We start from the raw sequence: 536,587 nt of genomic DNA, 5'->3' as shown, positions 1-536,587 counted from the left end.
TTTATGATCTGAGTGGTTAATGCTGCTCTGTCTGATTTTGACTTGACCCCAAATTGTTACCTCTCATGTCAGCTACTTACTTGAACATGACCACCCAAACCCAAGACAGTCTAATTTAGGTCCTCACTATCTCTTGCCTCTATGCTACTGCCTCCAGTGTGTCTCATGCTGATGTAACAACATTATGATCAGATAACCTCCCCTTCTCAAAAGCATGAACTGAGTCCCTAGTGCAGAGGTCAATAAGCTATGGCCCAGCTGCCTGTTTTTGTATGGTTTGTGAACTAAGAATGGTTTTCACACGTGTATTCACGCATTCGGGCTTCCCAGGTGGCATTAGCGATAAATGCAGGAGATGTAAGAGACTTGAGTTAGATCTCTGGGTCGGGAAGATCCCCTGGATGAACGCATGGGAACTCACTTCAGTATTCTTGCCTGGAGAATCCTCGTGAACAGAGGAACCTGGCGGGCTACAGTCCATAAGGTTGCAAAGAGTCGGACGCAACTGAGCATGCATGCATTCCTGCATTCGTTCATAGGGCATGCTCACTTTGAACCTCAATGCAGTAAAATGTGATCCCCCCACAAAGAATTTCATATGGCAGGCCTATATACAAAAAAAATAATAACAATTTTTGTTATAATTTGAACTTCATTATGCAAATTTGATTTCTCTCTTCTTGTGTAAGTTCATGCCTTATATCTATGATTTGCCCTTGACCTACTGAAACATTTGCTATCTGGATCTTTACAGACAAAATTTGCTGACCTAGGCCTTAAGCACATTCAGAGTCACTCAAATCTGTAGCCTAGGGCACAAGAACGGGCAAGACCATCCCTTAGTCTCTTTATAGTCTCACCCTGGATCCCATCACTTACTTTCATCAACCTACTTATTGTTGTCTATTTTCCTGCCTGTTTCCCTTGTGCTGTTCTCTTCTCCTGGAATGTACATCACCTTCCATCCCTTGATATTAAAGTCTTCCCCCTTCTATGAGGTCTTTCAAGATTTCCACTGATTATATATTCTCCTTGTCTATTCTCCTCTTGCACAATATATGTAAGTATAATCAGCCCTCAGCTATTTAGGGTAACAGAACTAGATGTGTGTTGGGGGCAAGGAGTACAGTCTATAGTAGTCAAAATACAGTTTGAAGTGGAGTTAGTATAAACATATTTGGTTATGATTACATCTTGTGTGCAGAGAGCACATTTATTACTTGCCTCTCCAGCAGTCATTCACCCAACTTCTAACCACAGTCTCATTTCCAGCCTTGGGTCACATGATCAGAGAACAGCTCTACCCTCTTAGAGTCTTAAGGAAAGTATGTATGACTTTGGCTTAAACCAGTCGGAACATTATATTTCCTTTGCCAAAGTGGTCAGCATGGACATGTGACTTCAGCGGATACAGAGTGGATCTTGGGACCTTTGCTTGGCATTTGTGGAAATTTGAAGTAGACATAGGCAGCCCCAGGCAACCATCTTGTAACTAGGATGGAAGAATCTTCTGAGAATGAAGTCAGGAAAAAGGAAACAGAGTTTGAGTTGGAGAGAGAAAATTGAAAAGCTGATAATATTTTTTGGACCCTATATCCAGCCACTCCTGTATTCTTACCTGGAGAATCCCATAGACAGAGGAGCCTGGCGGGCTACACTCCATAGGGCTGCAAAGAGTCGGACACGACTGAAGCGACTTAGCATGCACACACACATCCAGCCACATCTGAAACTAGACCTTAAGTTTAGCTAGCCATGCAAGACTTTGTTTGTTTAACTAGTTTGCGTGGGGATTTCTGTCACTAAGAACCACAATATCCTGAGAAAAGAATACATTTATCAGTCTGTAAATATCATTCAAAAATATGGCAAGAGGAACTTCCCTGGTGGTCCAGTGGCTAAGACTCCACCCTCCCAATGCAGGCATCTGGGTTTGATCCCTGGTCAAGGAACTATTAATAGATCCCACATGTCACAACTAAAAATCCTACATGCTACAACTAAGGCCCGGCACAGCCAAATAAATAAATAAATATTTTAAAAATTTTCGCAAGGATCCAAACCCAGTTGTCTGGATGAGAACATACTATTAAGTACATCATGCAGGGTACTGGCTGTGGTGCTCAGTGCTTCCACTCTTCCATTACTAACGTTCTCTTCTCCACTAAACAAACCTGCAGTCTCATGCAAGAGGTTACAAAAGAAATCCATTTAAAAAAAAATCTAAAAACAAAGTCATCGTCTGACCCCCATTCCATATGAAATTCAGAATAACATTTATCTACGTGTGAACTGGGAAGGGATAGATTGCTGCTAAGTTGACATAACGCGGCAAGCATTGTAATTCATAACCATATGAAGAGATTTTCACAGATTCATCTTTATTTTTATGCCTTTTAACTATAAACACACACATCTATTGAGTATGTATATGTCTGTCTACTATGCAAAACTGGATTAATCCACTGCTGACTTATTGAGAATTAATTCTATAACATGGAACTGGCCATAGGTAGAGGGCATATGGGAATAATTTTCAAAACCCCTAAAACTAGAACTTGTGGACTTCCCTAGTGGTCCAATGGTTAAGAATCCACCTGCTAACGCAGAGGACTTGGGTTCTATTCTGGTCTGGGAAGATACCACATGCCATGGGTCAACTAAGCCCATGCAAGAGAAGTCACCGCAATGAGAAGCCCACTCACAGCAATGAAGATCCAGTGCAACCAAAAATAAATAATTAATTAAAAACCAAACAGACCAAAAAACCTAAAACTTGTTTTTCTGCTCATAATAGAAAAATAGAGATGAGATTAACCCCCCCACTTTAAAGAACTAGGAAATTGTTTAAAATATATAAAACAGTGTGTCTCCAGACACTGGACAACAGGCAGCACAGGGCAGAAGTCCCTGGGATAAAACAACAGGTGAATTGAAAGCCCAGTGATTAACCCCACCCTAACAACAGGCCGTAATGCAGGGAGGAGGAAGACACATCAAGCCCAGTAGTGTCCTTGGGTTGAAGAGCCAGAGCTGAGAACTGGAAGACAGAGCAACTGAAACCAACAGGGCAAAGCTGCGGAGGAGAGAGCTATACAGAGAGAGGCCATGGCTGTCAGAGATGTGGACAGGCCCTCTCGAATTTAAGGCCAAAGATAAGAGAACTAATGAGACTGAGGAAAGAGCCACAGGGAAGGGGTAGGAGGAAAAATCCCGAGAGGATTATCCACCCATGGCTAAGAGCGGTTCACGTTCCCATCAGTGCCGGGTCACATCCCCAGACGGTCACTGTCTTCAGTAGTGAGGTCAGCTTTAGCCCTAGACTCAAGGCTGTTCTGACAAAGCAGATCAATGAGCATCTGAGGCAGGGGGTGGGAGAGCGAGATTTATTGCAAATGGGCACACAATTACATTTTTTGGAGTGATGCTAATTTTCGAAAACTAGATTGTGGTGATGACTGCACAACTTTGTTAATTTAATGTGCGTGTTGAGTGGGCGTGTTTTATCCCATATACACCATATCTCAATAAAGGTATTAACAAACAACCAAAAGACAACCAAACAACCAAAAGACCGCATACACACTCTGTAGACACCCCTATATCCCTGAGGTCATATTCAAATATCTTATAATTTGTGCTATGATTTTGGTATTGCTATGATTTTGGAATAGCAATAGAAATAGAAACATCTATTTCTGCTTTATTGACTATGCCAAAGCCTTTGACTGTGTGGATCACAATAAACTGTGGAAAATTCTGAAAGAGACGGGAATACCAGACCATCTGACCTGTCTCCTGAGAAATCTGTATGCAGGTCAGGAAGCAACAGTTAGAACTGGACATGGAACAACAGACTGGTTCCAAATAGGAAAAGCAGTATGTCAAGAGGAACCTACATATTTAATTTATATGCAGAGTACATCATGAGAAATGTTAGGCTGGAAGAGACACAAGCTGGAATCAAGATTGCCAGGAGAAATATCAATAACCTCAGATATGCAGATGGCACCACCCTTATGGCAGAAAGTGAAGAAGAACTAAAGAGCCTCTTGATGAAGGTGAAAGAGGAGAATGAAAAAGTTGGCTTAAAGCTCAACGTTCAGAAAACTGAATGTTTCTAGTTAAGATCATGGCATCTGGTCCCATCACTTCATGGCAATTAGACGGGGAAACAGTGGAAACAGTGGCTGACTATTTTTCTGGGCTCCAAAATCACTGCAGATGGTGACTGCAGCTATGGAATTAAAAGACGCTTACTCCTTGGAAGGAAAGTTATGACCAACCTAGACAGCATATTAAAAAGCAGAGACAGTACTTTGCCAAGAAAGGTCCATCTAGTCAAGGCTATGGTTTTTCCAGTAGTCTTGTATGGATGTGGAGAAGGCAATGGCAACCCGCTCCAGTACTCTTGCCTGGAAAATCCCATGGACAGAGGAGCCTGGTAGGCTTCAGTCCATGGGGTCGCACAGAGTCGAGCACGACTGACACGACTTAGCAGTAGCAGCAGCAGCATGTATGGATGTGAGAGTTGGACTATAAAGAAAGCTGAGTGCTGAAGAATTGATGCTTTTGAACTGTGGTGTTGGAGAAGACTTTTGAGAGACGCTTGGACTGCAAGGAGATTCAACCAGTCCATCCTAAAGGAGATCAGTCCTGAGTGTTCATTGGAAGGACTGATGTTGAAGCTGAAACTCCAATACTTTGGCCACCTGATGCGAAGGCTGACTCATTGGAAAAGACCCTGATGCTGGGAAAGATTGAAGGCAGGAGGAGAAGGGGACGACAGAGGATGAGATGGTTGGATGGCATCACTGACTCAAAGGACATGAGTTTGGGTAGACTCCAGGAGTTGGTGATAGACAGGGAGGCCTGGTGTGCTGTGGTCCATGGGGTTGCAGAGTTGGACACGACTGAGTAACTGAACTGACTGATGATTTTGGTATGGAAGTTCATCAAAGATACGGACTGCATTTTACAGACTTTTGTAATTTCACCAGTGGTCAGCAGGGTTCCCAAACATAAAAAATGTTCAAAAAAATTGGTTGAGAGCTTTATGGCATATTTCTTGCTTCCTAAATCTCTACATTTGGCTTTTCCTTGGTAACCCAACTTTACTGTATTTCATATTCTACCATCACAAATACTAGAAATATAAAACCTATTATTATTATTTGCCCTTGAATACATTTTTTACAGTGTTCTATTATTAGAGGCCATGGGGCAGCAGGGTCTGAAGAGGCAGACAAATTAAGAGAAAATGACTGATTGGTGTTTTTCATTGCATCAGAAGTTATTTAGCTGTGCAAAAGGGGAGGAGAATAAAGGATGATGGTTTTCTAAAACTTACTGTCATATTCACTCAGACTTTCTTCCCTTTTTCCATAAGATATTTTCACTCTAAAAGAAAAAATGTAAGGGGACCTATTTAACCATCTGATTTATGGCATGAAAAAGAAAAAAATTATTTCCAGAAACCAGAAAGTCTACAGAAGGACACACCTTGTCCCAATCAGATATCAAAACAAACATAAAGAAATTCACAAAAACCACTTCAAATATGGTATTGTTCTGAACTGAAATTCTTAGGGAAAAAATAAAATCAAGAAAATATGACTGTTCTATGTAAACTAAATATAAAAATAAGGCATGATTGAAAGCAAATTCCTTTGAAATGGGTGGAAATAGTGCTACCACCCAAATAAACAAAGCTTGTCCTGAAGTAGTAAACAGATGTATCTCATATGCTGACATCATTTAAAATTTATGTAGAATACCAATCTGCAATCTTGATTATCATAGTCATAAACTCTTTGATAGTCATCTTTCTCTTCTGTTTTAACTTAGAACAACTGCTGATACATCACTTTTTTCTCTCCCCTCTTCCTTGCCTCATCCAAGGATAAACAAACTGGCCTTATTAAAAGAATTATCAGAACTTTGAAAATGTTTTCACTTAATAAAGTTGGAGAGAACAATTGAAAGAAGGTTGATAAAAGAAAATTTGAGGACCTATTTCATGGAAATTGACCCGAAAGGATTAATTTTTAGTAATGTTACCTATGACTGAGCCACTGGGGAAGCCAGTAAAGAATCTATCTGCAATATAGAAGGTTGCCTGTAATGCAGGAGACCTGGGTCAGGAAGCTCCCCTGGAGGAGGAAATGACAACCTACTCCAGTATTCTTGCCTGGGAATTCCCATGGAAACAGGAGCCTGGCAGGCTACAGTCCATGGAATTGCAAAGAGTCAGACATGACTCAGCGACTAAACCAGACCACCACTACCACTACCACCACCGATGCTACCTATTGGACCCAAAATGTACCAGGAATCTTGCTCCTAGCATCTCCATATTGGTGTCCTCAGATTCCAGACTCAGCACATTTATTACCAATCTCTTACCGTCCAGCAGAATAGATATGGCTGACATTAGATTCTTTGCCTTATTCTATCCTGTGCATTTCTGGGTCTATTTCTCCCCTGTGTTTTTTAAAGGGAAGAATCCATGGTGAAGGTCTTCCAGTTTTGGCAGAATCCAGATTGAAATTAAAGGGGAAAAAATGAGATAACTGGGACTATTCTAGTCTATTTTAATAAGGTTAGTTTGAATTATATTTTCCTTATTAGGACTTAATCAACTTTCCTATTTATTTACAAAGATTTTATACTATGGACTGGGACTTAAAATTATGAGATTACAAATATATTATAATTCATTTTCACATAAGCTTGCCTTTATGCCATCTTTTTTGGTTATCTCTCTCACTCCATAGAATTATTAATTAAATGAAGTTTTGCTACAAATTTTGCATACTATAGATATCAAAACTATCTATCTAGATATCATACTTTAGATTTTTTGAGAAAAAACCTAAAGGTATCAGTTTTTTAAAAAACAAAAGCTAGAACCCAAGTTTAAAATAAAATTGTTCTTTGTTGATTTCAATGTATGTAGCAACGTCCCCTCTTTGTTCAAATATAAGTTGTATATTTTGATGTCAATGATCCAATGATCCAACGTCAATGATCCAATAACCTACAACCAAGGACTTCTTTGGCACATCCAAGATCAGACTATATCCGTATCAGACTCAACAGCCAGGAATCATCTTATACACAGATAGGAGACCCTCCTTCATGGTGTGTCTGAGGGATTCCAGGGAATGTAGCCCTTTTGAGTACCTTCCCCTTCTGTTGGTGGATGCCTACAATCCCACTACATTAAATGCAAGCAGTGGTGGTGGTAGTGACCACATACGAAACAACTACTGAGTGGTAGACTCTGATGCATGCTTTTTATGTGTTATATAATTTTTGTGAGGCAGGAATGATTTATCCCCAATTTAGAAATAAGGAGTTAAGCTCAGTGACTTTAAATAATTTGCTCTCACTTACTGTGGGAGATAAAGCTGGTATTTCAATAGGCATGGGGGCACTCCAATCTCTTTCCACTGGTCCATGTAGCCTTTCGAAGGTTTGAACATCTTCCTGCAGTCCACATATACAAACAGGTAGCCCACAGATAAATGCAGCTGTCAGGTGTGTTAAGTTTAGCCCTCAAACAGTAGAAGTCTGAAATTTTTTAAACTGGGGGTTTCCACAAAAATCTTAACTGTAAATGAAATGTCAGAAGATGTGGGAAGGCTAGAGCCCACAAACCCATTTGGCAAAAGAGTGTGGGAGCTGGAGGCCATCTTTGCCAGAGGCGAGTGATCTTCTCTGTCTGGGTCACCCCTTCCTGCTTTCCTTAACTGCTACATGCTTTGCTTATTTACATCACCTGCCCAGCCCCAGTGACTTGTGATTCAACTACACTGCTTTTGCTTTAGGCTTTGATCTTGGTAATTACCTCTGGGAAGAAACAGATGAAGCCATGTTAGCCATTTGTATTTCACTGGGAAAATATCTGATATGTTCCTGAGAACAGAAAGGAAGTGACTGTTGGAATGAATAAGCAGGAGGGAGGGGGAGATTCTTGATGTCAAGTAGACACGGTCTCCTTCACAAATCTGCCTGGAGCTGTTTCTTTGTGAGGACCAGCATTCTCTCATGAAAGACAGATGAAACCTCTTGCAGGTGAGCACCCACACTGCTTCTGATGCAGCTGCGCCTCCAATTCCTCACTCTTCTACTATTTGTATTAGTGCGTGTGTTCATGCTAAGTTGCTTGAGTCGTGTCCAACTCTGTGCAACTCTGTGGACTGTAGCCCGCCAGTCTCCTCTGTCCTTGGGATTCTCCAGGCAAGAATACTGGAGTGGGTTGCCATGCCCTCCTCCAGGGGAAATCTTCCCGGCCCAGGGATCGAACCCACATCTCTTACCTCTCCTGGATTGGCAGGAGGGCTCTTTACCACTAGCGCCACCTGAGAAGCCCCATTATTCGCGTTAGTAATAATCTTGAAATCTTACATTAGTGATCATGCCTTACATTTATTTTATTTTTATTTTTTGCTTTTTAAAAATTTATTTACCCTATCTTAGCGATTCTGATATCAGGGCTGGGATTTTGCTCTCCTTCCTCCTCCCCAGGCCTAGGTTACAGTAATTTTTTTTTTTAATGCCTTGTTGTTGTTCAGTTACTAAGTGGTGTCCGACTCTTTGTGACCCCATGGACTGCAGCACTCCAGGCTTCCCTGTCCTTCACCATCTCCTGCAGCTTGCTCAAACTCACGTCCATTGAGTCAGTGATACCATCCAACCATCTCATCCTCTGTCATTCCCTTATTCTCCTGTCCTCAATCTTTCCCAGCATCAGGGGCTTTTTCAATGAGTTGGCTCTTTGCATTGGGTGGCCAAAGTATTGGATATTCAGCTTCAGCCCTTCAGTGGTCCAAAATTTCTATACCACTTTTCCACAACACAACATTTTTAAAACCTCAGCCATGAGACATCTTTCTCAGCGTGGTGCTATATTTCTCAGGTCATCATCCAAAAGATGAAAAGCATTTATATTAAATGAAAAGCTTTTGTGTTAAGTTTTGGGGACTGCTTGTCTACACATCCTCAATAAGATTTGGCCAAATTATTTCTGGCCTTACAAAAATTCTGCAAGGTGAATGCACTGTTTAAAAGTTGGAAGTCTGTTCTTTTTCTTGTTTCAAAACTCGTCTATCTTCCCAGGAAGATTTTTATTTGTATTCACATGGAAAAGAGGGAAATACATTGGCAACATAACATATCATGCCAAAGCGCTTCTGAATACAAGCCACATGAAAGCAGTTTAATTTCCTTCTGGGTCTTGTATGGGAGAGTAAGTCAATATAATTTTCTCTTTGAGGCTTTGATTCCATTCCACATGACAGCCTCCTCAACACACCAGAAAGATGATCTGAGCTATGTTATCACCACGGAGGGGTGGCTCAGGCATTAATAATCAAAGCATATGAGCTTGTGTTAGAAGGAAAGGAAACATATTTTTTCACAGAACATTAGGTGCCTTGAGTATGTAATAAAAGTATTAAGATAACGTTAGAGTATATTACCAGGAATCCTATCTTAATTCCTTCAGTTTGAGAGTTTATAATTTAGGAGGAATGAGGAGAAACTTAAAAGTATGGGGGGAAAAGTAAAGGCTAAAAAAAATAATATTTAGAAGGAAGCTGCGGGTTGGAATGTTAAGAAGATCAAAGGGCAACAGAGATGAATTCAAAATAAATGAAGAGTCACTATAATTAGGAGTCGTCTTCACAAACAATTCCTAACTTGAGATATTCGGTCTGTGAATTTCATGACAGTAGAAGTGACTGACTACATCACATTAAAACAATATTTAAACAGAGTTTTAGAAGTCATGATGCCAGATACCAGTCATGGATCAAACTCAGGATCTATAATTTAGGGGCCGCTACCAGTGATATGTGGTGGAAGACTGCTTCCAAGACTCAAAAGAAACAGTTTATTTACTTACTATGCTTTGACTCATAATGAAGTCCAGCTCAAATTTTAATAAAAGATCTGCTTTTTAAATCTGAGAAAAGCTATATAACTGGAGAAGATCAAGAATCCTACATTGCAGCCCACTGGAGTTAAAATTACTTCTGTCTTGAAATTTCCTTGAGGTTAGCTGCACTCTGTGTGTGATATCACAGCCACCATCATCTCCTTTTCTTTCCTTTCCATTGTCTTGCTTGACTTAGTAGTTGCATTCTCACCTATGTGGGTGGTAGTTATGTACAAGGGTCGGACAGAACATTTTGCAATACCAGCATTGCATGAACTACTTATTTGACAGGTGGAAATGAAAAATAGTAAAGGCGATATCCAGTAACTGCATGTGAATATGTGGCTTGTTCTTTCTTGACACAGAAATTACAACCTTATTGGGTTAGGCACTGTTTGAGTTTAGTATAATGGAAATACATTAATAATCTAGTTTATCTAATTCATAAAGAAAAATTTTATTCTGTAGAGAAATGTAATTTGTAAGGTAAATAGGCTCAAGTTGATAAAAACTCACACATAAAGTAATTTAACAATAGAACGTCCTTGCCAACAGACACTAATTCAAAACAATCTGTCTTTGTTTGTAGGATATGATTGAATCCCCAGCAGAAGATAGAATTTACTGGTCCATTATACCAACACAAAGGCTGTTAGAATGTGCATGCCTGGTGAGTATTAAGCACGGGCATTCAGGGGTCAGGTGGTTTTTTTCTAAACGCGGTCTTTATTACAGAAGCAATAACAAATACTTTCACAGAAATAATCAATGTAGTCATCATACCACAGAGAGTTCATATGATTCTAATCTGAATGGCCACATTTTAAAAATAAAATGTATTTTCTATAGAAGATAATAATGAAATGTTCAATTTGAAAGCATAGCAAGTGATAATTGATTCAGGAACACTTACAGGAAATAGTCATATATTCATTTACAGATGAAGAAAGCAGGGCACAGAAATGCTAAGTAAGTTTCTCAAGGTCACATCAGTAAAAAGTGGCAAAGTGCAAGCTGGTACCAAAGTGTTTGGCTTTAAATCCAAGCATATTCAGCTTTAAACCCATTGCACCATGCTGCCTGCATCTTTTCAAGACGTGCACTGGAGATTCAAAGTCATATGAATTGAAGAGATCATAAAGACCTCATGTCTGTTGATTTAGAGTCCAGTATTTCAAATCCTAAAAGATGATGCTGTGAAAGTGCTGCACTCAGTATGCCAGCACATTTGGAAAACTCAGCAGTGGCCACAGTACTGGAAAAGTTCAGTTTTCATTCCAAACTCAGAGAAAGGCAATGCCCAAGAATGCTCAAACTACCGCACAATTGTACTTATCTCACACGCTAGCAAAGTAATGCTCAAAATTCTCCCAGCCAGGCTTCAACAGTACGTGATCCGTGAAATTCCAGATGTTCAAGCTGGATTTAGAAAAGGCAGAGGAACCAGAGATCAAATTACCAATATCCATTGGATCATTGAAAAAGCAAGAGTTCCAGAAAAACACTTACTTCTGCTTTATTGACTATGCCAAAGCCTTTGACTGTGTCGATCACAACAAACTGTGGAAAATTCTTAAAGAGATGAGAATACCAGACCACCTGACCTGCCTCCTGAGAAATCTGTATGCAGGTCAAGAAGCAACAGTTAGAACTGGACATGGAACAACAGACTGGTTCCAAATCAGGAAAGGAGTACGTCAAGGCTGTATATGGTCACCCTGCTTATTTAACTTATATGCAGAGTACATCATGAGAAATGCTGGGCTGGAGGAAGCACAAGCTGGAATCAAGATCATCGGGAGAAATATCAATAACCTCAGATATGCAGATGACACCACGCTTATGGCAGAAAGTGAAGAGGAACTAAAGAGCCTCTTGATGAAAGTGAAAGAGGAGAGTGAAAAAACTGGCTTAAAACTCAACATTCAAAAAACTAAGATCATGGCATCTGGTGTCATCTCATGGCAAATAGATGGGGAAACAATGGAAACAGTGACAGACTTTATTTTGGGGGGCTCCAAAATCACTGCAGATGGTGATTGCAGCCATGAAATTAAAAGACACTTGCTCCTTGGAAGAAAAGTTATGACCAACTTAGACAGCATATTAAAAAGCAGAGACATTACTTTGCCAACAAAGGTCCATATAGTCAAAGCTATGGTTTTTCCATTAGTCATGTATGGATGTGACAGTTGGACTATAAAGAAAGCTGAGCACTGAAGAATTGATGCTCTTGAACTGTGGTGTTGGAGAAGACTCTTGAGAGTCCCTTAGACAGCAAGGAGATCCAACCAGTCCATCCTAAAGGAAGTCAGCCCTGAATATTCATTGGAAGGACTGATGCTAAAGCTCAAGTTCCAATTCTTTGGCCACCTGATGCAAAGAACTGACTCATTTGAAAAGACCCTGACGCTGAGAAAGATTGAAGATGAGAGGAGAAGGGGGCGACAGAGGATGAGATGGTTGGATGGCATCACTGATTCAGTGGACATGAGTTTGAATAAACTCCGGGAGTTGGTGATGGACAGGGAGGCCTGGCGTGCTGTAGTCCATGGGGTCACAAAGAGTCGGACACGAATGAGCGATTGAACTAAACTGAACTGATCATCTAACTTAATGATATGAGGTGCCAGAGTAAAGGAGAAGTCCCCACATTTGAGTTTCACAGACACGTCTTCCAAACCTCATGGACTGAATCAGGCATCTTCTCCTCCTTGGTTTGTAGTGACACTGCTCCCAGACACTCAGAAGTGAGCAATAGAGGCTTAAAGGGAGTGGTTTAGTCTTGTAGAAAGTTATTCCTCCTGGCTTTTTAGGCTGGCTACAATCATACCAGCTTTCATAGCACATATGCTAATTTACTGAGTATTTACTGTGGCCAGTCAATGTACCAAATATTTTTATACATTTTATCTCATTTTATCCTCACAATGTGTGCTTGGTCAGACATGTTCAAGTCTTTGCGACCCCATGGACTGTAGCCCTCTAGGCTCCTCTGTCCATGGGGATTCTCCAGGCAAGAATACTGGAGTGGGTTGCTATGCCCTCCTCCAGAGGATCTTCCCAACCCAGGGATCAAACCCAGGTCTCCCAAATTGCAGGCAGATTCTTTACCCTCTGAGTGACCAAGAGAGGCCAGTAATTCAGGGAAACACGTACCATTCTTATCATATGATTTTACAGATGAGTAAACTATAACTTAAGGGATGTTAAGCAATTTGCTCCAGATCAAGAGAAAGCAAGAGTTGGATGCAGAATTCAACTCCAGAGAGTAAAGCTGCAGAATCCAGGCTGTTTACTCTCTTGCCTCTGAACGTGGGCATCGTTGAGGTTGTTCCGTGACGGGTTCCCACCTCCATGGCTTCAATCACTGGGCCGAGCAGTCACGACCTCTGAAAGGTTTTGTACAGTTTCAGACTGATAGCTTGCAAAACAAACAGCAAAAGTAAAATATACATTTTGGACCTCAAAAAAGTATCTAAGGTTTAACATGATAATAGACTATCACTCAGCAATATAGATAAAGAACACATGTGAATTCTGTGTGTAAAAAGCATTATGCTAAGTGAAAGAAACTAGATTTAGAAGATCCCATATTGTATAATTCTATTTATATGATTTTCTGGAAAAGATAAAACAATAAGAAACCTCCCCCCACCCCCAAAAAAAGAACCCACCAAAACCCATCAGTGGTTAACAGGGATTAGGGATGGAGGGACGAGTTAACTGCAAAAGAGAGCAGGGAACTTTGAGGGGAGATGCAAATATTCTGTAAATATTTGTCAAAAATTCTTATTATGTGCACCTAAAAAGGTGAATTTACTTTGCACAAATTATAATTCAGTAAACCGACCTTTAAACAATAAATGAATAGATACAGTCTTGAATGAAACTTTCAAATGTCCTCTGGTGAGATATAACCCATCAGTGAATTGTGGACTCAGTTTTGAGGCTGTGGCTGGCATTTTATAAAAGTGAGATAGAATAGGAAATATCAGAACCAATGCACAAGGTATCAAAAAAAGGAAAACTGTTAAAAAAAACCATTTGCTTCAGGAAATTAATGTATCAGAAAAACAGAAACCATTGTCAGGGGCTTCCCTGATGAGGAATTGCCTGCCCATGCAGGGGATCCAGTTTCGATCCCTGGTCTGGGAAGATCCCACATGCCCTAGAGCAATTAAGCCCATGCGCCATAAGTATTGAGCCTGTGCTCTAGAGTCTGGGAGCCACAACTACTGAAGCCCACGTGCTCCAAGGCCCATGCTCTGCAATAAGAGAAGCCATTGCAATAAGAAGCCCTCACACCACGACTCGAGAGTAGCCCCCAACCCTCTGCAACTAGAGAAAAGCCCGCAGAGCAACCATGACCCAGCACAGCCAAAGATAGCTAAATTAATAAAATTATATATATATAAACCATTGTTAAAATAGAGGGAATTTAATACAAGAAACAGGTTACACAAGTGACGAAAAAAATTGAGAAGCAAAACAGAAGAAGGTGAGGCAACTCAAAGAGCAGCAATGGCAGAAACTCCCCATAATACTCGGGGATCCAGGGAGGAGGCAGTGTTGATAGATCCTGGAGCTGGGATTATCCAGAAGAAGCTGAAGCCACAGGAGGCTGATTTCGCCGGAACTGGAACATCTGTCAAAGATACACTACAGGCAGAGGAAGATGGGGAGAATCTTCTTTGCTTTTCCATTCCTCCCACCCTCCAGTGTCATAGCAGGACTGCCCATGGATTGGACCCAGCCAGAAGTACGTACATAACCTGGGAGCCTCAGAAACATAGCCTGTTGGGATTAGCATCCCTGAGACACAGCAGAGGAAGAACAGGAAACGGATTTGAGGGGGGAAAGGCCAGGGATTGGCACAGCTGTGTAATAAAACGTATTTCTGATTGAAAGTCAGCTTTTAATAAGTTTAAAGCCCATTGTTTTAGAAGGCAAAAGTGAAAGTGAAGTCACTCAGTTGTGTCTGACTCTTTGCGACCCATGGACTGTAGCCTACCACGCTCCTCTGTCCATGGGATTTTCCAGTCAAGAGTATTGGAGTGGGCTGCCATTTCCTTCTCCAGAGGATCTTCCTGACCCAGGGATTGAACCCAGGTCTCCCGCATTGTAGGCAGATACTTTACCATCTCAGCCACCAGGCAAAGCTATTCTCTAATTTATGCTATTCTCTCTATATCAAAGAACAAAATAAATGCAAAATAAAATCAGTTTGGACCACTGGAAGATGCCAAATGCTTCCCTTTTTGGTGTGTTTGAAAAAGGCAGTTTGAACTATGGAAGTTGAATTGGGAGACTCACCTACTTCTCACATTAGTTTTGGAGTAGTTACACAAAGTAAGACTTAGTAGAGAAGAGAAATCTGCCAGATGTAGGTGAGGTTTAGGCTAGTAAAAACAGGGCTGGAATGAAGTATACAAGTGGCAAATATGTAAGCAAAGGAATCTCTTTGATAGTGTGCAAGAAAAATATGTGTGTTCAGTTGCTCAATTGTGTCCTTTTTGTGATCACAAGGACTATAGCCCACCAGGCTCCTCTGTTCATGGAATTTTCCTGGCATGAATACTGGAGTGGGTTGCCATTTCCTTCTCCACGGGATCTTCCAATCCAAAGATTGAACCTGTGTCTCCTGCATTGCAGGTAGATTCTTTACCTCTGAACCACTGGGGAAGCTAGTGCAAGAAAAATATTAACAGTTAAATATTGGTAAACTTGGTACCAAACTGCCTTTGTCAGCAATTAAAAGGGTGACACTTTTATAAAATTGCCTGGGTTCACAAATAACAGTGGCCAAATCTCATCAACACCACCTTATCCTGACTCTGATCATGATTTGCTTCCTCTGGTTCCAAAGCTTTGACCTTGAATTATTTGGGGTTTCTGAATGCAAGAAATGGCTCTCAAGGCTCCCTCCTTGAGTCAAATCTAATGCTTGACCCCTTGTGCTTTAAAACATCCAGTGCTTACATTTTGATTTATTCCTCTGTACCAATTGTGCAGGAACTCTGTACTTCAATCTGTTCCTTTTCTATCTGGTCTCCTTCAATCTGTCAACCAATTAATCAACCAGTTATTTGGTTATTTTAAAATATGGTTCTCGTAATAGTGTTTTAAACTCAACTGTGTCTGTATCAAGCGATTTACATATTTTTGGCCGTGGCTGTGGGATCTTAGTTCCTGGACCAGGGGTGAACCCATACTCCCTGAAGTAGAGGCACAGAGTCTTAACCGCTGGACTGCCAGGGAAGTTCCATCAGGAGTTGTTTTTAAAGGCAGTGAATATTTTTAGGATGAATGGATGGTTGGGTGGATGGATGGACAGATGGGTGGGTGAATAAAGCCAGCATGAGTCTCAGTTCTAAGTTTCAGCCAGGCTGAGGGGAGTCTTCAAACCCCTCTCCTGGTTGAGACAGACGTGCGGTTTAAAGACCATCAAAGCCACTGCACTGCCATCTAGTGGCGGTGTGACCCATATGCAGGAAAAGTACTTGCAGAAAAACAGGCTTGAACGCAACATGATGGCGAATATCACAATTTTTTTTTTCTGGTTCCAGCTACTTAAAACTGCCTCTTTTCACTTGGCTATCTCTGATACTAGCAGAACTTTCACCTTGATTATTTAACACTTGTGCAAAGAACATGAGCAGGATTATATCAATATGTCACTGGCTCAGGCCACATGGGATGGGGTAGGTCTTCCTTGGTGTAATAAATACCAAAGGTCTGTGTGCATTTTGAAACAGTCAAAATTGGTCCGTTTTTTTTTTTTAATTATAATAAGCTTTTTTCACAGAAAATCATGATAATAATTTTAATGCTTTTGGACTTCAGCTTCATTTTGATGATTCTCTTTAAGGAACACACCTCTTTTTTTTTTTTCTTTCGGTACAAACACTAGCATCTTAATTGGTAAACAAACCATTTATCTTAGAATATAATTATGTAAAAATAAAATGGTTTCAAAGTTTAGGAAACCAGGAGTATAAAACGCCATGTTATGATTGTATTTTATAATAAGCTATCTTGGCTGAAGGGAGTTGAAATTTCTCAATTTCCTAGTCCTTCTCAGGGCTAGCCTGAGATGTTAGGAAACACCTTCCTCAAGGATCTTGTTATGTTTGCCCTCTTTTTTTTTTGGCTGCTCTGCTTGTGGGATCTTCGTTCCCAGACCAGGGATTGAATCCAGCCCCGTGGCAATGAAAGTGTCAAGTCCCAGCCACTAGACTGCCAGGGAACTCCCTTATGGCTTCCTCAGGGGATGTTTGAGGACTCTCACCCATATGCCCAGAGATATTTCAACATTTGAATGAGTCTGAAGAGTCCTGTGGGAAAGGAGTTGAACTCTCTTCACAATTGAATGTACTCATTCAAGTTTGATGGACTCAAGGGTGGAGCAAAAAATATCCCAGGAGCCAGACCATGGAGAAGACTCTTAAGAGTCTTGGATGGCAAGGAGATCAAACCAGTCCATCCTAAAGGAAATCAGTCCTGAATATTCATTGGAAGGACTGATGCTGAAGCTGAAGTTCCAATACTTTGGCTACCTGATGCAAACAGCTGACTCATTGGAAAAGACCCTGATGCTGGGAAAGATTGAGGGCAGGAGGAGAAGGGGACAACAGAGGATAAAATGGTTGGATGGCATCACCGACTTGATGGACATGAGCTTGAGCAAGCTCTGGGAATTGGTGAAGGACAGGGAAGTCTGGCATGCTACAGTCCTTGGGGTTGCAAAGAGTTGGACATGACTGAGTGACTGAACTGAACTGAGACCATGAAGAAAGTAAAAGCCTGAGGGGAATCCTCATGAGTATTGAAGAAGTCTGCCGGGTGGGCCAGGCAGCGCCTCAATTTAGTAAGGCCTTCAACTGATTGGACAAGGCCCACCCCAATTATGGAAGGCAATCCGCTTTACTTCAAACCCACTGATTTAAATGTTAATCTCATCCAAAATACCCTCACAGAAACTCCCAGAATAATGTTTGACAGAATATCCTGTTTGGGTATCTGACCCATCCAGGTTGACACAACAAAATGACTCATCACCTGAACCCTGGAGCAGGCCTATTTTTGTCCATTGCGCTGTGCTCTCAATGGGCTCTTTTCACCTGCAGATTCACATGGTTGAGTCCTGAGAAATCTTATTGAATCTTTTCTCTGAATACTTTCTTATATATTTCCTTTGTTCTGTATTTATGAAACTACTATTATTAGGGTTTTAGACCTTCTCGTTGGGCCTCTAATATTTCTATTTGCTTTTCCTATTTTTCATCTGTTTGTCTTTTACCTTATTTTCTGGAAGACTTCCTTAATTTTCTTCTTTCAATATTTTTACTGTTAATTTTTTCTATAAAATTTTGGGTTCAAGAATTTTTCCTTTGAGAGACCTGCCCCTTGTTTTAAAACAGTATCCTGTTCAACTTTTATGCGGCAGTACCTTTTCTTATCTCTTTCAGGATATTAATGGCATAATATCTTTAAAAAAGTGATTATTTCTCTTGCAAGCTTTGTATCCTCCACATTGCTTTATTTCTGTTTATTTCTTTGGTTTCTATCTTTCATATTGGGGACTTCCCTCAGATGTCTGGTAATTCTTGGCTGTTTTCATAGCTTCCGGAGTAGAGAATTAAAAAGCTGCTTGCAGGCTTTGACAGGGGAAGGGGAAGGGAGTATGTGTTGAATGTGACCCCCACAACAGGGCAATCTGGCCTGATCGCACAGTTAGGAACCTTCATTGTCAGTCTGTTTAGATCTGTTTTATTGAGTGCTCAGTGCTCTGTCATGTCTGACTCTTTGCAACCCCATGGACTATAGCCCACCAGGCACCTCTGTCTGTGCAATTTTTCCAGGTAAGAATACTGAAGTGGGTTGCCATGCCCTCCTCCAGGGGATCTTCCTAACCCAGGGATAGAAACCCGCCCCCAGCCCACCCCTGTCTCTTACATCTCCTGCATTGGAAGGCGGGTTCTTTACCACTAGCGCCGCCTGGGAAGGTGAGTACACTATGTTTTATTAGGTTGGTCAAACTCCTGAAAGGGAACTTCTAATCTCCTTTCTTCAGGATGGGACTCTGGTTTGCTGACTGGGAGACAAGGCCAACGTGTCTGAGGATGCAGGTATAGAGGTTTCCTTAATCTCTGTCCAGTACTATCTGCCCTGCTTTCAGTCATGCCTGACGTCCTCTGTTTTAACCTTCCTGGTTTCATTGGGTCTCATCAGTGGCCCAGCTGCAGAGTGGGGAGGAGACCCGGGGTCCAGTTACTTAACAGACTCTCAAAGCGATGGTCCTGTCTTCAGCCTCTCCCCACTTCCCTTCCTGCTTCCCCACGCTGCCCCTGCCCAAGCCCCTTGGACACTCTGTAGTGTAAACTGGGGCAGGCATCAGCTTTCCCACTGCTGACTTCAGATCCTGTCTTGGGGTGGTTTTCTAAGTCATTTACTACCCCATCTGTTTCCTCCCTTCAAAATCTTACTTCTGTTGCCTCCTTTTTCTTTTCTTTCCATCCTTGTGGGTTTATGCCTTTATGACAAGTCACTTTGCTGTCATTTTAGTGGGTTGTGAGAAGAAGCAAAAGCAGGTGCCCATGTATAATCCACTAACTTTACCTGGAAGACCTATGGGATCATAACTTCTGTTTATGAAGTTCCCTTTCATCCTAAAATTCTTTAAATATTTTTAAAGTACAGAAGTTGAGGGTTTTTTTTTTCTAAAGGCAAACATAGTTGACCTTGTGTGTTTGATTTCTCTCATTGTTTCCAAAATTAAGTAGTCTTTTTCCCATAGTAAGAGTGGGTAAATATTTACTTCGATTTGTCTGAATTAAGATGGCCAAGGCGTCATGTGGCTTTCTTGGCGCCAGCTCCCAGTCTTCTATTGGTAATATGTCCTAGCTCTCCTTCCAGCATGTCCCCAGTGCCTTTCAGAATCCCCACGATGGCATCTGTTCACTAACATCCTCAGCCAAGGCCTTTTCTTTCTTTCAATGGTATCTCTATATGCCTTCGACTTTTTCTTTTTTTGGCCATACCAGGTAGCATATGGGATCTTAGTTCCCCACCCAGGGATCGAACCTGTGCCCTCTGCAGTGAAAGCGTGGAGTCCCAACCGCTGGACTGCCAGGAAAGTCCCCCCTTACATCTTTTCTGATCTCATATGTCACATCAAAACTTACCTCTCCAGGTAAGTCTTATTTCATTATTCTTTGTTCTTTCTTAGCTAACAAAAGGTGCCACAAACTATTTCAGAGGAACTTTACATTTATTGTTAATTTAATCTTTACAAGAACCTGTTGTGAAGGATACTCTTAGTCCCCTTTCATAGATGAGTAAATTGAGACTGAGAGGTTAAGTCGCCCTTGCTCAAGATCACAAGGCTACTAAGTCAAAGAGGGTCTATAGTGTAACAGCTTTTAACCACTGCATAGCGTCTCCCTATATGAAAAAGTATTTACTGTGCTAACTAACACTGTAAGGAATTAAAAACTTTTAGTGGCTATTTTTCAAGACAATACTTTAACCTGAATAGTGAAAATTTCAAAAACGTCTTTCACTGCCATTTAGGGTTAACCTCTTCCATCCACGCCCACAGAATGCAGCATCGATTTGGCATTTTTAACACTGCGGTTAAAAATTATAAAAATAAAACCATCTATGACCGTGAATAGTTCTGTGGAGGTTATGTTATAAACTGTAACCGAGAAAGACTAGGTTTTAAGCAGTGTACTTAGATATGTTGGCGTGTTATTAGACACATACTTGAGCCCATTCCCCATTTTGCCCTTGTGTTTTTCAATTCAAAGAAGGACTTTCATTCTTCATGGAGACAAACGATATCAAAATCACGAGGCATCTTCTCTAGATTATCTCCATCAAAGGTTATGTAAATCATATGCAGTACTTATGATTTAAGACACATTCTTTATCCTTACTCGGCTCAGTTGATTTCCAAAAAAGAAGAGCAGAAGATTTCAGATCTTCTGCGGAGATGCGAGATTCTCTCTCCTTGAACCCAGAACATCCAGCTCCTCACCTCTGACGCCAAGCTGATCGGATCCCCTACTTTGTCTCTCTCTCTCTCTCCAGCACATTTATTAGACCACTCTGAGCATCGTATGTAATAGCAGAATGAATAAGACAGTCAATGCTCTCTTCAAAGAGTTCATGGTCTAGAGAAGAGACTTAAAACTATAATATACAAGAAAAATATAAGAAAACACATTAGAAGGTTCAGTCTTATAGGAAGAATATAAACTTTCTCTTTTATGCTTCTGGCCAAAGAATGGAGGTTTCAGAGTCCTTCCTCCATCACTGTCCCGCCTTCATTCCTCCAAACAAACCCGAATCTCCTCATATTCTGCCTTCTCTTCTCAGTAAATGGCATGCAGGTCGTTCTTCAGGCCCCAGATGTCTGCTATTAGTGTCAACATCTGTCTGTTCCTTCCTGCCTCAAATCCAACCCATCAGCAGTTACTGCCAGTTCTAACTCCAAAGCGCCTTCAGCAGTCAACCAGTCCCTGCCACCGCTGCTCTGGGAACCGAGCACCATCGCCTCTGACCTGCACGCCCACAGTACTTCCTGAATAGACTCTTTGCTTCCACTTCTTCCATTTTTGCTCCATGACAATCCATTCTTCACAGAGCAGGCGGAGAGCTCTTGAAAACTGCACACCAGCTCTGTCTCAGCCACAATGGTGTAAAAAGGTCCAGACTTACCTTCCCCCATGACTAGAAAACTGGAAAATTTTTCAGTTTTCTATTTCAGAAAACTGAAAACTAGAAAACTGATCGGACAACATCAGACAACTGGAAGCCTAGGACCGTTATCCCCGAGACAAAGAAAACAATAAGGTGAGTCATATGGTTGTCCTGGTTACCTGAGGCAGTTGCAGGCAACAGAAATCCAAGCACATTGTGGAGGTTTTACTGAATTGAAGAGACAGAGATCAGAGTTTGGCGAGGCTAAGGCAGCACCATTTAAAAAAAAATTTTACTTTTCACATCAAATTACCTGACTGTGGGTCTATTTCTCAACTTTCAACTTCAGTTCCCTTTACCTATTTATCAGTCATTGCATTCTTATGTCTCTACACAAAGTCTTATGGTGAGATAGTGTTTGTCTCCCAGTCTTGTTCTATTCTGTGTCTTTCGCATTTCCATACAATTTTTAGCATCAGTTTGTCAATTTCTAGAAAAAATCTGATAGGATTTTGTTTGGAATTATGTAGAATTTATAGATCACTTTTGTAAGATTGTTTATCTTAATATTATGTCTTAAAATCCATGATCATGATACAATTCTCCATTTACTCAGTTTTTCTTTAATATCTCTTATTAGTGTTTTGTATTTTTCAGTGTAGAAGTCTTACAGAATTTTTGTAAGTCTGTTCTTACATAGTTTATATTTTTGATACTACTATACTTAGTACTTAAACATTAATTTTTGAATTATTTGACAGTAAACAAATATAATTGATTTTTGTATATTGACCTTACATAGTATGACCTTAAATTCAGGTTTTAGACCTACTAGCTTTTTTGTACATTTATTTTGTTATTTCTTATAAATAATCATATCATCTGTGAATAAAGACGATTTTACTTCTTCTCTTCTATTTGTTAACTATTTCCCACTATGGTCAGGGAAATTACTCTGTACAATTTCAATATTTCTGAAATTTCATGAGACTTGCTTTGTGGCTTAGCTTGTGACCATATTGGTGGGTGTGCTAGAAACACTCTAAAGATAATGTTTCCATTGTCTCTGTCTACTGTTTCTCATGAAATATTATTTCCCTTGATGGAATGCTATCATATACCATAACAAATGTGTAATATTTTCCTTTCACTGCTTTTAATGTAATTTCATTATTTTTATTTTTGGTAGTTGAACTATGAAGTGCCCAGTTGTGATTTTCTTGTATTTATCTTCTTTGGAAATTGTTGACCCTCTTCTCAGAGGGTGAAGAATCTGCCTGCAATGTAGGAGACCAGGGTTAGAGCCCCGGATCAGGAAGATCCCCTGGAGAAGGGAATGGCAACCCACTCTCGTATTCTTGCCTGGAGAATCCCATGGACAGAGCAGCCTGGCAGGCTACAGTCCTTGGGGTCGTAAAGAATTGGACATGACTGAGCTACTAACACTTTCACTTCTGATATGTAAGTAGATTATTTCCGCCAAATTTGAGAAAATTTCAACAATTTTTTTTCATCTCTTTTGGGTCTCATTTGATTTCTTTTTTCATTCTGGGACTCAAATTATACTTGTGTTAGACCACTTAAAGTGTCCTACAGACTGAAGAGGCTCTGTTCATTATTTGCGATCTTATTTCCCTTTACTTTTCAGAACGTATAATTTCTAATATTCTTTCTTCAAGTTCACTGACTATGGTGGTCATGAGAATTGCCTCCCAGGCTACCAGCTCTCAGGAGCACAGCTGACTGAGGGCTTGAGCTGCTGTTGTCTGAAATTCATCACATGTTTGTACTGAGGCCACACTTGCTTGGACTGCTCCAGTCAAACACTGAGAGTGGTTCCAAGGACTCCTCTGCTGGTTGACTTGGTCTCAAGGAAACCATTGGTCTTGCTGAACTTTCTAAGTTAACATTAACAGAAGCTGAGTGAAGGATATAAGGGAACTTTCTGAACTATTTTTGTAACTTTAAAATCTAAAATGTTAAAAGAAATTGCAAGTACCATGAGTCTCTCTTTTAGGATATTAAAAGTGCAAACCAGTTTCAAAATGTGTAAAGATTTGGTTTAGTCTATTCATTTTTCTTAGTGAACAAGAAAATTAAAATCAGTAGACATCTATTACTTTTGTTTGCCTTGTAACCCTTCCTTTTCAGAACTGCTCTTTTCCAGCCCCATGTGATTATATATATATATACACATATGTATTTGTAACTCATGTTCACAGCAGCATTATTCACAACAGCCTAAAGAGGGGAAGCAACCCAAGTGTCCATCAGGGGGTGAATGGATAAGCACAGCGTGATATATACATTGAATGTAACACCATTCAGCCCTAAAATAAGAAGGAAATTCTGAGTATGCTGCACCATGGATGAAACTAGGGGACAGCATGCTGAGCAAAACAAGTCAATCACACCCACACACAAAATAGTGCATGATTCCACCTGCATGAGGGACCTGGAGTCGCCAAATTCATAGAGGCAGAAAGTAGCTGCCAGGGGCTGGAGGAGCAGGGAATTGTTTCATGAGGACAGAGTCTCAGTTTTACAAGATGAAAATAGTCCTGGAAATGGATGGTGGTGATGTGTGCACAACAATGTAATGTACTTAAATGCCACTGACCTGTATACCCAAAGATGGCAAATTTTATATTATGTATAATTTATCACATATACACATACACAGTAAGTTTGTTAAAAAAATTTGGTAAAAGAAGAAAGGAAGTATTGGGACTTCCCTGGTGGCTCAGCAGTAAAGAATCTGCCTGCCAATGAAGGAGACACAGATTTGATTCCCAGGTCAGGAAGATCCCCTGGAGAAGGAAATGGCAACCCACTCCAGCATTCTTGCCTGGGAAATCCTATGGACAGAGGAGCCTTGTGGGCTACAGCCCATGGGGTCACAAAAGAGTCAGGCACAACTGAGCAACTAAACAACAACAATAAAAGCAAAAACAAAACCCAATGGACAGAGGAGCCTTGTGGGCTACAGCCCATGGGGTCACAAAAGAGTCAGGCACAACTGAGCAACTAAACAACAACAATAAAAGCAAAAACAAAACCCAACAGATGTCCAAGCTCCTTGACAGTCACCTTCAAGCTGCTGAGATCTGAGGTCAATCTGATGCTGAAGAAATTAGAGTGTCTAACAGGTCAGAGCAATGTCCACATGCAGATGCAGTTCCAAGAGAGCTCAAGCTCAGACCTCACTTAATCTTCACAGAGTCCCTGCATGGAGAGTTTAGAAGTGCCTGATCCAGGGACACACCCTCTCCAAGGAGCAGAGCGAGATCAAGGCAGGGAATCCAGCCCTGAAACCAGAGCAATGCTCCCTCTGGTTGGTACTCAGATTAAGCTTAGGTCCAAGTCAGCTCTGTGTGGCCAGCATTTGGCACAGGGTACATAGTAGATGCCCAATACAAATTTGCTGAATAAATGTAATGTACTGAGCTAGACATGATCTCTACTTCTGAGCAACTCAAGGCTGAGGAAGGAGGGTTGTGGGTTGGTGATACATCAGTAGAGTGGGAGCTGGGTTATATGTCCCAGAACTCACTCCCTGAAGGTTTCCAGTTAGGAGAGGCCACAGAGGGCATCTTCTCATGGTATTTGAAGGGCAGAGGTGAAGGGGCTGCCACTTTTGTGTGTCTGTGCTCAGCAGTTTAGGCAGGCACTTGTGCTGCCCCACGTGGTTGGCTTGGGGCCGGAGCCGGGTCTGCAAATGTCCCATCTTCCCCTGCAGGCCTGTTAGCTTCCTGACCCCAGGACGGATGTGTGTTTAGCTCAGGCACCAAGGACATTACTTTGCCAACAAAGATCTGTCTAGTCAAAGCTATGGTTTTTCCAGTAGTCATATATGGATGTGAGAGTTGGACCATAAAGAAGGCTGAGCACTGAAGAATTGATGCTTTTGAACTGTGGTGTTGGAGAAGACTCTTGAGAGTCCCTTGGACAGCAAGGAGATCAAACCAGTCAATCCTAAAGGAAATCAGTCCTGAACATTCATTGAAAGGACTGATGCTGAAGCTGAAGTTCCAATACTTTGGCCACCTGATGTGACTAGTTGACTCATTTGAAAAGACCCTGACACTGGGAAAGGTTGAGGACAGGAGGAGAAGGGGATGACTGACAGAGGACGAGATGGTTGGGTGGCATTAGCGACTCAATGGCCATGAGTTTGAGCAATCTCTGGGAGATGGTGAAGGACAGGGAAGCCTGGCGTGCTGCAGTCTATGGGGTCATAAAGAGTCGGACATGACTGAGTGACTGAACTGAACTGAACTGATTATCACAGTGACCTTTTTCATTTGTCACCTCTCATTCGTGTTTATGTTGCATTCAGTATCTTGCGGGGGGTGGGGCGGGACGGTGAATGCATGAAAATAGTGGTAAAAGTTGCAGATACTCTCAGTGAACACTAGATGTCACTCATACCTTTTGTTTGAACAAATGAACAGCCACTGATACCGCGTTGTAAAATTGTGTCTTCTCGTTTTGTTGACGGTTTTCTTTATCCAGCAAAAGCTTTTAAGTGTAATTAGGCCCCATTTGTTTATTTTTGCATTTGTTTTTCTTGTCTGAGGGGACAAATCCAAAAAACTATTACTAAGACTTATGTCAAAGAGTGGACTCTCTCTGTTTTCTTCTAGGAGTTTTATTGTTTTCAGACTTACATTTAGGTCTTTAATCCATTTTGAATTTAGGTGTGAGAAAATGTTCTAATTTCATTTTTTCACATATAGCTGCCCAGTTTTCCCAACACGGAAGAGACTGTCTTTTCCCCATTGTATATTTTTGCTTCCTTTTCATAGATTAGGTAACCATAGGTGAGTGGGTTTATCTCTGAACTTCCTACCCTGTTCCACTGACCTATAGTTTTGTTTTTGTGCCAGTAGCATACTGCCAGGGAATTCCCAAACTGAGTCTCGAAAGCATTTCTCTTGTGACAATAATGTTTTGGGGGAAATTCCCTGGTGGTCCAGTGGTTAGGACAATATGCTTTCACTGCCAGGGTCCTGGGTTCAATCCCTGGTTGAAGAACTTAGATCCTGCAAGCCAAAAAAGAAAAGGAAAGAAAAACAAGAAAGTATTTAATAATAATAATATTTTTATTTTAAAATAAAATATTTAAAAATATTATTTAACACATTAAAATATTTAAAACAATAATAATGTGTTTTATTGTACTGTAAATGCCACTTCTGCAAATAATTGAAAATTTCATCTTCTTATTTTAATCAAGCAGTTCAGCCTCTTTGCAATTCATTTTGTCGGTGAACATCTATTTGACAAGCCTCCGGTTCCAAGGTGATTTTTAGTGATCGAATTAGAGTGACATTTTCCTCCTTTCCTCAAAGAGAGGTTATTTCTCCCATAATCCTTACTGTGTACAATATAGGGTTGGCTAATCTATTAAATTTTCCTATCATTTATTATTAGCTTCATTTAGGAGATCAACCTTGAGTCTGAAACTAGACAACATTTGTGTTTGTTGCCTGACGTAAGAGGGAAACTAAGAATCATATTTTAGGGTATCGGAATGGCACGTTCCTATGCTCTTCAATGTTCCTTTGTCTCTCAGGGTCTCCTATTCTGGTTATATTGCGCCATGTACTTTGATCCAGTATCTTCCTTCATCCTCTGTTTAGCACAGAGAAGGGACATTAAACACATAGAACTATCTGAAAATAAGATTTAGGCACCACTTTTAATGTGCAGTGGAGAAGGGAATGGCAAACCACTCTAGTATTCTTGCCTGGAGAATCCCATGGACGGAGGAGCCTGGCAGGCTACAGTCCACGGGGTCGCAAAGAGTCGGACACGACTGAGCGACTTTCCTTTCATGTGCAGAGTGTTTTGTTCCCAAATGAAAATTAATTTTTTTTCTAATGTTTATGTAAAACTATATATTTATAGGTATAGAAAGCTTTTATCCTTACTCCAAAAGTTTTTTTCCCAAAACTGGATAAAAGAAATAGGGAAAACTGTCCAGCTGATGGTAAACACATTGTAAACAGACACTTGGACACTTCTTCCTTCTCCGTATTTTTTTAAAATAATTTTTATTTATTTCTTTTTGGCTGTTCTGGGTCTTTGGTGCTGCTTGGGCTTTTCTCTAGTTGTAGCGAGCAGGGACTACCCTCTAGTTACAGTGCATGCAATTCTCATTGCAGTGGCACCTCTTATTGTGGAGCACAGGCTTTAGGGCACGGGCTCAACAGTTGTGGCACACGGGCTTAGCAGCTCCACGGCATGTGGGATCTTCCTGGATCAGGGGTAGAATCCGTGTCCCCTGCAATGGCAGGCAAATTCTTTACCACTGAGCCATCAGGGAAGCTCTTAATATGTTTTTAATAATATTGGTTACTGGGACTTCTCTGGCAGTGCAATGGCTAAGACTCCACACTCCCAGTGCACAAGGCCTGATTTGAATTCCTGGTAGGGGAAACTAGATCCCACATACTTTGTCTGGCAAACAAAGATTGAAGATTGTCAAAGATCCCAAGTGACGAAGCTAAGACCTGGCACAGCCAAATAAATGCATAAAAATAAATATTAAAAAATAATAATATTGGTTACTATTTATGGAATATGTTCTATATGTCATTTGCTAAGTTGGACATTTTCTGTGCTTTCTCATTTAACTTATTTAGTCTGCACTTCAACCCTATGAGCTAGGTTTTACTCTTCTTTCAGGTGGGGAGATGGAGGTCAGTGATGTTAAGTAACCACCTAAAGTCACGCTGACAGTATGCGACAGCACAGGGACTCAAACTCAGTTTTTTCTGAACCCAAAGTACATTTGTTTGCTTTTAGCCACCCTGTACTTTCTTTTATGCCTCTCCCCCCAAATATCCTCAAGTAGATAATGCCACGAATAACTTAACAACCTTCAAGTATTTGGGAGATTCTGAATCATGGGCATTTTCCATCACTTTCAATGAGTTAGTCTAAAATGTAGTGAAACGCAGAGGATTCAACTGAGTCGAGTGGACAATTTTAGAAAGCACTTACCAGATTGTCTTTTAAAATACCAAAAGAAACAGACATGCAAAGCATTTTTCAAAATCAGCCAGAGAGATTGGATACCCTTTGTAGTACTAAAAAAAGTCTTTCCCTGTTAGCTACATTCTGTATTCATGAGAGTTGATATAAAAGCCGAAATCTGATAAAGAACTCCATTTTTATTGTGAAATAGGGAAGAATCCTATAAATGTCAAAGAGCCTAACAAACCTCAAGGACTGTTAGTCCTCTGCCTAGACTGCTAGGGAAAACTATGAAAGTTTACGTTGGATAGATATGCTATAGACAAAAGGTTTGAAAGCTCTGATGATCACAAGTGAAGTCAGTGGACCATATGGGAAGTCCCAAAGAGGTGCTATACTGACGTGCTATACAAGTCAATTTATGACTGTAGCTAACACTTTCAAAAAAAGAATAAACATAAATGTAACTAGCAATAGTTAATTCATTACTTTATTTGCCAAATGTTACTCTTAATTCCTGTTATTCTCTAGAAGGTTTGCTTTATTTATTTAATAAATGTTGGATATGAGATGCAAGTTTCATTGAAGAGTGAAATATGATTCATTTAAACTGTCACCAGAATTAAAGACACGTATAACTTAATTTTTCATCCCTTATTTTCCCCCCAGGGAAAATGTTAAAATTCAATTTTGATTTGATCACTAAATATATTTTTTCTTCCTCACAATATCAGCTGTGAGATTCAGTCGTAACCAAAACAGCAACAACCAGCACCCTGGAAACTAGATGCCACACAAATGAAAGGGAAATGAATTTTGTCCTGATTATAAGACAGCTTAAATTTATAGTTATATAAATTATGCATTCTAAAGGCAAGCTCTATAGAACTTTTAATAACTATTGGGTGTTTCTAATGAAACAAATGAAAAATACTCTGTTAATCATCTAAGTAAGAAGGAAGAAAAAAACTATGTAAACCTATAACCCTTTAAGAAGTCAGAGGATTTTAGAGCGGAAAATGCATAGGCTTAAAAATAATACTTGGAATGAGCTACTGAATGAGGATGTAGGTTTTCCTTCCTCCCCAACCAAGCATGGCAGTGCTATTAAGGGAAGTAACACCTGTTTAAAGGATGTTAAGAAAGTAAAATTTTGTTTTGTTTCACACCACTAGCCTAACATTGCAGCCTGAGGTTGGTCAGATGACACCTTTTGTAATTACGGTGGCAGATGCTGGTCTGTATAGAGTCCCAAGAGAATTCCAGGCTCTGGGCTTAAAATCTCAGTTTCTCTTTGATATGGAAGGTTAGAGGAACCTCCCTGCCTTTCCTCAAACCCTTCATCTCATCATTTCTCACCCAAAAGTCAGGTTCAGCAAAAAACCATTCAATTTTTCTTTATTCTTCCCTTTATTCAACCTTATTTCTTCTGATTTCATGTTTCTTTATTTGTAATATATTTTTCTTTCACCATATTAGTCTCCTTTACCTATATTCTCTTTTATCCTTGTATTTCCCAATAATTTTAAGGCCACATTTGTTTAGTAGTTACAGAATAGGCTTTGCATTTAAAAGAAAATGTCATTTCTCCTGCGTATCATCAGCAAAAAATCATGTGATAGCTATGTCATTGGGACTTATTGAACTTTATAGCTGTTTCAATCATTAACCATGGCTAAACTTTATTTAGACAGCATTTAGCTGTGTGTTAAAAGCTAATTTACTTTTTAAAAACTGTTTTTGTATACTGCTTTCCCAATGTATATGATCTTTTTTGATGTTGCAGTAGATTGGTTAAAATTTGTTGTTGTCCCTGTTTTCTTTGAAAACAGTGTCAATGCACATTTAAGTCATGTTCCCAGATGGCAGCCAGTAGGAGTTCTGAACATGCAGAGAAGGTACACTGCAGAATTGCTAAATAACAACAAAGGCAACAGTAAGGTTAAGCAGCCCAGGTACTTAAAGCTATCCGAAGTAGCTTTAATTAGTGGAGGCTTGAGTATACACTCATTTACTTTGAATTTGAAAATGAATCATACTTTAAATCTGACCCCAGCCTCATAGCCCATTCTGCCTTATCTTTGCACAAAGTTCCAATATTCTGGAAGCAACAGCATAATAAAAACTGAGGCTAACACGACAATTTCTAGGGTTCCTTACGTTAGGACATTTCATTCACATACAACAATCCTTTGGGGAAATGGGTACTGTTATCAAGATCTCTCCTCTTCTAGAAATTGTGTATGTGCTCAGTCATGTCCAACTGTTTGCAACCCTTTGGACTATAGCATGCCAGGCTCCTCTGTCAATGGTATTTTTCAGGCAAGAATACTGGAATGGGTTGCCATTTCCTTCTCCAGGGGATCTTCCCTACCCAAACCCATGTCTCCTGCATTGCAGGCAGATTTTTTACTGCTGAACCATCAGGGAAGCCCCTTTCTAGAAACTATAGGATGAACTATGAGTTGCCTATTAAATTCTGACACAAATAGAATCATTTCATGGTTTCTGAGAGGACATATGTCCTCACGAGTGTGTCTGAGAGTTATTCTTCCATTCATTCCACAAGTGTATGCTGGGTACAGACACACATGATACAAATGTGAACAAGACACCACAATCTCTTTGCTGCAGAGTCTAGTCAGAAACATCTGGCTTTATACTTGAAAATGTACTGTCAAGAGTTTGAACCCTTTGAATCCACTCAGTTTGTTTCTAATCCTGCTTCCACAAAACAAAGTTATTTTGATGGTTCATCCTTTTCTTCAAATAACTCACCTTAGAAATGAAAATAATAGTAATAATGGCTGATAATTAATTAGTATGTATTATATTCTAGGTATTGTGCTAAATATCTCACATGCACTTTCTCATTTAATCCTTAGAACAATTTATGAGGTATATACTGTCACTATTATTCCCTATTTTACAAAAAGGGAGACCAAGGCTTGGAAAGAATGCAAAACTTTACCAAGGTTATGCCTATTAAGTGGTAGAAAATTGAATTTGAATCTGGTTTCAAAGTTCCAATTTTTCTCCTTTTCCTATTTTATACTCTAATTTAAAATTAGCACAGATGTTTTTTTCTGTCATGTAGCTCTTTAACAGAACTGTAAAATCTGGGATTTTTCATTACTCTGAGGGGGCTATCACGTTCATTTCTATTCCTATTGCAGGCCAGATTACCCAAATTTGTTGATTGGTTTTAATAAATACTTTCAGTTGCTTATTCACTTAATTAACATATGGCTAGTGTATTGTGTTGCCCTGTGGTCACCACCCATCATATCATCTGGCTTCTAGCTTCCAGCTTCTAGTGAAATACCACTTGATGCTTTTTTTCTCGTATTTTTCTTTTGAGGTGACGGACTCACTCAGGCTGAATTTTTGATTCTAGATTCTCTCTAGTTAATGAGGCAGTTCTCAACCAACTGGCATCTCACCCATTTAATGACTGACTTGTACAACCCCATCCACTTTACCATTCAAGACTGCCAAGTTCAGCCCCATCATCAATGTCCTAACTTTTCCCATGGTAACAGCCACCAAAGTTAACTTTCAGCTTATGTCTAATTTCCTGAGGAGGGAGTGGGGACAAGGATGCAAACAGCATCTGAAGAGAATAGAAATAAAAGTGTTTGCTTCTGTAATGGTGAATAAACATTAAAGCTAAATAATTGTTACTTACTATAACTAAGTCATTATGTTTATAGTTTAGTTGCTAAGTCATGTCCAGCTCTTTGTGACCCTGTGGACTGCAGCATGCCAGGCTCCCCTGTCCTGCACTATCTACCAGAGATTGCTCAGGTTCATGTCCATTGAGTCAGTGATGCCATCCAACCATCTCATTCTCTGCAACCCCCTTCTCCTTTTGCCTTCAATCTTTCCCAATATCAGGGTCTTTTCTAATGAGTCAGCTTTCACATCAGATGGCCAAAGTATTGGAGCTTCAGCATCAGTCCTTCCAATGAATATTTGGGGTTGATTTCCTTTAGGATTGACTGGTTTTGATCTCCTTGTAGTCCAAGGGACTCTCAAGAGTCTTCTCCAACACCACAGTTCAAAAGCATCAATTCTTCAGTGCTCAGCCTATTTTGTAGTCCAACTCTCACATCTGTACATGACTACTGGAAAATCAACTAGACAGAATATGCTGTCTAGGTTTGTCATAGCTTTCCATCCAAGGAGTAAGTAAGTGTCTTTTAATTGCATGGCTGCAGTCACCATCTGCAGTGATTTTGGACTCCAAAACAATTATGACTTATCATTAAATTTGTTTTCTATTTCAAATTCTCCAAAATGTGAAGGTCTTTATTGTTGAAGTTCATCAGGCTCTAATGGCTCAAGAAACAAGAATAAAATCTAGCTTTCAATAAGATGGTTTATAGCACATTAATCAGCCCCTTCAAATCTGCCTGAAGCAAAGCTTAAGAAGAATTCTTTTGGTGATGCTATTTCACCACAAGTTATGCTTGTCATGACTTCCAGTGTTTACATAAGAATAAAAAGATGACCCTCCACTCTCTTAGACATCACATTTTGCCCATCCAGATCTTTACCATAGTGCATTAAAAATAAATGCAATTTAACAGCTCAGAAAGTTGATTACATTTGAAAGCTCTTTTATAAGTTTCTAAAGGACATAGCAGGTGGGACACTCATGCAGACATGGGCTGTTTTTGCCTGCCCAGAATCATTAACACTTCTGTGGGTAACCATGTCCAGATTTTCTTTTGGAATAGCATCCCTGTACTTTTCTCAATGGGCGTCGTCTGTCAGCAAGGAGCGACCCTGTCTCTGCCTCTTTCCTGTTCAAGACTTGATCACATGACCCACGCCTAATTAGTCAGAGTTGCTATGACTGGTTCAGGAGTGAGTATATGACCCTCACCAGGCCAATGGGAGTCAGCTTTGGGTAGTTTCTAAAACAATGGAGAAAAATACGCATTCTTTCTGCCCAATTTACCAAGCTGGTCAGATGTACCTTCTATTGCTGCTGGCTCATTCTCTCAGAGGCAGGCAGGGCCAAGAGATGGAGACTAACTTCTGATGATGTTGCACCTATGCACCTAAGATCAAATGTGCTTCCAAATCTTGCTGTATCCATAGCTTCCTTATTTAGGTTGAGGAAAAAACAATCTTTTTGTTTAAGAAGTTGAATCAAGATTCTATTGCTTTCAGCCAAAACATTTCTGACTAATGCAGAGAGTAGGGTTTCCCTGGTGGCTCAGATAGTAAAGAATCTGCCTGTAATCCAGGAGACTGGGGTTTGATCCCTGGATCAGGAAGATGCCCTGGATGGCAACCCACTCCAGTATTCTTGCCAGGAAGAGTGCCATGGACAGAAAAGCCTGGTGACCTACAGTCCATGGGGTTGCAGAGAGTCAGACCCGACTGAGTGACTAACACGCGCGCGCACACACACACACACACACACACACACACAAAAGGCAGAGAGTAAAGATGGACAGAATCAGAACTACATAATAGAGTTAACTTGTTCTCCAGGAAATAATAATCTGCTTGGAAAGGAGAGGTAGCCAGCACGTATGCAAATAAAGCAGATATTTAAATGTCAAATTAGATGGTGCAGACTTTAAATGCTATATCACTTTAGCAAATGCAGAGATCAACTTCCTTTGAAGTTCCTAGGAGAGGAGGTAACAGAGAGGTAGAAATTGAGCTTGCCTTAAAAGACAGGTAGGAATTTAAATAAGGAAAAAAAGATCAAGGGAGGGAATTCTCTGTAAGAAGAGCCTGAAGGCAAAACCCTAAACTGCAAATGGTGCATGTAGAGAGTAGAGGATAAGAAGATCAGGCAAAGTGGAATGGAGGTGTAGGGTCAGAGGTCACTTATAGCAGAGCTGCAGAGGTGAACAGGACCAGGTGTTGTTGGCCTTGAATATTGAGTACAAAATTTGTAGTTTTTAGAGGGTAGGCATTAAGGAACCACTATATAAATCTGAGTGGTGATTAAATATTACACAGGAACATTTATCTGACAATACTATGAATGATTGGGTAGACTGGGAATATGGGAGACACTGAAGTCAGTGTGACTAGATATGCAGCCACTGTAGTGGTTAAAAATAATTGTTTTCCATCGCAAACCCATGGATTGTAGCCTGCCAGTCTCCTCTATCCATGGGATTTTCCAGGCAAGAATACTGGAGTGGGTTGCCATTTCCTCCTCCAGGGGATCTTCCCAACTGAAGGACCTAACCTTTGTCTCCTGTGTCTCCTGCATTGGCAGGCAGATTCTTTACCACTGAGCAACTGGGAAGCCCCAAATATAATAATAACATAATTATTGCCATAACATAATTGGCGTAATAGATTTGCCTTATTATTAGGAGGATTTTAATGCCCTGGTTAAATTTGCTCCTAGGTATTTTATTCATTTTGATGCAACTGTAAATGGGATTGTTTTCTTAATTTCTCTTACTGATAGTTCATCATTAATGTCTAGAAATGCAACATATTTTTGCATATTGATTTGGTATTCTACAAATCATTTTAGAAAGAATAGAATATTTGCAATTTGCAGTGCAGGAGACTGAGGTTTGATCTCTGGGTCAGGAAGATTCTCTGGGTCAGGAAAATCCCCTGCAGAAGGAAATGGCAACCTGCTCAAATATTCTTGCCTGGAGAATCCCATGGACAGAGAAACCTGGTGGGCTGCAGTCCATGGGGTTGCAGAGAGTCAGACACGACTGAGTGACTAACACACTTGGTATTCTACAACTTCCCTGAATTTGTTCACTAGTTCTAACAGTTTTTTGATGGAGTCTTTAGGGTTTTCTATATGTAATATTGACTTCCCTAATATTAAGTCATCTGCAAATAGTGATACTTCTTTCTTTTCAGTGAGGATGCCTTTTCTTTCTTTTCCTTGCCTAATTTCTCTGGCTACAAATTCCAATATTATGTTGAATAAAAGTGGTAGGAGTGGGTATCCTTGTCTTATTCCTGATTTTTTAACATCACACTACTGAGTGTGATGTTAATTGCGGGCTTGTCTCTTAATTTATTTAAAAATAATTTTGGCTCATGAGAATGATGAGATGATGAAACGTAAAGCATACTTAAGTTCTTTTTAAAAGTCCTTAACAATATAGTTGTTGTTGTTTATTCGCTAAGTTGTGTCCAACTCTTTTTCTACCCCATGGACTGTAGCCCACCAGGCTCCTCTGTGCGTGGGATTTGCCAGGCAAGAATACTGGAGTGGGTTGCCATTTCCTTCTCTAGGGGATCTTCCCGACCCAGGGATCAAACCCACATCTTCTGCATCAGCAGGCTGATTCTTTACCACTGAGCCACCAGGGGAGCCCCCCAATAACATAGTAGCTACACATTAAAAAAGCTAATTGAAATAACTATAATGTTAGAAAATATGAGCACATCAAATGTTTGTACCAAGATCAAGATGTTCCAAGTTTTATTAACTAGTATGGCTTTTTAAAAATACATAAGCTACAAACCAACATGATTTACTTGGCACCTGGTTTCCCTACATCAGCCAATTAAAGCCACAGTTCCCATCAAGAATTTCCAACAGAAGAAAAGCAAAAGCAAATAATAGTTGCTAAGTTGTGTCCAACTCTTTTGTGACTCCATGAACTGTTGCCAGCCAGGTTCCTCTGTCCATGGGATTTCCGAGGCAAAAATACCGAAATGGGTTCCCATTTCCTTCTTCAGGGGATCTTCCCAAACCAAGGATCAAACCCACATCTCCTGCATTGGCAGGTGGATTCTGGGGAAGTCCCCCCAAAACAAATAATACAAAAGCCAGTTTAACTATCATCTCTGAAGTGTCTCTTATCTATCCCTATGTTTCAATTTCCATCCACCCTGCTCAAGTTCAGGCCCTCACCTCTCTGTTCTGGGTTATTGAATTGGATTCCTCCTTATTTCTTTGCTTTCCCTTTCTCTCTTTCCAATTCAACTCATGTATTGCTGCCAGATAATCTTCCTAAATTGCAGGTCAGGTCATACCAGTACCCGGCTCCAAAAAGTTCACCATTTCCTATTGTCTTGCAAAAGCTTTAATGGAGTTTTTGCGGTCATCCAAAGGTATGTCCTCAACTTCCCTGCCCCGCCTTATTTCTCAGCACTCCTTGCTTGCACTGCATATGCCATCAGATCAGATTATGCTTTCCTTCCTGGACAAGGAGATAGTTTTTCTGCCTGTCTGCCTTTAACTCACACAATTCCTTTACCTGGACTACCCACCACACTAATATCTCTACCTGCTAAAACTCTCCCAGTTCCTTCCAGATCTGACACTAAAAGACTTTATAAAAAATTGTTTCTTTCTAAAGCCCATATCTTCTCTTTTTTTAAATTTTTAAAATTTATTTATTTTAATTGGAGGCTAATTACTTTACAACCATATCTTCTCTTTCCTCAGGGTTCCCACAGCTTTCTGTTCTAACCTCTTAGAGCACATGTCACATTCAGTCTTCTACAGAGTAGCTGAATATCTTTCTTGCCCCAACTTGACAATGAACAATTTGAAGGACTGGATCTTGTTCATGTTTTATCCTCCATTTGTTATTGTTGTTTAGCTGCTAAATCGTGCCTGATTGCTTTCGACCCCACGGACTGCAGCACGCCAGGCTTCCCTGTCCTTCAGTATCTGCTGGAGTTTGCTCAGATTCATGTCCATTGAGTCAGTGATGCTATCTAACCATTTCATCTTCTGCCACCCTCTTCTCCTTTTGTCTTCAAAGTTTCCCAGCATCAAGGGTCTTTTCCAATGAGTTAGTTCTTCGCATCAGTTGGCCAAAGGATTGGAGCTTCAACTTCAACTAATATTCTCTTCTTTCTAAAATGATATTGTTTTTTCATGAAATGTCACATAGGACTGTGTTCTGAAAACTTAATTTGAAATAAGAATGCTTTTTCTGGCTTAAAAAATGCTATGAGTCCTCATTTGTACATTATATGTATATTTGTAGATCTATATGAAGCAATTATTTTGCAAGGGCTAATTAGCCGATCATGTGACTTTTATATATCGCAAACTTGAAGAACATGTTCACTTTCATCCTCAGGTAATCCAAACCAAATTGTACTTACGGGTAAATCTGTATGGTACTAGAACATTGAAATTGTGCCGAATACATAATTGAAGCCCAATAATTTTTTTGATATAAATTTTATAGTTTCTTGATCCTCTAGTGTTTTCTCCTAAGATCTTGCCTTAGAGACAACTTTTTGTGCTTAAATTTGCCCATTAAATGGATTCTGTTTGATATATGGTGGAAAATTACCTGATTAAAATAATAGCTGTCTAAGAAAAGTTATCTTTTAATTAAATGAGGCCCAGAGAGCTTTATTTAATTGAGTTTGCCATCTGATAACTGCAAGAGAGTTTCTTTTTTTTTTCAAAGAGACCAAAAAAAAAAAAATGTTAAATCACATTTGTTTGTTGGTTTCAAGAATCTGCAAACACTTTTATGTTAGGAAAAAAACTCACCCTGCACTGAGATGTCACAGCCTCTGAGGTTTTGTAAGACCCCTGCTGACTGACCCTACCCTTGACCTTAGCTCTAAAGCCCAACTCCATTCTGGCATGCTGATGTAGAGAATTTATTTATGTTAACAGTAGGGAGTCGGAATTCCAGAAACATTCTTACAAAAATCTCCAAGAGGCATTTGCCAAATCTTCACCCCCACAGGACTGGGAAGCCTCCATTAACAGAGTGGGCTCTAGTGAAGGGTTGCTGTCAAGGCCTATGTGGATGTGGTTTAACTCTAAGCAGTAGGACCTAGAGGGGTGTGAAAGAGTTCCACTAGAAATGGCTTTTTGATCATCAAGGAAAATATGAAAATAGGTGTATTTTCATAGCAGATACCTTTTGGTAAAGGGAGGGCAGTGATCCTGTAAGTAATTGGTGTGCGCATGCTCAGTTGCTCGTGCCTAACTTTTGCGACCCCAAGGACTGTAGCCCGCCAGGCTCCTTTGACCATGGGATTTCCCAGGCAAGAACACTGGAGCGCGTTGCCATTTCCTCCTCTAGGGGACCTTTCCAAACCCAGGGATCAACCCCAAGTTTCTTGTGTCTCCTGCACTGGTAGGTGGATTCTTCACCTCTGCGTCACCTGGAAGCCCTCTAAGTAAGTCAGATAATATTTATCAAAGCAGCTGCTGCTGCTGCTGCTAAGTCGCTTCAGTCGTGTCCAACTCTGTGCGACCCCATAGACGGCAGCCCACCAGGCTCCGCCGTCCCTGGGATTCTCCAGGCAAGAGTACTGGAGTGGGTTGCCATTGCCTTCTCCAATGCATGAAAGTGAAAAGTGTAAGTGAAGTCGCTCAGTCGTGTCCGACTCTTCGCGACCCCATGGACTGCAGCCCACCAGGCTCCTCCGTCCATGGGATTTTCCAGGCAAGAGTACTGGAGTGGGTTGCCGTTGCTTTCTCCGTATCAAAGCAGAGAGGCAGTCGTAGGACCAATTCTCCATTTGATCTACCTGCTTCTATCTGTTGATTCCTATTCTTTCTCATGAATCCTGCTAATTTTATTGTAGGATTGTAAAGTGCAATTTACTATGCATTTTTACTTTATAAACGCTTAATTTTTTCAATTTGAATGTTATAACATGTTCGTTAAACATTTGTAAAATGCTAAAAAGTACACAAGGGAAAAATTAAAATTTCTAAACACATTTACTAGTAATAATTTAGTAAACTAGTTTTCTTGGGGGGAGAGGGACAGAGTTTCTTTTTATATACAATTTTCTCATGTTTTAAAATATACTACTTCATTATAAAATTTTTCCTTATTGTTTAATACATTTTCTTAAGATTTTATTATAAAAATTTTGAAGCATAAGTCAAAAACATTTTACTATGAAGAACCATATTCTCATCGCTTATATTCATAAACATAGTTAACATTTTACTATATATGTTTTGTCACATATCTATTAATATCACCCTATCCATCTATCGGTCCATCTTATTTTTTATGTATTTCAAATTTAACTTACAGATATTAATTTCATAAACAGTCCTTGGAGTAAAATAATATTTTCTTTTAAATTATGTCCCTATTATTGACAGATTGCTCAGTTGCCATTTTCCACTAGCTTACATGAGACCTCATAGGAAGATTACACTTCTATGATGTTTAATATTAGTTTCTGGCTAAAGAAGAAGAAGACTGAAAAGACAGATAAGGATCACATTGTGGAAGGCTTTTAATACCAAAGAAATTACAGCAAAATGTAGTGTGACAGCTGCATTCTTGGAATCAAATAGATCAGACAATTGTTAGAGAACTGCGCCTGGAAAAAGTACTAAACTTCTCTGAGGCTCTGTTTCCTCATATGTCAAGTGACAAGAGTATTATTTGTCTTATGGGTAATTGTGAGGGTTAAGTTACAGGTATGAACTCTATCTGTATTTCATAAATAGAAGATTTCCCAAAACAATAGTTTCATGAAAAATTCAGAAAAAAAAATTCCTTGGAGGTTTTACAATAATAGAACAGAAACATGATCAGATCCAGATTTTAGGTAGCTTAATCTTATAGAATTATGTGTGGTGGATAAGAGTTAAGAGAGAAGGAGTTACAGAGAGGTAGATTTAATTCAATTTAACATTTATGGAGTTTGTATGAAATGCAGAGCACTATGATAGATGCCTTGGAAATACAAGCAGAAATCTTGACAGTTACTTTAAAGGCTTGTAATGGGTAAGACGATCATGAAAACGAGCTATAAAACTGAACAGAATTCATCAGTCTATCCAATGAATATTTATTTTGCTCCCGCCCTATGCCAATCACCATTCTAGGTGCTGAAGATAAAGCACCTAGAAAAACACAGACAAAAACTCTTTCCCTCATTAGCACACATTCTAGTGGAGAAGACATATAAGGTACAAATACATAAGTAATAAAAGATAGATTGTAATAAGTACCTTGAAGAAAGACAAAGCAATATGAAGGGATAAACAGTGTACAATAGTGATGAGGATGCTATTTTAGATAGCTTCTGAGAATGTGCTGTTTAAGCAGAGAGCTGAAAAAGATTAAGAAGTAAAATGTGCTACTCTCTGAGTGGACAGATTTCTAGGTATCTCAAAAGGCAAAGACAGGAGGCAGGAATGGCCTGGGGAACACCAGGGAGGGTAATACACATGACTGGAATGGAGAGAGAAAGAGGGATGAAATAGGAAGTCAGGCTGGAGAGCTGGTCTCAGGTAGGGCCGTTTATGGGGCTTTGCAGGTGGCGCTAGTGGTAAGGAACCCACCTACCAATACAGGAGATGCAAGAGACCCAAGAGACACAGGTTCGATCCCTGGTTCAGGAAGATCCCCTGGAGGAGAGCACAGCAACCCATTCCAGTTTTCTTGCCTAAAGAATCCCATGGACAGAGGACCTGGCAGGCTACAGTCCATAGGGTTGCAAAGAGTCAGACACGACTGAATCGACTTAGGACACATGCATGAGGCCTGAATAGCCTTGTTGCGCTCAGTGTACACCCAGGGTGCAGAACTAAGAAAGACTCCCCCAGGATGGTGGAGATGCAGGGCTGGCACCTGAAAGTGGAGTCTCCTTACACACTGCACCCCAGGGGCCTTAGTCCCACGTAGTCCCAGCTCTGTTACTCGAAGATGAGGTAAATGAGCACATCGGCTGAAGAAACCTCAAGAGCAAAGAGAGGAGCTATAAGACCCTGGCAAAAAGATGGCTGCAGTTGTCTGAACAAGAGGAGTTACAGGTGTTGGGAAACCAGAGAAACTTCTAGGCTGTTGTTAGGCCCAGGCAGCTCCCTATCTTCTCCTTTTCTTGTGTGGGGGAGGGGAGGAGGCCCCAAGGGTAGCCTTCTTGTCTTTCCTTTTTCATGTTGTCATTGTCCCTGCATTCTTTTGTCATTTTCTTTGACAATACTGACTGTGGAGTCTTGGAATTTCCATAAATTCCTTCGTCCTCAGATGCCCAAAGGCCCACAACCTGGTCCTTAGATTTTATGAAGTTTACTGTTAATCACTAAAGAATCTAATAAATATAGAGAAACGACAAAGTTAAGAAATTCCTAATACACAGGCTATGAAAAAAGCTCATACAATTTAACATAAAAAAAATGAATACTCTGATTTTAAAATGGGCAGAAGATCTGAGTAAACTTTTTCTCAAAGAACACATACAGACTGCCAACAGGTACATGAAAAAAATGTTCAACATCACTAATCAGGGGAATGAAAATCAAAACCACAATGAGATACTACGTCACACCTGTCAAAATGGCTGTTGTCAAAAAGACAAGAGATAACAAATGCTGGCGTGGATGTGGAGAAAAGGGAACCACTGCACTCATGGTGGGAATATGAATTGATACAACCAGTATGGAAAATAATATGGATGTTCCTCAAAAAATTAAAAATAGAACTACCATATATCCAACAATTCCCCTTCTGAGTATTTATCTGAACAAGATGAAAACACTAACTTCAAAATATATATATACCTTCACATTCATTGCAGCATTATTTGCAAGAGCCAAGATATGGAAATAATATATGTCTGTTGACAGATGAATGGATAAAGAAAATGTGATATATATATATATATAAAATGGAATATTATTCAGCCCAAAGAAGGAAATCTTGCCATTTGCAACAAGGATGGACCTTGAGGGTTTTATGCCACATGGAATATGCCAGACAAAAACAAAATATTAAACGAACTCTCATTTTTATGTGTAATCTGAGAACAAAACAACAAAAATAAAACAAAAAAGACCAAAAAAAATCCCCACAAAAGAACAAGCTCATGAATATAGAGAACAGGTTGATGGTTTCCATGGAGGGGAGGAGAGGGAGGCAGTGGATGAAATGGGTAAAAGGATAAAATGGGTAAAAATGGATCCATTTTAAAATGAATAAAATGGGTAAATGATACAAATTTCCAGTTAAAAAATAAATAAGCAATGTGGCTATAATGTACAGCATGACGACTATAGTTAATAACACTGTATTGCATATATAAAAGTTGGTAAGAGAGTACAACTTTAAAGTTCTCTTAACAAGACAAAAAATTCTGTCAATACGTATAATGACAATTTTTTTTTTGGCTGAACCATGTGGCGCGTGGGATCTTATTTCCCTGACCAGGGACTGAACCCATGCCCTTAGGAGTCTCCTAACCATGGAATCCTAACCAGGAAATTCCCTACAGATGTTAACTAGACTTATTGTGGTGATCATTTCACAACATATAAAAATATGGAATCATTATGTTATACACTTAAAACTAATGTAATGTGGTATGTAAATTATAGCTTCCCCCCAAAAATTGTATTGGTGAAAGAAACAGAAAAGGAAAGGAAGAAATTCCTTGAAGTTTTCAATATCCCTTATTATGACTCCATGCCTGAGATGTTCATGTTCATATTAGTTGCTCAGTTGTGTCCAACTCTTTGCAACCCCATGGACTGTAACCTGCCAGGCCCCTCTGTCCATGGGATTCTCCAGGCAAGAATACTGGAGTGGGATCCCATAGCCCTCCTCCAGGGGATCTTCCCAACCCAGGGATTGAATCTTCCTCTCCTGCAGCATTGCAGGCGATTCTTTACCACTGAGCCACTGGGGAAGCCCAGGTATGTGTTTTCTTACATTACCCAAATCCTCACTGCATGGGTATGAGGGATCTTAGTTCCCTAATCAGTGATCATGCCCCCTGCAGTTGGAAGCACAGAGTTTTAACCACTGGACTGCCAGGGAAGTCCCTCAGTTGTCTCTTCTATTTATTTTTGGTCTATGAGATCTATCCAGTTCTTTGAGAAGTGGGTTAAAAATTTTAAAACAAATTCTTCTTTTAGCCCCACTCATTATTTATTTAAATATTTTGGTGCTACAAATGTACACTTTGGAATTAGCACATTAGGGTTTGAGTTCCACGTCCATCTATTGCTGTGTGGCAGACGCTGAGGACACAATCTTTTTTTTTTTTTTGTATCCAAAACGTGTTTATTGGGATGGTTTCCTGTTCATCTTGATACAGGGTACTTTTAGTGCTGCTTCCATCTGAAAGAGCATCCTCCTGTAAGCCTTGCTTTTCCTCCTGTAGGCTGGCAGAGGACAGTAGAGCAGCCAACACACAAAACTACTGTTTGTGCATGGCTAAAGACGGTGGTGATTTTATAGCATCCTGGGCATTTTACATCCATGAAATAGGAATTGGGGCTCTGCACCAGGCACTTCTTCTTGTGTTTCCTCTTCTCCTCTTCTGGAGAGGGATGAAGAAGATCCTTTGTGAGAAGCATGTTCTCGTGAGGAGGTCATCACTGCCGGAAAAGCCACTTAATCGTTCTAGCCTACTTCCTCATCTGCAGAATGGAAGTGTGAGCTACAGTCACTCCATAGTGTTGTAAGGATTACTTTAGGAAATCCTCAGTTGAGTGCTTGGCATGTAGTGATTGTATAATGAATGTTTGCTATTCTTCCAAGTAAATTGGTTTTATTGTCCTGCTTGATACTTACTTTTCAATCATGAATTTCACTTTGATTTTATATTGCTACTTTTTTCCCCCTCTACATGTGCTTGTAATCTTTTTTTTTGTGTGTGTGTGCTTGTAATCTTAATAGGTGTCCCTTTATTTTCAATCTTTCTATGTTGTTTTATTTAGGGTATAATGTATAAGCAGAATGTAGTTAAATTTTCTTTTTTCAAAGATTTTTGTCTTTCAGTAAGGAAATCTAGCTCACTTAGTTTATTGTTATTAATGCTAAGAATGTATTCATATACCAATGTTGAACCCATGTCTCCTACATTGGCAGGTGAATTCTTTACTGCTGAGCCACCTGAGAAGCCCAGTCTACCTCCTATCATTATGGACTTGCCTATTTTAGATATTTCATATCAGTGGAATACAATATATACAATATACAATATATATTGTATGACCTTTAATGCCTGGCTTATTTCATTTAGGATGTTTTCAAGGTTCATCCATTTTGGAGCATGTATCAATATTTCATTTTTAAAAAACTGCTGAATAATGTTCCATTGCATGGATAGGACACATATTGGTTATCCATACATTAGTTGATGGACATTTGCATTGTATCCACGTTTTCGCTGCTATGGATAATGCTGCTGTGAACATTCATGTACAAGTTTCTGTGCAAATATATGTTTTAAATTCTCTGGGGTATATGTCTCTGAATGGAATTATTGGATCATATTATAACTCTATTTTGAGGAACTGCCAAACTGTTTTCCACAGAGCTACACCATTTTACATTCCTACCAGCAATGTATAAGGGCTCCATTTGTTACTATAGCTTAACCAACATCTGTTATTACAGCTTAAAAAATGTTCTAAATCTCTTTTTTATTATTATGGTTAATTATGCATAACAAAGTCACCATTTCAAACATTTTAAGTGTACATTCTAATGGGATTAAGGACATTCACATTGTTGTACATTCATCAACACCATCCATCCCAAGATTTTTTCATCTTCCCAAACTGAAACTTTAACCTTAACCCTAAATCTAACTGTATCCATTAAACAACAATCCACCATGGTCTCATGCCCACTTCAGGGTCCTCATCCCCAACCCAACTACCATTCATTCTACTTTCTGTCTCTAGGAATTTGACTGTTCTAGGTATCTCATATAAGTTTGTATTTGTGTATACAGTATTTGTCCTTTTGTGATTGGTTTATTTCCATTAGCATAATGTCTTAGCGTTCATCCACATTGTTGTATGCGTCAGAATTTTGTTCCTTTTCTTGCTGAATAACATTCCATTCTATGTATCTTGTTACTTTTTTAAAAAAATGTAGCCATCCTAGTGGATATAACATGATATATCATTGTGGTTTTGATTTCTATTTCCCCAGTAGCTAATTATGTTGCACACTTTTTTGCACGATTGTTGGCCATTTATATATCTTCTCTGTAGAAATGTCTATTCAAATCCTTTGTCTATTTTTCATTTGATTATTTGTCTTTTTGTTGATGAGTTGCAAGAGTTCTTTATATATTCTAGATAACAAGTCCATATCAGATATGTGATTTGAAAATATTTTCTCTCATACTGTGGGTTGTCTTTTCACTTTCTTGATGCTGTCCCTTGATGCACATAGTTTTTAATTTTATGAATCAATGCATCTAGTTTTTCCTTTGTTGCTTGTGCTTTTGGTGTCATATTAAGAAACCATTATCTAACCCAATGGCAAAGAACTCTATGAAAAGAATTTTGTTGTTTCAGCTCTTACATTTAGATCTAATTCCCTTTTAAGTTAATTTTTGTAGCTGCTGTAAAGCAGATGTCCAAATTCATTCTTTTGCTTGTGGATAGCCAGTTGTCCCAGCACTGTTTGTTGAAAAGACTATTCTTTCCCCATTGTATTGACAACCTGTTGAAAATCAATTGACCATAGATGCATGAGCTTATTTGTAGACTCTTAATTCTATTCTTTTGATCTATATGTAAGTCCTTATGCCAGTACCATACTATCTTGATTACTATAGCTTTGTAATAAGATTTGAAATTGGAAACTGTAGTCTGAATTTTTTATCTTTTAAAAAGATTGTTTCGCAGAAACAGACTTAGACTTATAGACTTAGAGAATGAGCTTATGGTTGCTGGGGGAAAGGATGGGGGAAGGGATAGTTAGGGAGTTTGGGGTGGAGATGTACACACTGCTATATTTAAAATGGATAACCAACAAGGACCTCCTGTATAGCACATGGAACTCTACTCAATGTTATGTGGCAGCCTGGATGGGAGGGGAGTTTGGGGGAGAACGGATACATGTATATGTATGGCTGAGTCCCTTTGCTGTTCACCTGAAACTATCACAACATTGTTAATCAGCTATACCCCAATACAAAATAAAAGTTTTTTTTTAAAGATAATTTTGTGTACTTGGTGCCACTGAACCATACAGTTAAATATGGTTAAATAGTATGTTTTATATTATGTGCTTTTTTCCACGATAAAAAAAAAAATGATGAAAGATTGTTTTGGCTGAACCCCTTGCATTTCCATATAATTCATAAATTATAGGATCAACTTTTCAATTCCTTCAAAAAAGGAAGGAACAATTTTGGAATCTGACAGGAATTGTGCTGAATCTGTAGATCAATTTGGGGAGTATTGCTACCATAACAATATTAACTCTTAAACTCCAACAACACTGTTGCCCTTTATTTAAGCCTTAATTTCTTTTAATGATGTTTTATAGTCTACATATCTTGTAGTATTCATATACTACAAAGTAAGTATTGTAAAATACAATGTCTATTCTTTTTTTTTTTTTGCTTTTCAACATATAAATATTAGATCTCCTGGATATATTTTTAATATTTAAAAAAATCTTTTCTTTCACAATTTCTGTTTCTTTATCTTTTTGCTATGCACTCTGGAAGGACTTTTTGATATGATCTTATAATTCACTAATTCAGTTTTCAGTAGCATCTATTTTCCTATTAACTGCTTTCATAATCTTTTCAACTTAAACATTCATCTATTTTTTTTTAATTTCTGAGGACATTCTGGCTCTTAGATGCTCCATTTTCACAATTACTTGCCCTTGTCACTCTTTAAATTTCAGTTAAGAACTTGAACAGGATTTTTTTTTAATAACGTTTTCTCCTATTTTCCTGCATTAATTCCATTTTAGTGAATGATAGTTGCTCTAATTTTGTCCTCTTCTTTCAAATAGTGGATCCTCTTTTCATGACTAGTGGATTTGTGTGTATGTCTTGTTTCCTTTTTGAGGTTTATGTATTCCTCATCATGTCCAGTATACTTCTGTGATTATAAAATATGACAGAGTAAGGACTTTGTTCATATTTATAAGTGGAGATCTAGATCATTCAGCTCAGTAACTGACATCCCACCTGGAATTAGAGAGACCACTGTTCAATTCCCTATAGTGGTCTGACCCTCTGAGGACGATGGTGGCAGAGTGGAGGTTGGGATTAGGTAGTGAAGCCAGTGAACTGGCACTGAGTAGCAGTGTAGCATCCCCTTTCCTCATGGAAGATACTGGTTATGATGGTACACAAGATGCTGAGCCACCAAGTCTCAAACCTGAACCTAGAGAGAAAGGATCAGGGTGAGGAAGCAAAGACATCAATTATTGGAAACTATGTCCAGAAAAGAACTTTACATGGAACTATTGGCACATAGAACTCAGTGGTGTGGGCTTCCCTGGTGGCTCAGTGGTAAAGAATCCACCTACAAATGCAGGAGACATGGGTTCCATCCCTGGTCCGGGAAGATCCCCTGATGTAGGAAATGGCAACCCACTACAGCATTCTTGTCTGGGAAATCCCACGGACAGAGGAGCCTGGCGGACTTCAGTCCATGGAGTCACAAAAGAGTTGAACACAACTTAGTGACTAAAATCAACCAACAGCCTACTAAGTGTATGAGGGAATTGTGTGGCCAAATCACAAATCCAGTTGTAAAAAACTAACTGTAAATAAGCTCTCAGGACCCCAAACTTGTACCAACAGGAAATGGGTTGTGAAAACTGAGGTCTCCAAGGAGGGCTTACTTCCCAAGGACCACTTCAGACATGGGCGTAAAGGATAATGAAGAGACTGTGAGCTAAGGGCCACAGAAATTAATGCAAAAGGGTATTCATTCTTGTGAGCAGAACCAGGATGTAATCATGGAATGTCCCCCATTGTTCAGATGGAGGACCTTCCCAATCATCACTAAGAGGGATTCCGTCATTTCTATGGATCCTGACTGCTATGAGTCATGTGTTTCACTGAACTTGGTTCTAATGCAGTGAATCTCTGCAGAAGCATTTGGGAATCATTGTTACAGAGAAGAGGAGGGATTCACAGATGATAGGAGTTAACATTTTATAGTGAGCTCGGCACTGTGCATTGTCTTAATCTACACGGCTACTCCCTCAGGTGCATATTATCTACATGATGCTATTCTACAAATAGGAACACTGTCAAGGTTACATAATAGGTAAGCCTTGGAGCCAGGATTCAAAACCATGGGTCCAAAGGGTTCACCCTTAACTCTGTCATATTAACAATTTTTTGTTTAAATGTATTTATTTATTTGATTGTGCTGGGTGTTAGTTGCAACATGAGGGATCTTTCACTGCAGTGTGTGGAATTTTTAGTTGTGGCATGCAAACTCTTGTGGCATGTGGGATCTAGTTCCCCAACCAGGGATAGAACCCCAGGCCCCCTATTTTGGGAGTGTGGAGTCTTAGCCACTGGATCACCAGCAAAGTCCTGATTCTGTCATATTTTATAATCACAGAAGTCTACTGGACATGAGGAGGAATACATAAACCTCAAAAAGGAGATAAGACATATACACAAATAAATTCAAAGCAAGGCAGTGTTATCTAATGAAGGAGATACTGAAACATTTTCAAACTACCAGAATATAGATAGATTACCATCACTAACTTTTAAACCTTGTTAGGGACTTGTTTTGTTTACTGATGATTTACCAGTTCTCACTTCGCCATCTGGCTCACAGTAGGTGCTCAATAAATATTTGTTGACTGAATGGAGAATGAATACCAGAGTTCTGTAATATTGGTCTAAGGTTCTTGAGCAACTGTGCCAAATTTACCTTCACATCTTCAGAGTTTAGTGTGTTTGATGCTCAACAAATGGTCCTTGAACTAAACTAAGAGAAAACTGCACTGTGGTTTTACATAAAGGCTGCTCATTGTTCCCTGTGCCCTTATCTTTAAAATGGAAGGTGTTCCCCTCCTCAACTCTACCAGCTCTGTGACAGACTGGGTTTTTCAAAAGATGGTTACTTGCTTTAACCTCTCAAGAGCTTAATTTTTATGCAGGGAGGTGAACTTGAAATTTTGTTTCTACTCACTATCTTTCCCACATATATATCTGGTTCTCAAGTTGTTTGTGAACTGACATTTGATTCCTTTTCCATACCTTGAGCTTTAATGCTGCTAATCAGTGGCAGCTTTCTGTATTGTAGTTATTTAAAAACCGCATTGATCTCATTCACTAAGCTTGTATTGTGTGCAAGATCTAGCACAGTGGCATTACAGACCGTGACTGAGAGAGACATGGCTCCTACCCTCATGGCAAAGAAAAGTGTTCTTATGTGTTTTAAAAGACTGGACAATGAGGATTCAATTGTAAAGTAAGGCAAAATACATATCTACTCCTTATTCCCACATGGAACAAAACGATTTAAAAAAATGGTACTTGGGCTTGTGTTCCCAGTAGAGGAGGAAGAGAAGACAAATCCAAATCACAAACAAATCGCTTACTTTTTGCAAGCCACAACTGAACTATGCCTTGAGTTATTGTCTGGGAATTTCAGACTTCCAGTCAGTTCCCTCTGTATGGACCAAAAGAGAAATGGGGAGGGGGAGGGAATGCATTTAGGTTCTTAAAAAAAAAAAAAAGGCAAGACTAGCAAACAAAACGTACTGACTTAGAGATCGTATGAGATCTGCTTTAATCGAAGCTGTCTTTAAACTGTAACTGACAATGATACCTTCTCAAGACTGATAACCAACCCGCCCGGGGCCTGGCACCGCGGTCCGTTCCCCACAGCCACCCATCGGCTGACCTACCCCGGGCTATGCTGGCCCCAAAGGCACCGCAAATAGATCAGCTTTTAGCTAGACTCTCCGATCACATCCAGCCTGGAGCGGCTTCTTCCAGTATGGGCCATCCAGCAAAGGCGTCTAGTCGCCCATCTCTGGCCACAATGACCGTTTTAAAAATAAATGAGCTCCAGCTCTAATCACAAAACCCACCAGCTGTGAAGAATGGAACCACATCTGTCACCACGGGGCCCCAGCATCTCTGCAGAAGCTCTGCCCCCTCCGCCCCGTTGAGGCTCCGCGGTCGGTCGGAGCAACCCTCCCGGCCCGGGGAAGCCTGGGTCCCGGGGCGAACAGGCGGCGCCCGGCCGGGGTCCGCGGGCTGGAGGCAGCGTGCTCGTTTGGGAGGTGTCCAGGAAGATCCGGCCGGAGCTCCCGGGCTGGGGGGGGGGGGTGTCAGTTGGGTTTTGACCCCGCCCCACCCCCCAGGCCCACTTCAAGCAAAAGGCCGAAGGGTTTCGACCCTCGATCACCCACTTCGAGCTCACGGTTAGGGCCCTTTGGCCGCCGTCCAGCGGACAGAGAAAGCAATCCCGCAGCGAGGCGAAAGCACTCTGTGAATGAAGGTGGAATCGGCGAGAAAATAATTTTTCCTCTCGGCTGAGCCCCTCAGCCGCCTCGGGGGCGTTTGGGGGGGACAGTCTTCCTCCCTAGAAGACCCCTCCACTCCCCGCAGTGGACATACACGTCCCTGCAGTGGTCACATACGTCCCCCCCGGGGGCCGTACGAGTTTGGGAATGGAGGCGCGAGCCTCCGGGGCGAGAGGATTCACCCGGGGCTGGGGGCCGTGCGCCCACTCCCCACTGCACTCCGCGAGGGTCAGGGAGCGGGGCGCCTGGAGGAGCGGTCGGCCGAGAGGCGGGGCGGAGGGAGGGGGAGCCCGGGGGTCCCCCGGGGAAGCGGGAGGGGCCGCACCTGAGGAATCCGCCTCCGGCCGCGGCAGCCGCCGCCTCGCTCCGCCCCGGGGACCTGGGCGCGCGGCCGGCTTGTCCAGCACACACAGACGCCAGCCAGCGGCGGCGCTAGCTCCTCGGAGGAGCGCGGCCGAGCGAGCTGAGCGCGGCGCCGCCACCCGGCTGGGGGTGGGGAGACGAGCCCCGGCCCAGGCGAGGGCCACCCCCGGTCCTCGGCCCTCGCGCGCCGCCAGGGCCAGGTGAGCGGCTGCGGGGACTTGGGGCGCGGGGAGGCGGCGGGGCGCGGGGGCGGTGGTGATGAGGGGTGGCCCGCCGGGCGCGAGCGGGCACCGCTGCCCCGCCGGCGCTGCCCTTTGGCGGGCTGTGCACACCCTGCCTGCGTGGGCCGGCGCGAGGCTGACTTTTTCCGGAGAGCTAGCCGGGCGGAGCGCGGGGCGTGAGCGCCGCTGGGTTTGTGCGGCGAGGGCGGGCGCCCGTGCCGTTCCCCAGCCCCACGAGGAGACCTAGCCCGTGCGGTCCGCGCCCCAAGGCCAGAGGCCTGTCACCGCCGCCTTTGTGGCGGGAGCGAGGGACCCCGAGCCGGGGGGCTGCGGGAGGCGGGGAGCGCCCGTCGGGAGCGTCTCCTGGAGCCTGCGGGCCGCCGAGCGGGTCTCCCGGGCGCGGGGTGGGGGGCGGCAGGTAGTGAGGCGTGGAGGCGAAGCGCGAGGATAGAGAGAGCCGAGCCCAGGGGGGAAGTTGGGAACGTCCGGTGGTGGCCGGGCGCTTGCCCGGGGTTCCCTGGCGGCTCGGCTCCGCACGAAATGTCACTCGTTCTCGGGCGCGCGCGCGTGTCCTCCGGCCATCGTTCGAATTTCTCTGTGAGGGGCTGGGGACCCCTCTTGTGCCGACGGAGACACAAAGGGTTGTGTTGACAGCTGATCTGACGCGAGCGGACGGCGCGGAGCGGAGTGTGCAGGGCCGGGGATGGGGAGGGAGGCGAAGGAGGCGAGGGATGCGGAGGCGGTTTGTTAAAGTTCATCAGTTTCCTCAGTCCGTCTTCCGGGCTCTGGGGAAAAAGGAACGCTTGGTTCCGATGCAGTTCGTGGGGCGGATCAGTCCGCCCGAGCCCACGTCGGGTCCAGAGCTGGGTTCGCCCGCGGGGGCGGACGGAGCCCAGAGAAACACCTCCTCGATCGGTTCCTTTCCGCCGGTTGCGTGACCGATGCAAGGTCCTTATCCACCACCGCGGCCCTCTGGCCCCGGTGGAGAAGACAGAAACCACATTTTAATTTGTTCTCCCTCCACCTCGCCCGGAAGGTGGGAAATCCCACTGAAATCTAATTTTTAAAAATCTAGCTATTTAAAGATGAGGAAGAGTTTGTCCGCAAAAGGTTTTTTGAATGAAACGCCCGGTTTAGAAACCTCCCCTTCCTCTGTACATCTCTTTTTTTGGGGGAGGGGGGGATACTTTAAATCCTGGAATTCTCTTTTGAGTTTTGGAACTGTGTTGGTTTTTTTTTCCCCCCTTTCGGAATATTTCTATGTAGTTTTACAAATCGCAATACTGAAATTCCAGAGAAAAATTTAAATAATTGTTTTATTAAAATAGTATTAGAATTACGTGCGTGTAGGCATGTGTTTCAAGGGAAAGATTTAATTAATGAATATTGGAAAGTTATATGCATAGGATGAAAATTTCAAACACCAGTGTAAAATATGCCCTCTGTCTCAGAGACCCATACCCCTAATGCCCTAGTCCCTCCTCCACCCAGCGGCAACCACTCTCCTCCATTGTATATCCTTGTATAAACCTTCTGTTAGAATGGTATTACATTGTGGAAATAGAGGATGAAAGGAACTGGATATATAAGACCGAACTGCGTCTCAGTGGTTTTGAATCTTAATTTGATATTCACTTTTGATAATGTTAGACCCTTTCATTTGGCCTAAGGCACTTATCAGTTAGAATGCTAAAAATCTTAGAAAAAGCATTCAGTGCAAAGCAGAGCTATTAAATGGTTATCTCCCTCCATCACCAGTTTCTCTTGGTTTTTATAAGCTTTGTTTTATTTATAATCTTTGATTTTTCTTCCATTTCGGACCTCTTTATGAAGTAGAGAATGAGAACTATAGCTATTCCATCCAGCGCAGCACGTATCTGAAGATATTGAAGGGATATATAAATACTCCCGCTGACACGAGATGGTATAAAAATTTCAATAGTATGAAGGCCAAGGTTAAGACATTTGGTCATATCTCTTAGTTCCAGGCTTGGATTTGCCATAAACTAGCTAAATGAACTAACTTTCTAAGAAATGCTTTTGTTTCCTCCCCCAGTTAAATAAAGGAATTGAACCATGTGGCTTCTGAGCCACCTTCTAACTCCAAAATTCTGTGATTTTTGGTAAAATGGTAGTTCTGTAGATGTCATAAAACTGGGTAAGGATAAACCAGTTGGATCTGTTGGTATTAGTGGAGTGACCAAAAAAGAAAAAAAAAAAAAATCTTAAATGGTAGATTCATAAAGAAGAAGTTGAGATGTTTAAACACCGTTCCTGCTTTTATGAGATTGATATCATTGGAGAACAGCTACTTTATTTTCCCACAAAATGTCTGTTTATGCTACTGAAAAACGTCGAACCCTGAATGGGCCTCTGTGTATCACCTTGTATGGCTAAGGAGAGTGAATTTTCTTCACAGGTCATGGTGCCATTTTTAGGGAAATTACTCTTACCAGACTCTTACTTTTCTTCGTAAAGTGGAAATAAAGTTCACTGACCTACTTCAAAGGAACTTTACCTAATTTAATTAACGATGCTCAAACGTATTTAGAATATGAATAATCCTTATAGCCAAGCTATTTTAGTGACTTTATAAATATTCACTTAGAGATCATGTTCTTAGTAGGAAACTTTTCTAATCTCTAAGACACCTGCAACTGCAAATTCCTAGAGGGGTGCAGGGAGCTGAGGAGTGATTTCAAGGTTATGACAGTAAAAAGAGTTAGGTGATTTTCGTCACTATATATGATCTCAGTTAAGGGTTTCAAAAGTACACTGTAAGTGGCGGTTACAGAAATCATTCATGTTAAAGAAAGAGATCTCATACTTTGAAGATTCAGAGTCAACAACAAAGAATATGATGTATTTAGTTTGAATATCTGTAATATAAATACATTACAGTGAAGTTTTAGGAGTTGTTTGATTGGGGTAATAAGAATATGAACTAGAAGGTTAGATTTGTAAGGGTGCTTAGAGTAATCTTGATTGACAAAACTAACAAAAACAAAAGAAGATTAAGTACTAGTAATGAAATTCTTCTAAAATGGAATCGTTTTTGTTTTTGTCCAGCTTCCTTCCCATCCTTACCATGTGAATATGTATTTTTACAAATGTCTTATCATATTGCACATGTTTACTCTGATTTTTATAAACATTTTTCTATAATTTACTTTCTACTGTTTACAATTAGTTTATTGTATCATAATTTACTTAGCTCTTTCTCTGTTTCAAGATTTTCCAGTTTATTAAAAAATACAATGGCTACCCTTATGAATGTGACCTTCTTTAAAACAAACAAACAAACTTAGAATTGTTTCGCTAGAGAGGTAACACAGTGTAGTTCTAAATAGTTGGAGTCTAAAATGAAAGGTTCTGTGTCCAAAACATAGCTCCATCCCTTATGGGCAATATTGGGCAAATAAGTTATTTTCTCAGAGCTTCCTAATCTGTAAAGTATGTGTAGTGATAGCTCTTAATACGGTTAAGATAAAAAAGCAGTAATACATGTAAAAAGCATTTACACATGTAAATGTTGGCTCTTTTTTAACTAGGAAATTTCCTGATTTCTTGTAATCTCCAAATTACTTTCCAGAAGGATTACATAAACTTATACTTATTTGTGTGTACTTATTTTAAACATTTATGTTATTGTGACTAATTTGATCAGTAAAATTGTATCCCTTTGTTTTGATTTGCATTTCTTTGATCTTGTGTGAGGTGAGAGGTAATTTTTTTTTCAACAGTATAGCTACAGTTTTCTATTTGAAGAGGTGGAAATTTCATCACCTCAGCCATTTTGAACAAGACTATAAGACAGGCCAATAGGACAGGTCAGTTACAACACTAATGAGTGAACCAAATTTTCCAATAGTTTCTTTCAGATTAGTTGTAGTTTTCTTGTATTCTCAACTGATGGTGGATTTTATCCATTATTCTTAAAAATATGGCTGTTAAAATTAATGAATAGCGTTCTATATCAATCCCACTTAAGTGAAAATGCAGTCCTCTCTTTTTTCCCTCGAAGGGCTGATTTTTATTAATTAGCATTACTGTGATCCAAATTGGTGGATTTTGGCTAGGAATGCTTCCTAAAATGGGGGGGGGAAAGATCAGAGAGAGAAAGTTTCATGATCGCTAACCATGTTATTTTTTGGCTACCAGTGGGTAATGAAGTTATATCCTCTGACTTGAGTTCTTATACAGTCAAGGTAATTTAGACTACACAAAAGCATGCCCTTGTTAGTTCTGGAGTTCCAGCAGCCCTGATATTTCTGGCAAACACACACCCAGCGTGGATAACAGCAGCTCTTTGTGCTCCTGGGCTCCAGGAGGGCTTCCTATTGTGTACTCTTCCTTGCCTCCCATTCTTGACTGACTGGTGATAGCAGCTCCTCCGAGTCCAGATGTGAAGTCCCCACGGGGCTGCCTCTCTGCAGCCCGGCTCTGTGTTTATGCCCACCACCCACCCTTTCAATGCCTTTGCTTTTGTCCTCTGGCATAGGGAATTCACTCTTTTCAAGGTTGTGGTTTCAGATTTTAGTTTTAGTTTATCTCTGTGCTTTATGAGTGTCTTCAACAGTCCCTACAGTAGAAAGTGTAAGCACGATTAACATAGATTAACGCATAATCGCCACTGGGTAAATGTTTGTTGCTGTGAACCATATCTCGTATGGTCTTTCTCTGTTCCTGGGCATGGTGCTATTTTTTACGGTAAAAATAGAAAACAAGCTCGGGTTGTGTGCTGGATTGCTCTGTTTGTCTATACGACCAAGGTTTGGACTTAGGGAACCTGCTTGCTTTGGCCCTTTGAACTTCTTGTGTGTTTAGAGGAGATTCTTAACTCTTGTGTCTTTCTTTTCTTCTGTAAAATGGGACGAACTATTAAAGGACTACTCTAATTATCCACCTTCTGCACAGAATTGTTGTGAAGGTAAAATGAACTAATAAATGTGGGCATGTTTTAGAAGAAAAGGGTGTATGAGTTCACACTGTGTCGTCATCATTACACATTATCACTACACATCTAGGAGTGTCTGTGTCATAATTACACATTATCGCTACACATCCAGGAGTGTCCGTGTCTTTGAGGAAGCCCTATCCCAGTGTGGAGCTGTGCTGGGAGTGTGGGGTTAGATGAAAATTCTTGGGGTCCAACCCAAACCGTGAGGGTGGGGCCAGTTCTGCATTTTAACAACACTTCTGATACTGACCCACTCCCGCTGGGAGTAGTAAATGTCAATTAATCACTAAAATAGTATTCTCCTTATTAAATGTTAGTTGTAAGATAATCCAGAAATACAACATCACTTTGCGTGCTGAGTATGAAATGAAAGTTAGCTATTATCATTCACCTTTTAACCTCTCAGAATGTGATTCAGAGCAGGAATTGTAAACTCAGGTGCCTTTGGAGGCCAAGCATGTAGTTTGTGTGCGTGAAGCAGGACACCTGTAAAATAATAGGGTATGCCGAGTTCTGGTGGGCAAGAAAGTCTGACGGTGGCATGATTTCTAAGGCTGCACTGATGTTTGCCCTGTATGTCACTGTTAACCAGATCATTTGATTTTTTCAAGTGGAACTGGAAATTCATATTTTTATGTGAATTTAAATGATGGCAGTAAATTCAGACGGTAAAGAATCTGCCTGCAGTGCGAGAGACCTGGGTTTGATCCCTGGATCAGGAAGATCCCCTGGAGAAGGGAATGGCAATCTACTTCAATGTTCTTGCCTGGAGAATTCCATGGGCAGAGGAGACTGGAGAGATACAGTCCACGGGATCGCAAAAAGTCGGACATGACAGAGCAACTAACATACACAGTACATTTTAAAGAAAACATATGCACCCAGGAAAACAAATCTGGAAGCCAGATAATTTCCAACTTCTCATTTAATTAACATAGGTGGGGATTTCCCTGGTGGTCCAGTGGTTAGGACTCCATACTTTCACTACAGGGGGTGCAGGTTCAATTCTTGGTCAGGAAACTTAAGATCCTGCATGCTGGCCAGTGTGGCAAAAAAAAACAAACAAACCAACAAACAAGAAAACAAGCCAAAAAAAAAAGGTGAAAATATTTGCATTTGGATTATTATGATGACAGAAGAAAGCACTCTGTTCAACGCTGTTAATAAAGAAATGCACACGAAAACCCTACAGACATATTTCAATTTTCAGGTTATAAAGATTTAGTAGATCAATAATATCTAGCACTGGCAATGGGATAAAGAAATGGTTACTGTTATACATTATCAAATGAAGACAATTACAACTTTTCTGGAGAGCGATTTGGCATCATGTGTCAAGATTTTAAATGTCTGTACTTGTACTGTTTAGTGTGGTAGTCCATCACTATGTGTGGCTATTTACATTTAAATTAATTAACATTATATAAAACTAAAGATTTGGTTTCTCATTTGCACTAGTCACATTTCAAGTGCTCATTAGTTGCATGTGGTGGGTGGCTACAATATTGGACTGTGATGATGTGGAACTTTTTCTTCACTGGAAAAAGTTCTTACGGATAGCACTGGTTGAACCTCTGAGTCAGAAACTTCCCTTCTAGGAATTTGTTAGAAAGAAATAATTAGACAAATGCATGTAATAAAAACATCATCTTAAACATTATTTATAGGAGTAAAAAATTAGAAACAAACTGAACATCATATTTTACTAAAAACTGGGTTGTATTAAACATCCATGAGCTTCCCAGGTGGCTCAGTGGTGAAGAATCCACGTGCCAATGTAGGAGATGTGGGTTCAATCCCTGGGTTGGGAAGATGCCCTGGAGTAGGAAATGGCAACCCAGTCCAGTATTTTTGCCTGGAAAATTTCATGGACAGAGGAACCTGGCAGGCTGTAGACCATGGAGTCACAAAGAATCAGACATGCCTGAGTGACTGGGCACACACACACACAAATATCCATGATATATTGTTATGTGACAATATCCCTGTTGCAGAATCATTTTATTTATTTGGATAGATAACTTAGGTACATAGAAATTAAGTAAGTGTTAGTCGCTCACTTGGTGTCCAACTCTTTGTGACCCCATGCACTGTAGCCCGCTGAGCTCTTCTGTCCATGGAATTCTCCAGGCAAGAATACTGGAGTGAGTTGCCATTCCCTTCTCCAGGGGATCTTCCCAACCCAAGGATCGAACCTGAATCTACTGCATTGCAGGCAGATTCTTTACCATCTGAGCCACCAGGGAAGCCTACATAGAGATTAGGGGAACAAATTTTCTCTTCCAACAAATGATTGTAATTATGACAAAGGTCTGCCTTTTTAGCCTGTAGCTCTTCTCATATTAGACTTGATTGACTTTCACAAAGGAGCAAGCAGAGACACTTGACAATTCTGCAGGCTGCATCAGTATCACTGGGGTTCCTGTTAGAAGAGGCTCAGACTCCATTCCAAACATCCTGAATCAGAATATCTTGCAGGGCCTGGGGATCTGTGTAATAACAAGCCCTCTACTTCCTGCCGGTATCTGTTTCCTATCACTGATCTCTCAAGCTTTATTTGTTTTATCTTGGCCAAGTGCGATCTCCTTGAACTCGATCCAGGCCCCGTTTGAGATGCTTCAGAGGTGGCAGTGAAGAAAGCTAACATACATCCCTGTCCTGATGGGAATCAAACAATAAGCAAAAGAAATAAGTGAGTAAAATATGTTTTCTTTTAGGTAGTGAGACGCGCTGGGGAGGAAAACTGAAGCAGAAAGAGGACTTAGAAAGTGAGATGGGAGTTGAGATTCTCTCCAGAGTGTGACTGAGAAGTGACATCTAAGTGAGGACCTGAAGGCTGGGAGGGACGGAACTCTTGGAAATTTGGAGGCAGAGCATTCTTGGCAGGGCTCAGATCCTTGGAGGGGTAACTGGGAGGCCATGGCCGGAAGAGCAGAGGCAAGTGAGAGAGTGAGGGGGATCAGCTCAGAGTGGCCATCAAGATCTTCTGGCTTTGTTCTCTCTAGTGTACCCCCAGAGAAGGCACTAGCATCCCACTCCAGTACTCTTGCCTGGTAAATCCCATGGATGGAGGAGCCTGGTGGGCTACCATCTATGGGGTCGCACAGAGTTGGACACAACTGAAATGACTTAGCAGCAGCAGCAGCAGTGTACCCCACTCCTCAAACTCTTTGGTTAATCAGTTTGTAATGAGATCAGACATCCTTAAATTCACTGTTTTTCAGTGCAATCTGTCGACACCTGCCTTACTCGCCTGGGGTGCTTGTTAAATGCGGATTACTTGTCCCTGCCTGCGGAATTAGTTTCTAGGCTGGGACCCTGGAATGTGCCTTTTAACGATCTTCTCAGGTGGTTTTTATGGACACACAAGTCTGAGAACCACTCCTCACATTTATCATCGTGCAAGTTTAGCTTCTAGAAAGGAGGTGTGTCTAAAATTCTCACCACTGCCTGTGGAGGTCATAATGAGAAAATGTAATTGATACAGCGTCTCATTGACTTCCTGCATTTTAAAACTGATTAAATTGATACTACTTATAGTAAGTTTATGTGTATACCTCTTTTGGAGTATTTAGGGATGGTAAGATTATTGTCATAATTGTTACCCACATCAGAGGGTGCGGAACCTTTTCACTGAGGGTTCTGTCCTTCCCCTCATCCAATCTGTTTTTGTTTTTTTTTTGAAAAGGGTGAATTTCAATTTATTTGATTGTTTAAAATCATATTTTCTTCTTTTCCATTCTCTTTCTCTCTGCCTCTTGTTCCTTTTCTAGTTCCTCTTCCCTGCTTCTTGAAATCTAACTATCTTAAACACCATTAATGTTTTGGTCACCATTCTCTTTTATGTTTCCATGCATATTTATATATATTCACCAACACAAATAATTTTACATAATAGGGTCATATGTTTTTTAAAAAGCTAGTCACATCTTTTGAGAAATTCATTGTTGTGTGTGCATAGTTGCTTATATGTGTCTGAGCAACTTAATGGACTGTAGGCCGCCAGGCTCCTCTGTCCATGGGATTTTCCAGGCAAGAATACTGGAGTGGGTTGCCATTTCCTTCTCCAAGGGATCTTCCTGACTCAGAGTTCGAACCTGTGTCTCCTGAATTTGGCACGCAGATTCTTTACCACTGAGTCATCTGGGTTCAGGGAGTCTAAATTACCTCTTTAACCTCCCTTTTCACTTCCACAGTGTGGCCATCTGCTCTTTATTTTGTTAAACTTTTCCCGTGATCATGGAAACATATATATGTATTGTATATCTTCAACATCTTATATATACTATTGTATTATATATATAATCATAATAATATATATAATTTATTTTTTCTTAATACTTAATGAAACACAAGATATACCTATAAGTCAAATGGTATAGCTCTTGTTTATAATGACTGCATAATATTCTGTGATATACATATTCCACAATTAAACAACCATTAACTTCACCAGAGGATATTTATTTACACCAAACAAGAAACCAGGGTTGTATACTAAATGACAGACATATATGATTATATAATTTTAAAACATTTTTGTAAAGCAAAAAAAGAACTGTAAACAAATACCATAGACAAATGTTAGATTGAAAAAAAATCATTGCATATGCAGACAAAAAATTACCATCTGATATATAAGAAAGTCTTCACAAAATGATAATAAAAATATTTTCTAAAGCATAATTTTAAAACAGTTTAAAAATGCTGTGATTAGGTCATTCACAGAAGCACAATTCCAAATGGTCAAAAATATGAAAAATGCTTAACTTTATCAGTTATTTGGAAATACAAGTTAAAAATAATAGTAAGCTACACTTGATACCTACCTGATATTAATATAGGTCTTTAATTTACATTAAAATTTCCAAAATCAGTTTCTTTGTTCACTGAAAATCTATACAGAAACTTTTTTCTCAAAAGTTATACTAAAGCTATAAAGCATAATTATTTTCCAAGGTTTCTCATTTACTCAGAGAATTTGAGGAGAGATTGACTTTTATTCCCTTTTAGACTCAACTCATAGCACAAGGCCCTGGAAAAGAAAATGGCAACCCCCTCCAGTATTCTTGCCTGGGAAATCCTGTGGACCGAGGAGCCGGGTGGGCCTTAGTCCATGGAGTCACAAAGAGTCAGACGCAACTTAGCAACAGACAACAGCAACAACATAGCACAAGAAATGAGAACAGAGCTCAGAAAACTGGAGTGTGAGATCAATTGTAGGACTTTCTTTTTTTCCAAAAAGTTTTCTTCAATTTCAAAACAGAAATTGTGGATTTTAGAGCCAGAGATCAATCCTAAGAGGAAAACAGGGTTTTACTTAACTTCCCAGGGTCACCTGGCTATTCCTTCATCCCTTCTGGTTTACTGTCCTGTTCCTCAGAATCTTCTCATGCCTTTAGCTGCAGCTAATATAGAGAAATCACATTTCAAGAATGTTTCCATTTTCAAAAAAGTATTGAATATACAGCATTTAAACAAATTATATTGTCATGGAGATTTTAAGTAGAAATAATAACATATGAGAACAGTATAAAAAATCAGCAAAGACACATATCACTTACAATCCTACTACCCTTACAAAATGGACGGTTTTTCCAACTTTACCTCAAGTACTTACCTATATGCATGAATGATTTCACAAATGATAATATTTCACTAATATTTCCAAAATCTTTCGGCAACTTTGACTTTCAGGACTTTCACGGTAGTCTGCTTGACTCTGGTCCTCTCTTCTGACCTGTTTTTCATGCCTGTCATCTCTAAGCCTTGAACTTTGTTTCATATCAGTTTCAACCTGGATCAGATGCCTTCCTTAGCCTTTCCACTAAATATTAGTATTCCTTTCTAATGGATAGAAGAGAACAAAAAACTGAAGATGTTAAACTAATTAATTCCTTATATCTCCAAAATATATGGGGAGAGGGTGGAGGGAGCACTTCTTGGTGCTTGTTAATATCGTCAGGGACTCAGGTTCTTTCCGTCCTTTTCTACTATCCTTAGTTGTTTGGTGTTTGTTTTCCACCTTGTCCTTTCATTGTACTCAGGTGTCAGCAGCACATTCAAGCCTCGCAAGGTTCTGACTGGAGTCAGGAAGAGGTTCTATTTCTTCAAGCTAAATACTTGCTAAAGAGTTTACCCACATACATAGATGTCCCAAATCCCATTGGTTAGAATTTATCACATACTCATGTGTAAGCTTTTCATACTGTTCATGGGATGCTCATTGAATCCCATTCTCAAAAGACCCCGATGCTGGGAAGGATTGAGGGCAAGAGGAGAAGGAGGCAACAAAAGATGAGATGGTTGGATGGCATCACCGATTCAATGGACATGAGTTTGAGCAAACTCTGGGAGAGAGTGAAGGACAGGGAAGCCTGGCATGCTGCAGTCCACGGGGTCGCAAAGCATCCAACATGACTTGGCAACTGAATGACATGTGTCAGCTAGTTACTGATGAGGAAAACAGAAATACCACGACTGGTGTAGAATAATGAAGATTCAATCCAGAGCTTGGGGAAAAGTCTCTTCTCTGAGGTAAGCATGAATAACCCACACGTTTTAATATGGAAAAAGATCAGGAAATGGTTCAGTTATACAACCAGCAGTATGTGTCATGAAATCCAATTTCCTCAGTTCCCTTCAAGGCAATTTATAATCTGACCTCATGATAATCAAATATAAAACCTCTGTTTTAGACAAGCCAGTCAGTTGTCTTTCCTGCCTTTCTCATATGTGTTCCTACCTGTGGCTTGGCTCACGTTTCTCTTAGAAATCTCTTCCTATTCCTTAGGGCTGGCTGTGGCTATTTCAATTAAAATTAATTAAAGTTAAATTAAAAATTCAGTTCTTCAGGCGTACTAATTGCATTTCAAGAGCTCAATGGCCACATGTGGCTAGTGTCTATTGTACTGAACATCACAGTTACAGACTATTTCCACCACTTTAGAAAGTTCTGTTCTGACAATACTACTCTAAAGAGTCTTGCAAATCATATTTAAACAGTGTTTGCCAAACTATAGGCCACTTATATCAGAATCAACTAGAGATAGGCATTTTTTCCCCCAGCTTTATTGAGCATACAGCACTGTATAGTTTAAGATGTCAATCTTGATTTGACCTCATGAAATGATTACCAAAAAAGTTTAGTGAACAGCCATCACCTCATACAGATACAAAATTAAAGAAAAAATTATTTTCCTTGTGGTCAGAATTCTTAGGGTTTATTGTCTTAACAACTTTTGTAACATACAGAAGTATTAATTATATTTATCATGTTGTACATCATGTCCTTAGTACTTATTTATCTTAAAACTACACGTTTGTGCCTTTTGACTGCCTTCATCCAATTCCTGATCCTCTCACTCCCTACCTCTGGTAACCATAAATTTGTTTCTTTTCCTATGAGTTTGTTTGTTGGTTTGTTTTTGAAGTATAATTGACCAACACTATGTTAATTCCTGTAATAGAACATAGTGATTCGATATTTCTATACATTTCAAAATGATCACCTCAGTGTTTTGTTACCATCAATCGCTATACAAAGAAAGGACATAATCGTCAGCTTTATTTCCCACACTGTACATTTCATATCTGTGGTTCATTTATTTTGCAGTTCAAAGTTTGTACCTCTTTATCTCCCTCACTTATTTCTCTCTTCCCCCCACTCTCCTCTGGCAACCTCCTGTTTGTTCTCTGTGTGGATGACTATTTCTGTTTGTTCATTTGTTTTGTTTTTTATATTTCAAATATAAGTGAAATCATGCAGTATTTGTCTTTCTCTGTTTGACTTATTTCGGTTAGCATAGTTCTCTCTTTGTCCATCCATGTTTGCAAAAGGCAAAGTTTCGTGTTTTTTTAATGCCTGAGTAATATTCCATTATATTTATATCTATATATATTTCCCATGTCTTCTTTATCCATTCTTCTATTGATGGACACTTACGTTGCTTCTTCTCTTGGATGATGCAAATACTACTGCAGTGAACATAGATGTGCATGAATCTTTTTGAAATAGTGCTTTTGTTTTCTTCAGAAAAACACCCAGAAGTAGAACTACTGGACTGTATGGTAGTTCTGTTTTTAGTTTTTTGAGGAATTGCTGTACTGTTTTACATAGAGGCTTTACCAGTTTATATTCCCACCAGCATTATACAGTGGTTCTCTTTTCTCCACATCCTCACCCACACTTGTTTTTTGTGGGGTTTTTTTTTTTTTGATGGTAGCTATTCTAACAGTGTGAGGAATATCTCATTGTGGTTTTTGTTTGCATTTCCCTGATGATTAGTGATGTTGAGCATCTTTCATGTGCCTGTGGGCTATCTGTAGGTCTTCTATGGAAAAACTTTCATTCAGATCCTCTGCCCCATTTTTTAATCGGGTTTTTTAAAAAATTTGAGCTATATGAGTTCTTTGTATATTTTGGATATTAACTACTTATTGTATACTTGAAATTGCTGTTTAAATGTAGATACCAAGCCCAAGTGTTTAGCCCCAGGCCACTTTTATGCCTCCGAAAGTTGAAGAAACTAGATCACTGTGAGGTCTAGTTTAGTTTATTTCCTTTATGGAAGTATCCTAAATATTGGAGTTTTTGTTAATTTTCTGCTTCTCTAAACTTCTATAGCACTTGTAGTTTATGTATCAAAGTTTTGGATTTTCATTATAGATATTTATTATCTCCATTTCAGAAAGATTTTTTTTCTGAATGTTAGAATGTAAGCCCCTTGAGAAGAGATACTATAGCATTTTCCAAAATGTCTAATACAGTGTTGGGTACATAGTAAGTACAAAGTATTGACTGATTAGTTACATTCTACAGAATTGACATATACAATCTGTATTTAGTTGGCAATTCTTTGAAATGTCATAAAACTGTCTGTGGTATTGGGGAAAGAAGATAGATGATGGTAAAAGTATTTCCACAATATTTTTCCTCAATTTCATTTGTTAGAAATAAACCTGAAAACTTTCTGCTTAGATTTCTAACAAATATTATATGATGATGTTCCCTATAAAAGTTTGGGTTCGCAGCATTTTTTTAAAATGGCCATTTTAAACATGCTCTGCTCCCTTGGTTCTCCTGTGGAACATAAACTAATCAAACCTCCAAGCGATAGCTGATAGAGAAACTTCTTGTTGCAACTGAACTCCCCACATGAATCAGGGTTTACTTCCTATCTAGAGAATCCAGTAACTATTCTCCTCTATTTTAATGATTTAATAATCACCTGAAAATTGTTGGAGCAGGAAGTTAAGGTCTTGGTATATTAAAGACATTAGACATATCTTTACAAGTTGCAGCCCAGTGAAGGATCAAGTTAGACTAATAATTAATATTAGTAATAGTCATATTACTAGTAATGGGAGTCATGAACAGCAGCATCTCATTTAATGTAAAGACTAAATGTAAGGAGTGCTTCTCTTACATTCTTTTGTGCATAATTTCACAGATTGTATCATTCTGTGGGTTGACATGAAAACAAACAACAGCATTCTCTGGTAGGCTCATTACCTTCTAATACAAAGTGAAAGTGAAAGTTGCTCAGTCGCGTCCAGCTCTTTGAGATGCCATGTACTATACAGTCCATGGAATTCTCCAGGCCAGAATACTGGAGTGAGTAGCCTTTCCCCTCTCCAGGGGATCTTCCCAAACTGGGGATTGAACCCACGTCTCCTGCATTGCAGGTGGATTCTTTACCAGCTGTGCCACAAGGGAAGCCCAAGAATACTGGAGTGGGTAGCCTCTCCCTTCTCCAGCGGATTTTCCTGACCCAGAAACGAACCGAGGTCTCCTCCATTGCAGGCATATTCTTTACCAGCTGAGCTATCAGGGAAGCCACTTTATAATATGAAATGAATCTATTTTTCAAGAAATGAAATCTTTATTGAACAAAAACTATTTTCCACTGGAGCCTCCTGATATATTTTTGATGTTCAGACAGTTGATTTATTTATTGGATTTATTTATTTGTTGGATTCCAAAACAGTCTACCTTTCTGAGATAATGGATCAATGCACCAAGCAGGATGCATAGTACAAAATCGTCTGTCAGGAAATCTCAGTTCTTTTTCCTCCTCAGACTTGCTGAAAGACATGCCTCAGACTTCATCATGTGTGTGTGCCTGTGTGCTAAGTTGCTTCAGTCATGTCCGACTCTTGTCTGGACTGTAGCCCGCCAGGCTCCTCTGTCTGTGGGATTCTCCAGGCAAGAATACTGGAGTGGGTTGCCATTTCCTCCTCCAGGGGATCTTCCTGACTCAGGGATCGAACCCACATCTCCTGCTTGGCAGGCAGATTCTTTACCATAGCGCCACCAAGGGAAGCCAAATGAAAACTGAGAAGCAGTGTGATATTGCAGTTGCTGCTGCCAATTATTACTTCAGAGCCTTAAAAAAATAAGTACAGGTCAAACACAAACTTTACGGAGGAATTATGGTGTCTGTTTGCAATACTTGAACTTTAGCTTCCCAAGGGTAAACAGCTATCTCATAATCTCCCATGTAAAGTTATCTAAAGTGCATGCATGCTAAGTCGCTTCAGTCGTATCTGACTCTGAGACCCTATGGATTGTAGCCTGCCAGGCTCCTCTGTCAATGGGATTCTCCACGCAAGAATACTGGAGTGGGTTGCCATGCCTTCCTGCAGGGGATATTCCCAACCCAGGGATGGAACCTGTGTCTCCTTCATTGGCAGGCGGGTTCTTTACTACTAATGCCAGAATAGCAATTAGTATTAAATGTTTTGCCTCGCAACTAATATTACCAAGTTTTTCTTTTTCTAGAAAAGTTAGACTATGTTAAAATCACCTTTCTGCCCCTTGTTCATATAAATGGAGCAATCTAATATTAGGGGAGATATTTTCATAGTGTTTTGGTCAAAAGATGTACAGAAGCTGAGTACAGAAGGTATTAAAAGCACAATCTAAAGCTAAAGCTCTTTTGGAGTCTGGAAGTGTAGTGTCTGAGTTATGGTATTTCAGATATTCTAAGTGTTTGAGGTTTTCTGCCATCATAAAGAGTCCTGAGTCAGTGGTATGCCTTAACTCAACTCTGCCTCCAGAACAGGAAATGTGGCAGGACAGTGAAATGCATCCCATAGTTACATATCTGGAATATCAGAAAGAAAGTATGTATATATGTCAAGAATATGCATAGGGCTTCCCAGGTGGCTTGATGGGTAAAGAGCCCACCTGCCAATGCAGGGTATGCAGGTTCAACCTCTGGGTCAGAGAAGATCCCCTGGAGGAGGGCATGGCAACCCACTTCAGTATTCTTGCCTGGAGAATCCCAAGGACAGAGGAGCCTAGTGGGCTACAGTCCATGGGGTCTCACAGAGTCAGACATGACTGGTGACTGAGCACAAAAATAACATGTATAGGCACAAAACATAACTTTTAATAAAAAACAACCATAAAAGTCTTTATGATCCATATATACTTTTTTGACTAGTCCTTTCCTGCTATTTAATAATTTAATTTATAGCAGGAATTAATAATTTAACCCAGTAAATTAATAAAAGGTAGTGTACACTTCATCAGGCACCGCACACATATTATTTCTAATCTTTATAACACCCTTGTAAAGTATGCATCATTGTCGTTCTTTTTATATCTAAGAAAACTAAGGCTCTGAAAGGTTGAAGTAAATTTTGTAAGCTCCTGTAGGTAGTAAGTAGAAAAGTCAGAACTCAAATCTAGGGCTGGCTAATTCAGAATCTTTGTTCTTCTATGTCACATTCTTAGGTTCCTGTCTTGTGACTCAACTAGAAGGTAAGATCTGGATAACAGAAGGTGTGTATCTTATGGAAAACATTGCTGTTCTCGCTGAAGATGGCATACATAGGTGCTCAAGGGCATATTAACTCTTTTAGGCCATTAAGGGACCATTCAGTACCTAATTTTTGAGAAATAGACAGTACCAAGGCTGTATCTTGGTTGCTGAGGAGCGTAACGGAGGTCAGGTCTTGGATTTACTCACCAAACTTGAAATCTCCATGACTGGAAGCACTTTGTCTCTTTTGCTCACTACTCTATCTCTGCACCTAGAACACGCACTTAGTTGCTCCTCAATAAATATTTGTCAACGAATAAATGCATGACCTCTGTAGGGACCTGTGAGCTTTCTTCTATGGCTGTGGAATCTGTCCTTCACCTGGGTCAAGCTTCTTTCAGATCTAAGCCACTGACTTCAAGGGAGCTGGGAGAGGGAGGGTAGATGGAACAGCATAAGCTTATCACTTCTACTGGAAATAACCACGATGAGGCCCAGGCACTACAGAAGCTAGATCAGTAGCATTATCTTCTGCATAAAGGATGCTAATAAAGAAAAATAAAACTGAAACAATAATATGGCAGAAATGAAAGGAGATGCCCTTGATTTTCTCTTCTTTTTGAGTTTTACAAAATAATGATGTCTCTGTATGCATCTCCCATGCATGAAGGATGAACATGCATCCTTCCTGCATGTTCAGTTTATCATCATACTTACTTATTTACAAATTTACTTACGTAATTTAGGTAACATAAACTTTAAGTTTGTCAATAAATATCCTAGTTAATAAGAAATAATTGAAAGCCATCTGTTTCCAGGATAAGACTGCATAGTGGAAGAGAACCATGGAATTGGAGGTCTGGAAAAAGTGCTTTGAAAAATGGGACAAATCTTTCCTACCGTTTAAATATTACAATTCATTTTGCTCATTTGATTTTAAATTGATAAGGCTTTCAAAATCAAAATAGCATGGACTTACTTAGATACCAGGAATTCCCAGGTGGCGCTAGTGGTAAAGAACCTGCCTGCCAGTTCAGGAGATGTAAAGAGACATGGGTTTGATCTCTGGGTTGGGAAGATCCCCTGGAGGAGGGCGTGGCATCCCACTCCAGTTTCTTGCCTGGAGAATCCCATCGACAGAGGAGCCTGGCAGGCTGCAGTCCATAGGGTCACAGTCAGATACGACTGAAGCGACTTAGCACGCACGCTCTTTAGATACCTTTACATGGGAGATTACGAAGATAGCTGTTTACCCTTGGGAAGCTAAAGTTCACGTATTGCAAACAGACACCATAATTCCACCGTAAAGTTTGTGTTTGACCTGTACTTATTTTTTTTTTTTTTTTTTTGGGCTACAAAATAATAATTTTATTTAATTAAAAGTATCATACAATTTCATTTTAGTTTTCAGTTGGAAGAGATTGAGTCTGTATGAGCCACACAATCAAAATGTACATTTTAACTTGGATCTGTTTTTTCATCCTGAATATCTTTTTTTTTTTTTTTTTTTTTAATAAATTTATTTATTTTAGTTGGGGGCTAATTACTTTACAATATTGTAAGCTAAAGTTCACGTATTGCAAACAGACACCATAATTCCACCGTAAAGTTTGTGTTTGACCTGTACTTATTTTTTTAAGGCTTTGAAGTAATAATTGGCAGCAGCAATTGTAATATCACACTGCTTCTCAGTTTTCGTTTGGATAAAAAGTAATTACTGCATCAAATACATTTGTCATTTCCTTAAAAATGATTTTTCTCTTCAGTTTTCCTACTGTGCAAGAAGTTAATATCCAGTGGCGTTAACGGAAATCTCCATTGGGCAGGAAATTAACAATAAAAGTCAAGCTAATAAGTCTTCACCGAGTACCTATAATTAGAATGGTGCCTTAGAGAGAGAGAGAGAGAGGAAAATAATTATTCCTGACCTTGGGGAAGCCTACAATCTAGTTAAGACAGTTTTGTGGCTTGTGGTTTTGTAGATTTAGATCTAATTTTATTTAAATCATGTTTCTCGAATCATTACTCACATAGTAAAAGATTTATATAACATAATACAGAAGCATGTTATTTATTCTGTTGCCAAATACCAAAATTACAATAACAATTCAGTTGAACTGATATCTAGTGGAAATTTAGTGTCCATTTTTTAAACTAGAAGACATTTTAAACTTTGTTCATGAGGTATTGAATGTAAAATTCAAAACAGTGCTAGTGATATTAAGGAAATCCTGGTATGAGCCTTAAGTTTGTTAGTAAAACTTCATGGACATTAAGTATTCAATTCATATCCTTTTTTTTCTTTGGTAGAACAAATATTAATTTCAGTAAATAAGTTCCTTTTGAGAGGTTCTTTATGTAGTAAATATAAGATATGAGAAATTATCATTTAGAGAGAAAATGAATGAAAGCTTATTTTGACCTTCAGTCGATGTTTAAAACACACTTACACTCATTTGTGTAATAAACTCTATTTTACTATTATGCATATAGATTATATTGAGAAATGATAAACGTTTAAAGTATTGGATCAAAGAGCATTTTCTTAAAAACACATCTTCTTATAAATTTCACTCTAGAAATTTGATTTCTTGCCAATTTTTCATCAGTGAAAGCTATGCACACTCAAATTTGGCCCTTGACATATGTTTCTTATTGTTGTTGTTTAGTCACCAAATTGTGTCTGACTCTTTGCAACTGCATGGACTATAGCCTGCCAGGCTGCTCCATCCATGGGATTTTCCAGGCAAGAATACTGGAGTGGGTTACCATTTCCTTTGCCAGAGGATCTTCCCAACCCAGGGATCGAACCTATGTCTCCTGCATTTGCAGGTGGATTCTTTACCAGTAAACCACCAGGGAAGCCCATGTTTCTTATTAGGTTTAGTAATAAAAAAAAGTAATAAGACTAATCAGTGCCATATTTATCATAAATATGTTGTCTTTTTACAAGACAACATAATTTTTTTTAATTGAATGGAGTTAAATATTTTACCTGATTTATGGGTCACAAGATAAAAGATATATGTTAAGGAAAGAAAAAAAAAGGACTTAAAGAACAGCTACAACTTAATACTTCCATATTAATATTTTGGTTTTAAACTCTGTTACTCTTTTATATTAGGGCCTATTAGTCTGCTGAATTCTGACACATTGTGTTTATTGTTGTTGATACAGGTTTTGTTTCTATCTTATTTAGAAGCTAGCTTTCCAGAAACTTCTGTGCATGAGAAGTCTGTTCAGAGTCGACTTTTGTTGGTAGAATTCTGTTTTGAACTGTTGAGAGATACTTTCCCCTTAACTCTTATATTAAGTTAAAGTATTAACATATAAATCCTATTGCAATGATGTAGAAATAAAACTGACTGATTAAAAATTGTTGTAAGTCACAATTTTCTCTCTGCTGAGAACTAGAGATTTAAATCTCTGAAAACACTCATGTGTGTGGGATGGTTATGATAGATAGTCCAGCTGTCTTTGTGTGTGTTTCATTTAAATGTAAATTTATCTTAGAGACTCTAAAGATGAGCTCAGAAGATAGAGAATTTTAATTTGAATAGTCATTTACTTCTTTTTTCATGAATAGTGAAATAAATTCCCATTTTATGCTAAAGAAAATAAAACTTGTTAAATAGGCGATACTCGACTATCTTATTTTAAAGTTTCTTAATGGATTATTAATTTTTCTCATTAGCAGTTTTTCTAATTTATAATCCTATTGAAGGAAAATTAATTTATAGGTTTTAAAAGCACATACAGCAATAATTCAACAATTTTCAATATGATGTTGAGTATTATTTTGTAGTACAAGTTGTAGAAATACACTTCAAATAAATCTGAGATGTTAAAAACAACTACTGAAGTTAGCAGAAGCACACTGACATATGTATCACACACATGCATAACACAAATGTACATACAGTGCTATGCATACATTTAGACTATATTTTTAACATCTGCTGAAAACTTAGTCTGATACTGTAATTTTAACTCAACTTTCAGGAACAATTTCTGAGAACAAGTTTTTGAAAAAGTTTCTAGTTATTATTATTCACTTTAAGACAGGTCAAGATTTAAAGTTTTGTTATTTGGCTTCATTTTATACCTATTTTTTGGTGTTGTGTTAGCTACCATGAATGCTCTCTTAATGGAGGTTATTTGTGTTGACATTTTCTACTTCCCTACAATAAAACAGGCCATTTGTGTGAGTTGCTGTTGATTGCATATTTTGAAGTCATTTTTCGAAGGCATTACCAGCCTGTGATTATCTTGTGTAAAAAGAAAAAAACAAACAAATAGACAAAAAAACTCTTTGATCTACCCTAACCTTTCTATATGTAAATTTTGAAAGAGTGGCACTGTAGCATACCACTCATTGACATTGCCGAAGTAATGTTGTCAAAGGATGATAAAGTTTACTAAAGGAATTGCTATTCATTGGTTGATAAAATTTACTTAGGTCACATAAATGTAACTACTTTCCAAGAAACCACTATAGTCATGGGTTTTTCTTCAAAGAAAAGACCTTTGTTTAATCTAAATATCTTTCTTTTATACAATCAGGAAATATAAAGGAGTGTTTTTTGAGTGTTTTAATTGAGAGCACTTGAATTTTTATGTATGCCATTTTTAATATGTAGGTTTCTATAGAGTGCTTGCAAATTTTAAGACATAATTCTGCATGTTTTCCTTTAATTAATAGTTGATCTTCAGAATTTAAAACCTAGTAGGGGTGTAAAATGTGTATTCACAGCAGTATCCTAACTTACAGATTCTGTGATATGAGGTCAGATATATTGGTTTATAATCAGAATCAATGATTCCTTTTGTTGGTAGTTTGTCATTGGTAAAAAGTGTTCCTGGGTTACAAACCACAAGTCTCTACAAGATGATGGCCCAGTGGTCAACCTGGAGAAAATGAGTGTAATAAATCAGTTTTCTCTGGGTTCATTTCTATTTTGTGTCATGGTTTAAGAAAAAAAAAAAATAGATGAGCGTAAATCAGTGTGAATATTTTAAATTTAAGAAATAGGCACTGGGTTTTCAGAGGTATTTTCCTTTCAACAATTGCTACACAGTAACTTCCTCTTTTAATTTTTTATAAGGACTTCTCTTTGAGTAAATTAGATGGTATTGAGGTGAGGGGTGGTATAGTCATAAGAGGTTTATACCTTATACCCCGGGATATTACCTGGTAACCAAAAATGCTGTCTGAATGTATTTCTGTAGTGCCCGGGAGGGTAGGGGGTGGGGAGAATGAAACTTGAATCAGTGACCATCTGGCCCAGATTTGGCTGATTTCCTGTGCATTGCCCTTTGTTTCAGCCAGACAATGGATTGTTCCTTTTACTGATAAGAACTGTGTTTGATGACTTTGTGCTGAATCAGCAGGTTTGGTTTGGGATTTCAAGCATAGACTCACATTGAGGGGATTTCTGTTGTTTTGACAGCCTTAACTGTCTTCATTTATTACAAAAATATTCTTAAGGTTCTTTTCTATAAGTTTAATAAATTGGTGGGATTGCAGACAAGTCAAATAAAATAATTGGGAGTGTAGCTTTCTGGTTTGATACTACCTATCTCAAAGATGGAAATTTTCCTTGTACTTAGTTTTCAAAATTAATCTCTCTCCCTGATTGTGATTTTTGATGGATCTTTATATATTCTCTCTTCTCTATGTCTGAACTCGAATTTTCCACTTGAACCTTTGATGATTTAAATTTAATGTCCTAAATCCAGGCTGGGCTTCTATGATGTGGTTATGTAAACAGTTAAGCTTTCTGAGGCATCTGTTACCATATATCTGCAAATTACATCTTAGGGTGTTAGAGCTATTTTCCTTACTTTACATGCTACAAAATCATCACAAGACTGTTAAAAAAAAAAAAAGGTGGTTACAGATTACAAGCAGGGTCCTTTATTGCCCAGCATTATAAGTAAATCAACCATCAGCTATTGTAGGTTATCTCAGAAACAGTAGTGATCAGAGTGTGGTTTAATGTCACTTTTCCAGAAGACAAGAGGAAATGTCAGTGCTACCATTTTGCTATGTGACCAAGAAATATAAAAATACTCACTTTTAACTTCTGAAGTGGTAAGAGGCTTGTTGGCAGAGTGGAGTCAACCTTTTAGTTTGACTCCTCTCTTTACAGCTGAATTGCCATCTAGCAAACCAATACAGAATCTTCTCCAGACAACTTTTCCTGAAACCACTTATAACTTTAAAAATAAAGCAACTGACCAAAAGGAAATCTGATCTTCTTTGAGATCTAATCTGTAATGCTTTTGTGTAGATAAAGGAATGTTCTTTAGGTAGAATCAATGGTAAGAAAAAAGGTTTTTAATAGTTAGTTCCGCTGGGATGTAATTGTGGAGCAGCTGGGACCACACAGCACAGCACACTGTCATTTGCTGTAATTAATTTTAGGTTTAGGTCCTCTTGCAGCGAAAGTGAATAACAACAAATGGAACACCATCTTAGTTTGCATCCATATGGGGCACTGTCTATTCTTACGTTTTGCTCTGGTCTCTTTAGAATCTCTTTAATTGACTGCTTGCTCTATTTGATGGCAGTAGGGCCTCAGAATTGCTTGTTTGGTTTAAAAGCATGAGTAGTTTGGAATATGAGAATGTTATGGGTGTTAATTGGAAGGGAATATTCGGATTTAACAAACTGATGGGTTAAATTGTAGAATAGGGGGAATTATAAAGCTACAATGAGACTACTGCCAAGACTAGTTACTACTTCATTTTAATCAGAGGCTAGTTCATGGAACTAGTTCGAGGTAGAGGGGAAGGTCTTATCCTTTTCTCCCCCTCCCCCATCCTGTTCACCCTTTACGCCCCAACCTCTGACTCTCCTTCAGATCTCACTGAGGACTCCTCGTCTCCACAGAGGCTTGGCTGCGGATGCCTGGAAGTTTACACTGCTGAGAGTTGTTTTGTTTGGCATAGCTAATCAGGAGCCAGGCTGGAATTGCTCATAGCTGTCATTCAGGTTTTGTTTCAAAGTCCAAGGACCTGCTGGGAAAAACAAAAAGCTAATGAAAGCTGACTGTATTTAGGCCTCAAATCTGTGGGATCTGAAATGATGTCCTGACAGTGTATTCTTATTCTTCCACATTCTTGCTGTTACTAAGGTAACAGATTTTTTGAGGCTTTCTATCTTCATTGTCAAGTATTTGCTACACTTATTGTTGTTTTTCAGATTAGAGCAATTCAGATTATCTTCCTTCGAGATGAAGGGAAAGAGAAAAATAATGGAAATAAAACATTGGAATCAATTTCCCTGAATGCTAGTAACATCAGTTTTTTTCTCAATGCCTTAAAACTCTTAAATTCATAACACACATTAAGATTTAGGACAAGATCATTTCCTCAGTCTTGTTAAGTGCTGTGTGTATGTGAAAATTTCATTTCTGTAACGTAAAATAGCAAATATTCATATAATCACTAACAAATACATTTTTGTGGGAAAAAGATTTATATAGTGAAATCCTTTCTTTAAAATCTTACTTCCCGAATAATAAATCAGATTATATGAAACACTGATGTGCCGAAAATTAAGTAATATGAGAAGATAGACTGATGAACGTATTAAATATTTGCCCCACAAATTGATCTTTTAATATTTGCTTTCATGGGATGTTTTGCCTTGGTGAATTAGCACTCCTATATATGAAAAAGCTGTTGTTTTTTTCATAGTCAAGAGACCATTTGGGGCATGTATTACCTATGGTGTGATAAGTGATAAACAAAATAATGTCTTACGGGCAAGATGTTCTTTGGGTTTGCTTTAGATTTGAGAATCCCCAGGAATGTTCCCCAGTAGTGTTATAGCCTTTATGAATCTTCTTATCCAGATATTGACTCATTGAAAAGATAACTTTGTTTTTATAGGCTTATAAAATATCTTCCTCAAGTACTCTTTCCCTGTGGCACTAAATATAATATTGAAATGATCTAGTTTTAGTATGGATTAGATAGATCATGGTACTCAGGTGTCAACACAATAGAAATCTAAATTCATGGAGGTAAGATCTGGCTTAATTTTTTTCTGAGAAATACAAGAGTGTGGGCAACTGGCCAAATGAAGAAGAACTGAAAGGGTCTGGAAGAGAAATATTCAAAGTGTGTCTAGAGGCCCTCATTTTAATTTCTGTGTCTTTGTTCATGCTGGTCACCCAGTTTGGAATTTTATCTTCTTTTCTCTTCGTCTGTCTAAATCCCACATTTGTCAGGGTCCAGATCAGGTCCTTCTTCATCCACTAAGCCCTCATCTGCTTTTATTGCTGTCCAGAGTGTGAGAGAGACCCTACCCTTAGCTGATCATAGTCACTAATGAACCGTGATCAGATATGGTTTCTGCATTTTAGAAGAGTGAGCAGGCTGAGGGAGTTATGGGGGAAAATAACATAAAAAGAATACACCGTTTGAAAGAGGGGCAAGTTTAATTCCAGGAGATTTAGAGACAAGATAGCTGTCTTCAAGGGCTGGCAAACACAGCTCAGATTAGATTTACTCGAATTACCTTTAAAGCAGTGGTTTGCTCTACAGAGCAGCAGGCATTCTGTGGTATGCCTTGGGCTGCTGGGGACCCCACGTGGAGGAGATGGGGGCCCTAGGGGACATGCTGAGGGCCCCCTGCAGCTCCCAACAGAAGAGTTCCACATTTAACTGCTTTATTTATTGGGCTTGTTAGCCTACAATTTCTTTTAAAGGCACTTAAAGTTTTGAAAAATCATTACTGTGTAGAATAAAAAAGTAGGTGAGAGATTTGGTTCAATGTAGGACAAAATGTTTCAGCAGTAAGAGGTTTTGAAAAATTAAATGGACTGCTTTCGTGAAACGTGAGTTCCACCATTAAGTCAGAAGCTCAGTGACCCTGACAAGGATGATGGAAAATTTCTGCTTATGGGGAGAAGCTGTGTTGGATCCTCCCTAGGTTTCCTATAGTGTTTGTGCGGTTGATTCATTCTTTTGTTGTCAGTATCAGATGATTTGGCACTTAGCTCTTCTCAATTGGTTATTTGGGTAAACCTCACCTACCCATTCAATCATAAGGCTCTAGAGGATAGGAACAGTGTTTTCACTGCTTTTGGGTTCTTCAGATCCCAGCATAGATGGAGGAATCTGTAAATACCTATTGATATAAGGAATAACTTCAAGAAGCACATGCTTCGTTGCCTTATGACCTCTTCCAATTATGAAGGGTGATAAGGGAAGGTATTTGCAGACATTTTTTTCTTCTACTATTGCTTTCTGCCCTCTTGGAATAGTAGAAATGACCAAAGAGATTTAAGATAAGCGTATATATATATGTATATATATGCCAGAAAATTACTGTGTCCTACTGTATCTGGAAAGTGAACATGATCTCGCCCCTTTCCCTTCTCTCCCCCCAACCCCTGGGAGGGGTTACCAACAGGTAAAACTTGGAATGTGGAAATTACGGCTCTCCATCCAAACTGAGATACAGTGGGAGGTCAACGTGAGATTTCCAGGTGTCCCAAGTACAGATAGGGGAGTGCATTGTAAAAGGATCACATCACTAGTCTGGACTTCAGGTGTGTGTATGTGTGTGTGTGTGTTTTTCCTTTGCCTCATGACTCTGTGGGTTCTGAGATTATGAGAACTAGAACTTTCTAGATGCAAGATTAGAATCTAGTCATCATGATAGAATTGATAGAGGGAGGCATGTGCTTGATGAACAGTGTCATCTCAAGAAGCCCTTTCACTCACAGAGGCCTTTTGTATTTCTTCTCTTTGTACTGGGTGGCAAAGGACGGGAGCAGGGTCATATTGCCTTGGGCCTAGTAGACACTCAACAGTTCAGTTCAGTTCAGTTCAGTCGCTCAGTTGTGTCCGACTCTTTGCGACCCCATGAATTGCAGCACGCCAGGCCTCCCTGTCCATCACCAACTCCCAGAGTCCACCCAAACCCATGTCCATCGAGTCGATGATGCCAACCAGCCATCTCATCCTCTGTCGTCCCCTTCTCCTCCTGCCCTCAATCTTTCCCAGCATCAAGATCTTTTCCAATTAGTCAGCTCTTCATATCAGGTGGCCAAAGTATTGGAGTTTCAGCTTCAGCATCAGTCCTTCCAATGAACACTCAGGACTGATCTGCTTTAGGATGGACTGGTTGGATCTCCTTGCAGTCCAAGGGCCTCTCAAGAGTCTTGTCCAACACCACAGTTCAAAAGCATCAATTTTTCAACGCTCAGCTTTCTTTATAGTTCAACTCTCACATCCATACATGACTACAGGAAAAACCATAGCCTTGACTAGACAGACTTTGGTGGCAAAGTAATGTCTCTGCTTTTTAATATGCTGTCTAGGTTGGTCTTAATTTTCCTTCCAAGGAGTAAGCGTCTTTTAATTTCATGGCTGCAATCACCATAAGCAGTGATTTTGGAGCCCCAAAAAATAAAGTCTGACACTGTTTCCATTGTTTCCCCATCTATTTGCCATGAAGTGATGGGACCAGATGCCATGATCTTAGTTTTCTGAATGTTGAGCTTTAAGCCAACTTTTTCACTCTCCTCTTTCACTTTCATCAAGAGGCTCTTTAGTTCTTCTTCACTTTCTGCCATAAGGGTAGTGTCATCTGCATATCTGATGTTACTGATATTTCTCCCAGCAATCTTGATTCCAGCTTGTGCTTCCTCCAGCCCAGCATTTCTCATGATGTACTCTGCATATAAGTTAAATAAGCAGAGTGACAATATACAGCCTTGACCTACTCCTTTTCCTATTTGGAACCAGTCTGTTGTTCCATGTCCAGTTCTAACTGTTGTTTCCTGACCTGCATACAGGTTTCTCAAGAGGCAGGTCAGGTGGTCTGGTATTCCCATCTCTTTTAGGATTTTCCACAGTTTATTGTGACTCACACAGTCAAAGGCTTTGGCATAGTCAATGAAGTAGAAATAGATGTTTTTCTGGTACTCTCTTGCTTTTTCGATGATCCATCAGATGTTGGCAATTTGATCTCTGGTTCCTCTGCCTTTTCTAAAACTAGCTTAAACATCTGGAAGTTCACGGTTCACATATTGCTGAAGCCTGGCTTGGAGAATTTTAAGCATTACTTTACTAGTGTGTGAAATGAGTGTAATTGTGTGGTAGTTTGAGCATTCTTTGGCATTGCCTTTCTTTGGGATCAGAATGAAAACTGACCTTTTCCAGTCCTGTGGCCACTGCTGAGTTTTCCATATTTTCTGGCATATTGAGTGCATCACTTTCACAGCGTCATCTTTCAGGATTTGAAATAGCTCAACTGGAATTCCATCACCTTCACTAGCTTTGTTCGTAGTGATGCTTCCTAAGGCCCACTTGACTTCACATTCCAGGATGTCTGGCTCTAGGTGAGTGATCACACCATCGTGATTGTCTGGGTCGTGAAGAACTGTTTTGTACAATTCTTCTGTGTATTCTTGCCACCTCTTCTTAATATCTTCTGCTTCTGTTAGGTCTCTACCATTTCTGTCCTTTATTGAGGCCATCTTTGCATGAAATGTTCCCTTGGTATCTCTAATTTTCTTGAGAAGATCTCTAGTCTTTCCCATTCTATTGTTTTCTTCTGTTTCTTTGCATTGATCGTGAGGAAGGCTTTCTTATCTCCCCTTGCTATTCTTTGGAACTCTGCATTCAAATGGGTATATCTTTCCTTTTCTCCTTTGCCTTTCACTTCTCTTCTTTTCACAGCTATTTGTAAGGCCTCCTCAGACAGCCATTTTGCTTTTTTGCATTTCTTTTTCTTGGGGATGGTCTTGATTCCTGTCTCCTGTACAATGTCACGAACCTCCATCCATAGTTCATCAGGTATTCTGTCTATCAGATCTAGTCCTTTAAATCTATTCCTTACTTCTACTGTATAGTCATAAGGGATTTGATTTAGGTCATATCTGAATGGTCTAGTGGTTTTCTCCACTTTCCTCAATTTCAGTCTGAATTTGGCAAAAAGGAGTTCATGATCTGAGCCACAGTCAGCTCCCGGTCTTGTTTTGCTGGCTGTATAGAGCTTCTCCATCTTTGGCTGCAAAGAATATAATCAATCTGATTTCAGTGTTGACTATCTGGTGATGTCCATGTGTAGAGTCTTCTTTTGTGTTGTTGGAAGAGGGTGTTTGCTGTGACCAGTGCGTTCTCTTGGCAGAACTCTATTAGCCTTTGCCCTGATTCATTCTGTACTCCAAGGCCAAATTTGCCTGTTATTCCAGGTGTTTCTTGACTTCCTACTTTTGCATTCCAGTCCTCTATAATGAAAAGGACATCTTTTGTGGGTGTTAATTCTAGAAGGTCTTGTAGGTCTTCATAAAACTGTTCAACTTCAGCTTCTTTGGTGTTACTGGTCGGGGCATAGACTTGAATTACCATGATATTGAATGGTTTGCCTTGGAAACGAACAGAGATCATTCTGTCATTTTTGAGGTTGCATCCAAGTACCACTTTTCGGACTCTTTTGTTGACTATGATGGCTACGCCATTTCTTCTAAGGGATTCCTGCCCACAGTAGTAGGTATAATGGTCATCTGAGTTAAATTCACCCATTCCAGTCCATCTTAGTTCACTGATTCCTAGAATGTCGGTGTTCACTCTTGCTATCTCCTGTTTGACCACTTCCAATTTGCCCTGATTCATGGACCTGACATTCCAGGTTCCTACACAATATTGCTCTTTACAGCATCGAATCTTGCTTCTATCACCAGTCCTATTCACAACTGGGTGTTGTTTTTGCTTTGGCTCCATCTCTTCATTCTTTCTGTAGTTATTTCTCCACTGATCTCCAGTAGCATATTGGGCACCTACCAACCTGGGGAGTTCATCTTTTGGTGTCCTATCTTTTTGCCTTTTCATACTGTTCATGGGGTTCTCAAGGCTTATTTAATTGAGCTGAATTTTATTAATGGGATTTTCATAGCCAGTTACTAATTACAGTCCACACTGTAGCTGGTGTTAGTTGGCATCATCGCTATCTGTCTGTACTATACCTCTGCAATCTCATGACCTGAGTTTCAGGATGACAGCTGTCATGGGTGTCAATATCTTATAATTCAAATGGGGAAATTGGTCACGTCTGAAAATACAGACTTGTGAAGGATCTCTGTCCAAGTTTGCTGCTGATAATTGACAAGGGGAATTCCTAGAGTCAGTAATGATTCCTGCTTTAAGGAAGCCTTGCTATACCCCCAGGGGTGCTTTCGTTAGGTGAATAGTTAGAAATCCAAACTGTGTGTATTGTAATTTCTGAGTACCTTCTGCAACGAAGATGTCATAAACAGAGAGCTCCATAGAGAAAGGCTCTTTAATAGTCTAATACCCACACCTGGGATACTGATGGAGATGAAATTGAGGGCCCAGATCTACTTAAAGAGCCAGGAGTAGAACATAGGTTGTTTGATTTCTGAGATAAATGCTTATTCATAATGCTGAAAGAATATCTTTATTCATTCTGTAAATTTTTTATAATATTTAGAAATGACCTTTCTTCTCAAGGCTACTTTGAAATTTGGGGATTATGCATAAATCTGAAAGCTGTTAATATAGCCTTAGAGCTACTAACCATGTCTTAGGCCTTCAGGTAATAAGAGGGCACTGCAGGTGTCAAGAACATCACAAAATTGCTTACATAATATACAAAATAATATCATAATGCCTTAGCAACAAGTTTCTTATGCTAATATGGGTGACAATAGAAGGCCTATGTAAAAAATTTAAGACAATTAAGACAACTGATTTGGAAATTCTGCAAAAAATAAGTCCCTGGTGGCTCAGATGGTGAAGAATCTGCCTGTACTGCAGGAGACCTGGGTTTGATCCCTGGGTACAGAAGATAGCCTAGAGGAGGGAATGGCTACCCTCTCCAGTATTCTTGCCTGGAGAATTCCATGGACAGAGGACCCTGGCGGGCTACAGTCCATGGGGTTGCAAAGAGTGGGACACAACTGAGCGACTAACACACACAAGCATATTAAAGCATGTTGAATGGGGTCCTATATTCAATATCCTGTAATAAACTATAATGGAAAAGAATATGAAATATATGTATATATATATGTATAACTGAATCACTTTGTTGTGCAACAGAAATTAGCACAATGTTGTAAATCAACTTCATGGCAAATAGATGGGGAAACAGTGGAAACAGTGGCTGACTTTATTTTTTGGGGCTCCAAAATCACTGCAGATGGTAACTGAAGCCATGGAATTAAAAGACGCTTACTCCTTGGAAGGAAAGCTATGACCAACCTAGATAGCATATGAAAAAGCAGAGACATTAACTTTGCCAACAAAGGTCTGTCTAGTCAAGGCTATGGTTTTTCCTGTAGTCATGTATGGATGTGAGAGTTGAACTATAAAGAAAGCTGAGCGTTGAAGAATTGATGCTTTTGAACTGTGGTGTTGGAGAAGACTCTTGAGAGGCCCTTGGACTGCAAGGAGATCCAACCAGTCCATCCCAAAGCAGATCAGTCCTGAGTGTTCATTGGAAGGACTGATGCTGAAGCTGAAACTCCAATACTTTGGCCACCTGATATGAAGAGCTGACTCATTTGAAAAGACCCCGATGTTGGGAAAGATTGAAGGCAGGAGGAGAAGGGGATGACAGAGGATGAGATGGTTGGATGGCATCACTGACTCAATGGACATGGATTCAGGTAGACTCCGGGAGTTGGTGATGGACAGGGAGATCTGGTGTGCTGCAGTCCATGGGGTTGCAAAGAGTCGGACACAACTGAGCGACTGAACTGAACTGTAAATCAACTATACTTCAATAAAATAAATTTTTATAAAGCCTGCTGGAGCCAGTTTTTAACTCATTTAAGAGAATATGCTACTTTTGAAGCCTTTAATAAACCTCAGTTGAATGTACCTATTTACATGATTCTTAGCAACTGTTCATTAAAATGTCAATCCATCCATCAGCATAGCTGAGTTATGGTTGACAGTTCCAGAGATCAGAAATAGGATCAGGATGAAAGTTCCACAGAGGAAGATATAAGTATACAACAAGAAAGAACTTAAATCATATTTTACTTGTTAATTTTTAATTATACCAAAGAGTCTAATAGTGAAAATTAGGTCTTTTCCTGTCTCCCAGCCACCCAAATTCTCTGTCCAATGATAACCCTAGCTCCTTGAATATCCTTCCTGAGATATTCTGGGCATATGCATGCACACAGGGAAGCACACTAAATGCACTGTTGAGTACGTTGTGCTTTCACTCAGCTGTATTTCAGAGTTTGATGAAAACCTTTCTGTTGACTTGTGCTCTTCAGCAGTGGAACAGCCTGTCTTGTGATGTAACTAAGAAGTGTTACTCCAGTGTTCAAGAAAGGCTGGAGGATCAGCTCTGAGGAGTGTCAAGAGATTCTTATCTTGAGTAGACATTGGCAATAGATGACCTCCAGGGCTCCCTTTCTCAAGTTCTATGATATATTTAAGTGACGACTAGGTGCTGAGTACTGTGGATCAAAAAAGAAGTATGACAGATGTTTTTCGGAAGAAGACATATAGATGACCAACAGACCCCAAAAAACATGCTCAATGTCTCTAACCACAACCACAATCAGATTATCACCTCACACCAGTCAGGATGGCTACTATCAAAAAGACAACAAATAGCAAGTGTTGGCAAGGATGCGGAGAAAAGGAAACATTTGTGTACTGTTGGTGGAACGTAAATTGGTGCAGCCACTATGGAAAACAGTATGGAGGTTCATCAAAGAATTAACAATAGAACTGCCATATCATCTAGCAGTTCCACTTCTGGATAGTCTTCTGAAGAAGAGCAAAACTCTAACTTGAAAAAATATGCAGGCACCCCCTATGTTCACTGCAACATTATTTATGATAGCCAAGCTATGGAAGCAACCTAAGCATCCATCAATAGATGAACAGATAAAGAAGTTGTGATATATCTATATTTCCTCTCTATTTTCCCAATGGAATATTACACAGCCATAAAAAGAATGAAGTCTTGCCATCTCTGACAACATGGATGGACCTAGAGGGTATTATGCTAGGTGAAATAAATCAGAGAAAGACAAATACTGTGATTTCACTTACATGTGGAACCTAAAAAGTGAAACAAATGAACAAATACAATAAGACAGAAACTGACTCATAGATACAGAGAACAAATAGGTCGTTGCCAGAGAGGAGGAAATGAGTAAAATAGGTGAGGGAGATTAAGAGGTACAAACTATCAATTACAAAATAAATGAAGGACAGAGATGAAATGTACAGTATGGGGAATATATCAATAATATTGTAATAATTTTGTATGGTAAGTAGACTTAAGGTGATCAATTTGTAATATATAGGGGTAGCAACCTCCTATGTTGTGCACTTGGAATAAAAATAATACTGTAGATCAATTACATTTCAATTAAAAAATAAGATGTATAAGCATACTCATACTTGTGTAAGGATAATGTAATAATAGTGTACATTTTATTTGAAAAGACAAGCCGTAGCTGATATATACACCATTGGTGTAAGTGTGAAAAATTCTATAAGACAAAATTAATGATATCACTGAGTTTGATCCAGGTAGATGACAGCCAGTACTATGAGTTAAGTGAAGGATGGAGAAGCCTGGTTGGTTGGTGGGCGTGGGACTGTACCTAAGCCTTGAAGAATTGAGTTTGGATTGACAGGGAGAAGGTAAGCAGAGTAGTTGGGCACTGAGGAGCAATGAAAGTGACGACAGGGACCCTGGGTAAGGCAGTGTGAAAGGGGTAGGGGTGGGTAAGAAGCTGACAGGGAAGAGAGACCATGGTATGGAGCAGGCGAATTCGAGGCTCTAAGGGCAGTCTGCATTTAGGGAGTGACAGCAGCCCACTGAGAGTTTCTGAACAGCGGTGTGACACAGTGTGCTGTGTTAGAAAAGTGAGTATGTCCTATTGCATAAAGATGGGCTCAGGGTAAAACGGACCTCAATATTAGTGTTGGTGACAAAAAAGAAAGAGAATAAAAAAATAAAATGAGATTTGTGATTGCTGATTAAATTTTGGAGTCAAGGGAAAGGATTGAGCAACTGATGACTCCATGTCTTCAAGCCCCATTGCCTAGGGGAAAAATGGTGCCATTAACAGAAATAGGGAAGACAGAAGTCAGGGTTTTGGGAAGTGAGGTGATAAACTTGATTTTAGATTAAAGTTGACATGTTGAGGGAGATTCAGATAAAAGCACATGTTTGAAATAGTGGGACTAAATAAAGCTCTTGAAAGAAGTTAGAACTGTGGATGCCAATGTCCCCAAGTCTCTCTTGAGACCCAGAACTGCCCCCTGAATGCCACATCTGCCCGCCTGAGAAGGCGAGATAAACTTGTACCGGACTCAGTTTATCTGGGAAGGAATTGTTTACTGTGTGTGTGCTGTCCCTTCAGTCGTGTACTACTCTTTGTGACCCCACGGACTGTAGCCCGTCAGGCTCCTCTGTCCGTGGGATTTCCCAAGCAAGAATACTGGAGCGGGTTGCCGTTTTCTCCTCCAGGGGATCTTCCAAACCAGGATCGAACCTGAGTCTCCTGCATCTCCTGCATTGGCAGGCAGATTCTTACCACTGAGCCACCTTGGAAGCCCCGAATTGTTTACTAGTAGCAATGTAATGGGGCTTCCCAGGTAGCTCAGTGGTAAGGAATCCACCTGCCAAGCAAGAGACTCAGAAGACCATGTCCCCCTCAGCACATGGAATAATTCCAAGTTCATAGTAGGTATTAAAAAATATTTGAATGTTCAGCAAGAATTCAGAAAAGTCAGAGAGACTATTTGAGAGGGAAACTAGAGATGCTATCTTGAAAAAGGAGGACTTAATGCTAGACTCAGAAGTGAATAGGGTGTTGACAGGCTGATGGGGTGGGGTTTTGTTTTTTTTTTTTGATTTGTTTTTTTTTTCCTGTTGGATACATTCACTATGTACAGTGACAATAAATATACTGGATATGAATGCACACAAGGATAAAACTCCACTTGCCCTTTTTCAGAAGGAAGTGTGTGTGTGTTAGTTGCTCAGTAGTGTCTGACTGTCTGCGACCCCATTGACGGTAGCCCACCAGGCTCCTCTCTGTCCATGGACTTCTCCAGGCAAGGATACTGGAGTGGGTTACCATTTCCTCCTCCAGTTTCAGAAGGAAAGCTATGTTTATATGTGAATTTTGTTCAGGATCTTTCATCTGCCAAGAAACCTGGGCTTTTATTACACATTAAACATTTTTATCAGTCAACCTGTTCTGATTCCAGTGACAACAGTAAGAGCATATATTGTTGTTTTTCAGTTGCTCAGTGTCCGACTCTTTGCAACCCCATGGACTGAGCACACCTGGCTTTCCTGTCCTTCACCGTCTCCCGGAGCTTGCTCAAATTATGTCCATTAAGTTGGTGATGCTATCTAACCACCTCATTCTCTGTCATCCCCTTCTACTGCCCACAATCTTCCCCAGCATCGGGGCCTTTTCTGTTGCGTTGGCTCTTCCCATCAGGTGGCCAAAGTATTGGAGCTTCAGCTTCAGCATCAGTCCTTCCAATGAATATTCAGGATTGATTTCTTTTGGGATTGACTGGTTTGATCTCCTTGCAGTCCAAGGGCATGCAAGTTAAATTTTTTTTTTTTTTTTTTGAGTGTCTCCGGACTGCAATCATTTTCATGACCTGGAGTCTCTCTTGCATGCTGGTGGATTTTTTAGGGAAGGGAGTAGCACTTGCAGAGATGTGAAGGCAGGAACATGTGGAGGTGGGCTATGTCCTTGTAATGGTGGATAATCCATTTCGGAGAAGCATGGAGGAGGTGAGTGGAGAGGTGGGAGCGGAGCCCGACTCGCTGCCGCTGGGAGGATTATCATCTGTGGCCATTACTTGCTCTTGTCTCTTTATCTTCTTGTCGGGGTGAGGCTCCAGAGTCCACACATCCAGGGCAGAAGAGTTCACAGGGATGAGAGGGCGCAGCTCAGCCCGCCCTTGACTCTTAGTCATTGACTCTAATCCTTGACTTAAAACAACTTAGCTGTGATGTTATTTTAACCCTGCTTAAAACCCAGGCAGTCCAAAGGCTGTCACACAGTCTTAATTATTCTTTAGTTCACTCACCAGGAGACCCTGAACATAAAGCACACTTGCACTCAGAAGAAGCAGAGATCTCCCCTCTCAGAAAATGGATTATTTCACTGCTTGAAGCTGTGTAGATGAAATCTGGAGTAAAGATAAAAGCTTTTATTTATTAAGCATATGTGCCGAGTACTCTTCTCAGAACCTGACAATGACTGTGTCATTTAATCCTTATCACCATCCTTTGAAGCATGTTATTATTATCTCCATTTTAATAATGAAAAAAGTGGACAAAGCTTAGTAGCATTTAAGTTCACACAGGGCTTCTCTGTGACTCAGGCAGTAAAGAATCCGCTTGTAATGAAGGTGACCAGAGTTCGATCCCTGGGTTGGGAAGATCCCCTGCAGGAGGGCATGGCAACCCACTCCAGTATTCTTGTCTGGAGAATCCCACGGACAGGAGCTTGGCAGGCTACAGTCCATGGGGTCGCAAAGAGTCAGACACGAATTAGTGACTGACACTTTCAAGTTCATATGGTAAATGCCAGAGCCAGGATCTGATTCCGGGTAGTCTGACTGCAAAACCTAAGCTTTTAGCCAATGCATTATACTGATTTAAAGAAGCATATGAACAAAGAGTGAGGGATAAGCTATTAATAAATTCAGTTGTTGTTGTTTAGTCACTAAGTCATGTCCGACTCTTTGTGATCCCATGGACTGTACCCACCAGGTTCCTCTGACTATGGGATTCTCCAGGCAAGAATACTGGAGTGGGTTGCCATTTCCTACTCCATGGGATCTTCCCAATCCAGGGATCAAACCCATATCTCCTGTGCGGGCAGGCAAATTCTTTACCACTGAGCCATCTGGGAAGCAGTAAATGATGACAAAAATATTAAGAGTTGGTGTTAAATTAATAGGCCTTTATGTTTCAGATTTCATGATCTGAGTGGCCATGGTCCATTGAGGCCTTCATTTTGTTATGTCAGCATTTAAATAAAAAATTATCTTTGAATGCATTTAGATGGGGTACACACTCTTCTTTCTGTGACTATCCCATATCAGCCCACAGATTTATGGCACTGGCAAACATGCTCTGTTAGTTCAGAATGCATTTTATTATCTTAGTTCAGAATGTAGGTCACTTTGTGAGTGAAGGAGAAGGAAGAAGGGATGAGAGTGATGTCATCCATGTAGGCCCCCTTTTATCAGGAGAGGAAAACCTTCCCCAGAAACCCCTGCAACCCACTCCCCTGAGGTCACCTTGGCTAGAACCAGGCTGCATGGCTATGCCTCACTGCTGGGAAGGCTAAAGGCGGGCAATGGGGTTTTCAAGATAAGCTTAGACCAGGTGGTGCTAGTGGTAAAGAACCCACTGCTAGTGCAGATGACATAAGAGACACGGGTTCAATCCCTGGGTCAGGAAGATCCCCTGGAGGAATAAATGGCAACTCATTCCAGTATTCTTGCCTGGAGAATCCTATGGACAGAGGAGCCTGGCAGGCTACAGCCTGTGGGGTCGCAAAGGAGTTGGACATGACTCAAGTAACTTAGTACATTAGACCAGTCAAAATCCTTTGGCTGGAGCTGTATTTATTAGCATGCTGAACAAAGTCAGAGTCCTATTAGCAAAGAAGAGAGGTGGGTGTTAGAAAAGGGACTAAGAGTATCTGTCATCATCGTCTTCTTTACAGTTCTGAGTGACTGCATACTACCCTCATAGTGTCGTGATTCATCCAAATGAGCTGACTGCTTTAACAAATATCCTCAACTTTTCAGCAGCTTAATTAATTACTTGCTGACACTTCAGTCCATCATGGTGAGGTCTTCACATTTGCTCAGGGATCAGGTCTCCTTCCGTCTTGTTCAACTGTCATCTTCTGATTCCAGCCGCCAAGATTGCTCTAGAAGGAGGAAGAGCACAGGGAAGGCACACAACACTTAACTGTCTTGGCCACCATGTCAGGCACATTCTACTGTGAGAACTAGCAAATGTTCTCCCACGTGTCCAGGGAGAGAGGTGGGTTTGCTGAGCCTCTAGTCAGCTTCTACTACACTGTAGTCGACTCAAATCTAGTTGTCATGGAAGAGAGCCGACAAAATGGATAAAGGCATTCTTTACAAATGTGAAAGTTTTTGTTTCACAAGAAGTTATAAATAAATGAGATTTACTATCTTTTGATATTTCTTCAAAATCTTTTCACCAAATATTCCTCTTTATAGCTAGTTAAAATATGGAGAATTAAAGTCTCAGGTGGCTCAGATGGTAAAGAATCTGCCTGCAATGCAGGAGACCTGGGTTCAATCCGTGTGTTGGGAAGATCCCCTGGAGAAGGGAATGGCTACCCACTCCAGTATTCTTGCCTGGAGAATTCCATGGACAGAGGAGCCTGGAGGGCTATAGTCCATGGGGTCGCAAAGAGTCGGACACGACTGAGCGACTAACACACAAAGTCCTAAGCATGTCATTTCCAAAAAGCCTTCCTGACTTCTCAAGACAGCAGGCAGCCTGCGTTTTTGAATTCTGTGTGTGCTGCTCCTTGGCCATAATAACCAGTTAGCATGTGTCTCACTTGGCTGTAAATTCCCGGAGGAATAGACCAGGTTCAGTTCATCTTTCAGTCACCAGGGCTTAATGCCAAGAAGATAGTCAATGAACATGTAATTGAATGAATGAATAAACAAATAAATGTGTAAATGACGTATTGACAATAGTAAAACTTCAAAACAGACTAAAGGGAGAAAAGGCTAGTTTTGAATTCATGAAAATGCTAATTTATAGAGTATTTATAAAGATTTTTTTTCTATATATATATTTTTTTCTTTGTATATATATATTTGTATACAACTAGATGCTATTACTACATGTTAATTATTTGCCAGCAGTTCATTCAAATAATGGTTTAGGCTCATACAAATGCTTATGAGGTAAAGATCTTAAAATTTTGGACTTCCCTAGTAGTCCAGTGGTTAAGACTCCGAGCTCCCAATGCAGGGTGCATGGGTTCAATCCCTAGTCAGGAAAGACCTCGCATCCCACATGCACGATCAAAAAAAAGATCTTAACATTTTTTCATAAATAGATTAAACATATTTCCATTTGAGTGACCTTAAATTTCACATCTGTGGAGAGCAAGTTGGGGATGTTTTTATTTCACTAGTAATATTTGTAATACTTACTATTTAAATTTTCTATTCATTAACTCAACCAATATTCAGTCAGTTCTTACTCAAACAGAAGACATTGATAAACATACTAGACTGTAATTAATTAACTGTATGCTTTATAATTGGGATGAACACCAGAAAGGCAAAGAGTAACAGGGAGCACACAATTTATGTTGGAGATTTAAGAATGTTTCTCAGGAGGTACTGTCTGTGTTGAGATGAAAAGAAAAAGTGAGACAAAGCTAGAGGAGAATTGAGAAAGTGCTCTTGAGAATATATGAAGGTTCTTGGAGGTTGATAGTTGGGAGGACCTGAAAAAGACCAGGGTTATCAGGTTGGAGGGGGACAGGCCCGGAGTTAGACATGTCCAGACTTCATGGACCTCATTGGACCCTTGCTTTAATACATTAGCTCATGTGACTCAGTAAAAGAGAAAAAAGAACTTAGCTGTTGTTTGGGGGTTTTGGTTGCTGAAAGCAAGCTCAGTGCTCATTTGTGTCCAACCCCTTGTGACCTCATGGACTGTAGTCCGCCAGACGGCTCCTCTGTCCATGGAATTCTCCAGGCAAGAATACTTGAGTGAGTTGCCATTCCCTTCTCCAAGGGATCTCCCCAGCCCAGGGGTCAAACCTGCATCTCCTGTGGCTTCTGCATTGGCAGGCAGCACCAGGCTCTTAGCTCTGCAACCAGGGATCAAACTTGCACTCCTTGCATTGGAAGCGCAAAGTCTTAACAACTGGACCACCAGGGAAGTCTCAGAACTTAGCTCTTTAGATGGCAACATATAATAAACCCTTTAGCTTGACCTTTTAGCGAAGGACTAAAATATGAATACCAAGGATATACATTCAGTGAAGTACAATTTTTATTTGTAAACTAAAAAGAATACCACCCTGTAACAAGAGTGAAAGAGAAACACTCTGAAAATATTGGTTACAGTTTGGAAGTTAGATTGAGAAAATGTGGTAGGAGGTGGAGTTAGATCAGTTCAGTTCAGTCGCTCAGTCGTGTCCGACTCTTTGCGACCCCATGAATTGCAGCACGCCAGGCCTCCCTGTCCATCACCAACTCCCAGAGTCTACCCAAACCCATGTTCATCGAGTCGGTGATGCCATCCAACCATCTCATCCTCTGTCGTCCCCTTCTCCTCTCGCCCCCAATCCTACCCAGCATTAGGAGTTAGATAAGTGGAGGGAAAAATAGAATTTGACTTCAGATTTCCTTTTTAAATCAGAAATTTCATATGAAATAGAGATACCAAAATAACAACAGCTAACATTTAGCTTGTACCATGTGTCAAGCCCTGATTGAAGCACTTTTTATTCTGTTGCACAGATTTTACTCATTCAATCTTTGAAACAGCCCTATAAATTAGGAGCGAGTCCTTCCCTGCAGTTTTACAGTTAGAGCATGGATACTTAGAAAGATAATGATGGGACTACAGGCACTATGGCTCAGTGGTAAAGAACCCACCTGCAGTGTAGGAGACGTGAGTTTGATCCCTGGGTTGGGGAGATGCGCTGGAGGAGGAAATGGCAAACCATTCCAGTATTCTTGCCTGGAAAAATCTCATGGACAGAGAAGCCTGATGGGCTGTAGTCCAGGGAATCGCAAAGAGTCGGACATGACTGAGGGACGAAACCACCACCACCATCACAGGCACTATAAACCAAGGCATCCTGGCTCCAGAGTCTCTGTTCTAATCTGTCACACACACATACTACATCTAAAAGTTATAGGGGGAAAAAATGGAATACTGGTATAGAGAAGACCATTCTAATCCTGATTATAAAGTCAAAAACAAGGGAAGCAATTGATAGATTTGACTATGTGAACATATATTTTTTTTAACTTTTACATTTCCCCCAAATATCCCAAATGAAAACTATAAACAAGATAGTGTATGTAAATAGACAAAGTGTTAATACTCTGTGTATAAAGCATTCTTATAATCAATAAAAAAGGAACAAATCCCCCCAAAGAAAATAGTCTAGGGTAGGGGTTAACAAACGGGTCCTGGACTGAATGCAGTCCACCATGTTTTTGAAAATGAAGTTTCATTGGAGTATAGCCATGCTCATTCATGTGCATATCATCCGTGGATGCTTTTAAGCTACAGTGGCAGAGTTGAATAATTGTGCCATCAAAGGCTGCACTCTTTACTATCTGGTCCGTTACAGAAAAGGTTCCCTGACCTCTAATGTGGAGGAATATCCCCTTCTGGTGGTCTTGAAAGACAAGAGAGAGTCTCTTACGTTTGGAATGGCTTTAGGTGGTCTGGTTAGGTTCTTGAGGTCTCTCCCTCACCTCCATCCTGTTTGATATTGAACTCATCTTGGGTTGAATGCCTGTAGCCATCTGTCCTCTTTTATATACTTATTCCTGCTGAGTCAGTCCTCCTGTTGACCTGTCTTTCTTAACCTTACCTTCCTCTGCAGCCCTATCTCTTACATGGGAAACACATCCTGGCGTCTTCAGTGCTTTCAAGACACATTCTCTGGGTTTTATCAATACCTGACTCTCCAGCCATCTACTTTTCTCTCCTCTTGCATACAGGTTGTTGACTTTTGCTGGAGAAATTCACACAACTAGAGCAATTGGTGATATAATTACCTTCATGATCTCTTTCCTCTACTAGGAACTCTGTTCTGAATTCCTACATGACCCCAAGTTGGCTCTTCTCCAAGTACATCTCACGGCTGCCATACCTAAACTTTCTTCTCTCACTTTACCATTCCTGTTCTCTTCTTAGCTATCTGAAAATGAACTTGCTTCTACATCACAATGGAAAAAAAAGAAGACTTCACGCAGTAAATACCAGATCCCAACCTCTTCTGATTCCTGAGATGAGAAATTCATTTGTGATACCTTCTTCCTGCTTTCTTTTCTTTTTCCAAATTTTAATTTATTATTTATTTTTGGCTGCACTGGGTCTTTGTTGCTGTGCATGGGGCTTTTTTTTCTAGTTGTGGTGATTGATGGCTACTCTCTGTTTGTGGCACACGAACCTCTCATTGCAGCGGCTTCTCTTGCTGCAGAACATGGGCTCTAGTGCTCAGGCTCAATAGTTGTGGTGCACAGGCTCAACTGTCTCTGACAAGAGGAATCCTCCCAGACCAGGGATCGAATCTGGGTGCCCTGCATTGGCATGAAGACTCCCAGTCACTGGACCACGAGGGAAGTCCATTCCTGCTCTATTTTCAACATTTGCCTCTAAACTGTTTTCCCTGCCTGTAGCTTAAACCTATTTCATGTCTGGTCTTCCTATAAAAAAATGAAAGAAGGAAAGAATAAAGAGAGAGAGAAAGAGAAAGGAAGATGAGATAAAGCCAAAGGGGAGGATGCAAGGAGAGAAAAAGAAAGAAAGAAGGGATGATGGTGATTCTTTGGATTCTACACACCTCACCACTGTGGCCACACATCTCTCTCTCTTCACAGCCAAGTTTTTGAACACATGCTCCTGGCTTGTCATCACTTCCTCATAGTGTCATATGATTTACTTCCCATGAAGCTCATGAGGGTGCTCTGGCCAAGTCTCCATGCAAAGCGCCCCCCTCCCATCCTTGTCTTATTGGATGCATCTGAGCTTATGATACGGTTGACCTCATTCTTACAACTGGCTTCACTTTGTTTGTTGGTACTGCTCTCCTCGGGTTTTCTTCTTTCCTTTCCCTCAAGAGCTTTGCATGCTGCTATTCATCCCCCAACTTAAGTAGAATTCCATCCTTGGGCCACTCTTCTCTCCTTGGCAATCTCATTACTTCTATACCACTGACTCACAGATTTCTACCCCTACCCTGGACCTTTTTTCTCAGACGCCTCAGAGTGCCTACTAGGGGTGCCTACCAAGTGCCTACAAGGAGTTCCACATGCCTGGATGTCCTAAGATCATTGCAAACTAAATCCCTCAAAATTCAGCTCCCTTTTACCCCCGTTATGCCATTCCACATGGTACCACCCTATCCCTTGTCACACTGCATGAACCGCTGTGCCATTATGCTTCTTGACTGGTCTCTGCCTAATTCCATTTTGAGCCTCTCAAGAGCAGGGACAACCTGTTTTATCTCTGTAACTCTGCATTCAGTACACTGAGTTTGCTCAATAAATGTGTGAGACAGTGGAAGTAAGGAAGATAAGGGAAAACAAGAAAGGATGGAACCTATTTGGGATTCAAGTGTTCCTGACAGAAATCACGACAGAAATCAGTCAATAGGTTGTCCCCTGAAATGAACTGAGGATGGGAAATTGGCTGGATGATGAAGTGCAAAAAACATTCTCCTTTTCTAGGGTCTGTTGCTAAAACAATAAAAACTCATGAAGCCTGTTGAAACTCATTAAATAGCTATGACAGATGACTTTTTATTTAGTACTGATGCCTTTTAGGCTTGTAGAGTGTAGGTTGCAGAGCCTGCAGCAGCATTCTCCTCAAAACGTGAAGTTTAGCAGTAACCACTGAAGATTTTACATTTAGCACTTAGCACAGTTTCAGCTAGTACCTGAATTCTTGGTTCTTGGCAGCACTGAGAACACAGCGTGAGATGTTCTAAGTTAAAATGTTCTAGTATCAAGTGTTCTGAAAATGTTTAAGTCAGATTACTAAGCCTTGAGCAATTTGTAACACCAACTATAAAAACAGGCAAGGGAGAAAACACCAGTCACGTTGTGTTATAAGGTAGAGGAATTATGATCTTGAGAGCCTAGGTTTGAATGAATAGAGTGGCAGTCAGAAATCATAAAAAAAAGATGTGTATGTCATCCTCAGCCCAGAAACTGATCAGTTATATATTGTAAATTCAGATTGTCTCAGTACCAAGACTAATGATTTTTTTTTAAGTTAATTCAAGACTTTTGAAAATTTGAAATTAATGAACATTGGAATATCCTGATAGTCACTTTGTAACAGTAATTGTTCCTGTACAACTGAACACATGTCCTATATAGTCAATTATCTACAACTAACTCCATATTTCTCTAATTCTTCTGACAAAAACTTATTGTGAAAGTAAGCCTTTAAGGTTTAAGTCTTCCATAGGGTAAGAAAGTATCATTGAGACATTACTAAATCCAATATTACATTAAAGTAATTCCCACAATGCAATTTGCCTTATCACTTCAAACCCTTTCCTTGTTTAAATCAAATATAACATTTTAGAAAGTTTGAAAATAGAGGAAAAAGGGAATCTATAATCCCACCAACTTCACACAGCATTTTACAGAAATTTTTTAATAATTGTTATTGCATATATAATTTTGTATCTTGCTTTTAAAATTAGTATTTCTCTCATGAAAAATTTTCTGCGATGTTACTAAATTGTTATGATTGTAATTTTTATCAAATAAAATCACTACCTGGGTCAGGAAGATCCCCTGGAGGAGGAAATGGCAACCCACTCCAATATTCTTGCCTGGAGAATCTCATGAACAGAGGAGCCTAGTGGGCTACAGTCCATGGAGTCACAAAGAGTCGGACACGACTGAGTGACTAACACTTTCACTTTCACCCGATATCATCTAATGACATACCATAATTTACTTAACCATTTGCCTATTGGGTAATTTAGATGAGATCCATTTTTTTACTTGGTACAGTGGATTTTTCCTCTCATACTTTGTGCTTTTTTCTTATGGTAGATTTCCAAGAGTAAAATTGTTCAGTTGAAAGTTATACTTTCATAATGACATCCCAGAGGAGTCTTCCAATACTAGTTCCCCTTGAAGTGTAAGAGTACCAGTTTCGTTGCTAATTTAGCAGGTGTTTTAAAGGGTACTTCATCTTCATTGGTTGTTTTGTCTTATTTTAGTTTATAAACTTTGTTTTGTAGGGACTTCTCTGGTGGTCCATTGGTAAGACTCTGCACTTCCAGTGCAGGGGGCCCAGGTTTGATCCCTGGTTGGGGAACTAGAATCCTATATGCTGTGCAGGTCGGCCAAACACACACACACACACACACACACACACACACACACACACACACACCTATAAACTTTGTTTTACTAGAGCAATTTTAGGTTTACATAAAAATGGAGCAGGAGGCACAGAGGGCTCCTGGATACCCACTCTAGTTCTGCCTCTCCCATAGTTTCCCCTATTCTTAATATCTTGCATTAGCGTAGTATATTTGTTTGATGAATGAAAGCTATTCATGAATGAACACTGATACTTTATTATGAACTAAAGTTCATAGTTTGCATTAGGATTCACTCTTAGTATTGTACACCTCTATGGGTCTTAACAAAGGTTTAATGCCATGTTTCTACCATTCCTGTATCATACAGCAGAGTCTCATTGCCCTAAAAATTTCCTGTGCTCCACCTAGTCATTCTTCCTCCCCACAGGCCCCTGGCAACCACTGATCTTTACACTGTCTCTGTAGTTTTGTCTTTTCCTGAATGTTAATATAGTTGGAATCATATAAATATGTAGCCATTTTAAGCTGTCTTCTTTCACTTAACAATATACATTTGTATTTCCTCTGTGTCTTGTTGTAGCTTAATGGCTTGTTTCTTTTTTTTATCAGTGAATGATATTCCACTGTAAGGATATACCACAGTTTTATCTATTCACCCTTTGAAGAACATCTTGGTTGTTTCCTGTTTTGGCAATTATGAATAAAGCTGTCAAAAACACATATATGCAGATTTTTTTGTATGGACATAAGTTTTCAACTCATGGGGTAAAATATATTTTTATATTTACCTGTTATTGATTTAGACATGTGTTCTCTTCTGCCTCAGAATATATTAATGAAACGTATGTTTAAACACCTTTTTCTTCCTCTAGAGACTCTTTTTTCTCCAGATTGCTTTTCATTTGTTTGTTTGTTTCGGTCCCTATCTTCTGGGTGTGAGATATTCCTCAGCTGTCTGGTGATCCTGGTTGTCTGGTCTTACTTAAGAGCAGTGCCCCATAAAGCTGATAAGAAGCTCTGATCTCATGGTGAGGCCTGCCACCTGTGGGCCATTTCACTAAGGAGTGCTCAGTGTTGGTATGTTAAGACTTTCCTCTTGGGCTGGTTAGATTCTCCAGAGAAAAATCTTCTGACCTTCTCTCTTGATGGTGGAAGACGGGTTACCATTTGTTCGGAAGCTGAGCTGAAAAAGCCGTTTGGCGGTGGGTGGACTCAGTTATTAGTATATAAAATGCTCATCTGATCCCCCTGTTTGCAGACTGGTACTACTTTCCCCTCACCCCACCCCCACCCCCGCCCCACTCCCCGCCGGGACAACTGTGGCTGTCCAGCTTTCTACAGATGCAGGAGATACTACAGTTACCTGCTTGGACTTGGGGAAGGGCTCTGCGACTTATCTGATTCTTAAAAGAGAATTTCAGTTAATCCTCCTGTTTCTAGCCTCACCTTTATCCTCATACCTGGAACCCAACCTTGCAGTGCCTTTGGGGGAGGTATGTGGTTTGCTGTGTGAACTGGTTGTTTCTAAAACTTAACATGGGATTCAGCTTTCTCAATTCTGTGTGGTCATTTGCTGATCCATTTGCTTTCCAGTTTAAATCTTTTGTTGCGTTTCTTTTGCTTCTGTTCTCTTTGGTCCTTATGATTTCATGTCTTTAAAAACCCTTTGCTGTGCTTTTAGCTTTAATAGAAATGGAAATATAATCTGTCATTTATGTGAAATTCTCATATATCCATTTTATTTATTGTTTTTGAATTACTTATTTATTTTTGGATACACTGGGTCTTTGTTGCTGCACACGGGCTGTCTCTAGTTGCAGTGAGCAGGGGCTACTCTTCCTTGAAGTGCGTGGGCTTCTCATTGATTTGGCTTCTCTTGTTGTGGAGCATAGGTTCTCGGCGAGAGGGCTCAGTAGTTGTGGCACATGAGCTTAGTTGCCTCACAGCATGTGGAATCTTCCTGGACCAGGGATTGAACCTGTGTCCGCTACATTGGCAGGAGGATTCTTATCCACTGCACCACCAAGGAAGTCCTCATATATCTTTTTTTAAGAGGAAAGGAAATCCAATACCCTTCTCTATAGGCAATAGATGTTAATTGGTTTAAAACTTTAGAAAATATATTTTTTGAGTTTAATTATCTATAAATTGACCACTGTATAAAATTTTGGTACACGTCCATTCTGACTTTTCTGGACGATACATAAACATGTGATTCATTTTTATTTTTTGTTTGTGTCGAAACTATAAATTATGTCTATAGAGATAGAAAGCAGCCACCTGCTTTCGCTGTCTAGGATGCTGCGCTCAGTGAATGAGTTAGATGGTAGGGGCTCAGGAAGCCCAAGGTCAAGTTGGCTTCTGAGAAACAACGTGTACTGTCTGCAACTTTCACTTCATTGCCCTCTATCCTATAACCAGGGCATGACACCCGAAACCTTGTCACCACCACTTTGTGGTCATTGTTTAATTGCTAAGTCATGTCTGACTCTGTGACCCCATGGACTCTAGCCCGCCAGGCTCCTCTGTCCCTGGGGATTCTCCAGGCAAGAATGCCGGAGTGGGTTGCCATTCCCTTCTCTAGGGGATCTTCCCATCCCAGGAATTGAACCCTAGTAATACATCTCCTGCATTGGCAGGCGGATTCTTTACCGCTGAGCCACTGGGGAAGACCCACCAACACTCTAAAGGGTAATTTTAAAAGATTGTCCAGGTTGTAAAATTAGCTCCTTCATTGACAGCTTCTTCTCTCTCCGTCTGTCTCCGCTTTCAGACCCTGAGTGGCCAGGAACACTCAGTATGAGGGGCAGGGAGCACTCCAGTTCCTTCCCCTTTGTGTGAGGGTCCATCAGCCTTTCGCCTTCTAGTTGATTCAAGGGCCTATTATTTTTTAACAACTTTATTGAGATATAATTCACATGTCATAAAATTCACTCATTCAAAATGTACAATCCAATGGTTTTTAGCATATCCAGAGTTGTGTAGCCATCACCACAATCAATTTTAGAAATTTTTATCAACCCCCAAAAGGAAACCAATGCCCATTAGCAATTACCCCCATTTCCTCCCAAATCCCCCAGTCCTAGTCACTAATCTACTAATCTACTTCCTATCACTGATCCACTTCCTATCACTATAGATTTGCCTATTTTAGGTATTTCATATTTTCATTTTATGTTTTCAGGATGGAAACTGAACACCTCTTTGAGCCACTGTCCTTTTCCCGACATTGGAAATGTGATTTATTACATTCACTTTTTTGAGTTAACAACCATAAAATACAGTGTAATCCAGTGATGAGAGAATGGATTTCCTTAACAGTTTACAGCTTTTACAAATGACAGACTAGTTTTTCATACAATTTCCATAGACTTTGAGGAGGGTGTTTGTGGGTAGTAAGCAAATGAGTTTGTGTGTGTGTGTGTGTGTGTGTGTGTGTGTGTATGTCTGTGTGTGTGTGTGTGTGTAAAACTAATCTCATGCTCATTTCTTCATTCTCCGCCTTATCCTATGAGCTGTTGATGCCTTATCCATCCTCTTACATTTCTCTCAAATGGACCATATTCCATAAAACCTATCTAGACCCTCCCAGCTTCTCAAACTGTGTGTGGTGAAGCACCAGTTTCTTTCTTTTCAGTTCAAGTAGACTAATAATTTTGTAAAATATGACAAGTATAACTAATGAGAAAAATGAAATTTGAAAAGACATACAAAATATAACCTCCATTTAAAAAGATGTAAGATGATCTTCTTTGAACTTCTATATAAACAGAGTTTTATAAATCTCGCACAACACCTATTAGGTGTCACTTTGTATGGCAGTTATTTGCATACTTATATTATCCCTCAACTAGGTTGTAAGCTCCTTGAGTCTGGACTCTGTGTATTGTTAATCATGGTGTACCATCACTTCCTCATATAATTCTTTGAACACGTCTATTAAATTAAATTTCTGACTCAATATAGAAGGAACTTGGACATCCACTTAAATAGGTGGCCGTTTTTGTGTACTTGATCATCAAAAAATTTCAACAGAAGCTTCCTGTACTGGCTTTGTATATGGTGATTGGGGTTTATGATTCATGTAGAAGGCACTGGTAAAAGTCCTCTTACAGATAAGGAGATGATGTTGATGACTCTACACTACTGATAAAAAAAAACAGACCAGCTAGACCTTCCTCATAATGTTGTCCTCAGGGTTCATGCAGTAGGAGCACTTATTTAAATATTTTTCTAACTGAATCATCTCATTAAGAGAGTGAAAAAAACTTAGTGACTGTCTAGAAGGGATCCCAAATGGATTAATCCTATATTAAATTCCTTGCCATAGTAAGTTGTCATCTAGCTAGATTCCAGGGGGCAAAACAACGAACACAGGTATATAATAGATGACTGTGTTTGCTCCTGAGGTAGTTGTTCAGTCACTAAGTTGTGTCCGACTCTTTGAGACCCCACGGACTGCAGCACGCCAGGCTTCCCTGTCCTTCAGCATCTCCTGGAGTTTGCTCAAACTCGTGTCCATTGAATTGGTGATGCCATCCAACCATCTCGTCCTCTGTTGCCCCCTTCTCCTCCTGCCCTCAGTCTTTCCCAGCTTCAGGGTCTTTTCCAATGAGTCGCTCAGGTAGAGTGGATTCTTTAGAGCTTAGTATTGTCTCCAGTGGTCAGGTTACCTGGAACCCTCCATATTGGGAAAAGGAGACTAGGTTTGCTCCAGGAGCCTCGGAAGATAGCATTTAATCGAACAAGACGGTACATTAAAGCAGTGCTTCTCAAACTGTGTCTGGTGAAGCACCAGTTGCTTTCTTATCTAATAATTTTGTAAAATGTGACAAGCAGAAATAATGAGAAAAATGAAAGTTAAAAAGACATACAAAATATAACCTCCATTTAAAAAATTAGATCCAACAGACTAAAATTACTTAGTCAAATTGCTGTACCACACTTTGAATAGCACTGGATTAGAGGGTGGTCTTTCATGATTGCCCACACAGGGGCTTGGATCATCTGTCCATGGAGTCTATTAGGAGATCTCTGACTATAATGAAAGCTCAGGGGTAAGAAAAGATGCTGATGTTTTGAGTTTCTTCTGCTTCTTCTTCTTCTGTAGAATGAAAAGATTTGAGAAGGAAGGGGGAGTTTGTGATATAACTGAAATGGTATCTTTGGAAATAGCTTTCATATTTAAGATTGATTTTAGTGGTAAAATGAAACACAGTGAGACTTTCAAGACCTAAGTCATGAGAGTTTAAGCAAAAGACAAACAATAAATACCTACTCAAACCTGAGGCTGCAGAAGTGAAGACAGAACAGTAGCAAAATTATTTACTAAGTACCATTATGTACTAAATATAGTACTAAGCTCTTTACCTAGGCTATCTCATTTCATCTTTACAAGAATCCTGTGCAGTAGCACTATTAACCTCATTTTTCAGATGAGGAAACAGGCTCTAAAAAAGATTGAGTAACTTGCCCCAAGGTCACTTCAGATGAATGGCGTGATTGTCAGATGGTTGGAGTGTGTAACCCAGAACCTAGATTTCTTAGGTTCTTAAATGAGTGTCTCTATAGAGAGGTTTTGGCAAATCTTGCTTAGCATTTTCGGCCATGGACTTGAGGATTATCAGTGTCCTTGGATACCAGATAGCGCATTAGCCACTCTTTTTAGTACTTCAACTGTCTTTCGTATAAATTTGTAGAGATTCGGCCTTGAATAGGAGAGATGAACTGGAGTAGGAACTGGCAACCCGCTCCAGTATTCTTCCCTGGAAAATTCCACGGACAGAGGAGCCTGGCGGGCTACAATCCATGGGGTCGCAAAGAGTCCGACACAGCTGAGTGACTGAGCACACACACAGGTGAGATGAGGTGGTTTAGCGAGAGACAGTTCTGAGGGTTATATGATGGCTGAAGCAAAATAACTCTGTGAAGTAGATTGAACCTAGGGTGAGTGATAACACTAGGCCAGAGATTCTCAATTCCAATTTTTAGGTGGCATTCTATAAATCTAATTCTTTTAAAAAATATTTATTTATTTAATTTATCTATTTATGGCTGCGCTGGGTCTTTGCTGATGCAAAGACCTTCTCCAGTTGCGGTGAGTGGAGGTTGCTACTCTCTAGCTGCGGTGCATGGGCTTCTTATTGCAGTGGCTTCGCTTGTTGCAGAGCCCAGGCTGTAGGGCATGTGGGCTTCAGTATTTGCCGCTCCCAGGCTCTAGAGCACAGGCTCAGTAGTTGTGGTGCAAGGGCTTAGTTGCTCCATGGCATGTGGGATCTTCCTGGACCAGGGATCGAACCTGTGTCTCCTGTATTGGCAGGAAGATTCTTTACCACTGAGCCACCAGGGAAGCTCTATAAATCTAATTCTAGTCATGTGGTTCTGTAGTCTCTCCATTGCATAGGATAAAGAATTTAATCTAGGCTCTGTTAAGTATAATGTAAGCTATATTGAAAAGATCAAACCAGTCAATCCTAAAAGAAACCAGTCCTGAATATTCATTGGAAAGACTGATGCTGAAGCTCCAATACTTTGGCCACCTGATTTGAAGAACTGATTCATTGGAAAAGACCATGATGCTGGGAAAGATTGAAGGCAGGAGGAGAAGGGGACCACCTTCAGGGGACCATCCTCAGAAGAGGATGAGATGGTTGGATGGCATCACGGACTCGATGGACATGAGTTTGAGCAAACTCTGGGAGACAGAGAGGGACAGGGAAGTTACCATGGGGTTGCAAAGAGTCAGACACGCCCGAGCGACTGGACTGAACTGAGCTGATGTTAAGTCCGGTTAGTGCCATGGCTTTCCAAATGAATTTACCCTCTAAAAGATTAATTCTGTGAAACTTTTTTGGAGTTTGAATTTTTTATTTGTTTGCTTAAGAAATAGAATAGAGTGTGTAATTCGTCATGGATGCTATTTTTTTCCCCACAGCAGAACTTAGAACAAGAACTTGCACACGTTGTTCTAAAGAGCTGCACGCTCCACTGCACTATTGGTACTCAGTAAAGGTAACTCCTGGGGGAGGAGAGGGAGTTTTCTTTACTTAACATGAAATACAGGGACTTCCCTGGTGGTCCAGCGGCTAAGATTCTCTACTCCCAATACAGAGGAACTGGGTACAATCCCTGGTCAGGGAACTAGATCCCACATGCCACAACTAAGATAATAAAATAAATATTTTTAAAAAATGAAGTACAGTGTTCATTGCTATTTGAAATACATATTCCCTAATATATGACTTGAAAATTTGTGATTGTTTATTATCAGACATTCAGATTAAACTCTGTCACCTGTGCTTCTTTGAAGTTATCTATTTTTTTTACATGTTACTAAAAATAAATTTTAATTTAAAAAACAGACCCAATACATTTGTTTCCGGTGGCAGCCAAATATCTTTGGACTCACTCCTAACTTTAACAAGAGAAACACTACCCTTGAAGATATTTGTAAACTAAGCATGAAAGTTAAAGTTACCATCTTTTCATTTGAGTAGAGGTGTTAATCTAATGAAGAGGAGCAAGAGTCCTCCTGCTAAGATTTTAGCAGGCTTGCTGTGGTAAGAGAAAAAGAATATCAAAATCAATTTAAACCCACCTGCATATAATAAATTAAAAAATTATTTTAAGTTATTTAAAGTCAGTGTAATGTTATTGCCTTTGTTGTTCTTTTGTTTTTTGTTTATTTGTTGTGCATGGCAACCCACTCCAGTATTCTTGTGTGGAGAATCCCATGAACAGGGGAGCCTGAGTCCAGGCGAGCTACAGTCCATGGGGTAGCAAAGAGTTGGATATGACTGACCAACTAAAACGCACACACAGATGAAAACAGACTATGAGGAATTTTTTTTTTCCCCCAGATAAACAAGAAGTCTATCCAGAGAAACATTTTATTCTACTTGGGGAGAATAGGTGTGTGTCTGTCTGTGGAGCAAAGTTTTATGGTCCCTCATTTCTGCAGTGAACATGTTTGTACCCCTGCAGGGCTGCAACCAGGTTGCTGATTTTGGACCAAATACCACTCCTCTGAGCTGACCAGTTTGCACTGCGTATTAATGAATGGTGATGAGCTCAGCTTTGAAGAATGCCAACAGGGTTATTTCTTCCTTATCAATATTAAATGAAAATGAAAAGGCTACATTTCATATTAATTAAATATTGTTGTTTTCATAGTTTGTCTCTGAGCATACATCTAGGAGATTTTTGAGAGCTGAGCTAAAAATACTCCTTTTATATAACCTATACTTTTCAAACTCCAAAGAAATGTGGAAAGTTATATTTAAGGAAAACAGCTCTCTCCTATTTTTCTGGCATTCTCTGGGTGACATTCTACCTGTCTTTAAAGAAAAGTTTTTTTGATGTGGACCATTTTTAAAGTCTTTATTGAATCTGTTACAATATTGCTTCTGTTGTTTATGTTCTGGTTCTTTAGTTGTGAGGCATGTAGGATCTTAGTTCCCTGACCAGGAATTGAAACCATTTTCCTTCCATTGAATCCATGTCCCTTCCATTGGAAGGTAGATTCTTAACCACTGGACCACTATGAAAGTCCCTCATGTAGTTCTTTTTTAACAGTGAAAGATAGCAAGGGGATACAGAAATGTTTTATTTAACTTTGTAATATATACTTTGGGAGGTTGATAAAATACATTGCCAGTAAGGAAATGATAAATGTCTGCTGTAAGGCACTGTTATGCTCGGAAATAACATTTGAGGCAATGCTTTACAGATAATAAAGTCATTTCCTTTAAATTATTCCTCATAGCAATCCATGCGAGGTAGATATTACTATTCCCATTTTGAAATGAGGTAAGTTACTTTAACAGCAATGATAGTCATGGTAACCAGGCCTTTTCATTAAGACACACCTACATACCCATACACTGTGTGTGTCCTAAGACTGGTGTAATGAGGAAGTTGAGGGGCTGTGTGGTAGCAGAGAAGAGCAAGTCTGAGACAGACCAGAAGAGAGACACACTTTTGAAACAGAAAGCACGCTCTCCCACATCTCCTGTTGTGCTTTCTTCTTTCCGGGGGCACTGGATGTTGGAACCTTTCTTCCCAGTCTTCTTCCTTGCATTTCCAAGGCCATGGCTGGCAAGAAGTACGAGGGCAGCCCCCGATTTAAGCGGCTTGCTCTGGTTTTAGATACGACTCCTCTTGTCACTGAGCATGTCGGTCACCCTGTTGTTCTGTACAGACTTAGTTTATGGTGACTGCTTCTTGACTGAGGGATTGAAACAAGTGGCATAAATTTTGTCAGGTCATCACCTTTCTTTCCCTTTCTTGCTCACCCTCTGAGGCCTGAGGATGGGCAGATGAAGACTGCAAATTACAGATGGAGCTGCCCAATGCATGGAGGGGACTCTGACTTACTGAAAGGAAATGCTAACAGTCATCTCTCTTTCTTTCTGGTTCCCTGGAGTATACGATGGTGAAGATTCACCAGAGGGGAGCTTCAGTAAAATATGCTTTTTAGTCTTATCCTTAATATACATACCTGTTTGGATGGAATGTAAACTACCATTTTGCTGATGCTGGCGTAAGTAATAATTTTTTGCTGGTTGATTCTGGTTTACTTGGCATTCAAACTTGCCCTTGATTTTGCGTAGGATGGGGAACAGTCTGTTTATCTGAATGAGAAAAATACAGTCATTGTGATAACCTGTTTTTTTTTTTTTTTCCTGCTTTACCTAGGTAATTAAACTAGAAAGTGAAACTGAAAGTCACTCAGTCGTGTCTGACTCTTTGTGACCCCATGGACTATATAGACCATGGAATTCTCCAGGCTAGAATACTGGAGTGGGTAGCCTTTCCCTTCTCCAGGGGATTTTCCCAACCCAGGCATTGAACCCAGGTCTCCCGCATCACAGGCAGATTCTTTACCAGCTGAGCCACAAGAGAAGCCCAAGAATACTGGAGCAGGTAGCCTATCCCTTCTCCAGCAGATCTTCTTGACCCAGGAATTGAACCAGGGTCTCCTGCACTCCAGGTGGATTCATAACCAACTGAGCTATCAGGGAATTAAATTAGATGGTATATATATTTGACCATGGGTGATAGTTGCTGGTGGTATGCCATTACCATAGCAACAGGCTCCATTCTGGGTTGCTAGTAATTGCTTCCAGAATTATGACAGCAAAAAGAAGGTTTCCCTGCTGCAGATGCATAGTGTTTGTGGCAAATGTAAAAAAAGGCTCCATCTGAACTACTTATTCATAACCAACAGCTCACTGGCTATAACGACTGAGAAAGACGGGTTATAAACAGCTTCTAGTGACTTTCTACCCTTTGTGGTTGTGACAAATGCTATGTTGCTACTTGGCTTTTGTGAAATGGAGAAGGTAAAGTGGGCTTTAGGCTTTCCTGGTGGTTCATTGGTAAAGAATCTACCTGCCAAGCAGGAGACGTGGGTTCGATCCCTGGGCTGGATAGATCCCCTGGAGAAGGAAATGGCAACCCACTCCAGTATTCTTGCCTGGGAAATCCCATGGACAGAGAAGCCAGGCTGACTATCGTCCATGGGGTTGCAAAGAATCAGACGTGACTTAGCAGCTAAACAACAACAACAATAACAAAAGTGAGCTTTGGCCTTGGAGTGTTTCTGTTAAAAAATATAATAGCATGAACACCTGGTTTCCTATCCTCCTTCTTCATTCAACTGCCAGATGGATCCTTTTAATTACTTTCCAGATGTAGCCAAAAAAGAGAATGAGGAGGCTTCCGTGAAATCTAGTGGTCGTACCATATTCCAAGGATAAAGTAAGTTTTCAGCCTTTATTTTTCAGATGAGTCTGTCAGTTCAGTTCAGTCACTCAGTCGTGTCTGACTCTTTATGACCCCATGGACTGCAGCACACCAGGCTTCCCTGTCCTTCACCAACTCCTGGAGTTTGCTCAGACTCATGTCCATTGAGTCGGTGATGCCGTCCAACCATCTCATCCTGTTATTCCCTTCTCCCACTGCCTTGAATCTTTCCCAGCAGTATCAGGGTCTTTTCCAATGAGCCAGTTCTTTGCATCACATGGCCAAAGTATTGGAGTTTCAGCTTCAGCATCAGTCCTTCCAATGAATATTCAGGACTGATTTCCTGTAGGATGGACTGGTTTGATCTCCTTGTTACCTAAGGGACTCTCAAGAATCTTCTCCAACACCATAGTTCAAAAGCATCAATTCTTCAGCACTCAGCTTTCTTTATAGTCCAAATCTCACATCCCATACATGACTACTAGAAAAACGATAGCTTTGACTATACAGACCTTTGTGGCAAAGTAATGTCTCTGCTTTTTAACATGCTGTCTAGGTTGGTCCTTTTCTTCCAAGGAGCAAGCGTCTTTTAATTTCATGGCTGCAATCACCATCTGCAGTGATTTGGGAGCCCCGCAAAATAAAGTCTCTCGCTGTTTCCATTGTTTCCCCATCTATTTGCCATGAAGTGATGGGACCGGATGTCATGATCTTAGTTTTCTGAATGTTGAGTTTTAAGCCAACTTTTTCACTCTCCTCTTTCACTTTCATCAAGAGGCTTTTTAGTTCTTCTTCACTTTCTGCCATAAGGGTGGTGTCATTTGCATATCTGAAGTTATTGATATTTCTCCTGGCAATCTTGATTCCAGCTTGTGCTTCATCCAGTCCAGCATTTCTCATGATGTACTCTGCATATAAGTTTAAGCAAGGTGACAGTATACAGCCTTGATGTATTCCTTTCCCAATTTGTAACCAGTCTGTTGTTCCAGTTCTAACTGTTGCTTCTTGACCTGCATACAGATTTCTCAGGAGGCAGATCAGGTGGTCTGATATTCCCATCTCTTGAAGAATTTTCCAGTTTGTGATCCACACAATCAAAGGCTTTGGTGTAGTCAATAAAGCAGATGTTTTTCTGGAACACTCTTGCTTTTTCAATGATCCAACGGATGTTGGCAGTTTGATCTCTGGTTCCTCTGCCTTTTCTAAAACCAGCTTGAACATCTGGAAGTTCACGGTTCATTGGTAAAGAATCCACCTGCCAAGCAGGAGACATGGGTTCGATCCCTGGGCTGGAAAGATCCCCTGGAGAAGGAAATGGCAACCCACTCCAGTATTCTTGCCTGGGAAATCCCATGGACAGAGAAGCCAGGCTGACTATCGTCCATGGGGTCGCAAAGAATCAGACGTGAAGATCTGCTGGAGAAGGGATAGGCTACCCGCTCCAGTATTCTTGGGCTTCTCTTGTGGCTCAGCTGGTAAAGAATCTGCCTGTGATGCGGGAGACCTGGGTTCAATGCCTGGGTTGGGAAAATCCCCTGGAGAAGGGAAAGGCTACCCACTCCAGTATTCTAGCCTGGAGAATTCCATGGTCTATATAGTCCATGGGGTCACAAAGAGTCAGACACGACTGAGTGACTTTCAGTTTTGCTTTCTAGTTTAATTACCTAGGTAAAGCAGGAAAAAAAAACAACAACAGGTTATCACAGTGACTGCACAAGCTGGCTTGGAGAATTTTGAGCATTACTTTGCTAGTGTGTGAGATGAGTGCAGTTGTAAGGTAGTTTGAACATTCTTTGGCATTGCCCTTCTTTGGGATTGCCCTTCTTTTCCAGTCCTGTGGCCACTGCTGAGTTTTCCAAATGTGCTGGCATATTGAGTGCAGCACTTTCACAGCATCATCTTTTAGGATTTGAAATAGCTCAACTGAAATTCCATCACCTCCACTAGCTTTGTTCCTAGTGATGCTTCCTGAGGTCCACTTGACTTCACATTCCAGGATGTCTGGCTCTAGGTGGATGATCACATCATGGTTATCTGGATCACGATCTTTTTTGTATAGTTCTTCTGTGTATTCTTGCCACCTCTTCTTAATCTTTTTTGCTTCTATTGTGTCCATACTGTTTCTGTCCTTTATTGTGCCCATTCTTGCATGAAATGTTCCCTTGGTACCTCTAATTTTCTTGAAGAGATCTCCAATCTTTCCCATTCTGTTGTTTTCCTCTATTTCTTTGCATTGATCACTGAGGAAGGCTTTCTTATCTCTCCTCACTGTTCTTTGGAACTCTGCATTCAAATGGTTATATTTCAGGTAAGTCACTCTTATTTTGTATGAAATAGATGATTCATCTTTTGGTATTAAAACCACCAAGTTTGTTTTATCTTGATATCACAATACTCTAATGTAAATGTTATTACTTTAAAAAAAATTACATCTTATATAAGTACTTATCTAATCCCTAACTACTAGTAGGTGGCTCCATTTCTCTTTCTTTTTTTTTTTTTTTTTTTTATTTTATTTTATTTTTTTTCCATTTCTCTTTCTAATCATCATTTAGATATTATTTACCCCTCAAACTTCCCAAACTCACCTCATTTAAAACAGAACATCTCAAATTTATGGCAAACCTTTATTGTAGGCTCAAAGTGTGTAAGGCTTAGCAGACCTGTATAAGTGGTATTAGTAGCTGTCATTTAGGTAAAGAGACTTCTGTTTTTTTGATTGATACAATTCATTGATTTTTAAAATATTTCTTCCATTTTTAAGAAAGCTTTTTATTTTGTACTGAGGTATAGCCAATTAACAATGTTATGATAGTTTCAGGTGAACAGCGAAGGGACTCAAGACATACATGTACATGTATAGTTCTCCCCCAGACTCCCCTTCCATCCAGGCTGCCACATAACATTGAGCAGAGTTCCCTATGCTCTACAGTAGGTCCTTGTTGGCTATCCAGTTTAAATATAGCAGTGTGTACATGTCCATCCCAAACTCCCTAACTTCATAGCGAGCAATACTTGTCCTGTTGCTTGCCTAATGTTCTTCCAGGTGAACAAGTCATTCTGTGACGTTTTCTTTATCATTCCACTGATATCATTAACTAAAAATGATTCGTAGGCCAGCATTCTGTCATATTCTCCAGCCAGGTGATTACACATTGTAATCTGGCTGTTTCATCTCCTCTCCCACCTGCCCAGGCTGTGCCTGAGCTGCGCTAAGAACTTGCCCCTTTGTTCCTGAAACCCAGGTGTTCTCACATCTCAGTGACTTTGCACGCACTGTCCCCTCGGCTGGCCTGGAATGCTCTCCCTGGCCGCTGATCGGCTGCTGATCTCCCGGACGTGTTTGCCTGAGGAAAGCCTGACTTCTTTCAGCTCTGTGTTACCTCTGTGGTGAAGCCTTCTCTGACTCACTGTCAGCCCATGTAAGGGACACCTGGGGCATCTCCCTGCTGAGCACATGTCGATTTCACCATTGCGGAGTAAGTGCTTTTTCTCTTTTGTGTTCCTGAGGACCTGGTTTGCAGTGTGTGTTGGGTGAATGCATGTAGGGTCAGAGAAAGCTTGTATTTTTATCCTTTTTTATTCCTTTATACTACTAATGGAGAGAAGCAGAGAAGAACCATGTTTCCCGAAGATACTATGAACGTGATGGCTTTGTGTTAAACACCATGCTGAACTTATGAATCAGCCAACCTTGGAGTGAACTGTGAAGTGGGGGAAGTAACTAGTGCCCTGGGCTTTCTTTGTAGGGCTAAATTCATGCATTTCCTGTGGGCCTCACACCTTAAAGAAAGAGAATGAATGAAGTAGAGACTACTCTGGGGCCTGAGAGGGTGGATTGTGGAATTTCTGGGAGCCCTGAAACCACCAGCACACCCCCTGTGTGCAGGCGTCTCTGTGCGATGACACTGAAAGCCTGAAAGATTTTTGAGAGATAACAGCAGCCACCCTTGTGAAGTAAGAATCTCTGGTCTATATAGTTTACTCTGAATATTCTATGGTGTGAACTGTACGTGTGTTAATGCGTTTTCCGTTTCCTCCTCTCTGGGAAGCTGGTGATAGGCAGGCACCATGCCTTGCCGTGATCTGGGTTGAACTCTCTCTGTGTTCTCCATCACCAGCTCGTGTGTGGGGATGAGGTCTGCCCCCTTGCTTGAGAACCTTAATTCCAAGTCACAGAAGAGTAGAAAGGTCCTTGTGTTTTACTGATGTACTTGTTCCAGGGCAGGCTCAAACACCACGTCCACACACTTGGTTTCTATACAAGGCTGTTCTTCCCGTGAATATTCTTTGCTTTTTGCTGGTTATTCACATCCATTTACAGTGCTGCCTTTCTGTGCCTCTTTTCTTTTCAGCAGTCTCTAGATGAGATGCCTGTTTATTTTCTCTGTGAGTTGAATGTGCTTTGCATGGCGTGGCTGTAGATAGGGTGTTTTAAGCTATCTCTGATTGAAATGTCACTTCCTATTTGTAATTCCAGATGAAAGTGGATCTCACATTGCACAGAACTGGAATATGTCCTGTCTGGCTTCCTTGTGTGCGCGCATGCTCTGTCACTCAGTTGTGTTCAATTCTTTGCGACCTCATGGACTGTAGCCCAACAGGCTCCTCTGTCCATAGGATTTCCCAGGCAAGAATACTGGGGTGGGTTTCTATTTCCTTCTGCAGGGGATCTTCTTGACCCAGGAATTGAACCTGGGTCTCCTGCATTACAGGTGGATTCTTTACCACTGAGCCACCAAGGAAGACCAGAAACATGGCTCTTGACCAGCAAATCAATGAGCAAAAAATATTCTGTTACTTTCTTCTTGGAGAATTATGTGGCACACAGTGAATGCCATGATAGGCTGGGTCCTGAAATTTGGTCACAGGGTAAGACTGTGGGAAAGCTACTGTAATCACAGTTAAATTTATTAACTTGAGACAGTGAGGAGAAAGCACAGTGAGGGTACTTTGGGGCATTCAGCAAGCAAAATACAGATCTTTTTGTCAGATTTGGACTTGGTTGAATGCTTTTTGGAGGGACAAGGGAAGAGATGACCAACACTGGACTGGGTGGTATCATGAAGCAGGGCAGTTTAGTAACTCATATCTCAGCATCTTTGTTCAGGGTGGGCGAGGGACAGAGAGAAGCTGGGGAAATCACTGGTAAGAAAGCAGGATTCAGAGGAATGGTCTTGCTGCCTGCTCTGCCCTCCGGGGAAATGCTTTCTGTTGACCTGGTCTGAGTCTGTTGGAGACATCTCAGAGGTGCTTTACAGGCTTTCACGTGAGAGGGATAAACACTGGGGCTGAGATTAAGGAACAAATGGACTTGGCCAGATGAGGCAAGCGAGATACAACCAAACCACCAAACAGGACTGACTGCTCAGCCATTGTACTGACTTCCCTTAAAATAAAATTTTAATAGTTGTCTGGCTGAATAACTATGAATTATAACAGAAGGCAAGGAATTCGACTTCTTACCCAACTTCTTTCACATGATTCCTGTCCTGAAAGTGGTTCAGTTGTGTCCAGTTCTTTGTGACCCTATGGACTGTAGCCTACCAGGCTCCTCTGTCCATGAAATTCTCCAGGCAAGAATACCAGAGTAGGTTGCCATTTCCTTCTCCAGGGGATCTTCCCAACCCAGGGATCAAACCCACATCTCTTATGTCTCTGCATTGGCAGGCAGGTTCTTTACCACTAGCGCCACCTGGGAAGCATGACTAAACATCCTTTATTCATTGCCTGCCTTGTGGTGATGCTAGGTATTTATATTTTCTCTTGTAGGCTCAAACATTAATGAATAATTAATCCTTTCTCTTCCAGCCGAAAGAGTTTGTATAGACATGCCTGTGTTTGTTGATATTGTCTTGCCTTTACAAACTCATTATAGTAAGTGTGAGGCACTAGGAGTAAACAAGACATAATCCCTGCTCAAGAGGATGAATTTGTTGTTGTTTAGTTGCTCAGTCGTGTCTGACTCTTTGTGGCCCCATGGACTGTAGCCCATCAGGCTCCTCTGTCCATGGAATTCTCTAGACAAGAATATTAGAGTGGGTTGCCATTTCCTCCTCCAGGGTATCTTCCCAACCCAGGGAGTGAACCCGGGTGTCCCACATTACAGGCAGATTCTTTACCACTGAGCCACCAGGGAAGCTCCTGAATATTGCTGTTCAAGAGAATATTCTGTGATGATGACCCAGTATGGTATTCCTAGCTGCATGTGTCTCTCGAACACTTGATGTGTGGCTCATGAGACTGAGGAACTGGGAGTTTTAATTTATGTTTAATTAATTTAAATATTAATAGTGGCACATGAGGCTAGTGGTGACCACTTTGGACAGCATGGCTCTGTAAATTCACAAATGAGAGAAAGAATCACAGGTGCTCACAACTCAGAGTATAATATGTACTCCAATATAAGTCCCTATGATATGTTCTAGGAGCATAAGACTTAGAAAAGACCCTGATGCTGGGAAAGATTAAGGGCAGGAAGAGAAGGGGGCGACAGAGGATAAAATGGTTGGATGGCATCACCAATTCAATGGACATGAGTTTGAGTAAGCTCCTGGGAGTTGGTGATGGACAGAGAAGCCTGGCATGCTGCAGTCCATGGGGTCACAAAGAGTCAGACGTGACTGAGCGACTGGACTGAACTGAACTAGACCTGAGTTTTCCAGGTGGTGCTGGTGGTAAAGAGCCTGCCTGCCAATGGAAGAGACTAGGGATGCAGTTTCGATCCCTGAGTCAGGAAGATCCCCTGGAGGAGGCCACGGCAACCCACTCCAGTATTCTTGCCAGGAGAATCCCATGGACAGAGGAGCCTGGTAGTCTATGGTCCATAGAGTTGCAGAGAGTTGGACACAACTGAAGTGACTTAGCACAGCACAGCACAGCACAGAACGAGACCTGAGCGTTAGAAATTTTCACTGACCCTTCTGCCAGGAGATGCATGCTGTGGCTGTTGTTGGCAAATTTTCCAAATTTCTGGATGTGTCTTTGCTTTATTTGTTTTCAGTTAAAGTCCCAAGGGAAATAGACAGTCAATTGTGATTCAGTGAAGTCCCTATAGTCTAGCTGCCAAGAGCAAAGGAAGACACATGTCCTCCTTCAAGAAAGTGAGTTCAAATACTGGGTAGCCACAAAGGGCAAATGTCCACTACAGTTGTTATCTTCCTACAGCCTACATTCTGGGAAATAAGATAGGCATATAGTAAATTGCACTGAAATAAATGCATGTTATATAGAACATCTGGCTTTTTTACATTTTGACCATTTGGTCACAGTTATACTCCAGTCACAGCCCGACACGGCTTAGCGTCTGAACAACAAACAAGGAGCACAGGAGACAGCCTCCAATGGGAGGTGACAGGGGACGAACCCAGAGGAGAGGAGATTGTATGGGAGTGAGACTTTGAAACGAAATAATACTAATAGGAGTAATTATTTTAATTATTTTGGCAGAGGCAAAGGGCAGGAAGTTGGGAGAGTTCATTCCAGGTAAAGTGCATAGAGTGCAGAAGTGCTGAACCATTAAAAACGTATGTATGTAAGTTCAGGTGGCTTGGTAAGTGTGGCTTGGTAAGGTCTAAGTGTAGATCACTGCAATACTATGTGACATAGCTCTTGTGGTAAAGGCCTAACTGAACAGATTAAAAACAAGTTTAACATTTTAAATACTTACGGTATTTAAAATAAAATAAAAAAGTATTTAAAATAAAACAATGCAAACCAAACTTATACGTATGGTATGTATTGTTGGAGAAAGGGTGGGCCCCATTTATCATGTAAAACAGACGCATGAGTTGCCCTTAGCATCCCCATTTCACCGAGAGAAAACTGAGGCCTACAAAGGTAAAGGAATTTGCCTGCAGACACAAAGTGGACAGAGTCAGAATTTGAATCCAGGCCTGTTACTTCAGAGATCAATATCTTCATCAGTGACCCTTTGTCTCTCATTTCAAATTCTTCTCGGTTTGGAATTATGATGGATTTCCCTTGGTCTGTCTTTTGTGACACGTTCACCTGAATTGACAACTCCTTGTTTTTTCTGTTTATTTACGGCACTAGGAGCCTTTTATATCCTAAATTGGAGTAGTTAGGGAATTAGTTGGTTAAACTGGAGGAGCCAGTGCATTCATTCCCAAATTTGAATGGGCTCCCATGACCATCATTCCCAGAGAATTCTTGCTTCCCTGTGGGGGGAATGGCTTGTTATTTGAGCCTCTCCGCATCTTACCCTAAAGGTCATGACCCTGGGCTCCAGCTTGTTTCTTCCTTTTCACCCTTTTTTGAGAGCTGATCTTAGTGGCTGGATAGAAGCTCTGCTATCCTTAACCGAGAGGAACCTAACTGAGGTTAACTGGCAGGCACGGTCAAGGCCTGAAAATATTCCTTCCTGACTGAGACAGGACCTGTGTTTTTCAATTCAGACGTGAAAGAACTCCATTGCTGTTATTTGCTGAATTTCTCCAAAAGTGCATCTTAAAGTCATACCAAGGTACACCTAACATTTGTTCCTGCCAGGCCTGAGCGTGTGAAGACAGGTAACCAACCAGCAGTACCTGTTTGGAGCACTGAACACTCCACTGCTGACTCAGGGCAGAGGACAAGGATGAGATAGGCAGTCTAGAGGGTCTGAGGGGGTGCGGCTGATGTTATCCACGGCTGGAGAAGATTCCCAGAGGAGGACTAACGTCAGGCCCTATGAGAAGGGTAGGACTTGGCTGAGCAGAGAAGTGGCAGAGATACAGGGAACGGGGAATAATGAGAGAATGGTCTGTCTCAGGTAGAAAATGCAACTTTGGCTGCACATTGAAATCATCTGGGGAGGGACTTCCCTGGTGGTCCAGTGATTAAGACTCAGCACTTCCAATGCAGGGGACACAGGTTCCATCCGTGACTGGGGAACTGAGGTCCCACATGCTGTGTGATGCATCTAATAAATAAATAAAATAAAAAATAAAAAAATTACCTAGGGAGCTTTAAAAACAGCTCTCCTAAAGACTCAGGTTGGTCTGAGTTGTAACCTAGGCAGCTGACTTTTTCAAGCTTCATAGGTGATTTTCATGGACGACCTGAGTTGAGAACCACTGCCATCATCTCCTTAATTCAAAGTGCAGTCCTCGGACCAGCAGAGCCGTCCCCACCTGGAAGCTTGTTAGAAATGCTGAACTTCAAGTCTCATCTCGGACTTAGCGAATCAGAATTTTCATGTTCACAAGATCCCTGGTGGCCTGTATGCACAGTACAGTTTGAGACTAACTGCTGTAGAGGAGAAATGAGAGATATGGTTGAACAGGGCAGATCACCTAACCAGATTTTCTTGTGCTGGGCTAAAAATGAATTACAGGTGGGCAGTGATACTACTTTGCCCTCAAGCCGCTGGGGACGCTTGTATTTCTTGTTGCACGACATCTCTGGTTATCTGTATGTGCTCTAGAAATATTCTTGCGTTCTCTGTGGGTGCCTTGAGGGGAAAAAGGGCAGCACCAGCTAAAGAACTGGACTCACTCTATCTATAGTGGCGATCCCCTGGAGGATTTTTATCCAAAGGGGTTCTGTGTAGTGTTTTGTAGTCTAGAAAGATTTTCCTGGCAGAAGCATATGGAATGCACTGGGCCGGGGGTGTTCTAGGGTTGGAGAGACATGGTCTACGTATTGCAGTAATTCCCACGAAAGTTGAGAAAGGCCAAGAGTTAAGAGCTTGATCATGCTTTAGGAATCTGTATAACATATAAATACCTGTCCCTAAATCTCCAGGGCAGAACTTGGAAGAAATCGTAACAGACATCTTTTTGGAGACCCTTATAACTTTTTGTTTTAGTTTAGTTTATCCTTGTAGGGCATCCTCTCAGAGAGCCAGGAAAGTTTCTGATGATTAAAATCTACTTGACATAAATAAGGTCATAAACAGGCAACCCTAACTCTGCAGGATCCTCTAGTTCTTGGTGGGTGGGATCTTCTGACCTGAGGGTTATTAGCGATTTCAAAGGAGAAAGGATAACAATGATGGTCATCATTTGGTGAATGGGCAGCAAGGGAGAATTTCAGGAAATGGAGAGGTTAAAAGTCCAAGTATGAAAGACTGGCTGTTGTAGAGACTCAAGATGATGTATTCTAGTTGGGACGACACTTTTAGGGGAGCCTGTATATTTTCAGAGATTATTTTGTTTGGAAAAAATATTGAGCTTATCAGTCCACTAACTTGCTCACTCTTCGACACCAAGCTTAAGCTGTCTTTTTCCATGAATTCTTCCTGAGTCACCCCAGCTCATAGTCTATTCTCTCTTTCCAAAATTCCTTTTTAATGAGTCATCAAGTATTTTTTTTTAGTCCTGATATTTTGAAAGTATTATGGTATATACTGATTTTGTAATAATTCACTCAAAGTTTTAAAGAATTTTTTTATTGGAGTATAGGCGATTTACAATATTGTGTTAGTTTCTGCTGAACAGCAAAGTGAATCAGTTATATGTGTACATACATCCACTCTTTTAGGTTCTTTTCCTATACAGGTTATTATAGAGTACTGAGTAGAATTCCCTGTTCTACACTGTAGGTTCCTATTAGTTATCTCTCTTATATATAGAAGTATGTCTATGTCAATCTTAGTCTCCCAGTTTATCCCCCCCATTCACCCATGATAACTGTAAGATTGTTTTTTTATATTTACAACTCTATTTCTGCTTTGTAAATAAGTTCATCTGTACCATTTTTAAGATTCCACATGTAAGTGATACCATTTGTATTTGCCTTTCTCTGTCTGACTTACTTCACTCAGTATGACAATCTCTAGGCCCATCCATGTTGCTGCAGGGTTTTTAAAACATTTTTATTATTTATGAAGGTGTCCTATATTCATGGAGAAGGAAATGACAACCCACTCCAGTATTCTTGCTTGGAGAATTGCATGGACAGAGGAGCCTGGTGGGCTACAGTCCATGGGGTCACAAAGCGTCAGACACGACTGAGTGACTAACACACACATGCTATATTCCTCAGTAGATTATAAACATCTTGAGGACGTGGACCTTGTCTAACTCCTCTTTGTCCTCTTGGGAATTTGTGACTTTTTGAAATAACTGTTCTCATGGTGATCATAATTGAGTATTAATGATAAAAAGTAGTTTGCCATATCCTTTTTGGTTTTCCAAGTTTGTTGATGTTTCTTTTGAAGAAAAGAATGAAGGGGTAGAGGGAAGGCTGAAGAATCTTCAAAGACAGTAAAAATACTTTATGTATTTTAAATTACATTCTGCAGTTAAAAATTAACTCAAAGTTGTACTATCAGATAAAATCTTTTTTTGCACTTTCAGTGCTTCACTTCAAAAGAGGAGGTTTTAAAAAAGTATAGATGTGTCGTGTCTTAGTAAACAGTCCTGTTTTCCTCATCTTTTTAAATGGTACCCGTTCTCCTTAGTTGCTTTCTCATCTTGCCATTTGGGTTTCTTTTTCTTTTTTCTTTCTGTTTAGAAGTGATGCCATTTGTTGGAGGAAGGTAACTCCTGACCATGTTGGTAGGCAAGAGTGTCACTAGTCATGTGGATGTGAGCCACTAACACGTTTAAACTGTTAGACTGTGTTTATGGGAAAAGTATCGAACTTAACACTTTAATGGTCTTAGTTTAAGTCATGACATGCTATGGTCATACCTTTTCTTGGAATTAGGAAACCTAGCATTTGCCAAACCTGGGACATTGAAAATGTGTCAGTGTCACCTAAATGTTGCGGCAAGCAGGAAATTATTTCACTTGTAGTCTGTCATGATGTTTGACATTATGGTAAAAGAAGCTTGTATTATGTAGAGAAGTCCAGGTAGAGGTTGAGTGAAAACAGTAAAAGTACTTTACCAGGTTTAAATTTTTAAAAATATAATAATAATAAAAACCTAAGCAGGGGAAGATCTTTTCAAAGAATTCCTTAATGTATCAATCAGTAGTTTATATCCTTAAAGAATTTTTTATGGTATAATAATGAGCATTTATAACAGAACAAAAATAACCTGTTTCCTAACATTAGCCTCTCTGCCTGCGGAGGTGGTAAGACTTGTTAATGCAGATGAGGCTGCCTTCTGTTGTGTGATGCTAATAGGAAATGGATCATTGCAGTTTATGGGGCACTTAGCCATTTTGGTTCATGATAAATGACTGACTTCAAGTGGCATTCCTTCACTGGTTTCCCACTATTCATCACCTGAAAGAATGGAACCCAAACATGAAGTTGATTTTGAAGTTGTCAAGAGTTTCACTGTGGCATCAATCCATCATAAGCCAAAGTGTTCATTGATTTAGGAAGAAATTGTATGAATGAAAACACTCATAAATGTTTTATGCTCCTATTTGCTTTTGTTCAAAAGCCAGTTTTGTCACTGTTCTATCCTCCTCTAACTTCTGTTCCCTCTTCACCTTCCCCTCCCCTTCTCCAAACATGCTTGGGTTTTGAAAAGTCCCTAGATTTTTATCTCTGCAGATGCTTTGATGTAGTTACATTGTTTTGTTCTATAAAATCAGCCCAAAATAAGCAGGAAGAATGGAAATATCTTTTAACGCATATGTCCCCCTACAGGCTAGGCATTACACAAAATTAGTTTGGAAAACTTTTTCGCTGCTATATGCTTGCTATTATTATGCTATTTCCTTGCCTTTCTTATTATCTTTCCTTGAAATATTATCTTGAAATACCTGCCATTCTCTACCCTCCAGAACACACACCATTCCTGAGTAGGGAGGAAAAAGGCTGCCTATTTGAATAAAGTCACACTATCCTACAGTTAGACTCTCAGACTCTCGCTATCAGAGGATTATTCTCCAGCTTAATTTCAGGGAGGCCTTTCTAGCACCCTAAGGGTTACCCAAGATCCAGCCACGCCTAACATATGCCCAAAGGAAGTTTGACTCTTTCCTGTGTCCTCTAGTATTTGGAATGTAGAGCCTGTGTTTAATTCCCTACTTGTGGTGCTGTCCATGTGGCTGGTATTTGAAGGGTGTTTGCTATCTGGCAGAAGGCTATTCACAAAGGAAAATGTCAGCGTTCTTGCAGATTGTCGTAGAATCATTTAGTGTAATTGAGATAATTTGCCATTTATTTCATTGGTTCTTAAAGGAATTTGGACCTCCCTTATCTGTGTGTATTGTTGGAGTGAGGGTGACAAGTCCTTTTGTTCGCTTTGTAGAACTTAACAGGAGGAAGCACATCCTTGGCTGCTGGTATCCTAGGAGTGAAGTCTGTGTGCAGAAACTTCCTCCCAGAGGTAGGTCTTTTGTCACAGAATGTCTTGGTTGCTAGCAGATTGCCCCCCCCCCCCCGGAGCTCAATTCCTCCTTTTAGCAAATAGTATCCGTGTATACACCCCTTCGTGGATCACAGCCTTGTTGTGGCGAAGGGGCTTGCATAACTCAGTGAAGCTATGAACCATGCTGTGCAGAGCCACCCAAGATGGACGGCACCCCAAGAATTAATGCCTTCAAATTGTGGTGCTGGAGAAGACTCTTGAGAGTTCCTTGGACTGCAAGGAGATCAAACCAGTCAATTCTAAAGGAAATCAACCCTGAATATGCCTTGGAAGGACTGGTGCTGAAGCTGAAATGCCAATACTTGGCCATCTGATGTGAAGAGCTGACTCATTGGATGAGTCAGCTTCCCCTTGATGTTGGGAAGGTTTGAAGGCAAGAGGAGAAGTGGGTAGCAGAGGATGAGATGGTTGGATGGCATCACTGACTCAATGGACATGAATTTGAGCATGTCTATTTGAGCTGGAAAATAGTGAAGGACAGGAAAGCCTGGCGTGCTACAGGCCATAGGATTGAGTAGCAAAGAGTTGAACATGACTGAACAACTGAACAGCAGTTTGTAGTCCTACCTGAAATAGCAATAACTTGTTAGTGACTGAACAACATCCATGTACACCTTGTTCCTGGAGAATTTTGTTGTTGAGAGCTTTAGGCCAATGAATTAAAAGCATTTGAGGTGCCTGAATTCTTTTCATGTTCTCGAACCCCAAATATTGGTGAATTTTTTTGAAAAAGCCTAGAAGTGGTGGAACTAGAATATTAATTAGTCTCCTGTGATCATTTTAGGGGCCTTCCAGGTGGTGCAGTGGTAGAAAATCTGCCTGCAATGCAGGAGATACGGGTTTGCTTGGAAGATCGCCTAGAGAAGGAAATGGCAACCCACTCCAGTATTCTTGCCTGGGGAATCCCATGGACAGAGAAGCCTGATGGGCTACAGTCCATGGGGTCACAAAGAGTTGGACAGGACTGAGCAACTGAACACACAACAGCAACAGGGTCATTTTTCCTATTGAAAGACTAGAAATAGCTATAGGACATAATTTGGTTACATGTCTTAGATAAATCCTATCAACCTTTTATTGCTGGTTGTGACTAGAAGAATCACTAATTTGGAATACTTACTCAGCTTGGCTCATACCAATTACCAAATTTTTAAACTGTCTTACTCTATCATGCTATACTGATTTATTATGACTATTGAAACATACCCATCATTTACTTTTTGCCCTGCTTCTGTATGGTATGGCCATTGGTGGCATACAGACTAGGGTGGGAGGGGTTTGCTAAAAGGTAGAGAACAGAGGAAGGGAGAAGAGGAGGAAACTTCAAGAAGAGTAGCTGAGAGCATGGATGCCTTGGTAGACCAGATGCTTTTGATAGTACCTACCATTTCTTAATTCTACCAAATTAAAGTAAACATTGATGGCCTTTTGCTTTCTTCTTTCTCTCTTCTTTCTCTTCTCTTTTTCCTCCTTCCTCTTCAGGTGGATATAAATATGTGGAAACTAAAGAAAAGCAGACTAAGATATAAGATGCACAAGTTTTGTTTTTTTTCTCCCCACCCCGGGGGTAGGGTAGGATTTGTTGGAAGATTTGAAGAAACATACCTCATTGCCCAAAGGATGTCTCAGGCTTGAATTGCAGCAATATACTTGTTGGAAGGAAGTGGGTTCCATATTCAAAGGGTTTTAATGATCACTTTCAATCTATGTCTCCAAGTGTTTTGAATGCAACAAGTTCTTAAAGGCTAAGTCTTCTCATGGGCACTTTTAAGATAAAACTCAAAGTGTATATACACCACATTCTTATCCCCGTGTGTAGTTACTGTCATTTATTAGACTTGCATAGAAACCGCCAAATAATCTCAGATTTACATTAAAAGTAGGAAAAGAAGTTCCCAAATGGAAAATTACTGGGGGATCTTTTTTTTTTTAATTCTGAAATGTATCTGGGGAAAAAATTCTTAGAAGGGCTAAACTCTTAAGCATAAACATGATATTTTTCAGAGATTTTCTAATTGGTTTTGAAAGTATCCCTAAAGAATATGTTAGCTGTTAATGATCGTCTTTCTTCACTTACTGATTCAAAGGTGTGATGTTAGTTTTCCCCTGTAGGCTGTTACTCTGCTTCTTTGCACTTCAAAAAGATCTAAGGTCACTGATTATGACTTTGCCACTTCCTGCCCTATTGATCTTACAAAGGGGTTTTGTGGGGTTAGACCTTACTGTAAAGAAATCAGCCCAAGTAAAATTCTTGATATTTGCATGTCTATTAAATCCAACACATTGGCTTTTTATTTGAGCCTGTTTTATTATATAATTTATAATGTGATACTTACTGGGTTGCAAAGAGTTGGACATGACTGAGCACACACACGCTCTTCCTGCGACTTCAAGAGTTCCATTTATAAGAGCTGAAATGCTTTTTGCCTCCTTTTTCTCCCTCTCTGAATCCAGGGTGAATCATGCATTGAGTAAGATGAATGGATGAATGTGTAGTTGAGTAAGAAAGCCTATCAATCCAGAGCTGCGACTGTGTTGAGGAACAACCAGTCAGAAGGTGTTTATGGCTCTATGAAATTCTGTTGACCTAACTCCCCCTGCCCCTGCAAAAGGCATTATTAACACCTTTTAGTCAGTTATCCCTCATAGAATCTGCTCTTTTGATGCAGCAGCACTGACAGATGCTTCCCAAGGCTGCTTCTGCCTACATATCATCGGTGAGGGACGCTTGTGTTCAGGCTTGAGCTAGCAAATCAACACACTTGCTTCCAAATCCATACAGTATTTCAGTATATCTTTATTATCTTTATTAACTCAGCCCATACTATGGTTTTCCTGATTGTGATCATTCTCTGCTACAAGGAGTTGGCAGTACTGTGTTTTTTTGGTGGAGGAATACTTCAGCTGAGTTGGTAGGAACATCAAGCAAACAAAAAAAATGTGATATGTCAGTTTGGGGTTTTAGAGTTACTGCTTCATACCATCCTGTGTTTTTTCAACACTTCAGAATGTGAGAGTGAATTTAAGGACATAGTCCCCACTGCTCTTGCGTTTACTTTTCTAAAAATATTTTTCATTTAGATGAAAAAAGTATGTCTGATCTTTCCCCAGAACTCCAGGTTCATACATACCACTGTCTGCTTTTTACCTCCGGTTGGATATCTAATAGGTTTCTCAAATATAATAGGTATAAAATGCAATTCTTGACTCCCCTACATAACCACTGCATCTACCTCATACCTGCTTTTCTCCTTTTCTTCCCCCTTTCAGTTAATGACAATACTGGTTGCTGAAGTCAAAAACCTGAGAGTTATTTTTTAATGTTTTTCTTTTCCTGAGCATACGTACTAAGTCACTTCAGTTGTGTCCGACTCTTTGTGACCCTATGGACTGTAGCCCACCAAGCTCCTCTGTCCATGGGATTCTCCAGGCAAGAATACTGGAGTGGGTTTCCATTTCCTACTCCAGGGGATCTTCCCGATCCAGGGAATGAACTCACATCTCTTGTATCTCCTGCACTGACAGGTGGGTTCTTTACCATTTTACCACTGGGAAGCCCTTCCCTGAGCATATCCCCATTCAATGTGCCGGTAGGTTTTGTCTCCAGAATAGGTTTCCAATCTGTCCATTTTCCTACCGTAGTTCTAGCCACCATCTTTTCTCACTTGAATGACTGCAACGATCTTTTCCCTCCTGGAATGTGTTCTCCATTCAGAGCCAGAATTATCCTTTGAACAGAGATCATACCCTGTGTGTCCCCAAGCCCTATGGCAACCTCCCATTACTCCTGGAACAAAATCCAAATTCCTTGCCCTCCTAGGAGCTTCGAGGTCTGGTATCCGGCTACCCAGGCCACCTTATCTCCTATCATTTCCCTCTCAGTTAGTGACCTTCTTACTCAAGCATTCTCAGCTCATTCCCTTCTCAGGGCTTATACCTTAGCTCTTCCTTGTCTGGAATGCTGTTTCTCTGTAACTTCACGTGCTGACCTACTCTTGTTGTTCAAGACTTACCTATGAACTGCTTAGGGCTTCCCAGGTGACACTAGTGATTAAAGAACCTGCCTGCCTATGCAGGAGACATGGGTTCAATCCCTGGGTCAAAAAGATCCCCTGGAGAAGGAAATGGCTACCCACTCCAGTATTCTACCATGGAGAATTCCATGGACAGAAGAGCCTAGCGGGCTACAGTCCATGGAGTTGTGAAGAGTCAGACATGACTAAGCGACTCACACATAAACTCCTTACCTATCAGCTCTTCAAAGAGACCTTCCCTAAGTATTTCACCTAAATCCTCCCCTCCCTGTTTCTCTTCATCCCATCACGTATTTCATTTTACTCTTGGATGAAAGGTCACTGTCTAAAGTCCTTATTTACTTATTTACCTATTGATTGTAATTTGCCATCTACCTTTGAAATAAGCTCAATGTGGGCAGGAACCTTGCCTGGCCGTTTGCTGATGTATCCCTAATACTAGCAGCACTGTTTCATATGTGCAGTAGGTGCTCAATTAATACTTGTGGTTGAATTAGTGAATAAGAATATTTAGGTCCATGAAGAATATAAACTATTGAATCCATAAACATGCTTATAGATTATACTTTAGTGATAATACTGCTGCCAAATCTTCATGATAATTAAGTGGCCCCAAGGCAAGGGAATAGATCTTTCTCTTCTGGTTATTCTATTAATTTGTGGCAATGCTATTGAGATTGGCAGTTGCAGTCATCTGTGTCTTCTCTTGCCGTATCTGTGCATATAAATAGTCATCATTTATCAGTTGTGCATATCTTGTATTTGCAACTTGCTGTGAGTTTTATATGCTTGAACAACAGTACAAGGTGTACTCCTTGTAGGTAAGAGTCTGAAATTGTGGTAAGTGCTCATTATGATGAGAACAGCTTGCACTGAACAGGTCGTGGCCATGCATATGTCTCTCTTTAGAAGGAAAACATCAAATTCCAGGCTGAGTATAATAAGCAGCAATTAATTTAACTGTCAAGATTCTGAGTGTATTACGATTTTTCAGGAATTAATGAACATGGAAATAATGAGCACTTAATGTATTTATTTTGTGACTGTAAATCTTTGCAAATCAAGTATAACAAGTTGGATGTATGCCTATGATTAAGGCAGAAAAGAGGAGAAAGCCAAAGAATCTTCTTTCCCTGCCTGTAGTTTGCTGGTATATGTCAATAGGCTGGAGGCCACAGACTCACCAAAGTTAAAAGATGATAAAGATGTTTTGGTTTTGTCTCTTTTATTGATTGCTAAGACCACGTAAGAATTCTTTTTAGCCTCTTCTTTCCAATATTGCGTTTTGTTATTTTCTGTCATTTGGTGGATGTTTTCCTTTCCACTTTCTTAGGAAAAGTAGCAGCCTTCAAGGTAAAGAATTTTTCTCAGTGACTTTCTTCATGAATTTCCCAGTCCTCAACTATCTGTGTTCTACTGCATGGTAGTAATTTTTTCCCTGGGAGTTTTGGTCATCTTGCCTTCCCCCTCTTCCATTGACAACTGCCCAATACTAAGTTGTGCTATATTCTCTAACAATAAAAGCTTTAGTTATATGCAGCAACATATTTTCCTCTAACTAGTTTTCCTGACAGGAATCACCACCCCTTCACCTCTAGCCAGGAATCTGGAGTTGGTGTATTTGTGGCTGACCTGCAGGTCTTACAGAATTGAGGTTCATATTTTTATTTGAACTTAACATTTCTCTTAATTGGGACTTGACTTTTGGCCTAGATGAAATCCTGTTTTTCAATTAGAGTGGTAGTCTTAACATTCAGTTATTGACCATGACTACAGAGTAAGAGTTTTAAAGTAATTCTTTCTCATCACATCATGGAAAAATTGATTATGGCATCTCAAGCATTTCCAGACACCACCAGTTCAGGGACTGCCATCACCTGTTGTTAAGGGAATCTTCCTTTTGCTGCTTCTGTCCTGGTGTCTCCCTCTCTTCCCTCTCTCTCTGTACCGGGGAGGCTGCCTGTGAGGACTCTCCAAGGACTCCTGTGCCCCTTGCCTTCCAACAACAATGGAGTCCCCACAGGAGAACCAGGGCTCGACAGCGAGGTCAGGCTAATTATTCTCCAGGCTCCCTGCTTGCACGGCTGCCTTGGGCTGCCTGTGGCCCTCGACCTAAGGTCATGGTTCTTCACTCTCAGACTTTCTCCTTTCGGGTTCCTGCAATCAATCCTTCCTCCCTTCCCTTCCCTCCAGGGTTGATAACAATGCTGCTGCTACAATCCTGAATTTCAACAGTATTCCCAACCCTGCGCCCAGAAATTTGCAAATAGTCCCTTTCAAAGAAGTCTCTGCAAACCATCCTAACTTAAATGTGCCATCTGTTTCCTGTTGGGATCCTCTCTGATGCAAACGTTATCTTTTTTTGGATACTATCAGCTTTTTTTTTTTAATTTGGGGGAGAATTCACCTAGGAAGCTGTCTGGTCCTGGGCCTGGTGTTCTGGGAGGTTTTGGATGACTGTTTCCATCTCTTTACTAGTGATCAGCCTAGTAACATCTTCTATTTCTTCATGATTCAGTTTTGGAAGGTTGTATGACTCTAAGAATTTGTCCATTTTTCTAGGTTGTCCAGTGTGTTATCATATAGGTGTTTATGGTATCCTCTTATAATTTCTTTTTCAAAAATACTTATTTTTACTTATTCATTTATTTGGCCGCGCAGGGTCTTAGTTGCAGCATGTGGTATCTATTTCCCTGACCAGGGATTGAACCTGGGTCCTCTTGCATTGGGAGGACAGAGATTTAGCCACTGGGCCACCAGGGAAGACCCAGCTATTCGTGGTTAAGTACCTACTACTCAGCTATCACCTCAGCAGCCTATGGAGCAGGCACAAAATAAAAGAAAAAGTCACTGCTTTCTGGGGGAATCTATCATATGAGATAAATAAGCCTCTCCTTTACCTCATTCAGTATTCAGTCAATGTTTATTGACTGGCTTCTGTAAACCAGACATGGTGTATGGAGCTGAGGTGAATTCAAAGGTGAACACTGTTTAATCCCTGCCATTTTATATCTTGAACTGTGTGTTTACAGAACATTCTAGCTTTCAGATAATTCTAATTCACGGTCTTGGACTGGGCAGTCCCTCCATTTCCCAGCCTCACGCATTTGCCAGGATTAAACAATGGGTTCAGTATATAATCACCAGCCACCACCACCAACACCACCACGGTCAGACCATCGGGGCTGATTGTGAGCATGTGGAGGGCATGAGCTTTGATTTATTCATTGTTAGAGTGTTAGTACCACATGGTGCCTGGCTGGAGCCTGCAGGAGACTTTCACCCTGTGACTTACTTTGTTTGGTTGAGTTATTCCCCTAGTTCTATAAACCTCTCTAATGCCCGTTTCCTGACTGTCTGTCACTGCTCTTTGTGGCCCTGAACTGAGAGCGTAGGTGTCACCCTGCTTTCTGCGTCCCTCCAGCCCACATGCTGTGAAAGCATTAATCGCTCAGTCATATCCGACTCTTTGCGACCCGATGGACTGTAGCCTGCCAGACTCCTCTGTTCTTGGGATTTTTCCAGGCAAGAATACTGGAGTGGGTAGCCATTTCCTTCTGTAGGGGATCTTTCTGACCCAGGGATTGAACCTGGGTCTGCTGCCTTGCAGGCAGATTCTTTACCATCTGAGTCACACCAGCTCCAGGTGCTGTAGACCTTATGAATCGTCCACGGTCCCTGCCTTGGGAGCTTGATAAGAAAGCAGGAAATCGCCAGCCTCTCTGGCTGTGCCTGATGTCTGGCCCTGGCCTGCTCTGCTCTTAGTTCCCACCTCCTAGTTCCATCCAGTGACCTCTGTGATTCTCAAGCGTGACCATTTCCTGAGCCCACAACAGGACCTCTTTTGTGCCTTCGTCTTGCTGGATGGAGATCTTTTGGAGTGTCAAGGAAACCCTTCTGGGCAGATGGAAGATTTCAGGTTGAACACAAGTCTTCTTTTCTTTGTGTCAGCATTGGGTAAAACCAATAGGTGTATTTCAGAAGAAGGGGTCTCTGGTTAAACAAATGTGGGCCATTGTCTTTAAACAGTGTCTTCACTCTACAACTTCCCTTAAGACTAGTAGCTCCCTTTTGGGGAAACCTGATTTGCATAGAGGAGTTGTAGCCACCAGAATCCCAGGCCATAGTAACTTTTCTGCTCTCAATGCCTACTAACCCTGAAGATCCTAAGACAGGATTGGGCAGGTCAAAGAGGACACGACACTCCCTTCCTGTGTTGAGGGGAAGGGATGTGTGTGGGTGACCCTGCCCAGTTAGTGTGGCCTCCTGGTTGTCTTTAACTTCGTTACATGATAATGTTTGGCTGCCCTGCCCTTCATGCTCCCAACGGGAGATATCGTCAATCGACACTTCAGCCAAAACTCTGCCTGATATTTTCAGGGTGTGCAGTGGGGGTGTTGTACCTTATGATGACCCTGTTTGAGTGTTCCAAGTGCCAGGGGAGCAGCCAAAGAAAATTCAGCGCACTTTACTGAAGGACTGGGACTTGTTATGAAAAAGTGATAGCAAACTGCACAGGGTTTTGTGGAAACCTTCCCCTCTCTCGCCTCCTTTCCTTACTCTATCTCCTGCTCCAAGTGTATCTTAACTTTCTCTTTTTCCTTTAACTTATCTTGCCCTTCTCTGTGGGTAAGCAAAACACAATCTATAGTGGAGTGGTTTCATCTAAACCTGAGTCTGGAAGCATCTGGAGACATTTTTGGTTGTCACAACTGGAAGAATGCTACTGCCGTTGGTGGGTGGAGGATAAGGATGCTGCTTAATGTCCTACAATACAAAGGACAGCCCCTCCAAACCCCTCAACATAGACTTCTCTGGCTCCAAATGTCAGTATTTCTAAGGTTGAGAAACCCTAGTCTAGATTCTAATCTGTCCAACAGAACTTTCTCTGATGATGGAAATATTCTATATAGTTGTTATTACTGTATGTGGCTATTGAGCATTTGACACATGGTTAATGAAACTATGAAACTGAATTTTTCATTTTAATAGCCACACTGTAGCTAGAGGCTACCACACCAGACAGTGCAAATCTGGGGTCCCCTGTCCAAACTTTGGCTTACAAAAATGATGGGCAGAAAAGGTTGGTACCTTAGTGGAAATTTAGAGGAATCTCTAAGGGGTGGGGGGATGTCTTCATAGAAGCCATGAGACTGAATGCAGTGCTGGTTTCCTGTGGACCAAACAGAAGGTGCTAGGAAGGGCACCCTACTGGGACCCAGCACTGGGGGACCGTGGACAGGGCTGCCTGGGAGGAGCCGCAATCTTCAGCAGAGGACTCAGGCAGCCACAGGTGATCTGGCTGGAGGGAAATACTCTGACTTCACTTTCCCTCTTCCTTATACTCTCATTCTCTCCAGATCTCCCCTAGGCTAATCCTAACCAGAAGTCAGAGCACAGGTAACCTCTGTGAGTGTGTGCCTCCCAGCACAGAGCAGGGTGATGAGATGAGAAGAGAATGGATCAAGGGATAAATAGGGAGTACCCAACACACCTTGTCTGCTCTTTTTCCATCAACCTTTTCCCCTTCACAGTGGCCTTCCATGTAATTTCTCCTCCCATTTTTACTCAGCCTTCTCTTATTAACTCCGGTCTGTCCTTTTCACAAAGGTGTGTGTATTATCGGCGTTATAACTCTTTGGGACGGCTCCTCAGTGTCTCTGCTCTGCCTGCCTGGCCGTGGGATCCCAGACTTACTCCCATACCAAAGCCTTGCCTCTGTCCATCTTCAGGTCAGTTTTTCTATGCAGAAAACCATGCAGTTGTACCCAGTGATGGAGTGAATGATGAGTGACTACACAACAAACTCCAAAAAGAATTTTCCAAGAGTGTCATACATTATTTACCTGGCAGCAGGTGGCATTAGAAATCCTAGGGGCACTAAAAGATGGCTTTCAAATTACTGAGAATTTGAACTTCCTGACAAAAGAGAAAGGTGATTTAATCATCAAGGGCAGAGTTAAGAAAGGCAAGACCAGGTTGGAAATTGATAGGAGAGATGCAAGTGATGCTTCAAAGATGGGATGTAGATGCCTGGGGACCTAGATAGACAAGGGAGCAGTGGAGAAGTAAAAGCATCATTTCGATAGTCCAAATCTGAGTCATGGAGATAACTGTGGTGTCATTGACTGAGGGAAGATAGCAGGATGAGTGGCAGATTTGCTTGGGATGTTGAACTTGAAGTGGTGGCAAGACAATCTATGGAGATGTAACAGGAGCATTTGAAGATGTATGTCTGGAGCTCGAGAGAGTGGCTGAGGCTAGAAAACAAAGTGTTTAGGATCTAGAAATGAGTGAGATCCCCAAAAGAGAGAGGATGAGAGGTTTCTCAAACTTAGGGTCATACTCAGAATCACCCCTGGATATGAAGAAGTTGATGACTACCCCCCCCCCCCAGAGACGTAGGTTTGGGTCAGTACAATTGTTCTAAAATATTCATTTTTAATAAGCACCCTAAGTGATTTTGTGGCACTCTGAGAAGCAATGTATTTTAGCAGAGGGATGTTTCAGAGACTAAATTAGCAGAATGACTGGTGATCTAAAGGGTTTGAGGGGAAGTGGGAGGAGTGAAGAATAAGGAAGAGACGAGCAGAGAGGATTGTATGTTGTGCCCCCTATGAAAAGGGAGGTGGGGCATGAAAAGAATTTCAAGGATGTAGCTATCAACACTGTTGAATACTGTGGAGCAGAGGCTCCCAGCGTTTTGGTCTTAGGAACTCTGTGTGCGTGCATGCTCAGTCACTCGGTCATGTCCAACACTTTGCAACCCCGCAAACTGTAGCCCGCCAGCCTCCTCTGTCCATGGGATTCTCCAGGCGAGAATACTGGAGTGGGTTGCCTTTTCCTCCTCCAGGGGATCTTCCCGACCCAGGGATTGAAACCGTGTCCCCTGTATCTCCTGCATTACAGGTGGATTCTTTATGGCAGAACCACTGGGGAAGCCTAGGAAGTCTTCACACTCTTAAAATCATTGAGGATCCCAAAGAAATTTTTAAATGACATATCCAGTTGTGTGCTGGTAAAGCAGTCTTTCAAAACAAAAGCCTTAGTTTGTGGCATTTGCCGATTTCTGTGGTGGAAACTCTCATCGTGGACTATTTTAAGCAATGAATTGCTCTTCTGCAAGGTAGTAGGAGCCAGCACCAACACATCATTGTATATCTACTGATATTCACCATATTGATATTTAAAACCAGGATTTAAAACTATTTCACTTACATAAAGCAATAATCATTTTTTACGTGTTAACATGAATAACATTTTAATGAAAAGCGACTTTTTTAAACAGGACAAAATCTAGTGACAAGAACATCATTGTTTTACATTTTTACAAGTCCTTTTCATATCTGGCTTAATAGCAACAACTGGGTTCTCATATCTGCTTCCTCACTCAATCTGTTGCAATATCTGTGTCATGTAGCCGCTGGAAATCTCCACTGTACACTCATGAGTCAATGACTGTAAATGATAAATTCCATCGTAATGTTATGAAAACAGTTTTGACCTTACAGATGCCCTGAAAGGATCTCAGATGCCCTCAGGAGTCTCTGTTAAAAAAAAAAAAAAAAAAAAAAAAATATATATATATATATATACACACACACACACAATAAAAATTTTAAATGTCAATAAAAGTTAAATTTTTTTCTTTCTGCACTCCAAGTACTGTTTTGCACAGCACACATCTTGTTAGAGACACATTGTTATAGAGGGTTAAGGTGGACATAAGTCCTTTGGGTTTGAGGACTCTCAAAGAGGGGCAAATGTTAAGAAAGCAAAATCCATAAAGTTGTAAATATGGAAGTAACATTTACAAGGAGCATAGAGGGACTGGTGAAAGGTGAGGAAAACAAGACAAACTGGCCTAACACTTGGTGAGAGACAGAAGGACAGTAATTGGTTTTCTTGGTCAGCACAGACTAGGTGGAAGGACACTTGAAACACTTGAAAGAAGAATGTAATAATCAAGACACTTTACAGAAGCCAATTAGTAATGCAAATATTAGTTGTCTTTGACTTCTCTCACAAGAGCAAAATCAACAAAACAGAGACCTTGGCCAATACTTTGGACATATTCTGAGAACTGTGTTTTTATAACACAGTTATAAAAAGTCAGGCAATGCGAATAGTTAATAGTTGCATAGAGTTTTGTTTATTCTAAGTAGGTCAGAACAAGTCATTCTGATGGTTCTGAATTACTGTGAGCCAGGAGGACTGGCCTGTCCTTTTCCAGATGAGTATTCCTTTTGGCAAATGAGCATATTTCCACAAACAAGCCATTAGAGATAAATCTTTGACAAAAGGATAAATTATGCCCCAAGTGGCACCTACGCACCTGCCAGCTAAATATTTCTTTTCCTTCTCCAGGCACATATGTTGCTTAACAAGAGAACTTTATCCTAAAGACATTATGCTTAGCTAGATATCACCTAATCCCCAGAGAAGGCTCAGCCGATAACATGTCAGGATGACAAGTATGCGGAAGCATACGCGGTTTTGCTGACCACTTTCAATGGGAGAGAAGATTTCAATAGCCAAAGGAAGACATCTTTGTTAGTAGAATTTTAGTGACTGAAAAAAAAAAAAGAGCCTGGCAGGTAATTGCTGAGGCAAACAGTGTAGAGAAATGTCTACTCCACCAGCTCTGGGAAGTCTGTTTTGGGGGCTTTATTATATATTGTAAATTATGATGACAACAACAGAAGCATATTTTATTCAGTACCAAATACATGGCAATAACTGGGTTATGAGCTGACTCATGTTACCTTACCTCCTCTGCAGGACGACCCAACTTCCCTTGTGACTCAATGATAAAGAATCCGCCTGCAATGCATGAGACGCGGATTCAATCCCTGGGTCACAAAGATCCCTGGAGAAGGAAATGGCAACCCACTCCAGTATTCTTGCCTGGGAAATCCCATGGACAGAGGAGCCTGGTGGGCTGTACAGTCTACGGGGTCGCAAGAGTCAGACCTGACTTAGCAACTAAACCACCGCCTTATCAACATTTCACAGAGGATGGGGCTCTGAAAAGGTGCTTACACAAGGCTGACCAGCTAATAAGAGGCAAAGGAGAGCAGATCCACAGACACTCACCCTTCTGCCTTTTATCCCAGTGATGTAGGCTAGCACCAGTGATAGTCCAGCATGACAGAGTATTCAAGAAACTTGCTTCTAGTTTAGTCTAATGCAATTTTATAGCAAATTAATTGTGCCAACAAAAAGGGAGACAGTATCTGGGTTGTAAAATAATTTCTTCCTTTTTTCTGCCCATTAAAACTCACCAAATACTTCCCTCAAACTTGGATCCAAATCGCATTCCTTAGAATCCTCTGAAATACTTGGCTCAGGGTTTGTCTTTTCCCCAAGTTAGATTGCTCTGTTATTGCCCCCATCTTTATGGTGAGTAAAACAATAGTGCTGGCTTCTTTTCTTTCTCTCTTTCCTCACTATACATGTATGGGCTTTTCCTCATAAATAGGAATTTTAATTTTTTAAGTAAAATAACAGTTTACCAATGTCTTGCTCATCCTAATGTCAGAAAGGGGACAGTTCTTTTCCCTGACTGGCGAAGGCAGAAACATCAAAGGAATTTCTGTAGGAAGAATTACTTGGTACACACGGGCTGTTTGTTTTGCCTGTTTGCCTGCTCTTCCTGTGTCTGCTATCAGTGATTTTTCACCAAGGTGGCTTAATTATTGCAGTTGAAACTCCAAGTTGCTACAGTAAAGGTGTTTATACTCTCTACTAGTTTCTTACTTTTTTTTTTTTTTACTGGTAGTTTTATTGTCTTTTTTTAATTGGGGTATAGTTGCTTTACAATGTTGTGTTAGTTTCTGCTGTACAATGAAGTGAATCAGCAATAGTACCAGTACACGTGTGCTCAGTTGTGTCTGACTCTTTGTGACCCCATGGATTGTAGGCCAACAGGCCCCTCTGTCCTTGGGATTTCCCAGGCAAAAATACTGAAGTGGGTTGCCATTTCCTTCTCCAGGAGTATCTTCCCAACCCAGGGATAGAACCTGGGCCTCCTGCATTGGCAGGCGGATTCTTTACTACTGCACCACCTAGGAAGCCCAGAATGGTGATAATAGTAGCTAAATCACAAGATGTTTGTGAAGAGTCAAAGGAATAACTTATAAAGAGGACTTGGTGTGCAGTGAGCCATTAGTATTACCTTTGTATCTATACTAGCTCTCCCCCTTTCCGTGACTTGTAAGCTAGGAGCAGAACTGAGATGGATTCTCTTGGGATGTTTGCCAATCAGTGGGAAAGAGAACATATAAAGCATAGAATGTTCAGCTAGAGAACTGTCTCCAAACAAAATCTAAGTACAAAGAGTGAAGCTAAGTTGAACATGTTTGGAGGTGGTGGGAATCATTGGTAATTCATTTTTTTCTGGGTCTGGTGGGAGTTTCACCCAAATAAATGATGTTTATGCACAGATGTTAATATCACTTAAACCAGAAAATTTAAATCTAGAACTCCCCAGAGTCTATGACTGGAGTTTCCATGATCCTGGATATATTTATTAACTGGATAGAAAGGCATATCTCTTTCTATCCACATCCATCTCTTCAAAATTCACTTAGAGGCGGGGTGGAGAATGTAGCTATTAATTTTTACTGCAGAGTAAGTTCCTAGCTATAGCTTGCTTATTGTAGTAGATCAGGAAAACATGGGTTTGTGACAAGCAAAAAGCAAATCTGCCACCTTTACCATTTGTGTTCTTCAGCAAAACTAGGACATGAGCAATTGCCTTTTGTTCCAGTCATTGCCTAAGTTGATGGAAAAAAGAGGTCTGGCTCAAATTATAGAAAATCAGAAAAGCTGCAATATTATGTTTAGAATACTGAAGATTATAGCTGAAATTTGTATCCCAGATCTTTTTTGTCTCTGCCAAATGGTGATGGCTGATTTTGATGGTGGCTGAAGAGACATAGCCAGCATTAATAGACCAAACACCAGGCTCAGACATGATTACTCCTGCCCTGGCCACATACTTGTATGTTCTTGAGACTTCTGAGTTTGCTTCTTCCCATGTTAACTGGCAGTAACAAACACTTCTTGCTACTGGACTCTTGTGAAAGATAGTGTCTCTAGAAATTCAGTTGCTGAAAAAAGAGAATAGAAATACAGAGTTATACTTACATCACTACGACTTAAAGAAAAAAATTTGTCTTTGAAATTCCCTGGTGGTCTAGTGGTCAAGTCTCCATGCTTCCAATGCAATGATTGCAGGTTCGATCCCTGGCAGGGGAACTAAGATCCCACAGCTACATGGCAGGGCCAAGAAAAATTAAAAATTGTTTTGAAATTTATCTTGTTATTACCATTTCTTGGCAACTAGACTGTTTATTGAGATAGGCCTCGTCTTTCCTAATAACATTTTAAAAAATTCCCTTATCCCAAGTTATATAACATTACAAATAATAATTATAAATTCATTACATAGTAATTTTGTAGTTGGAAAACAAATATAAGTTTCGCAGTTGTATTTCGTGGGACTAAGATATGTGATCTCTTAGTCATATTCTTTCCACTCTGAAGCAAAAAGCTATTGAACTGACCTGGAGTCAGTTTCAGCTTGATGCTAATATCTGAGTAACCTTGGTTAAGTCCCCAACCCTGTTGATCTCCTTTGTCATATAGAAAATAGGAATAAATCATGTCCTCCAGGTTAGTGTAAAAGTTAAGTGAGATGGGTACCTGAGAAAATAGCCATTTCAGAACTTGGTACATATTAAGTATTCAACAATGTCTAGAGAATCTTTAGATTTATCTGTTTGATCAGATTGGTTTGATCAGGTCACAGCAAAAGAAGGAAGTTAAGACTAAATACAAGTATGGAATTTTCTTGGCAGTCTAGTGCTTGGGACTCCACACCTTTGCTGTCAAGGGCCTGTGTTCAATCCTTGGTTAGGGAACTAAAATCCCATGAACTGCCTGGCTCAGCCAAAAAAAAAAAAGAACTGAAAACCAGTAACAATCCTTAAATTCAGATGAAAAACTTCGTGACACTTAGAGTGTGTTATACAGTTTTTCACTTTTTTCCCTCCAAATATAGACAGCAGAATGACCTTAAAAGTCATATCTTATCCTTTCTACATTCTTTTAATTATGTGCCTCTTTAAGGAATCTGGTCAAATTCTTCCAAAGAACTTAGTGTGATCCTAACAAGGTCACATGTATGGGTCAAAACTCAGTCCTAATTGGTCTTACCTTCTGATTCCTAAAGTTTAAAAAACTCAGGATAATGTAGTTCTAATAAGGATGAAACTCAGACACTCAGATACTCTTCTGCCTTCATAAAGAGGTAGCAAATGGTAAGTAAACATGACGGAGATTTATTCCAAAAATAGTTTGTGGGGTGTGTCACATTCAGATTATAAGAAAAACAGTTTTCACCTCACAGAAGTAACCAGGGTTCTTCATTTCATATGTAAAACACACTCACCAGATGCCCACAGATAGCACACCAATAGCCAAACCATCATGGCTGTTATCTAGTAGCCCGTGCATTTCTCCTTATGGGAATTATTCGTTTGCTCCCAAACATGTATTTGCCAGTTGTTACTATAAATGCATGTTTTAATTAAACGTTAAACAACCAATAACATATAGATTAAAAAAAACAAAGATAGTTATTGAACATGTGAAAAGTAGGTTAACAGTTTGGACAGACTTGGTGAAGGTGAATTTCCAAAAACAAGTCCTGTTGAAATAGTACTATAAAAGATATTGACGGAGGGACCCTAAAAATCTAGAAGTATTCTGGACTCATTATTTCATATTTTACTCTAAACAGATGAAAACTGGAAATAATAGGTATAGAATTAAGGATGTGAAGGGAATGGCAACCCACCCCGGTATTCTTGCCTGGAGAATCCCATGGACAGAGGAGCCTGGTGGGCTACAGTCCATGGGGTCTCAAAGAGTCCGATGTGACTGACTGACTATACTTTCACTTCATCAAAGCAATCTACAAACAGTTAACTCTTAGCCAAAGTAAAAGCCCCACCCTTCATTTAAAGATTAACAAAAGAATTGACATTTGTATGTTTCAAGTTAAATGTATAAATGGATTTGTGTGTATGTGTGTGTGTATATCCCCATTTTATCAGTCAGGGTTCAATCAGGAAAATAGAGCTACTCCAGAATGTGATGGAGTAAGGAGTTAATTTTAGCAATTAGAAATTGAACAAATGTGGAAGGAGCTGGGAAAGAGAGTCTGAATGGAGGAGCAGAGGCTCACGGAGTCCCTGACCAGTCGTCTGAAATACTGATTTCAGAATTTCAGTAGGTGGACAAACAGGAGTGTGTGCCAGGCTAGATGTGCTTCTGAGGTGGGCGCTTGCCTCAGGGAGAGGTCTGTGGGGAGCTGTAGCCTCAGTGTTGCTGCCTTGGGGGAGCAGCAGCCGGCGTTGGTGGACTATGGTGGGCTGCTATCAGCCAGGAGTGAGGACGAAAAGCTGGATGTGGAAGAGAGGAGAGCGAGAACCAGTGAGGACCCGCTTTGGCACCCGTCTGTCATGGTTTCTGACTGCAGCGACCTTCCACCGGTAATGGCTATTTCCTCACTTCCACCCCCGAATCTCACACCAACGTCCTCCACATCCGCCAACTCTAATCCAAAACCATTCGGAGAAGAGGATTTGGGGAAACATATTTCCTGAAGAGTGAAAGCGTTAGTCGTTCAGTTGTGTCTGACTCATTGTGACCCCTTGGACTGTAGCCGCCCGGCTCCTCTGTCCATGGCAATAATACTGGAGTGGGTTGCCATTCCCTTCTGCAGGGAATCTTCCCGACCCAGGAATTGAACCTGGGTCTCCTGCATTGCAGGAGGATTTTATACCATCTGAGCCACCAGGGAAGCCCAGCATATTTCCTAGGTTAACCAAATTGGCGAAGTCCAATCCTGCACACCCTATTTAACTGCTTCTTTCTGTTAACCTGCCAGTCAGGGATTCCAGTCATTGCAATGAAAAGAGATTCTATTGTTATTAACTCTACTGTCTACATTTAAGTCTTCTAAGTAAGGATTGTGTGTGTGTGTGTGTGTGTGTGTGTGTGTGTACTTAGTCCTGTCTAACTCTTTTGACCCCATAGACTGTAGGCTGCCAGGCTCCTCTGTTTATGGAACTTCCCAAGCAAGAATATTGGAGTGGGTTGCCATTTCCTACTCCAGAGGATCTTCCCAACCCATAGATGGAACCCATATCTCTTGCGTCCCCTGCATTGGCGGGTGGATTATATACCACTGCACCAATAATGTTAGGGAATTATGCCTCAAGGGCTTATAATCTAATACTGTGTCTTTAGAACTAACAGGCAAAAGTTGAGTTATTAGATAGTTCCAGACTTTGAGAAATTTATTGGGTAGGAGTTTTAGTTTTAGTTACAAAGAAAAATTAGTTGTTTTCCTTTTTCTCTCAGAAATCTCACAATGGCAATTAGGGGAAAGAGAAACAGGTTTTTTAAAACCTCCAACTTTTACAAGGCTCGAAGACATCTGAACCCAACCTAGGAGGCAAGAGAAGGCACTGCCAAATACAGTGAAGGGAGAACTGGGGCATGGATAGATGCTTAGAGAGCAAGACCCAGAGTCTGCAGGTCTGAAACTCAGCTGACAGAACAATAACATAAGCAGGACTCCTTAGGAGCAAAACTAGTCGTTCTTTGTGTGGAACCATGAGAATGGGTGGGCTTCCCAGGTGGTGCTAGTGGTAAAGCACTCACCTGCCAATGCAGGTGACATAAGAGAGGCGGATTTGATCCCTGGCTTGGATCATCCCCAGGAGGGCATGGCAACCCACTCCAGTTTCTTGCCTGGAGAATCCCATGGACAGAGGAGCCTGGAGGGCCACAGTCCATAGGGTCACAAAGAGTCGGACATGACTGAGTGACTTTGCAGCAGCAGCAGCAGCATGAGAATGGGTATGTAAGCTGTTACAAGAGCTTCTTTGGCACTGACTTGGCTTACAGGAGAAACAAGATGAATAATAATCAAAAAGCAAGAAAACAAATGAATAATAATCAAAAAGGAAATGGCACAGAATATGTATTGATACCAAGTTGTGACTAGGCAAACAGAGAAAAATGGTAGATGAAGAACACTAACAAGAAATAAATGTTGCCTCAGAAGATCATATAGAAATTGTCACCAAATACCTCAAACATTAAATATATATATGTTCAATATTGTAATCACGGCTCAAAATCAAGTACTTAAAGCAAAGGTACAAGAGCTTGGGAATATATGACAAGTCAGCAGAAGGATGAACATGGTAAAACTCAGAAAAGAAGCAGAGGAGAAAAAGATATTTTAGCAACAAAGTCCTCCTTAGAAGTAGCACCAAAAAAGAGACATTCTGAAAATAGTTGAAGAGTTCTTCAAAAGAAGACGAATTCCAGATATTTTCATGGGACAATTCTATTAAATTTCTAAGAAATAAAATTTTCAGTTACATCTAAACTATCTGAAAGAAGAAAAGCTTTTTAAATTTATTTTATTTTTCATTATTTTAATGATGCTATCATGACAGTGGCATCAAAACCCCAAAAAGATAGCATAAAATGGATAACTACAGGTAATTCAAAAGCATTCTAAAAGAATGAGATAATATTACCAAGTGGGGCTTATTCTAGGAATTCTAGAATTGTTCAAAAAATTTTCTACCTCAAAGAAATAGCATATCATTTTCTCCACAGATGTTAAAAAGGTACTTTGTAAATTCAACAGATGCCCTTGGTTGAAAACTCCTGAAATAATTATAAGAGATGGATACATCCAATGCATCATAAACTATTCCTTTGCATGAGATACCATGTGTCCAACCCCAAACCAGCCTCATGCTTAATGGGGAAATAGTAGCAGCATTCAAAATAAAAATGGTCACTATTATCAAGTTGATTTATCATCATTGTGGGCCTCCATATAACCTAGAAGTGGAAATAAGTAATGTTTTATGAATATGCAAGCAACTAACTGGATGACGTACCAGAAGAAAAGATACTATTCAGATTAGCGAGAAAAGGGAAAAAACAAAAACACATGGTATTAAATTTTTAAATGTATATAACCCACATTGCTGCTGCTGCTGCTAAGTCGCTTCAGTTGTGTCTGACTCTGTGCGACCCCATAGACAGCAGCCCACCAGGCTCTCCCGTCCCTGGGATTCTCCCACATTATTGGAAAATAATTCCTGATTTTTCCAGATAATCATGAATGTATAGAGTTTTTTAGTTGTAAAGGACGTTTATAATTTATTTTATGAGATTCTTAAATTTTAAGAAATAACAATTTTATAGTCCTCTTTCAAAAGGTTATTATAGATTATTTATTGCTTAATAAGTGTAACTTTATTGATTATTTTCAACATCTTAGTTTTGGGCCAAGCGACAGACTAGAAACATGTACTCCTAAACTAAATGGCTCCAGCTTATTGTGTATTTTAAGTTCTCCTCATCTTCTTTTGAAATTATTTTTTGTGTCTTCACTGTCAGTGTCAGATTTAGGGTTACCTCTTGTTTTGTTTTATTGCATTATCCTTGTCCCTGGCTTCTTATTCCTTGTTAATCTATCAAATGCTAGGAATCATATAAGCACATTTCCTCCAACGGCCTAAAATGAGAGGAAATGAATTTGAGTGAGTGCCTGAGTGGCTCCCCTTGAGTGAAGTGCAAATGCTTTTAGAATGTGAACTTTGTACTATCTGTTGTGTCTGTTTGTATCCTTGTTTGCTGACTTGTAGACACTGGATTGTGTTTCCAGTCATTGATAATTTGGGGTCAGTGACCCCCTAGAGAGAGAAATTGTTACTGTATTTGAATTGTTGGAAAATTTGGATGTGTACATACTTCATGCTTCTTACAAACGCTATTTAATGAAATGACTCTACGCTCAGCACACAGTTGTTCAGTTCATGTTTACTGAACCTAATGGAAACAGCACTGTATTATCGTAGCCATTCTGGGCAAGAGTAGAAAGCTGCGTTAGAGAACTTGGTTTGTGAGAGGTTGAGTGCAGATCCATTCCTATTTCTACAATGTCCTAGGGAAAAGTTAAATCTTGATTAAATAAGAAAGATGTTATTCCTATAAAACACTGAATCCAGTCCCATCATTTCATGGCAAATAAAAGGGGGAAAAGTGGAAGCAGTGACAGATTTTGTTTTCTTGGGCTCCAAAATCACTGCGGAAGGTGACTGCAGCCGTGAAATTAAAAGATACTTTATCCTTAGAAGAAAAACTATGACAAATCTAGACAACTAGAGAAGATACCTGAGAGTCCCTTGGACTTCAAGGAGATCAAACCAATCAATCTGAAAGGAAATCAACCCTGAATATTCATTGGAAGGACTGAGGCTGAAGCTGAAGCTCTAATACTTTGGCCACCTGATGCGAAGAGCTGACTCACTGGAAAATGACCCTGTTACTGGGAAAGATTGAAGGCAAAAGGACAAGGCGGTGGCAGAGAATGAGATGGTTGGCTAGCATCACCAACTCAATAGACACGAATTTGAGCAAACTCTGGGAGACTGTGAAGGACAGGGGAGCCTGGAGTGCTACAGTCCATGAGGTCGCAAAGAGCCAGACATGACTTAGGGACAGAACAACAATAGCAACTATTCATATGCTAAAATAAAAAGTAACTAGAAATTTTAGGTAACTGGAGATTTTTGTTTAAAATCAAGCAGAAGACATTTTTTTGTTGTTTCAACACTTAGTTTTGAAAATATGTCCAAGGGGAATTAGTCCACTGTCTTGCTCTAGAAGGAGACTGTACCAGACAGAAGCTAGTTGGTGCATATGAGGACCCCTCTGGGCTTCCAGGGTTGTAGTTCTCAACAGCGCTTGTCACTGCATCGTGGTAGATTTGTAGATTCTGATGACTCAGTACACAGACTGACTTTTCCTCACTCTCAGGACACTCGCTGGGATTTGAGAATGATTTTAAATAAAAACATTGGTAAAGGTGTGTTTTGCTGATCTTTAGACATAAAGGAGTTTAGACATAATTTTACGTCTAAAGTTTAGACGTAATGTTATAGTTTTTGAGTTTCCTGATGTCACCTAATTAGTAGAGAAATTCTAAGTCTTACAGATTGCTGCCCAGTTAGGCTAGAGAAGTTGCTACTGAGCTTATAAGGATGGTGTTTTGGGGGGGTGAACCTTCTAGTTCTGAGGCTTTTTGATAAAATGTTATCAGATTTATTCAGATTGAGAGCAGTCTCTGCTGTTCTCCATCTTTGGTGGACAAATAGCTCAATATCTGCTGGATTTCTCTGTACCATTCTTCTATGCTTGAATCCAACTTAAAAACTGAACTGAGTGAAATAATGGCCACACAGCTCAACCTTATATGACAGCAAATATTTATTGTGCTTGCTTGCTGTGAAGATACAGCCATATAAATTTTGATCCTCAATAAATTCAATAAATCGAGTGAGACTGTTGATAAGTGAAACTACTTACTAAATCTCCTCAGAGAATTCATTATATAAATAATGGCACATTCATATAGAAGAATTCTATGGTAATCTTCAAAGATTATGTCATAGATTATTTTTAGCATAACATCATAAATTGATTCAAAAAAAGCTCAGTGTGTACAATATAGTACCTACTTTTTGTGAGAGAAATTGCACAGACATATAGAAAAATTAAACAAACAAAAAACAAACCCTAAGACTATGCAGGAAAAATGTTAAGAGGAACTGTTTCTGTTGGAATAGTTTGATAATGAGCTAAGAAATAGTGGCTTAAATAAAATAGAATTCATTTCTCTCTCACTGTTAGGAACTCCCAGGGGAAACAATCTGGGCCTGAGATAGTCCCAGGCTCTTTCCATCTTTTGCACTACTGTGTATGCCTTCCGTTCTTAAAGACACCTCATGGTCCAAGATAGCTAAGTGCTGGAGCTCCAGTCGTCCAATCCACAATCCTTTCCCACTCTCAGTAATAATTTTATATTCTTTTTATCAAAATGAATGTTGGGTAATCATGCTTTGTTGTTGTTGTTTGTTATTCAGTTGCTAAGTCGTGTCCAACTCTTTGTGACCCCATGGACTACAGCACGCCAGACTTCTCTGTCCTCCATTATCTCCCAGAATTTGCTCATATTCATGTCCACTGAGTCAGTGATGCTATCTAACCATCTTCATCCTCTTCCACCTGCTTCTTTTTTGCTTTCACTCTTTCCCAGCATCAAGGTCTCTTCGAATGAGTCAATTCTTTGCATCAGGTGGCCAAAGTATTGGAGCTTCAGCTTCAGCATCAGTCTTTCTGAATATTCTGGGTTGATTTCCTTTAGGACAGACTGGTTTGATCTCCTTGCAGTCCAAGGGACTCTCAAGAGCCTTCACTAGCAACACAATTCAGAAGCATCAATTCTGAAGGGTAGAGAGTAAACCAAATTGCTTTTCATTAAAATATCATTTATTTTATTTACATTTGTAACATGTTAGTGAATTATGAATACAAATTATCTATTAATCTGATGTAGATGCCCATAAAACAATGATGTGAGATTAAGCCTGCTGATACCTTCTAAAAAGTATCCATGTTTTCTTTGACTTGGACCTCTAATGTTTGAAACTGATCATTTAGCAAGTTCTCCCCATTTAAAAACTTCCCAGCAGTAAAATAAAGGTATCAACCAGCCTGTTTTTCCTTTTTCCTCTTTCTCCAAATGCCTTCTGATTTCCCATTTGGCTCTTTTTTCACCTAGCTGTTTCATCCTTAAAGACTGGCCTAGCCACAAAATCCATCAAGCCATTCAGTTTATGAAATAAACCATGAAATTTGAATTTCTGGGGCAACTGTTGAAATTAGAATTTACTTTAATGGGCGTAATTTGATTTCCTTGGAAAGGATGAAGAAGTAAAGACATTAAAGACAAATTGGAAAATGTTAGTTTCCTGAAGTTTCAATCTATTCTTAAATTTTCTCCTGGGGAGTCCAGGTGTTAGTGGCATAAACCTTTAGGCAAAAAGCCTTTAGGCAATCATATGACAGTTCATAAATGTATCAAATTAACATATCATATACCTTAAATTTATGCAGTTATGTCAAATACATTCAGTTAAAGATTAACTGAGAAAACCTGAATCCACATTGAACCCATAAAAACACAAAAACCAAAACTAATTAATAATCGGCAGCGTGATGTTAAATAAGAAAAACAAAAGGCCTTCAGGCATAGTATTCTGCAAGTTCACATACACAGAAACAGGGCAACTCTTCCTTTACCACCTGCTCAAACTAATGGCGTGACATGTACTCAAGTGCTCAAATTAGACACTTCCCAGCTATCTAAGGTTTCTCCTCCCCTTCTCACTTTCTGTGTCCAATGAGGCACTGAATCCCATCAACTCAGCATCCTACCTCCGTCTTAAGTAAATGTTGTCTCATCTCCACCCTTCTTGTCAGCCCTTCACTGTCCTCCGCCAGACCATTCTAATCTCGTCCTTCCCAAACTCTCCATTTTTTGATTGTTCCTCTTCCTGTTCCCGTTCCAATGCCTTCCATCTGGTTCCATGAATTATCTTTTTGAAAAAATGAATTTGATCATATCACTCTGTTGCCAACAATCTTTAAGGATGCCCTATATCTGTAAAAAAATTTTTTCTTTAAAAGCCTAATTGGCTTCTTAACCTAGCTCCACTCTAGCCTAACCTCTCAGCATTTTGCCCTCATACGCTCTACAACTCAGACACACATTCAAAGTGACACCTACTTCTTTCACCCACAGTTTCTTGATGTGAAAACCCCCTTCTCTGTTATGTAAACTGCTGCTCATCCGAGAAGTCCTAACCCAGTGCTGCCTGCTCCCTCCCTCCAGGCTTCTTGGACATTGGACATGTTCTCTCTTAGCCTGTCTGTGATCATCACGTCAGTCCCTCTGAGCCATGAACTTCTCGATGGTACAGTTTTATTCACAGATTATCCTTGGCATCTGTCACAATGCTTGGCAATTATGAGAACAAAAGAAGTATTTGTTGAATTGAGTGGAAATAAAAGCAAGCACAGAATGTGCTTCGTGTATCCCAGGGAGACCCCAACCTGACAAGAGGGCCAAGAGAACCAGGGAACCAGGTGGTGATGCTGAGCTGATGAGGCAGAGTGAAGCCCATCCTGGCCTTCAGTGGTTCAGACAGAGTCCTGAGAAATTGTCTGCTGCCAGCTCCATGTCACCCTGGCCTGCCCTGTTCTTCTCTGCTTTTTTCTGCCTAATTTCCTCATTCCTTTCTCTCAGTAGCTCCAAAGTGTTCATCTAGCTCCATCTATTGGGTCTGCTCCTTCCTCGGCACTAAAGGCCACTATATCGTGTGTGTGTGTATGTGTGTGTGTGTGTATAAACTCCCAGAAATAGAGCTGGGTGTGCCTACTTAGAGAGTTGTGTGGATGAGGGGAGAAAAAGTGCAATAGAGAACCTCAAATCATCCATTGTTTTGTATTGAGTGTTCGCCAAGTATTAGGATTTACATTTAATCCTCACAACAACACCCTGAAAGGTGTAGACATCATTATTATTCCTACCTTACAGATGAGGTAATTGAGGCTAAGAGAGACTGAATTGTATACACCCTTGGAAGTGGGGGAGCTCAGATCCAGTCAATGCATGTCTTCACCTAAAAGCAGTTCTGTGAACATAATTAGTCTATAACTGATCCTTGTCTTAACAAAGGTATGTCTGAAAGGCAAATGTTTGACTTCCCCTTAGTTCTGTGAACACTGGTGGATTTTGTTTTGTTTTTGGCTTTTTTTAAAAAAGACTTTACTTTTTTAGAGCGGTTTTAGGTTCATGGCGAAATTAAGAGGAAGGCACAGAGATCTCCCATACACACTGGTAGTTTCTTCTCATCAAGGATTTGGCTCCAAGGTTCATTGTAAGGAAGAGGATATTCCTATTGCACTTGGACTTTTTAAAATTGACAATTTTAATAATCTAATTATTATTATTATTATTAAGTTCTTAATAATTTAAGGGCTTCCAGAGTAGCTCAGTGGTAGAGAATCCACCTGCCAAGTGGCAGACTTGGGCTTGATCCCTAGGTCAGGAAGATCCCTTGAAGAAGGAAATGGCAACCCACTCCAGTATTCTTGCCTGCTCCAATATTCCTCCCATGGACAGAGGAGCCTGGAGGGCTATAATCCACGGGGTCACAAAGAGTTGGACATGACTTAGCAACTAAGGAACAGTAATAGTTAATTTATAATATTATGTTAGTTTCAAGTGAACAGTATAGTGATTCAGTGTTTATATATATTGTACTCCATTAGAAGTTATTACAAGATAATGGCTATAATTCCCTGTGCTGTGCAGTATATCCTTGTTGCTTATTTATTTTATGCATAGTAGTTTGTGTCTCTTAATCCTATACCCCTAATGGGCCCTGCATCTTCCCTCTACCCTTTGGTAACCACTAATTTATTTTCCCTGTCTTGAACTTGGACTTCAGCTCAAAGACTTCATTGCTTTTTCACCCCTAGTATATGGAAAGATTTACCTGTCCCATTCCTGGGTCCTGCACACCTGGCCTTGAGCAGAACTAATGGCCTGGTACTCAACTTCTATTCGAACCAGTTAGGGTCTGTTGATCTTGAGAAGATGCCGTATGATATAATTAGCAAATGAAAATGATGGGGACTGATTCTTGGCTACCTTCCCTGCCTCCCACCTCCCACTCCAACACACACAGTCTTGTCACAAAGACAAGTTGTTCACCAAAGAACTGTTAACCAACAAAGTGGAGCTAGCTGTTGGTGATGTGGGCCCTTGAGAGATGTGTAGGTTCTCGGCTGATGAGGGGACATTTCAGAGTCCCCTCTGGGCTGCTTGGCTGCCTTCTCCATCTGGCCCTCTCTCGGGGTGACTTTCTCTACCTCTGTTGGCTTCCAGCTTCTCTACGTTCAGACTCTGGGCCATATTCTCTATTCAGATTTTTTAGAGTCTTTTTCCGTAAGGATTTTCCTCAGTCTTTATCCTGGATAGAAGTCATTTTTCTTAGATCTTCAAAAGGATAACTGGTCCTGAACATAACCTATAATTTAAGAAAAACTGAAATCAAGCCACTCTTTGCAGAACACGTGGGTCCTGGCTTTGGATCAGCTGTCAGTTGCTCTCCTTCACTGGAGGAGGCAGCTCAGCTGGAGAAGAAGCCCCACGGTGAGTCGAACAGTGTCCTTCTAGCAGTGCCAGGAGACCAGCAGTGAGCCAGGCCCCAGCCTATGGGCTGGCCTCACTGTTTGGGAATTGGAAGGATAAACAAATACTTTCATAGGGTGCACCCAGAACTGGGTAGTCAGGGTCATCGTGGTGCAAACAGAACGTATGGTGTCAGTGTGTCCTGGTGTCTGGGCTTAAGCGGCCTTTCTTGGCAGAGTCGATAAAGAGCATAGAGCATGCTGTAACCTCTGCTGTTGATATCGGGTGTCCTCTCACGGCTTAGTGAGATTTCTAGACGCGTTTTCGTTTTGTGCAGGTTGCTTTCTAAGTGGAGCCAGGACTGCATTGTCCTTGGTGGGATCTCCTTTGCCCAGAATGCTTCTCTCCTCTCCTTGGAACTGACCCGTGGTGCTCCGGACAACAATGGTTCGTTAGTTGTCCCAAGAAAATATTATAGCAGGTGCTCACAAGGAGCCTCAAAAGGCCTGTGGTTTTCTTTCACAGATGGGAGTAAGAACACACAGACATACCTACATCTCTTCTTGAAACAGCTTTACTAGGATGAGTCTGAAAACTCTTAGAGGCATGTTTGTAGTCCTTTTTTCTTTGCCACACCTGAGTTTTTGGATAATAGCACATGTAGTTTGGGGGGAGTTCTTTCCAGATAACCATGATGCAGGTAAGAAGTACCAAGTAACTGTTAGGATAACAAGTATCAGAGTTTTCTTGGGTTTTTTATATGTATTTTTTTAATTAATTAATTTATTTGGCTGTGCCAAGTCTTAGCTGTGGCATGTGGGATCTAGTTCCCTGACCAGGGATCGAACCTGTGCCCCCTGCATTGGGAGCAGAGTCTCAGCCACTGGACCACCAGGGAAGTCCCTGAGTTTTCTTATTTTTTGATGGGAATGGCCATCTACATACAGAATAGTATATAATACTTTCTAATCTATGCATGTCATTGCATAACTGGGAGAATTTTCTTTTTTTCTGAGTAGACATTAGGCTAACTGCAAAATTTTATCTGGCTTCAAACTCAGTGCCTTGTCATTAGCCAACTTCACTTACTAGTTTTAGTCAAGTCTAAGCTGCACAATGGTTGAATTGGTGACTATTATATTTGTTTAACTGCTGTAAAGTAAGTTTGCAACAATAGATGCTCACACTTAAATAGGCCTGCGGAGCATTGAGCCCTATCCATCATGCAGGGACTTCGCTCCTGCTGTCCTTTCTGATGGACAATTCTGCTGATGTGGATATTCAAAAAGAAGGGATCAGGAAGAACAGATGATGGATAAAGACAATCTTCTGTCTTGAGAGGAAATCAGAGAAATCCTTTTAAGGCATTTCTTTGTCATGGTGTCAGAAGATTAATTATGCTCGTGTGAGAACAGCTTTCTCATTGAGTGAAAAGAGACATTATCCTTCTGACTTGTGACAGAAGATTTTCAAAGGAAGAGAGTTAAAGATTTCAGCCACTCCGAAATCTTCTTATTCTGTTGTCTTCTAAGCATATTCCAGAACCGTTGGATTACATCCACGATACTGTGATGCTCAGCAAGTAATTAATGAATCGGGAATTTTTTGTTTCAAGCCACTCTTCCTCCCATTCCTTAGGCAGATCTCTTCAGAGTCCTTAATACCAGTTTGTGCATCAGATTTTAAAATAACATAACAATAGTATGAGGGATAACTTATTACAAGCTAAGAATGGTACCTTTTTATAGTAATGCAGAGAAAGAGACCCTGTGGTACAGTGTAAAACTTATACAACAGATTAATAAACATAGTTTTAATAGAGCAAATAATACTATAATCTGAAAAGGTATCCTTAAAAAATCAACTCTATTGTGTAATTTAATCTGCATGTAAATAATGATACCATTTAAGATATCTCCTTTCCTTGAAACCTCTCTGAGCATGACAAATCAGTATTCAGAAAAACCTTTTGAAAGTTAGAGACAAAATACACTGCATGAAGTAAAACAATACAAAAGTTGTTTCAGATAACTTTATTTTCCAGATAACTGAAGCCTTGAAAGTAAGAAAAAAAAGTTTCAGTGAAAGAGCTTCCTAAAATATTTCACTTAATACTATCTTTTAAAATACTCTTTTAAATAATGGACATTCACTTACTCAGGGTCCTAATTATAAAGTCCCACTGTTGTGCTACCCTGAAATGCAGTGATGTCCTCAGTGACTATTGAAGTATTTCATAGAGTTGTCTGCCTCCACACTAAATGGTCTGAGCAGCCATATTTTTATTTTTACTGTTTATTTTTCATAGATATGGAGTCTCTTCCCTTCAGATAAATTACCACTTCTCCTTGGAATCTGTGTGTCACATGGCTGGTAAACTGCTATTTTGCTTTATACCTGAGGGTAACCTCTACCTAAAATACAAGCCAGTTACATTCTTTTCATTACATTGCTGTAAAGTTTTGTTTTTTCTCTTATTTCTGGGTACTTGACTGGTTCTAGGCTGGGTGGTTGAGGATTCCCAGAAGTCTGATGTCTAGAAGGAGGCCTTACTGTGTAGACACACACACACACACACACACACACACACACACACACACACACACACACAGGCACGTACACACACATACAGGCATACACAGGCACGTATAAATGTTTGCTTACTAATTGTATCAAATGGTAGCTATGCCAAGGTTTTAAATAAAAATCAGCTACTAGATTGCATGGGGAAAAATATCTTTAAACTGAGCATTACATATTAGCTGATGTTAGTAATTGTAAGTTTTGTTGTTTGTTGTGGTGATGTTTAGCCACTAAGTCATGTCTGACTCTTTTGCAACCCCATGGACTGTAGCCCGCCAGGCTCCTCTGTCCAATTTCCTGGGCAAGAATACTGGAGTGGGCTGCCATTTTCTTCTCCAGAGGATCTTCCCTACCCAGGGATCGAACCTGCGTCTCCTGCATTGGCAGGCAGATTCTTTACCACTGAGTCACCAGGGAAGTAACTAGTAATTGTATTATAACAGGACCAGATTCAGATCTTTGTGAGAATTCATAGCCAAGACAGAGTAAGTGACTTTTAATTTACACTTGATAGTGATACTTGGATAAATAGACATAAGTTCACAATTTGAGATTCTCAACTTTCAGGCAGGATCTAATATTTGATTTGTTACCAGTCTATTTTCAGTTTGAGTTTTGAAGCTAAAGTGGTGATTTTCTTTAACACATATGTTTAAGAAACAATTCCAAGGAATAAAAATCTGGGGGAGGGGGTAAGATACAATACCTTTCCTCTTTCCTTTATAAAGAGAGAACATTTTATGTTTTGTCTTCCTGAAAGAAAAATCATTCTGTTATGCCCCTCTTGCCCTCTCTTCTAGAAAGATGAGTTATCCTTTGAGAGAGCTTTAATTAAAACTGGAGATTATTCATCTCAAAGACATAGAACATTTGAATAAAAAAACAGTTTACTAATTAATAAAAACTATAGCCAGCTATGTTTCCTCTCTGTCTTTCTGACCCTGCCATTAAAAGAGAACAATCAATTCATCACCACCAGCTACATGAACTCAATGGAAAAGAACTTCAGGTTTTCTTCTTCTTAAACCCTTGCTGAGTTTTTCTGGCAGTACATAAAAGTGGGTCATTTGTACCTAAAATACTTTACTGATGCTCCATTAATCTTTGTGATGATGTTCTTTCTTTTCCTGCAAAAAGTGGGGTGAGAGGATGCTATGGGGGATGGAGAGGAGGTAAACTTTTTTAAAAAGTGGATACGTAAATAGTTAATAGTGGAAGGTCATTTAATATTTTGTAGCCTGGCCTTTTTTGATAATGAGTGTGTGTGTGTGTATGTGTGTCTGTGTGTGTGCTCAGTCGTGTCTGACTCTTTACAATCCCATGGACTGTAGCCCGCCAGGCTTCTCTAGCCATGGAATTTTCCAGGCAAGAATACTGAAGTGGGTTGCCAGTTCCTTCTCCAGGGGACCTTTCCAACCCAGGGATCGAACCTGCGTCTCCTGCTTTGGCAAGTGGATTCTTTACCACTGCGCCACCTGGGAATACATGATCAAAATACTAATGATTGTTTTGTGGTGTATTTTATATCATGTATTAGTAGCATATAATACCTTCAGCATTAGGAGGAATGTTTCAACAATTTGTGAAAAAGCATGTGTCTTTGCATATATACCAACAAGATCTTTAGTTTAGAAACATGGTGTGCCTGAGCAAATACTGTGAAAAGATAGATGAATCAAGGATGAAAGATGTTTTTCTCTGGATATTTTGTTTTAAATGTAAAAGCTCTATCACTGTGCTTCTTGTAGACAATGATTAAAAGGGCAAATAGACTAAGCCTTGAAGTTTCTCAGCTGTTAGATGTTTAAATGAGTCTTGTGAGATCTTGAATAAAATCTCTATCATGCACTTTGCATTTCCTGAAATAATTTCCTTAAGAAGTAATTTTCCATGTAAACAGAGAATGCTAGATGAGCAAGGCTGCTCTCACCTCCCTTCTTGGTCTCTTCTGTTGACTGGCAGGTTTCAAAGGTTAAACTCACTACAGATGAAGTATAAGCATGAGTGACTTGTCTCCTTTCCTCCTCTGGAAGCTGCAATAGCCAACTTTGTTCATTTATTAAGAAAAAAGTGGGGGGACTTCCCTGGTGGTCCAGTGGTTAAGACTTTGCCTTCCAATGCAGGGTGCACGTTTGAACCCTAGTCAGGGAGCTAGGATCCCACATGCCTTGCGGCCAAAAAGCAAAAACATTAAACAGAGCAATATTGTAACAAATTCAATGAAGACTTTAAAATGGTCCACAGCACACCCCCCCAAAAAAATTCTTTTAAAAAAAAAACCAGAAAGAAAGAAAGTCATTCCCTGAGAGGTTTGGAATGGGAAGCAGCCACTGTCTCCTTCCTTCTTACTTAAATAAACAAGCTAAATGGAAAAATAAACTTCACTTCTTCACATCTGGCACAAAGCTTCCTCTTTTGTTCAAAGTGTTCAAAGTTCACATGCTCCCTGGTCATGTGAATCAGGTGTCTTCCTTCTGTAAAGTGACTTGTGTCGCTCTAATAAGGAAAGACCCTGGGTGCTCTCACTGTCCAAGAGCATCGTTATATAGAAACAAAATAAAGCCCTCAGTGCTGGGAATGACATCAGACGATGTTCAACCCAGCCTCCCACATACCTGTTGGTAGTAAAGTTACAGGAGCTTGCGACAGTGATACGGGCAGAAATCTTCAGTAAGCGAACAAATTCTGCTGAGTATCCCTTCCATTGAGTCGGATTATACTTATTTGTGTGCATGAGCTCAACTTAATGCAACTCGTTTTTCAATCTGCTTCCCTTTATGGCATACACCTACATGTCACAGGCAGCAGTGGAAGATTTCTGAGGCGCACTGGAGTTTACCAACCATCAGGAGACTGCAGGGCTTCAAGGTTTTATTTTTATGTATTTATTTGGGGATGCACTGGGTCTCCATTGCTACGTGTGGGCTTTCTCTAGCTGAGGCAAGCGAGGGCTTCTCTTTAGTTGAGGTGTGCGGGCTTCTCATTGCAGTGGCTTCTCTTGTTGCAGAACACAGGCTCTAGAACATCGGCCCAGGAGCTGTGGCATGTGGACTTTGTTGCCTCGAGACATGTGGAATCTTCCTGGACCAGGGATCAAACCCATGTCCCCCACATTGGCAGGCAGGTCAACCACTGGACCGCAAGGAAGTCCAAGATTTATCTTTGCAGACCTTCCCCACCCTCCATCCCCCAATATGCCTTTCTACTCGCACCTCTGCCCTCCTATGCTTCTGGACCACTTTCTGAGAACTCTCCTTCTTTCTGGCATTCTTTCTCTAGTTCAAGACTTTAATAATTGGTGTTAATAGTATTTGAAATAGGAAATGGCAACCCACTCCAGCATTCTTACCTGAAAAATCCCATGGACAGAGGAGCCTGGGGGGCTACAGTCCATGGGGTCGCAAAGAGTCAGACAGGACTGAGCGACTTCACTCACACTTATGAGAACAGGTTAAATCTAGCCCTTGCTGCAGCAGTTGCTGAAACAAATGGGAATATCCGTTTTATTCTTCCTCACTGTGACTCCTGATTTCTCATTCAGCACTTTCTCCCACCGCCACCATCACCATCTGACCAACCTCTCTGCCCAGGTCAGCAGGACTGATTCTTTCTACCTTACTTGGCTGTTGGTTGCCTTCATCCATAGCTGTGATCACTTTTCTCCATACTGTGTCTTCCTAGGATTCTTCTTGGTTTCTTTACATTATATCAAGAATAAAGAGCACTGTGCCTTCCAACTAGGCCATTGGTCTATGTTCCTCAGGTCCATTAGGGAGTTCCATATATATTACCTCTCAACACCGATTTTCTCAGGGTAGGTAATAGAATGAAAAGTTATAAGGGAAAGAGAAGATCATATTCCTGGATGAAAATTTGTCATTCTGGGTTGTTTTAAATTTAGCTTATTAGAAAATTTGATGTTTAGAAAAATACAACTAGTAGAGTCAAATGTAAATGGTGTAGAATCCATTACACCAAATGTAAATAGTGTAGTGTGAAGGATGCCCATTTTCTTTTAGTCTGACTTCTGAAGTAAACCAGGAATAGCTTTTTAAATTGTTTTAAAATCTAAAGCAATTCTTTATGGATGTCATTCTAACCTCACAATTCTCTAAATAGGGATTTTCACAATTTGTGTAAGTAAACTCACGTTTAACCAGTTAAAATTTGTTAGTTCTCTCTTGAATTTTAATTAACAATTTTGTTAACATTTTGGGCCATTTCACATATTCTCTTCTGTGGCTGTAGAGAACATAGTGTGACTTAGCTTGAAGAGCACAGCATATAGGGTTTAAAGAATGTAGGTTTGAATCTCAGCATTGCAGATTTTCTCAAACAAATTGCTCAATCTTTTGGAATCTGAACTCTTTTTAAAATTTTTTTCTTGAAAAAATTTTTTTAAACTCGTTTTATTTTTGGCTGCACCGGGTCTTCCTTGTCGTGAGCTGGCTTTCTCTAGTTGTGGCGAGCAGGGTCTACTCTCTAGTTGTGGTGCATGGGCTTCTCATTGTGCTGGCTTCTCTTGTTGTGGAGCGTGGATTTTGAGGCACTCAGGCATCAGTAGTTGTGCCTTGTAGACTCTAGAGTGTGGGCTCAGTAGCTGTGAAGCATAAACTTAGTTGCCCCACAGCATGTGTAATCTTCCTGGACCAGAGATTGAACCTGTGTCCCTTTCTTTGGCAGGTAGATTCTTAACCACTGGATCATCAGGGAGGTTCTGGAGTCTGTATTCTCATGCAGTGAATACAAAATGTGTCTTAGAATGCTACCATGAGGATTAAATGAAATAAAGTGTGTCCAAGTTCCCTGTACAGTTAATTTAGTTAATTTAGTTGTTGGTTACATCTAATGACAAGTAGGAAACCTCTGTCAGCCTGAGACTGAGGCAAGATTTTGTAGGTCTATTTCATGAGTTTTCTTTGGCCAACCTAAAATAATCGTGTGCTTATAAAGATCTAGAACCTAGAACATTATAATTGGGTCTTACTTTTGTTTTCATTGCCTTTTTATCAATAAAAGATACTTTATTGATAGGACAGCATATCCCTATGGAATTACCTTGAGTGGCCTGGCTTTGTTTGATTGTGATTTTTTAATTTCCCTTGCTTGCTTCTAAGATTTCTCCCAACTCCTTAACACACAGGGGCTAACATAAAGGAATGGAATGTGGTTTCCATCAGTACAACCCCTCATGTAGCAGCACAATAGAAAAAAATACAGTAGATCTGGAGTCAGAGGTCATGCATTTGAGTACTTGGCTCTTTATGAATATGGCGATCATACAAGATTATGAGATTAACTGAGAATATACATGCATGAAAGAACTCTGAAGCATTATTCTTCCTATGGTTACAGATTTATATAGCAAGCATATTAACATTTAATGTATGCCTAATAAATACCAAGTGCTTCACATTTATTATCTTCTCTGTTTTAACCCTGTAAAGTAGAAGATACTTTTCCCGTTTTGCAGATAACTAGCCTCAGGCCACACGGTTGTAGAGTAGAAGAGCCTGATTTGAGGCAGATTTCTCACTCATCGCACTGCCTATCTTTATTTCTTTAGAAGCAGCACGGGTCAGGCCACTCCTGGTCCTGCCTCTTGACTGTCAAGGAGAGAAGAAAGGAGTAGATGAGAAAATGAAGGAGCCTCTCCAGCAATTAAGGAGCTGTCTGAGAAAATACACGGTCAACTGATGTGACCAGGCTTCTTTCTGCCACTGTCTGTGTGACAAAACTGAGAAGGCCAGAGAGGCCACAGCAATGATGAGGGTTTCTTCAGTTGAGAGCTTGTAGTTAGGGGTCACCATCCATAAACAACTTGGAATGTGGCTCTGCCACAAGTCCCTCTCTATATATACATCTTTTCCCTCTGAAACAAGAGTGATTGGCTGATTGTTTACTTGTATACATATTACAAGAATTTTAAACCTTGTTATCATATGATTATATCATGTTTAAACCTAGAAGAGTGGGGAAGTCAAAAAGCTTTTTGGAATTCAGACTCATTGACTTTTCCAGTGTTTTTTCACTTGAACACAGATGAAGTCAAAAGTTTTCACCTGACCTAAAAGCCTCAGGTCAGTGGTCCCCAGCCTCCAGGATCTAATGCCTGATGATCTAAGGTGGAGCTGATGTAATAATAATAGAAATAAAGTGCACAGTGAATGTATATGCTTGAATCATCCCCAAACCATCCCCCTGTCCCGTCCATGGGAAAATTGTCTCCCACAAAACTGGTCCCTGGTGCCAAAAAGGTTGGGGACCGCTGCCTCAGGTAACATCAGCCCATTAGCTGTAAAGTATTTCCTTCTGTGTTTGTGTAGCCTTGCTCATGACCCTATTAGGGCGTGATAAAATGGTGGGTGCACCTTTTTAAGGAAAAGTGTGAGCTGGACTGATTTTGTTCTTGGTGAGGGGCGTTATTAGAATTAAACCAATGATTAGAAATTAATTTTTGAAAAATAAAATTTAGGGGGAAAAGTTATCATAATTACATCTCAATTTTGGCCTTAGGATTTTAGGACTGTTTAAATTATCAGAACCACATTTGCCCATCTGCTCATCTGCTAGTGAGAAAGGAAGTCTCTAACTACATTTGTACAGTTTCAGACTGACTGATGGTCTGAACACCTGAAGATGTTGAGTGGAAGGCCATTTTATCTACTCTTACACATATGAGGCCATGTCTTTTTACAGGACTTTAAATAAGTAATTGTTTCTATTTTACATCAGTATTATTAGTCTTAACAATATGGATTCTTTAGTGAGCAAAATGGGAAACAATATTGGAGGTCATTAAATTTATTTAACATAATTTCTTAGTTGTCCCCCTCCCCAATAAGAAACAAATAGCAACAAATCTCAGCCTTCCCCACATGGAAGTAAGTCTCCCTTCCACATTTTCAAATTTAAGTATCTAAATTGTATCTGAGTTTAAACTTTGCAACAAAAGTGAAACAAGCATGTAAAGTGATAGAAAATGTTCAGAAAGTTACACCAGGGCCTAACTTTTCTCTTTTTTCTTGTTGGCCATTCATACCCCAAAAGTGTTGCTTATTTTCTTTGTAAATGAGGCAACAGTGTGGAAGAAAAGTCACTTTACAGTTGGAGAGATTTGAGCTTTTCTAGTTGGTACTTAGAGTAGCACCTTTCAATAGAGTGGTAAAATTGAAATGATGTGTACAACAAATTTTAATGTCCTATAGGCCTTTAAAATGTCAGGAAGACTCAAAGGGAAAAGGCCTGTGTGTCTGGTTCATAAATTTTGGTCATGAACTATTTTTTTGAACCCTGTTCTTCTAGGCCTCAGTGCCTGAAACACAATTTAGGTGGAATTATTTTTTTAATAATTGCACTTAAGTACCTGATGATCTAATGAAGACAATTTCTTAATGTGTCAAAATGAGTTATTTGTAGCTTACTTGAATCTTTTGTTGCCTTAAACTAATCTGCTTTAGGGTTCTTAAACCCAGGCATTTTACAATGCGGGCTCTAGCAATGGCATTCATTTGGAATGCTGCCTTTTGTTTACTCGCTTTCCCAGACCCTTACGGCTTCCTTTGGTCATCTGGTGTCTTCACTAATGTGATTGGTACTCCTAGGCTCTGCAGGTAGCCCTGAGCCTTTATATGTGGGATTTACAATGGGACTCACCACCCTGGCTGCTAATGAAGGGAGGTACGGGGATTTTATTTTTTTTGTTTTTTTTCAATCTATCTTCTGAAAGAGTGAAGGAAAATTGTATTCTGGGTTTGCTAATTCTCCTTGTTTTCCATTTACTTGAATTTTTACAATTGATCTACTAACTGTGGTGCAAAATTACAAATATTTTTGTTTAGGAGTAAGAATGTCTCATCTGGCAGCCATTCATGTTAATCACTAGAATTGTTTATTCTCAAACCTGCAAAGAACAAAGTGGAGCCTCTGTTTAAAGTCAACCAACTGGCATTTCACCTTCATCTGTTTTTGTCTTTCAGGAATTTTGACCATTTCTTTTTTTTTTTTTTTTTAAGTATAAGACAGGGAGCCTTGCATTTTAGTACCAGCCTTGCCATTTACTACTTCTGCAATCTTGAGTCACTTACACTCTTTCATTTCTCATCTGAAAAATTAAAAAAAATGAAAGTGTTACCAAGGCACACACGAGATCCAAGATGATGTCTCATATGCTTCTAGCTTTCTTCTCTTTTACTACTGAAGTGCTCTTTCATTTGGTTTTTGGGTAAACCTACATTGAAAAACAAACTTGCATATGATAAAAATGTTTTTACCAGCGATCAAAACAATAATTAAATATAAAGCATCAGTGTCTTTGAGCTTCCCAGGTGGTGCTAGTGGTAAAGAACCTGCCTGCCAATACAGAAGATGTAAGAGATGCAGGTTCGATCCCTGGGTCGGGAAGATCCCTTGGAGGAGGGCATGGCAACACAGTCCAGTATTCTTGCCTGGAGAATCCCATGGACAGAAGAGCCTGGTGGGCTACAGTCCAAAGGGTTGCAGAGAGTCAGACATGACTGAAGTGACTTAGCATGCCTGCATGCATCAGGGTCTTAATTTTAAAAGTAATGTGCTTTGTAGATTATAACCCAGTTTTATAGGGAGAGGGTTTCATTCACCCATTTTCCAATACTGAAACATGGAGCCCATTTTAAAAAAATTAATATTATTATTATTATTTTGGCTGTGCTGGGTCTTTGTTGCTGTGCGTGGACTTTGTCTAGTTGCTGCAACCAGGGGCTGCTTCTCATTGTGAGGTGTGGGTTTCTCATTGCTGTGGCTTCTCTTGTTGCAGAGCACAGGCTCTAGAGCACAGGTTCCAGTAGTTGCGGCAAGTGAACTCTACTGTGGCATTTGGGATTCTCCTGGACCTTGGATCAAACCCCTGTCCCCTGCATTGGCAGGTGGATTCTTAACCACTGGACCACCACAGAAGCCCTGGAGGTCATGTTTTAATTGCTGTTTATAAGGCAGTGGTTCTCAGGTGTGGCTTAAAGGTCTTCCAGGGGGTTATGGAATCTCTGGATTTTAGAATGAGAAGGGACACCAGCAATCATCAGGTCCAATCACTTGAGTTTCACTCAAGGATCAGGAGACAGACAAATGCTTGGTGACTCCTCATCCATGGTCACAGAACCTAAAGAGTGGCCAGCAGGGCCCACCCAAACTCCAAAGACAACATGGCACATCCTAGGGTGGAGGTGTCCTAATCACCTCTTAATGAAAAACAGAATAAAAGGTTGAGGGGAGACTGTTTATTCCAAGTGTGAAATCTTAAAAATCACTGCTTGATAGTATTAGATAGTTGGTAAAACTACACAGAGTTTTACAGGTTAAAATCAATCCAATCTCACAGATATTTAATAAGAACATACTGTGCGTGAGGACACACAATGGTGGGGTCACTCACCTAGAGCCGGACATCCTGGAGTATGAAGTCAAGCGGACCTTAGGAAACATTACTAAAAACAAAGCTAGTGGAGGTGATGGAATTCCAGCTGAGCTATTTAAAATCCTAAAGGGTGATGCTGTTATAGTGCTGCACTCAATATGCCAGCAAATTTGGAAAACTCAGCAGTGGCCACAGGACTGGAAAAGGTCAGTTTCATTCCAGTCTCAAAGAAGAACAATGCCCAAGAATGTTCAAACTGCTGTACAGTTGTGTTCATTTCACATGTTAGCAAGGTTATGCTCAAAAGTCTTGCTCAAAAGCCTTTAAGCTAGGCTACAGCAGTATGTGTACCAAGAACTTCCAGATGTACATGCTGGGTTTAGAAAAGGCAGAGTTACCAAAGATCAATTTGCCAACATTCGTTGGATCATGGAGAAAGCAAGGGAATAACAGAAAAACATCTCTGCTTCATTGACTATACAAAAGCCTTTGATTGTGTGGATCACAAACAAACTGTGGAAAATTCTTAAAAAAGAGATACAAACACCAGACCACCTTCCCTGTCTCCTGAGAAACCCTGTATACAGGTCAAGAAGCAGCAGTTAAAACCAGACATGGAACAACAGATTGGTTCAAAATTGGGAAAGGAGTACAGCAAGGCTGTATATTATCACACTGTTTATTTAACTTCTACATGTGAAATGCTGGGCTGAATGAAGCACAAGCTGGAATCAAGATTGCTGAGAGAAATATCAACAACCTCAGATATGCAGATGATACTACTCTAATGGCAGAAAGCAAAGAGGAACTAAAGAGTCTCTAATTGAGGGTGAAAGAGGAGAGTGAAAAAATTGGCTTGAAACTCAACATTCAAAAAGCTAGGATCATGGCATCTGGTCCCATCTCTTCATGGCAAATAGAAAGGGAAAAAGTGTTAGTGGCAGATTTTATTTTCTTGGATTCTAAAATCACTGTGGACGGTGACTGCAGCCATGAAATTAAAAGACGCTTGCTCCTTGGAAGGAAAGCTATGACCAACCTAGACAGCATATTAAAAAGCAGAGACATCACTTTGCCTACAAAGGTCCATCTAGTCAAAACTATGGTTTTTTCATTAGTCATGTATGGATGTGAGAGTTGGACCATAAAGAAGGCTGAGCACTGAAGAATTGGTGCTTTAGAATTGTGGTGCTGGAGAAGATGCTTAAGAGTCTCTTGGGCAGCAAGGAGATCAAACCAGTTAATCCTAAAGGAAATATTCATTGGAAGGACTGATGCTGAAGCTCCAATACTTTGGCCACTTCATGCGAAGAGCCGACTCCTTAGAAAAGACCCTGATGTTGGGAAAGATTGAAGGCAGGAGGAGAAGGGGACGACAGAGGACGAGATGGTTGGATGGCATCACCGACTCAATGGACATGAGTTTGAGCAAGCTCCGGGAAATGGGGAAGGACAGGGAAGCCTGATGTGCTGCAGTCCATGGGGTTGCAAAGAGTTAGACAGGACTTAGTGACTGAACAACAACTGTGAAACAGTTCCTACCCTTAGAGACAGCCTAACCAGAAGATAAAACAAGTATACAGATATTGCCATGCAAGTTGCTGGGAATAAAAATGATTTTTTAAAAAGATTTTCAAAGTCTTAACAAACTTTTTGAAGATTTCAGAGTCTGAACGGGAGATGAATTTAAATCATAGGTCAAGTGCTCAGGTCAATTCAGGCAACTCACATTGGGAGAAAAGAAAGAAACCAGTAAAATATGAAATTTTAGCCAAGTTTTCCTACTATTGAGTTAGTAATTGCTACAGTAGAAAACCCTCCCAACCACTCAGATTGATACCATTATAAATTAATTGTCCCTAGCCCTAAGTACAACTTAGTGATATCATTGACTGTCCTTGACTGAGTTGGTCTCCGTCTTCTTAAGTAATTATTTCAAAATACTCCTTTCTCTTCAAGTCTGTACCCACTGCCCTTTTCTCCACAGGCTGCTTTTCTCACTTTTGGGAGCCCCTGAAAAGTCCCAGTAATTGCCTTGACTTTAGCTGACCTCTAAGAACAATTGATGCCAAGAGTTTTATCTCCAACCTGCTTCCTCCTAAACTTCAGAAGCATCTTATCAAATTACTGCTAGATATCTCCATTTGGATATTTCACAGTCATCTCAAAATCAGTATATCTAAGACTTGAAAGCATCATCTTCCATTCAAAACCTCATCTTCTTCCCAAGTGCCCTTAATCAGAGAAGAGACCACCATCCTCCCCAATTCGCATTTTTTTAAAAACTGCTTTGGGCCAGAACATTCCCAAATGCTGAAAGAGCGTCTAGTTAAGAGGTTGCAATAATCCAAAGCATTGTACTGCCTGTCATACTATTTCATACATTTCATGCCATTGCGTGAGAGATAACCTAGGCAAGTGATTAAAAACATGACACTGAAGTAAGATGAATCTATGTCTGATTCCTGACGTGACCACTTTTCAACTGGCCATGTGACCTTGAGCAAATTATTAAACTTTCTAAGACTGGTTGTGTGTGTGTATGTGTACTCAGTCGCACAGTCGTGTCTGACCCTTTGTGACCCCATAGACTGTAGCCCATCAGGCTCCTCTGTCCATGGGATTTCCCTGGCAAGTATACTGGAGTGGGTAGCCATTTCTTTCTCCAGGGGATCTTCCCAACCCAGGGATCGACAATCCACATCTCCTCGGTCTCCTGGATGGGCAGGCAGATTCTTGACCACTGACCCACCAGGGAAGCCCGCTTGTCTTCCGTATATACTATGCTATTTCATGCTTTTGAGGGATGCTTGCTTATGTTTTCAACACTCTCCTCTCCTATATCAGTTAGGATTACATTTGTCTGCAAATGACAGGAAACACTAAACAACAAGTGAGTAGTTTATTTCTTTCCTGAATAAAAAGAGTTCAGAGGTAATTGTCTAAGGCTGATAAAGCAGCGCTGCGGTCAGCAAGGACACAGGCTCCTGCCTTGTGGTTCTGCCACGTATGGGGAGCTTCCATCCTTTTCCTCGCTCCGTTCTCTACACCCTTTAATACCTGAGTCCACTGGCCATCTCCTCTCTTCTGTACCGTCGCCTCGCCCTTTTCAGGGTGAGGGAAGAATCTCATCCTGCAGGCATCTCCTTCTAGTTACTCTTTTCTTCCCCAGTGGGTCAGCGGTAAAGAATCCGCCTGCAATGCAGGAGACCCGGGTTCGATCCCTGGGTCAGGAAGGTCCCCTGGAAAAGGGAATAGCAACCCACTCCAGTATTCTTGCACTTCCCTGGTGGCTCAGATGGTAAAAAACCTGCCTGCAATGCAGGAAACCTGGGTTCGATCCCTGGGTTGGGAAGATCCCCTGGAGGGAGGCATGGCAACCCACTCTAGTATTCTTACCTGGAAAATCCCCATGAACAGAGAAGCCTGGCAGGCTGCAGCTCCCTATGAATGGAATGTTAGATTGTGCTCAGGAGTGGGGGTATTAATGTTTTACTTTATCATGTGCACTGTTGTTGTTGTTCAGTCTCTAAATCGTGTCCAACTCTTTGCGATCCCATGAACTGCAGCACACCAGGCTTCCCTGTCCTTCACTAGCTTTCATTTACCTCTTTTAGTTCTTCTATGTATATAGTAGACTTTAATTCTTTTCATTAGCTGGAAAAGTTTTTCTTTTTGTTTGTTTTAGCTGTTAAATATTAATATATGGAAGTTGTATACGTTTACTAGTCAAATCTGTCAGCCTTATCCTTTGTGATTTCCAGGCTTAGAAAGCTGAATTCTCACTATGACACCATAATAAATCTTCTACATGATAAATATCAGTGTTAAAAAATATTTAATTCTGTTTCATCAGTTTTTATATGGTCTGATGTGGGTGGGCATATAAATCTATTTAGGTATAGATATTTAAATTTAATCTTTTGTCTCTTTGGCATTTATTTTTGTGTCTAAGTTGTTGTTTGTTAGATGTCACGTTTTATATTGTTGATCCTTACTTCAGTATAATTAAATGAACAATTGCTCCTTCCCTTTATTGTTTTCAGTTCAGTTCAGTTCAGTTGCTTAGTTGTGTCCGACGCTTTGCAACCCCCTGTCCATCACCAGCTCCCGGAGTTCACTCAAACTCATGTCGATTGAGTCGGTGATGCCATGCAACCATTTCATCTTCTGTTGTCCCCTTCTCTTCCTGCCTTCAGTTTTTCCCAACATCAGGGTCTTTTCAAATGAGTCAGTTCTTCGCTTCAGGTAGCCAAAGTATTGGAGTTTCAGCTTCAACATCAGTCCTTCCAGTGAATATTCAGGACTGATTTCCTGTAGGATGGACTGGTTGGATCTCCTTGCAGTCCAAGGGACTCTCAAGAGTCTTCTCCAACACCACAGTTCAAAAGCATCAATTCTTCGGCACTCAGCTTTCTTTCTAGTCCAACTCTCACATCCATACATGACTACTGGAAAAACCATAGCTTTGACTAGACGGACCTTTGTTGGCAAAATGATGTCTCTGCTTTTTAATATGCTGTCTAGGTTGGTCATAGCTTTTCTTCCAAGGAGCAAGCGTCTTTTAATTTCATGGCTGCAGTCACCATCTGCAGTGATTTGGGAGCCCCTAAAAATAAAGTCTCTCCCTGTTTCCTCATATATTTACCATGAAGTGATGGGACCAGATGCTGTGATCTTAGTTTTCTGAATGTTGAGCTTTAAGCCAACTTTTTCACTCTCCTCTTTCACTTTCATCAAGAGGCTCTTTAGTTCTTCTTCGCTTTCTGCCATAAGGGTGGTGTCATCTGCATATCTGAGGTTATTGATTTTTCTTCCAGCAATCTTGATTCCAGCTTGTGCTTCATCCAACCTGGCATTTCTCATGATGTACTCTGCATATAAGTTAAATAAGCAGGGTGACACTCTACAGCCTTGACATACTCCTTTCCCAATTTGGAACCAGTCTGTAGTTCCATGTCCAGTTCTAACTGTTGCTTCTTGACCTGCATACACATTTCTCAGGAGGCAGGTCAGGTGGTCTGGTATTCCTATCTCTTGAAGAATTTTCCACAGTTTGTTGTGATCCACACAGTCAAAGGCTTTGGCATAGTCAATAAAGCAGAAGTAGATGTTTTTCTGGAACTCTCTCGGTCTTTCAGTGATCCAGCGGATGTTGGCAATATGATCTCTGGTTCCTCTGCCTTTTCTAAATCCAGCTTGAACATCTGGAAGTTCATAGTTCATGTACTGTTGAAGCCTGGCTTGGAGAATTTTGAGCATTACTTTGCTAGCGTGTGAAGTGAGTGCAATTGTGCGGTAGTTTGAGCATTCTTTGGCATTGCCTTTCTTTGGCTTTGGAATGAAAACTGACATTTTCCAGTCCTGTGGCCACTGCTGAGTTTTCCATATGTGCTGGCATATTGAGTGCAGCACTTTCACAGCATCATCTTTCAGGATTTGAAATAGCTCAACTGGAATTCCATCACCTCCACTAGCTTTGTTTGTAGTGAAGTGTTCCTAAGGCCCACTTTACTTCGCACTTCAGGAAGTCTGGCTCTAGGTGACCGATCACACCATTGTGATTATCTGGGTCATGAACATCTTTTTTGTATAGTTCTGTGTATTCTTGCCACCTTTTCTTAATATCTTCTGCTTCTGTTGTGCCCATACTGTTTCTGTCCTTTATTGTGCCCATCTTTGCATGAAATGTTCCCTTGGTAGCTCTAATTTTCTTGAAGAGTTCTCTAGTCTTTCCCATTCTATTGTTTTCCTCTATTTGTTTGCACTGATCACTGAGGAAGGCTTTCTTATCTCTCCTTGCTATTCTTTGGAACTCTGCATTCAAATGGGTATATCTTTCCTTTTCTCCTTTGCCTTTCTCTTCTCTTCTTTTTTTTTTTTTTCTTCTCTTCTTTTCACAGCTATTTGTAAGGCCTCAGAAAACCATTTTGCCTTTTTGCATTTGTTTTTCTTGGGGATGGTCTTGATCCCTGCCCCCTACACAATGTAATGAACCTCTATCCATAGTTCTTCAGGCACTCTGTCTATCAGATCTAATCCCTTGAATCTATTTGTCACTTCCACTGTAAGTAAGGGGTTTGATTTAGTTCATACCTGAATGGTCTAGTGGTTTTCTTCAATTTAAGTCTGAATTTTGCAATAAGGAGTTTATGATCTGAGCCATAGTCAGCTCCTGGTCTTGTTTTTGCTGACTGCATAGAGCTTCTCCATCTTTGGCTGCAAAGAATATAATCAATCTGATTTCAGTATTGACCATCTGGTGGTGTCCATGTGTAAATAAATAAAACAATTTATTGTTTTATAATGCCTCAATTATCGTACAATAATGGTTACAGATAATAAAAATTTTTGGACTGTCACCAACGAGCTTCTCATTCTTGTGCCAGCCCTTTGTTTTAAATTATTCAGACAGGATTTTTGAGTTCTGGAAGGCACCACAATAGGTGCTGTGATTTCAATAACAGGCAAAACCCAAAAAACATTGTCCCTACTTTCAATGTAGTTTAAAATTTAGGAAGGAAGACAAGCATTAAAACAATTGATCATACAGATTACATAGCTCAAAAGGGAATTAAAAGTTGAGAAGGTGAGGAGTAAGGTTCTTTGAGGGCTTTCAGCAAAGGGCTGAGGGAATTAGGGAAGCAGTGCTTCAGAGAGGATCTGGAAGGATGAGGGAATTTCACTAGGCAGAAGTGAAAGGATGAGTGGTTTCACAGCAGAGGGAACTGAAGTGTCTAAGATTGGTCAGCATTTCTGCAGCCTAGAGTTTAGGAAGAGAACATTGCAAAATAAGACTGGAGAGATAGGCAGGGATATTTACAATATTGATTTTTATCCTCAACAGTGTAAAACTTTGAAGGTCTTTAGCAAAGAGTTGATGATTATATTTCACTTGATCCAGAGTAGTGATTGGAGAGTGCCAGAGAGGAGGCAAGGAGAGCAACTAGGGACGTTGGTCCTGTCTGTTGGCAGAAGACCTCAGCCCCTACCCATGAGGGCCTCTCTACAGAGCAGCTTGGGTGTCTGTACAACACAGCAGTTGCCCTCTCTTAGAGCAACCGATCCAAGAGGTCAGGGAAGAAACTAGAATATCTTTTTTTTTTTTTGTAAACCCCATGTGAAACATGGTAGAGGTAATCAACAATTCCAGAATTCAAATGGTTACTTGATTTGGAGTATTTCCCAGTTTTGTTTGTCTTTTTTTTATTTTTATTGGTGTATAATTGACTTACAATGTTGTATTAGTTTCAGGTGTACAGCGAAGTGAATCAGTTACACGTATATATATCTCCACTCCTTTTTTTTAGTATTCTTTTCCCATATAGGCCATTACAGAGTATTGAATAGAATTTCCTGTGCTATACAGTAGATTCTTATTAGTTTTCTCTTTTACATATAAGAAACTTCAATATCTTTTATGACCTTGGAAATCACACATTGTCACTTGTTCCATATTTTACTGGTCATGTGAGTCAGCCCTGATTCGATGTGGGGGTGGATTACAAAGGAGGTGGGAACTATGGGGCCTATTGGAGGATGGCTACCACTTACTAGATCCTGCAGAACTACCACGTTTCATTGCTGGGTGGAGTATTATGGGAGTGCAAAGGGAACTAAGGAGCAGCATAGGGAAGGAGGAAAACCAGAGAGTTGTGAGATGAAACCCAGCAGAAGGAAAGGAAATTTCAAGAAATATACTCAGAGGACATGTTAGATGAGAACCAAAAATATGTTCACTGGATTTAGTGACAATGAACAAAAGCTCTTTCTTCATACTATAACATTTATTTTGACTTACCTCCCCTTGTAACATTTTTCAAAAAGATGTTTTCCCCATCTTTTCTCTGATAATCTTCCTTATGGATTTATGAATGTTTTCACAATGTTCCCCCCAAATTTTACTGTTCTTTTGATTGGAATTGTGTTATTATTTTGTTTGAGAAACAAGTATTTTTACAATTAGACTTCTCTGTAAGAAATGCAGCGTATTTCTCTGTGTATAAATTTTTACTTATATCATCCAGCTCACCTTTGGCAATTGAAAAATTGATGTTATCATAGATCTGTCATTAAGATGAGTCCTGTGAGTTCTTCATGTTGTTCCAGTTGTGAATGGGATCTTTTCCCTTCCCCCACTGTAACCATAGTGTCTTCAATCTGGAAATGTATTACCTTTACCTCTCATTTTATGGAAAGAGGCCCAGAAAAGACAGGCGACTTGGCTATGGCAGAAGGGTTGGGAACCACAGATCTTGAACATCCAAATTGTATTGTCCTGCGTTACTAGGAAATCAAGTTGCTTACTTACCTGGTCATACCTTGTTAAAATTGCTACTCCCTGAACCATCAGTTTCTTTGTATCACATTTCAAAGTAGCAGCAACCATTTCATAGCACATCTCCAATTTTTAGCATCATTGTTTTGAAATATAGTGTCATGATTTGAGGAACTTCAGCTCATCTCCATTCAATTCTCCCAAGACCTGATTCCTACCAGACAGGAACTATTTCTTCTTTGAGGTCTAAATAGACCTAACAACCTATTGCACTGAATAAATATTTAATGAAGATTGAATATTTCCTCTGTGGTGGATCAATTACTCTTGCTGACTCTCTGAGGAAAGCTTTTTTTTTTTTTAATGTCATGTGGTAGGTTAAGAAATTTGTTTTTCTGAGTATTGTTATTAGTGACAAAGTTTGTTTCAGTGATATAAAAAGTCATGTCCCTTTGGTTTTTCAGTTATCTGTTCTTCTTGATTTAATGTGCAATTTGAATTTTTATGTTATCTCATACACAAATCTGAGATTCATTGACCTGGTAGCATGCAGTAAAGTCATTTGCTGTAAGAGTTGGTTTATTTTTTGCTTTTAGAATTTGTGGTATTTGGAGCTCTGAAAATGAAAACTGTTTGCTAATGAGGTATAAGGATAGTTAGATATTTTTATTGATAAATAGCTCCAAAAACGTGAATAACTTTTCTTTGAATCAACAAAAATTTGTATTTCTTGTATTTTTAACTATCAGGGCCATATAATTAATTTCATTCTTTTAAACTTCTCTTAACTGATACTAGGTTTAAATGAAATACCTTTATATTTGCCTGTAGAGTCTCTAAATTTATAGTTAATGAATAACTTGAAAGTTTTCATCTTATAAAATCAGAATTACTATAGTGGAATCATTTAGGGCAAATTGTTAATGTGGCATTCAGATGGAATTTATCAGAATCAATTAGAAGAACAAAGTCCTGTCACTGAAATGAAAATAGAAAGCAATGAATATGTAGGGAAAAGAGTGTATATATTTTTCATCTTCTCTGTATGTTAGCAAGCATATGAACATAATTTTGAAATAGGAAATTCATGCCCAGTGGCAAAATGTTCTCCATGTTTAAGGAGTAACTTCACTGTTTCCCATATGATAACTTCTGGTACCTTTATTTCAACTTAAATAACTGTTGACATTTGTTGGTATTTATTTTACTAGAGGAAAATTGTGTGTGTGTGATGTCAGTTGTAGTACAAATTTGATAACAAGAATAGAATAAATCAGTTGAGTCATAGTGGTCTGCTATCTGTTCTTAAGGTCTTTCTGACCCAGGAGTCTGTGACCTGTGAAATCTCCACATTTTTGGATTTGCTAAGACATTTTACAATGCAAGAATTTAAATTTACATGAACATCACTACAGGAAGTTGGCTGATGTAGCCCAAGATGTAATGGATATCAAGATATAAATTGGGAAAAGTTTAAGAAATTCTGACAACAATCAACATGTGTGAGAAGAAAAAGGCTGAAGTTGAAGTTTCTTTCTTCTTCAACTTATTACAGCAAAGAGAACCTGGAATTTAACCTGATATTTTCAGTGCTCTGATTATCACAACAGCATTCCATTTTGTGAAAGCATTGCCAAGAAAACCCTGAGTTACAAACTGTTCTTGCATCTGATTGGAAAGGGCATATGAGTTGTTTATAAGGTACTGAAGATCCAAAGCTGCACAAATGAAGGTTGAGACTTAGGGGGGAGGGTTCGAATCAGGGAAGGGAAGCTTCCTAGACATTACAGCTCTGTCCAGAGGCCAAATGGGAGATAAATCACTGCTGGCCACCTCTCTTATTATTGAAATGGTTCAGCCCTGGGGTTTAACTGAAGGCCTTACAGGGTTTTGAAGTGCAAATGGGATGGTGAAGGGTAAACCCTTTTAGGGTTTCATTTTGATGGATTTTTTTCCTGTGTGGATTTCTGGCACTGACTGTGATCTGGAAGAGGCCCTGAAAAAAGGAAAAGTTTTGTTTCGTTTTTGATCAATCAGGCAATAAGAACTTTCCACGGGGGTGTACTTTTCTTGTGTGCAGTATTGATCTTATTGTGTCTTAAAGTAGGTCTTTTAATTGGGTCTTCTTTTTTTACTTTCTGCCATGTAACTATCATGTCAAGGTCACGTCTTTCTCTTGATATTAATGCCAAAATTCGAGAGTGTTGAATGAGGTGGTGTTTTTGGATCAGGAGTTCTAGGAGAACAATTTAGGGTCAGTATGTGTTAAACAAAGCTGTCTAGTTAAAGATCAAATCCGTATTAGAACAAGTCCTTTCATATTGATAAGCAGTCTATAATTAGTTAATCTTTTTCCCATTGATCTACCTAATTGTATGCATTCATTTAATTATTTTATATACATATGTTTTTCCAGTATTAAAATAAGGATCAGAAAATTTTGACATTGTGAAATATTTGTGTTGTTTGTACAAATACACTGAAGTGGTTGAGGAAATAAGGGAGACATAAGATAATGTTAAAGAAAAAGATATGTTGATTTATCAAGTTAAAAAGTTTTCTTTTACCCCACAAATATTCTACATGAAAGAGATAAAATAAGATATCTTTTAAATTTTATTTTTTCTAGTAAAATAGGAATAAGTCGTTAGTTTCTTCAAAGAAAAAGAAGTGTAACTTAAAAGATTTTTGTGCAAATTTTTTAAAAAAAAATTAAAATATTTGTATTAAAGAAATGGCATTGTAAATGCTGCATTTCTTAGAAATAATGCTGACAGACTTTTCTCGAGCATTTGGCTCTTTATTTTAGATTTAACAAAGGTATTTGTACCATTTACCCTGCTTGAAAATGATAATGCATTTAGCTGCAGCAGAGTTCTGTGTTGCTTGATATCTATTATAAAAAGGGGTTGTTAATCTTCATAATTGACATTGATCACAATGTTCTTAATTGCTCTCAAAGTCAGCTTTTGTTTTTCTGTTCTAAAATTTCCCTTCATTGTATTTATCTCAATGTTAGAGTAAATTTAAAATTAAATTTAAATGTTAGAGTTTAAATTTGCCTTTTGCTGCATGAAGATTTTAAATAAGATGCTTTTAAAAATGAAAAGCAACCCCCCCCCAAACCTAGATGTTATCAAGCAGAGTCCCCTGCATCTACAGCATCCATATCATTAGTTTGTTGCTGGGAGATGTTAATATGACCTTTTCTTTGTTAAAAAGGAGAGCTGTAGTCTTTCCCAGAATCCTCTTGTTAATAGTCTCTTTAACCCAAGTTGGAGGTTGTCTGATGAATGAATGGAGAGCTTTCTTTTATGAGCTACACATATTGTTGACATTGTGTCACACTGCTTTTTAATTTCTAATGTGTTTTTAATTTGCAAAGTATGTGTATCCTTTCACTGTAGTAACACTGAGCCAGCATTTCAGAATCTAGACGTTGCTTTATGCAGACGAGGTGGGTCAGGCTTAAGGATGCTGTATCATAAGCCTTAGATTTACTGAAACACACATGTGAATGAATTTCACTTTGAATATTGTTGAATGAAAGAAGATACTGAGAAAGGCTCCCCCCCACACCAAGAACTTCTCTTGCCTCTTGGCAAGTGAATTGCCCCAATATAAAAGCGTTGAGGGGGGAAAAGTGAGCCGCAGAGTGAAAAGGCAATCCACAAATAATCACTCTTTTCTGCCTTTGATTGTGTCAGATTTTTTTGTGTGTGTGGCAATTGTTTTCTTTCTCACTTAGAAGAGGTTTATGGTCCAGTGTCTGTCAAGTCAGACCCTGTCTTAAGGTTGCAGTTGTATTTCTCTCTGGAGTTCCTAGAGGTGATGTTATCTTTTGTTCACTCAGCAGTGTGGTCATTCCTGGGAGCATCTGTCACTTTAGGCATTACAAGATGGATGGGTCTCCAGTGAACTGCTGGTTGAGGCAAATGGTGAAAATAAGAAAAGACAAGGGGTTTCAGGGTCTGCAGAGAGGACAGACAACAAGGAAATACTGCTAGAAATCAAGAGTAAGCTGAGCAATAGAGGAAGAGAGAGCAAAGATGGATCACGTGTCCATTTATAAACATCTTGGAAATCAGAGTCTTGGGGTGGCTGCCATGATCTGAAGGGGACATCTGCGACATGGTAAACAGTTCTGTGCTTTGGGTTTTCAAAATGTGTTTGGATATTTTTTTTTTTAAGTGTGGGGAAAAGGTTGGGAAATTACAATGATATAGAATGTTTTATGTAAGGACTTTGCTGTTTGGATGTGGTAATAATTTACAAATTCTTTTATTGGTAAAATTTTCTTTATATGTATTTTTTGTTATGGTTTCCTTCCTCTTTTTTTTTCTTTCTTGTAAGCATTTGAGCATCTGCAGATAATAAAATGTTTGAAAAGTTTCAGCTACATAACTAACATCCTAACTGTTCAATGAAGCTTCTTTGACATTTTTGCAGAGGAATTCTGAAAATCCTGTGCTCATGCCTTAGGGAGGCTGGGGCAGATAGTAAGTTATTTTAAGTAAACTTCCACTTTAATCAGCTCTTTGAGGAGAAAAATATAATTGTTATCAATCTGTGAGAGCAAGATGGAGATTTTGTATATATTTAGAAATTCATTTTGTTGGTGAAAGTCAAAATTTGTGAATACCAGCTGATACAGAGTACCTTCTGTGGTAGAGAAGGGACAGAAAAGAGGTTGGCAAGGAGTAAGAAAAGGGAAGGAGGGAAAAGTATGTGGTTGAAAAAAAAATGATTTTGTCAAACTTTTTGGCATTCGTCTATGAAAAAAACCATAGGTTGAAAGGCAAAGAAATTAAGATGATTAGAAGCTTTAAGCTATACAAATGGTGGAGTATCTTCCTTCTCTATGGGTGTAAATAATAGATGAAAGGGTAAGAGTGACAACAAAGGATCAGGTCGTTTAAGAGAATGTGTGCAGCCTGAATAGGGGTCTGTGGCCTGGGGCCAAAGGTCTTAGCTTTGAGTGTAATTAGAAGAAAATACAAAAATGTCATTACTAGCAGGTGAAGTGTGCAGCACGTGGCCAAAAATTAGCAATTTTAGACTCTGAAGCCATTCGAATTGGATTACTGACCTTTTTTTTTTAATCATTAAGGTCCTTGTGGAGTCATATAGTTTCATTGGCAGTAATGCAGTTTGACCTTGCTGACCATATGGGGTAATCTTAGGTTCGGATGGAGGGAGCAAGACTCTTGACTCACAAAAAGATGTCTACTTGTGGGTGGGTGGGTGGTTGGGTGTGAAATACATGAGACTGAAAATTCAGGTCTTGCATTTTTAATTGTGCTTTTGCCTGAAGACATTCTTCTGACTGTAAGGGAGGTAAGATATTTTTATTTCAAAATCTAAAATGGTTCCAAGTTGGCCTAAAAGGAAAATAAAGTGAAAGCTTTTTTTAAAGAAAATATACATTGATATTACTTTACATATTTTAGTGCCATAAATGTGCATTGAAACTAGTATATTCTTTAAAAAATCCTCTTTTATTTCCTCTTTAGACATAATAACAAAATAGAAACACTTCTAAGTTATATATAAAAATCAGTGAAAAATAGTTCTTATTTCATTTTCTGCTTCTGACTATATTTTCTTGTATATTGACTATAATCTACTTAGCAGAAGAATATGTACACTGTAATTTTCAACCAGTTATATGCAATTATAATTATTTAGTTTAATTTCTTCTAGGAATACACTAATCAAAAAGATAGGAAACAGGAGTTGCTTTTATTCTTGAAGGCTTTCTTTGTTGGAATTATTAAACTGTTCATTTCAAAAAGTACAAAAATAATTTTAATCAATATTGGTTATGTCTTAAATTTTTTATACTTCTTTAAGAAGATAAATTTTGGTCAAGCACCAGAAATTATAAAACTCAAACTCCTTTGAGTAAGGAAATTATCTTTCACCAATTTCTCTCCTAAAAATAAAAATAATCTGTGGGCTTTAAGCATTATGGTAACACCTGTCCAAAATGCAGACTTAACAGATTTATTCCAATTACATTTAGTAGGGGGAAATCTTAAGAAGAAATTATTTCCAGGTATATAAAGAGTGATCATTTGGGGAAAAAGGAATATTGTATTTGCCATTTATAATCTATATGAAATTGTGTAAGACTGATCAAAATTTTCTAGTTGCAATATTTGTACAATTGTAAATATTTAAGTTACTGTATTGTGGAATATAATGTGTTTGGAAATTAGCTCATGTCTTTATGTATATATTATTTTTTGTTTTTGCAGGTACAAAAAAGCTTTAATCAAGTAAAATCTAGGCAACAGGCTCCCTGAAGTGTTGACAGCCCAACTAAATCATGAACATGGTTCAAAAATGTTAATAAATAAACCAAGGTATTGTACAATTATACTATGCCCCGCATCCAAATCTTTTATGGTCAGATTTTTTGGGGGAATATTTTAGAATTTAAATAAAGCTCCTGTCTTTGGTACTTAAACTGATGAAGCAGATATTTCTATGAGCTCCTCTCCTTCTGTTTTCTCTCCTCTTTGCTTTCCCCTCCCCTACCCCATCCTCGCCACCAAAAAGAACCCCCCAAAAACAAAACACTTTCTCAGCTTTAAGGTTTTCCTTTTTTCTTACAACAGCCTCTGTGTTATATTTCCTGCATACCTAAATTAAGACAATAAGAATTCAGCTCTTGGTTCTTTGTTGATTGTGGTTTTATCTTTCAACTTGTCTAACAAGAGAGACATCAGATTATTGGCCTCCCCAGAGAAGACCGAACAGCATCTAGTGACTGCATGTGTTTACGTTTTTTAATCATATACCCTGAGATGTGTGTTTTGAAAGTTTTATAAAAGTTTTCTCTTTCTATTTTTGGAAGCCTTTTAAAGCAGGGGCGAGGGGTGGGGGAAGGTGATCCTGTCCTTTTCCCCTTGTATGTCAAAGAAAATAAAAAATCCTCTTAGAATTAAGAGTTTAGGGACACTGCTTAAGTAACTCTTGACTGTCAGGGCATAACCAAGACCGGCTCCCTCCTTTTGGAAGTTACAACGCGCTTAAATAGCCTGGCATTTCCAAGAGAGGCCAAAGATCTCTTCCTCTTTTATGACCCGTCGTATCCTTTTGAGGCCAAAAAGAACAAGAGGGTCATTGCCACTTCGGCTCGGTTCCTGTTGGTCCTTCGTGGTGACCACGCAGATCCTGAAACCTAGTATTGGCTTAACATTTGGGCCTGGAACATCTGGAAAGTGGCCCGAGAGGGAGTGGAGGAGACAGAGAGAGGGCGAACTGTTGGGTTTTGTTACACCAGGTGCTAGGAGGAAGCCTCATTCGCCTTTTTGATATGGGAGGCAAATTCTGTGGGCCCTGGAGTTAGGCTTCAACAATTGAAGAGGTCAAAGGACAGCTGAGTGGGGTCAGTGAGACACCATGGGGTGTATTTTGTTACTGAGTAAAAGGAGCAGCCTCCTAAAACCTTCAAGGATTCTCTTGAAAATCTTGTGTTGTGAAAAGGTTTTATGAGTCTCATGGCAAAAACTCTTGATTTATCTAAGGAATGCTTGCTTTTGCCTAATGGAAGGATAATCCTTACCAAATGTTGGCAACGACTATACGAGTCAATATAGGTCTGAAAGAACAGTTAGGGTTTGAAGTGTACTTTGCTTTCCAAAATGTTTATCATTTTAATGTTTATCTCTCAGTGAAGAATTTTACACTGTTGAAATATCACCTTTTCCTTTCCTTGGAGCAGAAAGTGGCAGGAGTTGGGGGTGGGGAGAGGTGGGTAAGCAACTAGTTTACATTAATTTTAAAATCATTCTAACAAGCTTTTGACTGATCCCAAAGCAGAATAGTATAAACCTTTAAAAACACCAAAACTTAACTCTGGAAAGTTCTTTGAGTTTATTTTAACATAAAAAGAATAAACAGCTCATGAAGTGTCATTTATTTTTGGATTACAGAATTTTTTTTTTAATTTAGTTGTATTTCATAGAAATGGGTATCATCCAATGAATAACCTTAAGCGTGGGGTTTCTCCCTGACTGTGCTTCTGGTACATTTTGTAGTAGTAAGGAGAAAATCAATGTCAGAGTCAAGAAGAGAGAAGAAGAAAAGCGAATAGAAATACAGAATTTTCTCTTTGGAGGGAAAAGGAAAAAGGGGAGGGGCTGGAAATCTGTATGTGGGAAGAACTTTCTTTGCCATGACCTCAAGATACCACTTACATGATTGTGGAGACTTTCCAAAGGTGTTGCCACCTGGCAGACAGGTAGTAAAAATTAGAGGAATTTGGCAATATTTTGATGTCCCAGTTTATATACTCTATATATGTACATAGACATAGAGTGTGTGTATTGCCATCTGTATTGTAAAGGGGTAAAGATAAAATGATGAGTAGTACAGATTTGGCTTTGTTAAGCATTTTCTTGCTCATTGATAACTTTACAATAAGTTTGAATTACTTGTGTGTGTGATTCTTTAATGCTTTAAAATAAGTTTTTGTTTTAAAGCCACATGCACATAAATGTAAGGCTTAATGAGGCAGCATGCTCTGTGTCTATTTTCTCAAGGTTAAAGTGCCTTTCAACAACTAATTTAGAAACCTAAGTGTAGTGACTGATAATTGCCTAGAGAAAACCCACAGCTGTTTAAGTAGCACTGAAATTGTGGCAAAACTGACAAATAGAATTAACAATGTTAATAACATAAGATGGAAAGATAGGGCAAATGACAGAGTGGAAAGATGAAGGTAGCACGAGTAAACGCATCCATACAAGAACTGAATGTTCACAGTGGCTTTGCATTTCCAGTGCTTTTTCCTTTATGCTAAGCCCTTCTTTATTAGTCTCTAAATCACCAGCAGAATGAGTGTTTGCAAGTTAAACAATTCAGATACATGTGTTCAGTCCCTAATTCACATCTGATTTTAAAAGAAGACATTGCAGTAGCAGCTAAGAAAAATCAATCAGATTTTGCTTTACTAAGGCACAGTTTTATTTGTGGTGCTTTTTAAAACTGCATTTTAAATGTATTTCTCTCTGTCATTACATGAATGGGAATTTCTTTACCCCTCTTTGTACCCTTATGATTCTTATCAGTCAACTACATACATTACAAAGGAGACCAAAGCCCTGTTTTTGGATTTAGTGACCCAGTATTACCAAAACAAAACAAAAAACCTGCAGAAGTCTTTAATGTGTTCTTACTAATTATATTTATCGGGTTAATGTTCTTTGCCTGCTTTCCAAACAGAATGGGGGCAGGTAAATAAAGAAAAATTAGGTGAATGTTATATGGAAATTATTGAATCATCTCTGTTCTTCCCACTCTACTGGTTAAAGCATCCTATGACATTTGGAAAATTACTGTAATATCTTTTGAAATTCTACTCTGCATTTGGGAAATTGGTTTTTGCCTCTGGTGCTTTATGCAGATTTTAATGGGTGTTGTGATAAATCCCCAGAAGTTTGTCCTCAGAAACCACAGAGACTCTGAACTCCCTGAATGTGGCAGCCTTGATGGATGTACTAAGCCACACTTTGGAAGCATTTCTGGTTATTTAATGTTTTCTGTTCTGGATTATTGACTCTTCTGCCTGTTGAAAAATTGGTCTCTGGCGACATGGTCGAGGTCACACGTTGCCTATTATTGTTTTGTTTCTTTGATCTGACACAGCAATTGCCTCTGGTAATTATACTAGTTCCAGAGGGTCTTGACGAGATGTGTTTATTTTACAGAAGAATTTCTGGTATTCCGAGGAAGAAAGTAAAAATTTCCAGTAGTAACATGTAACTCCCTGTCAGAAAGGAAAAGATAGCATTGTCCCTTATCTTTTAACTATGACAGCTTTTATATAATCATTATGAAATTAGTTCACATATAATCATAAGCATTTCTATGGCAATTCAGGACATATTACATATCCCTAAGTATATTGGTTAAAAACAGTTCATCTTAGAATAAAGTAACCAGGGCTAAGTTTTTATTTCAGTACTTAAAATACTTTTGGCTTCAGAAACTGTCCAAGGAGAGTTACCCATGTTTAAATGTACAGAACTATTAAAGGAGGCTCGAAATTTTGTCTTTTAACTTGTTTGCATTTTCTACAGATTTTCAGCAAGGAGAATGACTAAAAATGAAATAGAACACTTTTGTTTTGAATGCATCATAAATTTTGTGCCTTTTTTGGAATGTGCTTGACAAGACATAATATCTCTTCAAACCTGTTTACTGTATAATTGAGTAAGATACAAAAAAGCTCAATGTATTCTTTTTTGTTTAAATTCAGCTCCAGTTGTAAACACAATGTTTTGCCCCAAGTGGTTGCAGTTTAATGGGAAAGTCAGACAGATACTAGGGCAACAAATATCAATTTAAAAGAATACATAAAATGAGAAAAGAGCATAAAAGAACTGTAACTATATGCTTGTTTTTAATTTTGAATTATAGACTCTTTGAGAACTTGCAAGAACCATTTTTGATTTCTTGGTCCAATAATCACATAGTATCTCTCTCATCAGCAAATATGTTTAACAGAGCAAGGGTGTGTTAACAGGCATTAAACAGTAATGCCTTAAAGAAGAGGTGTTAAACAAGGCATTAACCGGTAATGCCTTAAACAAGAATTTTTTTATATGAAGCCAAAGAATCTTACAGCTATAAGAGGCAGTAATGTTTTGTATATATGATTGTAAAGTTTAATAAGTGAATTTTATATAGCACCAAATACTGGTTTTTGGAACTTTTACATTGGTGGTCATTTGTTGCTAGAACACTGCCTCCAAAATATACAAGGAGATACATCTCAACTTTTCTTAGTATCCTCAACGTACCACCAAGCTTACCAAAAAAGAAAACACTACATAGTACTTCTAAAATTTTCTGCATATTTATTTTGTGCCAGGCACTATTCTAAAAACATAAAATCTCATGTATTCTCACATAAATCTATGATACTGATTGTATTGCCCCATTTTACAGATGAGAAATTAAGTAACTTGCCCAGTATCATACAGGGTAGTGGGTGCAGGATTTGAATTAAGGCCATGTGACTCCAGACCCTGTGTGTTTAACTACTTCAATAGTAGGATTTTTATAAATGCTGTCTGCCGGGGTGGATGAGTGTTAAACTTTGGAAAGTAGGTGATAACATCTATAGAGAAAAAGATAAGTAACAACTCATAAGTTATTCAGAGCTGTCTATTTAGTACTATGCCTGGCATACAGTCAATGAATTGTGCCTAAAAAAAAATTCGAATCAAAAACAAGCACACACACAAACAGAATGTATCATTTTCACTCATATTTTTTTCTACTTCAAATAGCTTGGTTTAGCAGGGGAAAAAACAGGCTTTTGAGTCTAAATTTGAATTCTAGTTCCATCACTTACAAACCTTTCAGAAACCGGATTACTGCTCTGTCTACTTGTCCCTCTTTCTGAATCTGCTTGTTTCCATGTGGTTTCATTTAACTTAGTCCTTCATCCCATAAATGGAAGTCAGCTCTAGAGTTTGACTACATTCCTTACCCGCTTTGGCAAGAATAAGTCCTAGGTGGTTTGTGTATGCTTCATGCTGTTTTCCACGGGGAGGCCCGCACTGTCTCATTGCCTCACTTTTGATACTAAAAAAAGCGATACTAAACCTGATCATTGGTTCAGAAGGCTGCACTAGTCTTTTTATGTAAGGAACTCAGGCATCCATGGATACTGGTCTCCACCAGAGTCCTAGAACCAAACCCCTAAGGACACCGAGGGCAATTCTATTATTCTTTGTGAAGTACTTTACTCTCTGTTCATATCTGTCTTTCATCTAACATTACAGTGAGGTTTGGGTTTTTTCTTTGAGAGGAGAGGTGGTGTTTTTATTTTGTTTCAATTTTTTAAATTGTTGCTTGTCTTTGTGGCTGTTTGTCGGGTATCCAATATTAAAACTCGCATTTCAGCCTTATTTTGCAAGGCTTTGTTTCAGCCTGGAATATGTAGATGCACTATTGTTAAAAAAATCCACCCGCCAATGCAGAAGCTGTAAAAGACTTGGGTTCGATTCTTGGGTTGCGAAGATTCCTTGGAGGAGGAAGTGGCACATGACTCCAGTATTGTTGCCGGAAGGATTCCATGGGCAGAGGAGCCTGGTGGGCTATGGTCTACACGGTTGCAAAGAGTCCGACATGAATGAGCATCTGAGCACATGGGTAGACAAGGAAAAATCAGCAAACACAGCTCTTTTTTCTTGATTTTTATTTATTTATTTTGGCTTGGCTTCACAATTTAGTAGGTGTTTACATAATGTGAATTTTTCCCAACTGGGTCATTATTGTAGGTGTTTTAACTACAGAATGGCATACGTGATTAGATAGCCTAAGACATCTGCTGCCGTAGACAAACTGATTAGATTCCACTCCTGTCTTGGCCATTTCCTCATAGTATGACCTTGGGCAAGTTCCTGAACTTCTCTAGATCTTGGTTCTCCTAAAAATGGAGGCAGTAATTGTATTTTCCTGGTGGTTACTAAGTTCTCCTATGTTACTGTTATTATTGTGGTTTGACAAAGAATGTTTCTTTTCAGATTTCTTGACAATGACAGTGATGACAATTACTGCTCCTACCATCACCGCCATGACCACCACTATGACAATTCCCTGTGATACTAATAATGATGTGCATGCATGCTTAGTTACTTCAGTCGTGTCCAACACTTTGCAACCCCATGGACTGTAGTCCACCAGTCTCCTCTGTCCATGGGATTTCCCAGGCAAGAATACTGGCTTGGGTTGCCATTTCCTTCTCCAGGGGATCTTCCCGATCAGGGATCGAACCTGTGTCTCCTGGTCGGCAGGCAGTTCTTTACCACTTTCGGACCTGGGAAGCCCCTGTCCTTCTGTAGAGAAAAGGTAAAGGAAGAGTAGAAAGACACCAAACCACACCATCCTGGTGGTTTGCGCTTGATCCCACTTGCATTTTCAGCAATTAATTACGGTACTGAAAGAGCTCCTGTAGGGTACCATACCTTTTTTAGAGATTACCCCAAGAGTGCCTATTCGCATCTCAGAGGTCTGTGGTGCTATGCCAAGACATTTAATATAGTCTTCCCTATGTAATTTCACAACAATAAAAGAAACCTGGGAAAGCAATGTAGTGCAGTCTCACAGACAGTGACAGCCAAAGGCATAAAATATGTGCCTTTGTACAGAAGTCACAGTCTGTTCTTGTTGTATTTCATTTAACAACTGATTCTAAAAAGTATTTCTCCATTTTCTGACCTGAAGTTAGATTTATTTACACTGACTTTCAGTGGGATGTTGGGCTTCCCTGATGTCTCAGACAGTAAAGAATCTGGCCTGCAATGTGGGAGACCCAGGTTGGATCCCTGGGTTGGGAAGATCCCCTGGGGAAGGCAATGGCTACCCACTCCAGTATTCTTGCCTGGAGAATCCCATGGACAGAGGAGACTGGTGGGCTACAGTCCATGGGGTCACAGAGTCGGACACGACTGAAGTGACTACAACTTCTTCACTTTCAGTGGGATGTTATGCTGGGGGGCTCTTTGAGATTCAGAGGAAGAGATTCAGTAGTCTAGGTGGATAAGGCCAATGATTTCAGTGACCCTAAATATTATGTACAGCATATGATATTAAGAATGCTCAGTTGCTCAGTCGTGTCTGATTCTTTACATCCCCATGAACTGCAGCTCACCGGGCTCCTTTGTCCATGGGATTTTCCAGACAAGAATACTGGAGTGGGTTGCCATCTTCTTCTCCAAGATATTAAGAATAACACTGCACTAAAAATTCTTCTTCTTTTGACCTCTGCCCTTCTTTGGGTAGCACTGAACTGTCAATGAAGAACTCGACACTCAGCACCAGAGAAGTTTGGGGTCAGTTTTGTCATTCTTCACCTTATCATTATCATTTTTAAAACTGCCTGGTTATGTTTTCATCTGGAATAGTCAGCCCCTTTTTTTGCTCTCCCAAGGCTGTTCCATAGGAACTTACCGTTGTCTTCATCTGAGCATTTCCCAGGGTTATGTAATCTTCCATGTATACTTGAGTACTTCTTTATTCAACTAAAAAGGTCCCCTGGAGAATGTAGGTTTTCAGTGATGAAAGGAAGATAACTTGTTGAGCAAGTAATAGATTAAGAAGAGGCAAGATTTTCAGGCATTTGGCGCTCTGGAGAAAGGCTAAAGGTCCACCTTTGAAGTTGTTCTATTGTTTTCTGCAATAAGAAATCCCATGAGTGACCATGCTAGTTCCTCATATTTTTCTCCCTTCAGTGAGGAAGAAAGGTCAAATGACCATTAAATTTTGACTTAGAAGCATATACTAGTGACACGGTGTATTTCTCTTCCAACCTCCACTCTGTTTTGATTGTGTGTGGTTCTGTTGAAAAATAAATTGCTGTAGAAAAATTGAATGTTTATACTTGTTCTGGTAGGGTTTTACAAGTTTGAACAAAACCTGGGTTTTTGATTACCTGTTTCATATATTTTAGTACTTCCTGTTTGAATCCTATCTTCAAATTGTTTCAGAAGATTTAATTCTAAAATCTGTAAACTTAATTCTTTAAGAATATCATAATACTACTCCTGAAACCTTAAAAAAAACCTTGGTATTTCAGGAAAATTTCACTTGAGAGGCTTTGTTGATTTTCTTCAACTTACAACTTTTAATTGAGGATTATATGTATACTTTAGCACATGTACTTATCATAAGAAAAACCTAGTAATTTATTTTTTCCAGTTTTACTGAGATATAGTTGATACATAACATTGCATTAGTTTTAGGCATACAGTATAGTTATTTGCTATATATGTGTGTGCTTAATTGCTCAGTCGTGTCCAAGTCTTTACTGCCCCATGGACTCTAGCCCCACCAAGCTCCTCTGTCCATGAGATTTCCCAGGCAAGAATACTGGAGTGCATTGCCCTTTCCTTCTCTAGTGAAGCTTCCCGACCCAGGGATCAAATGCGCATATTTTGCATCTCCTGCATTGACAGATGGATACTTTACCACAAGCACCACCTGAGAAACTCTACTTCAGAATACAAGATTAAATAAAATAATTTTTAGGAAATTCCTGGTATATTCTCTAGCCCAACAATTCTCAGACTTTTCATCTCACTACCTCTTATTACTCTTAAAAACAATTGAGTTTTGTTTACGTGTATTATATGTATTAGAAATTAAAACTAAGAAAATTTCAAAATACTTAATAATTTTAAAAGTTAACAATAAACCCATTATACATGGAAAATAAATGTATTTGCCCCCAAAAGAAGTCAGTAGAAAGAGCAGTCTGTCAGCTTCTGCCTTCAATCTGTTGTAGTGTCACTCATGAAATAGCCTCTAGAAAGTTCCACGGTAAATGTTTGAGAGAATGAGTATGAAAAAGGCAAATAATGTCCTAATAATAGTTTGAAAAGACTTTTGACCTCATGGAACCCAGAAAGGGTCTTGGGGACCTTAACCAATCATTAGCATAGCTAATAATTAGCACCCAATAAATTTAGTTATTATTAAGATATATGGAAATTTTTGTAACTTGATGAGAAGTAAAGGCGATTGCATCAAAACTTCTTATTCTATGCTTTCCTGAGGTCCCAAATAAGACTGTGATTCAAACTAAGCAAAAGAAATAGCATTGTTTTTCAAATAAATACTAATAATACATGAATGAGTTGTTTGTATTTTATAAGGCTCAAATCTTGCTTTTAGGAATTCACCAATTAATATATTATCACAAAGCTTTCTTTTTTTTTTTTTTTTGTTTTCCAGAGAAGAATCCTCCTAGGGTTATAAAATCTCAGTAGAGAGAGAAGTAATTTGATATTTCCTCTGAAACCACTGATAGTATTCCTTTGGGTTATGGCAGCCCACCACTCACCAGTTTAAGGAGAAGGTGTGGCCCCATTGTCACTGTGCTGGGCTTCATGATTGACAGGTCAATCTTGATTAACTAGTTGGAGAAATAAGTGCTTAAAGCACTTATTATGGTTTGATCCTCAGATACAAGATCCCTTAAAGGGACTTTTTGAAAGCCCATTTGGACTCTGAAGACAAGAAGCAAAAGTGATAGAATAGATAAATTAATAAGTTATCTCAAGAAATGTGTAGTTCATATAGTTTCCATTGTAACAGGATATGTGGGTATAGTTTATATCAGCTCTCTGTGTACTTTGCAGACATATAACCCTTTACTAATGTCAACTTTCTCATTTTTCTTTTTTCTTTGTGGGGGGGTGGTGTGGTATAGACCATGGGGAATTCATATGCTGGGCAATTGAAATCTGCTCGATTTGAAGAAGCTCTCCACAACTCCATCGAAGCCTCTCTGAGATGTAGTAGTGTGGTACCACGACCAATTTTTTCCCAGCTGTACCTGGATCCTGACCAGCATCCTTTCTCCTCTGCAGGTAAGTTTCTCAATCCCACACATTCTACATGCCTTTTAAAAGAAGTGGGAATTCTAGATCTGGGGATCTCTGAAATATGTGGGTTAAATGTTAGCCAATGCCTGTCTCCCCGTCCTCAGATATCTTTTCAGAACTATGAATTTTTCTTTTGGTTATCTCCCCATATGCATCTTTTTATTAAATTAGCTATGATTTATTTGCTTTCCCAGACGTAAAACCCAAGGTGGAGGATCTGGATAAAGACTTGGTACACCGATACACCCAAAATGGAAGCCTGGATTTTTCTAACAGCCTCACAGTAAATGAAATGGAAGATGACGAAGATGATGAAGACATGTCAGATTCAAATAGCCCACCAATTCCCTATTCACAGAAACCTGCTCCTGAAGGGTCTTGCACTACAGACGGTGGGTTTCCTTTTTTATTTTTCAGTTTCTTTAATATTGTCTGGCTAGTTTCTAATCATGGATTGGGTGCTTAAGGCTGGAAGCCAGTAATTATAGAAAGGAATGAGGAGTAATCATGCTTTCACTCACATTATTGCCTGTGACTTCATAGCAGGTGTCTATTAAGAAAGACAAGCATTATCACCCCACCTTATAGATCCAGAGACTGAGCGACACAGCCATTGAATGACTTCTCTGAGATGGTATGTGGCAAAGACATGCCTAGGCCTAGCTCAGGACTTTTTCAATGCCTCATGAACTTCCTGCAAGAATGCTGCTCGAAAGCGATCTCTCTTTCTACTTCTTTCTGTTCCACTCTCAAAACAACAACAGAGATATCATGTGTTTTAATATTTTTCCATGTTTAATACTTTTCCATGTATTTTGAACATTCATCCAGTATACTGTTATCAATAGAAGATCCAAATGAACATGTTTTTATAATTCCATTTTATTTATCTTGTCAGCCTCCTCTTCTACAAAGGCTTTTAGCCACACTTTTAAAAAAGAAAATCCTACTTAAACATTTTCAGTATTTCATGTTTTTGGTCACATAACAAATTATACTCTCTTCCCTCCATTAATGGCGTATGGTCCTGTTTCCTGGCTATCCCAGCCTGATTTCTAATTAGTTCATAATCTGATCGCGGTAAAGAATCCACCTGCCAATGCAGGAGAAGCAAGAGACGTGGGTTTGACCCCTGGGTGGGGAAGATCCCCTGGAGAAGGAAATGGCAACCTACTCTAGTATTCTTGCCTGGAAAATTCCCTGTACAGAGGACCTGGTGGGCTACAGTCCGTGGGGCTGTAGAGTTCAGACATGGCTGAGCACAAGCTCTTGATAGTTTATAGTTTGTCCACAGCTCTTTCGCCGTGGTTCATTCTAAGGCAGTTCTAAGAGTCCTCTCACACAAAGGCAGAACAGCCCTAACATTTTCCTAATGAAATTGACGGTGGAATAGGGCAATATAGTACCTGGGTTTGTGTCAGCAGACCAGCTTCCCTTCTTGGGAAATCTTCTATTTACCTAAGGCTCACAGGAAGGTAAAGCTATTTTTAGAGGCAATTTAGATAAGCAGATGCTTAACACCTGATGGGCTTCTGGGGTTTGCCATTCAGATGTAAATTTTGGTTGCTAATTTCTTATGTAAATTATTGGTAGGTTTCTACCCCACTGGGAAGCCGATGATTGTCTAAAGGGGTAAAGGGCCACCAAATTTTAAGCCTCCCATTACAGCTTTGATTACTCGAGTTTGTGTTTACAGCTGTTTCAGTAAACTTTCCCCTCCCCCACTTAGATTACCCTGTAACCTTCAAGTTGGAGATAATTGGAGAATGCAAATCCTGGTTCTGTGAAGTGAAAACCTTGGCTGTTTTCTTAAGGAAAATGCAGATGAGGTTTACAAAGAAGTGCTCTGTACTAGGACTCCTTTAAAATTAAAATCATTTGCTACAAGATTCTTGGTTTTAGGACAGCTTGTCAGTATTACTCAGAAAATGAAACTATTTAGGGGCAAATGTGTCCAAGAAATTGTTATAATTGTGCCCCATTCCGTATCTTTCTTCCCTTGTGTTGCAGTAATCAGTCTTACACCATCCTTCGGGTACTTTCCCCTAGATCATCTAGTGGCTTCTAAAAGAAAAATCCTATCTTTTTTTCAGAATTAGTCCAGATGAATTTTAAAACTACCCTAGAGGGGAGTATTAAGGTTTCTCCATTTTATTTGACATTTTAATTGAGATTTAATGAGGACAAGATGGTTGGATGGCATCACCGACTCAATGGACATGAATTGGAGCAAACTCCGGGAGACGGCAAAGGACAGGGAAGCCTGGCGTGCTGCAGTTCATGGGGTCACAAAGAGTTGAACACGACTGAGTGACTGAACAACAATATTTATTATATTAATATTCTGACATATTTCAAATAGTGAAGGAATAGAGCTATCTGCTACACCAGATATTTGGATCCTATAAGTCTTGAAACCTAATCATGTTTTGTAGATTCTTTAGCTACTTCTTTACAGATGCACAGAGCTTATTTTCAATCTTTTTTTAAAAAAGCTAAATTAAATATTGCTCTTTGCATAATATATATTTTTCTTAATTGGGGGTCCTTGATGATATATTTTGTATAAATTAGCTCATCTGAATCCCAAGAATGAAGATTTGTAGGAAACAGTCCAGACTCTTGTGAGCGTCTTCTCAAAATAACTATGAAGTAAACTCAGGGACTTTTCTTTGATTTTGCAAACTTTTCTGGCTTTGGATTGATTTCTTTCTTCCTGACTCTTTCCCTGGACTCACCCTTGCCTTCTTTTCCTCACCTACTTCCTCTTAATTAAATTGCCTATAGTCTTGTGTTGGTGATTAACTGAAAGGCAAAAAGACAAAGTAGGACATTTAAAAAATGAACTTAAAAAAATTTATAGTTCACTTACAATGCTGTGTTACTTTCTGCTGTACAGCAAAGTGATTCAGTTATACATATGTACACATTCTTTTTTGTATTCTTCTCCATTATGATGTATCACAGGATATTGAATATAGTTCCCTGTGCTATACAGTAGGATGTTGTTTATGCATTCTCTACATGCTAGTTTGCACCTGCTAACCCCAACTCCCAACGTTACTCCTCCCCTCCTTGGCAACCACAGATCTGTTCATTGTTAGACTTAATTTTTTTTAAGGACAGTTTTAGATTTACAGAAAAATTGAGAAAACAGTACAGAGTTTCTGTATATCCCCACAGTTTGCCCTATTGTGAACATGTTACATTATTAGTAATTTTAGTGCTCACTAAAGTCCATAGTTTATTTGGTTCTTTAGTTTCTACCTGATGTCTTCTTTCTATTCCAGAACCCATCTGAAAGTGGTCGCTCAGTCATATCTGACTCTTTGCAACCCCCTGGACCATAGCCTGCAAAGCTCCTCTGTCCCTGGGATTCTCCAGGCAAGAATACTGGAGTGGGGAGCCATTTCTTTCTCCAGGGGATCTTCCCAACCCAGGGATTGAACCCTGGTCTCCTGTATTACAGGCAGACTCTTTACCATTTGAGCCGCCAGGGAATATCCAGAACTGGTCTTCAGTTCAGTTTAGTTCAGTTGCTCAGTTGTGTCCCACTCTTTGCAACCCCATGGACTGCAGCACACCAGGCCTCCCTGTCCATCACCAACTCCTGGAGTTTGCTCAAACTCATGTCCATTGAGTCAGTGATGCCATCCAACCATCTTATCCTCTGTCGTCCCCTTCTCCTCCCACCTTCAATCTTTCCCAGCATCAGGGTCTTTTCAAATAAGTTAGTTCTCCACATCAGGTGGCCAAATTATTGGAGTTTCAGCTTCAGCATCAGTCCTTCCAATGAATATCCAGTACTGATTTCCTGTAGGGTGGACTGGTTGGATCTCTTTGCAGTCCAAAGGACTCTCAAGAGTCTTCTCCAACACCACAGTTCAAAACCATCAATTCTTTGATGCTCAGCTTTCTTTATAGTCCAACTCTCACATCCATACATGACTACTGGGAAAACCATAGCTTTGACTAGATGGACCTTTGTTGGCAAAGTGACGTCTCTGCTTTTTAATATGCTGTCTAGGTTGGTCAATAGAACCGGTCTGGGGTACTATTAATACATTAGATGTAGCTGTTGTGTCTCCTTAGGCTCCTCTTGGCTGTGACAATTCCTCAGACTTGCTTTGTTTTTGATGATCCTGATAGTTTCAGAGATTATAGACCAGGTGTATTCTAGACCTTCTATTGGAATTTGATGTTTTTCTCCTGATGAGACTGGGGTTATATATGGGTTTGGTGGGGAAGATCACAGAGATAAAGTGTCATTTTCATCTTACTGTGTCAAGGGCACATACTTTCAGATGATTTATGAGGGGTGACATTGACCTTGATCACCTGGCTGAGACAGTGTTATCTCCATTTCCCATGAGTATCCCATCCCTGCTGTACCCTCCCCCCATACTGTTGAAGAAAGTCCCTACACTCAGCCTACACTTTTTAAGGACTGGGGAGTTACGCTCCACATCCTTGAGAGCAGAGTAGCTACATAAATTATTTGGAATTCTACTGCATGGAAGTTTGTCTCTTTTCCTTCATTTATTAATTTACACAGTCATTTGTTTATATTCATTCATGAATATTTATTTTATTTGGGGGGTTATAATCCAATACTATTTTATTTTCTTATTTAACTTTTTCCAGTTTTGGCCCTTGGTAGCAATTTCAGTTGGTTCTTGTGCCCCTTTTATAAGCTGCCATCATTATGAGGTTTTTTTTTTTAACACAAAATAGGAAATTTTCTCTTTTCACTCTAACAAGCAGCTGTATATTTTTAATTTTTATTTATTATTTTTAATTTTTGGCTGTGCTGAGTCCTTGTTGCTTCATGTGGACATTATTCTGGTGAGCAGGGGCTACTCTCTAGTTGTGGTGCATGGGCTTCTCATTGCTGTGACTTCTCTTGTTGTGGATCACGGACTCTAGGGGGCGAGGGCTCAGCACTTGTGGCTCACAGGCTTAGTTGCCCCTTGGCATGTGGGATCTTCCCTGACCAGGGATCGAACTGGTGTCCCCTGAAATGCGAAGTAGATTCTTAACGGCTGGACCACCAAGGAAACCCACAGGCACTTTTTGGAAAAAAAAATATTCAAGAGGAAGAGGTTTGCTTCCTTCTTATATGAGAAAAACTTTTCTCCTAGAATCCAGTCATTGTTTAATAATTATAACTTTTCACCTCTAGGTGTCCTCATATCATAAATGGGAAAACCTTCAAAGGCTAAAGTGCTGAAAGCTATTAGTGCTTCTTACTTTGAGTGGACTGTGTAGTTTTCCTTATACCACAGACCTCACGTTGAAATCATCTTTCTTCCAGAGCAAATCCTGCTTCTTCAGATATTTTGCACATGAACTGTGTCTTCTCTACTCTATTCCTGTGTAGCCCCAAGCTAAAATTGTACTTTCCCCCCTTAATTTCCCTTTGGCTGCAATGTATTGCTTTGAGAAAGCTCATTAGAAAAGGACACCTTTGTGGCTTGCAAAACTGAATTTTGAGTATTCACCACGGCTTCCCTGGTGGCTCAGGCAGTAAAGAATCTGCCTGCAATGCGGGAGACCCCTGGATCGATCCCTGAGTGGGGAAGATTCCCTGGAAAGGGGAATGGCTACCTACTCCAGTATTCTTGCCTGGAGAATCCCGTGGACAGAAGAGTCTAGTGGGTAACAGTCCGTGGTGTCCCAAAGAGTTGGACACGACTGAGCGACTAACACATTCACTTTCAGTAGGTGTGAGATGGGTGGATGCTGACAGAGCCCATGGCTGGCAGGGTTGTGTTCAGACTGCTCTAACAAGTGCCCCAAGGATTCAGCCTAGAAAGCTAGGTGATGAAACTCAGCAAAGATGGGCAATGGAGAAGCCGTAGAAGAGTGTCCTACGTCAGACCAGGGAAGGTGTCGTGGTCAGAGTAACCTTTATTCTGTGGTCAGAGCGACGTTAATTCTCTAACCTGGAGTCAGGAGACCTGAGTCCCAACTTCTTGGGTTGCTGGGCATTTGACCTTGGACTGTTTTCTTAACCTTTATGGGTCCTAGTTTCCTCATCTACAAACTAAAGAGATAGGGATAGATTAGTGTTACCCAATCTTTGACTCACAAATCTCTCTTATAGTAGTACATAATTTTTGGACCCCTTAGGAATTTAAAAACTATTCTGTCACTGTATGGCATGTGATAAAGAATCAATTTTAAGTAGAAAATATTTATTTTAGATCAATATACTAATTACTCTTTGATACTATTCATGCATGAGAAAAAATTGTCTACATTTTATCCTTTAGTTGCTGTTTAAGGCTTTCCTGATGGCTCAGCAGGTAAAGAGCCCACCTGTAGTGCACAAGACACAGGAGATGTACATATGATCCCTGGGTTTGGAAGATCCCCTGGAGGAGGAAATGGCATCATGCTTCAGTAACCTTGCCTGGAAAATTCTATGGACAGAGGAGCCTGGTGGGCTATAGTCCATGGGTTTATAAATAGTTGGACATGACTGAGCATGTAGCAGTTACTGTTTAATTTACTTTAAATTGGTTGTATAAGGAAAAGCATATTTTGTTGACAAATTAAAAAATAAAATGTTAAACCTTTTTCCGACAGGTAGGGGGAGTGGCAGAGGAGGGGAGCCAAGTGTATTTATGTTTCCCAGCATTAAAAAAAAGGCAAGATCCACTTTTATTACCCAAACTGGAATTTTTACGTTTTAGGATTAAAAGTGAAATTCGCTCAGTCATGTCCAACTTTCTGGGACCTTATGGACTGTAGCCTGCCAGGCTCCTCTGTCCATGGGATTCTCCAGGCCAGAATACTGGAGTGGGTTGCCATTCCCTTCTCCAGGGGATCTTCCCAACTCAGGAATTGAACCCAGGTCTCCCACATTGTGGGCAGATTCTTTACCATCTGAGCCACCAGGGAAGCCCAAGAATACTGGAGTGGGTTGTCTATCCCTTCTCCAGCAGATCTTCCTGACCCAGGAATCGAAACAGGATCTCCTGCATTGCAGGTGGATTCTTTACCAGTTAAGCTACCAGGATGTACTAATTTATTTTTATAATTTTTGCTCCATGTGATGAAAAAGTTTCAGACTGCTCTTTGCAGAATTTGTCTGCAAATAATATGCTGCTGAAAGAAGTAGGCTTTTCTCTCTTACACAAAAAGCCAAATTGGATTGTTGTTGTTGTTTAGTTACCAAGTCTTGTCTGACTCTTTGCAACCCCAGGGACTGTAGCCTGCCAGGCTCCTCTGTCCATGGGATTTCCCAGGCAAGAATACTGAAGTGGGTTGCCATTTCCTTCTCCAGGGGATCTTCTCAACCAAGGGGTTGAACCCTCATCTCCTGCATTGGCAGAGGGATTCTTTACCACTGAGCCACCGGGGAAGCCCCAAACTGGATTATAATCACTAAAATTTTACCTTAACATTGCTTTTTTTTTTGGTGCCCTAGAAGCATATTGGTGCATTTTATATAATTTTATAATTTGACAAGTGAGGACGAGGTTGACTCTAACTTTCATATCTAGCAAAGAGCACCTTAGGCACATTTGTAAAATGACTGTGTCCGTCAAAACACAATCTATGTTCCCTAAGCTTCCCATTATTAACCACTAGCCTATTATGGGTATAAATTAAGCAACATATCAATACATGTGACTGATAATAAAAATCAATCTTAAAATGTGTGATAATCAAAGCCACACATTGATATGGGCTTCAATCAAGTGAGTGCTGAGTTCGCTCAGCTGATTTCCACTATCCCTACATGTATAGCATGGAATGTCCTTAGAACATTTTGCTTTAAAGGTAGAATATTAGAATAATTATTAGTTTTTATAAATTGGTAATGTTATCTATTTTAGTTTCACGTATAGTTCTCCAGTTGGAGAAGGAAATGGCAAACCACTCCAGTATTCTTGCCTGGAGAATCCCAGGGACAGAGGAGCCTGGTGGGCTGCCGTCTATGGGGTCGCACGGAGTTGGACACGACTGAAGTGACTTAGCAGCAGCAGCAGCAGCATAGTTCTCCAGTATCATGGAGAACTTTTATGAATCCCCAGGACTTGGATAACTCCCCTTTGGAAAATCCTGTATCAGATGACCTTGAGATACCAGATAGCTCTGATGTTCTAAAAGTCTTGTTGTTCAATCGCTAAGTCATGTCCAACTCTGACTGCACCACTCCAAGCTTCCCTGTCCTCTACTATCTCCTGGAGTTTTCTCAAATTCATGATCATTGAGTCGGTGATGCTATCTAATCATCTTGTCCTCTGCTACCCCCTTCTCCTTTTGCCTTCAATCTTTCCCAGCATCAGGGTCTTTTCCAATGAGTTGGCTCTTTGCATCAGGTGGACAAAGTTATTGGAGCTTTAGCTTCAGCATCAGTTCTTCAGGATTGATTTCTTTTAGGATTGACTGGTTTGATCTCCTTGCTGTCCAAGTGACTCTCAAAAGTCTTCTCCAGCACCACAATTTGAAAGCATCAATTCTTTGGCACTCAACCTTCTTTATAGTCCAATTCTCACATCCGTATGTGACTACTGGAAAACCATAGCTTTGAGTATACGGACCTTTGTCAGCAAAGTGATGTCTCTGCTTTTTAATAATTTGCAAATCGGTACAGATTGGTACTGACTTGTGTATTCTTTCTAATATGGAGTGACTGAAAGTTCAGAAAGTTTGTAGTACTACTTCTCAGTGACAGAGAAATCTCCTCAAGCAACCTGTTTCCATCAATCAGTGATCGTAAACCTCTCATCACTGCATCATCTGCATCCTTTGGGAAGGTGTTTATGTTTTGCCCTTTGGAGAAAGTTGTAATAATGGTGCTGCCTACTAGGGATAGATTTGCTGTCTATACACGAATTAATAATTCCTTTGATTAAAAAAATTACTGCTCCTTTTAGGACTTTTTTTTGGCTACACAGCATGTGGGTTCCTAGTTCCCCCACCAGGGACTGAAGCAGTGCCTTCAGCAACAGAAGCTCAGTGTTCTAACTTAACCTGACCTCCAGGAAGTCTCTTGTTTTAGCCTCCTAGGATTAGGATTTTAGAATTTGGTAAAGACATTTGTGTTAACCCCTCATGGTTGGCTCTGGAGTATAACTATTGTTAGTGCTTCTTTTTTTTCCAAGTTGACGAATACATTTTATGCCTGTTTTTATATAGCAAACTTTCTATGTCTCAGATCACTGGACATTATGGGACTTATTCCTCCTCCAGGGGATCTTACCAGCCCAGGGTTTGAACGCACGTCTTCTGTGTCTCCCGCATTGGTAGGCAGGATCTTTACCACTAGCACCACCTGGGAAGCCCTGATCGCACGTAACAAACTTTCCATGTGTCACATCACTGGACATTATGGGGCTCATTATGTAAGCTTGAACAAACACTCTCACCTTTCTGAGCCTCAATTTCTCCATGTATGAAAGGGATATATAGTCATACCTAGCTAGAATTGTTGAGAGGATTAAATAAGAAAGTCTCTGCAGTGCTTAGCACTCCACCTGGCTTATGTTAAGTGCTCCATAAATTTTAACTGCCTTTCATATCATATCATCAGCTCCCAAATTTCAAACCTGAGAGTTTTATCCCTTAATGGAAGTGGAGACAGCAGATTCTTTAAAGGGTTCTGTGCATCTATAGGCTCCAAAATATGTTTGTAAACTGAATAAATAATATGACCCCATATATAAATGATTATTCAAATAAATACAAATGATATTGTGAATAATAAAATAAAATTCATTCAAATTGTTAAAGAATTCACAATAACATTGGATATTATTTTTCTCAAATTGCAAACACTGGAAGTTACATTTGAGTTTTTAGTTTTAAAAGAGAATCTCCAAGCTTGAAATGGTTGAACTTCATTGTCTTTATCATTCTAGCCTTTGACTTCCTGACTTTTTTGTAATTTTATCATGTCTGCTTTTGAGGTTTAATGATCCAAACCATACAGTAGATTCCTATGCACCATAGCTTCATACCATATTTGGTTGTTGTTTTCATTTATTTCTCATATACTCACTGATGGCATTCAATTTTTGTTGGCATTTGGCTAATATCATAATATGCATTGATGCTGGGAGAGCCTGGCATGGTTCTGGCCCACTATGTTTTGGGCGATAATGATGGCGCTCTCCCCAGGGTTGTGTGTGAGAATTAGCCATCCATCTTCCATTGTCCAGTTTTCTGTCAGGTGCCCAACTATGGCCAGGAAGGTGGGATGTTCCAGTGGCCCATCTTGGACCAGGTGCCAGCTCCAGCTCAGTCTGAAATATCACAGCTGTCCAGGGGGATCCCATAACTAGAGCATTGGGAGGATCGTTTCCCAGGAGACATGGAGATCAGAGCTTTGTAGCAGAGCATAGCTGTCCTCTGTTATACTGTTTTGTAATTGCCAGTTCCTTATATATCCTTGCAGTTGACTACAGGTGAGTTCTTAGAGGATGACACATTCTGTTCAGCTCTATCCCCGGGCCAAGGACAGCACTTGTTGCAAATCATTTTATTTTAATTTTATTTCTTTATTTTTGTCTGTGCTGGATCTTTGTTGCTGTGTGCAGGCTTTCTCTAGGTGTGGCGAGAGCGAGCTGCTCTTCCCTATATTGCGCAGGCTTCTCACTGCAGTGGTGTCTCTCGTTGTGGAGAACAGACTCTAGATGCGTGGGCTTCCGTAGTTGTAGCTCATGGGCTCAGTAGTTGTGGCGCATGGGCTTAGTTGCTCTGTGGCATGTGGAATCTTCCCAGACCAGGGATTGAAACCACGTCCCCTGTATTGGCAGGCAGAAATCCACAAATCATTTTTAGTAAATGATGAACTAATGAATTAAGGTAATAATTTATGGTTACAAAGTGGTTGTGTAAGGTTTTGTCATTTCTTATGATGTCTCATCAGTTCTGGTTCTAATCCATTCATTTATGATTCACTAAACTCTGAGCTTCAGTCTCTTCCTTTGTGAAACAGAGAACATCTGTGTTCTATGATCAATCTGACTTAGAGAAGTGAATTTGCATTGAAACTAAGAATACTGTATTATGTGCACATAAAATTACGTATGTTTGTCAGTTTCCTATGTATTTATCGTTTCCTTACTTGTGGATCAGAAAATATAAAGTCATCAGTGTTGGCCAAAACAGTTGGAAATATCTCCTTTTAGTACCTTTTTGGGCTTCCCTGATGGCTCAATGGGTAAAGAACGTGCCTGCAATGCAGGAGACAGCGGTTCGATCCCTGGATCGGGAAGATCCCTTGGAGAAGGGAATGGCAATCCAATCCACTCCAGGATTCTTTCCTGGGAAATCCCATGGACAGAGGAGCCTCGTGGGCTACAGACCATGGGGTTGAAAAGATTCGGACACTGAAGCAACTGAGCATGAGCATCTTTTTCGCTCTGCTCAGGGGAGCACATATGATAGACGTGTGTTTGGGTGGTAGTCTATGAACTTTAAATTTAGTCCTTAATAGTGATTCCCGCAGGTAAATCTACTCTCCAGATGGGTGATGTGGAGTTATAACCTCTTTAAACATTCCACTGTGCCCTTTTTCTTTTTTTTTATTGGTTTCTAGGTTTTTGTCAAGCAGGAAAGGATTTGCGTTTGGTATCTCTGTGTATGGAACAGATTGACATCCCAGCAGGATTCCTCCTGGTGGGGGCCAAGTCTCCCAACCTTCCTGAACACATCCTAGTGTGTGCTGTAGACAAGCGATTCCTACCAGATGATCATGGGAAAAATGCACTTTTAGGTGAGTATTTCATACCTACAAAGTTCCTTCTGAGATAAAAAAATTAAAATATGAGTTTATTAAGTTATCACAGAATTTTTAAAAATCACGGAATTAGCTGGGGATTATATAGTTTAGTTTAAGTAAAGAAACATTTTTTCATTAGTTGTTGTTCAGTCACTCAGTCCTGTCCAACTCTTTGGAACCTCATGGCCTGCAGTGTGCCAAGCTTCCCTGTCCTTCACCATCTCCTGGAGTTTGCTCAAACTCATGTCCATTGAGTCAGTGATGCCATCCAACCATCTCATTCTCTGTCATCCAACCATCTCATCCTCTTCTCCTTCTGCCTTCAATCTTTCCTAGCATCAGGGTCTTTTCTAATGAGTTGGCTCTTTGGATCAGATGGCCAAAGTATTGGAGCTTCAGCTTGAGCATCAGTCCTTTCAATGAATATTCAGGGTTGATTTCCATTCAGATTGACTGGTTTCATCTCCTTGCAGTCCAGGGGACTCGGAAGAGTCTTCTCCAGCGCCACAGTTCAAAAGCATCAATTCTTCAGCGATCAGCCTTCTTTATGGTCCAACTTTCACATCTCTACATGACTACTGGAAAAACCACAGCTTTGACTGTATGGACCTTTTTCGGCCAAGTAACGTCTCTACATTTTAATATGCTGCCATCTAGTAACTTCTCACAAGTTAGCTTTCACTTTTTTACTAACTCTCAAAATATTCACCTTAATGAAGAGATTTTTAAAACCAGACATTAAAGAATGCCATGCAGTTTATCAAAAAAAATTATTTTGTGAAATAAAATAGGATTCACTCTCTATAGAGTCATTGGTCTGGACCTGATATAAAACCAACTCTCAGTTATTCAACTGTGGATTATCCACTTTGTAAGTTATTGATAGCTATTCTATACCATCCATTATTTCTAATTATACTTTATTGATGTGGTTCTCATTTTATATTTAGCATTAGTTCAACCAAGATATATAGGAATATATCTATGATGTAACTTTTATCTCAGAATTTTTTAACTTTCTAGTGTTACTTTAAATATGGCCCTTTTTTCACAACATAGCTTCCCTACATCATGGAAAATAACAAAAGAGTGGATTTACTTTTTAATTATTATTTTTAAAGTTGAATTATAGTTCATTTTCAATATTATATTAGTTTTAAATGAATGGCATGAATTATCGTTGATTCAAGTGATTCAGTATTTTTACAGATTGTACTCCATTAAAAATTATTACAGGATAATGGATATAATTCCCTGTGCTGAAATATATATCCATGTTGCTTACCTATTTTATATTAGCAGTTTGTGTCTGTTAATCTCTTACACCTATTGTGCCCCCTCCTTCCTTTTATCCACTGATAAGCGCTAGTTTTCTATACCTGTAAGTCTGTTTGTTTTGCTGTATCATTCATTTGTATTATTTTTGGATTCATAGATAAGTGACCTCATACAGTTTTTTTTTCCTTCTATCTGACCTATTTCACTAAGCATAATACCCTCTGAGGTCATTGATGTTGTTACAGATGGCAGAATTTCATTCTTTTTTATGACTGAGTAATCTTCCATTGTGTGTGCATGTGTCTGTGTATATACACATGTGTATGTATATGTATATATTAAGGCCACTGCATACGAACCTTCAAGTTGCAGGCTTTCCAAGATGTGAATGTATATTTGCATGTCCAATCATGTAAGGTGTGAGTGAAATTGCAGCTCGCCCTCCGTCTCCTACTGCTGACAGTCCTTCAGCTCTACCATCTCCCACCTCTTCTCCTTCCTCTAGTCAGTAGCTCTTCTTGCCTGTTTACTGGATGCCAGCCCCTGTTTGCCAGTAATACATATGTATTATACATAATACAGTGCAATAGTATAGTATCAATGCTGTACTATTGCACTTTTTCAAGATACTGTACTGTAGGATTAAAAATGTTGTATTTATTTTTTGTGTTTGTCATTCATGTATTATTTGTGTGAAAAGTATTATAAACCTATTACAGTGCAGTACCATATAGCCAACTGTGTTAGTTGGGTACCTAGGCTAACCCTGTTGGGCTTATGAATAAGTTGGACTTATGAATACACTCTTGGAATGGAACTCACTTGTATGTTATATATATATCATATATATATTTATATCCACAGGAGATATATATATATATATATATACACATACCACATATCCTTTATCCATTTGTCTGTTGATGGATACTTATGTTGCTTCCATATCCTGTCTATTGTAAACAACATTGCTATGAACTTTGAAGTGCATGTATCTTTTTAATTTAGTGTTTTTATTTTCTTTGGCTTTATACCCAGCACTGGAGTTACTGGATTATATAGCAGTTCTAGTTTTAGTTTTTTAAGGAACCTCTATTACTCTTTTCCATAATGACTGCTCCAATTTACATTGCCACCAAAAGTGTACAAAGGTTTCCTTCTCTTCACATACTTCCCAGCATTTATTATTTGTAGACATTCTGATGATAGCCATTCTAACAGGTGTGAAATGATATCATTGTTGTCTTGATTTGCTTTTCTCTAATAATCATCAGTGTTGAGCATCTCTTCCTGTGCCTATTAGCCATCTGTATGTCTTCTTTGCAAAAATGTCTATTCAGGTTTTCTGCCCACTTTTTGATTGAGTGGTTTGTTTTTTCGATACTGAGTTGTATGAGCTGTTTGTGTATTTTGGATACTAACCCATTTGTGGTGATATCATTTGCAAATATTTTCTCCCATTCCATAGGTTGTCTTTTCATTTTGTGTATGGTTTCCTTTGCTGTGCGAAGTCTAGGAGTACATAGATCAGTATCTTGAGTCAGAAAGTGATCCTGCACATGCTTTGTAAAGTTTCCCTAAGCTACAGTTCAAAATGCACTCTTGATTCATAGAAAAAGAAGTGATAAAAAAAAATAATAAATAAAAAAAAAAAAGAAAAAGAAGTGATAATTTTCATTTTCATGGGCTTTAATTTTTTTAAATACCCATTTTTTTCTTTTAGTGAAATTGAGCAGATGGTTTAATATAGACACATAATGGTAAAGTTTGTACACTGGACTAAATTAGCCAAGAAGATCCAGGTATTCTTTTGTTCATTCATTCATTCAACAGTATTTGTTCCAAAAAATCACATTAGGCTATGATATGTGGGCACAAGAATGATAAGACACGGTCTTTTCCATCACAGAGCTAAGAACCTAGTTGGTTCTGGAAGAACACCTTTTTGTTGTTGGAAACCTTTTTAGCACTTTAAAAGCATCAAAGTTTTATCAAGTGGAACAGTGCATATGTGGTTCTGACTACAAACATAGAAAAATCTCTTATAATGCTTTTTTGCTCAATGCCTTTTCTTCATGACTAGAGGAATCCTCTCAGAATGTCATGGAAAGGGCACAGAAAAGACCATCCGAATAATAGATTTTATAATCCTTTGTAATCAGGAATATGAAACCAAAGGCTGCGGAATTAGAACTGGGTTTAAGTCCCAGATTTGCTACTTAGCACTTTAAGAACTTGAGCAAGCTACTTATATTCTTGACGTCTCAGATTCCTCATTTACTGGTATATAAAGAAACCAATAATGCCTATCTTGCAGGGTTATAATGATCAAAGGGGTGATGTTTATAAGGTACCTAATGGCACAGTGCCTGGCACATACTTGCTCTTTAAATGGTAATTATTCTGCCATTCTATCATATTTATTAAATACCCTTATAGACATGGGACTTTGTTTAATAATTTTTTATTAACCACTCCTCCAAGTAAAAGTGCAGTGCCACAAAATGGTAAAAGTTTTCTCTTAGCACAATGAGATTTTTATATGTTCATTACTCTATTGTGGAAAAGTTAGTATTCATCTAACATTTCTTACTTAAGATGAATGATTTTAGTATGCATTAAAATATAGTGGGGGGAATTCCCTGGCAGTCCAGTGGTTAGGGCTCTACACGCTCACTGCTGAGGGCCCAGGTTCAATCCCTGGTCAGGGAATTAGTACCCACAAGCCATGTGGCACAGCCAAAAAAATATATAAAAATAAATAAAATTTTTAAAAAAGGCTTAGTGGGAAATTTTTTTTAAACTTAAAATATTCTAGAATCCTTGTGGACTCCAGTAGCAATTTGTCTAAATTTTTATATAGATTATGCAGATTCCAAAGTCTATGAGGGAACTGATTTTAAAATAAATCGATCCATTTGGCAGTGCATATGCCCCACATTTCCCATGCAGCTGAAAGATCTGATTGCTAGAAAAACTAGAAAGGTAATTTGGCTGCAAGAGATATTATTTTTTTGTGATAGTGACAGCATGAACTTTGATTCTCTCTTGAATCATAGTTAATACAGAAACCATACAGAGTTTTACAAACGGACTGTAGCAGTCTTACTCTTTTATATTGCTAATTCTCATCATGAGTATGAAGTTTCTCTTCTTTGAAGATTATCCAGATCCATTGCTTTTCTTCCTCCTTACACTCTTTTGCTTTTCACCTCAGGGAATAGGTAGAGGAAAAGAGGTAAACTCTAACCCCAATAATTTTTTAATTCTAATTCTCACATTAATCTTTTATGAACCACTTGGCTTGGACCTTTGAGATAAGCCTCATTTTTGACACTGTTTTTATTTCAGCTGAAGATTCTTATATTTATTGTGTTTTGAGTTTGTTGCAACTGCCTCATAGGTCAGCCAATTTTCCATCAAGGCATAATGATCATATCAGGAAGTAAGGTCCATGGAGGCCATGGTTTTGTCTTCCTTGTTCAGTGCTAAAAACCTGGTACCCAAAATAGTGCCAGCACATAGTAGAGTACAGATATTTGTTGGATGGATGGATGGACAGGTAGATAGATGCATGGATGCATGGATACATGGATGGATGAATGGTTAGATGGATAGTTGACTTTAGGAATTTGGTGAATGAGGCAATCATTGACATCTTTATTTTTTTGGTCTACAGCTCCAAGGTATTAGACAAATAACTAAATGCTCTCAAATGCAACCCATCTCTGAATATGTTTTAAATAATTTATGAAATTATATTAATATTTATATTTATATAAGTGATGACAATAAACTAATTACATAGAATTACTAATTTTATGTAACTGACAAGAAGTTGTGATTATCTTTTATTCACCACTGGTTTTCCAGTGTTTAGCACAATGCCTGGCATATAGGTAGGTGCTCAAATAATCGTTGAATAAATAATAATAAGTTGGACTGCCCATTTCTAAATGTTCTGAATTGATTGTCAGCATTCTGAGATTGGGACATTATAAGATAATTTTTCTTGAATCCTGTGGTCCTTCTTTTCTTATATACCTTTGTTAATTATAAAACAGGTTCATTTGGGGATTTAAAGAGTGTATTATTCCATCAGTGAATTTATTTTCAGTAATTTATTTATACAGAGAAACATTTTGTTTACCCAATTTGTAACGCCCTTGTTTGACAATATGACTGAACCTATGAGATGTTCTCACAACTCACAAGCAGAAGAACTCACTCTCTTATTGTCCACTTTTCTACGTAGTGAGGGAGGTTGGAACATTGATTTCCAATCAAGCAAAGTGTGGGTTCTCATCCTCCCAGCCTTCTCCATTTCTTCCTCTTTCCATGTCCTCTGTTCCAGGAACAACATTGAAATTCTTATTCTGTTTGATTAACCTGAGTGAGAATTGTTTGGATGTTACGTCTAAAGGGATGAGCTGGTTCGAATAAAAGTTGAATAGAGAGGAAATGGGAATCTCAGGAAACTTGTGCCAAAAAGTACAACTGGATCTCATAGAAACTAGGACATGAACAATGCCCTGAGTTTACACATCTCTGTTTGTGCTCCCCTATCTGGAGACCAGTTTCCTCTTCACGATTCCAGTCTGCTCTCTCCCACACCCTAGCTGGCATAGCCCTGATTTGGGTTCAAATTTTACAAAACTTTACATATCCAGGGTCCAGTATCATCTGACCGATTCTTTTTGTATTTATTTCAAAATTCCAGGAGAGAGACTGACTGTCCAAGATGGGGTCAGATGATGGTCCACAGTCTAATCAGCTGTGGCCATGGAGTCAAGTCCACATGGTGGGTAGGATGGAGAACCAGGGCCAGTAGGTTAAGAAGGAAATATGGGGCTTCCCTGGTGGCTCAGTGGTAAAGAATCCACCTGCTAGTGCAGGAGACATGGGTTCCATCGCTGAGCCGGGAAGATCCCACATGCTGTGGAGCGACTAAGCCTGTGTGCCACAGCTATTGAGCCTGTGCTCTAGAGCCCAGGAGCTGCGACTACTGAAGCCTGTGCGCCCAGAGCCCGTGCTCCACAATAAGAGAAACCACTGCAGTGAGGAACCTGTGCACCCCAGCTAGAGAGTAGCCCCTGCTCGCCGCAACTGGAGAAAAGCCTGTGCAGCAACAAAGACCCAGCGCAGCCAAAAACAAATAAAATTTTTACAAAAGAAGGGAATTTGTAAGGAGGAAATAATAGGTATCTCTAGGTCCAGTATTTTTCGTATTTTTGTGTCAGCTGTATAAATTCTATCATATGATGTTATCCATTCTATTCCCTTAATCATTATCCCTTTAGAGCATTTAAAAATTATTTCATCTTTCACTGTTATAATTGCTAAATTTTTTGCCCCTATTTTTTTTCCTTTGAATTATTTCCTTGAAATTAGGAAGTTAACAGGCCAAAGAGTGAGTATTTCTATCCTTTTTGTGTATAAAATTTAAGTATTATAACAACATGCAAGGCCACCAGTAACTGTTTTACTTCATTTCAGGGTTTTCTGGAAACTGTATCGGCTGTGGAGAAAGAGGATTTCGGTATTTCACGGAATTTTCCAACCACATAAACTTGAAGCTCACCACCCAGCCAAAGAAGCAGAAGCACTTAAAGTACTACCTAGTCAGAAGCTCCCAGGGTGTACTGTCGAAGGGACCTCTTATCTGCTGGAAAGGTAGCGTCAGCTTCTGGGGGTGGGAAGGGAATGTGAGTGTTAGGATATTGACAAGTGACCTGTGACCCATATGGGGTTCAGAATCCAGGTGTGGAATAGATAAATACCCCAAGTTCAGAAGACTATGCCAAAATGTAAAGCCCCTGACAGGTTATTTGACTTGCTTCATTTTTTTTTTTTTTGGCTGCTTCACGTAGCCTGTGGGATCTTAGTTCCCTAATCAGGGAAGGAACCCACTCTCTCTGCAGTGGAGGCAGATCCTTAACCACTGAACCACCAAGGAAGTCCCTTGACTTGCTGCTTTTCATTTTTAATAGAAGCTATTTATATTTCTCATTGCATTTATCTCTTAGGGGTGTGGAATACATCTCTTGAGGTGGGGGGGATGGACTCTTCCTAGCTCTTCTATCATTTAGTGTGCATGCCTGCTCAGTCGCTCCATTGTGTCCAACTCTTTGTAACCCCATGGACTGCAGCACAGCAGGCTTTCCTGTCCTTCGCTATCTCCCCGAGTTTGCTCAAATTCATGTCTATTGAGTCGGTGATGCTATCTAACCATCTCATCTTCTGGCGCCCCCTTTTCCTTTTGCCTTCAATCTTTCCCAGCATCAGGGTGTTTTCCAGTGAGTCAACTCTTTGCATCAGATGACCAAAGTATTGGAGCTTTAGCTTCAGCATCAGTCCTTCCAATGAATATTCAGGGCTGATTTCTTTTAGAATTGATGGGCTTGATCTCCTTACTGTCCAAGGGACTCTCAAGAGTCGTCTCCAACATCACAGTTCAACAGCATCAGTTCTTTGGCGCTCAGCTTTCTTTATAGACCAACTCTCACATCCATACATGACTACTGGAAAAACCATAACTTTGACTATACCGACCTTTGTCGGCAAAGTGACGACACTTTGTGTTGACACAGAGTGATGACTATTTTATGGTTGCATAAAGTATCTTTAAGTTTTTACTTAGTGCTCAGTGACAATTCATCTTTCTGGTAAAGAATTACATTTTTGAAATAGTTTGTGACACAATGATCCTGGTGACTTCTGGAACCTCACATTTATAGCCATTGCTATTTTGGAATTGTATTTATGTATATAATGTCAAATACATATTTGTATACAATATACCTAACATGGAGATATCCTTTTCGGCCAAAATATAGTAGCTCTTCAAGGTAGGTCATAGCATAGAAGTTTGCAGAAAACTGCATCTACATTTTGCATGTCTCCAATAAACTTGGAAGCTCTCTAAAGGACCCACTATAATTAACTTTGTCATTTACAACCATTTATATTTCTTTTTCACCTGCTACCTTTAAATACTAATACAGTACAACATATAGTATAAATTGGTTGGAAGTTACAGCCACACAGGTTGTCACAATATTTGCTATCTACCTGAATCAGTACAAAGTATTATTAAAATACTACACCAAAGCCCAATTAATACTGGCTCATTTAAAATGAAGCTTAGTGTTGCACGATCAGTAATTACTTTGAATAATATCTGCCAGTTTCTTTTAATAAGAACTGAGAATAGTAAGAATTTGAGAATTTCTAATTTTTCTCCTCTCCTTACAAATTTTTCTTTGCTTCTGTTTCTGAACATAAATTAAGGTTGAAGGGAGCCTAGGAGGCTCCAAATCTAGGTTACTATTCTGCACTGAAATCAGTCCTGGACAGGAGATTAACTGATGCTTGAAAGCTTACTGAGTTTTTATGAATTATTGATATTTTAACCTCAGTCTTACCCATAAAACTAGCACGATTATATTGGTTATGAGTAATTTTTCTCCTGGGAACCAGTCTGTGCATAACAAAAAAGTCAAGCTGTTCTAAGGAACAAAATCATCTCTTTGTTTTCCAAACATGGCCCTAGGAAGACAAATTATGTTCACCAGCTTGGACGTTCTGTTGGAGTCAGGATTGGGGCAGGGGGATCTCTTAAAGAAAGTGGCTGCCCCTTGAGGAGCAGGAGTTTATTTTAGAGATTTTGTGGATTGTGGCTCCATCACTTGTTTTAACAGAATATTGTTCCCTATGATTCTTATTCCTTCCTAGAATGTAGAAGCCGACAATCCTCTACCACTTGCCACTCCATTAAACCAAACTCTTCAGTGTCATCAACTGTGACCCCAGAAAATGGCACAACTAATGGATACAAATCAGGATTCATTCAGACAGGTATGGGTTATTTTTCGCAGTTTCAAGCAGCAGATGTATATTTATTGAGGCATTTTAAACTTACTGTTGGCTGATTTGAACAAAGATTTATTTATTTATTTTTTTATTTTTATTTTTTTATATTGTATTGGTTTTGCCATACATTGACATGAATCCGCCATTGAGTTATTATTCGAATTAGAACTCAGCATTGAGATGGGTCAGTCTGTGGGTGACCAGGGCCCCAAATCCCAAACAGCACTGCCAATGCCAGGCAAGGCATGGAGACAGGAACTGACAGTTGGTAGAGAATTTAGCTCAAGCTTAGGACCTGTGTCTAGAGGAGTCTGACAGGAGGCAGTGAGTAGAAATACAGCCATGAGAGAAGTTTGCGTCATAGCTATGAGGTGGCATTTATTGAGGGTATTCTCATGAAGACTGGGGTGCTAGGATAAGGCTCTAACTAGGCTTGCTCAACATTATATTGAGTATTACAAACCAACCTGGATACAAACTAAAATCCCAAAGCAGGACTGAAGATCACAATGGAAGAATCTAGGATCTAGTTTCAGGTAGTACAAGATTGCAGCTTGGTTACAAATAACCAGATAAAATCTTAGTACCTGAAGCCATGTTACAGTATCAGAGCAGGGTCAACAGAATGGCTAATCTGATAACTGAGCAGATAAGCCACTAGTCTAAAACTTCTGAGAATTCCCCTAGTGTGGAGGCCTGCACTCAGGTCAGGATAATACTCCAGGGGGACTTGATGTTTCTGGGTGGCCGAAGGGCTGGAGGGCTGTAACTGAAGAGATCCCTGCAGATAGTATTTGAGAAAATTTTTCAGAACCAGCCTAGGTTGTATCTTAGGCAAGAAGAAAAGTATTTCAAAAGTATGAGTGAATTTTTTTTTCAGTTCACTTGTATTTTGGAAAGTATTATTTTACCCACAAACCTCATAGCATATGTGCTCTGCCAGAGTTCACTCAACCACAACAAGTTGGAAAAAAGGCTGTCTTTCTTCATTGCACTACTTGGCATTTCTCTTCCAAATGTATGTGAAATTTTGATGAGCTGGTAAGTGGTTTCCACTTATTTTCAAGATAGAAGTGATTATTGGAATATATTAGTAACAACTGCAGTGATAATGAAGATGACTTTATTTGGGGACATTTCTTGCTATGTGTCTGGACTCAGCAAAAACCATTTCATCCCGGATTTTAAGTCTAGCCTTTAAACTGTCCAAGAGATTTATATAAAGGCTGTCATTTAAGAGAGAAGAGAATATTCTAAATTCTCATTTAGAATAAATGAGAGAACATCATGTCACTAGGTATTCAAGTACGGAAAAAGTTGGCATTTGGCTCTTGGCACTGAAATATTAGCTTTCATTACAATGATGTCTCCTCCTACAATTTTAGTAATTTGATTCTGCAGTATATCTTCTGCCATTAGAACTTGGGTCTAATGAAATGAAATTTTAAAACTACAGCATTAGTAGTGAATGCTTACTTCATTCCAACAGAAACTTACAGTGTGTTTATTACATTCCCAGGCCCTTGTCAGATGCTATAAGGCAGGGTTCCGGTACTTGATTGTTGGCTCCAATGATTTAAAAATCACTCAAATAAGGGATAAAAGCAATAAAACATGTTACCTTTCAAAAGGGAGAGGTGAATATATATAAATAACTAGTCATACCTGAAAATAATGAAAAGATACTGAAATATTAATAATAAATAGTGAAATGTTAATTAGCATTTTAATTATGCAGAAATATATTTTGAAAATGAAAATTGCTCCAAATAGAGGAATTCAAGATTGAGGCTTTATTTAGCAAAGGCTCCTTCAGTTGTCACAACTGACTTATAGTGGACACAAGTGACCAAGTGCTATGTCAATATTCTTGTGTATCCCTTGTTGAGGGGAGAATGGTAATTTGACCATGAAATTAGCTATTAATTTTAGGTGCAATCCAGAGAATTTAATAGAAGATGGTGCCTTTAAGGGTAAGATTTTGTGTCTAAAATTTTCTTCTTGACAAATATTTATGGAGTCTTCAACAATAATTTTTTTCGATGTATTTTGAAAGTAATAGACTGCAAGAATTTTATACCAGCCTATATTATCATTTCAAACATTAAGAGTATGCAGCATCTCCTTAGCTGATAGAGATTTACCCTCCTGTAGGAGATTGCCTTCTTAATCTGCAATCAATGACTGCCTGTAATCAGCATTTCTTAGCCTGAAATGTAAGCACACTTTTAGCAAAGTATTTGCTAAAGCACACAAATAAAGAAGGTATTTGAAGATGGGATTAATTTACTATTTACACAGCTTTGTCTTTCATTCCAACTGCCAAGCTCTGGACATTCTGTTCTGGCTGGCTTGCTGCTTTATCTTTTGCATATTTTCTTTCAACATATTTGTGTCATTGATAATTCAAATTTTAGCCAACAATTCTGGTAAAATATTTTATGGTTTTGACTGAAGGTGGCTACATAGTTACTACCTATATAGTACACACATACTGCACACACACACACATACACACACGTATGTGTTTTGTGTTTAATAAGGACAGGAATTCAAGAATAAGATCCTGGAAGCTGTGTGGTACAGCCAGAAATAAAGAGGGGCGGGGGGAAAGAATAGATGAAAAAAATCTTTGCCTAACACAAAATTTTCCATATTTTTTTCCTAAAAGTTTTATTGTTTTATCTCTTGCATTAGTCATTTTGAGTTAATTTTTGTGTGTCATGTGAGTTGAGCCTCTAAGTTCAACTGTTCACATGTGGATATCCAATTGCTCCAGCATCACCAGTTGAACAGATTGTCTTTTTGTCAGTGAATTTCACTTATCAAGAATCAATTGATTATAAATAAAAGGATTTATTTCTGGGCAAATTGATAAAATGGACCTCCTCAAAATTCAAAGCTTTTACACTTCAAAAGACAATATTAAGGGAATGAAAAGACAAGTGATAGACTAGAAAAGATACTTGCAAAACACATATTTAATAAAGGATTTATATCCAGAATTTATGAAGAACTCTTACAATTCAGTAACAAGATGACAATGCAATCAAAACATGGGGAAAAGATTTGGAACAGACATTTCTTCAGAAAACAGATGCAAATAGTTAATAATCACATAAAAGATGCTCAACGTCATTAGTCATTAGGGAAATACAAATCAAAGCTGTAATGAGATATTAATGTTAATATTACCCCCATCTACCCAGGAGAAATAAAGACATGTTCTTCCAAAAACTTGCACACAAATGCTTATATAGCAGCATTGTTCATTCAGTTGAAAACTGGAAACAACCTAAATGTCAATCATCTCATGAACAAATAGACAAAATTGTGTATCCATAAAATAGAATATCATTCAGCAATATTTAAAGAGCAAGCTACTAATACGTGCTATCGTTTATCATGAAGGAACTTCAAAAACACTGTGCTAAGTGAAAGAAACTAGTCAAAAGAGATCATGTATTATATGGTTTCGTTTATATGAAATGTTCAGAAAAGGCAAATTACTAGAGATAGGAAATAGATTAGTGGTTGCCTGGGGCAAGGAGGGAATGGAAATTAACTGAAAGTGGGCGTGAGGTTTCCTGTTGGGGGATGGAAATGTTCCAAAACTGGTTTATGGTGATGGTGGCACTGTTTGGGCAAGTTTCTAGAAATCACTGAACTGTCCATTTGAATTGAGTAAGCTTTATGATAGTTAAAATATACCTCAGTAAAGCTGGGGAGGGGAGATTAAAAAGCTGCTCTAAGACAAAGGTGAAATCATTTGGAATGGCAACATTTCTCCCTGGGTTGAATCCAGTCTAATTTACTGAGTGTCTTCTTCAGAATGAGCACTGTTTCTGACCAAACAGGGCTTGGAGTCTTTGAGTCCTGGTGTTCAAATACTGTTCCCGCTGTTTATTGGCTCAGGCTTGGGAGATGCCACTCAGTTGTTGTGTCTGGATTTTCTCATTTGTAAAACTGAAAATAATAATAATACCTATTTTGCAACTAAGGATTAATTCAGCCTTGCTATTATACTTCTAATTGTGTGCCAAAACCACAATAACCACGATGGTGTGATCATTCACCTAGAGCCAGACATCCTGGAATGCGAAGTCAAGTGGGCCTTAGGAAGCATCACTATGAACAAAGCTAGTGGAGGTGATGGAATTCCAGTGGAGCTATTTCAAATACTAAAAGCTGATGCTGTGAAAGTGTTGCATTCAATGTCAGCAAACCTGGAAAACTCAGCAGTGGCCACAGAACTGGAAAATGGCAGTTGTCATTCCAATCCCCAAAAAAGGCAATGCCAAAGAATGTTCAAACTACCTCACAATTGCACTCATCTCACATGCTAGCAAAGTAATGCTTAAAATTCTCCAAGCCAGGCTTCCACAGTACGTGAACCGGGAACTTCCAGATGTTCAAGCTGGATTTAGAAAAGGCAGAGGAACCAGAGATCAAATTGCCAACATCTGCTGGATCCTTGAAAAAGCAAGAGAATTTCAGAAAAACATCTACTTTTGCTTTATTGACTACACCAAAGCCTTTGACTGTGTGGATCACAACAAACTGTGGATAATTCTTAAAGAGATGGGAATACTAGACCACCTGACCTGCCTCCTGAGAAATCTGTATGCAGGTCAAGAAGCAACAGTTAGAACTGAACATGGAACAACAGACTGGTTCCAAATCGGGAAAGGAGTATGTCAAGGCTATATACTGACACCATGCTTATTTAACTTATATGCAGAGTACATCATATGAAATGCTGGGCTGGATGAAGCACAAGCTGGAATCAGCAAGACTGCCGGGAGAAATATCAATAACCTCAGATATGCAGTTGACACCACCTTTATGGCAGAAAGTGAAGAAGAACTAAAGGGCATCTTGATGAAAGTGAAAGAGGAGAGTGAAAAAGTTGGCTTAAAATTCAACATTCAGAAAACTAAGATCATGGCATCCAGTCCCATCACTTCATGGCAAATAGATGGGGAAACAATGGAAACAGTGGCTGACTTTATTTTGGGGGGCTCCCAAATCACTGCAGATGGTGACTGCAGCCATGAAATTAAAAGACGCTTGCTCCTTGTAAGAAAAGCTATGAGCAACCTAGACAGCATATTAAAAAGCAGAGACATTACTTTGCCAACAAAGGTCCATCTAGTCAAGGCTATGGTTTTTCCAGTAGTCATGTATGGATGTGAGAGTTGGACTAGAAACAAAGCTGAGTGCCGAAGAATTGATGCTTTTGAACTGTGGTGTTGAAGAAGACTCTCAAGAGTACCTTGGACTGCAAGGAGATCCAACCAGTCAATCCTACAGGAAATCAGTCCTGAATATTCATTGGAAGGACTAATGCTGAAGCTGAAACTCCAATACTTTGGCCACCTGATGCGAAGAACTGACTCATTGGAAAAGACCGTGATACTGGGAAAAATTGAAGGCAGGAGGAGAAGGGGATGACAGAGGATGAGATGGTTGGATGGCATCACTGATGTGATGGACATGAGTTTGAATAGGCCCCGGGAGTTGGTGATGGACAGGGAAGCCTGGTGTGCTGCAGTCCATGGGGTCGCAGAGTTGGACACTACTGAGAGACTGAACTGAACTGAACTGTGTGCCATTCCCCCAATTATGATTTATTAACCATCTATATTCTTTTTAAAATAATTTTTATTTATTTATTTTGGGGTCTTTTATTTTTTATGTTTAGGTCTTCGTTACTGCAAGAGGGCTTTCTCTAGTTGTGGTGTGTGGGCTTTTCATTGCGATGGCTTCTCTTGTTGCGGAGCACGGGCTCTAGGCCCACGGGCTCAGTAGTTGTGGTGCATGGGCTTAGTTGCTCTGCAGCATGTGGAGTCTTCCTGGACCAGGGATGGAACCCATGTCCTCTGCATTGGAAGGTAGATCTTAACCACTGGACCACCAGAGAAGTCGTCATGTATATTTTTTTATATGCTAGAAACTGTAGGCTCATTTTATTTATCCCTCTACACCCTAGTTCCTGGCAAATGCCTGGAAATATTTTTGAATTCCATTTTTATTTAAATTTTAAATTAGCATTTGTGGGATTGTTAATTTGCTCACATGTACTCGTTTTCCAAATGAAGATGGTGTGCTCATCTACCATTAGAAGGAAAAATTAGCTTGTAAGGGGGGATAGAGATGGGCCACCTAAGCTCTGCCCCTGGGACTGATAGTGTCATTTTTAAGAAGATGCTATTAGGCAGGACCTGATATGACTCTATGACTGTCTTAGGCCCTGGATACATTTGCCTAAAGTATTTAAAGTTCTATTTTATGGCTGCATTAGTATTAATATAAAGATGAATATGCATGCGTGCCATGTATGTGTCAAGTCACTTCAGTTGTATCCGACTCTTTGTGACCCTGTGGACTGTAGCTTGCCAGGCTCCTCTGTCCATGGAATTCTTCAGGCAAGAATTCTGGAGTGGGTTGCCATGTTGTCCTCCAGGGGAATCTGCCTGACCCAGGGATCGAATTGCATCTCTTATGTCTCCTGCATTGGCAGGTGGGTTCTTTACCGCTAGCGCCACCTGGGAAGCCCCAAAGATGAATATATTAACATTAAATGTTAAGACACTTTCTTTGACCAAACGTTCATCTTTTTCTTCTAATTTTAAAAGAAATTAAAACATTTACATGAATGCCTAAAAGTGTTAATGGACCTGAGGCACTGTGCCTTCTCTGCCTAGGGAAGAAGTTAACCATGTTATTGGAAACGGATATACAGTCCATGAAGCAGGGTTTTCCTCTAGATGAGCAACTGATGGCTCAAAGTAATGTAAACACCTTACTGTCTTATGCTTGTGTATTAAACTGATAAGGACAGATGCTACACTTAATCTTAGCCAGGAGGATGAGAAGTGATTATGCTTCTGTATTAAAGGCAGAACAATAAGAAATGAAAGGACTGGCCCTATCATATATCAGTCTCATGAAGCTTTCCTAATAAAGACAGCATGGAGTTGGTGCGGGGATAGCGAGAGAGCAGCAAAACAGGTTGGAAAGTCCCCAAACAGATTCCTAGGACAAGTGGGTGCTTCCTACTTAACACAGTGACTTGCAGATCAGCAGAACCTTTCCCTTTCAACAAACGATGCTCAGAAGTTGGATATCCCATGTGGAAAAAAAATGAAACTGGACCCCTATTGTTCTCTAGCCACAAAAATCAATTCCGGGTCACTGAAGAATCTAAATGCAGCAGACAGAACTGTCAAGCTTTAAGGAGATATTGTAGATATCTTAAATATAGAGACCAAAAGTGCTGTATCATTTAAGTGTACCTTTCCTCTTTCGATTTGTCCGCTAGCCACTAAACTTCCTTAAGGTCAGACTAAGCAAAGTTCCTCTAGCAGGTTTTTCTAAGCTTAGTTCCTCATGAATATTCAAATTATCCCTTTACCAAAACATTGTCTCCTTTTTCCACATGTGGAACCCCTGGGCTAGCAGATCTGCCCACTCCCAACTAGATTCCGGAAGCACATAGGCTTTTCCTTTACACTGTAGATTCCGTGGGCAGGGATTGTATCTTTGCCTTCTTCCCCTATTCTGTCCCCAGAGCCTGGCATCATATCTGGCCTGCTGAAGCGGCTCAGTAAATATCCAAAGAGGGCATCCTTCTCAGTAAACATCCAAAGAGTAAATGGGAGGGAGAGTGAAGAAAGTCACCGACCAAACTCCTCTGAGACAGGGCTGTAGTGCTTTTGAGACTCCTGCTCACAAAAGAGAAAATGCAACTCTTTAGCAAGTATAAGGAGGAATGGTGCACTTTGTAGAAATAAAGAAACTACAAGTCATAATAATGAAAAGTCATTCATCAGTTATATTAGCCACAATATCCCATCTTAAGTGATAATATACAGTGCTGGCAAGAATATAATAAGACTGACAATCTCAGACAGGTTGATGGAGGTAGACAGAGGTATGAGTTCTTTTTTTATGTATAATTTTTTTATTTGGCTGTGCTCCATCTTCGTTGCTGAGAGGGCTTTTCTCCTGTTTCGGAGAATGCGGATAACTGTCGAGCTGTGGTGCACAGGCTTCTCATTGCAGTAGCTGCTCTTGTTGGGGAGCACGGGCTCTGGGCCTCACGGGCTTTCAGCAGTTGCAGCTCCCAGGCTCTAGAGCACAGGCTCAATAGTTGTGTTTCCTGGGCTTAGCTCTGAGGCAAACGGGATCTTCCCGACCCAGGGATCAAACCCATGTCTCTTCCATTGGCAGGCGGATTCTTTACTACTGAGCCACCAAGGAAGCCTCAATATGACCTTTTAAGAAAGCAGTTTGGCAATATATAACAAGACCATTAAAAATATTTATATCCTCTGCTCTAGTAATCTCACTTCAGAGGCCTTAGCCAAGAAAATAACCTAAAAGGACACTCAAGATATTCACTGCAGTTATCCTTTGGATGAACAGAAAAGAAGCACCCTTTTAATATAGAAACAAAGAAATCATAGCATATTCACAGGACAAAGATGTAAAAAAAAAAAAAAATTAGGACACTGTCCAACCACATAGGAAATAATCCTATTAAGTTTAAAAACAAACAAACAAACAAAACATAATAGGGCTTCCATAGTGGCTGTGTTAAAAAATCCGCCTGTCAGTGTAGGAGACATGGTTTTGATCTCTGGTCCAGGAAGATCCCACATGCCAAGGAGCAACTAATCCCAGGCACAACATCTATTGAGACTGTACTCTAGAGCCTGGAGCCACAACTTCTGAGCCCAGGGGCTGCAACTACTGAAGCCCATGTGCCCTAGAGCCTGTGCTCTGCAACAAGAGAAGCCACTGCAATGAGAAGCCCACCCACCACAACTAGAGAAAAGCCCATGCAGCAACGAAGACCCAGCACAGCCAAACATAAATAAATAAATAAAATTATTTTAAAAAATATTAAACTCTATAGGTATTTTTGTTATATCATGGAAAAAATACTGGGATATAGCCAATTAATTGACAAACAATGTCATGATAGTTTCAGATGCATAGCGAAAGGACTCAGCCACACATATACAGGTATCCATTCTCCCCCAAACCCTGCTCCCATCCAGGCTGGCACATAACATTGAATAGTGTTCCACGTGCTATACAATAGGTCCTTGTCGGTTGTCCATTTTAAATATAGCAGTGTGTATATGACCTTCCCAAACTCCCTAACTGTCCCTTCCTTTTGGTAACCATAAGTTCGTTTTCTAAGTTTGTGAGTCTCTTTCTGTTTTGTAAGTAAGTTCATTTGTATCATTTCCTTTTAGATTCTGCATATAAGGGACGTCATATGGTATTTCAAGAAGTGATATTTTAACATGTTTGTTTCTATTTCTGAGTTTTCCTTTATGTTATATTTTTCATAACTAAGCACTAAAAATTCTCAGGATGAAGTCGAATGTACAGGTCAGCAGAAAAATCTGGTTTTCACTGATCTTTCTTCAGCATTCTGTGTAGGAATAAGGACCAGTACCTGCATCTAAGTTACAGTTAGAAGGTAACAAAACCAGAATTTGAACTTTCTCTGCTTACTATTGACAATTTTATTAGGCAATTGCTGGGTTATACAAAGATGATATTACCTCGAATTCTGTATAATGTTCATAAATTACCTCAAATTTTAAGAACAGAGTAAAAGGCAAGAGAAATGAGAAGGTAAGAGGGGAGGACTAAGGTTGAAAAATCCATGAAGAAAAGAAACAAAATTGGGTAATTTGTAGTGATGTGAATGAACCTAGGGTCTATCATGCACAGTAAAGTAAGTCAGAAAGAGAAAAACAAATATCATATACTCATGCATACATATGGAATCTAGGAAAACGGTACTAATGAACCTATTTGCAGGGCAGAAATAGAGACGCAGATGTAGAGAACAGACTTGTGGACACAGACAGGGAAGGAGAGGCTGGGATGAACTGAGAGAGTAGCATTGACCTATATACACTACCGTGTGTAAAACAGAGAGCTAGTGGGAACCTGCCGTATAGCACAGGGCACAGCTTGGTGCTCTGTGATGACCTAGAGGGGTGGAATGGGGAGGGAGGAGGGAGGCTCAAGAAGGAGGGGATATGTGTATATTATAGCTAATTCACTTTGTCATACTGCAGAACCTACACATTGTAAAGCGATTATACTCCAATTAAAAAAACCATTCCCCCCCAAAAAAAATCCGTGAAGATCAATTCTATATCCACTTTTGGCCAAAATGCATAAAAAGGGACTAAGTTTATCATACCACCTGAAACAACCAGGAAAAAAGAGACAAAACTACATGAAAAACAGTTGTTAGGACACTGTCCTTCAGGCAACAAACAACATTGATTCCTGAGCAATAGGAAGCAAATAATGTGAGTCTTAGCATTGCCCCAGCTTACTTGCCAGCTTCCAGTCCATGATCCAGAGAGGGGGAACTGTGGTGGAGCCCAATAGGTCCCCTAAATTGAGTGGAAGGAACTGAGAGTAAAAGAAGACCCAAAGCAGGTAAAGTTCATTGGACCAAGTACTAGAAGGTAGAGAGCCACACAGAGAGATCCCCAGCATTGTGCAAAAACTTCCCTGAAATGTTCAGTGTAGGGTCAGTTGATGCATGCGTATTTGTAAACTACTGAAGGCTGTATAGTCAAAGCTATGGTTTCTCCAGTAGTCATGTATGAATGTAAGAGTTGGACCATAAGGTTAAGAATTGATGCTTTTGAACTGTAGCACTGGAAAAGACTCTTGAGAGTCCCTTGGACTGCAAGGAGATCAAACCAGTCAATCCTAAAGGAAATCAGTCCTGAATATTCATTGGAGGAACTGATCCTCAAGCTGAAGCTCCAATACTCTGGCTACCTGATGCAAAGAGCTGACCCACTGGAAAAGACCCTGATGCTTGGAAAGATTGAAGGCAGGAGGAGAAGGGGATGACAGAGGATGAGATGGTTGTATGGCATCACCGACTCAATGGACATGAGTGTGAACAAACTCCAGGAGATGGTGAAGGACAGGGAAGCCTGGCGTGCTGCAGTCCATGAGGTTGCAAAGAGTTGGACATGACTGGGTGACTTAACAACAACAACATGAGATCTATCCAGTTCTTTGAGAAATGGGTTAAAATTTTTAAAGCAAATTCTTCTTTTATCCCCACTCATTATTTATTTAAATATTTTGGTGCTACAAATGTACCCTTTGGAATTCGCCCATTAGGGTTTAAGTTCCATGTGCATCTATTGCTGTGTGGCAGACGCTGAGAACACTTAATCTTTCTAAGCCTAGTTCCTCATCTGCAGAACGGAAGCGTGAACTACAGCCACTCCACAGTGTTGTTAGGATTACTTTAGAAAATCCTCAGTTGAGTGGTTGGCATGTAGTGAGTGTACATGACTGCACACACTCATGGGCATTGTGTAAGTTCAGACGTGACTGAGTGACTGAACAACAACAACAACATCAAGGGTGGTAAAAAGTTCCATCCAGAAGAGTGAGAGGGAACATTCACACAGGGCCAGGCTGTTCCCACCAGCTAGGTGGGAAAACCTCACAATTTATCAGGCATTGGATGGAGTACTTGGGAAAGTCTTGTCTCAGTCATGAAGAATACTTAACCCTAGACTGAGCACTACTTCAAAACAGCCTAAAAATATCGAAAAACAAAATCCAAAAGGGTCAAATTTTTTCCAAGCAATTTAACTATCTGGAGGAGGGCATGGCAACCCACTCCAGTATTTTTTTTAATTAAAAAAAAAAGAAAAGTAGAATTTATTAGAGTGGGGGTCACGCCAAGAACAGTGGGCTGCCTTCCTGATAGTCATGGAGAGCCAATGACAAGCATAGGTCATTTGCCTGTTTTTATAGATGGGGAACAAAGGAACAAAGTAGGAATATGTATCTTACCCAATCACTCTAGCATTCTTGCTTGGAGAATCCCACGAACAAAAGGAGTCTGGTGGGCTACAGTCCATAGTGTTGCAGAGTTGGACATGACTGAAGTTACTTAGCATGCACACATGCAATTTAACTGTATTCCAGAATAACTCAAGAATATTTATAGGCAAACTTCCAATTATAAGATAAATAAGTACTAGGGATATAACGTACAATGTGATAACCATAATTAACAGTGCTGTATAATGTATATGAAAGTTGTCAAGACAGAAAATCCTAAGAGTTCTCATCACAAGGAAAAAACTTTTCTTTTTCTTTTATTTTGTATCTATATGAGATGATGACTGTTCATTAAACTTCTTGTGATAATCATTTCATGATATATGTAAGTCAAATATAATGCTGTACACCTTGAACTTATACAATTCCCATGAGTGTGTGCAGGCTCAGACATGTCCAGCTCTTTGTGACCCCATGGACTGTAGCCCACCAGCCTCCTCTGTCCATGGGATTCTTCAGGCAAGAATACTGCAGTGGGCTGCCATTTTCTCCTCCAGGGGATCTTCCCAACCCAGGGATAGAAGCAGAACCTCCTGCATTGGCAGGTGAAATTCTTTACTGCTGAGTCACCTGGGAAGCCCATTGAAAGAGGCAAAGAAACATGATTAATATTGAGGAGACTCATTAATCAATTAAAACCAACCTGGAACTAACAGAGGTGTCAGAATTAGCAGAAAAGGACATCAAAACAGTTATTAAACATATCTCATATGTTCAAGAAGCTAAGTAGACATTGAAGATATTGAAAAGCCCCAAAATGGAATGCTTCGAAAATTTGTGTGTCATCCTTGAGAGGGGCCATTCTAATCTTCTCCGTATCATTCCAGCTTTAGTATATGTGCTGCTGACATGAGCAAAGAATTGTGTTTTAATTAAATGCTAGTCCCGTTAAGTCAGAAGTAAAATATGACTGACATAAATAAATGATGCAGCCTCAGTGTGCATTAGTGGAAATATAATGTCTTATTAGAAGAACATTACTCTAATTGCCAGTGTGAATGTGAAAATAGGTTCAGAGTACTATACTCAGGAAAGAGGCAAATTATGTAGTCTATGTTTAAATATTTATTGGACTGCACCAAGTCTTAGTTGCAGTGACGTGGGATCTAGTTCCCTGTTCAAGGATTGAACCTGGTCCCCTGCATTGGGACTTCAGAGTGTTAGCCACTGGACCACCAGGAAGTCTGTACGGTCTAAGTTTAATACACGTACCAAGGGCAAAAAGAGGGCTTGTAAAGATTTAAAGTCTCAAGCATCTGGAAGCCCCTTAATAAGATTGAGCAAGACAAGTATTTGTTGAATATCTACTGTGTTCTAGGCACTTGCTAAACATGTTAATTGCTACAATGAGGCAAGTTTTAGGGCCATTTTGCCATCACAAAACAGAATCTCAGAAAAGGTTAATATTTGGAAAAAAAAAAAAAAGTAATTGACAAAATGAGAATCCAAAGTCTTTCTACTTGCTACTTAAATGACTCCCTTTAAAAAAAAAATTTTCCCCCCAGTGATCTTGGGCTAACAGATTGAGCTATTGCATAAAGAGGATAAGGAAGTTGTTGCGGCTTTTTTTTTCACTCTATTTCTTTAGCCATGATGTGGCAGACCTTGTGCCAGAAGCTGAGATTGCCCTCAAGGAGCTCATGACCTGAAGGGAGAAACAGGAAATTACAAAATCCTACAACATAGAGAGCAGAGCTATGACTTGCTCAAGGAATTTTCCAAGTTTTCAAATGCTCCCATGTTTACAAGTTCACTGGTAAAGATAATCGGGTCTTGGTGACATACAGATGCCAGATGATCAGCTGTTTACTCAATGTCTAAGCACCAGATTCTGCACAACAGCCTACAGTTTGGCTTTACCTCTGAGCAAGATCACAAAGGCTATTGCATTTTGGACATTGGGGCTGCTCCCAGTTGATCAAAACCACTGTTAAACACTGAATATGCCAATACCTGATAAGTTCAAGAATACAAGCATGGGCAAGATGGTAAAGAGTAGGGAATAACATAAAAGGATTCATGTTCACTCTGACCTTATCTAATGCCTAACTGTGCTTTCTGATTATATGCCTACAACATGTGGCCTTTTGTGACTGGCCTCTTTCATTGACATGTTTTCAAGATGCATGCACGTTGTAGCATGTATCAATATTTTATTCCTTTTTGCTGTTGGATAACATCCCATTTTATAGGTATACCACATTTTATTTATCCATTTATGAGTTGATGGACATTTTAGGTTGTTTCTACTTTGGAGCTGTTGTAAATAATGCTACTATGAACATTTGTGTACAGATTTTTGTATGGGCATATGTTTTCACTTCGCCCTCATGTTATACCTAGGAGTGGAATTGCTGGGTCATAACTGTGTATACCCATTTGAGCAACTATTTTCTTTTTTAAAAAATGTATGTATTTTTATTTTTATTTATTTGGCTCCATAGGGTCTTAGTTGTAGTATACAGGATCTTTAGTTGCAGCGTGTGAACTCTTAGTTGCAGAATGTGGGATCTAACTCTCTGACAAGGGATCGAACACAGGCCCCCTGCCCTTGGAAGCATGGAGGCTTAGCCACTGGACCACCAGAGAAGTCCCTGAGGAACTATTTTCCAAAGTGGCTGTACCATATTACATTCCCACCAGCAATGTGTGAAGGTTCCAGTTTCTCCATATCCTTGCCAATACTTGATATTGTCTGTTTTGCTGTGTTGTGTTTGTTTTGTTTTAGCCATCCTAGTGTATGTTTGTAGTATGGTTTTGACTTGTGTTGCTCCAATGACTAATCATATTGAGTATGTTTTCATATGCTAATTGGCTACCTGTGTATCTTCTTTTGGAGAAATGTCTATTCCAAATCACTTGCCCATTTTTAAATTGGGTTATTTGTCTTTCTATTATTGAATTGTAAGAGTTCTTTATACATTCTAGATACAAGTCCTTTACCATATATATGAGTTACAAATATTTCTCCTGAGTCATCTCTTCATTCTCTTGGTGGTGTCTCTCGATGGTCTCTCCATGGTGTCTCTTGAATCACAGCATTATTGTATCTTGATGAAGTCCAGTTCATCTACTTTTTTCTTTTGTTGCTTGCGCTTTTGGTGTCGCATCTAAAAATGATTGCCTAAGCCTAGACCATGAAGATTTACTCCTGTTTTCTCCTAAGAGTGTTATAGTTTCAGCTCTTATCTTACATTTAGATCTATAATCCTTTTCTGGTTAATTTCTGTATATGGTGTGAGGAAGAGCTTTTATTAGTCAGTTTCTTTATTCTTGTGCATATTTTGTACATTCATTTTTTACCTGTTGGTCTGTGCTTATCTGAATTCACTGACTTGAAAAAATTACCACCATTTAAAATTTAGTAACCAGATTTCACCTGTATGCTTACCTGGACTGTTAGAAATATGCTAAAATTCTAAGTGTAAACTAGGAAACAACTAATCTTGCACCAAACAATATATTTGTGGCCTGGAACATAACGACCAACATGTATAGTGACATGGCATAGTTACCTGGGACTCCTGTCCTTATGGTTCTCTGTTAATACCTGAAAAACTTGGGCTATTATCAGTTTCCTGAGACTTTATAATATTGCGTGTGCAGTTGCTGGCTTCTAGTCTTCCTGTAGACATTAAAATCACTCTGTGGTGTAAGTTAGACCTGCAGAGAGGAATATGAGCTCTTCTGAGCCAGTAGGGGACCATTTCAGTCTTTTGAGTTCTTATGAGTTCTTATGCACTGGTTAGATATATTGGGAATCACATTGTGGTATGAGCATTAATTTTTTAGATAATTTCTAATGTAGCATCATCAGAATCCTGCTCTTCAGAACACTTTGTCTTTTAAACTCTCAGAGTTTTAGTAGTTGCTTTGACACTTTCCTGTGTTACCTGATTACACTGTTCTGCTGGTGTAGTCAGGGACTTCACACTCCTACTTAGTTGCTCAGTTGTGTCCAGCTCTTTGCGACCCTATGGACTGTAGTCCACCAGGCTCCTCTGTCCATGGGATTTTCCAGGCAAGAATACTGGAGTGGGTTGACATTTCCTCCTCCGGGAGATCTTCCCGACCCAGCGATCAAACCCATGTCTCCTGTGTCTACTGCATTGTAGGTCCCTCGTGGCTCAGATGGTAAAGAATCTGCCTGCCAAGCAAAAGACAGGTTTGATCTCTGGGTCAGGAAGATCTCTCGGAGAAGGGAATGGCAACCCATTCCAGGAGAATTCCACAGACAGAGGAGCCATGAAGGGTACAGTGCATGGGGTCACAAAGAGTTGGACAGGACTGAGCGAATAACACTTTCACTTTTTTTTCCTTTACCCACTGAGCTACTGGGGAAGCCCATAGAGTCAAGGATTTGGGGTCTGTTATATTCATTTCAGAAAACTACTTTTTAAGTGATAAACTTATCTGGATAGAGATAAATATATCTCATAAAAATATGACTTTGAAGGAAACTGTAGAGACAGTTTTAGTATGGCACATGATTATATCTTTGATGCCACGTCATGTGACTTTGACCAAGTTAAATGGCTACCACTATCTAAAGTAATAGTAACAGCCTCATTGAGTTCATATAGGAATTAGGTGAATTGATATATTTAAAGTGCTTAGACTATCACCCAGCACATTGTACCTGTTAGTGAGTGTTTGTTAAATACATAAAAAGAAAATAAAACTGATGTACAGTGAAATGGCCTTTCTTAAAATAGATCAAGGGGGAAACTGTAATTCTACAGTCTACTCTCTCTCAGCTCACTCTTGTTGAATTAACTTCCTTCCTGCGTATATAACTAGTTTCTAATTTGAACAACCTCTTTCATTTTAAAGATTCACCGGTTCTCAGTCCAGCTAATTCTGCAATCAATTTAAGTGGAGCTCAGGACCTGACCCGGAATAAGAATGTTGTGAAGCCACTGGCTTTGTCTTTGCAGGTTGTAGGGAAGACTTTTGCTGCAGGTGATGTTTTCCTCACTTATATTTCTTTGGTGAATACATATTCTACAGAAGACTTGTGAGAAGTTTAATTAGCAATTTGGTAGAAGAAAACAGAAGCTCCTTCTTTGCTAGCTGAAGGCAAAAGTGGGGCTGTTTACAATAACACATTATTATACAAAGCTTTGCATTTTCTCTGTTAGATCCGAAAGAGTCAGTGAACATTTTGCACACAGGGGAGACAAAATAGATTGATTCTGTTCAATATACATTTCCTGGGTACCTGCTATGATGACGAACTGGGAAAACTAAGATAAATAATGCTCAATCCCTGACCTCTAATGTGCTCGTAACCTTGTAGAGGAGATTGACCTGTGAGATGTTTTCAGTATACTGCAGTTAATATGGGGCTTCCTGGGTGGTGCTTGTGGTAAAGAACCCACCTGTAACACAGGAGACATAATGAGATATGGATTCGACCCCTGGTTGGGAAGATCCCCTGAAGAAGAGCCTGGCAACCCACTCCAGTATTCTTGCCTGGAGAATCCCATGGCCAGAGGAGCCTGGCAGGCTACAGTCCATAGGGTTACAGTAAATACATAATATCCTAAGGGGAGCATCTCCTAGAGGAGGGGCGTTTAGCCCAGCCTTTTAGGGAGAAATTAAGAATGAGTTCTTAGAGGAGTGCAGTCTTGAGCTATGAGACTTTCACTGTATAGAGGAGTAGGGGAAAGACATTTCATATTCAGGGGAAAGCAGGAGCAAAGCTTGAAAGGAAAAGGAGAGAAGCAGTATGACATGACCTGTGCAGGAACTTCTGGCAGGTTGGACTTGTTAGAAACATACAATATAAAACTCAGGGAGTAGCAGGAAGTAAGCACAATGCAGACAAGGGAAGTTTCCCTTGTGGCTCAGACGGTAGAGTCTGCCTGCAATGTGAGAGACGCGGGTTCGATCCCTGGGTTGGGAGATCCCCTAGGAGAAGGAAATGGCAACTCACTCCAGTATTCTTGCCTGGAAAATCCCATGGATGGGGGAGCCTGGCAGGCTACAGTCCATGGGGTCACAAAGAGTCAGATGTGACTGAGAAACTTCACTTTCAGACAAGGGAAAGGTCATAGGAGCTCAGACTCAGAAGCATGGATTTTACTCTATAACTTATGGCACAGGGGAGTGACATAGTCTTCTTTTAACTTAGCTAGATCATTTGGGCAGAAAAAAGAGATGAAAATACAAGTTGCAGGTCTTTCGGTAGTCTGGGTGAGAAATGATAAGGTCTTTGACCAGGGTGAAAATAGGTAGCGGAGGAGGAGATAGATTGGAGAACTACTCAGGATGTGAAATGAGCAGACTTGACTGATCAGTGGGAGCGTGAAGTGGAAGAAGGGGTCTCGGTTGACGTCCATCTTTCTGGGCTGATGGTTGGTTCTATTACTTGACGTTGGGAATACAGCAGGGGTAGCAGTCTCACCAGGAGATGACGAGTTCAATTTAGGACATATTGAGTTGGGAATAACGATGAGGCATCCAAATGGAGCCACTCAACAGTCATAGAGAGAAAGCAGGACTAATGGTATAAAGCTGACCCACCAGCATGCCACGGTAAATGATATCAATCAAGGAGAAATGTAGAGTAAGGCAAGCTGTGAACTAACGGTAGAACCCTAGAAAATGGCAGTGTTTAACAAAAAGAAATGGTCAGAGAGGTAGAAGAAAAACGAGGAGAAAGAGAACCTATTATTGTTGGCAACTTTCCAACAGTTAGGCATCATAATTTATCCAGACCACTTTTCTTCTTACTTTGGTCCAACAATTCTTACAGAATCTGTCTTCTGATTAGATTATAGACTGGAACAAACTGAATCCAAGTATTTGCAGCTAAGGGAAAAATTAATGAAATTATGGATCTTGGTGGTAATCATCACGGTTGCGAAAACTATCGCATGAAAGGCTGATATACAACTTATAACTTGAGGATTAGGCTAACAACTCTTAAACCCACTGCTGAATCTTAGTGTCACAGGAAGCAAACCAACCAGCTGTTAAGTGCCTCTCTTAATGCAAGTATACAACCAGACTTAGGAGCTATTCTTGTCCGAAAAAGAAGAAAAATCAAATGAATCTGAGCAAGCATCTGTATCTGATGATTAGTTTAGAAATTAGAGAAGACATCAAATTATACCATGGATACCCAGTCAGCAAAATACAGAAAATGAGGAATTCTGCTATGTTTTCAGCAAACTAATTGCAAGAAAGAAAAAAAAAAAGGGAGTGGGAGGAATTGGGAGATTGGGACTGACATACATGCACTATTGATACTATGTATAAAATAGATGACTCATGAGAACCTACTGTATAGCACAGGGACCTCTGCTCAGTGCTCTGTGGGGACCTAAATGGGAAGGAAATCCAACACAGAGAGGATATATGTATACATATGGCCGATTCACTTTGCTCAACAGTAGAAACTAGCACAACATTGTAAAGCAATTATACTCTAATAAAAATTAATGTAAAAAAGTCATGAAGGAAAAGCAAAAAAATAAAAAGAAAAGAAAAAGGAGAATCTTATAGATTAAAAGAGGTTTAAGGGACAGAGCAACTAAATTCAATGTGTGGATATTTTTAGAACCCCAGTTTGAATAAGAAATGTAAAAAGCCATTTCTGAGATGACTGGGGGAAATTCAGATACTGATGGGATATTTAGTATTAAGAAATTATTGATTATTGTTAATTTTAAGTATAAAGCAATATCACAGTTATTTTTTTAAGAGTCCTTTTAGAAACACATACAAAAGTATTTATGGATGAAGTGATATGATAAATGAGTTTGCTTCAGAATAATCCAGAGCCCATATGTGCATATGTAGGGTGGGGGAGAAGAGATAGGGAGTATAAATAAAACAGGACTGGGCATACCTTGATAAATGTTGAAGCTGGGTGGTGGGTACCTAGTTCATATACTATTCTCTCTATATATGTTTGAAATTTTCCATGATAAAAGTCTTTTTAAAAGTTTTCTTTCCACCCACCATCTCCAAAGATGTCACTGAAAATGATTCTAAAAGATCTCTTGGGGGGACTTCTCTGGTGGTTCAATGGTTAAGACTTTGCGCTTCTACTGCAGGGGGCATGGGTTCCATCCCTGGTTGGGGAACTAAGATCCCACACGCCCCACAGCCAAAAAGATAAATAAAAAAGACCATTTAGGGTCCTAGAAAATTATTTGGGGTGATATTTCATGTTACTGATGGTACTACTCTGATGGTTGTAGTTGGCTTTGTGCAGCTGAGCTATCCTGTCAGTGGGATGTCTTTGAATCCTAGGGTGTGTGGTTTGTTGTACGGTTGCAGCGTCACAGGAAGCAGTGTCCTGCCCAGACTCTGTTCTGAGTGGCTCCCCTTTTGTACCACAGATGCTGCTAATGGAAACAGTAGCCATGGAGGAAAGAGCAGTGCGTCTAGCTCCATACCCGCCCGCCCAGGGAATTATTCGTTGTCACCAAGACCTAGCTTTGCCTCGGGAGACCAAGGTACAATACCCATCTTAGAGTTTTGAAATAATGCAACTCAGTTATGGAAGAAGTCCTCCAAAGATTTTGGAATGATGAACTGTCTGGCAGGGCACTCCCAGTTTTTCTTTAGCTTCTCATGTGATATTTTGAAAGTTTACGATTAGTATGAACAATTATGGTTGCATGTCTTGGTGATTCTACAAGAATGGGCCTACCCAGGAAATAACACTGAAGCAAATATATAAGATGTATCTTTAAAAGTCATGGGCTTTGATGACCAAATTACAGGGTTCAAAGTTCATCTCTGCTATGTAACTCTGGGTAAATGTGAGCCTTTCGTTTACTCTCTATGAAATGGGTATAACAGTGTAGTTGTCCTACAACTTCATGGAGTTGTTGATAGAATCAGATGAAATAATTTGGGTAAAACTGTACATCATAAAACAGCCTGCAGTTGTTAGATGGTATTGTAAGTATGGTGACTTTTTCTAATTTTATCCTTACCTCTAGAAAAGTGACTTCGACTTTCTGAGTATAATCATAGTACAGGTCCTGTGTTACTTTGACTTCTTTCCTTTCTTCCATCACTAAGGACAAGCCTCATCTTTCTTTTTGTGTTCAGCTACCATGTTCATTTCTGGGCCACCAAAGAAGCGACACCGAGGATGGTATCCTGGGTCACCCATCCCCCAACCTGGTTTAGTTGTACCTATTCCTACAGTTCGCCCTCTTTCAAGAACTGGTAAGATTTCAACAGAAGATGGGTTTTAAGTTCCCTTAAATTAGCAGAAGTATCTCCTAATCTTGTTCTTTCCATGAACCCTTGAAGATAAATTTCCTTTACCAACGATTGCATCCAGCATTCTAGCAGCTGATATTTGTCCCCATCATATCTGCCATCCGAACAAGCACATGTGCCATCAGAAAGATCTTGAGTCACCATCTGGCTTTGTTGTATCCCATAGTATCCACAAACCATTCTTTACAGAGGGCAAGATGCTACCAGTACACCGTCACAGAGCATGACTGAACTGGCACTGCCAGTAGTGGTGTTAGATATCTTCTCCTGGGATCTGGCTCCTCACATGACCTGTACTTACTATTTCTGAACTGAATGGTTCAGTCTGTGACTAGAATCCTGTATTCCAACTGATTCTCCCTTATAATACCCAACTGTGGCCATTTGATGCCTACAGTTAAAATGTTCAAATGCCCATCTACCTTGCTGTATAAAACGCAGACAAATGTAAACATACCAGTTCTAGGACATAGGGTTATTTAAAAATTTGTTTGTTTAAAAAGTAATTCTAAAGACTATGTAGAAATAATACATACAAAAAGAATTGTGCCAACATGGTACTGTGATTGCCTCTAGGTATACTGACTAATGATGAATGTATCCCTATTCTCATTTTTCTATACTTTTCACATTTTCTGTAATGACTAGATATGCCTTGATAATCTAGGGCAGGAAGACATAAAATACAAAACAGAATCCAAAATACTGTATATGGGAAAACAACTAAAAGGAAAAACTGCCAAAATGTTAAATAGTAGCTATCTCCAGATGATTTGATAATGGTTGATATATTTGTTTGTTCCTCTCACTTCTTATTTTATACAGTAAGCATGAATATCTTTAATAAAACAGCCATTAGACCTATAAAACTTGCATATTAAAGGTAGTCACACTGTGTTGATTTCAACTGTATTTCATTTAGCCTTCCTATCTAATCCTTCTTGTCAAACAACTTTTTTTTCCAGAGTCCCTTTTATCTACCCCAGTTCCACAGACCCCATTAACTGGAATTTTACAACCTCGACCCATTCCTGCAGGGGAAACTGTAATTGTTCCTGAAAATTTGCTGAGTAACTCAGGAGTTAGACCAGTTATCCTGATAGGTAAGGAAAGGAATTCCAAGTTGTCTGTGTCCCCTGGAATCTAGAAGCACTCCTCCATTTCAATGTGTCTTTATTCATGTATTCGTGAATGTATTCATTGATGCCTCTATTAATTCAGCTTTTATTGGTCAGCTCCTTCAAGCTATACCAAACAAGGGACTAGAAGTTAGGAAGAAGGTAATCTTTCTGCCCACAAAGAGCACTGTTTAGTGGGAGGAATCTAGAATTCACAGCCAAGAACTCCAAGAGCTCAGCGGAGAGGGAGCTTAACTCTGCTTGGAGGGGTCTGAGAAGACTTCTCAGAGTCACCTTTCAGCTGGGGAAGTGAAGGGTGGGTGAGAGCAGACACAAAGTTGGGGAGGGCTCATTTCAGTCAAAGGGAGCCAGGCTGCAGAGAAAAGGAACAAGCTGAGCTGGCGAAGAGGCCCCAGAGCTGCCGTTCTCAACCATGGGAAGATGTAGGAGTGAGAGCCTTTCTAAGCTCTCGATAAGTGGAGGTGCCTTTCATACCCATATCAAGAGTCCCCTCGTTGGTGGGGGGCAAGCTGAGGCCAGAAGAAGACTGCTGACTTTACCCCAGGGACTAAACAGATAGGGTGTTTAAGCCCAGTGGGTCTTTATGGTATGTCTTTGTGAGGTGTTATCTGTTTCTTGCAGTTGGCTTGAGCCTACTGACATGGATGGTTTTGCTGTGAGCTCTGTTCTTTATCAGGCTGCCCCCTGGACCTACAGGCACTGGGGGAAATCCAGTTGTTTAAATTCCATGTAGTCAGGAAGTGCTTACTGAGCATTCGAGTTACATGCACAGCGCAGCTAAGCCTTGGAAGGATAAGTAAAACTAGGACCCCTTGGCGTCTGCCTTTTAGAAAGACTCATGGACGGACTGTTCTCTCCACCAGACCATCAACACAGTGTGTATTTGCAACACATTTTGTCCTATCTACTTCTAAGATGATTTGAGACTTTTATTGACATTCAGGAAGAGAACATAACAAAAATAGCTAAGATAGCAAAAAGAGTAAGACCCTCCAAGTATTAATACTTGTGACTGGCAGCATATTGCTGTTGATCTATGAGTTTAGCTTAAACTTTTTTAAAGAAAACCTCAAGAAGTGAAATAAGCATGTTATGGTAGTCTGTCTGTTCCCTGACTTCTTATCTGATCAGGAATTTTATCTGAAAATATTTTATTCCTGCAGGTTTACAAAGGATACAGAGATGTTTTTGCAAACTCTCATCAATCCTCTATCCTCTATGGCAGAGATATTAATTAGCATGTCCCTATATAATATAATTTGAGTATTTTGTTTCCTGTTTATCTAATTTAATAAAAAGGAAGAATTTAGAGCATTCGAGTGAATTCTCTAGGATTGATATATTTGAGTAATTTGTTTGGTACCCATTCAGAGGGCAGGGAACTTTGGTAGGCATCGTTGATCCTAGTTGAACAAATATACCTGGTTGGACCTCAGGAGGAAATGTTGAACTTTACTGACCTGCTTCTGTTGGGGCAGGCCATGGCACTTTACCCTATTTCTATGGAAATGTTGGTGACATTGTTGTCAGTCCTCTGCTGGTGAACTGCTACAAGATTCCACAGTTGGAAAACAAGGATTTGGAACAATTAGGGTTGACTGGCAGCCAACTCCTGAGTGTGGAAAACATGATTCTTCTGACAATACAGTATCTCGTGCGGCTGGGTAAGCTATTTTCAATAATCGTTTGATGGTGACTATTTTTATTGTTTTGTAACATACTTTTTTCCTTTCTTACCCACTTTCTCACCTTTATACACGTCTTCCTTCTCCTTTTTCGCTTCTAACATTCTTTTTCTTCAACCCCACTCACTATGACGTTTCCTTGTCCTTTCCTCCATTTCTTTCCTATTCATTTCCTTCTCTTTCCTACTTTGTTTCTCCTCATTTCTCAGACCTATCCTCCCTCTGCTGTTGCTTTACTTCTTCGGGTTCTAGAAGAGATAAATTGCTCCACCTAGTGTCCAGTCCCATGTTGGTCTCAAGTCTCCAAAGCAGCTGATGTTGGCAGACTGTCCGAGAGCTGTGCCATGGGTACCTCCCTTGGGGACTCAGACCAAGCCACCTTTCTGAAAGTGCAGCTCCCATTCTCTGGAATGCAAATGTAGCCATTGCCTTAGACAGTTATTTTCCGATTTTCCACTTGGCCTTTTTATCTTGTTCATCCACTGTCCCTACACCCTTTTTTTTTTTTCATCTCTAGCTTCATCCCTTTGATGTGGTCCCAGACTGCTTCCCTTCCTTGAGGTAGTATCTTGGAACTCCCTGGAAGGTCTTCTGGGCTTTAGGGTAAAGGGATACATAGGTCATGAACCCTTCACTTCCTCTATTTGATATCTCCTCCTGAGCCCCATAGTGGGTTGTATGCATGTGCCCTGACAATACTGCAGTGGCTCCACAGCATTTACATTGCAATGTCCTTTATTTTGCAAACTGCAGTGGGCCTTCTAATATGCAGCCTAATTATACACTCTTTCCATGACTTCAAACCACTGATTTACTTAGGAAAAATGTTTGAGGTGTAAAATTACACGTTAAAAATTTTATCTGTACTCTTCTGAATTTTTTTTAATGTTTTAAAGTACTTTGGTGTTAAATGATCAAAAGACATGGGGCTAAACAATGTTACACACACACACACACACACACACACACACACACACTTCATCTTCAGCCCTTGGAGCATCAGCCTGTAGTCTTGGCTATACTCTTAGTACCCGAGAACCCAAAGGCATGCCTTGACATAGGATCTGCCTTGACATGGGCTTTTGAAATTTGGTGAGGCTTCAGGTATCTCATGAGCCACTTTCATGATAAGTCTGGGACTTGCTAATCATTTTTATTAGCCAGGTAGTAAAATTATAAAAAATCTTCTGGGTCTGACATTTGACATCATAATTTTAATTGATACATACTGACTTTCAACCATGTTTCAGGATGAAAAAACAGCTTTAAGATGCATCCAGGATCAGTAAGACAAGGCTGCATGAAGTAATGCTGTTATAGCAAACCAAACATATCAGTATAGCATTTTTTTCAATCTCAGTAACAATTTAAGTAGCCAAAGTCCAAGTTAATTAAATGAACTACATGGTCAAAACAAAACATTTTCCCTTAAATTACTAAAAGCTCTTTTCTTTAAAAATAGAACACTCTTTATTAGACAAAACTCTTCTCTGCCCTTCAGGATCAATTCTCTCCAGAGTTTTACTTGCAATAATTAAGTTTATCAGTGTCCAAAATAAATAGCTGTTTCTTTTTCTTAATGTAAATTTTAAACGTTGAGATGTCACTTCTCCTCAACTAACTCTTCTGGAGTCCTTAATTTTTTTTTTGGCCTTCAGAAGTTTCAAAGAAGGCAGCAAGAATATTTTCACATATTGTATAGATTATAAATAGACATCCAAAAAAATAAATCCAGACTCCTAAGAGGACAGGGCTAATGCTCAGATGGCTCAGTTACCTGAAGGTAACGAAGAAAAGCAAGATTTTTCAGAAAGAATGGATCCTTCCACTACAGTCACTTTTAAAAAAATAAGTCTCAATTATTTCACAATCTGAAAGTCTTTTGAAGTAGATGATGAAATCAGCAAATCCAGAGTCTTGGAGGACCCTGAGTCAGTTGGAACCTTGTTCTTTCCTATTATGGAGCTCTCGCTGAAAAGCCTTCAGCCCTGTTGTCTGGGCTGAGTAACTGGAGATCAGTACTTGAAGGGAGAAAAATGACCATAATCAAGTGGAGAAAAGGCTCCTGTAATTTAGCTGTAAAGGCTAAGGATGAAGAAACAATGGGAGGTGATTGGAAACAAGGCAATTTATTCTAAAAAAAGTCTCTTACTTCATTTAAACTTTAATACTTTTTTCTCCATTTCTCAATTCCTAACAGTAATTCAATCAAAACTCTATAGAAGTGAATTTTAAGGCAACCAATAATGCCATGAACGTGTTTGAGATTTTATTTTCCCAGAATGTCTTTGTGTTTGGGATTAATGCTGCCCCCTAATAGAACATGTTAACTCCATCGTGGTTTGAAGTGGGTCCTACGACATACCTGTTCACCAGCCTCTTCAGGTGGCCTATGAGGAGCAGGAGGCACCTGGAGGCAGGCAGAGCCACTTGCTTTTTGAGCTGTGGTTTGTTCTGATGGGAGAAATCTTTAAACAGACGACCACCTTCCCTTCTCCTCATAGAGTCAATACAATTCTATGCACTTTGAGCTCACTACTAAGTGTGTACTTAATGCCTGTGAACCATGGTGCTAGTTTGATAAAGTTAAATGAAGACCAGAAACTTTGGTGGCTCCCAGGTGATAAAGAAAGGTCTCCCCTAATAAAGGATTGGGGAAGGCATGGAAACATAACGCCAGTGTAAGCATCGCCGATTCTTTGCCCTCTTTCTATATACAGAAGAGAAAAATCTGTGAGGACTTCACTCTGTTACTTCCCTCTGGCTCCAGCCAATCCTGGAAAAAACTGGGTTTTTTTCAAATTAAAATTGTTTTTTGTTAGCTTTTTATTTTGTATTGGGGTATAGCCGATTAACAATGTTGTGATAGTTTCACAGCACAATCACATGTTGGACAGCAAAGGGACTCGGTCATACATAACACATGCATCCAAACTCCGCTCCCATCCAGGCTGTCATATAACATTGAGCAGAGTTCCCTGTGCTAGACAATAGGTGTACTTGTGGTTATCCAGAATTGTTTATTTTTAAAACATATTTAAAAAGAAGAAACCTATAACATTTTATTTAATTTTGCTTGTCCTAAACATTACTAAACTTTCACTTTCTTACTTTCCCAGAGGTGACGGGCAGGGTCAGGGAGGCCACTTAAATCCCTGTTAAATGAAGGAGAGATTTCTGATTCATTCAGGTGCCTCCTTCCCATACAGAAGTCAGGTCCCTCGTCCCTGTATTCTTCTGCAAGGGGCTTTTGACTCTGGATTCCAAGGCAATTGCTTGATCTCAGATCACAGACACTGAGGGGTTCTAGATCTATTTTAGAAGCCTGAGTTTCAAAGCTCAGTTCTGCACAGCCAAAGAAGGGGTTTGGGGTAACAGTAGTGAACATAGTCCTGCCAGTTTCAACTTAAACTTACGTGTAAGAATTCATTTATGTCACTTGGATGCCAGACATTGACTTGTTTATTTTGTCCTAAAGCCTGGTTGAGTTTCTAAAGAGAAACAAAATCCCCCTAATTCCAGGGTGGACGGATCAACCATGAAAGCTTAGCCATAACCACAGTCAGAGAGGAGGGCCAAAGGCCATCTTTACCCTAGAACTCTGGGAAATAACTCACTGATGAGAGTATTCTCTATCTGGGGAAAGCGTGAAACTGCCTAAATATAAATTGGGAGTGAAAAATAACTTAATTTTCCTTGCGGACAGTATTCTCAAAATTTGGTACAGAAGCTATACATGAAAATGTTTTTCTAAAGTATTTATGAATAAAATGAGAACTGCGTGAAGCCTGAAGCTGATTATACACACTAGTGGGTTAGCTTCTTGCTTCATTAGTCATTAACTATTTCCATAATGCCAAGTTTAATATGTCAACAAAAACACTACCTTCAGTGTCCTGCAATCTATGGGGTTGCAAAGAGTCGAACACAACATAGCAACTGAACAACAACAATATTATATAATAATATTTCTGATATTATTTTAAAAATTACCACCTTCAGGGACTGTCTCCCAAGGCATACAGTAGAATTGATACTCTCTGAGCATATCTTTTTTTAAAGATAACAGGAACAGAAGTCTGCATTGTAAAAATATATACTGAGGCAGACAGAGAAGAGAGAAGGTAGTTTCACAATCAAAAGTGATTAGTAGATGCACTATACTTAAGGCCACTACAGGAAAAAGAGCTTACTTGCCAGCTGGAATAGACAGCATACTGGTGTATTTGTGTGTGTGTGTGTGCGTGTCTCTCTTTTCTAGCTGTGATCTAAAAAAAAAAAAAATTCTAGCTATAATTCTCTTCAATTTAGGTCCTGATCAGATACCTCTCAGGGAAGAATTTGAACAAATTATGCTGAAAGCTATGCAGGAATTTACTCTGAGAGAGAGAGCCCTGCAGATGGGTGCTCAGTGCACACCAGTGTCTCCAGGACAACTCCCCTGGCTGGCCAGACTAATTGCCAGCGTGTCTCAAGACTTGGTTCATGTGATTGTGACCCAGAACTCTTTGGCAGAGGGCATTTCAGAGACTTTGAGGACTCTCAGTGAAATGAGGCACTATCAAAAACTACCGGATTATGTGGTAACCATTTGTGCTTCGAAAATCAGAGGAAATGAGTTTTGCGTGGTCGTATTAGGTGAGTAATTTTTAAAATCTATTCATTCAATCATCTGTCCATTTGAAAACTACTTACTGAGTGTTTCAGGAATCCATGCAATTAATCTCTGATCAAGGGCCTCAGCTTGGGTTCCTCCTCCTAATTTTAACTTTTCCTTTGCTCCTCAGATCAGATTTTTTGTAGCCTGTAGTTTGGCTAGCGTCCCTGTCAGCTGGTGGTGGGAGCATTATTTCAAAGCACATCCTGGTAACAGATACCCTTGTCTCATGTCGCTTCTGTCCTTAAAAGGTTTTGGAAATGTTACCACTCTAGCATGTGATAAAGCCACTGCCACAGGTGGCCTAAGCCAGTTCATCGTATCTGCCAGGAACTTAACTCATAAATTCACCTCTTTGCTGGAGAGGGTATTTAATGCTGTAACATTGACCGTAAAGAAAAGCTTCAGAAAGTTGGTACATTACAAAATGTGTTTCTGTTTCTGGTGCTGATTTTCTATCAGATGCCATCCTGAGTTGCCATTTGGACTAAATTTTGCTTTTCTCCTCTCTGTGAATGGCTTTCACATCTTCCTAACAAAAGGGCCAAGCCTCCTTGCTTTGACAAAACCCACCTGCCTATCTCTCTGTGATGTATGTATCTGTCAACAAGCTTCATCAGAAAGTATAACACATTCACTTTTTCTAATTTTCATTTGTTAAAAAAATAACATAAGTTTACATTTTTTAAGACTGATATTCATAATAGCCATGCACACAATTTTTTAAAGGTTTTTCACATCCCTCCCTTAGTCTTTAAACACATCCATGGCATGTTTTCCCAGTTACAAACATGCATGCCTGTGTGCCAGGCTCCTCAGTCCACAGGATTCTCCAGGCATGAATACTGGAGTGGGTTGCCATGCACATAAGGGATGTTATTTTTTTCCCTTAATCACCTAACTTTGTATTTGGAACTTCATTTCAAATGAAGTTTTGGAATCATCCTTTCAAATGCTGGGTAATCACCAGCATTACCTTTGGATGCACCAGACTTTCCTTATCCAACTCCCTCTAGGCACAGACTCTGGTTGCATTTTCAGTTCTGACTGTTTTATTATAAATCATGTCCCGGTGAGCATTTGTCCACTGGCACGTCGTCTCTCCCTCTGTTCTGCAGGTCAGCACCAGTCCAGGGCTCTGGCAGAGAGCATGCTCACCACAAGTGAGTTTTTGAAAGAAATTAGTTATGAACTCATCACGGGAAAGGTCAGTTTCCTGGCATCGCATTTCAAAACCACATCGTTAGGTGAGTGGCTGTCGGATTCAGCAACGCTGCTGGGTCCCCAGCTGCGTGATTTTCTGGATCTAAATCTTAGCCTGTCAATGAGCTGAGAGTGGAGCTTAAGCTCGACAACTTATGTTCCCTCATTTGGAATGGTTTCTGCTAAGCATTTTGTTCCTGACACAGCAGAGGGGTCCGGGCACTAGGATGGGAGGCCTCAGCTCAGCCACTGCTTTGTCATGTGACCTTGGGCAACACCAGGCCTTCCCAGACCTCAGTTTTCTAATATGTTAAATGGAGATGCAATGATCCCATCCTGCCTGCTCTGGGTATGACAGGGACCGAGAGAGAATTATCAATAGTATGTGAGAGCCTGCAACCTGTAACCATGATACAAACAAGGGTAGCTGTGGCTATGGGGATCCTGGTACGGGGGTGACTGAGTGTGAATTCTGATGTGAGAAGTGGGATGGCCAGCAGATATCGGCTGAAACCCAGCCTAGCTGCCCAACGTCTGATACAAACACGTCCTTCCTGGTGACTTCCTCATCTCCGCTTCATTTTGTAACAGGTGATGACCTAGACAAGCTGCTAGACAAAATGCAACAGAGACGAGGAGATAGTGTGGTGACCCCTTTCAATGGAGACCTTAACGAATACGTGTCGCCTCAGGAGGCCGCTGCTATGATCCCCACGCAGAACCTGGGTAATGTCACCTCAGGCCAAAAGGAAGGAACCCCGTTCTCAGGACGGACGTAGAAGCTGAGGGTTCTGAGGTCTTGTCTTTCAGTCATGGACTGTGACAGGCCTTTCCTCATTATCTCCTTGAGAGGTCTGGCTCAAGTTAAATACGCCTTACCCTGTGCATGCCTGCATGCTCAGTCATGTCCGACTCTTTGCAACCCCATGAACTGGAGCCCACCAGGCTCCTCTGTCCATGGGTTTCCCATGCAAGAATAGTGGAGCGGGTTGCCATTTCTTTCTCCCTTACCCTGTGGCCTGATGCCTTTGTTCTTAGTAAATGTCACCTAGAATTAGGTCAAAGATTTTATTTTAAACAGTACTCCTCTCTTTTTTTCTCCCTCACCAGATTCTGGGGTCCTTGGTGTACCTTCCTTAGCTCCACAGCTGGGCCCACAGCTCTTGGTGCTCACATAGAGCTTTAGAGAACTGCCTGAAAGAATCTGGACAGAAGTCTGACCTGGGCCCCTGGCTCTCCACTCCCTGCGCTTACCTTCCAATATGTAAAACACATATAATCTCAGGGCTTCCCTGATGGTGCTAGTGGTAAAGAACTTGCCTGCCAATGCAGGAGACATAAGAGGTTCAGGTTTGATCCCTGGGTTGGGAAGATTCCCTGGAGGAGGACATGGCAACCCACTTCAGTATTCTTCTCTGGAGAATCCATGGACAAAGGAGCCTGGAGGGCTATGGTCCATAGAGTCACAAAGAGTCAGACACGACTGAAGCGACTTAACAAGCACACAATCTCAGGGTTAGTGAGGCCTTCCTGGAAGCTGGAGCAGAAACCCTGACACATCATGTGCCCTACAGCGGACTTGCAGGATGCCAAGGGGGACAGTGGGACCAGGGTGAGGAGTTGGATCTCTAGGTTGGATTCTGTTAGGTTCAGATTCCTTCCCCAAGTCCCTATTTGATAGGGACAGTGTCAAAAAGGACAGAACAAAGAACAGAAGGATGGATATGAAACAGATCCATATGAGCAGCTGCTGACAGCTTTTTGGCTTCTATTAATACTTGGTGGGAATGCATCCTTCAGGCATTAGGATGACCGCAATAGGAAAAGGAGCATGGCTTGGCATCACCCCAGGCACAGAAATGAATTTGAAGGCAATAAAGATTTTTGACTCCTGGATGTTATATGGCAGTAAAATAATCATCCACATGATCTAAAATGTATTATGTCAACCAAGTTAGAATTTTAAAATTCTCAGAATACTTACAGATTCCCACATTCACACCCTTGATTCCCTGTTTAAGAAACATTGCCTAAAATATATAATAAATAAATAAGAGATTTTAATGATGAAAAAGAAACACTGCTTAAACATACTTTTAGCTTTCCTCCAACTTCAAAATTTGCTAAGTTCAATTCTACAACATTATGCCTCCTCTTTTAATCCCCAGCTGTCTAACCTGTGAAATGAAAAATATAACAGCCTAAGTATCCAAAGACGGATTTTTTATTTTGATTGATTACCTTTGTTGGTCAAAAACTCTGTGGGCTGTTCTTAAAAGTTGAAGTGTGGGGCTTTTCTAGTGGGTTGTCTCAGCCAGTAAGGAGACCCACTCACTGTCAGGGTTCCCTGGTGGCTGGTGGTCCCGTGACCACTGTCTTTGCCTTGGCTGTGTTGCAGCTTGGTTTTAGAAAACATTCATTAGCACAGGTTAATTGGGCCCTTGTGTGTGCTGCTCAGATTTCCACATATGTTCCTGATAAAAAGTAGTCCTTTCAAGAAGCATTTAATGTTTCCTGCTCAGGTGTTTAGCTGACTAACCCTATCTCTCGTTTGTGTGTGAACACACGCACGTATAAAAGATTGATCACTTAGTCGTAACTTGTAATAAAAAGCTACTGGCATGTTTAAAGTATCTGGGCAATGTTTTTCTAATATGTCACCTGTTGAGGAGCCAGCTGAATGTGTCATGAATCAGGTCTCTTCAGATAGTACAGGCGTCAGCACCAGAGTTGACCATGGGCACCCAGACCTGCCAGGTCACACGCACTGGCAAAGTGGAGTTAAGTGGAAAGAAAGGTGAAGTTAGTGTCATGGGGAGGAGAATTTCAAACCGTGTTGCAATCGACTTACTGGAGAGACAGTGTTTACTGCAGCGCCATCCAGAAAAGCTCAAAGGAGCTCAGCAAGATTATGGTTATGGCATTGCCTCTGTTCTGGGTCTGGGCTCAGGCACCTGACCTGTGCTGACAGTCCTAAAGAAACCAGGAAGCTTGTCCCCTTTCCAGAGATGAGTCCTGGCTCCAGCTGCAAGGATGTGGTCTGTCAGCCTTGTTTCTGGGCTAGGGAAGGGTGCTGAGCTCGCACTTTTGTGAGACAATCGATTTTACAATACTACCTTTGTGAAATGGCCACATTCACTCTTGAGCACATCCTTTCAGCTAAGTTGTCAGGGAAAGTGGGCGATTTGCTAAAAGTCAATAGAGAGAGAGGGTAGGAAGTGAAGGTTCTTGGTGACAGGGCATCACTTTACACTAGGTGTATTACTTGTCCCTGTATGGATTCATAGAGGCCATCACAGAAGTGAATTAACCGTGTTCTTATGATTTTCTCACATGTTAGATTCAGGGAATGAAACCTTCCAGATTTATCAGCCGCAGCTCACAGCTGCCAGAAAACTCTTGTCCCAGGTGTGTGCCATCGCGGACAGCGGCAGCCAGAGCCTGGACCTTGGCCACTTCAGCAAAGTGGACTTCATCATCATCGTCCCAAGGTCGGAAGTCCTGGTACAGCAAACTCTTCAACGGATTCGACAATCAGGTAAGATGGAGCTTTCAAGGAGGGCCCTACCTAGATCCAGTCTTAGATTCACTCTGCTTTTTCCTCTGGCTTAATCTAAACATTTGTAGGGCACTTCCATCCTTTTGTTTACAGTAATAAATATCACAGGAGTACTTTAAATATTACTTCAAATTCGTGTGTAAGTATGTCCTCAAAGTACTCTGACCTTGTTCCTCCCAGGTCAAGGGTAAATTGATGTGCATGTTTGCCCGATTCTGTTAAATCTGTGATATCATCAGTGGCCTGGAAGCTGGCCACTCATTTATGAAGAGAAATTCCCTCAGGGCAGAGATAACCCTGCTTGGGATGGTGGGGTCTGAGCTACCTGAACTCTTTCTATGGCTCAGTGAGTCACATTCTCACAGGAGGACTTTTATTATACATTTAGCACACTACCAGCACGTTTTCAACCTTAGAAACCAGAACACCATCTGCCGTGTCAGCAATGAGAAACCTCATTTTAAAAATTCAAAGTTAGAATTTCTCCTGATCACCTTAGGAGAAGGTCATCTCCTAAGAGAATAAGCCAAGAAGGAAAAAATTTTTTCCAGAAAATGTAAAAAGGTAAGGAGCAAATATTTTAGTAGTCTGTGGTAAATAACATCCCTCTCAAACATCACATTTGGTTAGAATTACAAGAAGCAATAAGGAATTTAGAAAATTGAGACTGCTGGAAAATGCCTGCTTTTGTTAACTAGGTTTGAAAAGGAAATTATAAATGTCAAGTTGCTTCTGAGTACCTTAGCTGAGGGCAAACACACACAAACACACTCACAGAGATTTTTAAGTGGAGGATAAATCTTTTTGCCACAGTAAAAAAAAATTATTTTCTATATATTTGAAAACAGGTGGGAAGCAGGAGAATTCAGAAGAGCTTGAAATACTGTTTATAGATGTTCTGCACCCATCTTTTACTACACCTTAAACTTGACTGTATATGCAGAGCACCTGGAGACCTTGTTATTAATAAAATGCACATTCCTGGGACTTCCCTGGTGGTCCAGTGATTAGGAGTTTGCCCTCCAATGCAAGGGGTGTGGGTTCGATTCCTGGTCCGACTGGAGCTAAGATCCTAAATGCCTTGTGGCCAAAAACCCAAAACGTAAAACAGAAGCAATACTGTAACAAATTCAATGAAGACTTTAAAAAATGGTCCTCATAAAAAAAAAGTCATTAAAAAAGAAAAGCACATGCCCTTCAGCAGGACTGGGTTGGCTTCCAGCAAGCTCCCAGGGGAGACCAGACGGCTCGTCAGAGGAGCACCCTTTGATGAGCACAGCTCTCCGTGAAATCTTTTGTTGCCAGTTCCATGGGCCAGATGAGCCAGCTAACCATAGCCTTTTCCCTCTTTAACATCTCTTAGTGGCTGTGCCTGAGACATGGAAGGTCTGTCCATGCCTTCTGGAGACCCAAGCACCCAATTAACAGTGCAATCTTTGCTTTAGCTTCTAAAATTTTGATTGACAAGTTACACACCAGTCAGTTGGAAATACTGACTTGTAAGTGAATTAGCCAGAGATGGTCAGACACCTTCTCTCTCAGCTCTTCCAGAAGCAGGAGTGAGTTCTAGGCATCCTCTACTACTGGCCATTCTGCATTTTTCTCTCTTCCCACTTCCATTGAGGGAAGCAGAGGGGCTTTCGTAGCACCAGGCATTAACCAGATTTTTGTCACTTCTTGTGGATTTTCCACTTCCTTACCATGGAGGGAGCACCTTCTCTTATAGGTGTTTTCCTTGTACCAAGTGGCATTGTGGCCTTGCCGAGTTTGTTATCCAACAGTTCAGTCATATGCCGGCCAGGGTATCTGAGCACCTGTTTCAGGAGGTGAAGTCATCTCAGGTCAGCAGTTGGACTCCCCTACCCCGAGCCTTTTCCTTAAATAACCTCTTGATGACCTGTGCTTTCACCTTTCTTAACCAGTGAGTGAAAGTCGCTCAGTCGTGTCCGACTCTTTGCAACCCCATAGACTATACAGTCCATGGAATTTTCCAGGCCAGATTACTGAAGTGGGTAGCCTTTCCCTTCTCCAGGGGATCTTCCCAACCCAGGGATCAAACCCAGGTCTCCCTCATTGCAGGAGGATTCTCTACCAGCTGAGCCACAAGGGAAGCCCTAGAATACTGGAGTGGGTAGCCTATCCCTTCTCTAGTGGATCTTCCTGACCCAGGAATCGAACCGGGGTCTCCTGCCTTGCAGGCGGATTCTTTACCAACTGAGCTTATCAGTGCAAGACCCTAAATAAAACCCTGCACTTTTGACAGCTAGAGAAATTTCATTGGCCCTTCCTTTCCCCTTCTTAATGGCCTCGGATTCTTCCAAAGTATTTTGAGATTATCATTCCTCTGAAAGGTACTGGAATTTGACTAGTTACAGTAGCTTAGAATTAAAGAAAATCAGTGCTATAGACAGATTCAGAACATTCAAGGCAAAGCATATTTTTAAAAGTATTCACATCCGGCCTTGGCATGTATACTGAAAATATTTGCTGCAGAAACAATCATGTCTAGATACTTTTAAATAACTGTACTCATTTTTATTATAGAAAAAAGTTACTTTTTTAACTTTGAAAAATAAAAGTAGGAAGTTTTAAACACTTACGATCCTGCCGCTCAAGGATAATCACTTTCAGTGACTTAATACCTAATGTTCTAGGCTCTCTTCTCTGCCTGTGTCAGGTATTATAGTTGGCCCATTTTTCCATGTCATTAAGCTTTTGTAAGCATCCTTCTTATTTTATTTTTTGTTTTTTTAAATATTTATTTATTTTGGCTGCGTTAGGTCTTAGTTGCAGCACCGGGGATCTTTCCCGGCAGAGCACGGACTCTTACCTGAGGATGGCGTGAGGGCTCCTGGGATGCTAGTTTCCTGATCAGGGGTTGAACCTGCATCCCCCACATTGCAAGGTGGATTCTTAACCATCGGGCCACCGGGGAAGTCCCCTTTAAGCATCATTTTTAATGAATGTATATGATATTCTATATCATAACGACACCACAGTTTATTCACTTTTTTATTTGAATACCTTCATATTCTTGGAACACGTAACAGTTGATAGAATGCAAAGGACCTGAAGCATGTTAGGGTGTAAAGAGATTGTCCAGAGCAGAGATTCTCCACTAAAGCAATTCTTGAAAGTCATCGCTGTGAAGACAGAAAGGATTCTCAAGAAGTCACCTGACTCAGTTTCCTCGTATTTTGCCCTGAGAATCAAGGAGAGCTTCATTTGTGTAAGGTCCAGGGGGCAGTGCTTTGGGGACAAGGACTGTTTTCTCATCTCTGTGTGTCTGGTGCCTGCTTTCTGCCTCTCCTGGGCCTGGCACCAGTAGGGGCTCAGCTACTGTTTGAAGGGTGGGGTGGTGCTGCAGTGGGGAAGGGGAGAGATGGGCAGAGGGAGCGCCAGTGTCCAAGTGCTTCGCTCTCTGGTTCCATTTGCCCTTTCCCTAAAGGGACCGTTTCTGGGACCCACCTGCCAGGAAAAGCACCAGGCAGGGAGAAGCAGCCAGGACTTGCAGAAAGGCCACTTCCTTGGCAGCCCTTCTGTGGCTGAAAGAAAAAGGTGGAAATAGAAACCGTCCCGATGCTGCCGACTCAGCACTGAGGTGAACCACTGATACCTCAAGTCACTTTCTAATTAAGGAAGGGAGGCAGGGAGGGGAAGAAAACGTTAAGAAAAGAATTGGAAGGTGAAAAAAAGATGAAATGGGTTAATCGGTTTTGTGTGTGCTCTGCTAAGTCACTTTAGTCGTGTCCGACTCTTTGAAACTTATGGGCTGTAGCCCACCAGGCTCCTCTGTCCATGGGAATCCTCCAGGCAAGAATGCTGGAGTGGGTTGCCATGTCCTCCTCAGGGGGATTATGTTTGCCCTAAAAGGACTTGTAAGTGCTGCAGTAATCCTTGGAGAAGCAGTCTAAGGGATTTCTAGACTCTAGGAGGTACTTTTGTTTTAGCATCATTTTTTAAAATAGGCTGATATTGTAGTATGATTCTTCTAATTCCAAAAGTTCCAGATTCTATACATTAGAATTAGGTTATCAAACTGTAAGCCACTTTCAACTCAACGTGGATAGGATGAAAACAGGAAGGGTTGGTGACCGTCCATATTTTCCTTCTCCCTGCTTTTTTTTTTTTTTAAATAGTCCTTGGGATATTTACTTATTTATTTATTTTGGCTGTTCTGGGTCTTTGCTGCTTTGAACTCGGGCTTTCTCTAGTTGCGAAGAGTGGGAGCTACTCTCTTGCTGCAGAGCACGGGCTTCAGTGGTTGCAGCACGAGGGCTTGGTAGTTGTGGCACATGGGCTTTGTTGCTCCTCAGCATGTGGAGTTTTCTCAGACTAGGGATCGAACCTGTGCCCTCTGCCTTAGCAGGTGGAGTCTTATCTGCTGTGCCAACAGGGAAGTGTTCCTCCCTGCTTTTAGAATAGTATTGGTGGGGGCCCCCAGCAACCGAGAGCAGGTCTGGCAGCATCCAGTCAGGGAAATTTCATCATGTGCAGGGGAATGACATAAGTTTGACAGCTCAGTACATGCCTGATTGGAAAAGAACTAGAGAGACAGTGTCATCTGCTGATATGTAGAAAGGTCATTCCAACGAAAAGAACTTAAGGAAGCTTTAAGGTAGTGGTAGAGATTAGGCGGGAGGTAGAGAGAGAGAGAAGGCATTTTCACTTTCTAAAAGGTACTTTCTTGAGCCCACCTGTAGTATATAGCCGATGCTGGCACCTGGCTCACAGTCTCTGCCTCACCAGCTCCTAGTTTCTCTTCTCATGCTATCATCCGAACCACTGTCACCTTTACACCTGTTTGGTCACCTGCTCCTAGTCACATCCCAGACCCTATGGATCCTGAAACTGTAAATTCCAAGGTCTCCAACATCAGACCACAGCCTCCTTTGCAACACACAGTGTGGGGTTGGAAATCAGCCTGTCCAATTGATGCCTCATAAATTCTTTCTGGTTCCTTAGTTGGCTCTCGCTCCTGCCCTCCGCAGTGAATGGCTGTTACAGACTCCGTTTCGTTCACACTTCTGACCTCCTCTTTCTCTTAGCAAATGGCCATGCTGCTTGCTTCTCCCTTCTCTCACCACTTTAGATTAAAAACTTCCTTCTAAATCTGGCAACCTAACTGCATACACACCTGTCTCTCCCCTCCCTTCCCGATCAGTGAAGAGCTGCCCTCCTCTGTTGAAGTCTGATGCTCCCACCTGTCCTCTGCTCACAATTGATTCTTTTCTCTCATTGCTACCTTCCATTTCCTTCCCTCCTAGAGCTCATCCCATCAGTTTTAAGCTGCCCCACTCTCGCAGAGACAAAACAAGCCTCTGTTAACCCTATCTAAACCTCCAGTTCTGGATATGAAGGTGGTGCTAGTGGTAAAGAACCCACCTGCCAATGCAGGAGATTTAAGAGATGTGGGTTTGATTCCTAGATCGGGAAGATCCCCTGGAGGAGATCATGGCAACCTACTCCAATATTCTTGCCTGGAGAATCTCCATGGACAGAGGAGCATGGTGGGCTACAGTCCATAGGATCGCAAAGAGTCCAGGCAATCAAACTTTGCATCTCCCATTATGGGACAGATTGACCTTATGAACAAAGGGAAGTACATGACATCACCCATGAAGTATAATTGCCAAACGTGTTTAACTGAATCCAATCATCTAAGAACACTCTCAGGAAAATCTAGAATGTGTGACATTCTGCAAAACACCTAACCTGCATTTTTTAAAATGTCTATGCAAAGACAAAAAAGAAAAAAAAAAAAAAAAACACGGGGCTGTTTTAATTTTACAGAATAAATAGACTGGACAACCAAGTACAATGCTTAATTCTTGATTGGATCTTAGACATAAAAATAAAAAACACAGCTCTGGGACAATTAATGAAACTCATATACACTACTATATCCAAATAGATAACTAATAAGAACCTACTGTATAGTACGGGGAACTCTATTCAACACTCTATGATGACCTATATGGGAATAGAATCTAAAAAAGAGTGGATATATGTATATGTGTAACTGATTCACTCTGCTGTACGCCTAAACTAGTACAACATTGTAAATCAGTTCAGTTCAGTCGCTCAAGTCGTGTCTGACTCCTTGCAACCCCATGGACTGCAGCATGCCAGGCCTCCTTGTCCATCACTAACTCCCAGAGTTTACTCAAACTCATGTCCATTGACAGTGATGCCATCCAACCATCTCATCCTCTGTCGTCCCCTTCTCCTCCCGCCTTCAATCTTTCCCAGCATCAGGGTCTTTTCAAATGAGTCAGCTCTTCGCATCAGGTGGCCAAAGTATTGGAGTTTCAGCTTCAACATCAGTCCTATCAATGAACACCCAGGACGGATCTCCTTTAAGATGGACTGGTTGGATCTCCTTGCAGTCCAGGGGACTCTCAAGAGTCTTCTCCAACACCACAGTTCAAAAGCATCAATTCTTCAGTGCTCAGCTTTCTTTATGGTTCAACACTCACATCCATACATGACTACTGGAAAAACCATAGCCTTGACTAGACAGACCTTTGTTGGCAAAGTAATGTCTCTGCTTTTAATATGCTATCTAGGTTGGTCATAACTTTCCTTCCAAGGAGTAAGTGTCTTTTAATTTCATGGCTGCAGTCACCATCTGCAGTGATTTTAGAGCCCCGAAAAATTAAGTCAGCCACTGTTTCCACTGTTTCCCCATCTATCTGCCATGAAGTGATGGGACTGGATGCCATGACTATACTACAATTAAAATTCATTTAAAAATACAAATCTAAGCTGTGTTCTAGAGAGTATTATATCAATGTTAGTTCAGTTCTTTGAACATAATAATGATATTTTAGTTATGTAGGAGAATGCCTTAGCTCTTAAGAGGTACACATTGAGGTATATAGGGTTGAATATTACATGTTAATATTCCAAAGTAAGTAATTTAGGTAATAAATATTACTTAAATTCCAAATTTTTCAGCAAGAATAACAACGGATAAAAATAAAGAGAAAAAGCAAATATAGCAAAATATTAACAATCGGTGGAACTCATTGAAGGGTATATTGGTATTTCTTGCACTAGTCTTTCAACTTTTCTATAGTAGTCAAAGTAGAAAGTGATGGGAAAATAGTTACTGTAGTTTGATGATATAGCCATCAAATAGATTTTGTATGGTTATTAATGTCTTTCAAAAATTTCTAAAACAAGGGTATATATTTATTTTCCCCCTTTTAAGAAATTGTAAATATTGAACAGACCAAATTTATAAATTTTGTAAGAGAGATTAAAAATCACAATATAGGGAACACACCATGTTCCCATCAAAATATGTTACTCTCGCTCCGCTCTCTGATGCTAACATTCATCTTCTTTGAAGGGTAACCATTATGCTGAGTTTTGTGTTTATTATTCCCTTGTTTCATTTATAGTTTTGCCACTGTATAAAACTCCTAAATAGTATATTGTTTAATTTTGTATACTTTAAATCTTTCTCCAAGTGCATTTGTCTGTAATTTCCTTTTTATACTCAACATATGTTCCTGAGATTAATCCTGTTGTTGTGTGTAGCTGTAATTTACTAATTTTACTGCTCTTTAGTATTCTATTGTATAAATATAACACACATTTAAAAAAATTCATTTCTACTACTGATGGACATTTAAGTTGTTTCTATTTTTATTTCAAGCAGTGCTGGTACACAGGTACAACAGTTTCTTGGAGTAGAATTGTTGGGGCATAGATTGTGTATGCTTATCAACCTTACTAAAATAATGCTACATTTTTTCCCAAGGTGGTTGGTTATATTTTACATTCCCACCAGCAGTGTATCTCAGTTGCAAATATTTTATATGGTTGTGCTTCTTTTTAAGTTTGTTTTAAATTTTAAAATAATTGTATACACAAAAAAGTCACAGAAACATCACAAGAAATCCAAAACTGACATTTAAAAACAATTCAATTTATTATAGCATCAAAAAGAATAAAACACTTAGGAGTATATTTGATGAAAGAAGTGTGAAACTTATACTCTGAAAACTAGAAAATATTGTTGAAAGAAATTTTAAAAGACCTAAATAAGTGGGAAGACATTGTATGTTCATGAATTGGAAGACATTAGTATTTTTTTACTTGTTTATTTATTTTTGGTTGCACGGGGTCTTTGTTGCCATGAGGACTTTCTCTAGTTTCGGTGAGCAAGGGCTAATCTTCGTGTGGTACGTGGACTTCTCATTGCGGTGGCTTCTCTTGTTTCTCAGCACAGGCTCTAGGCCCGCTGGCTCAGTAGTTGTGGCACATGGGTTTTAGTTGCTCTGCAGCACATGGAATCTTTCCAGACCACCAGGTATTGAACCTGTATCCCCCACATTGGCAGATGATTCCCATCCACTCTACCACCAGGGAAGTCCCATTAATATTTTTAAAAATGACATTATTCCCCAAATTGATCTACAGATTCAATGCATTCCCTATCAAAATACCAGCTGACTTTTTTGCATAAATTAACCAGCTGATTCTAAATTTCATGTGGAAATTCAAGGGACCCAGAATACTCAAAACAATATTTAAAAAGAAGAACAAAGTTGGAAGACTGACTGCCCCATGTTAAAACTTAATCCAAAGCTATAGTGTTTAGACACTGTGGTACTGGCATAAAGATAGACATATAAGTCAATGGGTAGAGTGGAGAGAATCCAGAAAGAAATCTTCCTATTTATGATCAACTGAATTTTTACTAGGCAGCCAAGACCATTCAATAGGGAAAGTAATCTTTTCAACAAATAGTACTGGAGCAACTGGATATCCACATGCAAAAGAATGAAGTTGGACCTTTACCTCACAAACAGAAAGCAAGAAAATGGATCAAAGACCTAAATGTAAGACCTAAAACAGTAAAATTCTTAGAAGAAAACATGGGTGTAAATCTTCATGACTTTGGATCAAACAATGATTTCTCAGATAAGATTCCAAGAACACCATCACCACCACCGCTACCAACAACAAACAGATAGACTGGACACGGTTAGATCCCTGGGTTGGGAAGATCCCTTGGAGAAGGGAACAGCTACCCACTCCAGTATTCTGGCCTGGAGAATTCCATGGCCTATACAGTCCATGGACTTGCAAAGAGTCAGACATGACTGAGCAACTTTCACTTTCACCATCAAAATTAAAAGCATTTGGGGACCTCTCTGGTGGTCTGGTGGCTAAGACTCTGCATTCCCAACACAGAGGCCTGGGTTTGATCCCTGGCCAGGGAACTAGATCCTTCATGCCACAACTTAGTTCTCATGTTGCAACTAAAATCCCACAGGGTGCAACAACTACAACAAAAGAAAAGATCTCATATGCCATATGCAGCAACCAAGATAAAAAATCCCGAGTACTGCAGCTAAGACCTGGTGCAGCCTAAATAAGTACATAATTAAAAATAAAAAATTTAACAGTATTTGTGCTTCAAAGGATACCATCAAGAAAATGAAAAGAGAACCCACAAAATGGGAGAAATTATTTGCAAATCATATTTGTGATAGGGACTATTTAAAGACCTATTATAACTCAATAATGAAAAGACAAATAACCTAATTAAGATATGGATAAAGGATCTGAATGGGCAAATATCCAAAGAAGATATCCATATGACCAATGAGCACATGGAAAGATGCTCAACACTGTTAGGCAGCTGGAGAAATGAAAATCCAAACCACAATGAATACTACTTCATACCCACAAAGAGTGCTGTAAGCAAAAACAGAGAGGATAACAAGTCATATGAAGAGAAACTGGAACTGTATTTATTGTTACTGGTGTGTAATTGCTCAGCAGACAGAGGTAGAAAATATATGTATGTATATTAACCTAGGCATATATATAGCTCGCAGGCTCCTTTGTCTGTGGGATTTTCTAGGCAAGAATACTGGAGTGGGGTGCCATTTCCTTCTCCAGGGGATCTCCCCCACCCAGAGATCGAACCCTCGCCTCTTGGGTCTTCTGCATTGACAGGCAGGTTCTTTACCACTAGCGCCACCTGGGAAGCCTTATATATAGACTCAGATACCTCTTTATTTCTGTATCTATATACTGATCTTGCCAATTCCATATGAACACTGCAAGATGCTTTTTATATTTTTATTGGAGTATCATTGCTTTACAATGTTGTGTTAGTTTTAGCCATACAAAGAAGTGAATCAGCTATAGATATATATATATCCTCTCCCTCTTGGATCTCCCTCCCATATACAATGGAATATTACACAGTCATAAAGAGGCACAAAATTGGGTCATTTGTAGAGATGTGGATGGACCTGGGGTCTGTCATACAGAGTGAAGCAAGGTTCCTTTTAGTCCTTCTTGTGTCTTTATTCGTGACTTCTTTCTCTGACAGGGGAACCTGGTTCTTGTTATCTACAATGTACATATTCACTTCTTTGATTTTTTTTCTAGAAGTTATGTAATTGCCATCCCACACTGATTTGTTTTACTTAGACTTGCTCTTTTCACACTCAGCTTTTCAGGATGGTGACATTCGGTTTCATTTGTTACCATTTGGATTCCAGGTTGCCTGCCTCTCCTCCCTTCTGACTCCCTTCTCCCATCCCCCACTCCATTCTTGATTAACTTTGTTCTGTGGTTCTAAGAGCCAAAGCTATACAAGGTGGTACATTCAGAGAAGCGTCCCTTCCCTCCTCATACTTACCCATTCTCATTCTCACTTCTTTACACCACTTTCCCATCCACTGTCCTACTGGCAACCAATCTCTTTAGTTTCGGGTTTATCCTTCTTGAATTTGTTTTGCAGAATTGCTAATATACGTAAGTCTGTCTTTCATCTACTTCTTCCTTACAATTATCTTGTTTTGTAAAAAAAATTATTAATTTGATATGCTTTCATTTTTTTATGCTTTTTATTTGTATTTCCCTTTTTACTAATGAGATTGAACATCTTTTCAGATGTTTATTGGCCATTTGGGTTTCTTCTCAGAAATGCTTGCTCAAGTTTTTTTGCCCTTCTTGGAATTATAGGAGCAATTTCTGTATTCTGAATACTAATCCACTTTAGTAATACTAGTTATAGATTTGGAAGGCTCGTATTTTTATTTATAACATCTTTGATGAATAAACTTAAATGAATGTTAAGTTTATCTATCTTTTGGCCTTTTGTGTTTAAGAAATCCTCTATGAAGTCACACGGTTATTCTCCTTCATTGTCTCATAAAAGTTTTAGAGTTTTGTCTTTCACGTTTAATCCACCTGAATTTCTTTTCTTTTTATATCAGGTAAGGTAAGAGCCAATATTCTTTTTTCTTCAGTGTTGGTTATTAAAAGGTCCATTCTTTAGCACTGATATACATTGTAAGCTTTATCATATATTAGGTTTTTACATGCATAGGGGCCTGTTTTCAGGGTGTGCCCCATGCCAAAACCACTGTCTTGTTAATACAGCTGATAATTCTTGGTCTCTGGGTAGATAGATCTCTCCTACCTTTTCTACTTCAGAGCTGTCTTGACTATTCTTGGTTCTTTGTTCTGCCATATACATTTTAAAAATGATTTTAACTATATTTTATGATATAGTTCTATTTAAGTTTTCTTTAATGTCATTAATAGTTTCATTTTCTCCACAAAGGTCTTATATATCTCTTATAAGACTTATTCCTAGACAGTATTTTTTGACATCATTGAAAATGCTTTTTTAAAAACACATTTCCTGTTTGTTTTTGGTATATAGATATCCAACTAATTTTTATAAATTGACTCTGAATCCATCAACTTAACTAAATTCTTTTTTTAAAAATTTTTTTTAATTTTGGCAAAATGAATACAACAATGTAAAGTAAAAAAAATTAAAAAATTAATTCTTGTTAATTGATTTATCTGTGGATGATTTTGTGTTTTCTACTAAGATATATTATTAGTAAAGAATGATAGTCTTGTTTCTTTCTCTTTTGTTTTTGAAGGAATTGATTGTTCCATTTATTTCTAAATATAGTAGATGCACAAGAAATTTTATTGAGTTGAAATAAAATGCTTGTAATGGTGCCATTAACACCTCTTGAAAGAGACCCTCTGAAGGAAGAGACCATATGCATTTTTGTTTTATGTTTACTAAGGAGAAGCTGTGAAGGGAGAAAGGAATTAAACTGGAATATTAAATTATATTCTGTTTACATTTTAACATACATGGTGTAAGACCACCAGGTTCTATGAAAGGATAAATACTGTATCATTAGACTGTTTGTGGATGGTTTTATTTCTCACTTGGCAGTTATAGGTGAAAAAGGTCAGGATATACAATTACAAAATATGAGCTAGGTAGAAGAATACCCATTTAAAAAAAACAGGAAGAAATGCACAAAAATGTTTGCAGTTCTTATTTTGAGTTAAAGAAACATGGATGATTTTTTTCTTCTTTTTTAATATATCTCTATACTTTCCAGTTTTCCCAAGATGAGTATCTATCACTTTCATAACCAGGAAAGAAACAAAACTTAAAACTAAAAGCAAGTCTAAAACAAAATTTAAAGGTAAGGATGATCTACTAAAAATGTCCAGTTGGAGTTAAAACAATCAAGTACATCTGATGTGCCTCCTTCCACCCAGACACACCACTGCAGAGCCAGCTGGCTACATAGACTAACACACCATGTTACATCTAAGAGAACGACCTCGGAGATTCGTGCAATTTTACCTTCCCGTTAAGGGCGTGTATGGACCTGATGTGAAAAGGTCATACACAATTGGTCTTCATTTCATTTGTTTTGAAATGTGATCAACTCAATTACCCACAAGATATATTTTTCCTTTTTGTGAATTATTTATCACCTTTTCATATTTAGAGATTTTTAACTTGCACTGCTTTTTTCCTAAGGATAAACTTAGGAAATACAGGCTAATTTTCGACTGGCTCTACTCTCCTCATTTTTACAAAAAGGAAACAGAAGCCCCCAGAGATTAAGTAGGTCCTTTTTCTGTGCCTCTGCTCAGCTCCTCCCTTCAAAGGGCTTTGTCTCTCATCATGACATTTGTCAAAAATATCCATCTTCTCCATCATAAGATCCATGAGATTAAGATCTTTGTCCTGCCCTCCTGTGTATCCCCAAGCCTAGCACAGTACCTGACATAGTACCTGATACATAATAGACGTTGAACAAACCTCTACTGAATGTTAAATACACTTTATAAGCAGTTCACTTTCCAAGAAATCAGGCTACTTGCCAAATTAAATATCTGATTTGATGGCTTTTGGAAATATTCACAACAGCATTTGACTACATTTGGGTGGAAATTGAAAACAATCTCTGAGTAAAGAAAAAAGTTAGAAAAAAGTTTCAAAATCTTTGACTAATGAAGAACGTTTGAAAGCAAAATTACCTTTCTGTTCACCTTTTCCAGTATAGTGAATGTTTTATATTGTAAAACATTTTTCCTACTTTCCTTTATACTGTTTAGAGCTGTTAATATTATAGCACCTAGATGCTGAGTGCATGTAGTTATTAATTGAGCTGGTTTTATATGAAAAAAAAATGATTAACAAAACTAAGTCAACATAATTTGTAAAAGTCTCTTCATTTCACTTGTTTTTCTTTCTTAATTAAAAATTTTTTTCCACACAGTTGGGACTGATGGATGTGGCTGATATCGGATGTTAAATAAATATCCTTGGAGGGTCATATCTAACCCCCAAATATGACATATCTAACCCCTAATCAGTCTTCTGGTTCCTCCTCAGAGGGTCATAGGCTTGAGTCACAGGGTCCTCCTCTCAGAGGGCTGAGTGTCTGGGGGTGGGCGAAGGAGTGCTGTGCTCTCTTGTTTGGGGGCAGTATTTTTCCCAGCTGTATTGAGCCATAATGAACATATTGTGTAAGTTTAAGGTACACAATGTGATGTTTTAATGCATGTATATATTGTGAAACGTTCACCATGGTAAGGTTAGTAAACACGTCCTTCACCTCACATAATTACCACTGTGTCTATTCACTTTAAAGGAGGATTTGTTGTTTTAATTACAATAGCTTCATGCGCCTAGACATATTTTAGATGTTTGTATATAGAAGTAATTTTACTATAGACAGAGATAATGATGCAGTATTAAAGTTATACAGTTTCTAACATTTTGAGAATATAGTTATCTTGAGTAATTCAGTTCATTCTTTTGATTTGGTACATAATCCCACATTCATCGAGGTCTTCCCATACTTTGTATACTGTGCAACATTGTCACTGTATAAAATGAGTAAAATACCACCTTAAAAAAGCTCATGATCTGCCTGTGGTATCTTTGGACATTACATTTTATTTTCCTTTTTTCTTATATGTGTTTTGTTGCTAAATTTGGAGTAAGGAAAACTTGCACTGTTATATCAGTTTGGCAAAGAGCTGTAGCCCAAAGCTTCATTCTCCCCCAGTGGCCTGTAGTAGCTTTTAGCAGAGCACTTCACATAGAAGTAGAATTTGATTGGACAGAGGTCTCATTATTCAAGCTTCTACTTAATGTATCAGACTGGCCCCTGGTGTCATTTGTATGTGGTAAGGGAGGTCAAGTGTGGTATTCTAAAGAACAGGAAAGCTGATATTTCCTCCTCAAAATGGTGGTGGGCAATATGGAAAAGGAAAGCTATCCACTCTGTAAATCTCTCTCTATATGGTTAGTGCTCAGTAAATCAGTTGACACTGCACTTAAGTTTATCTCATAGATATGTACGTAAAAAAGATAATCTCTGTTTTCTTCTTGGCAGGTGTCCTTGTAGACTTGGGTCTGGAGGAAAATGGGACAGCCTATCAGAGAGCAGAGAAATATGTTGTTCGTCTAGACAATGAGATACAAACCAAGTTTGAAGTTTTTATGAGAAGGGTGAAACAGAACCCGTACACGCTGTTTGTGCTAGTTCATGACAACTCCCATGTGGAACTAACGAGGTGATTGCTTCAGAGTGAGCAAATACAATATTTCTTCTCCAACAGTAATGGTTATGTAATAAATGATTTAAAAGGTGGTAATTTGAAAGCCCAGAGACTCCACCGTTTGGCATCTTCTCAAGGGTAGCTCATTCCCGCCCTTTCCTTGCTCTCCCAATGTTTCTTACTGCTTTAATGTTGATGTTAACTATACTGTGGGTGAATTTTCAAAATCAAAATTTAAAGTTCCTGTTAAAATTCCATCTTAAGAGCATCTTGGGACTTGGCTGCTCCAGGGAAAGGGTGACAGCAAGGAGTTGGTGAGCGACCTCCCAGGAGGTCCACGTGCTTTCCTGTTACCGCCTTTCTTCCTCCTTGGTTCTTCTCCTTCGCTCCTTTTCCGGGTCCTCTTTTCCTTCCTCTCCTGCTATTTCTCCTCCTCCTTACCTTTCTCTCCTCCTTCTTCCCTTTAACAGCAGTAGAGATGCCACTTCAATGATCTGACAGCATTTTCAGAATCTTCCACAATTTATCAGTTTAAACAAGAGAACATTCTCTTTATGGGCTTTTTAATGAAAGAGTAGTGTGTGTGGTGTGATGGCGTCAGATCAAATCACAGTACTTATCTGGTAGGGGGTATCTTTGTTGCTATGGATTAAAAAAAGCAAAAAGTTTTTTTTAAGGGAAAATAGTTGTCACATATTACATATCATTGTTTGTCCGAACCAGGTAGGGAGAGGGAAATTTTAGCATCCTCAAGCACTCACAGGCTTTCTTTCCTCGGGACACACTGAGTTTAGGCATCTGGATTTTGTTTTTTGACCTGTGATAGAGATGTGAGAATCACAAAAGCACTTGTTCAGAAGCTAGAATGTGCTTGGTACTCCATAATCTGGTCTACAGCCTTATGCAGGTGTAAGATCTTGCATAATTTGTCAGATTTGCAAAGATGGAAAGAGGGGTAAGAAGGGGGTAGGAAAGGTAAAGAAAAGAAATTTTGCCCACACCCTGTTCAGTTACTGCTTGTGTTCTACGAGCAGAAATAGCTCACTGACCTTATATATCTCATCTTTGAAACCTCAGAGGGTTTCACACTGAATCTCTCTGTTTAATTCTCATGGGCATTGAGATTACTTCTTTGACTATATATATACACACATGTGGTTTTGAGGCTGCATGGAAACCTGGTACATCCACATTGAACAGAACAAAGATATAAAAGTGTTTGTCACAGGGAGGGGGCAGGAGGAGCTCTCTCCATGGTCTAGCAGCCTCAAGGGAGGAAGGAGAGTGTATTAACACAGCAAGGTTCCTTGTCGTTTTGGGAATCTCTCTAGGGGCACAGATCATTGCTCAGTTATAAGCATCATCTTTTGATGGAGAGCTCTCTTACACTGGTGGGGCTTTCAGACTAAAATGATCCACTTCAAGCTACAGATTTGGATATCCTTGGCCTGGATAATGGAGTTTAGACTTCAAGGTGTATCAGAGACAAACTGAAAAAGGAAAAAAAAAAATTCCCTGAAAGCTGTCTGAAAGGGGTAAGAACGAGGGTTATTTTTGCTTTTCCACATCAAATGCTGGTTGTTTCCACTGCTGCTCTCAGTTAGTAAGAACTGAAAAAAATAAGAGCTAAGACATGACCTCTATTTTGCTCTCTGATTGTGCATCTAGTCACTTAAATGAGGAGGTGTTAATGTGACTTTCAATGTCTCTACAGTGTCATGTCGGGCTCTTTGTCACATGGTGAGCCTGGCCATGGATTGGCTGACAGGGTCATTAACGGCAGAGAGGTTCTGGAAGCTTTCAACCTCCTGGTGCTCCAGGTCACCTCCTGTCCATACACTCTGCAGACCCAACAGTCCCGAATCAGCACCAGCAACGAGGTACACTGGATACAGCTGGACAGCACAGTGAGTCTCTTCCCTACCTTCTGACAGTCATGTTTTCAGTTCCCTCGGGAGCAGAATAGCATCATAAAATATTATCAAAAGTCTAACGTATGCTTTAGCTTCTAAAAGTTCCATATACTTACAATTAGTATCCACTAAAAGCGAATGAATGGGCTTCCCAGGTGACTCATTGGTAAAGAATCTGCCTGCCAATGCAGGAGACTCGGTTTTAATCCCTAGGTTGGAAAAATCCCCTGGAGAAGGAAATGGCAACCCACTCCAGTATTGTTGCCTGGAGAATCCCGTGGACAGAGGAGCCTGGTGTGCCACAGTCCACGAGGTCGTAAAGAGTAAGACACGACTTAGTGACTTAACAATAACAACAACAAAAGCTAGTGAATAGTGTTCTCTATAAATCTGATTTGGTGGTTCTACTTTAGGTTATCATGCAGATACAAAATTATCCACCTGTGTAGTTTGTCCCCCTAAAATGTAATGTGATCTGACATAATCATCAATATCCTGGATTAGTTCTGTGCTTTTGAATGATTCATTCTGAGACTTCCCTGGTGGTTCAGTTGTTAAGACTGCCTTTCCAATGCAGGACATGTGAAGATCCCACATGCCTCGTGGCCAAAAAACCAAAACATAAAACAGAAGCAATACTGTAATAAATTCAATAAAGACTTTAAAAAAGGTCCACATCAAAAAAAAAAAAAAAAAGAGAGAGAGAGAGACATAGAGAAAACAGCTTGGTGGTTGCCAATTGGTGGGGGCTGGAGGGTGGACAAAATGGGTGAAGGTGGTCAAAAGGTACCAATATCCAGTTATAAAATGAGTAAGTTCTGGGGAAATAATGTACAGCAAGGTGACAATGGTTCATAACACTGTACAGTCCATTTGAAAATTGCTCAGACAGTAGATCTTAAAAGTTCTCACCACAAGAAGAAAAGAATTATAACCATGTGTGGTGATGGGTGGATGTTAACTAAACTTGTTGTGGTGATAATTTCACAACATATGCAAATAGCAGATTATTATGTTGTACACCTGAAACTAATATAATGTTCATGTCAATTATATTTCAATAGTTTTAAAAAAGAAAAAATCAAGTTATACACCCTGTGTGTTAGTCACTCAGTCGTGTCCAGCTCTTTTGCGACCCCATAGACTATAGCCCACTAGGCTCCTCTGTCCATGGGATTCTCCAGACAAGAATACTGGAGTGGGTTGCCATTTCCTTCTCAAATATATACACTTTAAATAAATACAATTTTTATTTGTAAAAACAAAATGACAAACATAAAAAAATAAGAAAATAAAAACAAAGTAGAATAAGACAATTGCAAAAACCAGAGTACTCTGTGGGCTGAAGGAGGGAAAGTCCTACCCATTTGAGGGCATCAGGAACGGTGACGTGGAGGACAAAGCACACGGAAGGACAGAGCAGATGGACGGGAGCAGACAGCAGGGCAGGGCCACAGAGGAGGAAGCACCAGGCATTTTTCAGAGAATACTTAGTGGGATTAAATGAAACCAGAAAACATAGATACGGAATCTTTGAGACCAGGCTGGGAAAGCTTACACTTGTTACACGACCGTGAACAATTTTTTAGCAAGGGCACAGTATTATTAGAAATAGTAGAACCTACGCTTTTTCTTTTTTGGCTGTGCACTCAATTTGCAGGATCTTAGTTCCCCGATCAAGGATTGAACCCAGGCCATTGCAGTGAAAGTGCTGATTCCTAACCACTGGACTGCCAGGGAACTCCCGGAATATGCATAATTCTTATATTTTTTAGGTTCACAATTATTCAATGTTAATATACAGCTCTGTGAATTTTCACAAACTGAACATACCCGTGGAACCAGCACCCAGATGAAAAACTAGAACATGAGCTTGGCTCCAGAGGCCAGGCACCCTGTCATCATAGGGAGGCACTCTACTGGCTTGGTTTGCCTCCTTTTGAATGTTATATAAATGGAATTGTGCAATAGGCACAGGCTTTCCAGGTGGCACTAGTGGTAAAGAACCTGCCTGCCAACGCAGGAGATGGAAGAGACTGAGGATGGATCCCTAGGTTGGGATCAATGCAGTAGGCATTGCACCCATGCAGTAGGCACTCTGTTACATATAACTTCTTTTTCTCAACATTGTTTGTGAGATTCTTTTATATTTTACATGAGTTTGAAACACTCGTTCTTTTGGTTGTATATAGGTTATGCTGAGTGACTCACCACAGTTGATCTATTCATTCTATTCACTGATTTCAGATGCTGCTTTGAGCGTTCTAGCTCATGCCTTTTAGTAGACATCTGTATATACTTCTGTTGGTATGTATCTGGGAGTGAAATTGCTGAGTTCAGAGTTCAGCTTTAGTGGATACTAAGAGGCTGCATTTTAAGGCAATTTATTAACTATAAGAGGTCAAGTCAAAGTGATTAGAAAGGTGGGGGTGAGTCATCTGGCTTTTCTGATAATTCAGGTTTGAATGAACAAGTACCTCAGTCAGAATAGAAGTGCTGGCAATAAAAAGGATGGAAGACATGGTAACTTATTTCTTGAGGAAGAGGGAAAAGGCAGAGATATTTTTAAGGTGATGCCTTTAGTGGCAAAAGAGAAGACAGAAGAGCAGTAGACCTGCGTGCAGAGGGCAGACAAGACAGATTTGAACTGAGTTGAGGCCAGGCAAGTGCACCATGGCAAACACAGAGTGGGAGTAGGAACTGGGACTTTATGATGAGGATTTGGAATATTTTTTCAGGAACTCTGATCACTGACCGGAGCAGCTGGTGTAGATAAAATCATGGAAGAAAATAATGAAGAGAATGGCTGAGAGGGCAGCGAGGCCAAGGACTGAGGGTTTGGCCTCAGGAGTCCTTGGTGATCTTCCAGGGAACAGCATCCACAGAGCAGAGGGTTGGGCTGGAGGAAAAGCAGAAATGGCAGTGCAAAGACAGGGAGTGCTGAGCTCAGGGTCACTGAGAGGGCAGGACTCTGGGAGCGGAGATTTTTTTTAAGCAGAGGAACATTTTCCCCAAAGATACAAGAATTCAGTAAATTATGTCACTTATGATTTGTGATACTGGGGGAGCCCAGTAACTCTAGTTCTTCAAACCCTGCTAGCTCCAGGTGATTCTAAGCCATCTATGTAACAAGCTGCCCCTATCATTTTGCTAAGAAAAAAGAAAGAGAAGTAACATGAAATGAAAAAAGAAAGCATTTTATTCAGATCTTCTCACTTTTTAATTGGATTGGGGGGATTGCTGTTGAGGTAGATGATTTGTAAGTATTTTCTCCTATTCAGTAGGTTGCCTTTTCATTTTGTTTCCTTTGCTGTGCAGAAGCCTTTTAGTTTGATATAGTCCCACTTGCTTATTCACAATTTTTTCTAATTTTCAGGCAATAACCTGTTGCAGGTCCCTCCTCCCCTAACCCTGAAAATAAGACACCTTGTGTCCTGCCCTCACTGGGTCTTGCTCTGTGTTTTGAACCAGGAGGACATGAGCTGCGAGGAGAAGCTGTACTTCGGCCTGAACGAGTACAGTAAATCGCTGCAGTGGGGAATCATGAGCCCCCTTCTGAGATGTGACGAGACATTTGAAAAAATGGTGAACACGCTCCTGGAAAGGTAAGTAAGGACCTTCAACCTTGTCTTTAGCTATTCTTGCTTGTCTGAACACACCAAACGTCTTTTTTGTCAGAGTCACAGGGAGTTTTGGTGGAGCCCAGGCTATGCAAATGACACTCAAGAGCAGAATAAAAATAGCCTTTCCTGAGATGACCTTTCACTCAGCTGGGTGTTCTATCATCATCCAGGACCAGCAAAGGAATCCGGTGACCCTGAGTGGGAAGGAGAACCACCTTCCGTGCTCTGAATCATCTCCCAGGCAGGTTCACAGCTGCACCCAGAAATGATGCGGGCAGAGAGGGATTGGCTTATTAGAAGCCATTCCTCTGGGGTCTGGCCTCCCCCTCCCCACCGTGGACCCCACACTTTTCTCTGTCTACCACAGGCAAGCACCCTCAGTAAAGAAATGAAAACTTTACTGTGAGAGACTTGAAGTGTAAACTGGAGAACACTAAAGAATAATCAGATTGTTTGAGCTCAGTTCCAAGTGGCCCTCCTCCAGTCCCCGACTTTGGGGTAAAGGATTATGACTCTGTCTCCTTTTTCTTCCTCAATTTCAGGTCAAACACTGGAAGAGCAAAGGGATTTTCTGTTTTGTTTGTTCATTTTATTTTTCCCTCTCTGATCTTGAACTGCTACTGCTAAGTCGCTTCAGTCGTGTCCGACTCTGTGCGACCCCATAGACGGCAGCCACCAGGCTCCGCCGTCCCTGGGATTCTCCAGGCAAGAATACTGGAGTGGGTTGCCATTTCCTTCTCCAGTGAATGAAAGGGAAAAGTGAAAGTGAAGTCGCTCAGTCGTGTCCGACTCTTAGCGACCCCATGGACTGCAGCCTACCAGGCTCCTCCATCCATGGGATTTTCCAGGCAAGAGTACTGGGATCTTGAACTATAGACTCAAAAAAAAGAGGCATAAAATTTAACCTAATAGGGAATTCCACAGCAGTCCAGTGGTTAAGACCATGATTTAATCTGTGGTCGGGGAACTGAGATTCCTCAAGCCGGGCATGGCCAAATAAAAAAAAGCATTTAACCTAATAGAGTTCCTCCCTGTCCTCCACTACAATATTCTGTCTGATCATCCAGTGATGGGGCAGTCAGGCACTATGTGATGAGACACATTCTCATTTTCAGTAGCTCTAGTTCTTAACACTGTTTCTCATCAATCACAAACCATCTCTTTAAAAGCTGCCCTATAAGCTTGCTAAGAAAGAGAAATAAAGATGTTCAGGGAGAAACGTCCTACCCAGCAAGTTATTGGGCGGTGTCAGGAAAAGGAACAGGCTTGCGGTGGGATTTTGTACTTTTGCAGCTGTTGGGTTTGAGAAGACTTAACAGACACTGTGATGTTAATCCCCTCATGGCACCTGTGATCTGAGATTTCAAAAACCACCCCATGAGTCTCCCCTCTAAGTGTTCCCCAGCCTCTTGTTCTATCCGCCAGCTTGGAACCTATCTTTTCTTCCAGTAACATCTTGGAGTTTTATAACTCGTATTTTAACGGACAATCTCATCAGCTCCTATACAACTTTTGTAATCCTTACAAAAACTATGATTACAATTGAATTACAAACAAAAAAAAATTGGGAAAACTATTCACTTCTAAGTTCATAGCTCTTTCAGTGTAAAATTTAAATGCCTCCATGTCAGATGGTAAAGAATCTACCTGCAGATTGAACCTGAGTTCATTCCCTGGGTTGGGAAAATCCCCTGGAAAGGGGATTGGCAACTCACTCCAGTATTCCTGCTTGGAGAATTCCATGGACAGAGGAGCCTGGTGGGCTACAGTCCGTCGGGTGACAAAGAGTCAGACACAACTGAGCAACTAACACTTTCACTTTTCATGTCAAAGTTACCTTTTGTCTAACTTTGGTTTTCGTACATGCGCCAGCAAAAAAAAAACAGTAAGCCTTAAACTTGGATCATCTGTACCCACTTCCTGCAGCCCAGGTCCCCCAGGCTCATAATAGCTATGATTTATTGAATACTTGAATGGATTGATTCAGGAGGACCGATGGAACTAAAGGATTTTTTTACTTTTCCCCAGTCTACTAAATCTTTACCACTTGAGAAGACTTTGTCAAAGAACTGAATAAAATCCACACTTTTGTCTCTGACTGACTGGATGATCTTAGGCAAGTAGCTGAATTTTTCCCAGCCCTTAAATCAGCATCCTTCCATGAGAAGGTGAATCAGAACCCAGGGAATCAATCCATGGTCTTTTCCAGCTCTAAGTACTTCAAAACCACAGTAGTCATTTGCTGACCCAAACTGGTATTTGACCCTGGGCTTTCCTGTACAAGGCTGGTGATGACTGTTTCACTTTAAATAGAATTATAAAGCGGAGTAAAGGTGAAATTCCCCTCTGGTCTACCCAGCTGCTAGGCGGCTGCCTGTGCTACCAGCTGGCATCCAGGAAGAAAGTTCATAGATCTGCCATCCTTCTGCAGGCTCCACGGGAGGCCCAGCCAAGCTCCGGTCCAGGCCTTGCTTTCCCCAAGCCTGCTTTCTTGACCAGCACCTCTTCATGTCTGCAAGTGGGTCCTCTTTACCCATGTGTATTCCTTCTGTCTTATGAGGAATACCATGTAAATGAGAGGTTTATTTTCTGCCTGCTCTGTGATTGTAAAAAAAAAAAAACAAAACAAAACCAGCTGAGTTGGTCCAGTGGAAGGTGGAGAGCGGGGAATGCTGGGGTGAGTCAAGGACACCGTGGCTATTTCCCCAGGCTCCTTTCGCCCAGGTGGATGGGAGACCACACCACTAGGGGATGCTATTTCTCCAGCCGGCTCCAAGCTTACTCCATTTTTATGAGAAGATACGGTTATTGCCCCGACTCAATGGACATGAGTTTGAGCAAACTCCAGGAGATGGTGAAGGACAGGAAAGCCTGATGTGCTGCAATCCCTGGGGTTGGAAAGACTCGGACACGACTTAGCAGCTGAACAACAATTGTTATTGCTACAAGGGAGCTGACCTCAAATTAGCCATAATAATTACTCTTTTTACTCCTTATACTTCACAGACATTACATTAATGTATCGGTTTCCTCAACTGTAATTTTAAGTATCAGAGAAATATGCTACCAGGCATTCTAACCCCAGGACAGCAGCAAGGGCTTAGAATCTAGGGATGATCCTTAACAACTCTGTGGATAGTCTGAGCGGACCAGTGCTTCTCAAGATACAACGTGGAACAAATCACCTGGGGACCTTGTCCAGGCTGTTTCTGATTCAGTACACATTGGGTAGGAGGGTTTGGCATATCTAACAAGCTCCCAGGTGGTGATGCTGCTGGTTCAGAGACCACTCTGGGAGAAGCTAGGATCCCTAGACTGTCCCTAAGCCTCTTGAACTGAAGGTACCTATCCCAGCAGGTGTTGTGAGCTCAGCTTTTCCTTCTAGTGATGTGGGCTCCAAGGTCATTCTTTTTTTTTTTTTTTAACTTTGTATTGGGGTGTAGCCAATTAACAATGTTGTGATAGTTTCAAGTGAAAAAGGAAGGGACTCAGCCATAAATATGCATGTATCCATTCTCCCCCAAACTCCCCTCCCATCCAGGCTGCCACATAACATTGAGCAGAGTTCCCTGTGCTCTACAGGAGGTCTCCAGGTTCATTCTTTTTTAACAAATTTATTTATTTTTAATTGAAGGATAGTTGCTTTACAATATTGCTTTGGTTTCTGCCATACATCAACATGAATCAGCCATGGGTATACATATGTCCCCTCCCTCTTGAATCTCCCTCCTACCTCCCATCCCATCCTATCCCTCTGGGTTGTTACAGAGCCTCAGAGTGAGTTCCCCGAGTCATACAGCAAATTTCCTCTGGCTGTTTTACAAATGGTAGTGTATATGCTTCCATGCACTCTCTCCATTCATCCCACCTTCTCTTTCCTCCCCCAGACCCGTGTCCATAGTCTGTTCTCTATGTCTGCATCTCCACTGCTGCCCTGTGAATAGGTTCACCAGTACCATCTTTCTAGGTTCCATATAGATGTGTTAATATGCGACATTTGTTTTTCTCTTTCTGACTTCACTCTGTATAATAGGCTCTAGGTTCATCCACCTAATAAGAACTGACTCAAATCCAGGTCATTCTTGAGCTCAAGCCCACCACCCACCACTATCCCCTTCCCACCCTGCTGGGTCTCCATTCCTACTGCACAGCCCTCGCGATCCCAGGGCCCCACGCCCCCCATGCTAGCGCCCCTGTGTTCTGTTGAAGGTACCCCAGGCTGCACAGCATGGTGGTTCGCTGCTACCTCCTCATCCAGCAGTACTCAGAGGCTCTGATGGCTCTGACCACCGTGGCGTCCCTGCGCGACCACAGCACACCGGAGACCCTCAGCATCATGGATGACCTCCTCAGCTGCCCGGGAAAGAACCGCAGCGGGCGCGGACACATGCTCATCCTCAGGGTGCCCTCCGTGCAGCTGGCGATGCTGGCCAAGGAGCGGCTGCAGGAGGTGCGCGACAAGCTGGGGCTCCAGTACCGCTTCGAGGTGGTCCTGGGGAACCCCGCCTCTGAACTCAGCGTGGCAGCCCACTTTGTGGCGCGACTAAAGGTTAGCAATGGACAGACCTTTGCTCCATTTTCTAGGACTCCCCCGCCCCCTGTGCAGGCCGCTCAGAGGCCTGCAGTTTGCTAGAGTTTCATACAAGTGTCACGCGATCTTCGTGACGTTAAGGCTAAGCTAAGGGATGTGTCCGCCTTCCTAGTTTATTAACATTCGGTCTGGGTCCCCCGTGCTAGTGCATGCATGCAGTTGGTCTTCCATGCTCTCCGACTGCAGGTGCAAAAAAAAATGCGATGACCCAATTTCACCCCCTGTTTATTGACCTTGTTCAAGATTCATCTAGCCCACGGCCATCTGTTTTCTCAGAAAAAATAAAAAGGTAAGTTGTTCTCTCTGACCTCCGTGGGGGCACGCCTTTCAATATCATCCATTCACTGAATCTTTTCTGTCCACTCAGAGTCAGTAAAGTATCCTGTTTTCTCTTCAGGGCTCACAGAGGACGATTGCCCACCCTCTTGCATGTGGATTCCCCAACAGTTTGCTGTTTCTTTGTACTTGCTTTGGCCCCAAGCGTGGGCTGGACTGAGACTCTTCCAAGCCTGTGCATGGCTAAGTCCCCCACCCCTCTGCACAGGGAAGGCATTGCTTTTTCTGAACCCCTCCTGTCAGGTGTGGTGGGTGGGGGAGACTTCTTTGATCAACTAACCTAAGTCCCTACCTCATGCCCCACTCAGATTTTTCTGGGGACTTTTCTAATCCAATGTGTCCCAGCCCTTTGAGAGCATTTAATGAAATTCTGCACACAGATAGGTGCGGTACTGAGCAAGGTGCTCTATGTCTGGGTTAGATCAACATGGTTTCTGAACCTTGCAGAAACTAAAGACTGAGCTAACCTGAATGAAGAAAAGCCTGGTTTGACACAAATTGTATAAAAGAAAGCATGCAGTCTTAGAGGATTTACATTTCCATCTGGGCTGCAGTTTACCAAATGCAAAATGAGAGCGTTAGACTGCATGGTCTCTAAAGGCTGTAATTTGAGGATTATTATTTCATATTCATAGAGCATTTTGCAAATGTAAACCTTTGTATTGTGTTCTACTACCTAACTCAAATAATCCAAAATGCAAACAAAATGTCTTGTATTAGCTTGATACACAGCTGGAACAAATAAATCTGTCTAAACGTAGAAACTCCTATATTTAGTGGAAGTTGTAACATTTACATTTCACATATGGATATATAGATATAATGTTCACAGTTTTGAATTAAAGTCATAGACCACAATATAGCAGTATTCCTGGGATAAGTAAGAAATGAGAATCCTGAAACTCTTCTTACAATATAACTTGTTAGTTATGAGACAATTTGAATGATGCTAATGATGAGGAATCTGGACAGGCAGGTAATCAGCACTGCTCTGTGAGGTCTCACACACCTACTGCAGGGAGATGTTCTAAAAGGCTCTGAGGCTGCAAGGTCTTCTCTAGGTCTCCACTGGCACTGACCAAGTGTAGCTGCTTAGAGTGTCTTAGGTCGTTTGTTCAAACACTTACTAAGTCAGTGTAAATCAGCAGTCTTCAATAATTTGCCCCCGTGGGCCATAGTTTGAAAACCAGTCAATAATTGAGGTTCCTACCTGGCTGCAAGCACATCAGAATCACCTGCAGAGCTTCCAGGGGCTGCTGGGGTGTGCCATGAAGAGATCTCAAGTAACTACTTCTCAAGCAGTTACACCTCAATTCGCATGAGTAGTGGCCAAGCACCAGCGACACAGATTTCCAGGGACTTCCCTGGTGGTCCAGTGGTTAAAACTCTGCCCTGTAATGCAGGAGTGCGGGTTTGATCCTCTTGGAACTAAGATCCCACGTGCTGCGGGGGGTGGCTTAAAAAAAAAGAGAGATTTCCATATGTTCAAAATCCCTCAATCACATCGATCCATCCTTTTTATATTCCACCTTTTTTATTTTTAAAAATATTTATTTTTATTTATTTATTTGTACCGAGTCTTTGTTTCAGCATACAGGATCTTTAGTTGGCAGCATGTAGAATCTAGTTCCCTGACCAGGGATCAAACCCAGGTCCCCTGCATTGCAAGGTAGAGTCTTAACCACTGGACCACCATGGAGGTCCCTATTTTCCACTGGTGTGGAAGTGAAAATTTGAAATGTTTGCATCCTTAGTAAGACTGCCACTTGCCAGGTGGTCTCTGTTTCACCTGCTGATTTCTAAATTATTAATACCAACTTCCTTTACCACTGACGAAGCAGCACCAGTGTGCCTTTTGTCTCTAGCCTTGGGTAATATCCAGTGCCTCTTTTTCCATTAGTGGGCCTTATTTTTGTGCTTACCTCTAATTATCCTTTAGGTATTGTGGTTAACATCTAAGTGATAATAAGTACTTTGGAAGTTTATATCTAAATAAATGAGTCTGTCCAGAAGGCCTGTGAAGCTTTCATTAGATTTCCTTGACCTTGAATTCCATATGAGCCCCTAAGTCAATGCTTTCTGTCTTTTATGTTGTCTTAACTGCTTCCATAGGAAAAGCACCCTGAGGGCATGACAGACCCGTAGAAGAACAGCAGCCATCCATCATCAGAATTAACAATGTGACAGAAAAACATTATATAGTGGGTTTGCCTTACCCTGATTGGTCAAGAGTAAAAGTGGAATCTGTTTAATCATTTTTTGAAAATAATTCTCCTTATAAAACACAACATCCATTCTCCCATCATTATAACCCAACCTCATTCTTGCTAGAACCATGAAATATATTTGGGGAGACCCCAGAGTCAGGGATCTCATAAGTCCAAAGAGAAGGTTTATGAGTAAAATGATTCTTATTTGCAGAATTATTTGCTTTGACTTAGGTAATGTTCTAGTTCCCTTTGACATGAAAATATATGGAAAACGGAATTAGGGGTGGGGAGAAACTTTCTGCTAATGTCTTAATGTTTTTGACAAATTGGTTTTCTAAGACATAGAAAATCTCTCAAACTTATAAATAGCTATGTAGATCCACTGAGTTCTCCTTGGCATAAAAATATATGACAAAAGATTGAGGTTTGGGGGCTCTTCCAGTTTTACAAATTCTATGCATTTTACTTGAAGTAATTGTGGGTATGTTTATTTTCAAGACTGGCTTTTATAGACATCAACAAACCAGTAACAAAACTCTGTTATATATCATATCTTGCCTGATATATTTTTTTTATCCCATGTTGGTTTTAGCAAAGGAAATACCAGTCTATTTTAAAATAACATTATATGCATCTCTTAATACCTCACTTCTTAGTCCTTGTTCCCAAAAACATTATCAGAAATGTCAGTTCATTTCTTATAATAACTCCTGCTAGAAAAAAAGCACAATTAGATACTTCATAAAAGTAGTAGAAATCACCTTATCCACTTAAGAGATGGTTTATTTTCTTTCTGCTCTAAAATAGAAAAAAAATCTGTAAGATCTTTTCACTTTTGAGCATCCTTCAAGTTGAGATTTTCTTCCTCTTGATAAATTCCTGTATTTGAGGTTGTTCCATTTATTAAAGATATATATATGTGTGTATAGGTATATTTCAGTTAATGTATAAAGGTGATTACTTGTAAGTTTTGCTGTGATTATTTTATTAGTCATTTACAACCGAAATGGTCTTTTTCAATCAATCAGTCCCAAGAGTCTTTCCATTATACAAAGAAAATGTTGTACTTAAGAGCACTGAGTCAGGTAGTTTAAGTAGGGTTTCTGTAAGGTTTGCACCATTGGTGGGATATTTCACATTGTATATTTCTTTGATGTGCATGGCTAATACATGATATATTCATTAAGATCTCCTGTTTTACCTTATTGAGATAAAGTGAAAGGCCACATTCTTCTAGAGTACTTGGTGTATTCTTTTCAGTAGCAATTAAAATATATGTACACAGATAAACACACTTATTGGAAGTCATTTGGAAGCACAGATGTGTGTAAAATCTGACTGTAGAAACAAAAAAGGCGGAAACTCAATGAGGGGTTTTAATTGTATTGTATGGGTCCCCTCCTACAGACCTGGAGAGGAAATGAAACAGAAGAGTGGGTCCCTCGGACGTACCAGGATCTAGAAGGTCTGCCTTGTATTGTGATACTAACTGGCAAAGATCCTCTTGGAGAAACCTTTCCCAGGTACGATGCAAACCACTAATTCTCATTTTCCATTGGTTTCCTGGCTGAGCTGATGGTTAAAACTGAGCTGATGCTCACCCACTTCCTTCACTTGGCAAGTGAGAAGGGAATTGTTTTACTTGGGGATATAAGAAATTTAGCCTTCTCGGATTCTTTCACCTTTCCAGAGACTGCCTAGCAATTTGGGCAATGAGAGAGAAGCCATGGAGAAGAAGTGTTTATGCATGAAAGCTGGGCAGCCGGAGAGGCAGGGAGGAGAAGCATTGCCCCCATTGAGGAGCTTTTTGGATGAAGTGTCTCTGTTAGGCTGCTGTTCCCTCAAGGATCTGGGGCCTGTGGGTTGGAAGGCAATAGCAAGAATAGTCATTGTTGTTGTTTAGTTGCTCAGTTGTGTCCAGCTCTTTGGGGCCCTGATGGACTGTAGCCCACTAGGCTCCTCTGTCCATGGGATTCTCCAGGCAAGAATACAGGACTGGGTTGCCATTTCCTTCTCCAGGGGATTTTTCCAACCCAGGAATTAAACTGGAGTTTCCTGCATTGCCAGGCGGATTCTTCGCCACTGAGCCACCTGGGAAGCCCAAGAATAGTCACAGCATTCACTGAGTGCTTGCTGTGAGTTAAGTGAGGTGAATGTTGCTCAGTCATATCTGACTCTTTGCAACCCCATGGACTGTAGCCCATCAGGTTTCTCTGTCCATGGGATTTTCCAGGCAAGAACACTTAAATGGGTAGCCATTCCCTTCTCCAGGGAATCTTTCTGACCCAGGGATCAAACCCAGGTCTCCTGTATTGCAGAGGCAGGTTCTTTACCGTCTGAGCCACCAGGGAAGCCCATTGGGTGTTTAGAGCCCATTGGCTCTAAACACATTACCTGTGCCTTGTCATTCATTCCTTGCAATAACTGTCAGCTGGACACTCTTACTCTGTTCTATATGTGGAGAAAGTGAAGTGACTATCCCGAGGCCCTAACAACTAGGAGGTGGCAGCACCGAGATTTACATCAAGGATTACCTGGCACTGAACCTCACCATTTTGACCGCTGTCAGCCACTCGTAAACGCTGCGTGCCTCACCAAAGACACCATTACTTTGTGCAGGTCTTTAAAGTACTGTGACCTCCGGTTAATTGATTCGAGCTACTTAACCCGCACGGCCTTGGAGCAGGAGATGGGGCTGGCCTGCTGCTACGTGTCCAAAGAGGTGATCCGGGGGCCCACTGCCGCCCTGGACCTCAGTGGCAAGGAGCAGGAGCGAGCTGCGGCCAGTGAGAATGACACCGAGGAGCTGCTGATTGACCTGGAGAGACCCCAGAGTAACAGCAGCGCCATCACAGGAACTTCAGGTCAGTACTTTCTCTCTCCAGGGGTTGGAGCAGGAGAGAGGAAGGGGTAGAAGTAGGGAAGGCAGAGGCACCTGCTGACTCCCATCCAGTTTTCAGAGCAGCAGTGGCTGACCTGGGGATCCCCTCCAGACCTCAGTCCTGGGGAGACATAGTTGACAAACATGAGTCTTGAGAAGCCACAAGATATTTGCCTGGGAAGCAATTAATGAAGAGCTTGCTAATAGGCCAAATGCATGCGTGCACACTGCATGCTAAGTCACTTCAGTCATGTCCAACTCTTTGCGCCCCTATGGACTGTAGCCCGCCAGGTTCCTCTGTCCAAGGGATTCTCCAGGCAAGAATACTGGAGTGGGTGGCCATTTCCTGCTCCAGGGGATCTTCCTGACCAATAGGCTAAATAAAATAAGTAAATTTCATGAACCCTCACTAACACCACGTCTCCTAGTCTCTGCACCCTAATCATCTGATCGATATTACGCATCTGATATTTGCACAAAGGTCTTTTCCTTGCAGGCCCTGAAGTGGTTTGTGCTAATTGGCCTAGTATCAGGCACTGTGTGTTTGTTTGAATGAATGAATGTCTTTTCCCCCAAGTACCTAAATGGCAAGTGTTTATACACTGAAGGCTACTCTGGGACCACTGGTTAACAGGGATGATCCAGCCTACAGCCTACCAACCGCCCTCTTATTATGTTAATGTGTGGCTGATGGCAGTGCCTGGCATGAATTTTGTTCTGCTAAATAGTATTAAGCAAATGCAGCATTATTTCCAGGGCTTCCCAGGTGGTGCTAGTGGTAAAGAACCCACCTGCCAATGCAGGAGACATAAGAGAGGTCAGTTGGATCCCTGAGTAGGGAAGATCCCCTAGAGAAGGGCATGACAACCCACTCCAGTATTCTTGCCTGGAGAATCCCATGGACAGAGAAGCCTGGTGGGCTATGGTCCATGGGGTCACAAAGAGTTGGACATGACTGAAGCAACTTACCCCACACACACAGCATTATTTCCTTTTTCTTTTTTCTGATTGTGAAAGTTATAATAGAGTTTAATATAGAAAACTTGGAGAATGTAATGAAGTATAGAGAAGAGATGAAAAATGAAAATCCCACAACAGAGGGAACCACCATTCACGTTCCTTCTGCCCCGTGTTTCCCTTCTCTTATCTCATGACACTAACACACACACACACACACACACACACACACACACACACACACACACACACACACACACACACCCCTTCTGAATAGAAGAGGCAGGTGTCTGTGCCTGGAAGAGCATAAGGACTGTCCTACCGGGATGTGCTTCAGTCATGGGTCAGGGCTGTACTCCCCACCCTCTAACGATAGGCTCCCGGGTTCTGCCTGGGAGACCGGTTCAGAATAAAAGAGGGAATTTGGGAGGATGGTAAAGGGTAACAGAAGGGAGGGGAAGAGCACACCTAGAAGCTTTTCCACACCATCCAGCATCAGTGAGGGAAGAGGAGGAAGGCGGAGTGGGGTGGGTGATGAGAGTCCACTTCCTTCCTGGGCTCCTTAATCAGCCCCCTCCCTCCCCTACATGTGGAGAGCTGCCCCACAGATTCCAGATTCTGGCCTTGCACTCATGAACCCTGCTGTATGGAGTTCCCCCTCCCCAATCTTGGAGGGAAGTGAAAAGCAAAGGAGAAAAAGAAAGATATACCCATTTGAATGCAGAGTTCCAAAGAATAGCAAGGAGAGATAAGAAAGCCTTCCTTACCAGAATTGAAAGAGATGCATGTACCCCAATGTTTATCGCAGCACTGTTTACAATAGCCAGGACATGGAAGCAACCTAGATGTCCATCAGCAGACGAATGGATAAGGAAGCTGTGGTACATATACACAATGGAATATTACTCAGCCATTAAAAAAAAATACATTTGAATCAGTTCTATTGAGCTGGATGAAACTGGAGCCCATTATACAGAGTGAAGTAAGCCAGAAAGAAAAACACCAATACAGTATACTAATGCATATATATGGAATTTGAAAGATGGTAACGATAACCCTATATGCGAGACAGAATAAGAGACACAGATGCATAGAACAGTCTTATGGACTCTGAGGGAGAAGGTGAGGGTGGGACGTTCTGGGACAATAGCATTGAAACATGTATATTATCATATGTGAAACAGAACACCATTCCATGTTCGATGCATGAGACAAATGCTCAGGGCTGGGGCAATGGGATGACCCAGAGGGATGGGATGGGGAGGGAGGTGGGAGGGGGGATCAGGATGGGGAACACACGTAAACCCATGGCTGATTCATGTCAATGTATGGCAAAAACTACTACAATATTGTAAAGTAATTAGCCCCCAACTAAAATAAGTAAGTTTATTAAAAAAAAGGAAAAAAAAGCCTTCCTTAGCGATCAATGCAAAGAAATAGAAAACAATAGAATGGGAAAGACTAGAGATCTCTTCAAGAAAATTAGAGATACCACAGGAACATTTCATGCAAAGATGGGCTCAATAAAGGACAGAAATGGTATGGACCTAACAGAAGCAGAAGATATTAAGAAGAGATGGCAAGAATACACAGAAGAACTGTACAAAAAAGATCTTCATGACCCAGATAATCACGATGGCTTAAAGCTCAACATTCAGAAACATTCAGAAAACTAAAATCATGGCATCTGGTCCCATCACTTCATGGCAGGTAGATGGGGAAACAGTGGAAACAGTGGCTGACTTTATTTTGGGGGGCTCCAAAATCACTGCAGGTGGTGACTGCAGCCATGAAATTAAAAGAGCTTACTCCTTGGAAGGAAAGTTATGACCAACCTAGACAGCATATTAAAAAGCAAAGACATTACTTTGCCAACAAAGGTCCGTCTAGTCAAGGCTATGGTTTTTCCATTGGTCATGTATGGATGTGAGAGTTGGACTGTAAAGAAAGCTGAGTGCAGACGAATTGATGCTTTTGAACTGTGGTGTTGGAGAAGACTCTTGAGAGTCCCTTGGACTGCAAGGAGATCCAACCAGTCCATCCTAATGGAGATCAGTCCTGGTTGTTCATTGGAGGGACTGATGTTGAAGCTGAAACTCCAATACTTTGGCCACCTGATGTGAAGAGCTGACTCACTGGAAAAGACCCTGATGCTGGGAAGGATTGAGGGCAGGAGGAGAAAGGGACGACAGAGGATGAGATGGCTGGATGGCATCATCGACTTGATGGACATGGTTTGGGTGGACTCCGGGAGTTGGTGATGGACAGAGAGGCCTGGCGTGCTGCGGTTCATGAGGTTGCAAAGAGTCGGACACGACTGAGCGACTGAACTGAACTGAATCTTGGAGGACCCAGGTGCTGCCCTCCTACACACACCACCCTACCCACCACTTGACCAGCCTCCGGCTGACTTTCAGGGTCCTCAGGGAGTGCTCATCACCCAAGGCATGCAGGCCAGAAGACTCAAGGGCCTTGAAGGCAGAAGAAAGCCCTCACACAGTCATGAGCCTCTGGTTACTGGCCCTTCACCTAGGAGCTCCCAAGGTTGGGATTTGCCCGCATCCCTGGGAGGCACCAGTCTGAGCAGAAAGAGTCTTGTAATACAATTCTGGTTTGTATCTGTAGTCGCTCAGTCCTGTCTGACTCTGCGACCCCATGGACTGTAGCTGTCGAGGCTCCTCTGTCCATGGGATTCTCCAGGCAAGAATACTAGAGTGGGTTGCCACACCCTTCTCCAGGGGATTTTCTCAACCCAGGGATGGAACCCAGGTCTCCTGCATTGCAGGAGCCACCAGGGAAGGGTGGGGGAGCCACCAGGGAAGGGTGGGGGTGGGGGACATTTGCGGTGAGTTGGCTGCAGGTGAGCAGATCTCCCGCCCTGAGGGGGAGGGGGGGGAGGAGGTTACACCCCGCCTTCCCACGCTGGTCCGGTCTGGGCATCTATGGGAGGGGCTGCACTCTGGGGAGCTTGTCCACAGCCAGGAGGTTGGGGCCTGGGACCCCAGAAGGAGGCCAGTGTCACTGGACAAGACTTGGGTGTGGAGCGTGTGCTGGTCAGGGTTCTGGAGTGGTTCGGATGGCTTATCCAAACGACGTAACCAGAGGAGAGTTAAATAACCCGCAATGTACAAAGACGCGGGCAGGATGGAGAGAAAGAGCAGGAGGCGGCAGGGTGGTCGGTTTCAGGGCGCCCGGACTACCAGCGGCCTGAAGAGGCGAGGAGGGTCGGGCGTGAGTCCAGGTTTCTCCTGGTCCCCCGGAGGAAACCGCGAATAAATGGCCATTTCCTAGCCCACCCAGCAGCCAGGGCGAGGGTAGAGGGGGCGCGAGGGGGGCGGCAGAGCGCCCGAGAGCCGCCTGGATGGACCCCCGGGCCTTCCCCCGGGGCAGAGGCAGCGGTGACAGCGCGCCGTGTGGGTCCTCTTTCAGGCTCCATCATGGAGAACGGGGTCAGCTCATCCAGCACCGCCGATAAGTCCCAGAAGCCGCCCCCGACGCCCAGCTTCCGGAGCCCGGCCCCCAGCGCGGGGCTGGACGAGGGGCTCTCGGCCGGCCCGGCGGGGCCCGGGGAGCCCCTAAAGCAGGAGTGCGACTCTCTGGGGCCTCCGCTGGCCAGCAGCACCACCGCCAAGCCGTCGCCGTCGTCATTGGGGCCCGGGGCGCTGCCGTGGCCCGGGCCGCCGGGCCGGGGCGGCCGGCCCGCCCAGGCCGCGCTGCCCCCGGTGGTCATCCTGTCCAAGGCGGCCTACAGCCTTCTGGGCGCGCGGCGGGGCGGCAAGCTGCCGGCGGCCGCGGCCTTGCTGCCGCACCCCGACGTGGCCTGGGCCAGCCCGCTGCGCCCGCCGCCGCCCGCGCACGCCGGCCCCGAGGAGCAGTCGCTCTACTACCGCCGCTGGACGGCCGCGCGGCCGCACCACGCCGACCACGGCAACCCGCCCGACCCCGCCTCTGGCGCGCGGGCCTGCCACCCGCGCCGGCTCCTGCTGAGTGGGCCCCCCCAGGTAGGGGCAGCGGGTCGGGGGGAGGGCTAGGGGTGGGGAACTGGGGTTGGGGGTGTCGGGGGTAGGGCGCGGGGCAGGGGGCTCGGGGTTGCAGGGTCGGGGGTAGGGCGCGGGGGCAGGGGCTCTGGGGGTGCGGGGTCCGGGGTAGGGCGTGGGGGCACGGGGTCTGGGGTTGGGGGTGTCTCGGGTCGGGGGGCGTCGAGGCCCCACTCAGAGATGGAAGGAGTCTTTGGAGAGCCCAGGTGTGACATCTCTTTTTTTCTTTTCCTCCCCCCTCCCTCCCTACAATTCACCACCCGCCCCAGGTGGGGAAGACGGGCTCCTACCTGCAATTCCTGAGGCTCCTTTTCCGCATGCTCATCCGGCTCTTGGAAGTGGACGTGTACGACGAGGCAGAGATCAACACCGGTGAGCGCCGGGCGTGGCGGTGCGGGCTATTACCACCACATCCGGGGTTGTCCGCGGCCTCCGGGGGCGGGGGGGTCTACACCCGTTCCTGTGCAGGGTTATTGAGAAGTTAGAGGCCAGGAGCCAGCAGAGTTGTAAGACGCAGTGGCCGTTTAGGTCGGGGTGTGACTTCCCCTCCTTTGAACCTCGATCCCCACTGTGTCCCCCGAGTCGCTGGGCATAGAGGCATCTTATAAAGCCCGTCAGGTGGGTTCACTGCTCAGATGGTGACACTGCTCAGGTTTAAAATTCCTAGACTGCGGTGTTCTACGGATTAAGGGTCCAGGGCACGTTTTATACTCCATCAGGGTAACCTTATGTTTTGCCTGCTGACTGTGAGTGAAGGTATGTGGATTACTACCCAAAGGAAAACTTCCATGAGCAGGACAGAAACCTGGCGCCATCAACAGCCCCTTGGCACTGGCAGAAGGATGCAGGGGCTGGTGCTTGACTGGCCATCCCCAGCCTGCACCTCCTGCCCCCCTTCTTGGCCCTGCCACCCTGCTGTCACTCGGGAGGGAGGCGGTTCCCCTCTGCAGCCTGTCCAGCAGGGCGGGAGAGTGGGCATGAGCAGGGGTCAGCCAGCATTAGCCCTGTGGCCAGGGGAGGGTGGCTTCGCATCTCAGAGGGACTGCGTGCTTGTGGAAACAGGGGGGGCGGGGGGCAGGAGCAGTCATGGGTAGACGTTCTTCCCAAGCCCTTGAAAGATGAAGCCAGAGAAGAAAAAGGCCTTGCATTGTCCATCACACTAGCCCTTGGAGACCTCCACTCACTTGCTTTTGCTAAACAGTTGGACCTGTCTTGTGACCAGCCCAAGGGATAGATTAGTTCAGAGCCAGACTAAGTAAAATCAGCCATGTTTAATCATCTTCCTATGGCTTTTGATTCAACTTCCATCCTCCACAGTTTACCTGCATGATTCCAGACAAACGCACACAGTCCTGTCTTCCTGTCCACATCTCCTTGTCTGTGTGCCTGGCTGAGCTGTAGCAGACCCCAGCCCACCACAGAGGGGACTGAAAGACCCCGGGGGCTGCCCAGAGAAGGCGGGGCTACAGTGCAAAGGCAGAGCCAAGCTGATCAGGAGTGAGGGGCCGTCATCCCATTGACCCCCACCTCCTAGGCTCCTCGGAAGAATGATGCCTTTAAGTTTCATCTCAGATTCCACTACAGGGCCTACAGCTGTGAGAGTCAAACCTGGCCTTTGTGATGAGTAGCACTGTTAGTTTGACTTTATTCCTTCACCTTCATTTTAGTGCCAGTGAATGCAGTGGTGCACTGGAGAGGCATGGGGATGTGTTTTTATTAAATGAGAATAACCTCTAACTTTAAATAAAATGCATATTTTTAAATGAACCTTAAACTTTAAGATGTTCCAGGATGTAAAAAAAAACAGATAAACAGTGTTGTGCTTAAAAGGTAATAGCTGTACTTCTAGCTTTTAGGCTTTTGGCAGGGGGAAGTTTTCTGTTTCTCCTTTTGAGGGCTTCCCCAATGGCTCAGACGGTGAAGAATCTGCCATAATGAGGTTTAAAGAATCTGGATATAATGAGACATGGGTTCAATCCCTGGGTTGGGAAGATCCCCTGGCAAAGGGAATAGCAACTCACTCCAGTATTCTTGTCTGGAGAATTCCATGGACAGAGGAGCTTGGCAGGCTACAGTCCATGGGGTTGCAAAGAGTCGAACATAACTGAGCAACTAACATATACACACACAGTCCCTTTACACTGTCTTAAGCTGATCTTATAGTTTTTATTATTAATAACAAATATCACCAATTGGACACACACCATGTGCCTGCTACAGTGTTAGCACTTTCAATATGCCATCTGGACTTCTTAAAACAATCAGGGAACCCTAAGAAATGAAGGTGCCTACAGGTGTGAAGTCACAAGGTCGGAGGGGTAAGTGGCCTGGACTCAAACCCAAGGCCCCAGGCTCTCAACCTGGTCTGCATGTCGGAAGCACTGAAGGAGCTTTAAATACAACAAGTGCCTAAGTAAGGAAGGTGGTTCTGGGCCCTGTGGCCTGAGCACAGGGGTTTTACAAGCTCCAGTGGATTCTAATAAGCAACAGACACTGTGAATCCTGCTCAATGAGCCCCTGAAATCCTTTCAGCTGTCAGCATCTTAAAACCCCACGACTAAAACTCTTGTGATAGGATTCAGATCATCCAAAGTTAAATAAGATTTTAAGGACACTCTGGGGCCTGGCGTGGGAGACTAGTGGATCTCTTAGACTTGGGAGTTTCTGGGCTGGGTGTGTAGAGGCTAATGGGGACCAGTGGGGGCCAGCATCCCTCCCAGCAGGTTTGAAGGACAGTCTGCGCCCCTCTCCCCTGGACTCGGGAGCTCATTTCTCAGAAAGGCCTTTATTTGTCCACCCACCTGGGCTATATGTTTCCCTGACACTTGGGTGAGAAGGAGGGAGGGCAGCCAGTCGGTCTGATCGGGCTGCTCTCTGCACTTTGCTTCTTGGCCTAGATCACAGCGAAAGCAGTGAAGTGAGCCAGTCAGAAGGCGAGCCCTGGCCTGACATCGAGAGCTTCAGTAAAATGCCCTTTGACGTCAGTGTGCACGACCCCAAGTACAGTTCAATGAGCCTGGTATATACTGAGAAGCTGGCAGGGATCAAACAAGGTCAGTGCACGTGAAGCCTAAAGGTCAAGGGATCACCTAAATGAGGAAACCTGGGGCAGTTTACTCCTTGAGAGCAGCTTAAGTCATACTCCTCTGCATGTCTCGTTTTATTCACATGAATGTCACCTTTTGGGCTTCCTGGGTGGCTCAGTGGTAAAGAATCCACCTTCCAATGTAGAAGACGTGGGTTCAATCCCTGGGTCAGCAAGATCCCCCTGGAGGAGGGCGAGAATCCCATGGACAGAGGAGCCTAGTGGGCTATAGTCCATGGGTTTGCGAGAGTTGGACATGACTTAGCGACTAAACAACAGCAAGGTCACCTTGTAATTTTCAGAGCTGCCTCTCAGGGCATAAACTGCAGAATCCTAGGAAAAGCCCTTCTGAGAGTGGGGGACTTTTTTGCCCAGGCGTAGGGGCTTCAAACACATCATGGGAAGATGTTTTGTCTCTTTTTACACAGAAGCGATAAAGGAACCCAAAGCTGAGGAGCCCCGGAAACGAGAAACCATGTCCATGATGCTGACCAAGTATGCGGCCTACAACACCTTCCACCACTGTGAGCAGTGCCACCAGTACATGGACTTCACCTCTGCCTCCCAGGTGCAGCCCCTGTGCTCCAGCATGGGTTCTGTGCGTAAGAGAGGGAAAGCCCCAGTTTCAAGCCCTAGACAAAGGATGGCTTGTTTGGTTTTTAAAAAATATTTATTTATTTAGTTGCATTGGGTCTTAGTTGCCACATGCAGGATCTTCTCATTGCTGCGAACAGACTCTGTAGTTGCAGTGCATGGGCTCCAGAGAGCGCAGGCTTCAGCAGTTGTAGCCCGTGGGCTTTATAGCTGCTCCGAGGGATGTGGGATCTTAGTTCCCCAATCAGGAATCGAACCCACATCCCCTGCATGGTAAGGCAGATTCTTAATCACTAGGTCACCAGGGAACTTCCAAGGATATCTTCTTTATGAGATGGAGCCACTCATTTGTGAGGAGAATGCATGAAGCAGTTGATAAAATGACTTTGGGTTTATTTGGATTATAGGCAGGGGAGTTGGGCAGGGGAGAGAAAGAAACTGAATTTGTATCGTAAGTCACTTCATCAAATGGTTACATGTGTTGTGTTTAGATTAGAAAATAACTGATATGTCTGTGATTCTGAAAAAGCTGGGTATTACAGTATGTTTGGCAAAAGGGTCTCTTCCCCTCCTTTGGGTTGTTGTTGAAGATGGTGTTATTATCTACAAGTCCATAGGGTGTGCCCTGTGAGCTGTGATTTGCACAGACGCAGTCTCACTCTCATTCCAGCGTGGGATGGTTTTGACACTAGGCATACAGAGGAGTCAGTGTGTGCTTTTTTATTTGGAGAGCACTGAGAGGTAGAAAACAGGTGAGCAAATACGCCATACCACTGAGCTTCTCGTTGGCCAGAGCATCTTTAAGCATAGAAGATGGAAAAGGGAGCTAGTGATGGTTGTATCCAGTGCCTATGTGGGGGCTGAGCTCCATGTTGCTTCCCCACTTTATCTTCTTGACCTTCAGTGCTTGGCCCTGAACATCTGGAACAACTCTTCCTTTCTATAGGATGTGTTGGGTGGATGCCCCGCTTCCTCCCCAGGCTTGCTTCTACCCTTGAGGATCAGGTCTTCTCCATTTTCCCCCAGGGAACTCAGAAGGATTTACTGGTCTTTCTGCTCTTCTGATAGAAGTTACCTTTCATACCCCAACTGTTTTCCTGTGTCATTGAAAACTTTCAGTGTACTGTTTGAAATCAGCTCACAATGCTTTATGCAATATAGATGATACAAGCCCCTGATCTATAATTAGAAAATTCATTTTTTAGACAATGTATTAAAAACTTTCTACTTAGTTTCTGTGTGATTACAGTACTGCCTGATACTTGGGAAGCAGAATGAAGGAGATCTTAAGGGGAGTATTACAATATTTTTCTATGAAATGTAATATTTAGGTTGAACCTCTTGGGAAAGCTACCTGGATTCTTCTCCTGCCTGCTGACTAGTGATGCTCTCTTTTCATTAGGCCAAATATTGTCTGCATTGTAAAGACCTTTGTGTAATTATTCACTGAGGTGGGTTATAAGAGAATGTGTGAACTTTCCAGCAACTTAAAAAAGAGGTTAGATTTGTATGTGGCTTGGATGAGTCAAAGGTCTCTTCTGGAAGCCAGAGTTCTAGGATAAGTGACCACCATTCAGACATCTTCAGCTTCCAGTGTAGCCGGGAAAGATGGGCCCACAGGGGTGTTTTAATGATGTCAGTCTTAATAGTTTATTTAGGAAAAATATCATTTGACCTGACCCACTCAGAAGAGGATCCCTCGGTCAGGAAGATCCCCTGGAGGAGGGCATGGCGACCCGCTCCAGTATTCTTCCCTGGAGAATCCCATGGGCTGAGGAGCCTGGTGGGCTACAGTCCAAAGGGTCGCAGAGCTGGAGACTGAAGCAACTTAGCACACACGCGTGCACAGAGAAGCATTTTCCCCCATAACTGGGCACCTTTGGGAGTGTTTGCGTAGCAAGACCTCCCAGAGGTGTACTGGGCCTCTGCAGGGCTGAGCAGTAGTGGTTCTAAGAAGGTGAGAAATTGTCGTTTTCAGCAGCAGTCACTGCTCCGCCCTCAGAGAGGCTGTTTGGGGTGAGATGCTTGGATCTCGTGTCAAGCCACTAGAAGATGAAGTGTTTGCCTTTCCCTACTCTGCACGCACAGCCAGGTCTGGCAGGAGGTAGAAGTCCAGGATAGCCGGCCTCTATCAATTACCATCTTGAGAAGAGCAGCCGGGAAGCTCGCCAGTTGTGAGCTTACACGCCCTCCCTTTGTTCTTTACAAACGCAGATGTCCGACTCCACCCTCCACGCCTTCACATTCTCGTCCTCCATGCTGGGAGAAGAGGTGCAGCTCTACTTCATCATTCCCAAATCCAAAGAGAGTCACTTTGTCTTCAGCAAGCAGGGCAAGCACCTGGAGAGCATGCGGCTGCCCCTGGTCTCAGACAAGGTGGGTGATAGCGTCTGGATGCACAGGCAGATGGCCTCTGGTGCTAGAGCCAGAAGCGTCTAGCATCTAAGGGTTCTAATTTCTCTTTTTGGCCTCTGGTCCTTTTCTTTTCCTTCAGCAGAATTTGAACGTGGTCAAGAGCCCTATTTTCACCCCCTCCAGTGGCCGCCACGAGCACGGGCTTCTAAACCTCTTTCACGCCATGGAGGGCACCAGCCACCTGCACCTGCTGGTGGTCAAGGAGTACGAGATGCCGCTGTACCGCAAATGCTGGCCCAACCACATCATGCTGGTGCTCCCCGGCATGTTCAATAACGCGGGCGTGGGTAAGGGCGCGCGCGGGATGCTGGGCAAGGGCTGGGAAGAGAAACACCAAGCTCCACTCCTCAGGCTCCCAGAGGGTCCCATGATCCTGGAAAGTGTCTTGTTCTGTGGACCAAAGGACTTTTGACTCTCAAAAAAAAAATTATTATTTTTGGCCGGGCTGGCTCTTCGTTGCTGCACAGACTTTCTCTAGTTGTGGTGAGCCGTGGCTACTCTCTCGTTGCAGAGCACGGGCTCTAGGACGTGTAGACTCCGGTGGTTGCGGCACGTGGGCTCTAGAGCACAGGCTCAGTAGTTGCAGCACCTGGGCTTAGTTGCTCCTCTGCACGCGGATCTTCCCCAATCAGGGATCAGAGCCGTGTCTCTTGTGTTGGCAGGTAGACTCTTCACCACTGAGCCACTAGGGAAGCCCTTGACTCCTCTTTAAATGAGTTTTCATTTCTTTTTATCTGCAGTCTTGCAGAATTTTTTCTTCTGAGGACTAGCATCCAAAGAAGTCACTGATACACTGAGCACCCTGGGAGGGCTCGGCACTCCAGCCAGCACAGGCTGCAGGTGTTGCTCGCTACCAGCTGGCAGCAGGGACCTCAGAGAGGAGGACAGTCAGAGGAGGAGGGGTTAGCAGTTCAGACGCAGGTCTGGAGGGATCTCTGGGGACCATCGCTGATCTTAAAGGCACACAGCAAGTTCTCGAGGGTTCTGTACAGCTGGGGACTGGAAGCATCATCACTGCTGAAGGCAGTCATCTTAAAAGTGCCTGGAAGTCTTTCCTGCTTTTCCCCTCGGGGTTTAAGTTCAGTGGGGTGATTTCTCAAGGGGACACCTGGCTGTTGAGTGTACTGACTGAGCGGGAGGAGGAACTAGAGAAAGGTCCAGAGCTCTTTAATTTAGCCCTGAAGGCAGGAGACCTCCAACTGGATCCAGTGTCCTAGAGCTCTGCTGTCTGCCCACTCCCTGCATCTTACTCACTTCCCATCGCCTTCTGTGGGAATTTCAAGGCAGAGCTTCAGGAGGTCTGAGGATCAAGAGCTTTAGAGCCCACTGTTGGAGTGAAGGCAGCAAAGCGCCGAGGAGTGCCCTGGATCCACGTGGGCCTTCTCTCCAGGTCTCTCTTCCCCTTTCCTTCTTAAGACTCTTCCTTTCTTGTTCTCCATTTCACTCCTTTTCATTTCCTCAAGTTTTAGCCTTAATATCGATGAAACTATTTTCCAAACAGGTTTATATTTTTAATGTAATTTTATTTCCCATCACTTAACATCAAATGACTTCAGACTTTCACATATTTCTGGTCCTTTATCCTCCCCCAAAACACATATCCCCAAACTTAACCAAAATCTTTCTCTGTATTTACATGACCCTCACACCTTTCTGTGCCTAACTGACCTTTAGGAGAAAATATTTCCTCATCCCAGATTTGAGTCAGTTTGTTTAGTGCCAGTTTTGCCATTTTTGTAATCATCTGGGGAGAGAAACCAACATATATGCAAATGAAGCTTTTTTTTTAATTGATAAACAGCACAAAATTTAGCCATTGTTAAGTGCATGGTTCAGCATTCATCAGTACATTCATACTGTTGTGCAACCCGTCTCCAGAACTCTTGTCCATCTTGCAAAACCAACTCAGTAACATCAAAGGTTAACTCTTGATTTTTATTACCATTCACCCACTAATGGGCCCTTGGTCTGCTCCTCATCTTCTGACTATTGTGAATACTGCTGCTGTGGACATGAACCCAAATCTCAAAACCCTGCTTTCCGTTCTTATGGGTATATACCCCAAAGTAGAATTGCTTAATCACATAGTAATTCCACTTTTAATTTTTTTTAGGAATTGACATACTGTTTTTCATAATGGCTTGTACATTCTTACCAACAATGTAAAATGGTTCCAGTTTTAACATATCTTCACTAACACTTGTGTTTTCTGGGAATTTTTGCTGTTGTTGTTAGTAGCCAACCTAATGGGTGTGTGATGGTATCTTGTGATTTACACTTTCCTAATGATTAGTGCGGAGAAGGCAATGGCACAACACTCCAGTACTCTTGCCTGGAAAATCCCATGGACAGAGGAGCCTGGTAGGCTACAGTCCATGAGGTCGCTAAGAGTCGGACACGACTGAGCGATTTCACTTCCACTTTTCCCTTTCATGCACTGGAGAAGGAAATGGCAACCCACTCCGGTACTCTTGCCTGGAAAATCCCATGGACAGAGGAGCCTGGAGGGCTGCCATCTATGGGGTCACACAGAGTCGGACACGACTGAAGCAACTTAGCAGTAGCAGCAGCAATGATTAGTGATGTTGATCATATTTGTTTACTGGCCATTTGTGTATCTTCTTTGGAGAATCTATTTTTTAGTTTTTGTTGTTGACTTATAAGAGTTCTTTGTATATTCTAGATTTTCACCCCTTATCAGACAAGGTTTATAAATATTTTCTCCTATTCCATAGGTGTTCTTTGCACACTTTAAAATTTTTATGTAGTCCAATTTATTTTTTCTCTTGTTGCCTATGCTTTTAGTGTCACAGCCAACAAAATCAACAAACTATTGCCAAAACAAGTATCATTAAGCTTTTCCCTATGTTTTCTTCTAAGAGTTTTATAAAAGCTCTTTGGTCCATTTTGATTTCTTTATACAGCATAAAGTGAGGGTCCAGCTTCATTGTTTTGCATTTGAATGGTTTTAGCACCTCTGTCAAAAATCATTTGACCATATATGCAAGGGTGTTTCTGGGCTCTGTATTCTTATTCCATTGGTCTGTCTCTATGCCACTGCTACACTGTTTTGATTACTCTAGTTTTGTAATCAGTCAAGTGTGAGACCTCCAGCTTTGCTGTTCTTTTTCGAAGATTGTTTTGGCGATTCAGAGTCCTCTGAAGTTCCATGTGAATTTAAAAATGAATTTTTCTATTTCTAACAAAAGAAAAACTCTGATATTTTGATAGGGATTGTATTAGATTTGTGGATTGCTTTGTGGTATGTGTTAACAGTATTGTATCTTCCAGTCCATGAACATGTCTTTCCACTTATTTGAAAACACTTTCAGCAGTGTTTTGTACTTTTTAGTGTACTGGTCTTTAGCCTCCTTGGTTAAACATGTATTCCAAGTATGCTTTTTGATGAAAATGAAGCACTTCTTAATTTCCCTTTTAGATTATTATTATATATAGAAACACAGCTAATTTGTGTTGTTTTGTGTCTGCAACTCTGAATTTATTCTAACGTGTGTATCTGTATAATATTTAAGGTTTTCTACACACAGATAATTTTACTTCTTGCCAACTCGGGTGACGTTTTTGTGTGTGTAATTTCTCTGGCTAGGATTTTCAGTACCATGTTAAATAGAAGTGGTAAAGTTGGGCATCCTTGTCTTATTCTTGATCTTAAAAGAAAAGCTTTCAGTTTTTCACCACTGAGTATGTTAGCTGTGGGCTTTTTCTTATATGGCCCTTATAATACAAAGTATTACACACAATGCTCTTGAAAGCTATCAACAGATTTTCCTAAACCCTACCATTACCCTCCATCTACTCAAACTGTTTTCCTGGTTCCTCCATGGACTTAACTGGGGTTTTTTTAGCTTCTTTATTTCTATGTTTTGTTTCATTTTAGGGTTTGTGTTAGTTGCTCAGTCGTGTCTCTTTGTGACCCCTATGAACCCAGGGTCCACCCAGAATAGCCCCACCAGGCTACTCTGTCCATTGGATTCTCCAAGAATACTGGAGTGGGAAAAAAAAAAAAATACTGGAGTGGGTTGCTATTCCCTTCTCCAGGGGATCTTGCCAACCCAGGAACTGACCGCGGGTCTCCTGCATTGCAGGGAGATACTTTACCATCTGAGCCACAGGGAAGCCTCATTTTAGGGTGGCCCACTCATAAAACCTAATTCCTGATGATCATCATCTTAATTGCTAACACTCAGAGTACTCACTTACCATATGCAGCACTGTCCTGAGCACCATACAACAGTCCTTTGAAAGAGACATTATCATTGCCTTCTTACAGGTGGGGAAACTTAGGCACAGGGGAGTTACCTGTTCACCATCTCACAGCTATAAAATACTAGAATTGGAATTCAAACCTAAGAGCTTGGCTCTAGTCTTCTCTCTTATTCACTATATCATATGCCTCTTACAAAAAAGCACACCAGGCAAAGGATACCAGTTTCCAGAGTCTTCTTTAAAGACACTGTTGCAAATTTCCTAAAGGGACTTACAGCAGGGGACATTTTAGGGTAAGTGGCATACCCACAGTGCAGCCCTGGCTGCTGCTGAGACTGGGGGAGCCTCTTATTCTGGCTCTAAAGAACCAGCAGTATTTCCTCTATGTGGTACCCTTTGTCCTGGCAGGAAAACTGGATTCTAGCAGCACTCCTCAAAGTGCAGTTCATCAATCACCTCTGAAAAGGTCTCTGGCCCCTCATCAGACACCACTAGTGTGAACCTCTGGTAGTAGGCTCCAGGAATCTGCATTTTAAGCAATTTCCTGGATGATTCTTGCCTGCATTGATGTGTGGGAATCACTGCCCTGGATGTCTGGTCAACACCCATGTGTACAGTCACCAGGCGAATACACATGCATATGGAGACAATGTGACATGTCTGTGGGGCCTCCACCAAGCTCGAGAAGGGAACATCTGAGCCTTTTTTGTGTTGGCTTCCAGGTGCTGCCAGGTTCCTCATTAAGGAGTTGTCGTATCACAACCTGGAGCTGGAGAGAAACCGCCTGGAAGAGCTGGGAGTTAAACGCCAGTGTGTCTGGCCTTTCATCGTCGTGATGGATGACTCGTGTGTCCTTTGGAACATTCACAGTGTTCAGGAGCAGACCAGGTAGGGACAGATCTGTGCAGTTCTAGGAATGTGACATGTGCCACCGAGCAGGTTCTCTCCTCGGCCATCATGGCACAGGAAAGTAAATGAGGGGCACAGCTTCCCAGGGCAGAGCCACCATCCAAGACCATTTACTCTCACCAGCACATTCTGTGGTGACTTAGGAATTTCTTAATCTAGACACTCGGTATGCCATTAAATTCCTGGACTGTTTGTGTATCGCAGCTTTGGTCTGCTGTAAGAGTCTGTTGAAAGACACTGTGGTTTATTTAGAAAGACCACTGGCTTCTGAATCAGACCAGTTTTTAGCCCCAGCTCTGCTTCCTAACTGTCTGGATGAAAAGGGAAAGTTATTCCATCTCTGTCTCAATTCCATCCCCTATAAAATTATGGCTGGGCCAAAACCCGTGGTTCTCCTCCTGGGGCAGTGGCGAGGGGATCCATGAGGACCATGAAATGCTAAACCTGGAGACGTCCTATGCAGTAAATGAGCCCAGATGTTCACAGCCCCACTGTGAAACACTGTGCCACATAGTCTCAAGGCCCTTCCAGCTCAGACGTGATCCTGTGCCCTCATTTTCCTGGTAGATTTGAAGCCAGGGACATTGAGAAATATTCCTTTATTATACCATAATTACCAGGACTGGGAAGAGTACCTGTGTGCTTCTAACCTCTGGCTACCTCTCTTTGGTAACTCCCTGTTCTACTCACCTTGAAAATGGGCCGGATTTCCTTCTCTACCTTTAAGGGGTTAGCCTTACCCCGGGGGGCTTTCCCAGTGGCTCAGTGGTAAAGAGCCTGCCTGTCAATGCCGGAGGTGCAGGTTTGATCCCTGGGTGGTGAAGATCCCCTGGAGAAGGAAATGGCAACCCGCTCTAGTATTCTCGCCTGGAAAATTACAGGACAGAGGAGCCCGGCAGCCTCCAGTCCATGGGGTAGCAAAGAGTCGGACACACACAAGGACGCTCACCCCTAGAAGGCAGCTTCTCTAGATCAGCAGTGACAGGCAGCATGAAGACCAGGTTTGACATCGTTGTCCACTCCAGACTAATAGAAAGTCAACCAGCTAGTTGTGTCCTTTACAGATATTAATACCATACAGTAGTGTCAGCTCTTCGCAAGTGACCGTATCTTCAGTGATACTGAGTGATCTCTCATGTAAACGAACTCTGCATTTCATAGCCAGCCCATGGAAACAGGAGTTTCCAGTAAGAATGTGTCCTTGAAGAGTGTCTTGCAGCACATGGAGGCGACACCGAAAATCGTGCACTACGCGATCCTGGGCATCCAGAAGTGGAGCAGCAGGCTGACTTCTCGGAGCCTCAAGGTCCCGTTCTCTAGGTGCCATGTGCACGACTTCATACTCCTCAACATAGACCTGACTCAGAACGTGCAGTACGACTTCAACAGGTAAGGTGGGCTCCTGGACACGCATCATCCTGCCGGTTACTGACTCACTCTGCCCAGCTCCAGCCCCTGTAACGTGTTTATTCCTGTCTCTGAGAAACCAAGACTCTGTTTATACGGACAGAGGAAGGGGGATCACAAGCCCCCAAGTGCCCCTTCATCACTGTTCAAACTGACCCAGACTCAGTCACGAGTGCTGCAATGTGAAATGCTTAGGAAACATATTTCAGCCATCTTATTATTCCACAAGAACTGAAACAGGGACCAAACTGTTTCATCAATGGAAATAAGTATGTGGACCCACAAACCTATTCACGATTAACCTTTCACTCACCCTCAGAACTCGGAAGGTAGTCACTTCCTGAGATGTTAGCAAGACCCTGAGATCTGGATCCTGTAGGGAAAAGCCAGCTAGCTCTGGCCTTGCCTCCTGAATGAACTATGCCCATGTCCCAGAAAATCTGAAATGGCCAAGGAAGAATGTCAGAGACCGTCAAGTCCCTCTTATGTCAACCCCTGAGCTGCAGCTCTTAGAATATTCTGCAGCGATTTCACTTCTGTTTTAAATTTGGCAGATGCTTCATCCTATTTGCAGCCAGGATGTTAACACTGGGAGCAGCTCTGCACTCCTGTCCCAGGGAGTATACAGAGTGTGTGGTCCTGTTTCAGTTCAGGGGTGCCTAAGTAAGGTGCTGTGCCATGTCTGGGACCAGTCACCTCACTCCCTCCTTCCTTAATGACTGCAGTGCCCCCATCAGGGCATTACAACACAAGCCAGTGTTCACAGAGCCAGCTCCATGTGGGGGAAAGGCCGGCTCTGTTTGAGGTGGCCACCTAACATCTGCCACGGATGTTGTCTCTAAGCACAGCTGAAAGGTGACGGGCAGTCAAGGGAACCTACCATTGTGGTTCTAACTTAGGTATTTCTGTGAAGATGTTGACTTTAACCTGAGAACGAACAGTAGTGGACTGCTCATCTGCCGCTTTAACAACTTCAGTCTCATGAAGAAACATGTGCAAGTTGGAGGGCAGAGGGACTTTATCATTAAGCCAAAGATCATGGTAAGTTGGCAAACCTGAGTCTCCTGCTGAAAATAAGATGATCTCTCAGTATCTGTTGTCTGGTACTGGCATTAAGTACGTGCCACTTGACTGGAAAATGAAGTAACACAAGGGAGGCCACTCTTAATGTCAAATCTGGAGCCTTGTTTCCCTCACTGAGGACTCATCTAGAGCCATATGTAAGTTTTGAAAATTCAACAGAATTACCTTTCTTTATATTTAAGGCTTAACTCTGTCAAACCTTTAGTTTCAAATGTGTTCTATAAACTGGCAAAGTTAACATTTTTTACTTTCTTTATGTAACACATGAGAGAAATGTAAATCAAACTGCTTCCTTGTGTGGTCCTTTGCCAGTTTTATTTTTAAAGTAAGGCAGATCAAAACCTGTTAAAGGGTTAATTCTATGGGCCTACCCTTTTCCATTTAAAAGATTTGCTGGTAGCTAATCATTTATAGGGCTTCCCAGGTGGCACAGCAGTGAAGAATCTGCCTCCAATGCAGGAGACACGGGTTTGATCCCTGGGTTGGGAAGATCCCCTGGAGAAGGAAATGGCAACCCACTCCAGTATTCTTGCCTAGGAAATCCCATGGACAGAGAAGCCTGGCAGGCTACAGTCCATGGAGTTGGAAAAGATGGACTCAACTGGGCATGCACAATCATTTATAGCACGTGGACTATCCAGTGGAGCTTAAAGACCTCCTTGCTTTTTTTTCTGGGATTTAACCCACCCACATCCAGTAGTGCTGTAAAAAGGTTTCTGTTGGTCCTTACAATGTACATTCTAAATGCACAAACTTTCAAAGAAGCCTTCTTTAACATTTGCTTGGGCCCTTGCTGTGTATAAATTATGTTAAATCCAACCGAACTGTTTCCAACGGGAAGAATTTCAGAACCCAAGGATGACAGCTGGTGCTGCTGCCTTTCCTGCGGGCCGTCAGGATGCAGGCGTGCTCTCCTTGCAGGGGTCACACAATGCCGGCTGCAACATTTCCCATTACTCCCTTGGCTCTGATTCCAGGTGTCAGAGAGCGTGGCGCCCATCCTGCCCCTACAGTACGTCTGTGCTCCCGACAGTGAGCACACCCTTCTGGCAGCCCCTGCACAGTTCCTCCTGGAGAAGTTCCTGCAGCACGCCTCCTATAAACTCTTCCCCAAAGCTATCCGTAACTTTCGGAGCCCCGTGCTGGCCATCGACTGCTACCTTAATGTTGGACCAGAGGTAAAGGGGGAGGGGCCGGGGCTCTCAGGTAGAGGGGATTGTTCTGCATCTAGCAGTTTCCCTCATAACTGCCCTTTATTATAAGAAATAAGCTTTAGGTAGGTTAAAACTTGACACACAAAGGGAGTACGAACTTGAGATAAGCAGCCCCCTTAAGTTCCAATAAAACATGTCTCCGTTACCTGACCCTGAGATGGACAGCTAGAAAGGAAGGCACGGATCATTCAGCTGACGATGCAGAGGTTTTGCTTGCTTCTGAAATGCTAGTGTGCTCTGTGCTTGATGGTTACAGGTGGCCGTATGCTACATCAGCTCCAGACCCCACTCCAGCAACGTCAACTGTGAAGGGGTGTGCTTCGGTGGACTCCTCTTGTACCTCTGTGACTCTTTTGTAGGTGCTGATCTTCTTAAGAAATTTAAGTTTCTTAAAGGTAAATCAAATTCAGTATCTTGCTTGTGAGTGCTGTTAGTTCCCACTGGACAAAATGCAGAGGTGAAAAATTATAAAAGAGTGCTTTAACAATCATTTTGCCAATAAACTGAATACCTTCCTTTGAAACTGGGGCACTGACTTTTTCAAACAAGGGAGTTAGGCTAAATGTGGATAAATATAGCCAGGTTTAAAGATGTTGTCACCACTATTAATTTTACATAGGAATGATGCAATGCAAATGCTTCTCATATAAATCTAATTTCAATAAAAATTAAGTCAGTTACAATTCTGGAATACAAGCCAAAGTTGCTTCAACAGGTATGCAGCATACAGAGGTTTGCTTAAGAACAAACTGCAGATTAAGCATCACAAATAATCTTGATAAGGTGACTCCTGAGGTTGGTGAAAAAAGGTTCAGTATGTTGTATACAGCGTGCCACTTTTATGACAACAGGAGAAACTATACTTACTTATATGTGTGTATAAAACATCTGGAGCTGTGTGCATGTGTGTGTGTGTGCGGGGGGAACAGGAGGAAGCATTTTGGGGGCATTTGGCAATATCTGGAGACATTTCATGTTGTCACAGGCTGGGGTGCTGCTGGCACAGAGTGGGAAGAAGCCAAGGATACTGCTGAGCATACTACAAGAACAAAATAGCCCCCACAATAGTTATGTGGCCCCCAGTGCCAAGGTTGAGAATCCCTCCTCTAGTGGGACTCACAGAACCTTACAACGTGGGTTTTAATGCTGGTTATCACAGCAGAAGGGCTTCCCTAGTGGCTCAGCAGTAAAGAATCCGCCTGCAATGCAGGAGACCTGGGTTCAATCCCTAGATTGGGAAGATCCCCTGGAGAAGTGAATGGCAATCCACTCCAGTATTCTTGCCTGGAGAATTCCATGGACAGAGGAGCCTGGTGGGCTACATACAGTCCATAGGGTTGCAGAGTTGGACACAACTGAGCAAGTAACACACACACACACCACAATAGAAAGGGTGGGGTGTGGTTGGGAGGGCTTTCACTTTACACTCTTTCAGAAAAACTTTGGCATTTGTAACAGTTTCTTTATTCAAAGTAAATAATCAAATGAACAGTCCTCACAGGTTACTTTTATGTTGGTTCTCAAAAGGGTTCCCTTCAGTTCAGTCACTGCTCAGTCTGTCCGACTCTTTGCAAGTGTGTTCGCTTAGGGGATATAATCAGAGGGAGGTAACAAAGGTTCTTTAAGTCCTTTCAACCCCTCAGCCTAAGACACAGCCCTGCTTTCTCCTGAAGGTGCTACCCTGTGTGTCATCTGCCAAGACAGAAGCTCCTTGCGCCAAACGATCGGCCGCTTGGAGCTGGAGGACGAGTGGCAGTTCCGCCTCCGGGACGAGTTCCAGACCGCCAACAGCAGCGACGACAAGCCGCTCTACTTTCTCACTGGACGTCACGTATGACCTTTTGAAGAGACCAAAACTAGCAGAGGGATGCCTAGGTGGGGTGGGGCAGAAATAATTATTGGGGATTTTATTTTTTCCTTTAAAGTACAATCACTGTGGAGCAAAGTGCAACATGTATTTGTCTGTTCTCCAAAGAAACCCCCCACCCCCAAATCTGACCCAGATCTCTGGGGGGCATCACTTTCCTTCACTTCCAGTTTCAGTACCTTAAATTCAGGTTAACTCCACCCTAGGTAGTTATGCAATTAACTCAAGATGTGGTCTGCCCATGGGAGCCTGAGGAGGACATACTGTGGAGAAACCACATGGACGCTGCATTGTTTTTTTTCTACTACGCTCTGTCAGGGGGAAAACTGACTCTTGGTGTTAGCGAGCCTGAATGTGTTACGTGAGACTCATGCCATTGGTGTGGAATTAATTGAAGATTAACGTTTGAGGCCTGAGCCTTCAGTTTCTCTTCAGATCTGTACTTTGGTACAGTATTACTCAGGGGTCGAAATGATAGAATGTAGAAGATATTTGTATTTAAAAAAGTAGCCTTGTCTTTCTCTGTGCAGTGTTAGTTTTTGATTTATAATCTTGTATGTATTGAAACTTTTGGCAAAATTTCCACAGGAGTTGAAAGTTTACTATTTAAACTGAACAAACACGTTAGTAAATGCAGAGCAGGCGTTGTGTGTATTTATGCAGCTTCTCCTGGCTTAAGTTCTTTCGCTTTATCCATTCTTTAAAAATGTTTCCAGTCTCTTGAGCACATCATGCCTGTGAGAATATGAACAGTGATTAATCTTGTAGAAGGAAAACCTGATTCAAAAGTTGAGCCAATTAAGGTTTCAGCAGTCATCCCACACCCACTCCATTGGGTTGAAATTAAGCAGTTGGCACCAGCAAAGCTAAATGTCAGGCAGGCTAAGCTTCTATGTGGAGTGGAACTAGTTTGTTTCCTTTCAAAGACTAAAGCAGAGTTTCCTTTCAAAGATACACTGAATTAGCTGCCTTATACTGACAATACCACAGAAACTGCTGAAATGGGAAACAGAGCCATAGAGAGAGAGGCTGTTTTACTTAATTCTACCAGCGAGTGAGTGAGTGAGTGTGTGTGTGTGTAGTAAAGAAGAATTCCATTTAAGTCTTTTTGACTCAAAAATCAGCAGGGGATCTTTGTTCAGTAGCAACAGTAGGAGGCATAAGTTTATACAGACTTTTTTACCACAAATTTTAATCAAAAACGGATTTCTAGAAAATGTTCTAGAAGATACTAAGCTTGTTGGAAGTTAATTCTTCCAAATTACTTCGGTTCTCATTGATGGCTTGACATTTTTCTTATTAGCCCATATATCACTTTCACTTTATCTCCACTTTACACGGCCATTTTTACTTGAATAGATGTCGTTTATGGCCTGAAAACTACTGAGAGGGGCCTGCTAAGCCTGCATTCACTCAGAACAAAGAGTGTTACCTGACCAGCTTTACTAGTTTGTGATACGGAGTTTACAGCGAGTGAAAAGATGGAATGTACTAATCTGAAAATGATTTCAGATCTCTTGGTTTTAATAGCTATTTTTGTTTTATATGTATCTTAAATGAACAATTCCTTTAAAAATTCCATTTTTAATTGATCTTTAAAGAGGACCTGCCTTATATGTGCTTTAAAAATACTTGTTAATTTTAGTACAGCAGAACTTTTGGCAAACAGGTACGTTCTGAAGCAGGCTGATTTAGAGATGAATGTATTTCATTTGTTTTGTTGAAAGGGCCTACTGCAGATGATATCAAGAAACCCACTGTTTGTGCAATATTCCAATATTTACTATATAGGGCAAATAAAATACTTGAAATAATCCTAAAACAGCTGTTCCTGGGGCAGATGGCCTCTCAGGGTTTCTTCTGGCTTTATGGCTACAGTCTAAGGAAAAATTTTTTAAGTACTTTTCTGAGCTGTGGAGACTCCATATTTGTTAGGGCTACACTCTGAAAAAATCAGATGATTATGATCTCTTAAATGCTGTTTAACTCTGTGGAAGAGAAATGCCAGAATAAAGCCAAAAGACCATTACCCTGATGATGGAGAATTTAAACTGACCTGCCTATTTTCAGTGTCTGTCTTACTAAGGCTTGGATCTTTTAAAATCACCTTATCAGTATAATTCTTTAGAGAATGTTAGGTTATTCTCCTTTAAGGATAAAATTGCACAAGCACAGAACACCATGATTTGGTTAATACAACCCCTGGTGTGTTCCACTTCAAGCCTCGCCAGCCCTTAGAATATCATGGTGTGAATGTGTTTACTTGGCCTGCAGAATAACTGACCTATAGACCTGTTAAACCCTGCCATATGTGAGGGTTCACACAGGTTAATACTGAATGTAAACTTACAATGAGAATTGCTGTATTCAATTTTTTGGGCTGTAATTTATGCAATTGCTTCTTGTGATTTTTAGAAAAGGAGGCACCTGTGTTACTTTATTACTGTAAAGTTTCTTAACCAAAATTTGGTGAATTTCACTAGTCAGTCTACCTCACATTTTGTTTATGATTCTAAATTGTCTTAAGTTGTGTCGACAGTACGTTCTTGTCCTTTCATTTAATTTGGTGAATGTATTAAATTCTCCCCCACCCCCTAAAAAGAAAGTGTGTTTTCTTTACATTTTCTGGTATGTTCAAAAATGGAATGAGCTGGCTCTGACAATGTCCAAGAAAGGCCACAAGTCCACATGTCATAGGTTGGATAACTCTAAGATTCTACTGTTCTGGCTTAACAGTGCAAGAAAGTGCTGAGTAAGTATTTGTGGACTGAAAATCTATATCTTATCCAAAGAAGATACACACATATAAAGTATCTACACACCATGTCCACTTGCAGAGTGACACATAATTATGAATAACAGATCTAGAAATGATTAAAGAGATGTTAGAAATATTCATGGTACATCCCCGATCTTTTATTTTATAGATGGCAGCCTTTGATATAGAACTGTAAAAACATTCTTTAGGGTCAGAGGTCCCTGGCTGTTAACTCAGGAGGGGCAGTAATTATTTTAAGTATGCTGACAGATTCAGGAGCAAGTAGGAAACTGCCAGTGTCCCACTACATACTCCAATGGAGCTGCCTTGGAAAGACGAACAGCTGTGAAACTGCATGCTGTACCTTTGTATTCAACTACGGAGAGCCGAACAATATCCAGAGAACAAACATTCCTCAGGCTTGTCTTCAGTCATGGCAACTGGCTCATAAGCTCCCTCTGGGTCTAAGAGAATATTGATAAAACAATGAAACCCTGGCTTCCCCGAAAAAAACAAACAAAAAATCATCACTAAAGATGCAGGAAGGACCTCTGGGGCCAAGGAAACACTGTAAATTCCTTATGTCTTAACTGTCAAGAATTAAGCTGAGGAAAGACTCTACAGTTGACTCTTCAACAATACAGGTGTGAACTTCACAGGTGTACTTACACACAATTAAAAAAATAAAAGTACTACAGCACTACACAATCCATGGTTGGTTGAATCTACAGATACAAAGCACTAATATAAAGAGCCAACTGTAAAGTTATACCTGATTCGCGACTACGTGTGGGGTTAGCACCCCAACCCCCAAGTTGTTTAAGTGTCAACTGTACTTCAGTGAGTATGACAGCAAATGGAATAGGAATAGTTAGAGAGAAAAAGCCACAACAATTAAGTTTTCTTACCAATTCTTCGCTGTTCTAAGACAGAATCTTCCCTTGGTCTGCTAGAAAGCCCAAGAGCCACGAGAACAGGTAGCAGGCATATATGTGTCTGCAGTCGCTACCCCAGAAATCAATTTAGCCACCGTAACCGCCAGTGCACTACATCCAGGAAGGAGTGTGGCTGTGTGCCTACCAAGATGCCCTAGCTGGGCAGCCATGCAAAGTAAGCGACAATTAAAATATCACTCTATGTCTACTGTATTTACTGTTCTTTTGATAGTCATGATTTTAGTAGATATATCAAGTTCACTCTTGCACATTATAAACTGATAAAATACTGATTTTTATAATGCTGACAAAATGAAATAAAACCATTGTATGTCCACGTAAACGAGCATAACGCATAAGATCACAGGGTGTCTGTCTATACTGGTGGTTCCTATAATGTCAATATACTAGACATTCTTATAATAGACCAACTATTCAAGGGTAGCTGAGAAAACATTTATAGGCACCTTTATACAATTAGCAATTACAGAATCAATCTGTTTTGATGTTTGTGACCATTAGCGTTTACTCACTGTGTCACTGGTACCTCCACAACTCCACAGAGACCATGATTCTGTTTCTGTCGTCCCTCTTCAGTCTTCAACTGTGGTGTGACAATGTTGACGGTTCTTTTGAGTCTTGGTTTCTACCACTTTCTTCTGGTTCTTCCCTTGCATGTGCATTCTCACAAGTTCTTCGATAGTCTCTTCTACCTTCTAATTTTATAAACCCCAGGGTGCAGATCTCCTCTAAATCATCAAATAACTAATTAAATTGGTTTAGTTCAAACTTTTCCCAAACTCTAGGCCTACATGCTCAGTTATATACACCAAACAGATATCTCCACTTGGAGATTCACCAACCACCTTCAAACTGTGAGCAGAACCAAGTTCATCCTTCCCCATCCAATCTTCCCAACTAATTCTCCAGTATGCCCTTCTCGGCCAAAAATTCACCTACTCCACTACCTAAACCAAAATTACCCAGGTTCTCCTGTCACGATCTTTCTCTAGTCAGTTATCAACTCCATCAATTCTTCAATTTTAACTTCTCAAAGTTCATCTGTCTAATCTTCATCCACACATAGTTCAATTTGCAATATCTTTCACAAAGACTGCAGCTGCTCCTATAAGCTGGTCTAAATTCTAGATTCCTCACCTGTAAACTCTACCTATGTGGCTGTCATGATAATTAAATAATGCATCACTAGGGCTTCCCTGGTAGCTCAGATGGTAAAGAATCTGCCTGCAATGTGGGAGACTTGGGTTCGATCCCTGGGCTGGAAGATCCCCTGGAGGAGGGCATGGCAACCCACTCCAGTATTCTTGCCTGAAGAATCCCCATGGACAGAGGAGCCTGGTGGGCTACAGTCCATGGGGTTGCAAAGAGTCAGACACGACTGGGTGATTAAGCACAGCACAAACACAAGGTATGACATGCGGCAAACACTCAGATGTTAAATATTATTAATAATTCTATTCTTAGAGAAATAGCTAGATTGTAAAATTTGAGGGGCTGTGTCTTTAATATAAACACAAAAACAAACAATCTTCCTAGTAATGGTAATCTTTAAACCAACCAATAAATACAGCCTGTCTACTTCCAAGTCCCTTTGAAACCCATCAAGTATGGCTCCCCAAAGAATCCTATTGCTTATATGCGAACTGGGCCTGTATTATGAGTTTAACAGCTACTAGAACATCTATGTTACACCTGAAGTTTTCATCCTGTTTTTAAAAAATCATGGGTTCCCTGTCAGGCAAACATTGAGACCAAGGATGACTAGAAGAGTCTCAAGACCTAAGAGAAAAGCAGTGTCAAGAGTTGGACCATCATGATGAATGAGAAGAAATAGTTACATTGCCTTACCATTCCACTCTACTGACAGGTACAGAGCCTTACACCACTCGATTGATTTTAAAAGCACACATCTATGGGTGATAAAGTGTGTATATATATATATATATATACACACACACACCCCTGTCAATCTTAATTTAAAAGTCCTAATTTTTAGCTGGTTTTAATGTCAGCTCATAACATTCACCTATATTAAATCATAGTGGTGTTTCATTCTTGGGCCATGGCTCTTTATTTCTTTGAAAGACCAGAAAATTCCCATGTTAGGAGCTTGTCTTTTGGAAATGTTACTGACATACAGATTCTGCAGCAAACTGGTGAAAACTACCTTTTCAAAAGCCACTGTTTTAATCTTATTTCAAGGTATCAAACCTAACAGACTTCCTGAAAAAGCACAATAACAACATGCCATTATCACATTTATCACTTAGAAAAAGCTATCAAGTATTTTATTATTTTATTCTACATTATATACAAGTCATAAAAGGCCACAGCAGTTTTTCAACATATAAACCCTTTAAAAGTAGAGGGCACTATGAAGGATAGACAAGTATCAAAATGAAGTCCAATAATGAGGGCATATACCCAGTGTAGTATTTCTGAGGAGTAACTAAGCAGATACCAAGTCATACATATTTATTAGCTTGCGACTATTCCACAGGTTTTTATAAACCTCTTTGGGATTGTTAATAGCCAAAGTGTGCCAAGTTGATGTTTATTTTAAAAAGTGAAACCAGAATGAAAAAATAAATAAAGGGCACCATTCTAACTCGAGTCATTCATAGTTCTCCAAGAAGGAAAGCTTCAATTCTTTTCCACCTTCCGCTTCTTGATGGCAGCAAGAAGCAGAAAAAGAGAACTAGAAAAAACTCAGTATTTCAAATTCTCTCTTGCGAATGGAGCTTTGCTTTTTTTGTGATGATTCCTTTAAAGTAGGTATCAGACCCTTTAAGAACTAGTTTTGATTCCTAAACACATAACATCACACCCTTCTTGAATAATAATGTAAAAACACTGGTTTCCATTCTGTGAAAATACAATCTTTAAAACTATAACTGGTATCAGCAGATCAATATAAAAAAAATACAGTACCAAGCTACACTGGTATATTGCCACAATTAAGAACTTCAAAATATACTTATCACTGAGACCATAGTCCTTGCATTAGTTTTCAGTCCACTATGAACAATTATCTGCTGCATGTAAACATGTCTAAATAACTATAGATAAAATACATCAATCATAAATTTCTGTAAAAGATAATAAAATATCTTCTTTAAAAAACAAAACAACAATAAGCAATTACTTCATTTTTTTTCCAATTTTATGAAAATGGAACAACCTTATGGTTGTTGCCAGTCCTGAGGTTCATTGTAATAAAAATGGCCCTAGTTCCTGGTTTAAGTCAACAACCAATCCATTCTCATCAGCAGATGTCTTCTGATACTGTAGGCATGAGTTTATTTTAGGTACTATTTTGTCCATTAATAAAATTATATACCAGAAACTGACCAGTGCCACAGTACTGTGTTGCAAACAGTTTTCCATCAGGAGTAGGGTCTGAGAAAGCAATTTCCTCTTTACTCAAGTATGAGCCATATATAAAGTTACTCCTGTTTAAAAAAAAAAGGGGGGGGGTGGAAGGTAAAAAAAAGAAAATTAAATTGTTTTAATCATTAAAATGGAAAAACCTGTCAAATAATGTTGTATATTCTAGAAACTTAAAAATAATTGTTTTGTAAAAGCAACAATGGTTATAAAAACATTTACCCAACACCTTTTCATGATAAATATACTCCAACAACTCTGAATAGAAGGAACTTCCTCCACCCTGATAAAGAGCATCAAAAGACATCAAAGTTAACTGTTTAAAAAAAAAAAAAAGACTGAAAATTTCCTCAGAGATCAGGAACAGGGTAAGACCACATCTGCTCATACCTCTTCTATTATCAAGGACAATTAGACAAGCAAAAGAAATGAAAAGCAACCAGGTTGGAAAGGAAGGAGTAAAATTATCTTTTCACAGATGACATGATATTTTATATACAAAAATTCTAAGGAATTCACAAAATAACAGATCTAATAAAACATGAGTTCAGCAAGTTTGCAAATTATAAAATCAATATTAAAAAATTAATTTTATTTCTATGACCAATTCAAAATGAAATTTAGAAAACAACACTTGAAATACATAGTAAATACTCAGTAATCTAAGTAAATACTTAGGATTAAATTTAACAAAGACATGCAAGACCTAAAAAATGAGAACTATAGAGCATTGTTGAAAGAAATTAAAGGAGACCTTAGTAAACAGAAAGACATCCCATGATTATGAATCAGATGACTTAATATTGCTAAAATGGCATTATTCCTCAAATTGATCTACAGTGAGTTTTTCTGCAAAAATTAACAAGCTGGTCCTAAAATTCATATGCAAATTCAAGAGACAAAAAAACAAACGTGATTTTCAGAATCTTCTCTATCCCTTTGATTAAAATTCAAGCAATACATATGTAACTTTGTTTTGTATTGTCCAAGTCTCCTGTAAATGTGTTATCATACTTTTATACTTTAAAAAAAAGAAAAAAGAGAAATAAAATCAAGAAAAACTATTGAGAGACTTAGATTATTTACAAATATTATTCTTAAATTAAGACAAATTTTCCTAAAAGCTAAACTCCCAAGAAATTTCCCATACTTCTTACATACTGACAATCTTAGGCAAATTTTAAATTAATATAAATAAAGGTTATATATTTACAATGAACTAAATGTCAATCTTTATATAAAACTCTGCTTAAATGCTAAACTACTGATAATGACTTGAAGGATTACATCCAAGTTACCTTAGGCATTCAATCATGCGAGAAGCGATTTTCTTCCGACGCATCATGCTGAACACCCATATGCGGCTGATCCCACAGATTGCAGGCTCTGGCAATGTTGAGCAGCACCAGGCTTTTTGCCTTTCAAATCTGACCTTTTCTTCTTCTGACCTGATAACTGGAAGTTTTTCTTCTATAACTCTGTAGCCCTATATGCAGCAAAATTAAGGAGAAATTCACAGGTGATTTTTTTTTTAATTGAAGTACAGTTGATTTACAATGTTGTGCTCCTCTCTGCTATACATCAAAGTGAGTCCGTTATACACATATAGACATTCTTGGGGGGTAGGGGGGCAGGGTGTTTAAAGTGAGACTATTATTAAGCAATTGTCTCATACTGACCTTTCGTGAGGTCATCACTACGTCCATCTGGCTTCTTAACAAATCATAGGAACCACTTAGGCTTCTGCTCTCATTTTAGGAAATAAACAGACCTGGATCTACATTCTGTTCTAACTCACTTATTAGTTATGTGACCATAAGATGAAGTTACTTAATTTAGCTTTGGGTTCCTTATCTATAAACTGGAACTCTCCACCATCTCTTTCAGAGACTTGCTGAGAGATTAAATAAGGAAATACAAAGCACCTGGCCATCATGGCTGGCACATAATAGGAAGTGAATGTTAATTTTCTCCACCTCCCATGTTCTAGGACCAGCGATGAGTACATGTGGAGAACTCAGCAGTCACAACTGTTTCTGTGATAGCTGTCATCATTACAGGGTTCACAGCTGTGCATAACCAGGACTCAGGATGGCAGAGGAATCAAAAGTTTAGGAAAGTCCTTTCCCTACACTTGTATCTCTTAAAAAAAAAAAAAGTACTTTGAAAAAGATACTTCTCTTCTGCCAGTCTAGTGGCCAAAAAGGGACACCACCAGCCTTTCGACAGAACGAGGTACAAAAGTTAAAACAATTAGACAACACAACTGAGAATTAACAAAGAATAAACAAGCAAGTATTGCACGGCTATGTTCTAATCTAAACACTGCGACAAGTCATTTTTGGGACTAGGTAGAATAGAAATTAAAAAAACACAAGGGTGCCGAGGTCCCTGGTAGTCTAGTGGTTAGGACTCAGTGCTTTCACTCCCATGGCCCAGATTCAATCCCTGGTCAGGGAACTGAGATCCCAGAAGCCACTCAGCAGGGCCAAAATACCCCTCAACACACAAGAGTTTACCAAAGAACATTCATTATAAACAACAAAACAAAAAAAAACACTGTAAGAAACAGTCAAAAAACGAGTAAATACTTAAATACTTAGATGTCTGCAATTTTTTTTGAATGCTTAGTCATTTGCCAAACAAATTTAAGAATACTCTATATAAAATTTGCAAATATCCTTGTCACTCTGTGCAAATCTGACTTCAAATATCTTTTCCCCCTCATCTAATTAACTTCATTTGTTTCAGTGATCAATTCTGTCTGAAGTTATGTCCCACATAAAAAGTGATACTTCCTTCAAGTGGGTACCTTACTGTTAACCCTCCTCAAGAGTCATAAATCACGCTAGCTGGATTGAATTTAAGGGGGATGAGTTGCTAAGGACAATCCTTAAACACACAATACAGTTATTCGATACACACAGAAAGCACTTTGACATATTGGTAAATCAAGCACAACATTGCTGATATCTTTTAAAAGTGGGACAATCAAGACTCAGAGACCTATCAAGTGGACAAATGATAAAGCAAAGAATAAATCTGGGGCAATGAAAAAATAAAGCCACAAGATGTGCACTATGCAAAATTAACTCAAGTACAGGATGGCAAGCGTCTATGACTTAGTCCTTTTATATCAAATTTATATCTCCAAACTACCTTGTCAGCTATTTATTTAAATCAAATTTGTGATTACAAATAGCAAAATTCATAAACTTACACAATTTCAGGTTGAATTTTTTTTCAGATTGAATTTTTATGTAGCTTAACACAGATATTAATCACACATATTTGTTTCAACTTTGCACCTTATTAGAATATTATGAGGAAGCATATATACTTGCAGGCAACTATTAATATACTAAAAGCCATCAACTAAACAAAAAGTCAAGTCCAATGCACACTGAATTCATGAGCAAGAACTCAGCTGAAAATAAGACAGAATTCACAGGAGGTCTACCTCAAGGTAAGCATGATTAGGAAGTCCAAAATCTTCTGTTTTCTTAAGTTGATCTAACTTGGGACCATCTTACAATATGAACATACCAATTCTACTATAATTCTATTATTTGTTTACATTTGGCTCTTAAATACAAGCCAAGTCCTCATTAGAACTCAACCAAAGAAGTGGTGACCTAATGCTGCTGTTGCTGCTAAGTCGCTTCAGTCGTGTCTGACTCTGTGTGACCCCATAGACGGCAGCCCACCAGGCTCCCCCGGTCCATGGGATTTTCCAGGCAAGAGTACTGGAGTGGGTTGCCATTGCCTTCTCTGATGACCTAATGCAGGGGTGAGCAATTTTTCATGAAGGGCCAGGAAATAAGTATTTCAGGCTGTGTAGCATAACTGGCCTCTTGGAACTACTTAATTCAATCTCTATAGTGTGAAAGCAGCCACTGACGATATTTAAGCAAATCGACATAGCTATGTTACAATAAAATATTGTAAAAAACAGGCTAGATTTTGCCTTCCAGACTATAATCTGGCAACCCTTGATTTATTTCAGTGCTGAAGGGGACTGAGACAGACATTTCATTAGTAGCCAACAAGGAAACTTCCTAAACAAAATTTAAGAGTACTTTTGATTTGTAGAATTTTTATCATTTATTTACTGACTTAAACGAATTCCCATGCAAGACAACTTCACTGTAGTAAAAAAATTATGCACAGGAGTTCTAGCATTCATACTCTTCCTTACACAGAATGTTGAAAAATTTACCAGGATGATGTTATTGCTGTAACTTTAAACACCAAACTACATATGACCATTCTTTAAAAATCACTTACCCACTGGATATGTTCTGCAATTAGACAACCAACTACCTTTTTGTCATTAGAAATAAACAGAAGTGTTTTTGTTCTGGAATAGCACATGAGTGGAGCCTGCTGGAAACCTAAATCATTATCAACCATCTCTCTAATCTCGTCAACCTGCCAAATAAAGAAAAATTATTTTTTAAACAAAAGCATTTTATATATGTAAAAATATGCTATTTCAGTTCAATAAATTGAGCATATTATTCCAAGCAGAACATCCTCTGAAGAGTGCTTCTGAATGACTATCCTGATCGCTAAATGTTTTTCAAGTTCTGTGGACCAATCTGCAAAAGGAAGAAAGAATGGAGAGTAACGTCAAGCCCAGTAGTCTGGGAACAAGAGTGAGAACTCCTCTGATAGGTAATAAGGACACTAAGGCTTCCCAGTGTAAGCACCACGGAATGGAGCACTGGAGAGAACTTCACTGGAACCTCAGCCAGGCAGGCCACACTGTTCTTTGCAAGCCTTAATTAGTACTCTCATCAGTGGAGTGGAAGTGAGCACAGAGAAAAGGCATAAATGTTACTCCTTATCAAAAGTTTATAGGGCCAGATATTATGCACAGCACCTTATGAATATTATCTAATTTAAATAACATCTCTTACAGGCTGATAGTTTCTCACTTTGCATATGGAAGAAATAAAACTCAGGGGTTAAATAACTTTCCCATGTCAGATATGGGACACTGGGAACCAAAGAGCTGGGATTTTTGGGATTTGAACCCATAATGCTAATATAGCATCAAACTGCTTCTACCACTTTACCTCCTAGAATTCTTGTCAAGGTCAAATACGATAAGCTCAAACTTTTGTAGGTATTCAAAGTCAAGATTTTTATAGGCACTCAAACATCAATTCCTTTGCCAGTTTAAAAAAAAATCTGCAAATATTCAGTCCAATAAACATTCATCTGTGACACTAAGTTTAAAATGCAAATGACACCTAAGGGGGTTAAGTATTCACACTTCTGAATTGCAGAATACCATGTAACACATTCCTTATTCAGTGATGAAAACCCAAGTCCTCTTAATCCTAGAAAAATATCCCATAATGCAATACCTGACTCAGTTCCTAAAGGCAACTGACTCAAAATTCTTTGGATTTTAATTTTTAACCTATTATGGGTTACTAACCAGTAACATACTGAACTGTACGTTACCAAGAATGAGGATATTAGAAATTTACTCTCAGAATAAAATGACATCTATTAGTTTCAATTTTATAAATTATGATTCAGATCTGTATTTTGATTCTTGAAATCACTTATGTGGCATTTACTATGCCTTCTATATCATCATTCAAATTACTGATAATATGAGACAGTAATCAATCCACTAAAAATTCATTTCACATATGCTAGACAGTAGTCCTGTGAGGATGTGAGAGTTGGGCCATAAAGAGGGCTGAGCACCAAAGAATTGATGCTTTCGAACTGTGGTGGTGGTGAAGACTCTCGAAGACTCCCTTGGACAGCAAGGAGATCAAACCAGTCAATCCTAAAGGAAATAAGCCCTGAATATTCATTGAAAGGACTGATGCTGAAGCTCCAATACTTTGGCCACCTGATGCAAAGAGTCAACTCATTGGAAAAGACCCTGATGCTGGGAAAGATTGAGAGCAGGAGAAGGGGACGACAGAGGATGAGATGGTTGGATGGCATCACTGACTCAATGGAGATGAGTTTGAGCAAACTCCAGGAGATAGTGAAGTACCAGGAAGTCAGTCTACTGCAGTCCATTGGGTCGCAAAGAGTCAGACACGACTTAGAAAATGAACAACAACAAATGACACACTACAAAGTTAAAGCATTAATTTTTTAGTTGGGTTGTGGCTAAATGCTTATTTCTTGTTCTCAGAATGGGGTGTTTAAATGTGCTCTGCCAGCAACACATTATACTCTTAAAATCAGCTGCAAAATTATTCATCGTGTGAAATTGCACTGGAAATTTACCTTTTTCAGGGCATACTTTGGATCTTCAGGAAGAACCATTATTATCCTGCCATCAGGATATTCAGCTAGAATTCTTTCTTTTTTCCAACCCTAGATACATATAAAAAAAAAATGAATGAAATTTATTTACCACATTTCATACATTATATTCATGTACAATAAGAAAAATACATCAATGTGTCTAAAAATTACAAACATGGAAAAGTATATATGCTCGTTCATGTTTAAAAAGACATGATAAATCAGCTAATTTGTTAAGCACACACAGGTACAATGTAAGCTAATTTCTCTCTACTGTTCATTCAGTGATCTAAGACCACAAAAGCATTTCTAATTTATCATTTTTTCATTTTAAATTAATTTTGAAAATCACACAGCAAAAGCAAGCCCCTTCAAGTCAATGACTCCCAGAACCTAAAGGATAACTCTCCCAGTTTCTTGATAAGAGAATTAAAGTCTTAAATTTCTCTGGAACATGGTTACCTCCACAAACACACACTCATGATTTTATGTCTGGCATGCCAAAGACCTCCAGGAGGTTTTAAATGAACTGATTTGCATGCAGGAGCCCAATATGTAAGGACTAGTTTTTATTCTTATTGATCACAACTATCAAAAGTCACAAGAAGGATACTATAAAAATATAACTACCTTCTAAGTATCTAATAGGGAAGGAGAGGCTACGTTGTGTGTATCTGAAGTTAAACATACTCAAAAAAAGAGAGGTAATAAACTCTTCTTCAGATCCACACTCGTGGTGATTAATGAGCAGAACCTGCATGAAAAAAAAAACAAAACAAAAGCCACTTAAATCTAGTAAGATGGGACTGAACCAGAGGTTAAAACTAGGAGCTTTGAGGTTAAAAATAAGTACAGAAGGAATGAGCTTAACTGGTTGTTCCATTTGTCTTACCCAACCAACTTTAAATAAAAAGGTTTTTCAAGAAGCAATGTATTTATCTTAAAGAAAACCAGCATCTTTCTGAGATTTGTTTCAGAGTATTAAAGCTCAATGAAACCAAGAAAAAGGCAACTAGATTTTTAAAAAACACTATGGCAGGTCTGAAAAGAGGTTGATTTTCTTAAATGATCCAGAATTGTCTTTTGGGAAAGAGTGGTTTCTTAGTTGGGGACAAAAAGTCTAGTAACAAATTTGGTATAAACAACTGTTTGGATTAAAGTATTTAAAACCAGAATTTGTTTAAAAAATAGAGCACCCAAAAGTAAAGCAAATTCAGATGATTATAATTAGGATGGCCATATGTTCCCAAAATTTGAAAAGAAAAAAGGAGCAGAAACAATAGTCACAAAAGTCATTTTTTTCAAATTAGAAACAAAATCTGAATCATAACCAGACCTGAATATAGGTAAATGTTTTTAAAAGGCATAAAAGATATCATCCTCTTTAAAAAACAAATTTACATTAATGTTATTTTGGGGAAAAGCTTTTAAAATAAATCTATTTTACATAAAATGAAAACGGAGACTTTTCATTTTAAAAACTAAGCTACAATTTCAATGAAGAGCTAGAATTTAACTAACTCCAACTTATAACAAAGTCATAGCTTCCTGAACTGAATTATCTAAAAATAATTTGATAAGTTACTTTCCTGTTGTCTTTGAAAATAACAATACTGGCCAATATTATACTGCACCATCGGCACTAGATAAATTATTTTGCTTTATATATTTGGAACTATATAAATTATTTTGCTTTATGGACTTTTTAGTACAAAATTTTCTCTTGAAACAAGTTGAGACTTGCATGTTCATGCAGAAAATGTTTCACGATTGGATTTGATACAATTTTTAAAAATGTTTTAAAATGGTTGTTTTTTCATGTACATGTATAAGCAGGAGGAACTGCAAAGGGCAGAGTTATTACTGCTTAAGTTTCTAATACACATGAAGATAGCATATTTAAGAGAAAACTTGAAGAGTTCTGGATTAAAAGTTTAAAGTTTAAATCCCATTTCTTGGTAGTTACTAGCAATATAATCTTGGGCAAATCACTGCAACCCATTCTGTCTCCTGACCTAGGCTATAGACAAAACAGCTGTCATCACCCACCTCACTTAGTAGTTTAGAGAACTGCTTTAAGATGATTCCTCACACAGAGGAGCTACTCAGGAACTCTTAGTAACTTCCACTCTACCTTCCTAGTGGTGTCAAACTACAATCAATGTACTACTTTAAGAAAACACAATTAATAAAGCCCCCAAAGTTACATGCAAAAATAAGTTCAAACCTTGGACAAGGCAAGGATGAAAGAACCAACGTGGCTAAAAACTGTCAAATAAGATACTAAAGACATTTATACACCTCAGTTGCAGTTAACTCTTTCCTGGAGTCAATAACCACATTTAGATGAGATGAAGTCTGTCTGCTGCTTGAAACTGAGGCAGAGGCTGTTGGCTGAAGGGTAAATGTGATTTAGAGGAATAACCAAATAGCCACAGCTTTCTCCAAAGATATAAATTTCAATGCCGTGCCTTTACACCTTTCACCTTTAGCTCTAAGATGTTACACACAGCCCTCTGCTAGCAAGTAGTATTTTCCAAATCCCATTCTTAATTCACCTATCTGGCTGCTGAAAAGCAGAAAGCTTTATACACTGCTAATAGCAATCAATGATCTTTTTTTCTTTGCCTCTTGCTGTTCTAGTTATTCTAGACTTTAGAGTCTCAAGAATGGAAGGGGTTCTCCTCTTTTTCTATTTAAACAAGATTATAATTGAAAACAAAATACAGGGTGGTAGATATATTGATGTATATACAATTGTCAAAATTCATCAATCAAACATTTAAGATTTGTGTGTTAAAATTATATCCCATCTGTAAAAGTTCCTACTAATCACTTCCATTAAAGGTTGAATGGAAATATTCATGAAAGAATACTCTGAGAAATAAAATCAATAAATAGCTTTTCAAAACGACTCAACAAATAGGGCAAGGGGAAAAAAAACCTAGAGGGAGAATCTTTAGATTAAAAGAGATTTAAGAGACATACCAACCAGTGCAATATATGGACCTTAATTCAAACAGTATAGAAAATTATGAGATGTTTGGGAAGATCCTGAACCCTGAGGGAATAGCTGATATTAAGGAATTAAAATTTAAAGGTGTGATTATACTCTTAAAATCTTGCTTATTGCTATGCTGAAGCTGAGTGAAAAATACATGGTGATTTGCTATTTGGTGGTGGTAGGGAGGATGGGGATTGAACTCTATTTTGGAAAATTCAAATCACCCAATTGTCAAAACCGTGCCAAAGGTCCAAGGCTTACGCAAATACCATTTATTCAGAAGTGAAAAATGAATGTAAAATGAATCCAGTTGGCAGAGTGATTAGACCTGAGGGTGAGACATTGACTTGCAGCTGGGGCACAAAGGGGCTTCTGAGATACTAGTGGTATTTCTTGTCATGTGGGTGTTCACTTTGCAAAAATACACCATTAAGCTGTGCACTCGTTCATTATTTGTGTACTTCTCTTTACAAGTTGTATTTCAATTAAAATTTTATTTAAATTACTAAAGGAATTTGAAAAACAGACATTTTAGTTCAACAGCAAGACTAACAGTTGTTATTTAAGTAAATATACTCTAAATACCATTTTTAAAAAATTGTAAATCTTTAGAAACAAAAGTTAATTAAAATTAGCTCATTCAAAATTCAGTCACACGCTCTTTTTGATAGTATCCATGGCACACAGCATAAAAAACTGCAGAAAAACTGCAGAAGAGAAACAAATTACAGACTCTTGAAATATGTAAAAATATTTCTGTTGAAATGAATTTTGAAAGCAAACATGTACTTATGAATATTTTAAAAGTCAGTAAGACTGTATACCAAATTATAAAGAGGTTATCTATGTGATTTAATTTTTTTCCTTTTAGCTTATCTGTATTTCCTATTTTTTTTCTATTTTAATAAAATGGTTTAATAAAAGTATTAATATACCTTAACTACCCCCAAGCAGAAGGTTTTAACTTCGCGTTTGGTTACTTTGCAAAAATAATTTTGTATTAACAACAATACTGTTAAAGACGTGTTTCCATGCTCTCTCCAGGCATACCACCTTTGCAAATCTCTATGTGTTCACCAACCCAAAAGCTCTCTGAACCCTGTCCTGGCTTTTTGGAGGTTTCACTAGCGGTGGGACTGATTAAATCATTGGCCACTAGTAACAGAATTCAATCTCCAGTGCCTATTCCCTCCTAGGATCACTGTGTGAGAACTGAAAGTTCCAACCCTCAGTAGTTGGATCCCATCCTTAGGCGAGTTCCAAAGGTCATCTCATTAACATAACAAAACACACTGTAACCCATCTCTTAGGAAATTTCAAAGGTTTTGGGAGCTGTGAGTCAGGAACTGAATAAATATCGTTCTTATAAATCACAGAATCACAAGCGCTGAAGATGATTATCTGAGACAACTTTAGTTTGAAAGTGACTGAGGGCAATTTATTTCTGAACTAAATTTAATTGTACACACAATATAACTGCTGAAATTAAAATAAAATATTAAAACCTAGTATCTTATATATGTTAATTTGTGGTGAAGAATCTGCCTGCAATGTGGGAGACGTGGGTTCGATCCCTGGGTTGGGGAGATCCCCTGGAGAAGGGAAAGGCTACCCACACTCCAGTATTCTGGCCTGGAGAATTCCAAGTGACTCTAGTCAATGGGTCGCAAACACGACTGAGCGACTTTCACTTATGTTCAGCTAACAAGACATGAATAGACCAATACCAATTGTAATTGGTCTATTAAAGCATAATTAAGCACAACACTTTCTGAAGCTAACCTTCAAATCTGTTAGCTATATTTATTATCACTAGAGTATTTAAAGATTCATGGTTTCCCATTTTAAATGACTTAACCACTAAAAGCAAGCCAACCTGTTTAAGTTAATCTTTCACAGTTTGAAAGAAGGTATTCAGAAAAACAAAAGTCCCGTGACATAGTGGTTTTGTCACTCATTGAGTAAGTCAGGAATAAAAGAATATACACAAGAATTTAAGTTTTACTTTAGAAAAATCAGATTCAATTCTAAAGATGTTTTAAAGACTTTTCATTTTGTAGGTATGCTATGACGGCAGGATCTCCTCCAGTGTACTTCTCTCATTCTCTGCAATATTTGAACTGCACAGAGGCTAGAACCCCTATTCTTCCACTAAAGCTATTTGTTTTGATAAATCTACTTGTAGCAGCACTAAGTGAACTCCTTATGACAATTCAAATATTCTACCTCCACAGTGATAGGCAGCTTCTAGCAACATGTGACAACAGAGCACTGGCTGGTGTGACTGAGGCCCTACATTTCTCATTTTCAGAGGTCTGTTGTTACCAAACTGGATAGTGCAGCTATACAGCCAACTAGGGATTGGTCCAACCTTTCTTCAAAGCTTTCCTGGTCACCAAGACAGGAAAAACAACCCCTCTTCTGATCACTGCTCTACCGAAGTAATTATCATTTCTAAACTTAAAAATTAATTTATAATTTAAATAGTTAATATTGATTTATTGCTTTAATAGATGTTTAAATCTTTTATTGTTAACTTTTCATTTCTTTCAGGCTTTGTTCCTAATTTGTAAGCCAAGAGCATATCCAATATACCCTGAATGTAAGGTCCTCCACAATGCATTCAGTCAGATAATCAATTCAAAGGAGGTTAAGGGAAAGACAGAGGTAAAGAAGGATTAAGTCAGGAGTTTTTCTGCAAAGAACCCAAACTTTATTCCTCTTCTGCATTACTGAAAGCTTATAATACAGCTGAATTCTGGATAGCTCCTTGCTTGGCAACAAGGCTGAAAGCTCTTCGAGGAGTTTTTCCTGTTTTCTCCTCACACTTTTAGGAAAACACTTCATGAAGGGAAACTGAAGGGAAGCTAGGTCTAAACCAGAATCCAGGATCCCTAGGAAGCTTTAAGAGGCTCCTTCCTAAATAGTTTATAGTAAGTCAGGTAAAATACATTTCCTCAAATGGGGTCAATGAGGCAGATGGAGTACAATGAAGGAGTACCCAGGGAGCACTGTCACTCTCCCCTACCCCAAGCCAAAGAGACTACATGAAGGGTGAAATATTTTAGTCAACCAAAAGCAGGTTCTGTGGCATCAATTTCTACTATGACTATATAACTTACATATTATTTTAATCTTTTGAAAAGAAGACTTCAGACATTTTTACCTGTCATAGATTATCATGAAGTAATTATCATAAGAAAAAATTTCTACTGTAAAGAAAAACTACTTATGTTGTAGAGTGTTTGATTAAAATATAAGAAGTAAAACTTATTCTAATTTATTCTATTTTAAGCAGTACAGAATTAATTCTATATTAAGCAGTACAGAACTTTATTCCCAATCCCTGAACACTGCCCATTTAAAATTAAAACTATAAACAAAAGCCACAGCACAAAATGACTTCTTAGTTCTATCTGCTTCTCTCCAAGAAACAGACACAACAGATAAACTGGCATTTAAAAAATTTAGATGTTTCATCAAACACTTACGAGTACTTAACGCGAAAGCACACTAGGTGCCCAATAAAAGATTCACGTAAGTGATAACCCAGAACCCAGAGCTGTGGTCACAGCAGAACATCTTTAATATGGGTGTGCTTTTTTATCCTCTCCACACACTAGAAAAGAATGCTACAAAGTTCTGGAGGAGTTTCTACCTTACAATCTATGTATATCTATGTTTGAAAACAACAAAAGGTAAGAACGTTAACTTTGATGTTAGCAAAGGATGGCCAACTGCTAAACTCAATTCCTTCTCTTGAGCTTATTTCAAAAGTAAATAAAATAACCTGTAGCTCTGTCCCATCAAGAAGGGGGGGGGGCAGGCTCTGGGGCAGGAATCAGTCTTAAGTTGCTCTGCTGCTTTACGGACTTGCAAGAGCCAGGATTTGTTAAGAAGTGATGCCTCCACCTTGTTCCATAAACTAATTTCCTTTGGTGTTATGCAAGAGCAGAGTACATTATCTCCTGGTTGATTTCCTTACAGTTGGTCTCAGAAATTAAGAACTTCCCTTAAAATAAAGAATTAACTCTTTTAAACCAAATTTCTTTATAATTTTTGGAAATTGGTTGCAAGAATCAAATAATGTAACTTGAGCAGAATACATTTCTACCAGATTGATAGCTGTAAAATAAGTACTTCTGCCCCAGAAGTATTTCATAATTTAGCTACCTGATAGGCCTATTTTTCTTTTCAAGTTGTAAGGATATTAACAGAGTCAAATTGGAAAAGGACAAATTTCAAATGACAAAAAAATATCTAGCTATAGATAGTCTATATCCACATACCTTATATTTTATTTAGTTAAATGGGAGGAGGGTGTATGTGGGGAAAAGCAGATGGAATAAGGAATATAAAGGATCATCACAGTAGGGAACCAAAAAAGGAAAGCCCCATCTATCCTGGGAAGAAGTAATTGAATAAATAAAACCACAAATATGAATTCTTCAACCAAAGATAAGGATACAAATTTAACTGAAGCCAATAAAGGTCTTTTAAATCTAGTGCCTATATGAAATGAATTGGTGATCTCAGTTCAGATATCCTGGAGGTCTTATTAATGTGAGTGTACAGTACTGAAGGTAACATGTATAAAATAAATTCCATTTCAGATACGGGTAAACAGCAATTACATTAAATTACTATTTTCACAAGATATCTGAAATGGTTCAAAATTATCTAAAATTTTGCTACTTCCAAAAATAAATAATACCCATTATACCTCAACTGCACATACATTAAAATATATATACTAAAACATATTTACTTTGTGGGATTTTTTTTTTTTTAGTATACTACAAATTCTGAGGTTTTAGCCATCAAGAATTGTTCTTTAACTTTAATAAGAAAAACTCTTATGTTAGCAAAGAGAAGGTAAAGGAAATCCCCACACAATCTATTTGGTATAATATATACCACTATCAATCCCCCCAAAAAAGTTGTGTCAAGCTATTCTGAATACTAAACAGACTTATCAATAGTTAACAATTAAAATCAAAGGAAATTTTAAAAAATACTCAAGTTGAAGAGCATCACTTGTTAGAAGAGGTACAATAACACTTTAAAAATATAACAATTTAAAAATTAAGTTAAATTTAAAAATGTAAAAATCCCACAACATACACCAGCCAGAATGAATTTGCTGGGTTTTATGTTTGGCTTTGTTTTAAAATAAGCCTGTATATATACTGCAGGGGCTTTGTATATGGTACTATTTTCTAAAGACAAAATTTTTTCAATGACTTGAATCTGACAATTCATCTCTAATGATCTGATTCTGCATTTTAGAAGTCATGAATTCCACTTACCACGTATTTTACAGCACTTATAAACTGATTGTGGAAGAGCAGATGCTGTGTTTCATCCTCTGGATTTGAAGCAGTGTAAAGCATGCCACAAACATTACAGGAAACTGCTCCAAATCTTTTTTGTCCTGCATCCTATTTATGAAAAACAAACAGAAGGATTTTTTCCCCCCACGAAAGAATAATTTGAGAATATCAGTTTCTAAAGTTATAATTTGAACATAGAGTGAGAAGTGTCTAAAACAACATTCCATGTTGATGACAAAAATGAAGATGCTAACTTTCAAAATCTGTATGTAATTTTATTAAGAATTGTTTTCCATTTTAGTAATCATTCACTCCACAGCATTTAAAAACAACGGAAAAGAACTGAGAAAGTATCTTTAACACTACGCTCTTAGTTCTAAAGCATCAAATGGCAAATACTTATAAATGAGAACTAGTATGTATTTTGTATCTGTGATAATTACACCATTGAAGTTTAGAAGAAATGCTTCATAGACTTTTTTTTTATAATGTCTTAAGTCTTTTCTCTTTAATAGTTTTGTTCTAGTTATATTAAAAAGAGTATTTTGATGTCACCAGAAACTCTTGAGCAAAGATAAAATTAAACATTCTCTATTTTCTTTATATCAAATAAGTATGAAAGACTGACTATAATCACCCATACTCCAGTAATTCATATTTGTGCTGTAGCATAGTAACTGGTTACAAAAGGTTTTCTATACTTTTCCTCATTTAAAAAGACAATACAGCAATATGATCTAACTTTAATATTAATTTTAAAAGCACAATTCCTTTATTCTTGCTGTCCTGAAACTGGGAGATTTCAACTAATTACTGAAAAAAACAAAAACAAAAACCAGAATCTAAGATAACTATCCTAATGCCTTACAGCTATGGCCACAGAGCAAAAAGAAATCAAATGGTAAATGAAAGATTGCATATAAAACTAAAGGGAAGCTCATTCTAAAAGAATGAAACTACAATATTGTAAAGTAATTAGCCCCTAACTAAAATAAATAAATTTATTAAAAAAAAAAAAAAAGACTGAAACTATTGACAAAATATTACCTGAAAATTCAGGGAGTTAAAAAAAATTGCTTGAATTATGGCTAAGATATAAAACATTGTATTTACCATGTTAACCATTTTTAAGTGTACATTTCAGTAGTATTAAGTACACTCACACTGTTGTGCAACCAATCCACAGAATTACTTTTATTTTGCAAAACTGAAACTCTAGGGACTTCCCTGATGGTCCACTGGTTAAGACTCCACACCTCCACTTCTAGGGTTACAGGTTTGATCCCTGGTCAGGGAACTAAGATCCCGCATGCCATGAGGAGTGGTCAAAAAACAAAACAAAACAAAAAACCCTCAAAGTCTATACCTACCAAGCAGTTCCCCAATCCTCCTTCCTCCCCAGCTCCTGGAAACCATCACTCTGCTTTCTAGCTCTATGAATTTGATTCTTTTAGGCACCTTTCATAAGTAGAATTGTGTACTATTTGTCATTTTGTGACTGACATTTCACTTAGATAATGTCCTCAAGGTTCAATCATATTATAGTATGTGTCAGGATTCCCTTCCTTTTTAAGGTTGAATAATATTCCACAGTCTACATACACACCACATTTTGTTCAGCCATCCATCCACTGGTGGACTCTAGTTGCTTCCACCTTTTGGCTATTGTGAGTAACAAACACAGATGTACAAACAACCTCTTCAAGTAGGCAGTTTTCTTAGTAATGACTAAGTATCTACCTCAGTTTCTTTTCCTCACTGGTAAATGGAAAATAATAGTCGTACCTATCTCATACGTTTTTCTAAGGCTTAACTTAGTTAATATAAGTGGAGGAAATGGAACAATGCATTGAAAAATATTAGCTGCTATCGTGATCATTAACATCATCATTACCTCAACTCTTGACCAGCACTATCCAACAGAAATGTGATCCACAAAGGTAATTTTAAATTTACTAGCAGCCACATTAAAGCCACATTAAGCCACATTGCTTCTGCAGAAGCAAACCAATAAAATTAATAATATATTTTATTTAACAAGACATATACTGAATGTTATAATTTCAACATACATTAAATATTTGTAAAACTTAGTGAGATACTTTACATGCTTTCTTGTACTCATCTTTGAGACACAGCATATGTGTTTACACTTGGAGCAGACCTCAATTCTGGTGAGTGACATTTCAAGTGCTCAACAGTCATATGTGGCTACCACACTGGACAGTGCAGCTTTAGATTCTACTTTTCTAATCCTGTTTCACTATCATACTGATCTGACTACAGAAACAGTATTAAATTTGATGAAACAACTTTTGCCCTTACTAATCTTTCTCAAAAAGATTTCTAGACAATTCTTACAAAATTATCCTCCCATATTAAAGCCAGAACCAATTATCCGGTACCAGAAAATCCATTTACTTGTGTCAACTGGAACTACATTAAATGTTCCTACAATTTTGGGTTTCTTCATTTTTTTTATATTGTGCTCACTCATTCAAATTAGATTTTTCATCAGTCAAATTATCTCCCTCTCTTTTCTACCTTGCCACCAAATTGTACTTATTTTCTATTTCAAATTAACTACTGGTTTATCTTCCTGTAAAATGTAGTTTTACAATTACACCATATACTAAAATACACATATTTAAAATCATCTGTATTTATTAAACTCCATGTTATTTTAAAATTTAAACCAACTACTAAAAGCAGGTAGTGATCAAATGACACATTTAGGAAAATAATGTGAAATAAAGTATCAGTCTGTTGTAAATAAAACTAGAAGTATGGAAATTTGAATTTTTATTGTTATAGGATGGAATCACTGAGAAGGTGGCTGTTACAATACCAAGAATATTTCCATAATGAAGAATTACAGTGACAAAAAGGCTCTGTAGGGGAAAAAAACGAATTTATTCCTTGACTGTGTGCATAAATAAGATGGTGTAACAACATTTTAGCTAAAAGGTCAAGTTGTATACTTACTATGATCAACTGTTTTTCATCAGCTTTCTCTGCTTCTTTTAGTTTCAAGTCTTTTGGAATTGTTATCTCCAAATGGGAATTACACTTGGGCCAAGAATGATTTGGTGGTATCTCCCTTTTAAAAAACAACCAACCAACCAAACAACTATTAAATGTTATAGATCTATATCATTTAAAATCACGGGTAGAAAAATACTTAGCATTTTCTATACAACACTGTGACAAATAAAATTCCAAGAGGTGTGGGGATGGGGAAATAACCTTTTAAAAACCAAAAGGAAACCCAAAGAAACAACTCATTTGCAACATAAAAACAAAAGAAAGTAGTACCTACTATAGTATGAATGTTTTAAGTTTCATAGTTTCAGCAATTTGAGTCACTATAGTTTGTCCTAAATACTGTTTTCAGTAATCAGTAAAGCAAAAAAGTATACTAATTTATTTTGAAATTAAAGACAGAACAAAAAGTTTTTACTCTACTGAAACACTTTTACATGTTGCTAATATATATCATGAGGCTTTTTGGGGAAAAGGAGCATTCTCATATATTGTTGCTGGGAGTGTAAGACTCAACCACTTTGCAAGGAAATTTGGCAAGGCAGGTTAAATCCTATAGCTATGAATTTATCCTAGATAGAGTCACGTAAGTGGACAAAGATAAGTGTTTATTACAGGACTTTTTTTCTGATAGAAATAAACTAGAAACAACCAAGGTTTCAATAGAGAACTGTTAATAAACAATGGAACATGTGCACAATGAAATCTGATACAGAATTTAAAAGAATGAGGAAGGAAGGTAGAAAACATCTTTTCTATCTTCCGTAACACATTGAGAAAAAACTAAAAGCTGCAAAACACTATGTGTAGACACAGAAAAAAAAGTACACTAAAAACAGAATTTCTATCACATCTGTGAGAAAAACTGACAATTACAAACACAACCTTTAAAGGGAAAAACTTCCCCAAACTCAAAACTTACAAGATAAAATCCTGAAGTTCTCATATTTATACTTATATTAAACTAATACCTTACCTGTTATCACTCGTCTTAGATGTCTGATTACAGAATATACTGTGCTGTTTGGGAATTGAACCTGTGATTTAATAAAAAGATGGGTTATGTACTAAGCTTTGTACTAGCCCTCCACCTAACAGTTAAAAATTATCATAAAGAAAAACAACCTCAGTGCACTAAATGCTTTATTTTTAATAAATACCATTTGATAAAATTAGATTCACCTTTCTAGGAATTTCTCGTCAGAGAAGAGACAAAAAAGCTCTACAGAGCTGCAGAGAGATCTAATGGTAGATTAACAGTGTGTCTCTAGTTTCAGCAATAATTACTAGCACTGAACAATAAAGGAAATTGTTTAAATGCTTTCATAATTATTCAGTCTCTAAACATAAATAAAGAAAAACATTAGCTTAAAAAAACCTGTAGTCTCTGGAGTTTTAATCACTTTGGTGGTGGTTTAAGTGCTAAGTAGTGTCTGACTCTCCATGGATTGTTGCCCGCCAGGCCCCTTTGTCACAGGATTTCCCAGGCAAGACTACTGGAGTGGGTTTCTATTTCCTTCTCCAGGGGATCTTCCTAATCCAGGGATCGAATCCACGTCTCCTGCACTGCAGGCAGATTCTTTACCACTGAACCACCAGGGAAGTCCTTTAATCATATTACTAATCAAATAATGGAATAACAATTAATTTTCTAACAAATAAATGCATTTCTGGTATTCATATTATACTTCCCCCTCCCCCCTAAGGGTGTCCCTGGTGGGTCAGGGAAATTCCATATACAAGGAGCCTGGTGGGTTACAATCCATGGGGTCACAAGAGTCAAACACACCTTAGCAACTAAGCACTCCTAAGTGAAAAGGTTAAATGATATATGCAATGCAATCAATTATATGAACTCAATATTTAGGAATTTCTTTTCTGTATCTCCTGGTGTTTCATCTGATATAGGTGAACAAATCCCTATTTAAGAGTTCAAATAATATACTGCCCAATTTTTTTGGCCACGCCATTCAGCTTGTGGGATCTTAATTCCCCAACCAGGGATGAACGCGTGCTCCTGCAGAAAAAGTGCTGAGTCCTAACCACTAGACTGTCAGGGAATTACCCTCAAAATATTCATTAGGTTACAAAAATAAAGTTTTTTATGGTAAAAGTGAACAGACTATAAGAACTGATTTAATTCAAAGATACAATTACTAAGATGGAAAACTGAGTAATTAAGGGTTAAAGATAAGAACCTGGTAAACTAGTCATTTATACTTGAGAAATAAACTGCCATCATTAATTTAAGCAATTCATTAAGTAACACTTCTCCAGAAAGTAAGTTCACAAACAAAAGATTTGAAAGCAAAGTAGTTTTGGTAGGGTGTCAAAGAATCACCTTAAGTACTGTACACAACCCAATCAACAGACGCAATTCTCCCCCTTCAAAGAATAGTTATCATCACACATTTGAAAAACATAAGCAATGGTTAAAAGAAGGATTTAACAGGTTTATTTGATAGTGGATATAGTCTTCTGTTATGCTGAGAAAAAAAATCTCTGACTATTGTGAAATCTAAACAATACTTTCAAAGTATTACCTGGAAATTTATTCTCTCCTGTATCGATTTTTGCTTGACTGAGCAGAGTTGAGACAGTAGTGGCATTTTCCGCTGGATTGTTTTCAAGCTTAGATTCCAAACATAGGCTGCAATTCTAAGCACATATAATTCAAAATGTTAATATTCACTTTTGTATCAACCTTTGAGTCTTACTACAATATTTTCAGTGAATTTTAGCACTATACTAAGAAAATTTAAGATCATATATGGAGTAATTCGCACAAGATATGCCTTAAAAAAGTCTCTTTATGATCTCCCTACAAGCTACCCCTCCCTCTCAGCATCAACTCCTATTATTCCCCTTCATGCTAGATTGAAAACTTTACCTCTCCCACAGGTACACTCCATATCTGCCGGCTCTATGCTTTTTCTGGATTTCATCTACCTAAGTCTCACTGTCCATTACAATAGCCACTGCCACAGCTCACTGATGGGCACTTAAATGTGTTATGACTGACCTGAGATTTACTGCAGATGTAAATCACCTACCAGATTTTGAGGTATTAGTACCAAAAAAAAAGTAAAACACCTCAATTTTTTAAACTCATGACACACTGAACCATTATTTTTACATGACAAGTAAAATATATTAACTTTATGAATTTTTTAAAATGTGGCTAGCAGAAATTTTTAAATGATTTATGTGGCTCACACTGTATCTCTACTGAACAGTGCTAATCTACACCACCTTACCCCTGTATAAACTCGTCATTAAATATTAACCCCTTCCATGAAATCTCCAACTTTTCCATTCCCTTTCCCCAAATTTCCCAATTACCTCATCCATCTTTCATGCCCTTATCACTTTCTATTTTGAATTAGTTATTTTTTTTATTAATCTCCTATGTACTCTTAAGTACATATACATATGTATATATGGAAGTATATTTCTGTATATATATATTTAAGTATATAGTTTCGAGTATATATTTTTTAATCTCCTAATACTCTTAGGAGCAAAGACTTATTATTATATTTATCCTTACATTTCTAAGAGCTCCTAAATCAGAACTCTGTCAAAGTAAATACTCAATAACTAACAAAGGAAAATAGTGCAAACTCAAACATTAGCTATCTCAGAGGAATGGAAATGTGGTGGTGAACAGATAACTTTTTTGTGTGTGTCTGTACCTATCTGTATTGTAACTGTTACAAAGAACACATAACATTATTCTTGAACATTACATTTTTGAAATATGAACATTTTTGTCATTAAAAGGCAGAAAAATTAAAAACAATATGAATAATGACATGTTAGTAATCAATCTCCACTAGGAAGCCAGAATTACTAGTTTAAAAAAAAAAATCAGAAAATAATTAAGCTTTAAAATTCATAAAATCCAAATACTTTAAATTCAGCCCGAAGAATTCAGAAGGCTTATCAGACAGATGCTTAGCCTTACCAACCATCATCATTTTTCTGTACTTTTGAGACTGACACCATGTTATAAAAAGAAGAAAAATTACAGACAGCCACAGATAAAGTTTTCAAATGGTGTAAGGTTTGCTTTATACACCCTTCTACTTCCCCAAGTATAAATCCAGCTAGATTCTGAAGCCAGTCCATCTCAGTTTAAAGCCTGGCTCCATCACTTACATGTTACACAGATCTCTAAGCTTCACTTAAATCTCTAAGCCTCACTCTCCTCACCTATAATACGTGGATAGTAATAGAACTCATGCTGTAGAATGTGGTGACAATTATAGGAAACTCCCCTTTGCCTAATAAAGAAGCAGTGTTCATTAAACAAAAGCTATTATGATGGCTTCACTAAACATCTTAGTATTTATGGGAAGAAGAGCAATCTCTAAGTGACTGTAAGTTCATTATATTGTCCTGCTTTTTTAGCAGGACACAGACCATCTTCTGTAGCCTTATTAGCATGGTGTCTCAAATGCAGCAGGCACTCAATATGTCTTGAAATGATATGTTTACCACATCTCCTGACCACTCTTGTGATAGTAATCACATTGTTGGTATCAATGAAAAAGTTGGAAACAACGTAAAAGGGCTTTCACAGAGGAAACCATAAATAAAGTGTGGTATGTTTTTTTACAACTATTAAAATACCTATGTGTCAATGAGAATAAACAATGATATATTTTGGGGGCTCCTGACACAAACCCTGACTCCTTACTCACTCAAATTTGCATCTAGACCTAAATGCCTCGAAAGAGAACTTTAAATCACTTGTGAAACTTTAAAGTGATTTTTTTCCCTCTATTCATGATTTTTTTTCTCAAATGATCTTCTCATATTCAGAGTATGTCACTGTAGAAAGAATTAAGGACTGAGAATCAGGACACCTGAATTCAAATCTATTTGTGTCACCAAACAAGTGGCCTAACCCACATTCTTCTACTGCTCTCAGCTTTCTCATTATAAAATTAAATAACTGAAACAAAATTGGTGGTGGAGTTTTAAAAATCAATATTATAGAGTGCTAAAGTTCTGCCTACTGATTTTATATATTGATATTTTAACTACATCTTAATTTGGAAAGAAATGGTTCAACTGCTTTTATAAAGTTTCAAAACTACTTCTTAGGTAATCAAGTTTCTTCCAGCTATTTAGATTGTTTTTCAATTTACTTTCCCATTCACAAAATTTTTGCTCACTACAATTTTATTCTTAGCCTGAGGACTGAATTATTTACATCCTTCAGGCATTTTATTTGCCAACTGTTCAAAATGGCTGCACAAGTCAAAGCAAAACGCATCTCTGCTAGAAATATTGAAGTTTTATCAGGTGGTGAAAAGTTGACTTGTGCCAGATGAAGTTATTTTAACAACCTGATCAGAACTGAGCCCAATTTCAAGTTCCACATTTAAGCCACTCACTATGAAACAGTTTCTTCGGTTATAATTAACAGAAAAAGAAAACAAACCAGTGTGTTAAATGAAAATGAAAAGCTAGAATTTGACAGGCTTGTGCTTCGTATAAAATAAAAATGAAGGGTGAAAATAAGGAAACAATGACAAGCATTCATGTAAATATGAGCCATCTAAAGGAGTCAGTAAGTTCTATCACTCACTACAAGACTGGGTTAATGAAACTCTCGCTAATTCCTTACCAAATGACTCTTCCCTCTTTTACAACTTAATTCTTAAGCTAAAGTATGTTATAAACACTTAATTCTTATCAGAAAATACTCAGACTCCTCCAGGTACATAATGAAAATAGATTACCTTATCCGGTGTTGATTCAAAAGAATCTTTCTTCTGCTTATCCAATGGTTGGTCAGGAGGTGGTTTTATCTGATTACCCAAATGACAATTTTCAGGAGCCTTTTGGGGGGGTTTATTCATTTCAACTGCAGTATCATTATGTTTAATGTCTTCAGAATTAACTTCTTTCATTTCTTCCTGCTGGCAAGCTTTATTTTTATTACCATATGGTTTTGACCCTAAAAATGTACTTTGAGTCACTTGCTGATGTGTTTCTAACGCAGGCAGTGAAAAACTGGTTCGTAATAAGCCCAATTTAGGGGAAAACTGACAGTCTAATTTATTTTGCTGCACAGAGTTAAATTTTGAGAGTTTAATTTTAGTCCAGTTGGAGTTCTTTTTAGTTGAGTTGTTTATTCCATTTAGTATACATTTCACAGGCTTTGTTTTTCTACTGGGGAAGAAACGATTACACTGAACATCCTGATTTGTTTCCTTCTGATGAAGTATTTGTCTTTCAGTCTCTGTCTCCTCCAATTTTATTTCTGTAGGCTTCTCCTCCTTTACATTTTCCATTTGTGAAGATTCCTTTTTTACCTCTACAGTATCTGACTCAATTTCACCAGCAATTTCTTCACAGAGCTGGAGAATGCTCCCGCGTTTGCTTGTTCCTGCTTGCTCCAGCCCATTGTCTACAGTTGGTTCAGGCACTGATGGCTGTGGACTTTTTTGGGATTTTGCACTAGTATTCACTTGTGTGTGAACTGACTTCTTCATCTCGTTCTTTTTAGAGACCACCGAAGTAGCCACTTTGGATCTTTTTGTCTCAGAAGAAGTTACAGGCACAGATTTTGTTTCTTCTTTTCTGGTATTCTGCAGACACTTTTCAGATCCTTTTATGCACTGAGAACTAGAAGTATAAGCCGTCTGATGCTCCACTTTGCGCTTTTTTCCTTTGGGGGAATTGATGGCTTCATTAGTTACAGAATTTTCTTCCTCTTTAGAATCAGACTTTATTTCCAATACTTTTCTTTTCACATGTTTCTGATTTGCTTTAGCTTTATTAGATTTACTCTGAGTATTGCTACAGTGCTCTTTTTTTGTTGGTGGCAAACTCTGTTTAACTGCTTGAGCCTGACCCTGAATTTCTCTACTACGCAGAGACCTCGTTGAAACCTCTGTTAACTGTTGTAGTCTTTGTGATCTCCGGTTCAGCTGTTCATTTGATTTAGGGGTTTTGTGCACTGATTTTTTCTGAGATATTTTCTTCTGTTTCGTAGATTCTTGTTGTGAATGTCCCTTTACAGTCACCATATTTTTATTAATAGATTTACTAGCTTTTTTATCACTGGATGCTGACCTTGTGCTCATGCATGTTCCTAATTCAGGCTGATTTACTTTCCTTTCATTGGAAGATTTAACCAGTGATGTTATAGCTTCCTTTGGATCTGATTTTTTTGCTAGATTCTTTTGAGAACCTTGAACTTGTGTTTCTAAATTCTTATCTTCATTCTTTTTAATAACACTGGAGGAATTTTCTTTTGATTTCTCCTGAATGGACATCATTCCTGAGTAAGGTCCTCCTTTTCTGAGTATTTTTGAAATTTTTGTGTCCTAGTAAATAGTAAATGCTGAATGTCTAGTAGTATTACTGAGCAGGTCTGAAAAAATCAACTGATACTGATACACATTTTCAACAAAAGTACTAGTCTGCTAAGATTTCTGTCATCCTTATGGCATGAAGGCTGAATGATATTTGCTTTACTTTGGACAAGGCAATAGATACTTGAGGAAAATTTAAATCTAAGCTGATATTTTCAGAACTTTTTTGACAAAAAATTTAATTCAAGTTTGATCTGTTTTGTTAATGCTTCAATTAAATTTGTTTTCAGGCCTAGCCCTATGACTGGAGAAGTTATTTATCACTGACCGTCTGTTTTGACAAAGTTTTTGAAATTTTTTTTCTTCTGAAGTCTACAGTTATTGGGCTTTGATTCATTAGAAACATGTCTTACAGCTAACACGTTTCTTTCCTTCTTTGCTTTGTCTGCTGATTTAAAGTTCTTATTTAACCACTTCCGTTTAATAAAATACTCTATTAATGTAGATTTCCTTTTGTGCTGCCATTTCTGGAAAAATAAAAAAATAAACATTAAATTTTGCACAATCCAAGAAATTTGGCAATACTAACAGTACAAAGAAATAACTACAACTTACAAAAAAATGTTACTTCTCTCTTTCAATTACTTACTGTGTATACTTAGAATACACTTTAAAACTGTATAAGCAATTGTTTTTGATTACACATCTGTAAGCTGCTGTGGGTTAAGTGATTTATGTTAAGGTGACTTGGGTTAGGCTTTGCTGTGGGTGTGGGTGGGCACAGTGCCTCATTAGGGGTTTGGCTCCATTTTACTGTTTGTGTTCCTTCTGCGGCCAAGCTGAAGGGGCAGCATACTTAAGGCTAACAGAAAAAAAGTACCCTAAGTATAGTCTTAGAAGTCGAAAACCTGTCTTAAATAAACAGAGAATAGCTGGCAATCAATCTACTCCTTGAGGTTACTTACATTTCCTTCCCCACAAGAAACATTTGATCTTTCAGCCACCATAACTCATAAGAATTTGACAAAATCATTCCTTATAATTTCCTTTTAACACATTATACAGCACCTAAAAGTAAAATATTCAAAAATGTTTATCAAGTACAAAGATGTAATTATTTATATCTCATCTATTAATTGATATATTAATCTATACTCCATAATTTTACCCTGTCCTAACACTGGTTTTCAGAGCTCCATTTACACATAACACTTAAGTATAGTATTTCTAATCTGAAGTCAACTATGGCACATGCAAACAATGAAGTAAGCTTTTCTATTTCAATTTTACATTTTAGAAAAACTTTGTAATACAAAAAAAAATCATAATACAGACATACAGTGGTTAAGCTAGTAAAGCAAAATCCTACTCTGAGGAAAAATAGTGCACATAAATAATTATATTCATAGAAAAATAGTGACATACAGTTAAAAAGACAGATTTAAATACACAACATTTATGTCTACTCTCATGTAATACTTACTTGAAAAAAAAAAAAAAAAGCAATAGATTAAAATGAAGCAAGACAAAACCATAAACCCAAAGGATAAAGAACAAAAGTGTAGATGATAAAAATTAAAAGTACAGAAGCTACAAAAAAGGACAAATAACCTCCAAACTCAAAGAAACCTGATCCTAAACTGGAAATTGAGGGAAGCCAAGTGAGAAGTAACTCTACTTAAACCAGAGAATCCCTCAAGAAGCAGAAATGGGCATTACCACGAGATGGAGAGAAAATGGGACTCACAAAAGGGGAAAGATCCCCACACAGCCATCCCAATTATTACCCCGGTGAATGGGGAAACAAAAATATGATGTTTCAGTACAACAGAACACTCAGCAATCAAAAGGAACAAAGTGCTTGGAACCACATGAATAAACTTCACAATCATGATGTTGAATGAAAAGCACTAGACACAAAGAGTACATAAAGTATTTTATTTTTATGAAATTCTAGAAAAGGCAAACTTATCTACAGTAACAGAAAATAGATGAGTCACTGCCTGGGGTAGGAGTAGAGGAAGAGATAGACTTTTGGAGGTAATGGAAATGATCTCTACTGTGATTGTGATGGTAGTTCCAAAAATGTGGAAATCTATCAAAATCCACCAAACTGTACACTTTAAAAGGCTGCCGTTTACTATACATACATTATGCTTTAATAAATCTGCCCAAAAAATAGAACTGTAAGCAACTGATATGGAGCTACAACCGAGAAACACTGTTAAACCAAATACAGCAAGGTGCACAAGGAGGACTTCCCCTTGTCATAAAAAGAAAAAAGGAAGACAGTGGGAGGAAGGAAAGGTATAGAAACGTATGCTTGCCTGTGCACACAACAGGTTGGAAGGATGCCCAAGAAACTAGTAACAGTGAAGGGTTCTGAGAAAGAGAACTATGGGACCAAGTGCAAGAAGTGTGAAAAAAAAAAAGCCTACTTCTCACTATATACTCCATTTTATTATGTGAACAGATAATCTTGTCCAAAAAAGTTACATTTCTTTGAATATATTTAAGTGTATTTGGCATGCTGCTAAGTCACCTCAGTCATGTCCAACTCTGTGCGACCCCATAGAAGGCAGCCCACCAGGCTCCGCCATCCCTGGGATTCTCCAGGCAAGAACACTGGAGTGGGTTGCCATTTCCTTCTCCAATGTATTTGGCATACTGATCAATTATCTTTGAAGGCACTAAATTATAACAATATAAGCTACTTACCTTACTGAAATGAAAATTACATATAATTTTTTTCTTCAAGTTGATAGATGATGCTTCTAATGAATGATGCTTCTAATAACTTCCATGTGTTTGGCTGTTAATCTTAAAAAAAAAAAGAGAACTCTATATAGCTAAAGTAAAACAATTATTAAAAAACATGAGAATACAAAAATAGTATCATCTATTAACTGTCTATTAACTATTAGAACAACTTGGACTAAGCTAGACTAACAATGGCTTAGTGACAATTTTTCACTTGATGTACAAAAATCTTGCAATTCAATATGGTCACATCTTGTTTTCTTATACCATATAATAAATTTGGTTTTTTCTCTGAAAATAATCACTACCTTCTACTCCAAACCCAACCTCCATGGAAGGAGTGCGTTATTTTCTTTCCCATCAGAGGCTCAGCTTGACCATATGTCTTATTTTGGCCTCATGGTGGACAGAGCATACTTCCCTGCCCCTACAGCTTTGCCATCTGATGACTTGGCCAATGGGATGTTAGCAGAAAAGATACAGAGAGATCTAAAATGTTTTTGTGCAACTGGTCTTGCCCTCTTGCTACCATTACCAGAAGAGTTTCAGCAGGTAGATGCTGCCTCTTCAGCTTAGGCCCCAGAAGAAACACAAAGAGTAAACCAGAGCCAAACCCCTAATGAGGCACCAAGCCCACCCACACCCACAGCAAAGCCTAACTCAAGTCACTTTAACATAATCACCTAACCCACAGCAGCTTACAGATGTGTGATCAAAAACAACTGCTTACACAGTTTTAAACCACTGAGTTGTAGGGCAGTTTCTCATACAGCAATAACTGACTAATACATATTATAGTTAAATTTTCTGGGAAGCCCCAGATTTAACCAAGATTAAGCCTCAGAGGTTTATCTTCCCAGGTGGCACAGTGCTAAAGAATCTGCCCAGCAACGCAAGAAACGCAGAGAGACACAGGTTTGATCCTTGGGTCAGGATGCCCTGGAGTAGGAAATGGCAAACCACTCCAGTATTCTTGCCTGAAAAATTCCATGGACAGAGGAGCCTGGCAGGCTACAGTCCATGGGGTGGCAAAGAGTCGGACATGACTAAGCAACTGTGAACGCACACACACAGACACAAACCTCTGAGGTACAATAACCTGAAAAAACTCATTTAATTTCCTTTATTACTTAAGCACCAAAAATTTTAATTTTAAAAATTATGAATTACTTTACATCTTTTCCTCCCAATTTCTAAATATTTTAACATCTGGCAGTTGGGCCCTAAGAGAACAAAGAGGTTAACTGATACACAAATCTACAGTATTTGTCACTCACCTGTTCAGGTATGCTAAGGATTAGTTCACTTTAGTTTGCCCTATAGGTTAAATCATTATTAACCTAGCATTATATACCTTAATAACATCCCTTTCTATTAAATAAAATCTTGTAAAAATGGGACTGACAAGATCCCTCCACAAGCCAAAGCTAGTTTAGTAATAGAATTCTAATAAAATCAATATTGGAGCCAAAAAACAATAATCAAACTTAACATAAAACGATCACTTCAGAAAATCCACAACACTTATATAGAAAGATAATTTACAAGACACATGTTAGCAAGTACCTGAGAATTTAGGAGTACATCCAATTTCTGAATTGTACGTTATAATAAAACATATTCAAATTTTGATCATTAAAACATTTAGATTACATCACCCAATATATTTTAAGTTTAAAGTGATATTTTAAAAATCATTTTACAATTGGGAATTCTCTGCCAGTCCAGTGGTTAGGACTCCAAGCTCTCACGGCCAAGGGCCCAGGTTCAATCCCTGGTCAGGGAACTAAGATCCCACAAGCAGTGTGATCAGGAATAAAAAACAAAATTTAATTGAGATACAATTTGAGATGGACTATAAAATTCACCTAATTATACAATTTAGTGGATTTTAGTATGTTCAGAGTTGTACAATAATTGTCACTAAGTCCAGAATCTTTTCACCACTCCAAGCCCATCTGCAGTCATTCCCTATCCCCAACCCCATTCCAGTCCCTGATAGTTACAAATCCACTTTCCGTGGATATGGATTTCACTATTCTGGCTGTTTTATATAAATGAAATCATCAATACACGTGGCCTTTTGTGGACAGCTTCTTTCACTTAACATTAACGTTTTCAGAGCTCAAGTAGAGTTGTTTAGTTGCTAAGCAGTGTCTGACTCTTTTATGACCCTATGGACAGCAGCCCATCAGGCTCCTCTGTCCATGGGATTTCCCAGGCAAGAACACTGGAGTGGGTTGTCATTTCCTTCTCCATTCAGTAGGGATGCAGCATGTACCTGTAATATCTTGTTCTTTACGGCCAGATACTATTTCATTGTATAAATATATTACATTTTATTTACCTGCTGCTGCTGCTAAATCGCTTCAGTTGTGTCTGACTCGGTGCGATCCCATAGACGGCAGCCCACCAGGCTCCGCCGTCCCTAGGATTTTCCAGGCAAGAATACTGGAGTGGGTTGCCATTTCCTTCTCCAGTGCATGAAAGGGAAAAGTGAAAGTGAAGTCGCTTAGTCATGTCCGACTCTTAGCGACCCCATGGACTGTAGCCTACCAGGTTCCTCCGTCCTTTATTTATCTACTTACCCCTAAATTGTTCGATGGGATGTTTCTACCTTCTGGCTATCATGAGCAATGCTGTGAATAATCCTGAATGAGTTATCATGTGAACATGTTTTCAAGCTTCTTGGGTATATACCTAAGAATATAACTGCTGGGTGATATGGAAACTCTATGTTTAAGACTGGTGGCTTGTCAGGTTCATAACCTCTCCTGAAAATTCACCATGTCCGCAGATAACTGCTTTAAAAAACACAAGTGGGGGCCTTTAGGGAGTTCATAAATAGCTATATTCTGAACCTCCTGTCCCTGTGCTCCCCAGCAGACTCCTGACCCCAAGGCAGCCAATACAGTCACTATGATGCAAGGTTTCCAATCTTGCCACTACTAATATTTTGGAGCAAATAAAAATCTTTGACAGGGAGCATGGGGGTGTGGGCATGGAGGATGTTTTAACAGCAGCATCCCTGGTCTATACCTACTGGATACCAGTGGCACTTTGCCCTCAGTTCTTATAATCAAATATATTCATATTCTCAGACAATACTGAATGTCCCCTGGAAGGCAAAATCGCCCCTGGATAAACAGTCGGCTTACCTTGTAAGTAAGCCAAATGCCAGAGCTGCACCTTTTCTCAGCAACCTTCTGCGTCCTGAACTAACTTCTAATTTCTGTAAGGCCTAGTGTTGGTGACTCCTGTTTTCTTCTTCCACAAAATCTGGCTCTACAAATACAGTCTTCTCTTCCTTATTTCTCTGTGTATCCTGCCAATCCATTCATTATCCCCTATTTAGGGTAATCCAAGCGTTTCTCATGTTCTACAATGCCCAATAATACTTAGAAGTTAAAAAACCATGATAAGGAACATAAAATTAAATGAATTACCACTAGCCAAAAACATATAAAATGTTACAACCGAAGCATCAATAAACCATTAACAGAGAATGCAACAGAAACATAGAGTAATACAAGGTTCTGTCCCTAACAAATTTTTCCAAATATTCAAAGACAAAAATCTCTTTATTACACTAGATTCATAATAGACATTCAGTAAAACAACGTTATTCTCAACATCATTAGTTAAAACTCTTAAGACAAACATGGACAATTTAATTTTTTAAATTCTCTTCCTCTACCAGTCTCTTACAAATTAGCATTCCCCAAGGTTTGATCTCTTACCACAAAAGACACACGTTAACTAATTTCATTTCTACTCATACTTTCGATTACTATCTGTAGACCACTAACGTACAAATGAATATGCCCAACACAATTTCCATCCAGAGGAGCCTGGTACAGGCTGCAGTCCATGGGGTCATGAAGAGTTGGACATGACTGAGCCACTTCACTTTCACCTTTCACTTTCATGCACTGGAGAAGGAAATGGCAACCCACTCCAGTGTTCTTGCCTGGAGAATCCCAGGGACCGGGGAGCCTGGTGGGCAACCGTCTATGGGGTCGCACAGAGTCGGACACGACTGAAGCGACTTAGCAGCAGCAGCAGCACTGCTACTCAGATACCCAACAACATACTGGACATATACATCCTGATGTCTTAAAGGTACCTTAAATTCAGCTGTCAGTCAAGTCATTCCACTATCGCCATTCTCCACAATTTATTATACTACCATCTACCCACACCAAGAAAATAAAGTCAAAATATAAAAAAATTAATATGACAGCAACAATGACAACAGTAACATTTCATTTCCTAATACCAAGTCCTTACAACAGTTCCTAGAACCGTAAGCAGTTATTAAGTATTAGTTATAATAATTAACTGTAATAATTAATATACTGATGTAACATTTTTTATGAAAAGAAAGCATGAAAAAGAAAATGTTTATCTTAATTATGCCTCATTTCACTTAACTACTTATCAACTCTTTCCATATTACCGTTATCACTTTCAGCTTCAGTAATTACATCAATTCTAGCTATTAAATTATTTACCTTAAAGCAGCAGTTCTCAAAGTGTGGTACAGGGATACTGAAGATTCCAGAGACCCTTTCAAGGGCTCTGAGATTGAAATCATATACCAGTAAAAGATCAATTCAAACTGCAAACAGACCAATGAAATTAATACAACATTGTATGAAAAGTATATAGGTATAGTTTCAGACTCCACACCACAACTAACTGTTAAGAGATTACCACTTGTTGAGTTTTGTTGTCAAGTCAAAGAAGAGTATCACAATTAATTCAAAATGTTATTCAATTACTCCTCCCAACACATTCCTGTGCAGCTGGATGTATGCTTCAACCAGAACATAAAGACCGAATGCAGAAGCCGATAGGAGAATCCAGCTGTCTTCTATTAGGTCAAACAATAAGGAGATTTACAAAAATGTAAAACAGTTGCCATTCTTTCCCTAATTTTTGGTGGTGGTGGTGGGGAATACTAGTTTTGCATTTAAAAAGTTATTTATAGGAGGGAGTTTGGGAGAGAATGATACATGTATATGTATGGCTGAGTCCTTTAGCTGTTCACCTGGCTATACCCCAAAACAAAATAAGATTAAAATTTGAAAAAAAACACGAGAGACTATGCTTAAGGTTCTCATATACAATATGTATGGGAGAATAAAATAATTTCTAAAAAGTTATTTATATTAACCTGTAATTATTTATTAGTTATTTTTCAACGATTTAATAAATATATTTAAATTAATTTCAAATACAGTAACTGCCAATAGATATAACAGACATAAAACAAAAGCTATCTGGAGTCATATATAATTTTAAGAATGCAAAGGGATCCTGACCAAAAAGCTTGAGACACTATATTAAAGCAACACTTAAGAGAATTCCTTGGCAGTCCAGGAGTTAGGATTCCACCTTTTCAAAGCCAGGACCAGGGTTCAATCCCTGGTCAGGCAATGAAGATCCTGCGAGCTATGAGGTGTGGCCGATAAAATAAAAATTTAAAAAGTAACATCTTAAACCCCATTTTAATTTATATACTGAGCTTTATCTCTTGTGAATTTCACATACACAGCCATAAATCTTTAAAGTAAGCTGAAGAGAGCAGATGACATAAATCTTGATTTCTTCAGGTGTACTATAGTGCAGCTAAGCATAAAATGTAGCTCTCTCAAAAAAAAGACGGGGTGGTCAACAGAATGATGTTATTTGTCAAAAGTAACCACAGCAGTTGATATACAGAACTTAGGCAGAAAGCGAGCCAAAGAACTTTTATTGTGCCATGAAAAAAGGATGCACAGAAAATCATTAAAGTCTGGGCTTGGAGAGAGGGGTGTAAAAGAGTCCTTAAGCAAATTACGTATGGTTAAAATCTCACTGGAGTTAGTTTCTAACTACTGTCTCAACTTCTGATCACCTTCAGTTGAGGTTATTCAAATTACTCAAAGTGTAATATAAATCAGGTAACAAAACTCATGAGAAACATTTAACTATTAAAAAAAATCCATTGTGTAATGCCAGTCTCCTTCATTATTAGAATAATTACAGTCAGCTTTGTGCTGTAATGAATGACCAAGCTAAAAAGGGCCACGCAGCAAAAGGGGTTAATGACATTCATTAATTAGGGCCTTTTCCCAGTTCTTCTGGAAGCATAATGTATTGATTTAAAGGGCTAACACAAAATCTTGCTTGGAGCTGATGTTAAAACAATTACTTTTTCACTACAAAATCATAATACTAATCAACGAATTTTCTTTACCCAAGAAACAGTAAGATGGGCAGATGTGCATAAAGTAGGACAAGTTTTCTTCTAAGACGGGTACTTCCAAAGTCACAAATCTGACCTAAGGGCATATACCGCATTCTGCCTAAAAAGGGGAAGTGTCTTGTGTTAGCTTTCTCACTTCCGCACATGCTCTAGGCCTGAATTTGCAGCTTCCAAATTAAGCACTTATCATCGTACTCTCATATCTAATTCCACGGTGAGATTTTTTAGTGGTATTAGTCGCTCAGTCGTGTCCAACTCTTTGCAACGCCATGGATGTGGCCCGCCAGGCTCCTCTGTCCATGGGGTTTTTTAATTTTTTCAAATTAAAAACACTTCCACTGCCGCTTGGGCCGGCCGTACAGAAGATACTAAAGACCTGATCAGAAGTCGCTGAATATAGCATAATTCACGGCATTCAAAATGTTTTAAATTGAACTCGTGCTTCACCCAGCTTTTAATAAAATGTTGAGGTGGGAAGAAAACAAAGCACGCCCATATCGTACTGTTCTACTAAGCATTCTTTTGTTGGTTTCTGCAAAGGCTATTTACTGAAACGGCATTTGATAATACTCTCTAAATACTTTGTGCTGCAATTACTTTCTGCTGAAAGAATCCCTTTTCAGCCATCCAAAGCGTACCCGAAAACAAGGTTCACAGTACTTCTCAAACCTTAAGGCTTACTCCTTCCTCCCCCCCGCCCCCTCTCCTGGAAAATAATGTGCGTGTGTTACTCACTCAGTCGTGTCCGACTCTGTGACCCCATGGGCTGTAGCCCACCAGGCTCCTCTGTCCATGGGATTCTACAGGCAAGAATACTGGAGTGGGTAGCCATTCCCTTCTCCAGGGGATCTTCACAACCCGGGTATCGAACCTGGGTCTCCTGCACTGCAGGCAGATTCTTTAGCATCTGAGCCACCAGAGAAACCCTACGGTAGGAGGTGGGTTTTCAATAACAAAACATTTGGGGATGGGGGAGGGGAAGCTTGAGGGTGCGGGAGAGGGAGTGTTTTCCAGTTTTTGGACTGGCTGTCTCTCCCATTCTGCCCGAGGAAAACAAACCCCCGATGTAAAATAATCTTATGAACAGGGATCAAAATCGAGGACCCAACTCCCTTCTGCTCGCATCTATCTCTACAAACTTAGCGATGGCCCTCAACAAACCCAATTTCTACTCCAGAGCAGCCCGGCCTGTGCCCAGATCCTCGGGTCCAACCAGAATCCCTCTCTGACCTTGGACCCGGGTCATCGCTCCCCTCCCAGGCTAAGGATCGTGAAGCCGGGATCCCCACATCCCAGCCCGCAGACTGCAGAGGCCTCGGGGTTCACGCCGGGTCAGCAGGTGGGAGGCGGGCAGCGGAGCAAGCCGCAGGACCGCAGCTCCGCCCGGGCTGGAGCAGCGGCTTCGGGGGAGAAGACGGGGACGAGGCCCGGCTACCTGCGGGCCGACACCGCCCCGGCCGCCGCAATGGCTGCACGCTGCCACGGGCTCCGGAAGCCCAGGCGAGTCCCTGGCCATGGTCCCTCAATACCTCCGACCGCCCAGCGGGCCGCGGCAGGTGATGCGGCGGCCGGGCAGCCGAGCCGCGCAGGTTGGTTGTCCGCCTCAGGCGACCGTGAACCGGAACCGCCCACTCCCTCCCGGGGGCGCCCGGAGCCGGGACCTCAGGAGGAGGAAAGGCGTGCGAGGCGACGCGACCCAGAGGGTGGAACGGGAAAGGGGAGAGGCGTCCGGCTCTCCGGAGGGGCTGGCCACAGGGAGACGAGGACGACAGAGGCGGCGGGGCGGGCGGGACGCTCGCCTACCTTGCTCGCTCCCGGCCGGAGGTCCGAAGCAAGCCAGCAGATCGCCTCACATCCGGGTATCGGGAGACACTCAGCTGCTGCCGCCGCCGCCTCCTCTCCCGCGGCGCAGAAACGCCAAACTTCCGGCGACTACGGCGACGCCTCGCCCGTCAGATGGGAGTTACCTGGGACCGTCTTGGGCGCGCTTGCGCAACGCTCTTCTGCCCGAACCCGCTCCGTTGACGTGCCCAGAGGCTGAAGATGGCCGCCACGCTCGTTGCGTGTCACACCGTTTTTCACCCGGGCTGGGACGGCGGGGCGTCGGGGAGAGGCGAGCCCGCGTCCGGCCGCAGCGCAGGCGCGGTGGGAGGCCTCGCGTGCGCGCCCCCACGGGTGGGCGCCTTGTTCCCGGAGCGGCGGCCGCTTCCCTTCTTTCCGCCCCCCCCCCCCCGGTCGTCTCGGAATAAAGCCACCCACGCCCCCAGCGGTGGAGGTTTGTCTTGAAGATCCGTCGCCAGCGGTTATTCTGTTGGTTGCAGGTACTGCTCTCTGCGACTTCCAGTTCAGATACCTCTCATCTTCCACACGGGCCAATGTACAAAAAAGGGGAGGCGATTGATCCGTTCTCAGTCCTTCTCGGCATTGCACTCCAGCGTCTCCCCAAAATGCAGGGCTTCAGCGTCTCCTTGCACACTTTCCTCCTTGGGCATCAGAGCACAAGAGTCGACAAGAAATTGTAGGAAGTTCCACCAAATGTAGTCACGGCGTGTGTTGAGACAAAGCTTTGGCTCTTAGAACCCTCCAAAGATTGAATCCAGGATCCTAGGATTCTTGATTCTACACTGCTTTTGAACACGCCCTCTGTGCTATTCTTTGCTTATTTGTAGGACTGTGAGGATGAGTAAATGAGTCCTCCTGCCTTTGAGAATCTGAAGAGGTGATCATAAGTGGATTCTCCCTATGGTTCTTACTGCCCTCCTTTTTTGAAGCCAAGTCCACCCCAAAATACCCTCTTAAGTTGGTGAAGCCTAATGTTTTTTTTCATCATCTTCCATAAAACTTTATAGAGCTGCCTGTCAGTTTAGTCTGGAGAGATGCTATGGTTTAAAAACCAAAATGAGAGGTCTTGGTGGGTGAAGCCATTGGCCACATCACCATATCTTGTGATAATTGGCAAAAACCTGTCTGCTGCCCCTCACCCCAACATCCCCAGCCCTTGACACATTCATTTGTCCCTTGATCAACACAAGTTTAAACACACCCATTTATATGGTTTTTTTTTTTTAGTAGTAAATGCTAGAGTAAACAGTCATCATCAATTGATTTTTGGGAGGTTGTAGGTCCTGGGATTTGGATGGGCAACTGTAAATTAGGCATGGGTTTTCCACTAATCAGAGGGTCTGTGCCCCTAATGCCTAATGCCAGGGAGTAGACTGCCAACCTGATTAAAGCTGGTTATCTACTACTGATAAAATATCTGACTTATTAACATGTTTACCTTCACCTTTAGATTGTCAAGACAATTGGTGGAATTTTTTTTGTATGTAAACCGCTTTATCTGTAACAACTCAAATTCTGGCATACACACCTACACAAACCATGTTTACAAGCTTCCATTCCCCCCAAAATAGGCCTTTGTTTTTTAAAAAAAGGTATTTATTTGGCCACACTGGGTCTTAGTTGCAGCATGTGGGATCTTTTTGCTACTGCATGGGAGGTCTAGTTCCCTGACCCTTGCATTGGGAGCATGGAGTCTTAACCACTGGACCACCAGGAAAGTTCCAGAGCCTCTGCTTCTGAGTTCTCTATTCACTGTATTTGTACTGGCCACAGTTAGGAACATGGCATCCTTACAAACGTTACACTGTATAAAATCATGTGTATTTATTTTTGATATATAAGGAATTTATTGTTATTGTTTAATTGCTAAGTTGTGTCCACCTGTTTTGCAACCCCATGGACTGTAGCCTGCCAGTCTAATTTTCCCCCTATCAAATTGTCCATAAAAAGATTGGTGATAATTAGTGCTGGTGAAGATTTGCATAAGTGAATTTGGTGGGCGATTGCATGCTGCTAATATTTAGTTGCTAAGTCATATCTGACTCTTTTGCAACCAAAACACTGTAGCCTGCCAGGCTCTGCTGTTCGTGGACTTTCCCAGGCAAGAATACTGGTGTGGGTTGCCATTTCCTTCTCCAGGGAATCCTCCCGACCCAGGGAGGGAACTGGAGCCTCCTGCATTGGCAGATGAATTCTTTACCACTGAGCCACCAGGGAAGCCCTTATCCTTAAGACATCTGCCTCTAAAAATTAATAATGGAACAGTTGTATTGCCCCACTGGTTGCATTCGCATTTCCTTATTCTTTTCTTTCTCAAGACCAATCTAAATACTTGTAATATACAAAACCTCAGCTAACTCAAGAAGACAGAGGAGTCTCATTTTCAGACTGACTCTCCAGCTAGGAGCAAATAAAGGCTTTTTCTTTGTTGCTCCATTCTTGCTGACTTTATTTCAGGACTTTTGACGGTTTTATACTATGAGAGAGTAAAAGTTCTTAAAAATTTTCAAGCTAGAAAATAAAAACAAAAATGATTGCCATTTGGTCCACATTGGATCGCCAGGAGATTGTTAGGAGATGTTGGGGAGACAGGGGGATAGATGTTGAGAAGGTAGCACACATAAGTCCATTACAGTCTTGCTACTCAAGTTCAGAATTTCAGACCCCATGCCAACAGAATCAGAATTTCATTCTAACATTTCCTCCAGATGACATTGATGTTTGATGAGCAGTGCCTCACAATATTTAAGGATTCTGATGACCAGGGATGAAGTCCAAGTTGGAGATACAAATTAAAGCCCTAGTTTTGGAGATCACCTGGACTAAAGGAGAAAGTATCCACTAGAGAAGCGTAACACGATCTCTAGATCTTTGGGCATCTTTTGAGGTTTGTGACCATAATTTAAAGTAAAAATAATCAGTTAAATTGTGTCATTTTCTTCAGGCACATAAAGTAATGTTGAGGTTCCTGCTGTTGGAGCAGAATTAGCATAATCCTCTGGACTTCTCCCAGAACTAACTTTCATTAACAAGTAAATCTGGTGTTGCATAATACATGGAGCCCTGCCATGCCTGTTGCTGCTGCCGCTGCTGCTAAGGCGCTTCAGTCGTGTCCGACTCTGTGCGACTCCATAAACGGCAGCCCACCGGGCTCCCCCGTCCCTGGGATTCTCCAGGCAAGAACACTGGGGTGCGTTGCCATTTCCTTATCCAATGCATGAAAGTGAAAGCGAAGTCGCTCAGTCGTGTCCGACTCTTCGCGACCGCATGGACTGCAGCCTCCCAGGCTCCTCCATCCATGGGATTTTCCAGGCAAGAGAACTGGAGTGGGTTGTCATTGCCTTCTCCGGCCATGCCAGTTAAGGGGATGTAATCTCAAATCTCATACACAAAAGTCTCCTCCTAAACCCGCCCTAAACACCCTCAGCAGGTGCAAGGCACACCTCCGACCGCCAGGGGCCGCAGTGGCGCTTCGCGCAGCCGGAAGGGAAAGTAGCCCAAGCGCGGGCGCGGCGTTTCCGCCGTGCGTCCCTGCGCTCGGCGCGGTCTCTACGTCGGAGCCCAGAGAGTAAGTGTTTCCGGCCATTCATACTCCCAACCTCGGCTCTCGGTGGTCGGATTTCGTGTACTATTGGGCCGAAAGGGTGACGGCGCCGCTAGGATGAAGCTCGTGAGGTGAGGAGGTGACCGAGCGGGGTGGGAGCTGCGAGGCGCCGATCTGGGCCCGGAGCGGGAGGCCGGGCTGCTCCAGATGCAGGAGGCGCGAAAGCCGCGTGCGCGCGCGGCCTGCCAACGACCTCCGGCGCCTGCCGCTCCCGCTCGGGCCTGGGCTGCAGACTGGCTCGTGCCGGGGTCCTGCCTGTCTTCCAAGAGGTGGAAATGAAGGCCGGACCGGGTGTTCCCACATAGAGTCATAGAGGCCTTAGAGGTGCAGCGCCAGGCTCCCAAGCTCTTAACGCTCGATGAAAGTCGGTAGACTGGCGTCGAACTTGTGCTCTCGTCAGGGTTACTTTTCTGCCTCGTCTCAGCATGCAGAGCCGGCAAAAGAGTACTTAGAAGCTGCAGAGGTTTATCAAGAAATAATGAAACGCAATTCCGAAATGTTTCAAGTCAGGGATGGACTTCTTTGATTTCGTAAGTTGTTTTCTTAGTGTGTTTTTTCCCCTCTTGTTGTTACTCCCTAGACTTTACGTTATACAGTCTGCATTTATTTCCCTGTAGAATAAGCTTTTAATTTAGGAAGAATCTCCCAGCATGGGACAGAATCTCTTTGCGGTATTTTTTGACTAATTACACAGATACTCGAGATTTCTTCTGGTTTGTATCTGTGTTTAAATTTGGCTGGTTAGTTTTGCATACTGAAGACGTGCTTATTGATTGAAGTAATTCAGTCTGTATTCCCTGCAAATAGATTGGGTTTGGTGGTTTTGCTTGAGACTGAGAGGTGGAACATAGAAGCAGAGGTTTCTGATAACTAAGTTTATGTCTTAAAAGGCAGTTATAAACTAACTTAGCTAGTATCCTGTCTGTTCAGTCAAGGCTTGTCAGTGTCGACTAGTTTTTGGCCACCTGTTACACTGTTACGTTCATAACGGATTATTTTATTTTTATTTTTTTTCAAGGCAGGGTCCCTGCCTTGTTGGAGTTTTATGTTTTGTGGTGAAGGCAGACAAGTAGGTAGTTTCTAGTACATTTGAAATAACATATAAAATTCTCATTGTTATATTCAGGGTGGCATTTTAGAGAGTGCATTTAAGGTCAACTTTTTGTACATTGCTTTCCTTCCAGTTTTAGAGATATAACTGGTGTGTGGTCAATAGTTACCAACCTGAATCTGTAGTTATGTTTTATGTAATACTCTTTGAGATCAGTTTGTCTCATTTAAAGATAGTCCGTGTTGTGACATAATATTCCTATAAATTTTAACAGATGTACTGAATCCTATTCCGTGTCTTAGACTATTGAAACAAAATTTCTAATACCTGAGGAATGTATTTTGCACCCGGAAAAATGGTCATTTGTCTAAGTGGTTTGCAGATTTGGTTGTCTTTTTCTTTCAGTATCTCAGTTGGTGACACTATTATTATTTTACTGTCACCCTGATCAAAAACCTGGGAGTCATCCATGACTTATTCCTCTTGATGATCCTAATAATCTGATAAATTGCCAGGTTTTGGCAGATTTAAGTACCTAATAAATATCTTTCACTATTCTGTTTTCTTTGATTTTTGAATTTAATACTGTGGGTTTGGATGCCATTTCAGTGGTATACTGAAGGATCCCATTTTACCTGAATATTTAAGTATTATCTGAGTATCTGAATTTCAGTAAGCAGAAGGAATTCAGATAGTGAAGGATTTACCGGGAAATAATTTTAATTTGTTTGGTTCCTGGCTTGGATGGTAGTGTTTATTTCTCCTGCCTTCCATAAACCTTCCCTGCCACTCCTGTCACACCACTAAGCTATTCAGACTTCCTTTTTTCCCCACTCAGTTTTTTAAATCTCACTTCTTAAAAGGTAAATGTCTCATACAGTGAAATTTAGCATGCATTTCCCAATTTTGAAAAGTGTAAACACCTGTAAAATCCACACCCCTATCTGGATAATGAACTTCTGGTCTCTATTCTGTTTCATTGGTTTGTTTATTGTTTCTGTTTCTCAGTTGTGTAAACTTTAATCTCTATATTGCTCTCTAGAAGATACCTACTTTGTCATCTAATGTGATGCTTCACTCCATTGATGAAAACCCTTCAGTTGTTCTCGTAGGAGAACTCTTTAACAGAGCTTGGGCATTCTCTGAAAGGAAACTTCTCTACTCATTTTCTTGGACTTAATATTCCAGCAGTAATGCCTATAATTTCTGTGTACATTGTGCTGTTTCTTACTATATCTTTGCTTTTATGCCTCTTGTTGCATACATTACCAACCTTTCAGACTTCTTACTAGAAGTCCACTAAGATCTGATTCCTTCCTACTCATGCTACATTATATTCATGATAAACCTGTGCATATCTCCATTGTTCTTTAAATTTATGTAGTTACTTTAAAAAATTATTTTATGTGTCTCTTCTTCCTCCTAGAGTTTCAACTACTTGGGGTCTTAGTCTTGCTCACTTTTAATACTCATTACCAAGCACAGGGAGTACCAGGTAATATAGAATGGCACATATTATTTATCAAAGAAATATCTTTAGACTAGATAAAATGTATTTGGATTCAGTTCATTAAGAGAGACCTTTTTTCCTTGACAGTAAATATGGAAAGGGAAGGGATTTAGCACATGGGTTTTTCTTTATATGAGAGCAGGTTTGAAACTTGCTTTTATACAAGATCAAGTAGTTTCCCCTTTTTTTGATGGCTATACCACTTAAAAAGTTGCATTTTTAAAGCTGACTTCCCTTTAATCATGGAAACATTTTAGCCAACTCTTAGTGCTTGTTACAATCCAGGATTAGATGTAAAGCTCCTGATCCCACCCCTCCAATAGACTCTAGCTGTGGGGACATAGGGAATCCTCCAGCTGTTGGAATCCTACAGTTGTGATTGATGCTGTGGTAGGGTATACAGAGTACATACTATACTATAGACCAGAAATTTTGAATGTGAGTTGCATATTAGATCATATTGTAGGATTATTGTTCACTTTCCTAGATGTGGTTGTGAATTTGTGAACTCTTCAGCTTCCTCTGCAATGTTTCACAATATGTTGGAGAACAGAATAGATAAAGTGAGGAATGGATGACTATTCAGTAAACGTTATTGAGGCACCTTTCTCTACAACTAGGGAAATTAGAATGCACACGGTCAACGGGAATGGTGCAGAGCACATTTTCTACATCTAGAAATTTCCCTTTGACTTTGTGAACATGTTTTTGGAGTAGTAAAAGTAAAAACTTACTGCTTATTCTTAATGTCTTTATAGATTTTTGATGAAATTGAGTCACGAAACTGTAACCATTGAATTAAAGAATGGAACACAGGTCCATGGAACAATCACAGGTATGGAGGTTGGACTGAGTTTGTAACACTTTTTTTCCCTCTGTCTCTTTGACCTGCAGGCCAGAATTCTTTGGTTAATAATGTTTTATATAGTACAAATCTCATTCCTTTTGTCTGGAGTATTACATGCACCTTCTTACATATGCCTCCCCTTAAGCTCTTGTGCTAAGACCAGACTGGATTCAGGTTATCCTATGTGTAACCACTGTTTTCTTGATTTATGCCTTTTCCACTTTTGCTTGTATGTGCCCCCTGGAGTGTTACATCTTCCAAAACACATATTACTTTTATTAGAATTTTGTGTCCCCTGTTCAATGGTAAAGTCTTTGAAGATAAAGGATAGGGTTTCCATATCTGATTATCTTGGGTAAAACATACATGGGAAATGGGGAGGGTGTGATGAGGAACCATAATTTTACCTAAGGATAACATTTTTGAGTATTTTCTTTGTCTTTTTTCCTTAGATGTCTCTTTGCTTTAGTGATGTAAGATGTTTGATATGTAGTTTTATAGTTAAAGCCACTATGATTCTTCACTAATAGTAGATGTTACGCTGCCTGCTATTTTAGCAGATGGCCCCATTCCACTCTCTGAAATATTTACATAACTGGTGATTTCTGTGAGTTTACTAGAACTTTGCAACACCAATTGCTGTGAAAGGAAATCCATGTAGTATGAGGTTTTGATATAGGCTGATTGTATCTAAGGAAGTATAATTTCGCTGTTAAAATTCTGTGATTTTAAACAATGATTTAGTCTGCTCTAGCTCAGTTAATAAAGAATCTGCCTGCAATGTGGGAAACCCTGGTTCGATTCCTGGGTCAGGAAGATCTGCTGGAGAAGGGATAGGCTACCTGCTCCAGTATTCTTGGGCTTCCCTTGTGGCTCAGCTGGTAAAGAATCCACCTGCAATGCGGGAAACCTGGGTTTGATCCCTGGGTTGGGAAGATCCCCCGGAGAAGGGAAAGACTACCTACTCTAGTATTCTGGCCTGGAGAATTCCATGAACTGGATAGTCCATGGGGTTTCAGAGTCAGACAGGACTCAGTGACTTTCACTTTCACTTCTGAGCTTTGTGTTACATGTTGTGGAGGAGGCTGAGTGTTCTTCCTGCTTTTTAGGAATTCAAAATACAATGATGGAAGACAAAAGTAGTACAATGCAACATTTGCCTCATAGATAGTAGGCACTTAATAAAAATTTAGTAAATTGGGGGAGCAAAATCTAGTAAAAATCCAATTCTCTCCCCCCACTGACAACCACTGTTATGTTTCTTATATCCTGGCTATATATTTTAGTCCTCACAGTAGGGATAATCATACCATCTACAATAGGGACATTGAGGATTAAACTAAAATGCCTTAGCGTACCATTCCTGGAACATAGAGCTCATAAATATGATATAGTACCACTGTGGCCTGATAAATAAATTGATTGCCTTCCTTTTTATGCTAATAATTGCCCTCTTTTTTTTCCCTCCAGGTGTAGATGTCAGTATGAACACACATCTTAAAGCAGTGAAAATGACCCTGAAGAACAGAGAACCTGTACAGCTGGAAACACTGAGTATTCGAGGAAATAACATCCGGTATTTTATTCTGCCAGACAGCTTACCGCTGGATACACTACTCGTGGATGTGGAACCAAAGGTGAAGTCTAAGAAAAGGGAAGCTGGTAAGTTTGAAGGATTATAAACACTTTTGTGTATGGTATATTTATACCCTAATCCACTATTCAAAATATGTTTATATCTGCAAACAGCTTGGTTGGTTGCTTTTAATTGCCTATACTCACCGTGAGTACACCTAATGTTTCTCACGGTTGCTGGTATTGCTATTCAAAAGACCAGTGTTTGTTCTTATGTGCTGGTCCTTTGTGCATGGCCTGGTCCCCCATTCCCTGCATACTTTGGAACATTTGAGGATGAACCCTTTATTCCTGCTATTCTGAAATTTCTTAATGACTTAGCCTTGTGTCCATTTCATTGTTCTGGGTACTTGGCGGACCCTTTCAGTATGGATGTTCTTGTGTTTTAGAGCTAAGAGATTTACTTGTGTACCTTTGATAAATTTCTTCTGTTCTGCTTATTCTGTTCTTTCTTCCTTGAATTCTTAATAATTGAGTTTTCTGACTGACTCTTTCTGAGTCTTTTCTCTTACTTTTCTGTCTTTTATTCTGAACTTGGTGTTGTTTTCTCTGGTTTCTGTTTTTATTTAATCCCTTAATATGCTCTTTATGTTGAAGGCTTTACTGTAGTATCTTGCACTTTGGCCATCCATTGTTTAAGAAGAACCCTGCAAAGAGAACTTCTGGGAAGGGAGGCTGGACTCCTTAGCTGGTGGATTCAAAGTAAATTTGCTTCTCCACTGAGGCGACCCAAAATTTTAGGATCTGGAAATCTTTTCTGGAGCTGGTTTTCTCAGAAAAAGATTCTAGTCACATGGGAGACATGTCTGGCAACCAGCATCATAGGAGCAGGACAGGAGAAAGGGGCTGATACTGAACTTACCACAATGATTTTTGAGACTTTTCCTCCCACCCACACTGAGAAATACACTTTTTGAATCGTGACCTATTCATTCAAAGTTTCAGAAAGAACAGTTTATGGAGAAGGAACTGGCAACCCACTCCAGTATTCTTGCCTGGAGAATCCCAGGGACGGCGGAGCCTGGTGGGCTGCCGTCTATGGGGTCGCACAGAGTCGGACACGACTGAAGCGACTTAGCAGCAGCAGCAGCAGCAGAGGGAGGATTTGTTCATTTATAATATTGGGGTTTTTATGAATGTGAAGCAAACTTTTTTGTATGCAAATTGAAAACAAGAAAATATCTAAGCAGGCTTAATGGTTATCTTCACTTGAGTCCAAGTGGATCGGGCAGTCGCCACACACATTAAACTCTGTAAATAAAAGCCACCTTTTGTTGAATTTTTGCTCCAATAAAACATATCAAAGCCTGGAAAAAAAAAAAAAAAGAAACAACAGTTTAATCTTAATACATGCAGATGCCCTTAAGTTTTCTGTCCTGTTCTCTTTCAGTTAAAAAAAAAAAGTTCAGGTTGTACCACATAGCTCGAAAAACACTGACTTGATCCCTCTTTTCTTCCTTTTGGCTCTGTGACTTTTGCTGCCATCCACTTTGCAACTGTTTTCAAATCCAAACCCTTTCTGCTTCAAAGTCTTTAGGTTAATTTTATCTTTTCTTTCCTACCTACCTGTCAGGAAATATGCATTAGCTTTGCAGGATGGGAAGAGGACTAGCCAATCTACTGCTCTACATAAGGGTTGTCAGCCTTTCCCCCCGTGTTTTCAGCCTCCTGCCTCATCTTACCCCTGGCTTCCAAGGTCGTAGGTCTTTTTGAGGTTATCCTTCCTTTACTAAATGTTTGTTGTTCTCAGTCTGTTTTCTGACTTAGAAATTTGTTGAAACTTTCAAACTACTGTGTTTTTTCTGTGCTCTCCCTCCATGGATATTTGCCATTTTTCTTTCTTTTCTATCGTGAATAGTACCACAGAGCGAATTAGAGATAAGTGTGGTTAATCTGCCTTGTTTCAAGAGAAGTGCTAGATTTACTCTCTTGCTTTGAATGGTAAGACTCGGAACGATGAGTAGAAATGTCAGGGTTTTAAAAATATTCATAGATACCTGAAAATAGGAAGTTCAGAGCTAAGATGACCAGGTAACAGGGATATTGTTATTGGATTAAAGTACTAGGTTATGATTGGGTCGGATGACTTAAGATTCGGAAAAATCATGAGGTTGTTATTTGACGCAGTGTATCTTAAACTTTCTTGACATGAATTAACTTCCTTGGATTCTCTTCAGTAACAATGCGGCGCATAGTGTTTGCGTTCTCTTCCGTTAGGATGAAATCTCTTTCATCTTGCAGTTCAGATCATCTGTGTTTCATTTTATGGTGAATTTGAGGCATACAAAGAAAAAATATTTTAAATCTTGATGAATTTCTCAATAAATAAAGTCAAATGAAACAAATATTAAGGGATTAGGCCGGCAGTTCTCGGTTCTGTGTGATAAAGTATCGGAAGAGGTGACTCTGAGGTTACGTTTGAGAGAAGCCGAGTTAAAGTTTTCTTTACTGTAGGTGCTGTTGGTGGTGGCCAGGTCACATCAGCACAGAAGAGAATTTACCTTACTTTGTTTTTCTCTTCCCTCAGTTGCAGGAAGAGGCCGAGGCCGAGGAAGAGGACGTGGCCGAGGGCGAGGCAGAGGAAGAGGGGGTCCTAGGCGATAATGTCTCTCAAGACGACTATTTCAAAGTAGTAAGTATTACGGGATATTTTTTGGTACAAGTTTCATTTATGGCAGCCAAGGAAGAGGACGTGGTCAAGGCAGAGAAAGAGGGAGTCCTAAGTGATGATGTCTTTCGCGATTAACGTTTTCTGAGTGATAAGAATTATGGGATATTTTTTATCTTGGTTTTGTTTATGGCAGGTGGGGGAGGACGACGGATACGTGACAGAGGAAGACTGAGGCTAAGGCAGGAATGTGAAGTCCTAAGCGATAATGTTGCTGGAGCTTACTGTTTCACAGGGGTGGATGTTCAAGATTTTTGTACAGGCTTTGTTTGTTTGTAGCAGTTTTTAATAAACATAAATGTAACACATTTGTCTGTTGACTATATCATTAAGTTTTTAAACTTCATGTGTATACTTGATATCAACACAATAAGAGCGAAGCATTACTAGTAGGTAGTCCCACAGTAATTCCAATCTTAGATTAGGCTTTTAATTTTTTGAACTAAAATATTTCTTTTATGAATATATATAGAATATATACCTTTTTATTTCACATGCACTGGTGTGTTTTATTGTTTTACCTTGATTCCATTCCGTGGAACCTTCCTACAAGTAAAATAAGTCTTTTGATACTTCAGAAACTGAGGTCCTGTGGAATGAGGTCTAAAATTGATTCTCCTTTTTCTGAGTTTTGGTCCATGGAGACGTAGTTTCTTAGTAAAAGGTGATGCTCATCTTCTAATTCAGGAGTCGTTGATTTTGTCGTAATTGTTAATGGGGTTTTTTTGGGGGGATGCCAGACAATGTGTGGGATCCTAGGTCCCCAACCAGGGATCAAACCCATGTCCATTGCATTTGAAGCATAGAGTCTTAACCACTGGACTACCAGGGAAGTCTCTGTTTTACATTCTCTGTGTTGAAACTGTAAACAGTGTTCACTAGATTATCTGTTATGAGCAGTGTTGAAACTTGTAAATGTGTAATGTACCTATCATTGGCTCCTGTACCAAATACTTTTACAAGTAGTTCTTTAAGAATGAAAAAAAGGCGGCTGGCTTATTTGCCAGCAAAACTGGATTCTTTCCGATCATTAACAAGGATTTATTGAATTGTTTTAATACATTAGATTTAGAGAAAAATGTTTTAGTCGCTAAGTTGTATGTGACTCCTGTGCCAGCCCCATGGACTGTAGCCCACCAGGCTTCTCTGTCCATGGGATTTCCCAGCAAGAATACTGGACTGGGTTGCCATTTCCTTCTCTAGGGAATCTTTCCGACACAGGGATCAAACCCATGTCTTTTGCATTGGCAGGAGGGTTCAAGCTAGTTTACTGATGTTTGTTTATATACTAAGATGAAAACCTGACCGAGGATTGGCATGAACTAGATTCTGTATTTTCATTTAATCATGTATGTGGGTTTGTTTAACAAGAAAGAGATATTCTGCAAAGACTGTTACCAAACAAGGAGATTTAGGCCTTCTGGGAAGTTAGGTAAATTGAGATAGCAACAGCATTTGTGTGTGGCATGTGTATATGTGTGTATCTCATTCTTTTCCATCCTCTGTTTTTGTTCTTATTAATTGAATGCAAGCAGAAGGCAAAGGGACCCAGTGTTCATCAAGGTGGGGAGATTTGAAGGGGACAAACAGTAAAGCACAAGTGTGAATAAACATAAGATGACTCCTGACCTCATGGTATAACAGGCTGAAAGGAAAACATATACACAATTGCAAATTGTGAATACTCTGATAATACTTTGTATTATTTTGTCTGTTTTAAAAACTGTGGAAGCTCATTTTAAGTCAAATGCCAATAACAAAAAATGCTTTAACTGTGCCTTTTTATTTTTTAATTTTTTTTAGCTGAGCCACATGACATGCAGGGTCTTAGTTTCCCTACCAGGGAGTCAAAACTGTGCCCTCTGCAGTGGAAGTATGGAGTCCTAACCACTGGACTGCCTGAGAAATCCTTTAAAACTGTGTCTTATTTTGTGACTTTTAATGTTTCAAAGATTATAGTGTGAAACTAGTCTGGGAAAACAGTTTAAATGTAAGGCTAAACCTAATGGGTACTATATTGAATTTGTCAACTTTAATAATAGTTATTTTATCAGCACAAGTGACTTTGAGAATAGCCAGAAGAATTGCAATTTGGCAGTGCAAACTATGGCAGACCATAGGCAAATCCAGAGAACCAGGAAGCGGGGCTTGCTCTTACAGGGCATGGGGGAAGGAGGCAGGGAGGCCTTGGGATGGGCAGTAATAAGCGGAGTCTTTTGCAGGAAGAGGCCTCTCATTGGTTGGGTAACTACAGTTTCTGGTTGGCTGGGCTCCCCAGGGGACAACAGATGGTTTCTTCCTACTGGATAACCAATAGGCATCACCCTCATCTCCAGAAGTTTGAAGTAATTGGGTTTGAAGTGAAGCTGGCCAGTTGGGCAGCAGAACTTTCCTTGTTGTCCTGTTCCCTTTGGTGTTCAAGGGCAGGCTTCACCAGGCATGTGGTATTACAAAAAGGATTGCCTTCTGTTTTTATGTTTTGGGGTGGGTTTTTTTCCTTTTGGCTGCACTACTTGGTTTGTGAGTTCTTAATTCCCCAACCAAGGATCAAACCCAAGCCGTCAACAGTGAGAGCGCAGAGCGCTGACCACTGGACTGCTGGGGAATTCCCAATTTGATATCTTTTAAAGCTTAAGATTTTGTGAAATTGGGGGGTTGTTAAAAGAAATTTATGAGTTTAAGTAGAAAACTGTAAGTGAGCTAATAGAGCAATTGTATTTCACAGCATGTTGTGTTTTACTACAACTAGCCTGGAAAATCCCATGGACGGAGGAGCCTGGTAGGCTGTAGTCCAAGGGGTCACGAAGAGTCGGACACGACTGAGCGACTTCACTTTCACTTTTCACTTTCATGCATTAGAGAAGGAAATGGCAACCCACTCCGGTGTTCTTGCCTGGAGAATCTCATGGATGGTGGAGCCTGGTGGGCTGCCGTCTATGGGGTCACACAGAGTCGGACACAACTGAAGTGACTTAGCAGCAGCAGACTGGTTAAGCAAAGATGGTTTAGTATTTTGAAATGTAATAATGTGTTTAGTAGTCAAAATTAACATGGTCTTCCATAATATCAAAATAACATTTAATAACACAATAGTCATTCCTGAAAACCGAAAATGGACTTTGCTTATCATGTTGAGGAAGAATTTTCTATCTTCAACCAACAACAGACATTTCTAGAAACATGCCAATTAAAACAACAAAAGAATATGTCTAATATTGGTCTTTATTTAATGTGAAAATTCTTGTGGATTTGCAAAATAAGAGGTGTACTTTTGAGAAGGAAGAGAAATTTTGCATTTTTTAAAATTTTCTGTGCAGGACCATGGTAGTGTTCCATTTATCTGAATCAGTCTTTCCCCTAAGTAAAAGTTTAAAAGTTCTGTGTATTTCCTATATTTTGAGTAAGGTTAGTATATAATATGAGATTTAGTTTACAAAGGGCTTCCCTGGTGGCTCAGACAGTATAGAATCTGCCTGCAGTGCAGGAGACCCAGGTTCGATCCCTGGAGAAGGAAATAGCAACCTACTTCAGCATTCTTGACTGGGAAATTCCACGGACAGAGGAGCCTGAAGGGCTACGTACAGTCCATGGGATTGCAAAAGAGTCAGACACAACTTGGTGACTAAACAACATCAAAGAAGCCAAAATAAAATATACAAAGGCAAGTGACAAGAAATTCCACAATGGGGGCCTCGGTTTTGTGTCTTGACCCATGGGCAGGTTAATGTTCCCTCGGCTGCTGCTTTTGCCCAGTAAGAGCCTCTGCATCACAGATTGATCTACAGCTTGCACGATCTGAATGTGTATTTCATTCTGCAGTTTTAAGATTTGAGCCGGGGTCTCACATTTGTTTTTATTGGGTATTTCCCCCTTAACTGTACACAAATAAAGCTTATGAGAATTGCTTTTTGTTTTTCCTTGCTGGAAATAGCAAACATCACCTGAGGGATTTGGCTGATGTGAATCTTAATGCATTTGTAGGTGAAAGGAAAGCAGTCATCTTTCTTGGGAAACTATATTAGTGTTCCCTAAAGAAACAGAACCACTAAAAGATATTTACATATACAAAGAGATGTGTTATAATGAATTGGCTCACACAATTATAAAGACTGAGAAAACCAGAAATGATCAGCCTTCTGCAAGCCGGAGACGCAAGAAAGTTCCCATCTGAGCCCGAAGCCTAAGAATCAACGGTGGAAGTCCCGAGAACTGAGGAACTGATGGTTGGAAGTTCCAGTCTGAGGGCGGAAGATCAGTTCATATCAATCAGTCCAGTTCACAGAGCAAACTCTTGTCTTTCTCTTTTTTCTGTTCAGGCCCTCAACAGATTTGACGGTGCCCACCCAAACTGGACAGGACAATCCGCCTTACTCAGTCCACCAACTCAAATGTTAATCTCATCCGAAACATCTTCACGGACACACCCAGAAGTAATGTTGTGGCAAATACCCATGCACATATAACCCAGTCAATTTGACACATAAAATCATGAGAGCAGGGCTTTACATCTCTCTTAATCATCTCCTTCTCACTTTTGTATTTACTCCTTACTGCTAGTCAGCTTCACCTCTAATCCACTTTCTCCTATTCATTAAGCTGTAGTCTTCCCTTTTGGAGTGTATCTTCTCTGTATATTTATACTTCTTTTGGCTAACATTGATACAGTCCATGTGTAGATGTTCTTGTTGGCACCCAACTTAGAAAAACCAAATACTCTGCTTAGATCATACTGTGCTTCAGTGAGAAGCAGGTTTATTTAAACCATGATCTTATTCTGTGGTTTACTTCAGATTTATCTTTCAATAAGAAATGATGTGCTTAAATTTCCTAATCATTTTTATAATAGGCTGCCAAGCTTTATTCAGTGTTCTCATAAAATGGTAACTCTCAAGAAGTAGCTGTGAAAATGAAAACCTAAAGATTATCTCTCATATAGGGGTAGGGTATCTCTTCCTCTCTCCATGTTCCTGCTTGAGTCCATAAAATATTGGCCATTGGGATTCCCTGGTGGCTCAAATAGTAAAGAATCCACTTGTAGTGCAGGAGTTTGATCCCTGGGTCTGGAAGATCCCCTGGAGAAGGAAATGGCAATCCACTCCAGTATTCTTGACTGGGAAATCCCATGGACAGAGGAGCCATTGGATCATAAAATGTCAGACAGGACTGAGCAACAAACACTTTCATCAGATACTGAGGGTAGAAGAGGCTTGGCCATTTTGTTTTACCTCCCCAAGGAAGACTGTTCTGTTGACATTCCTTAGAGGCATCTTCTAAGAGGTCCTCTACCCTATGACTTCCTCTTCTATTTGTGATCCATGTACTAAGTAAGAGTGCTCTTTATTCCCATAAGCTTGTTCTAAGTGTGCCTCGGGGGAAGAAAAGCATTAATTTTATCTTCCAACCCAAGTTATGTTCTTTAATCTGTCTTAACCACTAATAAAGTAGGTAATCTGAACCTGCCTGTCTTCTCAGTTTTATTCAAAACCCAAAGATGAGGTATGGCCATCTTTGAAATTTAAAAAATCTGAAATTTTGAAGACCTCAGGTTAAATGGGTTTGGTAGCATACATGGTTAGTCACCAACTCAATATTCATGCTCTACTCTTACAAGAGCCCAGTTTTCAGGGGAATAGAAATGTGTTGAGCTCTAAAAGCTTTATTTTCCCACTCAATTTGGGCTTATCAGGATCCATTTGGCCTAGTTCTGGTTAATGATGTGTAAATAGAAGTCTCTTACAGGGATTCTGGAAAAGCTATTCTTTTCAGATAAAAAACAGAATCATCTGTCGTGGGTCTTTTACACTATGTTCCTTCCACCTTCTTCCCTTTAGAGATTTAAAATGGAATTTGGCCAGGCTATATATGTGACAAAGAGCCTATGAATTTATAGCTGGGTGAGTTGGTTGTCACCGTGTATCCTCCATTGCTTTAAGGAATGAGGCACCTGTAATAACCGGGCATGTTCTACTTGATTAATAGTTTGCAATGTGTTGCTGTACTGACTACTCTCAGCAGGATTTTGAAGTGGTTTGGTAGATAGTAATTGATTATATTCATCTTAGAATAAGTATTTCCTAGTAGAATTATTTTCCACTTTCATTCTGTTTGACCTTTCAAACATATGCAGAATGGGCTGGTACACTTAGCTCCCATATAATCACTACCCACCTTCAACAACTGTCAGCTTATGGTCAAACTTGTTTCATCTATACTGCCACTCATCTCCCACCCTTACCCCCTGCCATGACCCACTGGATTATTTTGAAGCATATCTGAGATATTTCATCTATAAATGTTTCAGTGTGTATTCCTGAAAGATAAGGACAGTTTTTAAAAATATAACCACAGTATCATTGTTAGGGTTGGATTCCACACTTTGCCAAGGACACAGGTTCAATCTCTGGTCAGGTTTCTAAGGTCCCACAAGCTGCATGATGTGACAAAAAGAAATAAAGTTTTATAAATGATATTTTTGCAGTTGATTTGTTTTCTTACCCCATTTTGGTTTTTCTCCATGCAACTTGTAAAGTTTCCTGACTTCTTCATTTTGCTGATTGCACCCCATTTGGTCTCTTAACATATTCCTTTGACCCCTGAACTTCCTATAAACTGGAAGTTTGAAGTTCCCCTGCTTCAAGTTTAATTTTTTCTCAATAATTTTTCATGGATGGTATTCTTTTCGATTGGTATGTTTTTCACAGCTTCTTAAACAGTATGACTCAGTGATTGAAAGGGGAAGTCTTAGGGAATTCCCTGGTGGCCCAATGATTAGGACTTGGCATTTCACTGCCTTGACCCTGGTCAGGAAACTAAGATCCCACAAGTCATGTGTTGTGGCAAAAAAAAAAAAAAATAGTTAATATAAATTCCTTTCTTTGGCCCTCAGAAAGCACAGCTAATAAATCTTAGCTGGTTGATGGTTGCCAGAGTCTGTGGGGATGGAGAGAATGGGTTTCTATTAATATGTATCATGGGGGAATTAGGCAGGTGATAGTAAGTTTGAATAGCAAACTGTGGTAGTGGACATACAATTCTGTGCATTTGTTAAAACTCATGGACTTGTTCATCACAAAGAGTAAACTTTACATAAATTTTTAAAAATCCATCACGATGTGGTAAGAAGGATGGAATACAGATAATGACAAATGAATCTAAGTGTATTACAAGTGAGTCACATAACCACTCTGAGTGAAGTTAAGTAAATTTCTCGCAGGAGTGTAGGTTAGAAATTCTGAAACGACTTTATGTACTTTTATTTGTATTGTTCAGTAAATAAGTAAATGTATTGTAGACCATCAGAGCCAGGTTTCTAACTTAGAGAAAGAAATTACAAATAAGAAATGGGAATTCATTCTGTTGCTGAATTGAAGTCAGAGGTGTCAGTATGGAGGGACTCCTTTACATATAGATGATACATAAATATAGACATGTGCATGCATTATATTTACATATAATTTTTTCCTACCTCCATTGGAAAGGACTACAAGTGCTGGCACCCCTGTAGCAATGAGCATATCTACATCTAGATCTTGATTTTTATTTATTTAAGATTTGTTTTTTTGGTGTGGACCATTTTTTAAGTCTTTATTAAATTTGTTACAATACTGTTTCTGTTACAATACTGTTTCTGTTTTATGTTTTGGGTTTTTTTTTTTGGCGGCGGGGCAGTTTGAGGCATGTGGAATCTTAGCTCACTGATCAGGGATTGAACCCACACCCCCTGCACTGGAAGGTGAAGTCTTAACCGCTGGACTGCCAGGGAAGTCCCAATATCTTGGTTTTTAAATGCCATTCTTTAATAAAAGAAATCAGGACTCCTTGAAAAACTGTATTGATTTGAGAACTGGAGTAGAGAAAAGAAAAGATGAGACTAGAGCATCTGGTAGTGCCAACCTGCTTTAAAAAAAAAAAAAGGCATATCAAAGTGATATAGAAGCCATCCAGAATGCCCAAACTGAAACAACTTGAACAATAAAATAAAGATAGTAGTGATATTTAATTACAAGCCAAAGAAAAATATGAATCTATACTGATGTCAACACCTAAACAAAGAAATGGGGCCGGGGGGGAGAAAAGTGACAGCATTTTCTTTCGTAAGAATTTCAGTTATAAACACAGAAGGAATGTGAGAAATAGGAAAAGACCATCAGAACACAACAGTACCTTGCTACAGGCAAGATAAGATCCACCAATGAGTAGAAAGAAATTTAAATAAACAGGATATTTCCATAGTCTCAAAATAGGCCCTCCTCCCTTTCCCACCCCACTTCTGAATCAATTACAAAGGAAAAATTAGTAACTTCTCTGTGGTGAATCCCGACTGATACCACCTCAGCCAAGGGATCAAGGTTAACATCACCACGCAGATCAACATGTACTTTTTCCCCTACCCTAAATCCAATGCATTTTAGATTAAGCTATATTAGTAATAAAATGTCATTTCATTTTGATTTAGTTTATAATAGTAAACACCTTTTCATAGCAACATAGTACTTTATATATAGCACTGTCACAGTTCATATTTTCACATGTTATTAATATTTCTTTAATCCTCCTAATAACTCTGTAAATTGATATTTCCATCTACATTTTTTTTTTTAACCATCTGCATTTTTTAGATGAAATCAAAGTCTGGAGAGGACAAATGATTTCCTTCAGGTCAAATGGTGAATTAATAGCAGAGCCAGGAATCAACCTCAAGTGCTCTGAATTCAAGCCCAAACTTCTTTCCCAAGAAATGATCTTAAAAATAGTAGGAACTACGATTAATGATTGTAAAGAGCTCTAGGTAAATAAAGAGATTATTAGGCATTTTTACTTTGTATGTTGATATTTATATATCATCTATAGTATCTTCATATATTCTAGAATATATATTATGAAAACATATAATAGTGTGTTGTTCGTCATATTTTTCAGAGTCCTTTTAATTCTAGTAAGAAAACCTAGAGGTTTCAAAGGCCATACTGGATCACTTCTGTATGGCATTAGAAGGAAATAACCACCATCAGAGTCCAGGAATCAAGCACTATACATGTTCTATTTTGAGGCTGGAAAAATAGGGAAAAAAATCTGAAGCTGTCTGCCCATAGGTAGAGTAAAGCAGATAAGATATTTAAAACTTGCAGAAACCAATTAATAAGTTGACAGTTTAAAAGAGTAATGCTCTTGTGATCATTCTGCTCTGTTAATATACTGACAGCCTGTCTATTCATATGCAGCTGGTACCGAATGCTTGATAATATAATTAACAATAAACTGAAAGTACAGATGGTATAGATAATGATTATTGTACTGCTTGCAAAATTTGGGCACCAGTATCTAACTCTGGGGGTACAAATAAACAGCTGTCCTGTAATCAGTTAATACTGAGTCATGGTCTTAACAGTGAAGTCTTTCTTACTTGGTCCAAATTACTGTCTTTATTTAAAAGAGATACTCAGTGAGGTAAATTAGTCTTGTCAAATTCTCACCATTTACATTTTTTAAAGTAATTCCCACATTTAAGTGGTTGAAGGATAGAGCCGGAAGAAGCTTCTCTTAATTTTAGAATAGAGATAAACAGCACGGTTGAATAATTCACAGCTTGATAATGCATATGACAAAAGCGAAAACTTTTTTTATCACAAGGCCTTGAATATATATAAATATTCAAGAAATAAAATATATAAATAGTATATATTCTGAATATATAAATATTTAGAAATAAAATTTAAAAGAGAAACAATAAAATCAAATATACAACAATTTTTACCTCTTTAGGTATCAATATTGATATCAACAATATATCATTAGGACAAGATAATATAACATATTTTAGGACAAGAAACACCAGCTTCTATGGTATATGTTGGCCTGTTTGTAGAAAAGGTTAGGACTGAAAGACTCTTTTAAGTGAGAACTGGAGTTAAAATAGCATATTTCCTAAGTATCCTTTATCACCTGATCTTGCAGGTTGGCCTCACTGACTCCCAAATTAAGTTCCAAGAAGCCAGGTGCTTACCTCATGACCAGCACTTTCTTAGGTTCAGAGCAACAGTGAGATTTTTTATTGCCATTTTGGCACTGAAGTCTGCAGGGGAAACAAACACTGCTTTAATAGGTGTTCTGATTTGGAATGAGGTTGCAAAAACCCCTCCACTCCCCAGCTCCTGATCTGTATGTAAGATGTACCCTTCTGTCAGGGCCAGGACCCGCATCTCTTGGCTCTGTAATCAAAGACTAAAACTTTTCTTTGGAAGTAAGCTGAACCACACTTGGTCTTGATCTACTGGCTCAACAGACACCAGGCAGAAGGTGCCTTTTTGGGGACCAGCTGGGGAGGATCCGTAACAAAATATGTGTTAGCACTGAGTTCAAGATGTAACAAAATGTGTAGTGTAGGACAGTGTCAAAAATGAAAGAAAAAGAAAGCCAGTATATCCTCTGTATCCCTATTTCTAAAACAATGCTCTGTGAGGCTTTGAATAAATGTTTAATGATGATAATAACCAACAGAAACTGAGGAGACGGCTAGAAAAAATTCCAGGGTATACTTCAAATTAACTTTTCAAATCAGAGATCTGGCTTACAAGGTAGTATTTTCATTCTTATACAAACCTCTGTTATTCAACTATTGTTAACCTGCTCTGTTCCAGGCAATATGCTGAGTGCTTGGGATGCAGAAATAAACTACAGCCTTTCTTTCTTAGAACATATTAGAGTGGAGAAACTGGGGAAAATGTGACCCTCCACGTCAGCACTTAAAAATGCTCATTTCATTACGATTAACACACAAAAACACACACACTATCGCATGCATGTAGAGTTATATTTTATTTTTGTTTATATTGGACTGGCCACAAAGTTTGTTTGCATTTTTTCATAATGTGACCCTATATATATGAATCAAATTGTTTTAGATTAAATAACCTATCAGAAATATCTTTATGTTATTATATATAGGGCCACCTCATTATTTTTGATGGCTCTACCATTTGGATGTGTCATAATTTGCCCATTCCCTTATGAACTAGGTTATCCTGAGTGTCCAAAGCTGCAGCAGGTCTGTATCTTTACATACCTGTGCTGGCTTATCTATAGGATAGATTCCTCAACATGGTCTCTCTTGTATTTTAATGTGTCTGGCCCCACTCCTTCTGCCTTTTTCTTCTCAGAATACAAATGTGATATGTGAGCTGCCATCTTGTGTCTGCATGCTAAGTCGCTTCAGTCACATCCAACTCTTTGCGACCCTATGGACTATACACCAGGCTCCTCTGTCCATAGGATTCTCCAGTCAAGAATAGTGGAGTGAGTTGCCATGCCCTCCTCCAGGAGAACTTCCCGACCCAGGGATTGAACCTGTGTCTCTTATGTCTCCTGCATTGACAGGCAGTTTCTTTACCACTAGTGCCACCTGGGAAGCCCAACATGAAGGTCTGGTAGCTTGAGTGTATCGCAGTCATTTGCCTACATATGAATTTTAGAGTTCATTTTATATCTTGTGTCTAGGAGATAACTAGCTATCCTGACTGCCAGGAATGTGGCATCAGAAAGAGCCTGTTTTTTTGATGACACTGATGAACATCTGTATCAGCCCTACCCTGCTTACCTGGAGACTTCTTGTGATGCAAGATAATTAAATATTATTATTCTCAAATCAGTGTCAGATGGGTTTCCTGTAGCTGAAAGTACTTTTAATTGGAACGAATGGTGGGAGCCCAATATTCTGGAATCAGTGAAATGAAACAGTTTTAATATTTGTTACTAATACACTTATGAAATGATCATAAATTACTTTCTAAGGATTACTTTTCTGTGGATAAAAACTCACAAAGAAACAATTTAAAATGGTAGAATTTATTTCATATAATGATATATATGTATGTACATATACTATTTAAAAAATAATCATGTGAACTATAATCATTATAAAACATAAGTCAGCCTTAATTTAATATTATCAGAGTAAAAGAGCATGTAAAGTCAGTCTAACGTTGTTGCATTTGCCTTTCAAAGTTAAGATACATAAAAGATTTAGCACATTGTATTTCATCTTATTGCAGTTTTCATGTTACCATCATTAGGTATAAATACCCTTAGGAATGTGCCAACTTATAACTTACATTCAAATGACCAAAGTCCTATTACAATTATTAAAGTATGATAAATCACCTAAAATAAGTAATCTAAAAAAATACTAGCCTAAATTAAAACCCTGAGGAATTAAAATCGTTTTACATACACCATAGTTTTGGTTAAGTGCAATTCCATGTTTGTACTACTTTATTTAAGGTCATACTTGGTAAGGCATAGTAAAAATAAAATCTAAGTTACCATCTAAATCTATATTTTATTTCTTGTGACAAAGTTGTTTGTTCTCCAAAAAAGTAGTTTTTGCATGTCATTCTGGACCTCTTCACCACCTGCTGGCTGATTTGCTTTATATACAGTAGTCAAGAGTCCTGCACTACGCTGAGCTGCCTTTATATACGGTAGACAGACAGAGAGCACCTGGAGAACTACACGCTGGAGAGTTCGTGTCCGTGCTCAATCACGGCCCGCACAAACTGCTTGAAGACGCGGTCCATGTAGGTGGACTGCCTTGGCCAGATTCCCTCCAGAAAACCAATGTGGCCTCCATAAGAAGTAAGGACCAAAGCAACATTAGGGTTTTGCTTAGCAGTTTCTATGGGTATAGCTTGGTGAAAAATGGGGGATGGTCGGGCAGCAGAGTGGATAAGAGAAGGGAAGGAGAGAGAAAAACATATATTAACAGTTGTTGTTAGGAAAAGTGTGTACCTTTATCATTTCTAATCATTTTAAACCAAAATACCATTAAACAAATATTCATAGTGAGTATGGCTAATCAAATAAGTCTAATTTATATCAACCACCCATATTCTTCTAACAGTTCATGTTCACATTCATGTACTGGATCATCATTTTTGGAAGAATCAGTTGATTGGTTATAACAAAAGTACAGGCCTAGTCTTCTTTTGAGAAATTAAATAATTCAAGAAATGGTGAATACTTCCATTATGCTATAAGATTCCCACTTAGGTGTTACACCAAGGGGAAAAAACAAACAAATCTTAACCACCTTTGTGAGAGTTATAAATTCACTATGTATGACTTGGGTTAACTTTACATGAAGTTAGATTCCTGAGGCCAGTTGGTGGCTGTGTTAAGAATCCAAAATGATAGATATGATTTATAAAAACATATATAGATAGCAAAAAAACAATGGCATAAAATAGTCCCCAGTGGTAACAGTGTTTATCTTTGGGTGGTAAAACATTGGTGATTATATTTTTTCTTCTCTGAATTTTTATTTATAGTTAAGATCTCCCTACTCCACACCCTTCAATGGAATGGAAGGTGATTTTACTGTAGGACAACTGAAACCAGCTCAAGAAAGGGCTGCTGCAAGACCCCAACTGCCTGTTTAGGTGATGCTCTAAACTGACCTTTCACTACATTCTTTGAAGAATAAACCTAGAGACCCTAAATCAAGGCCTAGGAAGCCAAGTCCTTGTCCTAAATGGGTCCTGAACTCAGATCCTTATCCAGCCAGCTACACCTAAAACAGAACATCTATCTTGGGATCAGATGTGAGAACTTAAGGGAAGGGGCAGATGAAATGACTTGATACTATTTTTGCTTTTCCGTTTTCATCTTACATTAAGGGCTTAGATTTAAAGTGCTTCATTTGTCTCTGATGGAGTTATTAAGAGCCCCACTTTCACATTCTGGATATACTCAGGAATTTCTAACACACTGATAGTTACAGTCGTGTCAGAAGAACAAAAGGTTGGGCCATGGGAGTCATGTGAAAGATGTTGGCTGCCTGTGCTCTCAGAATGCAGACAATTGTCCACTATTTTCAGTGTGGCTTGGGAAAGAATAAGAAATAATGAGTCTAAACTTCAACCAAGAAGGTCAAAACAAGTTAAATGCTGGGAAATTTTTGTTGGTGGAAGAAGGGCCTGTGAAATATAAAAACAGATGGAGAAATACTAGACTTCCTTAATCCAATGAAAACAGGCTAAATAATCTCCATGTTATTCAACTGATAAAGTTCACAGTTTAGAGAATTTCCTGGTAGTCCAGTGGTTAGGACTCCACGTGCTCACTGCCAAGCGCCCAGGTTCAGTCGCTGTTTGGAAACCTAAATTCCCACAAGGCTGCACAATGTGGCCAAAAAAAAAAAAGTTCACAGTTTAGTTTTCTGATTCGTAGTCAAAGACCAAGAGTTCCAGCCGTCTAAAATTACTTGTGATTTAATCATAAATCACAGAATGATATCCCCTAAAGAGATGGTAAAGTGACATTTTAAAAAAACTTTGGCCCTGGAGAAGGAAATGGCAAACCACTCCAGTATTCTTGCCTGGAGAATCCCATGGACGGAGGAGCCTGGTAGGCTACAGTCCACGGGGTCGCAAAGAGTCGGACACGACTGAGCAAGAAAAAAAAAAAAGAAGAAAAAAAAAAACTTTGGGGATTTTATGAAATTTTGGCAATACATATGTGCTGTGTTTGTACTCAGAATAGTTTATTTTAATAAAGTACTTGGGGAAAATGTTTTTAAAGTATTTAGGGGAGAAATGAGAAAAGTTCTAGAAAATGCTTTGTGAAATTTCATTAGAAAAAAATTAGAGGTCAAATCTATTTATCCTTAAGATAGGTATGATTACTGCTAGGCATCTTACATTGCTTTAATGTATGAACACAGGCACATATATCTTTGTTACAAAATTCTGTATATCTTGAATTAAGAGAGTGAGGAAGTTAATTTGGGCATAATTTTCTTCCTTACAGTATCCAGGGGGAAAACAAACTCTTTCCCTTCGTATATGACTTTATTGTCTGAATGTGCTACATTCATTGAGTTATCCAAGGACATCTTACTTAGTCAAGTCTCAAGCTCTCTTCTAGGTTTAAAAGGGGAGAAATATTCCAAAGCTTTCTGTATAAGAACCTCAGGAAGAAAAGGCAAACGATGTCAATGTACTCTTGAGGTAAAGATACTGAAACATAGCCTGTTCAAAGAACAGATATTTGATAAGAAGGAAAAGTTGTAAGAATGAATACAAGCAAAATACTGAGAGCCATAATTTGTTCTGAGGCTCTCACAGTAGACTGCTGCTGCAAAGTCGCTTCAGTCATGTCTGACTCATTGCGATCCCATGGACTACAGCCTACCAGGCTCCTCCGTCCATGGGATTTTTCCAGGCAAGAGTACTGGAGTGGATTGCCATTGCCTTCTCCGCACAGTAGACTAGAGAAGAATATATGAAAATGTTTAAACTGATCTGAAACATTTAGATACTAAATTATGAGTATCAAGCTATTTTTTTTTCTGTTTATCACAGTGGAAAACAGTATATGAGTGACATTTTGTTTCTTATTACTGCTGCTGCTGCTGCTAAGTCGCTTCAGTCGTGTCCAACTCTGTGCGACCCCATAGACAGCAGCCCACCAGGCTCCGCCGTCCCTGGGATTCTCCAGGCAAGAATACTGGAGTGGGTTGCCATTTCCTTCTCCAATGCATGAAAGGGAAAAGTGAAAGTGAAGTCGCTCAGTTGTGTCCGACTCTTAGCGACCCCATGGACTGAAGCCTGCCAGGCTCCTCCGTCCAGGGGATTTTCCAGGCAAAAGAGTACTGGCATTTTCCCACAAAGCACATTATTTTTAAACAGTTGATTCATGTCAAAATGTATACAAAGATGTTAATTTACCATGACTGGGTGAAAAAACATCATCCACAGAATTCAGACACAACACTGGAATCCCTACTGACTTCAGTCTGCGATTTGGACTGGCATCAGTGTAATAGTCATCAATTGTCCGATAGCCAAACATGACAGAAGTGAATCGCTTATCAAATTCTCTTATGGATTTAGCCTGAAAAACAGAAACCAACTGTATATGTTCTTGGGATCAAAAGAGGAAATAAAAGTATTACATAAAGTTTCTCTCCTACCTTCATGACATGATCCATGTCAATTTGTTTTACAAACATATGCCGGTGCCTGGAAAAAACAATTTCAAAAATAAAAAAATTAAGGTCATTCCCATCTCAAACACACCTAATAATAAGTAACTTAGCACAGGACATAAAGTTGTTACTCAATAAAATATTTATTGACCTTCCCTGGTGGCTCAGTGGTAGACAATCTGCCTGCCAGTGCAGGAGATGTGGGTTCGATCCCTGGGTTGGGATGATCCCCTGGAGGAGGGCATGGCAACCCACTCCAGTATTCTTGCCTGGGAAATCCCATGGACAGAGGAGTCTGGTGGGCTATAGTCCAGGGGTTTGCAAAGAATTGGACATGGCTTAGCAACTAAATAACAATAAACAACAACAAAATATTAGTATTTATTTAATCAGACATAGCAGGAATATATTGGTATTTGTTCTGAAGACTCTTTTTTTAAAGATTATTTCCTTTATTGACTGAGTCTTTAAATTCTATAGTGCTTTACCATTTTGAAAAGTTTCATACATATGATTTCATTGTATATAATACTGTGTGTGCTCAGTTGTGCCCCAACTCTTTGCAACCCTTTGGACCGTAGCCTGCAGGCTCCTCTGCCTATGAGATTTTTTTGGGGAAAAAATACTGGCGTGGATTGCCATTTCCTCCTCCAGGAGATCTTCTGGACCCAGGGATTGAACCCACACCTCCTGTGTCTCCTGCATCTTTTTAAAAATCCCTTACCCCTGTATTGCCCCTCCTTCTATCCCTCTCCCCACTGGTAACCACCAGTTTGTTCTCTATTTGTAAGTCTGCTTCTTTTTTGTTTTATTCACTAGTTTGTTGTATTTTTTAGATTCCACACATAAGTGATACCATACAGTATCTGGGACACCTGAAGACTTTTTTTTAAAGGTACTTTTTTCTTAATTACAGAAGAAGTGACCAGTTGTGCAATAATAAACAAAAGTGTTGTTTCATAACAAACTGTACCTGCACACTGATGCTATTAAGCCAATTTGGCCAAAAAGGCTCCCACTGAAGCCAAAATCTTTCAATTGGGTAAATCAACTGAAGATTTATCGTACTCTTTAAACTGGTGTACTGAAAATTAGGATTTATATTTTTGTGTACCTATTTTTAAATGTTGGTCAGTTTTCTTGTATAACCCACATTTTATTTTATTTTATTTCATTTTTTAAATATTTTTTAATTTATTTGGCTATGCTGAGTCTTAGTTGCCACATGTGGAATCTTTAGTTGCAGCATGTGAGATCTAGTTCCCTGACCAAGGATTGAACCTGGGCCCCCTGCATTGGGAGCATAGACTCTTAACCCCTGGACCAGCAGGGAAGTCCCTAACCCACATTTTAATCCAAATCTTTCTCTTCACTTTTCTTGCTACTGTCCTCCATTTTAGTGACCATGAATAAAAATATGACTCTGCCATGGCTGATTCATGTCAATGTATGGCAAAAACTATTACAATATTGTAAAGTAATTAGCCCCCAACTAAAATAAATAAATTTATAAAAAAAAAAATATGACTGTAGTATTCCTAGCAATATTTTATAGTCAACATCCATGATGTAACAGAGGTTGTTCTTTAAAAATTTTTTTAATTAAAAAAAAGAATAGTTTTTTTAATAAAGTAATTTTTAATTAAGGCATGTACATTGTTCTTTCATTTAAAAAAAAAAATTGGGCTGTACCACTAGACATGCAGGATATCAGTTCCCTGATGAGGGACTGAACCTGGGCCACAGCAATAAAAGCTCAGAATCCTAACCACTAGACTGCCTGGGAACTCCCCAAAAAGTTGACAACGTCTCATGTCAACTTTCAGGATAACAATGGTTTTCAATTAAGTTATGTGCAAATTTACTTTTTATTTAAAGTTGTCAGTTCACTTTAAAATGCACAGTAACCGTCATCAAAAAATAAACAGAAACATCCCATGTTCTTGGTTATCATACTGTTTAACTGTTAGAAGATACCTAAACAATTTCAGAAAAAAATAATTCACAGATAATATTTTGGTAATGTTAAGAATTGTGCGGGCTGAGAATATCCATATTTTAGGGGCATGCTCCTAAGCCTCTAAAACATACTATGTTCATAACAAAAGCTTTAAAAAACGTATTATTCAGCTCTGAAAACACTTAACACATTAGTTACTACCCAGGGGAGAATTAGGTACTAATAAGATTAGCGACAAGTAGAAAATCCAGGGAAATAGCCCATAGTTATTCAACACATTCAATACTAATGTTTTTATTCTTTTAGAATAATTTAGAACAGTGATGAAATGGTGATCTTCAAAATGGGGCACAGAGCCTAGAGGTTGTACAAGGTACATTGTGGTACAGAAAGAAAACATCAGAGCTCTTATCTATATTTTTAATTATACATAAAATCTTTTTATTTTTGTACATACTGACAATAGAAGGATTATTTTGTTACAGTATATAACATAATAGTGCATATAACAAATATATATTTACATTAACAGTGTTGTCCTTTAAAACATTTTGCTGTGGCACGTGCTCCAAAAAATTTGGAGCAATTAGGTGTTTAAAATGACTTACTTATTCACAGAAGACTGGAGGCAAGTTGTCAAATAATAATTAAAAAGCAGCCAGTTCAGTGGTTTCTCCAGTGACTCTGTGCAAGCAAAGGTATTCCAACCAACTGAAAAAGTTGCAGCTGCCTTCAAAGGAGTTTTTGGTCCAATTTTGCCCAAATAATTTAAAAGCAGCATTCTAAAATGATGAAAAACAAAACACAGTGATGAATTGGTTCTATATCACAAAACATCCTATTTCTAATTGTGGACTTTTAACTACAGAGAAGAAACATATAAACCAGTGTATCTAACCCCTTTATCTTGGAAAATTATGAAAATATCTTCCTTCTTTCCTTCTGTTCACATATTTATCTTGAGAATGGATAAATATGGATTGGGAATTTGAGGATGGGACAAAGGATACAGTTGTTAGTTAAATGTGTATCTTTCTTGGAGGTAAAACATCAGGAAAACCCATCGTAAGAGTGGTTTTCTTTTTCTTTTTTGAAAATTATATTGAGGTTTATTAAAAATTTGCAACTCCCTGGCCCCTTGCCCCGTAGCTGAGTATTTAACTTACTATGGGAGGGGTGTTTCAGGCAAACTTTTTCTATAAAGGGCCACAAAGCAAATGAGTTCTGGTGGCCCTAAAATCTCAGTCACAACCATCAATACTTAACCCTGTGACTGTATTTTAAAACAGCCGTAGACATGCATGAAGGAATGAGCATGGCTGTGTTTCAATAAAATATTACATATGGGCATTGAAATTTGAGTTTCATATACTTTTCACATGTCGTGAAATAATTCTTCTTTTCCAACCATTGAAAAATACAATAACCATTCTTAGCTCTTCCACAAAAACAGTCAGATTTGGCCTCTGGGTTGTGGTTTGCCAATGCTTGGCACAGGTGAAAGATCACAAGGAGTGATTTTTAAACGTGTTTGCACACTGAAATCACCTGAGGAGTTTTAAAAACTCTGACTGATTTCTGGGTCTCACCTCCAGAGAGTCGGAGTAATTGGTCTGGGTGGCCATTCCAATTGTCTATGCATCCTTGCTCCCTGGGCTTCCCAGATGGTACTAATGATAAAGAACTGGTCTGCCAATGCAGGAGACATAAGAAATGAAGGTTTGATCCCTGGTTCGGGAAGATCCCCTGGAGGAGGGCATGGCAACCCACTCCAGTATTCTTGCCTGAAAAATCCCACGGACAGAGGAGCCTGGTGGGCTACAGTCCATGGAGTCACAAAGAGTTGGACATGACTGAAGCAGCTTGGCACACATGCATGCCTTGCTCCCTACAGCAGTGTCTCAGGGCTCCTTGTCTAAGAGTTAGGCTTCCTGAATTGTGGCAGAGCAATCAACCCCTGAAGTCATTTGTTTTCTTTTCCTACTCCCTCCTGCTGTTTGTCCTTATCTCCTTTCACATATTTTCCTCTTTTCCTTTTGTTCTATCATTTTTCCTGATTCTGCTCTAGTTTTACTTTGGTAAGGGGGACAAGAATGGAATTTAACACAGTACACCAGAAATCCAAGTTTGACATTGAGAACTAAGAGAAAGGATAATAGTAAAATTCTGTTTCTCCTATTTTCCATCCTTTATTTCTCCAATTGCCCAGGTTCTGAAATGAGTAAAAATTCTCTCTCATTCTTTTTTTCCAACCCAGATGGCTTACAGAGTGAGTGAGATAAGATATTAGATAAAAAATGGAGATTTCGGGGTTTGGTGTTTTGGGGGGTATTTTTGCTGTTGTTGGACGAGGTTTATTGGAAATGTTACAGCAGAAAGACACAAATGGCTCCACGCTGTGTTTTGAAATTCATCCAGCTGTAGACTGAGTGACCTTCAGGCTGGACAGATGCCAAAAAACCAGAGCTTCAGCATTTCCATCGTGTCAGAATCTCCTTCAGTGATTTCCTGATCCAGGGCAGAGACCTCAGTCTGGAGATTTCCCTTTTGAGAACAACTCTTCATAATGACTGCATTCCTTTTTTTATAGTACATGGCTCCCTAAGCTAGTTAAGGGATAATGCTTCTCTCCTGCAAAGGGGTCATTCCAGGGTCTAGCTGTGGTGGCCCAATTCTTTGGCTGGCAGTCAGAGGTTTCTGTGAGGCCGGTGTAATGGGCAAATTGAAAGAGCTGGAAACGAACCTGACAGGAGCAGGAAGCACCAGGAATCGCTGTGACCGAGTAGGTGGGGACACTTCTTGGTTATTACTCAGGAGTAAAATAACGTCAAGATATTACCCCATAAAAAGGCCGTGTCACTTTGATAAGAAAAAGACTCCATTTTTTCACCAAGAAAAAAAAAAAGGCAGATAGAAAAGATAAAGAATTCACAGATTAAGAGATTTAAGAGACATAATCTGTCCATATGTGGACTTTATCTGGCTCATGCCTCAAACTGTAAAAACCAGCCAACGTATTGACAGTGAAATGAAATACTGACATTGAATATTTGATGACATTTAGGAATTATTGTTAGCTTTGTTCAGGTGTAATAATATACTGTGGTGGGTTGTTGTTATTGTTTCTTAAGAGACTCTACTTGTCAGAGACATAGAAATCTCTATAAATGATGTCTGAAAATTATTTTAATGTAATCAGAGTTGAGAGGGAATGGAGGGTAGATTATCCTTGAGTTGACAGTCATTGAAGCTGGGGTGATGAATATATATGAGGAATCATTATTTTCTTTCTACTCTTATATATACTTGGAAATTTCTATAGATTTTTAAAGCTAGTCTAGGAACCCACTGGGAGACTGAAATGTGACCAGGTCTCAAGCAGCATGGATTCCTCGGTGAGACTTAGTTCTGGCTCAAACCGCTGCTTGGCCCCAAGCATAACAGGCGTGGGGATCACCCAGTCCGAGCATAAAGGTCTTAGATGCTTTTGTCTGCTGCATCTCCAAAAGGAAAAAAATGTGTCAAGCTGTAAACCACATCCCAGAGTGGTAAACCCACTTGGGAACATATCACAGTGCTAGGCAACTAGAAAGAAGACTTCCCTTTCAACAATTTACAAGACATTAATATTCAACCAGCTGCAAAGGCTAATGGTCAAGTTCTGCCTTCAGGCACTGACACTTCAACCCTACAAGAACAGGCATTTCCCAGGAGCCTCTGAATAAAGAATCAGGGCTTGTTTACGTCAAGTCTGGCTTTTTAAAAATTCAAGAATTTATATGATTAAGGGAAGAAAGTTCAGCTGCCACCCTGTCCTTTAAGGTTCTCATTATGGGGCAAAGGAAAAAGTGAAATACTTTCCTTTAAGCACAATTCACAGACTTTGTCTGGGTTTTCTGCACTGATTCAGATTTCTTCCTTTTTAGTAGGTCAAGTCCGACCTTCCATGCTAATGTAAGAAACGTATTCTTTCCTTCTTAGTTTTATGTTTATCAGAATCTAAAAAACTATGGTTAGAGCCAATCTTTCAGAGCCTATCATTTGTAAAGCTGTTCATTTTCAAGTAAGCGTGCTTCTAAGACATTTTGAAAATTGACACATAAATTGGCTACAAAATTAAGAAAAAATATTTTCTGTTTCCATGTGTTTGCTGATTTTGGACAATGATTTAGGTCCTCTAAGTACAGCAAAATGCCATACAATAAAATTTTTGTTTTTTATTAAAGCTCACTATTACTACAACAAAAAAAACACAAAAAACAAACACAAAAAAAACCACCAAAAAAATTAGCACAAATGAGGCTAGGCTTCCCTGGTGGCTCAGATGGTAAAGAATCCACCTGCAATGAGGGCAACCCGGGTTCAATCCCTGGTTTGGGAAGATCCCCCAGAGAAGGGAATGGCAACCCACTCCAGTATTGTTGCCTGAAGAATACCATGGACAGAGGAGTCTGATAGGCTATATACAGTCCGTGGGGTTGCAGAGAGTCAGACAGAACTGAGCGACTAACATTTTCATCCAACCACATGTGATGAAATATGAGAAACACAAACATTTGCTATTAAATGCCCATGTAGCTTATGGTCATCTGAAAGAGGCAGGCACTAGGACCACTTCCCTCTAGGACATTTTAGAAAGGAAAAATCTTACCCTCCCATTGACACTCCTGCTGCCAGAAATGGAGCAGAAGGGTACAGACTGTGGACATGGTGAATGACTGTCTCCAAGTCTTCAGTGTTTGAACAACAGTAAGTCCTTGGCGTCTGCAAGCAATAACAGGTAAAGCACAAAAATTAAAATTGGGAGGGGAATCATTTGTATAACACAGAAATGTAAAAAAAAGCAAAAAGTCATAACTAGGAGAAAATGACCTTAGTTTGCACATACTATATAAGTCAGGGTAATTTTCATTTTTCTGTCTTACAGTTCAAATTTATGCCATTTAGAGTCAGTACTACCCAAGTTGGCACTAACAAAAGACTGATCACACAAGGAAGCCTGGAGGGAAACGGGACAAAACCAATATCAATAAATTAGATACATATGCAGTACTCTGTTCAAACGTGTCTCTAACTAAAGAACAGAGTCAATTTAGGAAGAAAAAGTGGAGAATGAGACTTTTTTTATAGGAAACCAACAACAACTTAGGCCTGACAAACCAAAGCAATTGTTTTTTAATATATAATTTTATTTATTTATTTTTATTTTTGGCTGTGCTGGGTCTTCGTTGCTGTGTAGGCTTTTTTCTAATTGTGGCGAGCAAGGGCTCCTCTAGCTGGCTCTAGGTGCCTGCAGGCTTCAGTAGTTGGAGCGTTCGGCGGGTGGGAAGCTGGGGTGGGGGTGGCGCGGTTAGCTGTTCCACGGCATGTGGGATCTTCCTGGACCACGGATCAAACCCTTGTCTCCTGCACTGGCAGGCATATCTTTACCACTGAGCCACTAGGAAAGCCCCAAAGTAATTCTTATTAAAAAAAAAAAAAACCAACACAATGAAGCAAACAAAAAAGGTTTTCAATAATCCACAAAAAAATCTAAACTGTAACTACTTTCTGCTCGGGTGTAACCTGAGTGCTGTCTACCAGTGAAGGAGTGTGATTTTTTTTCTGACACTGCCTTCACTCTAGATCAAGCAACATGCAGTCTGCTTTATTAATGAGATATTTTCTTTTTCAATAATATTTCCATATAACCCCAGCTGCGCTACACTGAAAACAGACACTTAAAATGTTAAAATATGTAAAGCTGATTATGCCTTAATACATAATGCATTAAAACAAATGATTTTCTTGTGAACCCCATCAATAAGGGCTCTGTTTCCAGCAGAAAAGCTTCACAGATGCTTTATTTGAGATCTGGGAGCAGAGGGCAATCCTGTCTGTTCAATGTATGTGAGACTGTGTGTATGAATAAAGTATGCATGAGATAAAATAACTAGAAATTTAACAACAAAGAGATAAATCTGGTAATATTGCCCTAATAAAAAATGCAGAAACCAGTTATCTGTACAACCCGGATGGTAATATTCCAATAAAATATGACTAGAAGGTTATGTCACCCACCATTCAATCACTAATGTGTAGTCTGAGAAAACTGCAATTTTCACTGATCCCTCCAACTAAACTCAAGGTTAAAACACTCCTATTGCCTACCACCATCTTTTTGAGATCTGCAAATATAAAACTCTCCAAAAGACAAATGTTAACCTGACAGTATTTACAATGGCTAACATTTATTGAATAATTAAATTTGTGCCCACAAAACCCCAAGGAAGATCCTATTATATCTACGAAACTGAGTTATTAATAAAAAATTGAGTTTAGAGAGATTAAATAATTCCTATAAACTCATGAACAGCTAATACACGATGAAGCTGAGATAATTCCAAAAATACTTTGTGATTAAATGCATTAGAGGGGCACAAATTCAATGTAAAATCTAAACAGACCAACATCTACTACCATGCTTATTCATAGTAACTGCAGAATTTGTCACAAGAATTCAGGTGAAAAAAATATCCTTCTTTAGCATTTTTACTGTATTTGTGTTTATTCACACTGCATAGCTTTAAATTTTCTGTATTATTTAATATAAACAGTCACCAACACATATTCTTGTTATGCAGGCTTCAAGTGAAGTAAGTGTATATGTGTGTATACACAGTTGCACACACAGATACATGAACATACACACAGAATTGGTGGTGGTGGTTTAATCTCTTAAGTCATGCCTGACTCTTTGCGACCCCATGGTCTGTAGCCCACCAAACTCCTCTGTCCATGGAATTGTCCAGGCAAAAATACTGGAATGGGTTGCCATTTCCTTCTCCAGAGGATCTTCCTGACCCAGGAATCGAATCCACATCTCCTGCACTGCAGGCTGATTCTTTACCACTGAGCCACCAGGAAAGCACACACAGAGTTAAGGTAGGATAAAAATGGCCTAAGGAAAATTATTAGGATCTTAGTGCCAGGAATGCCTGTGGATAGCAGCTGCCTCCTTATTTACAAGTGGGAAAATCAAAGCTCGGTAAGGTTGGGTAATTTGCCAGAAGTCATAAAGTAGCAAAGCTCAGGGTTTATGTTTGTAGTAAGGAAACTAGTTCTCACAAAGCACTAGGATTCCATGAGATATTTAGTAAACAAATCGATATATGGGACCCTCAGAGATAGGAGCTTCTTTTTCCCTTAATGTTTTTCTCCCAGTGGATTACACCGAGTTGGAAACCAATAACGCTGGTGTGGAAATGTTAGGTAGTTAGAACAGGAAAAAGGAGTCCAGAATGGCGGTGGCTAAAAGACAAGGAAGTGAAAAGCCTGCGAAAATAGAGCAAAGGAAGGTCCGAGGACCGGAGTGAGGACCTCAGATAGAACAAACAGCACTCCTAGCTAGCCCAATTACCTAGGGCAGGCCCACGGGGAGGAAAAAACATACAAGAAGAGGAGCCAAAGGGCCGAGGGTCTCTCCCCCGCACGCACTCTCTCTCTCTCTCTTCTCTTCGCGTCTTTTGGGTCGGCATGCCCTCCACGCCTTGAGGATTTATTTTCCTTTATCTAAATAAAACTGAGCTGTAACACTGTCTGAGAGCTGTGATGCGCCGAGGGCTTCAACGTCGGTCACTTCAAATTTTTGTTTTGACGAGACAAAACAGAGGAAATTACACTCCCCTAACAGATCAAAGCTCCCAGCATTCTGAAACTCAGCACACCCAGAGCCTTTCTGGCATCGGCCTGGTGCCAGCCCTTCCCTAAGCTCCCGTGAATGACTGTGTCCTGTCATCCTCTGGCTGCTGGCTTTCCATTTCCTGCCAGTTCCTGTCATTCTCCCTACCACCCTAAATGGGAGAATTCAGTTCCAGAAGTTCTGTCATAGGCCTGCATCTGCTCATTCTCTGGTCCACACCCAGTTCCTGGAGGTCCCGTTTATCTTCACAGCTTCATCAACTACCTCTTGCTGTTCAGTCACTCGGTCGTGTCCAACTCTTTGCAACCCCATGGACTGCAGCATGCTAGGCTTCCCTGTCTTTCACTGTCTCCGGGAGTTTGCTCAAATTCATGTGCATTGAGTCAGTGAAGACATCTAATCATCTCATCCTCTGCCCTCCCCTTCTCCTGTTGCCTTCGGCCACAACTAAACCTGAATCTCCAGTCTCTTCCTTCTTACTGAGCTCCAGATGCAAATTCCAAAGTTCTAGAAGTAAAGTACTATCTGTACTTCAAACTCAAAATGCCCCAAAGCAAACCCTTTTATCTCTTCATGAAAATTTCTAATGCTTCCCCTAACTTCTCGTTTTCCTTTGAATGACCTCTGCATTTTCTTAGTTAAAACTGTAGGTGACATTGCCTTCTTCCTTTCCCTTAACCCACAGTCAATACACTTCCAAGTCCTGTAGCTTCTTCCTCTCCAGAATCTTTGCAGGACACACAGGCAAGCCCTTCTTTCTACTTGAGTAAAGACCTTGTATGTTAGATTCTCTCAGAAGGCCCCTGGGACAAAGGTGAGTGGTTCATTTGAAGGTACAGCAGCAAGTGGGAGCAGGGAAGTGGTGAGTGAGTTGGGAAAGGTAGGAAGCAATCAAGAATGTTAGCCAGCAGTTTGTGGCTGTGCATGACTGGGTCTCAATCCCATTGGGGCACTTTGGGATACTGTTGAACAAAACTCAAAGTTATCTCAACAGAGTGGCAAGGGAGCTGGGTTATTGATCCACCAGTTAGTTTCATGGAGAAGGAAACAGCAACCCACTCCAGTATTCTTGCCTGGGAAATATCATGGGCAGAGGAGCCTGGAGGGCTACAGTTCGTGGGGTCGCAAAGAGGCGGACACGATTTAGCGACTAAGCATGCACAGTTAACTTCACCACTGGTGGAAGGTATCCTGGAGATTAAGTCCCTGGCACCCGGTCTGCCCTCAGTACAGGTTCAGCAGCCTTCTGTGGCTAGAGGAGGCCCTCCCCACCGGCCCCCCTTGGAGATGCAAGTGCCTGCAGTGGGAAGCCATCAGGTAGGCTAGATGGGAATGGTACAGTCGTGGGAGGGGTGTGGCAGCAGGCTTCTCAGCTCCCAGGCCTTTGTACCTTTCACTTGGACCACCAGGTGATACCCTCTGACGTGGTTAACTCCCAGCCTTTCCTAATAACCATCCATAATCACACATCCCACTCACTGCGAGATTAATCTTCCTAGAGAACATTTCCAGCTCTAATCAGGCCAGAGTTTCTGATTAAAACGCTCCATTAGCTTTCCACTGCTGACTGAATTAAATACAAAGTCCCCTGTTAAGGCCCTTCATAATATGCCCAGTCACCTTTCCAGCCCTGTATTTCACTATTCCTCCATCTGTATGGATTCTGGTCCATGGACCCTGCCCCTCTCTTGTCTGCTAAGTCTCTCAATACCCTTGCCACCTGTGTAAACTTCTGCCACATGGCCTGCCTGGTCAGCTCTGCCTGTTGAAATCATGCCTTGAACTAATTCAATAAACGTCAGACAAAAGGTCAGACTTGGTCTCTGTTATCCCAAGGAACTCACAGCCTTTCCCAATTCTACCCCGACTTGTCCCGGCCAGCCTGCTCCCAGCCCTTACAATCCATGTGAGGCTCTCTCTCTTACTATCTTGCTCCTCTCCATCTCGGACAGTCATTAAACACTTGTCAGATTACACGGAAACACACAGGATGGAAAGTGAGATGACCTGGTAACTTCGCATATGCAAAACTCTGTAGTTATATCATACAACCTCTTGCTACTTGACGGGACTCCAACAGAAAACATCATACACTTTCTTCATAGGACTTCAGTCCCACTAAGGAAAAAATTCATCTAGGACACACAGCAAAGACATTTATGGGGGGCAATACATCAAATTGGTAGGTCTGGCAGAAATTTTCTCCTGATTTGAAGATATAACTTTATAGCATCTTTTTAATTAATTTAACTGGAGGATGATTACTTTACAATATTGTGTTGGTTTCTGCCATACATCAACATAAATATACACATGTCCCCTCCCTTTTGAACCTCCCTCCCACCTTCCACCCCATACCAACCCTTTAGGTTGTCACAGAGCATCGGATTTGAGCTCCAAGCTTCGTGCAGCAAATTCCCGCAGGCTATCTATTTTATATACGATGATATATACGTTTCAGTGCTACTCTCTCAATCTGCCTCACCCTCTCCTTTCTCTACTGTGTCTACAAGTCAGCTCTTTATGTCTCTGTCTCCTTCGCTGCCCTGCAAACAGGTTCATCAGTACCATCTTTCTAGATTCCACATATATGTGTTAATAAATGATATTAACATCTTTTTAGATAAAACATGTTAGTTAATTCTCTTCTTCCCAACCCAGGGATTGAACCCAGGTCTCCTGCATTACAGGCAGACTCTTTACCATCTGAGCCACCAGGGAAGCCCCAGTTGCTAAGGGCTACTATTAATAATATCACTAGCAACTGTCATATTGCAGTAATCCTTGCCTTATTTCGTGCTTCCAGAACAGAGGTAAAGTAAGCCACATCTAATCACTAAAGGAAGGAAGAATGACCTGGCAGGATTCAATTGAGTGATGAACTCCTTCTATAGTAAAAAAAAAGGATGAGAAAGGTATTCTTAAAAAATGCAGAAAAATCTAAAGGAGCGATAACCTTCAAGCAGACACTGGACATAAGCATTTTTACAAGTTAGATAGAATAATTTGATGATAATTACAAACCAAGATTATTCATATTGTTCAACTGCAGCTATGATCAGAGAGAAACAATAGTAATTTCTTAAATGGCTATTAGAGTTAGTTTTCTTTTTTTTTTTAACACCAAAACATTTCATATTGGGATATAGCCGATTAACAATGTTGTGATAGTTTCAGGTGAACAGCGAAGGGAGTGAGCCATACATAAACACGTACCCATTCTCCTTCAAACCCCCTCCCATCCATGCCGGCACATAACACTGAGCAGAGTTCCATATGGTATACAATAGGATTTTGTTAGTTATCCATTTTAAATAAAGCAGTGTGTACATGACTGTTAGAAATTTGTTTTTAAAAAAGCTTTGATGAGAATAATGTAGTAAAATTAATTCTAAATGATTTATACCTAATAGATCAGAAAAGAATAAAGCATATATTTTATATTTATCTATGAATGATATCTAATTTACCCATAATATATTTTATATTTATCTATGAATGATATCTAATTTACCCATAACTTCCAAAAAGTAGACACAGTGATTTCTCCTTATCCCGAAAGGGAATTTTCTTGTCCTGATTTAGAAGTCATTTGTTTTATAAAATGCAAATTTCATTTAAAAAATATGGGTAGTATAGAAAAAATTAAAATTCACCCTGTTAATCGGATAGCCTGACTCTCCCTAGCTATTCTGGGAGCAGATTAATTTGCTAATCTGCAGAAAAAGCCATAGCCCGGGATCTTTCTCTCAATGCCTGCCACATATCCTCTACTGAACCAGGCCAGCTCATAAAAAGATTTCAGTTTTCTGTCCAGAAAACACAAATAGTTACACAAATATCTTTTGTGGAAAAGTTACACAGATATCTTTTTTTAAATCACTTACATTTCACATATACTCTAATGTCTTGATAAACATCAAGAGCTTAAAATATTTCATTTTACAGTCTTCTTCTTACTAGTATTTAAAGGTCTGTACTTAAATATTTAATAAGATGATGCTTAAATAAACTCTGTGAAATCTTGTGTGGATGGACGCTACCCTAAAAGGGATAATCCATTTATAATAGGACTAACTATGCTTCTGTCAACTACAAATTGGCACTTACCAAGAGCATTGCCAATGACTGAACAACAAAGGCGTTTGCCATCTGCCTCTACGGAGACTGAACCCCATGCTGCTACAGCTGTTGACCTTCAACAACCCCTGAGGGAGTTCAGGGTGGAGTGAGGTACTTTGGGCTCCAGGGAATCTGGTGGGACAGGACTTTAGATAATTGGATGTTTTTAGGAACAGATTTTATTATCTCAATCCTTGCATCTCCTCATATCTAGAGAAACACTAAATCCTTTCATGGTGATATCAGATCCTCATGACTAACAAAAAACCTTTTGTAAAATGAGTGCTTCATGATATTGAACTCCCCCTTCACCAAAACCTTATACATTGACTTCCCCCACTGCCATTTTGGAGCAGTCTCTCAGAGCTATCTGAGATGCAGCCTCCCGGGCTGCAGTCCTCATTTTGCTCCAAATAAAACTTAACTCACAACTCTCAAGTTGTGCATCTGTTTTAGTCAACACTTCTTAACTGCTCTCCACGTTTTTGTTGTTGTGTTGTTTTGTTTTCACTCAACCCACTCCCAGTCCACTACTTAGTGAGCTGCCCAAATCATTCTTAGGAAAACTGACCCTATTTCTGGAAGCTGAGTTTGTTAAATAAGGAGTCAGAGAAAACAAATGTATGTGCATCTCTAAGCAAAACCAGCTCTGTAATGAATAATCATTTCACCTCCATGGATAGACATACAAAACAACCAGGTAGCTAAACATGCCTGAGAATTCGTTAATTATTTAAAATAACCAACCACAAAGCGAAGGGCCCCAGGAAATATCCTGGCCAACTCTGAGGCCAAGATAGCCCGTATGCCGTGTTCCTGCTAACATTCTGGATGGCTGTGGCACATGCTTATGCAGTCATGCTGCAAAGCCACTCCAATAAATGAGCACAGTTTGTTAGTGGCCTAGAGCAGGTCAGCCACACAGACAGGAGTTCTCAGATCAGGATCCTAATCTGGGACTCCCTACCACCTCATAGTGATTTTCAGCCCAGCCTACAGACGAGAAAGAGGGCTTTAGGACAAAAACAGACGCGGGGACTCCACCCCAGGTCAAATGAATCAGAATCTTTGGAGGATGGCATTCAGGGATCAGAGATTTTTCGAAGTTCTCCAGAGGATCCTACTGTGCAGCCAGGGCTGAGAACCAACTGCTCAAAGGGAATAAAGAACCAGGGTGAGAGCTGAGCCAAGAGAGGAGGAGGCTGCAGTGACAAGAATGACAAAGCCTACCTAGAGTGACTGGGGAAGAGGAGCGTCTAGTTCTACAGGGATTGCCTGCAGCGCACGGAGAAGTACTGCTAAACAGCTCACAGCAAAACCCTTGGCGGCTCAGACGGTCAAGAATTCGCCTGCGATGCAAGAGACCCGGGTTCTATCAGAAAGAACCCCTGAAGAAGGAAATGACAACCCACTCCAGTATTCTTGCCTGGAGACTCCCATGGACGAGGAGCCTGGCCGGCTACAGTCCGTGGGGTCACAAAGAGTCGGACACGACTGAGTGACTAACACTCATGGCACAAAGGAACACTTGGCACAGATGAAGCCTTCAATAAATGGTAGCTGGTTATCACATCAGTGTTACTCCTAAAATTATAACTGTTATTCCTTAAAGATATACCATTCCTAAAATTCTTTTTTAAACTTCTTTTTAATTGGATGATAATTGCTTTACAACGTTGTGTTGATTTCTGCCGTACAACAACATGAATCAGCCATAAGTATACATACATCCCCTCCCTCTTGAACCTTCTTCCCACCCCACCCCCACATCCCACTCCTCTTTGTTGTTGTTCAGTAGCTAAGTCGTATCTGACTCTTTGCAGCTCCATGGACTGTAGCACGTCGGGTTCCTCTGTCCATAGGATTTCCCACCCCTCTAGGTTGTCACAGTCCTGTAGTCCATGGCATGCTGCCGTCCATGGGGTCACAAAGAGTAGGACACTGCTTAAAAGACTGAACAACAGATTGTCACAGAGCAGCAGGTTGAGCTCCCTGTGTTATACAGCAATTTCCTTCTAGATATTTTACTGAAAATTGTTTAAATATAGAGAAGTGTACAATCTTTTGCACACCCACCAAGAGTTGATATTAGTGATTGATATCACCTCATAACATTGATAATACTGAGATATTACAGATATTACTGAACTGCACCTATCAGTGCCAGAAGAAAATTCTAAAGGATTCAACATGCTCATATCCACACCTGACGGATGACCTTCCGGGGTTGTTAAATGCTCTGGGGAAGCATTTAGGAAAGAGCAAACACGGGTGGCACACGATGGCTGGGTTTGGGAAAGGCGGTGCCTGAAGGTGAGAGTCTGACCACTGAACTGTGCCCTGGCCAGCCCTGCACTATATGCCCCTCCTCCCTCAGACCAGCAAGTCCTTTATCCCTCATGAATTTCCCCGTCAGAAAACAGGGTCCTAAATCCCTCCCTACCCCATTAACTTCCAAGGTGGAAAAGCTCAGCAGGGAACAAGAGCAGATTTCTCTAGATCTGAGTCCTTAATTAACCACCCAAAGCATCAGAGATTGAGGCAAGATCCCTGTCTCTGAAAACCTTTATCTCAACCCCCAGCTTTTCAGCCTGACTTGACCAAAAGCCAGAGCTGAAATGTAAAAACACTGGACAGTCAGAGTTCCTGCCCTAAGACCATTAATCAGCTTTACGACCCAGGCCTGTCAGCCCACTTCACCAGAGGGGTCCTCATCTATTAAATGAAAGTTGTTTTTTTTTGGATTAGAGGATCCCTGAAGCAGAGCTACTTAAAGTGCCAGGCCAGGGTGAGATAAGGGGCTGATGTCAGAATGTAAATTAGTGTGCTGCGTCTCTCACCAGGAGAGTGTTTCTATGAGAAAGAAAAAACAATCAGCTCACCCCGCAGCATGCTTGGAGCTGAAGTTGGCTCACATTCTCTCAAAGTCCCTCATCCTGTCAGCAATGGTGTCAGATAGTTTGAAAACTGGAAGTTGGCCCAGACACCACGTTTGGAGTAGCATGGCTTTAAAGCATTTTCTGGGCTTCCCTGGTGGCTCAGACGGTAAAGAATCCGCCTGCAACTCAGGAGACCTGGGTTGGATCTCTGGGTTGAGAAGATCCCCTGCCTGGAGGAGGGCATGGCAACCCACTCCAGTATTCTTGCCTGGAGAATCCCTATGGACAGAGGAGCCTGGCAAGTTGCAGTCCATGAAGTCGCAAAGAGTCAGACATGACTGAACAACTTTCATTCAAAGTATTTCAAAGTATTTTCTGGCTTCTGCTCCACTGTTGACCCTCCCCTGCACCCACTGAACCAGCTCTAACTTGAACTGGAAAGTACTTGAAGGAGGCTTTTCTTTTTTTTTTCAATATTTATTTTTATTTATTTGGCCATGTCAGCTCTTAATTGCAGCACGTAGGATCTAGTTCCCTGACCAGGGATGGAACCCAGGCCCCCTGCAATAGGAAAACAGAGTCTTAACCACTGGGCCACCAGGGAAGTCCTAAGGGTTTTCTTTTTAAGAACTTTATGAGGCATGATTCACTTACCATACAATTCACCCATTTAAGATGTGGTTTGGTTTTTTTTTTCAGTATATTTAGAATTGTACAACTATCATCACAATTTTAGAACATTTTCATCATTCCCCAAAGAAACCCTCCACCATTAGCAGTCACTCCCCCTTCCTCAGCCCAAGGCAGCCACTAATCTACTTTCCATCTCTACAGATTTATCTATTTGGAATATTTTGTATAAATGAAATCATATAGTATGTGATCTTTTATCTGGCTTCTTTCACTTAGCATAATGTTCTCAAATCTCTTTCATATTGTGGCATGTATCAGTACTTCATTCATTTTTTAATGCTGAATAGTAACCCATGACCTAGCTGTACCACATTTTATTTATCCACTTGTCTGTTGATGGACATCTGTTTCCTTCCATCTTTTGGTTATTATGAATGTGTGTGTGTGCTTAGTCGTGTCTGACTCTTTGCGACCCCATGGACTGTAGCCCACCAGGCGCCTCTCTCCATGGGATTCTCCAGGAAAGAATACTAAAAGGGTTGCCATTTCCTCCTCCAGGAGATCCTCCCAACCCAGGGATCAAACCCTCATCTCTTGCGTCTCCTGCGTTGGCAGACGGATTCTTTACTACTAGTGCCACCTGGGAAACCTGGTTATTAAGAATAACACTGCTATAAATATGTGTGTAGAAGTTATTGTATGAATAAATATTTTCATTTCTTGTATATATACCTAGGAGCGGAATTGCTGGATCATACAGCAACTCAATTTTTAAGTTTTTGAGGAACTGCCGGAATATGTTCCAAAGTGGCTGAGAGGGTTTTCTGCTTGGGTTTAGGGACATAGAAATCTGCATAACCCTATAAATAAAAGGAGAGGGAGCGTAAACTTCAACAAACTCAGGTTTGACTGCTGCTACTGCTGCTGCTGCCGCTAAGTCGCTTCAGTCGTGTCCGACTCTGTGCAACCCCATAGACGGCAGCCCACCAGGCTCCCCCGTCCCTGGGATTCTCCAGGCAAGAACACTGGAGTGGGTTGCCATTTCCTTCTCCAATGCATGAAAGTGAAAAGTGAAAGTGAAGTCACTCAATCGTGTCCGACTCTTAGCGACCCCATGGACTGCAGCCTACCAGGCTCCTCCGTCCATGGGATTTTCCAGGCAAGAGTACTGGAGTGGGGTGCCATTGCCTTCTCCGCAGGTTTGAGTCCTTTGTAAATCATCATTCCTAAACTAAGCTGGAAACATGACAGTTCCCAAAGTAATCACTAATATGAGGAAGTTTGTGTTTAACTTGGCTTCCTGGATTCCTGACCTTGAAAACCAACCCACAGAAAATCGAGAAAAGGCACTGTCCACCTTGATGGTGCTGACAACCCTGCAGGGATATCTAAGGATTAGTTTACTACGACTGGGACTCTCTGTCTTCCACAGCTCAGAGCCCCAGAGAGGGCAAAGTGCAGGCTTCTCATTTCCCAGCAAGCAAGGCTTCTGGCTTTCTCTCAATCCTGCAAAGACTGATTAGAAATAAAGACAATATGGTGCTGGAAGATTTCTACTTTCTTATTCTGCTTTGCAGGAGCCATAATCACCCCTATAAATTCTAAGTATATCACCAACTTATTTCAGCAAATCTTTTCCTCTTGCTTTTCTTCTACTCCTAGGAGAATGGCTTACCCTAAATTCCATGTCACCTTCGCTAGCTCTCTTGGATTAATTTCAGTTTGAGTCAGTTCCTCTCCCTGTTTGATCTTTGCTGATTCATCTCTTGTTCTTTATTATGACTCCCCTAAAGTCTTACTTACTCTGGGTCTGGCCTATATTCAGTCCTTTCTGGAATAGGGGAGGTATAAATACTCATAGAGTTCCTCTCGTCTGAAACAGTCATTGTTCATAGCTCTAAGGCAGAAAGAAGAAAGGCTCTCAAGAGCTCTCAATATCAAAACCAGCTCTAACAATCAATATTGGCAATTCATTTTTGTGCCATTTGGGTACAAATATATATTAAGTTATATTTCATTTTTTGTTGCTGTTCAGTCACTAAGTCATGTCCCACTCCTTTTGATCCCATGGACTATAGCACGCCAGGCTTCCCTGTCCTTCAGTCTCTCTCAGAATTTGCTCAAACTCACATCCATTGAGTCAGTGATGCCATCCAATCATCTCATCCTTTGTTGCCCCCTTCTCCTCTTGCCCTGAATTTGTCCCAGGATCAGGGTATTTTCCAATAAGTTGGCTCTTCTCATCAGGTGGCCAAAGTATTGGAGCTTCAGCTTCAGCATCAGCCTTTCCAATTCAGGGTTGATTTTCTTTAGGATTGACTGGTTTGATCTCCTTGCTGTCCAAGGGACTCTCAAGAGTCTTCTTCAGCACCACAATTCGAAAGCATCAATTCTTCAGTGCTCAGCCTTCTTTATGGTCCAACTCTCACGTCCATACATGATTATTGGAAAAACCATAGCTTTGACTATATGAACTTCATCGGCAAAGTGATGTCTCTGATTTTTAATACACTGTCTAAGCTTGTTATAGCTTTTCTTCCAAGGAGCAAGCATCTTTTAATTTCATGGCTGCAGTCACCATCTGCAGTGATTTTGGAACCCAAGAAAATAAAATCTGTTACTGCTTCCACTTTTTCCCTTTCTATTTGCCATGAAGTGATGGGACTGGATACCATGATCTTAGTCATTACGTTTAAGTCATTTGCTATCCTATTCTTTTTAAAGTTAGATTGAATTAACCTTTAGGATACAGATATTTGCTGGGGGTATCAGTTCATCAGAATTCAACCAAGGCACTGTAAAAGATGCCAGAGACCAAGCTTCTCTTATCCTCCTGCTTAGAACTCAGTGAGTTCTTTAGAAGTAAAATAATAATAATCTAATTACTATCCCTTTGTAAAATCTCCCGAATATTCTCGTGGAGATTTTTTTAAAAATCTATGCAAGTTTATGGGGCTTTCCCAGTGGCTCAGAGGTAAAGAATCTGTCTGCAGGGCAGGAGACTCAGGTTTGATCCCTGGGTTGGGCAACCCACTCCAGTATTCTTGCCAGGAAAATCCCAGGGACAGAGGAACCTGGCAGACAGAGTCAAACACGACTGAGCATGTAGATGCAAATTTATGGCTCAAAGTTACTGGGTTGCTGCCTTCTCTCAAAGTAATCTTCCAATTAAATGTAAATGCTCAGGGCAGAAGTTTTCCCAAGCTTCCTCCTCTTCATCTTTTTCTTTCCTCCTTCCTGTTTGTCATGTTCTAAGAGTCTATCCTTTGCTAGACCAACGGTTCCTAAGCAATCTCACCCACTCCTGACCTCCTGGCTCCACTGTGTACCAATAATCCATGATGCCTTTCTCCAGCCTGCATGTCTCTTCTGACAGCCAGTCTAGTACATCTGACTGTTTATGAGAAATTTCCACCTGGATGACATCAAAGCACCCCCAACATCTAAAACTGAACTTGTTATTTCGATGACACCAAAATCTTGTAAATTCTCCTACATTTCCTATTTCGGCAAATATTACCCTTCACCATATTAGGGTATTAGGTTTAGCCTTTTACAATTCAGCAAAACTAGACATGCTGGCGCTGACTCCATTCTCTCCACTTCCCACAATACAATGAATACTATTCTTTCTGCCCCAGGAATACCCCTCATTTCTGTTCTCTTCCCCTACCTCTACATTCACACTCTGGATTGTTGTTTAGTCATTCAGTCATGTCCAGCTCTTTTGTGACTCTATGGACTGTAGCCCACCAGGCTCCTCTGTCCATGAGATTTCCCAGGCAAGAATATTGGAGTGGGTTGCCATTTCCTTCTCCAGGTCTTCTCAACCCAAGGATCGAACCTGCATCTCCTGCACTGGCAGGTGGATTCTTTACCACTGAGCCACCATGGAAGCCACTCACACTCTGGATGGATCTTTAGCAATGGCCAAGCCTCCAAGCCTCCTTCCCCTCCATCACTTTACTGCTGTGGTTTTCTTTCTAAAACATGACTAAGTTATCTTATATGTCAATTATACATCCATAAAAGAAACTTTAGAAAGAGTCAATGGATCAACACTAGGTTCCTTGGGGTTCTACACACGACTCTTCAAAATCTGGCCCTCCCTTTCTGGGAGAATTCCTAGCACTTCTTGAGCAATAAGGAGTACAGCACAAACGTCGAGAACATAAGCACACAGTCAGCCTACCTGGTCTGAATCCTGGCTCTGAATTTCTTGGTGAGGGCACGTTCTTAGCCTACTTGTAGCTCATTTTCTTCATCTGGAAAATGGGGATCATGGTGGCTACGCTCACCTAAATCACAGGGTTGTTTCTATTGCTGAACATCAAGTAGGAAAAGACATAACTGATATATTCTAAGGACTCAATAAACATTAGAGAAAATGATCACCATCATTATCCCTCCACAAATAAGGACTTGCTGTCTGTGTTCTTTAACATCTTGTTCTTTATGCTGAGAAAGCTTCTCTCTCCCCTCTGCTGATTCAGTACCATAGCCTTTTAAGATCAAGCTCAAATCCACCTCCACTGCCATGTTCTCCCACCTCCCCCGGGAGTTAGTTACTCCTTCCCTCTAATCTCTGTAGCCTTTTTGTGGTCACAATTAGCACCGTACTGTATATATTTTTACGTATCTCGTGCAACTTATGTATCCTCTCTTGCAACTTAAGCTTCCTAAGAAAGGGTTAGGGCTGTGTGTAATAATGTGTGCACTCTTCACTATGGCCTTGTACAGGTACCTGATTTAATAGGCATACAACACAGCTTTGTTGAACAAACAGATCCTTTGTTCTCATTTTATGGGACCAAATGGCCTTTACTTTTCAGCGGGTTATTTACTTGAGAGCTTAAGACCATGCCTTTCCCAACTTTGTGTCCTGGAAGCATCTGGAAAGACACACAGCAGACAGGAGCTGCTCAGAAACAACTGGCTTGGTCCAGAGCCAGTGACACGTTCAAATCTCTCCTTTTAGAGTACCTACAAATGTACCTATGAGATTCCTACAGGGCTGGAACAGTAAGGAAAGCGGAATCTTTACCTTCACAAGGAACTGGAGTAAGACCATAAACACTTTACAACTTTAGCTTTTGCAATCAGGTTGATCTTGATCCCCTCCAGGATTTATCAAGCAAAGTGCAAGAGCTCTTCCCCCCCAAATTCTCATAATGTACCAACATAGTAACATAATCGTAAATCTTTATTTCCAGCATGACTTAATTATTTATAGTCTTAATATCATTCTCTAGTAATGATTCAAAAAAAAATGGTTCTTTCTATTCTGATAGAATTGCCTTTGACCTGTTGAAGTGGTGAGGGACTAACAGTTGAAAGTGAAAGTGAAAGTGAAGTCGCTCAGTCGTGTCCGACTCTTTGCGACCCCATGGACTGTAGCCTACCAGGCTCCTCCATCCGTGGGGTTCTCCAGGCAAGAATACTGGAGTGGGTTGCCATTTCCTTCTCCAGGGGATCTTCCCGACCCAGGGATTGAACCCAGGTCTCCCGCATTGCAAGCAGACGCTTTACCCTCTGAGCCACCAGGGAAGCCCCTAACAGTTGAAAAGCTTCAAGAAAATTTCAGTGAGTGTAATATTTCTCATTCCAACTCACAGGTTAAACACCAGATAGTGATGATTTTCCAAGAGATGCAAGAAATTCTATCCTAGCAAAAGCTTAGGGGTTAGAAAAGGGGGGAAAAAAACTGATTTAAAATAATATCTCCTCTATGTAAACTGTGGCAGGCAAATAAGCATATAACATGCAGTCAATCTGTTTCACAATAACAGTAAATTTCTTAAGTAAATCAAGTATTACTTTATTGGTTAATTTTTTGGGGCACTAGTTAATTTTTTAAGAAAATGTGTTTTTCATTAAAAATGATGTTATAAATATTTGCTGATGCTAACCCACAGTAAGTATAAAAGTTAAGTTACAAAATAAAGCCTTAATTTAAGAAATAGAAATATGTAACATTTTAAAATTTAAATATAAGATCTGGATGAACACAGACTAAGAGGATTCTCCTGGTTGTATAATTATGGGTTTTACAAGTTTCCTTTCTCTCCCCTTACCCATATTTTTCCACAATGAACTTGTATTATTGATATAATGCTGCTGCTGCTAAGTCATGTCAGTCGTGTCTGACTCTGTGTGACCCCATAGACGGCAGCCCACCAAGCTCCGCCGTCCCTGGGATTCTCCAGGCAAGAATACTGGAGTGGGTTGCCATTTCCTTCTCCAATTGATATAATAAGTTATCTTAAATAAAAAAGAGTATCTTTTTGTTATAAAACTGGGAATGGTTTCTTAAAAAATTAAGCTGCTGTCATTAATTTAAATTTACTTACCAAGAGATTCTCCCCCGCCACTCCTCTGTTGTTAAAAACCACATATCTAAAAACCAAGAAAATAATTTGTTATTTTTATGCATGATCTTAACAATATAATATTAAAACCCTCTTATTGGGACTGTATTAGAGCACTAAAAGGTTCTTAGAAATCTGTTCCAAAGAAACAAGGATGCTTGATAATGTCACTAAATGCAGTAAAATACATTTCTAGTTCTCTAACATCAACATATGGGTTCAAACCAGAAAACGATATATCAAAGTGGTATTAAATTTTCCTACCAAAAGCAGAATCTTTACAACTTCTTCCTATGTAGATGTGTAGGCCTCTGCTGCTGCTGCTGCTGCTAAGTCGCTTCAGTCGTGTCCGACTCTGTGCGACCCCATAGACGGCAGCCCACCAGGCTCCGCCGTCCCTGGGATTCTCCAGGCAAGAATACTGGAGTGGGTTGCCATTTCCTTCTCCAGTGCATGAAAGGGAAAAGTGAAAGTGAAGTCGCTCAGTCGTGTCCAACTCTTAGCGACCCCATGGACTGTAGCCTACCAGGCTTCTCCGTCCATGGGATTTTCCAGGCAAGAGTACTGGAGTCGGGTGCCATTGCCTTTTCCGTGTAAGCCTCTGGTAAGTATTATTAAAACAATTCTGAATACAAGTCAAACTTAAATATTTTTGCTTCAAATTAAAAAATGTCTTCTAACTATTCTATTTGTAACATGAAAGTGTTAGTCACTCAGTCGTGTCTGACTCTTTGCGACCACATGGACTGTAGCCCGCCAGGCTCCTCTGTCCATGGGATTCTCCAGGCAAGAATACTGGAGTGGGTTGCCAATTCCTCCTCCAGGGGATCTTCCTGACCCAGGGATTGAACCCACATCTCCTGCACTGAAGGCAGATTCTTTACCGTCTGATCCACCAGGAAATGAGCATCTATTCCTATCCTGAGAAATAGCTCTTGTCCCCTCAAAGTTCAGCAAATAGAGAGACTGGAATTTTACCTGCGGTGAAAACATCATGGCAGGTAGAATTGCGAGGGACGTGGCACCTGAGCTGGAAGGCTGGGCCCCACTATGCTACTGCTTGGTGTTCGGCTGACCTAGGGGAGGAAAGAATAGCTCTGTGTCCTACAATCCTGTTTGCCTGTCCTGAGTCAGTGGTCATAAGTGAAGGGCTGTAGAGTAGCACTGGCTCACAGTAACTATGCATAGACCATTAGCTAATTAGCAGCAATGGTAGTTGCAGCACCACGCTACCTTTACACAGTCATTCTGCACTGACAAAACTTTCCATCAACCATAACCCCAGATATGTACTTTTGCCATCCTCAATCAAAATCCTGACTTGTGTCTGCATGGGTTCTCTTTGGCTTAGTGAATCTATATTCATGTCAAGTAAAATTCATTTTCTTTTTGTCTATCTACTTAACTAATCAATCAAGATTATTTAAGGTTCTAATTTAACCCCACATCCTTTTGTGTATTTAAAGCATTTACTATCTCTGTTTTCATGATGTATTTAACACAGAAGAAATAAATGCAAAAAGCCTACAATTACAAATATATACAACAATTTTGTATGTACTCTAACTGCCTTCTTTCAAGGCACTGTTGATCACTGCATGAGTTCTAGCACCAGTGAATTGAATATTCACTAATGAATATTCATGACTTCGATGGACTCAGGGGGTTTAGATTTTACTTCAGGATGTTTTTGCAAAGGAATTCTTTCTCACATCTGAAAGGTCATATAGACAGCTTTATTATGCCCTCCTGAAAGAAGAGGCCGTACTAAAGGCCCTACTAACAGAGTTTTGCCAAGAGAACCCACTGGTCATAGCAAACACCCTCTTCCAACAACACAGGAGAAGACTCTACACATGGACATCACCAGAGGGTCAATACTGAAATCAGATTGATTATATTCTTTGCAGCCAAAGATGGAGAAGCTCTATACAGTCAGCAAAAACAAGACCGGGAGCTGACTGTGGCTCAGATCATCAACTCCTTATTGCCAAATTCAGACTTAAATTGAAGAAAGTAGGGAAAACCACTAGACCATTCAGATAGGACCTAAATCAAATCCCTTATGACTATACAGAGGAAGTGACAAATAGATTCAAGGGATTCAATCTGACAGACAGAGTGCCTGAAGAACTATAGATGGAGGTTCGTGACACTGTACAGGAAGCAGTGATTAAGACCATCCCCAAGAAAAAGAAATGCAAAAACGCAAAATGGTTGTCTGAGGAGGCCTTACAGACAGCTATGAAAAGAAGAGAAGCAAAAGGCAAAGGAGAAAAGGAAAGATATACCCATTTGAATGCAGAGTTCCAAAGAATAGGAAGTAGAGATAAGAAAGCCTTCCTCAGTGATCAATGCAAAGAAATAGAGGAAAACAATAGAATGGGAAAAACTAGAGATCTCTTCAAGAAAATTAGAGATACCAAGGGAACATTTCATGCAAAGATGGGCTCAATAAAGGACAGAAATGGTACGGACCTAACACAAGCAGAAGTTATTAAGAATAGGTGGCAAGAATACACAGAAGAACTATACAAAAAAGATGTTCACGACCCAGATAATCACGATGGTGTGATCACTCACCTAGAGTCAGACATCCTGGAATGTGAAGTCAAGTGGGCCTTAGGAAGCTTCACTACGAACAAAGCTAGTGGAGGTGATGGAATTCCAGTTGAGCTATTTCAAATCCTAAAAGATGATGCTGTGAAAGTGCTCCATTCAATATGCCAGCAAATTTGGAAAACTCAGCAGTGGCCACAGGACTGGAAAAGGTCAGTTTTCATTCCAATCCCAAAGAAAGGCAATGCTAAAGAATGCTCAAACTATCACACACTTGCACTCATGTCACACGTTAGCGAAGTAATGCTAAAAATTCTCCAAGCCAGGCTTCAACAGCGTGTGAACCATGAACTTCCAGATGTTCAAGCTGGATTTAGAAAAGGCAGAGGAACCAGAGATCAAATTGCCAACATCTGCTGGATCATAAAAGCACGAGAGTTTCAGAAAAACATCTATTTCTGCTTTATTGACTATGCCAAAGCCTTTGACTGTGTGGATCACAACAAACTGTGGAAAATTCTTCAAGAGATGGGAATACCAGACCTCCTGACCTGCCTCCTGAGAAATCTGTATGCAGGTCAAGAAGCAACAGTTACACCTGGACATGGAACAATAGACTGGTTCCAAATAGGGAAAGGAGTACGTCAAGGCTGTATATTGTCACCCTGCCTATTTAACTTATATGCAGAGTATATCATGAGAAATGCTGGACTGGATGAAGCACAAGATGTTGGAAACAAGATTGCCAGAAGAAATATCAATAACCTCAGATATGCAGTTGACACCACCCTTATGGCAGAAAGTAAAGAACTAAAGGGCCTCTTGATGAAAGTGAAAGAGGAGAGTGAAAAAGTTCGCTTAAAACTCAACATTCAGAAAACTAAGATCATGGCATCTGGTTCCATCACTTCATGGCAAATAGATGGGGAAACAATGGAAAAAGTGACAGACTTTATTTTCTTGGGCTCCAAAATCACTGCTGATGGTGACTACAGCCATGAAATTAAAAGATGCTTACTCCTTGGAAGAAAAAGTTATGACCAACCTAGACAGTATATTAAAAAGCAGGGACATTACTTTGCCAACAAAGGCCCATTCAGTCAAGGCTATGGTTTTTCCAGTAGTCATGTATGGATGTGAGAGTTGGACTATAAAGAAAGCTGAGTGGTGCAGAAGAATTGATGCTTTTGAACTGTGGTGTTGGAGAAGACTCTTGAGAATCCCTTGGACAGCAAGGAGATCCAACCAGTCCATCTTAAAGGAAATCAGTCCTGAATATTCACTGGAAGGGCTGATGCTGAAGCTGAAACTCCAATTCTTTGGCCACATGATGCGAAGAACTGACTCATTTGAAAAGACCCTGGGAAAGATTGAAGGTGGGAGGAGAAGGGGACGACAGAGGATGCGAAGGTTGGATGGCATCACCGACTCAATGGAAGAGTTTGAGTCAACTCCAGGAGTTGGTGATAGACAGGGAAGCCTGGCATGCTGCAGTCCATGGGGTCTCAAAGAGTCAGAGATGACTGAGTGACTGAACCAAACTGAACTGAACTTAAGAAGACACATGTTTTAAAATCTCAGAAGTCTGATTTGAGAAAAGGCTAGACATATTATATTTTATTGACTAGTCAGATAAAGATTTTAAATATACTACAAAAACATGCAAGAAAGGTAAAGTAGGGTCAGTTAGTCTTTGCTAAAAAAGAATGGCAAGACAGTCACTTGTATTTATTGCTTAAGGACCTAAGTAACACAGAAATTGGGGCTAAAGTTAATTATGACCTTGAAGCTTCCCGTCATTCAGAAAAGAACCACTTTCAGCATGCAAACACGACTTCAGAATAAAAAATGGCTTCTGGGGTAAGATATCATCAGGTGACTGTCCCCTGAGAGAAAGGGACAGAGCTTAGTGTGGGGAAAGAAGGCGATGAGCTGCACACTCAGGAAAAAGCAGCCTACGCACCTGGGATTTTCTTCCAAACTGCAGACAGAGATATCTGCACTTTCTTTAGCAACTCTGAACAGTGGCTCATGGCTCCAATACCTCTCGCTAGAGGAGAAGGTGCACTGACCCCTCCACAGGCCTTTGTTCTTGACCCCGTTCAGTCATCTGTATGTACTTCTATGGATTAAGATGTGTGTTCACCACTGTATTTACCTCTAGCCTTGGGAATGAGGCGGAGAGATACAGGAGGATAAGACAGAGCAGTTTGGAGGCAGGAAGCATGAAGGCTTCCACATAGCTCCCTTCTCCCATCCAGTTGGTGACAATCAGTTAGCTGCTTTCATTTAACCCCTTTTCTTCCTTGACCGTCGTCAGGGGACACTTTAGCAAAACAAAAAGAACTGGTTGAAAAACAACTACTCTTCCTAAGACATTTGATAGGCCCCTGTTAACTTTATAACTGCTTTTCCAAATTATTTTCACAATTTCTCTCAAACTATTTATCTATTTATTTTTTAAGTTTTATTTATTTGACTGCTCCAGGTCTTAGTTGCGACATGCAGTATCCATTCAAACTATTAGTTGTGGCATCTGAGATCAAGTTCCCTGACCAGGGTTCAAACCTGAGCCCCCTGCATTGGGAGTATGGAGTCCTAGCCACTGCACCACCAGAGAAGTTCCCTCCCAAGTAATTTTAAAGGGTATGTATATGAGGGAAATTGTTCTGTAAAACTTATTTTTTCTATGCATTTTAACTATTTAAATTTTCTTCTTAAAACAGGTAAAATACAAATAAAGAGGAGACACTAAATAAATAAAATCTGGAATTGAGAATTTTCTACAACAACAGACCACATTAACTAGGAAAGCTCTTAATGAAGGTTAAGTAAGAGGCAGAGAGCTACCCACAAGGCAGCATTTCTCAACCTTGGGCACTATGGGCATTTTGGATCAAGTACTTCTTTGTAGGAGGGCTATTGAGAACCACTTGGTTGAGAACCACTGTTACAATGAAATGGGTCAGATAGCCTTGAATCTGCTCAAGCCCAGTGATCCACAAGAACAAAGGAATTTTTATCATACAACTTTATTTTTCAGTTCTAAGATTCCATGAGTCTTTGAGTCTATGAATGAAAAGAATAATCAGCAAAGGCTGGAATAAGAAGAATATTCAGAGACCACTATTTTGATTTCAGATAATAACAACAGATAATATTTATCAGTGTTTACTATGTGCTAGATCATCTTCTAGGCATTTTACATGAATATTAGTATTGGAATGACTCATTCATTCAAAAATTTATTGAACAGACTAGTCACTGAATTAAAGATTCAGTTAGTGCTTGTAGGAGAAAAACAAAATAAAAATATAAGGTTCCTGGCCTCACGAAGAAAAAGTGAAAGTTTTAGCTGCTCAGTTGTGTCCAACTCTTTGTGACTCCAAGGACTGTAGCCCTCCAGGCTCCTCTGTCCATGGAATTCTCCAGGCAAGAATACTGGAGTGGGTTGCCATTACCTTCTCTAGGGGATCTTCCCAACCTAGGAATTGGGAAGACCCATCGCAGGCAGATTCTTAACCATCTGAGCCACCATGTAGGAATGTATAAAAGTTTCTAAGGGATGAGAAAATAGATCATGTTAGGTGAAACATGACTATATACTAGGCTAATGATAGAAACTAAAGAAAATTTAAAAAAAAATAAGTTAAGATCAAAATAGGCTTAGGGGGCAGACTGCCAGGTTAAGAAAAGATGACAAGGAAGTTCTGCTTCCAGAAATGTCATGGTAGATCCTGCAAGGCCAGCCCTTCCATAGAATAATAAGTAAATGCTTGATAAATTACAAAGGCAATGGAGAACACCCAAAGCAGGCAGAAACTAAATGGAACTTGACACTTGGAAGAGAAAAATGGCATTGGTTAAGTCTCCTTTCACAGCTTTTTGCCTGAGGGGAGGCACCAGCTGGTATTATCCAGTAATAGATAAAGGTCAAATAAAAATGTTCAGTCTCATGGGCTTGAAAATCAGAAAACAGAATTTGCTGCAACTATAAGAGAAAATGAGGGGGGAATCTCAGAAAAGAGAGAGATACAGAGGCAGAGGCCTAAATTCTGGATAAAAACCCTGGGTGCAAAGCTCTGACTGAGTTTGCTGTGACATGGGCCCCAAGCAGTCCAGTTAAGGATGAAAACCTGAACAGACATTTCAGCTGCTGTCTACTGCAGATGGTGCAGATGGGACAGAGTTTGAAGTTTGAATTTACCCAAATTATCTGCCTGAAAAACAAAAATCAGTCATTAGAAAATGTATAGAAACTCTTTAGAAATACATAACAGAATCCAGAGTCTCTACAATGGATCATTCAAACTGTTCAGAACAAAATCCACAATTACTATACTGTGAAGAAACAGAACAATGTGGCCCAACTCAAGAGATAAGATAATCAATGTAACTGAAGCTGAGACAGTCCAAGGTGTTAGAATTAATAGGTGTGGATTTAAAGCAGTTTTTATAACTATCCTCAAAGACATAGATGAAAATTAGCTTGTAATGAATTTTCTTTTAAAGGAAATATCAGCAGAACAACAAAACCTATCAAAAATGGAAAACCTAGGTTAAAAAAATGTAATACTGAAATAAAAAATATTCACTGGATTTGCAAATTGCAGTTCCAATCTCAAGATGAGAGAGGAAAAAAAAAAGATTGGAAAAAAATAAATAAAATTTCATTGATTTAGGGGACATTATTAAAAGATCTAACATGCCTGTAATTTTGAATCCAGAAGGACAGGAAAGAATAGGACAGAAAAAATATTTAAAGAAATAATGGCCAAAATTTTTACAAATTTTATTTTAAAAGACACAATTCATACACTCAAAAAGAGAGAGAAAAGTGACAGGGGAAGGAGGGAATCAAAAATCATAAAACAGTAAAATATAAAACAATAAAACAGTAAACTCTATATCTAGCATATCAATAAAGACATTAAATGTGATTGGACTTAAAAGCTCTAATTAAAAGGCAGATGTTGTCAGACTGGATAAAACCGTCAAGACCCAACTATATGCTATCTACAAGCAATGCACTGAAAATAAACACAGATACTTTGAAAGTTAAAGTATAAAAAAAGATATATCACATAAATGATAAGCCTAAGTAGGACAGGGTGGATACAGTAATATCAGATAGATGTTACAACAGAGACAAAGAAGGACGTATCATAATGATGTAAGAGTTCATTCCCAGGAAGATTAACAATCATAAATGTACATGTGACTGATAACAGAGGTTCCAAATACATGACATAAAAATTGATAGAATTAAATGGAGAAATAGAAAATCCATAAGCATAGTTGATTTTAATATCCTCACATCAGCAAGACAAAAAAATTAGTAAAGATATAAAGTATATGAATAACACTAGCAACTATCTTAGCCTAATTCACATTTGTTTAACTTAATCAACCATCTTAACCCAATTTACATTTGTATAACACTACATCCAACAGCATAATACATTCTTATTAAAAAATGATAATACCTAAATATTTCCAACCTCACTAAGATCAGAAAGACATCAAGACCAATAAATAGAATTCATATATTTTCTTCTAGAATATGAAGCATCAGAAATCAAACATATAATTAACAAGAATATAGTACTGACCATATTAATGCCCAGCTCCTGATTATCACATGGTAATGGAGAACAGTGAAAGTTAATTCATAAGTCATGAGCCTCATTCTCTCACTCTCTTGTTTCAACTCTTTCCCTATAAAATCTATTCTCTGAGTAGGAAACATGACTTATTTGCCTGTTGTGTCTTCAATTTCCTGATAAAATTGAGTCCTATGATATTACAGGTCTACATTATCTCTATAAGCAAAAATCATGGGACTTGAGGAGATAATTGTTCCCAAGATGGGAGCCTGAGACATCCAAGGGTTGAAAAGGTAGTAAAGGAGAGTTTTCAAAAATGACCACGATTTCAAAGAGCCTAACAGAAGTCAGTTGGTGATAGACAGGGAAGCCTGGCGAGCTGCAGTCCATGGGGTCACAAAGAGTCAGACACAACTGAGTGACTGAACTGAACTGAACTGAACAGAAGTCATGTATTTTTCTGCAGCAAGGCTGCACAGTGGAAACATAATCCTGTCACACTGTTTAATTTTGGTGAAATTACTAACACCACAGTTCTGTTTTTGGTTGGTAAAATGGGGTTACTAACATATATCTTGGAATTGAGTTCATATTAAATAAAATAACTTGTGTATAGCACCTATTATGTGGCAGGCACTCAACAAAGCTAAATTTAATTATGGTAAACAAAAATAGCAATTCTAATTATTTCTTGCTGATCACAAGCTCTAAGTGCCCTCATGAATTTAAAACAAAAAAAGACCAACATGTTAATATTTAACTAAATGCAATTTATTAGGCTAAATATTTCAAAACCAGGGCCACAAGGGGAAAACGTCAGTTATCTTTGATGTGAGGAAGTTGAAAACCTTGTTATACCATTAGTGTCAAGAGTTCTCTTTCAACAATCTCTGAAAATGTCTTAGTGGAATCTTTTTTCCCCATTACTGCTCCCATTTTCCCTAACATTTACTCAGTTGTTTTCTGACGTTCTCATATTTTATCTTACTCATTTGAATTCTAGCTGGGTCTCTTTGGTATTTCTGTTAATTTTAGACTCAGTTGAACTAACCTACCAAAAGTCCTATTTAAGAACAAAAGAGTTCTACATTAATAATAATATTTTAATAAAAAATAAAATAATTAACAATAATAATAATAATGAACTAACAGGAATTACTCTACGTCACAGGTCACTGCTGGCAACTTTATCTCCCCAAACCCAGTCAGAGATATGTATGTGTTCTAGGATATAGATTCCAATGGCTGCTCCACCTTAGCCAGGTCTCACCTTCCTTCTCCCTGTTCTGCCCACTGCCTGGCCAGGCACACAGTGTGGGGCCCAGTCTCTGGGCCCTCCTAGGATGGTTTCTCAGCTGGTAATAGGGCCAAGGCACTAAGTACCTCATTTCCATCTGAACAGACTAAAAGAATGATGCCAGACTAAAAGAATGCGAGGCATGTGGGAATCTTAATTTCCTGACCAGGGATGGAACCCACGCCCTTTGCATTGCATTGGAAGCGCAGAGTCTTAACCACTAACCACTTGATCGCTAGGGGTCTTTTCTAAGCCAGATCATGGCCTGATTCCCTCCTTTAACTTTCCTAGCTTAATGCTTTAACAAATGTTCATCATGGGTCAAGGTTCTTCATACACATTACATGCAATATTTATAACCCTATGAAGTATAGGTCTCTTTACAGATGAGACAATTGAGGCACAGATTAACTAATTCATCCATGGAAACACGGGTAGTATATGACAAAGCTGGAATCTGAATGCAGGCAGATTTGACTCTGTGATCCACTTAACCAGCTCCCTATGCTGCCCCATGCTACCTAAGCTAGTAACATTCAAGTTTCTTTTTCCAAAAAGATGGGTGCTCTGAACACAGAGTACCCTTTGAGTGCATGCCAGCTCTGATAAAAAGAGCTTTGTCCCTGAAAGTTTGTTAATTAAGGTATCACTTTATAGTGGAACATCTAACAGCGAGTTCCCTAGAGAACAAGATCACTTGCTGGCATCCACCATATCCTTTCCCAGAAGTGCCATTAAATAAGCTGAGTACCTCATTCAGTGCTTTCTAACATTTAGCATTATCTCATCTAGCTAGTCTCATGAATAATCAGTTAACTGACTCATTCTCAAAACTTCAAAAATTAAATTAACAACAAATCATAAACATACTTTCAGATAAAAAACATTCTGGTGTTAATTTAAAATGATGGCTTATCTAAGATACTGCTTTTAGACTGTTGTTCAGTCGCTAAGCTGTGTCCAACTCTTACGACCCCATGGACTGCAGCATGCCAGGCTTCCCTGTCCTTCACCATCTCCTTGAGTTTGCTCAAAACTCAAAAGCTCAAAACCATGAGTTTGTGCAAACTCATGTTCATTGAGTTGGTGATGCCATCCAACCATCTCATCCTCTGTCACTCTCTTCTCCTGCCTGAAATCCTTCCCAGTATCAGGGTATTTTCCAATGAGTTGGCTCTCTGCAGCAGGTAGCCAAAGTACCAGAGCTTCAGCTTCAGCATCAGTCCTTCCAGTGAATATTCAGGGTTGATTCCCTTTAGGATTGACTGGCTTGAACTCCTTGCAGTCCAAGGGACTCTCAAGAGTCTTCGCCAGCACCACAGTTCGAAAGCATCAATTCTTTGGCACTCAGCCTTCTTTACGGTCCAATTCTCACATTCGTACATGACTACTGGAAAAATCATAGGTTTGACTAGTAGTCAAAGCTCGTCCTTTTGTTTTTGTGCCTGATTTTCAATAGTTCAGCCTCCTCTTCCTTCCTCCCTCAGGAATAGTCTTTGGAAAGCACTCCACTGTGCTCTTAATGCTTCAGGAAAAGCTAACCATCTAGCCTCCACTGGTGCTACTTCCTCTACATAAAAAAATGCACAAGCCCAACTCCAAACTGGAAAGTGAAGGAACATTTACAATTAGTCACATTTTAACCTCTTTAAAATCATCTCCCACTTTAAGGGAAAGGAGAATAAAGGAGAAAGCAATGGCACCCCACTCCAGTACTCTTGCCTGGAAAATCCCATGGATGGAGGAGCCTGGTGGGCTGCAGTTCATGGGGTCACTAAGAGTCGGACACGATTGAGCGACTTCACTTTCACTTTTCACTTTCATGCACTGGAGAAGGAAATGGCAACCCACTCCAGTGTTCTTGCCTGGAGAATCCCAGGGACGGGGGAGCCTGGTGGGCTGCCGTCTATGGGGTCACACAGAGTCGGACACAACTGAAGCGACTTAGCAGCAGCAGCAGCAGCAGAATAAAGGAGTAGCTCTTAGGCTAAAACAATCTATAGTAGCAAATAGAGAAAATTAAAAAGACAGAGAAAATACAAAAAGTGATAAAAGGAGATAACTTGGATATTAGGTTGATGTATCTGTATTAGTTATACACACCATAGTTATGTGGTGTTATCAAGAAATTTTGAGTTCTCTGCATGTGATGTGTATTTATTCTTCCTAAAACATTTATAGCTCTAAGAGTTACAATAATGGCAAGTTTTAAACTAGGAAACATAAAGATCTTTAATTTTCTTCTTTCCAATAGGTAAAACAGTTATTCATGTTCAAAGGTTGACACTGGAATTGTTTGTATTTCTGCATTACTTTCATGTTGAAAAGACATTTGCTAAAGCATTTTGATCCACTTGACCTTTACTTCTTTGTCAACTTCATACATCTATTAAACATCTTAAAATTTAAAAAATAAATCATTGCCCACTTCAAATATCTCAGAAAGATAAAGAATGGACACTGGAATCCTTGCTCCCAACAGTGGGCTCTGCGGTGAAGGACAGGAGATATTGGCCCTGTCAAACCACAGGAGAAAATCAGTGCTTTCTGCATTTTTTTAATGTTCTTTTTAAAAAAAAATTTTTGGAGAAGGAAATGGCAACCCACTCCAGTGTTCTTGCCTGGAGAATCCCAGGGACAGCGGAGCCTGGTGGGCTTCCGTCTATGGGGTCGCACGGAGTCGGACACGACTGAAGCGACGCAGCAGCAGCAGCATATGATAGACTGTTTTCTGTTTTTGCTTTTATAGGATGCTAAGCAGGAGCATGTGTGTGTGTGTGTGTGTGTGTGTGTGTGTGTGTGTGTGTGTGTGTGTGTGTGTGTGTGTGTGTGTGTGTGTGAGAGTGTGAAAACTTACCTAGGGTCGATTCCTAGAAATTGAACTGCAGAGTCATAGGCTATTTATACTTTTGTTTTTAATAGATACTTCCAAATTGCCCTCCTGTACTATTTACCCAGTATTTTTCTTGAGATTGTCTTAGGTCTAATATTATTATCTACTTTAGTTTCATCCTAAGTAGCGATGACTGTGAAACAATGGGTTTGAAGTGCTAAGTATGTATTTTCTAATACTTATTAAAAGGGACAACTATCAAAACAAAATAAATTTATCTGTGTTCAACCAAAGAAAAAAAAATAAATAAAATAATTTTTTTTTTTTTAATTTCTTTCTTTTTGGCTGTGCTGGGTCTTTATTGCTGCAGGGGTGGGCTTTTCTCAAGTTGCAGTGAGCTGGTGTGTTAGGTGCTCAGTTGCGTCTGACTCTTTGCAACCCCATGGACTATGGTCCGCCAGTCTCCTCTGTCCATGGAATTCTCCAGGCAAGAATATTGGAGTGGGTGGCCATTACCTTCTCTAGGGGATCTTCCAGATCCATGCTTTTGAACTCAGGTCACCTGCATTTCAGTCAGATTCTTTACCACCATGGAAGCAGTGAGCTGGGGCTACTCTCTATCTGCACCGTGAGGGCTTCTCATTGCTGTGGTTTCTCTTGTTGCAGAACACAGGCTCTAGGGCACACTGGCTTCAGTAGCTGTAGTGCAAGGACTTAGTTGTTCCACAGCATACGGGATCTTCCTGGGTCAGGGATCGAACCCAGGTCTCCTGCATTGGCAGGAGGATTCTTTACCACTAAGATACCAGGGAAGCCCCTGTGAGTATTTTTTAATTGTGGCAAGAAGGAAATTTTTTGAAACATAAGCCTGCAATCTTGACTAATTCCTCAATTGATTGTCCTCTTCTGCTGTTTCTCTCCTTTCTCTGTCAAAATTTAACTGTGTGACCCAGGAATTCCCTGACAGTCCAGGGGTTAGGATGCCACACTTCCATTGCAGGGGACCCAGGTTCAATCCCTGGGCAGGGAACTAGGCTCCTGTAAGTGGTTCGGCCGAAAAAACAAACAAGTGTGTGACTCACTCTTGCTCTTGTCTCCCGAGGCCTTTTTTGCTCAGCAGCTGGGCTTCCTTCCTCCTGCCCTATTACATCTTCTCAAATTGTGCTTTATCCACCCTCATTCTCCTGGCCCTTTCAGTTGCATCCAACCATGCTGACCTATTTCTTCCCTCTATAAAATGTCTCGCTTGCTTCCTGGTAGTACAGAATCCTGGCACTTGCAACGCTCTGATCAGTCAGTGCTGGAGACTGTTCAGGGATCTCTCGATATCAACCCTCCCCTTCTTCCTCAGTAACAGAGTCCCCCAGTTTCCTCTGGGTACATCAGTTCAGTTCAGTTCAGTCGCTCAGTCGTGTCCGACTCTCTGCGACCCCATGAATTGCAGCACGCCAGGCCTCTCTGTCCATCACCAACTCCCGGAGTCTACCCAAACCCATGTTCATCGAGTCGGTGATGCCATCCAACCATCTCATCTTCTGTCGTCCCCTTCTCCTCCCGCCCCCAATCCTACCCAGCATTAGGGTCTTTTCCAATGAGTCAACCCTTCGCATGAGGTGGCCAAAGTATTGGAGCTTCAGCTTCAACATCAGACCTTCCAATGAACACCCAGGATTGATCTCTTTTAGGATGGATTGATTGGATCTCCTTGCAGTCCAAGGGACTCTCAAGAGTCTTCTCCAACACCACAGTTCAAAAGCATCAATTCTGTGGCGCTCAGCTTTCTTCACCGTCCAACTCTCACATCCATACATGACCACTGGAAAAACCATAGCCTTGACTAGACGGACTTTTGTTGGCAAAGTAATGTCTCTGCTTTTAAACATGCTATCTAGGTTGGCCATAACCTTCCTTCCAAGGAGTAAGCGTCTTTTAATTTCATGGCTGCAGTCACCATCAGCAGTGATTCTGGAGCCCAAAAAAGTAAAGTCTGACACTGTTTCCACTGTTTCCCCATCTATTTCCCATGGAGTGATGGGACCAGATGCCATAATCTTAGTTTTCGGAACGTTGAGCTTTAAGCCAACTTTTTCACTCTCCTTCACCTTCATCAAGAGGCTCTTTAGTTCTTCTTCACTTTCTGCCATAAGGGTGGTGTCATCTGCATATCTGAGGTTATTGATATTTCTCCCGGCAATCTTGATTCCAGCTTGTGTTTCTTCCAGCCCAGCGTTTCTCATGATGTACTCTGCATATAAGTTAAATAAGCAGGGTGACAATATACAGCCTTGACGTACTCCTTTTCCTATTTGGAACCAGTCTGTTGTTCCATGTCCAGTTCTAACTGTTGCTTCCTGACCTGCATACAGGTTTCTCAAGAGACAGGTCAGATGGTCTGGTACTCCCATCTCTTTCAGAATTTTCCACAGTTTAATGTGATCCACACAGTCAAAGGCTTTGGCATAGTCAATAAAGCAGAAATAGATGTTTTTCTGGAACTCTCTTGCTTTTTCGATGATCCAGCGGATATTGGCAATTTGATCTCTGGTTCCTCTGCCTTTTCTAAAACCAGCTTGAACATCTGGAAGTTCACGGTTCACGTATTGCTGAAGCCTGGCTTGGAGAATTTTGAGCATTACTTTACTAGCATGTGAGATGAGTGCAATTGTGCGGTAGTTTGAGCATTCTTTGGCATTGCCTTTCTTTGGGATCGGAACGAAAACTGACCTTTTCCAGTCCTGTGGCCACTGCTGAGTTTTCCAAATTTGCTGGCATATTGAGTGCAGCACTTTCACAGCATCACCTTTGAGGATTTGAAATAGCTCAACTGGAATTCCATCACCTCCACTAGCTTTGTTCGTAGTGATGCTTTCTAAGGCCCACTTGACTACATAGCTGCCCCAAATAAAGATTTTACTCTCAAACATCCTTTCCAGCTAAGAAAGAGCAGACCCATGTGAGGAAAGCAAAACTGACAAGCACATTTGTTGCAAAGCATCCTTAAAAAAAGATGGTGCCTTCTCTAGTCTCCCTTTTTTCTTCTTCTTGGAGGTTGGAATGCAGATGTGACAGCTGGAGCTGGAGCAGCCATCAGTTATAAGTGACATGATAAAAGAAATTTACTTTTTTTTCCAAAAGTATTTATTTGTTTATTTAAAGTATTTATTTATTCGACTGAGCCAGGTCTTAGTTGCAGCATGTGGAGTCTAATTCCCTGGCCAGGGATTGAACCTGGGCCCCCTGCTTGGGAGCAAAGAGTCTTAGCCACTGGACCACCAGGGAAGTCCAAAAACTTGCTCTTCTGATGCTACAGAATCTCAGTCCACCTTCTTAGATTTTCACATGAGAAAGAAATAAACCTGCATCTTGTTTAAGTCACTGTTATTTTGAGTTTTCTGTCACTTGGAGCCAATCTTGGTCCTCTCTAATAACGAATTTCTTCCTTATTACTGAATATTCTCTGTCAGTTCCACTAGACTATACTTATGCTCTTTGGGAACAGAGGTTCTGATACTGTACTTGATTGTGCCAAAATACTTAATAACTGACATAGATGTCAATGAACTTATTATTAAACAATTCTGGACAGGTCATTCTTTTTAAATATTAGTTGGGGGTGGCACAAAATAGATGAATGGTGTCAATAGAGGATGATTAAGATGCTCTTAGAGTTATCATTTTTCTCTCTGACCTTACTTGAAGTAGTATACAGTATAGTGTCTGTTTCAATCGTGTCTGACTCTTTGAGACCCCATGGACTATAGCCCACCAGGCTCCTCTGTCCATGGGATTTTCCTGGCAAGAATGCTGGAGTAGGTTGCCCTTTTCTCCTCCTAGGGATCTTCCCAACCCAGGGATCAAAACCGAGAGCCCTATGTCTCCTGCATTGGCAGGCAGATTCTTTACCACTGAGCCACTGGGGAAGTGTTGGAACTTAATTCAGAGAATGGGAAAAAGATTTAAGAAAACAGGATATTATCCTCGTATACAAAATAATACCTCTTCAGTTCAGTTTAGTTCATTCAGTCACTCAGTCGTGTCTGACTCTTTGCCACCCCATGAATTGCAGCACACCAGGCATCCCTGTCCATCACCAACTCCCAGAGTTTACCCAAACTCAATACCTCTTAGGCTGTGTTATTGAATAGAATTCTTTTTTAAAGAAATCTTGGAGAAATGAATGAGATTTCCAGCTACTTTATCAATTATATGGGTATAACTTATTACAGGAAATAATTTTTTCTCCAGTACTCTGGTTTCTGTGAGGGCTTCTCTCTAAATACACTCTTGGCCTCCTGGTCTTCTTACCTTATTTGCTCTCTGGGAGATGAAGGACTTTTCTGATTGATACAATTTGGAAGAATGACTGGAGTTGTCTGACTCAGCAAATTCTCTTCTCCTCCCAGAGGCAAGTTAATTCAGGGAGTACATGGTGCACTCTGCCCGTGAAGGCAGGCCAAGTAGTCCCCATTCAGTTTCATTTACCTTTGCCCTACTTTGCTCACGATTACCTTAAATGACCCGCAGCTTAGTTTCCTTTCATTATTAATTTTGAATTACTGGACTTTAACAGAAAAGTTCTGCCTCTTTGTTAGTTTTTGGATACAGGAAAAGACATCTACTTAAGAATAACAGTAAATTTTTAGGTTTCAGTTGTCCACCTGAGAGGAGTTAGGTTGTCTCTAAATCATATCTCACCAGTGAAACATCAGTGATTCCCTGGCGACCTGACAGAATGCACAACCCTCCCTGTAAACTTGAACTTTACATAAGATAGTAACTGAGGCTTGAAGGCGCATGCACCCTCCTGATACTGGGGTGCTCATGCAACTCTGTTGTATAAGAAACATTATCATCATGTACAAGCATTCCTTCGAGAAAACTAGATGTTTCCCAAGAAGCAGGTGTGTTTGTACTTGCTCTTTAAACTATTAAAAAAACTGTTCTCCTCTGCTCAGGGAATAGAAAGCTCACGAAGGAAGACAAACATATCTACAGACCTGCTTTGTTCAAGGCATGAAACCACCTGATACAATCTAATTTGTTTCAGCTTTGTAGTAAGTGAGGAGCTATATTGCAGAAGCTAAAAATTAGTTGCCCAGGGTCCCTCAGTAAGTGGCAGTTCCAACATTTGAACCTAGACCTGGCTTTAAAGCCCATGCACCTTCCGTCACATTACACACCTTTCCCCAAGCTCTGTTATCCACTTCATCCCATGCAAGGGTATGAGTAACTTAGATCTGTTTTGCAACCTAAGGACTCAATCTAGACTTGTGCCAAAGTACAGGATCCATTTTTTTTTTTAATGTCAGTGGAACTGAAACCACCTCACTGTCTCCGATAGATTGCAAACATACTTAATAGGAGGTGGAGTCTAAATTCCTACCTGCTGACTTAAGGCTGACCACATGACTTGTTTTGACTACAGTCTGGCAGAAACAATATTATGAGAGTGCTTAAACTGCAGTGTTGGTTGCTCAGTCATATCTGACTCTTTGTGACCCCATGGACTATAGCCTGCCAGGCTCCTCTGTCCATAGAATTCTCCAGACAAGAATACTGCAGTGGGTTACCATTCCCTTCTGCAGGGAATCTTTCTGATTCAGGGATTGAACCTGGGTCTCCTGCACTGCAGGCAGATTCTTTGTTTTTTTTTTAATTTATTTTTTTTTCTAAATATAAATTTATTTATTTTAATTGGAGGCTAATTATTTTACAATATTGTAGTGGTTTTGCCATATATTGACATGGATCCACCACGGGTGTACATGTGTTCCCCATCCTGAACCCCCCTCCTACCTCCCTCCCCATCCTATCCCTCTGGGTCATCCCAGTGCACTAGCCCTGAGCACCCTGTCTCATGCATCAAACCTGGACTGGCGATCCGTTTCACATATGATAATATATATGTTTCAATGCCATTCTCGCATATCATCCCACCCTCGCCCTCTCCCACAGAGTCCAAAAGGCTGTTCTATACATCTGTATCTCTTTTGCTATCTCGCATATAGAGTTATCATTACCATCTTTCTAGATTCCATATATATGCATTAGTATACTGTATTGGTGTTTTTCTTTCTGGCTTACTTCACTCTGTATAATAGGCTCCAGTTGCACTCACCTTGTTAGAACTGATACAAATGTATTCTTTTTAATGGCTGAGTAATATTCCATTGTGTATATGTACCACTGCTTTCTTATCCATTCATCTGCTGATGGACATCTAGGTTGCTTCCATGTCCTGACTATTATAAGCAGTGCTACAATGAACATTGGGGTACATGTGTCTCTTTCAATTCTGGTTTTCTCGGTGTGTATGCCAGCAGTGGGATTGCTGGGTCATATGGCAGTTCTATTTCCAGTTTTTTAAGGAATCTCCACACTGTTCTCCATAGTGGCTGTACTAGTTTGCATTCCCACCAACAGTGTAAGAGGGTCCCTTTTCTCCACACCCTCTCCAGCATTTATTGCTTCTAGACTATTGGATAGCAGCCATTCTGACTGGCGTGAAATGGTACCTTATTGTGGTTTTGATTTGCATTTCTCTGATAATGAGTGATGTTGCACATCTTTTCATGTGTTTGTGAGCCATCTGTATGTCTTCTTTGGAGAAATGTCTGTTTAGTTCTTTGGCCCATTTTTTAATTGGGTCGTTTATTTTTCTGGAATTGAGCTGCAGGAGTTGCTTGTATATTTTTGAGATTAATTCTTTGTCAGTTGCTTCATTTGCTATTATTTTCTCCCATTCTGAAGGCTGTCTTTTCACCTTGCTTATAGTTTCCTTTGTTGTGCAAAAGCTTTTAAGTTTAATTAGGTCCCATTTGTTTATTTTTGCTTTTATTTCCAATACTCTGGGAGGTGGGTCATAGAGGATCCTGCAGGCAGATTCTTTACTGTCTGAAGCACCACCAGGGAATGGGCCTGAAGAAGACTTGCAGCTGTCACTTTAGATTCTTTAAAAAAATTTTTTTAATTAATTAATTTATTTATTTTGGCTGTGCTGGGTCTTCATTGCTGTGCATGGGCTTTCTCTAGTTGTGGCAAGTGGGGGCTACTCTTCATTGTGGTTTGCAGGCTTTTCATTGCTGTGGCTTCTCTTGTTGCAGAGCACAGACTCTAGAGCAGGGGCTCAGTAGCTGTGGTACACAGGTTTAGTTGCCCCACAGCATGTGGGATCTTCTTCAAACCCATGTCCCCTGCATTGGCATGCAGATTCTTAACCACTGGACCACCAGGGAGGTCTGACTTTTGGGACCCTCTGCCACCCAGTGAACACTGGTGAGCCTGATGGAGGGTGAAAGGTCACGTGGAGCTGACATGAGCCATCACTGCAGATGACTCCCAAGCCCAGAGTTGCCCTGGCTGCTGACCACAAATGCATGAATCATTCCAGCCAAGGCCAGAAGAACCACCCAGCTGAGCTCAGCCCAAACTGTTGACCCACAGAATTTTGAACAGAAATGCTACTGTTTAAAGCTACTATGTTTGGGGATAATTTGTTATACAACAAAAGCTAGCCCTCTCAACCTAGGTTCAGAGATTCCTTGCAGTTAAAAACAAATGAGGTTAAGCCCAAAGGCTATTGAAAAGTTTACTGGTCATTGCTTATTCGTACATTCTGCTACCTTCAACCCAGTGTAACTCAGCATTAGAGTTCCTGAAACACAAATAAGCTGTGCCTTCAAGCAGCCAACAGTGAACTGGTCTAGCATGTCCCTCTCTAGGTTCCTTGTGATAAGGGCAATTGGCCATAACTCTTTGTTTCCCCTCACAGTGTAAAGCCTTCCTTATTGTACAGTCTCAATAAAATTTCTGAATCAGTAGAAGAGATTTTAGCCCTTAGGGAAACTAGAACCTTCCTAAAGCGTCTGTCTGCAGTGCAGGAGACCCGGGTTTGATCCCTGGGTTGGGAAGATCCCCTGGAGAAGGAAATGGCAGCCCACTCCAGTACTCTTGCCTGGAAAATCCCATGGATGGAGGAGCCTGGTAAGCTACAGTCCATGGGGTCGCAAAGAGTCGGACAGGACTGAGCAACTTCACTTTTTCACTTTCACAGCTTTGAAGCACAGTGTAATGATAGCCATGGTAATAAAATTTGGAAACTTTTACCAAGTGATGGAAAAAGCCACACCTACTGGCAACTCTACCACTGATGAGATTCAGTCTTTGAGTTTTTACTACATTGTGTTTTGTTTATTTATGTGTATAGTTATACATACATGTATACATTTTTATATTCTTTTCCATTATGGTTTACCTTAGGAGACTGTATATAGTTCCCTGTGCTATACAGTAGGACCTTGCTGTTTATCCATTCTAAACGCAATAGTTTGTAACTATTAACCCCAAACTCCCAGTCCATCCCTCTTCCTCCCCATCTCCCTACAATTACATTATTCTTATTTTTTAAAAAAATTTTTTTGATGTGGACCATTTTTAAAATGTCTTTATTGAATCTGTAACAATATTACTTCTTTTTATATTTTGGTGTTTTGACCAAGAGGCATGTTGGATCTTAGCATCACAACTAGGGATCAAACCCCACTCCCTGCATTGGAAGGCAAAGTCTTAACCACTAGAGTGCCAGGGAAGTCCCCCTCCCCTTTTTTTTTTCTTCAAAGATTTTTTTTGATGTAAACCGTTTTTAAAAAGTCACTGTTTTTAAAAGCACTTTCTAAATCTTGGGAGACAGTTCAGGCAAAGTATAGAATCAGCAATTTAAATATGTACAAAAGGCTTCATGATCTGTACTTTTTCAGCATGACTAAGTTTCAGCAAGAAAATTGGAATCAAGCCTCAGAACTAACTAGATGGTGCTTAAACATGGGATAATAATAAAATTCCTGCTATTTCTGAGTGCAAATTTAATTGGAACCATAATTCTGGAATACCATCTTAAAGCTTCCAAGAGACTGTCACCTCATGAACAAAATCAGCTTTATCTATAAAAAAAATCAGAGTCAACTTATTAAAATTGAATCAGCTATTATGGTATTTTCTTCTCTTTTTTTTTTGCATTTTCTTCTTTATATCAAAATGTTTTTATTAATATAAAGTCAACATCAGTTTTTTACACAAACAAGTGTTCTAAGTTTAAGAAAAGATAACAACTCTACTTTAACTGCAACTCACAGTGTTCCACAACCATAATTACCATTGGCGAAAAAAGACTAAGGCTCAAAAAAAGCAGTACATTTCACATGACTCTGCTTTAAAATTTTAAAGCTGAACCAGAACTTAAAGTTGCTAAGTTGCTTGGAAAAATTAAATAGTAACTGGTGACTGAGTTGAATAACAATTACTTAAAAATGCTGCACCATCGTTAACTGGGCCCTGGCCTTGTGCACCTGCAAACTCCAGTGGACAGAAAAGGCACAGATCATCTTTGGAAAAATAAGGATGACCTACAAGCTGATTCTGAATATTTTGTACACTTGGGATCTGATCTGATGAGAGAAGATTAGTGGATCCAAGGTTCAAATATGAAGTCTGACATGAGGGCCCCTTTGTGGTCTCTCAGGGGTTTGGAATCGCTGTTCTCCTAGCAATCCCTTCACTGTGACCTAGTGCTTCTCAGGCCTAGATCCTATAATTCCTAGGTTATTCTAATTTCATTCATTTGTTTGGCCAAAATCTGTTACTCAGTGACGAAGTGCTATTTTCTGTGAAATGATTCAGTTATGCATTTTCCTGAAAAAAGAGGGAAAGGAGGAAGCAGGGAAAAATAATAATTTAGGAGATTACTTAATCCATGCAAGAAATAACAAGTATTTCAGAAACAAACATGTAGACACAGTGAAGCCTCATTTAAAATGAATTAAGTGAAAAATAGAAGAAATCACTCATGGGTACCTGTATCCTAGCTCTTCACTGAGGTGGATCATATGAAGGATATAGGATTCCTTGCTTGTTCCAGTGAGGCCAGGCAACAATAAGACAGTAGGTCGGGTGCTGGCATCCATATAACGCTTACTGTTATCATTATCAAACCAGTCCAGGGAAATCTGTCCTCCATCTGCAGTTTTAATAAGTTCACTGAAAGAAAATAATACAGAAGATATACTCCTTTAGTGTTTCAAGTCATGGTTGTTTTTTTTTTTTGGCCACACCATGTGGCATGTGGGATCTTAGTTCCCTGACCAGGGATCGATCGAACCCACAACCCCTGCATTGGAAGGGCAGAGTCTTAAACACTGGACAACCACGAAGTCCCACAAGTCACGTCTTAATGTTAGTTCTTAATTCTGTATATATACCTCACGGTATTTAGTCATCTTAAAATAACTTTTTTCTGCATCCATTAACATACACGTCACTTTCTTCCATTGCATGGATGTCACGAAATTAGTACAATAAGTATTTTCAGCAAGATCAGTAAAAAGTAGTATATAAAAATGAACTTCAAACTACTTCACATACTTATTTTAATCATTTCCTCATTACTCTGAAATACCCAGCATTTAACCCCTGTTTGATTGAGGTCACCCAAATAATTCAACAGGGAATTGATGAATAAGTAAACTGCAGATCTGGTCACTGCTCTTGCTGCCTTCACTCTATAATGCAGTCTCCTCATAATGCATATTGGCTTCTTAAAGGTTTCAAAGTACTTCTCACACAGTATGTACAACCTTGAAGAATTTTCCCAAATAAATAGAGCAAGTTCCAGGCAACAAAAGAAATTCCAGAAAGGAATAGATGACTCAGGAAAATTAATAATAGGCACCATTTAAATCTCTTGGTTACTGATATAGTCTGGACCACATCTTTTAACACCTTAAGGACATTATCATCGAAACCCATTTGCTTATCAATATGATAAGCATTTTACTGGGGTCCATCACAGAAAGTCCAAATTAACTGGCATCCATCTCACCCCCACCACCAGCTCAATGTACATCATCAAAGAAACTAGGTTCTCAGAGCCAGATGCAGGGCAAATTGGAAAAAGAGTAAGTCCCAAGCACCTCTCTCATCTCAGAAATAAACCGTTTACACCAGAGCACCTCCCCCACACAGTGAAGAAAGGTGACACGTGAATATCTTCCTGCAGTTGCGCGTGTGTGGCACACGTACCTTCCACCTTCATCCTTCCTTGCTCTTCTATATACTTCCTAAGCCAGAGGTTCTATGAACCAAACACTGAAAGTATGCAGAACACTGTGACTTTCAATAAATGACTGAAAAATGAAAATTTACATACTTCCTGTACTGCACCAGGGGCTTGGAAGTGATGAAAGGTCTCAGCAGCGTCTGTCCTCGACTCTCCCAGCACCAGACGGTCGGGTAGTAGGTTTCTGTCACCACGGGACAGTGGTCCTGAAGGAAGCGGCTGAAACTCTCACCCCCCGTCACTAACTGGGGCTTCTGTGGGGAGAGCCAGTATCAGTGAAGGGCCCAGAACAGAGCAAAGTTTCTGCCAACCGTAAAGTAGAAACAAGCGCAGACTAGTCCCCCAGCGCGCGAGACCCGTCTGATGAATAATATCCTTCTTGGAAGCCTGATGCAAGTTCTTCAAACACAACGAACCTAAGAGCGGTTTATTAAACCCCTCTAGGGAAAGGCGAGAGATGACGCCCGGGAGTCACTCTGAAAAAGGTTAAGAGAGCATCTCGGGGGCAGCTCCGCCGGATTAACGAAAGGTGACCGGGCAGCGCCACCTGCGCCGAGGTCAGCAGGGTCCCGCGCTCTCGGAGGTCATCCATCAGATGCCGGGGAAAGGGCCCCCCCGGACGGCCCCGGCCACTCGTCCTTGACTTGCCAGCGGCACCTCCGGCTTCGCCTGCTGTTGTCACTCCCGGCAAAGCTGCCCGCGGCCCTGTGCCAAGGCGCCCACGCCATCCCCCGGCTCACCTTGGCAATGCTGCTCAGGTAGTAGCAGGCGTAAGCGACGCTGAAGCCCAGGATCAGGGAGAAGCCCACGCCTGAACCGAAGAAACCCACCCGGACTTGATGCTCCAGGTAGTGCGAGAGCTCCCGGGAGAGCATCCGCAAGTCCATGGCTAGGCGCTGCATGGCGCGGGGACCGCGGGCGCGCAGGTCTTGGGGCGGGAGGCTGGCTAGCCGGCGACAGCGGGCGCGGCGCTGCCTCGGACCTTCCGCCCAAGCAGCTCCAGCCAGGCTGAGAGCGGCTTCCGCCGGCGGGCGCGGTCGATCAGCCCCGGGAGGCGCAGCCCGGCCCCCTGGCCGCCGCCGGCTCCGCCCCGGTTTCCCTCGGGCAGCCCCCACCGCCTGCCACTCAGGAAGCTTCCAAAAGAGCGGGGCCAAAGCCCGGCCACCGGGAGGGCGGAGGAGGCGTCTCCGGACCAAGTAGCCGTCAGCCCGTGTTGAACCCCCAGAGTGGGGGCGGGGGTGGGAGAGCGAAGGAGGAAATGGGCCTGAAAGCGCGTTTTCAGGTCCTGGGGGACTGGCACCTGCCCCGGTGACCTTGACCGATTCTGCCAGGGCCTTGGTTAATCCTGTATGTAACGAACTAGCAGGTTTAGGGTGCCGGGGAAGGATACCCTTTAATTACAAGATTTGGGGAATTCATGCATGTTGGGAGAATGCCCTACGTAGTGAAAAAAAATTCTACATCCCCCGAGGAAGCTGTGTTGCCTCCCGAAAACTATCAAAAGAGAAAAAATAGTCTACAAATAGTCGACGGTGAGGGCACTGGTACTGACTTTAAATCTCCCCGAATCCTTTAAGTAGCTGAGTATGCCTTAAATAAGAAGTGGTTCCTGAAAATAAATGAGATCAAGAGTAGGAACTGAGAGATTCAACATTTTTAAAAGCTTATTTGTGGTTCTTTAACGTTTTCAACTTATAGACACATGGAAATTCAGAGTTACCTAATGTACAGAGGAGAAACCATTTATGAAGTAGACCCTGCTAGGCTTATTTATGGCAACATGACTAAAGCCAGGAGCTGCTCACATGCATCTAGAGGGATTAGAAGATTTAACAATCCGTTGTTATGAGCTCCTTCCACCAAAAGCTACCAAGAGTGCAAAGGGGAAAAGGCAAGGGCTGTGTAGACTATGACAGATTTCACAGAATTGTAAATTAATGGTATAAATAAGTGATAGGGAAATGGAGTGGGCAAGAGTGAGCAGTTTATGTTATTTGGCTATGGTTTGGTGGTTGCAACAACTTGATGGTTGCCATTGCTCAGAATAATTGTTATCTTCACTGAGCCTGTGTTGTTTTTCAGTCTGTAGGAACAGTAATTTTTGCCTTATAGAGTTATTAAGATGACTAAATGAAATAATGTATGTGTTGGCCTTCACCTAAATGTAAGTAATTCTCTTTCAGTCACTGACTCTTGTACTTGAACACACCCAGAAACTCAAAGGCATATGGTGGTTGCCATGATGGTTGCCATCCCTGACAATTTACTTGCCACATTCTTTGCAATGCTGTTCCTGCTTTCTACCCTGCCCCACCAATAGATACATGTATATTTTGTTTTGCTTAAGTTTGAAGTGAAAAATATAAAATTCTTCATTGGCATCGCAGTGTGCAGAAAAGGTGCTTACCTGCAAATAAGCAATTCTGAACTCATCCACCAAGCTTAGATCATTTACTCTTTAAGAGCCTCCCATGTCTTGTCTCTAAAATAAAATGGTTGACATGGAAGAGGCCCAAGTTTCTTTCTGTCACCAAGTCCAGGCTCGCTCCGCTCGCCGCACAATAGGCCAATGAATCCGAGAGACGACGTGTTGAGGCGAGGAAGAGACTTGAATCAGAGTGCCGGCAGACCAACAAGATGGCAGGCTGGCGCCACAAGAGAACCATTTTATTGGGGTCTGGATGCCAGGTTTTTTACAGATTAGAAATGAGAGGAGATGAGGAAGAAAAGTTAAAAGGCCATTAATCTTGCAAATATCTCCTAGAATGGCAAGCCTCAGGCAGGGGATGTGTTAATTTCTTCTTTCCTGCCATCCACTGGTGAATAGGGTTCTGAACAAAGCACTTTAGTTTAACAGTCAGAGGGGCAGGAATCTCTGAGGCAAACCATTCTGTATGATTATAAAACAAAAGCAACAAAAAGCAAGTCAAAGAAACAGTTCCAATGTAGAGTCAGAATTGGCTTCCTCCCTGCAACATTTCCTGTAAGAAGCACATTCAGAATCTTCCTTAAGACAAGAGCCATTAATTCCAAGCAGAAATAGAGACACAGACATAGAGAACAAATGTATGTACACTGAGGGAGGAGGGGAGGCAGTGGGATGAGTTGGGAGACTGGGATCGACATACAAGCACAAAGACTCTTGAGAGTCCCTTGGACTGCAACGAGATCAAACCCGTCAATCCTAAAGGAAATTAACCCTGAATATTCATTGGAAGGACTGATGCTGAAGCTGAAACTGAAACTCCAATACTTGGGCCACCTGATGCGAAGAGCCCACTCATTGGAAAAGACCCTGATACTGGGAAAGATTGAAAGCAAAAGGAGAAGAGGGCAACGGAGGATGAGATGGTTGGATGAGATGGCAACTAACACACACAACAAGAACCCACTGTGTAGTATAGGGAACTCTACTCAATGTTCTGTGGTGACCTAAATGGGAAGGAAACCCAAAAAAGATGGGATATATGTGTATGTATAGCTGATTCACTTTGCTGAGACTAACACAACATTGTAAAGCAACTATACTCCAATTAAAAAAAAAAGAACCATTACTTCCTTTTTTTTTTCCTCTGTGGCTCCACCACCCAGTTTGTGGTGTCTTAGTTCCCTGACCATGGATTGAACCCAGACCCTCGGCGGTGAAAGCATGGAGTCCTAACCACTGGACTGCCAGGGAATTCCCTATTACTTCCAATTTAGATCCGGAGAAGGAAACGGCAACCCACTCCAGTATTCTTGCCTGGAAAATCCCATGGACGGAGGAACATGGTAGGCTACAGTCCATGGGGTCGCAAAGAGTCAGACATGACTGAGCGACTTCACTTTCTTTCTTTCTTTTCCAATTTAGATGAGAAAATGAGAGCTCAGACCCCAACACAATCCCAGTGATTTCTTCCTCCTTGTGCCCATGCCTTTGTATAGTCTTTTCTCCTTGAGCGCAGGTACGACCTGTGACTGACTTCTATCCAATAGAACAGGAAAAAAGTGATGCAATGTCACCACTCCTGGGATTACATTATCTTATATGATTCTAGCTTAGCATTCCCTAAGAAAGGCAATGCCAAAGAATGCTCAAACTACGGCACAATTGCACTCATCTCACACGCTAGGAAAGTAATGCTCAAAATTCTCCAAGCCAGGCTTCAACAATGCATGAACCGTGAATTTCCAGATATTCAAGCTGGATTTAGAAAAGGCAGAGGAACCAGAGATCAAATTGCCAACATCCATTGGATCATCGAAAAAGCAAGAGAGTTCCATAAAAACATTTATTTCTGCTTTATTGACTATGCCAAAGCTTTTCACTGTGTGGATCACAATAAACTGTGGAAAATTCTTCAAGAGATGGGAATACCAGACCACCTGACCTGCCTCCCGAGAAATCTGTATGCAGGTCAGGAAGCAACAGTTAGAACTGGACATGGAACAACAGACTGGTTCCAAATAGGGAAAGGAGTACGTCAAGGCTGTATATTGTCACCCTGCTTATTTAACTTATATGCAGAGTACCTCTTGAGAAACACTGGGCTGGATGAAGCACAAGCTGGAATCAAGATTGCCGGGAGAAATATCGATAACCTCAGATATGCAGCTGCTGCTGCTGCTGCTAAGTCGCTTCAGTTGTGTTCGACTCTGTGCGACCCCAGAGACGGCAGCCTACCAGGCTCCCCCGTCCCTGGGATTCTCCGGGCAAGAACACTGGAGTGGGTTGCCATTTCCTTCTCCAATGCATGAAAGTGAAAAGTGAAAGTGAAGTCGCTCAGTCATGTCTGACTCTTTGAGACCCCATGGACTGCAGCCTCCCAGGCTCCTCCATCCATGGGATTTTCCAGGCAAGAGTACTGGATATGCAGATGACACCACCCTTATGGCAGAAAGTGAAGAAGAACTAAAGAGCCTCTTGATGCAAGTGAAAGCGGAGGATAAAAGTTGGATTAAAGCTCAACATTCAGAAAACAAAGGTCACCGCATCCGGTCCCATCACTTCATGGCAAATAGATGGAGAAAGAGTGGAAACAGTGGCTGACTTTATTTTTTGGGGCTCCAAAATCACTGCAGATGGTGACTGCAGCAGTGAAATTAAAAGACGCTTACTCCTTGGAAGAAAAGTTACGACCAACCTACCCAGCATATTAAAAAGCAGAGACATTACTTTGCCAACAAAGGTCTGTCTAGTCAAGGCTATGGTTTTTCCAGTAGTCGCGTATGGATGTGAGAGTTGGACTATAAAAAAAGCTGAGCATTGAAGAATTGATGCTTTTGAACTGTGGTGTTGGAGAAGACTCTTGAGAGTCCCTTGGACTGCAAGGAGATCCAGCCAGTCCATCCTAAAGGAAATCAGTCCTGAATGTTCATTGAAAGGACTGATGTTGAAGCTGAAACTCCAATATTTTAGCCACCTAATGCGAAGAGCTGACTCATTTGAAAAGACCCTGATGCTGGGAAAGATTGAGGGCAGGAGGAGAAGGGGACGACAGAGGATGAGATGGTTGGATGGCATCACTGATTCAATGGACATGAGTTTGGGTAAACTCTGGGAGTTGGTGATGGACAGGGCGTGCTGCAGTCCATGGGGTCACAAAGAGTTGAACACAACTGAGTGATTGAACTGGACTGAGCTTAGCATACTGTGCTGTGCTTAGTCGCTCAGTCACATCCGACTTTTTGCAACCCAATGGGCTGTAGTCCATCAGGCTCCTCTGTCTATGGGGATTCTCCAGGCAAGAATACTAGGGTGGGTTGCCGTGCCCTCCTCCAGGGGATCTTCCCAACCCAGGGATTCCCACATTGCAGGCGGATTCTTTCCTGTCTGAGCCACCAGGGAAGCCCCAAAATTCTGGAGTGGGTAGCCTATCCCTTCTCCAGGGGTCTTCCTGACTCAGGAATCCAATGGGGATCTCCTGCATTGCAGGCAGATTCTTTACCAGCTGAGCTACCAGGGAAGCCTCTAGCTTAGCATACTGGAGCTAAAAGCTTTCCTGATGACCTTGAGGAAGCCAATGGCCATATAAACTGCCCATAGAGAGAGCCACATGACAGGGAACTAGTGATTGTCTCTAGGGTTTATGGGTAGCCTCTAGCTGACAACCAGCTACACCTCCAGGGAAATGAATTCCACCAACACCTTGAATGAGCTCAAAAGCAGATTCTTCCCCAGCTAAGCCTCCATATGAAAACACAGCTGACCAACATCTTCACTGCAACTTTGTGAGAACCCCCAGCAGAGGGTTCAGCTAAGTTGTGCTTGGACCCTTGGACCAAGGAAACTGTTAGAAAATAAGCATATTATTATTATTTTTAAACATTATTTTAAGCTGCTCATTTTGTAGTAATTTGTTATGTAGCAATAGAAAACAAGTAGAGAATATAAAATGGTCTTAAAAATCATTCAAAGATTAATAAATATCAGTGGCTCATTATTTATTGTAGAAATGTTTAAAGTAAAGATTTCAGCTACTTCAATCAATAGTTAAAACTAAGAAACCCACAGAGAGTTATTTTTTCTTTATACTTCTCTTTTTAAAATTGTCACACGAATATTAACTTTTTAAAAAGTTTTTAAAAAAAGGTTTTTTTTGGCTGTGCTGGGTCTTCATTGCTTGGGTGGCTTTTCTCTAGCTGTGGCAAGTGGGGGCTACTCTCTAGTTGAAGTGGGCAGGCTTCTTATTGCAGTGGCTGCTCTTGTTGCAGAGCACTGGCCCTGGGCATGCAGGTTTTAGTAGCTGGAGCTCCCGGGCTATAGAGCACAGGCTCAGTAGCTGGGGCCCACTGGCTTAGTTGCCCCGGGACATGTGGTATCTTCACAGACCAGGGATTGAACTTGTGTCTCCTGCATTGGCAGACAGATTCTTTACTACTGAGCCACCAGGGAAGCCCTGAACATTTCCTTTTTAAACATTAAAAAAGTTATATTATGTATGTAGGTATGTATGTATGTATATATATTTAAATTTGAAGCTGATTGTAAAGGAGTAAATCACAGGAAAAGATATAAAGCTAAAAGTAAGATAGGCTAAAACATTCTAAGGCATAAATGAAAACAAGTTTTAAATAGGAAAGTGAGTGAGTGAAGTCGCTCAGTCGTGTCCGACTCTTTGCAACCCCATGGACTGTAGCCTACCAGATACCTCCATCCATGGGATTTTTCAGGCAAGAATACTGGAGTGGGTTGCTATTTCCTTCTCCAGGAGATCTTCCTGATCCAGGGATTGAACCCAGGTCTCCCACATTGTAGGCAGACGCTTTACCGTTTGAGCCACCAGGGAAGCTTAAATAGGAAAGCATCTTCACAAATTTTGTATAATGTGCCCTTGTACCTTTTCTTAAGAAACAGTATTTAGAAACCAAGATCTGGGTCCTTGTTTTATAGTTATAGATAGATAGGTAGGTAGATAGATAGATACAGTTTTTTCTGTGTCTATCCCTCTGTATTTACATTAAGGTAAAGGTGAATTCAAAATATAACTCTTTTATGTGGACTCCCTGATGGTTTTCGGAGAACTTAATGGCACCCCACTCCAGTACTCTTGCCTAGGAAACCCCATGGACAGAGGAGCCTGGTAGGCTACAGCCCATGGGGTTGCGAAGAGTCAGACACGACTGAGCGACTTCACTTTCACTTTTCACTTTCATGCACTGGAGAAGGAAATGGCAACCCACTCCAATATTCTTGCCTGGAGAATCCCAGGGACGAAGGAGCCTGGTGGGCTGCCATCTATGGGGTCGCACAGAGTCGGACACGACTGAAGCGACTTAGCAGCAGCAGCAGCAAACCTCTTAGCAACGTTTCTGGTTTGTTTGTTTTTTTCCCTTTAATTTTTGGTTGAAGCAAAAATTCTACCTATAATCGGAAACAACATAAATCCTTAACCTCCTCAGTTATATGGCATTTCAGCCCCAGAACTCAGAGGACAGAATGGTTTACACTGACAGAGAATGCGAGAACTGCAAATCATAAGACACATTTAATGAAACACAAAATTTTACGCTACATTCAATTAAAAAAATATTGTCGCTCTATATGGATTGTTATTAAAAATTTCAGATGGTTACCAAATTATTTATTAATAAACCACTGTGGCCCTAAATTCCTCAGTTTTAATTTTTATTGCACCGATTGCAGCCTTAACTTTAGCACTAACAATCCCTACAACTAACAAAGTCCAACCTTAGCACTAATAATCTGACTTCCAAGTGATTGATTTCTTTGGGAGATGTGCTTTCCCCTAGGAACTGAAGCAAGAGTCTTGAGGATGAGAAAAGGAGTTAAAATAAGGAAGGGCTCAAGCAACAGGCAAAAAGTGTTGGAAAGGAGGAACAGACACGTGAGACCCCTTGTGGAGGTCTAGGCAAGAAGCAAGTCGAACTTTTTCAAAGCTTAGGAAGTGGTCAAGGGGGCAGATGAGTCTCTGGTCCACAGCCCAGCCTGTACTGTTTAGATTTATCACTGTGATGGTTAAAGCTTCCTCAAGGTTAATTTGTGTTTATTAGATTCAGAATATGGCAGCCAAGTAGTATCCACAATAGGGAGATGAATTACCCTGCTTCCTCCAAGGTAACTAGAGTCATTTGAGAATACCTTCCTATGGAGCAGATTAATTTGCAGGCTCTAACCCAACTGGAGGAACATAAAGTTGATGCTTCTTCTTCCTCCTTCCCCAGGGGGAGGCCAAAGACACATTCTGTGTAATATAGAATGACTAACAGATAGAAAGAGAAAGAAAGAGAAATTATTGCATGGACTCCAAGAGAAATGGTTGAAATCAAGATTGTCTTAATAGAATGTCAATATAATTACCCTCCATGCAAAGATGCAGCTTTCTGATCACATGTGGTTGGAAAGAGAAATATTTTTGGCCACCTTGACATCTGTGATAACACCCTGCCCTGTTAATTCCTAAATAGCTTGTTTACAAGCCAATGTACCCATAGTAGGCAAGTGTGGAGTGGTCATGCCAAACACTGCAAGGATGTGCTAAAATCAGTCCTTAAGCAAGGCAACTCATTTAAGTTAAATTTAAAAAAAGGAAAAGAGAAGAGTATATTCTTACCTTCTTAGTTGAAATCTCCAAACTTACCTGTATACACATTCACATGTGTATGATTGATGGTCTTTGAGGGCTTAGGAGGGGGACAATGATAGCCAAACACAAGTGAAGGTAATGATTTTTTTCCTACTTCATCAAAGATCATAACCTATGGTAGCCAGAATTCTAGGATGTCCTCTTCTCAAGATTCCTCCCCCTGATGTTCAAGTTTACCTTGGAGATACTGCATTTGGTTCTAGATCACTGCAATAAAACAAATATCACAATAAAGCAGGTCATACAAACTTTTTGATTTCCTAGTGCTTATGAAAGTTATGTTTATACCATACTGTCGTCTATTGAGTGCAATGATAGCATTATGTCTAAAAAAAATAATGTACCTACTTTAACTGAAGAATACTTTATTGCTAAAAAAACAGTTAACCATCACCTGACAAAGCTGCTGCTGCTGCTAAGTCGCTTCAGTCGTGTCCGACTCTGTGCGACCCCATAGACAGCAGCCCATCAGGCTCCGCCATCCCTGGGATTCTCCAGGCAAGAATACTGGAGTGGATTGCCATTTCCTTCTCCAGTGCATGAAAGGGAAAAGTGAAAGTGAAGTCGCTCAGTCGTGTCCAACTCTTAGCGACCCCATGGACTGTAGCCTACCATGCTCCTCCATCCATGGGATTTTCCAGGCAAGAGTACTGGAGTGGGGTGCCATTGCCTTCTCCGACCTGACAAAGCAGGTTGCCACAAAAGTTCAATGTGTAAGAACTCAGGATCTGCAAGGTTCAATAAAGCAAAGTGCAATAAAATGACGGATGCCTGTGCACAGATTTTTATAACTCCCTTCCCATGTGACTATGATGGCACGTCATTTCTGTGATTATGTTGCTTTCTATGGCAAAGGTGAAGTGATTTTGCAGATGTAATTGAGGTCTGTAATCAGTTGACTTTGAGTTAATTGAAGAGGAGATTATCCTGGTTGGACGGACATGAGTTTGAGCAAGTTCTCAGAGATGGTGAAGGACAGGAAAGCCTGGCATGCTGCGGTCCATGGGGTCGCAAAGAGTCCTACATGACTGAGCAACTGAACAACAACAGTAAATCAGATGAGCCTTTTAAAAGAGGGTGAGAAGAATCTCTGCTGGCCTTTTTTAAAAAAATATTTATTTATTTGGCCATTTCAGGTCTTAGTTGTGACATGCAAACTCTTAGTCAAGGCATGTGAGATCTAGTTCCCAGACCAGGGAAGGAACCCAGACCCCTATCCTGGGAGCACGGAGTCTCAGCCGCTGGACCACCAAGAAAGGCCCTCTGGTGGCCTTTAAGAATCAAGTCTCCATGAGTTCTAAAGAGGCAAGAAAATGAATTCTCCAAATAACCTTGTGAACTTGGAAGAGGACTTTAAGCCTCAGATAAAAGTACAGCCTTGACCATTGAGTAGAATGTTAGCAGTGAGTTTTTCATAAGTGATGTTCATCATGATGAGAAAATTCCCTTCTACTCCTAGTTTGTTGAAGGTTTTCATCATGAAAAGGTGCTGGATATTTTCTTTTCTTTTTTTTTTTTGATAGGTAAGAAGTGGATTTATTCCGATACAGAGAGAAGCACACTCCACAGACAGACTGTGGGCCATCACAGAGGGTGAAAGTGGCCCTGGATATTTTCAAATGCTTTTTCAGCATTAAATGAGATGATCATGTGTTTTTTTTCCCCCCTTCATTCTGGTAATGTGGTATAGTTTTCATAAGTTAAACCACTCTTGTCTTCTGGGATAAATTCCACTTGTTCATGATGTATACTCCTCTTAGCATGCTGCTGGGTTAGGTTTGTTACTATTTTGTTGAAGATTTTTTCCTTCCATATTCATAAGGGATATTGGTCTTCACTTGCCCTTTGTTGTGTTGGTTTTAGTATCAGGGTAAAATTGGGGTCACAGAGTAAGTTAGGAAATGCTTCTTCCTTTTTTATTTTTTGTAGGAGCTTGAGAAGTGTTTGGTGTTAATTCTTGGAATATTTGGTAGAGTTCACCAGTGAAACCTTCTGGCCCTAGGCTCTTTTGGGGAGAAAGTTTTTGATTTCTGTTTCAATTTTTACTTGTTATGAGTCAGTTCACATTTTTCTGTTTCTTCTTCCTTTTTTTTTGGCTGCTCCAGGCAGCTTGTGGGATCTCAATTACCCAACCAGGGAGTGAACCCTAGCCATGGCAGTGAAAGTGCCAAATTCTAACTATTAGAACACCAGGAACTCTCCCCAGTTTTTCTCTTCTTGAGTCAGTTTTGGTAGTATGTATTTTCCTAGGAGTTTGTCCATTTTGTTTAATTATCTAATTAGTTAGCATATAGTTGGTCATGAAAGTGAAAGTCACTGTGTAGTGTTTGACTCTTTGAGACTCCATGGACTATACAGACCATGGAATTCTCCAGGCCAGAATACTCGAGTGGGTAGCCTTTCCCTTCTCCAGGGGATCTTCCCAACCCAGGGATCCAACCCAGGTCTCCTAAATTGCAGGTGGATTCTTTACCAGCTGAGCCTCCAGGGAAGCCCATAGTTGGTCATAGTATATTTCAATAATATTTTTTGCCTCTGTTAGGTCCCCACTTTCAATTTGATTTTAGTTGATTTACATCGTCTTTGTTTTTCTTAGTCTAGCTAAATGTTTGTTCCTTTCGTTGTTTTCGAAGAATTAACTTTTGGTTTTATTGGTTCTTTTGTTTTTCTATTCTTTATTTCATTTATCTCTGCTCTAATCTTTATTATCTTCCTTGGGCTAGCTTTGGGTATAACTTGCTCCTTTCTTTTAGTTAATTGGGGTATTGTGGTTATGGTTTAGTTGCTAAGTTGTGTCAGGCTCTTGCAACCCCATGGACTGTAGCCTGCCAGATTTATCTGTCCATGGGATTTTCCAGGCAAGGATACTGAAGTGGGTTGTCATTTCCTTCTCCAGATCTTCCAGACCTAGGGATCGAACCAGGTCTCCTGTGTTGCAGGTGGTCTCCTGCATTGCAGGAGGGTTCTCTCCTGACTGAGCCACCAGGGAAGCCATTGATTTGGCTTCTTCTTTTTTGATGTGAGCATTTTCAGCTATACATTTCTCTCTGAGCACTGCTTGTGCTACATTCCCATGAATTTTGACATATTTTCATTTTCATTCATCTTCAATTATTTTCTACTCTTTCTTTGGATTTCTTCTTTGACTCACAGGTTGTTTAAGAGTGTGATCCATTTCCACACATTTGCAAAATTTCCAAGTTTCCTTCTGCTATTAGTTTCATTCCATTCATTCCATGGTTTTACAGGATACTGTGTATAATTTTCAATCTTTTAAATTTATCAAGATTGTTTTGTGGCCTAACGTAGACCTGGGAGGATCTTTTCATGTTTAGCTGAGAAGAACATGCACTCTTGTTGTTGGGTAGTGTATTCTATAGATGTCTGTTAGGTCCATTTGGCTCATAGTGTTGAATATTTCCATAGTGAATATTTCCATCTTCTGTGAGGTTGTTCCATCCATTACTGACATAGCATATTGGAGTCTTTGATTATTGTAGAACTGTTTATCCCTTCAATTCTGCCACTTTTTAGATTGATATATTTAGGTTGATGCATATAGATGAATATACGTTTATAGGGCTTCGCTGGTGGCTCAGTGGTAAAGAATCTGCCTGCCAATGCAGGAGACTTGGGTTCAATCCCTGGGTCAGGGAAGATTCCCTGGAGAAAGAAATGACAACCCCCTCCAGTATTCTTGCCTGGGAAATCCCATGGACAGAGGAGCCTGGCAAGCTACAGTCTATGGGGTGACAAAGAGTCAGAGACAACTTAGCGACTAAACAACAACAGTATTTATAATTGTTATATCTTTTTGAAGGACTGACCTCCTCAGCAATATATAATGTCTTTGTTTTTATAAATAACTTTTTACTTAAAGTTTTTGTTTTTATTTATTTATTTATTCTGCTACACTGTGCAGCTTGTGGGATGTTAGTTCCCCAACCAGGGCTTGAACCCAGGCCTTCGGCAGTGACAGTGAAGAATCCTAACTACTGGACTGCCAGGAAATTCTCTAAAGTTTTAGTTTTGTCAGTTATTCGTCTGGCTATTCTGCTCTCTTTTGGTCACTATTTATATGTTATAGTGGGTTCAACAGGGACAGCAAAAAGATCTGTTTCAGTCCTGATACTTGTGATTGTGACCTTAGCTGGAAATAGGGTCTTTGCTGCAGTTGGGTTAAGGGTCTTGAGACAAGATCATTTTGATCTTAGGGTGGGCCTTAAATCCAATGATAGAAGTCCCTGTAAGAGAAAGGGGAGGGAATGTGAGAGGCACACAGGGAAAAAGGCAATGTGAAGATGGCGGCACAGATTGATGTGATTTCTCTACAAGCCATGGTATTCCAATGATACTAGGAGCCACCAGCAGCTACAAGAGAGGCATGGGATGGATTCTCCATCAGCACCTGGAAGGAACTAACCTGGCTGGTGCCTTTATTTTGGACTCCTGGGCTCCAGCACTACAAGAGAATCAATCCGCATTGTTTTCAGCAACCCAGGTTATGGTAATTTGTCACAGAGAACTAATATACATGGAATATATTTTTCCATCCTTTCATTTTCCACTTATTTGTATCTTTGTTACCAAAGTGAATCCCTTAGTATATAGTTGGATTATGTTTTGTACTTATGTTTTCTCCACCCAGCCACCCTCTGTCTTGTTTTTAAAAACAGCTTTGTTGTTGTCATCTAGTTGCTAAGTCATGTCTGACTCTTTGTGACCCTGATCTCAGTGAGGCAGTAGTGAACCGTGGTATGAAGTGAAATCTTAATTCCCTGACCAGGAACTGAACCTGGGAGGCCTGAATTAGAACCAGGGATCCTAGCCTCCAGACAAGCAAGGGTTAGAGGCTAGAAGCTATTTTTCCCTGGATGGTTGCATTTATCACAGAGGCAGAAACTGTAAATGCAGGTACAAAGTTTATTATTAGAGACATAGCACAATAACAAGTGAGAGAGCACGTGGAGAAACAGTTGCAGTTAAGGCCGAAGCGAGGCAGAGATGCACACCTGGAGAGGAAGAGTGTCCCCCCTCAGCGAGGAGGAGTGCAGTGAAGAGGTGGTTAAGTCATTTATACAGGGCAGTTCTTCTGGGTCTTTGTCTTCCTTCGGGCCAATTATCTGGTTTCTTTTTCCACCCCACCTCCCCTGGGACACTCCCCTGGATGTGCTTGCATCCTTCAGCCAAAATGGATCTCGAAGTGAAGGCTTCTGGGAGGAGCAAGACAATTAAGGCCTGGCATTATTCCTTGACTTTTGACCCAAAAGGAGCCTTTCTGAGGATGTGTAGTGTCTCCCTTGTCCCAAAGAAGGGGGAGTGGAGATTCCTTAGTCCTTTACTCAAACAGAGTTTTGCCTCTCTTTGTCTTTGCCATGACTGTTTCCTTGACTGTTGCCACAACTATTACCTTAAGGTGTTTACAAGAGACAAACACTGGCTATTTACACTGTTTCTGTCGTTACTTCCATTTCAGAGGGCAAAAAGGAGGCTGATTGTAAATGCCTTAACTGGACCCCACCTATCTCTTGCCTCAGAAAATGCTAACAGTTGTTAACTATCCAGCGTGAAGCCCACTTATTCGTGCTGCATGAAATGTAAACAGGAAGCCAGTTGTGTCTAACATGGAGCCCATCTATCTCCTACAGCAACCCCATGGACTGTAGCCCACAGGCTCCTCCATCCATGGGACTTCCCAAGCAAGAATACTGGAGTGGGTTGCCATTTCCTTCTCCAGGGGATCTTCCCTACCCAGGGACTGAACTCAAGTCTCCTGCATTGACACACAGATTCTTTACCACTGAGCTACCTAGAGAGCCAAAAACAGTTTTACTGAGGTATAATGCATATACCATACAATTCACCAATTTAGAGTGTATAACTCAATAGTTTTTAGTATATTACATCATAAATTTGAAAAAATTATAAATTTATGTAGTAAAAACATATGCTGTTTTGTTATCAATATATGTATTATACATAAAACAAATACATAAAACAAACTTGTCACATTAACCATTTTTAAGTGTAAAATTCAGTGACATTAATTATATTTTCATGTAATCAAGCACATTTCATGTGCTATGAAATCATCACCACTTCCATTTCCAAAATGTTCTTATTGCCCCGAGCAGAAACTCTGTAACCACTGAGCAGTAACTCCTCAATGCTTTTCCACCAACCTCTCTGCTGAATTCTAATTTACTTGCTATCTCTATTAACTTGAATATTATAGGTGCCTCATATAAATGGGATCATACAATATTTATCCTTTTCTGTCTGGCATACTTTACTTATTATAATGCTTTCAAGGTTCATCCATGTTATAGCATCAGAACATCACTTGTTTTTACAGCTAAATAATAGTCCATTGTATGTATATACCACATCTTGTTTGTCCATTCATCTGTTGATGAACACCTGGAGTGTTTCCACCTTTTGGCTATTATAAATTACATTGTCATACAAATATTTGTTTGAGTGAAGGCTTTCAATTTCTTTGGGTATATACCTAGAGGTGGAATAGCTGGGTGGCTTCCCAGCTGGTACTAGTGGTAAAGAACCTGCCTGCCAATGCAGGAGAGTTGGGAGACGTGGATTTGATCCCTGGGTCAGGAAGATCCCCTGGAGAAGGGCATGGCAACCCACTCCAGTATTATTGCCTAGAAAATCCCATGGAGAGAGGAGCCTGGCAGGCTAGAGTCCATTGGGTTGCAAAGAGTCAGACACAACTGAAGTGACTTAGCATGCACACGTGGAATTGCTGGATCATATTATAATTCTTGTTTATTATATTTTTATTGTGTCAAAATACACATAGCATAAAATTTATCATTTTGATCATTTTTTTTCATTCTAACCATTTTTAACTGTATACTTTAGTGGCATTAACTTCATTTGGATTGTTATTCAACCATCACCATCAATTACCTCTAGAATTTTCATCTTCCTGTTAGAATTTCCAGTGAAATAGTATAAGTGTGGCAGATCATGGAGGTAGAGAAGTAACAGATAAGACAAAGTTTGTACAGTTTAGCACTTGGAATTATAATTGGACTCTATCAATTGGCAAACTTTTTCTGTGATGGAATGCTTGAGAGGACTCAAAGGGTTCATGGGAACACAAAGAATTGCTGGAATTTATATGTCCCCAAGCCAACAGGAAAGTAAGAATTGCTCTCTCATCTTTCTGGGAAAAACAAAACAAAACACATCTTAAGATTTCACAAGTCTTGTTACTTTACTCAGGTTCTCATGGTTGGTGAACCTAATTTGGGAGGACAAAGGAAAAGAAGTGGTATTTGTTGGCTGGGATTGGAGGGGACGTGGGAATGATGCAAGCGTGCCTCAGCTCCTAAAGACAGATTCTTTTTTTTTTTTAATTTATTTATTTATTTTAAATTATTTTTGGCTACACTGGGTCTTTGCTGTTGCTCGCAGACTTAGTTGCTCCAAGGCATGTGGGATCTTCCAAGACCAGGGATCAAACCTGTGTCCCACGCATTGCAAGGCAGATTCCTAACCTCTGGACCACATCAGAAGCCCCCAAAGACAGATTCTGACTGGCAACAGATGTGTGGGGGCTGATATTGTCCCTACTTGTGAGTGCAGGGACTCACAAGTAGAGTGCTTTCAACCCAGCCTGACACACAGGTCAAAGATTTTGGCTCCCTGGAACTTCCCTGGTGGTCCAGTGGTTGAGAATCCACCTGCCAGTGCAGGGGACATGAGTTCAATCCCTGATCCGGGAAGATCCCACATACTGTGGAACAAGTAAGCCCATGCACCACAAGTGTGGTACTGAGCCCACACACCACAACTGCTGAAACCCGTAAACCTAGAGCCTGTGCTCTGCAACAAGAGGATCCACAGCAATGAGAAGCCCACTTACCGCAGCTACCGAAAGCCCGCGTGCAGCAATGAAGACAGCGCTGCAAAAGGTAAATCAATCAATAAAACATTTTAAAAAGGATTATGGTCCCTAATATGTATGCATTTCTGACAAGTTTGGCCACAGAAATGCTTGAGCTGACTCCTCAGACACCAACCTTTGGTGCTTCTCAAACCTAAGCATGTTGGGATATATTTTTTAAAAAAGAATCAAAAGCACTATTATGTACAAAGATTATTAACCCCTTTGTCTTACATGTGAAGTAACTGAATCAGAGAAGTTAGGTGATTCACTGAAGCTCACAGAGCGGGTAGCCTCACTGTAAGCTTGAATCAGTGCCTTGAATTCAGTGCTCATTTCATTCTATCATGTTGTTTTTACTCAAAAGGCTGGCCCTATCTAAAATGTCAGATGATTTCCTCTAAATCTGCTTCAGAATTCAAACAATTTCAGCTTAAGCACTGGCATGATACGTTCCTACAGAGTCATTAGTATTCATTTTCCAAAACATTTTTTTTTCTCAAGCATTTATTCCATTTTTCTTTGGCACTAGTATCCTTGCTTCTACTGCTTTGGGTAGAGCTGACACCACATCTAACTTATGAGTGACATGACACCCAGATGGATCATGACCTCAGTGTTTGATTCAAGGATAGAGTCATTGTCCCACAAGGAGACTTTTGCTGAGACTGTTGGGAGGAGGTGGGGAACCTCTTTTCTGCCTGAACTTCCAGCAGCAAGGATGAATGGAGCCAGGAGCTTGAGGCCACTTTGACTACAGAGGAAGGCAAGAAAAGGAGAAGATGAGAGCTGGAAAAAAAACTGAAGAAAGAAAATGAGAGCTGGAGAAAAACTGAATTCTGAAGATGTAGTTTGAGCTCCTAAGTCAAAACACATATTAATCTAGAACTTCTGTGTTTTTGTTTTTTTTTTTCCAGAAATATGATCTAAGAGATTTCCTCTTTTGGTTAGGCCAATTCGAGTTGAATTTTCTGTCTTTTGAGATGAAAAGATCTCAACAAATATAACATTGTTTTGATTGTTTAAAAATAATTTCAGGAAGGAAGAGAATGAAAGTCACTAGAGAGTAACATTTTAAAGTATCGTATCTAATTATGAATCAAGAGTTTGAATTAGTTAGGGCTGCTTTCAGCTTCAAGTTACAAAAACAACTTAAACAAGAAAGATATCTGTGTCTTCATAGAAAAAGAAGTCTGTAAGCAGAAAAGCAAGAAAGGGTTGGTTAACTCATCACACCACATCACTGAGGGCCCAGAATCCCTTCTACGGGCATAGATTGGGCATCTCACTTAAGTACTTCTAGATCTATACAATCAGAGAGTCTCTAGCTCTGCTAGTCACAGATACGAGTCATCACAGTGAAAATCTATGGCCTTGCATCCAATGTGCAGATATATGCCATTTTGCAGGTTCTTGAATAAAGAGGAAGTTGGATCTTCTTGAGAAAGCCCTGGAACAGCCAAAAATTTATCTTATAATTCTCCCCACTGTTTTCTCCCCGACTCCCCCTCCCAAAACCAGCTGCCATTTTCCCAATCAAGTGGGCACTAGGAAAGAGAAAATTCTCTTTAACGAACTCCTATATACTGGCTATGAGTAAGCCCATCCTCGTGGGCACCCAAGAGGACACTGGGACCCACTGATCAGAGCGGTAGCTTATGGAGGTCTCGTGGTTAATCCACTCTTGTCTAGAGTGCATTGTACAAATATGTCAGCGAACCATCTATAGTTCGTTACCTAGTTCTTGAATACATAGTTGGAACAGACATGCTTGGCAACTAGAAGAATATGCATATTGGCCGCCTGATCTATGGAGTGAAACATAACAGTAAGAAAGTCCAAACAGAAGTCCTGTAACTGCCCTTCCTTGTCAAAACAATAAACTCAAAGCAAATCACATCCCTAGGGGAACTGCAGAGATTAGTGCCACCATCAGACTTAAAAAAGGTGGAGACAGTGATTCCTGTCACCCCTCTATTGAACTTGCTCTTTAGCCTGCAAAGGAAGGTGCCTCTTGTGTATTATTACAAAATTAACCAGGTAGTGACTGAATTGTAGCTACTGTTTTAGATGTGGTCTCTAGTGGAGCATACCATTGTGTAACTCCAGCTATTGCTGATCTACAAAGAGCTTTTTTCTCGGTACCATTTGACAAGCATCATTGCAGACACAGTGCTCATATCCAGCAGGAGCAGCTGCACGCCTTTCATGTCTTTCTTCAGGGCTATGTAAAGTCTACTGCTCTCTGTCATAATCTAGTTTATAGAGACCTTGATTGTCTCACCATCTTACAGAGAATATCGTGCTGGTCCACTCCAATAATGTCATTACATTAACTTGATTTGGAGGGCCAGAAGTGATAAGAACCCTAGATGCCTTAGTAAGACACATGCTTACCAGTGGATAGCAGATAATCTCTAGGAAAATTTACATCTTATCACTTTAAGGAAGTTGCCAGGAGTCTAGTAGTCTGGGGCACATCAGAATATCCTGTCTAAAATATAAGGCAAATTGTACCTTTAGCTGCTAAAAAAGAGGGAGAAACACTTGAGCCTTTTTGTCTTTTAGACAAGATATATCACATTTATATTGCTTTGTATAAGCCAGTCTTGAGTAGTTCCTAAAACAAGAGAAAACTCTGCAGGGCAAGCTTCTGTCATATGGGCCATATGACCCAGCAAAGCCTGTGTTGTCACATGTTAGTCACAGACTGCCATACAACATGGATACTCTGTCAAATGTTAACGGTAGAATCCCAGTGCGAAACTCTGAGGGTTTAGTTCAAAATTATGTCCTCTTCTGTTGATAAATATTTTTCCTTTTGAGAAATAGCTTCTGCTTTCTCCTGAGTTGTGGTTGAAATGAAATGGTTGACCATGGAACACAAACTGAGGTATATGCTTTGAACATGTGACCAACATATGGTGCTCCCATACTCAATAGCTTCAGAAACCAAGGTGTCAACATGGCTTTATTCCTTTTTATACTATTAAATAACTACCCTGGAAAAATTGTTTTGATTCCCATTTCTACACCTGTGTGTTTTATTGGTTGAAAGAACTTATTTTTCAAGTGAGGAATGTTTCCACCAGAGAATACCAAAATATCTCCACTGAATTGGAGGTTGAGACAGACACTTGAACACTTGGGGTTTTTCAAGATTGAACGCAAAAGGAGAAGGGGACGACAGAGGATGACATAGTTGGATGGCATCACTGACTCAATGGACATGAGTTTGAGCAAACTCTGGGAGATAGCAAAGGACAGGGAAACCTGGCGTGCTGCAGTTCATGGGGTCACAAGGAGTCGGACACAACTTAGCCACTGAACAACAATAACAAATTGACAAGCAGAAAAGAAGGTTACTGTGTTGACTGAGTCATGGGTTCCAATTATCAAGTGGAAATGGGATTCTCGGTACAGAAAAGGTTAAGAAAGAACTGCGTTTGGAATCAAGAGATTCTTTGAGACATATTTCAAAATAGTACACATAAATTCTAGTAAAATTTAATGGTAGACTGCATGCATTAGGGCTCTCCAGAGAAACAGAGCCAATAGGATGTGTATATATGTAAACACGCACACACGTAGCACAGTTCTCAGGGGTGTAGTGGGTCAAAGAATCTGCCTGTCAATGCAGGAGACGTGGGTTTGATCCCTGGATTGGGAAACTCCCTGGGAGAAAGAAATGGCAACCCACTCCCCGGGCAAGTATTCTTGCCTGGAAAATCTCATGGACAGAGGAGCCTGGCGGGCTACAGTCCATGGGATTGCAAAGAGTTTGACGCGACTGAGAGACTGAACACACACACACACATACACGTCTTCATACAGATAACATATACAAAAATATAAAATATACTATTAACATATGACAATGTATAATAAAAATACACATCTTTATTATAAAGAGACCGATTATGAGGAATTGGCTCATGGATTATGGAGGCTGAGAAGCTCAGAGATCTTCAGTCAGCAAGCTGGAAATGCGGGACAGTTCATGCATTCAGTCTGAGTCCAAAGGCTTGAGAACTAGGAAAGCTGATGATATGTGTAAGGTCCAGTCTAAAAGACCACGGACTCAAAACCCAAGAGAAGTTGATGTTTTGAGCCAAGTCCAAGGACCAGGAAAAAAAAACAATGTTGAAGCTGAAGTAGCAAGGCAAAAGGAGTTCCCTCTTATTCAGACTTCTTGTTCTATTTAGGTCTCCAATTGTTTAAAAGAGACCCACTCATATTAGGGAGGGAAGTCTGTTTAACTCAGTCTACTGATTCAAATGTTAGTCTTATCTGGACACACCTCACAGAGACAGCCAGAATAATGTTTGATCAAATGTCTTGGTCCCCTGTCAACAGTCAAGCTGACACATCAAATTAATTATCACAGTAAAATGACCCACTAAGGACTGAGAGTAAAGTCCTTCAAAAATGAATACTTGAACCACCTCCCAAGTATGGGACTACAGTCAGTTGACGTGTTGGCCAAGGGAAAAGGAAATATGAACTGTGTAATGGAAAGAGGGGAATTATAAACATCAACTATGGTCTTGTGACCAGTAACAGAAAAGAGGACAGTAACAGCTATGCTTATTTTCATCCTTGCTTGTTGCATTAATTTCCAAGAGATGCCATAAGAAAGTATCACAAACTTGATACATTAAAAGAACAGGAATTTATTCTTTCACAGTTCTGGAGGCTAGAAGTCCAAAATCAAGGTGTTGTCAGGGCTCTGCTCTCTCTTTGAAGGCAGTAGGGAAGAATCTTTGCTGGCTTCTTCCTGGTGGCTGGCAGCCTTTGACCTTCTTGTCTTACAGGGGCATCACTGCATTCAACCTCTGCGTCTCTTGTCACATGGGCTTCTTCCCCATACATCTGTGTGTCCACATCTTACTTTCCTTCCTCTTGTAAGGACACCAGTCATTGGATTCAAGGCCCACTCTATTCCAGTATGACCTAATCTTAACTTGATTACATCTATGAACACTCTTTTTTTTTTTTCAAATAAGATCGTTTCACAGGTATCAGGGGCTCCTTTTGGAGGACATAATTCAGTCTACAACACTTACATATGAAACCAATTATTTTCCTCCTCATTTCCCAGACCAATTTTTTTAATTGAAGTCCAATTGCCATGCAACACTATATTAGTTTCAGGTGTACAACCTAGCAATTTGATATTTGTAGACAGTGCAATGTGTGCTAAGCTGCTTCAGTCATGTCCGACTCTGTGATTCCATGGACTGTAGCCCTCCAGGCTCCTCTATCCATGGGATTCTTCAGGCAAGAATACTGGAGTGGGTTGCCATGCCCTCCTCCAGAGGATCTTCTTGGCCCAGGGATTGGAAGAGATCAAATCTCTTGATTCTCCTGCATTGGCAGGCGGGTTCTTTACTACTAGCGCCGCCTGGGAAGCCCATATGGCACAAAATGATCATCAAAATAAGTTAACATCTGTCACCACCCAGTTAGTTTTCTTGTGATGAGCACTTTTGAGATCTACTCTCTTAGCAATTTCAAATAAGCAAGATGATATTTAAAATTTTTTAAAATTTATTTAGTTATTTTTGGCTGCGCTGGGTCTTTGTTGCTGTCTGAGGGCTTTTCACTGAGGTGGCTTCTCTTGCTGAGGAGCACGGGATCCAGGATGCACGAGGGCTTCAGCAGTTGTGGCTCAAGGGCCCAGTTGCCCTGAGACATGTGGGATTCTTCCAGGCCCGCAATCAAACCCATGTCTCCTGCACTAGCAGGTGCACTCTTAACCACTGGACCACCAGTGAAGCCTGCAATATGGTATTAAACCATAGTTGTTATGCTACACTTTACATCCCCATGACTTATTTATTTTATAACTGGAAGTATGTACCTTTGACCTCCTTTACCCAATACACCCACCCTCCAATCACTGTTTCTGGCAACCTCCAATTTATTTTCTGTAACTATGAGAACTTGTTTTTCTTCTTTTTTTTTTGATTCCATATATAAGTGAGATCATATATTATTTGTCTTTCCGTTTATTGAATTTAGCATAATGTTCTCAAGGTCCATCCTTGTTGTTGCGAGTGGCGAGATTGTATTCTTTTTATGGTTGGATACTACACCATTGTGTGTGTGTATACACACATCACATTTTCTTTATCCATTCCTCCATTAATTGACCTTGTGCTATGTTGTATTGCACAACTGCACAGACACGACTGAGTGACTAAGTACAGCACGTGTTGTATGGTTGGGTCTATGTGCTAAGCCGTGTCTGACTCTTTGTGACCCTATGGACTGTAGCCCACCAGGCTCCTCTGTTTATGGGATTCTCCAGGCAAGAATACTGGAGTGGGTTGCCATTTCCTCCTCCAGGGGATCTTCCTGACCCCAGGGATCAAACCCACGTGTCTTATGTCTCCTGTCTTGGCAGGTGGATTCTTTATCACTAGAGCCACCTGGGAAGCGTTGGTGGTTGTCTGAGTCTTCTCTCTTTTCTCTTGGTCTGTCTAGCAAAATGTGAATTTCATTGGTGGTTGTTTACATTAAAATGTAGGTTACAGGGTATCTGGAAGGAACTGTGGCTGAACCGGAATTAATATCTCTCAGATACAAATATGGCAATAGACGGGACTTTGTGTCTTCTCTTCGTGGGGGAAAGAGAGACGGTGCACGTATCTTCATGTTCAATAGAATAGTTGCATCCTGCTAGGCAGATGCATGATGTTACTTCTTTGTTACCTGTAAGTATTTAAGTACAGTAGAGTGAGAATGGTGCTGAGTACCCCAGAGGGTAGACTATTCCTATTATTTGTGGGAGATCAACTGATAAGAGAAGTCATTTTGGCTTCCTGCTTCTGAGATGGAGCTTACAGCAGCTTCTGGTTTCCTATTCAAGCAGAGCGGTTTCAGGGGTTGCAGCAGCAGAGTGTGCCTTGCACTCACGGAGCTCTGACTTTGGCAGTGGCAGTGACAACGGTAGGCGACTTTGGACTCCTGGTCTCCTGCAGCTTCAGTGAGCGTGGGCCCCTGGCTTCCTGCAAAATAGCAATCGTTTCAATATCAATAGCTTCAATGGCACAGTGGTCATGGGTCCTTGGTAACATTATTTTCTCTTCTAGTCCTGAGGGATAGTTTTCTCCAGTACTTTCTAATCTCATCTTGCTTCTGTATCCCTTTGAAAACTTTTGCCAACAGTTGACTGCATTCATTAAATTCCTTGTTTGAGTATTTAGCTGCTGCTGCTGCTAAGTCGCTTCAGTCGTGTCTGACTCTGTGCGACTCGATGGATAGCAGCCCACCAGGCTCCTCTGTCCACAGGATTCTCTAGGCAAGAATACTGGAGCGGGCTGCCATTTCCTTCTCCATTGAGTATTTAGCATGTTCTGTGTTTTCCTCAGTGGACACTAGCTGATACACTGTTCTTCTTGGGCACCCAACTAAGCTATACTTTTCCCTCCCTTTAAGTTACATGTGGCTGACTTCTAGGCGATGGTATATAACTGAGTGATATATGCTGTTTGGGTCCAAAACTTTTGAAAACTGAGTACGCAACCTTCTCTACTTTTCCTCCACTTTCTTAAGTGCGACATAGATAACTTTAGGGGATGGTGGAATAACAGCATAAGTCTCTGGATGGCCATGTGGAGGAAAGCATTAGGCTACTATATAAATGGGAAACAAAAAATTGTATTTGAACCTTTATGTGCTTTGGTGTCCATGATAGCAGATAGTTACTCTAGCTGATAAAGTTATTCTCCAAATAGTATACATTTTTGCTGACTATAAAGCAGCCACAAATGCATTCATAGTAGTACAGTAGTAGGTGAATGGCAAAATTACTACATTTCTGGAGCAAGGATTTATTTATTCTATCTTACTTATGGTTGGAATAAAAATTGTACTAGTTTTGAATACCCCTAAATGTTTCTGAACAAATGGGAAGATAAGTCTACATATGTGCAAAATGACTGGCATATGTTCTAAACACGACAGACACGTGTATGACACAGTGTTTTCCGAAGTGCAGTGTGCCTAATTTGGAGACTACCAACTTAAACATCTAGGATGCAGAAGATGATCCACTGGTGTGATAGAAAGTATGAAAACTTTCTTATTTATATCTTATCCTCTCATAGTTTCTATTTTTTAGTATGTTACATAACATGTAACATGCTACTACATATATAAGTTATACAGTAATAATTACACATATTGGAAGCACATGTTCAAAAATTTTGCACTGAAAAGGATGCGTGAACAAAAATATTTAGAGACCATTGGCAAACAATTTATTTAAGGGCCTTGAAGTAGTCTTAGTGACATGATAGTGTTATAAATTCACAGTGTATTTAATAAGGCAATGGATGTATAGGAGAGTGTTTAATATACAGAAATTCATCTAGTATTACATGGGTTATAGCTTTTTCTGTTTTCTTAACTTTCTCTGAAATCCTGGATGAGTTACTTAATTATTACTGGTCTCATTTTCTTCTTATCAAATATGAGGATTAGGTTAATCTGATTAATTGTGCTCAGTGGTACTCCAAAAGTTTTGATGAGTTTCTATAGAGCTCCTGCAAAGGTAGGAGGCAGGGAAGGCTACAGGAAGACTATAGACAAGATTTTCAGCCTTGCTCTATTACTTCATCTAGGGTACTTAGCTCCCTTTATAGGTCAGAGGTACACGGTAAGAACAGAGGATTTGTCAAACGGCAGGGAAGGGATGGAGGAAGAAAGGAAAACCGCTGGGCTAGATCACTTCTTAACATCCATTTCCATTTTAAGGGCAAATAAAATTCAAAATTATTATAACTAATCTCTAGTATTGAGAATAAATGCCTATCTAAATATTACATGATGTCCTCATAAGTATAAAACTCCTGGGTGAGATAAACACAATTAAACATATGCAAAGTCATTATCAATATACTGGGCTTGATGTAAAATGCAAGGCTGCACTATTAAGAGTCCTAGCATCTCAGTTGGCTTTTTCTTGAGTTAGCTCACTTTACAAAGTCAACCACAGTAGAACTTGTGCTATGGCTATGTTTTTTTCTAAAATCTTTTAATCAACTTATTAATGCATGTCATGTGATCAGTTTAACTGGTTAACAAGAAAAAAAGGAAACCAGTAAAGATCCCAAGAGAGGAGAGTTGGCAGAGAGACAATAGCACATTTAACACTTCCAGGATGAAGACGCTTTAAAATAGACTAGATATTCGGCTGGTCTATTTTGAACAAATACTGTAACTGTTAAATTTTCTAAAATAAGCTCTGTTTGGTCTTTGGGATTCCATATTGGTATTTTCCTGTTTTGAACATGAAAAAGTAAGAATATTTATTTCGCTGTATTACTATTCATTGGTTATACTTTACGTCTCATCATTTGATTCGGCTGGAGTACTCCTTCCTCCCTTGACTCTCAGGAAAAGGGACAGCAGGCTGACTTCGCATCCATGCTGGGCTGTGAACCACTTATTTTAAATCCCATACACCATAATGTCATTTAAGTAAAAGCAGGCAGAGACCACTCTTACAGCCCTCTTATTTTGCTGTATTTTGTGACTGGGGGCCGAATTATGTAACGGATGGGACTGTTACAGTGGGCAAGGTGCTTGTGAACTCTTTCCAGGGACTTGTGCTGTTTGGGGTCTACTTACCCCTCTGACTCCGTATAAAGGTAAGACACACGTCATTCGGAACCATTCTGCTCAGTTTAGAAACACACCACTAATTACCCATGGTGGTCTGAAATGCTTTCCGTTTTCATAAACAGAAATACAGGTCGCCCTTAATCTGTGTCATAATCTGTCCTATTCCTCGCCCCGTAAAAAGGAAGACTAAAATGTTATGCAATCCCAAATTCACACGTAGTACAATCAGGCCACGCTAGAACTTAATGAAAGACTGACCCAGAGGGACCCCGTTTCAGCAGCCCGGGCGGCTGCCAGAGCCTCACTTCCTCCAGTGCCACCTCCAAGCTGTCCAGACGGAGTTCCCTGCCCCGCCCCTGCCCTCACAGCCAATGGGACAGGCCGCACCACCGGTCGGCCTCGACCACGGGGAGCCGCCCCTCCTTTGCCCCAGGCTGGGGCGGGGCGTCTACCCCTCCCTGCTCCAGGCTGCGCGCATGCGCACTCTCACAGGGCCTGGGCGAGACGCTTAGGGCTGGATTTTCCTCTCCTTCTCTCCCCCTCCTGTCGCGCGACTTTCCCAAAGCCGTACACCGCAGTGTTGCCGAGGGCCCCTTTCCTAATCCCTCAGAGGACGTGCTGCTCCGGCCTTGGGTGCGCCAGTACCCGGATGTGGAGCCGCTCTCGCCCGGCGGGGACTCTGTGGCGGGGCGGAGCGCGGCGGCGTGCGCGGGGGCAGAGAGAAGGGGGCCCCTGGGCCCGGGCGCTCGCCGGACGCCGGGAGGTACCATCACCGCCCACGGGGGAGGAGGCGGCGCCGGCGCTCGGGCGTCCACCCCGGGGCGAGGGCCCGGGGGAGAAGATAGGCCGGCAGTTAAGCTTGCTCCCCGCCGCCCGCGCCGTCTCCCCCGGGCGAGCTTCCCCCGGCCCCCTCCGCTCCCCGCGCTCCCGGTCGGGGGAGAGCGTGGTTTCCTGGCGGCCGTCGCTGTAGCCCGGCCGGGGAGCCCGGAGGAAGCGGGGGAGTCCCCGCCCACGGCCCCCTCCCCTCTGCCCGCCTGCCGCCGCCGCCGCCGCCGCCTCAGCCTCCGAGCCGCTGCAGTCCGGCCTCCAGTCCGAGAGGGGGGCGCGGCGGCGGCGGCGACGGCTGGGGAGCGGCTGCGGGCTAGGCGGGGGCCGCGCCGCCGTCCCCGTGAGTTATTCCCACGTCCCCCGGGGCTCGCTGCCGCCCCCGCCGGCGCCGAGAGTCCGGCCCGGGCCCAACTCCCTTACGGGCCCCCCGGCGGCGGCGGCGGCGGAGCCCGCGGCTCGGGCCCCAATGAGTAACTCCAGGAATAACCGGGTGATGGTGGAAGGGGTCGGGGCCCGCGTAGTGCGCGGCCCGGACTGGAAGTGGGGGAAGCAGGACGGCGGCGAGGGCCATGTGGGCACGGTCCGGAGCTTCGAGAGCCCCGAGGAGGTGGTGGTGGTGTGGGACAACGGCACGGCCGCCAACTACCGCTGCTCCGGGGCCTACGACCTGCGCATCCTGGACAGCGCGCCCACGGGTAAGGGCGGCCCCCGGGGGGCCGGGGCCTGCGCGCGGAGCAGGGGCGGCACGGGGTGGGCCAGGGGGGCGTCGGGCGGCCTGGGCGAAGCCCCGCGGTCCAACGCCTCCCCCGCCGCGCCCGGCCGGAGGGAGCGGGTAGGGAAGTAGTCAGAGGGAATTTTAGGTTCCTTACCTGGTAAACACATACTTGCAGGAAAAAAGACTCCCTTGCTTCCCTTCCCTCCCCCCGGTCCCCAAGGGAAATGATGGCTGCACCCGTACAAGGATGCTTTCAAGCCTGGAAGGCACAAAGCACCGGGAAGACAACAGACCCCTCCCCTCCTCCTCCAGGGAAGGGATCTGGAGAGCCTGTCCAATAAGCCATTGAAATTAATCAGCCGCCGAGTGATAAGGGACTGAAGGGAGGCTTGCCTTGCCATATGGTGTTTCGTTGGCCGGTTACAATTGCTGAGGGGCCGTTGGTACCTCGGTTTTGTTGCAATTCCCTTTCTTCCTCCTCCCCTGACACGTAGAAAGACTTGGAGTTCAGTAGCTGAATGCAACTTGATACCCAGTGGACTGATTTTTCATCTTAATTGTTTCGTTGTGTATCTTTATAGCAATAGAAGGAAAAACAGTGTCAATATTGAACCCTTTCTTTGTGTTAAATACTCGATCAAGTGGAAGATAGGCATGGGGTCACCTGGTATCTTTTAACATCTCAGTTCATCTGTAAGGTTAAGGCAGAGACTTATCCATTAACAAGGCTCTGAGTCATTGTCCTTCTCGGTTCACCAAATTTCAGGAACTGTTGGTTACTGATTCTAGAATTTTTCTATAATGTGATCACCTGAAAGCTTGCTCTCAGAATAATTTAATCGAATTCATTTTCACGTAGATTTATCCTTGGGACCCTGTTCAGTAGGAAATAGTTTCAGATTTCATATTTGATAGTTTTCAGCATTCTTAAGCAATTTCTAAAGCTTTATGATTGAGTTTGGCAAAACCTAACAGACCCTGAAATGGGTACATAGTTAGCAGCCAATAGAAAGGAAATTGACACAAAGGCAATTCAGGTATTGAATAGATAATGCCTAGAATTGTGTTTCTTAGCTGGTTGTTTAAATGTTGCAGAAGATTTATGTGCAGGGCCAAAAGAAAAGATTTCCCAGTACAGAAAGGGACTACCAGTGTGTTCTTACAGAATACTCATTGTAAGCATATGTAAATATCAATGTATTGTAAATCTGCAACCCTTTTTAAAAGTGTTAATAAATCTCTTCTGTACTTCTGCTTCTTAACTTAATAGTACCTATTATTGATTGTTATACTATGCCATGCTAAGTCGATTCAGTTGTGTCCCACTCTTTGCAACTCCATGGACTGTATAGCCTGCCATGCTCCTGTGTCCTCTGGATTCTCCAGGCAAGAATACTGGAGTGGGTTGTCATGCTCTTCGCCAGGGGATCTTCCCCATCCAGGGATCGAACTTGCATCCCTTATGTCTCCTGCATTGGCAGGCAGGTTCTTTACCACTTGGGCCACCTGGGGAGCCCCTTAGTGATTGTTCCATGTTAGCAAATATAGGTCTACCTTAATATTTCATAGCTGCGTAATATTCCAGTGATTGTATGCAGTACTTTATTTAACCAGTGCTGTGTTGATGGACATTTGTATTGTTCCAGGTCTTATTTACAGTGATGCACTGAATAAGTCCTTGAACATTTATATGCATGTGTATTGAGCACTTCGGAAGTGGAATTGCTGCCTTAAAGGGTACATATATGTAACATTTTGGTAGATGTTGACTAAATGCCCTGCAGAGACATTTTTACCAATTTGCCCTCCTAACAACACTGTATGGGGCATATTCTTGTTTCTGGACACTCTTAATTAAAATTTTATCCTGCTAGCGCAAGCTAAACTTTGACCACAACTCAACAATTTGAAGGCATCTTGGGATCTGTAATGGTAGGTTTATGGGGAATTTTAAATATCTTTCCAGGGTAAAGGTAAAGTGTAACAAATCCTGTACTGCAGCAGGTTTTGAAGGGATATTCCTGTTCCCTGTATGTTTTATAGTATGGAATATATCTGTCCTATAAATAGTTTTATTATCTTATGTAAAAACAGGTATTTTTCAGAGGTTTAAAAATCTTAGTTTACAAGATAATTTTACACATTATTTAATGTATTGCTGCTGCTGCTAAGTCACTTCAGTCGTGTCCGACTCTTTGAGACCCATGGACAGCAGCCCACCAGGCTCCTCTGTCCACAGGATTCTCCAGGCAAGAATACTGGAGTGGGGTGCCATTCCTTCTCCAATTTAATCTGTTGATATGTATCAGTTCATCTTGTTCATCGGATGCTGTTAGCAAACATTTTTAAAACCCCTATAGAAAATTAGTGTTAAGCAAATAAAGCAAGAAAGTAAAGTTTCTTAAAGAAGAAAACGTCTGATATGTTAAAATGTAGAACAGTCCTGTTTACTGTTTGGGACAAGGTTTCTCAGTTTTGGCACTATTGCTGTTTGAAACTGATTAGATAATTCTTTACTGGAGGGGGCTGCCCTGTGCACAGGCCTCTACCCACTGGTTGTAGACATGATAACCCAGAATATTTTCAGATAGTGCCAGATGCCCCCTAGGGAGCAGGATTGCCCCCAGTTGATAATTCATTAGTTTGAGGATATGTGCTTATGTGGTAAAAGTATACCAAAAAGTAATAATAAGTGCCAAACTCAAGAGAGTGGATATTTTTACATTGAAGGAAGTGTAGTGTAGTAATTTTTTTGGTAAATTTTATGTCATAAACTGCGTCGTGGGTGTGTAGGTGTTTGTTATATTTTTATGCCTTTTGTGTTCTTAAACTTCATTGTTAGCTTTTAAAATTCTTATAATATTTACCAGGACAACTGAGATTGATTATTCAATTTTTTGTTTCTTAGGTGTACTCACATTATATGAACAGAAAATTTATTGCAGTCTGTTTGGGAATTAAGAAATGGGTACGTTTTAAAATAAAATTCTATGCAACTTCCTAAGAATTAAGGATTCTGGAGTAGTTGAGTCATTTTGAATCTTTCTGTTATTCCTTTACTGTGTTTTGGAGATTTTGTGTAAGGGTTGTGTGTGGGGTCTGTCACGTTTTGGCATATAAGTTTTATTTTATTTCTTTTAGGTGTCATATGATAAGTTTGAATTTATGTCTAGGATAGTCAAGCTTTGAAAAGAGGAGCATTTAGTGTATATTTGAATGATATAACTTCTTTCTTGTATCCAGATATATTTGGTTAATTTGTAGTGGGGAAGAAGATTGTGGAAATACATATGTTATTGAATTCGTTGGGAGTTAATTTTGGGAAGTGTGTAATCAAGTAGGTATAGTTGACATTTTATCATTTAGGTACTGACTTTATAGGATTGGGGAGAAATGTATTTTTACTCAGTGCTCGTTTTTTGGTCACTTGACCTCAGTGTTGTATTGTTACCAGAGAAAGAGTGGAGAAGATAATTTGCGTTGCCTATTAAGGTTCTTTCTACCCTCCTGAGTATGGTTAGTGAAAGTTAGAAGTATAGATTAGGTTTATTTAAAATCAGCTTCTGATATTGTTGGTCCAGGCTGTCTCGGGACAGTTCTTTGTCCTTTTCTTCCACCCCTAGCAAAGAGTGCTTCTTTGGTCACATGTGGACCAGCTCCTTAGACGTCATTACTCGGTTGAAGGCCTAGAAGTGCTCACCCTGGATAAAAAGTGAAGTCGATTAAGAACCCTCAGCGTTTCCTTTCTGAGCCCCCTTATTTCTCTTCTGATCTGTTTCTAGAACTACAGGAGAAAAGAGTGTTATCTGGGGAGAGAGCCTTGGGAAAAAACAGGACTTGTGTGAACAGTGTTTGGGGAGTAGGATGCCAGACCTGGAAAGGATGAGATATTGTGAGATGGTTTTTGCTAAAGGCATCTGTAAGGAAAGCTTGATTTTCCTAAAGAGCCTAAGAGCTTTGAAGACTTAGGTAACATACCTTTTCCTTTTTTATCTTCATCTACTAAAATGATGTTTTAAATGATGAAAGTCCAGCTAGTTTTAATACTCCCTGTAGATTGCAACTTGGTTGAACAAGGACCTCAAGAAATCAACTTGAAGTTCTCAAGAAATAGTTACCCCTCTATCAGTACTTGTCAGAGAGTAAGCTTGCGGGTCACTGGGAACTTTTAAAAAAGTAGATTGTGATTCACTAAGTGTGGAATTCAGCAAGAATAGTTTAAAAGCTCGCAGGTGATGGAGATGATGCTGGCCCATGGGCACACTTACCTGGTCTTAGTTGTAGCATGTGCTTAGTTGCTCAGTCGTATCTGACTCTTTGGATCCTGTGGACTGTAGCCCACCAGGCTCCTCTGTCCATGGGATTCTCCAGGCAAGAATACTAGAGTGGGTTGCCATTCCCTCCTCCAGGGGATCTTCCCAACCCAGGGATCGAACCCAGGTCTCGTGCATGGAAGGCGGATTCTTTACTGTCTGAGCCACCAGGGAAGCCCTAGTTGTGGCATGCAAACTCGTTAATTGCGGCATGTGGGGTCTAGTTCCCTGACCAGGGATCGAACCCGGGCTCCCTGCATTGGGAGTACAGAGTCTTAGCCCCTGGACCACCTGGGAAGTCCCCTGTAATGCTCTCTTAATATATGGTGGTGGTTTAGTTGCTGAGTTGTATCCAACTCTTGCAACCCCATGGACTGTGTAGCCTGCCAGGCTCCTGTGTCCATGAGATTTCCCTAGGCAAGAATACTGGAGTGGGTTGCCATTTCCTTCTCCAGGATCAAACCCAGGTCTCTTGCATTGTAGGTGGATTCTTTACCAATGGAGCCACCAAACTACAGGCTTATCTCTGTGGTTAGATTAGATATTTCTCTTTAAATGTGTCTCCAGGTAGCCTCCCACAGGTTCTCTCCTCCACCTTTAATTGCTAGACAGTGTGATTGCAGTGTACCCTGTGCTCCTTTCTGCTGCCACAGGTATGCTGGTTGTAATTGTCTTTTTGCATGAGATTATTAGTTTGAGGGGAAGGAGTGTGTGTGTGTTTGTTCCTTGTATCTCCATTTTCTAGCAAAACCATAGCTCTGGATGAGTATTTTCTGAATAAAATGCTCTTTTCAAAGAGCTTTGAACTCATGAGATGTGCAGTTGGATTCCTAACAACAGATAAAAAGAAACTCAGGGTTGAAGAGATGAAGAAACTTGTCCAGTCCCAAAGCTGATGAATGGCAGATTATAGGGATGAAAATTCATTGCTTTTCCCCATCATTCTCTCTTCTGTTTATAGTAGTTCAGAAATGATCACCATTTGTACTACTTTTCCTGAGGGAAAGTTGACTAGAAAATTGAGATAAATTATTCTAGTCTGTGATATGGTTGTTTGATTGACTTAGTATAACACTATTGTTGGACATTAATGGTTTTTATGTATGTGTATCCCACATGTAACATGTAATCCAGCCCTATGGGACCCCCTCCTTTAAGCCTCTTACATTTGGGATAATCCTGTTTTTTCATTGTTTTCCCATTTTTAGAAGTGGTGGATTGGTGTGGTTTCCTGTCTGCTGACTGGACCCTGATTAATGCCATGTGTTTACCTAACTCAGTCTTATGTTTCTATTTCATTTACCGGTCAAGTAAACATTTTTATTAAAATTTAGCTGGTAGTTTTCCATCTTTTCTGATCCTGATCATTTCTTACAAACAAATTGGAAGGTGTTTCACTTTTTTATTTTGAATAAATGAATTCAGAATCCACTGAATTTAAGATGAAATAAAAATGATTTTCTTTTATGGATGCAGATATTAGTGTTTATTGGTGACACACATTGTTTCAGCATTAAAGACCACATAATGAGGGAAGTATCTCCAGATGTCACTTTTCACCTTGCTTACTCTAGTTCCTTTTGGACTGCATTTATTTTCTTATTTCTTGTCAGATACCACCTTTACCTGGAGGGACAGATTAAATGGTATAATTAAAAAATATATGTATCTTCTAGGGAGCATACTGTTAGCAACCACTTTTCGTTCTAGAAAAGGTCTGCAATTTGGGAATACTTACTCTTATTTTGTAGGAAAAAGAAAAAGAAAGGAACTTACTTTTGATTTTGACTCTTAAGCACTTTATCTCAAGATAATCAACATGTGGTTTTATATCATTAAGATGTATTCTGCAAGTCTGCCTAACTATGTCTTAGTGTGCCAGAAGTGAGCAACGGTGTTAGACCCTCAGCTGTCAAACTCCCACCCATCCTCACTATACCTTGTATTGTGTGTGTTGTGTGATTTTTTTTTTAGAGACCCACTGAGAGTGCTAGTATCAGCTGAATAAAGTATAATTACTAACCTAATTTCATTCTTAGATTTTTAGAAAAAATAGTAAATGTGAACGTTTTAATGGAAGTCCATACCCTTTATTCAGAATGCTTGGGACTGAGTTTATAAACTTTTGGATTTTAGAGCTGTAATATGGTATTTGCCACAGAGTACATATTGCCCACTTCCAGGTCCACAGCACACCTGTCATATCAGATGCCCCAGTATTTCTGCAGAAAGCGTATGAATAATTATACTAAGGGAAAAACATCTGCTTCACTGAATATGCCGAAGCCTTTGACTGTGTGGATCATGACAAACTGGACAATTCTTAGAGATGGGAATATCAGACCACCTTACTTGCCTCCTGAGAAACCTGTATGTGGTTCAAGAAACAACAGTTAGAACCATACATGGAACAATGGGTTGGTTCAAAATTGGGAAAGCAGTACATCAAGTCTGTATATTGTCGCCCTGCTTATTTAACTTATATGCAAAGTACATCATGCAGAATGCTGGGCTGGATGAATCACAAGCTGGAAATCAAGATTGCTGGGAAAAATTTCAACAACCTCAGATATGCAGATGATATGGCTCAAATGGCAGAAAGTGAAGAGGAACTTAAGAGCCTCTTGAGGTTGGAAGAGGAGAACGAAAAAGCTGGCTTAAAACTCAGCATTCAAGAAACTAAGATCATGGCATCCGATCCCATCATGACATGGCAAATAGAAGGGGAAAAAAGTGAAAACAGTGGCAGATTTTATTTTCCTGGGCTCCAGAATCACTGTGGATGGTGACTGCAGCCATGAAATTAAAAGATGCTCCTAGGAAGGAAAGCTATGACAAACCTAGACAGCATATTGAAAAGCAAACACATCACTTTGCTGACAAAGGTCTATATAGTCAAAGCTACTGGTTTTTCCTCAGTATTCATTGGAAGGACTGATGCTGAAGCTGAAGCTCCAATACCTTGGTCACCTGATGTGAAGAGCCGACTCATTAGAAAAGACCCTGATGTTGGGAAAGATTGAAGGCAGGAGGAGAAAGGGGACGACAGAGGATGAGATGATTGGATGGCATCACTGATTCAATGGACGTGAATTTGAGCAAGCTCTGGAGGATGGTGAAGGACAGGGAAGCCTGGCATGCTGGAGTCCATGGGGTCGCAAAGAGTCGGACGCAACTGAGTGAGCGACTGAACAAACAACAGCATAGCCTTTTGTTCATTCAGATCAGGATTTACCACTAAGTGAGTTTGCTGCCCATCTACAAAAAACTTGAGAGTTTTGGGATTTTGGAATAGATAAGAGATTGTGGGCTTATCTTTTCCATTTCAAAGCACTATTCTTCTGTATTTCCTGGGTCATGTACCTCACTTTGGAAACTTGTACTGAGTCTTCAGACAAGAGCTTATGCATGTTAAGTATCTGTAGGAAAATGTTTTTTTTAGAACATTCCTCATTCTCCTAAGCCCATTTCTTTGCTCATATACTTTCATATGCCCCCATAGCCAGTTTAGCTTGCCCCCCACCCCCTTTTAAACTGGGAGGTTTGCATTACAATAAACCACCTCCTCAGACCGAACTAGAAACACAGAAACAATTTGGTTTTTTTCCCATAGATTAGCTCTGTGTAAATCGGTTCTTGTGAAATAGTCTGGTATCTAAGTTATCTTTACAAGTTCATTTCTGAGGGAAAATGATCCTGAATTCTAAACAACAGGCTTTTAAATGAACTTGTAGAACACAGCTAAGATAAGGTGGGGTTTAAACTAATGGAGGAGATAATGGAATGTAGCAGGTAGTCCAGACACTCCTGGCTTTGGAGTGACTTTGGGAGCATATTTACTTTTGTAGATGCTTGCTGTAGTTAGGATTAGTTTATATTCTCTATGCATACTCATGATAAGAGTATATGACTTTCTCCCAGGGGTGGGTTTATTTTCTTGATGATAATTTTGTTCCTAAAAAAGCAAGAAATGGGGTGGAAACTTCTGATATTAAAAAAAAAATCATTATTTGAACTTTGGGAGTTTTATAGGGCTAGTAGCAATAATAAATCATGGAAGCTTGAGATTGTAATGTTTTGCATTATGGTGCCTTGCTTACCTCCCTTTCCCAGTCTCTCTTCATGGAGTAGTGGAAAATGCATTGGGTTAGTAGGGAAGTAAAGGTGTTTGTTCATCCTCTATTTCCTCATGTGGACTTGTTAACTAGAGGAACAGACATTTACTGAACTCACATCATGTGTCAGAAACTGTGCTAAGCTTTTTACATACTTTATCTCATTTAGTCCTCATAAAAGTGTTATTTGATAGCCTTCATTTTACTGATGAGAAAACAAGCTATGGGAAGTGAACAAATTTGCCCAAGATTTCATAAGTAATTGGTTGATGGTTGAGGTTCACATCCAGGCTTGTCAGTTTTTTTCCCCCCTACTTTATAACATTAGGCACTTTAAACTTTAATTCTTCACCTGTCAAATGAAATTGGAGTAGTCAAGGTACATAGATGTTTTGCTTCTAAAATGAAATAAAGAAGTTTTATCTGTTAGGAGGGAAAAATGTGGATAAAGTTCTTATTTTTGTTTGACTTCATTAATTTTCTACTCTTGTGTAACAGGTGCTAAGAATAGCAAATATATTGCTGAAATTGCCAGTTGTGTGCCTAGTTGACACCTTGTTTCTTTTGTTTGAACTGTGTGAGGAGTGATTGTTATGCAAGCTTTTGATAAAGTAGAGTATAAAAAATAGATGAGAGAATAACTTGTCCAACAGAAAAGATGAGAAAATCGTAGATTTTGAGTGAGGCACTTTCATAGACATCTCCTTAATTCAAAACAAGAGTTGGTTGGAAGTCGATGGTGTTTCGCTCTACTGCTGCTGCTGCTAAGTCGCTTCAGTCGTTTCTGACTCTGTGACCCCATAGACCACAGCCCACCAGGCTTCCTTGTCCCTAGGATTCTCCAGGCAAGAATACTGGAGTGGGTTGCCATTTCCTTCTCCAATGCATGAAAGTGAAAAGTGAAAGTGAAGTTGCTCAGTCGTGTCTGACCCTTAGCGACCCCATGGACTGCAGCCTACCAGGCTTCTCCGTCCATGAGATTTTCCAGGCAAGAGTACTGGAGTGGGGTGCCATTGCCTTCTCCTTCACTCTGCTACACTATTGAAATTAACTAAGAAATAGATAATTTTTTCATTTTCCCAGGGGGCACTAGTGGTAAAGAACCTGCCTGCCAATGCAGGAGACCTAAGAGACGAGAGTTCAGTTCCTGGATGGGGAAGATCCCCTGGAGAAGGGCTTGGCAACCCACTCCAGTGTTCTTGCCTGGAGAATCCCATGGACAGAGGAGCCTGGTGGGAAGAGTCCATGGGGTTGCAGAGTCAGGTATGACTGAAGTGACTTAGCATGCATGCAGACAATCTTTTCAGTTTTTCAAATGTATCTCTCTGAGATTTATTTGGTTATTAGAATGGGATTCAATAACTTTCGAGTATAGTATGTTAAATGGGAAACATGATGCCCTAGATATGTAATTATCCTTCAAACAAAATCAGAGCCAAGTAAAGAAAAAAACCCAGGTAGAGTCAAGAGCGGAAGAGGCCAACCTTTGTAATCAGACTCACATGGTTTGAATTTGAGCCCACATATCCTCAATTTCTTCACCTATAAATGAGGATAATAATGCCTACCTTTTAATATTGTTGGGAAGGTTAAAATATATGTGAAGCAGGTAGCTTGATGTACTGATTTAAGTAGTAGTTAGTATTAATAATATACTTATTTTCACTAACTTACTGTATCTCAAGAGTAAGGAATGTGGAGTATACCAAGCAGCTGGCAGGTCACAAAGGTCTCAGCCTCATTAGGAATTTTAATTACATTTCAGCTGATTTCTAAACAATAAGTACTTTGATGGTTCAGGGAGGATAAGATGCATATTCTAGTTGGTTAACCATCTTTAATCTCTGTAAACTTTTTGTCACACTGATTTGGGGTTAAAATTGAATGAATCCATAAATCAGAAATAGGAATTCCTGGTTAGTTGAATGATATCAGCAAATAGTTATGCCACAATAAGTAATTGCGTTTAAACACTGGTTGCTGACTTGTAAATTACTTTTTACTGTTAGATGAAATCTTTTAATTAGGGCAGAAAGGTAGAGGATTAACTAGGCACTGTATTAGTCTACTAGGAATGCTTATCTTTTATTTTAAAAGTTTATTACAGGTCCAGCCAGGTGGTCCAGTGGCTAAGACTGTGCGCCCCCAATGCCAGGGGCCTGGGTTCCATCCCTGCTCAGAGAACTAGATCCCACATGCCGCAACTAAGCATTCAACTAAAAATCCTGAGTGCAGCAATGAACCCAGCACAGCCAAATAAATAAATATTGAAGAAAAAAAAGTTTATTACATAGTATTTAATGGCATCTGGTCCCATCACTTCATGGGAAATAGATGCGGAAACAGTGGAAACAGTGTCAGACTTTATTTTTTTGGGCTCCAAAATAACTGCTGATGGTGATCGCAGCCATGAAATTAAAAGACTCTTACTCCTTGGAAGGAAGGTTATGACCAACCTAGATAGCATATTTAAAAGCAGAGACATTACTTTGCCAACAAAGGTCCATCTAGTCAAGGTTATGGTTTTTCCAGTGGTCATGTATGGATGTGAGAGTTGGACAATGAAGAAAGCTGAGTGCCGAAGAATTGATGCTTTTGAACTGTGGTGTTGGAGAAGAGTCTTGAGAGTCCCTTGGACTGCAAGGAGATCCAACCAGTCCATCCTAAAGGAGATCAGTCCTGGGTGTTCATTGGAAGGACTGATGTTGAAGCTGAAACTCCAATACTTTGGCCACCACATGTGAAGAGTTGACTCATTGGAAAAGACCCTAATGTTGGGAAGGATTGGGGGCAGGAGGAGAAGGGGACGACAGAGGATGAGATGGCTGGATGGCATCACCGACTCGATGGACACGGGTTTGGGTAGACTCCGGGAGTTGGTGATGGACAGGGAGGCCTGGCGTGCTGCGATTCATGGGGTCACAAAGAGTTGGATACGACTGAGCGACTGAACTGAACTAAGATATCCAGGTACGTGAGTGATTAATAAATACCTGTGCACCTATCTAAAAATAAAGCATTTTTGATGTTTGAAACACTGTGTACTTCTTCCCAATTTCATTCCCTTTCTCTCCTAAAGTAACCACTATGTAGAAATTCTGCTACCACTATGTAGAAATTATTAGTTCCGATGGATTTCTTTACATTTATGCTATGTTGTATATATCTGTAAACAATCAACATTTTTGTATTCTTGTATAATTTTAAAATGGAGCATTATGGTTGATGGGTTCATCCATGTTGAATTGTGTGGCTCTTAAAGATTCATTTTAGATACTCCATTTTATACCTAACATATGTGTCTGCACTCTCTTGTTAATGAACATTTATAATATTTACTTTTGCTTCACATAATGAACTGCTTGTAGTGAGAAACTTCTTTCAGTCATCTTTTCTCTCTAGAAATTTAGCAGTTTACTTGAATCAATGCTTTGTGAGTTTGAACTGTTTTACTTGCCTCTTTTAAGAACTTGTGGTTATTGATTTCAATTAGCATGTTTTACCGTTCTCATAAAATTTGCCAACAAAAAGACTTAAGCTATGTAAATTCTCTAAGTTACTGAATTTAGGCGAGATGACATTAAATGTAGAGCAGATGGTCATTTAAGTATTAGAATGAGTCAAAAGCTATCATCAGGTGGTTCATTGAACAGTGGCAGATGTCTTCATAAAGCTTAGCAAAGGGAAAGAGCGTTACTTTCTAGGGTGATGTGGTATTCTATAAGGAGAAAAAGCACTAATGGGTTTAGTTAAGGAATTAAATTTCAAGAAAGGGAAATTTTAAGGAATAACTCTTGCCAGGGCTGAGGAGGTTTTGAATGGAAGAGAACAGTTTTAGGTGAGAATGAATTGGGTGAATGAAGTAAGGGCAAACAAAAAAGGTACCAAAGTAAGAGGTCAATAAAATGTTGGCCTTGTTCATTTAAGGCTCCTTTTTAATGTTTTCTTTAAATATCAACTTTTGTTTTAAAGTCAATTCATTGCATTCTCATTAAAAATTCTCTACTGCTCACTTACGGTGTTGGAGCAGCTGCTTTGTTGACCTTCTCCAGTTCTCAGCATTGGTCTGTTTCACAGCTGTTCGGTAGCTTTGTTGGCATTTGAACTGTGGGAACCAAAAAGAATTTGGATGCGCTTTTGTGTGCATTAATGGTTTTCCTGAAGTATTCTTAAAACGATGAATTGAAGGAGGGCTTTTTGTTTTTAACCAGTTATCATTGTGTGTTTAAATGGTTCCACTTAAAGCGTGTACTCAGATTATGAGCTGATGAATGTTATCATTGTACTGTGTGGAAAATGAATTTACAGATGAAAAATATGTAAATAGGGGACTAGCTGAAACCTGGACTTGTCTTTTTTTGGCCAGGTGGGGATACATTTTCCCTTTGCCTCTCATCAATCCACACTCCTTTGAAGAGCTGGTCCAATAGTTTAGGATGTGCCTCTCAGTACTCTCGCCTGGAAAATCCCATGGATGGAGGAGCCTGGGAGGCTGCAGTCCATGGGGTCGCTAAGAGTCGGCCACGACTGAGCGACTTCACTTTCCCTTTTCACTTGCATGCATTGGAGAAGGAAATGGCAACCCACTCCAGTGTTCTTGTCTGGAGAATCCCAGGGATGGGGGAGCCTGGTGGGCTGCCGTCTATGGGGTTGCACAGAGTCGGACACGACTGAAGCGACTTAGCAGGAGCAGCAGCTCAGTGTGTATTGGGCCAGTTTGTTTAGTATGCTTGGCTTTTTGTGATGGCATAGGAGACCTATCTTAGACCTTGTTCAGAAATGTAACTATTGTGTGGACATTTACTGTTACTGCTCTTTGATATTATGAAGTTTTGGGTCCTGGTGTTTTCCCTGTTGAGACAGATTAAGGAGTGTACGTGTTAGGTATGCATTTTATTTTCATAAGCATGGAATAACTAGGTTAGGCTATGGGTTAAAAGAAAAAAACTTTGAGTTGTAGTTACGTACCACATTGCTAAGGTAACAATTTGAAAGTTGGTTTCTATAAATCATTGGAATTCCTCGTATTTTTATTTTCAGCTTTTATTTTAATTGTAAGGGACATATACCAGCATTTCTGATGCTTATGCTGCATATTAAACGCCCCTTCTTACCGAGCTGCTTCCTAGAATTAATATACACTGAGTGTAGAAAACTTGAAAAACCACAAAGGGGAATGAATCCCATCAAGCACATTTTGGGGGTTAAATTTCTAGTTTTTCTGTCCACATGTGTTATACATATAATGTAATTTATTTACCAAAGTGCTGTATTGTAATTCTTAGCAAACTATTTATAAAATAATAATATTGTTTACCATCTCAGTAATGTTTCTTCTGCAATGTAGTTTAATAACTGCAGAGAATTTTCCTCTATGGATTACCTTAGTTTACACATAAATAGTCCCGTATTTTCAACATCAGTTATGTTAAATTTTTATTTACTACAAAAAATTTAGTATCATTGGTTGTACCTTTTAAAAATTTTGAAGGCATTTAAATGTTTTAAAGCATTTAAAATATTTTGCAGGTACCTTCTATGTAGAGATTGTATCAATTTATGTTTCCCTCTCAACAGTATCCATCTGACTGGCTTTCTTGACACCATCTTCACATACAGGGATGTGTTATTTGTAATGTGTGCTGATTCAGGAAGATAAAGTTTTTATCTATTGTATTGTACTTCCTTTTTAAAGTTATGAAATTATAATAAACAGACACTCCAAAAAAGACGTATAGATGGCTAATAAACACATGAAAAGATGCTCAACGTTGCTCATTATTAGAGAAATGCAAATCAAAACCACAATGAGGTATCATCTTACGCTGGTCAGAATGGCCGCCATCAAAAAGTCTACAAACAATAAATGCTGGAGGGGGTGTAGAGAAAAGGAACCCTTTTACACTATTGGTGGGAATGCAAGCTGGTATAGCCACTATGGAGAACAGTGTGGAGATTCCTTAAAAAACTGGAAATAGAACTGCCATATGACCCAGCAATCCCATTGCTGGGCATACACACTGAGGAAACTAGAATTGAAAGAGACACATGTACCCCAGTGTACACTGCAGCACTGTTTACAGTAGCTAGGCCATGGAAGCAACCTAGATGTCCATTGGCAGATGAATGGATAAGGAAGTTGTAGCACGTATACACAACGGACTGTTCCTCAGCCGTAAAAAGGAATGCATGGGGCTGAGTCAGTTTGAAAGAGTGAATGAAACTGGAGCCTCTTATACAGAGTGAAGTAAGTCAGAAAGAGAAACACCAATATAGTATATTCATGCATATATATGGAATTTATAAAGACAGTAATGATGATCCTATATGCAAGGCAGCAAAAGAGACACTGATGTAAGGAACAGACTTTTGGACTCTGTGGGAGAAGGCACAACCATCATATGTGGGATGATTTGAGAGAAGAGCATTGAAACATACATCTTACCATATGTGAAATAGATGATCAGTGCAAGTTTGATGCATGAAGCAGGGCACTCAAAGCTGGTGCTCTGAGACATCCCAGAGGGATGGGATGGGGAGGGAGGTGGGAGGGGGGTTCAAGATGGGGGACACATGTACACCTATGGCTGATTCTTATCGATGTATGGCAAAAATCACCACAATATTGTAAAGTAATTATCTGCCAATTAAACAATTAAAAAACCCAAAAAACTAAATAATTCAAAAGTGTACAAACCACAAACAAATGTGGAAGTGCCCTCCTTCCTCATCTGTGCTGCCTCGACCACTGTGGGCAGTTGGGAGGAGTGGCTTGGTTTTCTCTGTTTGTACAGTTTCTGTATGGGTGTGCTCTCATGGGTACATGTGTGACTTCTACATTGTGTGTCATGCTTAGAGAGACTTTACTCAGGATTATAACAGATGCTGCTCAACTATTTTTTCCAGCACTTTAATGGTTTCCTTTTTTCATATTTAGCTCATTATCCTTATTTTTGCTACACTGTACTGCAGAGAACTATAATTTAACAAAGATTGTATCTTATTTTTAACTTCCTTTGTTTTAGTTGCAATGGTTGCATAACAAGTACCCCAAAACTTTGTGTTGTAGAAAATATTTGTATGCTCGAGGCTTAGTGGGGAATGGTTTGCCTCTGCTCCACCAGTGTCTGGGGCTTCAGTGATAAGAGTCAACAGTGCCCAGGCTCCCCTGGGCGTGTGTTTCCACCTCTCTGTAGCTTCTCCAAATGGTCTCTCCTCTGTGGCAGCTTCAGGTAGCCAGACTTACTATGAAAGAGCTCCCAAGGCATGGCAGGTGGTGGTGGGGGGTGGCGGCGGGTGGCATGAATCTTCAAAGGGAGGGAGAGAGAGACACATGGACAGACAAATGGCACAGAAATTATAGTGTCACTTTTGCCACCTTCTATTAACCAAGGCAAATGTCCCCTCTGGTTCAGGGGGAGGAAAACAGACCTGCCTGTTGATGGTCACTTGTCATTCATTGTCCTGTTGTCAGAGGAGCACTTGGGTGAATATAGTCTGTGAGATTTTCTGTAGAAAACAATCTGCCACACCTTTCCTCCCTTTTAAGTGTACACTCAGGTTTCCAGGAATGTAACTGATATAAAATCTCAAATAAAGCAGGTGTATATCTGTATTTCACTATTAAAATTGATGAGTTAAAAAACTGCTCATATTGTGATTTTTGCCATTTCTTATTAAAAAGTGCAATTTTTATGAAAATTTAAAATTCACTTTAGTAGCCTTGCATCAGATATGACAGTTGTTCAAAGTCTTTGTCTGTTGATAGGTTCTAGAATTTACCTTAAAATCTTAATGTGAGCCAGGATAATTTCTTTCTTAACTCTGTAGACTTTTGCTATTTGTGTTGGGAGTTAATAATTACAAGAATATTTACAAATTTCAAAATGAACACTTTAAGGAAAGGTTGTATATTGGTTTAAATCAAAATATAGCAGATTCTTAGTAACCCTTGTGATTAGCCAGATTATGGATTCCTTGCTACTTAGGGGGAAAAAAAAAAACAACACTCTTCACATGATTGAAAAACACCAAACAAACCCTTTTCTCTGTACTCACTTATACACCCCAAAAGGAAGAATAGATGTAAATTGCATTTGGCCTTCTGATTTATGTTCTAAAAAGACTAAAGCATGCAGTACCAGTGAATGCTGGTAGCTCTGAGTTGTGCAGCCATAAATTTGGTTTTTAATTGTAGTTTACAGTCTGTTAAGCTGGAGTCTAATCTCCTTTGGGCCAGTGGCAGGTGATCACTTCCATGATTGATGCAGTCAGAATTAATTAACCGTAGGCTGGAAGGAGAAGGGCTGGATGAGCTACCCTGGAGTAAGCCTGTCTCGAATGGCAGGTGTGTCCTCTGTTGCTATCCTCGAGTGAACACAATGAAAGGAACCCAGGGGATAGGTACAGCTCAGGGAAGCTATAAGCTTTGGGGAAAAACCAGAGATAAAATAGTAGTTAGTGAATGCAGAGGGCGGGTAATTTGCTAAAATGAGGGTCATTCACACATGAAGTAATTGATTATTCTCTGTATGTAGTCGCTGGGAAATTGAAAAATTTGTTCTTTAATTTTTGTATAAATTTTTGTATAAATTTTGTATATATTGCTGAATTTGCCGAGGATATGTGACAACTTTGATCACTAAGTTGGAAATGGTTGACTAGTACATTTAATATATTTATATTAAAGTTAAGTGCAGTCTAATTCCTTATATTTGCCTTTTTGCTCTAATGCCTTTCTAAGTATGTTTACCTCTGTTGTATCACTTTAGCTTCACAATGTCTCTTTCCGTATTGTCTTGGTCTGTTTGGGCTGCCATAACAATCTATCACAGACTGGGGAGTTTGTAAACAACTGGAATTGATCTCTCACAGAGACTAGGTAGTCGAGTTCAGAGTGGTAATGGCCAGTTCGGTTCCCTAGTGAAGGCTCATTCCTTCCAGTGTTCATTTCTCCCCACCCCATCCCTCCCTCCCTTTTACTTAACCATTTCAGCTTAGGCACTTGATTTAGAATCTGGTTACTGTAGTTACAGAGATTTTAAACTTGGATATAGACATAAATTAAATAGGGTTTTTCTCTTTACCAGGAAGTAACAATAGTGTATTAGTTCTTGTTTAGTTACAGAAGTACTGCTTTTGTATTATAGTTCTTGCATATTCTGCACATTCTCATGTTATTCTTAGAACATACCTTTCTTTTAAAGATCATATCACTTCCTCCAAAGGGAATGAGTTTCTGAGAACTAATAGGACTCATTTTTTATTTAATTATTGGAAAATCTCTAAATTTATACAAAATAGTATAATAAACCCTCGTGTTAGGTGTTACCCAACTTCAAATGGGCAGTCTTGTTTCATCTCAACTCACCGTACTTCCCCTCCCTGTGCACTGTGTATTTTGAAATAAATACTGTAGTTTTGCATGTAAGTATTTTAGTTAAAATGACTTTTTCGTGGACACAGAGAAAGCTATTGACAGAGCCAGAATTTGATGTAGGAGGGTGTCATCATCAGGCGTGAGCATACAGCATGTCATGAAATAGTGACACTGATGTCACAGGCCACACATTGTTTAATTTACTGAACAAGTGATCTTAATATAACAGAATAGTAAAGGAGCATTATTCCCTCGTCTTATCACCATACAGTGTCAATGTTTTCATTAATTTGCAGTGGTGTTTTTGGTAGAGAATATTTTACCAAGTGCTTGTTTTCTTTTTCTACCATTTATTACTTCTTTTTCTTTAAGGAAAAAAACAAACAAAACCCACAACAAACTCAGCTATATTATTTCCCATTAAGCTGGGAAGCAAAAAATTGTCAATACCTAGGGACAAATGCTTAAGTTAATTGACAGTTTGTTTCTGATATTATGAGGATAAAACTGTCTTCTTCTTTGGAATTATTTACCTGGAGAATAGATTTGTGTTCCTCAAAAAGTTTTTTGTGTGTTTGAAATCTGAAACATCTCCTTGATGATAAAGGATTCTTCCTTGTCTCCCTGGATTGAACCTAAGTTTCAGGTTTGGATGAGAACAAGGAACATGCTCCTGAGAAGTGTTCTTACTAATGAAAAAAGAAGGAATAGAAAAGGTTTTGTCTGTAATTTGTACTGGTTAGAATATTTGTTGTCTGTTATCTTGAAACTGCATATGGTTCATTTGAAATATTGTTTCTTGCTTTATCGAGCTATTTTGTAAAATGCTGTGTTCCTATTTTTTCCCTCAGGGAATACTGTTCAAATAAACGGTACTTGAAATTAACATCAGCATGCATCTCTGTTTTAACAGGCATCAAGCACGATGGAACCATGTGTGATACCTGCCGCCAGCAGCCGATCATTGGCATTCGGTGGAAGTGTGCGGAGTGTACAAATTATGACTTGTGCACTGTTTGTTATCATGGAGATAAACATCATTTAAGGCATCGCTTTTATAGAATTACCACACCAGGGAGTGAGCGGTATGGGAATCAATTTTTTTTTCCCCAATTGTAATTCTTTGTATCTGTTACATTTTTTGCACCATTCAGCCTTAAAAATAGGATTAGGAAATAGCTTCTGACAGCTGGTTTAGTAGGAAGTAGCAGATACCAGGCTAGATGAGGACCAGGGCTACCACATCACGCGATGAGGACTAGTGCAGACGGAGCTGTGTGTGTTTCTCCAGGGTAATCGGAGCTGTTTGTTCTCTCGTGCAGAGACGTGGCACTCGGTGTGGATGTGCGAGGGGGGCCCAAGGAAGGCTGATGGTTTCCTCCATGTGCATTCTATCCTGCGAACACTAGGGCACAGTTATGGAATCAGGAGACGTTTATTCAGACTGTACTTGGGTAAATCTGAAAATAAATAGGTCATGTTATTCCTAAGCAGTGTATAGGTTAAGGGATTATTTGATCAGCAGTGATTATCATGTGCTGTTTCAGACTGTATATAGAGATATGTAAAAAGTATCTCAGGAGCAAACAGAGGAGTGTTGAGTGTGAGTGGGTGCAGAGTTTTTGCTGATGGAGTATTGTCAGGGAACTGTGACTAATGCAGAGAAGCAAGAGTCAAGTTGGTGAAGGGAGGCAACAGGAGTAATAGAAAGATGGATTTTTGTGTCAGACTGTCCTGGTTCAAATCCTGGCCCTGCCATTTGTTGAGTCATTTTCTACAAATTATTTAGTTTTGTCTTTTGCTTACAGTTTTTAAAGTTGGAGTGCCATAAAGACATTCTGAAAATGAATAGAATAATGAGATGAAAGTAGAATTTAAAAATCCCAATTGTTTTTGATTTTTTAGGAATGAGAAGGCTGTAGGAGATTAAGGGTTTGAAGGCCTTGGAGAACCATGCTTGTCTAGGAAGCTGCATGTAGAATCTTTTTCAAGGTCCGTAGTCGTTTGTAGGTATACACTGTTTTAGAGACAGTTTGGTGTAGGTCAGACCCAGGCCACAGGTGTATTTTGCTTGACTTGCTCTCAATTTTTGAACAATTGCTTACCTTGTAAAACCTGTGAAAGGTGAATTTCTGTGAAAGGTGATTTCACAGAAAGATCAAGTTTATGAATTCTAACTCCCCCTCCCCCCCAGGCTGTCACCACAGGGCCTGCATTTGTTCCTGGCAGCAGTTGGCTGAAGCCCAGGAGCACCTGCCCACTTTAGACAAAGCGTACTCTGGAGTTCACCAAAGTGCCTCCCACTCCTTATTGTCTTCCTCTGCCCAAGGTCAAGTGCCATTTGTTATTTGTTGTTGCTGTAGTGCTCTCTTAGGCCCTCGTTTGTAGTGTGTGCCTGGCAGTTGTAGGGTTTTGTGTATGCCATCTCTAAAGTAGTGAAGAGTTGTAGTGATCCCTGCAGTGGTTAGACTGGAATCATGTGTTGATTCCATTCCGGTTTAACTTTTGTGACCTTGGGCAAGTTATTGATGCTTACCTCCTTGGGACTTAGTTTCCTCATTTGTAAAATGAGTAATGTAATAATACCTTTATCTTAAGGTGGGTAACAGAGTTTATACCTCTGTAAGTGTTTTTATGTATAGGAAAAGCTAAGTGAATATAACTGTTGTTATTATTCCAACTACTAATGTCTTCATTAACATAACCTAGGGAATATGGAAAGTATTCCTGTTACTTGCTGTTATGGTGTTAACCAGAGCAAAGAAAAATCTTCTATATTTTCAAAATAACCTTTTTAATAGTCTTTATTTTAAAAAATAAATTGCTACCCATTACCAATTTTTTTTTATTTAAGTTTGAAAATAGATAATCTTTTTTTAGGGTTCTGTTAGAGTCTCGTAGAAAATCGAAGAAGATCACGGCCCGAGGGATCTTTGCAGGTGCCAGAGTGGTACGAGGAGTGGACTGGCAATGGGAAGATCAGGATGGAGGAAATGGACGCAGGGGAAAGGTAAAGGCTGTTTTTGATCCATCATGTTATTCTTGAATACTGTAGATTCAGTAGATGTTAAAACTACTGTAATTGAATTTCGTGGTCCATTTTCTTTAAGGCTAATAACAGTTTCTTAAACTTTCATTTTTTTTTCCCCTGGGAAGAAAAATGATTTTTCCCTCTCTGCTGTACACGTTGGTGTTCAGTGAGAAGATTGGTGGGTAGGTTTTTCTTTTCCACCTTTAGGCTTTGAGTTGCCATTTTGCTCCCCAGAATGCCTTTCTGAACATCCTCTTTGGGCCAGTCCTCCTTGAGCAGTATCTCATGCTCTTGGCTTTCATGTTACTAACATTTCATCTGAATTTACTTGCTTTATGTTCCATTCCCTCAAAGATGCATTTCTGAGGGATCATAGGCAGAGTGGTCTGGGGGTCAATTACAGCAGTTATTCTGAAGGGAATTTTGTAGTCTCTTTAATGGGGTGGGATAACCAGAGATATCAGGGTAAGTGGGTTGTTGGCTTTGCTTATTTTGGATTTCATGTTGCTTTTGCTGATGACGTAGTCGTTGATTCAGTCAACAAATCCTGAACGTATGTTCTGGGTATTTTGCTCAGTGTACAGAATGTGTATTCAAATCCTGAATGTGTGTTCTGGGTGTTTTGCTTGGTGTACTGAAGTTAACAGCATTTCCCTTTCAGACTTCAGCGTCAGTCCCTGTTCCACTGTTACCTTCTTTAAAATATTGTTCTTAGCATTAAGGAATGATGACCTTAAAATCTGTGTCATCTGAGGAACTCTTCCTAGGAACTTGAAGACCTCTTGTGCTACTTGGTGCTATATAGATTCTTTTGAATTTAAGATTTTTAAACATTTGTCAAATAAGATGTTTTCCAAATTCAGGGTATTGCTGTATTGATTTCATTTTTAAATGATAAGGTCTAATGTTTAATGTTTGGAAGTCAGACACATATTTTAGTCTTTATCTTTTAACTACTTTGATTTTTATTAAGGAAGCAATGCTTTTTAAGAAAAACTTTAGTAAATATTCACTGACCACTTAGGTGCAGGATTCTGTTCCAGGTGTAAAGGTTGTAGGAATAAACAGAAGAGGCAAAGCTCCTACTCTTCGGAGACCTATGTTCTCATTAGAGGAGATGGAGAACCAGAAATTCAAATCTAAGTTGTGACTTAGTGTCACCTGACATCTTGGTAGAAGCATGCTAGGTAATAGGTCACCTTCCTCCTAGACTTTCTAAATTAGAATCTTCATGTTAATAAGGTACCTAAGTCATTCAGGTGCACATTAAAGTTTGAGAAATAGATTTCTTTTTTTTTAATTTAAGCTTTTTATTTTGTATTGGAATATGGCCAATTAACAATGTTGTGAAAGTTTCAGGTGGACGGCAAAGGGACTCAGCCATGTGTATACATGTATCCATTCTCCCCCAAATTCCCTTCCCATCCAGGCTGCCACATAACATTGAGCAGAGTTCCCTGTGCTATGCTATACAGCAGGTCCTTGTTCGTGATCCATCTGAAATACAGCAGAGTGTACATGTCCATCCCAACTATCCCTCGTCTCCCCTCCCTACCCCCAACCCAGGCAACCATAAGGAGAAGCATGTTTCTAGAAGCAAAACTAGACCACAGACCAGTGTGAGTTTGGGGAAGACACCATCTCTGGCTGGATGGAGTGCTATGGGGGCATTCTTGGCAAGCCAGTGGCAGAACAGAAGTATCCCTTTGGGGGTGGGCACAGGAATAGCCTTGTCCCAGTGCAGAGGGTCTTGGTGAGTGGAACTCAGGCTGGATGTCAGCCTCTGCTGTCCTCTTTGGCAAGGCCCTTTGTGCAGCAAACAGCTTCTGCAATCATTCACAGCAGTCCTGTGTCGCATGGGGTGTATAAAACATATGTTGAAGCTTGAAGAATAGTAGTGAAATTTTAAAAAGTAAATTTTATTCCTACTCTACAGATTTAAAAAGAGTGTTAATGAATACCTTTAAAAAGCCTTCTGTTTCCTCTTTCCCAGTCGCAAGCCTTGCAAGGTAATTCTTCCTGTCATTATTCCCTTGTTTGTTTTTATTATCGTATGACTTAGTGCTCTGTATTACAACACTTAGGATTTAATTTTTTGAGAAACCAAGTAGCAAGCAGAAATCTAGCCTTTGTAAAGACAGAGCAGAATTGCGCTTTTAGACAACACTTCTAGGGAGAAGATAAACTGAATTCAGTCTCTGGATAACTGCATCCCTGGAAGCTCGTAAGAGTCTTTCTGGGGTGGTCAGTAGGCACGGTCATTAATGAGTCCTGGAAAACATGGGGCTCAGCATGGTCAGGACACCAGGAAGGGCAGAAGTATGGATCACGTGCTGTACACTGGACAGGAATATAGACAAGAGAGCATGTGTTGTTTGCTTCCAAGTGTACCATGATACACCTCAAAGTTTTAGGAATAAGGCAAAGCAGAATATTTTATGGAGTGGTATGAGAAACCTCAGCTGATTTAGGTGGCAGGGAATAGGGGGCAGTGCAAGGGGGAGTGGGAACCTCATCATTACATATAGTCCAATAAGCCAAGTTCAGTTGAGAATTTGGGTCTGGCTCACTCAGGCAGTGTGTCCTTAGGTCGATAAAGCAATATGATGGCAGTGGACATCTTGGTGATGAAAGCCTTCAGCATGTCTGGCCTGTGAGTCACGTGGCTGCAGTCAGATTGCCCTTGACACCTGGTACCCAGCAGGCATCTTGGCAGCCCCCTCTGATGGATGCCTTTGTCTCTTTCCTGGCTGGATCTTGTGTTTTCTGTATCCCATTACATCATCTTCCTTAGTTATTCTTCCTTTTGATGGAGTACACGTCCTAGTAATGTTTTTTGAAAGAGTACACGAGAAGTAAATTTTTTAATACTTTCATTCCAAAAAGTGTTTCAACTTTATATTGTTCCTCACGCTTAATTATGTGGTCAGAGGGTTAAAAAAACTTTTTTTTCATCACCTTTTCAAAAGCAGTTGCTGCTAAAGCCTGAAGCCACATAAATGGTACTTTCTGGGATTTGTGTTATATTGACACATCTTAGGGGGAATGCAAAGTAGCAATTTTGAAGCTTTCAGTTCAGTTCAGTCGCTCAGTCGTGTCCGACTCTCTGCGACCCCATGAATTGCAGCACGCCAGGCCTCTCTGTCCATCACCAACTCCCGGAGTCTACCCAAACCCATGTTCATCGAGTCGGTGATGCCATCCAACCATCTCATCCTCTCTCGTCCCCTTCTCCTCCCGCCCCCAATCCTACCCAGCATTAGGGTCTTTTCCAATGAGTCAACCCTTCGCATGAGGTGGCCAAAGTATTGGAGCTTCAGCTTCAACATCAGACCTTCCAATGAACACCCAGGATTGATCTCTTTTAGGATGGATTGATTGGATCTCCTTGCAGTCCAAGAAACTCTCAAGAGTCTTCTCCAACACCACAGTTCAAAAGCATCAATTCTGCGGCGCTCAGCTTTCTTCACCGTCCAACTCTCACATCCATACATGACCACTGGAAAAACCATAGTCTTGACTAGACGGACTTTTGTTGCAAAGTAATGTCTCTGCTTTTAAACATGCTATCTAGGTTGGCCATAACCTTCCTTCCAAGTAGTAAGCGTCTTTTAATTTCATGGCTGCAGTCACCATCAGCAGTGATTCTGGAGCCCAAAAAAGTAAAGTCTGACACTGTTTCCACTGTTTCCCCATCTATTTCCCATGGAGTGATGGGACCAGATGCCATGATCTTAGTTTTCTGAACATTGAGCTTTAAGCCAACTTTTTCACTCTCCTCCTTCACCTTCATCAAGAGGCTCTTTAGTTCTTCTTCACTTTCTGCCATAAGGGTGGTGTCATCCGCATATCTGAGGTTATTGATATTTCTCCCGGCAATCTTGATTCCAGCTTGTGTTTCTTCCAGCCCAGCGTTTCTCATGATGTACTCTGCATATAAGTTAAATAAGCAGGGTGACAATATACAGCCTTGACGTACTCCTTTTCCTATTTGGAACCAGTCTGTTGTTCCATGTCCAGTTCTAACTGTTGCTTCCTGACCTGCATACAGGTTTCTCAAGAGACAGGTCAGATGGTCTGGTATTCCCATCTCTTTCAGACTCAAAGCTCTTTGAAGCTTTGAGTCATCAGTATTACATTTTTGGTTTGTTATGATTTAATACTTGTTACATTTTAGGAACAAAAAGAAAAATAAATGAAACCATCTTACACATATGACTCTGAGTGAGGGAACTTAATGTAATAGAAAGTCTTCAGGGTAACATTATTTAAGCACATGTTTGAAATGGAATATAATTTTTGTCTCACTCTTTCTGACCGTGTGTGTGAATGAATAGTTTTTAATTCCCCCTTTTCCTTCATGGCTGGCTCCTCTCTCCCAGGCCCCTAGAGTGACCCCACGAACCTGGTGTAACCCACATGCAGGTGGTAGTGTGTTCTTATCTTTGTCCTTGAGGGTCAAGATTCCGCATTCACATTGCTGTGTGTTCTCAACTGTATGGTTAGTTTGAGCCATATTAAGGTAAGGGGTAGATATCAAACTCGGCTGATGTTGTATTAATACTGGCACCGTCTATAGCCTATCACATTCCTGCATGTACCATGGTTTTTTGCATGGTGACAACAGTGTTAACACAAAAATAAGCAGGTCAAGTGCAGGCTTTGACAGACATGATGTAAGGATATCATAGAAATGTGTAGTATGGTCTTAACTACCTGTGTTAGTATTTCAAGACTGTTTTCATTTTACAGATGCTTTGAATATATGTTAATTGCCTCATACACATACACTAGATATATTTCCTTCTTTTTAAAAAACTTTATTATGGAGAATTTCAAACATACACCAGAACGGAAAGCATAATATAACAAAACCCCATGCACCCAACATCCAACTTCAGAATTTATCAGTGTTTTAAAAACTGCCATTTATTTGTTGAAGAAACCAAGTTCTTTGTATTTTTCTGATTGATTCTTTATGGTATTCTTTAATGTATTCTTCTAACTGTTGTACTTCTTATAAACTTGTTGTTAGATGTACAGAAATGAGGAGATTCAGGTTCAAGTTTATTTTGGCAAGAGTACCTCATTACTGGTGTGTGTGCTTAGATCACACATAAAGGAGGCATGTAAAGGCTTGATTATCCTACTGTTAGTGGTGTTAAGATTGATCACTGCAGATATTGTCAGTTTGATCGCTACAGAATTTCTCAGCAACCTTCTACCTAATGGTTTTAGTAGCCATTCCACACATATTTATTAATCAGAATTGAAAGTAAGAAATTAATGTCGTTATTTTCTTATGCTCTCCACTTAATTTCCTCCTCGATAAACTGAATCACATTGACAAATGAAGTGATTTCATTTAGTGATTCATAGTTTGAGTAATGCTGCTGCTGCTAAGTCACTTCAGTCGTGTCCGACTCTGTGCGACCCCATAGACGGCAGCCCACCAGGCTCCCCCTTCCCTGGGATTCTCCAGGCAAGAACACTGGAGTGGGCTGTCATTTCCTTCTCCAGTGCATGAAAGGGAAAAGTGGAAGTGAAATCGCTCAGTCATGTCCGACTCTTAGCGACCTCATGGACTACAGCCTACCAGGCTCTTCTGTCCATGGGATTTTCCAGGCAAGAGTACTGGAGTGGGGTGCCATTGCCTTCTCCAGTTTGAGTAATGAACTTGCTTATTTATATTCCAAGTAATTTGAAATTTAGGATGAATTCAATTTAAACAAAATTTGTAGTCTTTGTTTTTTAGTTGATCAGATGCTTTTTTGTCCCTCTCCTAAAAGCACAGGCTTGTTTAATCTAGCATTGCATTTTTAAAAATAAATGAAATAGAATCTGACTATATTATAATCAAAAGTGATTTTTCTTTCCTACAAATTGCATGTTTCACTTTAGAATGTTAGAAACTCTTGCTTTTGAAGATTATACAGTGGTTAGTTGTGAAAATCATAAAACACAGCATGGCAGCAATGGACTCTGCAGTCAAGATTGTAGTTACCTCTGTTAGGAGGGTGGGGTTGATGAGAGACATGCAGGGGACTTGAAAAGTACTGGTAAGGTTCTTTTTCTTAGTCTAATGTTCATTTCATTTTTAAATTATTTTTTAAAGTTTGTGTTAGATTTTTATAATGTATATAATTTATTTTAAAATTAGAATAGACTCATTTACTAATACTTTGAAATATTATTCAAATATTTAATTAAATCCTAAGCATAAAAACTTTCTATCTCACAAAAGCACTGTAAAATACATGGCTTGCAAAATTGTTTCTTTAGCACAGGGTGAAAATGAAGCAGTCATTATGTAAAATATGTAGCTTGCAAAACTATTTCTTTAGCACGGGGTGGAAATGAAGCGGTCATTATGTATGTTATTTGAAATAGTAGTTTGTTTTTAAGGGCATACCTTAAAAATTACGTTTAGTATCAGCCTGGCATTCTGAGAAACTATGAAGGGTGGTTGGTAAGTGTCAGGATGGAGAAGAGTCATGAGTTGCACACGTACAGCCTCCCAGTCTGGGCTGTAGACTGGTTCACCTGAAAATCCCCAAGCTCACTGTGTGTCATTTTTGTGTAGTTGATTCTTGGCCCTAAATCAGTAGCAACTCCAGTTTTGTTTTGTTTTGTTTTTAAATATTGACTGCTCTAACAAATCCGTCTGGTGGCATGTGGGGCTTGGAGGTAGTGTCTGGGTTTCCATTGTAGTCGTGGCGTTTTAGCTTGGTTGGCCTGCTTTTCAGGGCAGCTGAGGGGCACTGCTGGAGGAACCAGATCTCTCGGGCCTTTTTAAACACGGCCTTTGAGCCTGTGCTCATCCGCGTTCAGCTGACCAGAGAGCTTTGTTATCTTGAATTGTTCTGGGTATTTGGTCAAAGATTTTAAATTTTGTATCAAAAAATAGGTTTAAAAGAATACACTGCTGTTAGAAGGAACCCTTTAAGAGTCAAGATTTTAAATTTTGAATTGAATTATGTATTTGCTGATAATCCATCACTGTCATCACTAAGCCTCTCAATGTAAAATTTCTGCAGTAGTTTTAGGGACTTCCCTTGTGGTCCAGTAGTTAGGACTCCATGCTCTCTCTCACTGCTCTGGCCCTAGGTTCAATTCCTGGTCCAGTAAACTGAGATACTGCAAGCCATACAATGTGGCCAAAAATAAATAAATAAATAAAATTTCTACAGTGCTTTTAGAAATAACCTTATAATATTCTGGAAAAATATCTCTAATTCAATTATATGTTAGAAGTGACATATATTTGGCAAGTTAAGTGTTTTTCATGATCCTGTTACACAGGATTATAACTGAAGTAATTTTAAAGATTTAAATATAATTAAAAGAATCAGCCTCTCCTCTCTTCTTAAAGATTTTTTTTCCCTCAAAAATTTCCCTTAGGTAACAGAGATCCAAGACTGGAGTGCATCAAGCCCGCATAGTGCAGCCTACGTTCTCTGGGATAATGGTGCTAAGAACCTGTACAGAGTTGGCTTTGAGGGCATGGTAAGTGTAAGAACCATAAAAGATGAAAATATTGGATGGGTGAAAGAAAGGAAATTAAAAATAGCCCTTATGGTAATCTTTCATTTTTTCTTGTGTCATTTCCATTTGTCATAATACAGCCATCTGAATCATGAGTATGCAGTAGGAAGGAACATCTGTAAAGTGAGAATTTAATATAATAGGTGTTAACATTATTTTTAAGGAGTTTTTTCCCTGTATTTTTAAAGTGTACTGTTGATAATTGAAAATGACTGACCTAGAAACACTGTGAATTACTCAAGTGCTTAAGGAGTAGTATTTATATATAGGTTGATTCCCATTCTCTTTTGATGGCTGAGTAGCACTCCTTGTATGGTTATGCCATTGTTTATGCAATTTCTGTTGATGGGTGTCTGGGTTGGTTTTTTGTTTTTGTTTTTCACTGTTGCAGTGACATACATCCTTGTGCATATGTCTTTGTACATTTATGGGTATATTTTCTTAAGATAGATTTGTAGAAGTGGAATTGCTAGGTTAAAGTATCACATTAAAACAGCTTGACCCATGACTCTTTGGCTAGGATTGAACTAAATGTGAACTCCAGTGGCAAAGGAGGCTGTGACAGAGTTGGATTGTGTGTGTGTGTGTGTGTGTAAAGGAGCTTGTTTTCTTAATACAGTAAGTATATGTTGGTCACTTTATACCTGTATATGTATGTGTGTATATATATATATGGTACTGTTAGGCACTTTTAGGTATCTAGTTCTGAATTTTCATAGTCACCCTCAAAGTTTCTCATCTAACTTCACATTTTCTGTACTTTTCATTATACCACAACTGCTTCCCCATTCAAATAAATACTTAAATAATTTCTTATTAAAGCTAAGTGGGAAGGAACTTGAGTTAACTAAGTTATGGTAAAATAAGGACTAAAAGTGACATAAATAGGAAGTTATCTGGACACAGAATCAAAAGACTGGATTTGGTACTTTATTTTTCTGCCTTCTGACTAGTTTTGGATAATTTCCTTTATAAAATGAATCAATGCCTACCTTGTATATCTCATAAAATTGATTAGAAAGATCAAACGAGGTGACCTTTTTTTTCATAAAAGTATCTTTTAAATGGAATGTATTATGTATTTTTTAAATATAAGATTTTTATTTTACTTCTTTTTTTTCCAACATGTATTTTTGAAAATATTTCAGTGGTAAAGATGCAGACATTTTAATTTTGAACTATAAAAGATTAAAGTATGACGTATCTGAAGATCAAGTTTATAGTTTTTGATGGGTGTTTTTGAAAGCAGTGTTTAGTGTGATTATTAACCCAGAGGTACTTCTGCTGAGGATAATGTTGTGAATGAACATTTTTGCCCATTTTAGGTATTGAGCTATACTTGAAGCTTTCAAGGGTGATTTTTTTGGTTTCTTTTCTTTTTTGTAGTCTGATCTGAAGTGTGTCCAGGATGCCAAAGGAGGCTCTTTCTACAGAGATCATTGTCCTGTGCTGGGTGAGTTAGCAGACAAGAAAATTTCTAAATAATGGGTCAGAGTTCATGGAATCAGAAAAGCATTTCAACTGGGCTTTAAGAAAATTAGTTATCATTACAATAGACAAATTAGATTTAATTGATATTTACAGGAGTTTCCACCCCAAAACAATCAATTTTACCTTTTTCTCAAGTGCACATGGAACTTTCTCCAGGATAGATCACATCCTGGGCCATAAATCTAGCCTTGGTAAATTCAAAAAAATTGAAATCATCCCAGCCATCTTCTCTGACCACAATGCAGTAAGATTAGACCTCAATTACAGGAAAAAAACTATTAAAAGTTCCAACATATGGAGGCTAAACAACACGCTTCTGAATAACCAACAAATCACAGAAGAAATCAAAAAAGAAATAAAATTATGCATAGAAACGAATGAAAATGAAAACACAACAACCCAAAACCTATGGGACACTGTAAAAGCAATACTAAGGGGAAGGTTCATAGCAATACAGGCGTACCTCAAGAAACAAGAAAAAAATCAAATAAATCAACTAACTCTACACCTAAAGCAACTAGAGAAGGAAGAAATGAAAAACCCCAGGGTCAGTAGAAGGAAAGAAATCTTAAAAATTAGGGCAGAAATAAATGCAAAAGAAACAAAAGAGACCATAGCAAAAATCAACAAAACTAAAAGCTGGTTTTTCGAGAAGATAAACAAAATTGATAAGCCATTAGCCAGACTCATCAAGAAACAAAGGGAGAAGAATCAGATCAACAAAATTAGAAATGAAAATGGAGAGATCACAACAGATTCCACAGAAATACAAAGGATCATAAGAGACTACTACCAACAGCTATATGCCAATAAAATGGACAACTTGGAAGAAATGGACAAATTCTTAGAAAAGTATAACTTTCCAAAACTGAACCAGGAAGAAATAGAAGATCTTAACAGACCCATCACAAGCACGGAAATCGAAAGTGTAATCAGAAATCTTCCAGCAAACAAAAGCCCAGGACCAGACGGCTTCACAGCGGAATTCTACCAAAAATTTAGAGAAGAGCTAACACCTATCCTGCTCAAACTCTTCCAGAAAATTGCAGAAGATGGTAAACTTCCAAACTCATTCTATGAGGCCACCATCACCCTAATTCCAAAACTAGACAAAGATGTCACAAAAAAGGAAAACTACAGGCCAATATCACTGATGAACATAGATGCAAAAATCCTTAATAAAATTCTAGCAAACAGAATCCAACATCATATTAAAAAGATCATACATCATGACCAAGTGGGCTTTATCCCAGGAATGCAAGGTTTTTTTAACATCCGCAAATCAATCAATGTAATACACCACATTAACAAATTGAAAGAAAAAAACCATATGGTTATCTCAATAGATGCAGAAAAAGCCTTTGACAAAATTCAGCATCCATTTATGATTAAAACCCTCCAGAAAGCAGGAATAGAAGGAACATATCTCAACATAATAAAAGCTATATATGACAAACCCACAGCAAACATTATCCTCAATGGTGAAAAATTGAAAGCATTTCCCCTAAAGTCAGGAACAAGGCAAGGATGCCCACTTTCACCACTACTATTCAACATAGTTTTGGAAGTTTTGGCCACAGCAATCAGAGCTGTAAAAGAAATAAAAGGAATACAGATAGGAAAAGAAGAAGTAAAACTCTCACTGTTTGCAGATGACATGATCCTCTACATAGAAAACCCTAAAGACTCTACTAGAAAATTACTAGAGTTGATCAATGAATATAGTAAAGTTGCAGGATATAAAATTAACACACAGAAATCCCTTGCATTCCTATACTCCAATAATGAGAAAACAGAAAGAGAAATTAAGGAAACAATACCATTCACCATTGCATCAAAAAGAATAAAATACTTAGGAATATATCTACCTAAAGAAACAAAAGACTTATATATAGAAAACTATAAAACACTGATGAAAGAAATCAAAGAGGACACAAACAGATGGAGAAATATACCGTGTTCATGGATTGGAAGAATTAATATAGTGAAAATGAGTATTCTACCCAAAGCAATCTACAGATTCAATGCAATCCCTATCAAGCTACCAATGGTATTTTTCACAGAACTAGAACAAATCATCTCACAATTTGTATGGAAATATAAGAAACCTCGAATAGCCAAAGCAATCTTGAGGAAGAAGAATGGAACTGGAGGAATCAACCTGCCTGACTTCAGACTCTACTACAAAGCCACAGTCATCAAGACAGTATGGTACTGGCACAAAGATAGAAATATAGATCAATGGAACAAAATAGAAAGCCCAGAGATAAACCCACGCACATATGGACACCTTATCTTCGACAAAGGAGGCAAGAATATACAATGGAGAAAAGACAACCTCTTTAACAAGTGGTGCTGGGAAAACTGGTCAACCACTTGTAAAAGAATGAAACTAGAACACTTCCTAACACCGTACACAAAAATAAACTCAAAATGGATTAAAGATCTAAACGTAAGACCAGAAACAATAAAACTCCTAGAGGAAAACATAGGCAAAACACTCTCCGACATAAATCACAGCAGGATCCTCCATGACCCACCTCCCAGAATATTGGAAATAAAAGCAAAAATAAACAAATGGGACCTAATTAAAATTAAAAGCTTTTGCACAACAAAGGAAACTATAAACAAGGTGAAAAGACAGCCTTCAGAATGGGAGAAAATAATAGCAAATGAAGCAACAGACAAACAATTAATCTCAAAAATATACAAGCAACTTCTGCAGCTGAATTCCCGAAAAATAAATGACCCAATCAAAAAATGGGCCAAAGAACTAAACAGACATTTCTCCAAAGAAGACATACAGATGGCTAACAAACACATGAAAAGATGCTCAACATCACTCATTATTAGAGAAATGCAAATCAAAACCACAATGAGGTATCATTTCACACCAGTCAGAATGGCTGCTATCCAAAAGTCTACAAGCAATAAATGCTGGAGAGGGTGTGGAGAAAAGGGAACCCTCTTACACTGTTGGTGGGAATGCAAACTAGTACAGCCACTATGGAGAACAGTGTGGAGATTCCTTAAAAAACTGGGAATAGAACTGCCATATGACCCAGCAATCCCACTGCTGGGCATATACACCGAGGAAACCAGAATTGAAAGAGACGCGTGTACCCCAATGTTCATCGCAGCACTGTTTACAATAGCCAGGACATGGAAGCAACCTAGATGTCCATCAGCAGATGAATGGATAAGGAAGCTGTGGTACATATACACAATGGAATATTACTCAGCCATTAAAAAAAATACATTTGAACCGGTTCTACTGAGATGGATGAAACTGGAGCCCATTATACAGAGTGAAGTAAGCCAGAAAGAAAAACAACAATACAATATACTAATGCATATATATGGAATCTGAAAGATGGTAACGATAACCCTATATGCGGGACAGAATGAGAGACACAGATGCATGGAACAATTTTATGGACTCTGAGGGAGAAGGTGAGGGTGGGACGTTCTGGGAGAATGGCATTGAGACATGTGTATTGTCATATGTGAAACAGAGCACCATTCCATGTTCGATGCATGTGACAAGGGCTCGGGGCCGGGGCAGTGGGATGATCCAGAGGGATGGGAGGGGGAGGGAGGTGGGTGGGGGGTTCGGGAAGGGGAACACATGTAAACCCATGGCTGATTCTTGTCAATGTATGGCAAAAACTATTACAATATTGTAAAGTAATTAGCCCCCAAGTAAAATAAATAAATTTATAAAAAAAAAAAAAGGAAAAAAAAAAAAAAAGAAAATTAGTTATCATTAAAGATTTTTAAAGGCATGCTCTTGGTTGTGTTTGGTTTTAAAAGCATTTGTTCTGTTTTAATGATTTATTTAGTCTCTGAAAGTGTTGTTATGTCTTGCTAAATTGATATATCATTTATAGGGCATACCAATACTGTATGAAACTTTTTTGTTTTAATCGTGAACTTGTTTGAAAATTTTGTATTACAGTGTTATATCTCTTATACTGCTAAGAATAAGACCTAACAATTTAATATTTATAAATTCCTTAGAATTTAATTCCTTTGAAAATATAACAACAGCTCCAAGACTAAGATAATATGATAAATATAAATTAATATATGATTAAAATAAAGAACAAGAAAACTAAAACTACTTTCATTTTATAGATTCTTCATTGTTGCTACAATGAACATTTGCCACATTCTTCCGATTAAGCCTTTAGGCTCTTCTGATTTAGCTGTTCTCGTGTGAACTCTGTGTTCCTCTTTTCAAATTGTTTGTTTTCCCTTATTGCCCCAAAGTGCTGTTTTCTTGCAGCATACCTTAATTTTTTAGAAAAAAGAATATGGAAGAAAATCTACGGTTTTGATGAGAGATGAGATCATCTCTCTTGCGTTCAGAAACATTCTTCTTTTGTATTTGGACTTTACAAGAAAAGTGTAGCATCAACATACACATTTAGGATCCCTCAGCATAGTGTTTGCTGATCATGCATCTCTTGTCCCAGAAGTAGCTTTGAAAGTAATCTTGGAAATGGGCTTTTAAAATATTTAAAAATGCTCTTGAGGCAAAAATCACAAAAACCATTTGGTAAATAATAATAGTAAGCACTTCAGAGAAAAAAAAATTCCAGGAGTCTCTTTCATATTCTTTAGTTAGCTGTCCTGACTCTTCAACAAGTCATCCAGGCAGAAAGGTGAATATTACCAACGCCCAGAGCTTTTGTGTTCTGATAGTGAGTGTCTTGTCATCTATAGATTCTGTTCCTCTTCAGTCATTGTTATAAATCATTACTTTATTTCTGCTTTTGAGTCTGTTTTCTTTTCTTGTTTCAGGCTGTATAATTCTAGATTTTTATACTCACATTTTATTCTCAAAACATTTTAAGATTGATAGTAACTAAAACTCAACTGTCTGGGGCTTTTTTAAAAAATTTAGAACAGTGCAGTTGCCTGTTGTTGCTATGGTTTTCCTTGTCCTTGGTCACCTCCCTCTGCAATTACAGGTGAGCAGAATGGCAACAGGAATCCTGGTGGACTGCAAATTGGTGACCTGGTCAACATAGATCTTGACCTTGAAATTGTACAGTCTTTGCAGCACGGTCATGGTGGATGGACTGATGGCATGTTTGAGACCTTGACTACAACTGGAACAGTTTGTGGCATTGATGAAGATCATGACATTGTAGTACAATATCCAAGTGGCAATAGGTTGGTTGTATTTCTTAATTTTCAGTAATGGCAAGTGAAATTTGTCTACAGAGAAACTCTGAGCCTTACAAAAAGCAAATAATGTGACATAACAAAGACTTCTTACATCTAACTCTTCAGTAGTAGAAGAAGATCCAGAATACCTTGGTAAAGTGGAAGGAAGCAAGTAAGAACTCTGTGTGTGTGTGTGTGTGTGTGTGTGTGTGTGTGTGTGTGTGTATGAGTCAATGTTCTGTGCACTTTTTTCTCTCTTTAGTGAGCAGAATACATTGTATCAGTATTGGGTCCAAGAGTAGCTAAAAAGTTGTCTGTCCCTGGTGGACTGTATCAGTCTACCCTGAATGAACAGTGTAATAACATTGAACTTCTCTGGTCCCTGTCTCGTGTTGTCTCACGGTGACACAGCTCTCCCTTGCCACCCACTCATCCGTATCAGCAACACAGCACTGCGTGCATTGAGTCATTTTTGTAACCTTCCTTACACACCATCCTTCCATGCTCCTTGTCTTCCTCTTCTCTGGATAACTCCTCTGCTCCTGTAAATACTGAATATATGCTTGCCTCCTCTCTCCGGCTACCCTCCCTGGTACATGCATACAATATTTGTCTGTTTAAGCCTCCTATTATCCACTAAAATGGTTATTTATTTGATCTCTGGGTTTCAAGTTTCTTGGAGACTGGGCCTGTGCCTTTTATTTGTTTATCCCTAGGGGCCAAAATGTATCCAATTTACTAATATGTTTATAGTATTTTAGAGAAACAACTATAGTTAATTGTCAAATTTTTATTACTGCCATGTACTTAAAGAAACTAACTCTCCAAGTTTCTTTAGGGGAGGGATTATATGTAGAATAAGAAAAATAAACATTAAATTGCTAACCAAAGTATAGAATTAGCTCTAATTATGTTCAGATCTGGAGAATATACATGATCATATCAAGAGATACACAAAAAACATTTGACAAAATCCAGCATCCTTTGTGGTAAAAATGCTAAATAAACTAAGAACAGAAGGGAACTTCTTCAGCCTGATAAAGGGCATCTATGAAATCCCACAGTGAACAGCGTCCTCAGTGGTGAGAGACTGAATGCTTTCTCCTTTAAGATCAGGAACAAAACCAGAATGTCTGCTCTCCCTGCTTTTATTCCATCTTGCCCTAGAGGGTCAAACTGTGGCAGTTAGGCAAGAAAAAGAAGTAAGAGGGAGAGGTAAGAGAATGGAAGAAGTTAAGCCATCTCTGTTCACATGTGATGGGAGCTTGTGCATAGAAAAATCTAAGGAATCAACAACAAAAAACTGTTAGAAGTAATAAATGAATTCAGCATAGTCATGGGATATAATATTAATATAGAAAAATAATACAAAAAATGTATTTCTGTACACTACAATGAACCTGAAAATGAAAATAAGAAAACAATTCTGTTTATAATAGCATCAAAAAATAAAATACTTAAGAATAAATTTAGCCCAGTAAGTAAAAGATGTGTACACTGAAGACTGTAAAACATTATTAAGGAAATTAAAGATGACCTAAATAAATGCAAAGATGTTTCATGTTTATGGATCAGAAGATCTAATACTGTTTAGATGGTGCATTAGTTTCCTAGGATTGCCATAACAAATTACCACAGAGTGGCTTAAAACAGCAGAAGTTTCTTCTTTGACAATCCTGGAGGCTAAAAGTCAAGGTGTTGGCAAGACGGCTTCCTCCTGGAGACTCTGAGGAGGATCTGTGGTGTGCCTCTTTTCTGGCTTCTGCTGGTTGCTGTGATCCTTGGTGTTCCTTGGCTGGTCAGTGCATCACTTGTTTCTCTGCCTCTGTCTTCACTTGGCCTGGTCCCCTGGGAATCTGTCTGTCCCTGTGTCTTCACATGACCTTCTTCTTTTTTGGGGTGAGGCACAAATTTTATTTTTAAATTCATTCAAATTAATCTCTGGTTAGTTAAGTTCAGTATCAGAGATTTATCTGATACTGAGAGCCACATAATACTGTTCTGGAGGCTAGAAGTCCAAGATCAGGTTGCCATCAGGTAGGTTTCTGGTGAGACCTCTTCTGGGCTTGGAGAGGATTGCTTTCTCATTGTCCTCACATGGCACCTCGCCCTTATGACATCATTTAACCTTACTTTTCTCCCTAAAGGCCCTGTCTCCAAATATAGTTACATAGGAGCCATAGAGCTTTACCATGTGAAATTTGGAGGGACACAGTTCATTCTGTATCACCCTTGAAGAGATGCAGGACATTATTAGTTACTAAGGAAATTGAGTTCACAATCACAATGAGATACCACTTCACCTGCTAGAATGGCTAGAATAGAAAGGATAATTACAGGTGTTGCTGAGGATATAGACAAATTGGAACCAAACCCTTCTACATTAATGATAAGTAGGTGAAGTGGTCTAGATGCTTTGGAAAACAGTAATTTCTCAAAACGTTAAATATAGAGTTAACATATGACCCAGCATGTCCACTTCCAGGTTTATACCCAAGAGAATTACAATGTACCCGCACCAAAATCTGTACATGGATGTTTGTAGAAGCGTTATTCATAACAGCCAACATGTGAAAATAAGCCAAATATGTATTGACTCCTGAATGGATGAGCAAGTTGTGGTATGTCCATCCAATGGAACATTTTATTTGGATATAAAAAGGGATGGAGTACTGACATATGCTGAAACATAGATAAATCTTGAAAAAATTTGTTGAGTGAAAGAAACAGCACAAAAGGTCACGTACTATCAGTTTCGATTTTACTTATAGGAAATGTCCATAATAAGGAAATCCGTAGAAATAGAAAGTATATTACTTATTACTGGTTGTTAGAGGCTGAGAAGAGAGAGTTGATTTCACAGTGACTGCTGATTGTTATGGGAGTATCTTTTTGTGATGATGAAAGTCAAATTATTATAGTGGTGGTTGGTTATACAACTGAATATACTAAAACCACTGAATTATACACGTTTAATGAGTGAATTATATGGTATGTGAATTACATCTCAATAAAGAAGGGAAAAAAATCTTAATTTAAGTTCAGAATAGCATATATTAACACATGTTGTCTTAAATGATCTCGTTTGGAAATGGTAAATTAACATAGATTAGGATTATTACTTGCAGAATTCTTCTGTGGTCCAAATTCTCTTGGGTACTAGTGTTATTAGTAACATAACATTTGACTTTTAGAAAAAAAATTTTTTATTCTTTATTTAAGAAGAGTTTGTTAAATACTTATCCTGTATTAGGCCCTGTGATTAGTGTTAGAATTACAGAGACAGTTAAGACATGGTCCTCTACTTTGAAGGAGTTTCCCTTTAAATCTGGATAGACAAAGTCAGAAATAGCTGTGTTGAAATGTTTTAAGTAGTTGTGAGAAGTGAATATTCAGGCTGTTCTGACGGTGCAGAAGAAGAGTGATCATTTCAGCTGAACAAATTAGCTTTCTGTGACAACCATCACTCAGCATATTAATAGAAGATCTGCAAGGCTATATAATGGACTGTTAACTGTGGTGTCTGGTGGGGTGCAGGATAGTGATCCAGGTGTGTTTGTGTGCAATGGAACGTTCACTTTACATGTTTCTGAAATGTTTTAATCTTTAGCGATGAGTGTGTATTACTTTTATAACAATTTTTAAAGCATGCAAGCGATAATAAGTCTAGACAAAAGGATATCATACTAGTATGGTGAGATTATGGATGAGTCTTCTCTCAAATTTGTGTAATAAAATTCTGAAAAGTACAGATCATTCAGGATGTAATTGTAAAGGATTGCTTTACACTTTTGATGTGTTATAAAGCTTTTCTCCCTCCGGTGGTTAACTATGAATGTTGTGCTGAACTTAAGTAAACTGACCGATTTTGAATTTTGGCTTTGGTTTTTAGGTGGACCTTCAACCCTGCTGTTCTCACTAAAGCAAACATTGTCCGAAGTGGGGATGCTGCACAGGGCGCAGAGGGAGGCACCTCTCAGTTTCAAGTGGGAGATCTTGTGCAAGTTTGTTATGATCTGGAGAGAATTAAACTTCTACAGAGGGGACACGGAGAATGGGCAGAAGCTATGCTCCCAGTAAGTGTATATAAAATCCTTTGGGAGTTGGAACTATAGCTTGCTTACATAGTTTTGAAAAGCTTTGATGACTTTAATTTTAGAAACTATAAATTAGCTTAATCCTTTGAGAATTGTACTATTCACTGGCAGCTTAGCATCTGTATGCCTTTTATTTTCTAAATTTACTTCAGTTAGAGTAACTTTGTTGTTGTTTTTTTTAATTTATTTTTTTATTGAAGGATGATTGCTTCATAGAATTTTGGTTTTTTCTGTCAAACCATGAATGGGCCATAGGTATACATATATCTCCTCCGTTTTGAATCTTCCCTCCCATCTCCCGCCCCATCCCACCCCTCTAGATTGATACAGAGCCCCTATTTGAGTTTCCTGAGCCATACAGCAAATTCCTGTTTGCTATCTATTTTACATATGGTAATGTGAGTTTCCATGTTACTCTTTCCATACATCTCACCCTCTCCTCCCTTCTCCCCATGTCCTTAAGTCCATTCTCTATGTCTGTTTAGTTGCTAAGTTGTATCCAACTCTTTGTGACTCCGTGGACTGTATGTAGCTCACCAGGCTCCTCTGTCCGTGGGCTTCTCCATGCAAAAATATGGGTAGCCTTTCCCTTCTCCAGGGGATCTTCCCTGACTCAGGGATTGAATTCAGGTCTCCTGCATTAGCAGCTGTATTCTTTACTCTTAAGCCACCAGGGAAGCCCTTAGGTTAGCCTGGGAAGATCCATAAAGGGCTATAGTTAATATATGATAGATAAATCTAATTTAATAGAGCCTTTAGTGGAGAATGTAATGTTAAGGTGAGACAAAGAGGCTTCCTGATCCTTCACCCCAGAATGACAGTGACTTTCATACTTCTGTCTTGAAATTAGACTTGATTCCAAAAGGATTTAAACAGATGTAAGCTTTGAGCCCTTTTTGGTTTAAGTTTTTTTTTTTTTAGAAATCAAATTTTCTTTTTTTAGGCTAGATCAATGATAGTTTGGACTATTTGAGTTACAAGTTTTCTAGAGGTATCTTACAAGGTTACTTTTATGAATAAGATTGTCATGATTTTTATATTCTTGTGGAAGTGTAATTTTTTTTTAATGTTTTTTAAAGATACTCTCTAAAGTTTGTGGTTAGTAAATAACCCATTTGAATCTGATTATCCTTTAAAAGTTTTTAAAATTAGGAATCAAGTGAAATTAATACTTCAAACATGTAAAAACTGATGATTGATTTCTATAGTGTAGACTTGGAAACATAAATCTAATCTTGTTTTTAAGACTTTAGGTAAAGTTGGCCGAGTACAGCAGATTTATTCAGACAGCGATTTAAAGGTGGAAGTATGTGGAACATCTTGGACATATAATCCAGCGGCAGTTTCCAAGGTGGCATCTGCAGGATCGGCCATTAGCAACGCATCTGGTGGTATGTTCTGTTTCGTGTTTCTTTAAAAGCAATGTGGTTTACGTTAGAGCCTTTCCTCATTCCCCAGTTCTGGTATACAGATAATGTTGTATGTGATCTTGATTTTCTCCCAGATCACACTACCTCACTTCATATTAACTACCTTTTAAACTTTTGCTAAATGTCTTTTTTTTTTTTTCTTTTTTCATATGATGAACCACCTTTGCACTGGCTGAGGTATGCCCTGTGAAAATGCCATGAACATGTTTTTTTTCTTGGATATATCAAGGGCTTCTCCATGTCAAATAGGAGATACCTGAAATTCAACATGTTACTCTTTAGTTAGAACATTTGTTTTCTGCCACAGAACCATCACTTTCTTTGACTGCCTTATTTTTTTTTTTAATTTCCAATATTACTGCTAGCAGATGGCTTTCTTTCTGGATATTTTTATGTATCAGCCGTACCTTTTCCCTTGTCATTTTATGACAGGTATTGTACAGGTCACAGTGGGTAGAGAGAGCTGTGCTGAGTTGTGAGTATGCTGGATGCTTGGGTAGACTCAGGCTCAGAGCTTTTCTTCTCATGGTACAGCTTTATGTAGACACTCAGTTCATTAGACAACTGGTTACAACTTACTGTACAAATACAGCTGACATCCAGAAGAGAAGATGGAGCCATAACTGTGCACAGTAAGAAAGTATAGGAAAACATTGGCAGACCTCCAGTTTTATTTTGTACTGCCTCCTACTTCCTCTGCTTGTGTCTCATCTTTCCTGCTGTAATTTGCTAATGTGTTTGAGGTTAAATCAGGTGGTGTTTATTTTTACCTTGCGGTTAGATAGCATCACAGTAGGCTGACTTTTATCAGGCTGGCCAAAGATTTCATCCATAACATCTTACGGAAAAACCCAAACGAACTTTTTGGCCAACCCATTACATATTGAAAGAGTGAAAAATTGTTAATATCCTTCTCTCAAATAATATGGACTTGGTGTTGGGCCTCACTTTGTGACTTCTTTCCTTTCCAATAAGTAGATCCTAGAGTTGAGGAGAGCTGGGTAGATTCTCGACTGATCAATGCTATTTGGAGGAAAAAAAAAACAACAAGCCTTATGAAAGGGTTTATATAAGCTCATATCTGGTTCTTTCTTGTTTTAGTCAGAACCAGTCAGTTGGCACCTTTGAAGTATTTTATTTTAATATTTTCTATGAAAATTGAATATTTCCCCAGAGACTATAGAGATTATATTGCTTTTGTATCATAATCATTGATATGTTGCATTGAGGTCTGAGAGTGGTAAGATACACTCAAGACCTGAAAGGCAATTTGTATCGTGATACTCCTGTGGTAGTATGTTCATTTATAATATCTTTGGTATGACTCCAAAATCTTGAATTATAGTTTGTCTGTAACTCTCTTTTTCTGAAATTTTTACATGAATTGGAGTAAACCGGGAATAATTGTGAGCTCAGATTTAAAGCAGTTTTATGTGGTAGTAATTGTAACTTGCATGGGTAGTGTCTGTAGCTTAGTACCAAAGTAATATTAATGATAGAAATAATAAAATAGGAAAAGTATGTATTATAGGCATGTGGGTAATGCTTGTCTGTTAGTAGTTAAGGTTTGAGATCTTCCTATATTAGCTGCTTTATTTGATGCTTTACAGAAAGGCTCTCCCAACTCTTGAAGAAATTATTTGAAACCCAAGAATCTGGTGACCTCAATGAAGAATTAGTTAAGGCTGCTGCCAATGGAGATGTTGCTAAAGTGGAAGATTTACTAAAAAGACCAGATGTGGATGTGAGCATTTTAAAATTTATTTTGAAGCATACACAAAAATAGAATGGTTACAACGAACCTTTTACTCAATAGTTATTAAGATATTGCCACATGTGCTTCATATATTCCTTCACCCTTGTTTTTCTAAGGTATTTTAAAGATGACACTGGGCATTATTTCTTCATTGTGCATTTCTAAAAGATACTGACATTTTCTTATTTTAGTACTGACTTTTAAACTTTATGATTGTCAAAATTTACTTTTAGGTTTTTACGTAGTTGGTGTTCTTTGGGGAGATTCAGTGAAATTTTCTCATGTAAATGTTATAATGTTTCAAAAATATATTTTAGTAAATTTTATAAGCAATTTTCCATCCTTCTTTTCAAAACATTTAACCTAAGCTTTCCCCTTCTCTTCCTTGTGAAAGTTGCCTGTTTCATGGTTCATAATGCAGTTGAATTAGGGGTCATGCATTTTGTAAATCCTAATAGTTTATGTTGTAATGTTACCATTCACCAAAGTCATATTTTAAATGGGTTCAAACTGCAAATTCTGGTTCTCGCTTAGTTGTTCACTGGCTTTACCCGCTACTATTCTGGAACCAATACTATGTCAGTGCTGGCCAAAGGGTTATAGGTTGAGTGTCACTTTGAATCATTGTCACTGTGCAGTGAGTGCTTTCGTTACCATATCTTTGTATGTAAGTATGCTGGACAGTTTGACCAAGGTCAGATCTATAGTTTATAAGGTGAAAGTGAAAGTTGCTCCATTGTGTCTGACTCTTTGCAACCCTGTGGACTATACAGTCAATAAAATTCTCCAGGCTAGAATACTGGAGTGGGTAGCCTTTTCCTCCTCCAGGGGATCTTCCCAACCCAGGGATCGATCCCAGGTCTCCTACACTGCAGGCGGATTCTTTACTAGCTGAGCCACAAGGGAAGCCCAAGAATACTGGAGTGGGTAGCCTCTCCCATCTCCAGCGGATCTTCCTGACCCAGGAATCGAACCGGGGTCTCCTGCATTGCAGGTGGATTCTTTACCAACTAATCTATCAGGGAATCCTGAAATTTATAAGGTATAAACATCTTATTCCTATGAGCTCATGTGGCATTTCAGGTTTATTGGGGATCAGTTGCAGCAGCATGGCACAGCAGTTTCTTGATTGGTTGTGAGCTATGTCACAAATAGTTTCAGATATTAAAGTACCAAGTGTTTTTTTGTGTTTGGAATGTAGAGTCAGACTTCTTTTATATTCACTTATACAGATTTACATTTTATTACACTTAATTTTTTCTTCATTACTGGTTTATTTCAGTTTTCAGAATGTAGTACATTCTAAAAATTTAAAGGGAAAAACAGTTCTCCAAGATTTGTTATGAAAAGCAGCATTTCCTTCTCATTGCTATTTTCTTTTTCTTCAGAGGCAACTATTTTTACCTCATTCAGCTGATTTCCTTCATACAGTTACCTTCTAATCTTTCAGTAACATACTTCTATTGTTATTTCTTGACTTTTAGGTTTTAGAAGTTATGTTTTGATACTGCTCTGTGAAGATGAGGATTCCACTTCTCCACATATAGCCCATCCTTTCCACACACATGCATACCTCTTCCAGGTTCTTAATGTGGTATTGCATTGTAATTTTGTTAATATTAGAATTAATTTTGCATGTTATTGTTCAAATGGCATGCATATCTGAGCTGTGGAGGATACTTGGTTGTGTTTTCTTGCACAACTTTTTGTTTTCCTTGGTGTTCATAATTGTTCTTTAAAAAAAGAAACCTGAGGTGTAATTTACATACAGTGAAATATATGGATCAGTCAGTTTTGACAAATGCACACACCCACATAATCCACAGCCCTACTCAGATCGAGAACACTTCCATTGTTTCAAAGGGTTCACTTGTCTCTCTTAACCCCAGGACATAATCTAAACACTTTTGTTTTCATTTGTTGGTAATCTGCATTGTTATTATTAATTCTTCTCTAGAATTCTCTCTTAATTGTGTAATCTCTTAAGACATTCAGGCACATCAGGTTATGTATGCGTTTCATCTGAGAGAGATTTCTCTCAGTGCCTCTGATGGGATCCATCTGGAATGTCTCTCACCCATCATCCTCCAGGTTCCTTTCCCCTCTCTCCTGTGCTGGATTTCTTGTTTTCTTTATCCTCTGTCCCTCTGTCTCCAATTTTATTCTCTTTTCTGTGAAGTATGGCTTTCAGTAGCTTCTTCAGAAAAAGGGTGCATGAGAAATAGACCTTCAGTATATAACTTTTTTAACCTTACAGTTAAATTTTAGATGGGAAGAGAATTCAAGTTTAGATATCATTTTCCTTCAGAATAATTCCATTTTCGTCCAGCATTCAGAATTGCCATTCTGATTCCTCATCCTTCATGTGAGCTGTTTTATTTTTTCAAGCATGAAGATCTCTTTTTTTACCCATGTCTGAACTTGTATAGTGTTGTGCCTTGATGTGGATCTATCTTCATCTGTTGCTTTTAATGTTTGATCTTTTTATCCTGGAAATCATGTCTTTCATATATGGAAATTTTGGATAATTTTTTAATTTTAGATTTTAGTTTTAGAGCAGTTTTGGGTTTTATAAACTGAAATAAAGAGATGTTCCATGTATTCTGTTTGTTGAGATTGTTTTTGCTCCATTGTATTACCTTTGCTTCTTTGTTAAAAATCACTTGACTGTATTTATGAGAGGCTGTTTCTGGGCTTCCTATTCTGTTCCTTTCTTCCTTTTGTTCATTCTTTGGCTAGTACCACACTGTCGGGATTACTGTAGCTTTGTAGTACGTCTCACAGTCAGGTAATGTCAGTCCTCCAGCGTTGTTGCTCTCCTTTAATATTGGGTTGCCTGTTCTGGGCCTTTTGCCTTTCCATATAAACTTCCATATAGTAACTTGCTTGGATTTTGATAGTGATTATGTTGAATCTCGATCAAGTTGGGAAGAACTGACATCTTGACATTATTGAGGCTTCTTATCCACAAACATGGAGTATCGCGCCATCTATTTAGTTCCTTAATTTCATTTATCAGAGTTCTGTACATTTTATACACATTTTGTTAGAGTTATACCTAAGTGCTTAATTTTAGGGGGTGGTAATGTAAATGGTATTGTGTTTTTACTTGCATTTCCTTGTTTATTAGTAATATTGAGGTAAAAAAAATGTTGGCCATTTGAAATGTCTTCTTTGGAAAAAATGTCCATTTTTCCATGTTGCATTTCCATATCCATTTACACAACATCTGCAGTGAAGAAAAGATTGGATATTACTGCTTTATAGTAGAACAGTTGTAGAACAGTAATTGGATGTTACTGCTTTATAGTAGAACAGTGGAACAGTTGTGTATAGCTACCCTGGTAACTCATTTATGTATCTTTTGTGGTAGTTTGCTTACCATTGACATTTGGCTGTACTTGTTGAATTTATTTATACTATACTAGACAGTATCTTTTCTAAAAGTCTTCCATTCACCTCATTACTTTTTTTTTTCGTTGAAACAGACTCTGAAATAATTAAAGTAGACACATATTTAAAATAAATGTGACTTCCCTTTGTCCCTCCTTCCCTCCCATCCTTTTCTATTTTCAACTTTGCAGATTGGCTAAAAGTTCTTCCATAACTCTTTTAACAGTGGAACTCTCAGAGTGTCTGAATCCCTCCCTAACTTAGAAATGTGATACAGGTCACGTTTCTGATGATCTGTATCAGGATGTATAGAACACCAACCTAAATTGTTCTCATAGAATCATTCAGTTTGTTGGGTTTAAAGCTATAGCATGTGTATGTATTGGCTCTTCCCTTTTTGTGACATTCCTTCATCCTTTCTTTTTGTATTTAGGTGAATGGACAGTGTGCTGGTCACACAGCTATGCAAGCTGCTAGTCAGAATGGACATGTTGACATTTTGAAGTTACTTTTGAAGCAAAATGTGGATGTAGAAGCAGAGGTAATTAAACTAAGTTTTAAAAATATTTAAGTAAAAATTAATCTCCTAGAAATGGTCCTTCTGTATCATCGAGATGGATGCTTTTTCATTTTGAAATTTAATATTAACTCAAGGCTCTTCTGATTAAAAAGAAAAAATCAGAGAAAAGACAGCGTGAAGCATTTTGTGTTTGTCTGTGATCTCTTGATATTCGAGGCATGACCCTAAGTGAAGAAGGTTGAGTTTCCCTTTGCTATGGTAGGACTACTATGCTGTTGAGAGCTCGGCGGTATTTACCCATGACTCATACTGGGGAAGTTGAGGAAAGAGGAATATAAATCACATGGGGCAGGATTTTCCCTGATCGGCGACACTCAGAGGGCTTTCCTTGTCTTTGTTTTTCTCATGAGGGAACCAGTAGATTAGAATTGGTTTAGTCTTACTGTTTCTTAACCTTAATATGAGTTTTTAAAGATTTTACACTGTGTGTTTATCACTCTATGTGTGTATATGTGCTTAATTTAATGCAGAACATGTTCTTATTAAAGGAGAAATTAATGATTCTTACTGGCATTGAAATTTCATTGGCTGGTGTGGGCAGAGGGCTTCCTTTGTTGCAGTTAACTATAACTGCATTACTTAAAAATATGTTAGAATTGTATTTGTTTTAGTCTAGTGCAGGATTATTTAGGAATAAGCCAAATTCTATCAAATTCAAACTGGGCAAAATGTTGCAATTTTGTCCAAATGATACTCCCATCTGAGGAAGCTATTTAATAAAGGATTTGAATTTTGGAGGGTGAAATTTGTGGATCAGCCTGTTTTTATTAATTATAAAAATTTAAAGACATGTTTGAAAACAGAAGTCGTACATTCTTTTTGCTTTTTTCCCTCATTTGTGTGTATCTTGAGTTGTTGAATAGCTGCTAAAGAACCAGTGGTATTTTAGGTCATCCTTGATGTTGGCATTTTCTTTTGCCTAGAGCTTGAGTTTTAAATTAGCATATTAGACATTTGTAAACTATACAAATGTTTTATTACTGTGATGTATTTATGAATGAGATTATGTAATTTGACTTTGCATTTACAGAGTAACTTTAAGTCACATCTTTCTTGGTTGTGAATTTAGGAGCCCAGTATGTGTTATAAGGGTTTTTATTTTTTTTTTTTTTGGTGATGGCAAGAGAGACTTAGTATAATGTAATATTTTGTAAATATTACATTTTGAACATCCCATTTTTTAATTTAATGAATCTAGAAACTACAAACTAAAATATTACAACCCTTCTGACCCTTTTTTTTGGCCACGCCTTGCAGCTTGTCTTAGTTTCCTGATCCGGGATTGAACCTGGGCAATGGCAGTGAAAGCTCCGAGTAGTAACCACTAGACCACCAAGGAATTCCCCAGACTTTTCTGAGTAAAGAAAATAAGCTGAGAGGCTTTAAAAACCAAAAATTTTTTTGCCTAATTTTTTAAAAAAAACTATACTTTCTGATTCAGCATTACTAAACCTTATGAAGTGAGACTATCCATAAATCTATGTTTCTAAAGACTTGTTCACATGAGAGGTTGTGTAGAGTAGGGCTGTGGCTAGGGGGCTGGGAATGAAGTTGGCACTATTTTTCAAGAGTAGGGTTTTTTTTTCTTTCTTAATTGAACTCAAATAAGCAAAATAGTTATTACTCTCCACGTAAGATTGGAGTTGGAGTGAGGCCAGTAATTTGTAAATAACATCATTCAATTTGGAAACTCCATCTGTTACTAAACAGATACGTGTGGCCTTCTACCATACCGCCTCTTTTATTTCCATTCTGGGCATTTTCTGTTTTAAAAACCATTGTAGGCAGATGTAATTTGTAGAGATAGTGTGAAAAGGGGGTATTTACACATCTGATTAAGTTAATAACACAGTTTCCCAGTGGGTAAAGGGAAAACTGCATTTAAAAATTGGGTTGAAATATAAATATAATTCATTGCCTAAGGCTAAAGCAAAAGTTCAGCAAAGTTTCATATTTCTAGAATGTAAGGGAGAAGGCATTGGCACCCCACTCCAGTACTCTTGCCTGGAAAATCCCATTGACGGAGAAGCCTGGTAGGTTGTAGTCCATGGGGTCGCTAAGAGTCAGACAGGACTGAGCGACTTCACTTTCACTTTTCCCTTTCACGCACTGGAGAAGGAAATGGCAACCCACTCCAATGTTCTTGCCTGGAGAATCCTAGGGACGGCGGAGCCTGGTGGGCTGCCGTCTATGGGGTCGCACAGAGTCGGACACGACTGAAGCGACTTAGCAGCAGCAGCAAGATTCAACATTGTTATAAATAGCAATATAATTTACTTAAAACAGTGATTCTTAATTGGGGGGCATTTCTGTCCCACAAGGGACATTTTGTGGAAAGATTTTTGATTGTCACAAGTGTTTGGTGGGGAGCAGGGGACTGACAGGCGTGTAATGGATAGAAGCTGAGGATGCTACTAAACATCCTCCAATGTACAGGGCAGTTCCCACAGCAAAGAATTATCCAGTCCAAAATGTCAGCAATGCTGATTGGAAATCCTGGTTTAAAAGAGGGAGAAAATAGTTAATTTTTCAAATGCACTTAAAATTGTGATTCATCGTTTGTAAATTAAATCTGTTTGTAAATTAATTATTATTGGAAATTTTAAACATTTGTAAAAACAGAATAGTCTAATGAATCCTGTGTACTCATTATTCCACTTGAGTTATTTTTTCTGGCCAAGTATGTCTTATCAGTACCCTCTTAACTCTCATTTCCTCCACTGAATTATTTTTAAGCAAATCCAGATATCATATTATTTCATCTGTAAATTGTTTTAGTATGTAACCTAGAAGATAAGTGCTCTTCTCTTAAAACTTTTATTATAACTTTAACACACCTAGACACAATAATTTAACAATGATTTTTTTAAAAATCCAATTTTATTAAAAGCTTCGAAGTTACCTGAAGAATAAAGAGAATAATATATTTTGTTCTCTGGGAATCTCATTCTGCATCTTTTAATTTTATTCTTCTGCATCAGGAAGTGAGCTCAGGATAGGATAGCTCACAGATTGTAATCTATAGCCTGAAGGCCAGGTCCAGCCCTTCATTTCTTTTTTAAAGTATTATTGGAACACAACACACTCATTCATTTATTTTATTGTATAGTCTGCTTTTGTGCTCCAGGTGCAAAACTGAGTGGTTGTGTAGTTGTGACAGCAGATCATACAGCTTATAAAACTTAGATTTACTTTCTGGCCCTTCACAGAAAAGTTTGCTGGCCCCTAGTATGATGACTATTTCAGATTTTTTAGTTGATTTAAGCTGTTAAAAAGCTAAATTATTTACTATATATTATACCTTTCAAATATGTGATAAGGTTACCTTTTTTCCCTATTTCTTTTTCTTAGGGAAAACTCAGAGCTATTTTGGAAAGTTGGTTGTCTCCATGTATGACCTACTGAATACAGTAGGGTTACATTCTGTTTCCTTCTTAATGTGTAGGTTAAGGCACCGAGGACTGTGGGATCTTAGGTATGTCTATTTGGGTGAGCTCATTTTTCATCCTCCAGGGACTCAGTATTTTTTTTTTCCTACTGATGAATATAATAAGTAAAGGTGTGGAGGATTGAATGGAAGCCCAGTTTTAAAAAGTGAATTCTTTACAATAAGTTTTTCAAATATAGTACATATATATACTGATAATATCAGCAAATTTTAAGTGGTTTTATTGTTTAAGAGTAATGAAAGCTCTTTTGAATGGAGAATATTAATAGTAGGGAATAATACTAGACTTTGTCAAAAAACCCAAGTTTGAATGGTATTGTTTCTGTCTAAAATAATATTGGGCAAAAAGTTTAATTGGTTTAACCTTCTGTTTCCTCATCTATGATAATAATTTGAAGAGGTGGGGAGTTGAGTAAGGGAAACAATTAAAATACCACTTATAATATAGAACACAATGGAAATTTAAGGTTTCATTATTATATGTGTACTTATTAAACATTTCTCTCCAACTAGTGAAAGTTTGGAGAAGGAAATGGCAACCCAATCCAGTGTTCTTGCCTGGAGAATCCCATGGACAGAGGAGCCTGGTGTAGGCTACAGTCCCTGAGGTCGCAAAGAGTCGGACAACGACTTAGCGACTTCACTTTGACTTTTCTTTTCAGTGAAAGCTAGCAGTTTCTCAAAAAAACAAAAACAACAAACAAATCCTAGATGCTAATTCTGATTATGTTTATCCTGTTAATGAAAACAGAACTGTAGAAGCATTGTATTTAACTGTAATCTGCAAAGGAATGGGCAAGTAGACTTTTAAAACTAGTCAATTCAAGGAAATTCTTTTTGGAAAACAAATCAAGACTCAGAATAATAACCTCCAGAATGGCTCTAGGAATTAGCATACATGGTTCCTAGGGATCCATGTTAGTTCAGGTTGTGGCTAGAGGCTTTTCCACGTGGCTAGAGGCTTTTCCACGTCCCTTTCCCTACACACTCCCCCACCCCAAAATACTGACACTATTAAAAACATGAAAAGATCTGATTTATTAATATAAGGCCCAGAAAACAGTCCTTAAAGTGCCTTTTGCAGGAAGGCAGAGTGCAATCTGAGATTGCCCAAAGAAAAAACGTCAGATTTTTAAAGGGGCCATATCATAGTTTTATAGTCCTCCCTTATCAGCACATTTATTTAGTTGCACAGATTGGGTCTTAAGAATTGTCATTGATTCCTCTTTTTTCCCCATACTCCTTATTTGGAATATCACTGAATCCTGTTGGCTCTGTGAAATTTTTCCAGAATTCACACAACTTGCATCCTTCCTGCTGCCACTGTGCTGACTCCTCGCACTTCTCTTCCCCAGATGTCTTCAGGGCCTTCTCTCACTTCTCTCAGCTATTTACTCACACCTTCCCTGGGAGGGGCCATCGCTTGGCTGTCTTGTCTTTCTTCCCTGCGGTATTTTCTCTTTGGCATTTCCTCCTACCAAACATTTACATTTTATTTACATATTTCATTTTTAATATTCTCTTTACCCCACTAGAATGGCAACTGAGGACAGGAGTTTTGTCTTGCCTGTTGTTATATCTCTATGTCCAAAACAGCACTGAGTTCATAGTGGGCACCTAGTCCATGATTACTGAATGAATGAATGAATGAAAGAACACACATCCACATAGTCTGTTTAGGTTTAAGTATGATCAGGATACCAGCATCTTGATTAATTAAATGAGTTTTACAGAAAATAAGATGAGGTGCGATGTTACTTATTATATTTGAGAATAATAAAATAGTTGACATAATTTGCTGAAAATAAATTAGAAACTAGAGTTAAACTAATTTTGTGAGAGTCAGGGACAGTTTCATAAGAGAAGAGCTGCCTGAACTGAGTTTTAAAGAATGTGTCTTTTCAAGCCAATAATGTAATGAACAAGAGCATTGAAGTCTGAGAGCAGCACGTGAACATATGGGGTCAAGTCAGTTAGTTAAGTTAGTTTTATGTGTGAGGGAAGATGGCAGCAGATGAGTCTGGAATGGTTCACAGAAGTAGGCTTTAAAAGAGGTTTGTTTTTTATAGAGTTACATGAAAGAGTTTTAAACATAAATTTTGTGTTTTATAAAGAAAATTCTGTTTTTTGTATGAAGAATAGATTGGAGTAAGAAGGCTGGGTGAGCTATGGCAGTAGGTCAGGTGAATGAGAATGAAAGAAGGCCTGAATCACTTAGATACAGAATTGGACAAGAGAGAACAGAGCCTAAACTAAAGAGTGAAAGCCATCAAATTTGGTGCTTGCCTGTAGGGGTTCAGCAAAAGGAAGTAGATGAGCATGACTGATAGGTCCTGATGTGTTGACTGTACAGCTTGTGGTTTTATCAGTCAGAAGAGGGGAGGGCGGAACAAGAGCAGGTTTTAGAGGTTGGGAGGAAACGAAGGGCAGGAAGAGGGTAGAAAGGACCAAGATCAAAGTTAGATTTAAATTGAGGCCCCTTTGCAGGTCTGTTTAGATCACCTTTTGGAAGTGAACTGTTTTGCTGGGCCTCAACAACTTGTTTGGTGGCAGTATCAGAGACAGAATAAAGATCTCATTGTTTGAAGCCTTTTGAAATACTTAAGATAAATTCAGAAGAAAGCAACAAAACCTGAAAGCTATGGTCGTTGTGCAAGTGAGGTTTTCTAGTTTAGAATACAAATCTGGAAATTAATTGTTGTTTTCTAGAGCATGTATGTATTTTCCAAAATCTTTACATTTTCCTTATGTATTTACCTTTGACATATATATTTGGGTTTTAATTTTTTAGGTATTTTTTTTTTTAACATAAGCAAATTGTTGATGGAACCTGCATTAAAGGGTTTTTGTAGCAGTTCTCTAACAGTCATCAATATATGGTACCTTTCATAAATAGTTCCTGTCTTTATTCATTGAGTGTCAGTGGATTGATGTTCTCATTTTTAATGGAAGGAGTACCATTAGATAGGCTTAAAAATTATAACAGAAAATGAATCTAGACTGGAAGTTAGGAAGATCTTAAATCTAAGATTCTGAAATACTGAAATGTGTTACCAGAGAAACACACACAAACATATATATATATATTTTTTTTTTTGTAAGAAGCTTGTTTTTTTCTGGAATTTTAGATATAATACTGCTCAGAGGCACAAGAGTTGAATCCTTAATCTTTCCTGTGGTAGTTTGCTAGTTCCTTTTGGCTTAAGGTTGAGAAGTAACAAAAACTCCTAACCTGTTCTGCTGGAATATTAGTAAAGGAGAAGTTCTGAATTGTGGTTTCCTGGCCTCTTAATTTTAAGAATGATTGTCAAGCCATTGTGGACTCCTGCTTGAGCAGTTTTACTTTTAGGATCTATTTGAGAAAATATGCAAAGACCAAAAGCTATTTTGAATTCAGCAACTGTTGTGTTCATTTGTTTTAAATGTATTTTACCATGACTACATTTGTCTGCATTATCTTTGGAAAGTAGGTCAGATAAGCCCCAGTGCAATATGGATTTTCAAACCACTTGCAAAAACTAGAGTCCGCCAGGGTCTACCGTGGGTTGGAGAAGGTCTGAGAGTCTGCTTACACCAGAAGTAAATGGAATAAAGCAGTACCCTTATAATATCCTTCTTCATCTGCATCTAACAATGAGACTCTTTCTGGTATGGACTATGTATATTATCTTTGTGGTTCAATACAAGCATTTTTTTAAAAAAGCAGTCTCTTACATTTGAGAAACATTTAAGCAATTGGGTCCTTTTCTACCTCTCATCTCCTCAGAAATATGCCAACATTAGGTGAGGCATACCTACTGGATCCCTCTAAAATAGTTTTGGCAGTTTGGATGTATAGAATTACACTTGTTTGTGTTTCATTTTTATCTTTAAATGAAGTGCTTAATCATTTTTTTCTGTTCTTGAATATATAGAAAAGTGTATGCTCATCAGCTAGAGATAACCAGTGTTAACATGAGGTTGTATTTCTCCCCCTTAAAGCTGGTTGAGATCATACTGTTTGGCATTCTTTTTTTTTTAAATTACACAACTGTTAGTATAATTTCTATGTTATTAAGTCTGTGTAAGATTTTTTGGATGAAAAAACTTCATATAGTTGTGATCTAACATTTTTCTAATGTTGGCTTACCATCATGGGTAATAATTTAGGAGTGCTGAAGAATCAGACTACTTCTGATCTAACTGTTGGTCTAGTATGTGTGTGCATGATATAATAATCCAGGTCATAATTTATCTTTGGAGCTAACCACTAGTCAAATGAGCATCTAGTTTTCTATGGCTCCATTCTGTTTCCTTTTCTTACATTAATCTGGTTCTTGATGAATTAATATAGTAGCATCACTTTTTTTTTCCTTCTGAAACATTCACTGACTGAGACTTAATGCTGCTGTTTAGGATAAAGATGGCGATAGAGCTGTTCACCATGCCGCTTTTGGAGATGAAGGAGCTGTTATAGAAGTGCTGCACCGAGGCAGCGCTGATCTGAACGCTAGAAACAAGCGCAGGCAGACACCGCTTCATATTGCTGTCAATAAAGGTCACCTCCAGGTGGTGAAGACGTTACTGGACTTTGGCTGTCATCCCAGTCTTCAGGTAAAACCATTAAAGAATTATACTGTGCAGGTATTTCCAGGATTCTTTTAAATGGCAATACTAGTTTCTGTGGCAAACATTCCTTTGTTATCAGTCCTTTCTGTATGATCAGTCATAGTGAAAGATTCCAAAGGTACAGAATGCCATAAAATTGGCAGCTATTCCTTCTTAGAAAAGCCTTTGTTAAGAAAGTGTCAGTAAATTGATTTTCTATGGGGGAGTTGGTGATGGGGACTTGTAAAAATATCAGCTAGGAGTTGATTTAACTTTATTGACCGTGACAGTGAGCTTCAGCAATTCATATTAGTTACTTCAGAGGAGTCTAAATTATTTTAATTGTAGCTTAGTTTATCTTAGATTGTTGGTCTAGTCCTTAATCTAGTCTTGGAAGATTTTCTGATTTAGAAAATATATATGGAGTTTTAGGATTGATTTTATAATAGGTATGGAATTTTAGGGTGTAACCGTTAATGGTAGGAGTGTGGTATAGTGGCCCGTTGTAAGCTAATGAGTTTGGCGGGTCAGCTTTTCTATCTCATTAAGATTTTGATTGTATTTGAGGATACTTCCTTGCTTTTATTTTTTATTTTCTTTGGAAAACTGTAGCATGTTTATTGTATTGTCCATCTAGATTGACTAGAAATTTCTTTACTATAGTGAGGCTAGTGTTTCTTGCCTGCATTTTGAAATTTAACACACAGCATGTTTTATTACTGGTTGTTGGATATGGCTTCTGTTTTTCTTTGCTTAGTAGATCATTATAAGAATTAACTTTACATATAATAATTAGTTGAAGAAGAGCTAATGAAAATCTCTTAAAACTTTGAAAAAAAAAAAAGGATTCTGAAGGCGATACTCCTCTTCATGATGCAATAAGTAAGAAACGTGATGACATCCTGGCAGTTCTTCTAGAAGCTGGAGCAGATGTTACCATTACAAACAACAATGGGTTTAATGCTCTACACCATGCTGCACTGAGAGGAAACCCCAGGTAAAGATGTCACCTTTTACTGTTTCCTATGAAATTTAAAAATAGTTTTCTGTTGCAAACTCTCTTTTTCTGATGCTTATAAGGAAGTGATTTTGGCTTATTTTAATATTTTAAATCGTTTTAAAATCTGGGGAAATTATGTCTTCATTAAATAGATTAGTTTTATATGTTTTTTTTTTGTTAAATTAATACAAGTATCAGGAAATGACTATTTAAATATATGTTAAATATGAGTATAAGATATCAGGAATACTTGCTTGTATTCTAAAGGTTTAATTAAAATGCATTCCACCTGGAGATTTATGTGTCTTCAAGATCATTCTCAGGCGTCCTCTTACCAAAACCTCATGTTATCTGGGTTTTTTTTTCTTTATTCCAAGTTGTCTATTTGCACAGTAATTATTTTTTTTAAACTTTCGACTAAAAAACTTTTAAGTTACCTAATTTTTTATTAATAATATAATTAACTGTAAACTTCTATACAGATGTCTTCTAACCATTGTTAGGGTAATAGGTGATCTACTGAAAAAAGTGCTTGTTGGTGAAGTTTGAGAAAGACTTTTGGGAAGTCATAAAATTCATTAAGGATCTGCAGATCCTCTGAAGCTAAATGCTTAGCTTTGCTTAACGTAGAACTTTCTGTGAATGAATTTTTTGGAACAACTTTACCTTGAGAAGCATTTTGGAAAATTCTGGGGAATTCCCCAGGGATCTAGTGGTTAGAACTCTGTGCTCTAACTGCTAAAGGGCCTGGGTTCAGCTCCTGGTTAGGGAATTACCTCATGGTGAGGCCCCAAAATAATAATTATAATAATAGTAATAATAATAATAAAAAATAAACTCTTTAAAAGAAAATTCTTCATTAGATGTCTTGTGTTTATAGTTGAATCAAGCCACGTGTATTGACTGAGGAAGATGTTTACTTGGAAGTTTATTTTGATAATTTAAAAATTTTAAATTAAAAAATTTGAGATGTAATTGACATATGATACTATATTAATGTCCCTTGTGGCTCAGCTAGTAAAGAATGTGGGAGACCTGGGTTCGATCCCTGGATTGGGAAGATCTCCTGTAGAAGGGAACGGCTACCCACTCCAGTATTCTGGCCTAGAGGATTCCATGGTCTGTGTAGTTCATGGGGCCGCGAAGAGTCAGACACGACTCTTCATTCACTTCACTTCACTGTATTATATTAATATCATTTGTTAAAAATAGTGGTTTGATATTTGTATATATTGTGACATGATCGCCACAGTATGTCTAGTTAACATCCATCACCATGCATAGTTCCGAATTTTTTCCTTACGATAAGAACTTTTAAGATCTATTTGCTCAGCAGCTTTCAAATATACAATGCAATATTATTAACTGTAGACACCATGATTCTTATTCTTTGGTTCCATATTGCATTTTTACATCATGTTTCCTTTTACAATAATTTTTTGTTGTTTTTTTAGCTTCTTAAGATCACCACTAGAGGGTGAGCACAGAGAACAAAAGGAGTTTATTGAAGTTGACTGTTGGTACTGTAACAATAGGTATATAATCTAGGATGAAATAAATGGCCATATTTTAAGTTATGTCTTGATTTGTTTTTTCAAATTATAAATATTTGAACACTTCAAATATTTAATGTTGACATTGTAGAGGAGAGAAAATAGTATTATATGTTCCCTGCCTTTCAAATAAAAGGTGGTGATGATAGATTTACCAAATGCAAGTAGTTGACATGCATTATCTCATTTAATCCCTCGAACAGCTTTTTGAAGCAGAAAGCAGGTGTTAATGTCCTCATTTTATAGATGAAGAATATGAGGCTTATAAAGAAATGAATTTATCAGTACTTGTATTCAAGGTCATGCAGCTGCCTAGTGAAACAGCTAGAACTTGAGCATGGTCTATTTGACTTTAGAATCATTTGATCTTAGCTGCCTTATATTCTCTGTATTATGGGCTGTATGTGAGGTAAGGCTGGAATGCATGGACAGTGAATGATTTAACCAAGAGTATAGCAATACATCAAGCTGACTTGTGTGTCATGAGCCTATCTTTTATCTCCCACTAATTAAGATCTCTCTGCCCACCTTGACCTTCAGCTATACTGTCCTACTCTCTCTCTCTAAAAGTTTCTGCTCTTTTCCTTCATTTATTAAGCACTTTATTTCATTACGATGCCCTTAACTGACTTTCTCCCTAAGGCCTTAGATTTCATCTTTGAAATTTTTTTCTGTTTGCCCTATACTTCCTTGTTCTGTATTGTTTTCTGCAGTTATCTTCTTTGTGCTGTCCCTTAGTATGTGCATTTTTATGTTTCTTTCTGTTAAAATTTGGGGCACAAATATTTGTGTATCTCCCATAATGCCTTGACTATAGGTGAGGACTCAATACATGTTAGTCTTAATTTGACAGGACAGTGTTAGATATCACAAGAGTATATAATCAATTAAAATCAAAACTCTATAGAGAAATTTTCAGGAATTCATACAGAGCAAGTAATTCAAGTTAGAATTGGCAAAAAGATTTTCTTGAGGGGATTTAATTTAGGTTATACAATATTTTTAAGTTATAAAGTTTAAAGTAGATTAAAAACTAAGGTGTTTAGGAGATGAGTATCTTTTAAATATTTTGAATTGTTTAACTTTATTGAGCACATTGAGAGCAGGCTAGTATATTTAATGTTAAACCAAGGAGGGGAAAAATACTACTTCTGTTTCTTTAATTCTTGAGAATTCCTCTGGAAATTTGTAACAGTGACTCCTTCAACCAGATAATTGGTGTCAGGTGACATAAAAAAAAGAGAAAAAAATAAACAGTTTCATTCTACAACAAAGTGGTGCTTTAGTTAAAGTTACATGACTTCTTTATTCCTATTTGCTTAAGTCATTTTATGCAGTTGTGACTGTAGATTGCCAGATAAAGGATGATTTTAATTGAACATGAAAGAGTATGAGAAGATGATGCAAGTTATTTATTTGTTGTAATTGTAAGCTGGGTTATCTTGAGTTCTTTTTTTTTTTTAATCAGATTTCTTATTCTTAAAATTGACTTTTCTTTCCTGGTACTAACCAGTGATGTCTCGTAAGACAGAAGGAATTATTTTAACTCAGAATTAAGAGAAAAAACGGTCTTCTCTACACAATGGAATATTACTCAGCCATTAAAAAGAATACATTTGAATCAGTGCTATTGAGATGGATGAAACTGGAGCCCATTATACAGAGTGAAGTAAGCTAGAAAGAAAAACACCAATACAATATACTAATGCATATATATGGAATTTGAAAGATGGTAACGATAACCCTATATGCGAGACAGAATAAGAGACACAGATGCATAGAACAGTCTTATGGACTCTGAGGGAGAAGGTGAGGGTGGGACGTTCTGAGAGAATAGCACTGAAACATGTATATTATCATATGTGAAACAGAACACCATTCCAGGTTCGATGCATGAGACAAATGCTCAGGTCTGGGGCCACGGGATGACCCAGAGGGATGGGATGGGGAGGGAGGTGGGAGGGGGGTTCAGGATGGGGAACACATGTAAACCCATGGATGATTCATGTCAATGTATGGCAAAAACCACTACAATATTGTAAAGTAATTAGCCCCCAACTAAAATAAATAAATTTATTTTTAAAAAAAGGTCTTCTCATTTTATAACTGAGGAAACAGGTTTGGAGAGTTGAAATATCTTTATAAGTAAAAGGTAGCAATGCTTAGTATTTTGTTCCTTTTTTGAGGATTAAAGTCTTTTGGTTCAGTATCAGAAGAATTACATACTTACTGTTTAAGTGTCTGCCAAATGCTCTGCAGTGTCATTGTCTCCTTTTTCACAATAGCAGTCAGTTAATTGCTAATCATATGGAAGATAGTGACTCAGCATTTCTCAGCATTGTTTTATATAATGTTATGAAGTGAAGTGAAGTGAAAGTCACTCAGTTGTGTTCGACTCTTTGTGACCCCATGGACTATACAGTCCATGGAATTCTCCATGCCAGAATACTGGAGTGGGTAGCCTTTCCCTTCTCCAGGGGATCTTCCCAACCCATTCGAACCCACATCTCCCTCATTGCAGGCAGATTCTTTACCAGCTGAGCCACCAGGAAAACCCATATAATGTTATACTTTTCTTTAATTTAAAATATGTTCATGTCCACACTGTGGCATTCCTGTTACGGTTTCAGGTGACCTTCTCAGATATTTTCTTTATTTGAAAGAAGTTTTTTTTTTTTAAATTTTGTGGCACAGTCTGCATTTCAATATCATTTCTTTTCTGAAGGACAAGAAATTTAATACAGAGACCATAAATGAATAAAATAATTTTATTTGAAAGCCTTACATCATTCACACAGTTTTTTGTAAAACTGTTTATTAACATCATATACTATTATAGCTCTTCCAAGTAGAATTAACAGTTACAAATTATTTGATTTAAACCACAATCTGAATAATTTAAATAAGTTGAAATTAGTTGACATGTGATTGATAATGATAAATGAAAACGCTGGCTGTCCTGTAGTAATCAATGCATAGCTACAGCTGGTTGAAGGGGACCAAATCCATTGAAGAGGCGATTTGGTTCCATTTTACCAGCTCTAGCAAAGCATTGCCGTGCTGCTAGCTGGGGACCTAAAACAGTTAAAAAATTTTTTTATTTGTAAAATTATAAGTATGGTCCTTCCTCAAATGTTAAGAGAATCTCATATCAGTATTTCAGTCATGGATTGTAAAACTTTCTGTTCTGAAGGCACTCTTCCTGCTGTTTCCCACTCCAGTCGTGCAGTAGTCTTTACCCTTTAGCACATTGTTAGTGCATTAAGGAGTTATCAATGAACATCTTTCTTTTTAACACCTTTGCTGAATTCTTAAATCTAGACAGTGACCTGTTTCAAAACCAGCACCATTTAAAAAGAGCATATAGACCTTGATGTGTATCAGAGTAATGCTTTCTATTTATCTTTGAGCAGTAAACCAGATAAGCAGATGAAATAGGTTAGGGAAGAGTACTGCTAGTCAGTCACACTTTTCTACCACCACTTCTTTTTTTAGCATAATACTTAAGGACTAACAGCAAGTTGCTGACAAGGGGGGAAGGATGAATGGCCTTAAAAAAAAGTACCTCTGCCCTTTGGTTTATAAATAGATCACACGTGTATTCAGTATATTGCTTAGACTTGTGTTGAGGGAACTGCCACACATGATAGCTTATTTTTCTTTCTTTTTGCTTATGTAGTGTTACTAACCATACGTTAATAATTGAACTCTTATAAAAGTCTAGTTCCTTGACTGAATTCTCTATCATTTTGGGTACAGATTGCCTGGTTACTTCTCATTATCTGCTTACTAATACATTGTGGTTAGCAATAATCATGAATTTGAGTATGAAAATTACCATTAAAACTCAGTACAGCAAATTTTGGTTATAAGGGAATTTCAGTATTGAGAAGGAATGTCTTCTGAAAAAAATATCTTTTTAAAATAAAACTTCTGTTCAAAGTTTGCCTGTAAGGTAAGTGCTCTCACTGAAATATAAACAGTAAAGAAGTAGTTATGTGTTTTGAACCAAACTGGGAGAAGGTCAACACTAATTCAGGCGATATTCAAACACCTCTCGTATTAAGTATATCCTGCATCTGTTGGCTGAAGGGTATCATGATGCTGGTGAAATTAATGTAACTACAATTATTTCCATCATTTATTCTAATAGAAAAGAAACAGGTGTTAAATTGCCTGGACTTAAGTGCTGAAGATAGCAATAAAACTGACTTCTATTTTTACTAGTTATATGGGAGCTGTTTAGCAGATCCAGTTGCTCAAGTGTGCTTTGGACGGCAGTTCAGTTTCATATACTGGCCATATCGGGGCAAGAGAGGCCAGGGGGAAAAAAAAATAGTACAGCATTTGATAATGTCAGCATCTGTTATCCCTGTCAGAGAGACAGTTGAAATGTTTGAGTTACACCAGTGTCAGCAGATGCCCAGAGTTTAATATGTACTCAGTTAAAAATGAACAGCTGATCTAAGTGATAGATGTGACATTTTAGAGTGATTGAAAATACTCTTAGATATGTTAAGTTTAACTTGTAAGCGCTAGAATCAGTGTATAATTATACTTTTTCAAATGAATAATAGATACTGTCATTTTCTAAGGTTTGTAAGCTCTTAATAGTGTAGCAACATGATTCTTAGTTGCTGGAATGTTTTAAAATAATTATTAAAAACTTTTATACTTACAGAATGGTGAATATAATTGCTTATTATAAAGCGTAGATATAGTAATACTCTTTGAGTAATTTCATAGAGGAACCTCTACTTTTGAGGTGTATATTGTCAGTTTTTGATGTTTAGGGCGTGTGAAGTTAAACTTAATGAATGGAATATAAAGCTTTGCCATCCTGTTTGTGGATAATCAGGAATAAGGTCTATTCTTGAGTGAGTTAAGCTTTGAACTGCTATTTTTTCTTTGAAAATGTAAAATTTTAAAATTAATGAACTTTCTGTAATTTCCAATAAATATTCTATAACTTCTATGCTTATATGTAAGTCATTCTCTCCTTTTTAATCTGCTGATTAAATGAAAATCACCTTTTGACAGTTATCTAGTTGTCTTATTAAACAGAAAATTAACAATTCATGGATAACCTTATGACCATTTCTATTCAACTGTGATAAAAAATTTAGACATGTGATGACATATGTCTGAATACTCTAATCAAAAGAAATTATTAGAATATATGAATATTCTTTTCTAAATCTATTATAGTAGCTTAAAATAGGTACTACTTACAAATTGTTGCTAAGAGCTTTATCATTTATATTTATCAATGTATAAGTATATATTATACAAAAGAAATTTTACATAAAATGCAAAATGTATTTTAATATCTCTAGCATACTATAAACAGTAGGCTATCATGTTTATAAAAAATTGAATTATATTTGCCTGGTACCAATAAAAGATGGTTATTCTTTCTGTATAAATTGGTTTCATGATTATAGTGTTCCATTTTATGTGCCCTCTTGGGAGAAAGCAAATTCAAGGATAGTATAGATAATAAGTTAATTTATTTTAATATTTGGCAGTCTGTGACCAATGTGCCCTATTGATTTACACCTATTTCCCAAAATTTTATCATTTTTCTTGAATAAATAGTATGTCTTGATTTAAACTAAATACTTACCTAGCAGTGAAAGTGGAAACTGGATTAGGGAGAAGGACAGGGACCACTTTTTTTTCTTTAACAGTAGAATTTTACTTGAAAGATAGTCTTTTAAAATTATAACTGTGTCTGTAGCTTTCAGAAAGAAAACTTAAAACATCAAAACTTGCTTCAGGAATTCCTCTAATATTGTTAAATTATAATTAAATTATATTGTTAATTATAATTATTCTTCATATCAAAATATGAAGAATAGCTGTTGAAATGCAAATGAAGTCAGCTTTTGTTAAATGTCAGTCCTACTAATATGATACATTTAAATTAAAATCAAATTGTAGAGACAGAAAATGGGTCATGTGTATCATTTTTTTGTACTAGTATCGCTGTTTTCTCTTTTGTATTCAAATTTTAATCATGTGAGTACTTAATTTAAAAATGGAAAATGTAATATGCTTTAAACTTTAAAGATTTAAAAGGAATTCCATGTTAATTTTAAATCTACTTCAGTAGAACTTTTTTCCTCATGAAATATAAATCAGCAACATTTAGTTTCCATCTGAAAGTAGTAGGTACATTTTCTGGTGTTAGTATTGCCAAAGGTCACCTCTTCGATAGGTTAATTTAACATATGAAGGTCATTCACATAGCTGCAGTCTAGTTTCCTCTTGGTGGTTTATTGCCTACCAAAAATACATACTTCTTTACATTCCATAGCATTATATGTTCATATGGGTACATAAAGAAGTATGTACTCTGAGTAGGTATTACTAAGTTATTAGCTGTAAAAAGATGAAATGTTTTATTTTCCCATTTTTTAGTAAAATGTTCAGCTTACTGATGGAGAACAGTGGTAGATTATTTGCAGAGAATATCAAAGAGTAAACTTTATAACAGATTTACCTGAGGCATGGCATTAGTGCCGTTTATGGTTCCTTGTTCTTGGTGGACATACACTTCTAAACATTGACCAGTTATCTGTTGAACCGTGTCCTGGTTTGGTTCTTTTTGAGAGAGATCCCTTGAATCAGTGGGGATTTACAGAGTGTATTTCAGAAATTGGTAAGATCAGCCTAGTGTTTCTTCATAGTCTTCATAGCAAATTTCTTCTTATTTTGTAGTTTGCTTCTAGAACCTACAAGTAGACATTAATTAATTTGGTGCATGTTCTTTTTACCAGCTAAATATCTTATTAAAGACTTAATAATTAACCAATTAGTACTACTTCTGATGTTGACTCTAAAGTTGAAAAAACAAGGAGAAAAACTGGATCTTTTTAGAGTGTGAATGAAACTGAATTTTTTTTTTAATGATAATTTTTTTTGTTAGTTTTGTTTTTAAGGTCACAGATAAGAACTCATGATCATTTGAAAACCTCTGTGTTCCTTTCTTATTAGTTACTTACCTGATTTTTGCAGTTTGGTGGTCTTGTCTGGGTTAAATATAAATTTAGATAGAAGAATTAATATCTAATTTTGGTGAGTTCTGATACTTTGATTTTTTTTTTTTAATATGAAGGATAAGTACCAGAACAGTCAAGTTTTCCAAAGTCACACTTAAAAGAATTGAAAGGTATTAGCTAGTGAGCAGTTGGGTTTTAGCTTGATCCTTTAGCATGAAAACAAATTATAGTTGGTAAGTTGCCTTTTATTATTGTGGCATTAAGAAGTTAATTTATAAGAAGACCATAAGAAAATTTCAGATCTGAGAGAGGAGGGGGAATAAAAGACACGGAAAGTAGAATTCCTCCAGCCTGTTGTAAGAAGTGACTGTAGCTCATAGAGAGCAGAGGACCATGTAGCAGGAGATGGTCCAGTACTACAGCAGTTTCAGCAATGCAACATTTGAATTTCATCATCCATATTCTGGTTTAATTTTGTGCCCAGCTATCAGAGGAAGCATCAAAAAGCATTTTGTGATCTCCCAAGTTTCTTGGTTGACTAAACCTTGAAAGAGTTAATAGTTTTTAAAAGACGGTATGCTCTGAAGGCAGGTGGCCGTTTCCTAGGGATACAGAATCACCACTTAGTCTGAAACAGTAAAGACTGACTCTTTAATAATGTAAAAGACAGGAATGGGCTTGTGCAGGTTTGACATTGAGTTATCTGTCATGATATTTGAACAGCATTCCTTTTTACACTGCATAAGGTCTCTGCTTGAATTGTGAAACGGCTATGCCCAGGTAGAATTTAACAATAAAAGCAGGTATTGAGTCGATAATAGGTTAAGCATGCAGAAAACCATAAGCCTCCATTAAAGTACAGTCCTGTGGTGCTGTGTTACCTGTAAACTTAGTGTCATGAGCAGGGAGAGAGAGAATGACCCAGAGAGTCACGCCAGTAGCAGCCATCTCATCTTGATCGGCTCGTCACTCTATTTGCTGAATCAGCGCTTCTTTTCATGAGCCGGGGGAAGTAAAGGGGAAGTATCAGTGAACACAGGACCCCACCTTTTAAGATAAATTTGGAAAATAAGTGAACAAGCAAAGTATATCAGCCATCTTTTTTCTCTGCCTTTCCTTAAGGCAGAAAAAAAAAAAAAAACCTTCAATAAAATTGAGTCAGCGTTGGCCATTTGCTTTGGAATGTCCTATTACTGGTATTGCATGGATATGAGTACCTTGTGTCTGGTGTATAGAAAGTGAAGCAACCAGGAAAGGTTGCTTCAATGGCCAAGAAAATGCACCTCGCTAATTGCTCAGATGGAATGCTTCAGAAATGGGGAAAAGGTTGCAGAGGAGGTTACTTTCACAATCTAAAAAAGACACACGCGCACACACACACACAAACCCAGCAAAACCCAAAACACACCTCACTCCCCCCCACCAAATAACTGTAAACATTCACCCTGTTTCCTTTGCCCACCAGAGGACACTGGGGTCTTCTGACTTCTCAGGAAATATTCTGCATCTTTCTTGCTGTGGAATTTTTGTTTGTTTGTTTTTAGTTGCCAGGATTAGATGGTAGATCTGTATTGAAGCTACCTTGTCATATCCAGAGGTCAAGTCTGCAAGCAAGGTCAGGACTTCCACATGGTCACTACAGAGGTTAACTTATATTCTTCCCTCAGTGGCCACAGGCTGAACTGTTACAGCTTTATAGGCAGCTAAGCATTTGAAACATGCACTCCCAGGCAAACAGGCTCTCTTGTGCCTCTCTCTTCCCTGACCATATTTAGTCAACCATAGCAAAAAATAGTCTCTCAGCTGTCGATTGTCGATCCAAAAGCTGAGGAAGCCTCTATCTTGCTTTCTGCCTATTGATTATTCATCCTGCGGTCCAAACACTGCCTTGCCATTTGTCCTGCATTTTTTTTTTTTCAAAGCACTGCCAAATAAAGCGGTCTCTCATGTTTCCACTTACACATCCCAGATTTATACTGAGCTTGCGCTGAGGCTAGGAAAGCCTGATGTGGCTGCCACTATACTTAGAAGCACTGCAGCGAAAAAAGGAAAGAGAAAAAATATTACCCTGGCTAGTAGCAAGATGGTCTTTGGACAGATATGGGACAAGTAAAGTCGCTCTGCTGCCAAAATATATTTCATAACCTGTTTTTTTTTAAATCAGTAAACAAAGAAAAAAAAAGGCAGGATAATGATATTTTACGTAGCTCAAGGCCTGAAGGGATTTTGTAGTGTTACCTTTAGAGCTCGTCGTTGCTACACATTCTTTTTAAATTTAATAAATAATAATTGAATGGAAAAATATGTAGAAAGGGTAAGTAGAACCAATATATTGAAGGTGAAGAGATCACTCATGAGGAAAGGAGGAATGTGTAAATGAAATCTTGGAAATGCTAGTTAAAACTTTTAAATTAAAAAAAACTTTTAATTCAGTGTCAGTTTTAATAAATTTTTTAGTAGTGATTAGGTGAGAAACAGGGTCTAGAATGCTTTTTAGTAATTATGTTACTTTTCTATGGAAACTATGTATAGTTACATAACTATTATAATGCATTAATTAAATTCTACTTTATTTTCAAATGTGAAGTGGTTTTTCTTCTCCTTTCTACACTGCTGTTCCACTTTACTTTTCTGAAATAGCATTTAGGCATGATCATTTCACACTCTATTACAGACTCAAAATAGTCATTAACCTTTCTGTAACTTGTTGTTGCTGTTCAGTCACAAAGTCCGACTTTTGTGACCCAGTGGATTGTAGCCTGCCAGGCTTCTCTGTCCATGGGATTTCCCAGGCAATTATACTGGAGTAGGTTGCCATTTCCTTCTCCAGGGGATCTTCCTGACCCAGGGATCGAACCCATGTCTCCTGTATTGCAGATGAATTCTTTACTGATGAGCCACCAGGGAATCCCTTCTGTAACTTTGTCACATAACACATGTTGTAAGGGGAAAATACTTTTGTTCTAAACTTTATCACCATAAATTTTAATATTGAGGTTTATTTTTTAACCAAGGAGAAAAAAAAATTTAACATCAAATTCCGCAAACCTATGGCGGTACAATTTAAGATCTAACAAACCTAAGAATGCCTAGGAGAAACCAACTGTACCTTGTTCTTAATTCATATATAGTCTCTTAAGTATTGATTCAGTTCAATTCAGTCGTTTAATCGTGTGCGACTCTTTGCGACCCCATGGACTGCAGCACAGCAGGCTTCCCTGTCCATCACCAACTCCCGGAGTTTATTCAAACTCATGTCCACTGAGTCGGTGATGCCATCCAACCATCTCATCCTCTGTCGTCCCCTTCTCCTCCTGCCTTCAGTCTTTCCCAGCATCAGGGTCTTTTCCAATGAGTCAGTTCTCATCAGCTGGCCATAGTATTGGAGTTTCAGCTTGAGCATAAGTCCTTCCAATGAATATTCAGGACTGATCTCCTTTAGGATGGACTGGTTGGATCTCCTTGCAGTCCAAGGGACTCTCAAGAGTCTTCTCCAACACCACAGTTCAAAAGCATCAATTCTTCAGTGGTCAGCTTTCTTTATAGTCCATCTCTCACATCCATTGATTGAGTTAAGAACCAATAAAACCTGTTATCAGTTTTCTGAGCTCATTCTCCTACAAGAGTAATTCGTCCTTGACGTCCTTTTTCTCTTTAGCATTTTTGATAACATAGCAGTTTAATTATTTTGAATGGTTGTTTTAAAACAGTGACATAAAGCATGCTTCTATAGATATTTGGGCAGTTTTACAGAGCCAAGCTTTCCTAGATATTGAAATAATTTTAGACACATTGTGAGAAGATGATGCATCTCATAGTACAAGATAGGTTAAATTTCAAATTTCTAAACTACCTCATATTTCCTGACCATTTTGTAGCAGTGAAAGTCCTCCTTTTCCACCTCTCAAGCAAACACTTACATAGCGTATGAAAGGACAGGCTCTTTCCTAAGGCCTTTAAAGTCCCCATAACAGTCCTACGAAATAGGACTTGGGACTTTTTACACATTTTATAGATGAGGAAACTGAGGCATAGAAGGTAAGTACCCTGCTCAAGTCACCAGCCCTTTTGTTTGCTGGTACCAGAATGTGAGCCCACGTGGTTTGGCTTCACAGACTTAGATCTTTACCCCTGTGCCTGCCGCGGCTGTGGTTTATAATAATGCAAGCAGTTAGGGCCTGAACTCTAGCGTATTGGAACCTATACCAGAAATGTAGCATGTTGAGCATTCTTGGCCCCAGTATGCTGAGAAAAATGACCATTCATTTGATTGTTTCTTCCTTTGTTCCATTCAACTAAACTTTGAGCACTTCATACTAGGTGAACAAAGAGGGTATAAAGATAAGTAAAATAGCTTTCCTGGCTTACAGTGTAGAAGATATCATTTTGGTTGTCCTACTTTAAGAATGATCGAGTCTTCACCTGTGCAGCCTATATTGTCATTGCCTATCTATCATTTTGAGCTAATTTCTGCTGCATTACCAAGTTCCTAGTTAATGAATTTAAGCTAAATTAATGAACCTTTTAATTATGATATCTGTCAAAAAAAAAGTTTGTGGGGAACAAAATTAAGCACACCAAAAAACTTAAAATTTAACATTTGAGTCATGTCTGCTTAGCCCTATAAATAGATGAAAGAAAATAAAAACTGTCCATACTCATTTGCTAAAATGATTATTACAGATAGCATTCTTGTCTCCATCCATTTAGATAGGGGTGGGTATGTATTGAATAAAGAGGTGTTCAAACTGTTCCATATTAACCTGCTTCTAGCATGGCCTACAGAACTTCTGCTTGACATTTATCAACTTTCTTAGGAGGTTCCTTTATGGATTCTGTACTAACATGCTTAAATTATATTTGAGGGATTGTTCAATAACTCAGAATTTATTGAACCCCTAATATGTGCTGTTATTTCAATGTCTTTTTTACATTCAGTAATACTAATATGTAAGGCCTCCTCAGTTTAGCTACTATGGTTTGTTTGGAAAAATGTTGCCCATCTCTGAAGAAAGATTGCGAAGCATGGCAGGTCCTAAAAATGGAGCCATTGCCATTTGACTGTTACATACCAGTGCAGACAGCTGCTTGTCCCCTCTGCTTCTTAGAACTCATTTGTTCATCATTCAGCAAACGTTTGAGTATTACCATGTGCCAAGGATTATGCTCGGCACCACTGTTAGTTGTTCCGGAACTTAATGCTTCTTTGGCACTATTCACAAATGCCTGCTTAACTGGTAGTAAGATCTTATCCTTAAACCATCCATGTCCTTAACCTTTTGGAAAACAACCAGATTGAGAAATAAAGAAGAGTGTTTGAACGTTGGGGAAAGTATCTTCAAATCTCATACAGTGCTCTACCAGTGAGAGTCTGTTGGCTGAGTAAAATTATTGATTTATTGAACTGGTAACACCCTTATCTCAGCAACTCTAAGGGCCTCATTGTTTACAGCATAACAACAGAATCCTCTTAATTAGCTAAGGTGCTGTGGGGAACAGCTGACATTCATTGGTTATATTGTGGGGTCCTCAGATTGTCTGCCCCACGGGAGGAAAGGATACAGACCATTCAGAACTGCTCTGGACATGAAGGAAAGGGGACCAGAGACTGTTCTTTTTTTTCTCTTAGCTCATACTGCAGGCTGGGCCCAAAGATTGACTTTTCTTCAGGTGTTGTGTTGTTTTTGTTTGCTTTTTGTAAAGGCAGTAGGTCAAGAACTAACATTAATTAACAACTTCCTAATTAAGATGAGAAGGTTATAGGTTGCTCTTAAAATTGAGCTATCCCATATCTCCAATATAGAAGAATTCCAGATCATTTATGTGAATACTCTTGTCTTCAAGGAAGTGGAATATTACTTTCCACCTGTTAAGAGTAGGCTACCTATAGTGACTTCCTTCCAAAGAGTGTAGCTTGTTATTCTGTAGTAGAGAAAGGGAGAAAAAGAGCAACTCTACAGTGAAGAAAGTGGACAGATGCTACCTCAACCAGATGGTCATTGTTAACATCGACAGATAAATCATGTTGATAGTGTGCACCCTTGATGTGATGAAATGGCACTATCTTTGAGACCTCCTCCTCAAAATTCATAATCCCAGTTGTAATCATCAGAAAACATCAGACAAATTACAAGCAAAGAGCATTCTAGAAAACAACTGATTAGTACTCCTCAACACTGTCAACATCATCAAAAACAAGGAAAGTCTAAGAAACTGTCACAGTGAAAGGGAGCCTCAGGAGCCACGACAACTGGAGCAGAAAAAGTACATTAAATAAAACTAAGGAAATTGGAGTGAAGTATGGTCTTTAGTTAACAACTGTCAATACCGGTTCCTTAATGGTAACAAATGTATCATCCTAATGTACAGTATTAACAGTAGGGGTGAGGACCTCTCTATACTGTCTTCACAATTTTCCGTAAATCTAAAATCTAAAAGTTTATTTAAAAATGGCAAAACCAAAAACTAATCTGACCACTCCTAGCTAGCTGTTGACTTTTGCATTAATTTTGATTTGGGGCTATCTGCAGTATTTCTCCAAAACGTACAGCATTTTAATCAGGAGTTGATTTTGTTACAATTCAGTTATCAAAAGGTAAGTTTAGTCTTATATTCTTTTAAAAGTATATTAAAACAAAAAGTGTATTTCAGAATTTTGTCAAGACCAATCTTAAAAAGATTTAGTTATGTAAAAGGGAGTCTTTTTTTATTTGAATGCTGATGGCTTTGAATTTATGAAAATTGTGAAATGGGTAGATTTGTGTGAAAGGGGTATAAATTGTGAAATGAGTAGATTTGTGTGAAATTTGGAAGGGGGCTATTACAGATGTTCAGAGGAAAGGTAATGAAAGTCTATATAAAAGATATTAGGGCCCCTAGGAAATAATAGTTTAGTTTTAAAAGGGAAAGTCAGCAGAACAAATTGAATGCAGGAGTGAGAAGGGAGGAGAGGGTCTAGAATGATTCCCATATTTCTGACTTGGGTGGCTGGTTAAATGGTAATAAGAATAACCAAAATCCAGAATACAGGAGGAATTCTTGGGAAGGAGAAAAGGGAAATTTGTATTGTGTACTTTATAGGTCTATAAACTTAGAACTGTAATAACACTATTATATTGAAGAGCTTTAGACTATACTAAAACATTTTACCTACATTATCTCATTTAGTTCTTGCAGAACTCTTTTCATATGACTTTATAGGCCCATAGAGATGACTAACACTAACATTAATAAAAATGTCAAATTATTTTTCATGTGACGATGTACTGAAAACTGATAGCATTCTCCTGATTCTTTTGGAGGGTAAATTCAGGGGCTGGGATTCTTGTCACAGAACTTTTTCTGCAGGTAAAGCTGGTGATACACTAATAGATTATTTTTCTCATTCTTTTTCCAGGCTTCATAGAGAATAATTTTTCACTCTCTTTTTAACCAATCGCTATTTTCCAAAAAAAGAAAAAGACATGATTTTTATCTTTTTACTTATAATTCTGTTCTGGTGATTTTTCTATCTATCTATTACACCGATTTGACTTCTCGATCGCCTCTTCTACAAATCTCTTTTTCCGTAATTATCCATTTGTTTTATTTACTTAATTATTATCTGATGTATTCACCTTATTTGCCAATATAACACATTTCTATGGGAAATCAAAAATTACTATGATTCATCTTTAATACCATGGGGCACAACCACAATAAAAACCCAAGAAAGTGACCCCCACATCTTTACCTTATTATTTTTAATGATTACGTTTTGTTTTCAATACAACTTTTTTCACATGATTTAGTACTTATATCTTCAAAACTCTCCAAAAGAGTCATGAAACTATAGATGCTGTTTCTCACAAGGTCAACTGTGTAAGGTAGTAGATAATGTATGACTTTAGCCTCATGATTATGCCAAATCCAAACACTTGGTAGTATATTTTTGTACCATATACTTAACTGTTCCCTGTTAAGAATTTGAGTCAAAATCGACCTAATTTCTAGTATTTTATTTTAATCCACTGAATGGGGAAGTTTAAAGTCCTTACAATTACTGAAAGTGAACTAAAGCAAGAATCTTCAGCTTTGTATGAGGTCCGTGAATGGAACTTGGATTCCCTCAAAATTATATGTAAAGATATTTATGTGCATTTTTGGGGGAGGGAATGGTTCCTCGCCTTCCACAGATTTCCAAAGAAGTCTGTCATTCATGGACAGTGATTTTAACTTCAGTAACAACCACTGAAGGCCGTCTTTTAAGTTTTGATTCTCAGTATGCCTTGGGTCATTAACCTATTTGAAAATCTGATAAAAGCTATAAACTTCCAGATATGAGTACAATTTTAGAGATTCATGGATCCTCCAAAGCGTGTTCTCAGATGTCTTGGACTTCCTATGTGGGATTCATGGACCACTGCTATTAAGGAAACATGTTCTGCATTACGTTAGGCCTTAGTTTCATTATTTTAGAGACTTAACACTTTCTTTTACACGCATTCTTATTCTGCATCTTCAGACTGTTTCTCCATACATTTAAAATATTTCTGTTTCAGATTTTTCTCTCCTGTGTGTCACCTTAGGAAAAACTATCCCAATATGTATCTTACTGTTAACTTCTTGCCCTTTTTACTCTATTGACACAATTTTAAAAGCTTTTCTACGTTTACTGCCTTTTTTAGGTGTGGGGGAACATTCAGTATCTAATACATATATCAATGTTGTCTGTGCCAAGTCCAGTACTGTTATAGAAGCCGTTCATTATCTCAGGTGTCAGTCTTTTAAAAAAAAAACAAAAACAATTAGTGGGCAGATACTAAGGGACGTTTCTCCTGAATTTTTTAAAAATTAAAAAAAAATTGTTTTTAGATTTTTCCCAAATTATTTTATGAGTTTTCCACACAAACCCTTTGTTAGGAGAAGTTACTGATGAATGGTAAGAAAAGTTGCTTCTTATTCCTTTTTGGGGATAGACTAGCCTTTTCTTTACAAAGCATGGTTTCTCAGTAATTAGTTCACCTGATCTTTTATGGTTTAATCTTTGGTGCTCTTTAGGATAACTTTCGGAGAAGGCAATGGCACCCCACTCCAGTACTCTTGCCTGGACAATCCCATGGACGGAGGAGCCTGGTAGGCTACAGTCCATGGGGTCGCTAAGAGTCGGACACGACTGAGCGACTTCACTTTCACTTTTCACTTTCATGCACTGGAGAAGGAAATGGCAGCCCACTCCAGTATTCTTGCCTGGAGAATCCCAGGGATGGCGGAGCCTGGTGGGCTGCCGTCTATGGGGTCGCACAGAGTCGGACACAACTGAAGCGACTTAGCAGCAGCAGTAGCAGCAGGATAACTTTCTTTCTTTTTTTTTTTTTGCTTTGGAGGTATTTGGTTATCATATTGTAAATTTTAAATATATGAGTGCCATTTTGTTTGTTTCAGTATCAACTAGATTTAGCACTACTAAATGACATATATCAGATTTTTAACTCTGCAGAATTCATGATAATCTGTCAGCCACATAAAATTTGTCTTAATTATCACTGTTTTTCCCAATTAACTCTTGTTACCTGGTTGTTCTTCATTAACTCTTTTATTAGTATATACTGCTCTAATTGAACCTAAGCTGCTGCTGCTAAGTTGCTTCAGTTGTGTCCGACTCTGTGCGACCCCATAGATGGCAGCCCACCAGGCTCCGCCATCTCTGGGATTCTCCAGGCAAGAACACTGGAGTGGGTTGCCATTTCCTTCTCCAATGGATGAAAGAGAAAAGTGATAGTGAAGTCACTCAGTCGTGTCCGACTCTTCGCCACCCCATGGACTGCAGCCTACCAGGCTCCTCTGTCCATGGGATTTTCCAGGCAAGAGTACTGAAGTGGGTTGCCATTGGCTTCTCCGATTGAACCTAAGAGATTCCACAACTTCAAACTATGTCCTTATTAGGGTATATTTCACCTTTGGTTTTTTTTTTCCCTCTCAGAGTGTTCCCCTTTGTAGCACTCCCATTCTGTTTTCATTCTACTCTCCAAACAGTGATAATTTGTTTATCTCCTAAAATGTCAAAGGGCTGTGCATTTGAGATTTAGAAATTTTGAATTTCTGTTTGTCTCTTAAGGGCATAATTTTCTTTAAAGAGGAATATTTTCATTTGATCTTAAGAGTTTCTTTTGAATATTTTTTCTAAAGAAAATAATAAAATATTTAACTAAATATCAAATTAATATAAATTTGCCTTTCAGCGCAATGCGTGTTTTATTGTCTAAATTACCGAGACCGTGGATTGTGGATGAGAAGAAAGATGATGGTTATACTGCCTTGCATCTGGCTGCCCTTAATAATCATGTAGAAGTGGCGGAACTGTTGGTGCATCAGGTAGGAAAAGCAGTTCAGTAATTGTTAACAATTTTGGGTCATTGCTAATCATTGATTTATTATTACTTCATCAACTACTTATGGATGAGATGGTTGGATGGCGTCACCGACTCAATGGACATGAGTTTGAGCAAGCTCCAGGAGTTGGTGATGGACAGGAAAACCTGGTGTGCTGCAGCCCATGGGGTTGCAAAGAGTCAGACACAACTGAGCGACTGAACTGAACTGAACTACTCACTAGTAGGTTACAGTAAAATCCCATGATGGTGCAAATTCAGCTGTAGTATGAATTTAGTCTTCTTTATGCCTAACAGTGGTACATCTGAACTGAACTGAACTACTCACTAGTAGGTTACAGTAAAATCCCATGATGGTGCAAATTCAGCTATAGTATGAATTTAGTCTTCTTTCTGCCTAGCAGTGGTGCATCAGTGGAGGGAAGTAGTAGTGAGGGTGTGGGTAGGGTGGGTGTGGATCCTTCACGCCTCCAGTATTCTCTCTGCACAGTCTTCCTGAGTTGGTCCAACAAAATAGGCATCAATAAGGGATTTTCCAGAATCACTACCACTGTTGTGGAAGTGTCACTCAGCTATATCATCAAGAACCAGTATGTTGATGTCTAAACCAGTGTGGCGAGTTGCTACCAGGTGACACCAGGTTGCAGTTAGGACCTAGGGACACAGTTCTCAACAACGGCTGGACCCCTTGAATCTGTGACTGGATAGCAGGGTAGGCTCACCTTAGTTATTTCATTTATCTTAGGAATAAGATAACCTCTACATTTTTATGAGCTTGGATTTTGAGGGGAACCTATTGATTGCAATTTTATGATGTTTTGGTATATTCAGCAAAATTTTTAAATGCTTCAGCCAAGCATATGGCATAGGGAAGCACTAAAGTTTCCAAAGAATTATCTATGACTCCTGACTTCAAGGAACTTACAGTCTAGTTAAGAAGATGAAATGGCAGGGAAATTTAGTAGATAGTACATTATGTGTAATTAGGTCTTAGATCATAAGATGGACAGTCTGTACAAAGACATTTAAAGAAAGAAATAGTTCAGAAGCTAAACTGCCTTTCCCCTGCCATTGTAAGACTTTATTATTAAAGTTAATTCTCTTAGAATGTTGTTAACTATGATAAATTCCTTTTCATCCAAAACCCAAACTACTGACCTAAGCCAGTACCACACTGTCTTGGTTGTGCTTAGTCACTCAGTTGTGTCCGACTCTTTGCAACCCCTTGAACTGCAGCCCGCCAGTCTCCTCTTGTCCATGGTAATTCTCCAGGCAAGAATACTGGAGTGAGTTACCATGCCCTACTCCAGGGGATCTTCCCAACCCAGGTCTCCTCCATTGCAGGCGGATTCTTTACCAGCTGAGCCACCAGGGAAGCCAAAGAATACTGGAATGGGTAGCCTATCCCTTCTCCAGGGGATCTTCCCGACCCAGGAATTGAACTGGGATCTCCTGCATTGCAGGCTGATTCTTTATCAGCTGAGCTACTAGGGAAGCCCACTGTCTTGGTTACTGTTGCTGTATAGTAACCAGTAACTGAGCTGAAGTAATAACTAGTAACTATAGTAATCAGTCACTGAAATCAGTTGGAGTAAGTCCTCTAACTTTGTTGTTTTTTCTCAGACCTACTTTAACATTCTAGGTCTCCTGAATTTCCAAGTACAATATGAAGACTCATTAATACGTTTTCAGGAAGTACTTAATTAAAATGAGCTGATTATGTCTGTGGCTCTGTAATGGAGATTAAAAGGAAGCTGTGTTTGACTCTGTATTGTCCTTTGTCCTATAACTGTCCTTAGGTGGAATCACCACAATAAAAATAGTTTTAAATTTGCCCTTCTATTTCAGAAAGTTTGCTGTCCCACCACTTCTTCCTGCTATCCACATCTGTTACCAAGTATTGCAAGGTCTAGCCCTTGGAGGGGGCGTGGTCAGCAGCATCCAGTGTTATGGGTTCCTCATAGAGAGTTAGTTTATGTGCTTCCCTCTTGTCACATTTAACTGTATGTTCTTCTTTCAGGGAAACGCAAACCTGGACATCCAGAATGTGAACCAGCAGACGGCCCTCCACCTTGCCGTGGAGCGGCAGCACACTCAGATTGTGAGGGTAACGTGTCTACTAAAGTGAATCTTACCGTTTTAAATGATATGTTGTTAGGCTTCTCAGAAGGTGTAGTTAGAGGTAAAATTATGATTTTAGGCTAGTATTTTACATCAGTTGGGTAAAGAGTTTTAATTTATAATAGGAAAAATCTTAACTCTTATATTTAGAGTTTTTATAATTTTGTTGTCAGGATTTGTAAATTCCTGGAATATTAAATCAGAGAATTTCAAAGTAACATATACATTTTTTAAAAGTATACTCCCTTTTAATTTTTATAATTGAGAGTGAACTGTAATTAGAGGCGTTGGCTAGACATTTGCCAGACATTTCAAAGAAACTGGCATATGTATTTTTATTTTACTAATCTGGTGATTCCAGATCAAATACTTGAAAGATGATCTGTTTAAAGTTTTTTGAAGAGCAGTGATTCTTAAAGTTTGGAGGCTGAAGCAGCAGCAATAGCATCACCTAGTGCTTTGGCAGAAAAGTAAATTCTTGGGCCCCATCTCAGACCAACCAGATCAGAACCTCCAACGGTGGGAACTAGCAATCTCTGGTTTTACAGGCCCCCACGTAATTCTGATGCAGATTTAAATTTGAGAAACTGACCTACAGAGACGTTTTATATAATCTTTTTTAAACACAGTGAACAAAAAAAGAGCAAAATAGGAATTTGCCAAAACAGATAGGACTGTATGCTTGAGATTGATTTCTTTGTATGGTGTTTTTCTAAAACTCTGATAACATTTGCAGAAAGGTTAGGGAACTTGTTAAAGCAAAGTTTTATATTTACTGCTTAAAATATCTGTTGAGGTATATCAATTATGCATTATATGTAAGACGTTGTAACTTAGCAAACACTTCACATTTATAATTATTTAAAATTCTCGTGCCAGAAAGTCTTCATTTCTCTGGTGTTTGGACTTATAACCCTTATAACCATACATTTGGAGAAAATTGACCAAAGGGAATGGAAATAAATAAATGCATATTTATTTAAATAACAGAAGAATTTTGAGTATTGTGATTTGGTCCTATTGGAAATACTTAAAATATACCAACTCACATATCTGAAATTAAAAGGAGAGAAAAAAAATGTCCTGAATTTCCTCCAGTTATTTTGATCTTAGAGTAGAATAATTAAGCTGCATATTGGGTCTTGTTTCTTTCTGCTGTCCCTAATTCAGTATGTTTGAATAATCAAGCTCATCATTATTTGTAAGGAGTCACAGGGATACAGAGTGGTGGCAAGCAAACACATAAATCAACTTTCGTGGCAGCCCCGTCAGATAGGGCTCTCTCACTGTTACTTTAATTTTAATTTTTTTCAGCTTTATTAAGTTATAATAGATGGGAATTGTATACATTTAAAGTGTACAACTTCATATTTTGATCCAGGAATACATTGTGAAATAATCACCATAATTAAGCTAATTAACATAGCCACCATCACACATAGTTTGTGTATCTGTGTGGTGAGAACATTTAAAGTCTGCCTTCTCAGCAAATTGTAAGAACACAATACAACACCATGCAATGGGGGGGCTCTCCAGAACAAATTCATCTTACATAACTGAAACTTTGTTACTTTAGATGTATTATAATTTCTTGTGGGTGGAATACTTTAGGAAAAAGAGACATTTTTCTCTTCTAGCTTTTGGTCCGTGCGGGCGCCAAGTTAGATATTCAGGATAAGGATGGGGACACTCCTCTGCACGAAGCTCTGAGGCATCACACTCTGTCTCAGCTGCGTCAGCTTCAAGATATGCAGGATGTGGGGAAGGTCGATGCTGCCTGGGAGCCATCCAAAAACACGGTGAGCAAAGATAATCTTCAATTCTGTGCCAGGAGGAGCATCTTTTAATGCAAGGTCTTATATTTATGGCTCATTGAACCTGCATCTGATCAGATATTTCATCAGAAGTACAAATGTAGGAATTTAGTTTATGAGCTAAACACTAGTCAGTACTGACTGTATTGTTTGCATTCTTATTAAAAGTTGTTTGGTTCTGTTTATACAACTTAAGCCATTCAAACAGGAGTGCTATGGTGTCTTGTCTTTGTTTGGGATTGCATTTCCTCATGACTACTGGTATTGAACATCTTTTCATTTGCAGGTTTACCACCCATGTATATTTGACAAAGCTGTCACTTCAAACCTTAATTTATTATGTTGTTGAGCTGTTTTCTTACTACCAATCTGAATCAAGTTCCATATCAGATATGCTATATGCACATACATTCTTCCAGTCTGTGGCTTGTCTTTTCATCCTTTTAATGGTATTTTTTGAAGCAATAGTTTTTTGTTTTTTTTCCAGACTTTAAACTTTTTATTTTGAATCGGTGTATAGACAATCAATGGTGTTGTGGTAGTTTTAGGTGAACAGCAAAGGAGCTCAGCCATATATATATACATGTATCCATTCTCCCTCAAACCCCCTCCCCGCTCCAGTCTGGTACATGACATTGAGCAGAATTCATGTGCTACACAGTAGGTCCTTGTTGGTTATCTGTTTTGAACATAGCAGTGTGTACATGACCTTCCCAAACTCCCTAAGTATCCCTTCCCCCCAGCAACCAGAAGTTCATTTTCTAAGTCTATGAGTCGAAGAATAGTAATTTTAATGAAGCCTGATTTAGCAATTTTTTTCTTTTATTGTTTGTATCCTGAGAAATCTTTGCTAAATCTAAGGTCACTAAGGCTTTTTCCTGTTTTGTACTAGAAGTTCATAAAGTTTGAGCTGTTACACTTAGGTCTGTGAATGATTTTGAGTTAATTTTTATATACACAGTATGAAGTATGGGTCATCTTTTTTTGCTTGTGGATATCATCATTCCAGTCCCATTTGTTGAGAAGACTATCTTTTTCTACTGAATCGCTTGTTGTACCTTTATCTAAAATCAGTTCTCTTCTGTTGATCTGTGTCTTTTGCTCTGTAATGCCAATGCATTGTCTTGATTACTGTAGCTTTATAATAAATGTTGAGGTCAGTCCAACTTTCTTCCTCTTTTTCAAAGTTGCTTTACTATTCTAGGTCCTTCACCTTTCCGTATGAATTTTAGAATCATTTTTAAGAATGTAAAAGGATTCCAAGACCAGAGTGTTTGCTAATTGCTGCCTGTCTTTCTGTATGACCATGGGTAAATACTCTAACTCCTATGTGCCTTGTTTTTCTCATTTTAAAATGAGGGGGAGTAACTACCTCCATAAGGTTGTAAGGATTAAATGAGTTAGTTCATGAGAAGTGCTTAAAATAGTTCTTAGTCCACTGTAGATGCTCCATCAATGTTAACAATTACTATGACTATTTTCACGTGTGAGTCAGTAGCTCAGGTGACACTAGAACCTGATTTGTCTCATTCTCCACTTTGAGTCTTAATTCCTAGTTCTTGTTCTTTTCTCAGTTCTCTCTCCCCTTATTGTTTCAAGTTGGTTGCTAACAGCTCCAGGGCCAAGTTGTTAGAAAAGGGAGTACTGTTTCCTCAATATCTCAATCAGAAGTTCCATTCTTGAGTCTTACAGTCCTTAATTGACTTGATTTAGATTATGTGTCACCCCTGAACTAAGCACAGATGAAGTGGGTATCTGACTGATTTGGACCAGCTTTGGTTCACTTCTGAACCCGGAGGATGGGTCAGTCCTCATACTGTACATCTGAGGACACTGGGGGTGGGTGAGAAGGGGAACGATACTAGGACTGCACCCCATGAGTGTCCATCACGTCTCTATAGTGTGTATGCTCTTTCCAGACATTTTCTTATCCACACTTACATATTCATATATACATGCATACATATATTCGCAAGTGCACACACACACATACATATATGTATGTATGTATGTATATTTGGTAATAAGAAATGATAGCAGATTCCTAAAGGGGAAAATAATGACTCTTTTCATATGATTTCAGTTAATAATGGGACTTGGTACCCAGGGGGCTGAGAAGAAGAGTGCGGCATCTATTGCCTGTTTCTTGGCTGCTAACGGGGCTGACCTTAGCATTCGAAATAAGAAGGGTCAGTCACCGCTTGATCTTTGTCCTGATCCAAGTCTCTGCAAAGCATTGGCAAAGTGTCATAAAGAAAAAGTCAGGTTTGTATGATTTATTTTCATAAAACCTAATATTCTGTACATAAAGTATCATGTGGTTTCACAATTAAGGACTTGGTTCTTGTCATTAAACATTTTAGTAGTTGTCCCTTGAACTTTGTACTTTCTTCTCTTAAAATTTATGTGTAGTGATGAAGTGACACCTCTTTGGAATCCATGCATCAAGCTGTGTTACAGGGAAATTAATATAATGAAGTATTTTTTATTGAAGTATAGTTGATTTACAGTGTTATTTTCTGATGTACAGCAGTGATTCATGTATACATGTATATACATATTCTTTTCCATTATGGTTTATTACAAGATACTGAATATAGTTAATTCTGCTATATAGTAGGACCTTGTTTCTTTTATATTGACTATGTGGCGGTTTGTGTCTGCTAATCCCAGACCCCTCTCATGTATCCTCCCCCTGCTCCTTTCCCCTTTGGCAACTGTATGTTTGTTTTCTGTGTCTGTTTCTATGTCTGTTTTGTCAGTCAGTTCAGTTTGTGACATATTTTAGAGTCCACGTAAGTGATAGATGATATTTGTCTTTCTCAGACTTGCTTGGCTTACTGTGATAATCTCTAGGTTCATTCATGTTGCTGCAAATGGCATTATTTTATTCTTTTTTTTATGGCTAAGTAGTTGTATATAGAGGTATATACATATCTTTAATTCTGAAGGAACATAAAATTCTATTAGAGAAAGACAGAATATATCTAAAAATATATAGATAAAGGCACTGTAATTACTGCAATAATAACTTAAACACTGGGGTGTAAGGGAAATCACTCTGTGTGAACATGTGAGCATGCGTTTTCATGAGTTTCTGAAGATGGTAGTAGAAACAGTGTGTCTCTTTTCTGTAGCTGTAGTTGGCTGTGCATATGTATTTCTGTGTCGTGTATATATATTTATGGATGTGTTCTGCCTTTCTGTAATAGAATCTTTATGCTCCTTAAGGATAAATTTAAAGAAATGTCAAAACAGCAGCTGCAGTGACCTATTTTTCACAGTTCCCTGTCCATTGTGGACTCGGATGATGCTTCCTTCTGTCTGTACTTAGGGCAACTAACATGGGCTCTAGTTAGGATTTTTGTTTTATTCCTATGTCCTGTGTCTTCCTCAGCTGGTTCTGTGTAGATAAAAAAAGATTCTGAGTGAAACTGTCCATGTTAATTTTTTTTTAAGCTAGTGTTTTTGTCTTCTGCGTTAGAAGATTCACCCTTTTTCATTGGGTGAGGATTTGTTCAATTGAAATTTGAATCATGCTATATGTACTAAAAACAAATGCAGAGAGATAGAAAAATGTAATGTATACAGTGTTTTATATACAGATGATAAATCTTAGTTTTTAAACATAACTAAAGTTTTTATGCAAACGAATGATGCTCTTGATGTTTTAAAACATTTTAGTTAATGAATTTGTAACATATTCTGATAGGTTTGATTAGAATTATTTTCTTTTATTAGTGGTCAGGTGGGTTCTCGAAGTCCTTCTATGATTAGTAATGATTCGGAAACCTTAGAAGAGTGTATGGTATGCTCCGATATGAAGAGAGACACTCTGTTTGGCCCATGTGGACATATTGCTACCTGTTCTCTATGTTCTCCAAGAGTCAAGAAATGCCTCATCTGTAAAGAGCAAGTTCAGTCCAGGACCAAGGTAATATGTTTTTCATACAGCATTTTATTATTTTTTGATCTTTGAGACTACAATTAATGATAAATAAGATTATATGATGCCGTGTGTCTGTTTTAATTTTGTTCTTCCTAAGCAAGATCTAAACATGGGAATGTATTATTTATACATTTATCAAGACATCAGTTGAAACATGTAAACTATACTATTAGTTAAAAATAAAAGTTGTCTACTATTTTACTTTCAAAGTCCCTTATCACCTAAAGATGTGTTTAATTCCACTTTGTGGTTTTAGTTACTTGTATATTACACCTTTCTTGAGCATGTGAATTGTTTTGTATTCCTCTTTGTAGAAGACCAGTTGACTTTTTTCAGTAGAATGTCCACATAGTCTGAATTTATTTGATTGTGTTATCATGGTGTTCTTTGTTTCTATGTCCTTTGTATTTCTTTGAACTGGAAGTTAGATCTCACAGCTTGATTAGTTTCAACTTAAACATTTTTGGAAAGAAAACTCCGTAGATGATGCTACTCATTTGATATTGTATCCCACTCTTCATTAGGCAGATGAAGTCTGATAATCCTGTAATTCTTTATGGCCAAATTCTGTATCTCTGAACTTTTTATCTCATCTGACTCCTTTTGTTTTTTGAGAAGCAGATTCTTTTCTGAGTTTTTTTTTCCCCATGTAACTTAGTGCTTTATCATCTTACTCATTTTAGTTTATGAAATAATTGATTTTCTTTAGTTTTTCTTAATGTGTATATATGTAAAGTGAGGTTTAAGTTTCTTACAAATAATTTCTTTCAAAGTAAGTAGCTTAAATCAAAAGATACTTTGGTTTTCTTTGGCTTCATTTATGAAGGTTATACTCTTTTCTGGTTCCCTTGTTGTTCTTTTTATTTTTCTCTAGATATTTCCTAAGCTATACATTAACATTCATTTTTAGAAACAAGTTGGCACTAATTCTCATGGTGAACTAGCTGGCAGTGATTTGAAAGGTGAAATCTTGCCAATGCTTCTTGGATTTTCATAGGGCTTCTTCTAAGACTGTATGTTTTTTATGATCCAAATGACTGTATCATTGGTAAAATTTTAGGCACAGGAAAAAGTTCCAGGAGTTATTTTTGGATGAGAGGTATTGAATTAGTAGTATGTATATAATTGTTTAACCTGCTTATAAAGGGGAGAAGGATACGCTGGCAGCACTCACTGTATGCCAGGCACTGTGTTGGCATTTCATATGCATTACGTCAGTGTCAACCCTGCTTTAATAAATTAATGTGAATCGCTTTACTTGATATTTATAATTTGCTTTAGTTACCTGCTAACAGAGTAACGGTTTGGGAAAGAATCTGAAAGAATAAAAATTTAAGCTGTTCTCTTGTTTCTAGATCCTGTGTATTCTGCTGTTGTGCTTGAAACTTTTTGTTCGATTAAACCCTATTTCAAAAACGTTTCTTGAGCACTTGTTTTATAACCAAGACAGAGACGTTTATGATAGTTCCCTGCTATAAATTAGTAATCTCTTGGCAAACTATGACTTAAGAGTAAAAGCTACTCTTCTGTATAAGGATGTCATTGGTGCTTTAAGAGAGATGTGAAATGAGTTCAGATCCCAGGTTTGTGTAAAGCGGAGTCTCATCTTAGAACTCTTATTGATCCGCTAGTCACTCTGGTGTTTTCAATTGAAAAAACTGAAGCTCAAAGAAGTACACTGACACTTGGGTCTTGAACTCAGTTTTCTTGATTCTTAAGTCCGTATTCTTTCCTCTGTGTTATAATATACAGCTGAAATTAAAAATAATGTCTACACAAGAGAGGGTTGACAGAACAGGAAGGTAGAAAGGAAGGAATATGTTGTTACTCCTTTTTAGTCCAGTTCTGAACTCCAGGAGTCAGAAAGCTTTCTGTTTGTATTTTAAGTTACAGAATTTTCATTCCTGTGCAAAAGTACGAAAACTTACACATACCCTCCCAAGAGGTTTGTCAGGTTGGTTGTGGAACCTTTGAATATAAGGAAATAGTGACCCCAAGTGGCTAAAGGATCGTGAACATTTTCATGAAGATAAATTGTAAAACTATTATTTGGATGAGGAAGAATAAATGAGTTTGGTCTGTTTAGCAATTAAAGAAATACAGATGTGAAATTATGAACTATTATTAACCATTCTCTTCAAATTAGCAAAAACAAACTTCAAAAATTGCTAGCCAGGGAAGTGGGAAATGAGGACTCTCTTAACACTGCAATTGGCTGAATCACTGGGTTCACATTTTTTTTTTGAGAGACCATCCTGATAATATATATACAAACCTTTACAATAAACATGCTTTGATATAGTAATTCCACTCCTGGGAATGTAACCTGGGGAGAAAATCCAGAAGGGGTAACATTTGTGCTTGCAAAGATCTTTTTAAAGAACTAATAGCTAAGTAAGTGATTATTATATTGGTTTGCTAGATTATTTTAAGGTCTTTATAAACAATTCAGATACATAGACAGTTGTGTTGGGAATCAACCATCTTTTATATAGTGAGGAGCAGAGAATCATCATGTGTTAGGCACTGATTGTGTATTAAGCGTTGAACTAAACACTTTACATATGGTATCTAATTTATTCTTTTTTTTTCAACTGTCACATTTTAATGTTTGGCCGGTATTTAGCACATATAATTCCTACAATATTTATATGAAGATACCCCTCACATAAAGATTGCTGAATCAGGCAGAATTCTAGCTGCTGATGTTTGGGATTTTCATTTCTTCTTTCACCCAGATTGTGCCTCCTTTTCTTTTTAGGTTACTAGCCAGCGGATAGCTAACTTGCACACCTATGAAACTTACCATGGTCCTCACCCCTTCCTTTAGAGATAGGAAAGACTTTTGTGGGAGCTGTGAAAAATATACCTGTCTCCAGGGTATGGGTCCCTTAGCCACTTTTCCAGAGTCTTCCTATTTTTGCTCCCCTTCCTGTGATTGTGCCGCTGTACCGCATAGTGTTAGCAGCTTGGGGGCTTAAGGTTATTGTTCCCTTCTTTGTAGTCAGATCTTGAACAGGCCTAAAGCTTGGATGTGTAATCGTAGACTTGAAAAGACCACCCTGGTCTTGCATCTTATAAGCTGTAGGAGACTGAAATTTGTTTCTTTCAACTGTTTTAAATCAAATTAGAAACTGAGCAGGTATGTTAGATTTCTTCTTCTCTCTTCTGTACATTTTATTAGTTACCAAGTCTTCTTAAATAGTTCTCATAACTCTTGCTACTCCTCTGTCTTATTCTGTCTTACTTCAGATATCCCCCCCCCCCAATCTGTTAGAATTTTTCTAGGATATACCTGAATAAGAGCCACCTAACTCCTCTCCCTGTCTTCTAATTGACTCTTACTACCTTGTGAAGAAGGATTGTTCTTTATTGTTCAGAGTTTTTAAAAGCTTCCTCTCCACAGTGTTAGGTAACTTGTTAGTACTGGAGCTGGAATTGGAATCCAGGAACATTAAGGTTCTGACCAACCGTGTCTTACTGCTTCCCACGAAGTTACTATGTCCATAGCAAGGTCTAAGTTGGGAAGGTCCAATATTCGGTTGTTTAGGTGAAGAGGTGATCAGTGGACAGTATTGTTAAGTGATACAAGTGGGGTGAATGTGTGTCAGAAGGAAGGAGAATGAGTGAAAGGTGAATGTGGAGCCAAGGGTGGTGGGCAGGTGGGGGTCAGAGAACCAGAGCAAGCTTAAGAAGTCATTTATACATCCAGAATGCAGATTAAGTGGAGAAGAGGAAGAAACACTGAGGGGAGTCTTGAATACTCTGTGGAGGGCTGTGGCTTTCGAGATCAGGGGAAAGACTAGTTCAGAGCTCTGGGCTTCAGCCGGTGGCTGGGGGGAGGGTCTGTGCGCTGGGAAAGGATGTGCTAGGTGGCGTTCCTCAGGTGTGGACCAGTAACCCCTCCTCCTCTCCAAGCTTTAGCAGTGTGGCTAATCTGGTTAGATTGTTATGAATGTTAGAAATCTAGCTTATCTCAGTCATTTGTTCTTTTAATGTTTCTCTCAAAAGCAGTTTAAGCAAAAAAAGAAAACTGAAGTCTAGTCTGTTCTCCGTGACCTCGGAGGAAGTGGAATTTTTGGTGTCACCCTTTAGGACCGGTAGGGAGACTGAAGTGGAATGAGGCCAGCTTAGCTGGGGTGTTTAAAAAACTGTGAAAATGAGTGACCAGGAGACTAGATAGAGGACAGGAGAGGCCTGTGGTAAATTCCTCTGCGTGGAAGAGTTTCCTTACACAGGAGCAATGCATTTGGATACAAAAGGAGCTGTTAGAGGCACTCAGTTTATTTGTAGATGTTCACGCTTATGCTGTACCCTCTTTTTCTCAGATTGAAGAATGCGTGGTATGCTCCGACAAGAAAGCAGCTGTTCTTTTTCAGCCGTGCGGACACATGTGTGCTTGTGAGAGTAAGTAGCCCAAACAGAACTTCCTCAGAATTATCATAAAAATAGAAAGCGAAGCAAATTGTATCTTTGAATTTTTTAAAAAGTAACTCATGAACCGAGGAGTTGGTAGCCCCTGGGACTCTCCATTTGTTCTCTGTACAAGTGTCACCACTTTCCCTCCTTAGTCCCGAGTGTTAGCGAAGGCTGGATGCACTGCATTCCCCCAGCTCAACTTTTTATTTCATTTGTGTGTGAGCACAAATGAAATAAAATGACCTCTTCTCACATACAGGAGAAAATTTTTTCCAAAAATGAACCTTGAAACATTTAGTATGGCCTTTTTCCACGTATAAAATGAACGCGTCTTTGTTTGTCTGCACCTTTGTGGGGCCTCTCCTGTGTACACTCTCCACTGCTGAACCACTCACAGCAGCCATTTGGGGCAATAATTTCTGGCCTTCTTAACCTTCCTTAACCTCTGTGTCAAGAGAGCTTATAGAAATCTTTTCTTTATGGGGGTAATATTAAAATTTAAGAAGTGTTTTAACCTTTGCTTTTACGTATCTCCCTTGTTCTTTGCAAGTTAATATATTTAGTATTAATGTTCTCCCTTTTAATTTTTACTTGTCAGTGAAGGATTTTAAACATGTTTAACAGTTCATACTTAAATTGGCCCAAGCTAAAACATGGTGTTTTCTCTTATGAAATAGTTCAGTCACTTAGGTGTTGGTTTTTAATATAAAATCTGACCAAAGTAACAACTGTGTGATAGATTAATCTCATTGGCACAGATTTGCTTTAAGCATTGGTTTTTATTTTTTTTTTGGCCGCTTGTCAACTAAGAAATGATCAACGTTTTCTGCTGTAACATTCTGCTTCAAGTTAATTGTTTCTGTTTACCAGAGACTGGTATAATGGCTATTATCAGCTGTCAGAGGGCAAGAAGAAAGAGAATTCTGTGTTTAGTAAAAAGAGTTCAGGTTATACAAGTTTTCATAGCCCAGGAGTTAGCCAACATTTTCTGTAAAAGGTCAACTAGAAAACATTTTTGGCTTTGTGGGCCCCATGATTTCTGCAGTAACAACTCAACCCTTTCCAGTTGCTTGCCTCTGCCATTGTAGTGCACAACAGCCTTAGACAGCATGTAAGCCAATGGGTGGCACTGCTTTCCATTAAAACTTTATTTATAAAACGTTAGTGACCAGTTGGATTTGGCCTGCAGTCTGTGGTTTGCTGACCCTGTCATAAAGCTGGTTATAATTAATAGTTGGTAATGTGGACTCTGGACCCTTAGTATAATATTTTCCCTCAAGAGTTCCCCAAAGTTTTTACATTATTTTTGCTTTAGAATATAATGAGAGCAACTGCTGATTTTATTTTCTTAATTTGGGCCAACTATTGTAATCTCTTTTTGAGTATTTCCTCATTTATTTTCATAAGAAACCTAAGAAGTAGATTGCTTTCTCCATTTTACAGATATGCTGTTATTGGTAAACATATATTTGCTAGAGAAGCTGAAATTGCGGGGAAAAAAATGTCCCTTTCTCAAGGAGTATATAGTACAGCAGGTGGTCCAGTCTCCACAGCACAGTAATCAAGGAAGGAGAAGTTACAGCCCTTTGGACAGGCTGAAGAAAGATTTTATATCAATAATATAACAACCTAACTTAATAGTTACAGGAATTTGAAATAATTTGTTGTTGTCTAGTTGCTAAGCTGTGTCTGACTCTTTGTGACACCATGGACTGTAGCCTGCCACACCCCTCTTTCCTCCACTATCTCCTGGAATTTGCTCAAATTCCTGCCCATTGAGTCGGTGATGCTATCTATTTGAAATAATAGTGGCTGCATAGTACATACTCAGGCTGTTAAATTATAAATTCAACAGAAAAAAGTCTGCCCTCAGATTGAAGACAAATCCCAAACCAGTTGTCTGCTAGCAATAGCTCCTACCTGGTTCTCTTGCCTAGGCCAGCATCTGACCCATCTCTTTTTAGGCCTTGGCACAAGATTGACCTTGACAGAGCATCTCTGTCCACAAGCATCTCTGTCCACCAGCATCAGCGCTGTTGAGAGTCTATGACCCCCTTGTCCACATTGGTGATTTTGTGCTTTGTTAAGGTTTACTATCATATCATAAAGATACCCTGCCACAGTTTTTGTTATTTTTCCTGTTTTTGAATTGACAAAGATACTTGGTAACATAGGCTAAGATATGGAGTATACTTTTCATAATAAATGCTAATAGGAAAGAATGTGTTGAAGCACTATGTGTTATTTTATAATTAATTAATAACTTTAGGTGTAACATTAATAGTCAATAACATTGAATTGTGCCTGAGAATTTCTTCTTTGAATGGGAAAGCATTCTACCTTTAATATAGAGGTATTAGAAAGATAGTCCATTATGATGAATTGTCCTGAGTGCTAACATTAAAAAAGTAGTCACTAAGCAATTTCCTTGTTAGACTGCATCAATTTGATAGGAGGAAGAGAATTGTACAGTATATTTTAGGAATTTAAGAGACTAGTGATAAAATACTTACAAAAGAAAGTAGTTTTTAAAAATATCATGCTACCTGCCTTATAATTCTTGTTATAGTAGTTAAATTCATGAAAGGTCTCTCCTCCTCCTTTATTCTTAAGCCTTAAGATCTTGAAATATTTTTGTTACACATTTAAAAAAAATTTTGAACCTTCCCCTCAGCTTATTCCAGTCTATTAGAAAATGCTGTTATTTTCATAACGATGGGCTTTCTACTCTAGAGGCTACCAATGAAAAATATGCTTTCTTCGGTAGGTGACATCTTGAGAAGGTAGAATGGTGTATCGCTGTAACTTAGTGTTTATCTCACTGTTACATGACTGGAGGAAGGCAAGCTTGTTCATCTTTTCTTCTGTGAGATGTGTTGTGTTGCCATTTGCAGACTGTGCCAGCCTGATGAAGAAGTGTGTGCAATGTCGGGCAGTGGTTGAGCGAAGAGTGCCCTTCATCATGTGCTGTGGAGGGAAAAGTGCAGAGGATGCCACTGACGATATCTGTAAGTGGGTTTTCTTACTTTGTTGGGACTTGGATAGACACATCTTCTCATAGTGCGCTGTACTGTCTGCTTGTAAAACAGAAGGTATATGACTTGAATCTTCAAGGAACAGGTACATTATAGGAAACCTGAAATTGTATTTTTCTAACTTGTAATATGATTATGGAGCTTTAAGCATTAGTCTTTTAAGGAAATATCCATGTGTGTTTTATAACAAAGTATTGTTGTATTTTTAAAGATACTTTGGCTATTTTTAAGATGAAATTTATTGTGTCTCAGGGCAGGAGGACATCATATTATAAATTATTTTTTCAGTTTACACATGTATTAACCTTATTCCTTTATGTAATAGGTTTATGTAGGGTGCAATAGTCATTATTTGTGACAGAGTAACTATAGATAAATGGAAGTGTAACCCAGTGAACAGTGGAAAGATGAAAAGTAAGTTATTTACCTTCAACATTTCTGTGCAGTTGACCCTTGAAAATCACAGATTTGCACTGCCAGGGCCCACTTAAACTTGAGTCTTTTTTCCGGCCACACCACATGGCTTGTGGAATCTCAGTTCCCCAACCAGGGATTTAACCCAAGGCACAGCAGTGAAAGCCTGGAATCCTAACCACCAGGCCACCAGGGAACTCCCAAAACTTGGATATTTTTTGGTAGTAAATACTACGGGACTACATGGTTCGTGTGTGGTTGGTCGAGTCCAGTAATGTGAAGAAACCGTGGATTTGGAGGGCCACTATACGTTATTTGTTGATTAACCCTTGTGTTGTTCAAGGGTCACCTGTAGTTCAGCGGTATAAAAATAGTTTTCATCTCTGCACGAGGCGTAAACTGGATGGTCTCTTTGATTTCTTTGTTCTGTGCAGGATGAGGAATAACGTTAGTGTAGCCGCTTTGTTTTTATCCTCAATAGAGCAGGGTAAAAATCCTGGGGACAGATTAACTAGAGTAAAAGTCCAAGTATCTAGAGAATAGGAAAAGTGAAGTAAAAAAATTTCCCTCCATTTGGTAGGTATCACAGACCTTTCTTTCATGAATTTCCTCATCTCGGATCAGTAGCAACAGGAGAGCCTTGGAAAACCTGGAAGTGTCTTTGTAGTGTGGATTATTGTCCAACTGAGTTAAACATAATTAGAAATTAATGTGTGAACCTATTTCTTTTTGAAAATTATAAATGAAGAAGTTTAACATGAATGTACCTGCTGTATCCGTTGTCCATGTAGGAAAAAAGTTTTTTAAGAGCATTCGAATAATAGTCTCGTGCTTTTAATAAATAAAAGTAATAACTTTGAAATAAAAAAACCAGTTTTGCTTCACAACAGTCATAACATTAAGATTCTTTGTGTGTGCTTTAGCCAGTGGGAATATTCCGGTGATGCAGAAGGACAAGGATAATACCAACGTCAACGCGGACGTGCAAAAGCTGCAGCAGCAGCTACAGGACATCAAAGAACAGGTAACAGCGCTTCTCCACGGTGAAGAGTGACTCCCAAGAGCGCCAATGCCTCTTTTTCTAAAAAAGTACTGGTGTTGTCTATAGCAAGTGTGGTTCATATTAGTGTATCACTTGTAGTATTTGAATATTTGCAGTCAGCAAGATCTGATTAGAAGATTTCATCAAGTACTTGACAAAATAGGAAATGCACCACACCCAACATGAAAAAACGCTCCGTCACACTTTTCCTGCCTGTCAGATTCGGGGGGGAAGTGTTAGAAACTGTCAGTATCGAGTGTTCAGGCAAAGTACAAAGCAGCCGCAACTCACACATGCTGATGGGAATATTAATTAGTAAAAACACTTTGGGAAAGTTTGTCATTATCGGAGAAGGCAATGAATGGCACCCTACTCCAGTGTTCTTGCCTGGAGAATCCCAGGGATGGGGGAGCCTGGTGGGCTGCTGTCTATGGGGTCGCTAAGAGTCAGACAGGACTGAGCAACTTCACTTTGACTTTTCACTTTCATGCCTTGGAGAAGGAAATGGCAACCCACTCCAGTGTTCTTGTCTGGAGAATCCCAGGGACGGGGGAGCCTAGTGGGCTGCCGTCTTTGGGGTCGCATAGAGTCGGACGTGACTGAAGTGACTTGGCAGCAGCAGCAGCAGCATAAAACTAAATAGGATTTAGTTTGGGGATGAAAACTTGGAAAAAATAATCACACAGATAGTGCTTAAAATCAAAGGATGGTGGTTGTTTTTGGCTGGGACGTGGGGGCAGTTTGACGAGTAGTGATGGTTCCGTTTCATGACCTAAGTTATTCACTTACATTTGATCGGTTTGTGAGCTTTTGTTAAACTGTACATTATGCACATTTCTCTATAGATGTGATACTTCAATGAAAAGGAGAAAAGGACACACACACACACACACACACACACATGCACACACCCATAGGAAAAGCAAGGGAAAGATAAATGTTAAATTCAGAAAAGTGGTTAGAGGAGTGGGGGAGGGTATATTCATGCCTAAGCTGGGTGGTGGTGATTTGTTTCTTTATATATTATATATACCAACAGAAGTACTCTTTCATATCTGCTTAATATTTAATAAAAACATTAAAATGAATTACCTAAAACTTACAGGTTCTGGTTAAAAAAAAAGTCTTTTCTCCCTCTTATCTTACCACTTGATTTAGCAATTAAATCTGATTTAATTCAAAGGATTGAGCACAATGGGTATTCTTTAGTTGGCAGTCACATCAGTGTTGCCATGCAGTTGTTAAAAGTTCCACTCTTGTCTTTTCTTTCTGAAGTTTTTTCTTTCTTAGATAATCTTTATGGCCATATTTCATCACTAAAGTATTTAAATAGTTAAAACTCATTTTTTGTGGAATGTTGAGGTTTCTAACCCCTTCAAGGTTACCAAGAGAAAGCATCTGAATAAGTCTCTTTTTAAATTTTAAATCTCCAATCTCTCTTACCCCAATGTCTTTAAAAAACAAAGATTTATTTCATATGCTATTAAGAATATATTAATCCAAATTAACTTACCCTGGACTGCACAGATGTGTTTACTTTTGGAAATAAGATTTATTAATTAACTACATAAACCTCTGGGAAGTTTAATGAAAAAGAAACTATTTTAGTTTTAAAAAGCTGCTTTGGCTTTTTAAAATAAAAACTGATTTTTCTATCCCTTTTCTTCTCAAAACTTCAAAGATAAATATGAAAATTTACCTTGGAAGAATGGAGCCAGCAAGTGAGACTCTAGTTCTTTTTTTCTATTATTTTCTTCATGATGATTTCTGATATTGTCAGAGTTGGTAATTACATTTTCCTATAGGCTTTAGGCCTGATTTATTAATCTGGACATTTTTATTTAATCATTTCTGTGTTATTTGGGAAAGGTATAATTCAGAATGAAGTTTTTATAAATGTAAAATGTGCTTTTTGAGTGTATGTGTGATTTTTCTCTAGAAAATTTCATAGAAGTATACTCCTGAATTCTTCTAAGCTGATGAAGTTACATTTAGCAATAGCTCAGGTTAATTGTTTTTAACCAGAGGGTCTGTATTGAAGGCAGGGCAGTGCAGCTTCATGTCTAAAAGCAAGAGAGCTCTGGGGCCACATACACCCGAGCTCACATTCTGGCTTGTCTTTAGCCTCACTAAGGCTAATGCCTTTAGCCTCACTAAGCCTCAGTTTCCTCTTTTGAAATGAGAGTGATATATGCCTTGGGCCTGGATCACATCTAGCATAGTGCTTGGTGTGTGTATGTTCTTAGCAATATCCTCCACTGCTTCCTGCAATACACTGTGTTATTTTCATGTAAGAACAACCTGGTACCTAGAGTTGGAGAATCTGAGTCAGACTGAAGGGGCTATTTTCATCCTTTTCCTATTAGATTTTTGCATTTGCATTTTAAATTTTATGTACTATTTATTTTATATAGTACCTTTTTATACTGACCTGACAGTACAGCCAGTATTTCTATTTTTATAAGGATGATATCTTAAAGATTCAAAAATTTAAAAATGTCCAGCAGCCAAAGATTGACTACAACAACAAAAAAATTAATGACGTTGCAAAGTTGACAGATTACACTTTCAAACTAGAAAATAGCTCAGCATTTATTACTTTGTTTATTATCTCACATTGCAGACAATGTGCCCTGTGTGTTTGGATCGTCTGAAGAACATGATCTTCCTTTGTGGCCATGGGACGTGCCAGCTCTGTGGAGACCGGATGAGTGAATGTCCCATCTGTCGAAAAGCTATCGAACGGAGGATTCTTTTGTATTAGCTAAGAAACCCCCTGTGTTCTGTTAGCTAAACTATTTTGGCCATGAGATCTTAGTGAGCTTTTTAAGCTAGTTGGAGGTTCTAATGAATTAATTTTTAATATCATAGTTTCTTTACTAGAGTGTAATTAGCCTCTAAACGTACCAGAACAACTATAACAAAAAAACTCTACAAAACAGTGTTTGAAGCTGTGTATTTTGGTTTTTGTTTTCTTTTCAATTGAAACATCAAATCCTTGTAATTCATATATAATTTGCCTTCTGCATCTAAGGGAGAAAGTCCTTTAAGGATCTCCTGTTATTTTTTGTTTTCATTGCATTTTTTCTCATAGTTTATAAACATTGTTAGACCTCAAAAGATATACTTCCTTATGGTCAGCTGTCTTTTCAGTTTATCATGATTTTTACACAGTGAGTTGGCACAGGTACTCAGAAAGGTCATGCATCATATGAAAGGTGCGAATCAAACCATTATGTTTCATATGTTAAACGATAAAATTATAGTACAAGTTCTGCATGGTTAAAGGAATACTGACGAGAGGATTCTCCTTATAAGGTAACATAAAGTTATCCAAATGATTCTTTCTAAATTCTCAGAGTGAATGGAAATACAGAATGAGGGAATAGTGACTTTGCATTTAACTTATTTTCTGGATTCAAAGGAAAATTGTTTCACTTGTTTCAAAATGACTGAGACATGAAAAGTAAAAATAAGCAATCACAGTGGGGAATTGAAGGCAGGGCGAGTGGGGGCATCCAATAAAAGAGTGCCTATTAACTGTTATAATTGCCCTTCTTATATTTGTACACTGTTCTGTTCAGCCAGCTTGTAAAAACCTGACTCTGAAAAATGGGCCTCAGTTTCCCCTGTGGTTACTTATTCAGGCTTGATCTGACCAGTGAAATGGTATTGCCCTGTTTGGGCCCCCGGGGTTCAGTTTAACTTTCTGATGTGCTGAGTAGCAGTAATCCAGGAAGGGAAAAGCACTGTCCTCAGTAAAGGAATGGTCCTTTCTCCTCTGCGTCAGTTCTGCCAGTATCACTGTTTTTCTCTTCCTCAGAGGCCTCGCTTCCATTATCTTTCAGATAGCAGAGCTGACTATAAAGAAAACAGTCTGTCATCATACCTAACAATGGGGATATTATTTAACCTGCCAGCAATATCCAAGACCTTGTAAATAACTGATGATAGACACTTAATTTAGAAAGAATGACTAGGACATTTACAGAAATATGTCTGATTATCTGTGTTTTTGTTTTGTTTTACTCTGGAGCATCTAATTATTTTTTTCTCTTTCAACATCTGGAATGAATATACACATAAGTAAGTGTTTTGGGGTTCATTGCTGCTAGATTATACAAATATCACTTGTTTACAGTAGTATCTACTATATGTGTATAAGTTTACTCCTAAGGATAAGTATCTTTTTTGTGGGTTTTTTCCCCTTTGACTCTGGTTCTTATTTCAGTTCTCCTGCTGCAACAATTAAATTTGAAAGTACAAGGTCTCTAGCCCTCATAACATCATGTTTCTGGCTCATTAATGGCTTCTGCCTCTGCAAGACCTGGTGAGAGCAGTGGTGCACTTTGCTGCCTTTCTAGTCTTGGTAATTCCATATCTGTGTTTAGTGGAGTGACTTACCATTTAAAACAGTAAAAATTTTTATAAGTTTTAAATTTGAAAATTTATATTGACTCTACTCAGTTACCTAATAACAGGCTACTGAGGCTGTTGTTGAAGCCACATTTTGAAGTTATAAAAAGATAGAACATCTGTCCAGTGATGTTCATATAAAGAGACAGACTGTTTTCTTTCAGATCTGTAAATAGTGTAAGTCAGGGTTTTCCTTCTCTTCCATACTGTGTGCTGCCCATCTCTTTCCCACAAGGTCGATTGTAAGGAGGGAGCACCTGGCTGACTCATGCATAGCTTGACCAACCAGAGAATTGTATAGTCCGGATCTTTACTTCACTTAAATTCTTGTTCCAGGTCTTCTGAGTTATAGTGCTTAAGCTTACATCCCTAAAAGGCAGTTTCATCTTCCAGACTAGCTTATTTCCTCCATATTAAAAATATAATAACCTGTAAGCCATTATAAAAGTCATAAAGTCACTGTAATTGTAGTGTTGTACACTTGTGGATTTTCTCCATTTGTACCACTTTGAAATTTGTCTAGTGAAAAGAAAATGTTTTTTCATTAGTGTTTTTAAGCACCTGAAAAATAATTTTAAATTTATTTTTGGTTTGTGAGAATAAGTTTAAGAGCTTCATTATTTAAGTGACTTTTCCTCTAATTCTATGAAACTGCTACCTCTTATCATACGTCTCAGCAGTACTCCCAGTTAGGACGTGTCCTTGTCATGATCATTTTTTTATCTTGTGCCTCGAAGGAGCTTTTGCTTTTCCTAGAATTGTTAGGAAAAAAAAAACACCACCACCAAAACTGACATGCATTCACTCAAAAACGTATTTATTGGGCTTTAAGAGCAAGATACACAACAGTGAAAAAATTGTCAGCTTCTAAGCACATACAGAATTTATCATGCAGCCATTGCATATTTGAAGTATTCTTTTCAAAAAGAAGGGATCTAAAGATACTGATAACATTTCTTCTAATGTTTTGGAAGAGCTGTCATTAGGGTTCCCCCCGTACTCCCTCACCTCTACCATATTTTTTCTTTTATTCTAATGTTGTCAGCTTTGTGACCCAAAATATACACACAACTTAACCAGATGGTGCTATTCTAATAGTTTTTCTTCCCATAATTTAACATTCTTGCTGTTTATACATAAACATATTTCATTTTGTTGGGAGCAAGGAAGTTTTTCAAGAGAAGATCATTTTGTATTAGTATTGGAATATTATATTACACAAGTGTTTTAGTTTAGCTGGCCAAATTATGCTTGGTTATTTGTAAATTTAAACATTGCAGATTGACCATCTAGCTACTGAGGCATAAAATTAATTGATAATGTTGAAAATAACTTTCTTAAATTTATATTTTTGATGGCTTTAGCCTGTAAGAGCATTTAGCATATTGCAATGCATGCTGCTTAAGATTTGTCCAATTCAAATTTCAAAGCTTGCTAGGTCATTTTTACGTGGCAGAAATAGATGGTCTTGTGTTGTAGTGTTATGTGTTGCCCAATGCTGTTTTTTGTTTATTGTGAATTTTGGACCCTTTTGGACTAAGAATTATTTAAACTTATGAACTTGGAGAATTGGTGATGGAATCGGATAGAGGGGATGATAGGGATTGCAGCAAGTAAAAAAAGAAAAGTCGGTTTCTGAGTCTAGAGAAAAATGGGGATCATGTAGATATTACCAAAGCAGTAACTGTAGAAGTATATTCAACTGTCTCATTTTGCAGAATTGAAACTATACCCATTAAGCAGCAGTCCTCTTCTCCCTCCTCCAGTGGAATAGAATTTTGATTAAATATAAATGGAGAAACACCTGAATATCTTAAGAGTTTGTATTTGCAAGACCTACAGTGATGGTGAATAATCAAGTTTGGGGAAGACAGAATTTCTCTTCACCCTCCTAGTTATCATCAGTGGTAATTGAGTAGGTTTTAAATATCTGTTAATTAGAAGGGTTTATTTCATTTTGAGTCAGAGGGGAGAAACACTTTATACATTGTAATTAGGTTAGCTTTGAATTTATACTAAATTGAGAAGGTATTAGAGCTTCACAAATTTTGTGTGCCTTGTTGAAAATGTCAGTTTTCTTTAAGTCTACTTGTAACTGTTTTCAAGATGTTTTTTTCTCTCAAAAAGGCATCCTAATTTTATTTGCTTGAGTATTATAATAGGAATGCTTACTGATATTACTTGATGAATCATGTATAGCCTTGGAACTTTTACATATATGTAAAACTATAACAGTATTAATTACAGTTTTACTTCTTTAAAACACTAAAATTGAGGAAAAGCTATTTAATGCTGTCTCATGTACACATTGCTTTGCTACAGCGAGGGGGAAATTTTTATAGATTGAGCCTCAATTTGCTGGTAAGTAGTTGGTAGTGGGTGAAACTAGAGTATAAAAATATGAACTAGATAGTAGAACTGGTGAATTAAAATTGTGAGTTGCTATATTGGCATTTTCTACCTCCTTTTCTGTCAGAGTATTTTCCAGCATTTATTCATATTTGTGACTAAGGAGGAGATGGAAACCTGAGGTTAAAATTGAGAGTTTTATTTTGTTGAGGAAGCAAAGATGACTTGCCACATCAATTTGGTGCCTGAATCCGTAACTACAAGTTACAATTAATATGAAATGTATAAGAGAGATAATATTGCTGAATATTTTACTTTTCTTGTGCAGTCTATTTAGTTTTGTTTCATAAACATGACTTTTTCCCTCCAAAAAGCAAAATGGTCTTGTAATTTTCTATGGAATAAACAAATGTGCCATTTTGTCTGAAATCAATAATTTCAGGAAGTTATTGAAAGTTCTGACTCAGGGCTTTTTAACAGTTTAAGCAATTGTTAGTTATATTTTGGAAAATCCATCTACATAGTTCTTCAGTGCCTTGAAAGAATTATTAACTTGGCAACACTACTAAAACTTTATAGAAGGTGGTCTTTAGTGTGCGTTAATCATCATACACACATTGATAAGTTGTATTTCTTAGCTCATGTAATAGCGATACTGCTTGTGTGCTGGGTTTGGGTAATTCTTTAAAGGAAGTTTTCTTAGATTTGCACTTGATCATTTTTTTAAATGAATTACTTATGGCCATGACACTGTTACCAGGAAAGTACTTCTATGTTAAGTCATTATGCCAAGTCATGTATCAGTAGTACCTGGGAAGAGGAGCTAGAGTTTATACCTTTTGCTGTTTTAGCAAAAAAGGAGAATCTGTTTGGAAAACAGATTGTCTTCCCCTCAAATGAAAAGAAGACCTTTTGTTTAAATGATTCGGTTAAAAAAACTTTTTTTTAAGAAAGTCATGAATTGCATCACACTATTTAACGCTGGTCTTACTTAGACTGAATCCACAAAATTTTCTGTTCAGTATGCTTGTGTCATTCTAGATACATTATATTTAGTGATAGAAGGCAGCTTAATTGACTCATAGCAGTGTTTTGCTTTGTATTTTTTCCAGTGTTTTTTAGCTTTCATTTGATTAAAGTCTTGTTTGTGAATATAGTTTTTGTATGGCAAATGATTCTCATTTATTAGCTTTCTCTTAAAAAATGCTTAGCAAGAGCTAAGCTTTTAAAAATAAAATGCAAACATTTACCATTAATAAAGCGTATGATGTAATATCATTATATAATGCTTTTCGCTAATCTTTTGAAACTATTCTTTATAGATGTATGTATGAATTTTGATTCTTTATGGCATTTGAAAACAAATCTCAATACATCAAATCTTTTTATTGGGGAGGAAATTATCATGTCTTTGAGAAACAAAGAAATACATCTCCAACTCTATACAAGACATAGGTGCCCACGTCTAGAAGGCTCTCATTGCAATTGTTTACATTTAAGGTACCTCTCTATCAATGGGGCCAAAGATTTTCCTATTTTAACACCTCACATTCTCAGGATTAAGAGATATTGTAAAAGTAGTCTAAAGGATAAACTTGATAGAAAATAAATCGACTAGTCATGAAAGACTCAACTTCTTCTATAAAAAGTTTATTATACTTCACAATTCCAATGTAGATTTCACTTTCAAGAGGTACACATTTTAAAACAATGATTTACTTGACTTTGTTAGCATTTTGTGACTAAATCAGTAATAGAAGGGTTTGTGGGTTATTTTATTTTTCAAGTTAATAGAAGTACTTATTTGTGAAGTTACTGGGAGTTTGTCTAGTTCAAAAATTAAGTATATATATAACTCAGATGTTTAAGAGGAAAATCATCCAAAACAAAAACCTTTTAAAAGTGTTTATTTGAAAAAAAGCATATGTATTCTACCTTTAAAATTGTGAATTAATTTTTTTTGATAACCTCTAATTAACTGTATTTGGGGGTTTATTTCTATTGCTGTATAATTAGACATTTCATGGCAATATTTTTTATTAAATTGAAACTCTGTATAGGTTTTTAAAATAAAATCTGATTTCTACTTTTTATCATTGATAGGTATTCATTCTTCAGAGAAGTTAAAATTGTTAGTCTTCCAGTGTAGCATTTCCCAGACTGACCAATAATGAAAACTTTTTAATGATACATTGCAGGGCAGTGATAGGAGTTTAAAAGATAGAACGAGTGCATGGATTAAAGTAGAATGCCAAAAATGATTCTCCCATAAGTTAATTGCTAAAGAATGATCATCTGGCTAATAGTTTTTTTCTCCTTATAACAAAATTAGTTGAGAGATTTATTTCTATCTTAAGGATAAAAAGATGATAAACATGATATGAAAAGATAAGACAAGACCTGGAACAGTGGCCATCAGTCCCAGAGTTGATGCTGTGTCCCTGCAGCTGCTGGGCAGTCCTGCCTTTGCACTGATGTTATAATCAGATACCATGTACTAATGCTTAAAATGCTCCTTCATGTTAGGTTCTCACTCTTAGGTATGGCAACTTTCTGAAAGGCAGATTTTCAATCAGTGTAAATATTATTTCTCATGTATTTAA

General features: G+C 39.7%; 5 protein-coding genes, 4 long non-coding RNA genes, 1 other non-coding gene and 1 pseudogene across 33 annotated transcripts; 3 read left to right on the top strand and 8 right to left on the bottom strand.

Moving 5' to 3' along the window:
* Nucleotides 1–43,590: 43,590 nt before the first annotated feature.
* Nucleotides 43,591–43,924, bottom strand: LOC145534696 (small ribosomal subunit protein eS27 pseudogene; annotated as a pseudogene).
* Nucleotides 43,925–79,797: 35,873 nt separating this feature from the next.
* On the bottom strand, nt 79,798–85,133 carry LOC145534697 (uncharacterized). The gene is made up of 2 exons (XR_014074884.1): nt 82,877–85,133; nt 79,798–81,877 (listed from the first exon to the last, which is right to left on the bottom strand). It is a non-coding gene; the product is annotated as an uncharacterized LOC145534697 (long non-coding RNA).
* A 21,300-nt stretch (nt 85,134–106,433) lies between these two features.
* GREB1L (GREB1 like retinoic acid receptor coactivator) lies at nt 106,434–293,287 on the top strand. The gene is made up of 35 exons (XM_081562755.1): nt 106,434–106,611; nt 110,260–110,493; nt 173,992–174,099; nt 183,966–184,125; nt 184,335–184,532; nt 195,698–195,874; nt 202,655–202,831; nt 204,893–205,015; nt 221,789–221,917; nt 225,310–225,426; nt 226,031–226,150; nt 227,173–227,310; nt 228,825–229,010; nt 233,343–233,669; nt 234,807–234,935; nt 235,483–235,617; nt 238,232–238,429; nt 253,168–253,348; nt 255,048–255,240; nt 258,718–258,851; nt 263,079–263,418; nt 267,414–267,529; nt 268,626–268,870; nt 273,274–273,845; nt 274,151–274,253; nt 276,779–276,934; nt 277,395–277,534; nt 279,775–279,936; nt 280,055–280,262; nt 284,925–285,090; nt 286,273–286,500; nt 287,418–287,559; nt 288,579–288,779; nt 289,072–289,210; nt 290,489–293,287. The coding sequence occupies exons 4-35, from the start codon at nt 183,969–183,971 to the stop codon at nt 290,650–290,652; spliced, it is 5,901 nt and encodes a 1,966-aa protein (XP_081418881.1). The 5' UTR covers nt 106,434–106,611; nt 110,260–110,493; nt 173,992–174,099; nt 183,966–183,968; the 3' UTR covers nt 290,653–293,287.
* Nucleotides 217,710–217,812, bottom strand: LOC145535008 (U6 spliceosomal RNA). The gene has a single exon (XR_014075175.1). It is a non-coding gene; the product is annotated as a U6 spliceosomal RNA (small nuclear RNA).
* LOC145534698 (uncharacterized) lies at nt 262,471–269,018 on the bottom strand. The gene is made up of 2 exons (XR_014074885.1): nt 266,651–269,018; nt 262,471–265,252 (listed from the first exon to the last, which is right to left on the bottom strand). It is a non-coding gene; the product is annotated as an uncharacterized LOC145534698 (long non-coding RNA).
* ESCO1 (establishment of sister chromatid cohesion N-acetyltransferase 1) lies at nt 290,257–333,707 on the bottom strand. 13 transcript variants are annotated; one of them, XR_014074880.1, is made up of 17 exons: nt 333,601–333,707; nt 330,059–330,165; nt 325,503–325,604; nt 323,750–323,852; nt 321,204–323,311; nt 317,994–318,108; nt 316,427–316,487; nt 315,394–315,508; nt 312,385–312,516; nt 304,702–304,825; nt 304,051–304,140; nt 302,071–302,214; nt 299,082–299,269; nt 297,748–297,848; nt 294,909–295,124; nt 293,805–293,904; nt 290,257–291,417 (listed from the first exon to the last, which is right to left on the bottom strand). XR_014074880.1 is itself a non-coding variant. In XM_081562759.1 (15 exons), the coding sequence occupies exons 5-14, from the start codon at nt 322,746–322,748 to the stop codon at nt 293,813–293,815; spliced, it is 2,583 nt and encodes an 860-aa protein (XP_081418885.1). In that variant the 5' UTR covers nt 322,749–323,311; nt 323,750–323,852; nt 325,503–325,604; nt 330,059–330,165; nt 333,601–333,707; the 3' UTR covers nt 290,257–291,417; nt 293,805–293,812. The 13 variants fall into 13 exon arrangements, 5 of the variants coding, with proteins under 5 accessions (XP_081418885.1, XP_081418884.1, XP_081418883.1 ...); XR_014074879.1 differs by lacking the exon at nt 330,059–330,165; XR_014074874.1 differs by lacking the exons at nt 304,702–304,825; nt 330,059–330,165.
* Nucleotides 333,708–333,825: 118 nt separating this feature from the next.
* SNRPD1 (small nuclear ribonucleoprotein D1 polypeptide) lies at nt 333,826–351,421 on the top strand. 6 transcript variants are annotated; one of them, XM_081562769.1, is made up of 6 exons: nt 337,182–337,314; nt 337,644–337,773; nt 340,563–340,639; nt 342,122–342,313; nt 344,814–344,918; nt 345,091–345,262. In XM_081562769.1, exons 3-5 carry the CDS (start codon nt 340,570–340,572, stop codon nt 344,888–344,890), a joined length of 339 nt encoding a protein of 112 aa, XP_081418895.1. In that variant the 5' UTR covers nt 337,182–337,314; nt 337,644–337,773; nt 340,563–340,569; the 3' UTR covers nt 344,891–344,918; nt 345,091–345,262. The 6 variants fall into 6 exon arrangements, with proteins under 6 accessions (XP_081418896.1, XP_081418894.1, XP_081418895.1 ...); XM_081562770.1 differs by lacking the exons at nt 337,182–337,314; nt 337,644–337,773; nt 345,091–345,262 and adding exons at nt 333,826–334,118; nt 349,271–351,421; XM_081562768.1 differs by lacking the exons at nt 337,182–337,314; nt 337,644–337,773 and adding an exon at nt 333,826–334,118.
* On the bottom strand, nt 343,197–409,000 carry ABHD3 (abhydrolase domain containing 3, phospholipase). Of its 6 annotated transcripts, XR_014074881.1 has the most exons (12): nt 408,725–409,000; nt 408,075–408,238; nt 406,724–406,906; nt 384,562–384,607; nt 367,548–367,660; nt 363,505–363,678; nt 360,922–360,970; nt 360,677–360,842; nt 357,450–357,636; nt 356,548–356,664; nt 354,958–355,026; nt 343,197–343,593 (listed from the first exon to the last, which is right to left on the bottom strand). XR_014074881.1 is itself a non-coding variant. In XM_081562763.1 (10 exons), the coding sequence occupies exons 1-9, from the start codon at nt 408,884–408,886 to the stop codon at nt 354,959–354,961; spliced, it is 1,125 nt and encodes a 374-aa protein (XP_081418889.1). In that variant the 5' UTR covers nt 408,887–409,000; the 3' UTR covers nt 343,197–343,593; nt 354,958. The 6 variants fall into 6 exon arrangements, 3 of the variants coding, with proteins under 3 accessions (XP_081418889.1, XP_081418888.1, XP_081418890.1); XR_014074882.1 differs by lacking the exon at nt 357,450–357,636; XR_014074883.1 differs by lacking the exons at nt 343,197–343,593; nt 357,450–357,636 and adding an exon at nt 351,612–351,884.
* A 20,635-nt stretch (nt 409,001–429,635) lies between these two features.
* On the bottom strand, nt 429,636–436,419 carry LOC145534689 (uncharacterized). The gene is made up of 2 exons (XR_014074872.1): nt 436,313–436,419; nt 429,636–431,995 (listed from the first exon to the last, which is right to left on the bottom strand). It is a non-coding gene; the product is annotated as an uncharacterized LOC145534689 (long non-coding RNA).
* On the top strand, nt 435,687–535,265 carry MIB1 (MIB E3 ubiquitin protein ligase 1). Of its 2 annotated transcripts, XM_081562754.1 has the most exons (22): nt 435,687–436,138; nt 439,067–439,126; nt 454,879–455,050; nt 456,846–456,975; nt 464,398–464,502; nt 465,928–465,994; nt 471,009–471,213; nt 475,100–475,283; nt 476,551–476,695; nt 478,345–478,478; nt 482,317–482,424; nt 490,307–490,504; nt 491,344–491,495; nt 510,276–510,408; nt 512,446–512,532; nt 514,184–514,345; nt 516,444–516,625; nt 518,102–518,294; nt 522,638–522,716; nt 525,623–525,736; nt 527,101–527,201; nt 529,843–535,265. In XM_081562754.1, the coding sequence occupies exons 2-22, from the start codon at nt 439,123–439,125 to the stop codon at nt 529,981–529,983; spliced, it is 2,796 nt and encodes a 931-aa protein (XP_081418880.1). In that variant the 5' UTR covers nt 435,687–436,138; nt 439,067–439,122; the 3' UTR covers nt 529,984–535,265. The 2 variants fall into 2 exon arrangements, with proteins under 2 accessions (XP_081418880.1, XP_081418879.1); XM_081562753.1 differs by lacking the exon at nt 439,067–439,126.
* Nucleotides 495,804–501,723, bottom strand: LOC145534688 (uncharacterized). Its single transcript, XR_014074871.1, has 3 exons — nt 501,500–501,723; nt 500,937–501,102; nt 495,804–499,788 (listed from the first exon to the last, which is right to left on the bottom strand). It is a non-coding gene; the product is annotated as an uncharacterized LOC145534688 (long non-coding RNA).
* Nucleotides 535,266–536,587: the final 1,322 nt, after the last annotated feature.

Source organism: Giraffa tippelskirchi, chromosome 14 (genome assembly GCF_054371585.1).
Source record: "Giraffa tippelskirchi isolate mGirTip1 chromosome 14, T2T-mGirTip1v1.2.pri, whole genome shotgun sequence".
Classification (NCBI taxonomy): Eukaryota; Metazoa; Chordata; class Mammalia; order Artiodactyla; family Giraffidae; genus Giraffa; species Giraffa tippelskirchi.
This window is presented reverse-complemented; position numbering and strand designations above follow the sequence as displayed.

Bases quoted from the DNA above. Each gene is read 5' to 3' on its own strand.
- ESCO1 (XM_081562756.1), bottom strand. From the start codon at position 322,748: ATGATGTCCATTCAGGAGAAATCAAAAGAAAATTCCTCCAGTGTTATT. The intron at 312,517-315,393 runs GTAAGTATACAA...TTTCATAAATAG, and splicing joins ATGAAAAACAGTTGATCATA to GATGCAGGACAAAAAAGATT. The intron at 304,141-312,384 runs GTAAGTGGAATT...ATATGTATCTAG, and splicing joins TAAGTGCTGTAAAATACGTG to GGTTGGAAAAAAGAAAGAAT.
- SNRPD1 (XM_081562766.1), top strand. The intron at 340,640-342,121 runs GTATGGAGGTTG...TTTTCCCTCCAG, and splicing joins GGTCCATGGAACAATCACAG to GTGTAGATGTCAGTATGAAC. The intron at 342,314-344,813 runs GTAAGTTTGAAG...CTCTTCCCTCAG, and splicing joins GTCTAAGAAAAGGGAAGCTG to TTGCAGGAAGAGGCCGAGGC.
- ABHD3 (XM_081562762.1), bottom strand. From the start codon at position 408,886: ATGCAGCGCCTAGCCATGGACTTGCGGATGCTCTCCCGGGAGCTCTCG. The intron at 360,843-360,921 runs GTAGGAGAGAAA...TCTGTTTTTCAG, and splicing joins ACATGGATCATGTCATGAAG to GCTAAATCCATAAGAGAATT. The intron at 357,637-360,676 runs GTAAATTAACAT...TTTTTCACCAAG, and splicing joins TGTTTTTTCACCCAGTCATG to CTATACCCATAGAAACTGCT.
- MIB1 (XM_081562753.1), top strand. From the start codon at position 435,910: ATGAGTAACTCCAGGAATAACCGGGTGATGGTGGAAGGGGTCGGGGCC. The intron at 491,496-510,275 runs GTAAAGATGTCA...TTTGCCTTTCAG, and splicing joins GCACTGAGAGGAAACCCCAG to CGCAATGCGTGTTTTATTGT. The intron at 522,717-525,622 runs GTAAGTAGCCCA...TGCCATTTGCAG, and splicing joins ACACATGTGTGCTTGTGAGA to ACTGTGCCAGCCTGATGAAG.
- GREB1L (XM_081562755.1), top strand. From the start codon at position 183,969: ATGGGGAATTCATATGCTGGGCAATTGAAATCTGCTCGATTTGAAGAA. The intron at 234,936-235,482 runs GTGAGTGGCTGT...ATTTTGTAACAG, and splicing joins TTTCAAAACCACATCGTTAG to GTGATGACCTAGACAAGCTG. The intron at 279,937-280,054 runs GTGGGTGATAGC...CTTTTCCTTCAG, and splicing joins TGCCCCTGGTCTCAGACAAG to CAGAATTTGAACGTGGTCAA.